The 514175-nt window shown below is 43.9% G+C and overlaps 3 protein-coding genes and 1 long non-coding RNA gene across 12 annotated transcripts; 2 read left to right on the top strand and 2 right to left on the bottom strand.

Moving 5' to 3' along the window:
* Positions 1 to 3802: 3802 nt before the first annotated feature.
* Positions 3803 to 28190, bottom strand: NUDT5 (nudix hydrolase 5). 4 transcript variants are annotated; one of them, XM_039519425.1, is made up of 11 exons: positions 28053 to 28190; positions 19525 to 19650; positions 18442 to 18538; positions 14544 to 14611; positions 11064 to 11116; positions 8449 to 8556; positions 7818 to 7913; positions 6170 to 6271; positions 5874 to 5882; positions 4886 to 4939; positions 3803 to 4162 (listed from the first exon to the last, which is right to left on the bottom strand). In XM_039519425.1, the coding sequence occupies exons 2-11, from the start codon at positions 19533 to 19535 to the stop codon at positions 4053 to 4055; spliced, it is 708 nt and encodes a 235-aa protein (XP_039375359.1). In that variant the 5' UTR covers positions 19536 to 19650; positions 28053 to 28190; the 3' UTR covers positions 3803 to 4052. The 4 variants fall into 4 exon arrangements, with proteins under 4 accessions (XP_039375359.1, XP_039375360.1, XP_039375361.1 ...); XM_039519426.1 differs by lacking the exon at positions 28053 to 28190 and adding an exon at positions 28009 to 28027; XM_039519427.1 differs by lacking the exon at positions 19525 to 19650 and having other exon boundaries at positions 28053 to 28184.
* An 83-nt stretch (positions 28191 to 28273) lies between these two features.
* Positions 28274 to 95585, top strand: CDC123 (cell division cycle 123). The gene is made up of 13 exons (XM_039519423.1): positions 28274 to 28406; positions 29608 to 29679; positions 35337 to 35397; positions 36839 to 36871; positions 45602 to 45697; positions 48021 to 48127; positions 60996 to 61044; positions 62106 to 62181; positions 67889 to 68011; positions 69804 to 69832; positions 86204 to 86332; positions 92729 to 92866; positions 95373 to 95585. Exons 1-13 carry the CDS (start codon positions 28333 to 28335, stop codon positions 95397 to 95399), a joined length of 1014 nt encoding a protein of 337 aa, XP_039375357.1. The 5' UTR covers positions 28274 to 28332; the 3' UTR covers positions 95400 to 95585.
* Positions 95586 to 154652: 59067 nt separating this feature from the next.
* Positions 154653 to 506127, top strand: CAMK1D (calcium/calmodulin dependent protein kinase ID). Of its 6 annotated transcripts, XM_039519399.1 has the most exons (12): positions 163888 to 163944; positions 172334 to 172464; positions 302702 to 302833; positions 364087 to 364161; positions 434869 to 435007; positions 444685 to 444811; positions 464188 to 464263; positions 479386 to 479498; positions 481303 to 481381; positions 492757 to 492844; positions 493378 to 493516; positions 497669 to 506127. In XM_039519399.1, coding segments are annotated over exons 2-12 (1092 nt in total). In that variant the 5' UTR covers positions 163888 to 163944; positions 172334 to 172462; the 3' UTR covers positions 497791 to 506127. The 6 variants fall into 6 exon arrangements, with proteins under 6 accessions (XP_039375331.1, XP_039375335.1, XP_039375333.1 ...); XM_039519397.1 differs by lacking the exons at positions 163888 to 163944; positions 172334 to 172464 and adding an exon at positions 154653 to 155018; XM_039519401.1 differs by lacking the exon at positions 172334 to 172464 and having other exon boundaries at positions 163827 to 163944.
* Positions 281391 to 283665, bottom strand: LOC120395211. Its single transcript, XR_005592523.1, has 2 exons — positions 283358 to 283665; positions 281391 to 281520 (listed from the first exon to the last, which is right to left on the bottom strand). It is a non-coding gene; the product is annotated as an uncharacterized LOC120395211 (long non-coding RNA).
* Positions 506128 to 514175: the final 8048 nt, after the last annotated feature.

Here is a 514175-nt window from a genome sequence, read left to right as displayed (position 1 = left end):
TGGTAAGTGTAGACTAGCCCTTAGAGTAGTTTGCATTGTGTTAAATACAAGCTAAGGTCTGGTCTACACTAAAGTTGTCAGCTATGTCGTTCGAGGGTGTGAAAAATCCACACCCCTAAGCAACATATTGGGACAAAATACAACATGGTTTTACAAAAGGTAGATCGTGCCAAACCAACCTGATCTCCTTCTTTGAGAAGGTAACAGATTTTTTAGACAAAGGAAACGCAGTGGATCTAATTTACCTTGATTTCAGTAAGGCATTTGACACGGTTCCACATGGGGAATTATTAGTTAAATTGGAAAAGATGGGGATCAATATGAAAATTGAAAGGTGGATAAGGAACTGGTTAAAGGGGAGACTACAACTGGTCGTACTGAAAGGTGAACTGTCAGGCTGGAAGGAGGTTACTAGTGGAGTTCCTCAGGGATCCGTTTTGGGACCAATCTTATTTAACCTTTTTATTACTGACCTTGGCACAAAAAGCGGGAATGTGCTAATAAAGTTTGCAGATGAAACAAAGCTGGGAGGTATTGCTAACACAGAGAAGGACCGGAATATCATACAGGAAGATCTGGATGACCTTGTAAACTGGAGTAATAGTAATAGGATGAAATTTAATAGTGAAAAGTGCAAGGTCATGCATTTAGGGATTAATAAATTATAAGTTATAAATTGGGGATACATCAGTTGGAAGTAACGGAGGAGGAGAAGGACCTCGGAGTATTGGTTGATCACAGGATGACTATGAGCCGCCAATGTGATATGGCCGTTAAAAAAGCTAATGCGGTTTTAGGATGCATCAGGCGAGGTATTTCCAGCAAAGATAAGGAGGTGTTAGGCACTGGTGAGACCTCATCTGGAATACTGTGTGCAGTTCTGGTCTCCCATGTTTAAGAAAGATTAATTCAAACTGGAACAGGTTCAGAGATGGGCTACTAGGATGATCCGAGGAATGGAAAACCTGTCTTATGTAAGGAGACTCAAAGAGCTTGGCTTGTTTAGCCTAACCAAAAGAAGGTTGAGGGGGGATATGATTGCTCTTTATAAATAGATCAGAGGGATTAATATTAGGGAGGGAGAGGAATTATTTAAGCTTAGTACCAATGTGGACACAAGAACAAATTGATATAAACTGGACACTAGGAAGTTTAGACTTGAAATTAGACAAAGGTTTCTAACCATTAGAGGAGTGAAGTTCTGGAACAGCCTTCCAAGGGGAGTAGTGGGGGCAAAAGACATATCTGGCTTTAAGACTAAGCTTGATAAGTTTATGGAGGGGATGGGATAGCCTAATTTTGGCAATTAATTTGGCAATTGATCTTTGATTATCAGCAGGTAAGTATGCCCAGTGGTCTGTGATGGGATGTTAGATGGGGTGGGATCTGAGTTACTACAGAGAATTCTTTCCTGGGTGTCTGGCTGGTGAGTCTTGCGCACATGCTCAGGGTTTAACTGATCGCCATATTTGGGGTCGTGAAGGAATTTTCCTCCAGGGCAGATTAGCAGAGGCCCTGGAGGTTTTTCACCTTTCCCTGCAGCATGGGGCACGGGTCACTTGCTGGAGGATTCTCTGCAGCTTGAGGTTTTCCAACCACAATTTGAGGACTTCAATAACTCAGACATAGGCTAGGGGTTTGTTATAGAAGTGGATGGGTGAGATTCTGTGGCCTGCGTTGTGCAGGAGGTCAGACTAAATGATCATAATGGTCTCTTCTGACCTTAAAGTCTATGTGTCTACATAGTTAAGCCAGCCTAACTTTCAGTGTAGACAGTGGTGTCAATGGAAGAATTCTTCCGTCACCCTAGCTACTATCTCTCAGGGAGGTAGTTACCTATGCAGATGGGAGACTCCTTCCCTTTAGCATAGGTAGTGTCTACACAGAAGCACTACATTGGTGCAGTTTTAGCAGTGCTGCTGTAGTGTTTCAAGTGTAGACAACTCTAAGTCTTGGATCCTAACTTCGTTAATTTGATTTCCTAAAAGTTAACCAGCTGACTTTTTAAACCACTGACTGGCACATCACCTCATAGTGTGCTGCTTGTGGAAGTTGATGTGGCAATGTCGAAGTTAATAGGGGATTCAAACACAAAAATGGCAGTCAGGGATGAGAAGCCTCTTGGAAAAACTACAAATAGGTACTGCCTCAGGGCTGGAAGTATGCTCTTATCTCTAGCTCCTAACTGTTGGTCAGATGATGAGTGATGAACAGACTGCACTTTTCATGGGACTCCCTTTAACTATTTTTGTAGAATGGGTAAGTACTAATTGAATTTTATACTACCTCTCTGCACCTTGCTGTTTTATACAGAACATGGGGTCTAAAACATCCAGTAATATACAAAAAATGTGTATGAACAAAGTTGCTAGACATGTTTTGATACCACTATCCTCCATTTAGTTTCCTTTAAGGGCTGCAGTGTGCCCCCCATGCACATATTGCATAGTAGTAATAGACTTAAATCGTAAGATATCCAAAGGGTATGAATGTACAGATTCTCATTTAGTATTTTTGAAGATTGTTTGGTGACATCATATGTCCATGGGTGGGATGTTGATACAAAATAAATTTGGCAGTAACACCCACTGAACAAATGTTTACTCAGTTACAGTAGAGGGCACCCAGGCATAGGTTCAATGTGGATTTGGAACTCCAACTGGACTTCCTTTCCTTCACCCTCACCTGATAACCTATCGCTGCTGCTCTTGTGAAGATGGTAGGATACAGCACACTCAAAAGCACGTTGAAAGAGTAGAACAACAGTAGCAGAGTTGTTTAGCAGGTGTAGCATTCCATGAGCTGAATCCTACCTTGGAATTAATAATATAGTGAGTCAAACCCAGTTCAATCAGCCTTAGGAAAGAAAGATTGCAGAATTCTATAGCTTGACATTCTCTCTCTAGAAAACTTGAAAGCTACGTCTGTAAAAGCTCTGTCAGACCTACAGTGTTGCTACTCGTCACACCAAAGCCACTCTCATGAAAGTTCAGTTACTTACTGATTATGCACTTCTGAGAAATGCTGATGTGAATATCTCCCTCCCCCATCATTTATTTTAGGGAATTTACTAAATCCCTTTGTTATAGCATTGAACTGGGAAGTAGAGCACTGTGTATATTTAGCCTTAGACATTATATGGCTGGCACAGAAGAATTTGAACCAAGCACAATATTCAAAGAACCTAAATAGTTTTCCACCGACTAAGGCTGAAAACCCATGAAATCTTACATGCTAAGCAACCACAGGATTTACAAAGTAGTAGTTTGGATAGGGTCAATCCAAAGCAGTTACCACTGTGAAACATGCCATGTAATCGCCAGTGACCAGAAGAGATCAAACCCTTTGTTTTTACATCTTCCTCAAAGATACCAGCCAAAGTTTAAGAGTGACTAGTGATTTTTGGGTACCCAACATGACACCTTTAAGGGACTGACAGTTTTGAAAACTTTGGCTGATATCTTTGATGAAGATATAAAAACCAAAAGGCTTGATTTCTTCTTGTCACGGGCGATTACATGGCATTTTTCCTAATGTTGTTAATGCCACTGGTCTGATCCAATTTCAAAGTGTATATACTTAGCACAGCCAAGGCTTCAAGCTTTGCGGTGTATTCTGTGCAGCTAGGTTGAGTGTAGGTCAGGTTGGTAAATTACCTCCCCTTACCTTAATCCAAGGGTGTTATACTAGAGAAGCAGCTCCATTTTAATGGTGGATTAAGTGACCCCGGTGTATAGTTTCAGCATACTTGTGAAGTGCTCAACAATAAAAAATACTTTAAGCGGAAGGAAAATACGTGATCTCTTACCCAGGTCATGATTCTTTTTATTCTTCTGCAAAGGATAATTTCCATTCAGAGTTAGAGGTTGAACAGTTAGAGAAAAGCTTTATATAGTACAAATAGGTTCAAGCAATCTTTCCTGGAACTATGATTGCTTAATACTGTGTGTAATCTACAGGACCTTTTATTGTAGGAAAACATACAGTTTCCAAGTCTATATTGACCATTTGACTCCATCCTGGAAGTATTCAACAAGGTTTCGTATGCAGCCTTAGAACTTCATAAAAGGCACTTGGAGGGGTTTTTGTGTTGCATGTTTCAGTGCCAATGCATAGGCGTAAACTCTGGCATCCACTAAAACATGGTCTTCTGCCACTAGCTCTGCAAAACACCCAAACCAACCAATAATATGAATTCCAAACAGAAAGGCATGGACAGGACAGACATAACGGGCAAATGCAAGTTCATATTCATACTATTAGTAAGAAATTAAAAACAGACTTCTGGAGACTTCAAGACAGAGGCTGACAAGTAGCATGAATGTGGGAAGTATCAGAACAAATCCAGGCCACGTTTAAAAATTTTGGAGGCTTTGCCATATTTATTTTATAAGACATTAGTCCTTTAAAGTCTTGTGACGTGTTAGTCTTCTGAAGCATTATTACTAACTAATTTAGTAGTAGTGAATTAAAGAAAGCATATGAACGGACTTGAAGCACAAAGGATAAGCCTCAGGGTGGAAATGGGTAGCTACTCTGATATAGGAGGCTATCTGGAACAGGCATTGCATTGGTAATTGCTTCTAACAAGACTGCAGCTGGATAGACTGCTAATGAACATTCCCGTCTGGAAGACAAACCTCATTTTGAAGGTTCACCTGATACATGGCATGTTATATGCAAGTTTTCCAGATTACAGAATTAAGAGAGTAGATGGTTTTGGTTTTAAAAATGGTTATAAGTCTCCCAGGCTGAGAGATCTCCAGAGAAACTGGAATACAGGGGCTAAGAAGTGGGTTGATTTACAGTAAGTGTGAAGAAGCTAAGAAATTTTCAAAGCTTTTATTAACTGGCTTAATGTGCAAGAGAAAATAAGTGCTCTTACCTTCAATTCTCTGCAGTAGATCATTCTTTGGTAGTGAAACAACTTCCACAAATTCTAGCAAAAAAAATTAAATAGATAATTTGTGTATTTTACAAGGATTGTCTTTAATCTGTCAAGTCATATCTGATATAGAGTTCAGTTAATATTGAGAGAAGTATATTTCATTGCCATCTTTTTAAACTCAGATGGAAGGCAGACAAGGAACTGGATTCAGGTTCACCCTTCAGCCAGAGACCATTATCACCCAGGCACACGGCCATGCTCAGCTGATGAAGACACAGACAAGATCAAAGGTGCCTTTGAAATGCAGTTTTGAGGAAGTAATTTGGGAAATAACTACAGAACTAGCTAGGAGAATGGTGACATATTAGGGACAGGAACCACTGTACTGCAAGGACAGACGCTATTCCCCTTCCCCCTATTTGGTCCATCTGATCAGATATTTCACTATTGAAATGTTAATGTAACCTGGGCCTGCATACTTGGTATGGTAAGAGACCACAAACCTTTAACTTCACAGAGTGGAGGAAGAATGACAGACATCTGAGAACTGAGGGCTCATTCTTGACATGATGCCTGGCAGACATGCTTGAGGAATGCACGACATTGCTTATTTGCCTATAACTACCCAAGCAGTTCCCCCTATCTGGATTAACAATTGCAGAGTTTCAGTCTAGGGGCCAGATCGACAGGCCTCAATACAGCTACACCAATTTACACCAGCTGAGGAACTGATCCTAGATAGGTCATAGAGACCATTTCAACTGAAATTTCCCCTCCTTAAACCTGGCTGTGGTACAATTGTTTGGGAATTTCAAGTCTGATCTAAAGAGCGCTGAAGTCAGTGGAGCTGATACAGTGTGTCACCATCAGGACTGTGATCCTAATGATGTTGAGAAAATATCTCCTGCCTGCAGAGTGACATCCGGTATAGCTGAAGCATACTTGCTGTGCTCCGAGCCACAGTGAAGTTAAGTGAGCAACATACCTCCTTCCTCTGTAAAGACAAGAAGAAAGAAAAGTGTTAACACAAAGAAAACTAAGTTTGGACACACATTGGAGCTTAGTGCTTGCTCCTGCTCTAACACCCACAAATGTCAGTGACAACCTTTCCATTGACTTTAGTGGGAGGTGGATGAGGCCCTAAAAGCTCATACAGAAGTTAGAGAGTTCAGTAGAATCCTGTATTGCTGAGCCCTTCAACAGTTTCCAAGCATATTTAGAGAGGACGGTCCCTCCAATGAGACAGATAAAAATTGAATATTGTACAAGTCCTGGACTCACCAGGTTTTTGCATGGGTCTTGTATTACAAGCATCATCTCCATTAATGGTGACAGTCACAATGTGCGTTGTGCAGTTTGTCAAACCAGGGTCCAAGCAAACAGCTACAAAGTAAAGGACGTTCATTGAGAAAGAAGACACGAGACTTCCGGACATTTTAAACACCACGACTTTCACCCAGATCTATTTGATACAATAAGAGAAAACTTATTCAGCAGGCAACTTCACCAGCATGCATCACAAAGCCAGGCAAAAAGTCTGGGTTAGTTATTTGTTCGTACAAGGCGAGCTGGGCAAAATGTTTTGGACAAAGTTTATTTGCCACAAAATGCAGTGTTGGTCAACCCAAAACTATTTGTGAGAGTCACACAAAGTTTTGGCCATTCACAAAACAGCCAGAGGAGGAAAAGGAGCTAGTAGTTGTGCTGCTGCATCCTGTTAGTCCAGTAGTTGAGGCGTGCACTTGAGTTAGGAGACCTAGGTCCAAATCCCTGCTCTGGACAGACCCAAAATGATTTTTTTCAGTTCACTGAAAATTCCAAAAACTATTCAGACGCGCTTCAATCTGAACTGATTTCCCCACCCCCACCCCGAACTGCCATTGAACCAAAAAATTAGTTATTCACCCAGCTCTACTTACAAGTGCTTCTTCCCACAACCGTCTCCTCTTCTAAATGCACATAGATTCTTTTTCATATTTGTGTTAGGACCTACTGATCACTTCTACTGCAGTGACAAACATTCTCCTCATTCACTGTACCTCAAAGGTTAAACTGCAGGCTCCTAGTCAAACTATACTAAGCACCCAGTTTTGCCATCCGTTACACACACAACTCCAGTCTGTGGAGATTTTGCAAAAGTAGAAGGGCGCAAAGTTCAATCTTAATAGCAACATGCTCAAATCCATGGTCCAGATTTCCCACTTCTTCCCTAGCATTTCCCCCTTTATAAAGGTTCTCCTTAAATCCCAGTTTTGCCTCTGCTCTGTGGCAGGCAGCACAAAATATTTAAGTACAGATGCCGGCTGCAAAGGATTTGGGGACTTTGATGTCAGGCAGCACTTCCTTCTTCCCCATCCCTGCTAATCAGCTCTGAGAGAACCTGAGTCTCCTTCCTTTGGACAACTGAAATGAGGATGACTTGCACAGAGACTGCATGATGCAACTGCTATTCATTCAGTAGGTAGGTTCAAGAAAGCCACTTAAACCTATTGGAGAAGAAGTCAACTCAAGTCCAGGCATCTAGACCTTTTAATTACAAGACGCCAGACCTTTAAGTTACTGAACTTTTTGTACCAAGTACCAAAGTTTGGCCCCATAAGCAGAACGTGAGTAAACGGGGATCTTCCTTAAGAGCAGAATCATTCCCCCACATGCCTCAGAGCAACAGTGAAGCTGTTTCTATAGCCCTCTGTATTGGGTTTTATCCAGTGGATCCGCATCTGTCATAGACACACAGACTATGTCTATGGCTCCTTGGTGTTGTCCTGGGGCGCTGCCATGTGGTACTGTGGGAGTGCACACTCCCTCGCTGTACCCTCCCCATCCTGAACAGCAGACCCATCGTAGATTCATTGAATTTAGGGCATTCTGTGACCATGAAGAGGGGCAGGATTGGCTCTGAGTCAGGTAGTCAAGAAACAACAAAGACCTGGAGAACATTCAACGACATCCCCTTTGTACCCCGTTTCTTCCTCCAACTCTCGCAAGGCAGCGCTTTCTGGGCTTTCATTTCCCTCAATGAGGCCTGCGGGGTAAATGTTACATTAAAAATAGTTAAAATTGAGTTCTTTTACAGCATTGTCCATCCTTAGATCTAAGAGAGCTTTACAATGGAAGGTAAAGTATCGTCGGCCCTATTTTACAGATGGGATAACTGAGGCACTGGGAGGTCAGTGTCAGATCCAGGAACAGAACCCAGGAGTTCTGTCTCCTATTCCCAAATCATGCTGCCTCCTTCCAAAAGGAATTACATCTCTCACAATGAGAATGCCAATGCCAAGCTCACAAAGGGTTTTTCCTCTTTTGGAGATGGAAGATGGGAGGGAAAGGGGAAAAAAACTGGGTTTGACAGATTCTACAAATAAAATCTGACACTGTGCTATTTCACATTTTTTTATTACTGCATATCCCTCTTTCTCAACAGCCTATATTCTAGTACAGAAACCACCACTGATCTTGGAATCCAAAAGACACAACACACTGAAATCTACAAGCCTCAGCAAGATGGACAAACTACACATACATTCTGTGCATTTCATCTTCAGATTTTTGTTACCTACCTGCAGGGAATTCCAAGCAATACCCTCCCATTGGAGGCCTGAATTGTTTCACTAGGACAATGCAATCATAGTGGAGAGTTCTTTGTAGCACAGGTATAACTGATACACCTGCCAGCATAGAGAAAAGAGCAATGAAAACACAGCATGTAACAGGTAATAACTGGAGATATACCAATCTCCTAGAACTGGAAGGGACCTTGAAAGGTCATTGCGTCCAGCCCCCTGCCTTCACTAGCAGGACCAATTTTTGCCCCAGATCCCTAAGTGGCCCCCTCAAGGATTGAACTCACAACCTTGGGTTTAGCAGGCCAATGCTCAAACCACTGAGCTATCCCTCCCCCCTACATGTGAGTAGTTCAAAACATTGACACATGTCTTGTGAGCACCCTCAACTTCCACTGACTTTGAAAAATAAAATTGCACTGAAAGGGATCAAGATGACTAATTTATTGCTCTCTGCTGGATGATCTCAACTCCATTTAAACCCTAATAACCATCAGGAACTCTGGGTCTGAAAGCAACAGCTCCAATCAAGAACCCTAGAGTCTTCCCTCTGCTACTACAATCTTAACAGTCTTTCCACCTGAATTTGGTCCCCCACACCCTTGTCCGAACAACAGGTTCCAAACTGGAAGCTGCAGATCCTTTGCCCAGGACCATAACTGACTTCCCATTGGGAAAGTGATCAAATGAAATATTTGTTCAGACATTGATTTTCCCCAGACCACGGATCCATTTTCTGGCAATATTTTGCTGTAAGGCCCGATCCTGCAACTCTTAGTCATGCAAGCAGTTCTTACTCCAGCCATCTGATGAAGTGGGCTGTAGCCCACGAAAGCTTATGCTCAAATAAATTTGTTAGTCTCTAAGGTGCCACAAGTACTCCTGTTCTTTTTGCGGTTATAGACTAACATGGCTGCTACTCTGAAACCTGTCATTATGCAAGGCACTGAATTTAGCCGTATGGAGTGGAAATCCATCAACTTCATGAAAAAACTTGCGCAGATACAGAGACACATTATCTTCCTTTCCAAATGCAAACAGATGGACATCATAGCAAAAGGACAAAGTAAAAAATCCATTACAATCTACATACCACACAGACTATGCTGCTCCTTATTGTGTGTATGGTAACAGCCATTGTTTCATATTCTCTGTGTGTATATATATATATATATATATATATATTCCTACTGTATTTTCCACTACATGCATCCAATGAAAGCTTATGCTCTAAGGTGTCACAAGTACTCCTGTTCTTTTTAACGACACAATGTGATTACTCACAAAAATCAGAGTACTGATTTGTAAGTTCCTTGGGGCAGAGGCTCTACTCCTAAGCTACACTTGATCAACAGTACAGCACCATAAATGCCCCATGGCACTATATACATAGAATATCAGGGTTGGAAGGGACCTCAGGAGGTCATCTAGTCCAACCTCCTGCTCAATGCGGGACCAAACCCCAACTAAATCATCCCAGCCAGGACTTTGTCAAGCCTGACCTTAAAAACCTCTAAGGATGGAGATTCCACCACCTCCCTAGGTAACCCATTCCAGTGCTTCACCACCCTCCTAGTGAAATAGTGTTTCCTAATATCCAACCTAGACCTCCCACACTGCAACTTGAGACCATTACTCCTTGTTCCATCATCTGGTACCACAGAGAACAGTCTAGATCCATCCTCTTTGGAACCCCCTTTGAGGTAGTTGAAAGCAGCTATCAAATCCCCCCTTCATTCTTCTCTTCTGCAAACTAAATAATCCCAGTTCCCTCAGCCTCTCCTCATAAATCATGTGCTCCAGACCCCTAATCATTTTGTTGCCCTCCGCTGGACTCTTTCCAATTTTACCACATCCTTCTTGTAGTGTGGGGCCCAAAACTGGATGCAATTCTCCAGATGAGGCCTCACCAATGCCGAACAGAGGGGAATGATTACGTCTCAATCTGCTGGCAATGCCCCTATTTATACAGCCCAAAATGCCTTTAGCCTTCTTGGCAACAAGGGCACACTGTTGACTCATACACAGCTTCTCGTCCACTGTAACCCCTAGGGCCTTTTCTGCAGAACTACTGCCTAGCCACTCGGTCCCTAGTCTGTAGCAGTGCATGGGAGTCTTCCATTCTAAGTGCAGGACTCTGCACTTGTCCTTGTTGAACCTCAGATTTTTTTTGGCCCAATCCTCTAATTTATCTAGGTCCCTCCATATCCTATCCCTACCCTCCAGCATATCTACCACCCCTCCTAGTTTAGTGTCATCTGCAAACTCGCTGAGGGTACAGTCCACACCATCCTCTAGATCATTAATGAAGATACTGAACAAAACCAGCTCCAGGACAAACCCTTGGGACACTCCGCTTGATACCGGCTGCCAACTAGGCATGGAGCCATTGATCACTACCTGTTGAGCCTGATGATCTAGCCAGCTTTCTATCCACCTTATAGTCCATTTATCCAGCCCATATTTCTACATGATTTATACTATTCATTTCATTTTACTCCTATTCTCTGCATCTTTTTATTGTGTCAGTTGTTGCCATTTATGGAAGCAGACCACCTCATCATTATTAATATTAGAAGAAGTTATGCACAAAAATGTAACTGTCGCCATACCATCCGCTGAACTGTCCTCTTTCTTGGTAGTACGCTTTACGGTTTCCCAAATTCTGTTGGGTAAGAAGAAGAGAAAGTGGATGTGTTAATCCTAAAAAAGGAAGTGTACTAAATATACATGCTTTCCACACAAATAGCCAACTTGGAACTTTGCTACTTTCATTCAAAAGCAAAACATGCAAACATACAGTGAGAATGGTACTGATTAGCAACTGCCACGAGGCAAGCCACTATTCTAAGTGATCACTGGAAAGTATCCATAAGGTCTCAGTCTCAATTTTGTTTCACCTTTAGTTAGAGAGAGAGTCTTGCTAGAAAATGTTTTTTTGGTGGTTGCTTAGGACAATAAATAAATATTTAGAACTGTCAAGCAATTAAAAAAATGAATCTTGATTCATCGCATGATTAATCACGCTGTTAATAATAGAATACCATTTATTTAAATATTTTTGGATGTTTTCTACATTTTCAAATATACTGATTTCAATTACAACAGAATACAGTGCTCACTTTATATTTATTTTTTATTACAAATATTTGCACTGTAAAAAACATAAGAAATAGCATTAGGTGAATTGAAAAATGCAAGTACTGTAGTGCAGTCTCTATCATGAAAGTTGAACTTACAAATGTAGAATTATGTACAAAAAATAACTACATTCAAAAAATAAAATATAAAATTTTAGAGCCTACAAGTCCATTGTGTCCCACTTCTTATTCAGCCAATCACTCAGACAAACAAGTTTGTTTACATTTGCAGGAGATAATGCTGCCCGCTTCTTATTTACAATGTCACCTGAAAATGAGAACAGGCATTCGCATGGCACTGTCATAGCTGCCATCGCAAGGTATTTACATGCTGGATGTGCTAAAGATTCGTATGTCCCTTCATGCTTCAACCACCATTCCAGAGGACATGTGTCCATGCTGATGACGGGTTCTGCTCAATAATGATCCAAAGCAGTGCAGACCGACGCATGTTCATTTTCTTCATCTGAGTCAGATGCCACCAGCAGAAGGTTGTTTTCTTTTTTGGTGGTTTGGGTTTTGTAGTTTCTGAATTGAAGTGTTGCTTTTTTAAGATTTCTGAAAGCTTGTTCCACACCTCATCCCTCTCAGATTTTGGAAGGCACTTCAGATTTTTAAACCTTGGGTTGCGTGCTGTAACTATCTTTAGAAATATCACATTGGTTCCTTCTTTGTGTTTTGTTAAATCTGCAGTGAAAGTGTTCTTAAAACGAACATCATGTGCTGGGTCACCATCCAAGACAGCTATACCATGAAATATATGACAGAATGCAGATAAAACAGAGCAGGAGACATACATTTCCCCCAAGAAGTTGAGTCACAAATTTAATTAATGCATTATTTTTTTAATGAGCATCATCAGCATGGAAGTATGTCTTCTGGAATGGTGGCCGAAGCATGAAGTGGCATACAAATGTTTAGCATATCTGGCACATAAATACCTTGCAATGCCGGCTACAAAAGTGCCATGTGAATGCCTGTTCTCACTTTCAGGTGACATTGTAAATAAGCTTACGCCCTCTGAACTTTTTGGTTGGGTACAGCAAAGTCAGATACTTTATTCTGTTTAGCAGCTACAGCAGGGAGAGAGTGCACTAGGACATAGGGTCTCCCCTTCCTAGACAGGTCTCTCAACAGGTAAACAATTACAGCAGCATTTATACTTTTGTTACAGACAATAATAAGCAACAGCTGCATTTTGTTTATACATAGGTCATCCTGATATCTTGTTTTTCTCACTTAAGAGACTCCAGTCTACATTTCGTATTATCTACACAAGGTCAAAACAACTTCTCACACAGTTCTTTTCCACTTGCCTCACACAATCCTCGCTTCTACAAATCTCACGTTATTAGGGTTACAGTTAGCCTAACTCTTGCTAACAGAGACTGTCATGCATTGGGATCCCCTACAAATCCCTGTCAGTTCTCTCTCTACTTCCACACTCCCGTAAATGTAAAGAAACTTGTTTGTCTGAGTGATTGGCTGAACAAGAAGTAGGACTGAGTGGACTTGTAGGCTCTAAAGTTTTACATTGTTTTATTATTTAGTGCAGTTATGTAACAAAAAAAATCCTACATTTGTAAGTTGCACTTTCACGATAAAGAGTTTGCACTACAGTACCTGAATGAGGTAAATTGAAAAATACTATTTTTGTTTATAATTTTTACAGTGCAAATATTTGTAATAAAAATATAAAGTGAGCACTATACACTTTGTATTCAGTGTTGTAATTGAAATCAATATATTTGAAAAATGTAGAAAACCCCAAAAATATTTAATAAATTTCAATTTCAATTTAACAGTGCAATTAAAACTATAATCAATTGTGATTTTTTTGAGTTAATCGCATGAGTTAACTGAGATTAATTTACAGCCCTAATAATATTTAGTTCTTATATAGCATTTTGCATCCATGGATCTTAAAGCACTTTACAAAGGAAGACAAGTATCATTATCCCCATTTTACAGATGGGGAAACTGAAGCACAGAGGTGAAATTAAGTCAGCAGGTCAATGTATTTAGAAGAGCTGCAACATAAAATAGAAGAGACAGGTTTTATAGACTGGCTAATTTTGCCTGGAAAAAGCAATAAGCAAATGCTTACATTCTGTCTGCCTCATGCATAACAATCATTACGTGAAACTAAAAGCAGGTTACTCTGAAAGCTCCTAGCTCAGTTACCCATTCTTGTTAGTAACTAGAAGTAAAAAAAATGACACAGCCTCTCTTGCATATCAAAAGTAAGTGATGGGACTGACACAAAAAATAAACCTGTCACACAGGCCTCAATCACTGCCACTTCTTGAGGTTACTCTTAAAGGGGAAGGAGACTTTAGAGAGAGCAATCAGAAAGGACCCCAATGCTCTAGGAAGAAGGAAAATAAGGTAGCACTGTCATTTCCAGTCATCATGACTAATTAAAAAGATAGATTTGTCTGACACATGAAGAGAATTAGACAGGCCCGAGAATATGAATGAGAGGGTAAGAAGCAGGCAAGACCACCCCTACTCCAAACAATAGCATCCCAACAGTATGCAAGACCCTGCACAGTCTCAGACATCATGCCATGAACAGGGGAAAGGGAGTTCTCTGGGAAGGACCAGAAAAACCAAAGGGAGCTCTTGATAATCATCTGTTTGCATGTTAAAACCTTGCAGCATTAGGTCTGCACAGCATCTTTGCAAATGACTGGAACTGCGAGATAAACACATGGACCAAATCCAAGGTATTAACCTACAGGATAAAGTATATCTGCTAACACATAGGCCAACAACAAAAAAGGTCTGATTCTTCCTCAGAGTAACTGCACTAATGTCAAAGGGGTAATCTAGCCCAGTATGTCAAGTAATTGGTTTATAGGTGCTCACATTCCATAGCCTTTGGCTGCCTCAGACAGAGAAACTGGGAAGAACTGCAAGAATTTTAAAATGTCTCAGCAAGGAAATTACCTGGTTTTACCTGAGGGATCAACGTAGGTCGTTTGTTCAAGCTTCACCCATTTTCTTTCTGCAATTGCCTAACAAAGAATAATAAATTAAACAAGTTGGACATTGTCCCCATGGAGATTTGCTGGGCAATTTTGTTGTTGTTTTGGAAAGATAAGTTGCAAATTCAGTGTGGGGGGGAAGCTGTAATGCATGCACTGAGGAGTTCTTGAAATAGGAACTGAAAATAACTCATGTGGTGTATGTACAGTTAGGCTGGGATTTTCAGAGGAGTTTCAATTAAATTTGGTGGGATTTGGGTGCCCAACGCCTTTGGGCTGCTTTGAAAGTCTGAGCCCTAATCTTTAAAATAAAACAGGAAGGCAATGCCTTGCCCCTAGCAGGGGGCTGGTTTCAGCTGTGTGAAAAGGGGGTATGGAGAATTTGCCTATATGGGCGTTAGCCATGATGGGGGTTGTGACTGCCCAGATATCTGAGATCTGGGAGTCAGGAGAACTGGTTCTATTCCCAACTCTGCCACTGATTCACTTTGGGACTGTCACCATTCTCCCCATCTGTGACATAGGGATAGTGATTCTTACCTGATTTGAAGGCCTTTGGAGCTCTACCAATGAAAAGCTCTATGCATTATCATTACTATCAACTCCATGGCCACCCAGATGCCTGTGGGCTTTTCAGCCGAGCAGAGGTATTCTTAACTTCCCTCCATCTAGTGTTTTGCCTATTCGTGTGTGGTCCCTTGAGGAGAGGTGGAACTAGATGCTAGTTTTGCTGTTTCTCTCATTTATTATGGCTTGCACTGTAAGGGTGGAGTAGTCTTTGCTAATTAAATGGCTGCTGGGAGGGCAGACAGACGACTTGTTTCTAACATCCTGCACGGGACTGGGAGGCTTGGGGATAGGTTACATCAGCAGGGTGATACCAAACCAATGGCACTGGGAACAGCAAGAGGTCAGAGAGAAGGACTGGCAGCTACAGAGGAGAAGGGTTTCCGATTAGCCATTGGGAACCAGGATCACTCCACTCTCAAGCTGTGAGGAGAGAGAAAACCTGACAGAAGCAGGGAACTGTGGTGGTGGATAAACAGGAAGACTCTCTAAAGGCCAGTGTAGTCTCAGGTGGCTAGTACATCAAATTTCTGTAGTGCAGACCAGGCCTGGGAGTATATGGGACATCTGGCCACAAAGGTCATGAAATTGGAGAAACTCCTGCTAGAAAGAGAAAAAGAATGCAGCCCAAAAAAGAATTGCAACATCTAGAGCATGTGAAGAGAGAAAAACAAGCACAGAATGAAGAGACAGAGACTGAACCACCAGTAACCTAAGAATTCAGTAACTGACAATGGAAATGGATCATCTCACTTCATCCCTCAAACCAATTCTAAGTCCATCTTACAGCATTTTACTTGTCCACTTGCCTGGGGCAAGTCAGTTATTTTGACAATATACCAAAACAAAATACCAACCGCTTTTCCATCACCATGGTAAAGGTGGCCAAGTAGATTTTGTGCCTGGAAATTTACATGGTTATTTCGCAAGGTTGTTCTAAGTTATCCTTGAATTACAGGAAGACAGAAATACTTTCCAAGGGCTTTTGGATGATCTGTGATCACAACAGTGTAGCAGGAATGGAGAAGGTGAAGTTTCTAATTCCTTTGCCAAGGTGCAACATGTAGGAAGCATGCAGACTTATATAAGACAGGATTGCAAGCCCCCAGGTATATTTTATTGCTTTGAATTAACTCCTAAGGCATACAGAGAATAAACTGCATGAGACCCAAAATAGGAAGAGACGAAAATCATGTTGCAGTTGCAGCCCAAACCAAGGGAATTATATATTTTAATTTAAAAAAAAAAAAAAAACCCAAAGATTTCTACACCTTTGAGTTAATGGGGATTGAGCAATTATTTTTAAACTTTGCAGAAGATACAAAGGTCCTGATTATTGATTGTGGCCCAACAATGTTGCATAGGCAGCAAACCCAGCAAATAATTACCCCAGTATCCATCTCGGCATTGCTAAATAGCAAAGAGGAGAATGGCGGAAGTCAGAACCATGTCAGTCAGCTTCAAGAAAGCGTGAGGGAGGAAGAAATGACTAAATTTACCAGGAATTGGACCACATCCAAACCTGAGAAAGGAGGCGGCAAAAGGGGATGCCATGTACGTAGTAAAACAGGATACCTGTCATAAGAATGTCTGGTATACCAACAGAAGCCAAAAGCTACAATTAAGAGGCAATCCAATGTAACAGTTAACAGGGTACAGGTCATCCAGCACCTCCTGAGAGTGGTTGTTATTTAAATGCTCCAGAATCCACCCCAAAGCCCAGGTGAATTACATGCCACTGGAGAACTACAAAGCCCTCAGTGTTACCTATAAAGGAAAAAGAAACTTTGCTGTCACATGCCTGGTCTGATGCATGGTCAAACTCTGTGCCAGCTGATAGAGAAAGCTTTATGCCGTGAGAGACAAATCCTTTGCTTAGACCTTAGCTAATGACGCTTCACATAACATTCAGCTAAGCATGTTCAGTTTCAATCACCTTCTGTTTGGGACTTCTCTCTATTGCTGTTATGTGCCAATAAAATCTGCTCCTCTCCAACATACCCTGACTGCAGAAACAGTTAGAGGGCACAACCAGCAGGTGCCTTAGAGAGAAACTGTATCCAATGTTAGGTGACCCAGAATCAGAAGTACACAATTGCTTTAGTAAAAGGTCGTGGGCAGAGGGGCTGTGACTTCTATTCTCAAACAATGCCACAAGAAGTATGGTGAAAACCAGCATGGCACTGGGAAACACAAATGACCTGAAATATACTAGAACTGGCTACAACCTGCTACCACTATTTGGAGGGTACAAAAGACAAAGTAGAAGAAGAATCATTTAGAATAGCAAAAGGGATTGAGGAGTAATAGGCTAAAATTAAAGTAGCCTGAAAAGGCTTGTGCCCAGTTTTGCTTCATTGAAAAATAAACCCCCCCCTGAAATGTTAAAGTTTTTCTACTTGCTTATTTACGTAAAAAAATTGAGTCTTTTCTGCCATGGAAAACTATAGTGACTGGAGATCTAATGAAATTATGACACCAAAAGCATCATGAAAGCTGAGCAACCGAAAGGGGAAGAGATTTTTAATACGACAGTTTAAAAGTCCTTTTTAACTCCAAAGGCTAATAAACATTGTAGAGAAAGGATTTCATTGTTAAAAGACTCAACACTCCTGCAGCTTCAGTTAAGGTGCACGAGGTCAGAGCAAACATCCACAATACTCTCAGGACACCACCACTATAACCAGAGGGGACTAGATCTGATATTTCCAATACTGCTAAGATAGGAAGAAGCACAAACTGCTGGAAACCCCCCCTAAAAGACAAACAAACCTGTCAGGTCCTCTTTATATACCATAAAGCAGCAAAAAAAAAAGGTGCGCACACAATTTTTAAAAATCCTTTGCAGGTCATCTTTAAGGAAAGGAAAATGTAGGCTGGATATCAGAAAGCAGTGAGTTCAGTTACAGTGGAATGATCTCTCCAGGGAAGTGATGAAAGTCCCATTATTTCAGACATTCAAAACTACCCTGAACAGCCTAGAAAGTATTGCCAGGAACAACTGTGCCTGAGGAGGGCGGGTCTGAGGGAAAGGGGAGATGCACTAGATAACCTTTGTGTAATTTCGATGATAGTTTTAAGGTGAAAGTTCCTCATCTTTCATCTGCATGTCACCTACTTCGACTGTAATGACTTGAGGACAAAAGCCCCATCTTCATAAATCTACCACACTACATAGTGTAAGGTTCTCTCACTCTGCACAGATGTAATATTTTCCAACATTCAATAGCAGCCTTAAATAAATGCTATATTAGTTGTTAAAAATATAAAATATAAATATATAAAGTGTATACCTCTTCTTTAAGGATGGATGGTCTAGTAGATTCCAGAATTTCTGTGGTTGCGTTGTTTTCCATTTTCAGGGATGTCTCTTGCACAAAGTCCACACTACTACAAAACAGAGAATTAATATTTACCTTCAGAGTAAAGTCAAACCATTCATCCATGCATTCTGAATTAACAAATCCTTCTCCTAAACACGCTTCATTAACATTTAAGATCACACACACACTCATCAGCTTGCAAATATCATGGATGCTGCGAAGACATATGGGGGTAAATCTTCCGATGACATAAATTCTCATGGCTTCACTGACAGCAAAAGTGCTAGAGCAATTTGCACCAGCTGAGGAGCTGCCCACTGTATTTATAGGCCATGCCTGCCAGGGTGTATGATTAGGGTTGCCCATTTTAAGTCACAGTGCTACTTTGCTCTCAATGGAATCTTAGCTCAATAAACTATTGCCACAGCATGCAAACTGGCCTAGAGGACAAAGCATGGCATAGGTAAGGTTAAGGAATTAACCCCAAATATCAAAGGGAATTCAGAGTGAAAACCACCACTGCTGAGAATGGAGGAATCTCAGCGATTAGACTAGGAAAAAATAATAATATTAATTTAGGTCATTCAGTCCCTTTCCCACTCAAGAGGCACTGCAGGATTATCCATTTGCCAATGAATTTGTCCTGTCTAGTTCTAAAGCAGAAGACATGCCAGGCAGCACACTGATGCAGAGCTGTGCATTTTTACCACTAAAATCTTGGGTTCAAGTCAGTGAAATGTTTGGTGCTTTGTCTACATCACAAAACTATCAATTAGTTCAGCAGAGAAGCTGCTCTTCAAGGGAAGCCCAGGGTTACTACTGAAATGAGATAACAGACAGGACAAAGCAGAAGGGGAGGAAAAAACCCACTGCGGAACAATCCGGCATTGGCAATGAGGTGGAAGAGATGACCTAATAGCTTTTTATTTACTGTTTATGAGCCTACACCAACGCTCAGCGAAGCCAATAGGAGTCTTTCCCCCAACTTCAGGATGTGTTGGATAACGATCATGAGAAATGACCAACGGGTTGGGAAGCTTGCACAGTACTTGCCTGCTGTACATCTGACTTTAGCTTGTTCTTTCACAAAATCCGTTCTCTATTTTTAAAGTACTGGACATGTGCTTATCTCAGCTTTCTTGGGTATATGCACAGTGGCACATCTCCCCTAGCACAGGCCTACAAAGACAAGGCATGTTACATATTCTGGAGGACGCCATACAATACTACTACTACTACAGAAACACAACTAATTTATTAAAGGCCCAAATCTACAATCCATACTCAGGCCAGAGAGACTCGTAGGTCTGATGGGGTCTGTGATGGAGTTTTCATGCCACACCTCAGCTGAAAGGGTTAAGGTTGCTAGGAAGGGGCTAATTAACATACCAGGCAGCACTTGGGGAAGAATTAGACAGGATAGGCAAGCCCTAGCAGAAGATGACGCTCAGCTGAGCAGGTATAGGCTGGGCCTTGTACAAAGCCAGCAAACTGAGAACAGAAGTGGGCTGTAGGGGAAGTAGGCTACAGTCTTTCCCTGAGAATTGGGCACTTGACTTGAACCACAGTGAAAGAGAAGTAGGAAAGAGCAGAGGGAAATAGCATTGGGATCTTGGCATAAGCAGACCATGAGACAGAGGATTGCTGTGCTGGAACCTGGAGTAGTGGGTGGGCCTGGGTTCCCCTATCACCCACTGGGATAGTGGCATAGTCTTAGATTAAAGGATGGCCTGGAAAGGCAGCCAGATGGTTGGTCTGGAGAGACTTTGTTACCCCAGAAGAGGGGGGACTCTATAGTGAGGTGGTTGGAGGGCTGAGTTACAAACAGAAGTTGCATAGAATCCCATAGAGCAAGTGGGGCTGTGGTGGGGGTGGGATGATGGAAGAGAGCATCAGAGCTGGAGGGAGCTAATCCCCAGAGTAGCCAGGAGGAGGCACCATCCTAGCCAACAAGAGTCCTTCCCAGCTTAATGACTGCAGGATGAAGCCAAAGCATCTTTCACAAAAAAAGACTCAGACTTTAAAGTTATTGTTAAGTGAGACCTGCAGCAAAGAGATACAAGGAAAATGTCACATTTTCTATAATAAACTAAGCTTGAATGGTTAGTAATATCAGAATCCAAAATAGACAGAAAATGCCTCCTTCTATTTCACAACCGTTTCAGAAAGAGGCAATGAGAGAGATTAGACAGGGGGGAGGGATAGCTCAGTGGTTTGAGCATTGGCCTGCTAAACCCAGGGTTGTGAGTTTAATCCTTGAGGGGGCCACTTAGGGATCTGGGGCAAAAATTGGTCCTGCTAGTGAAGGCAGGGGGCTGGACTCAATGACCTTTCAAGGTTCCTTCCAGTTCTAGGAGATTGGTATATCTCCAATTATAATCTAATAAATAAAGACATATGCAGTGTTCCTGTATCCATGTCTGTCCCAGGATATTAGAGAGACAAGGTAGGTGAAGTGTAATATCTTTTACTGGACCAACTTCTGTTGGTGAGAGAGACAAGTTTTGAGCTTACACAACAAGGTTTTCTTCAGGTCAGTGTCCCTGCTTCAGCAGTTTTGACATTTTCCACTAGTTGGTGCAATAACTCTGAGGGACATTTAGACAAGGTCTTGAAAGAAGTGTCAGATTTCCCCATTCTGCAGATGGCATGGAACCAGGACTTTCAGGTGTCAAAACACTGAAATATCATTTGGCTCACTGAGGATTATGATTCATATACTGTCATAATTTGAGCAGCAACACAGTTAAAGATTAATAAACAAAATTAACTGCAATGGAAAATAAGCTGGTCTAAAGCTGCATTGTATTTGTGCATCAGATCTATGGACACACATCATGCCAAAGCCCTGGAACAGGATTGTCTCTTGTACTGTCACCTACAACAATATGTAGTCCTGTATCAGGATTAGATGAATGCCACTAATGTAATGCTTATGGCTAGCAGGGCAATTTTAAGATCCTGAATTCAGTAAAAAAAATTTTTTTTTTAAATTGTGAATTCAGGTTTAGCTTGTATTCTCAGCCTAACAGCTGATACGTACCTGTAAACATGGGCAGAAACTTAGGTCCATCTAGTCCTGTCCACTTGCCTCTTACGGCTAGTAATATAGGACATTAAATTTGTCACGCTATCTGCTCCACTCACCTCTCCTGGGGCTCAATTCAGACCTGCTTACCTGAGGAGTGAGTTTGATCTCACTGTTAATTCTACATTCTGATCAGACAAGAAGGTGCGAGTTACAGTAGGGGGGAAATTAGGATGGGGAAATAGTTTTTAGTTTGTGTAATGACCCATCCACTCCTAATTTGACACCATCAAATTAGGCCTGAATAAAGACTGGGAGTGGATGGGTCATTACACAAGTTGTCAACTGTTTGAAATGGGCCACGCTGATTACCACTACAAAAGTGATTTTTCCTCCTGCTGATAATAGCCCACTTTAATTGAATTGTCTCGTTAGAATTGGTAAGGCAACCCCCCATCTTTTTATGTACTCTGACTATATCGCTTCCAACTCTATTTTCCACTCCGTGTGTCTGATGAAGTGGGTTTTAGCCCATGAAAGCTAATGCCCAAATAAATTTGTTAGTCTCTAAGATGCCACAAGTATTCCTCATTGTTTTTGCTGATACAGACTAACACGGCTGCCACTCTGAAACAAAAAGGGAGAGGCAGTGAAAGAATAGTGGGAATAAGGAGTGTGGTTGGAAAGGTGAGTAGATAGGGGCAGTATAGGTTGAAGAACTAACATGACCACACAGTGAATAAAATCCAGACCCTGCTGACTGGAGTAAGACAAGAAGAGGAAAATCTATCGTTATATGATTATCTGATAATTTTGGGAGGCCTAAAAAAATAAGTTACAGGGGCATATAATTAGATTATTCACAGATTAGGTAAATGCAAAGATTCTTAAAGCCAGAAGCAATCATTAGACCATCTAGCCTGATCTCCTTCTGGTGAACAGAGGACCACAAAAGGGAGTTCGAGAGGGAGAGGAGGAGAACCCCCTGCTGAATGAACAAGGTGCGAGTACTAACTTTGGGGTGAGTGAGTTTGTTTGGCTGTTTGTGTTTTTCTTTCTCTTTCAGGTTAATTCAGTTATTTTCAGTTAGGATTGTGTGTCTGGGGACTGTTTGAGCCTTTGTTTTAATTCAGTTAGGATTGTGTGTCTGGGGACTGTTTGAGCCTTTGTTCCCTGGATCATCTTTGATCACCCTCCCCTGTGTGATTAACGAGGGGGTAGGGCTGACCTAGGAGAGAAGGCCTTAAAAGCCAGAGGCTAAGCGACCAAGGGACCACAAACAGGAGTCTGAGAGGGATACAGTCTGTAGCAGATATCCCCCATCATGCAGTGCTTCTCTGGTCCCAGAGTTTCCTGCGGTTCTTGCCTTGGAATCTCTGTTCTCCATTCTGTATGCTAATGTAGATGCCTCCTTGTCCCATCTCTGATGCAAATGAGGCTAGGGGAGTTTCCTTAATCCTGTCATCCTTATCCCAGGGGTTTAGGTGTCTCTCCCTCTGCCTTTTCATTGCTTTTGTAAGTCTGTCTTCTGATCAGTTTTGATTCAAGCAGAGGCTCGGGGGGGAAGGTCTTTTGTGAGTCAGGCACGCTGGGTACTGCACCCTGGTTCCCCAAGAACACAGAACTGACAGGTAACAGTAGGAATGGACGGGGCAGGAGCAATGGGGCAATGTTACAGGGGGAATGGGGCAGTAGCGACAGGATGGCATCAGGGCCGGCTCTAGGTTTTTTGCCACCCCAAGCAAAACAACTTTTGGCTTTCCCCACCCCAGCCCTGGGCTCTCACCCCCCACCACACCAGTGCCCACCCCCACCCCTTGCCGCCCCAGCTCTGGGCTCCCCCCTCACCAGTGCTGACTCCGCCTGCTCCTGCCTCGCCTCCAGCCGGTCCGGCGCTGGCCGGGTCGGGGTAAGCAGCAGGGCTCCTGGGTCCCTCCAGCCGGGGCTCCCAACTCCAGAACCGGCCAGGACGGCAGAGCTGGGGGACCGCCCTGGCAGGGGGCTGAGGAGCCAGGGCAGGGTAGACTCAGAGGGAACGGAGCCCCAGAGAGCGGGATGCAGGCCCTGCACGGCAGTGCCCCACCCTCTATGGCCCTGCTGCTTCTGGCTGCCCTGCCGCAGTCCCTGGGCAGCTCGGACCGCTTCGCTTAGCCCCGGCCGCGACGTTGGGGGGCGGCCGCCCCATGGCACCTGCAGGTGGCTCCATGTGCCCCGCGGGGTGGCCCCCAGCCTAAGTGTCCCACGCTTGGAGCCTGCCCAGCCCAACCACAAAGTATGGGTGCTGCTCCCCCAAGGCGCGAACCGCAGCGGCCCCAGGGCACCCCCTGCGCACGACGCGCTGCTGCTGCCGCCAGGGTTGGCTCTAGGCTTTTGCCGCCCGAAGCAAAAAAAAAAAAAAGGTGTCCGGAATGGCGCCCCTGAAAATGTGCTGTCCCAAGCAAGTGCTTGGTTTGCTGGTGCCTAGAGCCAGCCCTGGATGGCGTAAGAGGGGGCAGGGGAAATAGGGTAGAGTCTGGGGGGGGATGGGGGGTGGCATAATGGGGGGCAAAGGGTATGTGGCTTCTCCTCCTCCTTTGGGGGTGATTCCTCATTGCCAGGACAGCATATCAGTTTTCCATCACCATGGTGGATGGGTTGGAGTCAGGGGTGGAGCACTGCCTGCTGGCAGAAGTAACCCAGTGTCCTCCCTGTGACAGAGCCATATGCTCCTCCCCTGGTGGTGTGATGGCAGTCCTCTGTAGCTGGATAGTTCCTCAGTCTTGGATGTCTCCATGTGAATACTCTACGGATGATCCTCAGCCTAGCCACCTCCTCCTGCAGCTCTCCCATCTGCTTCCTGAGACATTCCACCAGCAAGCACCTTTCGCACTGTATGGTCCCCCCCTAGCTTGGCTTTCTGAGAGTGAGAAATGCAGGCCATGGTCTCTGCAAATCCACATCAGGATATGCATAGAGGCATCCATGGTTAGCCTGTCTGTCTGGATACAGTCGCAGGTGGAGGAGACAGGAGCAGCATTGGCACTGGCGATGCGGCCCTTCCTAACCATAGTAACTATATTACTCCCAGCTCATTATCAGACTAATTCTAGTAATAAATCCTTTATTGGTATCCAAAATAGTGAAGCTCCCTAACTGTATTGTGAGCTCCCTCCAAGGAACACCACCCATATTCAGGAATGATCAGCTCCCATTGTCTAGCCTGAAAAAGATATTCTAGCACAGAAAAGGTTCAGAAAAGGGCAACTAAAATGATTAGGGGTTTAGAGAGGGTCCCATACGAGGAAAGATTAAAGAAGCTAGGACTCTTCAGCTTGGAAAAGAGAAGACTAAGGGGGGATATGATAGAGGTATATAAAATCATGAGTGATGTTGAGAAAGTGGATAAGGAAAAGTTATTTACTTATTCCCATAATACAAGAACTAGGGGTCACCAAATGAAATTAATAGGCAGCAGGTTTAAAACAAATAAAAGGAAGTTCTTCTTCACGCAGCGCACAGTCAACTTGTGGAACTCCTTACCTGAGGAGGTTGTGAAGGCTAGGACTATAACAATGTTTAAAAGGGGACTGGATAAATTCATGGTGGCTAAATCCATAAATGGCTATTAGCTAGGATGGGTAAGAATGGTGTCCCTAGCCTCTGTTCGTCAGAGGATGGAGATGGATGGCAGGAGAGAGATCACTTGATCACTGCCTGTTAGGTTCACTCCCTCTGGGGCACCTGGCATTGGCCACTGTCGGTAGACAGATACTGGGCTAGATGGACCTTTGGTCTGACCCGGTACAGCCATTCTTATGTTCTTAACAAAACAACTTTGGTATACTCCCTTAAGCCACCAGTTTACACAAACAAATCTACTGTTTTCCCTTGAACCATTGTTGTTTCTCTACAATAAATCCTACCGATGCTCAAGTAAGTGTTCTGATGCCTTGATTCAAAATCTGCATTAGTTCCATTGGGCCTTCATCTTCTCCTGACTGATCATGTTGGGGGCTCTGCCTGTCTCCAGCACTCTGGACCCTCAGCTACCACCACCACCTGGGACCCCTGATCAATTCAAGCTTCACAGAGTGGTGAGAACCCAGCTCTCTCTAAGTATAACCTTCTGACACTGACCAACTTGTATGATCCATTATAGTTTTCTTAAACTTGACTTTTATAATCAAGTTTAAGTTAGATTTAATACACCTCTACCTCGATATAACGCTGTCCTTGGGAGCCAAAAAATCTTACCATGTTAGAGGTGAAACCGTGTTATATCAAACTTGCTTTGATCTGCCAGAACGTGCAGCCCTGCCCCTCCGGAGCGCTGCTTCACCGCGTTATATCCGAATTCATGTTATATCAGGGTAGAGGTGTATTATAACTGTTTTGTTTGGCTCCCCTATGGTTACTACCTGGCAATAAATAATTTTCATGATTAAGCTGGTTGCTTCTTTATCCCCCCGCCCCTCGTGGGTGTTTTTTGGTTTCCTCATTTGCCCTGCAGCAATACTCCTCATATCTAAGCTAAAAGATCCCTGCAGTGCCCAAAAGTCCTGTGTGGTTTGCTGATCAAGTGGGTTACTACCAGAACAACTGTAACATGAAAGTGGGGATAGTGCTGAACCTGGGACATATGAGGGTGGCAGCTTTGAAATGCTGCTCAACCCAGTCTGCTGAGTCCAGGGGCATATGAGGGTGGCAGATTGAAAGTGCTGCTTGACTCAGCCTGCTCAGGCGTACTTTATTCTGGTGCAGTGCCCAGGGCATATGAGGGTGACAGCTTGGAGGTGCTGTTCAACGCAGCCTGCTGAATCCAAGGGCCTATGAGGGTGACAGCTTGGAAATGCTGCTTGACCCAGCCTACTGAGTCCAGGGACATATAAGGGGTCAGCTTGGGAGTGCTGATTAACCCAGTCCTCTCAGACGCGCTCTGTTAATATATGTGTGTTTGTCTGATTCTGGGGCTAGAACAGGAGTGGCCATCCTGAGCCTGAGAAGGAGCCAGAATTGACCAATGTACATTGCCAAAGATCCACAGTAATACGTCAGCAGCCTCCCATCAACTCCCCGCAACTGCTCCCAGCACCTTCCACCCACCAGCAGCTCCACCAATCAGCATCTCCTCCTCCCTCCCGATCAGCTGTTTTGTGGTGTGCAGGAGGCTGGGGTGGAGTGGGGGGAGGAGAGAGGGCACAGCAGGTTCGGGGAAGGGGTGGAGTGGGGGCAGGGCCTGTGGCAGAGCCAGAGGTTGAGCAGTGAGCACCCCCTGACCCATTGGAAAGTTGGCACCTGTAGCTCCAGCCCCAGAGCCCGTGCCTATACAAGGAGCCGCATATTAACTTCTGAAGAGCAGCATGCGACACTGGAGCCACAGGTTGGCCACCTCTGGACTAGAAGAACCCAGGCCCTTCAGGATAGCTCCACTGGGAGGGAACTTGCAGCAGGGAGAAGTAGAGCTCCATATGAAAACACAAGTAGTACATTGGCAGAAATACAGAACACCCCCCCCTTCCCAAGAAGAGTAAACCTAATAAACGAGCATACCCCAAAGTAACAGACAAAGCTGGTAACACTACTGCCCCATTCCCCCCTTGACACCGTCCCATTTCCCCTGCCCCCGTTATGCCATCCGTCCCTACTGCCCCATTTCCCCCATAACACCACCCCATTTCCCTTGCCTCCGTTATGCAACCCCCATCCCTACTGCCCCATTTCCCCTGCCCCCATCCCTACTGCCCCATTGTCCCTGCTCCCATTATGCCGCCCCCATCCCTACTGCCCCATTGTCCCTGCCCCCATCCCTACTGCCCCATTATGCCGCCCCCATCCCTACTGCCCCATTGTCCCTGCCCCCATTATGCCGCCCCCATCCCTACTGCCCCATTGTCCCTGCTCCCATTATGCCGCCCCCATCCCGACTGCCCCCGTGCCCCTGCTCCCATTATGCCGCCCCCATCCCTACGGCCCCATTGCCCCTGCCCCCATTATGCCGCCCCATCCCTACTGCCCCATTGTCCCTGCCCCCATTATGCCGCCCCATCCCTACTGCCCCATTGTCCCTACCCCATTATGCCACCCCATCCCTACTGCCCCATTGTCCCTGCCCCATTATGCCCCATCCCTACTGCCCCATTGTCCCTACCCCATTATGCCGCCCCATCCCTACTGCCCCATTGTCCCTGCCCCATTATGCCGCCCCATCCCTACTGCCCCATTGTCCCTACCCCCATTATGCCACCCCCATCCCTACTGCCCCATTGTCTCTACCCCATTATGCCGCCCCCATCCCTACTGCACCATTGTCCCTGCCCCCGTCCCTACTGCCCCATTGTCCCTGCCCCGTTATGCCCCCCGTCCCTACTGCCCCATTGTCCCTACCCCATTATGCCGCCCCCATCCCTACTGCCCCATTGTCCCTACCCCCATTATGCCGCCCCCATCCCTACTGCCCCATTGTCCCCCCCCCGACGCCACCCCTCGTCTCCTGCCGCCCCATCCCCCTCCCGCCCCAGCCCTGGGCGCACCCGCTCTCCGCGCGGCGCGGCCCCTCCCTCCAGCCGCCTCTGACCGTTGCCCGCTGCGCGGTGACTGGCTGGCCGGGACCCTCGCCGGCAGCTCCTCCGCGCTCACTGCCCGCTCCCAGCCTCGCGCAGGGATCGCTTGACCCCCAACCTTCCACCCGCGCCAGTTTCCCTTCCGGGTCTCGGCTGCCGCTCCTCCCGCCCCTGTGCATCCGCTGGCAGCTCCCGCCGGGTCCCCTGGCTGGTGCAGAGGGAGCGAGTTCCGGGCGGCTCCGCTGGGCCTGGGCGGAGGGTTCCGGGCGCTGGAGCGGACTCGGAGCCGCGACGATGAAGAAGGAGCAGGTTCTGCACTGCCAGTTCTCGGCGTGGTACCCGCGCTTCCGGGCCCTCACCATCCGCAGGTGGGGGCAGGGCCTGGAGGGGCTGGGCCGGGAGAGGGGGCGTGGGGCTGGGCCGGGAGGGGCTTGGACAGGGGCTGGGGAGGTGGTGTGGGGCTGGGCCTGGAGAGGCTGGGTCGGGGAGGGCGTGAGGGGCAGGGCCTGGAGAGGCTGGGCCGGGAGAGGGCGTGAGACAGGGCCTGGAGGGGCTGGGCCGGGAGAGGGGGTGTGGGGGTGGTGCCTGGAGGGGCTGGGTCGGGGGAGGGGGCGTGGGGCTGGGCCTGGAGGGGCTGGGCCGGGGAGGGGCGTGGGGGCAGGGCCTGGAGGCTGGGCCGGGAGGGGCGTGGGGTGGTGCCTGGAGAGGCTGGGCCGGGAGAGGGGTGTGGGGCAGGGCCTGGAGAGGCTGGGCCGGGAGAGGGGCGTGGGGTGGTGCCTGGAGGCTGGGCCGGGGAGGGCGTGGGGGCAGGGCCTGGAGGGGGCTGGGTCAGGAGGGGGCGTGTGGGGGTGGCGCCTGGAGGAGCTGGGGAGGGGGCGTGGGGGCAGGACATGGAAGAGCTGGGCTGAGGGTGAGAACATGCAGAAGCTGGTGTGAGGGCAGGGCATGGAGGAGCTGGGATGGATGGGGAGGGCATGAGCACAAGGATGGCTATTCTGAGTTAGACCAGTGGTCCATCTAGCCCAGTATCCTGTCTTCTGACAGTGGCTGCTAGTGTCCAATGTTTCAGAGGACATGAACAGAACAGGGCAATGTATCCAATGATCCATCCCCTGTCCTACAGTTCTAGCATCTGGCAGTTAGAGGTTTAGGAACACCTATTGAGAGACTGGTATGAGAGGAGTGTGCATGGAGGGCTGCGGTGAGAGTGTAGGGGAGAGCATTGAGGGCTGGGGAGGCAGGGCATGGAGCTTACAACTTTTCATGGTTGAGGAATACAGTTACAAAATGAATTGCATAGCAAATGTTTCATTTAAAGAAACCCTTCATGCACTTTTATTCTCCTCTTTGCCCCCCCCTTACCCATCTAAGGAAAAAGTGTTTTTGTGTGTTGGTTTGATTTTTGGGGATGGGGGCGGGAAGAGCATAAGATTGGGATAGAACACAACAACTGTGTTCATGTCCGTGTGTTTCTTCCACAGAATTAAAGGGACATGGAATGTTATTGGGATTTTTTAGTTTCTTTAGCCTTAATTATTCTAATAAATTTTCTGCCTTTTGTTTGTTCAGTGCTATACTTCCACTGCCACAGAATGTGAAGGATTATTTGCTGGATGATGGAACTCTGGTAGTTTCAGGAAGGTAAAAATAATTATTTTTCAAATATTAAATTGTCTCCCTATACTTAGTTCATCTGCATATATTTGATAATATAGGGTGGATGAAAATCAATTATTTAAAAAACAAACCCAACCCTGTTTTTAATTTAAATTAGATTCTTTATTTAAATTAAATACAGGTTTATTTTTTTTAATAAACCCTTTTAAAATTAAATTTGAAAATGACAACCTATAGGCAGGTCTAAACTTAATTTAAATGATTTGAACAGATTATATAATAAATAGTACCTGTTTGCTGTCAAGTTTTAAAGAAAGTCAGACCACTGAACCAGTGGAAGTTACTGGTTAGGCACCTGAAACTAGAGTTTGAAGTGCTAAACCAACTTTTGACAACAATAGCCTCTTTTTTGCAAGTTTAGAGAGAGAATTTTTTTCATTTTAGTTTATTCAGCTAATTTAGTTAAATGACTAGTTGATTCAAAATTAAGAAACCAATTGGGAGTTGGAAGACGCAGGGAAGCTTGTTTCCTCTTCTGATCTATAAATAAAAACTAGGATTGAGAGGATGACATCATCTAGTTCTAAAATCTTGAAGGACATGGTGACCAGATACAGTTAAATTCACCAATTACAGATCCTAATTCATTTTTTTAATAAATCGGTTGATTTTAAATGAAAAACATCTTTTGATTATTTTTTTCTTGGATGTCCAGCACAAAAATGAAATGTTCTTTTGTGCATTCTGAATTAAATTTGAATGTCCGTCCAAAATAAGCTTGACTCAAATCACAAGTGAAAAATCAATCATTTAGTAAATAAGAAATGTATAATTTATCATTTTCTAATATAAAAATGTAAAAATTAAGAATAAGCAACTACATATCTTAACTTACCTTTATTCATAAATAAATGTGCATAGATATTGTATCCTCTTGTTTGGCACAAAGAAGTAACACATTTGTGTAAAGGCAAGTTGCAAATGACATATTTTAATGGTTACCAACTAATGAGAATCAACCTTTCTTTAGGAAAATAACTTAAAAATACAACTATAAAACACAATTATAAAAATCAATTATTTCAGTAAATGTTTTCTGGTTGCTAATTTAAATCATGATTAAAATCAGTGATTTCAGTTGCTTTAATTTAATTTTCATCCTGATAGGGATTAACAAAGGGTGCTATACCCTCCCCTGCAGAAGTTGGGAATGTTCCCTCTCCTTAGGCACAAGAATGAGTTTTCCACACAGCAGGTCATTGCTCTTCCAGCTAAGCCTTTAGGTTAACCCAATCATGTTGTAATGAAATTAGATAGCATGGCTGTATCTGGAAGGAGGAAAAGGCTGGAGAATCCATTAAATATACAGCTAGCCATAGTTCCTCAAAATAGCGAGAAGCACATGGAAGAGGGGAAATCAGGCCATGAATTTGTTCTCTCTCTGGCCCCCAGATTAAGTAGGAGATCTGGTAGACCTAGGAGTTGTAGTAAAGAGATTTAGGCCTTGGCTACACTTGCTAGTTACAGCACAATATAGCAGCCCCGGGCGCCCTAGCTCACTCCCCGTCCACGCTGGCAAGGCACGTAGAGCGCTCTGACTCCGTGGCTACAGTGCTGCTGATACTCCATGTCGGCGAGTGGAATAACATTTGCTGTGCCGCAGCACCAGTGTGAATGAAGTGTTGTGTTACTGCCAGGGCCGGCACCAGCTGACCAAGCACGTGCTTGGGGCGGCACTCGGGTTTTTTTGGTTTTTTTTTTTGGTTCGGCCGGGCGGCGCTGGAGGGTTTTGTTTGTTTGTTTTGGTTCGGCGGCGTGGCGCTCGGAGGGGGCAGGGGGCTTGGGTGGCGCGGCGCTCTTTTTTTTTTTTGCTTGGTGCGGCAAAAAAGTTAGAGCCGGCCCTGGTTACTGCGTTATGATCAGCCTCCGGAAACGTCCCATAATCCCCTTAAGTCAAGTGGCCACTCTTGTCATTGTTGTGAAATTGGCTGCAGGAATGCGAAAATGCCCTTTCAAAGCTCCCTTTCAGAGAAGCCAGCTGCTTATCAGCACGGAGAAAAAGCAAACCTTTACTGTTTGCTTTGAGTGAGTGAGAGAGAGGTGGGAGAGGAGAGGGGGGGTCTGAACTTACAAGATAGCATGCTGACACACTCTCTGCACCCCAAAAACCCACTCTCTCTCCCCCCACATACACACAACGCACTCTCTGTCACACTTCACCTCACCCCATCCCATTCAGAATTGAAAAGCATGTTGCAGTCACTTGCATGCTGGGATAGCTGCCCATAATGCACTGCTCCCAATGCAAGTGCTGCAAATGTGGCCACGCCAGTGTGCTTGAAGCTGTCAGTGTCGACAGACTGCAGTGCTTTCCCTACTGCGCTCTCCGAGGGCTGGTTTAACTCACAGCGCTCTACATCTGCAAGTGTAGCCATGCCCTTAGAATGAGATGGGAGTTAGCAAAAGAATAAGGCTACTTAGACTGTCTTATGATTAAGGTTGATTTTAAGCAGAACTAATAGTGCATATGGAGCAGACTAAATCTCCTGTGTCAATGCCATGATGGTGATTACTTGATGGTGGAGTACGATGGAGCAGATATATTAGAGAAACAATGGGCAGAGGCATACATTTGCTTCTCGATTTCCTGTTAGTCTCTCCCTGCTGCTTCTTTGTAAAGTGATTTATTTTATGCATAAAGCTTGGTAATACCCAAATTCAGAAGTCAGTCCTTGTTCTATAATTTCCTAGTTAGTACTTTGCCTTTGTTGCAGATCTAATGATTAAGAGATGTAGATCAGAAAGTTGTGGTGCATTTCTAGAAAGTCATCCTACTGGGGGAATTCTGCACCATTGCACATATGCAGAATTCATGTCCCCTGCATATTTTTTTTCCTCTGCGAAAAATACATTCCACCAGAGAGGCACTGCAGTTATGCCCACCAGGGGCTGCTGAGGCACCAGAACAGAGAGCAGCTAGCTCACCAGCAGTAGCAAACAGCAGCTGGCTGCATTGCTCACAGTGCCCAGCCTGCAGAGCCAGGTTAGAAGGCATGGGATATGTGGGGGCATAAGAGCTGCTGGGGGATCACATAGACTGGGGTTCAGCAGGGCTAGTGGTGGGGGACAAACTGGGGCAGGGGCTGAATGGGAATGGGGGTGTAGGGCCACATGGGAACTGAGAGCAGGGGAGTGCAGGGCCACATGAGGACAGGACAGGGGGTGGCTGAGTGAGGGTACAGGACACATGGGGAACAGGGGCAGATGTGCCTGATTGAGTGGGAGTGGCTAGGGGTCAGCCAAATTCTGCATGGAGGAGGCTCCCTAACAATCCCCCTCCTCCACCAAAAGAAATACTGTTAGTTATTTCTTTCACCCATACCCAACAACCCCACAGGTTCACTCCCAGGCTCCTTCCCAGAAATTGTTTCCCTCTCCTTCAGCTCTTCCATTACTCCTGACTCCCACAAGCCTTTGCACTGCTTCTTAGGGGTGTGAGAAATACATTTCTGTATTGTCATCATAGGCAGGGGCGGCTCTAGCAGGCGCGCGCGCGGCGGGCGCGGGGCGGGGCGGGGCTCGGCGCAGCTTGGCTGGCCGCATGCCTGCCTGGCCGCATGCACCGCCGCCGAACCGGAGCTGCTGCCGGACTGACCTGCCGGCGGGCGGCCCGTCCCTCCTTCCGCCTCCCGCGCTCCGCAGGCATGACGCCGCGGCGGCGCGGGTCCCTGGTCCCCCGGTGACGGACCTGCGGCAGGCATGCGGCAGGGAGCCGCGGAAGAGGGGGAGGGGACCCGCGACCGGGAGGCGGCGCGGCGCGGCGCGCTGCTTGGGGCAGCCTACTTTCTAGAGCCGCCCCTGATCATAGGTGCTGACTCCGTGAGTGCTCTGGGGTTGGAGCACCCGCAGAAAAAAATAGTGGGTGCTCAGCACCCATAGGGGCCCCGCCAATCAGCTCTTCCTCCTTCTCCCCACCAGTGCCTGCCTCCCGCCCGCCAGTGTCCATGTTGATCAGCTCCTCTCCCTCCCTCCCAGTGCCTCCTGCCCTCCGCAGATCATTTGTTCAGCGGTGTGTGGGGGGCACTGGGGAGAGGGGGTGGAGCGAGGGCAGGGCATGTTCGGGGGTGGGGCCTTGGGGGAAGGGGTGGAGTGGGGGCATGGCCTGGGGCAGAGTGGGGATTGATCACCCCCTGGGAAATGAGGAAGCTGGCCCCAGTGATTGTAGTTTAAATGAATTATTACTCAAGAGTTCTGTATTAATAAGCCTAGTAAGGAATCTTTGTCAAAAAATGTTTCCTCAATCTTTTTTGTTGTCTGTATTGATACAGACATACTTGCTGACAGGTATTTTGAAATAAATTGCCAAAATAATTGTAACTGGTGTGATGATATTGTGTTGTTTTGACAAAAAAATATGTAGAATTTTGCAGCATTTTAAAATGTGTGCAGAATTTCCCCAGGAGTAAAGTCACAGTGAGGGGGTGTGAATTAAAATATTTAAAAAAGATGAAACCATATTATGGTGGGGTGTTTTTTGTTTTTTGTTTTTATTTCAAATTTGAAATATTTTCTAAAGGATGTATATAGGAAATTAGAGTTGTCATCAAACTTTTATGGCTAGGAAGGGCCTGCATCTTCCCTCTGATCCTGCATCTTCCCTCTGATCCTGTATCACTATGTAAATCAACTTAGCAGCTATTATTCAATTTATGGCCAAGTTTCTGAAAATCTAAGACTCAAGGTCTGATTATGCAGTTGCTGGACATGAGCAGCATCTACTGTGTTCAGTGGAGGGGTTGTCATATACTGCTGCATAATTTGATTTTTAAGTGTCTTTAAACATACAATCCTATATAAAGTACAGTCTTTCTGGAAGGTGAATTTTCTTAGCTAGAAACAAACACACATGTCTTAGGCATCATCTTCTCTCAATCACGATTAGTCTTGCTTTTAAACCTGGATGAATCAGCATCTGAATCTTAGATCTGCAGAGCTGAATTGTAGTTTGCTCCACAGGATCTTTGTCATTGACTTTTGATGAACAGCAGAAACTCTCTCTGCACTACAGGTGCTACAGTAGCACAGCTACAATGTAGATACTTGCTACAGCAATGGAAGGGGTTTTTCTATCACTGTAGTAAATCCACCCCCTTGAGAGGTGGTGACTAGGTCGACAGAAGAATTCTTCCGTTGACATAATGGTGTCTGTACCAGGGCTTAAATTGGCTTAACTACATCTCTCTGAGGCTGAAAAATCACAAACCTGAGTCAACGTAGTGAGAGAGACCCAAGTTTTAGGTATAGACCAGGCCTTAGCTGCTTGCAGTATTTGCTCTCCAGTAACACTGTCTCATTAGCAGCATGGCAAACATGAAACCTGTCTTGCTTGCTACACTGACTTCCCGCAGAATATGGAGTCATAGGCATGAACTCGGTCCTTTCCCTTGAGGTGCTCAGTGATATGGGCCAAGGAACCTAAGAAATCACCTAAAGCTCTAAGATGAAGATTATGGTCAACCACTCCACTCACCAGGCACAACAAAGCACCAACAGTCCAGCTTGTTTGTAAGGGGACAGAACTTTCTCAAGCTGTGGCTGAGACTGTGGAGTCAATTCCAATAATATCTAAGAACCATTAAAAACCTCAACTTTTTTTTCCTTCTCTCTAACTTTTGTTTCAGGGATGATCCCCCAACATGTTCTCAGGAAGACAGTGATGATGATCAGGCAGAGGAAATACAGGTTGGTACAAAATGTAATAAAACTTGTGTGAAGTCTCTTACAAAGTAAATGTATTAATTATTACCACATCTGTAGAGATCTATAGGGAGGCATAGCACTTTACAGAATAATAAAAACATGGTCCCTACTGTGAGGAACTTAAAACCTAGGTTAAATCAGGGATCAGCAACCTTTGGCACACGGCCATGAGGGAAATCCGCTGGTGGGCCGGGAGGGTTTGTTAACCTGCAGCATCCGCAGGTTTGCCCAATCGCAGCACCCACTGGCTGCGGTTGGAGCTTCGATTGGCCGAAACTGCGGACACTGCAGGTAAACAAACCATCCTGGCCCGCCAGCGGATTTCCCTCATGGGCCGCATGCCAAAGGTTGCTGATCCCTGGGTTAGATACATCCTGACTTCAGGGAGCGAGGAAAGTTTGCATAAAATATTGCTATGATATTTGTTTCTCACAAGGCATATATATTATTAGTTTCTTTATTAATTGGTTTTGTTAGGCTCAGAAAGAAACAAGTGGAAAGAAGTGGGTTTTATAGGGGGCATTTGAAGGAACAAAGAGAGGCTGTGTACCAAACAGGATCAGGGAGGACATTCCAGGCAAAGGAGGCATCCTGAGAAAAACAATGTAAGCTCTTGAAGAGAAAAAGAATTGAAGTGAAGTTAGCTAACCATTGGTCTAGAACTGAGAAGTGGTGGGAATTGGGACAAGATTTAGGCAGGGACAGAGCTGTGCCAAGATTTACACTGCACATCTCGTTGGCTTGCTTCTCTGTCATGTTCTGGTTGTAATTTGCAAAGATGACTTCAAGACTTATTTCTACAGTTAAGGGCGGTGATACTGATGCTGAACCCAAGGTTTTGTGCTGTCCATGGCTTTTCATAGTCCCATAATACCTGAACCGTTCTGCCTCTCCCTTTTTCATTTAGGCCATTGTTTTTATTAGGTCTTGTCTACACGGTGAGTTAGTGTGTGGCAAGCCGGGGTATGACTCTACAGCATGACAGTCTGCTGCACACTAACTCGCTGTGTGGATTCTGTTACACCGCAGTGAAAGTTCCAGGGGGTGGCTCAGAAACCCAGCATGCTCTGGGACTTTCACTGCACTGTAGCAGGGTCTACACATCAGGTTAGCGTGCAGCATACTGGTGCGCTGTAAATTCACACTCTGGCTTACTGTATGTTGACTTACTGTGTAGACAAGCTCTTATTTGCTATCTTCACTTATGTGAAGTGTTCTGTCTACAAAAACCGCACCTCTCTATATGTTAGGTGCTGTACCCACTCTCATCTTTATGATACAAGATCTCCAGGACAGAAACTGGATTTGTTTGGCATGTTTTACCTATTGTACAATGTTATGTAGATTTATGGTGTTGCATAAATAATATTTGCTAGGACATCCAAGAAACCATTAAAAATAGTTCTATTCCTCTTTCATTTAGTGGTCGGATGATGAGAATACCACAACACTTACGGTAAGGATGCTTTATGTACCTAAAAACATGGGATTTTGTCCACATTATTCTTTCTGTAACCTGAGAATTAAGCTCATTTTCAGAAGGTTAAATTTACCCATTGTTACAATTAACCTGTATCAGGCCATTCCAGATTTGTAGCAGGGTGGATGTTTCTCATTATAGAACCTGGTGGAATCTCACTTTTTGTGCAAAACACACCAGTGACCGGAAACTTATTTAAATTGTAATATGAAAATCAAGTTGTTATTGCTTCCTTTGTGGATAATCAAAAATAAAAATGGGCCAGTGTTTGAGGATTTGACTCTCACCAGGCTGTAGGAAATGAACTGAAGTTCAGCACTAAATATAGCCATCTTTCATTCTTGCCACTTCCAACATGTCTCCCCAATTACATAATCAAACCTTAGGCAGAAGAGATGAAGGCCCTGTAGCTTTCTGCTTTCAGCGCTCTCCGCAACTCCACTCTCCTACACCTTTGCCATTATTTCCTCCTATGTCCCTTTCCTACTCTCTGCTCAAATTGTCATTTTTATCTTCTCCTGTCTTTGCATCCTTTTTGTGCAGCCCCCTCCCTGCCCTTAAAACAGGATCCTGACTACTGTGAACCAAGCCCCCTCCCTCTTCTCTTCCAAATCACTTCTGAAAAGTCCATTTATTCCACAAATATTAATGTACTTGCATCCCTTTTTGCTGACCATCTGTGCCACGCCCATCCATCTTATTAATGTGGTAGAACCAAAGTGTTTTGATCAGTTTTGTGGCTCCATTGTTTACTCCTGGGGGATTCTGCACCAAAAAATTAAAAATTCTGCACACAATATTTTAAAATTCTGCTTATTTTATTTGTGATTATGTTGTGTTATTTGACACTAGTTTCAATAATTTTGGTAACTTATTTCTAAATACCTGTCAGAAAGTATGTCTCTAACAATATAGACAACAAAAAAGATTCAGGAAATGTTTTTTGACAAATAGATTCCTTACTAGGGATATTAATACAGAACTTTGAGTAATAATTCATTTAAACTGCAGTACAGAACCGTATTTTCCACACCTCTCAGAAGCACACAAAGGCTTGGGGGAGTCAGGGGTATCGGAGGAGCTGAGGGAGAGGGAAGTAATTGCTGAGAAGGAGCCTGGGTATGACCTTGAAGGTTTGTTGGATATGGGTGGGAAAAGTATGGAACAGGTTTTCTGGGCATGGTGATGGGGAGGGATTATTAGGGAGCATCCCTCAGGCAGATCCTGGCTGACCCCTAACCCCTCCCATTCAGTCAGGCACATCTGCTCCTGTCCCCATGTGACCCTGCACTCTCGTGTGGTCCTCACCCCCACTCAGACACCCTCTCCCCCATCCCCCTGTGTCTGTGCACCCTCTTCCCCTGTGTCTGTGCACCCCCGTCCCCATGTGTCTCTGTGCCCCCACTCAGCCAGCCCCGTTCCTCCTGTAGCTCTGCAACCCCTCCCCCTCTGCCCATGTGTCCCAGGCACCCCCCTCAGCCAGTCCCCTCCCCTCATTTGCATGTGTACCTGCACCCCCGTCCCCATGTCTCTGTGCCCCCACTGAGCCTTCCCTCTGTAGCTCTGCACCCCCTCCGCCCATGTGGCTCTGCATCTAGCTTCCCCCGTGGCCCTGCACCTCCACTCCCATTCAGCCCCTGCCCCAGTCTGTCCTCTCCCTCTAGCCCTTATGAGTCCCTGTCTGACCCCCGCCAGCAGCCCCACGCTGTCTGACTTCCCATATCTCCTGTCTCCTGACCTGGTCCAACAGGCACGGTGAAGAACGCAGGCTCTTTCTCTTCCCGATCATAGCTGGGGCTTGCCAGGAGCGGCTGCTGTATTCTAGTGCCATAGCGCCCTCTGGTGGGTAGCAACTTTTCAGCAGAAGCTATTTTCTGTAAAATAATAATAATAGTAATGATTAAAAATAAGCATGGCACATGAAATATGTGTGCATGCAGTGGCGCAGAATTCCCCACAAGAGTAATTGTATTAAGCACTGTACGTGTCCTGGTCCCTGCTCTAAATAGCTTATATGTTCACTTAGAGTTTACAGCTTTGCATTTTGAGTCTATGGAGACGTACACGTGTTTAACTTTACACTTGTGAGTAGTGTCTGTTGATTTCAGTGGAGCTACTTACACACCTATGTCTTTTTCAGATTGGTGCCTTAGATTGTAAATTGTTCAGACCAGGGATTTTGTGTGTTGTTCGTTGCATTTTACCTTTGTAAAGTGTCATGTTTTGTTTACAGTGCTGTGGAAATAATGTCTGGCTGTTGAATCAGATCTCATAATTATAGTCAAAGAAAGTACATTCAAAAAATGCTGTATCCAACAAAGGGGTGTAAATTGGTGTGACTCCACTGACTGCAGTGAAACTATGCCAGTTTAGACCAGCTAAGCATCATGTCCAGGCTATGGATTGGCGATCATCACCTTAGTTGTTCTATTTGGGTTACAGTTACAAGAGGCTCTATCAGAGTAAGTTAGAGGATTAATATTTGTAGAAAAGCTTATATTATATAAAGGTCAAGAGGTATATGTGTTCCGATTTTTGAGAAATGGCAAGCTTTCCTAGGCTGGAAATATGAGGAAGCAGGGTTAATGGTTTGGATGTTGCTTTTTCTGTTTCAGTATTAAGATGTTTTGATTGTATAACTGATTCTTTATGCTACTTAAAGTAAAACTGATTAATTTTTATACATTTATTAAGATCTGAGTTATATGATCTTACAACTTAGTGAGTAAAATCCTGGCCCAGTTGAAGTCAATGGCAATTCTCCATTGAACTCAGTGGGACCAGGATTTTAACTCTGACGTGTATACTTTTGTTTTTCCTCTCTGCCCTTCATTATGTTTTAGGAGATTTATTTGTCTTGAACAAATCACTGATTTTTATATGCTCTTATGCCCTTTTAAAATATGTCTTTCTGATGTAATTGCTAGGGCTGTCGATTAATCGCAGGTAACTCACATGATTAACTCAAAAAATTAATCACGCTTAAGAAAATTATTCACGACTAATCACAGTTTTAATCGCACTGTTAAACAATAGAATACCAACTGAAATTTATTAAATATTTTGGATATTTTTCTACATTTTCATATATATTGTATTCTGTGTTGTAATTGAAATCAAAGTGTATATTTTTATTACAAATATTTGCACTGTAAAAATGATAAACAAAAGAAATAATAACAAGGAGTCCGGTGGCACCTTAAAGACTAACAGATTTATTTGGGCATAAGCTTTCATGGGTAAAAAACCCCACTTCTTCAGGTGCATGGAGTAAAAATTACAGATACAAGCATAAATATACTGGCACATGAAAAGAAGGGAGTTAGCTTACAAGTGGAGAACCAGTGTTGACAAGGCCAATTCAGTCAGGGTGGATGTGGTCCATTCCCAATAATTGATGAGGAGGTGTCAATACCAAGAGAGGGAAAATTGCATTTGTAGTGAGCCAGCCACTCCCAGTCCCTATTCAATCCCAAATTAATGGTGTAAAATTTGCAAGTGAATTTTAGTTCTGCAGTTTCTCTTTGAAGTCTGTTTTTGAAGTTTTGTTGTTGTTGAAGAGTGGCTATTTTAAAATCTGTTATTGAATGTCCAGGGAGATTGAAGTGTTCTCCTACTGGCTTTTGTATGTTACCATTCCTGATGTCTGATTTGTGTCCATTTATTCTTTTACGTAGAGACTGTCTGGTTTGGCCAATGTATATGGCAGAGGGGCATTGCTGGCACATGATGGCATATATCACATTAGTAGATGTGCAGGTGAATGAGCCCCTGATGGTGTGGCTGATGTGGTTGGGTCCTTTGATGGTGTTGCTAGAGTAGATATGGGGACAGAGTAGGCAACAGGGTTTGTTACAGGGACTGGTTCCTGGGTTAGTGATTCTGTGGTATGTAGTTGCTGGTGAGTATTTGCTTCAGGTTAGGGGGCTGTCTGTAAGCGAGGACTGGCCTGCCTCCCAAGGTCTGTGAGAGTGAGGGATCGTTTTCCAGGATAGGTGGTAGATCATTGATGATGTGCTAGAGAGGTTTTAACTGGGGGCTATTTGTGATGGCCAGTGGTGTTTTGTTGTTTTCCTTGTTGGGCCTGTCTGTAGTAGGTGACTTCTGGGTCTTGCCCTGTCAATCTGTTTCCTCACTTCTCCAGGTGGGTATTGTAGTTTTAAAAATGCTTGATAAAGATCTTGTAGGTGTCTGTCTCTGTCTGAGGGATTGGAGCAAATGTGGTTGTATCTTAGGACTTGGCTGTAGACAATGGACCATGTGATGTGTCTTGGATGGAAGCTGGAGGCATGTAGGTAAGTATAGCAGTCAGTAGGTTTCCAGTATAGGATGGTGTTTATGTGACCATCACTTATTTTCATTGTAGTGTCCAGGAAGTGGATCTCTTGTGTGGACTGGTCCAGGATGAGGTTCATGGTGGGGTGGAAATAGTTGAAATCCAGGTGGAATTCTTCAAGGGCTGCCTTCCCGTGGGTCCGTATGATGAAGATGTCATCAGTGTAGCGCAAGTAGAGGAGGGGCGCTAGGGAACGAGAGCTGAGGAAGTATTGTTCCAGGTCAACCATAAAAATGTTGGCATACTGTGGGGCCATGCGGGTACTCATAGCAGTGCCGCTGACTTGAAGGTATAAGTTGTCCCCAAATCTGAAATGGTTGTGGGTGAAGATAAAGTCACAGAGCTCAGTACCAGGTGTGCAGTGGCCTCATCAAGGATACAGTTCCTGAGAGCTTGTTGTCCATCCTCATGTGGAATATTGGTGTAAAGAGCTTCTACATCCATGGTGGACAGGATGGTGTTTTCAGGATGGTAGTTTCCACGGGAAGTCGGTGGTGTCTCAAAGATAGCTAGGAGTGCCCATAGCATAGGATCTGAAGGGAGAGAGTCCCAATAGCCGGTAGCTATTCTCTTCATGTGCCAGTATATTTATGCTTCATGCATCTGAAGAAGTGGGGTTTTTTACCTATGAAAGCTTATGCCCAAATAAATCTGTTAGTCTTTAAGGTGCCACCGGACTCCTTGTTGTTTCTGTGGATACAGACTAACATGGCTACCCCTCTGATAAAAGAAATAATATTTTGCAATTCACCTCATACAAGTACTGTAGTGCAATGTCTTCGTCATGAAAGTGCAACTTACAAATGTAGATTTTTTGTTTGTTACATAACTGCACTCAAAAACAAAATAATGTAGAACTTCAGAGCCTACAAGTCCACTCAGTCCTACTTCTTGTTCAGCCAATCACTAAGACAAACTCTGATGGGATCATCCCAGGGTGTAGCCTGGGACTGTGAGACTCCTGAGCCCCCTTAACTCTCTCCAGCCTGGCTGTCTCTCTCAATGCCTTGTTAGTTACCAGCAGCAAGCCCCTCCAAGGTGCTGTGATCATCATTACGTTTTTTAATTGCGCAATTAACTTTTTAAATCACGTGATAGCCCTAGTAATTACAGTGTTGAAATAATATGTTTGTTTTTTAAACAAAGTGTATGTGTAGAACACAAAGAAGTGCCTTCTCAAATATCAAAGTATTTTAAAAGAAAAACTGCTAAGAAAATCCATCACACGTACAAAGTAAAGTGTCTTTTTCAGATTCAGTGAAAATAACTTCTTTACTTGGCTCATAATCTACATTCTGAACCTTACTTTGTGCCCTGCAGCAGTGACTGTCATGGCCACTAGGAACACTTAAGAAATGCATGACAGAGAATTTAACTACATAGAAAAGCCAGCTGCATAAACCTCACAAAGAAATCCATTTGTGCAGGGATGGGGTGGGCAGGGAATGTATTAAAATGGAAAGGCTCTGGACAGACATCTCACATGTACTTAATACAGTAAAGATTAAACTGAATGCTGGTAAAAGGGGCCAGATTGACAGCCCGATAGAATTCAGTCCTCTGTCCACAGGTCAGGCACTATACAGCACAGGCACATTGCCAACACAAGCTTCCCCAACACTGGCCTGCCATTCTACTTGGCATGGTTTTGCCTTTCTCAGCAGCATGTGACTGTAGGTCACTTGTCAGAATCATCTGGATATATCCCACTCCCACTTAATTCCCTGCCATTTCAGGGGCCTGAGTCATCCCTTTTCTCTGCCTATGGCACATAATAGTTTAGTTCCCTGAGGGCTGTAATACACCTCTACCCCGATATAATGCTGTCCTCAGGAGCCAAAAAATCTTACTGCGTTATATCGAACTTGCTTTGATCTGCCGGAATGTGCAGCTCCCCGCCCCCCATCACTGCTTTACTGCGTTATATCCGAATTCGTGTTATATCGGGTCGCGTTATATCAGGGTGGAGGTGTACTTTGGTCTAATTTCAGTTGTTGGGTTTAGTGTGTGGGTGGTGGTGGCGGCTTGTGATATACATCAGGTCAGACTAGATGATCCAGTGGTCTCGTCTGGCCTTAAATTCTGTGACTATATGACCAAGGCAGTGTTGCTTTACTAATGGTTATAAAAGCAGCGTGAGTGCTCTTACATTGAGAAAACACAGGAAAAATAGGTTTAAAAGACTTCTTTTGGGTGTCTGACTAGTTCACAGCATGAGTTCTGCAAAAAGGTGGTTTTTGCAAAGTTGATTCTTTGAAGCTGGTTTCAGTCCATCAGTTCCTAATTTCTTTTAAAGATTCTGGATGATCTAATTTTGTGCTAGGTTGTGAGCTCTCTGGGGCAAGGACTTCTTTTGTATTGTTTTGGTATGGTGCATAGTACAATGGAACGGCTCAGTAATTTTTCATAACAAGGTTAGAGACTAATGTGTTTTGCTTATGTTAAACAAAATGTGTACAATTATTTTTATTGCGAATTCCTAACATTACCGTGCATTGGAGCAGGGACATGAAATATGATCAGTTTTGCCCTAGTTCCAGAGTACGGTCTTTGCTGCCTGAATTTGGCATTCTGAGTCTGAAAATCGCAGTTTGCACATGCTCAGTTGAGATTTTGGCTGCTTAAAGCTCAGAAGATGCCGTCTACACTGAGCATGTCCCATCACCTCCCAGCCCCTTCATGCTGATCAGACTGCATGCCCACAAAGTGACAGAGCATCAGTGTTCCCAGCTATCCCTCGGTGAAAGTCTCCGGAGGGGACCTTGAAAAGTAACTCGATGGTGCAAAAAATTGCTTGTTCAGGTTTTTTGGGGCAGGGTTGGGGGGGAGGAACTTCAAGTATGATTCCTCTTGAAAACTAAAAAGTGCGGTAAGTAAAAACTCAGAACATATGAAGCCAAGTACAACTTAAATCATTCCGCTTAAGTGGGGAATTTTTTTTAAGTGGTTTGGTGGGAAATCGTGTTGGGAGAAACTAAAAAAGAATAAAATATTCTTGTGGATGTAAGATTTTATTTGCAGTGTGGGGCGGGAGGGGAGGAGAAAGATCTTAGCTTAGCTTTAACCTAGGTGTTATTTTTGAGATGCATTTTTATATAAACATTGATGGAAATAGCATTTTCTAAACACTGCTTACTGTGACATCATTTATTTATTCTTCAGGATGAAAAATCTTTGGCAAATGTCCACAAGTCTTTGATATTCTTTTGAAGGGCAGAGATTTAGTCCTTCCTCTGTGCCAGCCACCCACACTAGTAGTGCTTGTAGCATCGTGAAGGATTTTTTTTTTCTATTTTTGGTGTTCTACTATACAGTAAATCACTTATTTTTAAACAAGCATCACATTCTTTTTCAAAGCCAAAGATTCCCAGCACAGTCTATTCTCTTGGTGCAAGTTAACATGTATTACTAAAGAGCATCTTCAAGGCCCCAGCCCTACAAGCTGTTTCCCATCAGGGGGAGCCACATTGCATGAAGCCCTATTAACTTCAGATGCAGAACAGCTGGGAGAGCGGGATCTGGGATTGTTTATATAGATGTTCTAAGATTTGCTCTTCTCTACAGAGATTTTGTCATGTTTAGTGATAAACATTAAAAAGTGTGTATATTTTATATATATAATATATATACATAAAATATACACACACAAAATACACACATATATATTCCTAATAAATTAAGTTTTAGTTTTGCTAGGTGTTAAGATCTGATGCATATCTTGTTATTTAATTGGTTTGTTTACTTTTGCACTTGTATCAGTTTCAATGCTGAAATTAGACCAGTCAGTTTTCTTTATTGTTTCACTTTCTAGCTTTCATACCTTGGCATAATGCTACAATATTTGGGTTGCAAATTTTTCAGGGGAATGTCTAAAGCCCCCTTCCACCCTCCCCCCGCCCCCAAAAAAAGACCATTTGTTTGAAATGTCTAAAACTAGCATGAAAAAAAATCTAATCTTGTCAAATGTTTCATTATCATCTATAGTCTTGACTTAACCTACAAGTGTCTCTTTAAAAGTTGCTTATTTGTTTGACTTGCAGTGTGGCCAGTTCTCATGATTTTATCATCAGTCTTGGGATATTTTTTTTTCCTAAAGCCCCAGGAATCTCAGTTTTCATTTTAAAAAACAAGTTTCTAGCCCTCATTATTACAGAGAAAAGCTTGAAAACATGCACTGCAAAGGTTCAAGCACCAGAAAACAAAAATTCATTTAAAATCTCATGATTTTTGGAGCCTGCCTCATGGTTTTTGAATGGTAATACTGGATTTGCATATGAATCTATTGCAACTGTAATTTACATCCTTAATTATATTTCTAAAGCTAACCTTTTTCCTGATGGAATGTGAATTACCTTCTGTTCTCCATTTAGGCACCAGAATTCCCTGAGTTTGCACTTAAAGTTCAAGAAGCTATCGCTTCCCTGGGGGGCAGCATCTTCCCGAAGCTCAACTGGAGTGCTCCAAGGGTAAGAACACTGATTAAATCCTAAATGTTTTAACAGACTTTGTTGTAATCAACTCTTTGATGTATCTGGGACGTGGGAGGAGAGTAACTGCACTGACAGAGGCTGGTGCAGTAGCAGTTCTCAGTGGAGTGCTTCTGCAGTACAATTTGGTGCAGTCGAGTTGCACACCCTGATGTAGTACAGCATTGCATCACCCTGGTACTGTTTCGTGAGCTGGAATTTATATGGGAAGAGGTACAGTATGCACGTCCTTTCCAAACATTCAGCTGTTCTCTTCATTTGATAGGCACTTATTAGTGGTTTGTAGAGAAAATAAAAATGTCTAGAATCAAGGTCTAGAAGATATACAGCTTAGCAGGAACTTTAGCTCTGCTTTGCCAAGACAATTCTGAGATATGTAGCTAATTGAATTGCTTTTCTTTGTCAAAACAAAGTGTTATGAGATTAAAATCCCAGTGAATAGTGTAAAGATTATTTTAAATGTAGTAATCTAAAAAGGTTTTTACTGATAGGCAACAGCCCCTGCTTTGATTATTGTGGTTTCTCCATAATTCACATACTTCAGTATTTTTGGCTTAGAGAAAAATCAGTCTTTTAAAAAAAAAAATAATAATAATCTCCCCTCCTCTCCATCACATCTCCCACCTCCCACAAAAAAAATGAAGAAAAAAACCTAGCTGCCTGTTTAAACTTGCTGTGTTATCAGGATATAAAATACGCTCTTCATTCTGTCCTTTTTAGTTTAAAACATGTCTAAAAATTTGACTCGTAATGTTAGCATATCCCAAAGTTCTCCTGTCGGATTCCTAAAGGGAGTTTCTGCCCAAAGGACCCAGGAAATTGCTTGGAAATACTGAAGAAAAGACTTGTTCCTATTCTGATTTGCACTGATTTCAGTAGGTGTCCATGCACAGAACAATAGCTTCATTGAGTCATGTGTTCATGATTAGAAGAGAAATTCCTGCCAAAATCAGTTGTTCATCCTTGTAGTCCTGCTTGTCAACTCATACACCTCTACCCCGATATAACGCTGTCCTCGGGAGCCAAAAAATCTTACCGTGTTATAGGTGAAACGGCGTTATATCGAACTTGCTTTGATCTGCCGGAGTGCTCAGCCCCTCCCCCCAGAGCGCTGCTTTACTGCGTTATATCCGAATTTGTGTTATATTGGGTCGCATTATATCGGGGTAGAGGTGTACTTCAAAATGGTGTGCAGTACAGTAACTCCTCACTTAACGTTGTAGTTATGTTCCTGAAAAATGCAACTCTAAGCGAAACGATGTTAAGCAAATCCAATTTCCCCATAAGAATTAATGTAAATGAGGGGGTTAGGTTAGGGTTTTTCACCAGACAAAAGACTAATATACTGTGTGTGTGTGTGTGTATATATATATATATATATATATATATATATATATATATGTTTTAAACAAACAATTTAATACTGGTACACAGTGATGATGATTGTGAAGCTTGGTTGAGGTGGAGAAGTCAGAGGGTGGGATATTTCTCAGGGAATGCCTTACTGCTAAATGATGAACTAGCAATTGTCTGAGCCCTTAAGGGTTAACTCTCACATTCTACAGGGCAGCAGGAATGGAGGGAGGGGAGACAACATTGCAGACAGAGACACACCGTGTGTGTGTGTGTGAGAGGGAGAGGTTCTCATTTCCCCTTTAAGTACACTGATCCTAAAGTACACTGCCTTGTTAATTAGATCAGCTTGCTGAGACCGCAGCTGCTGCCAGCAAGCTCCCTCCGTCCTGAGCCTTGTCCTGTGTCCCCCCTGCTCTATGGAAGATGGGGTAAGCGGGGTGCAGGAGCAGAGGGGAGGGGAATACCCTGACATTAGCCCCCCTGTGCCTCCCTTCCCCCCTCCCCCCACAGCAAGCAAGAGGCTCCGGGGAGCAGCTCCAAGGCAGAGGGCAGGAGCAGCACATGGCAGTGGGGGGAGGGACAGCTGAACTGCAGGCAATTGATAGCCTGCTGGACAGCTGCTGCACAGGGAACTTAGGGGAGCAGGGAGCTGATGGGGGAGCTGATAGGGGGGCTGCTGGTCCACCCTGGTTCCAAGCCCCCACCAGCTGGCTGCAACGGGCTGCTCTTCCTGCAAGCAGTGGACAAAGCAGGTGGCTGCCAAACGACATTAGAAGGGAGCATTGCGCAACTTTTAAACGAGCATGTTCCCTAATTGATCAGCAATGTAACAACAAAACGACGTTAACTGGGATGACTTTAAGTGAGGAGTTACTGTAGTTGTAGGTCAGCTATTGATAAGTCACGTAAAGGTGCATTTCAAATGATATAATTCCTTCTTGTTTAGGATGCCTATTGGATAGCAATGAATAGTTCTCTGAAATGTAAAACCCTCAGTGACATCTTCCTCCTCTTCAAGAGTTCAGACTTCATTACTCGTGACTTCACTCAGCCGTAAGTATAGTTCAGACAGACAGTTTTATTAATCTGATGAAATCTAAAGTAAGAGTTCCTATAAATAGATCTTCTCTGAAAAGTAACTGTAAAAGGCATTGTGGAGTTTGATTCATTGTCTCTCAGTGACTTCGATACACAACTAAAAAAATTATTTTTTGTTTTTTAACTGCCAGCTCTGCACAAATTGGATTCCAGGATGAGAGTGAAACCAGATTTTGTTTCTAGTGATGATGCATGAGAAAAAAGATTCTGTACGCCAAATTATCCCCTCAGCAATACCAGGGCAACCCACCTCACTGCTATACAGGTGTAATGGAATTGTTTACTAAGGCCTGGTCTACACTGCGGGGGGGTCGAACTAAGGTACGCAACTTCAGCTACGCGAATAGCGTAGCTGAAGTCGAACTACCTTAGTTCGAACTACTTACCCGTCCTCACGGCGCGGGATCGACGTCCGCGGCTCCCCCGTCGACTCCGTCATCGCCGTCCGCGGTGGTGGAGTTCTGGAGTCGACAGGAGCGCGTTCGGAGTTCGATATATCGCGTCTAGATGAGACGCGATATATCAAACTCCGAGAAGTCGATTGCTACCCGCCGATCCGGGCGGGTAGTATGGACGTACCCTACTAAGTTCCAAACAGATAAGAAGGAAATAGACTGTCTTACTCTCTTTCTTAGTTGTGCTGATTCTGCAGTGTTAATGGGTAAAAAGCAGTAAAATATTTATTTATTTATTTAAGTAATGGGTTCTGACCCTGACTACATACAGAAAATGCCTTTGTGGACTAAATGCACTATTCTCAGAGTTGAATCACATTTTAATCAACATTTTTCTCTCTCAGTTCTTTGTTGCTAGGGAGTTTTATTATTACCGGTACTTGTCTTCACTGTGGTCCATCATCACTTTCAGTCACTTCATTTACAGCTTCTAATACTTTTGGGTTCAGTATTTCTGGCTGGGAGGAAACTGAGACCTCTGCTGCTGTGTCACCTCTCCTTTTTTTCTGGAGCTCCTTGATCCCAGTTCCTTTTGTTGCATGTGGACAAATGCCATTGCCTGGAACTATGTCTTTCTGTGGTCAGAGATAAAATTATAAGAGTACAATGGGATTGGGGGGGGGGTTGGTTTTTTTTTTTTCAATCTTCTAATTAGGAGGGGACAGTCAGTTGGGTAAGATCATTTGGCATCTGTGACCTCCAGACATGTGACTCATCCTAAATGTATTTCCTTGCAATGAAAGTGTTGTGTTTAATGAAGAGACCACTCTTTTTTTCAATTTTTACTTGAAACTTAATTAGTGTTTAACTCCAGTTGCTGGTGCCCTGCTAAGAATCATCTTGGAAATTCTGTTTAATTGTCTAGCTTAAAAAGTACTTCTTTGAAAATCAAGATCAGCAGGGGGAGGGGGAGAAAAGCCTTCCATAACTAAACTAATACTCCAGTTTTATATATTTTATATAGTTGTTGGCTGCTTATTTATTGTATAGTAGTGCCTAGGAACTTCAGTCAAGAGCAAGGGACCTATTGTGCTAGGTGCTGTCAACTCAGATAACAAAGATGACAGTCCCTGCCCCAGAGCACTTACCATGTAATGAGTCCTTTTCTTGTTTAAAACATGAAATTTAATTGTGCTGTTGCTGTGCAACTGCTTTCTTTTCTGGTTCTGCAACTTTGGCAACAGACTTTGCCCATGTGTCAAGGTCCAAAAAATTCTCACCCTGGTCCCCAAATTTCTCTGTGGAGCTTAGCAACGGTTTCAGTCCAGTAGTGAAGTCAAAGCAGCTCTGGAAGTTATGATGTCCATGTGCATTGCCCTATCCTGGAAAATTCAGACTTTTCCATGGATGGAGCATTAAGTTTTGTGCAATATTGGCAGTCATTGCAAACACACAACTCACAATTTTGTAGGCAAAACAGAGAATTGTATTTTTATATTATGGTAATGCCCATAACTTGCTAGGCACTGTCCAAACACTGAAAGTCATAGATTTGAAGCTTCTTAAGACCAGAAGGCACTGTTGTGATCATTTAGTCTCACGTCCTGCATAACACGTCTCTCAGTTAAAATCCTGGTTCAAGTCCAATAGCTGTCGTTAAATTAGAGCCTATTGTCTAGAAAAAAAATCCAATCTTCATTTAGATTTTGTGTGATGGAGAATCCACCGGAACCCATGGTAAGTTGTTCCAGTGGTTAATTACCATCACTGTTAAGAATATGCTCATTATTTCTAACCTGAATCTGTCTAGCTTTAACTTCCAAGAAAATGGGACATGGTCCTTGCTCAGAAGCACTTATACTCTTAAAAGCTAAAAAGATAAAGGGTGGAGGAAAAGGTGATAGCATATATGCAAACTGATCAGGGTGGTGATAGCTAAATTTTAGTGTCTTTGTTTTGATGGGAAGGATTACTCATTGGAATTGAGGTGGGAGATAGGATGGGATTGTGAGAGTAACAGAGGAAATGGCAGAGGAAGAGGAGAACTGTATGGAAATGAGATTGAACTGAGGAGGAAGGGAGGGAGGTTGGACGTGGGTAATGAGCTGGGGCAGGTGAGAATTAGCAGTAGATAGGACCCAAAGCCAGTAACAATACAGTGAATGAGGAAAAACCTATCCAGATCCCAAGTTTTCAGAGTCAAGTGAAGATTTCTGGAGGCTGTGACAACTCTGACAGCTGCTCTGGCTCCTGCTGTTCACAGGGGATGGGAGGCTGCTTAGCCACATGCCTCAGGCAGGTTCCTCTCCATCCATAAAGAGTTGGAAGACCCCGACTTAACCCATGTGGTGCCTTGTGTTGTAGCTGGCGCTGGCTGCTTTGGGGAGTGAGACATGGGTCTGGAAGCTTCCATACTTTTCCCAACAAGATCCTGCTAGTGACTGTTCCCCAGGGATGAGGGAAGGAGGCTGCTAAGCCTACTGAGCATGTGCATTGTTGCCCATTGGGTGTGCAGATCTTGCAGGTGATATTTATGTGTTATCCTTGGAAATTTCGGCCATTTAAAATTTGCTGCTACTTGTTTATTTATAAGTCTTGGGAAAATGTACCCAGTAATTACTAGCAGGAGGACTAAATCTACTAGCTAGAGGTAGGAAATGCAAGGGTGGGAGTAGCTGCACTAGCGGAGTTCAGGGCTTGTGCCTTCATGAGACGCACAGTTGCTAAGGAGAGGTAGGATGCTGGGATTTCTACCAGGATGGTGTCCTTAAAGTCTCCAGGCAGAGTCAGTCTTCAGTATGAGCATCCAGCTAGTACATATTTTATCTTTTTTTATAAATATGAAGCTTTACGCCTCTGAATTTGCTTGAAGAAATCATCTCCCCCACACAGATCCTACTGGCCGAGTTTCTGCTATTCTACCCTTCAGTCTCCTGCAGTGTGGGAGTGGAAATGAGCAAATAGGTCTCTCCTTTTCTACTCCCTACCTAGCCTCTCTTTCCAATGTCTTCCTAGGGGTCACATTGGGAAAACATAAATTGTGGTGTGGTTTCTAAAGTGCACCAGTGAAACTGATGAGATCCTTGTTAATTTGGCATTGCTGCTGTTTGACAAAATTTTAATTAGCTGCAGAGACATGAGCTGTCGGTAGTCTGAGGAAGACAACACTGCATTGTGTGCGTAATACTAGCTTGTAAACTTCTAATGCAGGCCACATTCTTTATTCTGTAAACCACCCAGTTGTACTGTGTGTGAATGAAACGTTATGTATGTCTTGCCTTTATGTATTGTTGCAGCACACAAATGCATTGTTGTATAATTTGTATTAAAAAAGCACCAGAAGTTCCAATCAAGGGTTGGGACCTAGGTTGCCATACAAACACATAGTAATAAATAGCCCTTAAACTAGTGGTCTTGGGCTATGAGGGTGCTGTGATGCACCTCTTATCAGCATTAATGCATCATCACACCTTTGAATTTGACTAGTCTCAGTGCCTTATCTCATGATAAAAGGATTTGTGGCCTCTTTTCACTGAAATGTGCCATAACTTGAAACACTTTACTTGAAACACTTTCAAATTAAATTACAAAAAAACCTCTTTTTTTGCAAGGCCTGAGTGGACTTGGGTGAAACATATTTTAGTCATGGAGCATCAAGAGTACTCAAATGAAAAATTCTATGGACCTGGAAGTAAGGTTGACAATTCGTAGAGGGGATATAAATACATTTAAATAACTGGATCCTATTAGAGAAGAAATTGAACAATAATGCAGTTCAGTGAAAACCTGCACTATTCTCTTATTTTACAGCAAACCAGAGTAGGTTTTCTAGCTTTTTCCTGTGATTGGATTGTTTTCAATTCACTCCTGTGTTGGACACCTCCGTATTTCTTTTCTAGTAATGCTTCGCTGTCTGTTAAGTTTGGCTATTTAATTTTAGTCTTGTTCTATTGTATTTTAAAATGATGCCATGCCTTGGTAAGTGAGAGGAGAGTATATCAGTACAGTTTACTAAAGAGGGTTTAATAACCCAGCGGAGGGTTTGCTTCTATCACCACTACGCAAATGGACACATTGAAATTTTAGTGCCAATCCCAGTGAGGCTGATGGAAAACACTTTGGCCAAAGTAAACAGAAGACACTTATGAGCCCAGGGACTTCATCGTTATTCATTATGCAGGAGATATATGTTGGCTTTGCTCTTTCCCTTAGCTCAAGGATAGACATTTAACTGTTCTTAGTAAGGACTTCATTTTAGACTCTCAGTCCAGTTTGGATTTAATGGTCTCAGCCTTCTTGTATGATGACCCCAAGGCCTGCATGCTAGTTAATGGGATTGTGTCCCCTATTTTCTCATCGTATAAAGATGCCCAGCAAGAGACCTTGGGCTTCTCGGCAAGTTGTGGTACAGGTAATTACAATCTAATCTAAAGACTGACATGTTTTCAGCTGGGGAAAAGTTACACTTTACTTTCCCTCCTAAAAGCTACTTTTGTAATGTTTTTAGTGTAAAATACTGTGCTAGTTTTTGCAAGAGCAGGCCTTAGTTTGTAATAGGGTGAATTAGCCTGGGCAATTTCTATTGATTTTTGAATGAGAGTTGTACCTACCTGGGGCAAAATTCATCTCACCTTAATCTGTGAAGCATTTTGGCCTCCTCCTAGATGAACTGTTGTAAATAAAAGGTAGTTGAATAAAACATCCTGCTTTTAATCCAGTACGTTCATAGCATTCCTGAACTGCTAAATTATTCATACGAACATAAGCAGTCAAACAGGCTAAATGATTAGACTTGCTGAATCACAAGGTTGTCTCTATTAATTACGCTATTGATTAAATGCCAGCACCATAGACCTTGGCAAGCAAAAATTAGAAATGCAACTAGCATATGGAAGTAAAATGCTGAGCAGGTGAAAACTGGAGACATTGTGTGTCCTCTCACTTGGATGGGCTTGTAAAAAAAGAGAGAGAAATAGATTTGATTGTATTTAGTGGGATGAAAAAACTTTTTGCTCAGACATAAAACAACAGCCAAAACCTTTTTATTAGACGTTTCTTTATATTTTGTTACCTTTGTGCTCCTGAACTGTCCAACTAGTAAAAGAAGCTCTGTTGTTTGGGAGGTAGTATGGTCTAATGGAAAAGATACTGAATGGGTTATGGGGTAGACCTGGTTTCTTATCCCAGCTCTGCCCATGATCTGCTTTGTGACCAAGGGCAAATCACCTCATTTCTCTGTGCCTCTTTCTCCTCCCACCCTCTGTAAGTCTTGTTTGTTTGTACCAAACTGATTAGGTCAGGGTTGGATGGTGTTTGTGCCGTCTCTAGCACAATGGAGTCCCAATTTAAGTGCTACTGTAGTACAGATCATAAATAATATACAATCTGATTAGTCAGAGCATCTTGAATATGACTGGCTGCACTTCCAATGTTTAAATGTTTGGCTTCTGACATGAAGCTGGCACTTCAATCGCTTTAAAAATTGTTAGATATAGAACTTCCCTCATGGAACACTAATAGAGTAACAAGGACTTGAACACAGCACACGAATGACAGTGCAGTCAGTGTTATTTCTCTTTCATGTAAGCATTGTATTTTACCTACCTGATTTAACAGAAAACAGCTTATTCAGGGTTTGGTGTGTGGTATGAGCCTTAAGCCAGTTTTTTGTTTGTTTGTTTGTTTTTTAAATAACCTAATGTAGTTCATAGGCAGTAAGAACTCCCCTGTTTTAACTGGATTCTGTATCAAGCTGAAAACCTTGTCCCTCCTGTAAACAAAACTTTCTTGTTTTGTTTTTATCTGCCTTTCAGTAAATGATTTTAGTATATAGTGGGATTCCCTCTGAGACCTTTTCCACTTGGCTTATCCAGAACACCTTGTCCAGTTCTGAAAGAACAATTCATCCAGTTCTCTGGGATTCAAAAAACTCAGTTAAACTACAGATTTCATCACTCAGGTTCTTTTATTTGGCTTACAGCAAGCTATGCTGTGTTGATCAGACTCAAGCATAGGAGTGGGCATAGGGCACACCACACATCCAAAGCTGTACAGAAAACCATTTCCTTTATATACATTTACACATTGCATTGCATTTACTATACGTTGCATCATACATTTTGGATTGGATTGGTTACCTTGTAGGAACCAATCCCTGTGCAGGATGCTGTGTCCATGTGTTGTCCACACTTGACCTACTCCTTACTTCATCTCTACATTCCTAATTTATCTTGTCAATTGTTAGTAAATGGTTGTCCCCCCTCTTATCTTAGCTGGTTCACATTCTTTCCCCTCTCCCCCACCTACTGATCTATTTACTTACCATATTTAGCACAAATATTCTGTTTTCATCCTAATGATATGTTTACCTCTCTAATTCTATCTTCCAACAAATGAGGCCTCCTTTCATGTGTTAATTACTCATGTCAGACCTCTAGTAGGCATCCTTCAGTCTGGATAAACCATGGATATGTGCCCCAGAGAGAGAGAGAATTTATTCAATTATTTTATGGGAGCCATGGCTGAAGAGACCCACTCGAGAGAGACAATCTGTTGCATCTGTCACATTTAAAGGTGGTGTTTCAACCCTTTGGGCTCTGTCTTCTGCAAGCTCTTTTCTCCTCTGCCAAGCTGGACTGCTTTCTCTCGTAACTCTTGTCTACACTGCCCTTCTGTCAGTGGTGCTAGTGCGCATCCTCACCAAGAGTGCTTCCATCGACTTGAGGGAAAATGGGGGGGGGCGGCCCTGAGCGCCAGGGCTCTCTGCTCCACGCGCAGTTCCCCACCAGGAACGGGGCAGCCACACCGGGCTTCTTGGCTCCCTGCTTTACGTCAGCCTAACACTGTAGTGTAGATCAAGCCTCAAATTTCATATGATACACTTGAGTTAGGTTAACCTGCCACCTGTATTAGCAGACCTTTGTTAAATTCTTGTTTCCAAAGGCTGTTGTCCTGAATGTGATCCTCCCAGTTATCCATGTCCATTTCATTGAGGTCTCGCTTATAGGCATCCTTGAAATACAATTTTGGGTGTCCTTTGGGTCTTTTTCCAGATGCCAGTTTGCCAGAGAGGATGTCCTTTGGGATGTTCCCATCATCCATTCGGTGCACATGTCCAAGCCAGCAGAGGCATCTTTGTTTGAGGAGTGTTTGCATGCTGGGTATACTGGCTCACTTGAGCACCTCAGTGTTGATGACTCTGTCCCCTGCAGGAGATCCCAAAGATTCGATGAAGACAATGCATCTGAAAGCTGTTAAGTCTCTTTTCCTGAGGAGAGTATAAGGTCCATACCTCATTCCTGTACAAAAGTGTGCTGATAACACAGCAGCCTTTTGCTGCATGCACTGCTAATACAGGTGGTAGGTTAACCTAACTCAAGTGTACCATCTGCAATTTGAGGCTTCGTCTACGCTACAGCGTTAGGTTGAGGAAAGGCAGGGAGCCAAGAAGTCCAGTGTGGCTGCCCTGTTCCCGGCGTGGAGCTGAGAGCCCAGGCTCTCAGCCCCCGACATGTCCCCTCTTACGTCGATGGAAGCACCCTTGGTGAGGACACGCACCACTGGCAGAAGAAGGGCAGTGTGGATATGAACCACTGCAGTAATTACTGAGGTGGTTGTAAGTCAACCTTACATAGGTTTACTGATGTTCATAGTGTAGGCATGCCCTTAGACATTTGGAGGTATCTTTTGGTTCGGTTTTCCATCATTTCTGTAAACTTAAAAGAATGTTAGGTGCAAGGCCCCTTTTGAGTGGCATATGAACCACCTCCTCCAACTTGCCTCAAGTGCTTAAAGTAAAAATCTCTAACAATTAAATCTAAGGGTAGAGAAAAAGGACCTGATCGAATAGCCTGTTCATGTCAGAGGGAAGACTTGTGTTCAGGCTTTGGATCGGACTGTTAGGCTGTAGTATTCTTCAGGTACAAAATAACTGTTACAATTTTCATTACAACTTTGATGGTTTGTTTTATTATCCACAAGAGTAATTACAGTGATTTGCAAATCAATTCGTGGCCCCTTTAGTGTGATGTGTACTGCAGGCATTGTAAATCCTGGTAAATCACATCACTCCTTTTTATGGGCAAAGGGTGAGCGGAATTAAACAGCATATATCTGCTCAATGCAGTGAGTGTTTTAGCAAGTATGTGCCAGTGGGGATTCGTATACTTGTGAAATATACAAAAAGGGATCTTTCTCCTGTTTGCCTGTTAATAAGATTTCAATAAGTAAAATGGAGACCAACCATATTTCACGAATGCTCTATAAGCTGTGGGGGTTAGGTCTTTCAGCCCCTGCTAGTGTCTGAAACATAAGTTCTGACACAGTTTCAGAAATAGGGTCCCTGGCATCTCTTAATTGTTCATGTGTGCAAATTATTTGCTGCTGTTCCCAGTGCTTTTAAACCTTAAGTGTTTAGGTTAGAGGAACTCTGCTCAGCCTCTTGCTTCCAGTGTTCAAGGAAAACCTCATCTGTCACAGATCAGTAACTGGATGGCTTTGGCTGTGCCTGTTAACACTCAGTACCACAGTAAGTTTGGTATAAAATAGGCAGTGCTAACACTTAATAGAATGAATACATTCAAGATGGTCTTCAGGGCTAGCGGTGCATTATCTTGTGGGAAATATCCATGGCAATTTCCAGCAGGAGAGAGAAGGATTCATAGATATTTTTTTTTATTTTTTTAAACATTTTTCCACTTTAGCTTTGACTGGACTCAGTTGTGTTTCATTACGAACTTAAGAATGACCATACAGGATCAGACCAATGGTCAATGTAGCTTGGTATCCCGTCTTCCGTCAGTGGCCAACCCCAGATGCCTCAGAGGGAATGAACAGAACAAGGAAATTATCAAGTGATCCAGCCCCTGTTGTTCACTCCCAGCTTCTGGCAGTTAGAGGCTTAGTACAGTGGCTCTCGACCTTTCCAGACTACTGTACCCCTTACAGGAGTCTGATTTGTCTTGCGTACCCCAAGTTTCACCTCACTTAAGAAGTACTTGCTTACAAAATCAGACATAAAAATACAGAAGTGTCACAGCGCACTATTGCTGAAAAATTGCTGACTTTCTCACTTTTATGATATAATTACAAAATAAATCATTTAGAATATAAATATTGTACTTATCTTTCAGTTTATAGTATATAAAGCAGTATAAACAAGTCATTGTCTGTATGAAATTTTAGTTTGTACTGACTTTGTTACTGCTTTTTATGTAGCCTGGTGAAATGCTAGGCAAATATCTAGATGAATTAATGTACCCCCTGGAAGATGTCTGCATACCCCCAGGAGTACATGTACCCTGGTTAAGAACCACTGGCTCAGTACACCCAGAGCATGAGGTTGCATCACTGACCATCTTGACTAATCGTCTTTGATGGACCCACCCTCCATTAATTTATCTAATTCTTTTTTGAACCCCATTATAGTTTTGGCCTTCACAATGTGCCCTGGCAACGAGTTCCACAGGTTGATTGTGCATTGTGCGAAGTGAACTTCCTTTTGTTTGCTTTAAACCTGCTGCCCATTAATTTAATCAGGTGACCCCTGGTTCTATTGTTTTGGGAAAGGGTAAAGAACACTTCCTTATTCACTTTTCTCCACACCTTTCATGATTTTATAGACCTCTACCAAATCCCCCCTTACCTTACTTGTCTCTTTTCCAAGCTGAACAGCATCAGTGTCCTTAATCTCTCTTCATATGGAAGCTGTTCCATCCCGCTATGCATTTTCGTTGCCCTTCTCTGCACCTTTTCCAATTCTAATATATCTTTTTTGATATGGGGCAACCAGAGCTGCATGCAGTGTTCAAGGTGTGGCTCGGCGGACACTCCTGATCATTTTCACACTGTGTCCCAGTTGCATTCTGTTGTCTATCAGACATTTTGCTGGTTTGCTGGACTTGGTACCTGTATTCAAGGCAGCCTACAGGTGCTGAAGGTGGAATGCAAGGTTTTTAATTCCTGCCTTAAAGGGAGAGGAGCAGTAACATCTCTTAGTATCTGCCAAAGGCACCAGAGGGGCATTTAAACTTGATCCATTTTAGGACTATTCTGGCCAACTTGCCAGGTCCCCAAGGACTGCACCAAACTGGCATAGAAAAGGAGCAGCTTGCAGATACCCTCATTTCAAAGATTCAGAGATGCAGTGGAAGGGAGCACTGATCATAGTATGCAACATGAGGGAAGTCAGTATCTCATGTGCTGTAGCACATATTAAAGCATATACTCACTGGGTTTTCTCCATGGTAGCAGCCCACAGCAGGCATTATGGGGTACTTGTATTCTCATATCTCGACGACTGGCTCATGGTGGCATAATCCAGACGAGACGCTCAGGGCTCAATCTCTATGTTGCTGGGCCTCCTTTCTTCTATAAGGGTCAGTATCAATACCAAAAAGTCAACTTTAAACCCTACACAATGCCTAGACTTCATAGGGTCCACCATCAACTCAATCACGGCTCAAGCCTACCTCCCACAAGACAGGTTCCAGACTCTGCAAGAGCTCATAACGCATGTAGTCAACAATCTTTCAGTCCCAGCCAGGACTTGCCTCTCTATCCTGAGTCACGTGGCCTCGTGCACGTACATCACTGCCTTCGCTGCCTCCAGAGGAGGCTTCAGAAAGTTTACTCGCCTGTTCATCACACCATGGGCATCAGGCTCACAATTCCGCCCCGAAGGTAATCTTATCCCTTCACTGGTGGAGAGAACCTTGTCAGGGCTGCATAGGGGCTCCACTTCCTGCCCTCCTTCCCCAAGGCGGTAGATCTGTTGATTTGCAGTGGAGAAGGAACTGGAGACGCGGTTGGTCTGCCCCGCCCTTTGTCACCCCAGATGAAACCCTGAGACGAGTCAGGATGCGTGCGTGGACCAACGGACACTACTTTTAAATTCTCCAGCTCTATACACATGGTACACATGTGTAAACCCTCAGTGGAAAGCAGATAGGGGCCACATATCTTGAAGAACCTCCACTTACAGGTAAGTAACCTCCTCTTACTTACTTAATCTTTACTGAATTTGGATAAGTCTTGTCACTTTTGGGAGGGCACTCAGTTGTTACCCTTTTAACCAGCTTGTCCTCACGGTTGAGCTGTTCACCAAATGGTAGGCATTTTCCTAACAGCTCAAATGAGATTGGGAGCTCTACTTTTAGAAAGAGGATATACTTTTGTTATCATTCCTTTGAAAGTTACAGGATTTATTGTAGTGTTCATAACTACTCCGGTGAAAATATAGAGATTACATAATAGTTGGCATTGGGATAACTGCTTCTGTTCTTACTGGCTAATGAACGAAGGAATAAGAGACTAGCTCACAAGAGAAAAAGCTTTGGTGTCTGCCTACAGATATCTAATGTGTGTGAATAACATGGGAGCAGGGATATTTTGGGGTTTTTTTGTTTCAGTCTTTTAAGATCTGTGCTTCTAAATGCATTGTTTATTGTTGTTGACTCAGAAAGATGCCATGCTCTGGTATAGGCAGTGGCAAGTTAAACTACTTTGCTTCTCCCATTGATGGAAAGGAAAAGTAGATCCACTGTTGCTGTAAGAATCATGGTGATATCGCTTGGTTCACTGAAGGGTGCATTGCTTTAGGAAGTTACCAGAGAAAGGTACTTGGAGACATTTGCTCCAAGCAATGTAATGAAACTAGAACATCAAAGTGCGTGCTATTTCTGTGTCAGTGCAATCATGTCAGGATAACTATTTAAGAGGAAGGCAAAGTGTAGTTATCGCAAGCAAATAATATCTTGGCAATGAAGAGGTACTTTGAAGGGACACCATCAATATAACAGTCATACACGATAAACAAATACTTTTCTCTGCTACTAATAAATTCTTAAATCATTAAGAGTACTTGTTTGTGTTTTTACTGTTTATCTTTTTGCATTTCTCTCAGCGTGGTCAATGAAAATCCAAGAAAGTCAGTTTCACTTTGAGGTTCCTAGTGCTACTGTGTTGATGTTCCAACCATTTCTAGGGAAATACCCATTGTTAAAAAGCAATAGTTTGGATGAGAATGTTGTGTGTGGTTGTAGAAACCTTTCTATTGGTTGAAGGTTGCTCTGACACAGTTTAACTTTGACTCAAATCTAACTTGATAGTGTCTCCTTTTTAAAATAATTTTCTCCCTTTTCTCTAACCTGTCTTAAGTTAACTTCTCTATGAAGTTCATGCCCAAGAAAGGCTTTTCCTTAATTGGTGATAGGTGATCTCTGTGGGTCATTTGAGTAACTGTCCGGGTGTGCCAAGGAAGAGGCATTTGCCAGTGGCATACCCATACTTGTTTTTTACTTCTAGAGTTAAAATCTCTTAGAAATGCTTAACAATGTCTTTGCGATGCATGGTTCCAGTTTGTAATGCTTGCTCTGAATAAAAACAGTTTTATGTACAATAGATCTTGACAGTGTAATTTATTTTTCCAGATTTATTCACTGTACTGATGATACCCCTGATCCTCGCTTGGAATATGAGGTAAGACTCCTCTCCTGGCTCTAGATAATTTAAGTATCTTACCCTTGAGAGGGCTGATACTTATGCTTGGATGACACCAAGAAAACACTTTAGTGCTTGTGGGGGGGAAAAAAAAAGCCAGACTAATAGTTACAGAGACTGACGAGCATCTCTCTCTGCTTGTCCACACACCAGATACATTGCAAGCAGAGGCCTTGCAAGCTTCTCCATAATACTCTTCCAGAGCCTGTCAACTTTGACCCGGGAGGGGAAACTTGAATGGCTGAGGGAGTTGTTCATTCTCTAAATGGCCTATTTTAGTCCTTAGCCTTTCTGCTGAGACTGCCAGTGGGCAGGCCAATTGAGGTGGCTTTACGTTGTCCACTGAGAACAGGACAGAGGCACCAGCTCCTTTTGCCTAGACTTGGTCACTGTTTAATGTACTGGATTTGAACCACTGACCTAGGCATAGTGCATTAGTGATCCCTTTAAGTATTAAGTTGAAGTATCTTCGGAGTCCATTGTATTGAATGAGAAGCTAGGTAATTAAATCTTGCATTTAGCTGTGGTGACTGTTCGGATCTTATGCACTCATTAACATTGGCTTATTTTTGCACAATGGCAGAGTCCTTAAAATTGCTACTGATGTATTCTTTTGAATCGCATGGCAGAGCCTGAGGCTTAAAACAGTGTTCAAGTACATATCTGTGAAATGCCGTGCTTGTCTTTAAATGTTTATTGCTTTTCATATTTGAGTTCTGTGTCATGCTAGTGGAGTATAGGGAGAGAGATCCAATTGGCAAAATTATGGTGTATTAGAGATAAGATTTTGTTTTTACATGTATTTTTCACAGGTAAATAAGTGACAAGATAAGATTTCAAAGAAATTTGGCTTATTTGCCAAGATAATTACACCCATTACAATTGTGAGGGGTTTTCCCCTTGTGTTAAGAAAAATATCACAGGATACTCTTAACAGCAGGTACTATCTTAAGACCAAAATGTGTGTTTATTGACAAAAAAAAAAGTCAATTCGTTCTCTTAAGCCATATTTTGACATGTTGTATTTTTTTTTCCTGTAGCTTGTGCTTCGAAAATGGTGTGAATTAATTCCTGGGGCAGAATTCAGATGCTTTGTGAAAGAAAACAAACTTATAGGTGAGGATCTTCTTAAAGACTCCGTAGTATTCACTGGGGTATCTAAGGTTTGCTCCTATTCCTTTAAAAACAGTAGAACATGAAAATCTTTCTTCCCCTATCACAACACTGTCTTCATAGGATTCTTATTCCTTCTTGCTTCTTCTATCTATATTTGTTTTACCTTTTGGGTTTAATTTTTTTTTCCTTCTGTCATATTAAACATGATTTAAATTCTGTTCTGCATTAAATCCAACAGCCTGACAACATATTTATGCACAGCAAGATGGTGGATATATCCTTGAAATCTGTGGATAGGCTGTGCAGAAAGCCACCGCAAAGAATTAGGTTTTTTGGAGTGGTCATCAAGGGTATGGCTCACATGTTCACGGCTCTAATTTGGCCATGATCCTGTAGCTAAAAGCTATTTTGTGAGGTGCCGCTGGTCACACACTGCTGCTTTATCAATGCATATGTTTTCGGGACCAGAATACATGTATCTTGAATTTGACCTGACCTACTTGGAGACCTGGCAAGGGGTCCGAATCCAGGGGGGACAAGAAGGAATATAAATGTGAAATCTAATGAACATCTTAGATCAGGGATCGGCAACCTTTGGCATGTGGCCTGTCAGGGAAATCCACTGGTGGGCCGGGCTGGTTTGTTTACCTGCAGTGTCTGCAGGTTTGGCCGATCGCAGCTCCGGCTGGCCACGGTTCACCGTTCCAGGCCAATAGGGGCTGCGGGAAGTGGCGGCCAGCACGTCCCTCGGCCCTCACCGCTTACCAATGTAAGATGTATGGGGAATAAATGGGAAGAACTAGAAATACTAATGAATAACCACAATTATGACATGATTGGCATCACAGAGACTTGGTGTGGTAATTCACAGGACTAGAATATTGATATAGAAGGATACAGCTTGTTCAGGAAGGACAGGCAGGGAAAAAAGGAAGGAGGTGTGTTGCCTTGTATGTCAAAGATGTATACACGTGCACTGAGTTTAAGATAGAAGTCAGAGGCAGACTGGTTGAAAATCTCTGGGTAAGGATAAAAGAGGTAAAAAAACAAGGGTGGCGTTATAGTAGGGCCACCTAACCAGGAAGAAGAGGTGGATGGGGCTTTTTTTTCTTTAAGAACTAACAAAATCATCCTAAGCACAGGACTTGGTGGTGATGGTGGACTCTATTACTTAGACTTCTGTTGGGAAAATAATACAGCAAGGCACAGATTATCCAACAAGTTCTTTGAATGCATAGAAGACAACTTTTGATTACAGAAGGTGGAGAAAGCAAGTGGGGGAGAGGCTGTTTTAGATTTGATTCTGACAAATAGGGAAGAACTGGTTGAGAATTTGAAGGTGGAAGACAGCTTGGGTGAACATGAACATGAACGAAAAAGGTTAGCAGTGATCAAACGACTAACAGTGAATATCAGTGCAAATTGGCTAGGATCTGAGGCTAAAATAGGAAAGGAACAAGTCAGCATGTTCAAACAAACAAATCGGATATCTTCAAGTTGTCAGGGCCTGATGAAATGAATCCTTGAATACTTAAGGAACTGGCTGAAGAGATCTCTGAGCCATTAGTGGCTATCTGTGAGAACTCTTGGAGGATGGGAGAGATCCCAGAGGACCAGAAAAGGGCAAATATAATACCTATCTATAAAAAGGGGAATAAGAACACCTTAGGGAATTATAGACCAGTCAGCTTAACTTTAGTAACTGGAAAGATAACGAAACAAATAATCAACCAGTTTGTAAGCACTTAGAAGATAATAAGTAATGGCAGCATGGATTTGTCAAGAACAAATCATGGTATAACTGGTCTATGACAGGGTAACAAGTCTTGTGGATGGGGGGGGGAAGCAGTAGATGTGATACATCTCAACTTTAGTAAGGCTTTTGATACTGTCTCACATGACCCTCTCATAAGCAAATTCAGGAAATATAGCTTAGACAAACCTACTATAAGGTGGGTGCACAACTGATTGGAAAACTGTACGCAGAGAAAACAACCTAATTTCCCCCATACTAATTTCCCCCTACTGTTACTCACACCTTCTTGTCAACTGTTTGAAATGGGCCACTCTCATTACCACTATAAAAGTTATTTTTCCTCCCTTGGTATCCTGCTGCTAATTGAATTGTCTCGTTAGACTGATCTCACACTTGGTAAGGCAACTCCCATCTTTTCATATATTTATGCCTGCTCCTGTATTTTCCACTCCATGCACCTGATGAAGTGGGTTCTAGCCCATAAACGCTTATGCCCAAATAAATTTGTTAGTCTCTAAGGTGCCACGATGACTCCTCATTGTTTTTGCTGATACAGACTAACATGGCTATCACTCCGAAACCTGTATGCAAAGAGTAGTTATCGACGGGGGGAGGGATAGCTCAGTGGTTTAAGCATTGAACTGCTAAACCCAGGGTTCTGATTGGTCCTGCTTTGAGTAGGGGGTTGGACTAGATGATCTCCTGAGGTCCCTTCTAACCCTGATATTCTATGAACTAAATGGGTCACAGTCAAGATGTACAGGCATATTAAGTGTGGTCCCACAAGGATCTGTTTTGAGTCTGGTTCTATTCAATATCTTATTATAATTCAAAATGATCTTGACAAACTGGAGAAATGAGTAGGATGAAATTCAATAAGGACAAATGCCAAGTACGACACTTAGGAAGGAATAATGAATTGCACAAATGCAAAATGGGAAATGACTGCCTAGGAAGGGATACTGGAGAAAAGGATCTAGGGGTTATAGTGGATCACAAACTAAATGAGAGTCGTCAACACGATACCGTTGGGGAAAAAAGCAGACATCATTCTGGGATGTATTAGCAGCAGTGTTGTAAGGAAGACATTAGAAGTAATAGCAAACAAAATCAGAGCTTGCAATTTAACATAAGAATATCGACTACCTTTTCACAGGCATGTTCTTAATCCATGTATGTAAAGCAGGGAGCTTGTGAACTTAGTTGAATTTTTAATTACTAATAGTACTGCAAACAGTTGTAATCCATATGTCTGTATTGAGAGGTTATGGCTTTCTCTTTTCATAAGTTACTCATGCTGTAATAATAGAACATCCAGCAGAGTTTTGTGCAGTTGGTCGTGTTTATGTATCTGGTGTCAAAGCTTCTGTCACTTAAGATATATGTTAAGTGTATCAGGTTTGCAATAATCCTACTGATGCTGATTTAAACCAGTGTCTTCTAAACAAAGAAAATTTCTGCAATTGTGAGCCTCAAATGCAAGGCAGTTTATCATTTGTGAAGCTTTGCATACAAGAGATCACTCTATTGAAGTGAATTAGCGAAACAACACCTTGGGTTTCATTCCAGTGAAGCAAATCATTATGAAAGTTTCTTTTCTATCAATATTAAGATACTGTGAGACTATATTTGGATTTAACCTGAGAGCATTATAAATGAAGGCATTTTTCCCTTCACACATTTTACTGAGGGCCTATCAATTTTAATCAAATGAGAGCCTTCCTGCTTTCCTAGATTTTGTCTGCTATCCTAGACTGTGTCTTGTCTCCTGACGAGCAGTCATGACCACTGTCCCTTTCACTATACAGAGCTAAGTTCCTCCCCTCTCTGCACTGTGTCCAGCCTCCTCTGCCCTGGCTGGTTGCCCAGCACTGCATCAAGTAAAGAACATGGGAGAAAAACTTCCTGGCAGAAGTAGGCAGGGTGGGTAGAGACTTCTTCAGGGAGTCCTAAGTAGCTGCAATATCCAGAAAACAACTGGAGCACAAGGTGGCCACATAACCTTCCTGCTCACTGTGATTAAAAGGTCAGTCTTCCTTTGTTAACTGTAGGATTAGCAGGTATCCAAAGGGTTAAATATATAATAAAACATAAGTGGGATGTGATGCTGAGAGTTTCAATTAGAATCTTTTTCCCCCTCCTATATTTCCCTCTAGATGTATTACAGGCCCTTAGCTGCTAAATTCTAATTTTAAAAATGTAATGACAAAGGACCTTCTCATCTATGTAAAGATGTTACCTATAAAACAGCCACATTAGAAAAGGTTTGGCTGCGTACATCGGATGCAGCTGGGGCTAATTTGCCCCACCCCATTTCAGAGCTGGAATTATTTTTTTAAATTAAGTTCCTGGCCATTAACATCAAGCAGCCTCCAGCTCCAGATTACAGCCAGTTCAGTAGTAACCTGTCCAGATGCCACCGAGCAGGTGGCAATTTAAAAATATTTGCGCAGTGTTGTAGACAGTGCTGGAGGATACTCAAAGAATCTGCATATTCAAATAGCAGCAGCAGCTGCTGCCATATTTCAGGGCCTTCAGAGGCCTCTGTGGGAACATCATAATGTCAAGCTAGCTATAAAGCTTGGATCTAGAGAGCCCCACTTGTGCTAACTCTGCTGTATGGCAATGACAGGTGAGCACAGAGGAAGGTTTAAGAGTGGCAGACTGACATGTTCGATTCTTGTCTTCATCAGCTGCTCAATACTAAGTGGCAGGACAAGATCAGAAATGAGGACATGCAAAGCTGAACCCAGCAACCACCTCAATCAGTGTTGATTCAGTTTTTGTGGCTTTCTTGGTATGGACATATTATTAGGATGGAAGACCCATGAATTACAAAGCATATGGACCAAGGAATGCTGCAACATGATTGGTAATCATGTGGTCACCAAAAGCTTCGGTGGTGCCATGAAATTGCCAGTAATGGACATAGACTGAACATCCAGCCGTACTACCTTAAGGGCCAAAGTAGAAATCCGTTGGAATGGCACTCGATTTTCATGGAGGCTACTTTCTTTTGGAATTTTACCATTTGGTGATAATTTTAAGAGCTCCTATACAGGAGGTTATATACCCTTGAAAGAGGGTTAAGTGAACTCCCATTTTGTCTTGTGCAGCTGCAGCAGTTAGTACTGCTTCCAGAGCTGTGTGCCACTTAGCTTCAATGACTCTGGATGTACAGACAGAAGTAAAGAGCTACCTTGGCTTCTGTCAGCACAGCAAAATAAGTGTTCTGCAGCAGGATGCAGTAGTCAGCAGTGACTCCTCTTCTCTGATTCAATCTCTCTGATGCTTTGAGCAGGGGGTTGGACTAGATGACCTCCTGAGGTCTCTTCCGACCCTAATCTTCTATGATTCTATGATTTGTGTTTGAAAAAAGGTGTTTTGCTCAGCTTCTTTGGACCTGACAGGCTTTGACAGTCTTGTTTTCACAGCATTGTTAGCTACAGGTATAACTCAAGTGTTGCCCCTAATCCAACTCGTGCCCACACACAAAATCTCTAGTTCAAGTTAAGTGGGATTTTAAGCTTGAGGTAGCTTGCCCGTCGGAGGGTTGGCTTGAGAACCACTGAAGGTCAAGCTAGTAATGCAGTGCGAACTCAGCTTTAGGCTTTTGATGGGAAAGGGAGTTACTAAAAACGTGGGAAATTGAGACAGTGTCCTCGTGTAGTGAATGTGGCAAACCACCAGGGGTGTGTGTGTGTGTGTCTGTCTGTCTGGTAGCGGGGGGAAATCTTCAAACATTGGAAAGTAAAACCAAAGAGTAAGCAGCTGGGAGTGTTATTTTGATGCATTTGAAATTGGTATTTTAAAATATAGATCACAATGTGCATCTTTCTAATAACTCAATCCTGTCCCATTAACTTCTTCGCATCTCAGTAACACTTTAAAAAAAAAAAAAGGCTGTAAAATGTACATATGTAATTAATTAACTAATTGAATTCATAACAGGTATATCCCAGAGAGACTACACGCAATATTATGAGCATATCTCTAAACAAAATGAGGAGATTTGTAGATGTATACAGGAGTTCTTCAAGAAACATATTCAATATAAATTCTTGGATGAAGACTGTAAGTATCTCTTTAAGGGTTGTATTAGAAAGCAAGATTGTGGGAAGTGGGAAATGTTTTATGGAAGTCCCCAATTGCTTAATAGTTACACTATTAAAAATTAACTTTAAAATAGAATCTGGTGGCCTGATCTTTCAAACATTTCTTCATGGAACTCCCATTGACTTCAATGTGAGTTCTAGGCTCAAAGGGGACTGCATGACCAAGAAAGTAGAAATGAGGCCTATCAAATTATCCTGTGTAGCTGCTTGCCAGCCCAGGATTGTTTCCTACAGTTGCTTGGAAATACCAGTGAAAAGTAATATTTGACATTCCCAATATCTTAACTCGACAGCTATGTAATGTTTTTGTTCTCTGACTGCATGCTAATGCTAGTTGCTGCTTGCACAGTGTTTGGTTCTTTGATTTGAGACAGTTTTGTATTCACTGAAAATGCCAGTCCTTCCACCTGTAGAGGAATGATTTAAAAAAAAAAAGGGAGGTTGGCGAAAAGGAAAAATTACACATTAATTATGTACCCAACAAAATAGATAGAGGGGCAAATAGGTATTTGGTTACCTTTTATTCAATGGTTAATTCACCTGCAAAAAAAAAAAACAGCACACCTCAAATTTTTTTAATATCAACATCTGATGAATATGCCTTGTCTTCTAAATGTCTTCTTAGATTTCGCTCAGTTTAATACAGTCACTACAAAAGACATGTCATAGATGTTGTAACACCTTTAAACAAGAGATCTGATGACTATATTTCTATATAATATCTCTTTAAACAGAAGTTAACTGTAGTAATTATTTTGTGTCTGATATTTACATGGCACAGATTTGTAAACTGGTTTAACTCTCAGTTTCCAGGCATTTCACCCTTGTGACAGTTCCTTTTAATTTCCATTTAACTATAGCTTCCTCATTTTTGTGTGTTCCCCTTTTTGAAGTTAAATGGTACCGTGGTAGGTTTCTTTGGCATTTGTCCCCTTGCAAGGATGTTAAATTTAATTACATTATGGTTGCTATTACCGAGTGATTCAGCTATATTGATCTCTTGGACCAGATCCTGTGGTCCATTTAGGACTAAAAGGAGAATTGCCTCATCTCTTATGGGTTCCAGGACAAGCTGCTCCAAGACGCAGTAAATATATGGATTTGTTTAACAATACAAAAAAGTTTACTGTGAAAGATATAGATAAATAGATATAGATATGGAGAAACAACTGTTTTGTTTAAATCTCTGAATAGTGACGAGTTCATATTAAAATAGACATCACTAGGCAGTTGGTGTGCTGTGACTACTGTGTTGTGTACTAAAAGTGATCATTTCACTGCTACCTTCTCTCAGCCACCCACCCCGGTTGATTTTCACTGTCTGTTTTGTTTCATCAGGAGCTGATGGTAATCTCTTTGTGGCAAGGACTCTTTATTCTGTGTGTGTTCCACAGCTAGCACAATGGGGCCTTGATCCCTGATTAAGGCCTCTAAGTGCTACTGCAGTACAAACAGTAATATTGAAGATAAGCTCTCTTCTGTTCTGAAGAGCTAATAAAATGTTTTGGGGTGGAAATATCTGTATTAAACAATAAAGACCCGTAGAAAACCCAGTCTATGCACTGGCAACAGGAGTTCTCTATTACTGTTTCTACTCTCCATCATAAATGAGCGCTGTCTTGGGCTTTCTGTTTTGTAGACATATTAAACTTGAGCATCGTGCTATAAACGCTTGTTTATCTATTTATGCTTAGCCATGTGTGTAACCACATATATTTTGAAACTAACAAATCAATTTTTCTTCTTTCCAGTTGTTTTTGATGTGTACAGAGACAGCATGGTAAGCTAATAATGGCTCATATTATTGGCATATTCTTTGATTTTATTATTTGTATTCTATGGAAATTCTTATGCTTCCTAAGTACCATAGAGGAGAAATGAATGTTGGCTTCAACCTCCTGGGAAATATTGTGATGAGTGAATTAAAAGTATCTAGATTTTTATTTAGCATTCTGTTCTGCAATTGTTTTCTTATATCATCAGGTCCTGTTGACTTGAGTGTATCTAATGGATCTAAATAGTCTTTAACCTGTTCTTTCCTATTTTGACTTATGTCCTTCCCCTTTGTTGTTAATATTGTGCTAAGTATCAGGTCACCATTAACCTTTTTAGTGAGAACTGAAGCAAATAGGCATTAAACACCTGATCCTTCTTGAGCTTATATGTCATTCGCTTTCTTTCCCTGCTAAGTAGCGTACCTACACTTTCCTATTTCTTTCTCTTGTTCCTAATGTATTTATAGAACCATTTTGTGCCTTAGCTTTTCTGATTTTGTCTATACATGCTTATGTCTACTTTTATACTGCTCCTTAGCAATTTGTCCATGTTTCCATCTTTGGTAGGATTCCTTTTTGATGTTCAGGTCGTTAAAAGAGCTCCTGATGGAGTCATATTTGCCTTGTACTATTCTTCCTCCATTTCCTTTGCATTAGGATAGTTTGCTGTTGAGCCTTTAACATTGTCTCTTTGAAAAACTGCCAGCTCTCCAGAACTCCTTTTTCTCTTAGATTTTCTTACTTTCCTACCTGAATGGTATCTAACCTAAGATGGTTGGGATGTGCATGTGTGTCATATAACAATAATGTTTGTAGTTCTTCTGCAAATAATTTTCTCCAGAGAATAAGTAGTTTATCTTTAAAAGTATTTAACAGAATCTTTGAAAAGATTTAAAAAAAAAAAAAGACATTTAATGGTGTCTGTCACATTCTGGGGTGCAATCCAGACCAGTGTGGGATTATCGCTTGCCCTGTAACCTTAGGTGCGTTGAATGTTCTGCTGCTGTGACTCACAGCCTGGACACCAACAGACAAGCACACAGTTCCTGAGTGTCTATGTGCTGTGCAGGCCTGGTTCAGCACTCTGACCCCAGCAGCCTGCCTACAACACAACAGATCCACTCTGATTTCCCAGTCTTAATTATTATTTGTAGAGGTGACCCCAATGCACTCCCAGTTCCGAATTTTCCCCAAACCATCTGCCTTGAAGTGGCCAGCCCTCTCCTGGAACACTCTAAAGAATAGTGTGAGTTGTTTGCTCCTTTAAAGAGACAGAAGCACATCATAGCTTAACTTAACTGGGGTAAATACACCCTTCCCTTCAAGTACAGCACTGAGTTGGTTTATTGTAAAAATTAACCAAATCTATTACTGAAAGGACGTAGGTTAAGTGATACCAAGTAGAAGGAATAAAGTTAGAAAGAGTTACAAACAAACAAAAGTAAAATTACACTTTGTAATGGCTAAGACCTAAATTAACAAGCTGGAGTCTTTGTTTGAGGTAGCTTCCTTACCAATCTTCCATTCCCAGAGACTTCAACCCCTTTGGTTGAAGGATCTATCTTTCTCAGCTTGCAAAAGATCTGGTCTCTTGTATCTGTGCAGTGATAGATAACTTAGGGGTTCTCTGCCCCCTGCCTTAATAGTCCAGTAAACCTTAGAAAAGCATATCTCTAAGTTAATTGATCTTGCTTCAAGAAGCAGGGAAGTTCCCTGGGGGGTGCTGTCTCCATCTCCTGTCAAGAGTAAGTGGTCGTCTTTCCCCACTTGCTCTCCTGATGACTTGGGGTTACCTTGCATATAAATATGCCACATTTGTCTCTGCCTGACAGCCAGGCTGGTCAGACAAGCAAATACACAGTCCTTTGTGATCTGTACATGCTGACTGACTCCCCAGCCATCTTGTGAGTTTTAATGGTTCTGTTTACTGCATATGTAAATTACTGTCCCATTGTTACTGGTCAACCCTGCTTCATTTGTATTCAAGGCCCAAGCAGACCTGTTTTCTACTTCATTCAAATACAGACTTTAAAACATAGTAGCAGACAACATCCACATGTGGTATTAATGTAAACATTTCACAACGATATTAATCACCAGTGTGTCAATAATTTTGCAGTGACCTGACACCTTTTACATACAGATCATGCCACTAATGAGTTGGGGTACACTGGCCAAGCCTGCTGAAACTCACTGTTAGATACCAGAAAGCCGCTTGCCCTCAGACACTGGGTTGCTCTCAGGGTCACACCTCCCCCCTTACAAAGCTGCAGGAGGGTTAGTCACTGGCTGACCCAGAGGCAGTAGGTCAGAACCCTCTTTTCTGGCAGGGTGTCTGCCACCATATTTTCTTTCTCCTTTATAGAGAAGAAACCTGTTTTGTCTCCTTTGTCTGTTTACAGTCTTCGGGATATAATATCAGAGCATGTTCATAATTTCACCTACAGAGTTGTTACAAACATTTCACTGTGACATTAATGACCAGTGTAGTGGTAAATTTCAAATGATACATTACATCTCATGTTTTAAATAAACACCATGACCGGAGTGTGGGAGGTGCAGTGAGTATGTCAGACCTGACAAGAGTTGCTGATGTAGAATTGTGAACCATCAATGGATGTCTGTGTCACAGTATCGCAATTAAATATTATAGGGGAGACTGATAGTGCCACCTATTATTAAGGTAGCCTGACATGTCCCCACTATAAGAGCCTGGTTTTAGTTACTTATAACTTTGCCAAACCTGGACTGTTTGGGCTGAAAATTTCCATGCTGGGTGTCTGCCTTCGGCCACATACCAGCTTAATATGCTCCACCCGAGGGCAATAGGGAGAAGCTGGACTTTCCCAAGAATGACTCTTCCCAGGTGCTTCAGACCACGGTAAGGCTAGGCACTGGGACTGAAAGCAGGGAGCCTCTCTCTCTCTGCGGGAACATCCAGGCAGCATGGGGGAGGAAGATGTCTGAGCTGAATGCAGAGGGGACGAAAGACGGACTGGGGAGAGTCAAAGGAGGAGGTTGTAACAAGGAATCTAGTGCAGTGGTTATTTCATCAGGATTATTTGGTCAGGCCCCCTTTCTTTGTGCCTGTAGTAGTTTACACCCGACACCCCAAGTACATATACTGCCACCCAGCTCTGAAGGCAGAGCAGAGTGCAGCAGCTGCTAGCTGGGCTGTGCCAGCAGCAGCACAGAAGTAAGGGTGGCAATGTGAAAAGTGATCTTCGTCAATACCACTTTTCACAGCAGACTTGGCACCCCATGCCACCCTTACTTCTGCGCTGCTGCAGCCGCCCGAGGGCTGACAGCTGGAGCTCTGCTGCCTCCAGGTATGGGAATGAGGGGGAGGGAAGGAGAGCCTGAACCTAGGCTGCCCAGGTGAGGGATTGGGGCAAGGGTGTGCACAGCCCTTCTGCACGAGCCCTAGCCATCCAGGGTTCATGGGGTGGAGGGGGCGGGGGAAGCACACAGCTTGACACATTCCCTACCAGCCCTGGGAGACCTGCTCCATAGTTTGAGAACCAGTGAGACTGAGTCTAGAGGGGGTCTTGAGAGTGAAACTGTGAATGGGACTGTCTGGGCAAAGAGACTGGGAGCGTGTGGGGGAGGCTGGGACAGGTTAGCGAAGAAGACTAGGACTGGGAACTGGGGGAAAGCAAACTGGGAATTGATGAAGGAAGGGGAGTGGAGATTGGGAACCAGTTGGTTAAGGGGAACCTCAGAGATCAGACAAGGAGCTTTGGGAGGGTGGGGGACTGGACTGTCTGAACAAGGAGAGTGGAACTAGAATGCGGGGGAGGTGGAGGCAGCAGGGAGTGGAAGGGAGCACAACTTGATAGAGCAGTGGTGCAGGAGGAGAACTGGGACTGGCTGTACAAGGAGCCAGGGAGGGGTGATGGGGGAGACTGAGATTGGATGATGACCCCAGGAAGATAGACTAGGACTGAGAGCCAGTGGAAGAGGACAGACAGGTGGGATAAAGTGCTGGAAAGGAGGACTCTAGAACTGGCTGGGCAAGGGGTCTGGAACTGTGATCACAAACTGGAGGAGTAGATACTGGGACTTGGTAGGCAAGGAGCCAGGGATGGGGAAGAGACAGGACTGGGCCAGGGACAGGTTGGAGGGGACATGGCAGAAGAGTCTGTGCCCACTAGATACACTCCCTTCAGTGTGGAATGGAGCCCAAAATACCTGATTCTGAGCATTTCTCTGCTGTCAGCAAATATTTGAGAAGTCCACTGGCAAGTTACATTCTGGTCCACACAGAGGATGACAACCTACTACTGCTGTCAGTTTAGTTCTGTTGGCTAAAGAGGCAGAGGTCTGTGCAGTGGATCTAGTGGCCCAGTGTCAGTATGAGGCCATGTGATGGAATTTCTGGTCGATGTTTTTTTTTTTCCAGTTTGCTCTTTTTAAAAACCTAGGAAATTACACACAAACTACATTAAAAGAACATTATTAAGGTTGCAAAGTCAAGCAGTCAAAAGCTAGGAAGTACCTGCACAGCCTTAATTTGGCCTCCCCTGTGTGTATGCATTAAGATAGTCTTTAAATTACACAATCACCTACAGGATTCCTGCCTCCGGAACACAGGATGGGCATCCTCTGGGGATGAATCAGGGTTGTGTAGTGAAGGAGACTCTTGTCTGTAGACCCTTGCCTCATTTGTTGCAGAACTTAGAAGGTGTGTAGTGAATGAGGCAGAAGACTGCTGGAAGAGAAAGGATAGTCTCATGGTTAAGGCAGTTGAATGATATCCCTGCCTCTGCCACAGTGTTTCTATGTGATGCTAGGCAAATCACTTAAACCAAACTTTTCATAGGTCGTCACTAATTTTGTGGTTCCTCATTTTCTGGGTTCCTGACTTGAGACCCTGGGGTCTGATTTGCAGAAGTGCTGAGCATTTGTAGCTGCAATTGAAGTTAATAGGATCTGTGCTTTGAACATATAAAGTGATAAATAATGCTAAGTATTATGAACAATCAGGTCTTGGGCATCTTAGACTGGGCACCCAAAATCAGTGGATGCTTTTGACCTTCGTCTTTTGGTTCCTTAGCTCCCCATCTGTAAAGTGGAGACACTACCCTTCAGCTCACAGGGGTACAGTGAAGATCAATTAATATTTGTAAAGCACTCTACTAGCGATGAGCACTATCTGTGGCTGAATCGGGGGAAATTAATAATTCTGTCTTCATAACAGGGTTTGAGTAGAATGCAGTAAATAAGGCATTGGGCCACACATTAAACAAGGATAAAACAAAATATCGAATAGCTGCTCACTAAGTGAGGGCTGTTCATCCTGTGCACTGGATGAAGTTGTGGTATTGTAGAAAAATCATGTAATTAAAGGGCTTGTCTACACAATGTGGCAATGAAACTGCACTACATGTAAGTGCGCTAGGGAGACTTTAGTGTGCACCAGCAGGATCTACACAGAACAGTTAATGCACAGCACATTAGTGCACCTTAAAAATCACATCCCCGTGGAGTGCATTACCCCGGTGTGTGGACAAGCCCAAAGACTATGATATTGCTTGCAAACACGGAGATCAGGTTTGCATAGGCAACCTTAATTTGGCATTTTCTAATTTTTAGTGCTTAACTTTGCAGCCTTAGTTGTGTTTGTCTGTGTGATAGAAACTACTGATGATGACAAGTTCCTAATAGAAGAGAAGGGAATTGGGTAGACTTAACTACCGAACAGGTCGTCATCTCTCTGCTTGAGACTGATGTTATTTGAAGGACTCTGCCTTTTGCTGTAATCTAGAAATAATATTCTGAATTGTATAAGAGTTTGGATGATGGCTCTACTGAGTATCTGAGGGAATGACTCACAGATTTGAAGCTCGAAGGGACTATTATGATAATCTAATCATACTTTCCAAATTTCATCCACTAATTCTTGCATCAAACATACATCTTTGCCTGATCTGAGAGCAAAAATGGATTTAATCTAATGAAGTAAAAACTATGATTCAGTGGTGTCACCTGTGGGAATTTGGCAGATGGGTATGTTAGAAGCTAAGTGTTTAGATTTCTAGGACGGGCTAATTAGGCTGTGAACTGTGTTGTGAGATGCTGGCCTTGGGCTGGTTCTCAATCTGCCAGTAGGCAGTAAACAGGATAATAAATCAGAAAGTTGTACAGGATGACAATTACCCTATAAAGTTATAGCTGTGCCTGTGTGTATTTTATTAACCAATTAGCAATTACTTGATTGCCTGCCTTAATTGTATATAAAAGCATGCTAAAAAAAAAATAACTTAGCTACCAATCACATTAATTGTTGGGCTCTGTCCATGCCCGCCTAAAAGGCACTGCAACGCAACAGTCACCCTTCAGGATTTTAATTGTGAACCTTGTGATAGCTGATGTTTTCTTAAAGCTCCAGCTCCCAGAGTCATGTGATTATGTGAGGATAAGTGTTCATTTAAAAAAAACAAAAAACTTCTGTCCCATACAGTTGTGGAGAAAAGCTTGAAAATGTGCATCCTAAAGGCTAAAAAACTAGAAAGCAAACAAAAAGGGGCCCTTTTAAAAATCTCATTATTAGGGCTGTCAATCGTAGTTAATTCACTCAATTAACTCAAAAATTAATCGCAGTTAATTGCACTTTTAATCGCCCTATTAAACAATAGAATACCAATTGAAATTTAGTAAATATTTTTGCATGTTTTTCTACGTTTTTCAAATACATTGATTTCAATTACAACACAAAATGCAGTGTACAGTGCTTACTTTATATTATTATTTTTATTACAAATATTTGCACCATAAAAATGATAAACAAAAGAAATAGTATTTTTCAATTCACCTCATACAAGTACTGTAGTGCAATCTCTTTATCATGAAAGTGCAACTTACAAATGTAATTTTTTGGGGGGAGGGGTTACTTAACTTCACTCAAAAACAAAACCACACAAAACTTTGGAGCCTACAAGTCCACTCAGTCCTACTTCTTGTTCAGCCAATCACTCAGAAAAACAAGTTTGTTTACATTTAAGGGAGATAATGCTGCCTGCTTACTATTTACAATGTAACCTGAAAGTGAGAACAGGCATTCACATGGCACTTTTGTAGCCGGCATTGCGAAGTATTTATGTGCCAGGTATGCTAAACATTCATATGACCCTTCATGTTTCAGCCACCATTCCAAAGGATATGCTTCCATGCTGATGATGCTCGTTTAAAAAAAAAATGTGTTAATTACTTTTGTGACCGAACTCCTTGGGGGAGAATTGCCTGTCTCCTGCTCTGTTTTACCCACATTCTGCCATATATTTCATGTTATAGCAGTCTCAGATGATGACCCAGCACATGTTCATTTTAAGAACACTTTCACTGCAGATTTGACAAAACACAGAGAAAGTACCAATGTGAGATTTCTAAAGATAGTTACAGCACTTGACCCAAGGTTTAAGAATCTGAAGTGCCTTCCAAAATCTGAGCGGGACGAGGTGTGGAGCATGCTTTCTGAAGAGTTAAAAGAGCAACACTCCAATGCGGAAACTTCAGAACCCGAACCACCAAAAAAGAAAATCACCCTTCTGCTGGTGGCATCTGACTCAGATAATGAAGATGAACATGCGTCGGTGCACAACACGTTTTGGATCGTTATCGAGCAGAAACCATCATTAGCATGGACGCATGTCCTCCGGAATAGTGCTTGAAGCATGAAGGGACATACGAATCTTTAGTGCATCTGGCACATAAATATCTTGTGATGCCAGCCTCAACATCTGTTCTTACTTTCAGGTGAAGTAAACAAGAAGCGGGCAGCATTACCTCCTGCAAATGTAAACAAACTTGTTTGAGCGATGGGGTGAACAGGAATTAGGACTGATTGGACTTGTAGGCTCTAAAATTTTACATTGTTTTATTTTTGAGTGCAGTTATTTTTTGTACATAATTCTACATTTGTAAGTTCAGCTTTCATGTTACAAGTATTGTAGTGCAATATCTTTATTAGGTGAACTGAAAAATGCTATTTATTTTGTTTTTTACAGTGCAGATATTTGTAATAAAAATAATATAAAGTGAGCACTGTACACTTTGTATTCTGTGTTGTAATTGAAATCAATATATTTGAAAATGTAGAAAATATCCAAACATATTTAAATAAATGGTATTCTATTTTTAACAGTGCGATTAATCGCAACTCATTTTTTTAATCGCTTGACAGCCCTGATCATTATCTGAACCAGTTGTGATTTGTGGGGAGGGGCCTGACTCACAATGTTCCAGCAGATGGAGTTGGCAATACTGATGATTTTAAGAACTGATTCTTACTCTCAGCCTCTCGGTGGTTGATATGGAGAGAAAGTTTCTGGGTTTTGTAGTTATACAATGCCAATGCCAAAAATAGTACCTAAACAGATGTGTGTCTGGATGGAAGTACTTCTTGTACCAATGCATCGAGTCAACACCAGGTAATTTTATGACATTGGTTTCAAGTCAGCCTAAAAGCTAAACGCAGCTCAGGTACAAAACCTATTTACCCAAGTCCGGGGTTCTCAAACTTCATTGTACTGCGACCTCCTTCTGACAACAAAAATTACTACACGACCCCAGGAGGGGGGACCAAAGCCTGATCCCACCTGAGTCCTGCCATCCCAGGTGGGGGCCAAAGCCTGAGCCCCACCACCCCAGGCAGGGGGACCAAAGCAGAAGCCAAGGGCTTCAGCCCCAGGCAGGGGCCTGTAACCTGAGCCCTGCTGCCCAGGGCTGAAGTCCTTGGGCTTTGGCCCTGGGCCCCAGCAAGTCTGAGCCAATCCTGGTGACTCCATTAAAATGGGGTTGTGACCCACTTTGGGGTCTCGACCCACAGTTTGAGAACCGCTGACCCTACCTGATTATGATGGGAGGAGGGGGCAGAGACAGGGGCGGCTCCAGACCCCAGCATGCCAACCGTGTGCTTGGGGCGGCAAGCCGCGGGGGGGGGCGCTCTGCCAGCACCGCGAGGGCGGCAGGCAGACTGCCTTCCGTGGCTTGCCTGTGGAGGGTCCGCTGGTCCCGCAGCTTCAGAGGACCTTCCGCAGGCATGCCTGCGGGAGGTCCTCCGAAGCCGCGGGACCAGCGGACCCTCCGCAGGCAAGCCACGGAAGGCAGCCTGCTTGCCGTGCTTGGGGCGGCAAAATTCCTAGAGCCGCCCCTGGGCAGAGAGGAGAGAAAGCGGGGAAATTTTACTTACCACAGCCAAGTTAATGAGCAGAATTTTTCAAGTCTGGCCAAATTCAGCCTGTAGCTGCCTTGTCTTGTAACTTGAAGGGTGAAGACAAAGATTACTTAAGTGAAAGATTTAAATCCTGGTGATTTTGGACAAAAGACATTTTTTCTTCATCTATCAAGTTAATATAGCTGTGTCTAGCTGTGTATCTCTTAATTATTTGTGCAAATTCCATGCAGCCCTCAGGCTCCTGGAAAACTACCAGTTAGTCCCTTGGTGTGTCAGACCCACCTCCTTCACCCTTGCCTGTGCACACACTTTCATGACTTGCCAGTGTATTATTCAGTGTCTCTTTAGTGTGTGAATTATAGGTGCTGAAATGGTGTTGAGTGTTGTGTAGATCAATCAGTTTCCAGAGTTTGTGCTCCAGATCAACATGGTTGCATGGCAACCTCACCTATAGAATGAGAGAAGTGCCCAGCTTCTGCCTATTTAAGGCTCTTTCACCTGCAAAATGTCTCTTGGATGTGTGTGTTGTTCTTTTGCAAGGGCTGCAACATTTCGAAGAACAAGAATCCTGTAGGTTTTCTGTAGCGTGACTGAAAGAACACTGGGGAGACTGCTGCAAGTCCTAGTGGTTTGGAATTTGCGCGTCAGTAGATTGGAGTACAACATAAGCAACTTGAATGTATCTGTTCTATGCAAGCTTTCATATACCTTCTAATACAGCTCATGTAAACTCAGTTCAGTCCTTCTGCTTCTGCTCTCAGGTGATATTACCGATATTCCCTCTGCTGTGCACTGGCTTCCCTGAACTCAGTCTTGTCAGTTCTTGACTGGCTTTGCAGACCAGCCAGCTTTAAGGGATACCCATTCTAACACAATCTTTACAGCCAGATGGTCTCCAAAGCTAGGCAGCTAGCACTGGAGAGGCTACGCTCCAGGGTTGGATGGCCCATTTTGGATACCTTTCTTTACTTCTGCTCTCAGCTGTTGTCTAGTGATGGGCTGCCTGGAGGTAGCTGTACTTTGTGTTGTGTGAACTAATCCCTGTACATTTCTTGCATACCTCCCAAATCTTAATTGTGTGTAAAACACTTTATGATCTTTAGATAAAAGTTACTGTAGAACTGCAAAGTATTATAATGAAGGTATTTCAGACCATTGTTAGTTCACAACTCTTTTTTCTAAATTTTAAACTAACACTTGGGCTTCATAGCCCCATATGCACTGTCATTGTGGGCATGCATACACGGCTGAAATTAGGGAAATGTGACAATTCTCTTTGCTGGTTACCTTTACTAATGTGATATTTCTTATCTATCTTGTAACTTCCTTTAAATGTTCTTATATTATAGCTACTTCCTTAAAGCAGTATGCTTTTTATCTTTTTATGAAAATAAAATGAATGTTATCATGTTATAATAGACCGACCAGTGTATATTTTTAGGGTGCTAAATACATTCCATGTGTTATTGCTTGTTTCCCCTCATCATATACAAATATAGCCTATGTTAATTTCACTCTTGTGGTGGTGGTGGTTTTGCTACACGAATGGATCTTCAGAAAACATCAGGCATAGTCTTGAGGCTACATAGTTTGAGAACATAGAAAAGGAGGCTATCTTTGACGGAAAATGACTCTATGCTTGCCTAGTAAACACTCAGTATTGAGGCACCCAAACTTTGAGACAGCAAAGGCTGCATTAGCAACTTACCAAGAGGCAGAGAGACACACCTAACATGTATGCAGATGCCCGTAAGTGGTTTTATCAAAAACAATTGCATGCAGCTCAGACATATAAGCCGATGTTAATCTGTCTTAAGTGACAAGAGATTGCTAATACTGGAAGCCTGCAATTAAATAGCTTTATTCTTGCTCTGTAGCTACTATGTGAAAGTGGTCTTGGATTATGTTTTAGGGCCTTTGGCAAAAATTTTACTCTGGGTTTCCTAGGTATGCTTCAGTCTTGTTTTTCCACTTAGTCTGAAGACTGTTCAGTGACTGACCCAGAGATAGATGCCTTACTTTTAATAAATCTTCAGAGGGGCTGAAGGGGAGTGTTTTAGATCTGTTCATTTTTTATGCCGCCTCTTACCAATTAGCAATTACCAAAGTTCAGTGGGGATATAAGAGCAACTAGAGGAGAAGCTTTGGGAACAGTTAGAGATTGTGGAAGGCACATTGGCTCTTTTCCGTCTCCGCAGGAAGAGGAAAATGCTGCTGTGGTGCCCATAGACCTCAGTTCTTGCTTTTCACCGGTCCCATCATTTATTTTTTGATATTAAAGCCTATGCAGTGTAAAACTCCCTAACGAACTGATTGTAAAATCCCTATGAACCGTTAAGTTGAATACATTTAATAAAAAAAAACCCACTCTTTTAACAAGCTGAAAAATCTCAGAGATGGAGGAAAGATCCTCTGAACCGCAGAGCGAACTTTGCCAGCCATTGCCTGTCTCTGAAACACAAATTGGTTCATTAACTTGTTTTCCAGTGTGGTAGGAATCCAAATGATAAATTCTTCTTCCTGATGTCATTGGGTTGACAAGATGCTCTGATGATAGCACAGGCAAAACATCATTATAATTAGAATATCTGACTATTTGCGAAGAGAAGCAGAGGGATTGAAAATGATAAGCCAGGCTGATGCAAATAGTCTGCTTCCTGGAGTGCTGCCCTGGTGGTGTTAATGCTGCTACACCATGGTTGCAGCTCAACAGTGCAAAACCAACTCTGTTTCTTTACCCTTCTGCAATAACTAACAGCTGAAGTGTCTCTCTGTGACGTTCCCCTGGTGTTATCTGGACCAGTGATCTCCTAGGTCACTCCAGTCCTCGACTCTGAGAACCGGCCTTACCCTGCTCCGCTATGAGAACCCCCACTCCTGGGCTGTTCACACATAGCCTCTAGCATGTAAGCTGCTCCTAGCTACGTGAGTGAGCACTTTTGGCCAGCCGCTGCTTGGATTGTGCAACTGAATGACACTAGCCAATATCTCCGGTCCCAGACACAACCCTAGGAACCGCCGTCTTGAATCATGACCTTCCGAAGACACCCGACATGGCAAACTTTGCATTGGATACCACATAATCGTATTATAAGGATGAACATGGGGGTGCAGGGTGTTCCCCCGAGGTACAGAGTGTCACACTCTCTCTACAGCTTGTATTTTCCATATTAACAAACTCTAGTTCTCTGAATGTGTTATGGTTTCAGTACTATCATTTACCATAGTGAGCTTGTGCACTAGCCAGGCCCGACTCCAGGCACCAGCTAAGGAAGCAGGTGCTTGGGGTGGCCAATACAAAGGGGTAGCACTCCATCCGCCATTGGGACGGCATGTCCGGATCTTCGGGAATTTGGCAGCGGGTCCCTCAGTCCCTCTCTTCCTCTTTGAGCTGCCACCGAAGAGGAAGAGAGGGAGTGAAGGACCCACCGCTGAACTGCCACTGAAGAATGGAGCGGCGCAATTGAGCTACCGCTGAAGTGCCGTCGATCAGCTTTTTTTTTCCCGCCACTTGGGGCAGCAGAAAACCTGGAGCCGGCCCTGGCACTAGCTTATTGAAGCTTCATTTACTTGCAGTATGATAAGTGTCATGATATTGCAGCAAGGGAGTCTCATGAAAAGCTGTGTGAAACTGGGTTCCATTTCTGTCTTCCATTTTCCAGGCCAGCAGGGCCTATGAGGGCTCCATAGGCAGCATGTTAAACTTGTAGTTGGGAGGGAGTGGGAGAGGAGGAAATTTCATGTTGCTCAGCAACGAAGCTGGTGTTCACAGCTTTAAAGGGATTTTAGAGGAAATGGATGGAAGTTGTCAATTGTATCAAGGAGATTGAGGCCTGGTCTACTTAGGTCAACACAGCTACTGCACTTAGGTGAGTGAAAAATCCACACTTCTGAGTGCCATAGCTATGCTGATCTGGCCCTCGTTATAGTCCCCGCTCCCTGCCCACAGCTAGGTCAATAGAAGAATGTTTCCGTCAACCTACCTACTGTCACTCAGGGAGGTGGAGTTGCAATAGTGATGAAGGAAACCCTGTTCCATTGCGTAGTCTGTGCCGACACTATGGGATTACAGTGGCATATCTACAGCACCATAGCTATGCTGCTGTAGCTCCCGTAGAGTAGACAGAGTCAGAAAGGATCTTCTGGTAGTCCTAGAGAAAGAGGACCTTGATGGAGTGGAGGGAAGGAATAGAAAATTAAATATGCCATGACCTAAGCTATCTAGTCTTTTGTTTTCAAATTGCACTGAATTATGTCTCTGATGAATAACAAGGAAAACTCCTTGGTCACTCAAATATGGTACATACAGCATTTCTTCTACTTGGTAAATCTAGGCTTGTATATGATACCTAAATTGAGAGAATTCTTGCTACCAACTGATAAGGAGTAATGCTTCATTGCAATCTAATTTGTCTTAAATATCAGAATAGGTAAAATTTTACTGAAAAGGAAGGATGGTCCAGTGCTTATGGTGCTAGCTTGAGACCTGAAAGAGCCAGGTTCAATTTCCTCCACAGACTTTCTGTATGAGCTTGGGCAAATCATATTAGTCTCTTTGTGCTTTCTTCCATTCCTTATCTATACAATGGGGATAATAGTATGTCTCTACCTCACAGAGGCGTTGTGAGGATAAATGCACTAAGATTGAAACACTCAGATGCTATGCTAATGGCTACATATACATAGCTTAGATAAATGCAAGTTAGTCTTTAAATTATCTGCCAAGTGGGATAGTGGTGACAACGATGCCTTCCAAGGGCTTGACCAGGGTTTGAGTCCCACCCAATGCAGCACCAAATTTTGGAAATGAGTGAGGGTAATTAATCATTGGGACAATTTATCAAGAGTTGTGGTGGATTCTCCATCAGTGGCGATTTTTAAATCAAGATTGGATGCTTTTCTAGAAGATCTGCTCTTGTTCAAACAGGAATTATTTCAGGGGCAGTGTGCCGAGGCTTCATTTATTCACTCTAATTTAAGGTTTTGCGTGCCGGTAATACATTTTAACGTTTTTATAAGGTCTCTTTCTATAAGTCTATATTATATAACTAAACTATTGTATGTAAAGTAAACAAGGTTTTCAAAATGTTTAAGAAGCGTCATTTAAAATGAAATTAAAATGCTGATCTTACACCGCCAGCCCGCTGCCAGCCTGGGGTTCTGTTCACCTAGGCCGGCAGCGGGCTGAGCAGGGCCTGCGGCCGGGACCCCAGACCTGGATGGGGAGGTTTCAGGGGTCAGAGCAGAGGGCTGGGGCTGGGGTTCAGAGATGAGGGCTGGGGTGTATGGGGGGTGTAGGGCAGAAGGCTGGGTGTGGGGTCAAGGGTCAGGGCAGAGGGCTGGGGGTGCATGGCAGAAGGCTGCATTTGTGGGGTTCAGGGCAGAGGGATGGGGCTGTGGGGGTGCAGGGCAAGGAGCTGGGTATGTGGGGGGGCGTACAGGGCAGAGGGATGCGGCTGTGGGGTGCAGGGCAGAGAGCTGGGTATGTGGGGAGCGTTCAGGGCAGAGGGATGGGGCTGTGGGGTGCAGGGCAGAGGGATGGGTATGTGGGGGGGTTCAGGGCAGAGGGAGGGGGCTGTGGGGGTGCAGGGCAGAGGGCTGGGTATGTGTTGGGGTGGGCGAGGTTCAGGGCAGGGAGTTGGGGATGCAGGGCAGAAGGCTGTGTGGGGGTTCAAGGGTCAGGGCAGAGGGCTGCGGGTATGGGGGCTGCAGGGCAGAAAGCTGAGTGTGGGGGGGATCAGGGCAGAGGGCTGGGGTGGGGGTGCATAGCAGAAGGCTGAGTGTGTGTGGGAGGTCAGGGCAGAGGGCTGGGGCTGTGGGGGGGGTTCAGGGCTGGGGCTGTGGCGATGCAGGGCAGAGAGCTGGGTATGTGTTGGGGTGGGCGGGGTTCAGGGCAGAGGGCTGGGAGTATGGGGGCTGCAGGGCAGAAAGCTGAGTTTGTGGGGGTCAGGGCAGAAGGCTGGGGGTGGGGGTGCAGGGCAGGAGGCTGGGGGTATGTGGGGGTTCATGGGTCCGGGTAGAGGGCTGGGGGTATGGGGGTGCAGGGCAGAAAGCTGTGGGGGTCAGGCAGAAGGCTGGGGTGTGGGGTGCAGGGCAGAAGGCTGGGTGGGGGTTCAAGGGTCAGGGCAGAGGACGGGGTGTGGGGGCTACAGGGCAGAATGCTGAGTGTGTGGGGGGTCAGGGCAGAGGGGTGGGGGGGTGTAGGACAGAAGACAGTGAGGGGGGTGCAGGGCAGAGGGCTGGGGTGCTTGGCTCATAGGGGTGCTCCCAGCCCCCTGCCCTGAGCGGCTCATGGCAGGGGGCTGGAAGGGATGTGCCCTGTTCCCCCCACCCCTTCCCCCAAGGCTCCGTCCCTACCTCTCTCTGTCTCCTCTAGGGAACTGCCTGCAGGCTGCCGCTCTCCCCCCCTCCCCCTCCCCCTCCCCCTCCCCCGGGCCATCAGCTGATTGGCGCAGGGAAGGAGAGGGGGCGGGGCAGGAAAGCACCACTCTGGGGGAAGAAGCGGGGGAGAGAGAAGCTTGGTTGCCGCAGAACCAAGCTTCTGCCTCCTGCCCCCGCAGGGGAGAGCGGTGGGCGGGGGGGCTGAGTGGGGCTAAGGGCCAGGACTGCGGCAGGCAGCTGCGTGCCGCTCAAAATTGTGCCGCAGGTTGCCAACCCCTGAATTATTTCATGAAAGTTGTATGGCCTGTTACACAGGAGGTCAGACTAGGTGGCCCCAGTGGTCTCTCCTGGCCTTAGAATCTGTGACTCTAAATCTCTTTCAACATAAAGGATCCCAAAGCATTTTAAAAAAAAACTACACAGTATTCCTGAAATGCAGCCATCTCCGGGGTGGGAAGCAGCCATCCTGCAGACTGCCACTGTATATAGCACTGTCACAAGATTGGTGTGAGGAAATGAACTTTTAGAAAAAGACATGTAGGGCAAATGCCTGTTGTCACCCAAAGTGTCAGGGGATCTCTAAGGTCTACACAGAGCAGAGAGAATCCCTGTAAAGCCTAATCTGAAAGGTCCTTCCAAAGGAAACGGCATAGAATTTGCATCAGTTTACATGACCTGTTTGACCTCTTATGAAAACTGTCTTCCAACAGCCCATGCAGTATGTTTTTGTTTCCACGCTTAAGCAGATAATAATTTTTCCTCTTATTTCACATACACTCTTGTTTGTTGATATTTTATTTTCTTCATTGTTGTACTGCAGAGTAAGGTCTGGTTAATCGATTTTAACCCCTTTGGTGAAGTAACAGACTCTCTGCTGTTTACATGGGAAGAATTGACATCTGGGAAGAACTTGAAAGGTGACCATAGTGAAGGGGAGGCTGTGGAACAGGTAAGGAAATATGATAAAGAATAAGACTGCGGTGTCAGAGAGATGGATTTAGATAACTCAAAAGGTGGTCTAGCTTCTGATTTTTTTCACCAGTGTATTTAGGATGTGATCCCAAGCCTGTTAAAGTCAGTGTGCGCACTTCCATTGACTTCAGTGGGCTTCACATCAGCCCCTTACATAGTAAACTCCTTGAGAGCAGGAGCTATGTCTCCTCTTTGTCTGTACAGTGTTCAAGCTCAACAAATACGTTTTTTGTCCAGTTTTCAATGGAAAATGGGGCTTCTGTTCTGCAGCCTTGACCAGATTTATAAGAAATTGTCCTAATATTTACCTTTGTTCCCTTTGTCCCATTACTCCTTGTTATTTGCACATATTGCACCTTAAACAATTTCTTTTTACTCCTTGGTATTTACCCTTCAAATATTTGTCTTTTTTCTTCATTACTTAACCAACCTCTGCTTCTTTCCCAGTGTTTCTAATTTAATCACCCCACCTCCATAATCCCGTTTGTTTTTCTCTAAGCCTCCCACCAACTTCTCGATCTTCCTTGCATGGAGAGCTGACCCCTAAGCCTAATATTGCAAGTGCAGTCTCACTGGAACTGTATAGAGAGGCTCTCACCTCCCTGCTCCATGTTGCAATTCCTCTGTAAACCCAAAATTCTGGTGGTAGGAAGAAAACACTTCATTTATCAGTCCTTTGGCATTCTTCCCGTGTGACTAAAACTTAAGACTCAGTTCATCCAACGCCAGTGCAACTCTTGGAGGGAGCATTTAAAATGTTGGTTCTCAAACCATAGATTACTGGTGCTTTGTGAAGCGTTTGTCTGGTGATCTGTGGAGAAGTGAGTCGTCACATGGTGCTGGCCTTTTGTTCTTTTTCGAGTGATGATCCTTATTGTATTGTATTCCAAGGGTTACGCATGCACCCAGAGTGGGAGATTTTGAAAGTAGTGTCTGTTGGTCCATCCATGCACCCTGGCTCGCCTTGTGCTTCTGTCTGAGGTGATAAAGTGCAGGGCAGACTGACCCACCTCTCCAGTTCCTTCTCATCACCACATGGTCTGGGTCGGAACTTCCAGTGGCCTCATCTCTGATGCACTTTTAAATAAGATAGTGTACATAGTTTGCCAGTTTTTAGACTAGTTTTGCCTGTTTGTTGTAGTTTTATCATAATTTTAGTGCTTAGTTTAGATAGAGTTGGGGGGAGGGGTTGTTTTCTTTGACAACGCCCCCCCAAAACCCCTGTACCCATATGCGGGTACCGGACTTTGCCCAGGACTTCCGGCTTCAAACTCTGAACCTTCTGCCCACGCTGCTTCTTGGTCAATGACTAACACCGGTGCTGCCTGTACTGCTTGGAGGAAGCTGACCTCACATCCGGGTACAGAATTTGCCTATCTTTCTCCAGCCACAGCCGAGAAGGCCAGGCTCTCTGCCTCCAGAAACACCTCCATGGAGCTTGCCATGAGACCTCACTCGGACCCAGGCCTGGCATGGGCCGTGGGTGAACCGCCGGCTGGGAGAGGCTAGCCCCCGGCCGGACCCGCCTCCTGCCTGAGGACCCACCCCCTTCCTCTGCCGGAGCCCCACCCATCCCCGAGTGGGCAGCCCCCGAGCGCAGGGCAGCTGGGCAGCACACGGCCCTAGCGCCCCCCCCACTGCCGCACTGTGTGGCATCAGCCACCTCTAAGTCCCGGCCGCCCCAGCACACTGCTTCCCTGTAGAGGAGCAGCCTGCCTGAACTGGGTCCAAGGGGGAAGGGCAGCAAGCAGGGCTTCGGGGAGGAGCATGGGCAGGGCCATGTTGGGCTCTCTGGGTAGGCACAGCCTTCCCCATCCTATGCCACCCGCCACCCATGCAGGCTGGGGAACCCTCTCATTCATCGGCCTGAATCAGCAAGTAACACAGCTTTCACTACCGTGCTCAAATCCGATCCATAAGCCTAGGACTGTCTTCCTCAAAATCGAAGAAAGTGGATTCTGCTTCCATGAGTTTGATGCTGCAGACACTGCTTTCATCTGGAGATAAGGAGAGTAATCTTGCTGGTCCCAGCAGCACTGCTGGGACTGGACCAAGAGGTTCTTCCTGTACCACTGGATCCGAGCATCTGCTGGAAGGACCCGTAATGGGGAGGCAGGTCAGAAAAATTCCCATAGGCACAAGATGTCCCACAAACATTGGTATCTGGCTGTTCCAAGCACTGGACCATCAGTACCATAATCACTGGCACCCCACAAGACATGGGATCCTCTTATTCTGGGAAAGTCCACGGTGCCAGCACAGATACCCAGGAAGGAGAGTGTGCCTCTTACACTTAGGAGATCCAGAGCCATAGCTGCGATCCAGGATGTGTTTGCTTTGCCAGACATGGAGTCACCTTGCCCGTCAGTCCCCTCCACCTCTAGAGAGATCATTTCTCCACCACAGGATATACCCCAGGTATGAGACCTCTCACCATCCTCTCCAATAATCTACACCCTTTCACCGGTACCACCATTGGTACCGCCTTCCCCTCCTCTGACAAATCAGAACTGGGAGAAGAGCCAACTATGTCTTATCACCCCTATGCACCTTCACGGAGACCACCATGTCCCTGGCAACATCTACCATCTCAGCCACCTCAGAGCCATTGGTACGCCATGCCATGGGGACCACCACAACCCCCTTTGGATCTGGCCTATTGGCCATAGTGAGGACTCTGGTCCTATTGCCCCTCTTCACAACCAGCCTGGTCTTGCAAGGGAAATTTTCTGGCCTGCCTCCCCATTACGGGTCGTTCCAGCAGATGCTCAGATCCAGTGGTACAGGAAGAACCTCTTGGTCCAGTCCCAGCAGTGCTGCTGGGACCAGCAAGATTTCTCTCCTTATCTCCAGATGAAAGCAGTGACTGCAGCATCCCCTTCACCTCTGAATAACTTTCTGCAACAGTTCCTGAAATTACCTAGAGTTGTGGGGGAATTCCAGATTCCCCTGAACGAAATCCAAGACACCCAGTGTAAGTTTCTGGATATCTTCCACATCTCAGGACCGGTCAGGATTGCACTACCAATTAATGATGCTATTCTGGAGCCTGCTAGGATGGTGTGGCACACCCCTGCCACATGCACAGCTACCCCCAAAAGGGCCAGAAAAAGTTACTATGTTACTGACAAGGAGGAGTCTGAGTTCCTTTTTTCTCACCTTCCACCAAACTTGCTAGTTGTCCAGGCTGCAACTGAGTGACACTCTCAATCTATACCAGCTGATAAGGAGGGCAAGTGTTTGGACCTTTTGGGACATAAAGTATTTTCCTTATGGAGCCTACAATCCAGGATCGTGAACTATCAGGTATTACTAGCCAAATATAGCTCCCTGAATTACAGTAAATTCAAGGAATTTACTGATAGCCTGCCACAACACAATCAAGCCTGTTTTCAGGTATTTGTTGAGAAGGGAAAGCTGGTATCCAGAACAGCCTCCAATCAGCAGTGGATGCAGAAGATACCTCTTCCTGGGCTATGGCAATGGCCATAGTTATGCGTAGAGTCCTGGCTCCATTCTTCGGGTATTCCCATGGAGGTACAGAACACTACTGAAGACCTCCCTTTCTATGAATCCCATCTTTTTTACCAAAAGACAGATGAATAGCTGCATACCCTCAAGGACTCCAGGCCACCCTTCGCTCACTAGGCAGTTATACTCCTGCCCCAAAGTACAAATTCCACCACTAACCCTCCACCCAACATTATAGGTCTCTTCAATTCTACTCTGAGACCTTATGAGCCTCTATGGAAAAGCCAAAAGAGACCGAGACCTCACTTCCCGGGGCTCCCTTCACAGGCTTTGTCATAGCTTCAACCTCCAGCCAAGATTTGGACATCATCCACCATGGCAATGCAATAGAGTTTGTCATGCTACCTTTTCCAAGACTACCCTCCTGTCCCCCTTCAGGGATCACTCTCACAACAGCATTCTCACCCAAGAGATGAACTCCTTATTACAGTGGGGAGCAATAGTATGTGTTCCCACGGAATATCAGGGAACAGGATTCTAATCAGCTTTCTTCCTGATACCCAAGAGGAAAAGGAGATGGAGACTGATCCTTGATCTTTGCCATCTCAGTCACTTCATCCACAAACTCAAGTTCCATACAGTCACACTGGCAGCAGTTATTCTGTCCTTGGAGAAAGGCATATGGTTTGTAGCTCTCAATATGAAGGATGCTTATTTTCACACAGATATCCATCCACTCCACAGTGGACACCCATCATTTCCAGCACAGGGTGCTCCCGTTCGGGATAGCCACTGCTCCCAGGGTCTTCACCAAGGTCTTACTCTTATATGGAAGCAATTGCTCTAGATGCTACAAAGAAACTGCAAATGAAGTGGAGATAGGTGGACTGTGTGGTGGTGAATGTGATGGAAGGTGGTCCACAAGACATTAAGATGTGGCCCACATGATATGAAAAGATTTGAGAGCAGCTCTGTCTTATGTTTATTACCTGAATAATTCAGAGTGTGTTTTGTCCAGGAGATGTGGTTTAGCTATTAGTCAATTTTGAGGGGTTTCACTTTTCTTGCATGTGTGCAAACCAGATGTTTTGTTCAGCTTCCTTGTGTAAACTGGAATGAGAAGTAGAATGGCTTATCTTGTCCTAATTCCAGCTCAGCAACTAGGTCTACTGATTCTGGGTAAAATTGCTGGATCTCTCTGCCTCCATGTGTAAAATGAGGAAACTTACCTACCTCTCATGCCACCCATAGAGCACTTTGAAGATTGACCATGCTATAAGGCAGGGGTTCTCAACCTTTTCCTTTCTGAGGCCCCCCCAACTTCCTGTTTAAAAACTCCACAGCCCCCTTGTGCCCCAATAACTGTCTTTCTCCATATAAAAGCAAGGACCAGCGCTAGGGAGCAGCAAGCAGGACAACTGCCCGCAGCCCCACACCACAAGGGGCCCCATGAAGCTAAGTTGCTCAGGCTTCAGCCCCAGGTGGAGGGGCTCAGGCCTCTGGGCTTCAGTCCCATGCGGTGGGGCTTCAGCTTTTTGCCCTGGGCCCCAGCAAGTCTAACGCTGGCCCTGCTTGGCGGACCCCCTGAAACCTGCTTGTGGCTCCCCAGGGGCCCTGGACCTCTGGCTGAGAACCACTGCTATAAAGTTACATATCCCTGTTTGTGAAACTAAAAGGGAGATGGGGCTACCCAGAACTTATGGCTAGCAATGGAAGCTTAAAAAAAAATCTTTTGGTTTCAACAAATATTTGCTGCATAAGTCTTTGACCTTAACTTTGGCAGGATTTTACTTGTAAATATGGATTTAAATCAGAAGCCCTTACTGAAGGGGGATTTAAGGCTCTTGATGCTAGAAATTATATACTAGATCCTTGTGTTCAGATAGGCTTTTTAGCTGAGGACCCAACAGCCTTATCTAAAGTTCACTATCAGACGGGGAGACCAATCATTATGGCACTGTTACTTCTTATTTACTTAATCAATACTGTATCAATAGTATTAATATAGTGAGTGTCTGATTGGAGGCTTGAGGTGTGGAGAGATCTGAATATTTAACAGCATTTTAATTTCCACCCATAAGTGGTCAGAAGTTTTTTTTTTATAGGAAACCCTAGTATCTGTGAATGCTCCTGTCATGGAGCGATCCCCACCTGGAATGCCCTCCTGTAGCAGGCCATGACATAATGGTTGCACCTGCCTCAGTTTCCCTATCAGAGTCCCCAATAGCTCCACTGGAAGCTTTCTTACCCCAGTGTAGCCCTCCAGGGGGCCCGTTTATTATAAAAACAGAGTGCAAAATAGTCCTTTACAAAAGTCCCTAAACATCGTCCATTTCTCTAGCATAGTCCAAACAGTACAGACAACACCAAGTCTAGCCTCAGTGTCCCTCACTCCCAGACTTTAGCCCTCCCTGGTCCTCTGGCTTCAGCTCTCTGGCTCAGAGAGCCAGCAGGTATCTCCCTCTATTGCTCTGGCTTCTGTGATAATTCTTCCCTCTTTTCATGGAGATCCTGCAGAGAGCTTTCTGCTCTCTGTGCTTTTCCCCGGAGACCTCTTCCAGTCGCCAACAGGCAGCTCTCACCTGCCCTTTTCCCCCACTGGACCAGGCCGTTCTCATCCACCCGTTTCGCTGACTGATTCACCCTGTTGTCAGGCTCTCATGTAGCTCAGACTCACCAGGTCTCTCTCCCCTCTAGGGCCCAAGTGACCTCTTGTAAGATGAACCAGGAGGCAGCTTCATTTTAAAAGGCCAGTGTCACTCTGTGATGATTCCATTTTTAGTATACTGAATAAACTCAATGCCAGAGCAATTGAAACAGTGTTACCAGTAGCTGAAAAAAAATGAATGTGTTTAATTGCAGTTAGACGCTTTAAGGTTTTTTTAACCTGTCTTTCTCTAAGGACTATCCAGCATTCCGCTGTACAAACAGCAAAGTGACCGTCCAGCCTAGCCCTTACCTGAGCTATCGATTGCCCAAGGACTTTGTAGATCTTTCTACTGGAGAAGATGTTCACAAACTAGTTGATTTTCTCAAACTGGTAAGCAAACCGCAATGGAGGGATTTCTGACCATGGAGTCTGTAAAACAGGTGCACTAAAGCACATAGAATTATGGTATTCTCATATAAAAGGATTACAGCATTCGGCTTATAAAATCAAGATTTTTTTTGAGAGAGAGAGAGGTGTGTATGTGTGTGTGTATTGTTGGACTGATTTATTGTTTTTCCTTGTAATAACCAAGAACAAACTGTCACTTTATTATTACCTTACCTTAGGCAAAGCTACTGCATAATATAGAATATGAAAATGTTACTGGAACACATGCTCACTTCTTTGTTTAAAGATAAATATAGGCTAAGTGGAAATGTGCTGTTTGAATGGCTGAAAGCTAAAAAAACTTAAATTTTTTAATACCAAAAGAATTTTGTAATGTCACAAGAAGTTTTAAACGCTTTAAGCAGTTTTTACTTCAAGCAAACTTAATTTCTCAGTTCTTTTTTCAACAAGTATCCATGACTTGTTCATAGGCTGAAATGATCTTTTTGCCTCCTTTCAACCACTTTAGGCAGTTTGAAAGATTTTAACCAAGAGTAGTGCTCTATACAACAGCAGTCTCTCAGGTGGTCAAGCCCACAACCACTCACAACTTTGTAGATCGACATAAATAATCCAAATTGCAGGCTTCAGAACAGTGTAATGTGCTGTGAGAGATTCACTTTTTACATGTTACTTGTCTTAGACGGAAGTCCTTCTTCAGGGCACAGAGTGTCTCTATTCTCTGGATGATTATATATAATAAAAACAAATTGGTGCTTTTTTCCAGTCTAGTTTGCAATGTTCCCCACTTCCATTGGAAGACTATTCCGCAGTCTAATAGTACTTGCTATCAGCAATCTTTTTACATCCATTGTAACTTCCCCCTTTTCAATTTCATCCTATTACTTCTAATTATACTCCTTTTGTACCAGCACAAATCTCTTCCTTTCTTCCTTACCAACAGTGAAAGATCTAATGCTCTATCTCCGAGATTTTGCGGGCAGGTAAAGCCCAAGGATTTGTTTGGCATCAGCCAGCTATAAGACTCCAAGTATCCTCAATATTAGTCATCAACAGTTATCCTTAAAATACATTTTTGATGGAAAATTCCTTACTAGCACTGCTCAGTAGCCACTTGTACTCTAGTCCTCAGATAGGCAGCCCACAATATCAGGGTTTGAATGAATCTCTGTTCTGACCTTCTAATGAAGGTTAATTACTCATTGGCCCTTGGGCACAGTATTAGGGCTAAATAGGCCCACAGTATGGTGTACTCTGAAGTCTCCTTAACAAAAACGTAGCTAAAAAATTCTGTTTTGGTGAATCCTCTCAGTAGAGAAATATACTCGAGGAGCCATGAGTTGAGTGGCACTTTATAGTGAGGTTTTGAAGAGCACGATGTTCTTATGCTCAAACCAAAACTAATTATTAGTACTTGAAGTCACCTCTCCAGCTATGCAACTTTGCAGGTCCTTTGTATAGGAGTGTAAAATGGAATAACTTCAGTTCTCAGAAATGTTCACAGGAGGCTGGCAGTGTTAGGGGCCGTGGTAATGACCTAACAATGACTCTCTTGTCTGCTAGTAATATGTATTGTGAAGTTCAGCTATGAGCTAGAAGGATCAGAATTTGCATTTCGAATCCATGATATTGAGGCTTATCCGAAACTTGTTGCACTAGCCTATGATGCAGGCATTTTCAGCTGTTAGCTGAGAAGCTTGCTAGAGGGACTGCAGAAACCATTGCTGTCTCATCATGAGGTGCCCTAAAAAGAGTTAAGAGGAAAATAGATTGCATTGTCCCAGGGCCAGAAGAAAACCTTTAGTATATGTACTACTGAGTGGGAAGGGGGCGCATTATGAAAAATTTGCAAGTGCAGCCTTCCCCAAAGCCTAAGCAACAAGCCAAGCCCATTAATCCGATTGATGTACTACCTTCAGCAAGCTAACATTCAGGATCTTTTGTTCAGGCAGTGGCTGATGGGAACACCATCTAATCTGTATTGGTTTTTGTGGTGCACCTATTGCTGAGATCTGTGTATTCCTTGTGTGAGTGTCACATAGGGAAGTTTGCATTGAGCTGCCTAGATACCTAGAATAGATAGTGATGAGCCTTATGAAAACCTAGACTCTTAGTGGTAGGTCATCTGCTTTGCAGTGTGGTACAACCAGCAGCTTGTCACACCTAGAGACTTTCCAGTTTCAGGATGCAATGCAAGATGCACCTGTGTGGTCAGATTTTTCTTTGATGGTGAATGTTGGTATTACCCTGGCTGTAATTCTTAGTTTTCCAGAGTTCTTATTTAGGGGAGCATTTTTATTGGTTGACATTGGGATGTGACAGATTTTGTTCCCTATTGTAAATAAAAACCTGTGGTGGTTTCCAGTAGGGAACAGAATCTGCCACATCCCAATGTCAATCTCTGGAAAATATATGTAATGTTAGGTTGGTGCCTTATTTAAGATAAGTGTATCTAACACTGATATTAATTTTCCTGTTTCCTTGACAGAAAAGAAATCAGCAAGATGATGACTGAGGAACCATGAAGTGTAAGATGAAATTTAAAACAAGAAATTTGGCTAATTAAGGCCAAATAATAGAGTAGCTATTCAACAGCCATCAATTTAAAGAATTACCTGCTTTTTATATTCATCTGAAACAACTGAAGAGATCCTGATCCAATGTGTGTATTGGTTTAATAAATACAAATTTTAGGAAACCATTCTGGTATGGTGACATGGTACATTGGCCTGTCTTGTATGATACAACATCTTTAGAGTCCAAGCTAGATGCTTGTACAAATGCAAGCAAGTCAGGGTCTGTGTACATCTAAGTAATCAAATCCCCATTCTTGAAGATTGTGTGCACCCCAGTCGTTGAGGTTTACTGAAATTGTAAGACTTTCACTCATGTGCTAGTACATCCTACAAATTTAACTCTTGTGCAGTCAAAATGTTAAGTATCCCTCCTGCTTAGACACAGGCTATTTTAAAGCACAGTCTAGTTGTAGGGTAACAAACAAAAAATTCCTTTAACTTTGTAAATTTAATTTAAGTTTTGAGAACACTTTTGTTGTTTTTATAGAAGAGAAGGCTGAGAAAAAATAATTTTTTCTCAGTAAAGACCACCAATAGTGTATTTCATGTTAAAGAAAAAATAGATTTAACCCATTATGTTGGCTAAACAATTTACCAACAAATGTGGATGGCATTTGTTTTTTTCTAAATCCTGAAAGCGCTGTGAAATGAAGTCATGTTTTTCAGAGTGCAGATATAGTCAGGGAATTTGCAGAAATGGGGTTACTTCAGAAACCAATTTCATATTTGAAACTGAGTTTTATTCCTTCAGTATAAGTCTCAAGCAATCAGCTGTGGCTTCATACAGTGAAGTAAGCCTGTGTTTAAGTGTGGACTCAGTTCTGCTCCTATTGCATCCAATGGCCAAAATCTCTGACTTTGATGGGAAAAGGATTGGCCCTGTAATTTATGATGGATTTTGGATTCATTTGGTGCTTCAGCCCCCTCTAGTGATAGGAGGCAGCTTGATGCAATGACTACAGAGCTATGAAACCTGGGTTCTCTTCCTAGATTTGTTACGAACTTGCCAAAGTGTCAAATAATTTGAGTAACTCCATTTTTGGGTGTCCAGCTTGATAGGTGGGGCCTTATCTTCAGGGGAGCACAGCATACTCATCTGCAGTTGAAGTGCATATGAGCTGCAGTTGCTCGTTGGCTCTGAAAATCTAATACTAATTTGTCTCAAACTGGCCATCCAAAAATTAACAGCTATTTTAAGAAATTTAGACCTTTGCCTCGCTGTTCCTCAGTTTTTCTATAAAAAGGTAGATAATACTTAGAAAATTGTGGTTAAAACCATCCTTTTGTGATTTTAGTTTTGAATGATCACTACTTGTGGCATAGGGCTGTACAGATTGTACGTCCTGATCAACCATATATGCTCTTCAAACATGCATCTGGAAGATTGCTGTCTTTGATATGGAGGAAGTAACAGGCAATGGCTCTTGCAGTCTGAAATTACAAAATGTATTTCTTTCTGAAGCTTGAGGTGCATAGGAAAGAGTTGCCATTTAAGCATGAGGTATCAAAGGTTGCTAAATCAGGCAGGAATTACTTTAAAAAAAAAACTTGAAGGAAATGTTGAGAAAATTCATATATTTTAAGGCCGGGGGCGGGGGGGGCAGGCGGAGGGGTTATTAGGATCATCCAGTCAGACCACCTGAATAACACAAACCATAGACTTTCACCAAAGAATTCCTGCATTAAGTCCATACCTGCTGGTTGTGTTTGAGCATGCGCGTAAGAAGACACCCAACCTTCATTTAAAGACTTCAAGTACTAGAGAATCCACCCTCACTGTTTGTCTTCAGCTTCCAAGACATTGGATCTTGTTATAACTTTTTCTGCTAGATTGAGGAGGTCTATTCTCAGAAGTCTTCTTGTAGCACTCATGAGAGAGGGTCATAACATTCTACTGGAGGTACTGTACTTAAAGACCATGAGAAAAAGGAATGATAATTCTCTTTTTGGTCAGACAGAGGTAGACAGGGTGTCAGTACCATTGCCTCAGGATAATATTAACCTCTCCAATCCTCTATTTGAATATTTGTCTATTTCACATGTAGCAACCCCTTTAGTCCTACGTCAGGTCATAGATGAATTTCTACACAGAACCATGATAATTACAAATAATTACAAGAATCCATTTCATCAAGCCCATGTTCATGAGTGAATCATTCTATTGACTACTTATGTGAAAAGACACTTTGCTAACTAGTAACCTCTTTTATAAAATGGTGGAATTGCCCAGGGTCTGAGCTATGCATCGTCTCAGTGGGACAGTGATGGTTCTTTGATTGCAGTTCTTCCTGGTGTTCTAAGAAAATTCTCCCCCCAATAGCTGTGTTTAATTTCTCAGCTGGACAGCAGTCTTAACAATATTCCACTGAACTCCTCCATTAAAAATATTACATCTTTTAAAAAATTACCAAGAGTAAAAGTTACCTGCAGTACGGTGTGCCTACTTAATGAAGAGGATCTGATGAATGTAGCCTTACTCCTTCCCTTGGCCATGGGTCTCCTTTGTAGTTACTTTGGCTCATTTGCTTTCTTAATATCCCCCTCCTCTTTCCTAATCCCACTGATAAACGGTTTTGATTAATCTCAACATCAGAAGAAACAGAAAATGTAATATTGAACAGAACCAAAAAAAATCACCTTGCTCTGCGTAATATTTTATATGATTCAGATTTGCAGATTTCATTTCTGAGTGTGCTGCTTTGCCAAGTCTGGAAAGGGAAATATGAATGATGGAAATATTCTCCCCCCTGTACCACCTCCTTTGGCAGAATGAGTACCACCTGTTGCATTCTAGACACCTTATATGGCCATAAAATTATCCTCGCGAACATATCCAACATTCTCAGTCAGGCACTCTGTGTAAATCTTTCACATATCCTTCTGTGCCCATGTATGGCTGGCACCCAGGACACCATAGTAAGCATAGTCGAAACCCAATGAGACACAGTTGAGTGAGAATATAGACATTAGGATAAGAGTCACAACACAGCCTTTAATTGGCAATGCATAGTGCCATGACATCCTAAAGAATGTGGCATCTCCTAATTTGTCACTAACTCTGTGTAAAGGCTCTTTTGGTAGGTTTATAAAAGGCTAGCAGACCCTTCGCATGTAGTGAGATCTTGGGTAGCATTTTTACTATTAAATACTTATTACAGTAACACCCAGAGGATCAGGGCCGTGTTATGTGTGATGCTCTGCAAACAAAGAGCATCTGTGTTGCTTGTCATTTTACAAAGGAGGGGGGGAGAGGAGGACAGATATGTCTTGCATATACATGCATGCACTTATTTTGTTTTGTATTTTATAAATATCAGCTTTCCCAACTGCCCATCAGCCTGTCGCCATCCTTGGGGAATTCTTGTAGGTGTCAGGGGCAGAAAGTTGGCACAGAGGAGAGGGTAAAAACTTTACAGATCAGTTCCATGCATAAGGCACAGCAGAGGAAAGCATGGATCTTTGTAGGAGGAGGGGACAAGCCATCAATGCTGGCATTGTTGGTAGAACGGAAATGGGCAAGCATAGATAAAAATTTGCTTCCTTAGTACACATTTAAGCTAGTTCCCTTTAATGTGCTGAAACAACTCTTGATGTCTCTTTTCTAGCTGGAGGGGAAGGACATCTGGCTGAATGACATCTGCTAGTGTGGCAGCCAAAATGTAAATAAGCAAATCAGCCTGGCAAAGTTCTTCATTCTGAAGTGGCAGGGTCCTGCAGATAGGGCTGTGTTTGGATAGCATTTCTCCTCAAACCTGTCATTTTAGGAAGAACACTGGAATAGAATACATATCTTTGGGTCTTTGAGATGGTGCTTAAAAGTATAATTGCGGGGCCACAGTCACACAACTTTTGACACATGGTGAGCCCTAGAGAAATCCTGATGTTAGAGGCTTGGTATCAGTGTGCTTTAAATAAGTTTAGATCATTTTTACCCTATATACATTTTAGGCTTAAACTGTGGCTCTTCAACAGTATCATGAAACTCCTTTCTAAATCTTTTAACATGTTGGGGAGGGGGGCGTTCTTTGGGGTGGTTTTGTTTTGTTTTTTGTTTGTTGGTTTGTTTTAAATAATGAAAACTCAACCAGAAATTGGATTTGTAGTTCCTTTGTTATTGATGAATTTTGGTAGCTCCCTCTGAAGAATACATGTCATATGCTAATCCTGAGACTAGATGTAATTAAAATTGCATTTCTCTGCATAACACAATTGTGGGATTCTTGTTTTCTGAGATGTTTTAAATGTATGCTAAATATTGCACAATATTGGTAAAGTATGAAATATACTGTCTAGTACCTGCAAAACACTTATCATTGTCATATCTGAGAATATCCAAAGTCACTTAAAAAAATCTGATCTTCCTCCATGTGCAGGAGGAAAATTGGAATAGGTAGAGTGTGTGGGTGGCTGGCTGAGTGTTGGGGTGTGTAAGTGGACATGACTAACTGTGTGAAGAACTATAGGGAGAAAAGGGTTTTCCACTGAGTTCTGAATGTGTCACAATGAGACTTAGGCTCCTAAAACATCTGAACATTTTATCTTAGGACTTGCAGGAACAGCCATTTTCCAGGGGTTAATTATGCAAACCTGTACATGCAAATTAAAGGTGCTTTAGAGAAACTGTTTTCCGTTGTTCAACCCCAACTGTTCCTGCTCACATTGTTTAACAGCTGGGATTGGCCTAACACCCTCCAGCAATATTTCAGTGATATGCCTTCTTTCCTACCCAGGTCCTAATACTAACTATAAAAGAGCCTTCATTTGTACAACACTCAAAAAGAGCTGGACATAATTTCCATAGCATAGATACCAGGTGACACGGACAGCAGCATTGCAAGGACCTCATATGCTGCCTTGCTAGCGGGTCTGAACCCTGAGCTACAGTGAACAACTTTAAAGGGAGCCTGATAGTTAAGATTCCAAATCTATTCAGTCCTTGGCCTCTCTGCTGAGTCTGCCAACAAGTGGCTATGGGCAGCCATGGTTTTTGTGATGTGGGCACTGGTCCCCTGGAAATTGGACTGAGATCCTCAACTCATTTCACATAGGCCACTGAACAGTCCTCAGCTGGTAAGAAGCTTCAGTTCCTTACCCTGGGTAAAATTCAGACTCCAAATCTCCGATGAGGCTACATTGTACAGTAATTTTATTCTGTAGGGGAGTGGGAGACATTGATGCCCACTGAAAACAATGGGAGCTGTTGGATTCTGAGTACCTTGGAAAGTTTGTCCATTCCTGAAGTCTTTATTCAGGCAACACTCCCACTGACTTCAGCAGAAGATAAGAAGAAGTGCTTTAAGAATTCCCAGAATTTCCCCGTATCAGTGGGTGTTTTGCCTAACTAAGGATTTCAGGGCTGGGTGCGGGGAGAAGTAGCAAGATGTAGCCAGAGCATCACATCCTTGTTTTGATATGTGGTGTTTCTTCAAAAAGCATCAGACTGAAAGAGGAATAAGTAAAGGGAAGTGAGGACAGAAACACACATTCAAATGACCTCCCCCGTCTTCCTCTTTCAGCTCTGGTGTGTCTGGTGGGCAGGGCCGGCTCCAGACCCCAGCGCGCCAAGCAGGCGCGTGGGGCGGCATTGTCCCGGCAGGGCGGCATTTGGCTCCGGCGGACCTTCCGCAGTCATGCCTGCGGGAGGTCCACCGGAGCCCGGGACGAGCGGACCTGCCGCAGGCATGACTGCGGAGGGTCCCCTCTTCCCGCGGCTCCACTTGAGCTCCCACAGGCATGACTGCGGTGGGTGCGCTGGTCCCGCGGCTCGGACGGAGCTCCCGCAGGCATGCTCCACCGGAGCCGCGGAAACAGCGCACCCGCCACCGGAGCCGCGGAAACAGCGCACCCGCCGCAGACACTTCTGCCCCGGCCGCGGGACCGGGGAAGGGCGGCGAGCGCGCCGCCCTGCTTGCGGCGGCGTAATTTCTAGAGCCGCCCCTGCTGGTGGGGTGGAAGTGGTGCTGTTATCCCTGAAAAGAAGCTGAGACACAAATCGGGGGTGGAGGGGAGCGCGCGTGTGTAAAGTAAAATAAAACTAAAATCCAAGGCCAGGTACCCTAGGACAATGACTTTGACCTAAGGACCCCATCTGAAACCCCTTACATGTGAGTAACCTCATTACAGTCAATATGACTGTTTTGCACGAGTAATTCATAGTAGAATTTGCATGACTGGGCTCTAAATTTTATCAACAAAACCTCAGAAGAGGGCTAGAACATGGCAGTAGAAATGGTTTACGATGGGCAGCAATACATAGCAGGAGGAGAGAGCCACTTTTAAGGGGAGGCGGTGCTTTCATAATACATCATCTCTGGCAAGTAGTGTCTTGACTGTGTTGTTTTACTTGTTTAGATAAATAATTTCCACCTTTATTCAGTGTTAGTAGGTGGCTTTATCCAGCTCCAGGGTAGAAATGTGTCTCCTGGGGAACATTTTTGAATGAAGAGAAGGGGATCATCTAGTGTAGAAGGACAGCAGTGGGGTTCCAAGTGAAAAGGATGGCAGGAAAAAAGGCATGAAGATGACTAAGGGAAGGCTACCTAGCAGAAGCCATAAGCAGAGTGAAGGGAATGAGGGAAATGGAGGAGGAGTAGAGCACATGGGTGTTCGTTTATAAGAAACAAGGTTAATTCATTTTAAAGGAAATTGATCATGAGAGCCTTTCTCTTGTAGGATACATTTTTTTTAAACTCAGCCCAGGTCAGTCCAGACCAAAGTTGTTAGGTCAGCAAACACTCAAGATGCTATCTGATATGAAGTGGTGGTCTCTCGGTCCACCACCTAGTGGAAAGGTGTCTGTGTCACAAAAATAATTGTCTCACGCGGGGCCGGCCCACAACATTTTGGCACCTGAGACAGGGAGCTCAAATGACACCCCCATGCCCCCTTGCTTGGGCCAAAACTTTGAAAGGTCTCACTTCTGCCTTCTTCCTATTCTATGCCTCTCATGGTACTGCTCTGCTACCTACCCCAATAAAGGCGAACTAACAACTTAAAATGCCTTGTTCAAAAAATTTAAGTAACACTTAACTTTCACAAAAAGAACAGGAGTACTTGTGGCACCTTAGAGATGAACAAATTTATTTGAGAATAAACTTTCCTGGGCTAAAACCCACTTCATCAGATGCATGCAGTGGAAAATATAGTAGGAAGGTGTGTGTGTGTGTGGGTGTGTGTGTGTGTGTGACACACACATATACATACACACACACATGCAGAACATGAAACAATGGGTGTTACCATACACACTATAATGAGAGTGATCAGTTAAGGTGAGCTATTACCAGCAGGAGAGAAAAAAAAACTTTTTGTAGTGATAATCAAAATGGCCCATTTCCAGCAGATGACAAGAGAGAGTGAGGAACTGGGGGGGGGGGGGAATAAACATGGGAAAATAGTTTTACTTTGTGTAATGACTCATCCACTCCCAGTCTTTAGTCAAGCCTAATTTAATGGTGTCCAATTTGCAAATTAATTCCAATTCAGCAGTCTCTCATTGGAGTCTGTTTTTTAAGTTTTTTTGTTGTAATATTGCGACTTTTAGGTCTGTAATCGAGTGACCAGGAAGATTGAAGTGTTCTCCAACTAGTTTTTGAATGTTATAATTCTTGACGTCTGATTTGTGTCCATTTATTCTTTTACGTAGAGACTGGCTGGTTTGGCCAGTGTACATGGCAGAGGGGCATTGCTGGCATATGATGGTATATATCACATTGGTAGATGTGCAGGTGAACGAGCCTCTGATAGTGTGGCTGATGTGATTAGGTCCTATGATGGTGTCCCCTGAATAGATATGTGGACAGAGTTGACAACAGGCTTTGTTGCAAGGATAGATTCCTGGGTTAGTGTTTTTGTTGTATGGTGTGTGGTTGCTGGTGTGAATTTGCTTCAGGTTTGGGGGCTGTCTGTAAGCAAGGACTGGCCTGTCTCCCAAGATCTGTTAGAGTAGATCATTCTTCAGGATAGGTTGTAGATCCTTGATGATGCGCTGGAGAGGTTTTAGTTGGGGGCTGAAGGTGACGGCTAGTAGCGTTCTGCTATTTTCTTTGTTGGGCCTGTCCTGTAGTAGGTGACTTCTGGGTACTCTTCTGGCTCTGTCAATCTGTTTCTTCACTTCAGCAGGTGGGTATTGTAGTTGTAAGAATGCTTGATAGAGATCTTGTAGGTATTTGTCTCTGTCTGAGGGGTTGGAGCAAATGCGATTGTATTGTAGAGCTTGGCTGTAGATAATGGATCGTGTGATGTGGTCTGGATGAAAGCTGGAGGCATGTAGGTAAGTATAGCAGTCAGTAGGTTTCCAGTATAGGGTGGTGTTTATGTGACCATCGCTTATTAGTACTGTAGTGTCCAGGAAGTGGATCTCTTGTGTGGACTGGTCCACGCTAAGGTGGGGTAGAAATTGTTGAAATCATGGTGGAATTCCTCAAGGGCTTCTTGTCATGGGTTCAGATGATGAAGATATCATCAATGTAGTGCAAGTAGAGTAAGGGCGTTAGGGAACAAGAGCTGAGGAAGCGTTGTTCTAAGTCAGCCATAAAAAATGTTGGCATACTGTGGGGCCATGCGGGTACCCATAGCAGTGCTGCTGATTTGAAGGTATATGTTTGTCCTCACATGTGAAATAGTTGTGGGTGAGGACAAAGTCACAAAGTTCAGCCACCGGGTTTGCCAGGACATTATCAGGGATACTGTTCCTGATGGCTTGTAGTCCATCTTTGTGTGGAATGTTGGTGTAGAGGGCTTCTACATCCATAGTGGCCAGGATGGTGTTTTCTGGAAGATCACCAATGGATTGTAGTTTCCTCAGGAAGTCAGTGGTGTTTCGAAGATAGCTGGGAGTGCTGGTAGCTTAGGGCGTGGAGGAGAGAGTCTACATAGCCAGACAGTACTGCTGTCAGGGTGCCAATGCCTGAGATGATGGGGCGTCCAGGATTACCAGGTTTATGGGTCTTGGGTAGCAGATAGAATACCCCTGCTTGGATTTCTAGGGCTGTGTCTGTGCGGATTTGCCTGAACAGCAAATGTAACTTTTCTTGTCTGCATAGTAAACACGGGCATTTTTAGCTGTTTGAATAATCAAAGTGGTGCTTTCCGTGCCGTGGTTGCAAAGATTTGAACTGCTTCCTGAAGGTCCACAGTCTTGGCCAGCTCATGCTTTGTTGAGATGGTTGCAAGGCTGACCAGCCTCTCCTGTGTCATTGTGGAGCGTAGATGTGTTATCATCTTCAGCTTGGAGAAGCTGCGTTCTCCACTGGCAACTGTTACAGGAAGTGTTAGAAGTATATGCAGAGAAACAAAAGCATTTGGAAAGAGTATGGTCATCTTATTTGTGCACATATATTCCAGAACAGCCTTTGGAATTGATCCTGCTGAAATGTATCTTGAAAGAGCTTTCAGTTCATCACCTAAATCACTCGCATCAATATCGCATATGGCATCATGTGTCAACACTGTCTCTAATGCCCTGCATTGCTGGTGTAGGTCTTCTTCAGGTATAGTGCGGAGTTTGGGAATATCACACAACATCCCAAATATACTGCTGTGTTCCTTGAGCTGCATGAAATGTTCTTCAACTGACTGTCTTGCACAATCTAGCACCTGGTTAAAGAATTCAACTTTGAATTGTTGTTTGGGGTCTCTTATGGGATTATCTCGTGCCTCATAATCAAAATGTCTTTTTCTTCAGCGACTCTTGTATTCTTGAATGGGGTGTGAAGTTCCTCTGCCAACTTCTGTGCACTCTTTAGAATGTTTTGAAATCCCTCATCTGACCGGTAAGACTGTAGGTCTGACTTTGCTTTGTCCAGTTGTTCTATTGCTCCAGATATATCAAGGTCAACACCTTGGAGTCTCTTGCTTACAACATTTATTTCAAACAGTATGTCATGCCACAACACTAAGCCACATAGAAATTTGAATTTATGTATGTTTCTGGTGATTCCATTTCCCTCTGCCACTGTTCTCCCACAAACAGTTCCTACATAGCATTATCCTCCATAATGGCAACTATGCCATCATCTATCTTTCCAATTTGATGTTTGATAGGCTTTATTGCCTCCACTAGACTTTCCCATCGTGTGGCACTCAGTGGTTTCAGTGTCAGGATGTTCCCAGATGTTGCTTCAAAATTTGCCATCGATGAGTTGATGCAGAGAAAAATACATAGATGTTTTGAATTACATTAAAAAATTCAGCAGCCTCACTAGAAGCTGATGCTGCATCACTGGCCACCAAGTTCAATGAATGAGAACTGCATGGGACAAAAAAAGCTTGAGGGTTTAACTCTTGGATCTGTGTCTGCACTCCTCTGTTCTTTCCTCTCATGTTGGCACCATTATCGTAGTCCTGACCTCTCATGTCAGCTATCGCAATTCCCGTATCTTCCAGCTTTTTAAGAAGCACATTTGTCATACCAGCTCTTGTAGTATCATCAATGTCAATAAATTCTAGAAAATGCTCTCTGACAGTCACCATTGCAGGGACATTTTCGCTCGGGTCTGTTGTTACAAAACGCACCATTAAAGTAATTTGTTCTGTATGGCTGTCGTCAGCTGTGTGGTCCAGAATAACAGAGTAATATCTTGCTGACTTCAGATCTGCCACAATCTTCTGTTTGACTTTTGTTACCAATAACTGTATGATCTCATTTTGAGTTGTTTTTCCAAGGTAGTGGTGTGTGTACATTTCTTGGGTGGTGACTCTTCTTAGATGCTCCTGGAGTACAGAATCAAACTCAGGCATCAGCACCACAATTTTAAAGTTTCCATTGTTTGGCACATACAGCTGATCTAAAGTGCCACGCAGTTTTGGGTAGCAAGCATTCTCACAATGGCAATGAGCCTTTTCAGAACATTTTGCCAGTAAAGAGACTCTGATGCAGTCTTCTCTTGATGCTGATCATCTGTGGTGGCCTTTAACCTTAATCTTATCTCAAGCTCTTTCCGCCTATGGAATGCTCTCTGGTAATTTGCTGCCTTCTCATGGCATGCCAGATTTCTAGGCAGATTTTTCCAGTTCTTTGTTCTTGTAGAACCCAATGTGGCTGGAACATTAGAAGAGTTTGCAACAAAACCAGTAGGCAGCACTCTGAGTTTTTGAGTACATAAGCTGTGGCCTCTCCACATTGTCACCATTGGGGATTTCATGCCAGTAATGAGTTGGATGGAAACTTCTATTTTCATTGTCTTTGGGGAACATGAAATTTTTCACTTGCTGTGGCCCATGCAGGACAAGGAAGTCCCTCAGGCTACTGCTCAAGTGGGTCCACAGTCCTGGATCATCTAAACCTAAGGAACTAAACTCAGCAGCAGCTGTTTCTTATGCCTCTACCACACGCTTCTCTGATCTACACTTTTCTTCAGGAATGTGCATGGTTAAATCCATTTGAGATGGAGATATGATAGTGCAGGGTCCATCCAGTTCTGTCTCCGGGGTGGGTGGGGGTATTTCTAGCGTGCTCGTTCCCATGGTGTCTTGAGTTTTTGTTCACCTGCTTGCAGTCTTTCCACTTGCAGATGTGTAATTCGTTGTTGTGGTAAATTCTTGTACATTCAATGGGCCTGCAAGGGAAGAAACAATACAGTAAAAATCTTGGCCCCATTGAATCAATGGACATTTTGCCATTGACTTCATTGAGGCCAGGATTTCACTTCCACTGTTCATAATTTTCCTTTTTGGAAACAAATATCCAGCATCAAATATTGAAATAACCCAGAGTGAATGAAGAGCAATTTAGTTTGTCATAGCGACCATTTGACTGGCAACAGTGATTTGCAGACGATAAGGCTGACTTTGTGATAATTTATGGTTTCAGGAGAATTGTTTTCTCTGTAACATTACTGCACTGTGAAGAGACCTAACCCATCATCTTTTGTATTTGTGTAGCCCTTGCAAAGGGGTGTTATTTCTTTCTAGGAGGAGATATGATTGTGGTGGTAAACTGATAGAAAAGTCTTGAGTTAAGCCCTTGTTTTTGGAATGTGCGCTTATTGAGAAACAGGATTTGGTGCTCTTCAGTGCTTTTTGTACAGGGAACTAACTGGTGGAAAAAAATTTTAAAAAAATCCCAGTAATCTTCTGAAATATTTTTTTACTTTTAAAATTTAGAAATCTTTTTTTTTTTTTTTTAGTTTTAAAAAAATTTCAACCAGCTGATTGGAAAACCTCAAAAAATGTCAACTAAAATTTTGGTTGACAATTTTTTCCCTTTGAAAATAAATAAAGAATAATAATGAAGAAGTCCATTGAAACCTTGAAATTAATGCAATGTCAGCTCTAGTTTCAGAGCTTTCTCGTTAGTGCCACTCCCTAGCATATACTGGTGCCGTGCTCCCCTTCCCCTGGGTTTGAAATTAGATTAAACTGCATTATGGGTTTGTTCTGGTAGTTATGATGATAATACCTAGTTTTTATAGTCCTTTTCTTTAGATCTCAAAGCACTTCACAATCTTTAAGGTGTTTATCCTCATAACATTCCTGTGATGCAAGGAAGTGCTGTTATCCCCTCTTTTATAGGTGGGGAACTGAGGCACAGAGAGGCTGAGTGATTTGCCCACGGTCACACAGGAAGTCTGTGGCAGAGCAGGGACTTGACGCTGGGTTTCCGATGTCCTAGGCTGGTGCCTCTACCACTGGACTTCCTGTAGACAGGGAGACAAGGCCTACAACTTAATCTCTTCAGAAACCAACACTTGATGGTACTTCAGACGTAGACTGGAAAGAACTGTTGAAGAGCAATGACTGCTGGCACCTGACTTCATGTGTTAAAGCACAAAAGATCATCATGTTTGTATTTCTGGTCCCCTTTTCCCTCTGTTTAAAGTTTAAGTGCAAACATGATTTTCCAATCCACTGTGGAAACAATTCAGCTTGATGTTCTAGTTCCCTTTGCCATACGTTTCCTAAATAAGAGATCATCCACTTCTCTTTAATCTGCACATTTACCGTAATTCCTTATCAATTACATTGTTTCAATACGTACGAGAGATAATTCTCCTTAATTATTACCTCCAGCACATGGCTGCACATATGCTGTTTACATAGCCTCTTTCTCTAGTGTGGAAGTCTGCGTTAAACTTCGAAGTAGTTTTTAAATTCTGTAGAGTGATGATAAAGTTAGTCAGTCTGAGGCTCCCACATGTTGAGAGATGAGGGCTGGAATGACTTCATGACTGTGGAATCCACTTTAAAAATAACATCATGGGGCAGGGGGGGAGGAGGAGGGAAACCCAGCCCTGGAATAAAATAACTAGAATCTTGTCAGACACCTGAAACTGCTACTTCTAAACATCTGGCTTTGAGTCACAGGCTTTATAGCCATAGAAATGTGCTTCTCTTGGAAAATGCCCTTAACACCTCATGGGAAATCTTTGGAACCCAGGAGCTGTTCTGCATGCTGTGTATATATAGCGTAATTTTGGTGTTTTTCTTCCTTTAATCTTTAACTAATAAGGACATTTGCATGCAAATAGAATTTCTGGATGGGATTCTCCTATCCACTGTGCCCTCTGTATGCTTCTCCAGTGGCACCTTGGGGCCATATAAGCCCTGTAGCAGCTGCACTGGGCTACCATAAACGCTCCTACACTGTGCCTTCCCCTACTTACAAGCCTTGCCATGGGGGGATGCTGGGAGTGGGAAGGGACATGTTGGAACAATCACTATACTATGGAAATTTTGAGCTGCAAGCACCTTATAGGCTGTACTCAGGAAGTTGCTGTAAATTAGAGAATCTAGAAACTCCATACCAGCCTTCATAACAGAACAGCAAGGCCACAAGGATGGCTTAAAATCACCTTCACCTCCCACTCCTTGGCTGTGCATTCTTGCTGTACTTCCAGGGAGCACCACACAGAATCTCCCCCTCTGTTTTTAAGACCTCATTTTCCCTTGCTGCTTGTTCCCCACATGATGATGTGATCTTCTTTGTATGACATCACAATTATTTCCACAGCAGAAGATTATGATGTCACTTGCAGAGAGTTATGACCTAAGTTTCCTCTAAGCTGTGCAGCCACGCAGCAGGCTATTAAGGGCTGCCCAGGCAGAGAGAGGCCCCTCTCCCCCAGCCCCAGCCTCGGAGCTGCCGTGGCTGGGGAAAGGCACCTCTCCCCTGGCCCTGGAGCTGCCACAGCCAGGGAGAGATGCCTCTCCCCAGGCTGCTGCAGAGAAAAAGGGCTGGGGGGAGTCCTCTCTCCTTGCCACAGCCCCAGCGCAGCCTGTACCCTAAACCCTGCATCACCAGCCCCACCCCAGAGCCCGCACCCACAGCTGGAGCCCTCACCCCCCCACCCCAACCCTCTGAGCCCCCTCCTACACCCCAAACCCCTCATCCCTAGCCACAGTCCGTGCCCCCAACCAGAGCCCTCAGCCCCCTGCACTCCAACCCTCTGCCCCAGCCCTGAGCCCTCTCCCTCACTCCTAACCCCTTAGAGTGACCAGATGTCCTGATTTTATAGGATCAGTCCCGATTTTTGGATCTTTTTCTTATATAGGCTCCTATTACTGCCCCAACCCCTTTCCCAATTTTTCACATTTGCTGTCTGGTCACCCTAGAACTCCTCAGCCCCACCTCCGCCATACATCACCTCTATATTGGTGCACATAGCAAAATTCATGCCACACATGGATGTAAAAAATTAGATGGAACATTGGTTAATACCTCATCAATGGGACTCCCTAATCTAGCTACAAGCCAAGAAGATCTCTTTATGGGGAGCAGCAGCAGGTTCATGCCCCAAGCAGGGAATAAGTAGCAGGAGCAGATGGCGTTGAAACAAAGGTCTTGTTTTCCTGCAACTACCTTTGTTAGTAAAGACCAAAATAATTACCGTATTGTTCCGAGTATAGGCCGCTCCTGATTATAAGCCGCACCCTTAAAGTTTGGTGCTATTTTAAAAAAATTAAATTTTTAACTTTTTTTAACTTAAAGAAAATATACACATTAGTAGAACAGTAAAACAGTATTTTATTTAATGAATAGGAAGACATGTAGCAGTATTTTTAACACTTTTAACACTTTTGGTAGTCCTGCTTTTGACGGCATATGTTATATACTCAGAAATATTGAAAACTATTTTGTAGTTATACTGTAAATAAAGAAGGGAAAAGGAATGGACAACAAGGAGACTGATGGGAACAGTTCTCACCCTCTCCCCTGCACAACAATCAACAACATTAGCAAATGTTCTTAGGGTTAGGAATCATGGCCCCCCCCCGAACTCCTGCCCCATCCAACCCCCCATGTTCCTTGACACCTCCCCCCACCCCAGGGACCCCTGCCCCATCCAACCACCCCTTCTCTCTGTCCCCTGACAGCCCCTGGAACCCTTGCCCCTGATTGCCTCCCACCGCCCCATCCATCCCCTGATCCTTTCTAACTGCCCCACCAGGACCCTTGCCCCTATTCAATCCCCCTGTTCCCTGCCTTCTGACCCCCCCAACTCCTATGCACCTCCCACCCCAAACTCCCCTGCCCTCTCTCCAACACCCCCTCCCTGCCCCGTTACTGCGCTGCCTGGATGTGGCTGGCGGCACTACAGTCCGGCCGCGGCTGGAGCCAGGAGCCCCGGGATGCGGGGCCGGAGCCGGGCGGCGGGGGACGCGGGGATGGGGACGGGTGATGCGGCGCCGGGCGGGGGGGACGCGCGGCCGGGGCCGGCGCCGGGCGGCGGGGGACGCGCGGCCGGGGCCGGCGCCGGGCGGCACGAGGCCAGGCAGGGCCGCCCAGAGAATTCCGGGGGCCCGGGGTCTTCGGCGGGGGGGGCCCTTCCATTCTGGGACCTGCCGCCGAAGTGTCCCGAAGACCCGCCGCGGGGCGCCCCCACCTCTGAATTACCGCCAAAGCGGGACCCGCCGCTGAAGTGTAGCCCGGTCTTCGGCGGTAATTCGGTGGCGGGAGGAGAGTTGTGTGTGTCTCAACATCTGTCCACAACCTTCTTTCAGATCCATGCTTTGATTTCTCATTTAAGTCACATCTGGTGCTCTGACATCAATGTATGTATATATGAAAGCAGAATTTGGCCCATAATGTTTTTCAGAGTTTTCCATAAGGCTCAGACAGCTCATTAAACAAGATAATCCCAGCTACTGTTTCCGTTCATAGATCCGGTACTGGTGCCCTAGTTAAAGGCAACAGCCCCCATTCAAATGTGTTTCCTCTACTTACAGATTAGGTTCATCTTTATATTAAATTAATTAACATTACACAAAATAATTAACATTAAACACTAAAAATATGTTATATTTGCAAAGAAAGTAAGTCAGGTGCTATTATGAAACCTGTTCATCTATTTTATTAAAAATGCAATTTGCAGATTCTGAATTCTAGACTTTGCTTTTTTTTTTTCTTCTTCTTCTTCTTCTGTTTGGTCATTAAAAGCCTGAGCTGCTATTCGGTGAGTTAAAGTATCATTCAGCTCCATTTAAAAGCTAGTTTTATTTTGCTTTTTAAATATCTACCCTTCCTTACACAGTTATCCAAAATTAAATGTTCATAATTTCACTCTGTGGTGGGAAACTTCAATACAGGACATCTGGCTCCTTAGAGAATGGATTTTGAAGAATTCATTTTGCCTAATGGCAATCTTCCATAACCCTCATGGGTTTGAAAGTTTAGCTAGATCTCAAATGGTAGCCGATTCTCATTTGGCATAGGAGAGACTATGCAGGGACAATAGCGCAGAGAAGGGAGAGTGTGTAATTCAAATTGAAAATAAAACCAGAGTGAAAATTCAGAGTAAAGCACAGCAGAGTGCAAAATCCAGACCCTCATCTTGTAAAGACTTACACGTGTATTTTTGCACGCGTTGTGTGAACTCCTGGCTCCACTGAAACCAATTGTAAAACTCCCATTGATTTCAATGGGGCCAGGATTTCACCCATGCTGAATAGCCCCATTAACTTCAGTGAAACTACTGTACTCACAATGGGTAAAGTTAAAGGGGTGCATAAATCTTTCCAGGATTGAGGCTCAAATATGGGGAGGTTGAAAGAGAGACAAGAGCGAGAGATAGAGAAGAAATCCAAACCGGAAAAAAAATACAGGTCATAACTTTCCCCTTTGTGCCAGCGGAATTATTTTTGTTGTGTTTTTTTGTTTGTGGTTGGTGGTGTTTTGTGTGTGTTTCTTTGCTAAGCGTCACATAGCACAGAGTTCCCTTTATGCAGAAAAATAGCTTGTTTGTTAAATGAAACCATCCTGAAAAACTAGGGAAAACTCATGCTAATTTTGTGCACCTGGATGTAGTTTGAGAGTTTTGCAAAACCTCAACTTCTATGAGGTTCACCAGCAGGTGCCCCTAGTTTATAATGTGCTAAGTTCTATTGTTCTTTTAAAAAGTAAATTGCAATAGTCTGATTCATTTAAATAACTAAAGGAGTTTTCCACAAGATGGCTCCATCCAGTCCATAGTGTTTTTGAACTCATCAGCCCTTGAATTAAAAGGAAAAATATCACCCAGTCACCAGTGAGGAGAGAATTTAAAAAAAAATAGGGCCCACAGAATTGTTCATTTCCCAACAGATGATGTAACATGGGCTTAAGATTATTAGATAGTTTATTGAATCAATATACAAAGTGCATTTAGAGCTAAGTGTATCCTTGATAGAATGACATCAAACTAATTTGGCCCAGAGACTGTACTATTGCACTTGATTGTGCAAATTAGTGTGTGTGTGTGTATGTATGTGCACCTGAAGAAGAGCTCTTTGTCATTCGAAAGCGTGTCTTTCTCACCAACAGAAGTTGGTCCAGTAAAAGCTATTACCTCACCCACCGCGCCTCTCTAATATCCAGGGACTGACATGGCTACAACTATACTGCATAAAAAAGAATTAAAGCCAAATCCTGCCTTGGAGGGTGATGCAAGGAGGAGCAAAACTAGCAAGATGCTCAGTGCTCATGCTTCAGTGATGAAGGCCATATAAGTAACTAAATAGGCAGATGCTGCCAACATGTCCTGCATTGAAAGAACCTGCCAAAGAGGGTAATGTTGGTCACAGGCGCTGACTTTCCAGATTGCCAGGGGGTGCTTGACCCAGGCCCTTCCCCTAATCCACCCTTTCCCCCAAAGCCCCACCCCACCCTGCCGCTTCCTGACCCCCCTCCACCCCCACCCCAACTCTTCCCACCCAGTTCCACCACCCCAAGCGTGCCACATCCTCGCTCCTTCCCCCCTCCCTTTCACCCCCCTGCATGCCACGAAACAGCTGTTCACGGTGAGGGAGAGGCGCTGATCTGCAGGGATAGGGGGGAGGGATAGCTCAGTGGTTTGAGCATTGGCCTGTTAAACCCAGGGTTGTGAGTTCAATCCTTGAGGAGGCCACTTAGGGATCTGGGGCAAAAATTGGTCCTGCTAGTGAAGGCAGGGGGCTGGACTCAATGACCTTTCAAGGTCCCTTCCAGTTCTAGGAGATTGGTATATCTCCAATTATTACCTTATTACCTAATAGGGCCCCCTGGTGGGCATGAGGCCTGAGCCCAAGGGACCACTACACTCCTCCTGGTGGGTGGAGCCAGGGGCAGCTCCAGGCCCCAGCACGCCAAGCGCGTGCTTGGGGCGGCAAGCTGCGGGGGGGCGCTCTGCCGGCACCGCAAGGGTGGCAGGCAGGCTGCCCTTGGCAGCTTGCCTGCGGAGGGTCCGGTGGTCCCACGGCTTCGGCAGACCCCGCGCAGGCGTGCCTGCAGGAGGTCCGCCAAAGCCGCGGGACCACCGGACCCTCCGCAGGCAAGCGCGGAAGGCAGCCTGCCTCCCATGCTTGGGGCGGCAAAATTCCTAGAGCCGCCCCTGGGTGGAGCTGGGCCAGCCTCGCCCCCTTATGCTGGAAACAGGGGTGTGACAGGAAATAGAAACAGCTTAGTTGGGCTGGAGCCAGGAAAGGAGGCAGATATCTCCAGGCTGCTGCAAAACTCCGGGGCTGAACCTGCACTGTGCAGCACCCTGCCCTGCAGGAGACCAACCCTGGGGAGGAGTTGCCAGGATGGCTGTCTGCAGTGTACCCCGTGGAGACAGAGGACCCTTGGACTATGGAACCCCCTCCACACACCCAGACTGTGGTAAGAAGTAGCCCAGGGAAACCAGACTTTAATCCAGGTTTGTCACTGGAGCACAAGTCAGCATGTTTTGGTGGGATCTCCGCTGACCCTGTTGTGGAACCATTCGCCATTGTCAGGGCTGTGGGCTGGGAGTAGGGAGGGCCTGGGTCCCCCTCCCCTCTGACTCCATCCCCATCCCTGGGGTGTTAGCTTATGCACTTCTAGGCCAGAAGGCCTGTGCTTTGCTTGTGGCTTGCCCCAGGCAGGAGACTGGGCCCCAGACTGCATTGGCTGGCTCCCTTAGCCAGGAGGCTTAGGCTGAAGCCTGCTTCCTGCTCACCCTCGCCCAGAGGGCCAGGGCCTTTGACTATGACTGGCCCTTCCTGAGCCCCAAGGCTTGGACTGGGGACTGCTTATCGCTTTACCTGCCAGAGGGCCAGAGCCATAGACTGTTAATTGACTGTTTGTTGCCTGACGCAGTGACACGCAATGGCCTCCCTCCGAGCCTGAGGGACAACTACGAGGAGATATACTCCATTTTGCTGCTCTAAGCAGTAGCAGGGTGAACCCCTGCCTCCTGCTCGTAGCTGTTTGTGTGCTGGGTGACCGCACACGTTACCTAGCAGGCAAAGGGCAGCAAACCCCTCTGCCCAACAAGATGTAAAGCCAGTGACACAGCACAGTTTAGCTCAATGCCCAAAAGCACTGTGGGGCAGCAGATAGTCCCACCGAGGAATTTCTGAGATGCATTTTGAAACTTTGCGAGTCCTTGTAAACTTTATTATAGTTATTTCTGGTCCGGAAGTGAGCAGCTCATTTGTTCGCCCTCCCTCCTTCCATCCTACCTTCATTCATTTCCTTCCAAAGAACAGCTTCCGTCCTTCAAACAAAAACAGCTCGTTAGGACGGCCAATTTGTCTAAAGCCAATATTCCGTGTGAAAAGTCATTAGCCTTAAACTAGGAATCCTAAAGATGGAACCCACACCGGGGCCACTGTAAACACTATGTGATGGTCTGAAGCATAGGAGCCAATTTGCACCTGTCTGACTCCTAATTACATTGGCTTAGCCTCAGTGAGGGTGCTTTGGCCAGATCCTGAAAGGTGCTGAGCCACTCTCAGCTCCCGTTGACCGCAGGGATTGCAAAGCACCCTCGGTGTCCTTGTCCCACAACATTTTGACGTGTGCCAACGAACCGAATGCCTGTCCAATTAAATAAGGGGCAGAGGGTTTCTTTTCTAATAATACTTTGAGGGTCGAAGGCTGGTCTCGTTGAAATCGATGGAAGTTTTGCCACTGACTTTAATGAGACCAGAATTTGACCCTGGGTATAATAGTCTGTCGGGTTTTACTGGGGTTTCCCAGCAACCTAAAGCACGTGGTCTAAAAGGGGAGGAAATATGTCTGAGCTGCACAGCTAGGGAGCCTGAGCCAATGACCACTGACTTCCATGGGCACCAGATTAGGGCCTGGGTGCAGAATGTAACCTGAGCTGGGTTTAAGAAGGGATGTAGCTGGTTTATGCCTGAATTGGAGCTGTGCAGCTCAGGGCAAGAGACACAACAACAGCCTACGTTACACTCTTGGGACAATTCTGAATGTCATCCCCACCACCACTTGGTCATCTGTTCTGGTTTGGTGAGTACTTCAGATAAAAGATGGGTCAGGGCCATACCTGAGCAGCTTCAGGCTTTCAGAGATTTCCTTGGGGATATGAGGGCTGCCTCCTACATTTCAGTGGTGCTGATACTATTGAGTCCTGCTGTTGGCCACACTCATTTGAAATAAGGACTATGCTGCTGATCTAACTCCCAGTGGAGTCAATTGACTTCAGATGGAGCTGGATCGGGCCCTATATCAAGTGGCCATATGTAATGTAGAGAATTGGGAGCCAGCAGCTCATACATTTAACCTTGGCTCTGTCACTGACATGCTGTGTGGCCTTGGGGAGGGCACTTAACTTCTTTGTGCCTCAGTTTCCCTTCCTTTAAATAGAGATAGGAAATGGATTTTTGAAGAGAGTTGAAGAAAGTCCCAGTGATCTTCTCAGAGTGCCTTCCAGTCCCAAGAGCAAGAGAAGGCAGAAAATACCCCAGAGAACTGTTGGCTGTGCGCCTGGTGTGAAGCTGAAGCTTTTGGTTTTGTGGAGCACTGGGCCATGTTCCAGGAAGAGAGGGGAGCTGTACAAACAGGATGGCTTGGATCCCACAGGTAGAGGGGACTAATCTTCTCAGGTGGAGACTATCCGGAGCAGTCAGGAGTGTTCCTGAAAGCACATGTGGTACAAGCTCACACACAGATTCAGCGTGTTGTGAACAAATTGAACCGATGTGACAAAGAATGTGAAGAGAAGAAAATTTTCAATTTCAATATACACACACACACACACACACACACACACACACACACACACTCACTCTAATATAAATATTGCTAGGAGTCTGGGTAACGAGCACAAGGAATTAGAAATTCTTACTAATGAGAAGAAATTTGATGTAATTACCATTACTGAAATCTGATAGGCTGATTTTCATGACTTGAATGTTAAAATCACTGGCTATGGCCAGTTTAGGAAGGATAGAGTGGGTAAAAGGAGTGGTAGGGGCTGGCACTCCATGTTAAATACACCATTACCTGTTTTAAAGTTTAACTCAGAACCACAGTATCTCCAATGCAAATGGGTCACTGTGTTAACTAACAAAGCCAAAGAGGGCATACACTGATAGGGGTCTGTTACAGAACAGCATGAGCTACTCCTTCAACAGTTCCCTGTTCTCTGCGGAAAGCAACTGTGTTGTTATGGTGGGGAGGGTGTTACACTGTCTGGAGTGGCTCACACTGAGGCCTGGTCTACACTGGGGGGGGGAGTCGATCTAAGGTACATAGCGTAGCTGAAGTCGAAGTACCTTAGCTCGAATTACTTACCCGTCCTCACAGCACGGGATCGACGTCCGCGGCTCCCCCGTCGACTCCGCTACCGCCACTCGCTCCGGTGGAGTTCCGGAGTCGACGGGAGCACGTTCGGGGTTCAATATATCGCGTCTAGATGAGACGCGATATATCAAACTCCGAGAAATCGATTGCTACCCGCCGATCCGGCGGGTAGTGAAGACGTACCCTGAGAGTGACTATCCCAGAGCAGACTGTCAGAAAACAAAGGCAGACACTCTAAACTGGCGGTATGTTTTATAATTAGATTTTACCAAGCCAATAACAAATATGAACTCCGGAGCACTGTAACAGTCTTACCATGGAGTCACAGACAGCCCCCTTAACCTCTCCAGTCTATCTTGCCATCCAGACAAACTGAAATTTGTGATGAAAGGTTATTAAAACCAAAAACCACACCACATCAGGTTGCTCCTCAGTCTCTCCGCCAGATCAATTGATACTCCAGACCTTACACCAAAGACAATGCTGGCAGCCAATTCTATAGTAAACTAACTATAGGTTTATTAGCTAAGAAGAAGAATGAGAGGTATTGAGAGGTTAAAGCAGGTAAAAATATAACAGGTAAATCACAGCTTGTAACTCCAAAGGCTGCTAGTCTCCCAAAAGTCCCTTCAGGGCTACCCAGAATAACTCTGGGGATCTGTGTCTTCTCATTCAGTTATTCTGCACTGTTAGAATCCAAATAGCCCAGAGATAAAGGATCTTTCCTTGAATCCATATTTATATCTTCTCACAGAAGACAAGCTGACTTTCTTTCTACCCCCAAGGGTTTTTCCTTTGATGACAGTGACTGAGGAAGGCACTTAAGACATTTGACCCTTCACTATATACATAATGGTCACTTGCTGTGAAATAACAGAAAATGCAAAGTTCTTTAAGTCCTTCATTAGCATTTCACAAGATTTCTTTAATGGGTAGTTTAGTTGCAAGGGTATTTACCATGTAAATGTTTGCTATTATATTATGAAAGGAATAGATAAGCGAAAACAATATCAGTAACTTTCCATTAGTTTTATGAAGTTTAAATACCCAAACCATTTCTACATTTACAATCAATTTGATATAATATACAAGTGAATTGACCTGAATACACTCTGGCATGATCTTGTCAGCCAGCGTCCGGGGTGGGGGGGGCCATATGCTGGAGCTCTCAGGCAGCCAATGGTAAGCATCATTAGAGTTCTAAAAATTATAGATGATGATTTTCTAACACAAATGGTATTGCAGCAACATGCAGTGACTCTATTTTGGACCTTGTTATATTGGGAAAGCTGAATTAATCCCTGGACTGGAAGTTGGTGGCTGCCGAGGGACCAGTGAGCATGACCGAACTGCATTCAATATGGGCTAACGGAGTTTATCCCAACCAGTAATATGTGTTTACTTGATGTTTCAAAAAGGGCTAATTTCCCAAAGCTAATCAAATTATGAGCAAAATTGATTGGGAACAAACATTTAGACAAAATGTGAATGGAAACTGGGAGTTCTTTAAGAAAACTTTATTAGATGGCCACAAAGCCACACTTCCACAATCAAGAAAGGACAAGTTTGGCTGAAAGCCCATTCTGGTTCAGTGACAAAGTGAAGGCAGCAATCAGGAAAAAATGCAATTTATATCCAATGGAAAAAGGGGGAAATAGCAATAGATACAAATTAGAAGTTATGGAACGTAGAAAATTGATATGTGGAAGCTAAACACATCAGGGAAAAATCCATCGCTAGCAGGGCTAAGCACAATGAAAAGCAGTTTTTAAAATATATTAAAAACAAAAGCAATGCCAGCAATGGTAGAGACTCCTTAGTAGATTGCCAGGGTTAGATGTTAATAATGATTCAGAAAAGGCAGAAATATTCAACAAACATTTTTGTTCTCTATTTGGAAAGAAGCAGGAGGCTGTATTCATAACACATGAGGATGGTGAAGGATTTTTCAGTTCATTATAACGAAGGGAGATGTTAACATCCATTTGGGATAAACATTTTAAAATGAGCAGGCCCAGATAACTTGCACTCGAGTCTAAAAAGGGTCGTCTGAGGGGATCTCTGGCCCACTGATGTTAATTTTTAATGAATCTTAGAATACTGGAGAAATTCCAAAAGACTGCTGCAGTTGTGCTGATATTCAAAAATGGCAAGCAAGATGACTCAGGTAATTATAGGCTGGTTAGCCTGACGTCATTCCCAGGCAAAATGATGGAAAAGCTGATATGGGACTCAATTGATAAAGAATGAAAGGATTAGGACTAGAATTAATGCTAGTCAACATGATTGTATGGAAATAGGTCTCGTCAAACAAAGCAGATTTCATTCTCTGAGATTATAAATTTAGTTGATAAAGGTAACTGCATAGATTTAATAGACTGTTGTAAGGTCTTTTACTTAGTATGCATGACATTCTGATGAAAAATAGCACCAAAATGCAAGTTTGCCCAGAGTGCCGTTTTCCCTAAGTCTGGCCCTGACAAAATGTGTATTGTAAATGTTAATTATTTGCTATTTTTCGTTATTAAAATAATGTAATTTATTTTGTAGTGATGGAAGGGAGGGGTAGCCAAGAAGAAAATCTCAGGCTTTCTAGTTTGCCACTTTAAGCATGGTCAGACTCGGTAACTTTCACTGCTGGGAAGTGACTCATGTACTTTCTGCTCTGAAGGGGGCCTCACTACTCCTACATGGACTAAGTGGGTCTGTTTGTGCTTAGCAGTAGTGCTTGCAGGAATCTTTACAATTTACATCTTCTCCCAGACATCCAGCTACTAGAGGGCAAGATTACATACATGGCCAAGTATTAAAGCCCTTGACCTCTCAGTGCATAAACACCCAAGCCTATTGCAGCACGGGTTGTACTTGGTAGCACATTTTCCCAGAAGGTGTATGCTAAGTTACATCAGACTCGTGTGTGTGTGGGGGAGGGTGTCTAAATTGGACTTCTGAAGCCATCAGCCTTTTCTAAGCCACCTTTAGTAAAAATGGATGATGATCTTGGAGTTAGAGCAGGGGACTGAGAGTCAGCACTCTCGGGTTCTATTTATGATTCTGCCTCTGACTTGCTATGTAACCTTAACCTCCTTGTGCCTCAGTTTACCCTATCTGTAACATTGGGATGCAATCGCTTCCCAACAAAAGAGTTATGATGCTTTCTTAATTATGTAAAAGCAGCAAAGAGTCCTGTGGCACCTTATAGACTAACAGACGTTTTGGAGCATGAGCTTTCGTGGGTGAATACCCACTTCATCGGATGCATGCTCATGCTCCAAAATGTCTGTTAGTCTATAAGGTGCCACAGGACTCTTTGCTGCTTTTACAGATCCAGACTAACACGGCTACCCCTCTGATTCTTAATTATGGTTTCTCAAGTACATTGCGATGAATTAGTGATTAATTAGTACAAAGTACTGAACTTACTTTGCCCATTAATGGTAGAATCACATCCTTCTTTGATTAACATGTAAATTTAACTCTGGGAGAGGACTGCTAGGACTTGAAGTTAAACATAACATATCTAGCTCTGTCAAAGAGCTGATTGTTTCAGAAAAAAAGAACAATAACACAAATAGTAGGTCAGTAATCCTAACCATAATGCAATAATCTGGTTTAGGTGACCCTAATCTATAGATACCCTATTTAGCTTAGACCTGGCCTGTACACTATTTTTGTTAAGGTACAATTATGTCGGTTAGGGGAGTTTTGGTTTTTTACATTAATTATACCAGTACAACCCCTAGCATGAATGCCGTTATACCAGATATACCCATCCTGTACAGGAATAAGCACAATTATACTGGTATAACTGTCCACACTGGGAGGGGGCATGTATAGTTTTAACTACTCTGGTATAGTTAAAGTGGTACAACTTGAGTATGTAGACAAGACCTAAGTCATCCATTGACTGTTGGGTACTCAGAATCCAAAAGCTTTTTTTAAAGGTTATAATAAAATAGGCTCTAATAAAAGTGACTCTGTTGTGTCTCTCCTGATGGAGTCTGTCTCGGTTATGCTCCTTCAGGTACTATAACAACATTATTATTTCTTATATAGTTTCTAAAAGGGCTAGAAAACTTAATTGGCAATAGAAAGAACTATTCTCTCCTACTGGACAAGAAAAAAAATGTACCTTTTGTGGCTTTCAGACACATAATTCCAGGCCCCCTGTGTATACTCCATCAGCAGAAAGATATTTTCTACAGCATGTTTTAATGACTGTACCAGACTGTTGGTCCAGCAAAGGTTGGGGAACTTAGCATGTGTTGTCATTTTATTGATCCTAACATGAAAGCAGGATTCCCAGAGTTCTCAGCATACTGATAAGGAAACCCCCAGTCCTAGCCATTAATTTAGAGTTTAGTTTTGTACAAGAAAGTAGAAAATCCAAAGGTTTTCTTATAATCAGAAGAGCAAATTGTTATTTCTGCCAGTAGAGAGATCTCAGCTAACAAAGCCAAATAATAGAGTCTCTAGACTGGAGAGACGCGGTGGGTGAGGTAATGTCTTTTATTGGACCAACTTCTGTTGGTGAGAGAGACAAGCTTTTGATCCACACAGAGCTCTTCTCCAGGTCTGACCAGTAAAAGGTATTATCTTACTGACCTTGTCTCTCTAATATCCTAGGACTGACAAGGCTAAAACTGCACTGCATGTAACCTCTAGACTGGAGACATTTTCATCATGTCTCCCTTTAGAGGAATAGTTTTCCTTTCTTTTCAGAAATTGGGATAAAAGTAAAATATTCTACTTAGTTCAGGTCTTCTAATTTTTCAAATACTAAGCCAGATCCTCAGCCGGCGTAAGTCGGCATAGCACCAGTTTTCAATCATCTGAAGATCTGTCCCGTAACCTTTTAAAAATAATTTTACAATAGGAACGAGTTAAAGAGCACTGTGTTTTTTTCAATTTTTTTTTCACATGTTGGCAGGGATTTAGAACGTTTGAACTGATCATAGACTTAGTGAACCAAATTCTCCCCTGTGCAAGTACAGTGCAAGTCAGAGGCATTACTCACAGTGTCTAGGATGTCTGTTGGACAATATGGACTACTGGGGGGTGGGAAATCCAGCAACATTGGTCTGCATATTGCACTCTCTAAGCTTCCCCAGGCTCAGGGTAGTTCTGCACTGCCCCAGCATGGGCCTCTGCCTACTGCTCATGATGTCACCCCAAGTGACTTGCCCTAGGTCACAGAGAAAAGAGAATGAAAGTTAATAAGAGAACAGAAGAGTCAAGAAGGCAGAATCTCAGCTAGTATAAATCAGCCTCAGATGCCCCAGTCCCATGACCTAACACTGGATAGCATTCTGGCTCTAGAAAAGAGACATGTCTCCACCCAGTATCTTCAATGTACAAGTTTCTACTAGTTTAGCCCCAGTAGAATTCTACTGAATAGAACAATCAGCAGTGAAACATGGAAATTATGGCTGGAAAATACCTGTTAGATCCTTTAGCTCATACTCTTGTCAGTGCAGGATTGTTCACTACCAAGTATACCAAGCATCAGAATTCCTTTCAGTTAATCTAAACACCATTTGTACATTAATTTATTATTTGTATCATGGGAGCACCTCTGAGCCTCAGTCATTGGCAATATCCAAACACAAAACAAAAAGACAGGATCTGCCCCAAAGACCTTACATCTAAGGTCATGTGAACACTGCACTACAGTGTAGACTGCGGGGGTGTGAATGGCAATGTGCATCAAAGTCTTGCATTCTAACTGCCCCATGTGGACACTGCTGATGTGAACTAGAAGGTTTCTAGTTCACATTAACGTAGTCTATATTAACACAAACTAGGAACCTTTTAGTTTGTGCCAGCACCATCCATCCGGGGCCCTTAGATCACAACACCCTGGTGTGCTCTGCACTGCACACCCCTGTAGTACACACTGCAGTGCAGTGTAGGCATAGCCATAATATAAGACAGGAGCCCACAGGTGGAAACAGACAGCTGGGGGAGAACGAGGAAACAATGCGCTAATATTGGTCAGCATGACAGGCAGTGGTCTCAGCACTCCCGCTGTGTAACTGTTGTAAAGTTTTTTGTTGGGATTACAGCAAAGAAGAGTTTTAAGGAGGGATTTGCAGGGGGACAATGAGGTAGCTTTTACAGGGAGTTCCTCCCATGCATGAAGAACAACATGGGCGAAAGCACAAAGGTGCTTGTTTGAAAATGTAAGAAAGGAGAGATGCAGGATTATTGCTATTGTTGATAAATGTGCGACGGTACCCCCCATAAGGCTCTATGGAAATATGCTTAGAATGTGTTTTATGCTACATATGCCATGTAACATATCTCCATAAAGGTTATGATCTACTGAATGTATTAATCCTATTTGCACTACTTGGAACCACTTAAATCCTACTTTCTGTATTAAATAAAATCACTTTTTACTTATTAGTTAACTCAGAGTATGTATTAATACCTGGGGGAGCAAACAACCATGCATCTCTCTCTATCAGTGTTATAGAGGGTGAACAATTTATGAGTTTATCCTGCATAAGCTTTATACAGGGTGAAACGGATTCATCTGTGTTTAGATCCCATTGGGAGTTGGGCATCTGAGTGTTAAAGACAAGCACACTTCTGTGAGCTGCTTTCAGGTAAACCTGCAGCTTTGGGGCAAGTAATTCAGACCCTGGGTCTTTGTTGGAGCAGACGAGAGTGTCTGGCTCAGCAAGACAGGGTGCTGGAGTCCTGAGCTGGCAGGGAAAGCAGGAGCAGAGGTAGTCTTGGCACATCAGATAGCAGCTTCCAAGGAGGTTTCTGTGATCCACCCCGTCACAAAATGTATATACTTTAGGTGGCTTGTTTGGGTTTTTCGGTTATGTCTCAGAGTGCTTTACTAGGAATTTGACAGTTAATAAAGCCTAAGTGTTTACAAAGAACGATAAATTAAGGTACCGCATTACTCCAGTTTTACACAGAACTGACTCCCCTGGAATGCAATGGATCAGTGACTCAGGTCCTGTTAAAGATTTAGGCCTCAATCCTAGCAATACTTAGGCACATACTTAATTTTACTATTGTCAGTAGTCCCATTAAAATTAATGAGAGTGCTTAGGGTAGCAAAGTTAAGCATGTGCATATGTGTTTGCAAGATCAAGGTCTTAACTCCCTTACATTTTAGACATTTAAAAAAAAAGAAGTGTGAACACACACTTTAGACATTGAGGAAAAAAGATTGTAGGGGAAAAGTATGCTGTACTATTTGAGAAACAATCTGAGCTTTTTTTCTGCAAAATATATCTTTCTTTCACTCTCAGATAAATTTACAAGCAAAGTTCTTTATTTAATTGGTTAACACCTACACAGTACCTGCTGTAACCCCACAGCAATTATCATCCTATAAATTTACACAGACGCAGCTATACTAACCCCATACTAACTCTCTAAACTAGCCTCGACCTTGAAGTCTAACTTCAGCAGCTCACCAGCATCTAAAAACTAGCATCTAACCTAAGTCTAAAAAAAAAAAAATAATAAAAAAAAAAAAAAAAAAAAACAAAAAAAACCCAAACCACACAAAAAAAAAAACAAAAAAAAAACAAAACAAAATCAAAAAAAAAAACCCAACCTATAATAACACAACAAATTCTTAAACAACAACATAAAAACAAAAAAATAAAAAGCCAAATAAATAAATTAAATAATATAAAATTTAAAACTTTCACAAACTTCTAAAGCCAACATGTACACAACACTCTAAAATACCTCATCATCCAGGCGATCAAACTGACACTGACACCAAACTGGGAGGGAGGGGGGAAAAAAACAAAAAAAACAAACATAAAACCAGTAAAAAAACAATAAGAAAAAAAACAAAAAAAAACACACAAAAAAAAAAAAATACAACAACATAAAAATATAAATAAACAACAAACACATAAAATACCAAAAAGCTAACAAAAATTTTAAAAAAATCTAAAAACAAAACAAAACTAATAAACAAAGCACATTCTAACTACATACATACAAAATACAACAATAAAATAAAAAAAAAATAAGCAAAACAAAAAAAATACAAAAATAAAATTACAAAATAATAAAAAACAATATTAAAATTACAATTTCTCTTAAACATTCTTTCAATAAAACAATTTACTCTACTAATCAACTTCTAAACACTTAAAAAACAAAACAATAACCATACATATCACAATTACTACACAAACACATCATTTTATATATTATTTATAATAGTACTCTCATTAATACAACATTTATATAAATTTAAAACACCAAAACAAACTAAATTTATTTAAAAACATTTTCAAACAAAAATAAAAAAAATTAAAACTTTTACAACTTTAACAAAATCACAAATTTTTACTTACTTCAAAATTTAACAAAAACTTCTTTACTTACTCTGCCATTTATAGTTAACTACCAAACAGTTCAAATCTCACCGCCACACCCCCCCCAGTTCTCAACCTTGTTTCCAAGTATTTGTTGCCTGCCTGCCTTCTCTATCTATCCTTTTTTTTCCCTGGGCCCAATCCTATTCATCTTCGCCCGCCTGGGCCCAATCCTTTTTTCCTACATAAATTCAAACATTTTCCATAAAATTCATTAAATTACCTACTTACATTACCTGCCTTTTTTTTCAATAAAAACAAAAAATTAAATTCACAACTAAAATCTTTAAAAAAAAAGGCTAAAAAAAAAATAAAACAAAACTCATTAAAAAACAAAAACCATAAAAAATCAGGAACATAAAAAAAAAAAAATAAAAACAACAAAAAATAAAAGTAAAAACAACTAAAGGGGAGGGCAATACAAATAAATTACCAAAAAAAAATCAATACCACATTTTCATAAACAGCAAATATTTTTTTTACCATTTTTTTTCCCTCACTACATTTTTCCCCATTTTTTCAATTTTTTCCTAGTTATCAGGAATCAGTTAGTTTCAGACATTGCCAATTCTGTTAATTTCTTTTTTCTTCTGTTTATTCCACCATCATCTATTCTGAGTTCTCAAAGGAAAATCTGTTCAATTCATTCAAAACAAAAAATAAAAAATCATCATATCATCAATCACAAGGATCAAACAATCAAGATCCTGCAGATCCTTAATCTTCAAACAAGCATGTGTACTTCTCTGTTACTTCAGCTAATGCTTCATCCACCATTGCAGCAGTCATTACACACTTGACACTGTTTCAGTTTCTTCAGTCCTACCCTTTGCAGCCTCAGTTCCTACTACCACACTTGCAGCATCTATCTCAGTCTCTAGTACAGTTCAAGTTTTTTCAGAAGGAAGGCTTTAAGCAGGGACCAGTTTTAAATCCATAGTTGTTTCTGTGTTAGTTTTTGCTGTTGTATTTCAGCTTTGAGCATTGTTTCTTTGAGCAGTTTTTGAGCCCCAGAGCTTTCAGTGCTAAAAATCAGTGCCAATTCTTCTTCTCTCTTTCCCAGCACTTCTCAGCTGCACTTTTTGACACTCAGAGTATTCCACAGTACACATGGCCTTCCACAGCTCTGTCTCCCTTGGCTCTACACAGGCTCTGTTGAGAGGCCCCTGGCCTCTCTATTACTGCATTCCACCCTCATGCTGCACCCTGATTCAGATGGGGGGCTCAGATCTGCATCTCCTCTCATCTCTCTGATCCTCCAAACAGCACACACTCCCCTCATCCCACTCTCATCCCTGCCTCACCCTCTGCTGCCCATCATGCATCCCCAGCTTCCTGGATCTGGCCCGCCGCCGGCATCATCCCGCAAAGTGAGATCTGATAGCAAAGGCAGGGAGCGAAAGCCCAGTCAAAGGCGTGTTGGGGAGCCAGTGGGTCAAACCTCGAGAGGCCTGGTCAAGGTCAGGGTATCAGGGCCTCGCGTGTACCAGCAGTTATAGGCACAGGGGACAACCAGCAGGAAGGTATTATACCATATCCCAATATTCCCAGTTATCAATAAGGCGTAGCAAAACAAAAAACAAAAATACCTTGTATCAATAAGGTATGGTCGGGCAAAAAAAAATCCTCTTGGGCGCCAAAATGTTGGAAGGAAGAACTTGAACCTCGTCCAAGAACTAAAACTACATCTGTCACTTGGAAGGAAGAACTTGAACTGTGAAGTCTCTAAAACTACATCTGTCACTGTGGGGCAGTCCACTCGGTTGGAGGCACTTGTGTCGTGTGCGGCGGTTCGGCGCTCCGCTTGCGGCGCTCTTTCCCGGGGCGTCCGTTTTCTCTTCAGCGCTTCCGCATCTCGCTTTATGGGCGCGTCAGCCTGGCGTGATGTGTGCAAGCGCCAGTTGCCTTTCAGCAGCTCACACCAGCTCACATCGCCATCATGCATAGGGCAGTCTTGCGCATGGGCAATCATTTCCCGGGGCAATTTTGGGCGGGGCAGGGGTTCGGTTTCTGCCCGGGTTTTCCGCGAGCGCGGCAGGGCGCAGGGGCTGGGCAGTGCAGGCCCCTGTGCTTAGCATGCCTTGCTGCCTTATCCGTCTCTCAAGCAGCGCGGCCCCTACCAGAGCTCCTTAGCATGCCATGCTGCCTCTCTCAATTCCCTCAAAGGTGCGCACGGCCTAGTGGATTTTCAGCATTGGTTGCAGAGGTGGGGTTGCAAGATCAATTCCAACTGCAGTTCAGATCTCATTCGCATATGCAAGATATCAGAATCTGGCTTCTGGCGCCGATCAGGTCATAGAGAATCGATAGGGATGCTCAGCTAGGGAGGGAAGGATCTCCGCTCCTCTGGGGCTCTGAGGGCAAAGCTTAGGAGGGGGCGCCGTCTTGGTGCTGCTGCACCCGAGGGGCGCGGCGGGAAATGCTTGCGTGGTCAATCGGATCGGCTCCAAAAAGGCATGCAATATCATAAACGGCTCAGATCATCATCCCAAAATCAACAGCGCGCGCCTGCCAATCACATCATCCAGGCCACTCAATCATCATTCACAATCAATCAACCAACTCAGCCCAGTAGGCACAACAATCAAATCATCAGCCGGTGTTATTGGCACACACACTGCTTCAAGATCATACTGATCATACATTGCTTGGACTTCACGGATACATTAAATGATAGACTGTACATACCTGTTATCTGAGTCCATAAGCAATGATTATGATCGTGCCTCCATGGATCAATGAGGGTCCAAAGGGGGGGGATCGTAATCAGGTGAAAGTGAAGGGGGAGGGGCTTGAATCACCGGAAAGGCCTCAGGATCAGGGATGTTCCCAAGATCCGGAGGGTAAACTCCCAGCCAGGAGGTCCGGGGCGGCGGGGGGGGAAGGTTGAAGGCGGCGGCCAGCGCAGGCGAAGATCATGAAAGCATGAAAGCGCCAGGAGAAGTGCACCGCGATGATCCAGGTGACATCATGCAGCTGTCTCGACCCTGGCGCACATGGTCCAACTTGTCACATATGCTGCAGCATCTCCTTTCTGGCAAGCATCATAGCATGAGGAGTAAATGGAGTCACAATCACCACGATATGGCTCCCCCCCACAATGGCCCCCTCCCCAGGTCCCGTGTTCCACTGGCTTTGGAGTCCCGACACGGCGCATGGCTTGTGGAGGAGCGCAGGGGCAAGGGGGGGGGGCGGAGGCAGGGGGGTATCGGGTCACGTAGGGCAGGATCAATCAGGGTAGTGGAGCGTAGCAGGGGGCAAGCCAACATGGAGGGTAGGGTAGCCCATCAAGGGGGGGTATAGTCAAAAGCATCACAGAAGCTCTCGGGAAGCTCCCCGGCAAAACAGGGGCTCCTCAGAAAACACAGAAAAGAAGGGAAGCCGGGGCAAAGCTCAGAAAGGCCCACCTGCACTCCTGCTCCTTACTCCTTACTTGAGAGTTTCCTTCTTCTCTGGCCCATTACTGACCTCAGGACTGGGCTGAGGAGGCGCCCTGCTCCTCGCGCTTGCCCAAAAGCCTTTGTTGAACCAGAAAACAGCAATTCCAAACATCCCAAGTCAAGAACAACTTCCGGTCAGCCCCTCCAGCTTCTCTCCCTGCGGCGAATCATCAGGGATCAGATATTCATGCGCATGCAGATATTCATTCCAGCTGATCCTTGCCCTTTCATGTCGGTGCCCTTTCTTCCGGCTGTGCTGCTCTGATGTTAGCTGCTCACCTCTGGGCCCTGCGCCTCCTCCTTGCCGCGCCCGCTTTTTGCCCGCTCGCGCCTCGGCTCCTGCGCCGCGGCCGCTCCCGCTCGCCTTCTCTTGCCCTTCTCTTTCGCTCTTCTCTGCCCTGCCCTGCAGCCGCCGCCGCCTCGCCCGACTTGCGCCGCCCCTGCGCCGCTCCTGCGGCTCAGACTTTAGCCGCCGGAGACTCCCTCCTCCCTCCTTTTTTCCTTTCAGTTCAGCACACCCACCTCCATTCATCCTCATTCAAGTCACCATTCACCATTTGTTGCATCGCAAAAAAAAAAATCAAAAAGTCTTTCAGTTTCAGTTTGATTGGGTTCTTCTCTCTCATTACATCTTTATACTCTGAACTCAGAAAGCAAGCAAGTTGCTACAATTGGTTAACAAAAACACACACGCAGCAGCTGTAACCCCATAGGGTAATTATCATCCTAACACCTGTTTGACTTATCATCCTATTTACTGCCTACCAGCAGATAAAAACTAGCCTCGACCTTGAAGTCTAAACACTTCAGCTCTCACATACTTATCTGCCAAGTTCCCACATGAGCTCACATAATTAAAGACTGAATCATAATGTGTCTACAGACTAGGAAGCAGAGATACGGTTGAGTATTTAGTCTCATCTTTGGGCCCAGTCCTATAAACCCTTGTTCAGGCAACCAGATTTTTCACTTGGGATCCTATTGAAAAATTGGAGTACTCATATGCGTAAAGCTTTACAGAATGGGGCCCTTTTACAGGGCCTGACATTCTAGTGCTCAGCTGCGCAATCTTACTATTGTGTGAATAAAGGAACATAGGAATTAAGCACTGGATCAGACCAGTTAATCATGTAGCTCAAGGTCCTGTCTCTGACTGTGGTCAGCACCAGATGCTGAGAGGAAGGTGCAAGAACGGATTGTGAAGACATGGGGCTGATCTGGAATCTTGTTGCCAACTCCCTTGATTTTCTGTGAGTGATGGCTGCAGCCTGCCTGGCAATGACACAAGAAGCTCCAGCCCTCTCATCCAGTGAATTTTAGCCCTGTCTGGTGGAAAACCCGTCTGAGGGTATATCTACACTGCAATTAAAAACCCATGGCTGGCCCATACTAGCTGACTTGAGCTTGCAGGGCTCAGGCTAAGGGGCTGTTTAATTGTGGTGTAGACAATCAGGCACAGGTGGGACCCCCAGGCTCTAGGACACTGCAAGGAAGGAGGATCCCAGAGCTCAGGCCACAGCCTGAGTCTGAACATCCACACTACAATTAAACATCCTTTTAGACCGAGCCCAAGACAGCTGGCATGGGCCAGCTGGGGATGTCTAATTGCAGTGTAGACATACCCTGAGTGGCTGCTGGCCCCATCTCCGGGGGAAGAGCCAGAGCTGCTGCAGGAAGCAGGCAGAGCTCTCTCACCTCAGGAGCTCACACTATTCTCACGGGAGGGGAGGGAGTGGGTAGCAGAGAAAGCCCTGTGGCTTTGGGTGACTCAGTGCCCTCTTCACGCCATGAGCAATGGGAGAGCTCTTCTGCTCCCTCCCTGAAACACCCAGTCTGGGTTGCCAGACTTCTGGTTTTTGACCAGAATGTCCGTTCGAAAAGGGATCCTGGTGGCTCCGGTTAAAAGTTCAGTCAGCGGCACTCTCATAAGTCCAATTGGTGGTGCCATTAAAAGTCCAGTCGGCAGGGCTAAGGCAGGCTCCCTGAATGTTCTAGGTCCGCGTGGCTCCCAGAAGCGGCTGGCATGTCCCTGTGGCCCCTAGGCACAGGTGCAATCAGGGAAACTACGTGTGCTGCCCCCACCCTGAGTGCTGGCTCCACAGCTCCCATTGGCTGGGAATCATGGCCAATGGGAGCTGCGGGGGGCGGCACCTGCAGATTCAGGCAGCACACAGAGCTGCCTGGCCATGCCTGTGCCTAAGGCCACTTCCGGGAGCAGCACAAACCCTCTGCCCCGGTCAGAGCTCCCTCGTGTAGCCCACACCCCAAAGCCCTACTGCAGTCCTGAGCCCCCTCCCGCATCCAAACTTCCTCCTGGAGCCTGCACCCCAACCCCCTGTCCCAGACCTGAACCCCCTCCTGCACCCAAACTCCCTTCCTGAAACAGCACCCAGACCACCTCCCACACCCCAATCCCCTGCCACCGCCCTGACCCCCCTCCTGCACGCCAAACCCCTCATCCCTGGCTGCACCCAGGAGCCTGCACCCCAACCCCTACCCCAGTCCTGAGCCCACTCCAAACCCCAAACCCCATATCCCCAGCTCCACCCCAGAGCCTGCACCCACAGCTGGAGCCCTCACCCCCTCCCACACTCTGCCCCAGCCCAGAGCCCCCTCCCACAACCTGAACCCCTCATTTCTGGCCCCACCCTGGAGCCTGCACCCCCGCGGCCCGCCAGAGCCCTTACCCCGTCCCGCACTCCAACCTCCTGTTCCAGCCCAGTGAAAGTGAGTGAGGGTAGGGGAGAGCGATTGGTGGACTATTATCAGCAGGAGAAAAAAAAAACGTTTGTAGTGATAATCAGGATGGCCCATTTCCAACGGTTGACAAGAAGGTGTGAGTAACAGTAGGGGGAAAAATTAGTATGGGGAAATAGTTTTACTTGGTGTATTATGGCAGATGGATGGCAGACAGCAGGAGTGGTTAGGGAAAGATACAGAGCAGAAGGGAAAGGAAAGGAGATCTTTAAGCTGTCCTTTCTCTTAGGAAATATTCCAGGGATGGACATCTACAGAGCAAACATGATTCCACACTCCCTTCTCGAATTCTTACCCATAATGTCATTTATAATCCTATGTTTGGAGTGTCACAGAACATTCCTGGGCCATAGATCTGGATTAGTTTCTACATGGTGCTATAGGAAAACACAGCTTTGTCCAGTAGGTGAGGTGTGCCAGACAATAGGTCCCCATCCAAAGGGATAATAGAGTAAGGGTACAGACTGGGATAGAATGGAATGATACATCGACAGAGAAAGGGGCGGATGGACATTTTAATTAGATTTCATCATGGAAGAGGAGGGTTGTGAGAAGATTTTTAAAGGAGAAGAGGGAGGGGATTTAGTGTGTGTTAGTTCAGGGGCTATTCAGCGTAGAAGAGGTGGCATGGAAGAAGGTTTGTGGTTGGCAGTGGGAGAACGGGACAAGCGGAAAAGGCAGGAAAGAAGCAAAGTGAAGGGGGCATTACTACTGGAAACACGGCAAGCGACCTGAAAAGCATTCTTGAGAAGTGAACGGTCACATACCAGCTGGTGAACTCCACAGGCTCTTCCATCACTGTGTGTCTCTGCTTCTGAGAGGCAGCTGCTTATCTGAGGTGCTACTGTGTTCTAGTTTGACCATGAGGAAGAATAGCATTGAGCACAGCAGGACTCACGGACGGGTAATTTGATGTGACAGCTAGCGTTCAGAGAGGAACAAGTAACCACTTCCCCAGTAGTTGATGTGTACTTCTGCAATAGCCTCTTTGGCTAACAACAGTTGAGTGAAAGTTTGAGAAAACAGCTCAAATTCCCGTTTGCTCATTTGACTCACAAAAAAGAACATTTGGAGTCAAATAGACTCGTACAGTTCACCTCCTTATACAGATAGCCCAGGATATACGTGGGAGTCGGCATTGTCTAGTGATTAGAGTAGGGGATTGGCAATCAGATCACTTGAGTTCTAGTTTTGATTCTGCCCTGATTCCTGGCTATATGCCCTGAGTGATACCTGTGCAGTCCCATTGCCTTCAACGGGGTTTGCATAGGTCTGACTGATTGGAACTTACTAAACAATTCTGTAGATGCTTCGGAAGGAATAGCCTCCAGCCCACTCTCTTTTAGCTGTGTTTGCTTTGCAGAACTAATGGAGTAACTGTTACAGTCTCTAATGCAAGATCTGACTCTGGATACACCCGTTAGCTGCTGCTCTGTGGGGTAAAAAGGTGTAATTTAGTCCAAGTAGAACTGCACTCTACAAACAGTTGTCTCCAGCCTGGAAAGGTTAATACAGAAGGTTAGCAAGGGATTGTGTCCATGTGTGTACATGCATACACTCTCAAAGAGTTTTAATCCCTCTGGGTCAGTGAATATTTGTGCTAAGAAATCTTTGTAAGATAAACAAAGCTGCTCCTTAGCAGACCGGTGTCACCTACTTACCATTTGACCCTGGCTTCTAGGGTTCTGAGTTAAGACTGATTAAGACTGACAAACCCTGGTTATGTAACACTTCATAGGCGTGTGCCATCCATCTGGATAAGAAAGAAAACATTCCCATAGGTTTTTTTGCCCTACAGCTTTGTGCATCACTAGAGATGTAGATGAAAAAGATTTGGGCACTGCTCCTTTTGTAGAACATATATAGAAATTATCTTTCTTCTTTTTTTTTTTTGGGTGGATATGCATGTGTGAACTATATAAAAGCATTAAAAAAGTCTGTGTGCTCAGACAGCCCTTGTAGATTTGCTTTATAACTAGAACCAGAAACTGGATTATTACAATCTCAGGGTTTATTTAGCCTTAGGTACTGTGCATTCACTTCTGAGCAAGTCCTTCAGCTGCGAGTGATAGCTTAGAAGAAGCCGGCAGGCTTTTAGATGTTGGAAAGTCAGGCAGATTAAGTTCATGGATACGTTTTACTAGATCCCATCATCTGTCAAGGCTCATTTCGGAATGAATGTTATCATTCAGATACTTAAGGTCTTACTGCTGATGTGAAAACAGAGTGGGCATTCATTCTGGTGAGTGACCATAGGGGAAGATGGCTGGGTTCCAAAGCCAGGTTACACCGGGATAAAGTGAGGGCCACACAGAGTTGAAAACGCTTTTGTTAAAGAGACTGTGTGGCAGTCAGGCCCAAAGGTAGGCGATAAGCTGATTTGGTGAAATCTCTATGAACAGAAGTGGGATTTTTATGGAAACCATTTTGCAGAGTGTAAACATTCCCCTGCAGTGAATGACAGTCACAACACAGACACTCCCTTCTACCCCTAAACTCCTGGCATGGGAAAGGTAAAAGAAAAAAATTAATAAAAACTCTCTCGTCATCGGGCACAAAGTCTGATTAGTCTTATTATATACCACAGTTAGTAGTTCTGCATTTTCATATTTGAGATCCTTCAGAACTCTTGGGTGAATACCATCTGGTCCTGGTGATTTACTACTGTTTACTTTATCAATTTGTTCCAAAACCTCCTCTATCAACACCTCAATCTGGGACACTTCCTTAGATTTGTCACCTAAAAAGAATGTCTCAGGTGTGGGAATCTCCCTCTGGAGTGAAGACCAATGCAAACAATTCTTATAGCTTCTCCTAATGGCCTTGATTTCCTTGAGTGCTACTTTAGCACCTCAGTCCTCCAGTGGCCCCATTATTGTTGAGTTTTCTGGTTTTGTAGTCTCTTCAGTCTCCCTGAGCATTTCACAATCACTGTCACCATCTTAGTCCGATAGTATATTACTATGTCTGTACTCTGATTATTCAAGCATGGAATTTCTATCCATAGAGTTTCTATGGTACAGATCCCTCTGCCCACTGTTTTGGATGGCCTCTGAGTTAGGTGGCCTCTGATCAGACCCCGCATGTGACACAGGCCTGGTCTACACTAGAAAATTAGGTCAACCCAGCTACGTTGCTGAGGGGTGTGAAAAATCCAACCCTCTGAGCGACATAGTTAAGACGACCTGTCCCCATGTAGACAGCGCTAAGAAGAATTCTTCTGTCAAGCTAACTACTGCCTCTTGGGGAGGTAGATTACCCATTCCGGTGGGAGAACCTCTCCCACCGGCATAGGTTATGTCTGCACCAAAGCTCTACAGTGGCGCAGCAGCAGCACTACAGCTGTGCTGCTGTAGTGTTTTAAGTATGGACAAGCCCCCAGGCAGCCGAATGCCTGTCTTCCCTTGATTCATGACTCACAAGCAGAGATAGGCATCTCCCTGCAGCCTGGCCATTGGTGCCAAACTCAGAGGGGCGGGGCTTAGCAAATACCCCTCTTGTTGACATTTCCATTGGCTAGTTTAGGTGGCTCCTCCCCTAGCATGCTGGCTTTGTGAATCTCATCCTCAGGCGCCACAGGTACATTGGCCGCCTCACTTAGGCTTTGTGGATTGTGCCTAGGATTTTTTGAGGCACCTAAAAGTTCAGTGTTGTGACGCTCAGTGTCACAACACCTTAGACTGTTTTGTGGATCTGGGCCTCAGATCTTAAGATGATGGGTGGCACTATAACCCCTTAGCTAGCTAGTATTGGCAATCCCAACACGTCAGCATGGCACGGATCAGATCTTATCAGTGCTCAGACTCCACAGTTGCTGAGCAGACATTTCTCAAGAGGAAGATAGGTGACCAATCTCCCCTTGAGGGCCCTCCCTGCCCAATCAATGGGAGCAGGAGGGAAACAGGGGCAGTTGAAGGTGTCAGGAGAGTCAGTCTGGTACAGATAGGGTGACCAGATGTCCCGATTTTATAGGAACAATCCTGATTTTGGGGTCTTTTTCTTATATAGGCTCCTATTACCCCCACCCCCGTGCCGATTTTTCACATTTGCTGTCTGGTCACCCTAGGTATAGAGTGTAGTGGGGAGTCAAGGGGCAGGGCAGATGGATTTTGTTAGGTTTGGAGGAAAGAGCCTGCAGGATTGTTGGGAGACCCTGGTACTGCCTGGGAGTGGGCCGTGTGTGTGTGTGGAGAACCCAGAGAGCATTGTTGCAGGGCACTGGGAGCCTTGCAGCTGGTAGGGGATTACAGGAACCTGCCCCTCTCCTCAGTTCTGCTCCCCTCTGTCCCCACCAGTTATGCCCTCATCCTGTCTCTCAATTCTGCTCCTCTCCATCACTGCCTTTTCCCCCATTCTGAAGAAGACATGGGGGAGGGGGGAGGCACCTGAGCTTTCACTGAATGTTCTGTGGTGCCCAGAGACTTGGGTGGTGAACATTCTCCTGAGCTCACAAACAAAACTAACTCAGGAGAGCTGAACCCCAGTTTTGCCACAAACTCAGTGAGGGGCCTTGGGCAAACCACTAAAGCCCTGGTTAGGCTCTGCAGATGCTCAGTGTAACTCACCTACGATACAGTGAGGGGCTGTGTCTCCTCTATTTGTGCTTCTAATATTCAGGCCAGTGATCTCTCTGTGCCTCAGTTTCCCCCCTGCACAATGAGGATGATGATATTTATCAGGGTGAGGCGATGCAAATTAATAAGTTAATGCTGCTGCTAAATTTTGAAGCTATGAAATACAAAATAGTGTTATTTTTTCAGTTTGCTGTATTACAAATCCTCATGCAGAATGTCTCTCTTTCATTGCAGTTCCTGGTTGTTACAGCTGTAAAACAGTCCATCATTCAAGTGACTGGGGCAGTAGCTGCTCGTAACCCCGACAGGGCAGAGAGCTGACTGAAAGACAGGCAGCATGGAAATGTGTGAAGCGGTGGAAGAAGGTCTGATTCAGCAATGAGGCTCTTATCATAGAATCATAGAATCTCAGGGTTGGAAGGGACCTCAGGAGGTCATCTAGTCCAACCCCCTGCTCAAAGCAGGACCAAACCCAACTAAATCATCCCAGCCAGGGCTTTGTCAAGCCTGACCTTAAAAACCCCTAAGGAAGGAGATTCCACTACCTCCCTAGGTAACCCATTCCAGTTCTTCACCACCCTACTAGTGAAAAAGTTTTTCCTAATATCCAACCTAAACCTCCCCCTCTGCAACTTGAGACCATTACTCCTTGTTCTGTCATCTTCTACCACTGAGAACAGTCTAGATCCATCCTCTTTGGAACCCCCTTTCAGGTAGTTGAAAGCAGCTATCAAATCCCCCCTCATTCTTCTCTTCTGCAGACTAAACAATCCCAGTTCCCTCAGCCTCTCCTCATAAATCATGTGCTCCAGCCCCCTAATCATTTTTGTTGCCCTCCGCTGGACTCTCTCCAATTTATCCACATCCTTCTTGTAGTGTGGGGCCCAAAACTGGACACAGTACTCCAAATGAGGCCTCACCAGTGCTGAGTAGAGGGGAATGATCACATCCCTCGATCTGCTGGAAATGCCCCTACTTATACAACCCAAAATGCCATTAGCCTTCTTGGCAACAAGGGCACACTGTTGACTCATATTCAGCTTTTCATCCACCGTAACCCCTAGGTCCTTTTCTGCAGAACTGCTACCCAGCCATTCGGTCCCTAGTCTGTAGCAGTGCATGGGATTCTTCCGTCCTAAGTGCAGGACTCTGCACTTGTCCTTGTTGAACCTCATCATATTTCTTTTGGCCCAATCCTCTAATTTGTCTAGGTCCCTCTGTATCCTATCCCTACCCTCCAGCGTATCAACCACTCCTCCCAGTTTAGTGTCATCTGCAAACTTGCTAAGGGTGCAGTCCACACCATCCTCCAGATCGTTAATGAAGATATTGAACAAAACCGGCCCCAGCACCGACCCTTGGGGCACTCCACTTGATACCGGCTGCCAACTAGACATGGAACCATTGATCACTACCCGTTGAGCCCGACCATCTAGCCAGTTTTCTATCCACCTTACCGTCCATTCATCCAGCCCAGACTTCTTTAACTTGCTGGCAAGAATACTGTGGAGACTATCAAAAGCTTTGCTAAAGTCCAGAACTAGGACATCCACTGCTTTCCTCTCATCCACAGAGCCGGTTATCTCGTCATAGAAGGCAATTAGGTTAGTCAGGCATGACTTGCCCTTGGTGAATCCATGCTGACTGTTCCTGATCACTTTCCCCTCCTTTAAGTGGTTCAGGATTGATTCCTTGAGGACCTGTTCCATGATTTTTCCAGGGACTGAGGTGAGACTGACTGGCCTGTAGTTCCCTGGATCTTCCTTCTTCCCTTTTTTAAAGATGGGCACTACATTAGCTTTTTTCCAGTCATCCGGGACCTCCCCCGATCGCCATGATTTTTCAAAGATAATGGCCAATGGCTCTGCAATCTCATCGGCCAACTCCTTTAGCACCCTCGGATGCAGCGCATCCGGCCCAATGGACTTGTGCTCGTCCAGCTTTCCTAAATAGTCCCGAACTACTTCTTTCTCCACAGAGAGCTAGTTACCTCCTCCCCATACCGTGCTGCAGAGTGCAGCTGTCTGGGAGCTGTCTGGGAGCTTGTCTGTGAAGACAGAGGCAAAAAAAGCATTGAGTACACTAGCTTTCTCCACATCCTCCGTCACTAGGTTCCCTCCCTCATTCAGCAAGGGGCCCACACTTTCCTTGACTTTCTTCCTGTTGCTAACATACCTAAAGAAACCCTTCTTGTTACTCCTAACATCTCCGGCTAGCTGCAACTCCAAGTGTGATTTGGCCTTCCTGATTTCCGACCTGCATGCCTGAACAATACTTTTATACTCCTCCCTGGTTATTTGTCCAATCTTCCACTTCTTGTAAGCTGTTCTTTTGTGTTTAAGACGAGCAAGGATTTCACTGTTAAGCCAAGCTGGTCGCCTGCCATATTTACTTTTCTTCCTACACATCGGGAAGCTTGTTACAGGAGCCTTGACAGTTCTGCCTTGCAAAGAATAGCGCGCTAGGGAAAATGGATATAGCTATATAAAAGGAATGGAGTTTGATAAAGAGCCCTGACCCTGCTCACCTTATATGCTTATGCAAATTTAATTAAGAGAGACTGTTTAAAATATGCTATTCAATTAAATAGTTTCAAAGAGTGCAACAATGAACATCAGTTCCATCAGGGACAGCACCTGCATTTTGGCACTTAGATTAGAAACACCTCTTTGATTATACACAGTATAGCAACTTTTATGGAGTTTTATTGTTCATACCAATCATCTGGAAGCACATTTTTACAGCTGAGTTATAGATCTCTGAAAAAATGAGATTCGACCTTTTCCTAATAACCCTCCTTTCTCCCAAACCTCTGCATAACTTACCTTTTAGAGATCTTCTCAAAGTCTACTCACATCTTGGTAGACAAGAATTTGGAAAGCTGGAAGAATTATAGTGGTTGATTCCAGCACTTGGACAGTTGAGTGCATGTCAGCAATTCCATTAAAAACAGGGTTTTGTCAGAAAATGCCAATTCATCAAACCCCAAATGTTTTGCAGAAACATGTTGGTTTGACAATCTTCTGGCAATCCACAGGCAGCTTTCCTGCTAGCCTGTCTGGTGGGCCACTGGGGAGCCCAGGCTTCCAGGATCCGCAGCTCCTTGACAGCCCTACCGCACTGACTACCCTAGGGCAGGGAGTCATGTTCTTTCTAGGGTCTGTGGCTCAGCCCTGCCATGTGGACTGTCCTGGAGCCAGGGAACCCCAGGGCTTCCAGTCTCCCTGCTGTGGTACTGGGAACCTGAAAACCCTGGGAGCCCCAGGACTCAGAGTTTCCTGGTTCAGCTGTAGCTCCCTGTGCATCTAGGCTTCTGTCTTCTGGCAGTCTGCTAGGACTGATGGGGAGCCAGGCCCCTAAATTCTTAGGAGTAATAGCTGAGCTGGAGTTTTGGATTTTGGGTCAATTTCACTTTGAATTGTCTAAACAAAATATTTTATTTTGAAAATTTTTTTTGGTTCAGAATTTCTCTTCGAGAAAACTCTGAAATTCTGCTTTCAAAATATCCCATAGAATAGAAATTCTGACATTTGCCCAGCTCTATAGTCCCTAGCACTAGCAACCTCTTGAAATCAATGCAAATTTTGCCTGAGTAAGGATTGCAGGATCAGAGCCTTTATCATTTTGACCTGCGAGTAGATTTTATTTTTGCCAAATTTGACATGCTCCTTTAATGAAGGAAGAACAACTTTTATTTTGGTTTCTGATGCATCCTTGTAGCTACCCAAGACTATGTGTATGATGTTGTTAGTATTTCTTGTTTGTAGTCCTGTAGCACTCAGGAGCTCCAGTCATGGACCAGGACCCCATTGTGTCAGGCACTGTACAGACAAAAAACAAAGACAGTACCCACCCCAAAGAGCTTATAATCCAAATAAGTCTGTGGGTAGAAGGTTATGGGTCCCATTGCCCCCTTTGGAGGATTAACACTCCCAGGGCCAAGGAAATTCCATGAGTTTCCATTCCTGGAGCTCCCCAGGAATTATTCCATTATCTGTGCATGGTTTATTCCAGCATGGAAAATAATGTGGGTTTTTGTACCTTGTAACCCATGGATCCCTGATGTCCACACAGTTATTGGGGGCTCTGCAAGAGACGAGGGACATCTTGTGTGGGTGCATCTTGGCTCTTTCCTATCACTGTGCTCCTGGAGCAAAGCTCTGCTTCCAAGGAGCTGCTCCCGGATGCTGCTGGTTGCCCCATGAGGCAAGGGGCAGGGTCTATAACAAAGAGGTGGGGGAAAGAGTGTAAATGAATATAAACTCGGGCTGTCATATCCTGGCTTCTCCTTGGATAGAAGAATTTGGAGGAGCCACGTGGTTATCCGATCTTGCCTTCCTCTGAGCCACCTTCCTTGTTCAGGGTGGCTGATCCCTTCTCAGTTCCTATGTGGGACTTCTACAGGGAAGGGAAGGAGCTGCCTTGACAGAAATCTCCCCTTCAGTGGGTTCAGGCTTCCTTCCATGTATGGACGTTTTTTCATAGTGAGGTAAGTGTGGCCAACTCCTTTGATATTACTGTGAGTCCATGATATTCACTATTTTATTTTATAGCTCCTATTCCTAGAGCCAAGTGATTATGTGAGAATCTCAGCTTTCATTTAAAAAGAGTGCCTTTCTGGCTTCATGATTGTGGAGAAAAACTTGAAAATATACCCTACGTGCACCCTTATAGGCTCACAAACCTGAAGACAAAGTCCAAAATTTATTGGTTTTTTTTTTTTAACTCATGATTTTTAAGTCACTCATAATTTCTTGAAACCTGACATGACTTTTGAATGCTTAGGGGTTGGACAGTGCCTAAAAATTGTAATGATTTAAATAGGCACTGATGCAACTGATTTCCCAATTGTGTAATTGGATGGGATCTTTGTCTAATAATCCCCACTTCATTGACAAAGTTTTAAAACACATTACCCCTATTGGGGGACCAACAAAAACAATATAGCTCCAGTCCCGCAGTAGTGTTGCATGTGCATCTCCTGTTGAGGCCAATGAGATTTTTTTTGTGTGAGAGTAGTGTAGGACTGGACATAATATAGTAGCAGTGGTTAATTAACAAACACTTCCCTCTGCGCTATTCAATGATGCTAATGCTCAGACAAGGAAAGAACACAATGAGCCAAGTTAATTTCAGCTCTGTTAGAAACACAGGAAAACTGAAGTGTTTGCTAAATGGAAAAGGAGAAAATTAGGAGATAAAGAAATTTTAATTTCCAGTTTCTAAGAGGGGTATTACCAACAACAATATAAAAGATGGCTGAGTGTCCTGTTGAAACGAGGGAAGTGATTACTTCACGAGGTAGTGAATTACTTTCCACATCTTTTCTTCCCTGCTTGGGTCTCTTAATTTCTTTCTCCCTTTGCTATTAAGATTTGACTCTGTAATTGTAGTATATAGTTCTATAGCTTTGGGCTGAATTCTGCACTTGTTTATACTGGTGGCAATTCAGAATAACATCACTGGTTTCAATGGAACTATTCTGGATTGACACCAATGCAACTGAATTATGTTCATGCTACATTAACGCACAGATGAGCATGCAAAAGTCAGGAAATGTGAAAGTTAACCTTTAAAGCATTAACCTTAACTTTTCATTATGACATACAGCCAAATATTGCTTTCCCACATAATGGAACTGCATTGAAACCATCAATGGAAACCGAAGAGAGAAGAGAATTTGGCACTGAGCGCCATATCCCATAGCTGGTGTAAATCCTGTGATTTACACTATCCAGTGATCTGACACATAGATTTTAACTTTATGATCATACACTATTTCTCAAATAGATTTAACATTACATTTAAAACCCCTATGTTTAGAGGACATTAAGGTTGCAAAGTCAAGCTCTCAAAAGTTAAGATATGCCAGAATTAAGGTTAATTGTTTAGTAGATTATTAGGCCATAAGGGACCATTGTGATCATCTAGTCCAGGGGTCCTGCGTCCGCGTCCTGGCCGGTGGTCGAGCATCCGCCAAAATGCTGCCGACAAGCAATGTCATCGAGAGGTGTCGCCGCCGAAATTCGGTGGCATTTCGGCGGATGCTTGACCACCGCCATGGTCCTTCGTCTGGCGCCCGCCAGACAAAGGTTGGGAACCACTAATCTAGTCTGACATCCTGTGCAACTTTACTTTGGCTCTGTGACCCAAGGACCTCTTGATGCCAACTGTCAGAGGGCACGGGGGCAAATGGGTTATAAGGATCTTTGGGGAGTGGTATTTACATTGTAGTTCACCAAAGAATGTCATGTTAGGTCTCTAAGAAAGCCTGTGTTACACTGGTCATCATGATAATTGTGAGATGTATGTGCAGATAAGGTGTAAGAAGATACACACACACACACACACACATAATTTTATATATATATATATATATATATATAAAATTATGTTCTTAAGGCCTTGTAGTTAAAGGCAGGTCTCCTGGAGGTAGCATGCCTTGAGACAAACTTCTCCAGACAGGAGGTGGGAGATACTTATTTCCCCAGCTAGCAATTGTGTGTCTTACAATCAGGGGCGGCTCTAGGAATTTGGCTGCCCCAAGCAGGGTGGCACGCCGCAGGGGGCGCGCTGCCGGTCGCCGGTCCCGCGGCTCCGGGGGACCTCTTGCAGACGGTCCACCGGAGCCGTGGGACCAGCGCACCCTCCGCAGTCATGCCTGCGGGAGGTCCACCAGAGCCGCGGGACCAGCGAACCCTCCGCAGTCATGCCTGCGGGAGGTCCACCGGAGCCGCGGGACCAGCGAACCCTCCGCAGTCATGCCTGCGGGAGGTCCACCGGAGCCGCAGGACCAGCGCACCCTCCACAGTCATGCCTGCGGGAGGTCCACCGGAGCCGCGGGACCAGCGCACCCTCCGCAGTCACGCCTGCGGGAGGTCCGCCGGAGCCACCTGCTGCCCTGCCGGCAAAATGCCGCCCCAAGCATGCGCTTGGTGCGCTGGGGTCTGGAGCTGGCCCTGCTTACAATAGAAGTCAATTAGCATCCTGAGTCAAATGCTAATGAAGAGCTCCCAGGGACTTCAGAAGGAAATTAATAGGAAGAGATAAAGGGGCAGGGGGGGAAGCCGATCCTGTTTCAGAAGTAGGATGACCATATTTTCCAAAAGAAAAACAGGACACCATGCTGGTGCCCTTCAGCTGCTCTCCACCTCCCCCCATGAGGCTGGCCCCAGCTGCTTACCCAAAGTCGTCCCCCTGTCCCCTCTCCATGTGAAGCTGTTGCTGGTAACTTTAACCCTGCCAGTCCCCTGTGCACTGGAACTGATCAAGCTGGCAAGAGCAAATGGAACAAACGCCCACTTTTTCCCAGAAAAAGTCAGGACAGCTGGAGCAGGGCTTAAAAAAGGGACTGTCTTGGCCAAAACAGGATGTATGGCCATCCTATTTAGAGTTCAAGAGCAAAGGACTGGTTTGGAATAACTGGGGGATGCAGACAGATGCCCTGGCACCCTTCACCGAAGAAGTAAACTGACAGTGTATTTGCTTCTCCAAAAAGGTATCTCAGCCAGACTTGGCTGAAAATGCTGGGAAGAACTTTGGGTCAGATACTTCTGTAGACAGCAGGATTACTTGTTAGTTAAGTTGAGGCCATAGAAAGCATGTTATTATTTTGGTCCCCTTTGTTTCCAGGTCTGACAAAGTGGGAATTTTTGTAATTTTTTTTTTTGAGAAGCCTGTGTGCCTTAGTTTTCCCTATACATTGCATTGCTACAGTACCCAAGGAGGAGGGGAGGACTAAGTTTGTTCTTAGGTCAAACTAAGAGACACAGCTGTGTGTCCATCTAACCTGTCTGGGTGGAATGAAGAGTCATCAAGGAACTAGTTGAAACCAACCCAGATCAACCAGGGGACCAGAGAGTTCCCTGCAAACTCCAGTGACTCATGGATTTCCCAGCCTTGCAGCAGGGAAGCTGGGCAGAAACCCCAGCTCAGGAACAAAGGACTGGTATGGAATAAAGGGTTGGCTTCTGGAAGGAATCTGGGCTCTCTTACCAGAAAGCTGATTAAGGAAGGAAAGCAGAGAGAGACACAGAGCCTGAAAATGGAGTTCACTCCAGCTTGGTTTGGTGGATTGCTCTGGGCTAACTAGAATGTGCTATGCTTTAACCTTCATTTCTCTATGCTAATCTAAGGACTTCCAATGCGGTGTTTGTTCCACTTGATTAATAAGCCCTACTGTTTTGGAAACTCTAATTGAGTGTCACTATAAATACTTGGTGAGGTGCATTAATGCCAGCAGAGTGTACAAGTCTCTGCCAGGATTCTATATCTCAGTTGGACTTGCTGAACAGACCTCACAGAGTGAAGCACGATAGAGGTTCAGTCTCAGGAGGCAGTGAGGCCTACCCTGAAGGAAAAGCGAGACCCAATCAGAAGGGGTTTCTCCAAGAGTCTGTCCCAAGTTGGGGGGTGTAGCACTGATCCTCTGGGTCAGTGACACGAAAATTTCTATTTACTGTCATATGAATCTGTATTTGTTAAATTAGCTTATACTTGCTTTCTCTCTAAACAGACCCAAATGGTGCATGTTAAGTGGAGCTGTGCTCTAAGGTGGACTAGCAAATTGTGATGTACTGTTCCTTAGGGAACAGCAGGTCTGGTCACTCGGTGAGTGTCCAGTGGATAAGGGGATGGACACTACAGGGGATGCTCGGGTTGAAGTGTACCTATCGTTAACCTGTAAAGAGAGAATGAGGCATGAGGAGACCTAGAGGGGAGTGCTCATGTTGCTAGTGGTGTCAGGGAGCTGACCCTGGGCTGGCACAGATGAGGCTCACTCACATTAAAGGCAGGTGGTAGCAAGGTGCCTCAGAAGCTTGGATAGGCCTGGGGAACATCACAGGGCCCTTTGTGTGAATATATTATTATGCAGTCTTTAATTACATGATCACACACTGCTGTTTGTTTGCTTTTTATTTATAATTATTCAACATTTCTTTTTATCCTTCTCATTCAACGTATGGCTCCAGACTTTATTTAATAGTCACCATTCAATCCATATACTGAACAGAAAATTAATTTCCTTATGGGCTTTTCTATGGTACCCCTCACTATAGTATCTGAGTACTGCACAGCTCCCACTAACAACAGTTGCAGTCACAAATCTCAGCTCTTCTGCACATCTGGCCACAATTGTTTCCTGCTAGGTACTCAGAAAATCAGACAGAGGACCAACAAACAGTCTCTGTAACTATCACTATCAGTCTCTTCAATATCAAACTCTGATTCATCCCCAAAGCACTGTCCATCCTACACACTGAAAGCGAGGCGGGGTCCTGCCCCCTTCCCCCCCAAAATAGTATGTGGTCATGTAATCAAAGACTATCATAATGCATGTTGCTCAAACAAATTTAATTCTGGCATCTCCTAATTTCAGGGCTTCACTTTGCGACCTTAATAATGTTCTTCTAATGTAGTGAACGTAATTACCTAATACAATTTTTTTCAGGTCGTCTTTTTTTATCAATATAGACTAACTTCTATAATCAGCAGGGTTTGAACCTTAGATCTTCAGCACTGACCTCTGAGCCAATGGAGTAATTGAAAACAGTAGTAGGCTGTTATCTTCTGTGTGGACCAGCCACTGTAAGGGCATGAGATACACTTTGTCAGTGGGTTTCACAGTTATTTGCTGACAGCAGAGAAAGGGAGATTCAGGACTCCTAGCTTCATTTCCAGAATGTGGTCTAGTGGGTACAGACCCTTCTGCTACTGGGACTCCAGCCTGCCCCTGTACCATTCTACTCCTATCCTGCCCCACCCTCCATTTACTTCTATCCCAGAAGTGCCAAACTTGCTCTGAGACTTTTACTGATGTTTGGGGAAAAAAATAGGGAAGTGTGATGGTGGCAGACCAGGTGCCAGCTCATGCCAAGGTTTCCAAGCCTCAGTTGAATGCTGACAACTACATAGCTGTAACCAGTCTGGCTTACTTGTGTTAGTATTGTTAAAAACAGGTTTTAGAATATGTTTAGACTTGGAATGCTTGAGAGTTGCAGCATGCATTACTCTGACTTACAACATCTGTATTCCAAATTGTAATGTAATATTTGAATGGCTGAACTATAAGACTCTGGGACTATATAAATCACCAGACAGGAGCAAGAGATTAGCTAGTGTAAAGTGCTAATCTGCAACAGATGGTGTTATGTCCTGCCCAATAGGAAAGGTTCATCGACACCAGAGGGACTATTGTGGGACATTAAAGAGGACAAAAGACTCAGTTGTCTTGCTCCCCCTGCCCTGAAGAGGAGTCATGCAAACAAATTCCTCCCATCAGCTGAGTTTGCAGCTCAGAGCACATGGCAGGAAAGGGATAAAAACCCCAAGGAGAAGGAACGGATTATCTCTATGCTACTTGGACTCTGGGGGTCAGGTTTACCAAGGATAAGCAAAAGATCCTCAGTGCTTAGCCTGGGATAGACCTAAAGGACATAAAGAGCTTGCTTATTATAGAGGCTTCTGTTACAATCTTTAGTTTCAAAAAGTAACTCGTTTGTGTATATATGTTACCTGCTTTAATCTTGTAAAAACCCCTTAGTTCCTTTTTCTATTTAATAAATCTTTATATAGTTTATTATAGGATTGGCTGCAATGTTGTCTTTGGTGTGAGATCTAAGGTGCAATTGGTCCTTTGGGACTGGGAGTAACCTGGAGAAGAGAAGGATCAGCCCTAGGAAAGTTGCCGTACTCTGACACTTAGGGCCCTTAATTACCTTGGCCAGTATCAAGTCTGGACCTCCTTCCTGGGATAATTCTCCTCCTCTTCTTCCCTTGTCACATTCCCTCTCTCCTCCTCCACCACCTCCTTCCTTGCAGACTGCACAGTGAAGGTCTGTTAGGAGGCCAGCTGCAGCGACTGTCAGTTGGGCTTAGGGTGCTGGATTCACCACCCAAGCCACAGGCTGCATACTGTCCTGTGTAGATGCTGCTGGTGCACTGTAGGTTCCTGGAACGCATCATCATAGTCCAGCAGGGTCCACACCAGGCAGTTAGAGTGCAACATGCTGCCTGTTGCTTGGGTGGTGAATCCAGAACCAATTCAAAATCTCCAAGGCTTGCCTCCTACCCTACCCGCACTGCATAGTCTGCACATGTGCCCTAGGCGGCCGCGGTGTGCTTTGTTGTGTTTGTCGGAGCCAAGGGGTGGTGAGTCACACACACACCCCTGCTTGCAGAATTAGTAGATTTAAATCTGAATTAGTAATTGTTGCTATCCACCTCTCCCTCCTACAAGCCATCTGCTCTCCACTCCTGCTCCCCTCACACTCTGCTCCTATCTACCCCATGCCTCCTGACTCCTCTCTACTCCCATCCACATTTTTTTCCTACAATATTGATAAATGCAAAGTAATGCACATTGGAAAACATAACCCCAACTATAGACAGAAAATGATGGGATCTAAGTTAGCTGTTACCACTCAAAGAGATCTTGGAGTCATGGATAGTTCTCTGAAAACATCCAGTCAATGTGCAGCAGCAGTCAAAAAAGTGAACAGAATGTTGGGAATCATTAAGAAAGGGATAGATAAGACAGAAAATATGATATTGCCTCTATATAAATCCATGGTATGCCCACATCCTGAATACTGCGTGCAGATGTGGTTGCCCCATCTCAAAAAAGATATATTGGAATTGGAAAAGGTTCAGAAAAGGGCAACACAAATGATTAGGGGTATGGAATGACTTCCGTATGAGGAGAGATTAATAAGACTGGGACTTTTCAGCTTGAAAAAGAGACGACTAAGGGGGTATATGATTGAGGTCTATAAAATCATGACTGGTATGGAAAAAGTAAATAAGGGAGTGTTATTTACTCCTTCTCAAAACACAAGAACTAGGGGTAACCAAATGAAATTAATAGGCAGCAGGTTTAAAACAAACAAAAGGAAGTATTTCTTCACACAGTGCAGTGTCAACCTGTGGAACTCTTTGACGGAGGATGCTGTGAAGGCCAAGACTAACAGGGTTCAAAAAAGAACTAGATAAATCCATGTAGGATAGGTCGATCAATGGCTATTAGTCAGGATGGGCAGTGATGGCGTCCCTAGCCTCTGTTTGCCAGAAGCTGGGAATGGGCAATAGGAATGGATCACTTGATTATCTGTTCTGTTCATTCCCTCTGGGGCACCTGGCATTGGCCACTGTTGGAAGACAGGATACTGGGCTATATGGTCCTTTGGTCTGACCCAGTATGGCCGTTCTTATGTACAGTCTTAAGGCAGGTCTACATTTAAAATGCAGCAAGTGCTTAAGTGAAGATGCCCCATGCTAATGGGAGAGCTTCTCCTATTAGTGTAGTTCATCCATCTCCATGAGAGTTGGTAACTATGTCAACAGGAAAAGCTCTCCCACCAACATAGCACTGTCTACACTAGGGGTTAGTCAGTATAATTATGCCGCTTAGGGGTGTGGATTTTTCACACCCCTGAACTGCGTAATTATACTGAGATAAATCTGTAGTGTAGACCTGGCGTTAGATACACGTATGTATCCAAGACACATGATCATGAATTGAAAGATTTTTTTTTGTAATGCATATGTTCCAGGGGAAGAGTTAGTGATATGTTCACTTTTTTAAAATTCCTGACTTTTGAGTGTGAAAATGTGTAATCTTAGCCTTATATTAACAGTTTGTATCATTATTTAATTTCCTAGATTTAATCAAACAAAAATAAAAGAAAGGAAGAAAAATTCCTGTTTTAAAACTAGTAGGCACCAATAGACCTATTAAGATCTTCAGAAATCTGTGCACCTGTGGACTTAACAGGCACCAGATGTTCAACTAATGTCTAATTGTAGGCTAAGTATGCAAGCCACCCATACCATTGCAGGCTTATCCCATTATACAGTTTAAAAAATCCTTAGGGGAACTGTGACAGGGTTGGGGAAAACCCAATCCAGTGCGGGGCAAGTGTGGCCCATCATTCTCCTAACCCCAGTCTATATACTCGCCCATCTTAGTGCGGGAGTGCAGCCCAGTGACCAAAGTAAATGAATTGGCCCCAGTCAGCAGGGCAGTAAGGCCCAGCGGCTACAGTCAGTTCACCCTAAGAAGACTGGGCAATGGGGCCCAATGGCCAGCATCAATAGATTCGCTCCTCTTAGCAGGGTAGTAAGGCCTAGTAGCCCCAATCAGTACATTCACCTCTGGGAAGACAGGGCAGTAAGGCCTAGCAGCCCAAGTCCATAGGTTTGCCCTTCTCAGCAGGGCAGTAAGGCCTGATGGCCACAGGCAGTCAGGGAGGGGGCCACCATGCACAAGGAAGGAGTGGAAGCCCTGGTAGGGGGGGGTCCAGGCCCTCCCTCTCCACTGGACCCCAGCCCAGGGTCCTGGTAGTGTCAGGTGCATGTGCCACTGAGTCATCGGGGGTGGGGGGTGTTCTAACTGGGGGGAAGGGATAGCTCAGTGGTTTGAGCATTGGCCTGCTAAACCCAGGATCATGAGCTCAATCCTTGAGGGAGCCACTTAGGGATCTGGGGCAAAATCAGTACTTGGTCCTGCTAGTGAAGGCAGGGGGCTGGACTCAATGACCCTTCAGGGTCCCTTCCAGTTCTATGCAATAGACCTATCTCCATATATTATTTTATTTTTATTATTATAAACCCATTGACTCACAACACCGGTTCGCTAACCAGGCCACTATCTAATTCCCCTGGTCTGTTTCCTACTATAGTTCCCATTGCTGCAGTCTGGCACCTCTGCTTTATCCAGGTTCCCCTGTTTGCGCTGTTCCCTGCAACTCCAGACGCAGCAAGGTACCTTTGTATCTGCTTGGGTTACAGTGTCTCTGGCCTCCACAGCCTTGGGCTTCGGCTGATCCTCAGCTGGAGCCAACAGAGCACATCTTTCCTCCCCAGCAATCAGTCCCAACTGAGCTGAGCTGCTCCCTTTTATACCAGTGCACTTGGCGCATACCCAGTAGAGTAAAGGGGGTGTGGCTTCCTCAACCCACAATGTAGGATTAACCTTTCACTGTCCAGTGCGGGGCGAGTGTGCCCTGCCACAGCAACATGAGCCCCTTCCAATCATTAAAGCAGAATAAGCTCCAAACTTTTATAATATTTTTGTCCCCAACTTGTGTTTTTTGGGACTCAGTTTTTAGCAGTTTATGTTGAGCTAGGGCCTCAGATCATCTTAAAGGACTTAAACTGATCGAAGGCTTTAGACTGATTTACGATGCTGTAAGGACTTCAATCATTTTAACCTGCAAAAATGGAATAAAAATACAATTTGGGTTAGTAGGCAACATGGGACTTGAAGGATGAGTTAAGGGGTCCCATCTGAGGACTCTGAACCAGTTTAGAAAAGTGAACCTTTAAAATGCTGCACATACCTGTCCAAATAAAAATTGAAGAAAAACCCTCTAAAACATTTGCCCAAAAAACCCCCCAAACCCCAATTTTTTCCCCTGTAAGGTTGTAGCTAGAGAATGCTTGATAGAATGGTGTGGTATACAGATTTTATTGGCACTCATTTAGGATGACCAAATAAACCGTTAAGACTCCATAACCTAATATCTATTATAGGCAGGGCTGCAATAAAAATAGTTCGTGATCATGTAATCAAAGACTGTATCATAATATACACACTAAAAGGGGATGAATTAAGGTTGCACAGGTATTTCTTAACATTTGAGGGCTTGATTTTGTAACCTTAATAAAGTTATTTTAATGTACTTTTTGTGTATAATTACATGTAATATAGTTATACATAGCCATTCTACCCCAGCATGTATTGTTATATACTTTCACCTTAGGGTAAGATTTTTCATTTTTTAAAATATACTACAATATCTCTCTTGGATCATGTCAATCAAATAGTATTACAGTCTCTCTGATTTCACCCTGACATGATAGACTGTAATGACTGTGAAAGAGCTGATATGGTTTATTGTGTCGATGATTCTTGGCTTATGGGAGTGTCTGATGTACTTAAAAGCGTAAAGGCTATTGAGGATTCCTACCTTACTAGTTATTTCAAATATGCGTTTTTATACTAGCGCACAAAAAAGTATATTGTATTAGCATGATAAGAGTGTGAGTTAAATTGCCAAAAGAAAACTTGGAGTAATAGGCTGACACCCTACTTTTAACTCACACAGTTTTGGTGCCTAGAAATTGCAGCATGCACAATACTAGCTAAAATTGTGGATAGCGTGAGTTTCTGTTGCATTGCCTAGGCATAGAGACGTGTGAAAATCTCTCAGCCTGATCATACTCAAATGTAGAACATGATGTGCAAAAAAGGGACATCATAAATAATAGTGATGGAAGCTTATGTTATGCTAGCCCTCAAATAGAAGTTATAAACTTGAGGCAGATTTTATTGGTGAGATTCTTTAGCCTGTGTTGTGCAGGAGGTCAGAGTAGATGACCATAATAATTCCTATGATTCTATGACTCTATTGATTCTTATGATGATGATATGAACATAAGAACTGCCACATCCTTACCCCTTGAGCGAAAGGAGAACTTTTAATACTGTAAGGCCTATGACACACAGTTAAGCCGATCTTATTCTATCCAGTAGAGGGCAGTATTACACATGCAAACTAGCCAGTTTATTACCATATTGTGTTGTGAGACTGTAATCTAGATCGATATAATTTGAAATAACTGTTGGTTTACTACCTCTCATGGTTGTGCCCCTTTATGAGGTGCACCTCAGTTCTGACCCAAATGAATCTACTGCTGCCCCCCAAATCCTGGTGTTATCTCACTGTCGATATTTGTAAATTATTGACATTGTTTTCTAATCTTGAAATTAAGATTATAAAAAACTTTACACATGTTAAAGAATCTCACAGCATTTTGAGCTTTACCCCTCTTACTATTTTCCACTTTGAGAGTGAACTTTGTCACTTACTATATTAAAACAGGCAAGTATCTAGGGTGACCAGATGTCCCGATTTTATAGGGACAGTCCCGATTTTTGGGTCTTTTTCTTATATAGGCTCCTATTACCCCCCACCTCGTCCTGATTTTTCACACTTGCTGTCTGGTCACCCTACAAGTATCATACATGTGGTTGGTGGAGGGTAGAGGACAAGGGTAGTATTTACATGAGGCAGTTACGGGATTGGCAATACGGGCTACAGTGATTTTTACCCCTAAATTGCTGGCTGAAATCCAGCCCATGTCTGTCATAATTACTAATACTTTGCATCTAATTAGTAGTATTATTGTAGTAATTAATAATATTGTTCACTTACATAATGCTTTTCATGTGAAAATGTCAACATGCCTTTTAAGTATGGGTAAATATTGTTGGCCAGATTTTTAAGATCAGGTGCCTGAAGTTAGACACTTAAATCCATATTTAGGTTCCTAAATTAGAGGCCAGATTTTGGGCCTGATCCAAAACCCACAGAAGGCAAGAGGACTACCCCCAGCTACTAGACGCTTCTGGAAGTGAGGTCACTGATTTAGGTGTTGAATTGACACACCCGCTTTTGAAAACACTGGCCTATTTACTTCCATCTTACTAGTGGGGAAACTGAGTCACAGAGACGTTAACTATTTGAACCTGGTTTCTCACTAAACCAGTGGAAGATATGAATCTAGAATCCATGTCTCCTGACTGTCAGCTGCATGATCTATCCCAGCACCCACCAGCAATGCCTCCCTTGAGTTGAAGGTAGTTTGGTGGCCTATGTAAAGACACTCAGGGGGGGTTGAGTTTTAGAGCAGAAAGATGATTTTTGCTGCTAAAGCACTGGACTGAGACTCAGGAAATTAGGCTTATTGTGTGACCTTGGGTAAGTCAATAATGTCCCTCTGTGCCTCAGTTTCTCATCTGTAAAATGGGGATAGTCACCCTGCTTTTGTCTCTCTTGTTTAGACTGGAAGTTCTTTGGGCCATGGGGTTTTTTCCTGCTGTGCTTGTACAATGCACCCTCTGCCCCCCATCTGGGCGCTACAGCAATGCAAAGACTGACAACAGTCCAGTTTCCAGTGGATAGGTGTCCATCTGGCCCCCTTGTTTGACAGTCCCTTAGCAAAGAGGCCTTGGAGCTGCCTGGGCTGGGCCAATCAGAAAAATGTGTGTGTGTGTGGGGGGGGGGGGTCTTGGGCAGCTCTAGCGCAGCCTGCAGCGGGCAGCGGAAAACTCCTGGCACGTCCAGTCAAATCAAGTGCTCGACCCCCCAGCTCGCTGCCCCTCCCAGGCCGGGCTCGCCGGCCCTCTGCAGAGTCCCTGTCGCATTCCTGCCCTTGCTGCACTCACCCCTGCGCCTGCCAGGAGCTGCGGGGGCGGGCGGGTCTGCTCGGCGGGCGGCTCCCCCCTGCAGGGCTGGGGGCTTCCGCGCGCGCCTGGCAGAGGGAGGGAGGGAGGCGGCCCCCCCACTCCGGGCTGGCTGGGCTCCCTGTGTAGTGGGGGGGGGTTGACGTGCGCGGTTTTGGTGCAATGCGAATTATCGCCAGTCACTCAGTCAGGAGGGGCGCTGACAGGCGGCGCGGCCGCAGGAGAGGCTGGAGCTGTGGGGCTGGCGGGAGTGGGGGGCGCTGTTTTCCCCTCCGCCTCCCATTGCCATAACAACCAGCCGCCGCCACGGTGCCGGCGCCGTGAAACCCCTATGGCCGGCAGCGGCAGCAGCCTGAGACAAGAGCGGGGAGCCTGGCGCGCTCCGCTCGCCGGCCGCTCCGTGGCTCGCGCGCACTAGCGAGGCTCGCCTGGCGCGCACTAAACCCCGCTTGAGTCTCCTGCAAGAAAACTAACCCGGGCGGGCGGGCGAGAAAAGGACTCGGGGCTTTGCTTGGAGGAGGGGGCGGGGGCGGCAAAAGTAACTCAAGCAGCAGCTTCCAAGTGTCCTCTGCTCCCCGCAGCCGGGCTGCTGCTGCTGAGTTTGGCTGGAAACCTCCCGGGGGGGGGGCTGCAAACTGACCCGGGGGGGGGGATAAAACCTGCCAAGGAAATCCCCCTTGAAGGCAGCAGCACCAGTCGGTGAGAGGGGGGGAAGGAGAGACGGGAGAAGAGGGACGGAAAGGGACAAGAGGAAAGAAGGAAGGAGGGAAAAAGCGAGGGAGGAAACAAGGAAAGGGAGGGGGGAAGCGAGAGGGGAGGAAAAATAAAAAAGAGGGGACGGGAGAGAGGAGGGAAGGAAGAAGCCAGGAGCGGAGAGGGGGACGCGGGGTCCGCCGGAGCCAGGAGGAAACACGCCGCCGCCGCCGCCGCCGCGAGCAGGAAGTCTGAGTGGGAGCGCGGCAGAGAGAAGAGAGGGGGAAAGAGGAAGCGGCAGCGGCAGAAGAGAAAGCAAAAGCTCCCCGTGCCGCCGGCTGCTCCATCGTCCGCCTGCCTGCGCTGGACTCGGCATCTCCGGCTCCTGCCCGGGCGGGAACGCTGCGCCGCCGCCGCTGCCATGGCCCGGGAGAACGGGGAGGGCAGCGCCTCCTGGAAGAAGCAAGCCGAGGACATCAAGAAGATCTTCGAGTTCAAGGAGACCCTGGGAACGTAAGTGATGATCGGGCCGGGATGCGGCAGCCCAGCCGGTCCTGCTGCTGGGGCTGGGGCGTGATGGGAGCCGGACCCACCGTCCCGCTCCGCTGGCGGGGCCGGGCTGGCTGGCTCCTGCCCCTCCATCCCCGTCAGTCGTGTGTGTGTGTGAGTTGCACACAGATGGGGTGTGTGTTAGAGGGTGTTTAATCTGAGAGAGTGTGTGTGCCTGGTGTCCGTGTGCCAGCCTGCACCCGAGGTTGTGTTTGGTGGGGTGCGATTGTGTGTACGAGCCAAAGCGTGTCTCTTGCTGCGTGTTTGAGTGTGTCGTGTTGTGTGTGTGTCCGTCCGGGATGCACCGGTGTTGGCTTGTTTCTTGTTTCTGTCTCGTGTGTGTGTGTGTGTGTTTGAGAAGGTTTGTGTTTGTGTGTTTTGAGGAGGTTCGTGGTGTGTGTGTGTATGCATTTGAGTGTGTGTGAGTCCGGATACCTTTGTGTTGGTGTGTGTCTGTCTCATGAATGTGTGTTTGAGAAGGTTTGTGTTTGTGTGGATTGAGTATGTAAGTGTGTGTTTGTGTTTCTATGCATTTGAAGGCTTGCTGATTTGTGATTGTGTCATTTTCGTGTGTGTGGTGTTTCATATATATTTGAAAATGTGTTAGAATTAGTGTGTGTGCGCGCGCTGGTACATGCCTTGATATGTATTAGTACGGATATAAGACTGTGTGCATATATTGGTGGCTAGATGTGTTTTAGTAAGTGTGTGAGTGTACCTGTGTGTTTGGTTTGTGTTACTGTGAGCGCCTGTGCATATGTGCTATTCCATCCAGCACTTTGCTGGTCACTAAAGCATCCAAAAGACAGCCCCGCTTGTATACAGTATCTCATTCTTTTTTCTTTTTCCATTGGGTGTGTAGCAAGAACTAGGTTGAATCAGTAATAGAAATAACAATATATTTGTATACAGAGAAAATGGTTGTATATCTAATATTGACCCCCGTCAACTCACTTTCTGGTCAACTCACCCCAGTATTCAGACTACTATGTTTGTTTTATCAAAAATATTAATAAACATGTAATTTAAAATATACATAGGCTGAGAAAGAGAGAGAGATTGGGCAATGGTAAGGGTAGTCTAACTTTCATGCTTTCTGCTAAAGCTGATGTCAGAGTCTCTTAGTAGAAAAAACATCAGAAATAATAAGAGTGGGTTGGATGTGTTTCATCTAGTAGGTTACCATAGTTTAACTGTTGTTGCTGGTTTCACTGTTATGTTGTGTCTGTTCATAAAGATTAGTAAAATGTTAGACTTTTTGAAGGTTCAGAATAAACATGTACAGATGGTTAAAAAAAAAGGGAACAGGATGTAGTAAAATACTTTTCACTTCAGCAAGGAGGCGTGTGTATTTGTTTTAAAACAAGTTTTTTTAAAAGACATTGTGGATGTGGATGGCCATGAGTTCTAGGAGAGGTTAGCATATGGACTGCTTGTATTTGTTGACTGTATGCTTCTATAGCATCTGTCTCAGTCACATTCTGCGTGTCCCTGGCAGCTGTATTTTGAGCAGCTTTACACGCAACTTTAGAATGACTATAAGTGATATTAATTCTAGGTTGTACTTTACATACTGAGCACTGTATGTGCTACTTACAAAATACAGTTTTAGACTAGACTAACATAGTATTTCAACTTCTTTCTGCTTCCAAAGGAGGGCTCTCTGTAAACATTAGTATATTTTTGATTCACTAACTCACTGATTTCCTTGTGAACAAACTGTGAGTAAGAATCAGACTAGACATTTAATGTTGAACTAGGTCATGCATCTGGATTATAATAAGTAGAGTAGACGTAATATTTAGTAAAATGCATAGTTTAGTTAATCAAACTAATGTTCTACAGCTCTTTCAAGATGCAAAGCACAGTATAAGTGCTAAATGTTGTTATTATTTTAGTTTATTCTCATCCTCTTTGTCTAGCTCTTGTACTGACATCATTTGGTGTAATAAGAAACATGTCCTTACTTGTCATCTTAGGTATGTAATTCTTTGCCTGCACTAAAGAGTGTTGGAAAAAGTAAAATCATAACATGAAGAGATTAATTAAAGCTGCAAGTCTGTTCCCTGTGGTTTCCACTATAAATAGGCTTGGCATAATTCAATTTATTTTTTAATGGATAATATCAATATTTATTTTAAAGCATTTTTTATTTTCATGTAATTAAATTTTCATAGTTGTGGGAATTATGGGAGGATCAGACAATAGGGGTCACAGATAATTGTTATTTAATGTAGATGTTGAGATTAAAAAGTTAAAGTTTTATAACCATTAAAACACAAATTGTCAACATCACATGTCAAAATGTGCAAGGTAAATTTAAATCAAATTCTAATACATTCTCTTTGCCTATTTGTAAATTTTTATTATTATCAATGGAAATATTTTTGTTGGTCTGTGTGTATGATGAAATCAACATTTACTGACATCTACTGATTAAAAATCGAATCCTTCCAAGCCTAATTATAAACCTCTGTCACCACAGAAAATTTTCTGTGAAGTTGTCTCCACATTGTATGAGCTGTGCCGCTGAAAACTTCCTACATCTGGGGCTGATCGATCATGTCTCCATTGAAATCAGTGGAAGCACATTAGAGCCCCAAGGTGGCTATGTGCATTTTATCCAATGGTTCAATTATGCTGGTGTTACTGTTGCCATTGAAATTAATTAAATGTAGCCACTGAGTAGTTTGTGCCCTTAAAGATTATTTGTTAATGTCACAATTTGCAAGCTCAGGCTACAGGATTCTATTTAACTATAGTTGTAAGCAGTGAAGTTTTTAGATGTGACTTAGTTTAATAGTCAAACTGCAAAGTTTCGCAAAAAAAAAAGGCAAATTAAATTAGAAATAATTTACATATTATGGAAGCCAGATCAAAGGCAAAGGGAGCTGGCATAAGGAAAGTAGGACCGGCCCTATTATGACAATTATAAATATTTTTACATTTAAAACCCAATATTTGTGAATCAGTTCCTTTACCACTCCTGGAGAGAGCATGGCCTAGTAGCAGTGTGCAGGCCTGTTAATCAGGAAATCTGAGTTCTAATTTTGTTTCTGCCACAGACTTTCAAAGGTGCCGAGCACCTGCCAATCTCATTGATTTAAATGGAACTTGACAGTGCTCAGATCTTCTGACAAATTAGACCATTTGCTGTTCAACTCACAAAGCCCAGATCCTCAAAGGCTCCTAGTTTCCTTGAAATCAGTGGAAGATCGGAACCTAAATAACTTCGAGGGTCGGGGTCCAAGGCCCCAAAGGCCCTTCCATTAAAGTCTGTGGACAGGCTCTCGGTGTTTTAATTGGGAGTTATCTCAGGCCATGAGGTTCAAGTGATCAAGTCCTTTATAACATGATTTACAAACAAAGCTGAAGCCTGATTTGGTCCCTTCTATAATATAATGCTGAACCATGTTAGAAATGACATATGTAAGCTAATTCCACAATAGAATAGATTTTTCATAGTGTAGATGGGACCTTAATTTCCGTGACTCAGTCTCCCCATCTGTAAAACTTGTATAATAATACTTATTTGCCTCAGAGGTGAAAAACTTTGAGGCCCTCAGATGAAAGGTCCTAGATGAAGGTGCATATATTTTGTACTTCTCTGTCATCTTTTATCTAAGGATGTCAAAGTGCTAAAAGCACCTATAACACAAGAGCAGCCCTTTTTCTGTGTTCTCAGGATCTCTCTAGATGGCTGTGATGAAATAAGCTGTGGTAAGGAAATCACAGAACCCCCAAATCAGGACAGAAAGTGAAAGAACATAAGAACATAAGAAAGGCCGTACCGGGTCAGACCAAAGGTCCATCTAGCCCAGTATCTGTCTACCTACAGTGGCCAATGCCAGGTGCCCCTGAGGGAGTGAACCTAACAGGCAATGATCAAGTGATCTCTCTCCTGCCCTCCATCTCCATCCTCTGACGAACAGAGGCTAGGGACACCATTCTTACCCATCCTGGCTAATAGCCATTTATGGACTTAGCCACCATGAATTTATCCAGTCCCCTTTTAAACATTGTTATAGTCCTAGCCTTCACAACCTCCTCAGGTAAGGAGTTCCACAAGTTGACTGTGCGCTGCGTGAAGAAGAACTTCCTTTTATTTGTTTTAAACCTGCTGCCTATTAATTTCATTTGGTGACCCCTAGTTCTTGTATTATGGGAATAAGTAAATAACTTTTCCTTATCCACTTTCTCAACATCACTCATGATTTTATATACCTCTATCATGTCCCCCCTTAGTCTCCTCTTTTCCAAACTGAAGAGTCCTAGCCTCTTTAATCTTTCCTCATATGGGATCCTCTCTAAACCCCTAATCATTTTAGTTGCTCTTTTCTGAACCTTTTCTAGTGCTAAAATATCTTTTTGAGGTGAGGAGACCACATCTGTACACAGTATTCGAGATGTGGGCGTACCATGGATTTATATAAGGGCAATAATATATTCTCAGTCTTATTCTCTATCCCCTTTTAATGATTCCTAACATCCTGTTTGCTTTTTGACTGCCTCTGCACACTGCGTGGACATCTTCAGAGAACTATCCACGATAACTCCAAGATCTTTTCCTGACTCGTTGTAGCTAAATTAGCCCCCATCATGTTGTATGTATAGTTGGGTTATTTTTTCCAATGTGCATTACTTTACATTTATCCACATTAAATTTCATTTGCCATTTTGTTGCCCAATCACTTAGTTTTGTGAGATCTTTTGAAGTTCTTCACAATCTGCTTTGGTCTTAACTATCTTGAGTAGTTTAGTATCATCTGCAAACTTTGCCACCTCACTGTTTACCCCTTTCTCCAGATCATTTATGAATAAATTGAATAGGATTGGTCCTAGGACTGACCCTTGGGGAACACCACTAGTTATCCCTCTCCATTCTGAGAATTTACCATTAATTCCTACCCTTTGTTCCCTGTCCTTTAACCAGTTCTCAATCCATGAAAGGACCTTTCCTTTTATCCCATGACAGCTTAATTTACGTAAGAGCCTTTGGCGAGGGACCTTGTCAAAGGCTTTCTGGAAATCTAAGTACACTATGTCCACGGATCCCCTTGTCCACATGTTTGTTGACCCTTCAAAGAACTCTAATAGATTAGTAAGACACGATTTCCCTTTACAGAAACCATGTTGACTATTGCTCAAGAGTTTGTTTTTCTATGTGTCTGACAATTTTATTCTTTACTATTGTTTCAACTAATTTGCCCGGTACCGACGTTAGACTTACCAGTCTGTAATTGCCAGGATCACCCCTAGAGCCCTTTTTAAATATTGGCGTTACATTAGCTAACTTCCAGTCATTGGGTACCGAAGCCGATTTAAAGGACAGGTTACAAACCTTGGTTAATAGTTCCGCAACTTCACATTTGAGTTCTTTCAGAACTCTTGGGTGAATGCCATCTGGTCCCGGTGACTTGTTAATGTTGAGTTTATCAATTAATTCCAAAACCTCCTCTAGTGACACTTCAATCTGTGACAGTTCCTCAGATTTGTCACCTACAAAAGCCAGCTTTTGTTGAAAAAACTGTTTTTCAAATATAATACAGTAGCAGGGGATACATAGGGAACTGCTTCCTGTTGGAATGCTGAAGTCTTGGTCATTTGCCTTCAGTGAATGCTCTTGTGCAGTGGTGTTTTCTTAAGGAGTTGGCTGTAGTATGAAACTGGTTTGGATCATACAATTTTGCAAAAATTTTTCCCCTGGTGCTGGTAGCAGTGTGAAATTGACTAAAGTCACAAACATTAGCCCTGGTCAATTTCACACTAGGGCTCGGCCTACAGGGAAAAAGCTTCTGTTCAATAGCAAAATCCCAGTAAATCTCTGCTCCTTGGCAGTCCTGAAAGTAGAGGAGACCAGGAAAGGACATAAGGGGACAAATATAAAGAGACAGAGATAAAAGAGTGAGGTGTGAGAAAGATGTAAACAGAGAAGAAAAAAGGGGAAGGAGACAGAAATGGAGATGAAGAGGGCAGAAAAGAAAGACCAAAGCGGAAACTGCTTAGAAAGGAGAAGTGAGAAGATGAAGACATCGGAAGGAAGGAAAGCGAGAGTGAGAGAATACTGTTGAAAAATCTCTCTGAGAGCCTAGCACTCAAGCAAAATTCCCATTGACTTCAGGAATTGTGTTCTTTTGTTTTGTATTGACATCACTTTGCACTGGAAATTATGGTCCTGATTTATTCATGAGTTACTCCAGTTTCACCCCATCCAATGGTGTATAAATAGAATAACATGGTGGTAAACCAGACTCTATGTAAGTAAGTCTGATAGTGCCTTTGTTGCCTTTATCCCCATTTTTGAAGTTGTTCGTGTTCACTCCTGTATATTGTGTTGGGACAAATAACTAAGAGTCCAGTTAAAGAGGAAAGTCAATGCAGAAGGAAATATATTTCCCCTAAAACCAAACAAAAACATAGTGATAAATACTGGCCCAGTTCCGCAGCTGATGTACATTGTCATGGTTCCATTAAAGTCAGTACAGCAACATCAATTTACATTAGCTGAGGAGCTGGCCCTCTGTTTATCTTTACAAAGTCCAACAAATTCACCTGTTGTAGCTCTAGACAATCAATTCACCCACTTGGACAGGTGGAAAACTGCATCGACTTGCCACTGGGAGATGTAAAGTTTCACAACAGTAATGGAATCTGTTAAGAAAATAGATAATCATTTAAATACCGTTCTCTCTGTAAGCCCTTGACATTTTAAAGCCACATCAGTGTAATTTTTAAAGCTGATAATGTGACATTCCAAGAGATCATGAGATGCAGAATGCTGTCTATGCATTAGGTTAAGAACATAAGAATGGCCCTAGTGGGTCAGATCAAAGGTCCATCTAGCTCAGTATCCTGTCTTCTGACAGTGGCCAATGCCAAGTGCTCCAGAGGGAATGAACAGAGGTTGGGAAGGAGAGAAAGCCTTAGGTTGGTCAGCTGGTCTGTTTAATCTAATCATCCTGCATTTCTAAAGCATCTATCATTGTAGAATTTAGGCTCTGTTTACATTACAGTTATAGCTCTGTTGGGGCCATCATTTTGCATGTTTAGAATGGAGCAAATGCTGTTATATCTATGTTATGGGACTGTTGCTCTTGTTCTGAACAGATAGGGGTGGAATGTGATTCCCTTAATTTGGTAGTAAAGAGATATGGCCCTATTTGCACAGACAACCCCAAATTATGTTATAACAACTCAGTTGTTATGTATGGCCACCAATGAACCGTAACTGTGTCCCAACCTGGTTGTAAAGTGCAGTGTAGAAGGAACCCAGAGGTGGTTGCACTGTCTGAGGGCCTTTCTGTTCAAGTCCCGTGTCCTCACTCTTCCTTCCATATTCAGACACTCACCGTGACATTACTTTTCGCTCCCCTCCCATACACTCATTTGCACTCTGTCACACATTCACTCAAAGACTGTCCCACAAGCACTCTCCTCTCACACCCCGTCTCTGTCTCTCACACCCAGACTAAAGGCTCTTCTTGCATACATGCACACTCTCACGTATGCTGTGTCTCAATCACACAATCTCACCTATGCACATATATTTTTCAACATACACTGACTCACCCACACACTCCTCATGCTCACAGAGGCTGTCTCTAACCACTAACTCACTCCTTTGCTTGCGGGTGACTGCCTGGGTCTCATACCAAGATGCTATTAGTAGAGGTGGATAAACCTCCTCCCTTGTAAAAACAATGAGTCCTCCTCCTCTCTTGTGCAAGCAGCCACCCAGCCTCCTCCTCCTCCACCTGATGCAGGAAGATATCCACCTTATGTGTTAGTGTTGAGGATACCTCTTTGTGGATGGTGCCATGTGCATTTGGGTGGTAGTGCAGGTAGGAGGGGCTGATAGGTGGGTTCAGGTAAATGGGTGGTACTGGCTCTCACTGTTCAGAAAACTTTCTTTCTGATGGCCTAAGATAAGAAAAGTTTGCACTTCTTGAAAGCATTTGTATTCTCGCTGTCAGGATGAATCATGAAACATGAAACCTTTAATTGTGGGTGCCACCTAAATTATTAAATAGTTTTCACTCCAGTTATTGTAATTTAATTATGTGAAACTTCAATAGCTTCTCGAAACTTAAAGAAAAAATTGATATTTGCCCCTCATCTGGTTCCCTATCCCTGAAAAGACTGAGGAGCTGTTTGAATTTGTCATAGGGCAATTGGCCCCTTTAAGAGGGAAGGGGGTGTCCAGTGCACCTGTGACTGATTATGTGCTGTCCACTTGGGCATAAGAGAAGGCATCTGGGCCTTATAAAGAGGAAAACAGGATGAGGAAGCTGGGGGTGGTGGTGGGGAGTGAGAGCTATTGCTGTTGCTGAAAGGGTTTCTGAAGGAAGTAGTTTGGGAAGAGAGTTCAATGGCTCAGAGTCCAGAAGCACCGCAACCCCCTGACTACAAAGGGATGAGACTACAGGCCTGGGAATGGATGTGCCCAGGTGAGCTAAGGGGAGAGACTGAGCAGAGCCTGGGAAATTGTGCTTGGTAGAGAGGATTGCAGTTGTAGGCAAGAGACTTCCAGGAGGAGGGATGTGCCCAGGAGGAGACTGGGGCAGAAGAGGCGGAAGAGAGTTAATAAAGCAGTCCTCAATAACGGGGTTTGTTATTGGACATACACCTCTTTGGATTATTCCTGGGAACCTGTGAAAGGGAAACAAGAGGCAGTATGCTGCACAGCCATGCTTGGCCAGCAGGGGGCACTACACAACAGGCATGCCCATTGACAGAGTTCCATTCTGCTGCTGACATCACAAGCGGTTCTTGTACACTTATGACCCTCCAGTGGAGTTAAATGGAGGAAATACTGAGGTTTATCATCTGGTTTTCTCAGTTTGATATTCTCTCTGCTTAACTGCGTTAGAGGACATACATGAGTACCAAGGTATTGTACTTTCACATGGATAAACTACGGCGTGCTACAGCATTGTTGACTCTAACAGAGAAAAGCATAATAAGCACCAATGGCTGGAAGTTAAAGCCAGGCAAATTCAAATTAGAAATAAGCCCCCCTTCCCTCCCTTTTTTTAAACAGTGATGGTGATTAACCATTGGAACAAGCTTTGAAGGGAAGTGGTGGGCTCTCCGTCTCTTGAAGTCTTTAAATCAAGACTGTATAATAAGATTTTTGTAAGATATGCTTTAGTCAAAGCCAAGTTATTGGGCTCAATACAGGAATAACTGGATGGAATTTTATGGCCAGTATTATGCCAGGGGTCAGACTAGATGATTTAATGGTCTCTTCTGGCTTTAAACCCTATGGATCATTGTGCCATTGGAGCACCTGGGTACAGGAGTTGGTTGTGATGTCACAACAGCATGGGACATACAATAACTTCTCTGGCTTCTCTGGGTGGAGGACTCAAAGCTGAGGTCCAATACTAACATTTCTTTACATTTTGTGAAATTGCTGAGAAGTTTAATGGACACTGTTAGCATCCAGGATCAAAATAAAAATAATAGGAAGAATAAGTTAAGGTGATATTCATGTTTTTCAAGTCAGGTCATTCTGATTGCTATCTTGCAGCCTGACTTTAGAAACCAGTATTTACTAGAGTTAGAAACGATGAGTTCCTGCAATTTGCAAAGTGGATTTTAGGCTCTTAGATAGTATAGAACATTGGGTCTAGTGTTAATGGTAATAGGGAATTGAAATGGGAGGGGAAAAAGGCAAGATGGTGATCAGAATTAAGGTCTGATAACTAGTGAATCAAAAAGGCTAGAGACAAAAAACTGCTATCCATTGACTGAAAGAGGGAATTCTTCCCAGCTCTGCAGTGATTTATAGCAGGGGTCGGCAGCCTCAGGCACGCGGCTTGCCAGAGTAAGCACCCTGGCGGGCCGGGCCAGTTTGTTTACCTGCCACGTCCTTATCCTCCCACTGGTCGCGGTTCACCGTCCCAGGCCAATGCAGGAGGCGGGAAGCCACGGCCAGCACATCCCTCGGCCCGCGGCGCTTCCCGCCACCCCTGGCGAGCCGCATGACAGAGGTTGCCGACCCCTGATTTATAGCATTACTTTCTAGTCATGATGCTTCATGAAGATACCAGATTTTAAAGTGGCCACTGATCCTCTAAACCAGGCAAAACTACTGCCCAGGTACCACAGAGGTCAGATTGCCGTAAGCCTCCTAAACATCCAGGGCAGGTCTGAAAATATTGTTTAATCGAAGATCTTCAAGAAGGCAGATTGTGGGGGGATAGCCAGTTTACATACAGTACATCTTCCCTGGTATGCACCAATTTACTTTACAAACATTATCTTCCACTACTTCCCTTTCAGCTCCTCCTCCCTCATCTAGCACCACCCTCCTTTCTCTTTCCACAGCTTGTCTTTCTATATCCTCCGTCATTGCAGTAGCTGAGCGCCTCCGAACCATTCATGTACTTATCCTCCCAACTTCCCTGTGACATAGAGAAGTAATGTCATTCCCATTATACAATGGTGTGTGTGTGGGGGGAAGGAGATGGTTAGAGCAGCAATTCAGCATTCATATGGATTAATAGTAAGCACTTTGGGGCTTTTTGTTCTGTACTTGTATAGCGCCTAGCACAACAGGCTCCTTGGCCATGAGTGGGGCTCCTAGGCGCTACTGTAATACAAATCATTAATAATAATTCATCAATCTGCAATTCATCAATCTGGCACCTGGTACACCAGAGCAAAGTGAGTATAAAATACTGCCATTCTTCAGTAGTGTTCTGCACAGATATAAATGGCTACATGAGGTGTGCGGCAACAGTTCCAGGGACACTAAGGCCTGGTCTATACTAGGAAATGAGGTTGGTATAACTACATTGCTGAGAGGTATGAAAAATCCCAACCCCTGGTGTAGACAGGACTAGGTTGATGGGAGAATTCTATTGACCTAGCTATTGCCTCATGGGGAGGTGGAGTACCTACGCTGATGGGAGAACCCCTCCTGTTGGAATATCTTCCCTGAAGCCCTACAGTATTTTAAGTGTAGACAAGCCCTAACTTGGGTAAGGTTATACAGGAAATCTGTGGTAGAGCATGGAGCTCAACCTGGGTTTCCCAAGTCCTGCATTAGTGTCTTAACCATGAGACTATCCTTCCTCTCTTCATCTCATTGCTGTTCGTGTGAAATCCTTCTTCTCTACATCTCTTGCCATCTGGAGCAGCCTGCCTGCCTCCTTCACCATCCACCTCTTTTCAAATATCAGCTTAAAAAGAATTTCTTTTCTCTCTCTGCTGCTCACTTCGAATACTTTCTTATTCCCTACACTGTGTAATTTACATGTTGCTACATGCCGAATATGGTTTTGAATGATTTTTTATTTACATCAAAGGGTACAGTCTATATCAAAGTTGCACTGTTTTGGTTTGTTTGATAATAATGAAAGCTTATAATAAGGTTCTCAATTTATTGCCAGTAATGGCATTCACTTAACTGGTGAATCACAGTTTACACTCATGATTATTTAATAGGACCTAATTTTCCAGTCATTTCCAGTAGTATGAAAACAAAGTTGAACTGAAAAGATATTATTAGTAAGCAGGTTAATGAATCAGATGAGGAATGAGAAATTTCCTCGGGGCAGGGATCTGGCACTTTATCAGTCTGCAAATAGATTTGAACATCAGTGATGCAGTATAAAATAAAATAATAATAATAATAATTTACATAGCTGCAAACATATTACTTAATGACAACTCAAATAGCCTAGCAATCAAAATATTTATGTTGTCATCATTTCCCAAAAATCATTATGACTCACAAAATCTATCTATCTATCTATCTAATCTAACTACTGACGTGTGTTGTCTGGCTTATCAGTTCCTATAGTTTTCTGTAGATGTGTCAATCACTCTTTTTCTTTTTAAAAAAAGGGAACTATAAAAAACAGATTTTTAATGAACTTTCCAAGGCCCCTTTCTGGTGTTTTCACGTTTAAATCTTTGTATTGAGTTTTATGCCAGATTTAATCACCAAGCAGCTTGCACAGGTTAAATTAAACTAATATGTATTTTTGTTATTCAAATTTCTAGGCTGAATTGAAAACCTAATTTGTTTCTTTTTAACAGTAGCTGTGTTGAGAAAAATTTATTGAGATAATGAGACACTTGGATTTGATTTGACAGTAAAACATCTGAGACCAGAGCTTCAGCATTCCTATTGCAAAAGATCAATGACTTCTCTTGCTCTTTATCTTGGTAGTATCAGATATCACATTTAGAAACAACAGTAACTTTGGACAAACAGCCTGTGTAACCAGGGAGAAGAACTAAAATACCCTTTGTTTTTTCAGAGGATGGAGGCAGAGTGCATGTGGAGAGGTGATTTTTGGATTAAAAAAGTCAAGTTCTCATAAGGAATCCATTTAATTTTCACATAAATTTCCAATTTAAACAATATAGTTTTAGTCTAATTACACTTTCCAGGAAGAACAAAAGAAAAGGCTCTTTTTAACAGTGCAAATGAACATGGAGAGTTAACACCAGCAGCAATGTGATTAGGAGCCCTGAACAGAGGCCCTTGGAATTGACAGTTAGCCTGCTCTCTCCTTTAATTTTCTAATTTCCTGCCCTGTTCTCTCTCTCTCTCAAAACCTGAGGGCACCCGAAGCAGTGGCTTGATCATCAGAGATGCAGAGGACTCACAAATCCAAGCCAATGTTAATAGGAGTTATGGATTCTCTGTATCTCTGGAGAAAATTGTTTGTGAGTTTTGGTACCTGGATCTACACATCTTGGTCTTTATTAAACTCTGTTACCTTGATTCTCTGTTTATAATGCTTGAGCTTGGACCACTGAAGTCAATGGCAGTTATGGCATAGGTGTCTATGAGGGTAGCATTAGACCCTAATATATTTTTCAGCAGTGTTGTGAAAATGAATTCAGGCTTGCACATCTTTCTAAGATCTTGAAATGAAGGTTCTGTTAGTGCAAGGCATCATTATTCAAGTGTTAGAATATTACAGAAACATGGTTATATCCCTGTGGTTTAACAGAATACCCCATTAAAAATGCCTGCCAAGCTATATTATTCTATCACGCAGAAATATGTTTACATTTATGATGCTTGATATGTAAGAGTTCTCAGAAAAGGGTGGAGCTTTGGTAGTTCAAAATGCTACAGCACAGTGACCTACCCACACTTGAGAATGATCTCGGTTTTGTTTTTTGTTTTTCTTTTGATTTGAGAGACTAGCAAATGCTGAACATATTGTTTATGTTTGGATCTTGGCCCTGATGAGGGAAATGTAAAGATAACATCACTCTTATTATTATTTGTATTATAGTAGGTGTATACAGCTGTGGACTATAATAACTTTGGTCTAATTTTGGTTGTTGGGTTTAGTGTGTGGGAGCTGGGTGCTGTTGGTGGCCTGTGATATACAGGAGATCAGATGTGATGATCTGGTGGTCCCTTCTGGCCTTGAACTCTATGATAGTCCTCAACATAGGTCAGGGCTCCATTGTGCTAGGCACATAGTAGTATATACAGCATATAGTAAGAGACAATCCCTATGTAGAAGAGCTTGCAGTCTAAATAGGTAACAAAAAGGGTGAGAAATAAGAGTTAGTCAAAGGTCACACAACATCTTAGTAGCAAAATCAGGGCTAGAACCCAGGTTTCCTGAATCCTAGTTCAGTGCCCCTATAAACTGGACTGTGCTGTCTCTTGAAGGGGGGTTATCACTAGCTTCTTCTAGACATATTTATATGGCTTTCCGGCTGGGACTGTATGTCTAATTAATTTTAATTAGTTAACACTTGTAAAAGACTTTGAAAATACGAAGCACTATCTATGCACTATTCCCATTACTTTATTTTTACCCTTATTACCCAGCTGCTTAAAAATAAAGAGGAATTGTTGAATGATAGAAAGAAAAGAGGGAATAGCATAGTTAGTCTATCTACATGGTCAGTATAGGATCATTCACAACAGAATTCCATCCTCCTGGGCTTTGCCCAATCTAGTCTTTTTTCCCACCATTTCCCTGGGAAGACTATTCCATTGTCTAATTGCTCTTGCCATTAGGAATTTTGTCCTGATATCAGTGTAAATGTTCTTATTTAATTTCAATCCTATACTTCTATTTATACCCCCTTGCCCCACCCTAATAGGTTTCTTTTATTTCATCTGTGTTTACTTGGGCTAGAAATTATAATAAAGGAAATAACAGGTTTGAAATGGTGAGAGAAAACCTAATAAGAACATAAGAATGGCCATACGGGTCAGACCAATGGTCCATCTAAGCCAGTATCCTGTCTTCCAACAATGGCCAAGGACAGATGCTTCAAAGGGAATGAACAGAACAGGGCAATTACTGAGTGATCCATCCCTTGTTGTCCAGTCCTAGTCTCTGGAAGTCAGAGGCTTAGGGACATCCTGAATATGGGGTTGCATCCCTGACCATCTTGGTGATAGCCAATGATAGATCTATCTTCCATGAACTTATCTAATTCTTTTTTGAACCCAGTTATAGTTTGGTCTTCACAACATCCCCTGGCAATGAGTCCCAAGGTTGATTCTGGGTTGTGCAAAGAAGTACTTTCTTGTGCTTATTTTAAACCTGCTGCCTATTAATTTCATTGGGTGACCCCTGGTTCTTGTGTTACATGAAGGGTTAAATAACACTTACTTATTCACTTTTTCCACACCATTCATGCTTTTATAGACCTCTATAATATGCTGCCTTCGTCATCTCTTTTCTAAGCTAATGTTCACCTTACTGACTTGGGGAGGGCTTGTGATTTTTACTAGGCAAGAATCAGCTCACATGTAGAAAAGAAGCTGGGAATGAGCTGAAGTTTCAGCAGAAATGAAAAGCTTCTCAAAGGTAAACAGGTGTAAGGTGCTCAGTTACTAGAATGATAAGCGCCATGTAAGTACCTAGATAGATAGAAAACTCTTTGTGCATCACTTTAAGTAAGAGATGTCTGAAGGAAATAGAGTTGTCTGCTGTCATTTACACCAATGTAAATCTGGAGTAATTGTATTGATTTCAGTTGTTCCAGTTTGCTGTAGTTGCTCCAGATTGACATGAAGTAACTGAGAACAGAAGCTGGCAACAAAAGTACATCGGGCTTGGATTGTTCTATTTGTATTTCTAATGCGGAATTGACATTTGCACTGTCTAATGCAGTGTACTTTTAGCAGAAGCCGTGAGACCATGTTGTTCAGAGAAATGTTATAGACCTAAATCCTAGCCTATTAAAAGATAGACCTAGATAAAAGGCTTTAGAGAGCTTCACAATCAAGGACATTGAATCAACTGCTATAATCGGTCCTGTCACTTCCCATTTAAAAAAAAAATCAAGCAACTTTAATATTCTTTACTGACAGCTCAGATAATTCTTACTCAGACAAGCAAGCAGGTGCATCCCTGACATATTAATAGAGATCATAAACAGAAATAAAACTGAAAATATATTAATATGACAGGTAAGCATAGTCGTGTGGCATTATCTGCAATAGGGGAAAGTCAAAAGACAGAGGATGGTCTCTTGGTTAAAGAACAGTACTGGGTTGTAGTCCCATCTATGTCATAGAATATCAGGGTTGGAAGGGTCCTCAAGAGGTCATCTAGTCCAACCCCCTGCTCAAAGCAGGACCAATCCCCAAACAGATTTTTGCCCCAGATCCCTAAATGGCTCCCTCAAGGATTGAGCTCACAATGCTCAAACCACTGAGCTATCCCTCCCCCCAATGTCCTAGGTTGCCGATGTACAAAAGTCAATGGGAGATCAGTGCCTAACCTGCTTAGTTTTTTTTGTAAGTCCTACTGGATGCCTATCTGTGTCTTTAGGTGCCTAAATATCACTGTATATCTGGCTCTTAATGCCTCTCTGCTTTTCCCTCCTTGTTTGTGAAGTGGGAATAATAATACTGACTTACCTTACAGGAGTGTTGTGAGATTTAATTAATTAGTAGAGCCCTCCCTGCAACATACTAAAAAAATTCCTGGGACTGATGGGAGGCCTTGGGGCTCCTAGCTTTGGCCACCGCATATGTATGTGTTGGGAGGGCACTCAGGGCTCCAGACTTCAGCCACTGGTGGGGCTGAGGCTTCAGCCACGGGGTGAGGGAGGCTCCAGGTGGGGTGTGGGATCTTGGGGTTTTCCCCCTGTGGGGCACTGGGGCTCAGGGCTTTAGACCGGGGGAGAGCTAGGGCTCAGGGTTCCCCGCGGCTCCACTCCCAGTTTCAGCCCCATGGGGCAGTGGGCTCACAGCTGCAGCCCTGTGGCTCTGTTCCTGGTTTCAGCCCCGCAGGGGTGCTGGGAATCAGGGCCTCGGGGTCCCCTGAAACCAGCTCACAGCCACCCTGGGAGCTGTGGACCCCTGGTTAAGAACTGCTGTACTATAGAAATGCAAAGTTTAAAAAACAAAACAAAGCATGCAGATAAAACCCCAGATGAAGAATTTGTTATTCTGCCATAAGGCACAGTTTCTGTGGACAGTGTAATACATACTCTAAGCCTAGTGGCTCTCAACCTTTTTCCACCAAGGACCTGAACACCACGTGCAGTTTCATGTTATGACTCAAATCCCACACACATATGTCTAGTTTGGGGATGGGATGGTGCTGCAGCAACTCTTCTCTTCTTGTGGCTGTTGATGTGGTCCAGTGGTTATGGCAGAACAATGGAAAGTATGACTTTTTAAGTTCTGTTCCTGATTTTGCCATGTGTGAACTGAGGCTACTTTCTATGTACTTGTATGTTAAATGGATACTGTGATACCAGCCTTATATGTGTGGCTTCATTATTCGGTGCTGGAAAATATGCAGAGATCTTTGGATGAAAGAAGCTGTATAAATGTGTTGTGGTGTTATTATATAGTTCATATTTCTGTGGTGATGTCAAATTCAAGAGAATACTAGGTCAGATTCAAGTGAAGTCATGCCCATGTACACCATAGCTGAATTTGGCTGGTTGTTTTTAATGATGGGTCAAAACCAAAACTCAGCATGTGAATACCCCCAGACATGGATTAAAATTTGCCTCTGGATTCAAATTTTGCAGCTCAAGCCAATTTCTGTTCATCTTCTGCTATATACAGTGGCTTCATGATGCTGTTTTTGTGGTGCATTACTGTATCTTTCCATCTGCTGAAGGAAAATCCTTTTCAGCTAGACTAAGAATAGGAAATCAAGTTAACTACATGTAGCATCTATTCTCAGTTCCATATCTGAAGCATTCTCTATATGAAGGCTATATCCTGCAGGGGGACGTGGATAATATGATATAACAGCTCTTTCCCATCTCTAACATCTGACATTATTCTTTGGTGGTAATTCCTGTAGTGCTTCCAGGATTATTAACTCATATGGTGTCTGGCGGAATATACCATGCATGCAAGTTACAAAGCAGCTGTAATGTATGTGCACAGCGTTCTCAAGAGTTAAAAGAAAGACAGACAATGAATAGGAGGCATGTAAGTATCTAGACTGGGCCAGTTCCTCTTTCTTTCTTTCTTTCTTTCTTTCTTTCTTATTACTTAATTTTGAGCATTTGTGCTGCCTCATTCATCTGGCAAGTTTCCCATATAATGTGTAGAATATTACAGGAGGGAGAATGCCACTGTTGAGTAAGTTTGAACAAAGGAACCAATGAGTGGCCCGTTGTTCGTTCAAGTGACTTGAGACCCCAGTGTAGGTGGGAGGTGAAGGCTCCTCTTTCTTCACCTGATTCTCTCTCTTTTGCCACCCCTTCTGGTATGTTGAATTGCTTCCTGGGTCCTTTCCCTGTTCCTCATGAATCACTTAACTGGGTGTGGTAGCTGGATTCACAACTTTCCATGGGTTGGCACAGCTTGGGAGGCTGTGAGTGGAGTTCTTCCTTTGGGGTCAGCTAGGGCTTATGGGTATGTCTACACCGCAATGTAAGCCTAGGGTTAGTAGAACTCAAGTTGCAAACCCTGGGTTTGTTAACCTAGGGCTTGCGCATCTGTAATTGTAATTTGTAATCCCAGGTTAGGAATTGTTGAACCCTTGGTCCCACCCTTGGGCTCCAGCATCTACACTGCAGTATGAGGCCTGAGTCCAATCACCCATATCCCAGATTTCTTAGCATCCTCTCAAACTGCTTTAGCCCATTGTTTGCGGTGCGGTGTGGGAGGACATGACTGTCCACCAAACTTGACTGTCCTGAGGACAAAGAAAATCAGCCCATGGGATTGTGGGATACATTTCCTTAATTTTTATTACCATAAGTGGTGGTAAATAGCAGTACAAGAACATGAAAGACAAGGGGAATGACTAGCAGAAATACCATTTAAGGAGCAGTTTATATATTTGATTCCAGATATCTTCTGCTCATTACGTATTGGCTCAGCAATGTGAACAGGAGTAGAATTTGTTTGTATCAGTGAAGTCGGCAGATAGCACTCAGACACTCACGGTGTCTTTCTCCATTGTTCTGCGTCTTTTGCGTTGTCATTACAACTGTGCAGATTGGATGCAAACTGCTACCAAGTCACGACGGCAGTTTACATGGCGCAAATGTCAATGCAAGGTATAAAGTAGTGGAGAATCAGGTCCAGAGTGTCTTTGAGTCACATCTGCTGACTTCACTGATACACAGAAGTTTTTCTCCACTTAACCCTGCAGAAGCAATACATCTGCAGAGGAGTGAGCAGGATTTTTTTTTCCTGCCTCATGCATCTTTAAAAACCCCCATCAGCAAAGTACATTCTGATTGCAGGATCTGCAATGCTGGGGATGATGTCTGAGTCAGAACACAACTGGATTTGCAGATCCCAGGTTGAGTTTGCAGTACCAGTGGTTCCCGAACTCACTTTAAGAGTTGTAAATGGAACCAGTTATACTTGAAATCATGATGAGGAAACAGAACACCACAATGTTCTTTTGAGAGAGTTACTTTCTTGAGTCTCACTACACTTTAATATGAAGGGAAAAAAATCACAAAAATTGGTCACATCTGTCATAGTTCCTTAAGCAATTATTCAGTTTGTTCAGTGGCTTGACAAGAGAACCATGAAAAAAATCAATTTATAGAGCATATAATAGGTGTGCTGTGTTTTTCAGTGAGTGTCATAAAAATGTTATGATTTTTATCAGTACAATCCCAATCCATTCATTTGTTTTCAGCAGTATTGCTCAGATAGTCTTTCATGGCCAATAATGACATTATTTTCTGGATCACTTGTCATTTATCCATCTCTGGTCTAATCATAGTGTGGTCTGGACCTAAATTAATGATGTATTGCTTCAATATACAGTGTAGCTATCAGGGGCAGCTTCAGGCACCAGCGCACCAAGCGCGTACCTGGGGCGGCAAGCTGCAGTGGGCGGCCTGCCGGTCGCCGTGAGGGTGGCAGTCATGTGGCTTTCAGCGGAATGCCTGCGGGAGGTCCGCTGGTCCTGCGGTTTCGGCGGCAATTCAGCGGCGGGGACGCCGAAGGCACGGGACCGACAGACCTCCCGCAGGCATGCTGCCGAATCCACGTTACCAGCGGACGTCCCGCAGGCATGCCACTGAAAGCCGCCTGACCGCCGTTCTTGGGGTGGCAAAATACATAGAGCCACCCCTGGTAGCTATGCTTTTTGCCCAGCTCTAAGGCTGGAATTTTCCAAGGGACCTAAGCGGGTGTGGCACTCAGCTCCCATTGATTCTCTCAGGGTACCCGGATTGGCAGGTAGTGATCGATCTATCGGGGGTCGATTTATCGCGTCTAGTGTAGACATGATAAAATCAATCCCTGATCGCTCTGCTGTCTACTCCCGGAACTCCACCGCTGCTAGAGGCGGAAGTGGAGTCGATGGGGGAGCAGCAGCAGTCGACTGGCCGCCATCCTCACGGCCAGGTAAATCGACCTAAGATATGCCAACTTCAGCTACGCTATTCGCATAGCTGAAGTTGCATATCTTAGGTCAACACCCCCCCCCCCCAGTGTAGACTTAGCCTCAGTTTAAATTGTTCTTGGTGTTTTATTTATTTATTCAGTAGCAGAAAGGTTGGAGCAAATGTTAGCGATTTTAAATTATTTTTCTCTATCAACCAAAAAAAAAAAATCCCAAACCCACATGCGAATGAGCACTGTAAGCTGGAGAGATGTGGGGGTTTACTGCAAACCAGGCCTTTCATTATACTGCACTGAATGGTCCTGGATGATGCAGTGGGTTGGCTGCTGGCTGTAATCTGGCAGGTGAAATTTGTCAGTTTATAATGGCTGTTTGGTCCTGTGGGAAAAAGCTGATGGTCTTAGTCCCTTTCCTAGCGGCAGGTTATGAACCTTTAAAAAAACAAAAATGAAACAAACAAACAACTGGACCAGAACTGTGCCAGTTGGCATTGATTAATACACAGGATGGCATACTTGGCAGCAAGACTGATTGGGTATGAATGTTCAGCTGCCCTTAGACGGCTAATCACACTGAGGAATATTAGGAGGGCAGCATTGGGGAAGCTAGTCTGTGGTGATGTGCCTGTTTTATGGATAAATAGGTTTCATTTTCTTCTGTTGTCAGTGTGGCACTTTCACCAGCATTAAAAAGTTGGGGGTGTGGGGGAGGAGCACTCTGAGTGCTGTGAGATCCATATTATATGCTGCTGTTAAATGGCAGTTCCATGGCAACCCAGTTTATTTCAGGTCATCTGAGCCTTAAATATGTAGGTGTTAGTTGGTCATATTCTTTGTTTGTTCTCTTCTGTTCTCCCCATGCACTTGTCTGGCATGGTGTAAAATCCGCTCTATGCCACCTTCTAAAATGTAACGTGTTTGAACCTCATGTTCATCTTCACATCTGCCCCACACGTGAAACACCGAAAAGCCAGTGCTTAATTTGTGCCAAGCCTGAGCCCCAGCACCTCTAGGTTTGGCAGTTCATAGCCCCTGCACCTCTGGGCTTGCCGCACCAGTTATGAAAGCAAATCATTGCTTTAGCCTTGGCACCTCTTTTCTTGAGCCCTGGCTCCTCTTTCATTACAAATGAAGCACTGCCTAAGGTGTATCTGAGTAGGGCTTTCTTCTGCTCCCCTTACAAAGGATGTGGGAGTTCTCTTTCAACCCTTTTGCCTCTTACATAGTCTATAAGGAGCCATCAGTATACTTGCCTACACATTTTGCTAGGCATGTAGCTTTGTTGTATATCATGGGTTCTCAAACTGGGAGTCACAGGCAGATTTCACCGAGTCATGACCACCTTTCCTTTCTTTATGGCTAGACAGGAAGGTTCCCAATTTTGTTTTTTCTGTTGTAACCTGGAGTTTTGGCATGGGAAAGGTTGAGAGCCACTGATCTAGGTCATATGGCTCCCATCACCTATAAATGAGACTTGTCACTATAGTTTGTGAATTTCTTTGACAAGGGCCATCTAAGTGCCTAGAGAGAGAAGGCAAGCTTAGTGGCAGAGTGAACCATGTAGTCTGCTATAATGAGGGATCTGGCAGAGGTTGCTTAGCCACACATACTCCTGAAGCAAGTCCTTAGCTGAATGCCTAATGAATTAGCAAAAACATTTTCTACACATACTTAATATGCTAATTTCTAAGGCTCATAACTCAGTCAAATGAAAACCAGTACAACCAAAGGCATATCTTGTCAGTGAGGACTACATCAATGGTATATTTCAAATTTCAGCTTCCAGCCATCTAGGCTGTAGAGCTGTTTAGAAAAAAGGTCATGAGGTTTTTTTGTACTATTGGAAAAGTATATATTTTGTCACTTTCCTTATAGGTAAAAATGGCTGAATGATTTTTTTGTTTGTTTTGTTTTTGTTTGGTTTGCTCAAACTTTTGAAATATATTCAGCTTCAGGCAGAGTCCATGAATGGAAATCTTCGTCACAAAAGGTGAAAGTTTTGATGGAGTGAAAAGAGGAGGTTAGAATGGAAACCAATATATAACATTAACTGTAGGTTAGCAGTTACTCCCCGTTTGTGACTAACGTGGCCAGTGCAAACTCCTCCTGGTAAAATACCAGAAATATAGTGCACTCCAGAGAATGCAATTATATGCCATCTGCCATGTAGACATTTGCAAGCAGTAACTATGGCGAGGCAGTTGGTTATTCCAGGTCAAAGACAGCTCTAACTCTCCCCACAATAATTGTTTTGTCACTCTTGGAAGGTAGCCTGGGGATTATTTAGTTCGCCTAAAACATCTTATTTTTGGCCCTTTCCTCTGCTCTGTTAGCAGTAAGTCACAGTGGTTGAAGAGCAGTGCAGAATGGGAAATAGTTACTCTTTCCTGCAAGGTAGTATGAGGAGAAATCACTGCAAACCCCCGAATCTGACTATGAGCCTGAAATCTTGGGTCGTCATATGTCTACCAGAGTTCTGCACAGCAGTGCCTTGCATGATCTGGTGCTTCAGTGTCAGCTTAACATCCTGTTTTATTTTGACTGTTGAACTGGGATACGTACTGCATTTCTTTATCCACTGTTGCATTGTTGCTGTCCTCCTGGACTTTATCTTTCGGTTTGCTGGCTAATAGGTTTTTTATTAATGGCTTCATTAAGAAACAGATGTACAGGTCTCCTCTTTGTTTTTGTAACTGCACTCTTGACATACTGTATATGCCCTTGATTGATTTTATTCAGTGTAATACCATCTGCTGGCATCTGTTTATGCTGTGACTGTTGCTGAATACTTATGTTTAACTTGTGTTGTAAGGACTAAGGTCTCTGCCAACAGTTACTCTAATGCAATCTCACTGACTTCACTGCATTTTCAGTGATGTCAGTGAGAGCAGAATTGGGCCTTAAGAGTACATTTTATATAACACACACATGTTAATCTCTGGCATAACTATTGATTTAAATGGGCATACTTCAGGGATAAATTTGTCCCAGCATGTGCGTTGGTCTCTCCAATTTTGCTGATAGTTTTGTGTCTGTAAATGTGTCAGAGCTAAACTATTTCCCCCAGTTTGGAGGAGAAAAGCTCCTTGAAATTATAATTGGATGCTGTCAGTCACAAAAGGACACGCATTAAACTTTTATACCTGCCTGAGCTCCTGAAGCAAAACTTTGTTCAAGGAACAATCAAGATTAGTAATCCTTAAACAGCATTTATCTGTCAGACTGATGGGCTTTTTGTCAGCCTTGCCCTTCAGCATAGCATTGTGTATTCTTTTATGGGGCTTTTGATGGCAAAAATAATGCTGGGCAGGCACTGGATGAAAAATCCACAGAGGATTGGACTAAGAAAATGCATGCAGAGTCTCACACGGAGTCCACAATGAAGTCTTCCTTTTTGTGCAGGGCAACGTGGCTGACTTGTTAAGATGCTGTCATGTCAAGTTTAGCTTTGTGTCCTCAGCTCAGTCCTTTTTATAAGCTGGAGTCTGCACTGACTGTAGGTTTCATTACAGCTGCCATGTTCATGCCCTGGCTGTGAAAAGAAGTAGAGGATTTCATTTCCCATCAGTATCTGTCTCTGCTGTATGACAAGTGCAAGCAGATGTCAGAATGACTTAGGGTGGGATTTTCAACAGTGACTTAGCTCTGCTCCCAGTGAAGTCTGTAGACTGTAGGAATTTTACTATTGACTCCAGAATTAGGCCAATGCTGAGAACTTTTGAAAGCCTCACTCTTAAAGCACCAGGACCCAGATCATGCAAGGTGATAAGCTTTCCCATTAAAGTCAATGGGACGTCGGGGTGCTCAGCCCCTTATAGGACTGAGTCACAGGTTTTAAATACCTAGACTCCCTGGGACTTTGAATCCCAGCTGGGCTGATTTAACCTTTCATCCTTCCAGGGAGGTGTTAGATTCAATTCCATGAAGTTTACTGTGGAGTCAGATGAGAACTTAAAAGCAGAGTATCTGCTGCTGTGCATGCACATTAAAGTCCCAGTAAGCTGAGTGTAAGGGAATGGGTTTTCCTCAGGCCTGGTCTACACTGGGGGGGAGGAGGTGTTGAGGTAAGATATGCAACTTCAGCTACGGGAATACCGTAGCCGAAGTCGACGTATCTTATTCCGACTTACCTCCCATCCTTACGGCGCGGGATCGACGGCCGCGGCTCCCCCGTCGATTCCGCTACCGCTGCTCGCTCCGGTGGAGTTCCGGAGTCGATGGGGAGCGCGTTCGGGGATCGATATATCGCATCTCGACGAGACGCGATATATCGATCCCCGATAAATCGATCGCTACCCGCTGATACGGCGGGTAGTCTGGATGTACCCTCAGTGTCCTTCACTGAATGGTCTCTTTTCCCCTGAGTGCTGGCTGCTGCCGTCTACCCAGTCAGAACTCAGGAGTCAGGTCCCAAAAAATGATGAGACTGTCTTAAAAATCAATGAGTTTATATATATATAGTTCTTTTTATTTGCCTTCTGGTTTTTGAGCCTTTAAGAGCCACATTTTCAGGCTTTTCTCTACAACCACAGTGGCTAGAAACTTATTTTCCCGTCTGAAAAATGAAAAGCTGAGGTTTTCTTATAATCACATGACATGGGAGCTGGAGAAAAACACCGGATATCACGAAACTGGCGATCAAATCAAAAGTGCTGCCAGTACTGTCTACCCCAGAGACAGTGTTGCATTTCATTAGTGCCGGAAAATTGATAGGACTCCAACCTAAATTCCATGTGTATGGAAAATTGCTACAGAGGTCAGTGTGTTTTGGGAGCAGAAATCTTGCAGGCCTGGACCATTGAAATGAAATGTGCTCTGTGAGAGGTAGGGTTGCCTAGTGGATAGTGCACTGGGCTGGAGCTCAGGTATCAGGCTTCTGTTCTCAGCACTGCCACTGGCCTGCTGGGTGACCTCAGGCAAGACACTGCATCTCTCTTAGTTTCCCCATCTGTGTAATGGGCATAATGATACTGATCTCCTTTGTAAGGTACCTTGAGAGCTACAGATGACAAATGCTATATAAGAGGTAGCTTAATGTAAATTATTATCAAAGTCTTCACCTTCACACTAAGATATATTCTAGTGTGTTAGGACTCAGGTCGTAATGATGCATTAGCATCTTGTGAGTGCTGCTTGTATGTGAGACACTCAGTGTTGCTAAGGCCCTGTTTTGCTCCCGTGGACAACAATGAGCCTTTTGCCATTGACTCCAGGGTGAGCAGGATTGGTCCCCAGAGGACCAATTATAAATTGGGCATATAAACCAAATCAAATTAAATATTTCATATATTCTGACACTGCTGAATAACTCATCTCAGTGTGGGTGGGGAATCCAGACAGGGCAGTTCTAGAGGGTTTTGTTATATTTGTATCCAGCCCACTGGTGGTTTTACAACAATGTTTGCTGTAGATGTATGACTTTACCAGGAAATGCTAAAGAGATTGCAACCCAGAAAATGTCGTTTTATGGGGTTTTCCCTTCCTCTGCTAGCTGAGTTGTAGGTGGGTATGGCTTGGGAGAAGCTGGGAGGGGATGTAAAGTGAAAGTACTTTTGGGGATGGCTGTAGGATTGCCTGTGGCAATGGGAGACAGGAGGTGCTATGCAAGGGCTTCACTTGCATTAAATAATTTTTTGTTAGTAAGACACTCAATTACAGACCTAAAAGTCACAATTATTCAACCAAAAAACTTCAAAAACAGACTCCAATGAGAAACTGCAGAACTAGAATTAATTTGCAAACTGGACACCATTAAATTAGGCTTGAATAAAGACTGGGAGTGGATGAGTCATGTACAAACTAAAAACTATTTCCCCATGTTAGTTTGCCCCCTACTGTTACTCTCACCTTCTTATCAACTGTTTGAAATGGGCCATCGTGATTATCACTACTAAAGTTTTTTTTTTTCTCCTGCTAATAGCTCACCTTAATCAGTTAGTCTCATTAGAGTTGGTATGGCAACATCTATTTTATCATGTTCACTATATATATATTTCACTATATATATATTCCACTGCATGTATCTGATGAAGTGGGCTTTAGCCCATGAAAGCTTATGCCCAAATAAATTTGTTAGTCTCTAAAGTGCCAGAAGTACTTCTCGTTCTGTTCACTTATTAAAGGCACTATAGGAAGAGATCATGGTGAGCCTAGTTCCCATTTCCCCACTGCTGTTCTAAAATGTCTTTTGTAAGTGGAAAACATTTTTATTTTTTCTTTGGCTCTGGAGAAAGGGAAAGTTTGCAGCTTAAATTGTGGAGAGATTTTTCATTAAAGCTGCATGATTTACATCTGCCGGGGAAGTCTGCTGCATTAGAGTGTTCAGCATCCATCAGAAAATCTCCAAGTTTTATTATGCAAAGTTATATACTCAGAAGGTAAAGCTCTTTATCTCTTTCTTTTTTGAAGTACAGTGCTGGCTGATGGATGGCCTGTTGAATTTCTCATAAACTTGTAGAAAAAGCAAATGACATTGACCCTCATTCTGCAAAATCTGGAGCACCTTCTGCAAGATACAGGGAGCTCTGAAATTCCATTTTTCTCCTTGGGAATTGAGGGTGCTCTTCAGCCTGAATGAGGGGGCTCAAACAGGCCTGAGACCTCAAGAAAACAACCTTATTCGGGATAGCACATAAGCATGTGCTTACAGCTAAGCATGTGCTTAAGTGCTGTCCTGAACAGAGATGGATTTAAGTGCATTGAAGTGTTTCAGGCCTCAGTGTCAAGCCAAATACATTATTATTTTAATAGTATAAAATACTGTACTCTTGCTCACCCTTGTTCATAGGCTTTTTACCAAATGGCTTAACCCACTGGGATTTTTCAGAGATTTCAATGATCCCGTTCGGACTGAAAACATGAAGCTGGGAAAGTTGCAGTGATCCTAAGCCCAAATGTCTACACTGCAGTTTTGTAGCCACATAGCCTGAGCCCTGCCAGCCCAAGTCAACTGATAAAGGCCAGCTGTGGGTGTTTTGTTGCAGTGTAGACATACTGTTAAGGTCCCAATTCAGCAAAGCATTTACATGTAAGTGTCAGTCCTTTCCCGTTCAGCACTTAAGCACATGACAGACTCTAAGCATGAGGTTAAGTCCCATTGGAGGGGTGAAGTCAATGGGTAGGTCTATGCAGCCTGTGGAGGCGAGCCTCCCAGCTCAGGTCAACAGGCCTGGCCTAGTGGGGCTTGCACTAGCACTCTGAAAACAGCACTTTGATGTTGCGGCTTGGGCTCTGAAGCCCACCCCCTTCCGTAGGCTTCAGAGCCCAAACTCACGCTCAAACCACAACTTCAAAGCACTGTCTACACAGCTATCTTTAGAGCACTAGTGCAAGCCCTGCTAGCTCAAACTGTGAGGCTTGCTTCTGTGAACTGCGTAGACATGCCAATGAGACCTAGTCTTACATGTCTGGGTCTGGAGGGGTCGCTAGGATCTCTGAAGAGCTGTAGCTTTTCTGGGATGAGGGCTGAAGCAAAAAAGAACCTACGGCTACCAACTCAGCTCTGAACATACACAATTTATTGTGTCTAGTTTGAGTCTATTTCTTGTGTGTACTGTATAATTTTTGATGGTGGACCACCCGTATAGTGGTAGAGGCAACTGAAGACTGCAGTTAACATTAAAGATCTGCTGTAAGGGACTGAAAGACCTGTGAAACCCTGCAGGAAATCAAAGGAAATATGCATTATTTACAGGGCTTTATTTCCTGCTCTGAAGGACCTGCAGCATTTACAGAAAGGACTGCCCTTTTCAGATGAATCCTTAAATAACTTTTTTAAAAATAAAGTAAAATAACCAGATTCCCCCAGCCAAAATCCCATTTAAGACCACCACTCACCTCAAGCTGCAGTAGGACCAGCACAGGAGGGACTCTGTATCCACAAGGAATCTTATTGAAATCCCTTCACAGGACAGTGGCCTAAGAGAGTGCCAGAATTCTGACAGAAAACCAGAAATGGGCTGGATGCCTGAGGGATATGGAAATAGGACCCCTAAGTTGCTGATTTGAATCCAGTCCATTGTGTTAGTGACTGGAAGTCACTGCCACATGGTGGCTGGGTTGTGACTTACAGATTGTACATCCGTTTAGTTGGTGGTGTCAGACCAGTTCCTAGCAGACTAGTGTCCACAATGCAAAAACTGCCATGCTAGCTGGAACAAATTGGCCCTTTTGTTCACAGACTCACCAGAGAGGCCAAGTTCTGGGAGCTCTCCACTGCTGAAATCAGACCCAAGTTAGACAACCAAAATCAAGGGCCACTTTTGAAGACTATGGGCTGACTTGCCCATAGTTACTTAGGAAACCCATGACAGAGCTGGGCTTAGATTCCAGGTCTCCTAGACCCGTGCTTTAATCACTAGTCCAGAATTAGGTCAGTAGAAGGTTTGGTTGTGCAGAGCTAGATCCTGTCTATGTGTAATGCCCCATTGGTGGGTTGTAGGCAGTGGGGATCAAACCTGGAACCTTTTGCTTAAGGCAGACACATCTACTGCCTAAGCTAAAAGATGTAGCTCTCTTAGCCAAGGCTATAGCAAGGTCATTAATCTCTAGCTGGCCTAGCCACCACTAGAGGAGGACAAAGTGACACACCAAGCAAGCATGAGTTCCATATGTAATACTGCTAATGATCCTGGAGGCAGGATGTGATGGATATAGCAACATGCCTTTGCCTGGTTGGGTCTAATGCAGTTACTTTACATTAGTGTGTAAGATGTTGCTTTGAAGGCTTACTTATAATGCAGTTGAAGGGTTACTATAGTTTGGCAGTCAGTGGAAATTCCCAGCCGCATATTTAGGTGGAGAAAAGGCAAAAAAAAATAATAAAAAAGAGCCAACTTTTAAAATCTTCCATTGCTGGCAGAAGGCAACGTTCCCTCAGCTAGGATTGACTTCATTCCCTTCACTTTCTTGCTTATTTTTTTACCAGCTTTCTAAATGTCTCTGGAAATTTTAGCTAATCTTTCTCATTCCACTGAGGGAGGCAGGCGTTTTTTCCTTGCACAGATTCAGTTGGCATACATAAGACTTTGCTCTTAGGCTGAAGGTTTTCAAATAAGCCTTTAAAAAGAAAAACAACCCCCCCTCCCAAAGTACCCCTCCCCTCCATTTGAGCTGTCCTTCTGAAGGAAGCCTCCTTTATATACGTTCACAGTGAATTTTGTTATGCGGAGGGGAGCTTCTGTTGTTGAACAGACAACAGAAATTAAACATTAACTCTCCCTTTGATTGAAAATAGCCATCATCATTGTTTTGAGTACCTCTGAGTTTTCTAATGCGAGTTCTCCATATCAGCTTTGAAAGCCCATGGTTATCCTTTATCTGAGTTGGCATTTACACTGAAAGGTGAATCGGACCCTGCAGTGTCACATCAATGCAGACAATCTGCTGAAAATTATTTCTGGATCATTATGCAGAAGAGCAGGAATTTTTACAAATGGTGTAGTGGTTGATATCTAATGCTCATTTTGTAACCTCCCATGGTAAAATTGATGGGAGGAGGGTGCAGGAAAGTCAGCCAGGAGATCCTGGTGGAGTTCAGGTCAGTGCTCCCTTCGACAGGTGGGGCGTCGGGTGGTGGCAGAGAAAGTTCTATAGAATCCAGGGATCTTCAGGAAAAGGAGGCTGCGGCTCCATGGTTGGGTCTACCCCTCTGTGCTGTCCCCTGAGACATGCCCTCCGATGGTGAACACCTCATGTATCTTCAGCAAAGAGCACATGTTAATGCTGGTTTTGGCAGCATGCTATCTCCTTGGCTTTGCTGCTTGTGTTTCTGTTGGGTTGGAATATGCATACCACATAGAGGCCTTTCCCCACTTCTGCTAAGGCATGCCATGAACCCTGTGGAAGGACTTGTGGGCGAGGGCAGGTTGCAGAGTCCCTTTCATGCCCCCTGCCCAATTCTTCTTGGCTTCTGCTCCCCTGCATAAATGGTCCCTACGCAGGGTCGGCTCCAGGCCCCAGCACGCCAAGCGCGTGCTTGGGGCGGCATGCCGCGGGGGGCGCTCTGCTGGTCTCCGTAGGGACTGGCGACCGGCAGAGCGCCCCCCGCGGCATGCCGCCATTTTTCATAATGTAGAATCTTAATCTTATCTTGCCCTCCTGGGATGGTGTAACTCGGTAGTTCTCAAACTTTTATACTGGTGACCCCTTTCACATAGCAAACCTCTGAGTGCGACCCCCCTTTATAAATTAAAAACACTTTTAAAATATATTTAACACCATTGCTGGATGCAAAGTGGGGTTTAGGGTGGAGGCTTACAACTCGTGACCCCCATGTAATAACCTTGCAACCCCCTGAGGGGTCCCGATCCCCAGTTTGAGAACCCCTGGTATAACTCTAATTCCAGAGTTCAGCATTGCTGCACGAGCCCTTTGGTGGGGTCGAACTATTAAAGCCTTTTCTGAAACCTACTATTAAAGTCCTTTACGGGTGACAAATTGGAGCGGTGGGGGAATAGAGAGACTGACCAATCTTGCAGGCATGAAGGGGTTCTCAGCTTTAATATTTCAGCTCTTGATTTTGTGTCTTTTGAAGCTGGTGGAGGTTTGGCCACTGATTTCAATGGAAGCAAGATCATGCCCATAGGTACCTGCTGCGCTCCTCAATGAACATTGTTTTAATGTCTGTCAGTATTTGTCCATGTCAGATTTCCAATTTCCTCTCCAGCCTCACCATTTCAAGCTTTCCAGCAACAGTGTCTCACAAGCCAGAAATTCTATAACAGAAGTCATTTAAATACCCTCCCTAGTGTTTCCCCCTCTACCAGGAAGCAGCTGTCTGAGGGGCAGTCTTGCCTGGGTTCATGAGAGCCAGAAACATGCTGTTTTTAAAGGTTCTGATTTTGTTTTAACCTGATTGGGGATTTAATTACGGTTCTAAGGAGAAGGATGCTTTGTGCAGCAGCCCTGGGTCTGGTGAGCAGCTGTGCCTGCATGATCTTAAGACAGTTTAGCTTAGATCTGGTTCATCTGAATCCGATTTGTAAGGTTGGTTTTAATTAATGTTTTTAAAAAGCAGATTAAATTGATTAGTTTGGAAAATTAATTTTTCTCCCCATTGAAGTGTTTTCCAGCATCTGGCCAGAGACAGAGACGTTGTATGGAATACATTTATTTTAAACCTCATTTAATGACTCCTGAAAACTTCCGTGGTTTGAAAATAAGATAAGTGGTGGTCTTCTCCCTAGACCCTTGGACACCCCACCCCACCATATTTATCTGTATCTAAAATATAATTGAATACTGTTGCAAAATAGCATGGATAATTTCAAGTATACCCTGGAAATATGAAGCAATAATAGAAACAAAAAAAGCAGTATGAAGGTGAAGCAGTATGGACCAGTGGATGAGGGTTCAGGACTGCAAGTCAGGACACTTGAGATCTCTTCAGGACTTTGTCATGTACTCACTGTGTGGCCTTAGGCCTCATAACCTCTCTGTGGCTCAGTTTCTCCCTCTAAAATGGAGCCAAGGAATGGGATGCTCACTCTTCAAAAGTGCTTTGAGATCCACGTTTGAAAAGTGCTATGCAAGTGCTAAGTACTATTATTTATTATTCACTAAAATGTGGGACATGACAAAACAACTGCTCGGTCCTTTATATGCTGATATGCTCACACTTTATGTTTAGGTTCCATTTTTAAATAGCTTGTAAAGGGTTAATACGTGATTCATAGATATTTTAATAGATGGTTAATTAGTTGTTATAGTTTGTTACATGCAACAGATTGCTTATAGCTGTCTATGATCCCTTCTACTGATGTGCTTATAGTCATCTATGACACATTGCTCATGTCTGTCACATGCTTACATCTATTAATAGTTTATTAACGTTTTAGTAAACTATGTATGAATAGAACTTTAGAAGAAAGTGTGACTGATAATTCTTCATCGAGCACTAGACCGTTATTGTCTTTTCATTGAAGAAATCAGAGTCCGACCTTCATGCAAATTGACAACTAATTGATATACTGATCTTTCCCACTCCTACTTTTGTAAGGCTTGCTCCTGCATTTCTGACTCACCTCCCTCCCTCAGCACCCTTTCATCTTGATGGGAGTTTGGGGTGCAAAAGCAGTGCAGGATTGGGCCTATGACCTGTTTTCATTACTCTTTCCAGTCCCCATCAAATAAGGAATGATGACTAGTCAGTTCCGGCACCTAATTTATTCCTCCTGAATGTTTAATGAGAGTTTTTGCAGGAATAAGGTCTGCAGGATCATGCTCTTTATAAGAGTGTATAGGATTTTTACTCCAATTTGCTATATCAACACACATTTATGAGAGGAATAACCTTTGATTCCAAGAAACCCCCAAGTATCTAATTCCCATGGTTAGCCATTTGATTTGCCATTTTAGCAACACTGTATGTGAGTAGGCAGTTATTCTTTGCTAATACTGGTAGGCAGTAATGCTTTACTAGCCCCCTTCTTTCTTCTTTGCCATAATAAGCTGAATACTTAGAGTAAGTGGTCCTAGTATTTACTGGTATTTATTTAAGTGGATTCCATATTGACATAGAGGTGGGTGACCAGATATACAGGGACAAATTCAGCCACTTGTCAGGATCCAGCAATGTTACATAAGGGATGAATTTGAACAAAGATATAATATAGAACCTAGCATACAGCAGAGCAGTTTATCTTACAGCTCTGATAACTGTCATGTTACACCATTTAACACCCATTGAGACACTTTTCACTTTCCTTTGCAAGCTCCTCGGTTACATTTGAGAGATGGGAAGAGGACGTGCGATGACCAGGGAATGTGTGCATTCCTGGTTTGCTGTCACACTGGTCAAATGAGCCTTCAAGCTCCCTTTGAGTGCATGTCCTCTGCTTGGTTTACAAGTTCCTGGATTCTGAGGGCTGGGCTATGCTCAATCTTGTGCGAGTGCACAAGGTGGAGAGAGAGTGCAAGGAGCACAGATGTGCTCTCATTTTATTCAGTCTGTCCATCCCTACTCTAATGCACCTGTCACCATCATGCATAGCCGCTGTTCCTTACAATTGCCATGCTCCCTGCATGGTAAGATCTTCATACAAAGATTAAGCTCCCCTCTCAGTAACTAAAATTAACTTGGCTATTAGATGTCCTTCCTCCTTGTGTGGTAGCCCTATGGTGTATCATGCCCCCATGAAGCAAATCTGCCTCGGAATCAACTTTGAGACTCGTAGGAGTTGGCAATGCATTCATTCATTCATTCATTCATGCCCGTCACCCCAACCGGGGTATGGGCCGCCAACCACAGATCTCCATAAGCGTGGGAATAAGAGCAAGGAGTTCACAATGGCAAAGGAAGTACTGACTTCCTACTTTTTCAACTCACTGAGTATCCACCTGTCAATAGATTCCTACATCACAAATGGAGGGAGACCCTGGGGCAGAAACAGAGGAAAAGATCCTGAGAAGACATAGGAGCTAGAGCCCTGATAATGACTTCATTGTATTTTCTTCCCTCGTGTTGCATAAAGTATGCAGCTATGTTTATCCTGAAATCTGACGTACGGCCTGTGTAATCTGAGTTCTGTTTCAGGAATGTACTGTATTTTGTAAGTTAAATGTTATGGATATGATTTATCTGTGGAAATCAGTGCATGCTTTCTTGGTGCAACAGTGCACAGTCAAAGACACGGCAGCAGAAGGCTTTTTGGTCAAAGGAATCATTCAAATCAAGGTGACCGTCTTGTTGTAAATCCTGTTGGAAAGGCCTCTTTGTTCACAATGTAAATTTCAGCTCGCTGGGTTCAGTGTGCAACACTAAGCAGCACATGTTCACGGGCTACGTGGGCTTTTAATCTCCCACTGATATCAATAAGGATGTTGCTGGGCTGAAAAACGATTAGACTTCACTTTTAATGTGGGCCTCATTCTGCTGATGCTCCCTGCACCGAATTCCAGTTGGAGTCTAAGGCAGAATAGGAGCAAGTGCGGAGCAAACAATTTACAGAACAATGACTTGTATTTAAAGTTTGTTGGGAACGCTCAGTGAAATTGTGTGAGCTGCATTCCTCCAATCTTCTTACTGCTTCAGGGCCAAATTCTGTTCTCGGTTACACTGCTGTGAATGTGGATTATCTCCAAAACTGGCGTATCTAATGTCAATTTAGCTTATTGACTATAACGGACTTCTTTACACCAATGTAACTGAGAGCAGAATTTGGCTATTAGCCATTGGAACACTGTATTGACAGAGAACTAGTGAAATGAAAGAGTGAGCGAGGGAAAGAATGAAAGAGAGAGAATGTAATGATGGACCCCAGATGGTTTCAGTTTTGCAAAACCAAAGCCATGGGTAGCATGGATCCAAATCCTATTTTTTTCTTCCAGGGTTTGGGTAAATGACCTCTCCCTAATCAAAATGCCCTTAACTACAGAGCGATAGATCTAAATGGAAAAGCAGGTCCCTCCTCTGAGGAATGTTTTTCATTTTCATATTGTCCCTGTTTCACTAGGCACTGCTGTGCATTTTGAGTTGATAAGATGAGCTGTACTGACAAGTGATGTATGACAAAACACATGCTTACTCTATCCAACATGATAAAGACCAAGTGAAAAGTTATGGACACTGCTGTCATTTCTGTGCAAAAAGATAAGCTAATGACCATTGTCTCATCCTGACTCAGTCGTAGAAGCAGCAGCTTGGGCATTCAAATCAGCAACAACAGCAGGCTGCAGTAAGACAGAGTCTATCCTTAGTGCCACCCTCTCAGTCTCACTCTGCTGACATAGCTGAACGTGGTTTTGAAGAGATGTATGAGTAGGAAGCATAGTGTGTGTGTGAGGGGTATATGTGAGGCTCATACCATGCAATCAATTTCCCACTGACTTCTTTTGCTATTTATATATTAGTTTTCTTGACAGTGCAATCCTATTAGCCTCTTTCCCTCACTGTCTTAATAAAACTAACACACTAAAATAGTATATTAATACCTCCCTTTTGAAACTTTGATGGGACCTTCCAAATGGTACTCTTCACATGAAAACATTAAAGTAATGGTAAAATGCTGTGACGCTGGCAGACCTGTTGCCAGCAATTGCCAAGGCTTCAGGCCTCAGCTGAGCACTGACAAATTCATTGCTGGAAACCAGTCTGTTTCACCTGTGTGGTAGTATGGTTAAAATGGTATTGGACTTATAACAATGTGTTTAGATTTTTCCAAAATGCATGCAAGTTGCTTCATGCATTAATCTCACTTATATCACATGCCATAAGGTAATATTTAAGTTCTTGCTCTGTAACTGTAAAAATGTTTGCTCTGAAACTGTGAATCCAGTTAGGAGGGATTGTCTCCTGCCCATCAAGAAGGCTTGTCAAAACTAAATGGGCCATTGTGGGACATCACAATACAAAGGCTTTGTTAATTGTCCCTTACTCCCATGAAGAGGCTATGTGCAAAAGGGCTCATCCCATCACCTTGAATTGTGGAAGAAGGATATAAAAAGAGCCGACAAGAAATTTTTTAATCTCTTTTGCTGTTTGGACTCTCACAGGGCCAGAGCTATGAAGCAGAAGCAGAGATCTCCAGGGTCAACCTGGGTTAGCCCTGAAAGACATTCAGAGCTGGCAGATTACTACGACTCTGTCACCTTTTGAAACTATAGACCGCAGCTCATTTGTGTATTCTGTATATGTTTGTTTTAACCTTGTAATAACTCGCTCATTTCTTTTTTCTAGTTAGTAAATCTTTAGTTAGTTTATTACAGGACTGGTTATATTGTCTTTCCTGAGAGAGCTAAGTCAGTGGCTCTCAGCCTTTCCAGATTACTGTACCCCTTGCAGGAGTCTGGTTTGTTTTGCGTACCTCCAGGTTTCACCTCACTTAAAAACTGCTTGCTTACAAAATCAAACATAAAAATACAAAAGTGTCACAGCACACTATTGCTGAAAAATTGGAATATAAATATCGTACTTACATTTCAGTATATATAGCATCTAGAGCAGTATAAACAAGTCATTCTATGAAATTTTGGTTTGTACTGACTTTGCTAGTGCTTTTATGTAGCCTGTTGTAAAACTAGGCAAATATTTAAATAAGTTGATGTACCCCCAGAAGACCTCTGGGTACCCCCAGGGGTATGAGTACCACAGGTTGAGAACCTCTGATCTAAGGTACAAATTGACCTGGGGTAAGTGACTGGTCTCTTGGGACTAGAAGCGACCTGAATGTTTTGTGATCTTTGCTGTGTATAGCAACCAACTATCACAGTCCAGCTTGCCTGAGCAGCAGGATAGACAGGAATGCCCAAGTCTGTGACTCTGTGGTAAGACTGTTGTAGTGCTTAAGGAATTCACATTTGTTACTGGGTTGGTGAAATCTAATTATAGAACCATAGGTGCTGGAATGAGGGGTATCGGGGGTGCTGCAGCACCTCCTGGTTTGAAGTGGTTTCCATTATATACAGGGTTTAAAGTTTGGTTCAATGACTCTCAGCACCTCCACTATAAAAACTGTTCCAGCACCTCTGTATAGAACATGCAACCAGTTCAGAGTCTCTGCCCTGCTTCTTGACAGTCTGCCCTGAGGTTGGCACGCATGGTGATGAGCCACTTCAGACAGCATAACAAATATATATTATCTTCACCAAGTTACATACTTAATATTTTTTTAGTTCGGCATTCAGAAAGTATATACTTTAAGTAGATCTCACTGCAAGTGCAGTGTAACCTTTGGTGAATGAGAGCTTTATTCTTTGTTTATGGTTTAATCATGAGATGGGTCAGAACTTGATTCTTTATCTGAAATCTTCTTGAATTTTGATAGTTTGGATAAAATGGAAACTCTTCCAAATCATATCCCACTCAGAGCAAAATAGGAGCATAGGACTTGCCAGATTGGTTCGGACCCGACATCCAGTTAGCCTGGTATGCTGTCTCTGACAATGGCAAGTACCAAATGCTTCAGAGGAAGATGTAAGAATCCTGCAGGAGTCAGTTGTGTGATAATCTCCCCTCTCCCCCACTCTCCCATGTGTCATCTTGATCTCTAATACTTAGAAATTGGCTTAAACCTTAAAGCATGAGGTTTAATATCCCTTCATAGCCCTGAGGCATGAGGTTTAATATCCCTTCAAAAACTTTTATTACAACTCTGGACAGTCTTCTTATCCATATAAATGTCCAGTCCATGTATACAGACTGCCATATAATTTGTATACAAATGCTATGTAAGAAGATTATGTTTTATCTACTGATTTTATGTGTTTTCATCTAGTGGGTGTTTCTAGCTGTTAAGGATTTTTGACTTGTATGTTGTAATACTCTCATGTATGTTTCAAACACAGATATGTGTTGATATGTATTAAATACCTTACAGCACCCCCATAACATGTATAAAATTGACATATTCTTTCCATTGGCCACTTCCATTGGTCCATAATAATGGGCCTTCCTGGTTCATCTCTAGATTACTGTTTTAACTCATAGCTATGCATCTAACAGAGTTTTCTTTTATTTGGCATTGCTCTTTAGTACTCTTCCGGTTTATTTCCAACACAGCCTGAACATAATTGAATGGCCTCTTATTTCTATATAAAAAATGCCTTGGTCACATGTTGCCTGAGGATTAAGCAGTGAATTAAAAGCAAGCGATTTCGAGGACTGTGCAAATACCCCTTTAAACAACCCCCGCCCCCAAAAGGGAGAATGATAAATGAGTTCCTAAATAAACAAATCCTTCTTGCATGGGATTGGTAGGGTGTTATTTCCCCATCCCCCTGCTGGCCATATTGACACAAGAATTGTGTTGTATGTTTGTAAATGCTTCAGTTCAGCCTCCCCCAGTGCTGAGGGCTTGAATTACTTCACATGCATTTCGCCTGGTCATCTGGGTTAAAGTTTTATCTTAAACTGCGTGAAGAGTTTAGAACAATACCATTCCTCCGTGGGTCTTTTACTATTTTTAGTTAATCTTTGTGGCTCCCCTACAGCTCTGTTCTCCCTAACAGAGCTTATACTAATGAGCAGAGACAGTCACTGGGGAAGTTAATGATTTGTCTGCTGAAGTCTGTAACTCACTTGCTACTGGTATAGTTAGATTAGGTTCATTTCCCTCCCTGAGCTCTCTAAGATCCTTTATCTGAGTCCCCCCCCATTTTTAATGGGCTCTCTATGGAGAGTTCTGTTTAGGTTATAAATATGCCCCATAAAACATAATATACTTAATGTACTTTGTTCTCATGTTTTGCTCCTGCCTCACACTTGGCTTATGTAGCCACTTGTTGAGTAAAGCTAAAAATGGCTCATTCTTCATATCAATGAGAATTTCTCTTTGGAGGACTGGGGAACTGGGAGAGAATTAGACCCCAGGAGTATTAACATAGCCTTGCATGGTAGGGATTTCAAGCTGTATTGGTTATATGCCTGGTGGTAAAATGTTGAGTAGGAAGAATGACAAGGTGGGTGAGGGAATCTCTTTTATTGGACCAACTTCTGTGGTAAGGGAGACAAGCTTTTGAACTTACACAGAGTTCTTCTTCAGGTTCAGGAAGGAGGCGAGATGCTGCTGCTTTGGATGATGTCTGACTTGTAACTCCTATGTTATTGTGTCTTTTAAATGTCTATGTAGGGTGCCCAGAATTTTGGATGGGTTCCCTTGGGTGCAGAGTTCCTTTTAGATGAAACCTAAACAAACCGCATTCTACAGAGCTTCTTGGAAAGAACTGAGGGATAGTGTAGCTCACTGGCTCTCAGATGCTCTGGACTCGCTGTATGGGGAGCTCTCCTCTGTTTTTTAAAAGAAATCCTAGATCCCTTGCCAAATAAACCTACCCACCATGCTAGGAAAAATTCAGGCACTTTGCAGACCTCATGGAAAGTTGCGTTGGGTGTTGTGGTCCACAACCAGAGAACTCGAGTCTGTTATATCTCTCTGATGTGGTCTCAGTTGTCACAGTAGCTTGTGCTCCAGCTGCTCAACTGATGTTAATTTGATCTTGAGGCCTCGTGCTTCAAGAAGGGACATTTGGCTGTTTTGATTAATTGAATTTGTGAGGGTGCTGTTTAAAGCCGTAACTTCCTGCTTACCTAAATGGAGATTCACTCCTTCATTGGCTTATTTTATCTTCTGTCTTTTTTTGTGTAGTACTGAGTGTAGCTACTTTACAAACATGTAGCACATCCAGGTCCTGCCCCAAGAAATCACTACTCCGATTAGATGAGCCTAGTGTAGATGCATCTATTCTGTTCCATTCTATTCAGATTCTTATACCGCCCTTATCATTGTAGCATCTGAATTCCTTCCAGGAAAGTAGTGCATCAAAATGGTGTAACTCACACCTGTCGTGTGAGGTTTGTTCTTTCTTTCATCCTCTGTCATCTCTCAGAGTCATTAGAAGGAGGGTGGGACTGAAATAAAGAACATGTGAAAATGAGGGATGAGGCATAGTGTGACAACCATGGGCCCCAAGAAAATCTAGAATAGTATATCCGTTCTGGATTTTCTCCTTCCAGAGACAAACAGGCCTGAACCAGAACACTGGATATGAAACCAGTCTGAGTTTTGGGGGAGTTTGGACTGAATTCAGAGCCAGCTATTAACTGGGCATTTTGGGGCTGTCTGTGGCTCTGGATGTGATGGTTGCTGTATAAATGGAAGGTGGGGGAAATGTACTGAGTGTTTTGGCTAGTGTGTTGGAGGTAATACTGTTCTAGAAATGGGACTCAGTTCACTACTCTTCACACAGGCAAAATTCCCCTTGATTTCACAGGGAGACTAGGCTGCATGAGGGGTGGGGGATTAGGTCCATAATGTTGTTGGCCAAAGTGAGGGCTAAGGCCAGTTGTACGCTCCTGACTTCTGCCAGCATAGCTATGCAAGTCGAGGGTGTGATGAGGTGTGATCCCTGACCTGACATAGCTGTGCCAGCAGAAGCACCTAGTGTAGACACAGTTATACCAGTAAAAGTGTGTTTCTGCAGGAACGGCGGGAAGCACAGTTTTGCTGGTGTAAGCTGCATCCACATTAGGAGCGCATTGCTGGCATGGTGTGCTGGTATAGCTCTACCAGCCAAGCACTCCTGGTGTAGACCTGGCCTCTCTCTCAACTCAGTGCCATTTCTCTGTCTGCAGCACGATAACTTCTGAACGCTGCATCAAATCAATTCCAAACCCTCAGGGAGTGTTCTAGGAATCAATGGGCAGAACCCTATTGATTTTTTGGGAGAAATTGGAAAAAAGCAAAAGGAAGAAATGGGGGATACACGGAGCCTCTGGCATCTGGTTAGCAAAGCCAGCCACTTTAGCCACCTCTGTCATGGTCTGCAGATCAAAGAACTGGTTGATGGCAGCCATTAACACCTTCTAGCATAACAACACCTCAATTCCAGCTTGCCCTTCCTCCCAGTAAAGTTGTAAAATGTTGCCTTCCCAGTCTTATATTTTTCTCTCCCTTAGGGTGCCATGAAGGAAAGGGGGTGCACAAAGTCCCTGGCATGGAGTGGGAGACTAGAGACCCTTGGCATGGAGGAATGGCGAGACACACAATCCCCAGTGGGGCGAAGAATGGGGTGCCCTGGCATGGGAATTGGGAGAATGGTGGGGGGAAGGAGAGATAGGGGAACCCATAAGGAAGGGAGGGGTTGCAGGGAGTTCATGAAGTAGGGGGGGATGGGAGAGTGGCACACAGGGAGCTTGCAGGAGGACGTAGGGATGCAGGGAGCTCTTGGTGTGTGCAATGAGAAGCCGCAATGTGTACAACCCCTTAACTTTAAAGGCTGCCAAGAAAAGAGAGATGTGGTATGAGGACAATTTTACTGTACTTATAGGAGGCCATAGGCAGGGCGTTAGCTATGTTAGCTAATAAATTAGGGTTTAGGTACTACAGTAATTTGGTGCTCAATAAGCACCTACAATAGATTAATATGCAATTCAATCAAGTCCAATAAGCAAACATACAATCTCTGCCTAGTGCTATGGCCAGTTTAAATCCACCCACCCTATGACTAATTTTAATACAGAGAGGGATATAATTTGCTGACAAAAAACATTGTAACAGAATGTGCTAATAGCTAACTGTAAGGAGAGGATGTTGGATTTTGAGGCAGCCTAGCAACCACACTCAGGTCTGCTGGTGTTTTGTAGCCCTCGGGACAGGTAATCTAGGCAGCTACCAAGCTCTAGGAGGTGCAATACCTTGGGGTGGCAATCCAGATGTTGGGCCTTCATATGACCCAGTGGAGGAGGAAGCACTGTTCTGTGCGTGTCAGCTCAGCTCAGAGCAGCACAAAGGCGCATCCTGAAGGATGGTGGAGGACAGGTTGGTGTCTAGATGGACACAGATGTCACGGGGGAGGTGGTGGGAAGAGGAGAAGCAAGAGTCAGCGCTAGGTTGAGGGTGGAGGAGGGAAGAGATGGGAAGGGTGAGTGGGAAGGAGCTAGACAGCTGGGGTGGGGGTAAGGGAGGCAAAAACTGGGGAAGGAAAGGAAAGACATGGGTTCTGAGGAAACGTCTGGTGATTAAGGCAGGGGACTGGGAGTCAGGACTCCTGCATTCGAATCCCCTTTGCTTTGTGGCCTTGGGCAAGTCACTTAACCTGTGACTTCCTCTGACTCTCGGGAGAATGGGGATACCACCTCATGGGGTGTCATGAGCAGTCCTATGTAACTGCAGGGTCCACGAAGGGACTTAGGCATTGGGCGGTGACTATCATGGTGCCTAACTTTTGGGCAACAAGGAGTCACAGGAACAACACTGGGATCCACAAGGCTGAGTTACACACCTCGGCTCCCTATACTGCGAACGGGGAGAGAGAGATGACTGGGATCCACAAAGCCAGCGCGCTAAGTGGGGAGCTGCCTAAGCTAGCCAATGGGAGAGGCTGACAGGTGTGTATGCTAGGTCCCACCCCTCTCTCGGAGCTAGTCTCCTTAGTCCAGGTTGCAGGGTGGCACCTAGCCCTGCTTATTGATCCACAAACGGGAACCTCTCTCCTGCTTATAGGCAGCTTAGGAGCCTAAGGCATTTCCTTAGGGAATCAGTTAGGCACCTGCTTTGCTTCACACACAACAGCCAGTGGAGGAGGAGTTGCTGCTTCCCACCTTATTACTTTTACCCCAGTGGTTGCAGCCCTTGCCTGGGATACGGGAGACCTGGGTTCAGGCCCCCCGTCTGCCAGAGCAGGCGAAAGGATTTGAACAGGGGTCTCCCACTTCTCAGGAGCGTGCTCTAAACACTAAGCTGTGGGATATTCTGATGTGGGGGCTCCCTGAATCTCCCCTGTTGAAGCTGTTCCACTGTAGATAAATAAAGAAAGTGATTGGAGCAGGGGGACTGGACCCTGGGATCTGCCACTTCCCAGGTGGTTGCCCTGACCACTGGACTATAGAGTCATTCTCATGCTCTCTCTCTGGTCCTGTGATGGTTCCATTGCTCCACAGTGGGAGATGACACTGGCACCGCCACCTCCCGCTCCTCCAGTAGCTGGATTTTGAATGGCAACTTCTGAGCATGGCTACCAGCTCGGTCCCTGTATGCGACTTAGGTGGGGTCGAATGCTGACCTTTGGCTGGTTTGTGAATTGCTCTGGGGCTTAGGTTGGGAAAGAGGCATCCAGAGACCTCGAGGGAGGCAGCAGTACACATGCCCAGAGGCAGAAACATCGTCGGGAAGCTGCTGGAGCGATAAGGAGACCCAAGCTATTAAGGCAAGAAAATGGGAACAAAAGACAAAGGAGTAGAAAAGGGAGAAAATAGTTTCCGTTTCCTTCAGCATTAAAATGTGTTCAAACTGCATCCGTTTCCAAAACACTTCAGGAGAGAAGGCCTGTCCCCTCCTCCAGTCATCTCTGGGCTTGATAAAAGATCCTGGGTGCTCATGAGAGTCTTTCCATTGACATCCATTGCCTTTGAATTGGGCTCTCCGGGGTGCAAAACCTCCAGTAAATTCAGCTTCTTCCCTTGGCATCCCCATTTTTACTTCCTGCATTTCATTCCAGAGTGAGCTGCATTGGCAAATCTTGCTTACTGCTCCCTGCTAGGGCTGGACCCACAGTATATGCTTAAAAGTTGTGGGTGTCATCATTTGCTGTGCTCAGCTCTGCTGGTGAGGGGCAGCAGACCTCATGGCATCCTTTGTAACCTGGGTGACCCCAGGTACTTGGTTGGTAGAGCCTTGCCCGGAGCCTATCCTGTAAGAATCAGCCTGTCTCTAATAAGCTAATGAGCCATGTAGATGCAGCACCTCCTTCCACCTTACCTTAGGATCCAGGTTATTTCATAAGTAGGCTGGAGAATTGCTAATATAGTACCTATTTTTAAGAAAGGGAAAAAAGGTGACCCAGGAAACTGTAGGCTCATTAGTTTGACTTCAATTGTATGCAAGGTCGTGGAACAAATTTTCAAAGAGAAAGTTGTTAAGGACATAGAGGTCCTTAACAATAATTGGGATAAAATACAACATGGGTTTACAAAAGGTATATCATGCCAGACCAAACTGATCTCTTTCTTTGAGAAGATAACTGATTTTTTAGACAAAGGAAATGCAGTAGATCTACCTGGATTTCAGTAAGGCATTTGATACAGTTCCACATGGGAAATTATTAAAGTGGAGACAATGGGGGTTAATATGAGAATTGAAAGGTGGATAAGGAACTGGTTAAAGGGGTGACTACAATGGGTCATACTGAAAGGTGAACTTTTGGACCGGAGGGAGATTACTAGTGGAATTTCTCAGGGATCAGTCTTGGGACCAATCTTACTTAACATTTTCATCCATGATCTTGGCACAAAAAGTGAGTCTGTGCTAATAAAATTTGAGATGACACAAAGTTGGGAGGTACTGCCAATACAGTAGAACCTCAGAGACACAAACAACTTGGGAATGGAGGTTGTTTGTAACTCTGAAATGTTCATAACTCTGAACAAAACATTATGGTTGTTCTTTCAAAAGTTTACAACTGAATATTGACTTAAAATAGCTTTGAAACTTTACTATGAAGAAGAAAAATGCTGCTTTCCCTTTACTTCTTTAGTAATTTACATTTAACACAGCACTGTACTATATTTGCTTTTTGCGGGGGCGTGTCTCTGCTGCTGCCTGATTGTGTACTTCTGGTTCCAAATGAGGTGTGTGGTTGACTGGTCAGTTTGTAACTCTGGTTTCTTAACTCTGAGGCTCTACTGTACGGAGGAGGACTGGAATACGATACAAGAAGATCTGGAGGACCTTGAAAACTGGAGTAATAGAAATGGGATGAAATTTAATAGTGCAAAGTGCAAACTCATGAACCTAGTAACTAAGAATGAAAATTTTTGCTATAACCTGGGGACATATCAGTTGGAAGCGACAGAGGAGGAAAAAGACTAGGTATATTGCTTGATCACAGGATGACTATTGTACGGGGAGACTTTGGCAAACCAGTAAAGTGCCAGAAACCACTATGGCTTATTGTTAAAGGCAGCCTAGTTAGCAAGCTGTAAATTGGCCATTTAGCAGTCTCAGCTTGACCAAGGCGAGGGCGGGGTGAAGTTTTGCGGTGCCACAGAAAGGGCAGCTTGACCCCACGTCCTTCCTGATAAGAATTGTGTTGAAGTTGCTGATACCTGCATTTTAAAAGAGCAGGATGTGTCCCAGCAATGTCTATTGAGGTCTCAAGGCTGCAAACTCTGGAAAAACCCACACCTGGTTAATCAATAATCAGAAGGAGCCTCTTGCTTGCCCATTGGAACTGCGTGCTTAACAAGTTTTCTTTAAGGGACATGTCATTCTATTACTAATGTATAAATAAGGGGAAAAAGCTTGAGATAGTTGGACTCGTTTGGGGACTCTCCCTCTGGATACATCTTGAGGTCCCCACTGGCAGACGGAAGATTTGGTCACCGAAAGCCTGCTGTTCTTTCTCTCTCGAGAGCCACACTCAGCTTTGGTAATTATCAAGGGTTGGGGGTGTTTTACTAATCTGTTGCGGACGTGTGTAAGTGCTTAAGACTAAGTAGAGTGTAGCTTTAAGTGCAAGTACTCTTGTGTTGTCCTGTTTGTGCCAGCCATCTATCGGTCGGACGGCCGTGTCTCCCCTGATTTATTTCCTGACACCTCCTCGCACAGACTAAAAGTTACCAAGAGCTTTGGGTTGAAAGAACCCCGGGTAACACTATGAGCGACCAATGTGATACAGCCATGAAGAAGGCTAATGCAATGCTAGGATGCATCAGGTGAGGTATTTCCAGAAGAGACAGGGAAGTGTTAGTACCGTTATACAAGGCACTGGTGAGGCCTCATCTGCAATACTGTGTGCAGTTCTGGTCTCCCATGTTTAAGAAAGATAAATTCAAACTGGAACAGGTGTGAAGAAAGGCTACTAGGATGATCAGAGGAATGGAAAACCTACCTTACCATAGGAGACTCAAGAAGCTTGGCTTGTTTAGCCTAACCAAAAGAAGTCTGAGGGGAGATATGATTGCTGTCTATAAATACATCAGAGGGATGGATACCAGAGAGAGAGAGGAGTTATTTAAGTGCCAATGTTGACACAAGAACAAATGGGTATCAACTGGAAATCAACAAGTTTAGGCCTGAAATTAGATGAAGGTTTCTAACTGTCAGAGGAGTGAAGTTCTGGAACAGCCTTCCGAGAGGATGAATGGGGGCAAAAACCCTAACCCCTGTAACTTGAAGTCTTTTAAATCTTAATTTGAGGACTTTAATAACTCAGCCAAAGGTTATGGGTCTATTACAGGAGGGGATGGGTCAGGTTCTCTGGCCTGGGATGTGCAGGAGGTCAGAGTAGATCAGTGGTGCCCAATCTTTTCCTGCCACACCATCCCTTACCCATAATGGAATCTGTCTTGTCCCTTCCCCCTGCCCCAATGCAGAGTTGGCTCTGCAGAGGAGGTTGGGCTGATGGCGGAGCTGGTGGCAGAACTGGGGTTGGGGGCAGAGTGGGGCTGGGTGATGCTCCCTCTCCACCCCCCATTCGCCCCACAGTTTGGGGACCACTGGACTAGATCACGATGGTCCCTTCTGGCCTTAAAGTCTATGAGACTCTACAACTCTGTCTCAAGGAGGCTACCTTGTGTTATGGGCCCCTGTGTGAACCATTATTATGGCATGCATTTCTGAGCTGCCTAGTAGTGTCTGTCTGTCATTGACCCCAGTGTGGTCAACTCCTGGATCTGACTCCCTCCATGGGCTGTTCAGTGAGAGTGCTGGGTTCTGGCTGTGGCAAAGTGTAGCATATATGGGTCAATATCTGTGTCACAGGTAAATGAACTCTGTGGGAGGCACTTCTTGTGTTATTTCTGTCTCAGCACAAGGGCCCTTGCTCTTAAGAATGCATTTCCAGCTGTGCTATTTCAGGACAGATCACCACAAATAGGGTTTTGAAGTGTGCAGCAAGCATCTAATCCTGGACACCTTTTCATCTCTGTTATGGGGGGAGGCCTGTGTGAAGGGTGTTTCTTTTCAAGGTGGATGGTGAGAATCTTTGACTTGCAGCTTCTGTCTGCTTGTGTTCCTGTGTGCTCCTATTGACTTCAAAAGAGGTGAGTCTGCCTCTCTCCCTTGCATGTTACGTAGAATCTGCCTGGGATGGGGCAGGCTGCATTAGCTCCTGCTATCCCCTCCTACATCCTCCCTAACGAAGGAGCAGGGTTGCTACCCTATAAAAACAAATAAGTGATGATTATTTTTTATATAGAACCTTTCCTACCAAAAGCTCTTCACCCATTTTAACTACTACAGGGAGGGGACAGGTAGTTCTGTGGCTAAAGCCCAGGAGTGGGAGTTGGGTGATTTGGATTCGATTGCTGGCTCTACCTCAAACTCACTCTGTGACTTTGGGCAAATCACCAAGGAGAGGATTTTCAAATGTGCCCAAACCATCTCAGAGCAGAAGTACCACTGAAAATCAATGGGACTTGCACGCCTAAATCATTTAGGAGTTTTGGAAAATCCCATCCTTAGTCGCTTAGGCCCAACTCCACAAAGGTATTTATGCACCTGATTTCCATGGAATACCTTTGAATAGCCTGAATACCTTTGGGAAACTGAGACCCAGATCCACAATCTGTAAAATGAAATTGGTACCTGTCTCACAGGCATGGCTGGGGACTAATTCAATCATTTATGAAATCTTTTGATATCTTCAGATGAAAGAGGTTATAGGAGGGCAAAATATACTATAGAGATATGGACCTGGAAATTTGATTCCAGCCACCTTGGAATTTGGGGTCATTCTGGGACTGAATTTTGTGGCTAGGGTTCATCTCAAATTACGTATTATTTGTACAGAAATTACTTCACCCACCACTGAAATGCAGCCATCTCTGGGGCAGAATGCTGCAGCTTTTTAACACTGCACACACCAGCTTAAAGCAGGAGGGGAACAACCTCATTTCCCAATAAAAATGCAAGGAGAATTTAGGTAGTCAGGATCTAATTAGTCAATTAGAATTTCAGGAGACACAAGGGCCCAAATCTCCAGCTGGTGTGAATCAGCATAGCTTTATTGCAGTCAATAGCACTGCACCAGTTTACGCCAGCTAAGGAATTGGCCTGTGGCCTGGAGGTTAACAAGAATTAAGTGTGTGTTGCTGTGTTTGAAAATGTGTGTTTAATGCAAGAAATGTTACACAGAATTTCATAAGAGAAGCATTTTTTTTCCTGCTTTAAAAATAAAACACACTGTGCTGCTTTAGATGACACAAATTGCACTGTAACAAATCTGTGCTTTTTTGTTCAAAGCTGCGATGGAGCATCAGTCGTTTTTCTTAAGTGCTGGAGTTGGCAAAGGGAGACAGACTAGACACATTAAATAAAGTCCCAGGATAGTATTCACGTCAAATTTCACTTTACTAAGCATTTCCCTTGTTGAATCACAAACACGGATCGAGCAGACCTTGATCTGAACGGTGGTTGTTAGAGCTCAGGTCTCCTAGGGTTTATTAATTTCAGAAATGAAATGAGTATGATACCTCTGAAGGAGGAAAGATCTCTAAGGACCCTCTGCTTGTCTGTCTAAAACGTTTAAATTCTCTCTCATGCTCCAGCTTTGGCCGCATACAGACTGCAAACTCTTACTGGATATCCTTGCCTAGCTTGCCAAATGGCTTGTCAAGGCTAATTCCCCACTCTGGCACTTCAAGTGCAGAAGGTGGGGGCCCACAAGGATTTTAAAGATTAATACTGGCCACTCTAGGCTGGTACTAAACTCCCAAGGTCACAGCTTCTTTCTGACCTTGGATGGGTAGATGCTGCCACCACCCAAATGCAAAAAAACCCAAAGCCTTCCCCCACCCCCAAAAAACCAAACAAACCCCTTTTGAGAACCCAGAAAGGCACACTTAGGAATTCCTTCCTGTGGGATACCCTCAAGCCCTTTCACCCCCCTCTGGGGAAGAGATGAGAAAGAAAAACAAAGGAAATCAGCTGTTTTCCCCCAGCTAATTAAACAACATATGCACACACCTCTTAGGACACAAAAACCCCAATCTTGTTCTTAAAAATGGTAAACTTTATTAAGCACCAAAAGAAAGAAAATACATCTGGAATTTAGGCTTTTTGCTAGGCTTAAAAAACAATTACAAAAATTAAGCACCAAGATAGCTCTCTTGAGGTTCAGTTTAAAGGTTACAAGCAAAACAAAAACATCTGGGGTTAGCACAGAGGAGTCCATGAGCCAATTTGAAATAAAAGAACTAACCCTAATCGTGTCTTCCTTGACTTTCCCTGATTACTTACATATTTGGGGTTTCAGATAAGTAGGGTTGAGGTATGAGTTAATGGTTTTTCATAGCTGGTTTTAAAGCTTCTCACAGCATAACTGCTGCCCTGTTCTCCTCTTTGCTGGAGAACCACAACACACAGACAAAGGGAAAATTTTCCCCAATTTTAAAAAGTTCTAGCCCTCCCATAGGCTCTTTTGGTCAGGTGCCCACTCCTTTTCTTTTACCTGTGCACTTGTTAACTGTACAGGTAAAGCAAGCAGAGAACAGCTACTAAGAGGAATTTTATAGCTAACTGGCTGGCTGGGTGTCCATAAAAAGGAGCTGCTCCCAGGGCCGCCTTTAGGCTGATTCCCCTGAATCGGGCCCCGTGCCTAAGAGGACTCCACACCCACATGTAAGAGGGCCCCGTGCCCTAAAGAAGAGCACCTAACTTAGGCACCTTTTTAATTTTTACTCACCGAGCAGCGCTCCGGGTCTTCAGCAGCAGGTCCTTCACTCGCTCCAGGTCTTCGCTGGCATTTCGGCGGCGGGTCCTTCAGTGCCGCGGAAGACCCGGAGCGAAGACCCAGGGTCCCACCGGGTGAGTCATCCCTGCTGGGGCCCCATTGAAACTATTCGAATCGGGCCCCGTACTTCCTAAAACCGACCCTGGCTGCTCCCCACCCCCCCTTCATTTATCACATGGCTGATTTCAGTTTCTTTTAGAGTATCTCTTCGCACTGAGTTACAGAGCCTAAATAACAGTCGTGCTTGACTGTTACAGATTGGGCCCTGAACAAGAGTTGTGTGGGGCTGTTTTCTTAGGGCTGGTTTGGACATTGCATGCTGGTAAAGATTTTGGGATTTGGGCCCAGAGCAAGAGGAGGAGGGATTCTTCTGCTTGCTATGGATCCCTGTATGTCACTGTGCTAACATGCCGGGGTGGTGCAAGCCTCTTAGCCAGCCCTGGAGAGTTCACTTGGTGCACACGCTAGGGGCTAGATTCACGAGGCGTAGGCACCTAACTCCAGGAGAGGGTTCGTGGTTGTGAATCTTGGGCGGAGAGCGGTGCTGCCCTCTAATCTGGATTTAAAGCACATCTACACGGTTGCTGGGAGTGTGCTTCTGAGCATGGGCAGACAGGCATGCACTACTTCCGCTCTAGCCAGTGCACTAAAAATAGCAGTTTAGCCAGGGGTAACACTGGCAGTGGCTTAAGCTAGCTGCTTGAGTACAAACCCATCTGGACCCTGTGGGTACCTACTCAGATGATTTTTTGAGTCTTTAAGGTTCATATTTTCAAGCTTTTCTCTGTAGCCATGATGGTTAGAAACTCATCTTATATTTCAAAATGAAACCCCATGTAATCCTATGACTCCAGGATCTGGGTCTTTGGGGGAAAATGCCAAATATTGCAAAAGTTGGCAATACTGACCCAATCCCCAAACCATAGAATACAGAATATCTTGGTAATAAAAACCTACATCTGAAACCAGATTGTAAAGTACATTTTATATAGTTTTACATGGATTAATGATTTCAACAAATATTATTTTTCTCATTAGTATCTGGTCAGGAATAGCAGTGACAACAGTTAAGGAATATTTTCCCCAGCCTTTCTCTGCCTTTAGCGGGGGCTACATTAGAAGCCTAGAGTTTGTTTGAGCTTCCTCATTTGTCTCTAGTATTTGTCATTTGCTTTGGCTAGAAGATTGCCGGGAGGCAGCAGTTACTGATCCCTGAGAGCTTTGTTTTTTTCCTTCAACTCCTTTTATACCAATGGGAGTTATTTATACATACTGAGGAGATTAGTTAATGAGCTGCAGTGCAAAATCCAGCTGGGCTTGTCTCTCCCATGACTATAATAAAACCATGTGCTCTTGTGATTTCAAAGGCCCAGATCCTCAAGCGTATTTAGGCTCCTAACTTCCACTGCAGTCTATGGGTTTTGATCTCCTAAATACTTTTGAGTATCTGGGCTGAAATGTTTTACAGTCAATTAATTATGCCGTGCAGTGCCCCAGTCGGGAAAGAAAATATTACCCTTGCTTCACAGATGGGAAAACTGAGGCCCTGCCCATTTGCGAGGTGGAGGACTGAGGCAGTGGGAGATTAAGCAATTTGCTCACAGTTGTGGTAGTGACAGCTAGCGAGGGATAATATGGTAGTGTTAGGATGAGTCACTGAATACGTCCCCATTATGTCCATTGGAGTTACTGCTCAGTGTGCAGTAACTATGCCAATACTTGCACAACCACTGTACTCTAATTGAAGCCTGTCTTGGGTAAATCTTTGGGTTTGGTGTTTTTGCTCTGAGTGAGCAGTGTATTTTGGAACCATGTCTAGGAATTACTCATGCAACCCCAGTACAGCACATCTACCCTTGGCCAGATCTTCAGACCAAACACATGACATCACTGATACCTTGACCCGGACTACTGTAGCTATTTTGGGGGTTTGTGTCAGAGGCACAGAAAGCCTGGAAATCAGAGATGGAAAAGACCTATGAGATCATCTCTTCTGCCCCTGGCCCAGTGCAGGATAGTTTCCTACATAATATTCTCCATTGCCTTGTCCAAAGTAGCCAGAAATTACTCAAGCAATGGGTTTCCCACTGCTTCCATGGTGATACTGTATCCTGCAGTCTGCCAGTTTTCATTCATTTGCTTCTGATCTTTAGCCTAAAGTTTCCTTTTGCCTACTCAGTATTGGCTCCCAGGAAAGAGCAGCAGTAAGGGCACAGCTATTTGGTTTGCTTCCTAAAGGCTAAGCACAAAATGCAGAGATCCAGACTGATGGCCCAGTTCTGTTCCTAGCAAAGTAAATGGCAAAACTCCCCGTGTCCTCAGTGGGACCAGGCTCCAGGCCTCAAGTATAATATGCACCTGATGAATGAGAGAGGGATTAGAGCGTTCCAATTTGGCTGAGTGTTCCTGGGTATTAAAGTGTTTTTTAACCCGTGCAGGGACAGAAGGCTTAAAATGGAAAAGCTGAAGTTAATCATGTGAAAAGCCCAACCTCCAGTCCAATGGACCTGTCAGGATTTAATAACATCTGAGTAGTCCTACACAGTGCTTATACTATCCTTTTCATCCAAGGATCGCAAAGCCCTTTACAACCATGAATTAATGTAGGCCTCATGATGGCGAGGTAGATAAGCAGTATTACCTCTGCACCTGTGGGAGGCGAGGGCTTACATTTTCAAAGGTGTCCACTAGTTTTTGGATGCCTCAGTTTTTGGTGCACAACCTGAAACACCACGGTGTTGCAAAAAAGGCATCTCGCTAATCGGAATGGGGCCTTAGCCACACCCTCAAGCCACCTGGTCATGGATCACTCTACACTCAGGCATGAAATTCACGCCTGGGTAGAGGATCTACTCAAGACCCAATGTGCCGCTTCACTCCTTAACATAGGACTTGAGTGGTGCCTGATGCATTGGCAGACTTCTCTATTCAGGGGAGAATTTTACCAAAGTGCTAGCTGCAGCTAAGTGGCTGCTTTCCGTGCTTGTGTGCTAAGCACACGATGGTGCTTGCACAGCTTGGTCCTATATTTCCTAAACTTTCCCTCAGCCCTTGTCTCCACAGTGCTGTGCAGAGTGTTTCACTCTTTCAGCAAAAAACATTAAAAAATACAATTTTAAAAGTACTTAAACACCAGCAAAACATAATCCCCTTCTAATAATTAACACACAATAATTGAAGACTGTATTTTAATACAAATTTGAATTGTTTAAAAATATCCAATATTATTTTATTAGAAACATTGTAAAAGGAAAGAATTTCTCACTTCAGGGTTCAGACCCTGTATGCCAAGTTTCCAGCCTGCAGCCAATTTGTACATCTGTTCTAACTCTATGACGCTGGGAGTATAAATGGAAACCCCAAGACTCTTAGTTCTGGCAGTACTAGTGGATGCCACTACAAGTTTTTCACCAGTTCTTAATAGGAGCTAATTCTTACTTGAGACAGTGTTCCTGTTGATGATAATTATGGTGAAATTAACTCCAGAGCAAAGGGCCCGTACAGGGCATTGTGGGAACATCTACATAGGTACATTTCATCCTGCTAGCATTGAGCACCCATAATAAAACCCGAAAGTTTCTAAGCCCCTAACTGAACCCAGGTCTGGTGAGACCAATAACCCTTTTAGATTAATATGGGGAATCCTATTCCTTCTCTGGGTACTGGGGAGGGATATATAGTTGCAAACTGAAATCACACAAAACGTAGCAATTTCAGCCAAATTTTCAGGTTAGTTCAAGCCTGAACCTCAGAGGGTGTGGACTTGCAGTAGATGATAGCAAATGGAGCCTGTTTCTTTGGTCCTTCCTCAGCCAGTCAGAGTTTTGCCTGAGATCAGGCCCCACGTGAAGTGAAATCACTGAGTATTGCACAGCTTCTGTCCGTCCCCCACCTTCCAGCAGGGTCAATGCACAACATTACTCAGTAGGGAGCAGGGGCACTCCCTGATCCCAGCAAACAAGGGGTTAACTCCAGCTTTACCCTTTGTACAGGTGCTCAGGGGAAGGGCGGCAGGAGTGGCTGTTTGGGAGACAGGGGAGGGGTGGAAAGTCTTTGGACAGGTCAGCCGCTTTTCTCCGCACTCTTTACTGTATGTATTCCAGTGTGCTGTTCCCTATGCCTGGAAGAACCTTGTGTGTCCCTTCACTAAGCCCCATCTCTAAAATCCTCCTTCCAATACATCCTTAAAGCTGCCATTACACTAGAAATACTTCTTCCTTCTCCCCATTAATCTCACCACACTCTTCCTTTCCTAAACTCCTCCCCACCCCACCCTCTGCCCATGCCTTTCATTTGCCCTGTTTATCTATGATTTGTAAACTTCTTAGGGGGCAAGGGGTGTCTATGAAGCACCTTGTAAAAGCATGCTGCTTTACATGTGATTCTCCCCCCGCCCCGCCCGCAATCATCATATTAAAGGGTGGTAGCTGCAAAAGTATAACCCACTGTCCAAGTTTCACCTATAAGGACTTTTCTATTTACATAGGAATATAAACCCCAATGCCACCAGAGTCTGTGACCTACAATAATAAGTCCTGGCACAGCATCATGTACACAAGCAACCTTACTCTTCTGAGTCATAGAATAACCAATGCCATAGTCATAGGTTACATTTTAGCTCTGCCTTGACATCATCTTTCTAACCACTTATCACTTACTAATGCTGCCTTTGGGGAGTAGTCAGTCTCAACCATTAGTATCCCTTTGCTCTTTTAGCTTCAGCTGCTTCTTTGCTTTGCACTCTTATGTCAGCTCACTGAGGCATGGTTCATTTGTCTCATCATTCTATCAAGAGGACAAAGGGTAGGGGAGCAGCAGTTCTGGGGATTAGGAGATTGAGCCTTTCATGTCCAGGTCAAAAACTATGACCCAGGTTAATACAGGACAAAAGCTTTTACAATCTGATGGCCTTTGTGAAACAACTTGGAGGTCATAGTTAAGTTCTTAGTAGACAGGTTTCAGTGTTGCAAACAGGCCCCTGTTGGAATTGGTGCTCTTGTCAGCAGAAGGCCATATGGCGAAAGTTTACACTGCTGCTACTCATGCTGTCTCTCTTCTGTGGATAAACAGAGGACTTGATTTTGCAGTGCTGCCATTCTGTCACCTTTCAGTAGCAGTGAAATTCACTTGTAAAAAAAAATTGACTTTCCCCCTGCAAAAAAAAAGCTCCAGTTTTCTGGGGAGAGACCCTCCGAGTGTGATGTGCACGGGTCAGTTTGCAGAATGATGACAATCGTTGTTATGACTTTATCATTTGAGGCCAAATCCTGGTTACCTTGCTCATGCAAAATTCAGTGATATTGACTACGATGGACCTCTTGCATGAGTACAGTGAGCAGGTTTAGCCATTCCTAGCCCCTGCCTCTAAGTGCTTCCAATTTTGACGAGACAGACCAAGGGGGGAAAAGATAAGAAAAGCATAGAAAGAATTGCCCATGGTCATATGTCTGCATACAGTAGAAGACAGGTCTTCTGAGTCCTAGTCTTGGGCCCTGTCACAGTGCCTCTCCAAACAGATGTGAGGAGCTCCCACTGCCATCAGTTGTGTGCATGTATCTAACGGTAGAATGTGGCCTATAGCATACAGTAGAACCTCAGAGTTACAAACACCTCGGGAATGGAGGTTGTTCGTAACTCTGAACAAAACATTATGGTTGTTCTTTCAAAAGTTTACAACTGAACATTGACTTAATACAGCTTTGAATTTTGCTATGCAGAAAAAAATGCTGCTTTCCCTTTTTTTTTTTAATAGTTTACATTTAACACAGTACTGTGCTGTATTTGCTTTTTTTGGATCTCTGCTGCTGCCTGATTGCGTACTTCCGGTTCCAAATGAGGTGTGTGATTGACTGGTTAGTTCGTAATTCTGCTGTTCATAACTCTGAGGTTCTACTGTATATGTTGATGACTTGCTGGAAAGAGGACATATAACACCCAAGCAGTATTGATTTTTGTTAGTTTTTTTAACCTAAAAATAAATCTGTTTTGGATTAATTTGAAGGGGGAAATCTCCAAAGTTGCCCGCCATTATTCTCCCTTTCCTTTAAATTTCAGTGAGCTGTTTTCTGTCAGCAAGTGTCCTTTTCAGCATAATGTAACATTACTGAAAAAAGACCAAACACTCTCATTGTAGCTCCGAGTTGCAAACACATAGTTTTCTTTGGAAACCAACCAAGAACATTTCTTGTCTGTGCAGACTTTTCCCCTCCCTGAGAGTTTTACACTTAGTAGAACATTGAATCTTGCTGGCACTTCGCAAGAACTGAGCAAGACTGAACAATCTAGTATGTAGTTGGGTGGGGTCGTTCGTTGGTTGGTAGAAATAATGCTGGGTGACTGGCACCTATTGTGGGGATGAGAGGGAATCTCTTGACTCCCAAACCAGATTGAGACCATTTTCTTTTTATTCCTCTAGGTTCTTAGCCTCAATATTTCCGTCTGGCAGTAAATGCCAATCATGCAAAGCAGGTCAGAATTTGGCCTTCAATCTTGATGGCATGCAGTCATTCTTGAGCAAAAGTGGTGCTTATATGAGGGTCGCCAGGGGCAGCTCTAGGAATTTGGCCGCCCCAAGCAGGGCGGCGCGCTGCATGGGGCGCACTGCCGGTCGCCGGTCCCGTGGCTCCGGGGGACCTCTTGCAGACGTGCCTGCGGAGGGTCCGCTGGTCCCGCGGCTCCGGTGGAGCATCCGCAGTCATGCCTGTGGGAGGTCCACACGAGCCGCGGGACCAGCGGACCCTCCGCAGTCATGACTGCGGAAGGTCCGCCGGAGCTGCCTGCCGCCCTCCCGGTAAAATGCTGCCCCAAGCGTGCGCTTGGCGCGCTGGGGTCTGGAGCCTGCCCTGAGGGTCGCCATTCTGGCTGACAGCAGGGGTTGAATGGGGATCTTCAGCACTAGAAAGCATAACGCTCGAGCTAAAGAGCCAGACTTGCCAGCTAGGACCTGTAAGAGACTCACATACTATGTGGATTGGGCACAGAGGGGGACATATACTCTGAGCCAGTGGGTTACACTTCCAATATAATCCTTTGTTGCCATTTTATACATGCCGCATTTATCATGATAGTACCATTAGTTTGCATGATTAAGGAAACAATTATTACTGCCCTATTCACTTTGAACTTGCAGAAGGTGAATGAGAGCCACAATTTGATTTTTTTTTAAAATGTAAAAACAGGTAACTGTGGTCAGGTGCTGTGATGGAGTTTACAGCCCCCCCCCCCCCAAACCAGAGCAAGGCCTGGAGCAGTACTGGGCCAGGGGGGGGCTACCCCTCCACAGCTGTGCAAGGAATGCTCCAGGTGGAGGGGCAGTTTAAAAAGGGCACTGGTAGCCCAGGGACAGGGGGAAGGAGTTACAGGCTGTGCTAGGAGGTAAAGTTGACAACTGCAACTGTGGGTAGAGCAACTGCAGCCTTGGTAAAGCAACTCCAGGAGCAATGATTCATATTCTTCCCCATCCCTTGGAGCTGAGAGGCCCTGAAGAATTGGTTGTTGTCCCCTGGCAGATGAAGCAAATGCTACTAAGACTGTGACCATGCCCCCAAAGGGAGGAACCATAGCTTGGTAGGAAGTGGCCTGGTGGGAGGGTAGCTTGGGGTAGACCAACAGGTGGTCTGGACACTGCTGCCCCTTTAGGGCCCTGGGTTGGCATCTGGTGGAGTGGGAAGGCCTGGGTCCCCTCTCTTGGGTGCCTCCTCTCCTCCTCTTGGTGTTCAGTCATGACAGAGGGGAGGGGGAACGGGGGAGACTGAGGCCAGGCAGGGCCCCTCTGGGACAGGCAGATTGAAAAGAACTGTGAATCCACTGGCTGACCATTAGGCCAGCTGGTCATTAGACTGACCTGCTACAGATGCCAACAAGATGGTGTTGCTGCCACAGAGGAGAGGTGGCATTTGCAGCACTATATGGTGTGTCTGTCTCAACCCATTTCTGGCTGGCATCTGAGACAGTGACTTACATGAATGATTATTAATAATAATAACATAGCAGCTTTTAGCTAGCAATATACTATCTTAACACACGAGTGTAAGCGTAGGGAGCTAAGCAAGCATGAGTTTTGCATCCAAAGTGGGTATTAAATCAAAATGACTCTGTGCATGTGTTCAGGAGCCAGAGATAGGTATTAAAATTGTCTAGCCGCCTTTGGCTTTATTTATTTATTTATTAAATCAGTGTGTGTTGGGGGTTTACACAGGACAGACTTGCTAATGAAAGGTGGGAGGGTTGTCGTGTGGTTAAGATGCAAGTATGGGACTCAGGAATCTTGAGTGCTATTTCTGGATTTTTCAGAGATCCCATCTGTGCCCTTCTTCAAGCCACAGGGCTGCTCTGTGCCTCAGTTTCCCCAATCAGTAAAATAATATCCACTTACCTCAGTGGGATATTACAAGGCATAATGAATTAGTGACTGATGGGTTTTGAGAACCTCAGATGGAAGTATAATTATAATAGGCCCTTTCCTGACAGCTTATGATTCTAGTTAGAAAACAGTGTTGTGGGGTGACTGGGTTTCTTTTTAGGTCAGAAATGTCTGAACCTATTTTAGCTTCTGGACTCCTGGGGCTTTGATGTTGCAAGCCCAAGTAGCTGAGAATTCAGGCCCTTGCTTTTTGAACAAGTGGCTAAAAGTCTTCAGGTCAGGTCCTGCAACCCTTATGTTGAAATCTGTAAGATTATGTGCATAGTAAGACACCGTTCAGTGTGAGGAAGGCTGGCAGAATCAGACTCTCTGTGGTCGATTTCTTTTGTCTGTCTCTTAACCATATTGAAGAACAAAATAATTCCTTTTTCCAGGCCACAGGAAGGGCTTCCTTTGGCAGGAGAGTCTCACATTTTTTTAGTTTGAAGCTTTTTATATTAAAGGAAAAATAAACTCCTCAAGACTTAGATATGTAAAGTTCATCTGTGTTAGCACTGCTGAATAAACCTATTCTATTTCAAGGTTGCAGTTCGTCACAAGGAATACATGTCTATGATGACTAATTTTCCTGGCTCTTTAATCGGAGAGTTCCCCGTGGGATAAACGGAATAGGAATAAAGGCGGTAGTTCATAACTGTCAAGGTGAAAGAAAAGAAAATACCCATATGCTTCACTATGGTGACACTCAGAAATGTGCCAACTTTGTCTAAAATAGATAAGGTTTCCTCAGTATCTGCAGTATTCAAATGTACTATACTAAATACCTTGAATGCTACATATAGAGAGCAAGCATGGCCTAATGATCATGCTACTAGCCAGAGCTTTAGGAGACCAGGGTTAATTTCCCAGGTCCATCAGATGTCCAGTCTGACCACAGTCTCTTTGGGCCTCCATTCCCCTTCTGTACAATGGGGCTAATAGCACTTTCTACCTGCCTGGGGTGTTGTGAAGATGAAAACATTAAAGATTGTGAGGTGCTCAGATATTCAGGTGATTGGCGGGGAGGGGTACACACCATCTACAGAAATATTGGGGTCATCTCACTGCAAATATTTAGATCTCTAAGGCAGCTGGCAAGTTCTTTAGGGACACCATGATATATCATGCTAGTTCACGGAATCAGGCATGTCCCAGTGTAAAAGAAAAGTACAAAACTATGGACTACTTTCTCTCCTGCGTCCATGCTCTGCTCCACAGACATATGTGAGGCTTTGAAGGAGCTTGTAATGGCCCCCTAATCCTGTGGCCATTTTATGCCGGCCTTGGCTCCAGTGTGAGCTAGAGCAATCCCTAGGCTGCTCTAATTTATGCCACGGGTGTAAGATACCTTAGAGGCTTTATGTCAGTGAAAGATCACTGTAGGATAGAGTAGCTTCATACCCCCCATCTCAATATGCCCCTTGTGCCAGATTTGGGGGAGAAGTTGGTGTGGAAGATGACTCCACTGGCTTAATGCCAACAGTGAGGTCTCCTCCGGCAGGGGAAATCCTAGCTGGGACGCTATGGCCAGAATCCAGCTGCTATGTGCAACCAGAATGTGAATGAGCCAATGTGTCCATTGTAAGTAACTACATCAGTTTGGTATTAGGGCCACTAATGACTTGGGAAAATAATAGGGACTGGAAAAGGAATATCCACAGAAAGGGATGAGCCAAAATCCATTATAGAGCAATGAGGAGACTGCTGTGCTTGGAAGTGATATCAACGAAATAGTAACACTTAGCACTTCCATCCGAGTCGCTCAGCATGTGTTACAAGCTCCAGTGAATGAAGGGCTCACAACACACCTGGGAGGTAGGTAAAGATTACTGTATTATCCTTATTTTACAGATGGGGAAACTTAGGCACAAAAAGAAAGGCCACATTTTTCAAACGTGTGCATATAGCTAGGCACCTAAGTCTGTATTTTGGCATCTAAATTCTGGAAATCATGATTAATTTATATGCCCAAATATGGATTTAGGTGCCTGTGTATCAATACACAAGATTGAAAACTTTAGCCTAAATGTCACAGAGCATCAGTGTCAGACTCAGAACCTAAGATCTGTTGGTTCCCAGTCCTGTGCATTAACCACAAGATCACTCTGTTATAACTAATAAATAATAATAATAATTCAGTTTATTACCGTAGTGCCGAGGAACCCTAATCATGGAGCAGGACCCCATAGTGTTAGGCACTGTACACACACAGAACAAAAAGAGCTCACAACCCAAATATAAAACAGACAACAGGTGGATGCAGACAAATATGGGGGAAGGGAAAGATAAAAGGAAGTCTGACTGCTCTTTTGTAGAAAACTCTTCTGCAATTAATTAACTTTCGGTGTGAGGTGATCTCATTACCAGCTTGAGTGTATTATTTGTGTTAGTAGAGAAATGTGTATTTAAAACTCTAAATGCACTTGTTACAATGGCTGTGATCTACTGAAAATTGAAAGCACACAGAAGTTATTGAGAAAAAACCTTGGGACATTATCTGTCTTTCTAAAAATGCTGGTCTTAGGAAGAATATTATTTCAGCAAAGCTTTTGGCCATGTGAAATATTTTTCAGTGTTCACTTTGATGTATTCTTGCTGTAATTTTTTCTCTCCGGTCTCTGAGCAGACGAAAGATTGATAGAGGTTTTTAAACTGGAATGATTTTCAGGAGGAGATTGATTTTCTTTCCACCTCGGGATCAGTTTAATTTTTGTGTTACTTATGACCTAATGAGAAATATGGGAAGAGGCATGGAGTGCAGACTGTTGACCGATAGCATCTAAAATGGAAGAAAAATTGCTCGTATATTCAAGACCCATAATCATATAATAGAGATCAGAACTTACAGAAGTGAGCTGATTGCCAATGATGCATCAAGCAAAATGAATAGATATATTTGTAGCCATCCATAAATTGGTGTGCTGTTACTCAATGACTGAGATCTAGCAGTTTATTAATTTCTAAGGGCTATAAGATGGTGATGGTGCGTGTGTGTGCTTGTCTTTTTTTTTTTTTTTAAGGGCAAGTAAGTAGCAAAACTCTGCTGCTTTGATATTTGGAAAACCTGTTACGGACGTTGGCAGATAGCATGCCCTCAGAAGGGTGAAATTCACCCCTATGCAGAGGGCTATTCAAGGCCAATGCATCCTTAAGCTTGAGGGGGAAGTAAGAGATGAATAGCCCTTGTGCTGGTACTTTGCACGGGGTGAAATTCAGCCAGCAGTGCACAAAAATGTCTAGTTCTTTTTCCAGTGGAGATGGTTGCAAAAAACATTTACAGACCGGATTACAGGAGATGCTTAGAAGTCATGTACAGGAGCAACCCTAGGAGTTTTGCTGGCCAGGGCGGAAAATGTTTTTGGCACCTTCCTACAAGTTTCTGAGCAACTCCCCTCACAACAATGGCTAGCCACAGCTCCCTGGAAGCTGGCACCCAGGGTGACTGTCCTGCTCTCCCTCTAGGGTGACCAGATGTACCGATTTTATAGGGACTGTCCAGATTTTTGGGTCTTTTTTCTTATATAGGCTCCTATTACCCCCCACCCCCTGTCCTGATTTTTCACATTTGCTGTCTGGTCACCCTAGCTCTCCCATCCATAGAACTGACTCTGCCCATGTATGTGTGATGACGGCCTTCTACACTGATCGAACCAAGGACCGCTACAGCCAAAAGCATAAGCTGCTACAGCTTGCATTAACGAGTCAAGGCTTTGTATTTAGGGGTAGTGACAACCCCTGTCTTGTGTGTATTTACACAGAGGAGGACCTGCTACAAACATTCACCAGTGGGTTACATATGCATGGTCTGGAAACTGGAGAGCCAGATAAATGGAAGTAGCCTTGTCACAATGCAGTGCAGCCTACATGGAGCACTGGTTTTCAACTTTTTTCATTTATGGATGCCTAAAATTTTTTACATGGAGGTGTGGAGTGGACCTCTTTGGAAATCTTAGACATAGTCTGGGAACCCCAGAGGTCTGCAGACCACAGGTTGAAAACCCCTGCCATAGTCAACCACCTCTGGGGCCAGAAGCAACTACTGCTGAGGTCAGTGGAAGTCTGACCATTAATTCTGGCGGTAGTTGGATCCAGCCTGTAGGGTGCTGCTCACGTGCCTGTTCCCCCTATGCCACAAACACATCTAGCAGTTATGCCGGCAGGAACTTTCAGCCCACAGCAATGGATGTAAACTCCTGTATAGAATCGTACTGGAAGGTACCTCAAGAGGTCATCTAGTCCAGTCCCCTGCACTCTTGGCAGGACTAAGTATTATGTAGACTATCCCTGACAGGTGTTTGGCTAACGACCTGCTATTAAAAATCTCCAGTGATGGAGATTCCACAACCTCCCTAGACAATTTATTCCAGCACTTAATTACCCTGACAGGAAATTTTTCTTAATATCCAACCTAAGCCACCCTTGCTGCAATTTAAGCCCATTGCTTCTTGTCCTATCCTCAGAGGTTAAGGAAAACAGTTTTTCTCCCTCCTGCTAGTAACAGCCTCTTATGTACTTGAAAACTGTTATCGTGTTCCCTCTCAGTCTTCTCTTCTCCAGACTAAACAAACCCAATTTTTTTCAATCTTTCCACACAGGTCATGTTTTCTAGACCTTTAATAATTTTTCTTGCTCTTCTTTGGACTTTTTCCAGTTGGTCCACATCTTCCTGAAATGTGGCGCCCAGAACTGGACACAATACTCCGGTTGAGGCCTAATCAGAGCACAGCAGAGTGGAAGAATTACTTCTTGTGTCTTGCTTACAAACACTCCTGCTAATACATCCCAAAATGATGTTCGTTTTTCTTGCAACAGTGTTACACTGTTTATTTAGCTTGTGATCCACTATGACCCCCAGATCCCTTTCCACAGTACTCCTTCCTAGGCAGTCATTTCCCATTTTGTATGTGTGCAACTGAAATTCTGTTCTCCCCATAATGTATGTTGCCCGCTGACTGTAAAGTTATAGGGCCTAAGAGAGCCCATTGCCCTTTCACCTGTGGGAAGCCAGAAGCTTTCCTGGGATTAGGCTCTGCAGAAGGTGAATGCACGAGTTCCTATTAAAAAGAAGAGTTTCTAGCATTTAGTTGAGGGGTGTGTTTGTGTGTGTGTGTATGTGGGGGGGGGGAAACAAACAAAGCAACAAAACCCCTTCCAAATAAAAATTGTGTTAACGACTGTCTTCCCGAACTCCGGTGCCTTTTGCTGTTAGGCTGAGCTTTTCCAAGCTGCTGCAGTGTGACAACTTTGGCTCATTTCACCCTCAGCTAAATCCACTGATAGCAGCCTTGCAGGCGAGCACATGCTTTGCTCTCTGAGCAGATGGGATGCTATGACAACTCAAGTGGATGCTATTATGAGTAGTAACCAGCCTGACCAACAACCGAAGCAAACAATTAGCCAAAGAAAGTTATAGCAAGAAGAACAAATAAAGAGCCCAGTCCTGCAGCCCTTACTCATTGTAAGAAGTCACATCTCTACCCAAGAACAGATCAGATCCTCATGCATACTCTTGAAATCAAGGAGAAGAGTCATGAGTAAGGGCTGCAGGATCAGGCATTATTCATTCATTCCTGCCCTTGCAATGACTTGGAGCAATTTAAAAAAAAAATTATTTAGGAAAAGTCAAATTTTGTAACAAAATGCCCTTTACATTTTTCCAGTTTTATATACAACTCTGCGCCACTGACACAGTACAGGATAGTGAGTCCTTCTCCTCCACGCCTCATTGTAATCACTGTCCAGAAAAACATATATGTAAAAGAACTGAGGGAATTAGATATGAATCAGTGGTTTAGAAACACTGATGGTAGAAAAGAGAGAGTAAGAATCAGTTGTGTATTCGCTCCCATGTTTTCCTGTTACCACCAAGGCAAGTGACATTCAATAGCTGACAGCACATTTTAAAATTAGTGCTGAGTCGTTCATGATTTGAAAAGACCTAGCCCTGCTGGTGTAATTATACAATGCACAGCTAAACTGTTTCACCTTCCTTTCTTATAACAAAATAACACCCTCTATTTTAAAAGGATGTATCACAATCAATACCTCTGGTCCTTTTACTAGCTTATTGTAGTAAAATGCCTTATATCTACAAGTAATTACCTGCAGCGGCGGCTCTATGTTTTTTGCTGCCCCAAGCACGGCAGTCAGGCGGCCTTCGGTGGCACGCTTGCGGGCGGTTTGCTGGTCACGCGGATTCAGCTGTGTTTCTGCAGGTGATCTGCCGGTCCCGTGCCTTCGGCGTACCTGCCGCCAAATTGCTGCTGTAGCCGCGGGACCGGTGAACCTCCCGCAGGCATGCCGCCGAAGCCTGACTGCTGCCCTCATGGCGACCGGCATGCTTGCTGCGCGGGTACCTGGAGCCGCCCCTGATTACCTAGTTCTAAACATGTCTCGCATGGGAGGAGGAGAAATCCTACCAAAGACAGCATCCCTTAGAATTTGTGCTGCAGCTGAAGATGCATTTAATTCTGTAGAGCAACTTCAGCTTTAATCACATCCTCCTGATATAATGAGTCCTGACATAGCCTAATGCATCACATTCATTTCCATTGAAGACCTAAAAAGACTTTAAAGGGACACTGCAGCTGTTCCAAATCCAGCTAGGCATTCAATAACCACAGGTTGCTCTTTGCAATGCTCTCCCTTATGAGCAGGTACTTTCAATTTACCTGATTTTATTTTTATTGGTATAGTGCACATAATCACTATCACTTAGTGTTACAATTTTTGACACACTCATACATCCCCTCGAGCAACAGGAGAAGAAAACGAAAAGCAATTCTCCTTAGAAGTTGGTGGAATTGCTCTGCAGTAAAAAGCAGCCTTTCAGGAAGGTTCCCGGAAGCCCTGGCCTTGTGCCTGTGGTTCAGCTGTACATAGTTTACAACACAAAAAGCAATAAAGTTCTTATAGAAAAAGGCCTGCTTATCGTGAAGCTCTTAATAGTCGTTGGTTTTCTTAACATCCCTTCCTGGCATTACTTTATCACCTGAAAATCTCATTTTGCATTAAATTTTTTTATAGGTTTTAGCATTTGTGGTTGCAGATAAAATCTAAAGGGTTAAAAACTAAAAGGCAAATATAGCTCAGTGGGATCCTGGTCTACAACTAGAGCCCACAGGTGCTGTGGTAATACAAATCATAAACATTTAATATTAATAAGAAGCCAGAACTTAATATTGATAAAATCTCATGGTGTTTGAATGCTTGGGGTTGGCAATGCTGGCTTTATTACAGTTGCTTGTGGAGCACTGTCTCCTCAGAAGCCTTTCAGCCCTTGATGGTCAGAGGATACTTCTATCTCATTCCCTGGTTTGCCTTGATCGGGCCTTCAGTACCAACCCTGCATCAGTTACTCTGCCCTGTATGTGTTACGCTCCCAGACGAGGAGCAAGATTCACACATGCACAGAGCTCACAAAAACCCACTGCTTGGGTGTTTTCCAGCACCTCTCATCTCTGGTGCAATCACAAGAGCAGTGGTCATTCAGTAGTGTAGTTACCCTTAAAGAAACTGGGCACTGAGAAATAGAGACCTTGCATTACATCCAGTTAAGTGTAAAGCAGACAAGTAACACCCCAGAACAGACTACATTTACTGTAGCTAGCGTTGCCAGGCATCCAGTTTTCAACCAGAAAAGGGACTCTGACGGCTCTGATCAGTGCTGCTGACCGGGCTGCTAAAAGTCCAGTCAGTGGCGCAGCAGGGCTAAGACAGGCTCCCTGCTTGCCCTGGCTCTCGGAAGCAGCCATCATGTCCAGCTCCTAGGCAAGGAGCGACCATAGGGGTTCTGTGCACTGTCCACGACCCAAGCGCCAACAGCGGCTCTGCAGCTCCCTAACCCTAGCATGTACAGTATGACTTTGGAGTGCTACGTAAACCCAAGGGGGGGCTACACAGGGTGCTAACTCCCTGTCTGCTGGTAACAAGCTAGACCCTCTATGTTCTGTCACAAGGCTATTAAGCCATACCACTGACATTTTAATTGGACATAGAAATGCATGCAGGGCCTCTCAGTGAAGCATGGGGGGCATCTCATTGACTTCAGGGCGTGCTTGAGGACAGAATTTGTTCATATATGGGGAGAGCCAACCAACTGTAAATACTACTTTCAAATAATGTTATGTGCTCAAGACAAACCCATAGAGAAATTCTAAGGAGACCTAAGCATCATGGGATGGATAAGGCCTGATTTCCAAAAGAAATCAGCACCCAGTAGCTCACTCTGGAAGTCTGATCATCTCATTTAGGTGCCTAATCCTAAAGGCACTCTACAGTCTTTAACTTTCAGGAATCTTCTTATCTGTCTACCACTTTCCATTTATGTTTATTATCTCTTTCCTGCTATTTGACTGCAATTACAAAAAGATCTGTAGCCAGGGTTTAAAAAAACCCCAAGGCTAGTATAACAATTATGCCTGTCATTTGCACTTCTATAGCTTCTGTTATCTACAGATCCTGAAGCACTTTGCAAGCATTCATCAGTTAAACATCAGAACACTCCTCTGAGGTTGGAAAGGGATATGCAATAGAGATCACATTATCCACCACTGAAATCGGTCACCTCTGGAGTAGAATGCAGCAGCTGTTTAAAATCACACAGCAACATTGCACAAGCCCCGCACTTCAGAGTTTGCAGTAGTTCAAAATAATACACCGCCAAGTGGTATGTCTGCAGACATAGGGCTTGTCTTCACTGGTAATGTGGTTTGTGTAGTCATGGCAGAGCAAAAAAACCACCTCCATGAGGGGCGTAGCTCCCAGCCCTGGTGCACTGTCTACACTGGCGCTTTACAGTGCTGAAACTTGCAGTGCTCAGAGGTGTGGTTTTTTTCACACCCCTGAATGAGAAAGTTGCAGCACTGCAAAGTGCCAGTGTAGACAAGCCCATAGCTAGATTAGCGCCATTTACATTCACCACTTATGAAATCTAAATATGTTACTAAATGCCAGTGCTCAGATTGTCTGAGGCCTGGTACACAGATCGAGTTGAATTGTATATGCTGAAGCTAGGAAGCTGGATCTCACCAAAAACCAAGTGCTCCCTCTGGGCTGAGTTTTGTTAGGTAAAATACATTAATAAGACAACAATGAGTAAGCAAGGTTTGTCAAGCAGCATGTGCACAAAGGGGAGTAAAAGCCCACGAGTCTTAGGGTATGTCTGTACATACAGCTCTGCAGTGGCACAGCTGGTGAAGACGCTCTGTGCCGATGGGAGAGAACTCTCCTGTTGGCATAAAAACCCCACCTCCATGAGCAGCAGAAGCTATGTCAGCGGAAGACGCTCCAAGCGCGTGCCTGGGGCGGCAAGGCGCGAGGGGGCGGCCTGCCGGTCGCCATGAGGGCAGCAGTCATGCCTGTGGGAGGTCCGCCGGTCTCGCGGCTTCAGCGGTAAATCGGCGGCGGGGACGCCGAAGGCATGGGACCGGCGGACCTCCCGCAGGCATGCTGCCAAATCCACGTTACCAGAGGACCTCCCACAGGTGCGCCGCCGAAAGCTGCCTGCCTGCCATGCTTGGGGCAGCAAAATACATAGAGCCGCCCCTGGGAGCAGGGAACAGATTGTCTTCATTAGGTTCTGTTCTCCCATCTTTACGTAGAGAAGAATAAAAATACATGTTGTTCTTCTCTACTGCCATTATCATGAGAGTCACTGGGGAGGAAATGGGGGAAAAAATGACTCAGACTTTAAGGCCAGAAGGGACCATCATGATCGTCTAGTCTGACCTCCCACACACTGCAGGCCACACAACCTCACCCACCCACTCCTGTAATAGACCTATAACCTCTGACTGAGTTACTGAAGTCCTCAGAATGTGATGTAAAGACTTGAAGTTACAGAGAATCCACCTTTTACTCTAGTTTAAACTAGCAAGTGACCTGTGCCCCATGCTGCAGAGGAAGGCAAAAAACCCCCAGGATCTCAGCTAATCTGACTTGAGAGAAAATTCCTTCCTGACCCCAAATACGGTGATCAGGTAGACTCTGAGCATATGGCCAAGATGCACTAGCTAGACACGTGAGAAAGAATTCTCTGTAGTAACTCAGAGCTCTCCCCATCTAGTGTCCCATCTCCAGCCATTGGAGATATTTGCTGCTAGCAGTGGCACTTGGCTACATGCCATTGTAGGCAGTCTCATCATACCATCCCCTCAATAGACTTATCAAGCTCAGTCTTCAAGCCAATTGGGTTTTTTGCCCCCACTGCTCCCCTTGGAAGGTCAGGGACGGTGCAACCTATTCGGTGACCTAGGCGGTCCCCTAGGGCGCTAGGATTTGGGGGGCAGCATTTTCTTCAGCAGCGACCGCGGCGGACGGATCTTCGGCCGCCCCAGTCACCACCGGCATTTAGGCGGAGGGAGCTGGGGTAGGGGAGTGCGGGGAGGGCCGCCTGCAGCAAGTAAGTGGGGAGCGGCATGCGGGGGAACTAAGCTGATGGGCGCCGCAAGCCTGGGAGGCAGGAGAAGTGAAGCAGCGACGGCGTGCTCAGGGTGGAGGCGGAGCAGGGGTAAGCTGGGGCAAGGAGGGGGCCTCAGGGCGGAGCGGGGGTGGGGAGCTGCCGCAAGGGGGGCGCCTCAGTGGGAGGGCGCAAGGTGGAAGTTTCGTCTAGGGCACAAAACATCCTTGCACCGGCCCTGTGGAAGGTTGTTCCAGAACTTCACTGGTCTGATGATTAGAAATCTTAATCTAATTTCAAGTCTAAACTTGTTGATGGCCAGTTTATATCCATTTGTTCTTGTGGCAGCATTGACACTTACATTAAATAACTCCTCTCCCTCCCTGGTATTTATCCCTCTGATGTATTGACTGTGAATGGGCCACAAGCAGAGGGGAATAGCAACGGAGAGAGGGCTTAACCCTGCCTCCCCATCTCTGGACTCTCCTGATGTCCCTGCTCTTAGTTTGGGTTACATTAGTTATTCCCTCTCTGTCTACTCCCTCCCGGAGAGAATAGCTGATGCAATGGTCCTCCCTTCACGACTTGGCGTGTTACACTTTCTTCCCAACAGCAGTCTATATAGACACTTTGCAATCTGAAACTGGATTAAGTGGCGTTTAGGAATGAATCACCCCTTCCTGACTTCACACCAATGCACTGGGAAATCGTGGGCTATCCAAAGCTTCACCTATGTGGCTAGAGGGGACCCAGTTTACTGGGCTTAGCAGCGAATTTGAAATACTTAAGGCCAGATTGTCACGTGTGCTGAGTTTATGCTTTGTGTGGTGAGGCAGGCATGGGCTTTAAGCTGCCTTCCCACTTGGCCATTCCTGTGCCCACTGGGTCTAGTTTTGATCCTTAGTGTAACTGACTTAGGCTAAGTTATGTGGGCTGCAGACAGTGTTCCCCTAGGGCAGTGGTTCCCAAACTTTAACAACCTGTGAACCCCTTTCACTAAAATGTCAAGTCTCGCGAACCCCTTCCTAAAAATGAATATTTCCAGGGATTTTCTCCTTTACCTGAGTATAAATTATAAAAGCCGTGATCTTGGAAATATAAAATTAGTTTTTATGACATGCTTATTACACACTATTTATTATTTATCATTACAGTATTTTTATTACATTATGAAAACGGCAACACTCTTCCAAAATCTCACTTTCATAGCTTGTATCACTTTGAATAAACCTGTTATAAGGCAAGGCTTGTACGTTTCATCAAGGAGTATCAGATATGAAACAACATGAAGGTATTTAAGAAGCCACCTCAAAGAGTTCCTCCTACACAAGCATTCAGGTCTTGAGCAGTCCGGGCAAACAACGCACGTTACAACAAACCTTAAACTTGTTCTTCATAATAATTTAAAAAACAATACTAGCTGCCTATTTAATTTTAAAAACAGCAAAAAATATCCACCTCCCTTTCCATTTCTTGTAAGGAGTCTTGAAGTTTAAATCTCCTCAGTGTGATAGATATGTTTGCTTTGATCTGCTTAGCTCTTGGAAGTCCAGGGGCTCCAGGCTGCTGGCCCCATGCCGGGGTCCCTAGGGACTTCTCTGTCCACCATTAGGGAATTTTTTCCCCCGAGAACCCCCTGTAACATTTTGTGAACCCCCAGGGGTTCATGAACCCCAGTTTGGGAACCACTGCCCTAGGGATTACTCCACTGGCCAAGGACATCCCCTGACACTCCCTGAACATGCCCCTCACCTGGAGGTTGTGGTTAGCATAAAGCCGGGTAAGCCACCTGGGGAATTCCATTGTGCTAGGGGAATCTCTGGCTGCCTGAGCATCACAAAGCAGCTGCCCCTGGACAATTTGGAATCTTAGGTTCAAATTCTGGCAGGGGTTGTTCAACCCTTCATCTGTCCCAAGCAGATTCCAGTGAGTACCACGTATAAGGATACAATTTAGTCATGGATTCCATAACTTTAATGAATCTTCTGACTTCTTCAGCTTCAGCCCCCTCCGCAGTGGTTGCAGCTGTGGTGGGGCGGAGCTGTCATAGAATTCCCTTTTGTCAGGCCCTGCTAATCTTTCTCTCTCTTCTGCTTCTCCTCCCCTGCCTTTCCTTCCTATGCTCTTCTACCCAATCTCCTTGCTAATGAGTCAATTAGCTCATTAGCTACCCAGCCCCAATCTGATCTGGTAATCAGGAAGTCCCCTCTGTAAATCCCCTCCCCTGGGGACTGATGGGTTAAACAGTGACCCACAGGGTGATTCCCAGCATTCTGCCACATGGACTTTTTCGGGTGAAGGCTTAAGAACCACTGTCCTGTCTGCTCAACATGGTTGTTAAAGATCCCACTTTGGTAAGTTTGCTTGGCCCCATGTTGCTGTGTGGTTGGTTGCCACTCTCCCACCCCAGTGGTGCTGGGTATACGGGGTCTACAAACCACTGGATCCTTTAGGGTGATGAGGACTAATCCATGTACAGCACTTCAGAAATGTAGAGTGCTAAGAGTTGTTAATGTGGCAGATGTTGTCATTTCTGTGTGGTCAGTACTGACAATGTGCCTAGTGCTGCGCGAGACTCAGAAGGAGACAGGGTACCTGTCCCTAGTATTCTGCACTGTGGTACTTGGAATAAATGGGAAGATTCTACCAAACATACACTTTATACTTAACATCATTGTAATGAAGCTTTTGTTGTGTGACTCTTCTTGGATGTAATTACACCATTAAACATACTTTAATTTCAACCACAAAAAAGCATTGTTAGAACCTAAAATTACGTCATTTAATTACATTACATAACTCTTTGTAATTGTATATGAAACAAACAGTCTGCCGTGGATGCGCTCCACGTGTAACTCTTGTGCTGGATTTCAATATCTTAGCTGCTGTGGATGTCTCAGTAGATTGGTGCAGAGATAGCATGGGTTTCACCACTAGTGCCCTCATCCTGGGAACTCTTATTCAAGCATGTGGCTTTATGTACAGGAGTAGTCCCATTGGACTTGAAGGCCCCACTCCTCTTCGTAAGTATTTGCCGGATCAGGGTTGTCAGTTGAAATTCAGCCCAAGTTAGCAGAGATTGTTAGTAGTTTGGTGACCTATGTGTAGCCTGGGCTATTTCTGAGGCTCCAAAAAGAGGAAGGACTCAAAGGTGCCTGAAATATGAACAGCCAGGAGGGGCTGAACCAGGACCCTGAGTGCCGTGCCAAGGCAGCTCAGAGACACAGCACCTGGGTTGGCTGGAGAGAGATGCTCTAGCAGCAGGAAGAAATGCTGCCCCTTGTTGCTCTTGGAAGGAAGGAGAGGAGGTGTGTGACAGCTGGTTAGAAGGGAGGAATACGTAGGCTCTACCCTGCTTTGGGACCCAGGCTGCTCCACCGGGGGGGTATATATATATATGTAGAATGTTTGCTAGCATTCATGCAATTCCCCGAGAACAGGTGCCACGTCTATCAGAACTGATACCACTATGGGCATTCTCAACAGAGAAGCCGAGGACTGACTGCACAATGGACACTGAAGTGGAGCCATTGAGAGAGCTGGTGAGACAACCTGGGCTGAAGTGCCAGCAGCCTCCATGTGTCTCTGTTACGTCAAATGCAAACAGCACAAGATATTTCCCAGCTTTCTCAGTGTCTGCTTAGACATTGCAGTGATGGGGGCACGTAAGTACCCAGTTCGATAGAACAAACTCCTCCTCCTCCCCTCCTCCATCCCCCATGCTTCAGCATGCTACCTCTAGGGTGACCAGATGTCTCCATTTTATAGGGACAGTCCCGATATTTGGGGCTTTTTTCATATGGGCTCCTATTACCCCCCCCCTCCGGATTTTTCACACTTGCTATCTGGTCACCCTAGCTACCTCCTGCTTAGGGCCTAGGCACATTGTCAGAGCAGCATGTGGTAATAGTGTTACACCTGAACCGTGGATAAAAGCTTTCAGTCTCCAGTGCTGTCTGTCCAGCTATTGTCACTAGAACCAAAATGCACATGTTCAACTGATATTTTTAAAGGTTACTTTTAATTTTTTGTTTGAAAGAAAACAAAATGTTGGCTACTTTAAAAGTGTTTGTTTGTTTTTTTATTTAAAAAAAATCAAAACAGGCACCTGATTTTAAAGGGCACACAACTCAGGAGTTATACAAGCAGCTCACTTCCTTTCAGTTTTTAAATAAATTAATGTCCTAGAGACATGCTTTCTTTCCTGTTTCTTCTATTTTCAAAATCCCGGAAACGCTACATGAAATTTGACTCTAAATGTGCATCCTTGAGATGTGCAGCTGCCAATTTTGAAGTCAGACTGTAAAACTGGAATTGTGTCTTGAAATAATTTATCCTGATGTTTTTTTCCCCTTCCCTGTTTGGATTCATTTAATTTTTGTAAGTGACTCGAGTGCCTGACAAAGATGTCTGCCTGACAACATGGGAAACTGAAGTCCTCTCTCTATCCCCAGAACAGGCAGGGGCAGTGCAAGCTGTCCTATACCGCACACACCAATATGCCTCAACTGGATCTGCATGGGCCACCTTTAGGGGTGACAGAAGAGTTCTGTCTTTATGAATCTTTCTATCTGAGACTGATAATGGGCTGTCGGTGTCACTTTTGATGGTATTTTCAAAGGGACAGATTCTTCCCTCCATGCCACGCAGACCCTGCTGAAGACAAGGGAGTGGCAAAGGTGTGAGAGTGTGTGTGTTTGTGTGTGTGGTGGTGGGGGGGGAGGGCAGATTTTGAACCATATAATTGAGTTACCAGTGGGACTCCACTCTGGGTAGCAGCCAAGTTGACAAGAAAGCTTTGCAATGACTGCTTTACTTCACAGCATTCTCAATCTCTCCCTACAACATGGTTACTAGAAGGAACAATTGGGGGACCTTCTGATAGATACCAGTAATCTGATGATTACTAGGATTTTCACCTTCATGCAAAACTACCTTGTTCCTTTTCTAAGTGACTTTACTCTTCATGCCAGTACAAAGTAATCATCTGCCTTCCTCAGACATGCCCAAGTAAGTCCCTATTGGTGTGATATTATTTTATTGTTTATTAAAGAGCAAACAATACCCACTCCTAATATTAAAGGACTACATGGCACTCCTTTAGTTGTTCTGCAAACATACCACCACCCTTCTGTATCTTTAAAAAACAGCATACATTTGTAAAAGTGCTCAGTTTTAAAATGGTTGCTTTCTTTGATATTTTTTATTTTTTCATGGAAAACTGTTCCTTTACATATTGCATAGGGCTAAGAGAAAAGCACAAGCTAATAATGACTACAGTAGGCCTAGAGAAATATTTCAGCACCCTGTTTAGAGCTAACCTCACATTGCTTGCCTTAGTGTTTTTCTTGATATGCATATGTTTGTTTATTTTTAACCTCTTATTTCTCTCTCTGATTCTCTAAAATTGCCAAGAAAAGAATATTTTACTTAAGACCTGAGCTGAGTCTTAGGTCTGTTAGCTGGGACATTTACTCCGGTTTTACTGGAGCGAAAAACTGAACTCTGCTTTTGTCTAGGCAGAGCCAGGGGCAGCTAGAAGTTACTTTGCCATCCTGCCTAAAAAAAAAATAATGGTTAGGCGGCTGGTGTGCCGAGACCGCTGCTTACCATGCTGACCGGTATCGTTTCCTCGTGCTCCCCCATCTGTCTCTATCTGTTGTGACTTGTTTTATACTTGGACAGTAAGTACTTTGGGGCAGGAATTGTCTTTTTTTTGCTGTTTGTATAGCACCTCACACGGTGGGGTCCAGTAAATGCCTGGACCTCCTAAGAACTTACGTAGGTAAATAATAGCTTCTGCTTTAGGTAAAAGCTTGAGCGTACAGAGAAGGCTGCCATCTTCTTCGCCAAATGATGCCAACAGAAAGGCAAGTGTGGGAATGTGTTCTGCTGCCATCACCTCTGCTCCTTAGTTGCTCAGGAAAGTTGGGCTGAGCTTATTGTGCTGCAGCAACAACACTGCTGGGCTGGGTGAAGGCAGCAAGCTCCTTGTAGCGGTATGTGGTGAGTTGGCAGCTAAGCTGCTAGATGGCGACTATGGCACTCTGTCCTTGCCTTGAAAGACGGGGTAGGTGTTTGGGGCACCCTACTATAGCTGTGTTTACAACTTGGGGGCATCGCTTATGCACTTTAAAATTTCCACTGAAATCCCTGGCATTTTGGCTCTGTTGGGAACTTTTTTCTAGGCCTTCACAGGGAAGAAGATTGATTTAGTGCAGAGGTAGGCAACCTATGGCACGCGTACTGAAGGCGGCACGCGAGCTGATTTTCAGTGGCACTCACACTGCTGGGTCCTGGCCACCGGTCCGGGGGGCTCTGCATTTTAATTTAATTTTAAATGAAGTTTCTTAAACATTTTAAAAACCTTATTTACTTTACATACAACAATAGTTTAGTTACATAGTATAGACTTATAGAAAGAGACCTTCTAAAAATGTTAAAATGTATTGCTGGCACGCAAAACCTTAAATGAGAGTGAATAACTAAAGACTCGGCACACCATGTCTGAAAGGTTGCCGACCCCTGGTATAGTGGGTACGACATTGGGCTGGGGTCTGGAAAGTTGTCTTTGATTCCTGGCTCTGCCACAGATTTCCTATGAGATCTTGGGCTGGTCATTTAATTTCTCAGTGCCTCAGTTGGCCCCTCAGGAGTGCTGTGAGGATAAATTAATTAGTGCATGTGAGGTACTTTGGGTCAGGGGCTACAGATGAACCTAGATAAATGCACACTAGAGAAGTAAGGAGCGACATAGCTTTACAGGCAATGAACTCTATTATGGAACATGTTAAAAATAACGAAAAGAGAGAAAAAAATTGTCTTTGTGAAAAGGTAGCTCAAAAGGGTACTCTGGCTAGTGCTGTCTTTCCAGGGGTTAGAGTCCAGCACCGAGAATCCGGAGCCCTGGCTGATGCTCCCAACACAATGAATGGGGAGAGACAGGCACCTCAGAATGGGATTCACAGAAACCAGTGCGCTAGGCGGCTCCTCACCTAAGGTAGCCAGTGGGAGGTGCCAAGCCAAGGGGTGTGTGCTCAACCTCGCCCCCTCACAGAGGTAGCTGCTTACGTCCAGGCTGCAGGAGGCGCCTCCTCTCTTGGAGTTTGGCACCTATGCCAATTAAGTAAGAAGTTAGAGGGAGGAAAGGGCAACATCTTCCCACATAAGATGTAGCCAAGGGGCTAGGGTACTGACCTGGGAAGTAGGAGACCCTGGGGCAAGTCCCCCCTCTACATAAGGGGAAGAAGGGAGATCTGCCACCTTTCAGGGGAGTGTTCTAACCACAGAGCTATGGTATAGTCTCATGTGGGGCTCTCTCAATCTCCCCTTTTGAAACTGTTCCACTGTGGACGAATAATTTTAAAAAGGCACACAAGCAGGGGGATTGGATCTTGGGTCTCACACCTACCGTGTGAATGCTCTATCCAGCAGGCTACAGAATCATTCTTGTGCCTGTTCTCTCTCTGACACTTTGATTCTTGCATTTATTATTCATAAGGCCACAATTATGTCACAGAAGTTGCGGACGTCACGGAATCCTTGACTTGCAGAGATCTTGTGACATTGGGGCCTCCGCAGCCGACCAGCCACTGCTGGCGGTGGAGAGACCCCCCCACAGCTCCCAGCCACTGTGGGTGGCGTGGGAACGCTGAAGCTCCCCAGCTGCTGGCGCTGGCAGGGACCCTGGAGCTGCCCAGCTGCCACCACTAGCAGGGCCCCCTCGCAGATGCTCAGCCAGCATGAGCATCTGGGGTCTTCTCCCCAGCTTCCAGCCCCACAGGGCGCCCCTCCCCCAGCCCCCCGCGCCCCTGCCCAAGCTCCCAGCCCTGCAAGGCAGTGGGTCCTCGCAGCTCCCAGCCACTGTAGACAGGGGGCAGGGTGCTGGACCCTCCTCCCTCCCCATTTTGTGAGGGATGTTTTTAGTAAAAGTCAGGGACAGGTTGCAACGTCCCTGAATTTTTGTTAATTACCTGTCCCTGACTTTTACTAAAAATATCCATGATAAAATCATAGCCTTAATTATTTATGGTGGAACAACGTCAACAGGAGAGACTGAGTAAGCCTCATGTCAGAATATCCCATAGCAAAAGGCCCTTCGTTTTCAGTTTTTATTTTGTTTAAAAATTCCTGGGAATTTATCAGTGTTTGTTACAAAAAGTAAAATGGATGGAAATCAGTGTAAAAAATTATAATATATATATAATAATAAATTGTTTTCTGGATAAATATAGGGGCTAATAATGGGGATGAGAGAACAATAAAAAGCAACAAATAGAGAAAAGTAGAAGTATTGAAGGTAAAAGCAGTTTAATGCTGTGTTTTATATCACCGACTGTACATTAACAGTATGTACACGTGCACGCACATGAATGTGTCTGTGTATCTTCTAGAACATTGTCATACTTTAAAATACAACCTTGCATTTATACTCAGGCTAATGTATTATTAACACAAACATATTTACTTAATGGAATATATTGGATTTCCTTAACATAATCGGTATTTTCATGCACACGAGTAGTCCAAAATTTGGGTGAAAATTGGTAAAAAAACAAATAGCTTTTGTAATACCTGGGAATTTTTAAGTAAGAACTGGTAAAAACTGAAAACAAAGGGCCTGACCCATAGCCAAATGGTTAGGGTGCTCACCTGAAAGGCGGCAGATCCCAACTGAAATCCCTTCTTCCCCTCAGGTGGAAAGTACCACATTCCAGGTGGGTACTGTTAGCATATAGGCCTGTTTGTCAGCCTGAGATAGAATTTTGGGTTTGACTTTTTGATACTCTTATATCTTATACTAACATGTGTGACCAAAGGACAAAGACACTGTGTGTGCTGCTTCTGCCTGGCCAGATGGGTTTGTTAGTATAACAGGAAGAGATAAGGGATAGAATTAAAGTGTTACAGGGTATAATGGGAGTGTAATATATGAGCATACACTGGAAGGCTGCCTGGCTCCTCTCTCAAGCCAAGGTCAAGCAACCAGTTAGGAGGGGTAAGGAGGTTTGGGGGGGACGCATAAGACACACTAAAAACAAAGAAAGGCCTGGCCTTGACCAGAACACAACCCCTCCCACGGGATACAAAAGCGGTGGGATGAAGACCCCAGACTCATGACCCTCCAAAACAGAACATGACCATATATGGTAAGGGGTGGGACAGAGGTGTGCATTGTAGGTATATTTGGGCCTGCTAAGAAGGAGGAGGTGGGAATGGGGACACAGGCAAAGCTCTGCCCTGTCAGAGCTAGGAAGGGGGACATGAGGTAAATGCTCTGCGGCGTAAGAGCTGGGAACAGGACACTGGGAAACAGACTCTGCCGGTGTGTAGAACTATGGATATGCTTGCTTGGAACAAACCCCAATATACATTGCTTTGTCTGCACTTTAGACTTATGGTCTTCCACTTTCTGTCTGCATGACAAGAAACAGGGGAGGGGGTGAAGGGAAAGCCCTCTAACAAGTGCCCTAACCACTGGGCTAAAGGTTATGAGGGAGATCCTCTTTGACCCCTCTCCCCAACCATTTCGTGTAAGCTTCTCCATACCCAGTCAGGTAGGCAAGCTGTGATCATGCCTACTGGCTCTGGGCCTGCATGTGAGTTAGGTGGAGGAACACCTATCTTTCCCTGGTTCAGGCAGCACTCTGGGGCTTTGGTGTATGGACACCTGGCATGGGTCTACAGTGCACATGCTCAGAAACAGAGGTGCCGAGGAAACTTTTACTGTGAAAATTTAGGTGCTGAGCAAGTTTAGGCATCTACAGGGTTCAGGGGAAGCTGAGTGGGGGCTTTGTGATCCCAGAGGGGCCTGATGCTGGGATTTAGGTGCCTAAAGTGGCAGTTAGGCCCCTAAGTCCTTTTGTGAATCTAGCCCTTAGCTTCTTAGTTTGAGGATATTAATGTTTACATGGCAGGGGTGTCCGTAAAGTGCTTTTGGAATCCTTGGCTGGATGATGGTTTCAATGCGCAGGCCTACTATACATTAGTCTGTCAGCACAAAGTGTTACAAAGCAAGGGCAACACAGTGCCAGAGTCACACTCCTACATAGCTGCAACTCACTTAGCACCCTAAGAGGCAGTGCTAAGAGTACTATCTCTACACCACAATTAAATAGCCCCTTAGCCCGAGCCCCTTAGCTTGAGTCAGCTGACACGGGATAGTTGCGGGTGTTTAATTGCCGCATAACGTAAGCCCAGGGTTAGTGGAACTTGAGTTAGCTGATGTTGGGTTTGTTAACCGAGGGCTTGAGCATCTCCACTCATTTGTATCCCCGGGTTAAGAGTTGTTGAACCCTAGGTCTCAACCTGGGGCTCCAGCATCTACACTGCATTATGCAGGCCTGACTCCAACTGCCCATATCCTGTTCTTCCTAGCGCCCTCCTCTAGTCCTTTGTTCGTGGTGCAGTGTGGGAAAACTTGACTGTCCACCAAACTGGACTCTCTTCAGAGGACAAAGAAAGTCAGCCTGTGGGATTGTTGTACTTCTGGGAGACTCCCAGAGCACAAGTCCAGTGGGGTTGCGTCTATTCTGCGAAGCAATAGTCCCAGCTTGACTCAAGCTTGGACTCTCCACTCCCATGGGGTCTGGGGACCCTGGGTTAGCACGATTTGTGTGTTGAGAGAAGGTGGGTTGGGCTTGATGCTGAGTTCTAACCCTGAGCTTACACTGTAGTGTAGGCATATCCTTCATGTGGTGCCAGCACAGCAGGAGAGTTTAATGTGCATTGAAAGTACCAGATTCGCAGATGAACTTTGATTTGGTTGCGTCTTGAAAACCCCTCATTTTCCAGGCTTTTATTATTGCAGTTTATACCTAGGAATGAAGCCACATGCCTTTAGCAAGTGCCAAACAATACACATGCAGCAGCCATCTGCTTAGCAATCCTGGTCTCTGTGAGCATGTCACTCCAGTGCTCCACTCTCAACGCTGGCTCCCTGTTGAATATGGAACCCGGTTCAAGGTCTGTGTCCTGATTTTCAAAGCCTTCCATGGGACTGGCCCTTACTACCTGAGGCCACATGACCTCCCACGGTAGCTGTGTTCCACTAGTACAATGAAGATGCCAACAAACAGGCACATGGGTAGAGCTGTGCAGAGAAAGGTAATTCCTTTTGTGGAGGAGTTCGATATTTTGAAATTGGATTTTGTTCCGCTTCAGAATGACAACCAAAATTTTAGAAATTCTCTGCACGAGGGAATAGACCACCTGCTTCAGGGCAGTTGGCCTCGCGGGGTCCCCAGAGCTACAGACCCTGAAAGATGGGGCTCCTCGTCTCTTAGGCAGTCCGGCAGGCAGGTTGCCAAGGACCCAGGCTGTTAGGAAACTAGGCAAATAAATAAAAATAAAAAAATAAAAAATAAATAAAAAAAATAAAATAAAATAAATATCCTGTAAGGGATAAGAATGACTCACCATTTCCTGAACTAAATGCAAAACTTAGTCCTTTGACTTTGCTTTACACACACAGGGGGAAGGGATAGCTCAATGGTTTGAGCATTGGCCTGCTAAACCCAGGGTTGTGAGTTCAATCCTTGAGGAGGCTACTTAGGGATCTGGGGCAAAAATTGGTCTTGCTAGTGAAGGCAGGGGCTGGACTCAATGACCTTTCAAGGTCCCTTCCAGTTCTAGGAAATTATAATATACAGAGACAAAGAAATAAAAACAAAGAACTATATGCCAATCAAGCTATTTCTCTTACAGGTGCAGAAGGAAGATAAATAGAAAGATGGGTATTGTTTGCTAATGATGAGATGAGAGGGGTGGTATATGAGTACCTAGATGGATTAATGTTGTTCCATTTCTATCTTACTTATACACCTCTACCTTGATATAACGCTGTCCTCGGGAGCCAAAAAATCTTACCGCGTTATAGGTGAAATCGTGTTATATCGAACTTGCTTTGATCCACCGGACTGCGCAGCCCCGCCCCTCCGGAGCACTGCTTTACCGCGTTATATCCAAATTTGTGTTATATTGGGTCGCATTATATTGAGGTAGAGGTGTATGTACCAAAGTGCATGTGTAGTTGATGAGAACCTTGCCTGTCATGCTATGAGGGATTACTTATGAACAACAACGTTATATGTTTACCTGTATCAGAGATATACAGCCAGAAATCTGGAGACATAGTTCTAGACTTTGTTGAACCCTCAAAATGTGGAGGAACAGTTATTGCCAGGGTTTTGGTTGGATTTCCTTGTCAAACAGGAGAGGTCAGACCTGGGTTTGGAGTTTGAACACCAGGGCCCAGATCTGGGGTTTTGTTTCTGGCCCATCTCTAAAACAAAGGTTAATTTTATTCTGAGTAGGTGGCTCACAGCCTCACAACACAATTGTGAATGAGAGATTTCAGAAAAGTTAAAATTATACCAATACATATCTTTTAAAAAATCAGAGCTTTTCCTGTTATAGCAGATACAGTCTCCATATCAGAATCTCATCCAAAACCCAGGGGAAGCCAGGTGATCGCTTTGTATGAATTTTAACACACACTTTGTTTGAACCATCAAATACATAAAATTCAGCAGAAGAAGACTCTGAATAGGCCTCATAGGAAGATACTTGGACACCACTTACAACTTTGCTGTTGTAGTTAGCTGCTCTCACTGTGATGTTATCAGAACTCAGTCAGTTCTCCTTTTCAGGGCGCTAAATTCCATCTCTGGATTTGTATACACAACTCTTACCAAGGGTATGTCTACGCTGGCAATTGAACGACACTACTTCTGTCTTTCAGAGGTGTTTCTCCCCCCCCGGAAAGACAAAAGTTTTGTCATGACAAGCGCCAGTGTGAACAGCACTCTCCTGCTGACAATGCAAATGCAGCTCATTGGGGGTAGAAGTTTTTGTCTGCAGGAGAGCCAACAAACAGTGGCTACACCACATGACTTTTAGTGACACAGCCATGTTGCTGAAAGCTGTGTAGTGTAGACATAGCCTGAAGTCAGCTTAGGGCAGGGAACATAGCCCATATATTTAGCTTGAGCTGGTACATATTTTGATTATGAAGTCAGCTACTGATCTAATAGTTGCTGATTTTCCAATAGATGCAGGGTAGAACTGGTGACTCCTGACAGATCTTTACTCTCATGCACTGGTTAAGTTACCTTTGCAGTATCTTCTTCTAACCTCTTATTCCCTCCTCCTCCTCCGCTCTCTGTTTATATGTGAGTAATTTCCTGCAAGATATTTTTTCCCATATGTTTATTTTTAGGTCTTCATTTGTTTACTGAAATCTGTCTAAAGTCCTGAAAGATAGCAGCTCAGAATTCATTCATTGATTTGTAGTGCTCATTAGCTTAAATGCCTACTTGAAGCTGAAGGTGATGAGGTCTTTGTCTTTCATTTCAAGAGCCTTTTGTTTTAAGTTAGCCATTTGTGGTCTATTGTGTCTGAATCAATTTTATGTAGGTTTAAAGAGGGATCATCTACATTATTCTATTTTATGTTTACTCTTTGGCATGAGCATCTGGTTATTACTGTTTTTAGTGCTTAAAATGGAAACAAAGTTAGATACAGAAACTGCTGAGTTCAGTGATCATTTGCCAGAGAAAACATGTAAAGGAAGATCTATATAACAAATGAATCCCCAAGATTTCCCCAGGAAATGCCTTTTTAATAAAACCAGAAATAAGTAAAAAATGAGTAATCTTTCATAGATTCCAAGGCCAGAAGGGACTATTGTGATCATCTCATCTAACTTCCTGTATAACACAGGCCAGAGATGATTGCTTGAGCAGATCTTTTAGAAAAATATTCAATCTTGCCTTAAAAATTGCGAGTGAGGGAGTTTTCACCACGATCCTTGATAAATTGTTCCAATGGTTAATTATCCACACAATTAAAAAATTGCACCTTATTTCCAAGTGTGAATTTATCTACCTTCAACTTCCAGCCATTGGAGGATTGTATTATACCAGTGGTCCCCAACGTTTCAGTGTGGTGGGCACTGGACGACTAGCTGCTGAAATGCTGCCGAGGAGCACGGCCGCCAGACAAGCAGCCGCCGAAATGCCACCGAGGAGCACAGCTGCCGGACAAGCAGCCGCTGAAATGCCACTGAGGAGTGCCGCCGCCGGTCAAGCAGCCGCCAAAATGCCGCTGAGAAGCGGCAACACCAAGAAGCGCCACTGCCGAAATGCTGCCGAGAAGCAGCATCATCAAGAGGTGTTGCCGCTGAAATGCCACCGAGAAGCAGTGGCATTTCCATGGCGATGCTTCTTGACGTTGCTGCTTCTTGGTGGCATTTCGGTGACTGCTTGGTGGCGGGGCACTCCCTTGTCAGTAGGCAGGCGTCATGGCACCCATGGGCACCGCATTGGAGACCACTGTGTTATACCTTTCTCTGCTAGATTGGAGGGCCCATTATTAAATATCTGTATTTGGGTGGGAGCCAGTGTTTAAAATGCCCCCCCAAAGTAGTCACATTTAAATCCCTGTGCATGCCCCTGATGACTATAAGGCAGGTTTTCTAATCCTTTAATCATTCTTGTGGCTCTTCTTTTCACCCTCTCTAATTTATCAACATCCTTCTTGAATTGTGAGCACCAGAACTATACACAGTATTACAGCAGCAGTTGCACCAGTGCCAAATACAGAGCTAAAATAACCTCACTACCCTCACTTGAGATTCCCGTGTTTATGCATCCCAGGATTGCATTAGTTCTTTTGGCCACAACATCACATTGGGAGTTTATGTTCAGCTGATTATCCACTGTGAACACCAAATCCTTTTCAGAGTCACTGCTTACCAGGATAGTCCCCTATCCTGTAAATCTGGCATACATTCTTTCTTCCTAGATGTATGCATTTACATGTCTTAAAAAAAAGTACTGTTTGCTTGTGCCGAGTTTAGCAAATGATCCAGATTGCTCTGAATCAGTGCCCTATCCTCCTCATTATTTACCACTCCCCCAATTTTTGTGTTACCTGCAAAGTTTATCAGTGATGATCGGGGCATACACAAGGTGGAGGAAAGCAGGGGCACGCCCCCCCCCAATAATTGTTAAGGTCACAGAACTCCTCTGGCCCTGGGGCCGTGGTGCGTGGGAGAGAGCAAGCTCCTCCAGGTTTGCGGGGGTGGAAGGGAAGAGCAATCTCTTGCCAGCCCAGGGTTGGGAGAAGGAAGAATGAGCTCCTGCCGGGGAGGTGAGGGGGAGGGAAAAGTGAGCTCCTCCTGGGGCTGGGGCAGGAAGGGGTCAAAGTTAAATTTCTGCCCATGCCCCTGAAAGCTTAAGATTCCGTCACGGGTATTTGTAGTAAAAGTCAGGGACAGGTCACGACCTGTCCCTGACTTTTACTACAAATACTTCATGGGGTTGACAGAGCGCTGCCGGGGCTTACAGCTGCTCCAGCCTTGACACTTGCTCGTGGGGCTGACCGTGGCTGCTGTTCTGGCAGCTGCTGCTCCGCTACCCCGGGGCTGGCTGCCAGTCAGCTGTTCTGGCAGCCCCCCCTCCCCTCCCACTGTAAGTCTTTTCCTTGGGAGATTGACACATAGGGGCTAGGTTTTCAAATGGAACTACTTTCCCTAACTCTAGTGGGCCTGATCCAAAGCCCATTGAGGACAATGGGAGTTTTTCATTGCCACACTTGCATTTGCAAGTAGGTAATTGCTCGCCAAGCCACTTGATTGCCAAGCGCAAACTACATCTGCGCACACAAACAGCCTTGTTGCATGGGCAGTTTTGCAAGCAAAATTTTAGAGGCCATTTTTGACAATTATGTTCCAGTTTTCAAAAGTGGCTGCGTAAATTACATTTACAAACCCAGAGTTTGAGTGTGAGCAGACATCCACCCATGTGCATAATTGCCCATTTGTCTACCTAACTGGCGTTTGCAGATGCAAATGCATGATTGATACATGCAATTTAGATGGATACTTTTGAAATTGGACCCTAGGCATAAATCTAGCTTGCAAAATCAAGAAAAGCTTTTTTTCTTTTTCTTAAAGAAGTATGATACTGCCCTTTATACCTAATTTTCAGCTGTTTGAATTCCAATTGTTAGCCCAGAATATTCTATTTCCTGTCTAGCAGCTGTGTTCAATGACAACTGAACGAAATGACGTACAGAAAAAATTAAAAGCAATTGGGTTGTGAAGCTGTTTATTCAGGAATGTTCATTTTTTATATATTATAAAAAGGTTAAAGTGTAGCCTACAAGATAGAATATTTTATTACAAAAATTCTGAAATCACTAGCCAGGCAGAATAAATGATATTTCACTACAGAGAGATTTATTGAAGCAACATCTCTGTTACTGGGAGAATGTAATTGCATGTAAATGCAGTTCTTTATAAAATATTACAGCAGCAATATGGCATGCTTCCAAGAGCTGAACTCTCCAAAGCAAATATTTAAAAAGAGGAGGAAAAAAACCCTGTAGTATTTGTATCAGCGATTGTTTTTCTGCCTGCAGTTCTTACGTTTCGGTAGGGGATCAAAAATGTCCTTTAGAAAATATGTTGACATGGAAACGTGAGACTCTGCCGAATAAACATACACACAAAGTGGATTCTTATCAAACCAACTTGTGCTGTGATGCTGTCAGATGTCACAAACTAAGAAGGGCCTAGTTTGGTCAATTATTTATGTTGTCTTATTTCATATCTTGGAATCCCTACTTAGTTTTTGTTTATTCCTGGCTCAGGCAAATATCCCTTTGCAGTCTGAGTTTTGCCTGAGCAAACACTGAATAAGGACTTCAGGATATGGCCCATTTTTTAATTTTACAATGGCACTTAGGGGCCCCTACTGAGTTCAGGATCCCAGTGAGCTACGTGCTTTACAACCACATGGCGAGAGACAGTCCCTGGCATGAACAGCTTGAAATCTAAATAGGCAAGATAGGCAAAGGGTGGTAGGGGAAACAGAGACACCAAGAAGTGATGTGACTTGTCCAAGGTCACACAGCAAGTCAGTGGCACAGCCAGGACTACTCCCCAATTACCCTCCCTTTAGTCCAGTATGAGATCCACTCTGCTACTTCCAAGGACTATTAACTTTGTTATTTTATTATTATTATATTATTATTATTAATGTGCATGGTGCTTCAAACGATCTAGGCATCCAATTCCGCACGCTTTATTGACATGTAAATCCTTACTTTGAAGGGGCTACTCACGTGGATAAGAGTTACTGGTGTGACAAAGGGCTGCGGGATCAGGCTGTAAATAATGAGTCAGGTACAACCCAACAAGAGAAGTCGAAGATCTTGTGTAAGAGTGATAGGTGGCAATACAGGGGTGAATGTAGCTGATGGAAGGCTAAGCAGAAGAAGGGAGTTTTGAGGAGAGCTAGAAAACAGGAGAATAGGGATGTGGTTTGGTGTGAACAAGAAGATAAATTGACGATCCTCCTATATATGCCTTTTTGATGAGACCTTAAAAACCGAGAACCTATCTGCTTGTGTGGACATTAAAGATTCCACAGCGGTTGTTATAAGAATCCCCCTAGTGCCTGCCCAAAATGTACCATTATTAAACTATATTTTACATTCTTATTTTCATCCCAGAGCATCTTTACGGACATTGGAAGCAGCATAGCAAAAAAAAAGTTATATATATACACACACAGTTACAGTGTTGTAATTGGAAATATTAATTAACAAAAAATAAACAGTTACAGAAATGGCATTATATAAAACCTATAGGAGTGGAAGTGGGAGGGGAGGGACAGAGCAGATGCACTGGCTCTTACCAAGTTTGGTGTCTCTTGTCAGGTAATTGTCAAAGTTAGACTCAGGACTCACAGTTTGTCAGACCACTCAGTTTTATTAGCACAGCGCTCTGCTAATAACACCCATAACGTGAGCACCATGCAAGACACAAACTATCTTATTTATACAGATAAAAGGGTGAGAACTTAACAAGATAATAAAGGAAGCAGAATCAGATAAGTTTACCTGGGCTAGGCATGCATATCTTATTTCCTTACTAACTATTACGGATCTTCTGTTAATGTTTCACCATTAGCACCATTGTTTATACCTAATGTTTGTTTTCCTGGCACCTGTATTTCAACATTTCTTATTTCTGCTTAAAGGTACATACAACATTTCTTTAATCCATTCTTATTTTTACAATATAATTAATTCTACTTTCACACCATTCTCTATCAAAGTGTCCCACCAGAGATGAATCTGGCCTGCTTGTTGCAGCAAAACTTCCAGGAACTGTTCTGTTCCTTCTCACTCCCAAAAGGTTTATTTCCTAACTGATAGATCTGTGCAGAGCTCACAGGCTACTCTGAAGTCCTCTGCCATGCGCTGTCAGCTCTAAGGCTAATTTCTCAGAGAAGTTTTGCAGGTTGGGGGCAGGTCTCTGCACTCCTAAAGCCCAAACAGCATCTCTCTCTTTCTAAAAACGATAAAAATGAGGAGGCAGCTGGTTGCACTGTATTCAGCAGAGATCCAGCACTGCCCATGCGCTGCAGTAAATCATTAGAGCAAAGAAGCTTTCTCTAGGTGGTGTAATCAAAATGTCACCATGCAGGCAGGAGCCGATCTAAAGAGCTATTAAAAGACTAACCATGTTTGGGGCACATAACATCTGAATTATTTTAACATTCTACATTACAATATATTAACAGTAAGGGCAGATGGAGGGGAAAGGGGGGTGAGGTTCACAACAGCTAATATTCAGGGCCAGATTCTGTCCTCCATTGTGCACCAGCAGGGGAGGAGGTTGTAGGGAGCTTCTCCCCACAACAAAGCAGCAGGGCAGAATTCCATCTTAATGCTCAAGGATGGTGGTAGTAAGCTAGCTGTGGGCAGCTCCCCAGAGGTGAAAGTAAGCGGGTCCGGTCCGGTACAGCGTACCGGCAAGAGCCAGTACACCGGCTTCCGCGGCGGGAATTTAAAGGGCTCTGGGCTCCCCGCGTCAGTGGGCAGCCCAGAGCCCTTTAAATCCCGCATATGGCTCCAGCGGCCGGGCTGGGGCCGGGATTTAAAGGGCTCAGAGCTCCCGCGGCTACGGGCAGCCCAGAGCCCTTTAAATCCCACCCACAGCTCCAGCGGCCGGGCTGAGGCCAGGATTTAAAGGGCTCAGAGCTCCCTGCAGCGGCAGGAGCTCCAGGCCCTTTAAATCCCAGCCCCAGCCTGGCAAGGCTCGGAGTGGTGGGGATTTAAAGGGCCTGGACCTCCGCGGCAGGGCCCTTTAATTTGCCCCTGAGCCCCAGGGGCTCCCAGCCACCTCTGCAGCTGAGAGCCCCGGGTTGATGTAAAGGCCCTGGGGCTCCCAGCCACAGCCGGTGCACCAGAGCCTTTAAATCTTGAGAGGCCACGCCTCTTCCGGTTGAGGCCACGCCCCCTCAGGACTCCGGCAGTACCGGTAAGTCCTGTAAGTTACTTTCACCCCTGCAGCTCCCTCTACCAGCCATCTGCAACACAGGCTAGTCAGGGCTGTATGGTATTCCTTTCTAAAATTATGTTCCACTGCACAATCCCCTCTTCCTGGCTGCCAGGATTTCTGGAGCAGACAGATGCACTGGCCAAGGTTCCTGTACCCTTTCTCAGCACATGCCTGGTAGGATTAGCACCAAGTGTTTTTCTTCACTTTGTAATGCAGTGCTTCCAACTCAGCAATTTTATCACAAGTATCACAATTGTTTCCTAAAGCCCTACCTCCTGGACTCATGTGATTATGTGAGACTCTCAGCTTTCTTTTTTTTTTTTAAAAATTACATTTCTAGCCCTCATAGTTGCAGAGATCAATGTGAAATCTTGAATCTTAAAGGTCAGAAACCAGAAGGCGAATATAAGGACCCCACAAGTATTATTTTTGTAAAATCTCAAGATTTTTCAGCAAGTTTTATAGTTTTGGGGCCTGACCTATGATTTTTTTAAACACTCCAGGTAAGTAGAACTGGCTATGTTCCAATTTTTTTTCATCCCATTAACCCAGCCCTTAGGAGACAGGGCAAACTCTAAGTTTTTGTACTCACTGATACTTAGCAGTGAACCCAGGCAGACAGAACAGTCACTGAAAGAGAATGTAGCCTTCTAGAGGTGACTCCTTCTCAGCAGACATTGAAATCCCTTATTAAAATAAGCCACAGGAATATTTTTGGGATCATATTTGCTTTGGGTCAGACTCAATTCTTCTTCTAGCATTAACCTTACAAAACCCAAACGCTCCAAGGCTGCCAAGGTGGCTAGATTGCACAGGGTTAGCACGTTAGTTTCTAGAATGATGACGTACATTTAAACAGCACCTTTCATCCCACAGTGCTTCACAAACTATATACAAATATTGCCCTCCCTTACATAGATGGCCCAGGCCCAAAAATAAGTGAAACTGCCACAGTTCAACTGCAGGCTACATGGTGGTAAGGGAGAGCTCTGCATTCCTCGTGCATGGCAGCTTTCTCTGCAACTGTGCAGGGGACAGTGAGGGCAGATGGGGGCAGGATCATGGGGCCTGGGAACTACACTTCTGTGTACTACGCTTTTGTGTGTTGGGGTTTGACTGAAGTAGTGGCTGCTGTTAAGAGCAGCAAATAGGAAGCCATTTGTATTGCAAACCAACTTTATTGAACCTGTAAAGTTATGAACAATACCGCTAGGGTTGCTAAGGTATTTCAAAAATAAAGGACTGTTTTCTTAGCACCTCTGTCCCACCTGTGCTCCTGATATAATAATAATAATTAATAATTAATAAGCAGCTCCTAATCATGTTGTAGAGAGATGAAAAATAAGGGACACCCCTTGTAATAAGGGACTGTTGGCAACCCTAAATACTACAGGCACTATTGTTTTTGCATGCGACTAGATGCCCATCTTTACCTGTGGATACTATTTTTATATACAGCTCTCATAACTGCCACAATGCCAGAGTTGGGAACAGAGGATTCTGTACCCTGGCCCCAGCAGAGTTCCCCTGATATGAAGTCTACCTAGCTGGTCTTTATGTGGGGAATAAGAATTTGGCCCTAAGTATTTTGAAGATATTGATTTCACTTTGGACAGAGCTGGAATCCTGGCATGCACAGTCTTTTGCAGCACTGGTGTGATCCCACTGCAGCAGAGAAGGAAAGAGAGTTCTTTCCCTGCTGGGAGCAATGGGACAGATATTGTGAAGTTAGAAAATTATAGCATTCCAGCAAAGCATCTAAATACCAGCCAACACGTTAGTCTGTTTATCATAATGGTGGCAGGAGAAAGTGTTTTAAATATCATGTAAAGAAAGTGGATCTGTGACACTTAAATAAAAATGGCAGACCCTGAAGTCAAGGTATTCAGCAGCATTCAAGGGGAATCTGGAGTCAGACTGAGTCCTTCACTCTTTGGCTGGCAGAGTCTGGGAGCACTGTAGAAACAGCAAGACAGGTAGGGAAACATCTGGGAAGAGAAATCACTCGTCCACAATCACTCAGCAAACCAGTAACAGGGTCAGGACTAGACCCCACGTCTTGGCAGCGTCCTCGCCACTAGGCCACAGCAGCTTCCATAGCAGTAGTATTTTTGTTCACCAGAAGCTTATCTGGTTCTCTGTTATCTTTGGTGGAAGTTTTGCCTGAGTGAGAAAGGTGTTGGCTTTTATGTTGTCCAGTGAAGTTATTGAGAAGTTCTGATGGAAGACATGACTTATTCTAACAGCAGCAGGCTGATTGAACCAACATCTGTCACTGACTGGAGGGTATTGGTGGAGTGTCAGAAATGTGAAAAGTTCATTACACTTCAAAGCTGACTGGGGGGAGCTAAAACAAGAGTTCTCAGCATCCTACTGCATATTTCAGCAGGAACACATACTCCAAAGTTAATGAAGGGATGCTGCCTAAGTTGATAAGTTGGAAGTTGGCCATGAAAATTTCCATCTGTTACAGATATTGTGTAAGAGCACATTGGCCCCTGATTTGTTTACAACAGGATGTATATATAGTAGGGACTAAACTCTGTCCTGTGCTGTTTGGATGTTTAAAGAGGCAAGAACTAGAGATAGGAGAAAGAGGGTATATGGAGCTTTTTCTTTTTTTGTCTGAGTTGATTTGGAAAAGAGAAGGCATCGGGCCATATGTGCTTTATATCTTGCTTGGTATTAATGGTGCTTTGCTAATTTCAGAGAAATGCAATCTGTTTAAGATGATGAGTTAAAGGAGCTGGATGGTTCATGCTTACACTTGTTTGCTATGTAGGACTGCAAAAAGTAAAGAATGCTATCATCTGCCAGATTGACATATTGGATTTGGAACTCAACAATGGACAACATTTAATCATAGACATTATCTTTTAAACCAGCTGTTCTCAGCTTTGTTCATATTGACGACTACTGCTTAAGTCAGAGATCCTCCTGTAGATCCAGTCCCAGTCCCACATGTTCTCTTTACCAGCTAGTGCCTGATTACATGAAAAAGCAAGGTTAGGGCACTATTAAGGAATGGCAGTGAAAATAAACATAATACTTGCAGTGCATGGTTATATCCCACCATTCTGCATTTACAGTGGGTGCCTCTGAGGAGCCATGCTCTCAGGGATACTACTGGGGCTCCTGTCCAGTCTGGGCTAGGCTGTATTTAAGGGGTCCAGTGCCCCCCAGTTTCTGAGATCCAGTCTGGGGGAGCACCCAGGGAGAGCCTCAGCTAGCCCCTTCTCCCTACCCCCTCCGACTTCTGCAGCCACTGCTGGGGCTTTGTCCATTCTGCCTGGTCCAGCTGAGGATTCTGAACATACACCAGTTTTATGCCAATGTAACTCCATTGTTGTGAGTTACTCCTGATTCACACCGGTGTGTGTGTATGTCAGAGAGATCTGAATTAAGACAAAGGCCTTAATTTTCAAAAGTGACTAGTGATTTTGGGTGCTTCTGTCTTTGGGTGCCCAAAATGAGACCCCTTTAAAGGGGCCTGATTTTGGGGGGCTGGGTGCTCAGTACTTCCTGAAAACGTGACTCTTCTGAGAGGACTCGAGTTGGGCACCCAAAATCATCAGTCGCTTTAAAAAGTTTGAGCAAAAAAGTCTCCGGATTGCCAGTAGATCACAGCCATCCTCTGCTTTGAAAAATAAAAAAATGTTATACAAGGCCTAAATATTAGTAGGACACCTTTCAGAAGATCATAGGGACACTTCATGTTACCATACCATTTGTTTTTCAGATAATGGATGGGTAGCAATTGTTTCCCGTGTTGTGGTCTCGTAGATCATGTAGTGGGAAGGGAGAACTTTCCACCTTCCCTTGTTAGCTTTTCTATCCCCTGTCCCCCAGCCCTCCAGTTCACGTAACATTGTTCCCCAGCGTGATCTTTCCTCCCATGTCCGAAGATCGAGAAACAAACTTGCCCTCGCCACAGTGAGTGCTAAGAGACCAGAAAACCTATTGTACATTGTTCTAGCATTTCAGCACAGCCTGTGGGGCCGTTTGAGCCTGAAGGAATGTGCTGCTGTACATGATGTTCCTTGGAAAGGGTCAAAAATGGGTAGGGATGGAGGGGAGGAAGGACGTGAAATAAACACTGGAATAGTTTTAAAGGCTTCTTGTCTCTCCTTTTGAACATGTGAACATTCTGAAAAGCTCAGTCATTTTGGCTGAGTAGGTGTGTCCCAATCCTATCAGAACGCAGCTACCAACGATTACATTTATCAGAGTGTTTGTTTTCTTTTGGTAAAGGGGAAAAGGAAGCATCAGTATTAGCTGTGAATACGGTTTAAAATTTACAGTGATTCCCTACTTTTCTTTCTGAGGGTTTGTCTGCACGTAGAAGCTAGTCTACACATAAGCACCAGTTTAACTAAAATCGATTTAGAAAACAGCTTAGTTAGACGAGTGCAAACCCCTGTGTAGACACTGTCAGGCCTTGTCTGCATTAGAAATGCTGTAGTGATATATTGGTGTAGTGAGTCATACAACCCCTCCTAGTGTGGATGCAGCTACATTGATATAAAGGTGCTTTACACCAGTATGGCGATTCCTGTACAGGAAGGGGAATAAGCTATACTGGTGTAAGGCATGTCTGTACTGCTATAACTGCATCCAAACTAGAGACTGTACTAGTAAACCTATAGTGGTAAAAAATCCCACCTCTAATCAGCATAGCATACCAGTACAAAAACTATATGTAGACCAAGCTGTAGATCAATTGTAAACCGATTGCCAGTTTAGCTTGTGCCTCTATATTTACCAAAGCAAACTAAATTGAAGTAACTCAGGTTTAAATTGGTTTGAAAGGGCCCAGGCCCCAAGCTGTAACGGGTATAAAATCCCCTGTTTTATTAAACCAATCCATCTTTGTGCGTGGTCAAGCCCTATCTGGATCTGAATCCTTCCTAGACCACTTAGACCACAAACAAGGCTCCACCATCCCTAACTCTCCTGGGCCACTCTTTGCATGTTCCCAGTGTTGTTAAGTCCTGTACGTTTTCCCTCTCTGAGTAATGTTCACCAGAGGGTTTCTTTTGGTTGGCCCCTCTTATGTGTTCCTCCAGCTACTCATGTATCCCATGATAGATGCTCTGGCTTCATTCTTAGCACACATCCCCGATGTTTTTTTTATTTTCTGGATAACTTTGGAGATAAGAGGTTGTTGAACTCTCCGATGAATCTCGGCACTTGTTATAAATTTATTTGATTTAATACCTATTATTTTTCTAAGGCATTTGCTTTGGAAGGCATTTAGGGTATGGCTACACTTACGGTTTGCAGCGCTGGTAGTTTGCAGCGCTGGTCATCCAGCTGTGTAGGAGCAGCGCTGGTGTGTGGCCACACTCACAGCTACCAGCGCTGGTGTGTGGCCACATTTGGGGCATTTGCAGCGCTGTTGGGAGTGCTGCATTGTGGGCAGCTATCCCAGCATTCAAGTGCACCAACGTGCTTTTCAAAAGAGGGGGGTGGAGGGTGGTGTACTGTGACAGGGAGCGGGGAAGATAGAGAGTGGATTTTTGGAGCCAACACTGTGTGTTAGCTTCCTGGATTGGAAAAATCACAAAATGTTCATGAGCCCTTAGTCTTAACTCTAATTGCAAACAGCCTGCCTCCAACACGGACTGCCCCGTTTCACTCACTCCCTGTGGTGTACTGTGACAGGGAGCGGGGAAGAGAGAGATTGGAAAAATCACAAAATGTTTGCGAACCCTAACAGCCTGCATCCAACACTGTTTCCCCTGCCTCTCATTTGATCGTTCACAGCCAGGTACAGATAGCTCCTGTTTGCTGTGATCAGTGTTTGTTTTTATAGATAAGCAGTTCAAACGGAGCTCTGATCGGCTCCGTTCTGTTTCATTCACTCTGCCTGCCTGCCTCTCATTTGATTGTTTACAGCCAGGTACAGAACGGAGCTCCGATCGGAGCTCGTTCACAACAAAACAAAGAGAGGCTGCATAACAAAACAAAGAGAGTAATTTATAAAAGCATTCTGGGATACACCTTATTCCCTGGAGGCCAATCACAGCGCTGGTGTGTGGCCACACTTGATGACCAGCGCTGCAGCACCAGCGCTGCAATCCTTATTCCCCATGCTGAGTGAGGTGTACGGCCAGCGCTGCAGCCAGGGAGTTGCAGCGCTGGAAGTGCCTTGCAGGTGTGGCCACTTACTAATTGCAGCGCTGGTGGAGGCTTTCCAGTGCTGCAAATCGCCAGTGTAGCCATATATCTAGTTGTACCTTTTGTGGATTAACAGTTTACACAGGCATATGCTGAGATGTTAATAACATTTGAGTTGAGGATTAGTAGTTTGCTCTTTAAGTTGTAGATTTTGGATGACCAAAACTTGTTTAAGCTGGTGAACGCGGCTGCTACCTTGCCAAATTCATGACCTCATATCCTTCTGGGTGTCCCCATTGCCTTGCATGTTACTGCTTGAGTTGGGAGTTGCTGCGGTTCTCATTAGATTTGTTGTTTTACAGCTAATTATTAACCCTATTGTAATAGGGCCTTCTGATTCTTGAGCCCCGCCTTATGGCCTGAGGTCACTCTGCGGCACCCTGCCTCTCTCCTCCACTTTAGGGTCCCCTTGAGAACTGCAGAGGGGTATTTGTCTGGGGCTGGTTTAATGACAGAAACAGTTCATGACAATCCCGTGTCCCAAAATAAAGTTCATCACCTCACACAAGTTCATATGGAGCTCTGGTGTCTTCTCTCACCACCAGAGCTTTTTTCCTGTCCCATTCTGTTCTCACAGCCTGTCCTCCCAGTTCTTCTCATCTGGAGCTGATCCTTTTGGCGTTGACTTGCAGACCCAAACCCAGTCAAGGCCTCCTCCTGGAGCCTCCTGCTCCCTAGGCTCTGGGCCTGGCCCCCAATTTAAACTCCCTTGGTGTCAGGGTCTTGCCTGCAGCAATCTGTCTCACTCACTGCAAGTTCCTGAGTTGCCCCCATTCCCTGCTGCCCTTCATAGGGAAAAGAGCTAATCTTTCTCAGGTATGCCTCTTTAGTAATCAGGGTTGGATAGCTCCAGGCCCTCCAGCCCTTAAAAGGTGAGAATGAACATAAGAACGGCCATTCTGGGCCAGACCAATGGTCCATCTAGCCCAGAATCCTGTCTTCCAATAGTTTTAGTTACATAGGACTTTCTTGCAATGCTGGACAATCATCTTGCTTGCATGTTGGCTGAGCTGTCATGGATAGGAGCTATATCATCAGCAAAATCTAAATCTTCTAGTGTCCAGTTGTGAAACCATGCGATGCCTGTGCTTCATAGATTCCAAGGGTTGAAGGGACCCTAGTCTGACCATCAGTTTAACACCAGCTATAGAACTTCCACAAAAAAAATTCCTTTTGAACTAGAGCATATCTTAAAAAAAAAAAGTTGCATCTATCAAACCCTAAATCACAATTAATTTGACCTGGGGGAGCTTAGTGTATGTCATATTTTTGTAAACATATTTTGGTTGTGTTCTCTGACCTGGGAACTCTACGGAAATGTAAAATGAATGATAACTTGTTTCAAAATTAATTACAGTGAGATAAGTGTTGTGAAACATAGCTCCTGTGCTTGTAACTGTCATCACATTCCTTATGACTGCCTCACCATCGCGTCACTTTCTCATGTCTACTGAACATTACCTCACTAAGACAGCCAAGTAGCACCTACTAATGGTAAAGCCAGTTTATGGTCTTTCCCATGTTTTGACTTCTACACCACAATGATATGGCATTTGAATCTGACAAAATAGAGGCCAAGTGTCCCTTTGCCACATACTGAGAAACTTTGGTCTTTTTGTCCCATAATGTACAATATAGATCCAGCATCCCTTTGCCACCCTTCGAACTATGTTGTAGCTATTTGGGAATTTATCTTAGGGAGGAATATGATAGTTATGCACAGGAGCGCGCCAGGGTTTCTGGTGCCCTAGGCAGAATTCAGGGGGTGGCAACAGCGGCAGTCATTGAGCTGCTCAATTGCCTGCCGCTGTTTTCTGCGGCACGTCGACAGAAGGTCCTTCTTTGGCGGCGTGACGGGAGCGGAACCGGAAGCTCCCGTGCGCCCCGTGGGGAGCGCACAAAATGCCGCCCCCCGAATCCTGGCGCCCTAGGCGACCGCCGGCCCTGGTTATGCTGCTCCCATTGATGTCATATCCAGCAAGGACTGCAAAATATGGCCAGGGAATCCAAGCTACAGGGTAATTCAGTTGGAAATTTACCACCAAATAAACTAGACATCTGATCAGCACCATTAAAATAACCTTTCTGAAGATAGCATGTTGGAAGCAGTTGTTTAACTGGGCAAATAGTGTGGTTGTGCCCACGTACACAAGCATTTGGGAAGTAGTTTCTACAAATAATAGACAGGGTAGTGGGAGGAATAATACTTAGATCTGACAGCTTTAACTGTCACATAATGTTAATGGTTTGAAAATCTGTCACCTCCAAACAAGAAATGAGTAGCTTCAAGGAATAATATACATGAGATAAATATTGTTGAGGTAAGATAGTGAAATTCATAACTACCTGTAATTAATTATTAATTGTATTTATTTATTTATTTGTATTGTGGTAGTGCCTAAAGGTCCCACTCATGAACCAGCCCCCAATTATGTAAGGCACTCTACAAACATAAAACAAGAAGGTAGTCCTGCCCTAAAGATATTACAATTGGTTTCTTTGTATGGGATAAAGAGCGCTTATGAGGGGATACTATAACTGGCTTCTGTTCCTAGCTCTGCCACTAACCTGATAGAATCCTTTTTCCTGAGCCTTAGTTTTCCCATCTGTAAAATGGGATATTTACTTTCATCTGTAACGTGAGATACAAGGATGAAAAACAATAGAGAAATCCTGACTGTTGTTTAATGTTTTATTGATTAAATGGTAATCTGATGCTAGTTAAAAAAAAATCCCAGGGAGGACTCCTCGAAATTTATAATTTATAATTTAAAATAATCCAGATGCAGGAGAAAATTAATATAGTGATCTGTTCCAAGAATAAGAGGCAAAGACCTCCAAAATCCATTCTTTCTTATTAAAAGAGTGTACAAAGTCTTAAGGATCTCTTTGAATTTCAGTCACACTTATGAGAGACTAATGTACCTAGAGATAATATTGGATTAATATATTTATTCTAAATTATCCTATAATCAACCCTATAATTAGGGCTTCTGATTTTTGGTTTGAACTGTGATGAGTGGCTGCCTCTCAGCGCCCCCTGGTGGCCTCAAGGGAGCCCTGCATGCAGCCCTCACCTCAGTTTCTCTTCTTGGATCCCCACATAAACTCCACACTGGGTTTTTCCAGTCTAGTCACAACAGCTGTCCTTAGGGCCTAATTTATCAATTTCCAGTTCAGAACTAAACACGAAAGTCTTGCCTTCAGCCAGATATAGCCCAAACTCCCCGGGTCTGATCAGAATCCTTCCTGCCTTAGCAGGCTACTCCTGGCCCTTCCAAGCTGGAACAACTCTCTTACATCTTGATCTTCCCTGCAGGAGCCTCTCACTACAGCCTCTGAGCTTACTGCATCTACCTTCTGCTCTTGATAGGAAATTACCTGATTCCCCTCAGGTGGGGCTCCTTCTGTAACCAGGGTTGGTGTGGCCCCAGGCTCTCCAGCCCAAGGGCAAGCTGCCCTGTTACAAACCAATAAACACCAATAAAACTCCCCGACACAAAACCTGAAACTGTGTTTATCCAATGAATCCTGGAAAAACACCAGAAATGGTTACTTGCACCTAAGCGCTTGTCCAAAGGGAGCAGCGATGGGGGCTATTGGGATGTGATTTCTAGAGCACACTCACGTGTTGTGCATTAATTGGTCCGAGCAGACCCTGCTGGTTCTCACTAAAGTTTCCCTAGTGCGCTTTAATGCAGTGGTGTTTGAAACAGTACAACACTAACGTGCACCAGGGAATATTACAAGGAGGTTACTTGTTACAGTATATACTACAGTTAGCTATTTCAGTGTGAAACCTCCCCACCCTCCTTTTTTGCCAGTGAAGACCTAGCCTTACATTTCTGCAAAGTGGGTATAAAATGATACCAAAACATTTTACTCCTACCTTGCACTAGTGTAAATTACTACAAGATGCAGGGCAATGGAGCCCTTAACTATTTGAAGGGATCGGTCTGTACTTAGTGTTATGTGGGTAAATCTTTGGAGCAGAAATTTTTCTGGTTGTGGCCTAATCCTCACGTGTTTTCCATGTTTGCTTGATTTTTGTCACATTTCTTTCTTGGAATTTGGTTTTGCCTCTGTGTTCCCATGAAATCTAATGAAGTTCATTCTTTGTTTCCCACACTAGCTAGTTGCTCTGAGAACCATAGAATGAACCTAATGACTAGCGTATATTGTAGAGTGTTCGTTTTTTTCTTGCTTAAGATATTTCTTAGTTGGATCCTTTTCAAATAAATGATGCTATGCAAATACAAGTCAGGTTCTCATGTTTCAGGGCTTCTTCTTTCGTAGGGGATTTAAGACATGCCTGTTTGGTGAGCCATCATTTGCAGCTCCTGAGTGCTCTGTTGAAAACATATCACCCTAATAATCCTTCTTGGATTCTTCTGGATTTTCAGTTAATTTATTTGTTTGAACCATTGTCTACACCCCAGGAGCGCAGGGGATCCTTATTTATAGGAGGAGAGTGACTCAAATTACAAGTGCTTATTGGTTTCTTTTCTATGAATGGTGGTTTCCATAGCTCTATTTTGTTGCTAATCAGGCAGTCTAAGATCTGTTGGAAAATGTAGGCTGCAGGAATAGTTCTTCCATGTGATCAGCTGTTGTGATACAGAACTTATCCTCTCTAGAAAAGGTTGCACAGTATGCTGCTTTGAGAATTTTCTAGTCACTTCTCTCTAGGAACCTAATTTGAATCCAGCTGTGTGGCTGGAAGAATGCTTGCTGTCTGATGACTTTTTCATGGCATATATGAAATAAGTTGATCTCATTCGAGCTCTCAGTGGATGCAGGTGTCCACACCACAGAACTGGCATTAATTATCGTCTCCGAAGACAGGCCAATGACCGAGTGGACAGAGGTGATTATCTTTTAAGTTTGCCTTTTCAGCAGAGGGTTGACCATGTTGGTGGGGAAGCAAGAAGCTGTCACTTGCACTCTCCCTGGCTTTACCTGTTTGGTGGATGATCAGGACTTCATTGGATAGAACAGTCAGGCTGGTCCTGAGACCACCTGATCAGCCTACACAGGGGAATCTCAGAGAGGGGTAGAGAGGTTATTTCACCTCTGTAATTGGCACTGGTGTGATTGCTACTGGAATACTGTGTCCGGTTCTGCGTCCACAATTCAAGAAAGATGCTGAAAAAGTGGAGAGGGCTCAGGGAAAAGCCATGTGAATTATTAAAGGATTAGAAAACATGTCTTATTATGAAAGACTCAGTGAGCTTAATTTACTTAGTTTATCAAAGAAAAAAGTGACTAAGTCATTCTATAAGTACTTACATGGGAAACAGAAATTTGATAACAAAGGGCTCTTGAATCTAGCAGACAAAGGTACAACATGATCCAGGGGCTGGAGGTTGAAGCTAACCCAAATCAGACTTGAAATATTTAACAGTAAGGGTAATTAACTATTGGAACAAGTTACCAAGGAACATGGTTGATTCTCCATCACTGGAAGTTTATTTAAATCAAGATTGGATGTTTTTTCTGAAAGGTATGCTCGAGTTCAAACAGCAATTAATTCAGGGAAGCCCGATAGCCTGTTTATACAGTAGATCAGACTAGATGATGACTGGTCCCTTCTGGCCTTGGAATCTGTGGCTCTATGAACTACTTCTTGGCATTGGCCAAGATGGCCATTCATCTTGAAGAAGCTCAAGGGCAAGTGGTGCATATGTTTTGTGACTGAGCCATTTTCCCAGTTCCTAGTCAATGGATGCATCTGGGCAGAGTTCCTCTGGATGACATCCGCCGCTTCCTCGGACTCCTTCTAGGCACAGTGAGCATCGTCTGGTTCCTTCATTTTGACCCTTTGACCTACACTCCCATCCCTGTGTTTTCATTCTTTGTCCCCTGTATTTAGGCTATATCTACAGCTTATGTTGCCATAACTCATGTCACTCAGGGGTGTGAATAAACTACCCCCCTGAACAACGCAAGTTACACTGACATAAGTGCCAGTGTGCACAGCACTATGTTGGTGGAAGAGCTTCTCCCACTGACATAGCTACCGCTGCTTGCAGAGGTTAAGGTGACCAGATGTCCCGATGTTATAGGGACTGTCCCAATTTTTGAGTCTTTTTCTTATATAGGCTCCTATTCCCTACCCCTGTCCCGATTTTTCACACTTGCTGTCTGGTCACCCTAGCAGAGGTGGTTTTATTATGCTGATGGAAGAGCTCTCTCCCTTCATCATAGAATGTCTTCACCAGATGTGCTGCATTGGTGCAGTTGCACCACTGCAGCACTGCATGTGTAGACAAGCCCTCAATTAAATTCTGGGCATTGTAGAACCTCCCTCAGCTCATCTGTGGGGCGGGCCTCTAGTTATTCTGGTAGACTCTGCCCACCATCCAAGGATGTAAATAGCTTGGTACCATTCAATGCTTGAATACTCACTCAGCAAAAACAAAACACATAATCCCGCCCCACAAAAAATCCCATTAAACTAATTACCTACACATTAAGAGAGAGACTGTGTGTGATGTGCAAACTTTGATTTTGGATCACTATTGTTTTATCTTCTGCAATAGCTCCAATCCACATGAGGGTGGCTGTCTATTTCATATCTGTATTAGCACTTCTATGGCACTCATCACCATACTATCTGTCTGTCCCTTTCTCTCTGTCAGCCTATGATAATTCTCTCTCTCTCTTTAATCTATGCATTTCTAATATGCACATCACCATGGTTCCTGGCTGCCATGCACACAGTAAAATAAGAGCTGAAATTGGCCATAGACTCCCCAGTTCTGTTCTGACTTGATGTTGCTTCTGATTCTGGATTAAGTAAATAATAATAATAATCTATGCACTTGAATCATTGCAAATACGTTTCATCAGCTGTATTTCTTAGGGATATGAAAGGAAATGGCAGCTTTCATTTGTAAACTGAGCAAATAGACATTACTCTCATTGCCTGGGACCAACACAGCTACAGTGACACCGCACATGACTCTCATAAGTAATTCACATTTACTAAGAAGTAACTATGCCACTCTGTACAAATGAATATTACATCAACAGAGGTTTATCCCTCTGTGCTTTATAATAATACATTTTTACAGAAGGATGGAAATAATGTAATTAAGGGTAAGCAACTAAACTGAAATGAGTTTTGATTTGCCTTTTGTTGAATGCTCCTAGTCTGAGGTTAAAAAAAAAAACTTGTTTAAACAATCTGAAAATGGATTTTAAAATATGATTAGGGACAAATTCTGACTTTAGCTGCATGTGTGAAAATCCCCTTGATCTGAGTGGGAGTTGTGTGCTCATCTCTTTTGGGCACATAGACAGGTGTTTATCAGCAAGTTACAGGTGGAGTCTGTGATGGGTTTGGACACAGAGACCCCCTTGGCACTGTCACTGACGTGTTGGAATTACCTCTGGGCCCATTTTCCCTGCCAGCTTGGGACTCCAGAACCCTGCCTTGTTGAGCCAGACACACTAGCCTGCTGCAACACAGACCCAGGTCTGGTCCATGCCCCCAAAGCTGCAGACGTTAACCAAAAACTGCTCAGCAGGTCACCTATCTCTGACACCCAGTTCCCAATGGGATCCAAACCCCAAATAAATCCGTTTTACTCTGTATAAAGCTTATACAGGGTAAACTCATAAATTGTCCACCCTCTGTAACACTGATAGAGAGATATGCACAGCTGTTTGCTCCCCCAGCTATTAATCACTTACTCTGGGTTAATTAATAAACAAAAGTGATTTTATTAAGTATAAAAAGTAGGATTTAAGTGGTTTCAAGTAATAACAGACAGAACAAAGTAAGTCACCAAGCAAAATAAAACAAAACACACAAGTCTAAGCCTAATACATTAAGAAACTGAGTACAGGTAAATTTCACCCTCAGAGATATTCCAAAAAGCTTCTTTCACAGACTAGCCTCCTTCCTAGTCTGGGCCCGATCCTTTCCCCTGGTACAGGCCTTGTTAGTTCCAGCAGGCATCTTAGGTGAAAAGCAGGGGCTGTCTCATGACTGGGCCCCCCTTGTTCTCTCCCACCCCCTTTTATAAGGCGGGAATCTTTTGTCCCTCTGGGTCCCCACCCCTCTTTCTAAATGGAAAAGCACCAGGTTTAAGATGGATTCCGTCATTCTTCCTGGGCTGGCTTACAGGAACACAGGAAGGCCTGCAAGTAAACAGAGCCATTTACAGTTCATTGATTCTGAAGCACCCTTAATGGCTTCCACTCAATATGTTTACCTCAGTAATACAAGTTTATATCTTATTCTCCTAACTCCAGACATAGAAATAACACATGCAAACAAATAGGATGAACACACTCAGTAGAGCATAAGCTTTGTAATGATACCTTACAAGAGACCTTTTGCATAAAGCATATTCCAGTTCCATTATATTTACAATCATAAGCCTATTTCCATAAAACGTTATGGAGTGCAACGTCACAGAGTCCTGTGCAATAGTGCAGGCCTCCAGAATGTCCTTGCCTGGTGGCCCATAAGTAGCAGATATTGTGAATCTGCAGATCAGCAGGGGCAAGACAATCTGATCTACACCCTGCTCCTCACCTTCCTTCCACACAACACACGTTTCACCTACAGAGGTCATAGAGATTGGAAGGATGTGGAGAAATAGGAGCTAATGTGTACAGCAGCTTTGCTGATCAGCTGAGCTATCGCCAGTTTAGTTTCCTCTCTCTCTCTCTCTTCACCGGCCTCTTCCTTCAGCTCTCTTTTAATTCAGCCCTGCACCACTGAAGGAGAACCTTTTGTGTCTCCAATAACAAGTGACTGGCCATCTAGCTGGGGTAGAGAAAAATGTAGCCCACAGGCACCTCACGATGACTTATCCCACCTTTTTAGGGTGAATAACTTACCTCCTGAACAGTATATATTATTTGCTATCTGTAGGGAGGCCAGGATGGCATGGAACTCTGCTGTCCATTTGTAAGAGAATGGGACCACTCCAGTGAGTACTGAGTATCAGGATTGGGCCCCAATCAAATCATTTCAGAACTTAATAAGTTTAAGAGTACCAGTAATGGAATTAAATATTTGCTGGTCTCAACCATACTATTACCCCCCCCTCCCACCTCCCTCCATGGAGGAACAGATTGTGCAAAATACACAGACAGTGAACATACAGGAATGATTCTTTGTGGCCCTGACCCACGTGCAGTCATTTACACTAGTGCAAAGTGGGTACGCAATACTACCATTATGAGTGGTAGCATTTTCCACCCACGTTACCCTGGTGTGAGTGACCGCACAAAGTGTGTGGGAATGGAGAATCAGGCTCTTAACCATTAATAAAACCCCTCAAGTAGGAAATGATGCTTTTAACGTCTGTATTTCCAGCTGATCTTCTAGAGGAAAAATCCAATCACCTGCATACTGAAAAGAAGAAAATAAAGCTGCTCAGCAGTGAATAAGGCAAAGGGAATTAGCCTTTTATGAATCCCATGCAGGAGTCCCCTATTTTGTTGTTGTCTGAGCCGGGGGCTCTCTTCCATAGCTGCCCCTTAATTAATTATTATTATTGCTGTTGTGATAATACCTAGAAGCCAGGGCTCCATTTGTGCCAGACCTTGTACAAACATAAGAGAGAGACAGCCCCTGCCCCAAAGAGCTTACGAGCTATATCTACACTGGATAAGACAGACAGGGGGAGAAGTGTGTTAGAACAGAGGATCTTGACTCCCTTTCCATTCTATATCATTTTTATTAATTTTAAAGAGTTTTAGTGAAATTATAGTTATTTCTAGTTTGCCACATCAACAATCTCTGTAGCTTCCATTTAACAGCTTTCATGTAGATCTATTTTATGAACAGATAACCCTGTTTTCTTTTCTCATAAACAATCAGGGCTCATAATGACAGCATCTGTTGTGCTACCTTTGTAACCCTGTTGAAAATTGTGTAATGCCTGTCAAGGGAATTGTTTAGTTAGTTAGAACTATGGCAGGATTCTTCCAATTACCACATGGTCAGTGTCTAATAGATCACTGCATTTGGGTGCTTTACACCTTTTTACAAACACTTAATGTTCTGTGCTTTCCTCTGTAATTTACATAGCGCTGGTAGTGCACATTTCTGCTTGACAGACTAATCAGAAGAAAGGTCAGAGACCTAAGGAGCTTACAATAAGACAAATAAGCATAATAAGAAATGACGACAGACCCTGAGAGGGGCAGAGGAAAGGCAGGGGAGGGGAGAGAACCAGGGTAGAAGGAAAACTGCTCCTGGGAGAGCATTTTTTACAAAGAGTTCAGATCAGGTATTATCCTGCAGTTCCATGATTTTATCATTAGTTTCTTTGTTTTGCTATTGTGTGTTTGTTTTTTAGCATAATCCAGTGTGAGATTGAGAGCTCATAGGATTGGAGTTGTGTTTATTGATGGAATAAAATAAGCAGACCAAATAGCTGTATTCATATAGCCCAGAAATCTGATACCAATCATTTCATAGATTCAAAAATTCACCCACTGAGCCTGTTGACTTCAGTGGGGGTTTTGGTATTAACTTTAATATAGTCAATATTTCATTCATAGATTTTAAGGCCAGAAAGTACCATTACGATGATCTAGCTTGACTTCTTGCATAACACCTGGCATTGCATTTCCCCTAATAATTCTTGCACCAAGCCCATAACTTCTGCTTGAATTACAGCATCTTTTAGAAAGACTAAATCTTGATTAAAAGGCTTCAAGTGGTGGAGAATCCGTCCCATCCCTGGATACATTATTCCATTAGTTAATTACCTCCTGCGTAGAAATGTATGCCTTATTTGAATTTCTCTGGCAAACTGGCCATTTGCCTGTCGTGTGACTTTGGGCAAGTCACTTCTCTCTGTGTCTGTTTACCCTCTCATCCTTTTTCTTGTCTATTTGGATTTTAAACTCTTCAGGGGAGGGACTATGCTTTGCATTTGTGCAGTACCTAGCACAGTGGGGCCTTGATCTAAGTTGGGGGCTGTAGATAGGCATGGATTCCCCATAGCACCCCTTGCTGGTCAAGTGTAGTGTGGCTGGCTCTCTCTGCCTCAGTTTCCCTCCCCCACGATTGGTCTCTTGAGCTTTCCAGATAACAGTCAAGGCTGGAGATGTGGCTTAGTCCTCTGGCCAAGTCACCAAAAACTTCACCTCTTCCAGGGTAGCAACAGTTCAAATTAAGAGTCCCAAACAAACAAAAAGATTCTTTTGCCTTTTGGGGCTTCTCTTCAGTCCTCTCTCTGGGTCCTGTTCCCAGCTCCCTTTGGGGGTGTGGAGGTTAACTTTGAGAGCAGTGGCCCCAGGTTGGTTCCCCTAGAGTACCCTTTGTGCTGCAGACCTTGGCCTGGGGCACTCCACGGGCGTGGTGCCGTGCCGTCTGCCTGCGGTTCTAACACTAGGCTGACACCTTCAGTCCTTTTCTGAGGCCCAGGTATCCATTCAGCTGTCACCTGACCCTCATTAGTCCTACCCCCTCAGGCTGAGGAAGCAGCTAATTAATTATGGCATAGGTGTGGCTGGCCCCATTTTCCCCTACGGGGGCCAGTCACAGTAATACAGATAATAAATCATCATCATACTGCTACGGCCCCACAACCAGGCTCTGTTTGGGCCTTCCAAGAGAATCTCAATGGATCTGAATCCCACCTTTTCAGCTCATGAAAGCAGAGACCATCCAGCCCTAAATTCTCTTATCTTAATAAGGCCCCTTTTTGGCTAGATTTAGCATGATTCAAAACCTTGAAGGGGGTGTCCCTTTATGTGTTATCCTTCAGCAGAACTTCTAACACTGTCCATATGCAAAATACTTCTCTGACCAGCATTTACTAGGAAATGGTAAAAATACTATTTATTTTCTGTCTGCTGTTGTTTTCTCATCTTGTCACATGCCATGTGCTTGCAATTCAGTCAGGGGCTTAAAGCCACAATCTGGACCAAAGGTCACTAACGCAGGAAAACCAGAAATTGGATTAAGGGTATTTTTATTTAAATGTTCTTTTCTGCATATTATTCTACTAGTATTGTACACCACACTGGGCACAGAACCAGGCAGGAAATGCATTGCCATGCTGTATGCTGGAGATTTTATTCCTGCCACAAAAAAACAGGGTTATTTTAGGAGCAAGCGATAAGCCAGTTGTTGCACAAAGTGTGTCTTTGTAGTCTCTGCTTGAAGCACATCTTCAAGCAGTTCTGAAATAAACTACCCTGATATGTATATTTAACATTTTTACCTTGCAATTGGCTGTTAAAAACAATACGTTTACTTGAAAGGGAAATAAAAATTTTCATGTAAAGATGCCCTCAAGATGTTTTGATTGAACTGTTTTTTTTAAATTATTACTATTCCAAGGCCCTCGCAAGGAGACTTTGTGTCTGAGAGGTGACACGCTGCTGGATTTTATAACAGGATTCCAGTAGAAAACAAACCTCTAAACTGAGAGGAATTTTCTATTCAGCTCAGTTACAGTCTTTGAACTGGAGACGTGCATATCTGAACAAATAGCTGGACAGGGGACTTTCACATAAAAGTCAGTAACCTAATCTATTTGCTGGAGATCTCCTCCCCATAGCATCTCCATGCCACTGAGCCTGTCAGTACTTCTGCTTTGCGGCTGCCTAGATGCTGGTGATGATGGGTGCATAAAATGTCAAGGCCTGATCGAGAACATTATAACCCTGCTCTTTGGAATCTCAAACCTGAAAAGTTGTAGAAGTGTCAGCTCGGTGAAAGGAAAGGCCTCCAATACACCCAGTCCTAGGGTGATGAAACTGATGCTGCCTAGGCTGAGTTGAAGGAGAGGAAGAGCTTAAGTCCAGTGCTCGAGCTGCTTAGAAAATGGTAAATATTTTAATGGGAAAATTTCAAAAGAAATAAAAAATTTTCATTATCTTTTTTCATGGAAATTTTTTGTTTTTTAATGGAAAACCAAACACTGATTTTCCCTCTCAGTGATTTTTGAAAACTGAAAACCAAAATTTTTTTAAATTAATCTTTAAACCGTTAGCTTTTCATAGGAAAAAAACTGGAAAATTTAGAAAGAAAGAAGATTTTCTATGAAGATTTTCATTTAAAAGAGGCAGTTTTTCCATGGAAAAAAAGAATTTCAACCAGCTCTACCCAGGACCATCTTTCCTCCCCCTCCCCCCCGTGCCCACCTGGATCACAAAGAAGGAAGACCACAGGAGACCACAATCCTAAAATAAAACAGACCTGGGAGTGAAGGATCCCCTGTATTGTCCTCCTAGGTGTCAGATTAAAGATTCCCCCTTGTGCTGCTGAGCAGGGAGTTCCCACCGTTAGTTATCATTGTATTGAGAAGCTCTTTCCTCTTCCTCCTATTTCTGAGATTTTTTGGGGAGTGTGTGGAGCTAATTTTCATAGTGTAAGGGGGCTGCAGCGTAAATGAGAATCAAGTCCTAAATGCAGTATTGCAAGACCCAGAGTTCAAAAACCATGTGTCAGGTCTCAGAGAAATCCTGAGAGTGGTATAAAAGTCATGAGATTTTAAAAATAATTTTGGTATTCTTTATATTTGCCTTCTGGTTTTTGAGCCTAGGGTGCACTCAGGTTATGTTTTCAGGCTTTTCCCTGCAACCACAAGGGCTAGAAACTTACTCTTCTAGAAAAAAAGAAAAAGAAAAAGAAAGCTGAACTTCTCAGGTAATATTTCCAGAAGCTGAACCTTTGCAAAAACACCAAATACCTCATGACATATGATAAAATTAGGGCTGTCAAGCGATTAAAAAAGTTAATCGCAATTAATCACGCTGTTAAACAATAATAGAATACCATTTATTTAAATATTTTTGGATGTTTTCTACATTTTCTATAATGTCAAGCTTTTGAGCCTACAAGTCCAATCAGTTCTACTTCTTGTTCAGCCAATCGCTCAAACAGCTTTGTTTACATTTCCAGAAGATAATGTTGTCTGCTTCTTGTTTACAATGTTACCTGAAAGTGAGAACAGGCGTTTGCATGGCACTGTTGTAGCTGGCGCTGCAAGATATTTACTTGCCAGATGCGCTAAAGATGATGTCCCTTGATGCTTCAACCACCATTCCAGAGAACATGCGTCCATTCTGATGATGGGTTCTACTCGATAATGATCCAAAGCAGTGCGGACCGACACATATTCATTTTCATAATCTGAATCAGATGCCACCTGCAGAAGGTTGATTTTCTTTTTTGGTGGTTAGAGTTCTGTAGTTTCCGCATCAGAGTATTGCTCTTTTAAGACTTTTAAAAGCATACTCCACACCTCATCCCTCTCAGATTTTGGAAGGCACTTCAGATTCTTAAACCTTGGGTCGAGTGATGTAGCTGTCTTTAGAAATTTCACATTGGTACCTTCTTTGCATTTTGTCAAATTTACAGTGAAAGTGTTCTTAAAACGAACATGTGCTGGGTCATCATCTGAGACTGCTATAACATGAAATATATGGCAGAATGAGGGTAAATCAGAGCAGGAGACATACAATTCTCGCCCAAGGAGTTCAGTCATAAATTTAATTAACGCATTTTTTTTAACGAGTGTCATCAGCATGGAAGCACGTCCTCTGGAACGATGGCCAAAGCATGAAGAGACATATGAATCTTTAGCACATCTGGCATGTAACTATCTTGCTACGCCAGCTACAACAGTGTCATGAGAACTCCTGTTCTCACTTTCAGGTGACATTGTAAATAAGAGGTGGGCAGCATTACCTTCCGTAAATGAAAACAAACTTGTTTCTCTTAGCGATTGGCTAAACAAGAAGTAGGACTGAGTGCACTTGTAGGCTCTAAAGTTTTACATTGTTTTGTTTTTGAGTGCAGTTATGTAACCAAAAAAAAAATCTACATTTGTAAGTTGCACTTTCATGATAAAGAGATTGCACGACAGTACTTGTATGAGGTGAATTGAAAAATACTATTTCTTTTGTTTATCATTTTTACAGTGCAAATATTTGTAATAAAAAATACAGTAACTCCTCAGTTGAAGTCATCCCGGTGAACATTGTTACGTTGCTGATCAATTAGAGAACATGCTCATTTAAACTTGCGCAATGCTCCCCTATAACGGCGTTTGGCAGCTGCCTGCTTTGTCCACTGCTTGCAGGAAGAGCAGCCCGTTGCAGCTAGCTGGTGGGGGCTTGGAACCAGGGTGGACTGGCAGCCCCCTGTCAGCTCCGCGTTCCCGAAAGTTCCCTGTGCGGCAGCCGCCCAGCAGGCTATCAGTTGCCGGCAGTTCAGCTGTCCCTCACCCCACTGCCATGTGCTGCTCCTGCCCTCTGCCTTGGAGCTGCTCCCAGGAGCCTCCTGCTTGCTGTGTGGGGAAGGGGAGAGAAGGGGGCTAGTGTCAGGGTGTCCCCTTCCCCCCTGCTCCTGCACCCCGCTTACCCCATCTTCCATAGAGAAGGGGGGGACACACGACAGGGCTCAGGATGGAGGGAGCTTCCAGGCAGCAGCTGCTGTCTCAGCTTCCTGATCTACTTAAAAAGGCAGCGTACTTAGAGTGGGGTCAGCGTACTTAAAGGAGTAATGTGCATCTCTCTCTCTCTCTCTCCCTCACACACAGGGTGTGTGTCTCTGTCTGCCATGCTGTCTCCCCTCCCTCCATTCGTGCTGCCTTGTAGAGCATGAGGCTACATTAACAACAATGTGTTAACCCTTAAGGGATCAGCCAAGTGCTAGTTCATCATTTAGCAGTAAGGCATTCCCGGGGAAATGTCCCAGCCTCTGACTTCACCACCTCAACCAAGCTTCACAGTCATTATAGCTGTATACCAGTATTAAATTATTTAAAACTTTTATATATATATATATATATATATATATAATGTCTTTTGTCTGGTGAAAAAATGTCCCTGGAACCTAAACTCCCCATTTACATTTTCTTATGGGGAAATTGGATTCGCTTAACATTGTTTTGCTTAACGTCGTATTTTTCAGGAACATAACTACAACGTTAAGCGAGGAGTTACTGTAATATAAAGTGAGCACTGTACCTTTTGTATTCTGTGATGTAACTGAAATCGATATATTTGAAAATGTAGAAAAACATCCAAAAATACTTAATACATTTCAATTGGTATTCTAAATGGCAAAAAGAAAACTAGCCTTTCCTTCCTTTTTAAAAATAATTTAAGGTGTAGTCAGTCTAACAGAGGCAAGGGATTTTGATTTCATTTTTAAAAATCTTCTTTCCAACCTGACTGTCCTTTTAAATAAGTCAATGAGACAGGTGAACAAAAAAAGTTCTCTTGTGAGTCAATCTTGCAGCTAGCAGCTCTGAGATAAGTGTCACTGCAGTCAAACCATATATAACAAAGGGGAGAGAGGAAGAGTGGGGAAGGGAGCCTGTTGATGGAGAAATGAGGTGGAAAATTTGTTATTGCTGCTACTATCAAGCAGAGATAATATTAAGTAGAAAATTATCAGTTTCTCTCTGTTCGTAGGAGATTAGGCCACAAAAATAGTTTTAAAAAACATCCCAACCAAATACTATTGAATTTTGCCTTTCAGATTTACTTTTTATTTTTCTTTCTTTTGCAAGTTTTCTTGTGGGACATGCAGGTGCCACTATCACACAACAAGGTGTGTCAAAACTTGCATTTGACCTTCATCCATTTTTTTCCCAGCCTTCCACTGCGATTTTGTGTTCCTTCATTTCTCTTAGAAAGCGATGGTAAGACAAGAAACCCAACTTCAGTAGATGGCATTTAATAAGACAGGGTGAGATGGTCCAAATCAAGGCACCCCCAAAATTTGGGAAAAACAGATCTGGATCCAAACTTGCATTTTAAGAGCATCACCAAACAGAACATGCTGTATGGTTTGAGTCTAAGTACAGATTCCATAACTCACTTAGCTGAGAGGGAGAGGTTTTCACCAGTGATAGGTGGAAACGATACTATTCTGTATTGTGATAAGAGATGAGTTAAAATTAGAACCTTTTCTGTGGAGCTCTCTCCCTCAAATGTTGGTGGTTCAGAGAAAATGGATCCTGGATCCTAGCCGGTCCCAGTTCTTTGTGGTTTGCAAAATCGACACCGGACCCTATTTTGCTCATTGTGGAGATGGGACACATCCCAAACCTCTGATCTGGACTTTGGTGGCTTGGAGAAAAATGGAATGTGAATTTGAATCCCGGCCGTTTTTGCTAAACCAAATCCTGGTCTCCTTGGCCCATCTATAATCACAATATGGGGAGAGAATGGAAAAAACAACAGGCCTGATTCTCCATTCTAACTACGTAGGATCAAGGCAGCAACTTGCGCTTGGTTTTCCTACCGCTGAGAAGAGCAGGAACTTTGCCTCTAGATCTCACTGATGGAGAGCCCCTCCTGCTTTTATATTTGCAGCCACCTGTGGCAAATGGGTTTAGACTTCTTACTGGCAGGCAACTTGTAAGCCTCCTGAACCTTTCATGCAGATGGATAATTCTGCTTAACTTTAGGTGAGTCTTTCCCCTTAAGATATTTAATAATCCTCCTGTTATTGTAACTCATTTAATCCTAGGAATGAATCTGGCTCAACAAGGGAAATGAAAGCTTAAACGAGAGAGTTACTTTGGATCAACAAATGTGTGGCACAAAACAGAGTGCCTTTATACCTGCATTGTTTGCACTGGGGCACATGCTTTCTAGTATTAGCAATGCCCGCACACAAACCAAACCTGCAAGTCCTTGAAATGACAAACACAGCTGAAGCAATGATTTTGCTGTACAAATGAGGGCAGCTCTGGAATCTGTTTGCTCATTACGAGCAGCTTGGAGATTTAACTTTACAGAAGTCACTAACGTACCTGTCATTGTACGTTGGTACCAGGATATGACAGTCCAGGACAGGATGCACTCAGTAGCTAATGGCAGATACGGCGTTGGCTTCCCTTGCAACCAGAAATCCTTTGTAATGCCTCACAATAACATTCAAAATCTCACAAAACATTTAAGACAGTAAATTGTGATGGGAAAAAAGGGTAACTGGAGTAAAGCAAACTGATGCTAATAGAGATGCAGAATGAGCTCTGTTGGATTTCTTTAACCGTAATAACATGTTCTTTACTTAAAGAAAGAAATGAAATGCAGTGTGAAAAATGTTTAAATGATGCACTGTGTCACTCTTGATTTCAGCACAATAATCACCAGTTTTAGGTTTTAAAGAAGGAAAAGGGGAATATGGACGTTAGGGGCTAAATTGTTTCCTTGCATATCTCATTGAGGACAAGAACAGATTCTAAAAGGGATTGGGCATTTATACATATAACAAGAACAGCCAGAGTTATGTTAGTAAGGATTAAAAATGCTGGGATTTGGAAGGGATACAAATGCTTATGCTTCAGGGCATGAGCCAACATCTAACCAGGGAGGATTAGGAAGAAAGATTCCCTGGGGGGCAGGTTACCCCTTAACAGCCTTCTGCAAAGTTTCTTGCATCTTCCTCTATAACAGCCACTCTGGGAGACAGGACACTAGACTAGACAGACCACTGGTCTGATTTTTCTATATGGAAATCCCTTGTGTAGGGGGCTGGAAAATCCAACGGGACAGATTCTAAATTGGTGTGAATCAGGTCCACCCAGTGAGGTTTATCCTCCATGGGCTTTCCAGCAGGTCACTTGCTGTCACCCCTCAGCTCAGCAAATACAATCACCGACTCACATGTTTTCAGCTTGTCCCAAAGAGTCTAAGAAAATAACAAGCAAACAGACTTATTCTTATTTACAGTTCCCATACCCGATGGACAAAAGGGAAGAGATTACATTTAACTTTGTTTCTTTTTCTGAGTTTGATTTAAGTGCTCAGGCTGAATGGTATTATGTTTACATTTCAGGGCAAATAGAGATTTCAAATGCATGGACAAGAAAGATTGATCCTGGCTCTAATGGGGTGGCACCCACCTCTCGTGAGCACCCCCTGGTCATGTGCATTCCTGCAGTTTTGTCAATTTCTCAGCTCACGGTGCCCCCATCAGCTGCTGCACTTATTGGGTGGATCTTCAGTGACTCAGCCCTCCAGCCAAGTCACCCACAGTCAGTGTGCAAACAAACCCCTTCTTGAGTGCACTGTCCAACTGGGCCTGTCTCAAAGCCCAGTAAGATCCTATAGCCCTCTCCAGCTCAGTCTCTTCATAGCCCAGTAGGGCCAATCCTGGTACCCCTCAATTGGCAATATGTCTGTAGCCCTCCCTGGGCTCCACTCCTCAGTCTGACTAATAGGGCCTCTCTCAGTATCCTAACTGGCCAGTTTACGCGCAGATTCCTGCTCAGGGGTGGAGCAGCAACCCCCAGGGCTTCCTCCCTGGAGGCTCTTCTCCTGCCCTCTAGTCCTCTGACCCCAGCTGGGTCAGTCTTAGTTCTAGCTCCCCCAATCCCTGCAAGCAGTCACCAAACTCACACTGGCCTGCAGCTCTTTTTATAGGAGCCTGCTGGGCCCTCACTGGCTGCTCCCTATAGCTTCTCTGATTGGCTGCTTCCCCAGCAGCCACTCTAGCCAGGCTTGGAGGACCTGTCCATTGCTTCTTTCCCGGGATGTTGTGGCCAGATCCTGAGGCCTCCAGCAGGGGGCCTTTGGACCTAGTCCACTCCATCACACTTGCTTAAGTATTAATTACACATGGAGTTTAAAGGTGATCTGCACACATACCAAAAAGAGGTTTTTACCCTGTTGTGCTTTTTAATGTATAAAAAAGGCCTGAAAAAATTGGGTGTTTTATTGGTTTGTTTTGGTAGGTTGGTTTCTACGTGTTTTATACTGTGAAAATATTAGAAATGTAGGCTGAGGTTTTCAGAGACAAGAAGGGGTTACAGCCATACATCTTCCATTGAAATTAGTGGCTCTGTCCATCAATCAGTTTTGAGACTCTCAGCTGCTACATGTTAACTTTAATCTTCCTATTTTTGTTGAAGGACCCTCAGGTGGCTTGGTAGTGGTACCTTTCTTAACCTTTAAATGTAGGGACAAGGCTGCTGAATCTTTAAGGAAGAAAGCTTTTCTCCCAATGTGCTAACAAAAAAATCAAAAGAATTTTAAATAATCTGAATAAAAATCACTTCTCTCAATCAGTAAAATTTCACTCGTATCGTTTCTCAAATATCATAAACCTCCTAGTTCTCCAGCTGGCTATAGAGTCTTCTAAGATAGACAAGTATGATTTTCTGATATGAGACACAAGATAAAGAAAAATTATTGTTTGGGGGAAACCTTTTGGTCTTCTTTAATTATTATTAGAAGCCAAAAACCATGCCAAATCCTCTCCTCTACTCTAATCCTTAGCAGGTCACCTTTAAGGTTGTGCATATCTAACCTGCAACTTCTGATTACAAATAGGCTGAACCAAAGCCCCAGTTCTCACATTTCAAAGTGTTCAGAATAGAGATCTGAATTTTGCAGTTCATGCTCATTTTTCAGCATCGATGGGCGAGGTGACCTTGCCATACAACTTTCCCTAAATTGCACAATTGCTATTTTTCAAATAAAATATTGGGCTTGAGTCTGTAGCTGCTCAGCGGGTGAAATTCACACCTTTGCAGACAGACAGCATAAGGACTATTCACTACTTAAATCCCACTTAAGCCCTAAAATATGGCTTTAGTGGGACTTCAGTTATGCATAACCCTCACCTAGTCCCTGCAGAAGGGTGAATTTCAGTCAATCTGTGAAAATTCATTGAATTTTCTTTTTTAAATTACACTGACCCTCACTCATATTATCAGATGGCTTTTTGGTGCTTTCAGCAGTAGGTGGAATGGAACTCTTTCCTTGTAGACTCCTGTAACATAATTACATGCGAGATGATACAAAACTGCTACATCAGAAGATTTGGATAAATGCAGTTTCTCCAAAGCAGAGTTTCTTTAAAGGGCAAATTCTGCTCTAAAAAATTATTCTAGTAGTGGCTTCATGAGGTTCCGGGTTTATTATCTCAATAATTTCCCTATATTCCATACTCAGTTTACAAGTAAAAGCTGTTTTTTTTGTTTGTTTTTTTACTGCCATTCCTGTAAACTCAGCCTTGGGTTTGAGTCAAGCTGGGTTCTTTCCTTCTCAGCCATTGTCACTCATAATAAAGAGTTTGGTGGCCAAATTATGCTCTGATAGGCCTGTGCAACCTCCATTTTCTTAACTGGGGTTGCACAGGTGTAACAGATTGAAATTTAGCTAACCATTCTGCCGACAATGTACAAGAAGAGGCAGAAGTGAGCTCACTCTTCCTTAGCTGGGTTGGCTCAGTGAGGAGGACTCATTTGTGTGAGTAAATATTATACCAAATACACAGAAAGAACAGATCCCTTGAGTAAGAAGGTGCTTTTTCTACATAGTTCTTTTTCAGAGTAGGAGTGTGCTGTAGCATTTTATTTTTAGATAAGTAGTGGCAGTCCTATTGGTAAATCAAGATTTAAATATAAAATAGCATCCAGAGCCGATCATACTATGCAATGTCTCTGTCAAATGCTATGCCTGGCCTTCCATTTAAATGGATAAGACTCAAACACATGTGAAATTTGGAAAGACTGGATTAAACGGTTGCATGCATTCACACATCCTCTGGCTTTGCTTTTTAGAATTTTATTTATTTGTATAGTCTTCTTATCTGTTCATAAGTGGGAACTGCACTGTGTTTGATGTGGGTAATTTTTATGTATATTGTGCCTTCCTATTGGCATTTATGAATTAAACAGCAGGAGGACATACCAGCGAGAGAGTACCACTGTATTACAATTAGCAATTTAATCATACAGAGTCAATTATGAGGCAACTGGCTTGGGGAAAATATCACAGATGTTAGAGACAAGCATAACATAGATATCATCTTTGTGCATCACCTCAGGTGGTCCCAGAACTAATTCAGGGAATCCCAATAGCATTTTATACAATGCTTCGCTCCAGGGACGAAAGGGTGTTTTAAAAAAGAAAGTGGTAGGCCCGGTCCTGTTCCCAGTGATGTCGATTGGGATTTTCTCATTGGCTTCACTGGGAACTGTATAGTTATTAGTTAGGAAGTGTAACTCCACTGTCTTCCTGGTTTACACATGCGTGAGTGTGGGCAGGGGTCTCTGACCCTTGCAATATTAGGCCACAATCCTGCCAGGAGGTACACAACAATAGTTCCCTGTGGAAGACAATGTACTTTGGGTAGTGACCGCTACACCTGGGAGCGTTCGCAGGACTGGGTCAGTAGAAGGCAAAACTCAGATTTAACAGTGGCGGGGAAGTGATATGACGTACAAGCAACGAGTTAGGTTGTGCAACCCCTACTCCCATTAGTGAGCATTCACCCAAGCCAGGTGTGCTTTCTGCAGTCATTCACATTATTCGTATGTGTGAGTGCTCCCCAGGGGCGGCTCTATGTTTTTTGCCGCCCCAAGCACGGCAGTCAGGCAGTCTTTGGCGGTGTTTCTGCGGCTGGTCCGCTGGTGAAATGGATTCGGTGGTGTTTCCTGCGGGTGATCTGATGGTCCCGCGCCTTCGGCACCCTCTGCTGAATTGCCGCCGAAGCCGCGGGATCAGCGAACCTCCCGCAGAAACACTGCCGAAGGCCGCCTGACTCCTGCCCTCACGGCGACTGGCACGCCGCTCCCCACGGTTTGCCGCCCCAGGCATGCGCTTGCTGTGCAGGTGCCTGGAACCGCCCTGGGTGCTCCCCCATGTAAGGGTTACACACAGTACTCCCAAGGAATCAGCATGACGACTGGAACTCACCTGATTAGTTTCATGATATTTTAAGTAGACCGTCCCAGAATGCCCATTTCTAGCCACTGTTAGGTCCACTTAAAAAAAAAACAGCTATCTTCATTCTCCCCTTTTAGCTAACCAGAAGTCCTCTGCCTGCCTATTCTCCATTGCCTAGCTCACAGGCGCCGACATTTTAAAGTGCTGGGGGGTGCTCGACCCCTAGCTCTGCCCCAGACTCTGTCCCACCCCATCCCTCCCCCCAAGGCCCCACCCCTGCCCCACCTCTTTCCGTCCAGTTCAGCCTCCTCCCCCGAGCATGCTGCATCCTTGATCCTCCCCTTTCCCTCCCAGCCTCCTGCTCACCGCAAAACAGTTGTTCGTGGCAGGCAGGAGGGAGGGGGATGTGCTGATCCGTGGCAAAGGCACTGGGGGAGATGGAGGGAGCTCATAGGGGGGCACCCACCTTTTGTTCCCCATGGGTGCTCCAGCCCTGGAGCACCCACGGAGTCGGCGCCTATGGCTTAGCTGGTTGAACAACCCATTTAGACTGAAATGTTGTTGTTGTATTTTAAAGAAGAGGCATTTTTCAGTTAGCTGATTAGGAATGGCAGGAGCTTTCTTCTTTGTTCAGTCCTCTAAACCAGTAGTTCTCCACCTATTTACCATTGTGGGCCACATATGCAGCTCTCTATGTGTTACTGGGCCACAACCACACAAAATATATATGTGTAACCCTTCTGCCCCTCTGAGTTGGCAGCAACAAGGGCTGGGTTCAGTATCCAGGGGTTCCGTTTCAATAACACAATGCAAAACCGGCTCGAGCCCCCACCCAGTGACCTGGGACAATTACATACCATCCCCCCGGGCGCCTCTAGGAGGCAATACTTCCCCACTCGCAAGCACAGAGTCCGAGTGTAGCAAAATCCTTTTAATAAAGGACGGAAACAATGCGGCATCACGTTGGAGAGACACCACAAACAGGACTATACACAAACCATAAAGCAAAAAAACCCACCTCCAAGTACATTTGGCAGTGTCCTTTCCCTCTTAGGGTCTTAAGTCCAATTACCCCAAAATCCAACAACCCAAAAGTCTCTGTCTCTGGTCAGTGCCACCCCAGAGTTCAAAAGTTTATCTGCAGAGTTTTACCCCCCCAGCCTGGGTGGAAATGGGGGGGAAGTGCACACTGAGTGTTAAGGGGCACCTTACGTGGGCCAGGGCCGACTGATCCGCCTCTCCGTGGAGTTCTGCTGCAGCCTTCACCACGACTGGCTCCACTCCACCAGCTGCGCCGCTCCTCCAGCCGACCCGTGAACCGCATCTCCCGTCCCCGCAAACCGCTCCACACTGCTCCAACATGCTGCAAACTGCTCCGCTCTGCCAGCCGCTTAGCGATAGATCTTCAGGCTCCCCCACTAGTTAACACAGCACTCAGTGATCTCAGCTCAGTAAGCTTAGCTCTTTTAGTGATTTCAGCTCTTAGTGGTTTCAGGTTGTAGTAGGGGAGCCCCAGTGCTGGTGCACCATTGGCCCAACGTGAATTCAGGTCAGCAGCCTCTAGATGGACTCCTAAAGGATTTAAAATTAGCTCTGCTCTTCAACAGTGGAGAGAGGAGGATGTGCAATTGGTGTTCCAGGCCCTCAAACAGGGCCCATACCATCAGGTACACACACCAGTCCCCAACCTCTCTCAATTTACTGGGTTTTGGAACCCATGTCCCTTGTCTAGCAAGTACTTTTTAATGTAGGTTGAGTCATTTCTGTCATAAAGCAGTCTCATAGTTCCTCATTTACTTAATCAGGGTGACAACATTTATTCCCCGATATAGCCTGGATACGGGGATTAGTAATTTACTGCTGGCCTATGCCACAAAATAGGACCTCGATTCTGTGCTAGCTCAGCTTTTCTGGTCACTCATTTCCTGTCCGCTCTGGGAGGCAGTAAGTGAGCAAACAGCCCTGCTTCTTCCTACCTGCCTAGAACTAAGATGGGAGTAGTAGCCCACATAAGAGAAAAAAGAACAGGAGTACTTGTGGCACCTTAGAGACTAACACATTTATTTGGGCATAAGCTTTCGTGGGCTAAAACCCACTTCATCGGATGCATGTAGTGGAAAATACAGTAGGAAGATATATATATATATATACACACAGAAAACTTGAAAAAATGGGTGTTGCCATACCAACTGTAACGAGACTAATCAATTAAAGTGGGCTATTGTCAGCAGGATAAAAAAAACTTTTGTAGTGATAAATGAGTGTTGCCATACCAACTATAACAAGACTAATCAATTAAGGTGGAGAAACCCCACCACAACTTTTGTATCAATAACAAAAGTTTTATTTCTCCTGCTAATAGCCCACATTAATTGATTAGTCTTGTTATAGTTGGTATGGCAACACCCATTTTTTCACGTTCTCTGTGTATATATATCTTCCTACTGTATTTTCCACTGCATGCATCCGATGAAGTGGGTTTTAGCCCATGAAAGCTTATGCTCAAATAAATTTGTTAGTCTCTAAGGTGCCACAAGTACTCCTCATTCTTTTTGCTGATACAGACTAACACGGCTACCACTCTGAAACCTGCCACATAAGAGAGTGGTTCTCATTTCCCTGGGCAGGTACATAGTTCAAAACTTCAATCTAGCCCTTTCTTGCAAATATTCCAAGATAACATCAGTTGTGGCTGAGTATCCTGAAAAGATTCACGTCAGAGGAACTTGGCAAGAAGATACTGTATGTTTTATAAGTTCACAGGAATTATGTTTCCTTGTGCTTTTATTGCACATATCAGCGTGTAGTCTCCTTTTTTGTGTGTTTATAATTCTGACTGGTGCTACCGAGAGTTGCACATGCCTCTCAGCAGGAGAGTTGCTCTGTTTCATCTTCAAACCCAGAGCTATAGAAAAAAGATGTTTGTTTTTTCATCTAGATACACCACATCACAGTCATTTTAATCAAAACTTTTAGTGCTCAAGCATGTCTAATATGAATCATGCCAAATCGTTTAGTTTTATTAAGCCTTTGAGGCTGAAAATCTATATATCTTTTTATAAATGTTGTTTTGTTCCTTCTGAATCTGAAATAAATTGAGTGTTTGTTAAAGGACTGAAAACTCTAGAGGAGTTAAGCCTCCTTATTTATCCACAGAATAAGGATAATCCAGGAGCTGGGAGTACAAAGTTTTTCTCAGTGCATATGCTCACCCTGGAGGGGCAATCTCTAGGGTTAATAGGCAAGTTCATTTTCTTTGGCTCCTTGGCACTATTGCTCATACTGTCAAGACGGGTGCAGGTCCCTAGTTGTGGTTTTTGCGCTGTGGACACATATCTGGATTGGGTCCACCAAACTCATTACACACTGAATGAACACAACCTGGTAACAACTTTCCTAGCACTACTGATCCTGGCTTTGAACTGGTGACATCGTGGTGGGAAGGGACCTAGACAGTTTCATTATTAATTCTTTAGTAGCAACTTTTTTCTATTGTCAAGGCATTTCATTTCCCCGTATACAAACACATAAAAAATGCATCACCTTAACTGCCTTTTATGTGCAGTCTGCCCACTTCTCCCATGGCCACCCGCTCTGAATGAGTCCCTGGTGTGATGGAAAGAAGAAATGGCGCCATGGTGACAGCTGAGCCCCTGCTGTGTTTGGAAGGGGGAGGACTGCATGAAGATGTTGGTGGCTCAGTTGTGCCACTGTTGTGCCCTGTGTGTTTTCTAAGTTAACTAAAAATGATGAACCTTTTATTAATTTAGGCCATTAAAAGACACTTGGTGATGCTTCTGCTTTATTCTTATTGGGTGAAATTCAGCCTCATATGGAAAGCAAGCTAAAGGACCATGCACAACGTAAGCTGCTCTTAAGCCATCAAAATAGACCCTCAGTAGAACTTAAGTGATGGACAGGCCTTGAACTGGCCCTTTGTGCAGAGGTCAATGTACACGTTATATGTAATTAAAAATAAGGTTATATGTTTAAAATAACGTGGCCAGATCCTCAGCTGGTGTAAATTGATCTAGTGCTATGGAATAAATCAGCATCACTCCTTCAATGGAGCTATGCTGATATGTACCTGCTGAGGATCCTGCTCATAAATTATTTGCCAATAAATAATTTTAGAACCTAGGCTTAAAATAAACAGACCTTCCCTGGTGGGAGAAAAAGAGACCTGAGTTGCTGGTTGTGCTATGGGCTGCTAAATATGTATAAGAAAGATGAAATAACTTCCCCCATTACATAGAAATGAATAAACAGTAATTGTCAGTCACTCTATGCCTCTGAGGCTTTTAAACCCCCTCCCTGAAAAAATTTAAATACGAACACCTGCTAACGTCCTTGTAAAATAAGTGCTCCTCTGAAGCTTTTGCCAACAAATTGGAAAGATTTATTTCCTCATAAAGGCTTTGTTGTAAGCTCAGCTAATGTGTATTTACACTGTTTACTTTAAGTTATGTAAATGAATCCACTGACAAATGCAGGAACCATTTGCTTAACCGTAGAATGCAGTGACTTAACAAAAAGTCGCTGGTTTATATGCTGAAATACTACTGCCTTTTATGTGTGTGCAAGTTAGCAAAATAGGAAACGGGGCATAATTTTATTAAAGGCTCATAAAACTTTAAAGTGCGGTCCTACTCTGAGAAGTGACTCTAAAAATGGAACCATCTTACTCTCCCATAAGAATGGCCATACTGGATCAGACCAAAGGTCCATCTAACCCAGTATCCTGTCTTCTTCAGACAGTGGCCAATGCCAGGTGCTTAGAGGGAATGAACAGAACAGGTAATCATCAAGTGATCCATCCCCTGTCTCCCATTCCCAGCTTCTGACAAACAGAGGCTAGGGACACCATCCCTGCCCATCCTGGCTAATGGCCATTGGTGGACTTATCCTCTATGAACTTATCTAGTTCTTTTTTGAACCCTGTTATAGTCTTGGCCTTCACAACATCCTCTGGCAAAGAGTTCCACAAACTGACGGCGCTTTGTGTGAAAAAATACTTCCCCTATATGTTTGCTGTATATATTCAAACTCTGTTCTGCTTTCTGTAGTGAAAAATTCAATTTTGCTACTCTTGCTCCTGACTGCCTTGTGGATCTAATGCAGCCATGGGAGAATGAACTGAATTCCTTTCTGGCTTGTGCATCATCAGCAGACTTGTTAATGAAGTTCCCTTTACAGAACTATCTCTACAATCTCAGCAATAGTTCGACGACCCCGCTAAAGCTAAGGTGGCGTGTGCAGGGCTGGAACAGACTACGCTATCTTTTTTACTTATGAAATGAGCAAATTTGATATGGAGCCACCGAGACAAGATCAGTGTGGAATGATGCCATTTTCACAAAGTCACTTTTCAGAGCAAACCACATTTAAATACATAGAACAGATTATATGTATTTGGGGGACAGTCACTCAGTAAAACAGGAGAGAGATACTTAGAAGCAATAATGCTGAAAAAGGGCTGTGGTAACAGTGGACAGCCAACTGCACATGAGCTTGTAATGCAGTTTCTCAAGGAGGAAGGATGGCCACGTGGTTAGGAAACTAGGCTGAGCGACCTGAGTTCAAGATCCTGATCTATTACAGAGTCTTTTTTAAAAGAGTCCCTCAGCCTCTCAGTGCTTTAGTTCCCATTCTGTCAAATGGGTGTTATATCACTTCCCAACCTCACAGGGGTATTATGAGGTAAATACATTAAAGACTGTGAGCTGCTCAGCTACTGTAGTAATGGGGGATGGATAAGTACCCTAGATAGATAGAACAAGCCTCAACCATAAAACAGAAGGGACCTCTGTGACTTTTGGGGCTGCATTCACTGAATTGTCATGTCTCAGACCTGAGAGGTGATACTTCCCTCCATACAGAACAGTAGTGAGGCTGGCATATACAATTTTGCCTTCCCTTCTGGGCACAACAGTATGAGAAAGGTGCCAACAAACTCTAGGGATTTCAAAGCAAAGTGAATGAAGGCCGAAGGAACTGGCTTCTGAGGAGAGGTGGTGAGAAACAGCTACCTGATCTAATGATGATGCAAGTTTTTGAAGGGATGTAAATGTAGAGAAAGGAGAGAAATTGTTCAGTGTGATCCAAGAGGCTATCATCAAGTCAAGGGATAAAATGAATCCTAGAGATATTTAAACTGAGTAGTGGCAAATACCTTGCAATGGTTAGGTCTGTTGGAAAGGGCCACCCGGTCTGCACCAGCAAGCCCCATCATATGAATCATTTAAAACCAGATTAAAGAAAGACATTGCACAAATTCCATAGGGACCAATCCTCCTCTGGCAGGGGAAAGGAGCAGATAATCTAATATGGTATTTTCTTCACTAAATTCCCTGACTTACCTTTTAAGGTGCTGACCTACTGGTAATAGAAGTCTCCCCTGGTCATCTTGACATAGGGCAAAATTCTCTGTGGGCATAATTCCACTGAAGTCAATGGTGATATTTGTCATCATCAGATAATTTGGCTCACGCTGTGCAAAGTAGGTGAAAACACTGCCATTCTGACTGGGTAGTGTTCCATACCTATTTTGCACTCACTTTCCATAGTGCATTCAAATTGAAGATGTGACCCATCTATCTGTGTCCAGAACTGATTCTCAGCCTCGCGCCCCATGTTGTCCGTTACACCTGTGTAATGTGGATATCAGATGCTGCCCACTCCCTCCTTTTGCCCAAGGATAAGTAGGTACACAATGAAGGGGCAATCAATGGAGAAACCCGCGTCCAGCATCTAACGCTAAAAATTACAGCTGGGTAGAAAATTAGCTTTTGTTTTCCCCACAGAAAACTTTGACAAAGATGAAAAGGTATCATCAAGGTTTTTAGTGGAAAAATGTAACTTTTTGTTTAGAAAGGAAAAACAAACAAACAAAAAGACTCCTAAAAGACTCAAACGCTGGCAAGTTTTTGGTGGAAAAACTAATTTATTTAGTTATTTGGCCAAAAACTGCTAAAAATTGAAAAAAATATTTGTTGGCTGAAAAACATGACAAAAATTTTTGGAGGAAAGTAGACACGTCCCACAAAAATTTTCCTTTTGTTAAAAACCCAATTGTCTTATAAAAAAGTTTTGATGGAAAATTTTGGCCTACCCCTACTAGAAGTACTTACATAAGGCTGACAACAGGACAGGGAGTGGAGAGAGAACAAGGAAGGAGAAGGAAAGAAAGGATAATGTGGAAAAATGAGGGGTAAGACAGGTGGTAGGAGAGGGCAGAAGGGTAATGAGAGAGGAAGAAAGAGTGGCCATGGGGAAAAGGAGTCAGGCTATGGGTGAGTGAAAAGAGAGGAAAGTTTAGTGGTGAAGAGTTCAAAACTAGCATTTGAACAGGGAAAAAGAAACCAAGAAGTGGAGACAAAAATATTTGAAGAGGCTGAGTGATAAGGGCAGAGAAAGGAAGATTCCTTCTGGTTGAGTTGAGCATAGCTCTTGGAAAGACATCTAGTCTTGATATAAAGACTTCAAGTGATGGAGAATCCCGACCGTCCCTTAGTAAATATTGTGGTAAAGGCGTTGCTGCATGGCAGAAGCAAATCATTTAACCCTGGAGTGTGCAAAACTACTGAACATTTCTCTGTGAAATTTAACACGCGCATTTCCACTGCTTTGGATGACTTTCATGCTCCTCGCATTAGCTTTTCCTTTAAATTCAAGGAAGTGGCAACTTTCACACCCAAACTATGTGGAATTTCACATTTCAGTTGTTGAATCTGAAGTCCCCTCCCACTTGGCATGAGCTCCTTTTCACTTGCAAATGAAAGGGGCTAATTTTTTTGCAAAAGGTATATGTGAAAAGGTGAAATGTGAATTTCCAAATGGAATGGACCCAAGTTTTCCAGTTCATAGCAAAATGCAAAAACCTCCCACCCCCAAAATATCAACTTACTTTGTCTTTTGTTGTAACTATTACACATCTCTATTTGAGCTAAATTAGGAAATCTGTCTATCAGGCTGTCCTTCTAGCTGTCATATATTTAAAAGACACAAAGCTTATTTACACATTGCTACCCTTCCTTTTGCGGGAACACTGTCCCACTTTGATACATTTCTGAAATGTCCAAAGCCTTTTCAATCAGAGTAGTCCAGAACTCCACGGAGGGGTTAGAGGGATGGAATGCACCTCTCTCCATCTGCTTCGTTGCTGTGCAGCCTGTCTGTAGTGTCTGAGCAAAGCTCATCCCTGCCACCTTCTTCAGGTGGGTATTCTCAGCAGCTGGGTCAGCAGAAGGTTGGACTCACTGGTTCCTTCCCCTGCTCTCCTGAAGTGGCCCATTCCATGCCATAATATTCAGTCACCATTTGTAGTGCTTTGGGGGTGCAAAATCCCCCTCTTCCTTGCCACTCCAACACTGTCCTCATACCAAATTACTGTGGGGCTTAAATAGATCTGCTGGGGTGAATTTCACCCTGGGAAGATAATATGTCACTTCCTTTTTGTTCATGTTAAAATGATAGATAGCATTAAAAGAAACATGAAAATTAGCAGCTTCAGGTTTCCAGGTTTTCCTCCTTCCACCTATCTAACTCATCAGTATGCATATTACAGTGTCCTCTCAAACATACTGTCCGAGATCCACGCCAGATTGTTTTGAACTGTGTTATTGATGAGAAGCACAATGACAGCAGTGTCTGCCATTGTGTGTGCAATGTGTACAAAACAGCATGAGATGGAAATGAATTCTTAGAAGTTTTATTTTTAAAAATAGGTTGGGTGCGTGGCAGCAATCTCCTAGGAAACTCATATTCGTATTATGAGAATATAATGTATGGTAATTATATATCAGATAGAATAGACTAGAAGTGGCTGTCAGATTGTTTCTGCTAACATATTCCAACAGGGAAAGTCACAAGTCTATAATAGTTAGTTATGGTTGGCTTTCTTGAAAGGGTTGCTGTACTGAGATTATTCCTCTTATGTCATTGCTCTCAGAAAAACAAGTAATGAGGAGCTTATGGGGATTGAGAATGGCATACAGAGACTTTGACCTCTAGTTTGGCAGTCCAGGGCAGTAGTGATTGAGAGCTATTACTGTCAGTGACTTCTGGGTGAAATGTGCATGGGCTTAAATAGGACATATGTAACCTGCTGGTGAGTGTGTGTTAGAGATTCTGTTGGTGCCCAGTCTGCAGAGGGTGTGAGTCTGTTACAGCCCCACCAAGGGAGGCTTGGTTCTCTAGCTTAAGCTGTAGTGGCTCCTGCTGTTATCTTGGAGGTCCCTGGTTTAACTCCTGGTGTGTTGGCCAGTATGGTGACCATCACACCTAGATTTTATGCTGTCCTTTGTTCCGGGGGTGACTGTCACACAAAGTGAATTTGTGCCCTCAAGGTGAAATTCAGCTCCATGCAGAGAACCAGCATGAGACCACTTAAACTCTGTTTTGAGGGTTTAAATAGGATTGAAGTGGTGCATAGGCCCTTTGCTGGCCCTTTGTACAGGGGTGAATTTCACCCTCAGTTCTGTGGTTGGCAGACAGGTGTCCGCATAACAATCAGGGACCTGTATCTTAATTCACCCCTTTTCTGACAGTGTCAGCAGAGAGGCCAAAGGCTGAATCTACGGTGGAGATTGAACTACTCAATATTAGAATGAGGTGTCTCCAGGAAAGACAGATGAGTGGGATCTCCCAGGGTGGTATAGGCGCTGGTGGCTAATGCAGAGTTTACCTACTGTCTTCCCCTCTAAGATACTGGGGCAGTTATGGTCTTTCCTTCTTTCAGATAAAGGCACTGGAAGCAGCACTGTCACCACATCATGCTGCGATTCTCTGGTGGGCTCAGATGTCACAATGACTGGCCTGCCATGTGAGCTGGCTTCCTGCTGTTTGCTGCCTTTTGCCTTTGAGTTTAACTCAGAATATGCCCCCTCATGCCCTATAATAATTACAGCACAATTGCTTGCTAACTTCAAACACAAGAGGCAGCATTGGGCAGCCAAGGACAGCCCCTGCTCTACCTCAGTCACCACCTATGCCTTCTGGTCTGACACTTCTCTATTGTGGGGTCACGCCAAGCTGGCTCTGTGGATATAAGTTGTGTTGGGTCATGGGCTCCCTGCTACCAGGACTCAGAACCACAGATCAGTAGAATCTGTGCTTAATGTGCCATGGTTTAAATGGAATTTGGGGTGACTTACAATTCTTGAGGCCTTCAGGAAATTTCCTTGAAGGTCACTGTTGTTTATGTGTCGATGGAATATGGGCACAAAAAGTCAAAGGTATTAACATGACACAGTCCAACATTAAACTGTATTAAACAAGGTTTGGGGTTTGTTATACAGAGACCTCCGCCTGTTCAGTACCATAGCAAACACATCATTAAAATATTTTAAGCCATTTATTAAAGAAACAGAAAAGAAGGTGGGGAAGGTTAAAACATTTGAAGACATTTCAAAGTATTAAATAAGTCATTCACTTTAACAGCATTCCTTGTTCCTTTTCTCTTTAGCTGGAGAGAGTCTTTAGAAGGAAAAAACCACCTTGTGTCACGGTCTCTTAGGTGATGTTCTAGTGATAACTGTCCTATTTGGGGAAAAGTGAAGAAGAGAAGAAATTAATTGAAATGGGCTGGAGCTGTCATGCTGTTGTTTTTAAAGTCAATTCTGTTTCCTAGAAGACAAAACAAGACGCACAAAGGGGAAAAGAAAAGAACAGCAAAGAAAAAGTGCAGCTTCTGTCTCGGGTATTGACTTCCACTTGCAAACTCACTGCTGAAAAAACACACACACATTACATGGTCTTGTCAGCCACTCCAAGACCTGGCAAACTTATATTAGCATGAGGTTGTTTAGGGCCTTGCTTTTAGCTGTCTTTCTGGTCACAGGCTTTCAGCAGTGCTGTAACGTATTCAGTCTTGGCTGGCTAAGTCAGACTCTTATTAGAAAAAGTAGAGAGAGAAGAAATAAGGTAGGGAAGGAAAAGGATCCATTTGGAGGTGGAGTGCAGATAGAGTCTCACATCTCAGGAGATGCTTGGGATTTAGCCAGAGCTGGTGGAGGTGGCAGTGTCATCCGGGTCCCTCTCTTTGGCCTGATCTGATCAGCACATCTCTCAAGATTAGCATGAAGAAGGGCAGGTGTCCCAGGAGATGGTGCGGGTGGCAGCCATAATGATGAAACTTGCTCCTTCTCCCTGCTCTTGTATTTCAGTCAGCCAGTGTACCAGTAGCCAGCTTTTTCCCACCTCTAGAGTCTCTTTTTGAGGACTCCAAATGGAGAGATGGTCAGAATAGCTTGTCTTCTCGTTATTTTGTCCACCAGTTAGGCCTAATTTCCAACATACCAATTTGGGTTCATACTCCTTTTATTTACCAGGTACGATTTGAACATAGTCCTTGAGTTATATCAGTAGGCCTTGTTTGGACTAATTTAGTCTTTCTGTCTCCCTTTTGCATCTTTTCCCATCAACATTTACTGTTCTAGGTTATTGCGACACTTTATAAACTTTCTCACAGTTGAGCTCACAGTTAAGGTAAATTTGTAGGCCCAGTGATTACAACACCACAGCAAACCTGGAACTACCCAATAATCTCAGGAATGGTCCTTTCAGAACAGCACTGAGGCACCCTGAGTGGTTAATATGGGGAAGTTTGTGCCGGTCCTGTACCTGTTCTGTGAATAACCAGGATATTAGTGGAACAATTTACACATGGACCAAGGACCAAATTTTGGTCCCATTAATGTCAATGGCAAAAATCCAATTGCACTGACTTCAATGGGAACAGGATTAGGCCCTTAGTATACTTTAAAAAACAAGTCAAACTTGTTTGCAGAAGTTCCAGCTTTGCTCGGTAACTTCCCTGTACAATTGCACTGAACTAATCTTCTCCAGAACGTTTATTCTGAAATGCAGCAGTTACTAGGCAAACAAGTCCATTAGATTTCTTAATGTTCCTTAGCTGGGACATAAAACCACAATTCGGACCCTTGAGTCAGTGGGCTGGGGCTGGGGCTGGGGCTGGGGCTGGGGCTGGGGGTGGGAAAGCAAACACCTGTTTGTTGTTGTTCTGTGAGAAGTCTGTTAAAAATAAGGCTGCAGCTGGAATTCTAACTGCTGAGGTTGTTAATATTAACGGAGTTAGATTCTGAACAATGAAAATTTTGCATTCTGTGGTGCTCGCTCTCTCTGTCACGTTCTCTCCTTTTTTTAACTCTAAGCTGTGATTGAGTGGGCAAAGATTCAACATATACATCCTTCTGAGTCCAAATATTTAAAACAGATTCTTATGCCCGGCTGGATGGGTAACAACAGAATAAGAACAAGCCAATTAATGTTTCATAGCCATACAAAGGGGATATTATAAAACTGCTTAGCTGTGTGGTGCCACAGCCATGAAATGGCCTGCGTCTGCAGTCCTTACTTGGGTTGACGTATCATCAAAGTCAGGGGGAGTTCTTCCGGAGTGCAGACTGTGGATGCAGGTCTAAAGGGCTACTTTGGAAAAGGCAGATCTTAGATGCTGAGTCTTAGCCTCAGGACTAAGCTGAGTTTGTTCTTCAAAGAGGGCAGGGTTATGGTCTAGTGGATTAGTCATGGGTCTTGGAGACTTGCTGGACTTAATCCTAGCTATGACATTGATTTACTATTCCTTCGCACAACTCACTTAGGACCTAGGCCTTCATCATTTCAACCAGAGCAAGCTCAGACCCTTAACCTCTCTATGCTTCAGCTCACTCATCTGTAAAATGGGGATATGTAACCAGAGGCCCATTGGTGCATCACTACTCTGTCAGCAACTCTTGTCAGGCCTGACATACTCACTATACCTCACATACTGTTGTCATAATCTGTATCTAAAAGGTGTCATGTAAGGGATCATATACAAACTGGTAACACGCTGGTCTTGGAAATCATTGTGAGATGTGTATACAGGATGTCTAGAATGGGTTATAAATACGTGCTAGAATTATGTTCTTAAAATGGCAAGCAATGCCTAATTCATGCCTGTTCCAGACAAAGGCATGTGGTTCTGCCTGCTTGAATGTGTCTGCAATGTACATTAGGCAAGGCATGACCGAAGACAAAGAAAAGCACATTTACATGCAAGGTAAACAAAGCCATCAACCTAGTGCAGAGGTTCCCAAACTTTTTTTATTGTGTACCCTCTTCCAGACCTACCAGCTGACCACATACCCTATTCCATCTCATCACTGATACTTTGTGTGTTCTTCTTAACACTACCTATCTTTAGCCATCTGTCCATATTTCACTGTTACAAACAGATATAGTTACAGTGCAACATATACAACTGAAAAAAACTCTTAAGTTCTGAGCTCAGTTAGAATGTACAGTTGCTGGGCAACTGAACCCGTGCTGTACGGTGATAGGAAGTGAGGGCTCCGTACATCAGTGTCTCAGTGTATCTGTGTTCTCATTGGTACATCTTGCTGTAAATTAACTACCGTATTTTATATAATACATTTCCATAGTTTTAAAGCTCTGTCTGAGTAGCTTCTTATGAAAATGCAATAAATAAAATAATTAATAGATATAATCCACCATTACACAATTTCTCCCATGTACCCCCCCAGAAATGTCTTGCATACCCCCAGGGGCATGCGTACCATAGTTTGGGAACCCCTGATCTAGCAAGTGAGGGATGGAGATAGCCTCTTAACAATCATGACAAGGGGTGGAGAGTGCACCCCTCCAGGAAACCTTCCTTCTTCTTGTATGAGGGTCAGTGAATTTTGGGGGAAAGTATGGCATCTATCCCCCAGCAGAAGAGAGAGAGGCTTTGTCTGGGCTTACTTTTCAAAGAATATATTTCAAAGGTTTACTGGACTATATAAAAAAGGAGAGAGAATCTCATAGGAGTCTATCATTTGTGGGATTCAAGGGGCCAGAACTCTTGAAATCACAGCAGGTTGGATCCTTCAGCCAAGCTGGTTGAAGTCTCTGGGAAGTGAGTATAGGATAGACACCTGCTTAGGCAAAGATTGTAACTTGCTGAAGTTAAGTTTCAGTCTTAGAAGCCTAGTTTTACTTTTTGTTTGTAATTATCTGTCTTTACTCCTCATACTTGGTATCCCTTAAACCTTTGACCTTTTATATAATAAACTCAGTATTGCCAGTTTCAAGAGATCAAAAATCATGAGTTGGACCCCCCAAAAGTCATGAGATTTTTCAAAAAGGTGATATTGTGTTTCTTAGGTCAGTCTCTTGATTTTTGAACTCCCCCGCCCATCCCCAGGGTGTGTGCGTGTGACACGGAGTGTCACCCGCTCTCCCTTATGTATTGGATAGTGTGATTTTGGCCCCTGTAGCAGGAGCTCTCAACCCCACATCTGTCTGTCTCCTGACCAGCAATTTATCCTGTCTCTCAGTGCCCCATCGGTTCTGTACCCCAGCCCCTATCATCACCACCATATCAGCACAGCCCCTCTACTTCGACGCCCATTGCCCTCAGCTCACCCTCCCAGCACTCACCCCATCTGCTCAGAATCCACCATCATACAGTCCCCCCCTGCACTTCAACCCCCCTGCAGCCTCCAGGCCATAGTTCAGCCCTCCCAGCCTCACCTCTGCTGCTCTTAGGGTTCTTCACCTTTCCCAGGCTTGGGGGGACTGCAGTGGGGGACTCTTTCCCACTTCCCAGGCTGGCAGGGAAGCCCCTTCTCACAGGGCTGACAGTGGGAGCCCCTCTTCTTGGGGCTGACAGCGGGAGCACGGCCACCTGGGACTGACAGCAGGAGACCGCGAGCAGGGGCTCCCACAGTCAGCCCCGCGAGGAGGGGACAAGGGAGGCTGACAGCGGGAGCCTGGCCATCTGGGGTTGACAGCAGGAACCCCGCCGCCCAGGGCTGTCAGTGATTTCTAAGTAAAATCAAGCCTCACTCATGATTTATTTAGAAATCACGTCTCTTGAGATAAATTTCCCTGTGGATACCATCTGATTGTGTTTTTTAATTGACCCAGCCGATTTGGACAATGAATCATTGCCCACCAGACCATTTCTCACATGAAAAGCACCATGTCAAGAAGGGGAAAAAAGCATGATGTTTTTAATTGATGTAATCTGCTTTACATGATCAGACAGGATCACCAGAAAACAGATGTGTTGTAATACATGTCCGGTATCTGAGTGTCTTAATTGGGAGAGAGATTTGGAAAACAGTTATGCAGATCAGTTATGCCTCTTTAAAGGTTTGAGTGTAGCATTCAAAACAGAGAGGTTACTTCTTCGCTAGCTTGCTCCTACCAGATAAGCCCTAGGAGATGATGAGCTCCTTTTGTCTTATAAGATGACAGAGAAAAACACTTTGTGATCACTTTGGAGCGAAAATAAACTGCTTAGCAGTTCATTTTTGATGAGTATAATGGAGAAAAAGCTCAATACTGAGAGCTGTTTGTACAGCCTTTGATTCAGGATAATGCTAATGCAATTATGCCGCAAGGGAACTAGATGTAATGGGTCTTTAAAGATAACACTTGGCTTTTTAACTAGATGTAATGGGTCTTTAAAGATAACACTTGGCTTTTTAAAGATTAATCATAAAGGGGGGCAGTTCAGGAAGGAGGGCTGAAATAAGGGAGGCATGACAGTATTGGGTCAGTTTTGTTTATCCCCTTATATCTTTGTCTTGGAAGAAGACATGTGGCATCCTATTAAAATTTGCACACAACAGGTAACTGAAGATGATGAGTTGATACCAAAGTTCGCAGGATCTCTGGACAGGGTACCACAGCACTTTAGAGTGAGTGCATGGGAAGACAAACTGCTAGCATATTAAGGGATCTGAGGTGAGATTTGAGACTGCAAAGCAAGGGAGTTATTTTGGATTTCCACCTGTGCGACTAATGTGGGATAACCAATTAAAGTGAGATTTCTATGTGCAACTTCTGCTACTAATCAATGATCTCAGAATTTGCCCCATGATTGAATGTATATGCTGGCAAAAAAGAGTTTGTTTTGGGGTATGATGAACACACACACACACACACACACACACACACACACACACACACACACACACGAATAACAAGGTAAACTAAGCTGCTCTTTTCCAGTTGAACATCTCAACAATAGGGCTGTCCCAAAGTGTACCTTCAGATCTGGCCTTCAGAACCCTAAAAACGGGCTAGAGCTGCTCTTTCATTATGACTGCGTGATGAGGGCAAAGCTGATCAGGTATTTGTTGTTAGACAGAAACAATAATCAATTTCTATTAATCTGTCATATAAAATACAAGTACAGGACAATATTATGTGCTGATTGCATATATTTGTATTACTTGTTATTAAAGGTGCCTGTTGATGCAGATAGATTAAGCTAACCGTGATCTAGATCAAGAGAGCTTTAATTTTAACTGGCTGGTGGCCTGGACTCAGAGGATGAGATGAATGTCTGGAACAGCTTTAAGTGTATTGATTAGATCAGAGGACTGGGAGTCAGAACTTCAGGTTCTGTCCTCAACTCTATGTGCCTCCGCCTGTAAAATGGGGATAATGATACCTTTGTGAAAGTCTTTGAAACTCTCCCAGGAAAGCCGCTATGTAAGTACAAAGCACTATTATTGCACTATATTTTAGGTCACTTAGGACTTCACAGTGTGCTGCACACCATGGTGCGCACTTGGACTATCATGTGACAGAACTCAGATCTTTCTGCTCCAAAACCACAGGCTACTATCTCTTGAGCTAAAAGAGAAACACCTCTGCCTGTCAGCAGTAGAAGACCTACTATAAACACCTGAACAGTTTGGAATCTCTCCAGTAGAGGGTAGCAGCACACACGAGCATGTATGTACGCACGCACACACACACACACACACACACAAAATATCACTCTCTCTTCCCAGCCATTACATTCCAAGTACTAAAGCAGCAGTAGAATACACGGACACACCATATAGTAGTCCCTTAAAAAGTGTGAGGAAATATGGAGAAATGTGCAAGGAATTTCCGGAAGTGGTATCCTCCCAAGGAAAAGGCTTGAGAAACATGAGGTTCTACAGACTTTCCTGACAGCTCCCACTGCTCCTCAATGGATGATACTCGTGTTGGAAAATAATATTACAACTTCCAAATAATACTTGATATTTTCTAGAATGTTTCCTAGCATATGGGATTTAATCCACTGGGAGAGGGGAAAAGACACTGTTTTTGTCAGTGAACACAGCTATTCACATGGTGACATTTTGTTATGAGCAAAATAGCAAATATTCTTGCATGTGGAAATGTATTTTTTTTTTTGCAAACAGATAATTTTTCTGTTTTCATAGCAAAACATCATTCTTGTAGTCAGCTGCAGGGTGTTATCCTTTTATTTATTTTTTGGTCTGTGAAAAATTATGACCCATGAAAGAGTTAATTCCTTAGCTTGTAAATTCTTTGGGATCGGGAGCGTCTTTTTGTTGGGTGTTTGCGCAGTCCCTAGCACAATGAGGTGATGGTCTGTGACAGGGGCTCCCAGGTGATCTTCCAATATAAATAATCAATAATAACAAGAATAATTAATAGGAGATGTTGCTAGGTAAGTGTCCTGCCCTCAGGGTACAACCAGCCAATGAGAACTTGTTCTGATGACGTAAGGCTTGTCATTTAGTATATTACCTAGCCACCACTCTCTAGCATCTCACGGAGCTGAATCTTTTTCAGTTCTGAACATTTACTGCAGCTAAACCCCTAGATGTTCTTTATGAAAATCTTGCTGTGATCTATATGTTACGGTTCCTCTCAGTCAGTATATTAAGGGCCAGTTAGAGCCTCTCTCCCCTTTAGTGCTTTTGCACTGGAGATAACCAGTGGTCCCTGAGTGGTGGGAGTGGGGACGCTAGCATGGTAGGCAATGATGAACTCCCCGTAGGGGTGTATGGCTGGGTGGGTTGGGGCTGTGATCCAAACTCCCTTTGCTGCTTCACATTGGCATATGCCAGAGGCCCGGGCTCCTCTTTTTCCTAAGATGTAGCATGACACACCTGTCTATGTTATGTCTACACTGCAGTTAGACACCTGTGGCTGGCCCCTGCCAGCTAACTCAGGCTCACGGGGCTTGGGCTAAGTGGTTGTTTAAGTGCAGTGTAGAAGTTCTGGACTGTCTCTGTTCTAGGCAGACACAGTGCCTCTAGCTATCACTGCTCAGGTGGCATGTCTCACCTTCCTCCCTCCCTCACCCCCCACTATGTGGCTCTGTCTTTAGGAGCTTTAATTGAGCCCTTTTTATGGATTTTTTCCCCCCAACAGCCACCAATTAACAACTTAGATTATCTGGCTAATCACTTTGACAATTTCCTGTGTTAAAATGAGGGCATCTCTGCTGGCTGTGTTTGCAGTTTGCTAAGTGTTGAGCACCGAGGCATATATTTGAACTGTCAATTCATTCGTTTCATTTCTGTCCAACTGATTTACATAACACTGGGAATTTCCTTATCTGTGAGGACCAACGCTGGGTTTGCTGCTAAGCTCTGACAACTAGAGAAAAAAAGTCTCTTGTGCTGCTGACCCATCCCATTTAATAGCTCCCTTCAGAATCACAAATGTCTTTCATTTATATGCTGAGAAAAGAGGGATGATGATGAGGTCGAAAATTTTGCACTTTTTGTTGGCACCTTTGAAAGAATCCTCTTGGTTGGGAGCTGGAAGGTGGCTAAGGGGAATTGTTGGACATGAGATATGGAGCCTTTCCTACAGAAGTGCTACTGTAATGATCTGAGTTCCTGTATGGGTCGCCAGCAGGGTTCATACTGGGGATTTTCAACACTGGAGCACAAACTAAAGGTGTGACTCCATTAGCTCATAGTAGTAGTAGGCAGATATCCTCTAGCAGACCAGTAGAGGGAGACATGACACAGACTTTGCCAGAATGATACACAACCACATTAAAACATGTTGGGTGTGGGAGGAACCCTGGCATGGGAAATTAAATATGACAAACTCGGTTAAGGCAATGTTAGGGTTGCTGTTTTAAGACCAAAAATGACCCGTGGTCTACAAAAGTGTGAACTTGCCCACACATCTGTATTGCATATCCGTAGTGTATTCTACTTGCCTCTTTCCTATGTAATATCTAATGTAATACAATGACAGCATTTGTTAGTATATTAAATTCTATATTGATTATCAAGGAAGGATCATCAGAGGGAGGTTATGAAGCGAAATATGTTAAAGATTATGAGGCACTCTGATACTATGTATCAGAGGGGTAGCCGTGTTAGTCTGGATCTGTAAAAAGCAACAAAGAGTCCTGTGGCACCTTATAGACTAACAGACGTTTTGGAGCATGAGCTTTCGTGGATGTGTCTGATGAAGTGGGTATTCACCCACGAAAGCTTATGCTCCAATACATCTGTTAGTCTGTAAGGTGCCACAGGACTCTTTGTTGCTCTGATACTATGGTAATACAATAGTATCTCAGAAAACTCAACTTTAGTGTTTGTTTAAATACTAAGAATATCCATTTTTCTCTTTATAAATTTGTCAGTGAATGGAGTGTTCTTGAATCTGGGGGACAGATGGGATTTCTAGTGCCAAGCATAATTCAGCAGTCATTCTGCAAACATCCTTACACGGCTGTATCTGCATTGCACGTCAGTCCTCACCTGCAATCCCGGCTTTTCCAGTGCTTGATTGCTGTAGAATAGAGATTTATTGCCGAACTGTGTGGTGACTGTGCATACAAGTCCCATGTATTTGTTGGAGCCTCTTTTAAGGTGAACAGGAGTACTTGTGGCACCTTAGAGACTAACAAATTTATTTCAGCATGAGCTTTCGTGAGCTACAGCTCACTTCTTCGGATGCATAGAATGGAACACACAAACAGGAGATATTTATACATACAGAGAACATGAAAAGGTGGAAGTATGCATACCAACAGGAAAAGTCTAATCAAGTGAGATGAGCTATCATCAGCAGGAGAAAAAAAACCTTTTGAAGTGATAATTAAGATGACCCATAGAAGGTGTGAGGAGAACTTAACATAGGGAAATAGATTCAATTAGTGTAATGACCCAACCATTCCCAGTCTCTGTTTAAGCCTGAGTTAATTGTATCTAATTTGCATATTAATTCGAGTTCAGCAGTCTCTCTTTGGAATCTGTTTTTGAAGTTTTTTTGTTGCAAAATTGCCACCTTCAAATCTGTCACTGAGTGGTTAGAGAGGTTTTCATGTTCTCTGTATGTATAAATATCTCCTGTCTGTGTGTTCCATTCTATGCATCCGAAGAAGTGAGCTGTAGCTCACGAAAGCTCATGCTGAAATAAATTTGTTAGTCTCTAAGGTGCCACAAGTACTCCTGTTCTTTTTGCGGATACAGACTAACATGGCTGCTACTCTGAAACCTGTCTTTTAAGGTGAATTGCAAAGGCTTGATATGTTCCCAAATCAGTTAATCTTGTGCAGATTTCAACCCTCATAACAGTGGCACTTTTCATTTGCAGATTATTGTCCAAATAACCTTTCTAGCAAAGTATTATCATCTCCCTCCCCCAAGAGATGGAGCAAAGAAGTTAAGAGACTTTACAAACTACAGTGAGTTAGTGGAAGAACCAGGATTACAACATTGGAGTTCCTGATTCTTAACGCCTTGTTCAGCCCACTAGGCGATATTTCCTAGTGGTAAAATAAGACATGAATATACTTTAGCGCAGAAACCATGAAGGCCTCATTTCCTTTCCTGGCAAGTCCCAAGTTCAGTATTTGTGTGTGGACTGCAGCAGTCTGATGAAAGCAATGCAGGAAAAAGCTCCCTGCTTTATTTTAGTTGTGTGCAATGTACCAACTATTGCATGGGGGAGAACACAAAAGTTTAACCATGCTAAGAAGTTTCACATTATGCTTTACAATGCATTTGTAATTAATGTAATATATTCTGTTAGGGTGAAATTTACCCCAAAGCAAAGGGCTAGTTTTCAGTATCAATACTGGCTTCAGTGTTGCTGCAGTTTCCTAGTGTAATAAAACCTTTTTCCTGTTAACAAGGAGGTATCTTCTGGTTTTCAGTTGTTCTGCAGGAGGTGAATCGGGTATAGTTAAGGATGTTAGGGTGATCTTACCTGTGCATTTCCATAGTTTCAAACATTTTTGTTATTGCTTACAACCTTAAATTTGAATTTCCTGGCTTTCTAACAAACATTCTTTTGTTAAATTACAGCCTTCTTCCAAAGAGCTTTCCTCTGACATGTATTTTCAACCATACCTCCAGCTGAATTAAGTTTTTTTGTCTGGGAACTTAAAATATCAAAGATTTGAAACAAAAAGAAATCACAGACTAAAATAAACATTAGAATTCTTATAACTCATTGTGGTGACAAAGACTGTCAAAACACTAATCTGTAATTGTAGCTAATAGTACAACAAAATGGGAAATGGATCCAAACAAATCCAATCTCCTCTTATGACTATTTAAGATTGAAATTTTGCGATACTGCATTTGCACGGGGCTCTTTGCCAGCATGGAACATACTGGAGCAAGAAAACCAGGCAGTTTTTACAAAGGCTATAAAACCTGAAAAAATCCCTTGGAAGCAAGTTATTATTTTTGATAGTAGGGTAACATGTAGAGGGCATCAAGAGGGCCCATTTGCCAGGTGGTGCTCTGCAAACAGAGAAGAATGCAGTGCCTGAGAGGATTACAGGCTTAAAGTACAAGGGTAGAAGAAGTGCAAAGGGACTAGCTCATGATCGCACAGGAAGTGAGTGGCAGAGTTATAGAACCTAGGTATCCTTATTCCTACGGCAGTGCCCTACGCTTTCGGCCACCCTACCGCCCAGGTTAACCCATAACTGACTACTATAGAGTTTTGCACTTTCCTCAGAGGCAGCTGATACTGGCCACGGGAGGCTACTGGAGTAGCTGGACCAGTGACCTAATTCAATATCGCAGCTCTCGTGTTCCTGTGTACTTTTAGGTGATGTGGGAAAAGAGCCTGGGAATCAGCAGGGAAATGCGATCTACTTTATTGTTTAAATAATATTGCAATACTTTTTACCTTGAACAAAACGAACCCCCTAAAACGTGGAGCTTCATTGGGGGAACCGGCTCTGTGTCTGCAGAGAGGAATGGCAGTGATGCAGGAAAGAACCACTTGCTTCATCAGCAGTGCAGTGAAGAATAACATTGACCCTTGTCCTTGTTATTCAGTTGTCCATTAGGCAAACAGCAACAGCATTTTAAATAAGCCTAACAGCATTGTTCGTTGTCTGGAACACGTAATAACAGCGTGGTGAATGAGAGGTTTTTTTTAATTTGTGATAGATGGTCTGCATGGGAAAACAAGCAGCACAGCTGTGTTGTGCAGTAGAAGTCAGGGAGAGAGGGAACATTGTGAGTGACGTTACTAAAGCAACACTGGAGCAAATTTCTCCTAGTGTTATGTTAGAGCAGGGGTAGGCAACCTATGGCATGCGTGCCAAAGGTGGCACGCAAGCTGATTTTCAGTGGCACTCACACTGCCCGGGTCCTGGCCACTGGTCTGGGGGGCTCTGCATTTTAATTTAATTTTAAATGAATTTAAACATTTTAAAAACCTTATTTACTTTACATGCAACAATAGTTTAGTTATATATTATAGACTTATAGAAAGAGACCTGCTAAAAACATTAAAACGTATTACTGGCACGTGAAACCTTAAATCAGAGTGAATAAATGAAGACTCGGCACATCACTTCTGAAAGATTGCCGACCCCTGTGTTAGAGACTAATGTGGCCCACTAGGTATGAGGCAAAATTTTCAAACTTTGGTGGCTAACTTTAAGCAAGTGCCAACTTTTGTGGCTTTAACTCATAAGGTATGATTCTGCAGTGCTTTTTCAGGCAAAATGCCTTTTAACTTCAATGGGGATATTGCTTGAGCACGGACTGCAGGACTAGTTCCGTTATATATGATGAATGAGAACAGGCAGAAAAAACACTTGCTCTGTGATAGAACAGAGTATTGTGAATGGAACAAAAAGTTTGTGTGGCCTTTCCCGTTCTGTTATATCGATCTGTTCTGGGATATGTAGACAGGGAGTCTGGAGACCCATGTTCTGGTCTCATATATGCCACTGACTTGTTGTATGACCTTGTCTAAGTCACTTAATGTCACTGAAATTTCACAGAATAGACCTGTCAGGGATGGTCTAGATAATACTTAGTCCTGCCTTGAGTGCAGGGGACTGGACTAGATACTAGAAGACCTCTCAAGATCCCTGCCAGGCCTATGATTTTATGATTCTATGTGTAAATGTTTTACTACAGTACAGTAGATATTGCACATCCTGGAAGGCCCTTGTTCCTGGCCAGGACACAGATAAAAATACCCCGGCAGTAGTCACTCTTGGTTTCACACTGGACTAGAGTTGGGCCTCTCATCTCAATAACCATGAACTTTAGGGAACTTTGGAGCCAAGTCCATGTCTGAACGTGGCAGTGTGGGTCCATTTCTACACAGACCCAACTGCTTTCTGGAACATGACTTTGTGACCAAAAATTTTTACTTTCAGTTATTAGTTTTGTGTTGGTTTTGGAGGTGTGTGTGGGTGAGGGAAATGATAATGGGCATTAAGTCAGTTGTGGAACCAGCAACAGAATCTGACTCCTGCGTCCCTGCTCTGACCAGTAAACCACACAGTCTCTTAGCTGATAAGAGGTGACAGTATGATCAGCTAGCACCTTAGTGCACTTTAGAGCCAGGGCCGGCTCTAGGTTTTTTGCCGCCCCAAGCAAAAAAAAAAAAAAATTGGCCGTAACCCCCCCCCCCCCCCTTTTTTTTTTGGCTTCTACATGTTTGGACTTTGCAATGTTTTGTTTTGTTTTGGACTGTTTAAAATTAAAAAAAAATGAAAACAGAGAATTTGTAGTTAGTGAAATAAAACAATGTCCTACTAGTGACTCATTTACTCAGTGGGCCGGCCAAGGAGTGAGCTGTGTCTGCCTGGGCAGAGCTAAGGCTGCCCTTGCGCCGGAGGCCTTGGCATAGGCAGGACGTCAGCGCCAATCCTAGGGCTCATGTGGTCCATGCGGGTCGGACTAAGTCACACTGCTGGTGGGCTACCCAGCCTGGCTGTCGCTGCCGAGTAGCCAGAGGGGCCTGGAGCTGCGTGGGAGACACCGAACAGCTCTGCCTCCTGTCTCTCCTTCCCTGTGAGCACGCCAGGGCGCTGCTCTCCGGAGCTGGGCGTCGCAGCCCTGTGCTGGCAGAAGCAAGCAGCGGGCGTTGGAGGTGGCTGCCTGGGTTCCTCCAGCCAGGGCACAATCACCTCTGCTCCCCCGGCGCCAATCCCAGTCTGAAACGGCTGTAGCTGCCCTGCCCATGGTCCCATGTCTTGCTATGCAGCACGGGGAGGGGAGAAGGGTTGCAGCCTGGCTCCCACACTGGCCTAGGGCTGGAGGGGCAGTGGACCCCAGGGAGCCTGGCTTGGGGCAGCCTCAGCAACACCCCAGAGTCCCGGGTGGTCACCCCACGGCGTGGCCGGGGACAGAGCTAGCCAGGCAGGGGGCACCGCATGTACCTCTCACGCAGAGCAAACAGGTGGCTGCGGGGTTCGGCTGCAGGGTTCGACTGCCGGGCCCGGGGCAGAGCAGCCGGGGATCGCAGGGCAGCGTGCCCGGGCCTCCCACTCCCCGGGACCCCCGCGAGCCGACTGTGGGCTCGGCCTGCGCAGTGGCAAGAGTTTGGCTCAGCCCAGGCTACTGCTCCCCTCCCCTGGCAGGAGGCAGTGCAGGGGGAAGGGGGAGGCGGAGGCAGGAACAAGCTGAGGAGGAGCCCGCATGTTCTGCCGCCACCCCCTGCGCTCCGCGACCGGGGCAGGGCCGCACTACCGGTTCCTGCCTGAGGGGGGCTGGTTAGAGAACAAAGGGCAGTCAGGAGCCAGCCCAGGACATTGCCTCAGGTCGTTGCTGGTGCACCAGCATCATGCCGCCCCTGGTAATTTGCCGCCCCAAACACCTGCTTGTTTTGCTGGTGCCTAAAGCTGCCCCTGCTTAGGGCATGCCAGAACTTACCTGTTATGAAAGTGCCTGTGAAGACTTTTCCTATTTATTTGTGTCAGTGTGTTCGGTGATTTAAACTCAGGGCATGTCTTCACTAGCAATGTAAAAGCGGCACAGCGTTGGGAGAGGGGTCTCCCAGCGTGCTAAAAGAACCACCTCCGCGAGGGACGTAGCTACCAGCGCTGTCTACACTGGCACTTTACAGTGCTGAAACTTGCAGTGCTCGGAGGTGGGGAGTGGGGTGTTTCACACCCGAGCGAGAAAGCTGCAGTGCTGCGAAGTACAAGTGTAGACAAGCCTTTAGCCTGTCTGTGGAGAATCCAGGAAGAGAGAAACAACAATCTGTGGTTGTTTAAGATCTTTTTATGAAATGGCTTACTGTTGTTTGGTCAATTCAATCTCAGAGGACTCTTCACACTGGAAACGGTGTATTTTCACACCATTGGTACTCGCTGATTACTTTCCATAGCATGGCTAGGTAAAGTACACAGCAAAACCTAACTATATCATAATTAAGATCATTAGCCATATAGAACCTGACAATGTGAAATCTGCTGCATGACTACTGTTGATTTAGTATGACAGTGCACTTGCTAGTGCAGTGGAAATCTGTTCAACATGTAAGTCTCAGTGAATGGAAAATGCAAGTTTTATTCCTTCATTGGCTGTTTGTTTGATAGGGCCTGTATTTGTATTTTTTGTGGCAATGAAGCATATTGAGATACTATGGCAAATGCACTCTGCCATAAGTGCATTTCATTAATTTTATCTCAGGACTTGAATTTTCATATTTAAATCACAGTTTGAACAAACCCTAGAGAAATGTGGAAGGGCAAAGATTCTTGCACCTTAATACATCTTTATATGCACTACAGTTTAATATTGTAGCTATTGTTTTCTGTTAGAAAACTGGCAAAGATGGAATCCTTTTGGATGCAAATACAACATGTTCTAACAAAGTTCTTGAAGCCCTAATCTGTCCTTGTAACTCTATATTAAAGAGAGTAATTAGGATGGGAAATGATATAAACAAATTCAAATCATAGAAGATGGACTCGTTGTGGGATGCTGCATGGTCCAATGGTTTTAGACGGTGATAGGATATCAGGACTCCTTGACTGTCTTCTAAAGTTTGGTCACTGGCTGTGTGATGTTGGGCAAGTCACTTAACCCCTCTGTGCTTCTGTTATACCCTTTTTTGAAACATGTATTAAAAACGTACCTAGATCACAGAAGCATTTTGTGGCTTAATTAGAGGTTTGCAAAGACCCAACCCCCTAGAATGAAAAACTGCATGGCCAAGACTTCTTAAAATAGGAGCCCAAAATTCAGCTCCTAAGTCCATATTTAGGCAGCTAAAAAGGGGGTCTGATTTTGCAGAAGAGCTGGGTACCCACTAGCTCCCATTGATTTTCACTTTTGAAAATCACGTTCCTTATTTATCTAATATACTGTATTAACTGTAGATGTAGGCTGGGATTTTCCAAGGCGCTTAAAAGTTTTGGAGGCTTGGGTGGGATTTTTGTAAATTGCTAATGGATTTAGGAGTAGTAAATATGCTTCTAATTCCCTTAGGCACTTTGAAAGCCTCACTCTTTGCTATTTCCCATTTAATGGGAATTGGGCATCCAAATCACTTAGTAGCTTTAAAATCTCAGCCACTTGGTGCCTAATTTTAGTCTTATGTTTTTTTAAATCTTGGCCTATCTGTGCAAAATACCGTACAAGTTTTCCCTTCAGCGTGAAAATAATTTGTTGGTCATATTGTGGGAGAGGGACAAAATCCTGCAAGACATTTTCACAAGGTAGAAAACTCACTTTACTTGTTGTCTTCATAGACATTGTACTTTTTCCACCCATGAAATTTCCGATAAAAATAAATTCTAACTTCATAATCTTACTGATCAGTTTGTAAAGACATTGATTTTTGTCATTGATTCTGTCATCCCCAGCATAGTCTTGCTTTTCACAGTTTCAGGACTCCACAACTACTTTGGAAATGTAGCTTCCATAAGACTGCTCCCTAGGGAGTGGATCTGGCAAACACTTAAGCACCTTCATAGCCCCATTAAATGCAATGGGCTCACTCACATGCCAAAAGTTTTTCATACTTAAATGTTAGCAGGAGAGGAACTTATGAGAACTTTGTAGCGAGACAGGCTATGTGCATCACAGGTTTAGGCCCTGATGCAGGAAAGCATTTAAGCATGAGCTTGACTGTAGGTATGTGCTTACATCCTGTTGGCTTCAGTGATGAAAGCACAAGCTTAAAGTTGGGCAAATGCAGAAGTGCTTTGTTCAAGACGGAATGGACTAAAGCATGTGCATAAGTGTTTTGCTAAATAGAGGCCTTAATACTTTGGTCACCTTAGAATCAGGAGGGAACTCACCACTTCCCTCCCTAGCCTTCCCCACGGTCTGAGTAATGGATCTACCAGTCTTAGCAGACTGCATGCACCGTCCTTCCAGCAGCAATGCCATCTGGGATGTCATTTGATGGATCTCATCAGCTAAGCAGCAGACTGGAGGCTGATCAATACTTGGAAGGGAAACTCCCACAGAAAACTCAAGTGCTACAGGGAGTATCGATGGCGATTCAGTTAGTGGCACTCTGAGTCAGTCACTGAGCCAGTGCCGTGGCATGCTGGAATGTGCTGTGTATGAGATGCGAATGGGAAATCTTGGAATAAGATTGGGTTTTGGATTGAGAGGCTGCAGGTCTTCCTCCTTGAATCCAGGGGAAAAGTTCCTAGTGAGAAGGATTGAAATGTTGGAAGCTGGGGTGAGAGTCAATTCAGAATAATGAGGTAGCAGAATGTTCTGATGCCTGGCGGGTTGTAGGAGGAGGAGGAAGAGGGGGTAAGGGGAAGGGAGGGAGAAGTACCATTTGCACAAATAAATGGATAAATACAGCAGATGTAGATCCTAAAGTGAGAAGGGGTTGTCGAGTCAGCCCCCCTGTATATCGCAGCTCATGGAACCTCCCTGAAATAATTCCTGTTTGAATTGGGCCATGTGCATCTTTGGTGCAACTTCAGTGATTATGCTAGAGTTGAATCTGGCCCTTAAGGCTCAATCCGGCTCCTGCTGAAATCAAGAGGAGTTTTATGGGAGTTGGATCGGACCCTTAAGGATGGATTAATTTGGCCCAAAAGCTCTACAATTAAGCTAAATTCCAGTCCAGCCATACACTTTAATCTCTCCCCACTACATCACTGGTGACAACTTCTCCAAGACTGTTTGGAGCTGTCTGTGGGCATATCTATACTGCAGTCACAGTGTGCCTGTGGCATGTGTAGACACACCCCAGCTAGTTTTAATGTAGCTAGCTTGGAGCAGTCAGGCCACAGCAGGATGCATGTTAGCACAGGTTGTACCAGCCCACCCCAGAACCCCGGATACTTACTTGTGCACGCGGAAGTCTGTGCTGCTGTGTCTTTGCTGCTATCACACCCTGTGATGGCAACATACCCTTTGATTCTTCTCTCTCTCTCTAAGCCCTGTTCCTTCTTCTTCTACCATATCTATGCAATCCTTTCCTTCCTCTTGCTCTCCATCCCTGATTCCCTGGGTCTTGACTGAGTTAATCCCCACTTGACTACGACAACCTCCTTCTCTTTGGCTTCTGATAGGTCTCACCTCTCCCTTTTATTCTTAAGCTTGTCACTGTCTTTTGTTGCCCCTCTGGTTACATCCTCTCCCTAACCAGTGATGCCACCTTTGGGGCTGTGGGCCCCCAAAGGGGAGGCGGTTGCAGGTGCCCACCATTGCTGGAAGTTGTCACTCTCTGGGGATACTTTTCACTACCACAGGCTGCATGAATCTAGCCCTGTGTTTGTTCAACACTCGCAACATGAAAAGTGGTCTAGGAGTGCCAAACAGGGGCGGCTCTAGGCATTTTGCCGCCCCAAGCACGGCAGGCAGGCTGCCTTCAGCGGCTTGCCTGCGGAGGGTCCACTGGTCCCACGGCTTTGGCGGGAGGTCCGCCGAAGCCGCGGGAGCAGCGGACCCTCTGCAGGCAAGCCGCCGAAGGCAGCCTGCCTGCCGCCCTCGCGGCAACCGGCAGAGCGCCCCCAGTGGCTTGCCGCCCCAAGCACGCGCTTGGTGTGCTGGGGCCTGGAGCCGCCCCTGGTGCCAAAAGCTGTCATTCAGCGAGGATCGCCCCATTTTGTCCTTCTAAAATAAAGAAATAGGGTTAATCATAATGAGTAGAACTCTAAGTTCCCAGAAAACATTCAGTGGGCAATAAATTCACATCCAGGGTTGGATACAACTTCCGTGCCCAAAGCCTTGCCAGTAAACGGTGGAGGAAATACATTAAAATTTTTACGGCAGCTGAAACCCAGGCATTTCCTAGAGCAGCACCTACTGAAAAGAAACATAGAGGCCGGGCCTTCATTTATTTCATTGTTTTAGAACAGTAATGAACTTGAGCTAAAAATGGAAGCTTTCTTTAGTTTTACAGCACCTTAAATGTATACAATACTGTACAATAGGTAGAACGAGCTGCATGGATAAGAGATCCCTTCCTTGAAGCACTTGCAGTCTAAAGACAAGAGACTGTTGTGATACACAACCAAACACATGCAGAGCACAGAGTCGATTGTATGCATCAAAAGCATATGAGAACAGGACCTGAGGAGTTCTTTGGAGGAACAGGAGCCTATGAGTGGGAGACTGAGCACCTTCATTGCCTACAGAAATCGATGGGAACTGAAGGTTCTCAGCAGCTAGCTGAATCAGGACATGTGTGATCATTGACTAGGCTGTTCTAAGCATTAGGGTTGGCTTAAAGAATAATTTCATTCATTAAATAATTACAAGTATTCAGGCATAATGAAATCACTGCATAGGTCTTTAAAAATCCTGTTGCTCTTCTTGGATCTTTATTACTCAAGCCATTAGATGTGTGTGAGCCCCAGAATGCAGTATGTTGGTTCCACGGTGTGCTGAAAAGCTATCATCTAAGCACAGAAGCACTGAGCAGAAGTCAGTGAGGTTACCTTGTTTGTAGAAACGTGCAAGTCAGATCAGAATTTGGGTTAGTGAAAGCTCGCTGGAACACCATGCTATCCCTTGCTAAAATGTCACTTCTGCATGTAGGCAAAATTCACAACATACGCTTTGCAGCAATCCCAAGAATCTATTCCTAACTTCCTGTTATAGTTTCCTTATTATTTACTATTAACTACAAAAGTCTTTCTATGTAAACGGAAGCATTCTCTTTCCTAATCACCATCCTCCTGCTATTCCCGGATTCATTTATCCATTCATGGAATGATTCATTCAGTTCTTTCACATCCACGGGAGCAATTTTGAGGTTACAAATGCTTGACTATGTCATCAGATCTATGAATCATGAAGGAAGAACCTGGCCATGAAAAGGAACAGCTTATGTTTATTCACAGACACTTAGATAACCAGCAATCCTGGGAAATGAAAAGTCTGAGAAAGTTCATGGCAGTTTAATGAGGTTGTGATCAAATATTAACATTTTAAGAGCTTGCTGGAGCATGGCTGTGTTTTGTTCAGGCTGCTAGTGACTTGTCTTTTTATGGAGTGCCATGTGGCTGGCAGAATAATCTACTGATGGAAGGAAAACATATCCTGGTTCTTTTTATTTTATATAAATATGATAATGCAGCTGTATGACCTTAGGCTGTGATCTTGTCAGATAAGCAATTGGCTGTGAGACCTATAGGGCAAACCAAGGTGCTACAGGAAATGTTTTTTGATTAGCCGTACGGTAGGAATTGCCATTCTGAATCAGAACCAATGTTCATCTAGTGCAATATCCTGTCTCTGACCAGTACCAGATACTTCAGAAGAAGATATAAGAGATGTACATTAAAGGTGAGGTTCCCAGCCCTCCCCTCCCCCACACTCTTGGAAGTTAGCGGCTGGCTTGTACCCTCAAACATAAATATCCTTTATACATTTTCTCCTATCTGATGTGACTGTGTATGTTCATATTATTCACGTACATGCCTGATCCTGTCTTGAATCCTCTTATGCTCTTCAGTAATCTCTTGTGGCTTTATGGTTTGTTCCAAGGGTTAGTTTTACATTGTGTAAAAAGCCTCATTAGCTATTCTTCTCCATCTGAAGCAGGTTTGAACAAATGTTGCTGGGGCACACTGGGCTGCTCACATGTGCCATCTTTCAAGGGAGGTTTATAGCTCTGGTCCTAACTTCTGATGATCCTTTCAGATCCCATGGCACTTTTAACAATAATTGGGAAGTTATTGCAAGTGTCTTGGCCAAGGATCACTAAGTGCTTATGACCATTTATGAACGAGGCCCAGAGAGTGAAGTATTACTATAGGTGGGAAATTTAGGCAGAAGATGCTAAGTAACTTACCTGAAGTCACATGTTAAGTCAGTGGCAAAACCAGCAATAGAATTTTGGAGGTACTAGGTTCCAGACCTGTGCTTATACTATGATTGTAAACCCCTTGGGCAAGGACTTTTCTGTTTCTTCTGTGTTTGTACAGCTCCTAGCACAACAGGGTCCCAGTCCATGCCTAAGCTTTTAGGTGCTGTGGTAATACAAATAATAATAATAATAGACCATGATTTTCTATTAAAACTGTCCATTTGCTCAGTAAGTCTTGGCAACAGGAATATGCCATGAATGTTAACATATGCATAGTTTATAAATCAAATGAAAGCTGCTATCTATGTGTCCTTGATAACAAAATGGGTATAGCAGCTTTCATAGCCCTAGATCCACACTTGAAGTACAGGTACAGAAAAGATATATTTTGAGACCAATCTTTTCCTTCTTTCAGGGGTGCGTTTTCTGAAGTAGTTTTGGCCGAAGAGAGGGCTAGTGGAAAACTCTTTGCAGTCAAGTGCATCCCCAAGAAAGCACTGAAGGGGAAGGAAAGCAGCATAGAGAATGAAATCGCAGTCCTGAGAAAGTAAGTATTGAATACACGCATCCCCTTCTACGGTTTGAATTGGCGCGTTTGTCCACTCTGTGGAGCAGGAAGGGCTGTGGTCAGTGAACGAGAATTGTGATTTGTAAATGTGACTGAGTTGCTTAGCTTACTGCAGGTGGTTGGGAACGTCTGGGCATAAACTGTGCTGTAAATACCGTATTTTCTGCACCATAAGGCGCACCGGATTATAAGGTGCAGTCTCAATTACGGGATCTATTTCTGTACTTAACCCATACATAAAGCGCACCGTATTATAAGGCGCATGCTAAAACATACGGTCTACAAAAAAAAGGTAACGGTGTTCATAGTGTAGTAAAAAGGTAACGGAAGCAAAACAGTGAGTTTAGTTGAACTTTATTCTACTATTTAACAATACACTCACATTATTTTTTAATCAATCTTCTCCCACAAATCCATCAAAGTCCTCATCTTCTGTGTCTGAATTGAACAGCTGGGCAATTTCGCCATCAAACATGCCGGGTTCTCTCTCATCATTGTCGGAGTCAGTCTCGTTGCCAGGTGTCTGTTCAGCAATCTTGTTACTGCAGTAGGTGCGGAAGATGGCCAGCTTTTCTTTGTAATCCGCCGGCAGTTGCTGCGCCACGGTAGTTCTTGCGCGGATGGAGAGATGACGCCTTTTCATAAAACGAAAGCACCAAGACGGACCTCCTTGAAAGTGTTCGATCTTCATGTCTTGTGCTATCGTTGTTGCCTTCAGTCGAATGGTGACTGTAGAGACGCTTCTCCCGGCTGTTCTTTGTTCAATAATCCATTGTTCAAGTTGGTCTTCTAACTGTGGCCACCTCGATTTGTTCCCGCGGAAACTCTGTTTCGTCTTCTTAACTTGGCGCAGTTCATTTTCTTGCTTCCTCCACTTCCGAACCATAGATTCATTGATGTTGAATTCTTTCGCAGCTGCTCTATTCCCATTTACAACCGCGTAACTGATAGCCTGTAGTTTGAATTGTGCCTCGTAAGCATGTCTCTTCACTGGTGCCATTTTCGGGGGTCCTTAGACAAACAAATGTTGTTTTGCAGCATACCGGTAGTATACCTACCGGAGGAGTGGAGAAGGTAAACGTACGTACTGTACGTATTACGTAATGTTCTCTGATTGGTTTATCGCTGCCAGCGTACGTAGTTTACGTATTACGTCCCTGTGTCAGCGAAAAATGGTCCGACAGTCAATCAAGCAAAGCGCTTACCAAAGTCGCACAACAACATTTTTACAGATTTTGGAACTCAGTGCACACATAAGGCGCACCGGATTATAAGACGCACGGCCAATTTTTGAGAAAATTTAAGGCTCTTAGGTGCGCCTTATAGTGCGGAAAATACGGTAGTTTCAGCAATTATCTGTTATCCTTGTGCATTAATGCAGCTAGGTTAATGCATGGTGGGAGGAGGGAAGGGAATGGGTCTGGGGAGCTTAAGATCCTGTAAATGAAGCCTGATCCTGGTTCCACTGAAATCAATGCTCTCAGCCAACCCTCACTCCATGTAATGCAGACTGTGTTGGTGGCGGCACCTTGTATCACTGAGATTAAACATGCCCATCTCTGTTATTGACTTCTCAGCACAGTTCCATTGTAACCATTTAAGGCCCAATCCTTGCATTTTTCACACACAGTCCAAACTCCTACTGACTCTGATGGGAGGTTTCGGTGTGCAAAGACTGCAGGATCAGGCCCCAAGTCTTGATCATTTATAAGGTTCACATTGATAATTATTTCAGCAGCGTGCAACAAAACCAATCCCAAACCTTCAAATCAAAAGTGCCACAACCATGCTAAAGACACAGACAGCAAGAGCTGAAAGATTGGGGCAAAAGGGCAAACTCAGTCACTCTCAGGCAAACCATCCCAGTAGCTGAATGGGATCCAGTCCCACGGAGTGAAGTGAATGGGGCTCCATGGGGCCTCAGGGGTCTGCCCCAGTTGCAAGATCAAGGCTTAAAGTGGACCCCCTACAACAAAAACACGTAGGGTTCAGTCACAAGAGTGGGAGGGGACTGCCCCAAAGAGGAGATTGTTAAGGGACGGTTGAGAGAAAGAATTGTGTTTTAAGGAGCGAGTTGCAGGAGGAAGAACAGGTTGTTGGTATAACCATAGGTCTCAAACCTGGTCCCGTTTATGGGAGCAGCCACACTCCAGTGCTCTACCTGGCAGCATGCTGACAATGGCTTATCTGGGACCCAGTGCCGGCTCTAGGCACCAGCACTCCAAGCATGTGCTTGGGGCAGCACTTTCCAAGGGGCAGCACTCCGGCTCCATTTTTTTTTTTTTGGCTTGGGGCGCAAAAAGCCGGGAGCTGGCCCTGAGTGGAGGTGAGCTGCGGCGGTGGGGGGCGCCGGGAGGGCCGCAGGAAGTAACCCGAGGGGGGTAGAGGAACCACTCCCCCCCCAGCTCACCTCCGCTCCACTGCTGCCTGCTCCCCCGAGTGCACCGCTGCTCCGCTTCTCCCCCCTCCCTCCCAGACTTGCCGCGTGAATCAGCCGCGTGAATCTGCTGTTTTGCGGCAAGCCTGAGAGGGAGGGGGGGAGAAGCGGAGCGGCGGCGGCGCGCTCAAGGGAGCAGGCGGAGCGGAGGAGAGCTGCGGCAGTGAGGGGGTGCGGGGAGGGACGCAGGAAGTAACCCTGGGGGGGCGGACAGAGCAACCGCTTCCCCCCAGCTCACCTCTGCCTCCTCCCCCAAGCGCGCCACCACTCCGCTTCTCCCTCCCTCCCTCCCAGGGGGTAGGAGGGGAAATGCGGTGCGCCCAGGGGAGGAGGCGGGGCCAGGGATTTGGGGAAGGGGTTGGAATGGGGTGGGAAAGGGGCGGAGTTGGGGCAGGGCTGGAGGGGTGTGGGAAAATATTTTTGCTTGGGGCGGCAAAAAACTTGGACAGGTTTCAGAGTAGCAGTCGTGTTAGTCTGTATCCGCAAAAAGAACAGGAGTCCTTGTGGCACCTTAGAGACTAACGAATTTATTTCAGCTCACGAAAGCTCACGCTGAAATAAATTTGTTAGTCTCTAAGGTGCCACAAGTACTCCTGTTCTTTTTTTGAAAAAACTTGGGGCTTGTCTATACTTACCAGCCGGGTCGACGCGGTGAGTTCGACTTCTCGGAGTTCGAACTATCGCGTCTAATCTGGACGCAATAGTTCGAACTCCGGAAGCGCCGCGGTCGACTCCGGTACTCCACCACTGCAAATGGCGGTGGCGGAGTCGACCTTGGAGCCGCGGACTTCGATTCCGCGGCGTCTGGACGGGTGAGTAGTTCGAACTAGGGTACTTCGAGTTCAGCTACGCTATTCGAGTTCAGCTACGTAGCTGAACTTGCGTACCCTAGTTCGACCCCTGCCCTTAGTGTAGACCTGCCCTTGGAGCCAGCCCTGCTGGGACCCATGAAACCCAGCCCCACTGTGAGCCTCTGCCCCTAAGGTCCAGTTGGCAGAGTCCCAGAATGGCTGTTTGGCCCCCTGGCCCTGCCTATGCCAGCAGTAGGATCAGGAAGCTGTCTGAACAGCTAGGCTCTGCCCTGTTCTAGACTCTGTGCCTTATACTACTGCTTCTGCTTCTCTTGCTTGATTTCCTGGTATCTCAACCAGCTTGACTCCTGGCATGTGACTTGTGGTTCCCGACCTCCGGTTTGTTTCCTGCCGCTTACCCCCTAGTAACCTGACCTGGCCTGATTATGGTTCATGCCTCATGATTCTGATCTCCAGTTTGTCTCCTGCTTCTGACCTCCCGGTGTCCTCACCCAGCCGACGCCTGTCTTGTGACTGTGGACTCTGGCTCTGACTATTAGGTCTTGCTGCCCACGAGCTGGCTGTGACAGTTGTGTATTGTTGCCAAGCAACAAAGCTCATCTGCTGTTTAGTGGCCACATCCAGGCAACCGGAGCCAGCAGCACAACCGAGCAGCCTAGAGTAGATGTTGCTTCGATGGAATCATCCACCAATGTTTACATCTTGGTATGAGACTGGTAATTTTGCCTACCGTAATGATGGCTTGCATAAACGTTGACCCCAGGAATGCACAGCGGACAAATAATTTAGGGTCATTTATTGCTTCTGTTTTGTAAAGTATTTCTCCTATATTCTGACAAAGCACTTCTTGAGAGAAGAGAAGGCAGCAGCACAGGCTACACCATTCGAACTGCAATGGCAAAGTAGCATGTGGATGAAAAATGCCTTATTTGTCATACAGTTAGATCCACTTGGTCTGCTGCCCACTCAGTGGCGGATGTAGAGTTAGTGGGGCCCTTTGCTCAGCTTCATTTTTGGGGCCTCTCCTTGGGATCCAGCCAAGAAAAAGAACATTCTCTCTTATCTTCCCCCCACCCCCGTAGTTCATTCTTTTTTTCTTCATCCTCCTTCTATAAGTAATAGGAAGTAAATGAAAATAAAGTGAGGTACATTCATTGTTTTTGTAGTCTAACTTATTTTTCCACCGACCACTTGAAAATCGCTGAGGGTCTCGGTGGACCACTTAATGATCTTTCCAAATATTGTTTGTACCATTGTTTGTACCGTTAGCTAACTATTGTAAAGCACTTTGGATAAGAGCATTTTATTAAAAAAAATGTAAAAAAGCTTTGGGGTGTGGGGTCTGGCCAGGAGTTAGGGTGCGAGAGGGGGCTCAGGGCTGGGAGAGGGGGTTGGGGTGTGGAGCACTTATCTAGGGCAGCTCCTGTTTGGTGCAAGGGGTGTAGGTGGGGATGTGGGGGAGGGTGCAGGAGTCAGGGTGGGCAGGGGGCTGTGGCTGTGGGGGGTTGCAGGAGTCAGGGAGGGCAGGGTGTGTGTGAGGGGGTGCAGGAGTCAGGGCTCGGAGTGTGTGGGGGGTGCAGGAGTCAGGGCTGGGAGTGTGTGGTGGGTGCAGGAGTTAGAGAGGGCAGGGGTTGGGGGTGCAGGGTCTGGGAGGGAGTTAGGGTGTAGGAGGGGGCCCCGCCTTTGCTCCACCCTGCCCAATTCTACCTCCTTCCCCAAGGCTCCACCCCTGCCTGTTCTCTGCCTCCTCCCCCAAGGGCACTGTGGCCCCGCTCCTCCCTCGACCTGAGCACCAGCAAACAGCTGTTTGGCAGTGGGGGAAGTGCTGGAAGGGATGGGGAGGGGCAGGAACGCTGCATGCTCGGGGGAAGAGGCGGGGAGAGCTTGGCTGCTGGTGAATGCGGAGCTTGCAGCAGGAGCCTTAGGAGCTGGCAGGACCAAATTTTTGCCCCCACAGCTGCCCAGTCCTGGGGCCCCCTGTTGTTGGGGGGCCCTGTGCCAGGGCACCCTGTGTTTCACTGTAAATCCACCTCTGTGCCCACTACACATTAGGAGTTTGCTGCAAAGAGAAAGACTTGTTCATTTTTATCTCTTAATGTCTGCTACTTAGTTGTTGCTAATACAACCTTAGGAGGTCTCTGTATTTACTCTGAAAATAGATTCACTTTGTTAATGATCCCAGTATTGAATTTGTGTGTGGCACCAGGGAAACACTGAATTTTTTTTTTAAAAAAACCCTTCTCTTCACAATTGATGAGGGGGTGGGAAATCAGCCTCTTTCACTGTTCAAACAGACACTCCAAATGAATTCTCTATATGATAGGCAGATATTAGACATAGCTTTAAACATGGTTGGGCGGATCCGGAGCTGCGGTTGCTAGGCTGCCAAGGTATCTCTAATTGTCCTGCTTTTGTTTCTGGTGAGCTTAATGCCCAGGGTAACGTTTAGTGTGTATGTTGTCTAATTACTGGTTGGAGCGCCAGAGCCTTGGGCTGATTTAAAAGACTGTAAGGATTGGTGGAGGCCCTTACCCAGCTGTCTGATCCTGAGAATGGTGCATGACTGTAGGAGGTGATAGAGATTCACCCCCATTCCATGAGAGAGAAGTATAGAGCTTACTAGGAGTAGATGCAGAGATCGCATATTAACAGATTCTATGGCCAGAAGGGGCCATTGTGCTCATGTAGTCTGACCTCCTGCATGACACTGGCCATGGAATTTCCCCAAAATAATTCCTGTTTGAATGAGAGCTTATCCTTCAGAAAAAACATCTCATGTGAACAGGGGCAGCTCTGTGTATTTTGCCGCCCCAAGCACAGCAGTCAGGCGGCTTTCGGTGGCATGCCTGCAGGAGGGCCGCTGGTAACACGGATTTGGCAGCATGCCTGCGGGAGGTCCACCAGTCCCGCGCCTTCGGTGAACTCGCCGCTGAATTGCCGCCGAAACTGTGGGACTGGCAGACCTCCTGCAGGAATGCTGCCGAAGGCAGCCTGACTGCCGCCCTCACGGCGACTGGCAGGCCACCCCCTGTGGCTTGCCACCCCAGGCACACGCTTGGTGTGCTGGTGCCTGGAGCCGCCCCTGCACGTGAATATGCAGACCTCTTTGGATCCCAGTCCTTCCCATTGTCCTTGCACTGTCCCCATGGAGGTTGCTAATGCCATTAGCTCTCACTGGAGAAGAGAAAGGACCACTCTAATTGTAGCACAAACAGAATATTTGTGACCTCTTTGGGAAAGAGTCTCTGGCCAGGAGTTCTGTCTTCCCCCTCCCTCTGCCTGATCTGCAAAGGATGAGATTCTGTTACAGCCCCAGATAGAGAGCATTACATCAAGCTGTGGCAGTCCATTCTTTTAGCACTAGAGGTCCCCAGTGCAATCCCTGGTGGCTTGGCCAAGAGTAGCATCCATCATATAAGGAAACCACCCAAACTATTTACAGTCCTGTAGTGACAGAGGCACGGGGGTGTGTGTGTGTGTGGGGGGTTACCTGAGAGCTAGGAGATGACACTGAGGAGGCACTCAGCACTCACGGGACTGCCCTGACTCCATGATGTGGGTTGGTTCCTCACAACTGATAGGGAACCACAAGAAATCTGAGAGGGGCAATGCGCGACAGCACTCTTCGCTGGATAACAGCTGCCAGGAGACAAGGCCCCTTGAGGATGAACAACTCAACCCCCACCCAGTCAAATGTAGGAGGGAGAAGACAGAACTCTTGGCCAGTGGGTTACACTTACCCCATTGCTCCAGAGGAGGTTTGTCTGCACCTCCCTTCCAAGTCCATGTAGGTCTCTGCAGCTGCAGAGTCCCACCAGATCATGGCAGCTCTGGCAGGCTACATACCACTGAACTGCCAGACTGACAATTTGGATCCTAGTGAGTATATCATATATTAAAATGGAGTGTAGTATTACCTTCCTATTTAGGATCAACTCTGGATATCATAAAACCTAATATTAGAGCAGGAAACTAGGATTCAGGACTCCTGGATCCTATTCCTGGCATGCCATTGATTTCCTCTATCACCTTAAGTATCTCAACCACTGGCTACCTAGTCTTAAATATATTTAAAACATTTGATTATATATAATATGAATGGTTAAAGTATAAATTAATTATTTGTATTGCACAGTTATACAAATTCAACTAGTTTTTAAATCTTCTTCTGCCTTATTTTATGCACAGAGAAATTGGAAAAAATTATTAAAATAAGATAAATAAAAGAAGCAAACTTTAGAGGAAGAGGAAAGAGAAGAGGAGGGAAGAAAGTGGGCAGAGAAGAGGTGAAGGTGAGGGGAGCCTCTACACATTTAATAGGATCATCCTGATACTTCCAGGAGAGGTTTCCATGTCTCTGAGATATGGGGTATTTCAGTTACGGTATACATTTCTTTCCAGGGTAGCCAACCTTACGATGTCTGTGCTCCAGTCTTCAATTGTGGATTGCTTTTTGGATTTCCATTTTTGTAGCACTAGTCTTTTAGCAATTATTAGTGCCAACGTTTTTCATATTTATTTAGCTTCCAATTAATATCCATTAAGTTTAAAATTACATGTTTAGCTTGTAACACAATTTTATTTGTCAAGAAAAAAATAACTGCAATTAAATTCTGGCCAAACATTCAGATGTAAGAATATTCCGGAGGATATAGGTTAAATTAGCGCCTGCTGAATCGCAGCGCCAACATTTGTCCGACTTAACGGCACCTGTTTCGAACAATTGGAGAGAGGTCCACTGCATTCATGAGTTTCCACTAGATTAATCTTAACCAGAGGTCCAAAGAGCATTCAAAGCACTGGCTAAAACTTGTTACCATTAGTTAGCAGAGAATAATTGGCCTATTTCCTTCTTTTGTTTCTTTTCTAGGAAATCCATGTTTAATTCAAGTTTGCTGGCCAAATTTGCAGATCATGTTGCCATAGGTCTTGGTAATCTGGGTAATATCTGAAGAAATGAAAGCAGTTCGTTTGAGTCTGGGATAGTGCAGACATCAGGGCCAAACAAATGGGAGATGGCATGTTTAAGTTGGACATATTGACATTCCTTCTTAGGGTACGTCTACACTACCCGCTGGAGTGGTGGGTAGTGATCGATCTATCGGGGATCGATTTATCGCATCTAGTGTAGACGTGATAAAATCGATCCCCAATCACTCTGCTGTCAGCTCCGGAACTCCACCGTGGCGAGAGGCAGAAGCGGAGTTGACAGGGGAGCGGCAGTGGTCGACTTGCCACCGTCCTCATGGCCAGGTAAATCGACCTAAGATACGCAACTTCAGCTATGCGAATAGCGTAGCTGAAGTCGGCGTATCTTAGGTTGACCGCCCCCCCGCCCCCAGTGTAGACCTAGCCTTAGTCTCTAGATCAGGGGTAGTCAATAGGCGGACTGCAAGCCAAATCTGGACCGCTAGAGGCTTTTGAACAGACCGCAAAATCTTTTTATTTAGTTATTATTATCATTATTGTTATTTTTATGTACAGAGAAATTGGAAAAAAATTATTAGAATAAGATATCAGGGAATTGAAGGGATTAATCAATAAACGGAAATCTTCATTACATTATTTAGATCTGGTATCTCTTATAAGTGTACATTGATGGCAAATGGACTGAATATTTCCGGGTTTATTATAAACCCCAAATCTAGGAAATTAGATGGGATGAAACAAAGTAAAATCATCGGGGAAAAATATTTAAAAAGGGGTGCAGGGAAGGATTGGAAAAGACACCAGAAGGGAGAGTGCTTCAGAAAGAAAACAAAATCACACTTCTCTGTTCAATCTTGCCGATCCATAGGCGTAAAGATGCCAGTGATTTGGCTGGAGTCAGAATTTTGGAGAGGGATATGCTTCTGGTGCACTGGAATCATGAGTGAGGGTGGGGTAGATGCAAGTAAAGGAGGTGCATCCATATTGTAAAACTCCAGCCTGCTAACAGCAGCCGCTGGAGCCCATAGCTGCTTACCGCGTTTGGGTTGAGGGCCTAGAGGGTCAAAATTCAATCAGAGACAAAATTCTTCTTCCCACCACTTGCTCCTCAGCTTGCTCTGTCTGCTGGTAATCCCGGGAATGTGAAGGGAAGGAAACTGAAGGAAGGGAGGAGCAATTATGGATTTGCCCTGTCCAGTTTGTTGCTAAACACAGAACTGAATTCTAGCACTGCAGTGACTGATCTGGTAAAGCTGTTTTAATGAATCCCATCTGTACCTTCTGTGGGGGTCTTTTGCTAGAGTGAGATCTGATGCCTTTCAGCTTCCTCTGTTGTTCTAAAAACTAAACACCTTGCCCTCCTAGCAGGGAAGGAAATAAAGTAGTCTCAACCCAACCCTATGGCTAGGGCTCTTGATCTATTGAATTTAGCCCTCTTTTCCACCACGTCTTTCATGTAATCTGGGAAAATCATCATCCTGTGTCCCTTCCATGTTGGATTTTATGTTCATGGGTTGTTTTTCTTAAGAATGAGTCCCTTAATATTGTATTTTAAAAATCTCACAATTATGGCCCGGGACTTTGCATCTGGAGGGGATTTTGGTGCAAGGGAACAATGGACTATCTTAATATCTAAGTTCTGTTTGAGAGGAGAAACAAAAGTGTTGGGAGGATGGTGGATAAAATTTCCACAGCCCTCATTTTTTTCCAGCCCCTTTGGGAGGCTGAAAATTCTCAGATTATTTCTCCTTGATCTTCCACTGATGCCCTTCCCCTTCCCCTGCAGTGCTTTAATAGACATTTCCTATTGCTCCAAGGTTATATTCATGGTCCTCACTGTCTTCTAGTGAGGAGATTCTATTCTCGGCTTCCTCTCCTCTAGGTGGCAAGCCTTGCAAATTCACTCGATGTGCACTAGTTATATGTGGGATCTCCATTATATCTTAAGATATTTTTCTGAAGATAGTCTGCTCCCTTAGTTTGTTTTAACCAGCCTGTAATTTCATATAGTCTCAGAGGGGCAGATTTTCCCTGCTGCAGGAGGGCTGTCTTACAACCTCTGTTTTTTAGGATTTTGTGGAAACTCTGGCAACAAAGGAGCATTCATAATGGAATCACATTAAAAGAAAAGAGTTGTAGAATAATATCTGACGAGTAAGGCTCTGTGCTTGTGATCTCCGTGACTTCTGAAGCGGCTAGTGCACCTGGCCCGGGGGCTGCCTGAGCAGCTCAGGCAGCCCCTGGGGCAGGCGCATCAGCCACGGCTGCGGCAGTCTCAGGCCTCCCGGCCTCCCAGCAGCAGTTTGGGTGTGTGTGGGGGCTGGGGGTTGGGGTGCGGGGCGGTGCTTACCTCGGGGGAGGAGGGACTCCCCAGAAGGATGACAGGAACTCCCCTCCCTCAGCTCCTAGCTCCACCTAGGGTGACCAGATGTCCCGATTTTGTAGGGACAGTCCTGATATTCAAGGCTTTGTCTTATATAGATGTCTATTACCCCCCCACTCCCTGTCCCAATTTTTCATACTTGCCATTTGGTCACCCTAGCTCCACCTGCTGCCTCTACCCAAAGGCACCGGCCCTGCAGCTCCATGGTTCCTAGCCAATGGGAGCTGCAGAACCAATCTTGGGGCAGAGTGGAGGCAGCACGTAGAGCTAGGAGCTGGGGTCACAGCTTCCCAGGAGCCAGGTAGGGAGCCTGCCTCAACCGCACCATCCCCCTGAGCACCTGTGGTGCCCCCTGGGCTGCGACCCTTGCCCCTGAGCACCTGTGATGCCCCCCCCCAGCACCTGCAGCAGCCCCCTGAGTACCTGCGGCGGACCCAGGGTCATCCTCCCGAGCACCCCTTACCGCTCAGTTTTAGTCAGGGGTATATAGTAAAAGTCATGGACAGGTCACGGGCGTGAATTTTGGTTTAATGCCCATGCCCTGTCCATGACTTTTACTAAAAATACCCATGATTAAAACAAAGCCTTACTAATGAGTGAGCCAGAGTTTAGGGGTCTGTTTCAGGAGTGGGTGGGTGAGGTTTTGTGGCCTGCAATGTGCAGGAGGTCAGACTAGATGATCATGATGATCCCTTCTGGCCTTAATGTCTATGAGTCTATGACTGTTACATGGGGACAGAAAGTGATTCAGCTGCCGCTGGTTTTGGATTTTAGGAGGTGGGGAAGGGAGCTATAAAGAATGCAGCCACCACCCCACCCATGGCTCCTGGAAGTCCCCTTTGTGAAACTGAATTGTTTAGTGTCTGTGAAGCACTCTGAGATCTTTGAATAAAATGTTGTATACAGGGGTCTGTCCTGCAGTCCTGATGCATGACAGCAATCCCTTTGATTTCAGTAGGGACTGTTCACATGAGAAAAGGCTGCCGGACTGACTCTTGAGTCTCACATTATTACAGTGTTCTCTCCATCACTCCGTGTGCGTGAACTAACCGAAGTACTAAGCATTGTGAGGAGAGCGTGCCTGTGTATTGTGGGAGGCCAGTGGTCTATGGGAAATATTTGCATAGCAGAAGGTTTTACCTTTTGGATTTTTCTATCTATGGAGTCGGGCATTGCTCCTGCCCCAAGACTACACATTTACAAACACTGCTCCACTCACAGTTGTGCTAGTTATCTGAGGGCTTGTCTACACTTACATTTTATAGCGCTTAACTTGCTGGCTCAGGAGGGTGAAAAATCACCCCCCTGAGCGCAGCAAGTTTCAGCGCTTTAAAGCGCTAGTCTGGACAGGCTCCGAGCGCTGGGAGCTTGGAGCTAATCCCCTCGTGGAGGTGGATTACCAGGAGCGCTGGGAGAGCTCTCTCCCACTTCACACTCACACTTCAAAGCACTGCCATGGGAGCGCTCCCAAGGCAGCGCTTTGAAGTTTCTAGTGTAGACGTAGCCTAAGTGTCTTCTCTGAGTCCCACAGTGAATCACATACACACGATCATTATTTTTCCACCAACACCGAACAGTCCGTTTGTAAAAAGGAAAAAGACCAAAGAACCTTTAAGTTACATTATGTCAATATTTACACCTTCCAATCTTAAGTGTTCCTTGAGTGAGAGCTCATTCCTTTCCCACTGAAATCAATTGCAAAATTCCCCATTGCGCGGGAGGAGCAGGCCTTTGAACACAAACAATGCAATACCAGAACAGAACAATGGTGCATCTCGTCTGGCGGCCTGTCCCTGACAAAAGCTGGTGGCCCCATTTCACCAGGATACTTTAGCATATGCCTAACTTCAAATAGTGAACAGTCCCAGCAAAGTCAATAGACTGTTCACGTGCTTAAGTTTAGGCACATGCCAAAATACCTTGCTGAAGCATTGGATACTTCAGACAAGGATGAAAATCCTATAGTGCACCTGTGTTCAGTACTAGCCCAAAAGAGCCCCACACCAGGGACCAGATTACGCCCTGAAGCATGATGCTTAATAGCCCTTGTAATCGCTATCCCAGCTGTATGTAACTGCACAGAACGCAGAAGGTTGGCCGAAGTTGTAAACACATATTTCACTGTGCACAAAATCTAGTTTCAGATCAGAATCTGGACTTTATTATTTTAGGCCACTCAGTGATTTAATTATTTTTAAATGGAAATTTTGAGATATTATGTGCTACAATTGGTTAGAGGAGGAAAGCTGCTTACCATTTATTAAGGCCTCAGTAAGCACTAGGGGCTTGATCCTAAATCCACAGTTGAAAGATTCCCATTGATTTCAGTGGATTTTGGATTAGGCCATCGGTGCCCCACCTAAAAAGGAATAGGGAACAGTGTGTTCTCTGCCTTGCTGCTGGACTGTTCTGCTGGTCAACATGGAGTGGGGGGAGGAAGGGCCATGGTCGATTTCTTCCTTCCTACTGCTACAGGCCTCAACCAGACCTTTCACTGAAAGAGGTACAAGGACTGTGATGGATGGACCATAGACCCAACCCTGTACCACTGAAATCAGTGTGCATTTACCAGTAGCTATGGTATAGGATCAGATCCCAGGTGTTCCTTGCCTCCCCTTCTCCCATGCTCTCAAACTGTGCAAGGGCCATGTGTGATGGCTGCCATCTTGATTGTCAACTGGGACCTCCAGAGCTGAAACCATGAGCTGCTACAGCTTAAGCTTAGAAAGACAATGCGTTCTAGATGGAGATATAACAGATTCATATCCCCCTGGATGGGACACAGTGGGGCACCTGTAACACACACTCACCAGTTTGTTACATTAGGACCCTGTGACCCTAAATGGAAACCTCCAAGAAACCCCCAAGAAAAATACAGGATGTGGGGGCAGAGATGGAGGTGAGATATTTTGATTTACTTTCTGCTTTTTAACCAAATAGAGCAATGAATTCCACTCAGTTGCTTTTGTAGAATAGTGCAAAATTCTTCCATTCATGGTTATTGTGCAGGTGTGAATGTGTTGAAAGATAAATTTACTTTAAACAGGTTCTCATAGAGGGTAGGTGATGTGAAAAGAAATGTTAGACTCCAAACAAGCACCAATTTGTGGCTTTATTTAAATTTTTTAAATTCTCGTCTCTTTTTAAAACATTGGGGGAAAAATCTGCTGGATTTTCCTCTCAGTTGCACTGGTTTAAGTCAGGAGAAACTATACTGGTCAGTGGAATTACATCTGTGGAAAACCAGCAAGCCAAAATGGAGATTCGGGCCCACTGAGTTCAATAGCTGACTAAAAAGAAGCAATAAACCACGGTTAAGAACAGTGCATATCCCAGAGCTTAGACATGTTTTTAATTTGACATCAGTGATTTGAGCAGCCTGTGTGTTGTGAAACAAATACCGTATGCTACAGTAACCATAGTCTGCTTTAGCTATTTCCTACCGAACATGCACAACAGTGGGTTTTTTTCCAGTTCCCTATAAATGATCTGATTGTTTTCCCCCAAACCTAGAAAAAGCCCTTAAACTTGTTACCACAGAATATGCCCATGCCCAATTTCAAATTTGAGTCACTTTTCTTTAAAAAACAAACGAACACCCTCCCCCCAACTATACCTACCCCATTCCCAGAAAAAAGAGTCCTAACTCTTTCCACAACCCCAATTGGTTAACATTTTCTTAAAACTGGAGAAAGTGTGAGTGTGTAATTATTGCTCTCGCATAACTCAAAAATAGCCAAAGAGTCTCAGTCCAAGATGTTTCAGAAAGTTATGAGCTTGTGAAAACAGGAGGTTAGAATGGAAACTGCTGTGGAACCTTAATAACATTCTTAGTTGTATTGCAGTAATACCCAAAGGAGTGGTTCAGATTTCATTGTGCAAGGCACTGTACACGCATAACAAAAAGACCTCAATGAGCTTGCAGTTTAAGTAATATAAGCAGGTGAAGTCCCCACCCAACAGACAAACGGTAACAAACTCTGTAAAAAATATCACCCTCCCCTGGGGTTTATTTTAAACCAACACGAGGATCATTGAAAAATATAATATCAACTAACCCTTCTTCCCCACCCCTCTGACAACTCCCCTTGAGAGGTCTCTGTCCTAGGCCCCCACCTCCTTTTTACTCAGGATGGACTCGAATGAGCCATGGCTGCTACAGTGAGTCAGTAGTTATTACCCTGTAGGGTTTCAGCACCAGCTAACCAGGTGCAGCAACGGCATAACCTTGTCACCCAGTGACCAGGCTTCGCTGGTGACTGCTATAATATTCTCACACGGTAAGGGTGAGATCCACAGAACTACTTAGGCACCTAAACCCCAGACGTAGGTGCCTAAGTCCCTGTTTTAGGCATCTAAGTCCCAGTTTTGGCTCCACAAAACTCCCACTGAACTCCATAGGCACTAAACTCACCTGATGCCTAGATTTTTCAGAGTAAAATTCCCTGGGCACCTGTATCTTCCTCTGGGCATGCTCACTGCTGCCTCTCTCTAGATGTTTGGCTGGCTGGCGGTCTCCCACCTAGGCCATAGAGCAGTGGTGGGCAACCTGCGGCCTGCCCTAGAGGGATATACAAACCAGGGGAAGACAGGTGTTCAGCCTCCTAAGTTGCCAGGGTCTCATTCAAAAGCAGCAGCAGCTGCTGCCACCCACCTTGTAACTTTTAGCCCAGCGGTTGGAGCAGTGCTTCTCAGAGTCGGGCCGCCGCTTGTTTGCGGAAAGCCCCTGGCAGTCCAGGCCGGTTTATTTACCTGCTGTGTCCACAGGTTTGGCCGATCGCGGCTCCCACTGGCTGTGGTTTGCTGCTTCAGGCCAATGGGGTCTGCGGGAAGCAGCACGGGCTGAGGGATGTGCTAGCTGCCCTTCCAGCAGCCAGAGCCGGCTCTAGGCACCAGCAAAACAAGCAGGTGCTTGGGGCAGCACATTTGCAGGGGGGCAGAATTCAGGCTTTTTTTTTTTAACTCACTTCCTCCCCTCTCACAACTCTGCAGAAGCAAAGCCATGGAGCAGCTGGGGATCCAGCATGGGAGCTGAGAAGCCATGGGACTCTGGGAGCTGTAGTTCCTTGCCTAGCTCCCTGCCTATAGAGCCAGCCCTGGAGCAGGGAAAGAACTACATTTCCCAGCAATCCCTTGGCAGCTATCAACAGGAAAGGAAGGGATAGGGAGTGAGGTAGCTGAGCCATGCTGCGGCTTGCTGTGAGTCGAAAGGGGTGGCACTGTAAATGGGGAACAAGTATGCCCAAGGCTTTGCCCCAGATATCTCCTTCAGAAAACTTCCCCAGACTGGATTAGGGATACTGGTGTGACCTCACCTTGCAGCCCCCAAAGAAGGAACTGGGTGGACTAAATGGGCAGTGCCCCTCTCTAGCTGAAGCTTAGCAAGGAAGGTACGTGGATCCCACTAGAATTTAAAATGAAAATGAATGGAGGGGAGGCTCTGGACCTGGGCAGCTTTAGATACAGTACCAGGCACTTAGGAGGATTTCCACTTCTGAGCCATGGAAGCAGAAATTGACTTTTCCTTTCTAGATATAGCTAATATTCAGAAAGAGAATCTAGCACCTGCCTTCCAGATTTGAACACCCTCAAAATTCAGGAGTGCTCAAGCTCAATTCGGGCAGCTGTTACTTCATTTCTCCCAGATCAAATATACTGATCCACTGTAACTTGCTGTAGAAAAAGTAGGATAAAATTGAGCAAGAAATGCTTCCCAGTGGTTTTTAGGACTGGAATTGCTATTTTCAACAGCTACTGCCTTTTTTTTTAAAATTTATTTGTTTAAAAGGAAGACAGTGATATTGCATTGGCAAATTCCCCATAGAAAGAAAGAGTGGAACAAAAGAATAATAAAGGCACCTCAACTTTTCCTCATTTATGTAGAATAGTCTTATAATATGCATCCAGATATCTTCCAATCACACAAGCTGAAGATTGTTCCACGTTACCGCAGTTCTGTAACCATATGGGAACCAATCCTGTCTGTGTTCTGTGAACATCCAAAATTCCTGCTGAATGACCCACCCTGGGAGCGAGTTACCAATGATCCAGGGCTGGGACAGCAGGAGGGTGCAGGTCGTGGGGAGAGCCCAGCGCTGGGGCGGCAGGCGGTGTGTGTGGGGAGAACCCAAGGCTGGGGCAGCAGGGGAGTGCGGGGGGGAGCCAAGGGCTGGGGTGCTGGGCAGCGAAAACATTTTTTTGCTTGGGGCAGCAAAAAACCTAGAGCCGGCCCTGCCAGCAGCCCCCGTTGGTCTGGAGAGGAGAACCGTGGGCAGTGGGAGCCGCGATCGGCCAAACCTGCGGACACGGCAGGTAAACAAACCGGCCCGGACCACCAGGGGCTTTCCCCAAACAAGCAGGGGACCGGCTTTGAGAAACACTGGGTTAGAGCACTCGCCTGGGATATGAGAGACCTGGGTTCCATTCCCCTCTCTTTGCCAGAGGGGGAAGGAAAGGCTTTGAACAGGAGTCCCTGAGCTACCAGGAGAGTACTCTAACCACAGAGCTATGGGATAACCTCATGTGGGGCTCCCTCAGACTCTCCTCTTGAAGCTGTTCCACTGTGAATAAATAAAGAGAGAGTGATTGGAACAGAGGACTGGACACCGGGGTCTCCCATCTCTTAGGCGGATGCCCTGCCTAACCCCTAGACTACAGAATCATTCTCGCTCTCTGGCCTGATAACCTTTTAAGTGTTTATCCACAGTCACTAGGCCAGAGAGAGAGAGAGAGAGACAGACAGACAGACACTGGCCACTGCCTTAATTCATAGTAATCAGCATTCTTCCCTTTTTGGAAATGAATAGCATGGCTGGGGGAGGGGGGAGAGGAGACCCACTTGGCATCTCAGTCTGTCAAGTAAAGTTGTTATTTCCCAGAAACTTACCGTATAGACAAAACAAGCTTTTTTCACTGAATAATAATGAGAACATAGGTTGCCTCAGCAAGAATTGAAGAGGCAGCTGGTCGTTATATTAAGCAATCACTTTCAGAGCAAGCTTTTATGTAGATTTACTTGTTAAAACCTGGCTAGCTCATGCTGTTGCTATTTTGCTGTAATGACAGAAGTTTAAATCACTATCGAGCGCAAATTCAGTGCTTCCTAATGACCAGATCTTGCCCAGCCCTCACAATGGATACTGAAGGATAGTGTTTCTAGGTAGGCTTGGAAGGCTGTGGAGGAGATGTGCAAATGGTCCCAAATCCTTCTTTGTATCATGGGACTATGCTACTCTCATCATAGCAGCTTGGAAAGGTGGCTCGCGACTGGGGTGTAGGCCATGGACTGTGCCAAAGGAATCCTGACTGTTATTTGTCACATTGCAGTGGCATCTAAGAGCCCTAGTCATGAACCAGGATCCCGTTGTGTTAGGCACTCTACAGCAGGGCTGCCCGGGGGCAAGTGGGGCAATTTGCCCCAGGCCCCGGGCCCCGCAGGGGCCCCCACGAGAATACAGTATTCTATAATATTGCAACTTTTTTTTTAATGGAAGGGGCCCCCGAAATTGCTTTGCCCCAGGCCCCCTGAATCCTCTGGGCAGCCCTACTCTACAGAACAAAAAGGCGGCCCTGCTCCAAAGAGTTTACAACCCAAGTATATCCACTGAGATGTTGGGCAACCTTGGGCAAGTTGCTTCACCTCTGTGGCTCGGGTTCATCATGCGAATAATGATATTAACACCCCCCCCCCCGTAAAGCACTTTGTGATCTATGGATGTAAAAGTGCTCTATACGAGCTAGGGGTATTATTATTATATGGGTCGACTAGCCAAACACCCATGTGGGAGCGAGGGCATGCAGAGTATGGCTGCTACTATAGGCCAGCTCTGTGTCCTGACGGGGCAGAGGCTGCTGACACACAGGGAACTCTACCTGATGCTCTCATGGAGAAATACTAATGCAGCTCTCAGTTCCTCCTAAGCAAAACCTGTTTGCTAATCACAGAAGATGGGCCAGTACCTCAGAGCAGATATTGGGACTTCAGGTGAAGTGCAGGTAACTGTTAGCCTGATCATGTATTCCTTTAACACCCAAGTCTCCCATTAGCTTCTAGGAAGTTTAGGGCATTTCTGGAATGTAGGATTGTCCAGATCATCCCCATAGCCTCTGCGAAGCAGATAGAAATCCACAGTCTGCTGGGTAGTCAGCCTGCAAGAGAGGAGCCCTGCCACCTTCCCTGTTCTCCTGACTTGGTAGGAGACCCGACCAGGCCTGGAATCTGTGATATTGGGAGGCTTGATCCTCTGGGGAGTCTCAAACACATCACTGCTCCCAGGCACAATGTGAAGTTGGGTTCCTCAAACCCCTTTTGTGGGCCTCCCCTGGGGAAGGATCCACTTGGGTGCATTGGATCGAATCCTGCAATATCCTGAGGTGGCTAAAAGTGGAAAAGCCCACTAAATACCTTTGCAACTCTAGCCCTGAGTGCCTGCTATGAAGACGAAAGGGCCATGACAACAGGCTGAATCAAGGAGGAGGAAAGAGAAACACAGGAGCTGTAGAGATAAAGAGTGCTGTCTAGGAGCCCCCATCCATGTATTAGATAATGTGTGTGAAGATTGGCAGTGTATGCTCTGAATTGCCACCAGTTTGGGATACCTCAAAGCTCATGAGTGGCAGAATGAAGTGAATAATAGGAGCAGATATTCTATTTTATGCCATACTAGTGGGGGTGTTTATATCACAATTACTGCAAGGGGAATCTGAACATCAGACTGCATGGCATAAGCTGATCAGCTGTGGGAGTTGGCAAGGCAGTCTCTTTTGACAACGTGCAGCAGCATTACATATATTTCTTTCTTCCATTGAAATATAAGGTATTGGCTATGGCTGGACGGGAGAGTACCAGACTAGATGGAAAGTCTGATCTGGCACACACTGGGTATTTCTATCTTCAGTGTGTGTGTAAAATATGTTTGCTGTGTTTATAAGTTGCTTGTGATTTTTTTTTTGTAGAAATTGGAGATTTTAAAAAAGCCTGGTAAATTATCAGGTCAGTGAGGGCTTTGTCTGGGTGCAGAGGGCTCATGGCCCTTGTATGTATATGTGTGTGGACACCACGATGTTACTAAACTTGATGGTTCACTTCTTCATTGTCCTGTGGTCTCTTTGTGGCAGCTAGGCTGATGAAATGTGGGGCCTCAGGCAGGCACTAAGTTCCCCTTTGGGGAATATCCTGATGCAGGGGACCTCTACGCCCAGCCACGGAGCTGGCTTTACCATCTCTGCACCATCTTCTCAGCCGCCCCAGGTTTGGGTAAGTCAGGAATGGAATGGGGGCAGCTCCTGCAAAGTTCCATTAGATAAGAGGGCACAAGCTAGTGCAGATCCCAGGGGCAGATCCTGCAAGCTCCTGAACAGGGGAGGTGCAGACTGCATGAACTGCAGCAGTGCAGGGATGAATCTGACTTGCATATGGGACAGTGCATCTTTTGCAGTTGTTCTATTTGAATGCTGCTTTAGCAACAGACTCTCTGCCCATGTCATGACCTGAAGAATCATAGACTTTAAGGTCAAAAGGGACCATTATGATAGCAGGCCACAGAATCTCACCCACCCATCCTGTATCAAACCTGTGTCTGAGCCATTGAAGTCCTCAAATCATGGTTTAAAGACTTCAAGGTGCAGAGAATCTTCCAGCAGGTGATCTGTGCCCCACGCTGCAGAGGAAGGTGAAAACCCCCCAGGGCTTCTGCCAATCTGCCCCGGAGGAAAATTCCTTCCCGACCCCAAATTAGGCGATCAGCTAAACCCTGAGCATGTGGGCAAGACTAACCAGCCAGACACCCAGGAAAGAATTCAAGGAATTTTGCTAAAGATGGAATCAAATAATTCCACAGTTAAAAATCATCCTATTTCTGACCAACTGAAATGCTTTGATACTTTGCAGAGGGAGCCTAAACACCCAGGATTGCTAAACATCACTGGTTTATGTTTCCTGGTAGATTAAACCTAAGTAGATGGGGAAGCAGATCAAGGCTTCTTAAAAATCCTAAAATACATTACATGAGAGAGAAAAATCCCATTGAGACTAGTAAGTGTCACAAAATCCTTTATATCCTCTCCAGTTCTACAGAGTTGTAGCTAGTTTCATCTACATGCAATATGTTCAATAATTGCTTTAGTAATGTTCTATGTCTATGAATTTTAACACACCATATTACTATATATAGCTAGATCATCATAATACTATATATACCTAGATCATCTAAATGGCATATAGTGGGATTAGTCAATTTTACTGTAATTGTTTCAGAGCAGTAGGGCTCTATTTTTTTTCTTTTTTGATATGTTGAATCTCAGTTATATAACTGTTATTCAAGGTCAACGTAAACCCTGACTCAACTGAAAATTGACATATCCTGAGAGAAAGGGCAGGTCAGAGTTGATTAAAGAACATCATAGCTCAGAGGCCTGGCCTATATAATAATTCCACATGTAACCGCAGAAGCAGTTGCTTCTGAAATATCCATTTTAAAGTGTTTGTAGATTCAGGGTCTGGATTTTGCAGCCTTAGTAAGAACTTCTTTTCAGTGCCAGCTGTGTGTTTTGTTCAGAGAGACAAGGATGGTAAGGTAATACCTTTCTGTTGGTGAGAAAGACAAGCTTTCGAGCTTACCCAGAGGTCCCCCCCAGTCACTGTGATCAGTGGCAAAACTTCTGTTCATTTCAGTGGTAGCAGAATCAAGCCCTATCTCTCATTAACATTAATAATAATAATAATCTTACATTTTTTATATAAATTAATACAGAAAACTACCGCAAAAGAACATTAAGGACACAAAATCAAGCACTCAAATGTTGGTAAATACCAGAAAACTTTAATTTAGCCTCCCAGTATGTATGCATTATAATACAGTCTTTAATTACAGAGCTGTATGTAAGCTCGAAAGCTTGTCTCTTTCACCAACAGAAGTTGGTCAAAGAAATGATATTACCTCACCCACATTGTTTCTCTAATAATAATATATATTTTTAAAATCCCTAGAAATTTTTTGGTTTTTTAATTAAAAAGCAACATTAAAAAAATACATTTTCAAAATGGTTTGCAGTAAATTTTTTTTCAGATTTTGGGAAAAACTATTTTTTTTCTTTTTGTCAATTTTTGCCCAAAATGAAAATTTTACAAGAGAAGACATTTTATTTTTTAAATAGTTAAAATAATTTATAAAATAATTTAAAAATATTTCAATAAAAAAAATTGTCCAGCTCTAGTTAAAAATCTCACTGCATGAGTTGCAAGAATAAAGGTGTCCTGGTCAAATTCTTAATTGTATATTACAGTCTTCCTGTCTACAGTGACTTCACCTTGAAGTATTAATTGGACATAGTATTCTTTGGTTCTTGCACTAAAATATTGTGATGTATTGTTGGCCACCACTTTCCAGATCAAAGATGGCTGCATTTCAGTGATGTGGGAAATGACTGGTACATCCATATGTGTAGTCTTACAGCCCCATGTGCTATTCCTTCACATCCGTTTTATGCCAATGAAATCAATGGCATTACACTGGTGTCAAACTGGTGTACCAGAGCAGTGAATCGAGTCCACTGTTTGTAAGGCACTCTGCAACGGTAAGAACAGAGACAAACAGGGCCTGCAATTTAAACAGCCTACAGTTAGACCAGATTTTCCTCTCTCCCCAGATACACATAGATTTCAGAAGATTTGTGGGGTTTAGGAACTAGCCAGCTACCCTCAGGGAATAATCCAGAAGAAACCAAGGAAAACCCATGTGGATTATTCCTGTGTAGGAAACAAGCTATGTCTAATTAAGCAAGAGCGGATAGCTATGTGGATTCTACTAACATGTAAAGAAAGATAAAAAGAAAGGCTTTGTTGTTTTGGTTTAATTAGACTGAATTTTCCTCTAGTGCACAAGTGCAACCCTATTGGATCAATGGAACTGTAGCAGTGTAACCGAGAGGAGAATTTGGTCCATTATCTTTATTTGGCTTTCTGACAGAACAAGGAGGGTTGGTGTACTGTAATAAGCATATCTATGCCTTAAACTGCTAAGAGTGCAGCTTAACTACGTGCAGCAAAACTCCCTCTCTGATCTGAAAGCGCTGATATGCAACTTCCGAATAGATCAGAGTGGGCAAGAAGACACACGGGAAGTATTTGAAGAATAACTACAGGTCTGTCGCATCTTACGCGCACTTAACATGCATGATTTCAGCTTTATGCGGTTGGCAAAAACAAAACAAAACAAACAAACAAAAAGAGAAAAATAACAATTTTAATGCTGTACCTGTAGTGCGGGCGATTCTGCGCGCCATTCAACTCAGTGTAATTTTGACTATATGCGGTTTTTGCTTTACGCGCTAACCGCGGAATGGAACCCCCATGTAAGATGAGACTCGCCTGTATTCCAGAAATCAGAAACAGGATTCCGACACCAGATTAGAGTAGTTTACATTTGCATTCTTTCATCCAAGGAATTCAAAGGGCTTTCTGAACCCCAGGGCCCTATTTTATTCTTAAAACCTATGAAGCTAGGTATGTAATATTACCAGTGGGCCAAATTCTGTTCTGTGACACCAGTGTAAAATACAAAATAACTCAGTTGGAGTCAGTGGAACTACTCTGAATTGACTAAGAGCAGGGGATGGGCCACTGTTACTGTAGATGCTTTACAAATGGATAAATGTGAGGTTAAGTGACTTGTGTGGAGCGACAGTGGGTCACTATTCAAAGTGTCATTGGGACCCTGTGGCTCAGTCTTCCTCTGCATTTGCCTGTAGATTTGTCCAAAGTTCTCATGCGAGGATAGATAGATACACTTACAATTCAGGGCCCTTCCTGATTGATGTAGGACAGGGGTCGGCAACCTGCGGCACGCCTGCCAAAGGTGGCACGTGAGCTGATTTTTAGTGGCACTCTGCTGCCAGCCGGGGTCCTGGCTGCTGGCCCCACTCAGCCCGCTGCTGATCTGGGGTTCTGGCACCAGCGCCTTGCCAGCCAGGTTCCTGACCACCGGCCCCACTCAGCCCGCTGCCGGCCTGGATGGACGGAACCCCGGGCCAGCAGTGGGCTGGGTGGGGCTGGCAGCTGGGACTCCGGTTGGCAGGGGCTGGTGGAGGGAACCCTAGACTGGCAGCGGCTGAGTGGCTCAGCCCGCTGCTGGTCTGGGGTTCAGTCTGCCCCCACCTCCGCTGCTGGTCTGGGGTTCCATCCGCCAGCCCCTGTAAATGTAAAGTGTATTACTGGCACGTGAAATCATTTATTCACTGTAATTTAAGAAGACTTGGCACACCACTTCTCAAAGGCTGGCGACTCCTGATGTAGGACATTTAAAACTCCATTTGCTTATGTAAAAAAAAAATACTTCTTGGTTGCTTTATAGTAGAGAAGGGCCAGAACCAGAACACTGGATCCAAATGCCTTCTCACATATGGGGAAGTTTGCTTGAGATCTGAATCTGGATCAACCACTGGGCTAAATCCAAGAGCTATAAATCAGGGCTCCACTTCCATATTTAGGCACCTTCCTCATTTTCAAAAGCACAGAGCACCCAACAGTTCCCACAGACTATTCCAGATATGGGCCAGGCCTTATGCAAGAGTACCATGGAATTTATTTGGGACTAAACCCACACATTTCTCTAGCAATGTAACAGGGTTCTGTAGAAGTTATTATTAATTTAATAGAGGGTATTATCACTATAGGTATTTTGAATCATCTTGTAGAATTCTGTAGCAGAAAGATCATTTTCTATTAAATTTTAGGGGATGGCTCAAAAATTCCAGATGAGAGGATATGATTTTCTATAGGACTTTGCAAAAAGGGAAGTTGCATAATGCCATATAATATTATATATGTTTAAATACTTGGGCCTAGATTCAAGGTTGCACTCAGTGCATGTTTGATGGTGATGTGGGGCAAAGGTGACATTAACTCATCATTATCCACACCTGTAAAGCTGCTGATCAGCTGCTAGTCTGGTCTCCAGTGGCAGCTCTTCTTTGCACTGACAGCCAACAACCTCTAAAGGTGTTCCAGCCATGGTGCCTTTCACTCAGATATGCTGGGGTAGATTTGGCCAGATACTCCCTCCTACACTGGAGGAATCTTCATGGGGCCAGACCCATTGGCTTTCCGCTGCGTTGTAGTGCTGAAGTGGTGCAAAGTAACTGGAGTGAGGGTCCAGAATCCGACTCCTACAATATATTCTGTGTGTGATCTGAAATTCAGTTCTTTGGGAGGCTAGAGAACTGGTCTGTGTTTAATGTGTATTTCTTTTAGTGTTTTAAGTTGTCTTGGACTATTTTATTTATCTTGTAATTTGGTCATTTTTATTTATAATAGCTGCTTTTTTTTTATTAAGTGCATTTTAACTCCTTCCCCCATCTTATAATAGATAAAGACAAAATAAGTGAAATCAAATCCAAAGGAAGTATTTTCCTAAAGAGTTTGGCCCAATTTCCAAGCTCAGATATAGGCAAGAGCTGAATTTGATTATAACAGAATTATAAATCATGTGTATCTGAGAAATAAAATTGTCATATGTTGAGAGACAGGCAATGTAAACTTTACCCTGGTTAAGAATTTAGCCTGCCAATAACCTGCTAACCCATTGTTTGTATAAAATAAAAATTTGCGTCATTTTTCTGATTAAGGGCTTGATCCAAAGCTCTTTGAAATCAATGGAAGCTTGATTTAAATGGGCTTTGCATCTGGCCATAAGTAGATGGGACAGTGTTTGCATGAAATTCTGCTTTCAGTTACACCAGTGTAAAGCCAATAGCAGCCCCACAATTTTGGAGCTATCCTGGAATTATAGCCATATAGATAAGACTGGTATTTGGCCCATTATGATAAAAGGAGTCATCTGTATCACATATTGGTCCCAGTCTTGCAATCCTGACTCATGCAAAACTCCCCTTGACTTCAGCGGGAGTTTTGCATGAGAATTTTTTTAGGGTTGGGCCTTGTATTTTGACTAGGAGACCGATACAAAAGATTTACTTATTCTTTGGGATAGTCTAACAGTTGAGCATGGAGTGGTGTGGACAGGGCTTATTTCAGATTAAGAACAGCTTGTTTTGATTTTGCTTACATTGGTAAGGAATTAATTTAATCAAAATGGAAATAGGACATTCTTAATCTGAAATAAGAGTCCACACTAGGGAGTTGTGCTGATGTAACTACAGTAAAACCTCAGAGTTATGAACACCTCAGGAATGGAGGATGTTTGTAACTGAAATGTTCGTAACTCAGAACAAAATGTTAGGGTTGTTCTTTCAGAAGTTTACAACTGAATATTGACTTAATACAGCTGTGATGTTATTAATATAAACTGGGACCATATAGAACATGGTTTGCAACCAAGGTCCTGTAGTGGCACCAAATCTTATGTAAAGGGGGTCACAAAAGGTGTCTAAGACCAGTTTATGGGTTGCTGGTTATGATTATGCTGTCTGTATCATTTTGTAGTTGAAGTTATGAGTATTGGCTCTGTACTGTTTGTATTTCAGATTTGTGCTGTATTTCTGGGAAAAATCCCAGACAGGTTGGTGTTAGCTCTGCCTAGCCTGCTTGATGGCCCATTAAGGACCATCAGCTACACAACTGACCCATTGAGAAGAGGCAGATACGCCTTGTAACTCAGCAGGGTGTGCAGGAACTTGCCCATGTGACTGCAGACTCCATTTTGCTGTAATTTTCCACAGTAAGAACAAAGAGGTTCTTACACCTGAAAGAGCCTATATAAGGCTGATGCCTCATCTCCATCTTGTCTTCAATCCTGCTTCTTACCACTGGAGGAACTTTGCTACAAACTGAAGCTCTACACAAAGGACTGATGACCCATCCCAGCGGTGGATGTTCTCCAGAGACTTGATTTAAACCTGCAGTTTACTCCATCACTGCTACAAGCCTGAACTAAGAACTTTGCCATTACTGTATGTAATTGATTCTTTTTTAACCAATTCTAGCTCTCATCTCTATCTTTTCCCTTTATGAATAAACCTTTAGATTTTAGATTCTAAAGGATTGGCAACAGCGTGATTTGTGGGTAAGATCTGATATGTATATTGACCTGGGTCTGGGGCTTGGTCCTTTGGGATCGTGAGAACCTTTTTCTTTTATTGGGGTGTTGGTTTTCATAACCATTCATCCCCAGGACGAGTGGCACTGGTGGTGATACTGGGAGACTGGAGTGTCTAAGGAAATTGCTTGTGTGACTTGTGGTTAGCCAGTGGGGTAAAGTCGAAGTCCTTCTTGTCTGGTTGGTTTGGTTTGCCTTAAAGGTGGAAAAACCCCAGCCTAGGGCTGTAACTGCCCTGTTTAAGCAATTGGTCCTGAATTGGCACTCTCAGTTGGGTCCCACCAGAACCGCATCATCACAACAGCTTTGAAACTTTACTATGCAGAAGAAAAATGCTGCTTTCCTTTTTTTTTTTAGTAGTTTATGTTTAACACAGCACTGTTCTGTATTTGCTTTTTTTTTTGTCTCTGCTGCTGCCTGATTGTGTACTCTGGTTCCAAATGAGGTGTGTGGTTGACTAGTCATTTCATAACTCTGTTGTTTCTAACTCTTGAGGTTCTACTGTAAGTTGGATTCTAAACCCTTTTAGTTAAGTCAGTGCTCGAACGTTATGTAGACAAGACCTTCGGCAAAATAAAGACTAACATTTCCTCTGAGTTGCATCCGCACTTAGTTATTTCTGTATGTGGTTAGCAGAGATATCGTCACTCAGGTTTTAAATCTTTATAAGAGATACAGAGCGCTGTGGGTTAGTTTTGTTTTCAATACTGACAGTTTATGTGATTACATGACCTATGGAATAATTTCCCAAAGGAAATGTGGCAAGAAGCTTTTACTTTGCCAGACGTTTTATCAAATTAAAATTACGGAGAGTAACATTAAACAGACACTATTGCCTCCTTTAACTCACTTGTGCAATTTTTTCCCCCAGAAGAGCAGATATAATAAGTCAACACAACCTTATTTATGGGTGATGAGTTGCTTTTTAAAAAAAATTATTTTTTATATTTAACTAAAATTTCTTCTCTGAAAGTACAATGTCAAATGACTGTAATGAAAACGTTGAAAAGGAAATGTTAACAAGTAATCTTAAATGTTTACTTGATAGCTGCAATGCTAAGTCTAGAACAGATGGATTATGCACAGCAGTCAGGTGTTCAGAGTGTGTTTATACACATTCATGGAGACTCCTGCCTGTACAATCAAGAGCTTAGTAAAAAATCATGTACATTTTATCTGTTCTATTTCCAAAAGTGGAGGAAGAGCGTGATCCAAAATTCATTTTAAGTTTCTTTGAGTGTGTTCTGGATAAGCTGCAAATCTGCATCCCCTGTCTTGGCCTCCACCTTGATTGACATACCAGGGATTAAACTAGGGACCTCTAGAACTAAAATCATGAATATCTACAGCTTCATCTAAAGAGCAAGCTCTGTAGTTGGGAGCTATAATAGCCTCACAGATGCTGTGGATTAGGCACTGACAGTGATGTGTAACACATGCTGAGGCATAATTGTTTGAAAAATGCACATCAGCGTGGAATGTACTTGTTGTTTCAACTTTCTTTTAATTACTTTTTACCATATACCAAACAGAAGAGTCTGCATGTGGTAGCTCTATTTGGCATAGTAAATATTCCTAGATTTTGCCATTATTTAGCACTTCAGAAGCAAAACAAGCTGATTACTCCGAAATCTGTTGGGAACCCATAACTGTAATTATAATGGAAAATAACTGCTATTCAAAGCATTTTCCTAAAAGAACATAAGAACAGCCATACTCGATCAGACCAATGGTCAATCTAACCCAGTATCCTGTCTATGACTGTGACCTGTACCAGAGCTTTAGATGTGTGTATTGAACAGGACAGTTGAAGTGATCAATCCTTTCCCTCCACTCCCACCTTCTAACAGTCAGATATTTAGGGTCATCTCAAGCATGGGGTTTCATCCCTGACCATCTTGGCTAATAATCATTGATGGACCTATCCTCCATGGACTTATCTAGTTCTTTTTTAAAGCCACTTATACTTTTGGCAATCACAACATGCCATGGCAATGAGTTCCACAGGTTAATTGTGCATTGTGTGAAAAAGTACTTCCTCTTGTTTGTGTTAAACCTGCTGCCTATTAATTTCATCAGGTGACCCCTGTTTTTTATATTGTGGGAAAAGGTAAATAACACTTCTCTATTCACTTTTCCCACACACTTCATGGTTTCATAGACCTCTATCATATCATCCCTTAGTTGTCTCTTTTCTAAGCTGAACAGCCCTAATCTTTTTAGTCTTTCCTTAGATGGAAGGGATGTAGTGTTTTTCCAGATGGAAAAATAAGTGGAAAGGGTTATTTTTAGTTTTTATAAGTATTGCCTATGAATCACCACAAACATATGTATGTGATATGATACACAAAACTATATTAATAATTGTATCTGGCTCTTACATAAGGCTTTTATCAGTAGATCTCAGAGTGCTTTACAAATGGAGGTCAGTGTCATTGTCCCCATTTTACAGATGGGGAAACTAAAGCACAGAGAGGGGGAGTCACTTGCCCCAGATCATGCAGCAGGCCTGTAGCAGAGTGGGGAAAAGAACCCAGGCCTTCAGAGTCCCAGGCCAGTGCTCTATCTGCTAGGCAACACCACCTCCCTATTCTAGTCTTCCCCAACTTTGTTAGGATGGATAAAGTACAGTTGTGCAAGGGGGCTAACTTGACATTTTTTTAGAATTGGGGGAAGTTGATGAAATTTTTTGTAAAAGTTTGGTTTTCATCCTTTTGTTTTGTGTGTGTGTGTGTGTGTGTGTGTGTGTGTGTGTGTGAGGGGAGTATCTGAAAACATTTTTGTGCTGCTCATGTGCTCAGCAAGGTCCAGAACACTAAAGGTATCGTCCCTGCCCTGTTGCAACACACACATCGCTGGTTACAAAATATGAGGATTTACCCAGGATAAATAAGCTCTCCCTTTTTCATTGGCTGCAATAGAAACCCAGGGCTTGACCTTGCTTTCATTGAAGTCAATGGAAAAATTCAAATGTAATGGAACAATAGGCTCTTATAAAAATCCAAGCTTCAGCTCATACCAAATAGGAGAAAAAAATTAAAATTGACTCTAGGGGCTACAGAGTTCACCCTAAACCTCTTCACTGCTTCACATTAAGACATACGTGCCTGCATAATTTCATGGAGATCAGATTTTACACTGTGCTTTGATTCTTCAATATTAAAGTGAGAAGGAAAATATGATGCTGAGCAAGAATGTTCTTGTATTCTGCCCATACATTTTTAATGACTAATAGAGTGCCTATGCACACTTAGTAGGGTGGAAGACGAGATTCCGTTGTCATTTATACTGGTGCCAAACCAGAGTAACTCCACTGGAGTTAGTCTAGATTTGCAACCGTGTAATTGAGAGCAGAATGATTGGGCCTGAGCAAAAATACAAAAGGAAGGATAGTACCATGGGCTAGTATTGGGCCCCATTTGCTCCCTTGAGGATTATTCTCTGCAGTCTCTGAGATGGGTTCTTCTCCCACACCAATTTCACACTGGCACAGGTCCACTGATTACCATGGCATTACTCCTGATTTACCCTGGCATAACTGAGACCAGAATCAGGCCCTCACTCCGCACCAGCTTATGCTGCTTTGCTCCACAGGAACTTAAGAGACTCCAGCAGACAGCTGCCAGGCCCCCTCCGCCATCTCTCCTTCTAGCCAGAGCTGGAACCTTGTGGAACATCCAGGGAGAACTTCTGTGAAGGACCAACTAATGCATGTCCTGGAGGCAGCACTTTTCCTTCCATGTCTTCCCATCTGGACTGGGTCCCTTCTTCTCTGCATGTGGACATTATGACAGCAATTCCCCACCAAGCTCAGTCCTGAGAGGACTGGAATGATGGATTGAAATCTCCTCCTTCTGTCACACTGAGTCCATGAAACTCAATAGCTGAATTTGTTTAAGCTCCCCCCAGTCCCGCTTGCTTAGAAGCATGTACTTCTAATTTGCTTGCTTATGGTGACATTGTTTTCTTTCAGCTCTAACTTGGGAGCCATTTTCATAATAGAGCCAAATATATTTGGGATCATTCTGAATGTCTTTTGGAGCGGAAAACTGCTGTCAGTGTTTCTGGCAGTTCTTTAGTGTTGTCTCCTATGACTTACAGCTGGCTGAATGATTGTTCAGGCTGGGAACAATCTTTTTTCTCATTGCCTGTACATGTTCCTAACACAGCTGGGCTACGCAGTCTGAGCAAGATGATTTGTGGGGGTAAGTACTCAAAAAAAAAGTGTTAGGTTCAAGTGAATATGAATGGTTCATCTCTACACCATTCCACATACATGGGAATTTTGTGAGGGTTAAGGATCTGATCCTGCAGACTTTAAAGTCAATGAGTGCAGGATGGGACCCTAAGGGCCAGATTTTGGAAAGCATTTAGACACTTAAAGAGGCAGATAGATGCCTAGTGGGATTTTCAAAGGTGCCTAAGCAGGTTAAATATCTAACTCTCACTGAAGTCCCTGAACTCAATGGGAATGAGGTGCCTAACTCACTTAGGTGCTCCTTCCAGTTGTAGAGGACTAGATGGGACTCCCTTCAGAGCTCATCATCACCATGTCTTAATTAACCATCATGAGCCAATGGTGAATGATGCCAACTGTTCCCTCCACTTATGGGCTAATAATGTAGTATCTCCTCCAGCCCCTAGCAGTCATGGGCCAGCATCCAAATCTCATTCAATCCTACATGTCAGTAGTGAGCCCAATCACTAGACCACTACCAGGCTAACACAGGATTCTTCTCAGCGTGGGTTTCTGGGATTTTCAGTTCTTTTGAAGGAAATAGGATTTCAGGCTGGAACGATGAATATTTTATAGCACTCAAAGTATGCTAGGTGCTTTACTTGCATTTGGTAGTCTCCTTAGCACCGGATGTGGCTTTTTTTCAATCCATTTGCTTGTGACTGGAGGAATAATTTACGCAGTGGGGCATGAAGGGTGAAAAGAGAGGGGTTTTTTCAGTTGGTAAATTGGCTCATTTGAGCAGTGCACATTTTGTTCTCCTGTCAGGCAGCTTTAGCTTTCCTAGGCAGCACTGAAGCAGCAGGTGGCCATCGGTACCTTGCTAACCTTCACAGCATGACAGAGTCACTTTAACATGGATGAACGATTTCTCTCTTGTGTACCAGATACAAACAGGAAGCCTTCGATATAAGGTCTGCCTGCCTTCTCTTTAGTCTGCCTCTTTTCTTTCATCCTCAGAGGTGTTTTTCCTGTGCCTGTCATGAAGAGAAAACTCCATTCTCCATTAATGGTTGGGCTTCTCCATACCGTGGCTCTCCATTCAGAGTGCAAGGACTTGTTCTGCACCTGTGTCCTTTAGGAAACCCCTTTAAAACTCTGTTGTTAAAGAGCCATGGCTAAGATCCACAAAGGGATTACATGTTGCAACGCCTAATTTCTAGGCAGCTAGGAAGTCATTGGAACAACATTGGGATCCACAAAACCTGGGTTACGCATCTAGACTCCCTATACAATGAATGGGGAGAGATAGATACCTAAGAATGCAATCCACAAAAGCCAGCATGCTAGGTAGGGAGCTGCCTAAACTAGCCAAGGGGAGGTGTTGAGGAAAGGGATGTCCCCTCAGCCCTGCCCCTCAGGGAGTTGTGCCTACATCTGGGCTGCAGCTAGGTGCCTATCTCTGGTAGTGAATCACAGCCAGGAATCCTGCTTCTGGAGTCAGGCAGCTTAGGTGCCTGTCGAACTCCACAGAAAACAGCTAGGGAGAGATGTTGGGAAATTAGCAGCTGTAGTCCAGTAGTTTGGGTAGTCAGCCACCAGGTAGGAGACCCTGGTTCAGTCCCCCAGGCCTGCTGAGAATGGATTCAAACAGCAGTCCTGCCTTTCAGGTGAGTACCTTAAACTGTACTGTGAGATATTCTGATGGGGGTCTTGCTCAATCTCTCTTGTTGAAGCTGTTCCACTTTAATTGAGTATTAATTGGAGCAGAGAGAGAGTGAGAATCACTCTATAGTCCAGTGGCAAGGGAGCTTCTGTTCAAATATCTTCTTATGAGGCAAAGGCAGGAAGTGAACCAGGATCTCCTACATCCCTCCTCCACCTATTTGCCCCCTGTTTGTGGTTTGTAACTGGGTTTAGGTGAGAAATAGGCATCTGCCCACATAGAGTGAGGCAGCAGTATGCACACCCAGAGGCAGAAACATAGGCACCTACAGGACCATTATAGTGGAAATTTAGGCACTAAGTAAGTGTAGGTGCCTACAAGGTGAGATGGCAGGCACATGGGGGTTTTGTGGATTGCAGTGGTACCTAAAACTGGGGTTTAGGTACCTCAGTCCCCTTGTGGATCTGAACAAATGTGTTCATATATGAAACCTTCATTTTACCTAGAGATAGGCCAAACCCGCAAAGTTTAGATCAAGACATGAACTTCCCCACAGGGGTATTGGAACAGGGTTTTTGGTTTAGACATATCTCTAAAATGAAATCTGCCTTTATTCCTAGATTCATAGAGTTTAAGGGCCAGAAGGGACCATTAAATTATCTCGTCTGAACTCCGGTGTAACAAAGGCCACATTATTTCATCTAATTACTCCTGTATTGAGCCCAGTAACTAGATGAGCCCAGTAACAAGCCCACTGCCCTTGGAAGATTGTTTCAATTGTTAATCCCATTCAATGTTTTTTTAAAAAGTGCCTTATTTCTAATTTGAATTTGTCTGGCTTTAACTTCCAACCATTATTTCTTGTTTATGTTTTATGTTTTTCTCTGCTACATTAAAGAGTTCCTTAATATCTGGCATTTTCTCATAGACTCATAGATTTCCAAGGCCAAAAGGAACCAGTGTGATCACCTAGTCTGACTTCTTGTATAACACAGGCCAGAGAACTTCCCCAAAATAATTCCTAGAGTTTATCTCTGATACATCTGACCTTGATTTAAAAATTGCCATTGTAGAATCCACCACTACTCTTGGTAATTTTTTCCAATGGATAATTACTCTCACTGTTAAAAATTTTCCACTTTATTTCCAGTTTGCATTTGTGTAGCTTCAGCTTCCAGCCAACAGATCATGTTATCCCATTCTCTGCTAGATTGAAGAGCATGCTTTAATCAACCCACCACTCAATTTTCTTTTTGATAAACTAGACAGACTGAACTCCCTAAGTCTTTAGACAAACCCCATGGTGCTAAGGGAACAATGTACGGCCTCCTCTCTTATATACTCTCTTCTCCAGAATCCTATGAAGCTAAGGGATGGATCTGCCATGATTTATAGAAGATCCATGGGAGAAAAATAATATAGCTGCAGGAGTTTGATCATGAAAAGAAAACTTGAGTTAGTAATAATCCATGGCTGGATTTTCTCTTCGTTTATAAAGTAAACTCTTGCAGTAGGGTTAGATTAACTCAGTTGAAATGCTGATTCACTGGCTGGGAGCTGATTTAATTCTGTGAGCTCAACCTCTGGTACTAGCAAAGTACAGGGTATTTGTATGGAAACTGAGGAGGGGAAGCAGCAGGGGAGAAAGAGAAGGGTAGATTAGAGACCCTAGGGATAAGGAGAGGAGGCTGCAATGGGAGCAGGTAGTGTTGGCAATGGGATGCACTAAGGTGTAGCTAAGACTGGGATAATATTGATTAGACACAGCATGGACTGTCAGGAAAGGCTGCAGTGGAAGTAGGACAGGCAGAGGCGGAGATGAGCAGGAGCCGGGGGATGGAGGAGTCCACGGGGAGCTGCCAGTGGGTGCTGAGCACCTACCAATTTTTTTCCGTGGGGGGAAGCTCCAAAATGCTTGTTTGGGTCTGTGTGCAAACTAAACTCTTCTCTGCATCTCTTTCTCTCAGCAGCCTGACATGTGCTTTTTAGTCTGAGATTCTCCTGCTTAGCAGCAGGACAAGGCTGTGCAGCAAAGCTCATCAAATGGTTACAAAGCCCCAAATAAATATTTTTTCTGATGCAGAAATGTAACCGTTATTGAGCTATATAAAACTGGCATTTGGCACCATCATCTAGAGCCAAAGGATTGTGGGATAAAAACAAAAATTAATTAAGAGCTGCTTTGCAACCCCCTGCTTTGCCTTGTGTTAAAAATAAAATTGAGCCTCACAAACAGTTGGTCTTGCAGGTTAGTAAACAGTTTTCTTCACACCTCATCCTTTTCAGTTTTGATAATGTTGGGGAATTATGCTGCTTATGAAAGAGCAAAACATATAATGTAGTCAGGAGTTATGCATGCTTTTCTGCACAGCTCCCTCAATGGAACTTGAGCCTTCTAGCCTGCAATAGATAGCAAACATGCTCCTTGTGTGGGCCCTCGACACTGGGCTTCTTTCACCTTTCCCTAATATATATAGCACAGGCACCCCTTTAGATAGGGAAATAAGTTCATATATAAAATAATAATACCGAGCTCTTTTCATCCATAGGTCACAAAGCACTTTCATTAAAAGTTCAGGGTCATTATCTGCATTTCACAGCTGGGGAAACTGAGGCACAGACCAGTGAAGTGACTTACCCAAGGTCACACAGCAGGCCAATGGGAGAGCCAGGAATAGAATCCGTGTTTCCCGATGAGTGGTCTATATGCTAGTCGACAGTGACTTCCTATGTATAACATATGGGTGTGTTTTGATAGTTTTATTACTGAATCTCCCTTGCAGACAGTCAGAAAAGAGTCTAAATCACAAGAAAAAGGTTTCACAAACTTGAACTCAAAAAAGGTATGAGAGGTTCCCAAAATGTCAATCCCTGCAAGGCTGGTTGGTCCCCAATTTAGAATAGAAAACACTCCTGAAAGAGGAGTGCTTTGGGGAAGTTCTATGATCTGTGTTATACAGGAGGTCAGACTAGATGATCACAATGGTTCCTTCTGGCCTTGGAATCTATGAACAGGTGGGAATCTAAACTAGAATTCTGAACCCCCTCAAATGTTGGCAAAGTTTGGATTTGCCTATAGATCTGAATTTTACAGCTGGCCTCAACTTTATAATGAGCCACGTCAATCCTGGGTTGGACCATAGCTGGACTTGGGAAAATATCTCCAAACTTCATCACTAAGAATGAAACACAGGGCCCAATTCTAATTTCAGTTATACCAATGTAAATCCATTGACATGCGTGGATTTGTTCCAGTTCTATGCCAGTGTAACTGAGATCCGAATCTAGCCCATTATGGAAAAGGGGCTTTGATCTCCATCATAGTTTACTGTTTGAGTCAATAAATCAACAGGAATCCATATCTGTGTTGTGAAGGAGTGGCTAGTTCAGGAGCTCATACACTAAGTGAGCAGATGACACAGAGTAAACCATTTTAATTTTGCATGTTGCATACAGACAGACAGAACAATCTGCTGCTTGAAGCAACAGTTCCTTTTCTATGTTAGTTTCTTAGTGAGATGCCCAAAATAATTTATCCATTTAGAAAATCTTTTTTTGGGTATAAATTTGTCTCATACAGAAGAAGTGGTGCACAATGTATTACCAAATAGGCTTGTCTTAAAAGGAAGCTGTTAACAGCCTGTCTGCAATATACACACTCAGGAGCCCTGTTTTGCTGGACAGCAGACAGTTTGATTTCTGTAATTTGCATGTGTGTTTCTGACTTGGGAAAGGCTAAAGAAGTTCAATATTGTCAGTTCATGGTGTGCATGTCAACACTAATGTCTCCGGACTTAAAGTCACAAGGTTTTTGGTGTTTTGGTGCTTTACCAGTGTCATAGGCACCAGAGCAGTACAGGCAGGTCACTGTCCCTGTCCTCTATATTTGAGCACACTGCTGGGTTTTCTTCTGTTCTGGTTCCTTGGGAAGTACTTTGTTGAAGAAATGAGTCTGGCAGCATGATCTGAAGATAGCAAAGGTATTGTTACTAGTCACATTTATTATTTGTATTGCGATGGTAGTGCCTAGGAGCCCCAGTCTTCGACCAGGCCTCCTATTAGAAACTAGGAGTGGATGCTGTAATGTGTGTGGAGCCAGTGCAGGTTGCAGCATGCTGGGATAATAGAATACAATAATTGTCTTGACCCACTGTAGGAGCAAACTTTGTTTATGCATGAGCCTCAGTTTCTTTGTGAACTCTTTGACCAGAGCTAGGTAGAGTGCCTTACAATAGTCCAGAATGATGGTGATGGCCAGAGAGGACTGGATGCTAGCTAGAGTTGAAAGAAGGTAGTTTTAGTGATTGCTGTATTTGAGTTTCCAGGGCCAGTCATGAGGCCAGCACAACCCCAAGGCTTCACTACAGCTGGACAAATGTCCTCCAATGAAGATGAGGTGGCGATGCTTGCCAGTTCTTTGAAATCTTTCCTTCTTTCAATGAATCTATTGTGTACTAAACAATGCCATGAACCCCAGTGAAGTTGCATACTGGACTAGACTGTACATGGTTTGTTTATTTTGCATTGATGTTTTATTCAGGTAGCCAGGTGTGGCTCCATGCTCACGTGACATTGTAACCAAGCCCCTAAGGAATGCCATTGTGTACATACGTGTAAATAAACATGCCCTCTAATTATTATTTTAATTACCTCACATGGAACTGTGCAACAGCAAATAATTGTCTAGGGTGTGACACTTGTCAAACTGGCACTCAACTGAAAAAAAATGTTGTCTTGAAGATGTAGCGTCTTGTCTTTTATATTGATCAAGTTTCTTTACATGCCCTAAGCTATTAAGGCTTTGGGTGTGATATTTGCTAGTGTGGGATCTTTATCTTAGCGATCACTTTTATTTATTCAGTGTCTGTTTAAAAAAACAAAAAACCCCTGCAAATAAAGACACATTTTTCTCATTAGTAGATTCTATATTTGTCGCTGATTTATCTTCCATGCCTATAATAACATGTACATGTGTGAAAGCTGCAGTCTTAGCCAGCACATTAGGGATTGAAATGGTGACTGTCAAGTTAAATGTGTGAGCTGTTACAACTTGAGCAAGAGCTCTGTTTTTGGGGCTATAACCAGACTCATATCCTCTGTGGATTGAGCACAGAGAGGGATCCTGTGACAGGCACTCACCAGTGGGTTACATGTGTATCTATAAGGTACGTGTGTCTATATTATAAAGTAGAAGTGTTTCTGTAGCGTAGGTTGGAACCAGCTTCCATTATAACGTTGTACTTTTGACACACACACACACACACACACACACATCCTGTAATTTTGGCCCAGAAAGTAACCTGGAAGTCAAAAGAGCATATTTCTGCAAAGAGTAAAGGAAATTATCAAATTGGTTTTTAGTTATAGACTATTAGAAAGGTTGACTTTTGCCTCATATTTCTGCATCTTCCTCTAAATCTACAACATATTATTGATGCAAAATCTCAAGACTTCCCCAAATATTTTTATACCTTGTTCTAACTTTTCTTAAAAAATCTAAAATGATTTAAACAAAAATAGGTTTAAAAACAGTAGTTGCATAATTAAATGTGGACGTCTTTATCCAGCTCTCCAGCTATTGTGCTTGGGACCTGTTTCCATGGCATCTGTGATAAAGCTTCTGTATTTCTTATGTAGTACTTCACTTTTTGTGTTTTCTAAAACCTGCTTTCACCACTTTAATAGGGGCATAACATGCAGGAAAAAGCAACTAATCAAAAACCATCACAATACTCATGAGTTCTGCAGTCCACAGTTTGTAATAGAGAGAGAACAAAGAAGATTTAGAAACCACAAAAGTCCATCTCATCTGATTACTGTTCAACCTTTCAACAAAACATCTTTACACACATAGTGCTGACTGCAACCATAACTCTGTTGTCATGCATTATGTCTGTGGAGCAACCACTTGAGATAATACTGTATTCAGGCAGGACTCCGAAACGAATACCAATATCTAAGAGAAAGTGTCAAAGAGGGGAAAAAGTCTCTCCAAACATGTGTGAGTCTATACAGCTCACCACCAAAAATCCATTTACATTCCAGAAAATAAGTATTTGTTTAAATAATTTCCTTTCCTCAAAATTCAGCCAGGGGATTTCTCTTTGACTCTTCCTCCTGGAATGATGATGTTTTTGCATCCCTATATCTCTTGGTTTCATCAAAATTAAATATATTTCAGCCCAAGGTAACTTTAAGTTACACAGTGAGATATTGCAGCTGCTGGCTCCATGATGGTAAACTGTGTATTTAATAAACGTATATTCCCCTTTCTAAGTGGGATTGCTTGAGATATGTCAGGAGCTTTGTGGAGAATGAGGCAAATATCTGTATAATTTTGATGAATATCATGTGCATTTCAGTTTACTTGTTTAATATTATCCTGCCTGACTCAAGGAGTTAAATCAAAGAAGGCTGTTAGAGGGAAATACACAGGAAGTGAAACAATGGCAAAGATAAGATAGGTCAGAGAGAATACCAAGGCTCCTTGAAGAAACAATGGAGATGCTGTTAATTGGGGGAAATACCCACATGTCTGGTTCCAGCTATACTAGCAAGGTTTATGTTTCGGGTTGCCAACTTTGTAATATTTAAAAAACTGAGACTCCAGCAGGAGTGCTGGAACCTCCCCTGCCCCTCATCTTCCTCATGAGGCCCAGCCCCTACCCCACCTCCTCCCTGAGGCCTTGCCCCCATTACTCCTCTCCCCACCTCCCTTCTCTGCCTGGGTTGGGAGAGATTTGCCTGTGGAGCCGGGGCTGGGAGCTGCAGCTGCCTGACACAAGTAGGAGGTGGCCCTGGCTGAGTAAGGGCTGAGGTGGGTGATGACACTGCGCCTCCCTGTCTCCCCTCTGACAGTAACTGGACTTTGGGTGTCCAATCAATAGATCTGACCGGACAGTGTCAGGTCCCCTTTTAGACCAGACTTTCCGGTCGAAAGCCCGATACCTGGGCCTGGCCATCCTATTTATGCTGCCCAGGCCCAAACATAGGACAAAAGGGGTTACTAAAACCTTAAAGATCCTGGCCTATGGAGGAAGGGGGGTTGAGTGGGCAGCAGCACGTGAAGAGATGTCTCTGACAGAGAGACACCCAGAGAGCATGCTGCAGCAGTGCAGCCTGCTTCTCTCAGCCCAGAGATACAGGTAGCTGGGTTAAACGGGGTTTTCCAAAACGTACAAGGAAGAAATAAAACATAGATAAGACCGAGCTGTATAGTCCTTTTTTTTTTGTTTTATCCCTTTTCCATGCCTGCTATTTGTCTTTGGGTAAATAAATAATATGTGTTGCTAAGATGCTGTTTTGAGTCACATTAATCAGCCATGGGTCATAGGTCTCCAAAGGAAAAGGGGCTTCCAGGAGCCAACCTAAGTTGGGCCTGTCATGGTGACACTGTGGCTGGAGGGCTGCTTCCCAGAGATCCAATCCAAGAGCGGTTGCACTACAGGGTTCCACCCTCTGAGAGAGGTGAAGGAAGCCATCCCTGTCACCTGAAGCTTGCATTCCAGAGGGACTGAAAGGGATCTAAAGCTCAGCTTACCCTGCAGCTATGACAAACCATATTAATGTGCTTATGGAAAGAAACCTTTACATTTTGTTCTCCTTTTAATTACGGAGGCAAATTCTGGTCGCATTGAAACAACAGGAGATTTTACCATTGACTGCCATTTTAATATTTGTATTGCAATACTGCCTAGAGGCCCTATAGTGCCGGGCACCGTACATATGCATAGTAAGCGCCAGTTCATGTACTGAAGAGCTCCCAGTCTAATTAGACAAAACAGACAGAGTTGGGGGGAAAGGAAATATCATCCCCATTATATAGAGAAATTTAACTTGGCCACAGTTGCACAGAGTCTGGGGGCAGAGCTGGGGAAAGAATATAGATCTCCTGAGTCCCAGTCTAATGACTGAACCCCAAAACTGTTATTCCTCCCTGTAGAGAAACAGTACTCTGGTCTGGGGAGAGGGTCCCTCCTCTGCTCCCTCATCCACTGCAGGGACATCACAATGTTTTTTCTTTGCTGATTTGACATTTTCTCCCCTATCCGTTTTTTACTTTCACTGTTCTCTTCTCTTCTCTTCTCTTCTCTCCTCACTGTCTCAGTCTCTCCCCACCATTTTCTCTCTCTCATTAATTTCTCTCCCTTTGACTTCTTGGGACGGGGTATAAAACACAGCTCTTCCAATGAATTTGTTCCTTCTGAAGGTGAGTGAGTTTACATCTCTGAAATTGGCCTTCAAAGAGAGTACTACAGACTTTTTAATTAATTTAATGAAACAAAAATAAAATGCCACCATAAGGAAAAAATGGCTTATTTCCCCTTTACTTTGCCTAAGCAGTGTGTTTGCAGATCATGAACACATCAAGCTCTAATGCTGATCTCACTTGTATTAGTTCTATGCCTATTTAACTCCTTTGAATCCAGTGGAATTATTCCTGATTACCCTGGTGTAAAATCAGTCCCTTTATCTATCAAACACAGCAGTGAGAGGTGATATTTTTCTTTCCCTGTGCTGCTGGTAGGTTCCGTAAACCCAGCTTTGTGGGTAGCTGTGACATTCCCTGAATGCAATTACAAAAAGCAGTAAGGTATCCACCCCTTTTGTCAGGCTCGCATGAACTCTGGGGCTCTAAGGAAAGGGATGCACTGTAACTTGTCTTTTCTTTTTCAGCTAAGAGACCTTTTCTGACTTGCCGCTATGTACCCAAGGAGCCTTCTTTACAAAGGGAATGTATTACGCCATGCTGGAGGCTTTCCATCACCTTGGAAAATAAAAACCTGGGCCTGATTTTCTTAGGTGCTAAGCACTCCCAGCTCCCTTTGTGGTCAACTGGAGTTGTGGGGGCTAGTGCCTGTGGAAACCCCAAACAGGCCCATAGGTCAGCTCCCTAGAGTCATCTGTGGACTAATGACCGTACTGAGAACTGGAAGGCAGGAACTTCTCTGTGAGTTCTAGGGCGTGATCTAAATCCCACTGAAGCAAATGGGCTACCATCTTCAATGGGCATTGGATCAGGTACATAACCCCAGCTCTGACACTCCCTCCCTTCTTGGCTTTGAGCATAGCACATAACCCCCTACTTCAGTTTCCCCATTGATAAAATGCTGGACAATAAATGCCACCTTCAAAGGGTGTTGTGAGGATTAATTGCCTGAAGCTGGTGTATATTATTTGTTTGTCTCAGTGTTTAATATTGCTGCCCCTCACTGTAGTAAACTTGATTAGCAATAACAAAGTCCCTAGTGACCTTCACATGGATGCTATCTCCCCTCCCTTTTCAGGGTATAAAAACTCAGTGCAGGGTAGGATGCTTTATTTGGGTATGTCTACACTGCAATTAAAAATCCATGGCTGGCCCGTGCCAGCTGATTCAGGCTTGCAGGGCTTGGGCTAACGGGCTGTTTAATTGCAACTTAGATGTTTGGGTTTGGGCTGGAGCCTGGGCTCTTGGAATCAGCGAGGTGGAAGGGTCTCAGAGCCCAGGCTCCAGCCTATGTCTGAATGTCTACATGGCTAATTTTAGCCCCATAGCATGAGCCGGAGTCAATTGCCCTGGGCTCTGAGACTTGGTGCTGTGGGGTTGGTGGGTTTGTTTGCTTTGTAGAAATACCCTTTGATACCCTAGGCCAGGCCATGGGGTGCCTTGAAAGACCCAGACCTTGAACTTGATTTGAAATTCTATAGGGAGCTAGCATAGGGGGTGAAGACCAGATTTTATGTATGTTCCATTTAGTGGGAACATTTGATGGAATTTAGTTGGAATTTTTCAAGGAGCATCACACAGGCCCCTTTTGTTCTCCTGAGCAAATGCTCACACACTGCACAAATGGAAGCACCAATCTTTCCACGTAATACCTGACACACTATAATTACATAGCAAAACTGGAACAAATAACAGCTTTAGAGATTACCAGCATGCATTATGGAGCTTCTGTCAGGGGACAGAAGAGAACTTTCTGCCTTAAAACAGATGGACTTTTAACGAAAGGTTGGTTAACTTGCTGGGGAGGAGAAATCCAAAGTCAGAGGTGAAAATAAGAAGTGAAAACAAAAAGGCAAACGAAAGAAAATGCACTGAGTAATAATTAGACTAATGCAGGATTTACCTACTTAGAGGTGTTTTTACTGCTTGTGTTGAGAGATTAAAGGCTGTCAGAGCTGAAGAGTCTCATTATCTGCTCAGAAGTGTATTGATACGTGTCAAAAGGATAACTGACATCTCAGAACCAACAGGTCCCCGTCCGCCCCCACCCTCCCATATCTGGATATGGAATCTGTAAATCATAGTTCAGCAGGTTCAGTTTTAATCAAAATGATCAAATTGAATGGTGTTTGTATTAAGCACATGTATGACTGGTGTAACGTTAACTGCATGGCAGATTAGGAATACGTATTTTATCAAAACCATGGGCCTGATTCTTCTTTCACTTACACCCGTTTTACACAAGTGTAACCCCTTTGGGTCTGATTCTCCACTGCCTCCTACCTTGTGTAGTCATCTGGATCAGTGCAAAATGAATGTAAAATGTTATCAAATCAGAATCCACAAACATTTTGCACAAGTGTAAATGAGGACACCAGGTGCCAGACAGTGGAGAATCTGGCCCATTGACTTGAGTGAGTCACACTCCTGATTTATAGCAGTGTAGAGGCTATTCTGGCTCTTTGGGTTTGTGTGTTTTCCCTAAACATTTCAAATACATTGTGAGCAGTTTATGCTGTATTGCAGACTGGGTTTGTTTCCATGATAATTCCAGCCCCATTTAAAATCTGCATGTATCTTCTTAACAAATTCCATTTGCTTTGCAAATTTCCTTTTTGATCTTAATCCAGAGGTGAACTTTTTCTTAAATATGAGCACAGTATTTCCAGCCACATTTTGGAATTATGCTAGTGGGGGGAATATACTTTTTTCCGTATGTTTGCTTTATTTATTTATTTAGTTGTTTTTTTTGCATGATCTAAAAAACTTTGAAGTTAGGAACTTCATATTTAGGCCTGCAAATACTTATTCACCCAAGTAACTCTATGCATGTTACAATTCATTGAGAACACTTAACTGTTTTCAGGATTGGAGTCTTAATTTCATTTATAGGTCTCATTTATGAAGAAAAGAATTCATTTGGAAGGAAATAGGTTTTTTTGATCAAACCTTATTTAATTATTAAAGTTGACAGAAACAGAATAATGCAATGATATATAAGCTGAAATACAGCTTAGACAGCTAAAGCAATTTAAAAAAGGAGGACACGATTCTTAAATGGAAAAGATTTGTCAAGCCTTACAGTAGATTATAGTATCGTATCTAAGTAGCTCGGAATTAAATCCCAAGAGGTCTTCATAGACCAATGTGAAAGATTCACAATAATACATCCAATTGCTATGAATTTCTGCAGTGCCAAGTTTTGGCTGGGAGACAAACTGGAAATTTTGTGGGAAAGGCTGTTGCTTGTATTTCTGATGAAGTTCAAACATTCTGCAAACTCTAGATCTCCAGACCGCAGATAACAAGACCTAAGAACTTTTGGATGATCATTCAGAAAGGAACCTGGAAACCTTTAAAGACTGCTCAGTGTTAATCATGACATTAATTACTGTACAAGAGGTTTTAAGTATCATTCTAAAAAATCATGGTGTGCGAAAATAATTATCTGTAATTGTGAGGTTAGACATGCACTTTAAATAGCACCATGCAAACTTGTGGTAGTGATGGAAAACAGCTATCCTCTGATGACTGTTCTGTTGCCTATATGAATTGGTTGTCCCAGTCCAGCATGCAGTGGACAAGGGTCAATACCACAAAATCACCACCACCACCTCCACAGACACCTACTCTTGACAGAGGCTGAACTGCTTAATCACCTTCCTCTCCAAAGATACTTTCCTTCTAACTCACAATTCAGGTACATTTGGTGAGGGAATGTTTGTTGGGTCTTGTTCTCTCCCTGCATTGTCAATCCAGCATATTTTTATTAATGGATATAAGGTGGAAAGAAAATGGATTAAAGTAAGAAGCACAAGATTCATTTATGATGTACCACCAAGCCTTTGGCACATCAAAGGCAAGAGTTATGTTATCAAAATACCCTATGCCCATCAGCCCTTATGCAGCATTTAGTGCCCTTTATTACAGACACCACTTAATAGCTACCTTTCATTCTAAACACCTTGAATTAACTAGATACAACGTTTTGGAAAAAATGAGTCACCGTGTGTGACTTGGATGTGTGACTTGGCTGCATAAAGAATTAGAAACTATAGCACTGCAGTGTATATCTCTTACTGGTTGGAAATCAGACTGTTAACTGCCAGGAAACAATTAATTTTCCATCTTTGCTATTTTTCTGATTCTGGTGAACGAAACCTCAGAACTCACAATGGCAAACATACCATCATTATCCCCTGTAGTCTCTGAAATACACATGTGGCCATTGTTTTTCATAGAATTCCTGCTCCTGCCTATGATTCATGAAGCCATAAAAACAGCTAATGAATGGGCAGTTACATAATTTAGAATGATGAAAAAAGAATCTCTGTGTCATTTCAATAGTGTTTTCTACTCTGCTGTACCTACAGTAAGAACTTACATTAATTTGGCATGTAGGGTTTGTTGTCCCATGCCATTAATTACTGTTTATAACATCAATAATCTGCTTGCAACCAGTTATTACTGTGGATAATGCTGTCTGATTTGTTAGCATTCGTTATTAAAGGAATTCTTACAATTGTTAACCTTCCATGCTAAGGAGAAGTAACACTTTCAAAAATGACTGAGGCATTTAGGAGGTAGATCCACAAAATCTCAGCATTTCAATGAAAAATATTCAGCATCCTGCCATCCAGTGGAATCCATACTTAGGCACGCAGGCTCCCTATACAATGCATGGGGAGAGTTAGGCACCTAAGAATGGGGTCCACAAAAACCAGCACGTTAAGCTAAGCTAGGCAATAGAAGAGGCCAAGGAGAGGGGTGTGCCTTAAACCCCACCCCAAAGGAATTTAGGGGTCTAAATCCAGGTCAGAGTTAGGGTGACAATACGTCCCGTTTTGGCCAGGATATGCTCTTAGCAAATGGAACAAATGCCCAGTTTTGCCAAAAAAGTGGGGTGTGCTCTCCTGAGGGGGTGCAGAAGAGCATTCAGGTGGGCAAGTGGTGACAGGAGGTGCTGGGTGGTGGGGCTCGGGCAGTCAGCTCCAACCTGGGGCAGCACGGGGCTCAGGTGAGTGGGGACGCCAGGTGGCTCGGGCCAGCTCTGCATGGGGGGCTCAGGCAAGCGGCGATGCCAGGTGGCTCAGGCCAGCCCTGTGCAGTTGCCTGTTTTTACTTTGGGAAGTATGGTCACACTAGTCAGAGGGAGGTCCTTATCGCTACTTCGGATCCACAGCCATGAACCATAGAGTTAGGCACCTGTGCTCTTTCTCCCAAAAAACAGAAGTGGTGGTAGCTGTACTCCTTTATAACCTTTCGCTCAGTGGTTAGCACGCTCAACCGGGATGTAGGAGTCCTAGGTTCAAGTCCCCCATCCTGCTGGATTTGGCACAGGGAATTGAACTCATATCTCCCATCTTTCAGATGAGCAGTGGGTTCTGAGACATGATGGGATGGCCTCTCATTCTCTTCTGTTGAAGCCATGCTACTATCCGTCAATAATTAAATACTCACTGAGCGAGAAAGTGTGAGAATAGCTGTATAGTGTGGTGGTTAGGACACTCAGCTGGCCTGTAGGTGAGCCAAATTTGAGTCCCTGCTCTAGTGTCTATTTAATTATTTATACAAAGTGGAACAGTTTCAACTGGAGAGATGGATGATGTGGGTTCAAGGATCTAAATATTTGGACTTAAGCTCCTAAAGTGGCAATTAGGTGCCTAAATCCCTTTGTGGATCTAACCCTGTAAGCCCAAATCTCATTGAAAGTCAACGGAACTTCAGAGCCAAAGTCCTGTTTTCACTAGATGCTTTTGAAAACTTTACTCCCAGTTTCCCGACATGGTAAGGGTAACTGAATGGTACAGTCCTCTAAATTGGAAAGGCTATTATCCCAGTTAAGTGGCTAGCGTGACCAATTGAAAGAAGAGGCTATTTAAAAAAAAGTCTTAAAAGACCGATTAAAGATTCTGATAAATACATATCTGGATTTCAAATTCCCACCATGTTTCGCTCTGGGTTTGGACCAATATATATAGCACAGCCACCTGCTCTTCCCCTGCCACTCCAAATAAATGTTGAGGGTTTGTGGTACCAGCAGGGCCGGCTCTAGACCCCAGCGCGCCAAGTGCGCGCTTGGGGCGGTGTCCCGCGGGAGGGTGGCAGGCGGCTCCGGTGGACCTCCCGCAGGCACGCCTGCGGGAGGTCCACCGGAGCCACGGGACCAGCGGACCCTCCGCAGGCACGTCTGCAGGAGGTCCACTGGAGCCGCGGGACCAGCGACCGCCAGAGCGCCCCCCGCGGCGTGCTGCCCTGCTTGGGGCGGCGCAAATCCTAGAGCCGCCCCTGGGTACCAGATTTTTTCTACTAAAACTACAAACATATAAATGATACCTACCACACTTCATATTTTTCTTTTAAAAAAATCTTTATTTGTCAACTTCTGTGTAAAACTTCTAGAGCAGTGGTTCTCAAACTTTTATATTGGTGACTTATGAATGCGAGCCCCTCCTTATAAATTAGAAACACATTTTATTTAACACTATTATAAATGCTGGAGGTGAAGCAGGGTTTGCGGTTGAGGCTGACAGTTCGCGACCCGCATGTAATAACCTTGCGACCCCCAAGGGTCATGACCCCCAGTTTGAGAACCCCTGCTCTAGAGCATAACATTTTAGACCTATTCATCACTTGGTTAAATACCACAACTCCTCAGCACCAGCCAAATACACTATTATTAAGGAGAATTTATGCTAATAATATTACCCCGGTTAAGCAGCAGTCATTACCATTCACTGTGTCAAGTTTTGCTTTCACTTGATGGAGTTATTCCAGTCTCTATGGCAGTGTAACGGAAACTGGAATCTGGCCAAGTAAGACTCCTGGAAGTTTTGCCTGAGTAAGGCTACCGGATTTGGCCCCGTTGAATTACTCCATGAATTGATTCTGCTCAGTGTGTTTGATTTTTTTCATTGAGTGTTTCTTCTTTTCCACTCTCTGCTCTCTCCCCCCCCCACAATCTCTCCTAAGAACATAGTAAATCCATAACAAATGGGTTAGAGAGCGTGTCTGAACCCACAATGTTAGTGCGAGTTCTAAGTTAAGCAAAACAAATCTGCCCATCTCTAGCATTTATACCTAATGTTCAGTAGCATAAGACCCAGGTCCTGAGTCTCTTCTCACAATCCCTGGTGTAAGTCAGTAATTTAGCTGAAACTGATAGAGTTATGCTGGCTTCATAGATCAGCCCATAGGTCTGGATAGTGGTGCTGTCTGCACTGAGTTTAGAGGAACCATGGGGGTGAGTACAGTCATGCATAATAAATAACTAGTTTTAAAATTGGCACAACATCAGAATAGGCATTTGCCCGAGAGCCACCTCCCATTATTCCCCTATTGGAAAGTGTCCTACGTACCCTGCTACAGTACACTATATACATGACTCATGGCAAAAGCACTTCACATGGGCGACCGAGGAAAAGCCCTGATGATAGTGATTATGAAATATGGGTAGCTACATTGCCTTTTAATTTCATACTCTGCCTTCCTCAGAAAATACAGCTCCCCAAGCTCTTTGCGAAACAGAGTTTGTGGCATGTGGCTGCCCCCTCTGGTCTGTCATGCAGAGGGTTGTTGTGCATGGAGGCATTTGAGGTAGACTGCAAAAAATCAAGGGAGTCTCTGTTGCACAACGTGGTAGGCCGAGGTCAGCCCCAGGACGCAGGAGGGCTGAGATGCCACCTTTAGGATACCTGAGGGCCCAGTGGAATTCTTATTTTCAGGCCTAAGGCTATGAGGCTTAAACCCCCCTGTAAGCCCATAGTTGGCTAGTCCTAAACTGGGGGAGGGTGTAAGTGAGGCTCAGAGGCACTGGTTTTGTTGGCATTCATATATGAAATCAAAACCCAGTGCAATTACTAGCTCGCCCTGCACAATCCTACTGCTTCCTGTGAACATTTGCAGCTCCTCTTGCAGGAACCAGCCCAATGGGGAAATCCAGCAACCAATGTGCCAAGGTCTCAGGTAAACAAAACAGGCTTTAGTTGCTCTGCAGGTTGGGGGCTGATGGGACAGATCTGTGATAACTGAGGCTGTCCCACACATTTTGTGTTGAGTGAAAACTTTGCCTGCAAGCTGAGCCTGCTTTGGAACTTGCTGCCTTCATCAGTGGGGCAGAAGGGAGTGTTTTATATTGAATTTGAACTGGTTTTCCATATGAATCGGTCTCAGTGTTTGTTATTTGACTATGTATGGGGAAAATACCATTTCCAGGCATATTCCTATTTGGATGTGACTATGAACACAGCCCAGTACATACGATGGGCCAAATTCTCCTCTTGATTACATCAGTGCCCTCTGGGTGCTTATATGGCTACCATAAATATAGTATCTTAGCACCGTTTGCATTGGCAGAAAAACTGATCTCCCTCTTCCCTTCAGGCACAGCCTAGGACTGAAGCCCCAGATCCATCAGAATTTCAGGACATTGTCAGATCAGCTTTTCCTTCAATCCCTCTCTCCCTGGCATTCTCTTCATCCCAGCCCAACCTTTCCCACTCACAGACTCTCAGGCTGTTCCTTCCTCCCCCAGACAGATTCTCCTTCCCAGCCCCTAGGGTGGACTCCTATTTTCCTCCCACTCCTAAGTCCTTGATCTTCCTGCCAATGGAGGCAGCCCAGCCCAACAGGCAGCTGGCTGGCACCACTTTGGCTGAGTACTGTGTTGTTGCCTGATGCTCTGCGTCTGACTCACTGCTGCATCCAGGCCTCCTCCTTTGGCTTCGGGGTCTGAATGCCAAGTTCTTGCCCTAATCCTCTCCTGTTTCCCTTAACATGGGCAAAGCAGATCCTTGGCTAACAGGTACCCTACATGACACACAGCAGATGGTCCCGTTTTAACGCATGGTCTTACTCTGAGAGGGGTTCAGGAAAAAACGGACACCTTGTAACTCATCAGAACATACCTGTCTCCCTCTCACCTCCTCCCCACCCAAAAAAACCCTAGTTCCATCAATCAAAGCCCCAGCCCCTACATTTGAAACTCCTTGAGCTACAGAATTTAGCTTCTACTCAGCTTTTCCATGTTGTTTGAGTGGCATTGCTATTGTTTCAGCCACCTGATTACAGTGGCTTCTTTTTGTAAGGCTCTGACTACAATAACCAGGTTTAACTCAACCCATAGCAGAATTATCCACTATACCCCAGTCAGTGACACCTATGCAAGCCTCATTTCCTTCAGAGGGTTTGCACGTGTCGCTGTGGTCCTGATTTGAAGACCATGGGCTTTTCATGGGCGATTGCATGGAAGGAAGCTTGAAGGAGCTTGTGGGACCTGGAGAAGCAGGCAGTTGGGTCTGGCATCATTAGTGGAAGGATTGTGAGGGAAGTAGGCAAGGTCAGAATTGTGAAGAGCCGTGAAGGTGAAGAGTAGAATGCATAAATACCAAACTGATAGATACCTTACCTAAACTATGTAGAGAATTTGCAGGGAGATCCAGTTAATAAGACTGCAGCACAGGAGTCAGGAAAGCTGGGTTATGTTCCCAGCTCTCTGCTACTGTTCTGCTGTGTGAACTTTGGCACAGTCACTTCCCCCGGCTGTGCCTCAGTTTCCCCACCCGTAGAAGGGAGCTCCTGGGACTTCTGCACTTGCTTAGAGGGCTATGTGTGAAATGGGCTACATAAAAGAGCTAAGGGTAATTTATCTTCTACATAGAGCGATCGACAGTTTTAAAAACTCTTGAGTCCTAGTACAGTTTAGACTAGCAGCTCTCGACATTTTTGTGTAACTCCTCTGATCATGGTGTGTGGCACTCACTCTGCATTTGTGTATATTCAAACTAATGCCAGAGATACAAGGAGACAACTAGAAAAATCCCTGTGTCTGTGTGAAATGAATATTTCAGGGATGACTAATATCCCTTTATGTAAGTTTACTGCCTGCAAAATGGTTTTAGATGTAACAGGATATCCCTGCACACATCACAGTCATGTCAGATCCACTGAGGTTAGGAAAAGAATGCTGTACCAGTTATCAGTGAAATCTTCATTCAGTGTAAACCAGGAATGCTTTCTTTTCTTGTGGTATGGCATACCAGGATAGCTGTTCTGTCTGTGGTCAGACATTCCCCTTCCAATGAACCTCAGCCCTATTTTCTAGGGGCTCGATCCAAATCTCACTGATGACAAAGCGAATATTTCTATTGATTTAAATAGGCTTTGAATCATGCTCTGGGCGTAGAAGAAAAGTACCACCTTGATGCCTGTTCAAGCCAAAGTCCTGCTTGTTAAGGCTGCCAGTTAGTTCAGTCTTGGTCCTGCTAGTGAAGGCAGGGGGCTGGACTCAATGACCTTTCAAGGTTTCATAACCTAGTCACAGTGAGTAGAATATGTGAGAGGACACTGTTCAGGAACTATGGGTTTGGCAGTGGTCACGTATACAAGCTTAGGTTTTCCAACCATGGAATTCTAAACATGTGGAAGTTGTGTGTAGTGTACTCCACTAGTGAAATCTCATTTGAATATTTTATGCCTCACCAGTTACCAGGGTTTAAGGCCAGCATTTGAGAGGAAAAAGATTGTATGCAGAGGAAGGCAATTAAAATGATTCAAGACTTCAAGGGCCTGAAAGTCTTCCTGGATTTACCCTGTGGAGCTTAGAATAAGGGAGACTAAGGGGAGATCTTAGAGAGGATGAATAAGATTTTAAAGACAAGGAAATGGATTGATGCCAGTAACAAGCTGTGTGACAAATGAGGTAGCCGCCCAAAATAGGTCATGGTTTGTGCTTAAGTAGGGAATTACTCTATAGCAAGAGCAATTCCTGGGAAATTATTTGAATCAAAGGTGTGTTAAATACAGAATACACATTGCCATAGGCGGATACAGAAATAACTGAAAGCCACAAGGTGGGTGAGGTAATGTCTTTTATTGGACCAACTTCTGTTGGTGAGAGAGACAAGCTTTCGAGCTACACAGAGCTCTTCTCCAGGTCTGGGAAAGGTACTAAGAGTGTCACAGCTAAATACAAGATTGAACAGATAGTTTAGCATAAATAGTTAGCACAGATTCTAAGGGACCATTCATACCTCTAGAGCAAGGCAGGGAAACCATTTCAGAACAAATTAGAAATTTGTGAACACGTATGTTGGTCCATTTCTTTGCATACAAAATGTTACATCCAATGTTAAAGTAATTCCAACCCTGAGGTAACTAAATCGACTAGTAATATCGAAGTTAAAATCATCTTCCTCCAGGGTTAATAGGAACAGAGCTGTGGGGGCTGTATGGTTTCGTCCTGAGAGTCGGCTGTCCCAGCTACCTTTGGATGCCTGCTGGGAGTCCCTTGCAGCATGCGGTACTGCAGTGGGATGGTTCACAACACTCTTCTCTGCAGTGACCTCCGAGGAAGGGCACAGTAGATAAGTTGTAGCGCTCATTGCAGGATACCTTTCTTCTCCTCCCCCCTTCGAGCACACAATACGTTTCCTTTCTGTCATTTCCTATTTGACTCAAGGGAATATTTATTAAGTCTGGCAAACCTCTTTCAGGTTTGTATGGCTCAATAATAAGAAACGTAAGAACATGACTGTCTTAAAACCAGTGATCTTACAGTGACAGCAACAAAAAAAGCAGATGTTTTAGCTTTGTGAACTACCATTATGCAGAGTCATCTGTGTCATAGGAACACTCAGCATCTGCCTGCTTTTGTCCACATCTCTCTGCCATGTATAGCTGAGGCCAGTTTACTGCAGGGGCTTCTTTAAGTTTATTTCCTTGCTTTATCTCTATTTTGTGCATGTGCATGTGCATGCATCTGATTTACTGCTGATGAAAGGTGCTGGACTGAAAACACTAGAGACCAAAGTCCACTATCGACAGAACCTGCCACACTCTGTTTCACGCCATGCGCTTCCACTCTTCCCTGGAGGAACAGCACTTTGGAGGCAAGATAGCAGTCCAGATTCAGTAGCCCATTCAGTCCTCAGCCTCTTTTGAGGGGTCATCCAGACGGAAAGTTAATGTGCAGCAAGCAAGGGTGTGAATGTTCAACCCATTAGCCCCTCCACACGAAGGCCATGTCTACACTACAAAATGATGTTGACCTAATTTACTTTGGCATACAGCCTCCACAGTGTGTGGACGCTGGGCTCCTTTTGTCAGTAGTGTGCGTCCTCACCAGTGTGGGGCATTGTGGGTGGCTCCTGAAAGCCGGTAACAGTCAATGTAAGCAATGCAGTGTCTACATTGTCACTGTGTCAACCTAATTATATTGACCGTGACACTATGCTGCTCAGAGAGGTGGTGTTAATAAATCGGTGTAGAGAGGCACTTACAGGAGCCGAATTTAAGTGAAGACACTTCCACAGGTAGGTCGACACAAGGCAGCTTATGTCAACCTAACTGTGTAGCGTAGACTGGGCCTAACTCCCTGGGTGGATAGTCTGTGCACAAACAATGCCTTTAGGCAATTTAGCTTCATACAGTTTAAAGTGTATTAAGCTAAAGTGCACAAAGGCACTTTTAGTAAGAGTGTCGACAGGGGGAGTTAGTACAGAATAGCCAGTGTGCTAAAAATTCACACTCTATTTTGCTGCGCACTTCCAGTGTAGACAAGTCCCGAGATTGCCTGCAAGGTTGCCCTTTGGGAGCAGTGGTGCCTCCGAGGGTGACAAGCTTTGGTTACTAACCCAGGCTTGCATGGTGATTTTTAAAAGCCTAGGCTTCCAGACTTTCCACTGTGGCCTTTTGTAGATCAGGTTAGAAAAAACACACACTGTTCTCTGTAAACATGGTTTCAAGCAGTTCCTTTGTGTGCAATTGCTGCTGTCTTAGTACTTAGTGCTCCGAGCGATCTTTCCTGACTGCTTTAACTTGCTATGGATTGTTCTGTCAATCAATAGAATATTTTAGACCCAACCATGAGGATATAAGATGCATCCCTGTTGGGATGATGACTAAAATTCAGCAAGAAGAGAATAAGATCCTGACTGGAGTATACAATCCCAGAGGGTGGTCTAGTTGGGCCTTCAAGCTTCAGGGGACTGAGTGGGGAGGAGGATGGAGAATGTCAGGATGAGTGAGACAGGAGGTTTTTCTTCTCTTCAGCAAAGTATTTACCCTGCATCCTGGTTACATGTTTGCATCATTTAATTTCATGCCCCACATATTTGACGGCGTCTGATCAGTAACGAGTTGTTGTTTTGGAAACCTGTGTTTCATAAACACCTTTCTTGTTTACCCATGTTTTTTATTCAATGTCCTTCTAAACAACCACCCGTGATCCTACTCCCCCATGTAGAAATATGCCAAATGTGATAAATATAATTATTAATGAAATCCTAATAGTTTACACTTGCACACGGCTTTCATCCAGGTTCTTAAGGTGCTTTATCAGATGGCTAATTATCATCAGTTACACACTAGACTAGCAGTTGTGACCTTCCTGTGGTCACACAGCATGTCAGCAGCCACAGCAGCAATAGAACCTGGGTCCCCTGCTCTAATCAACAGAGAATGCTGCCTCCATAATTAGTGATCTCTAGTAATATACAAGCGACGGTCTGGGACAAGCAGGAGCTGGCGGAGGTGTAGAAACCGCTTAGTTATTCAGGGATATACTTTCTCTCATTATATCGCCACTTCCACATTGTAATCCTTTGCACTTCTACAGCAGTATCCATCCAAAGACCTTGCAGTTGTTTTATAAATATGGGAGTGAATTTCACCCCTTAGTGCAAAGGCCCAGCTCAGATTCCTGTGCACCCCCCGAGTCACCGCTTAAGCATTTAAGGTGGTGTTATGTAATGCAAGTTGCCTTGTGTGTGCCCAATGTACTATGGATAAATTTGAGTCTCTGGACACTCAGTACCATGTGCTAGTCACCACTGTCTGCTGCTGCATGAAGCAGAGAAATATCAGTTATCATTCACAGACAGATCCTGCTCCCATTGAAGTTAGTGGGATAGGTCTCATCCTGGGAGCAGAATCTGGCCTTTCAGAAATTTCAGTTTTGCTTTAGGAAGCTGTGACATAGACTTTCCCTAGTAGTGGACGCAGTGGTTCTTAGTGAACATCTATGAAATAAGACAACCTGCTATTGATCCACTTATCAAAGCTGCTCTTAGTTGTTTTACAACAGGTCAAGCCAAACAAATAAATGCTGAGCAAAGGAAACCCAGTCTGTACCTAGTGCATTGTAATAGGTAAGTTTTAAAACAAATCAAAGCAGCTCTCGGGAGCTCTTGTCTGTACACTGCTACTTTTAGAATAGTAATCGGTGGCATTTTGGTTGCTCATATCAATTTGCTGGTATAAACTCCGATTGGTTATTTGATGCTTCATCTGAGGTGTTAGATGCTGCTCAAGTGCACTGTTCTCTCTTAGTGCTGATGCAGATACAGTAACTGCCTTCCTTTATTTTGCTAGCCTTTGTTTTTGGAAAAGGGATGTAAGTAGAGTCATAGTTTTTTTTTTAAAGGCTAGAATGGACCATTAGATTGTCTAGTCTGACCTCCTGCATATCACAGACTATACAGAATTTCACCCGTTACCCCTGCATTGAGCCCAGTAACTTCTGTTTGACTGAACCATATGTTCCTGAAAAGGCATCCAGTCTTGACTGGAGGTCATCAAGAGCTGGAGAATCCACCACTGCCCTTGGTAGTTTGTTCCAATGGTTAATCAGTCTCACTGTAAAAATGTGAATTAGTTTCTCTCTAGCTTCCAGCCATTGGTTCTTGTTATGCCTTTCTCCACTAGCTCGAAAAGCCCTTTAGTGCCTGGTATTCGAGATGCAGAATTATGGAGTGAGACTAGAGGCCTTTTCCTTTTATTTGTTTATTGACATCCTCATTCTATTTCAGCACCTTACAAATGTTGTGTGAGCCGTTTTCATGAACCTTGTGAAGTAGGCAGTATTATCTCCATTTCACAGACAGCTGCACTAATCATGGAGGACAACATGGTGTGTGTTTTGCCTGCATGATGGAGGTGCACAGGATTTATAGAGGGACAGAACCTGTCTGTGAAAATGGTGAATGTGATGTGTGGGAGGACTGAGGTCTGTTACCGGAGAATGCCTTAACGGGACACATTTTGTAATGATTTGTGTAGGATGAGGTTTCTTTAAAGCAACCATAACAGTTTTTTAACCAAGGTATTTTTCTTTGTGGACATTATCTTTCTAATCTAAACTGTCAGCACTATGGTATCTACACACTGTGCTGTCACTGCCATGGTCCTGTCATAATGTTGTGTCATCAAGTAGTGCTGGAACATCAATATGTTGTCTAGCTCAGAATAAATACAGGGCCCATTTTTTATCTCTTCCAGTTAGCAATAAGTGGAATGGATGTGAGGCAATCGGGACTCTCCCATGAAGTCCAGGGTGGGATGGCAGACTCGAGGAGAACAAGATGGATTTGGTTGGGTTAGAAGGAGGGAAGGAGATGACTCTGAAAGAGAGGAGAGGGAACAGGAAAGTTCAAGAGTGGAAGGATGGCCAGTGGTTAACATGGGTTTATGTCTCTGCTCTGCCATAAACTTCCTGTGTGACTTGGGACAAGTCAGTCTTTTTGTGCCGCAGTTCCTCATCTGTCAAATGGGAATAATAGCAATGCCCTACCTCACAGAGGGTTTGTGAGGATACATACATCAGACTGTGTGGTGCTCAGATATTGCAGTTATGGGGACCAGGTAAGTACCTAAGATAAGATAGATCACACATGGATATGCATCCAGACATTTTGGGGCTTATCAGAATGAATCCTCTGAACCTTTTGAGATTCACGCTGCACTACTAGCCCAGGATAAAAGCAGAACTAATTAAACCATTCCAAACTCTCTCTTGTTCCAACACTGTAAAGTACTTCCCTAATTCCCTCTGAACAATCCTCAGCAATTGATCTAACAGAACATCTATTCAAGTGAATGGAATGCAAGGACATACTTGGTGTATCCAGCCATTTTCTGGACGTTCTGAGCCAGGGAATTGTGCTGAGAGAGACACACACACACATCTGGTAGACCAGGATTGTCGCTTGCCCTGCTTACACACGTCCATTACCACGATTAGGTGGGTGCACCAGTGAAGAAAGTTGAGTCATTCTTTATCAGAACTTGAAGCAATTTCTCTTTCCTGTTGTTTATAAAATTATATTTCTGCTCAAGTTGAATGTCACTGCAGATGAACAATAAGTGGTTCCGATTGATTATAGTGATTTCTGCTGGAAGGTATAGAGAGCTTGATCATCTTTGGCCTTCATTGAGCGAGCCAGCAAGTTGGTAATAAGCACAAATGTATTCTCTAGCCGCTCTTGCTAGCGTAGCAGGTCTTATGAGCATTTTTATTGTGAACTTCTCTTTTCTTTGAAGAGTTTTTAACTTACAATGTAGACCGCCTTCCAGCCCTCCTCCACCTCGCCAGGATAAAAAATAAAAGTTGACAGTTTGGGAGATGCTTTCTACTCCCTTAGCTCAAAAATGTAGCACTAGCCTTAGGGCTTGATTTTCAGAGGTGTTGAGCCATTGACTTCAAGTAGCATTGTGGGTTCGCTTTACTTCCAAAAATCAGGCCCTTGTGGTCTGGAGTTTGCCTGAAGCAAACTGAAAAAAAAAGTCTGCTTGTCACATCACAGAGCCACACCAGATAAATGGTTCCTACATGTTCTGCTGGCCAGGCAGCTGCCGATTCTGCTGATCTGATGGAGCCACTGCGGCAAAACTGGCTGTGTTCTTCCTAATGGAATTTTACAAACTCTTGATCCATATTGAGGGCTGATGTTGTGTATTTATTTAAATACAAACAAATCCAGCTTAGAATGTAAATGACATCAAGTCAGCGAGGGTTGGGAAAAACACACAGCTGGTTGATCTGCTCAGTTACTGCCTCTTTCATCACTTCATCATGAAAATCAGGCACCAGGGAGTCCTGCTTTCCTGTTATCTTTTGAGTTTTGGGATAAGATAGGACAGGTGACTGGAGAAATTTAAGGCAACCGCTCTATATAATTTTGGAAAATTTCCATAGAAAAGCCAAGATACTAGACATCCATTCCTGCGCACCAGAATTAAGACTTAAAAGCTTATCTTCTTCAGTGTTCTCTTATGAATATTATAATGCTTGAGCTATGATGCTGTTTCTCTGGACAATTTACTGGAGCAACAAAGGATTTTTATACTTCCAGAGAGCAGAAGACCTATAGCCACACATATATTGCTGTATGATATCCTACAGCAGGGGTCGGCAACCTTTCAGAAGTGGTGTGCCGAGTCTTCATTTATTCATTTTAATTTAAGGTTTCGTGTGTCGGTAATACATTTTAATGTTTTTTAGAAGGTCTCTCTCCATAAGTCTATATATTATATAACTAAACTATTGTTGTATTGTAAAATAAACAAGGTTTTCAAAATGTTTAAGAAGCTTCATTTAAAATTAAATTAAAATGTTGATCTTATGCCGCCAGCCCACTGCTGGTCTGAGGTTCTGTTCACCTAGGCTGGCAGCGGGCTGAGTGGGGCCTGCGGCCGGGACCCCGGCTGGCAAGGGTCCAGCAGCCAGAACCCCAGACCGGCAGCGGACTGTGCGGGGCTGGTGGCCAGGACTCCAGACCGGAAGTGGGCTGAGCGGCTCAACCCACTGCCGCTCAGGGGTTCCATCCACCAGCTCCTGCCAGCCGTGATCCCGGCTGCCGGACCCGCTCACCCCGCTGCCAGTCTGAGGTCCCGGCCCCGCCCACAGACAGTGGGTACCTACCTTCTCCCTGGTTCTGGCCCATTCTCTTCCTCTCTCTGCACTGAGCTGAGGGTGGGAGTGCACTGAGCACAGGGTGTTAGCCAAAAGGGCTCGTTTCCCCCTGGAGCTTACCTAATTACACCAAGGAGGCACGGAGACAGGAAGACAAGTACCACACCCTTTATTGATCGGTCAGCTGAGCGGGTGTTCCTCTCGGCTAGTGCCAGAGAAAGAGACACACCTTACATGGCCAGCTGGCTGGCTTTTTATACCCCCCAAAAACAAACAGCCCCTACTTCTTGTCTCCATTATTTTTTGGACTAGAAGAACTGTATGCATCTCTTAGGGGATAATGGATATGCAGGATACATATATCATTTTGTGGGGGCTACAAGATACATCTGTTGAGGATACATTTGTCATTCTGAAGGGACACAAGATACATCCGTTGACCCTTTGTACTAGATACTTTGGATGCATACATGTGAACACAGCTGCACACGCATATATACTTGGGGAGCCAAACAAAACTGATAAAATAGCTGACTTAGGTAGATACACGGCCTTCAGTCTAATAAGTTCTGTAAGCTTTCCAACACAGTTTGGACAAGCATAACATAACTTTGGTTTACTCAGGCCTAATACGGAAAGGCTTCATTAGCACTATAATTTTCCAACAAGGGCTGGGGGTGAAGGGTCTGGCCAGGAGCTAGAATGAGGGAGGGGGCTCAGGGTTGGCGCAGAAGGTTTGGCTGTGGGGGCACTTACCTGGGCAGCTCTGATTTGATGCGAGGGGTGCAGGTGGGAATGTGGGTGGGGGGTGCAGGAGCTCCCGTTTGGTGCTCAGGGGGGTGGGGATGTGGGGGTGCACGAGTCGGGGCTGGGGGTGTGGGGGGTGAGAGAGTCGGGCTGAGGGCTGGGGGTGGAGGAGGGGCATACCGGGCTCAGGGCAGGGGTCTGGGGGGGTGCGGGGCACAGGGCTCAGGGCCTGGGCTTGCGGGGGGTGTGTGTGCGGGGCTCAGGGCAGAGGGCTGGGTGTGTGTGAGGGGGTCAGGGCAGAGGGCTGGGGGGGATATGTCCCTATTCCACCCCCTCTTCCCCAAGGCCCTGCCCCTGCTTCTCTGCCTCCGCAGCGAGCACGCTGACTCTGCTCCTTCCCGACCCCCCCCCCTCGCAAGGACCATCAGCTGATCAGCCGGCAGGGAGGGCGGGACGGAGAGGCGGAGGAGGGGCAGGAACCCAGCACACTACAGGAAGAGGCAGGGGAGTCGGCAGGACCAAGCTTCTGCCCCCTGACCCTTGCCCCTGCTCCCACGGGAAGGGGAGCGGGAGGAGTGGAGGGCAGAGAAGAGGGGGCCGGGCCGGGCTGGGCAAGATTTTTAATGGCACACTGCTGCCTGCCGGGACTCAGCGTGCCATGAAAAATCAGCTTGCGTGCCGTCTTTGGCATGCGTGCCATAGGTTGCCGACCCCGGTCCTACAGCGTGTTAGATTTGGGTTAATATGCCACTGATACGGAACTTCCTGAATATGAAGGTTTTAAGGCAGATCATTACTTTTTGTCTTTTATATGAATGTGGCTTTTCATTCCTGAATGTAGGTCTGATCTCTCTCTCTCACTGACGTCTATGGCAATCTTTCCAGTGATGTCACTGGAAGCTAGACCAACCCAATATGTGCACATTATGATGAGTCAGAGCCTGCAGGATGCTGACTGCTCTGCACTTTCATCAACTTACTGGGAGTGTCAGATGCTTTAACACTGCTCAGTACTGGGCTTTGTGTACCTAATTGCACCTCTCATAAATTTGGGGTGGATTATGCCCCAAAAAGTTTACTGGGTTTAGCATTCACTGATGAGTGTCCTCTGCTATTCTTTCTGTCTGTGTGTGTGTGTTCTTTAATCAGCACATTCTGCATACAGTTTTTGAGGGATTTCTCTCACACTTAAGGCAATCATCTATACTTTGTATAATTAATATTATAGCCCTTGCAGTTAAATGGATAGACTCTTTAGGGTCTTAAGTTTAGGGTTAATGCAAATTAAATGTATGCTTTAGAAATTGTTTGGAATTGCTTAAACAATAATCCCAGAGAAGATTTGCTCCAAGTATTTAATGAGACTGTCATCTGATGAGGTGATTCTCCTCTAAAAGTTAATACTTTTAACAAAGCAGGGGCCCAGTGATACTGAGCAGCAGTGACCTGTGCCCTGATACCAACTATTCAGCTGGATTTTTAAATTATAAGAATGTTTCTGTATGAGGGTCATGACAATACTAGGGAGTCATGGTTTGAATAATTAATTTATTATGGTGCTTGAGATCTGTGGGTGGAAAGACCCGTTGAAGCATAAAGTATATTGTTATGATAGACAATGTTGTGAGGAAGTGCTGAGAAGATGCTGTATATGGGGTGTTTTGTTGGAATGGAGCCACTTGGAGTATGAGGATTTTGTACAGCTGCGGCCCCTCAGATGTCAACATTGCTGTCAGCATCTGTATATATGCGTATCCCTGCACTCTTGGCTACTAACTGTATACTGGCTTCAGTAAATCTACAATTTGCAAATCCCTGCACTCTGATGTGCTACTGCCCTGAGAACTCAACATCCAAATACCACCTTGGATGTTCATTTTATTCATCTGACAGGAGAAGAAAAAAGTCTAATGCTTTAAATATTTCATCAGGAAACATTCCTGCTAGCTAAGTAATAACAGTATCCTGGGCTGCCGGGCACTTCTGACAGCTTATACGGAACTGGGTTCAGTTCTGACTGTAAATCGCAAACGCCAAGTAACATCTAATTAAAAATAGCTTTCTGTTGGGCAGCTGCTTAAAGTTAACCATTTAACCTTTTGTTGTTGTTGTTGTTGTTATTGCTTTTCAGAATAAAACATGAAAATATAGTTGCACTGGAAGACATATATGAGAGTCCAAACCACTTGTACCTGGTCATGCAACTGTAAGTACTGCCATTAATTAACCATCTTGTCAAAATTGTCAGCGTTTTTGTTTGTTTGTTTGTTTCTTTAACCAAGAAGTTGAGAACAGATTAGAAGTATGTACCGGTACTCATTTTGCTACAGGCTGAGAAAGACCCTGAAGATGGGTGAAGTGATGCTTAAAACACTATGGGCCAGACATTGATGCTCTTGCTGAAATTGTGTAATAATATTATTCTATGAATAGTCTCTGTCACAGTTTCAGGTAACTGCACCTGCATTCCCCTCCTCATGGTCTACCAAGGGCACCCACTCTAAGCTCCTGGCTCCTCAGCTGTCACCTTTCTTGGGAAGAAACCCCTGTCTCATTCCCTGCTGACTAGGGTATTAAGGCTGCACAGCTCCCTGATTTACACTGTGACATCTCCAGCAAGCCAGACTGCCTAAAAGGCCAGTGTCTGCACTTTGCTTTCCCGCTACAGGCTATGACCAGTGTATTGCTTGCAGTTATAAGTTACCACATAGCTCTTTCTAAGCAAGCACATGTATTCTTAAGGTGAAAGTATTACAGACAAAACACATTAAAAATATAAAAGAACCTGCATGCATGCGAAAAAGCTTATGAGAGGTCAGCCCCCAAGTCCAACCTTTGGCTCTGGTAGATGTTAGTCCTTCAAAACCACAACTTTATACAGCTCATGCCTTTGATCTCCAATCTCCATGAACAGGCAATCAGCAGACAATGACCCACTCCTCAGGTTGTAGCTTCAAAAGGCTTGGTTTTTACATAACTGGGGGTGGAGAATTTGCATTAACCTCTCCCTAAGTATTCCTCAGGAAATACACTTCACACTTATTGTGACCAAAGTCTATTCTTCTCTGGCACATTTTCAATATGGACCTTTGAACTCCCAAGCCTCACATCACATCTTCCCCTAAAAGGGTTACAGACAATCCTGGCTTATGGCTATATGACCTGTGGCATAATACATAAACGTTTCATTTTAACACAACGTATCCCTAAAGATATTTAAACTTAATAAGGTCTCCCAAGGTTATGGAAGAAATTGCCATATCTGTCAGTGTCTCGTTCAAATCAGTGGGGCTACTCACAGAGTAAAGTACTAGCTGGTTTGTGCGAGGGGATCAGTATCAGGCCCCATATGTATAAAATTGCTACAATTCAGTTGTCTGGGAACCAATCTAGGTTAGTTTTTCTCTCTCCCCTTTTTCATTCTTCTGTAATAAAAGATTGTAAAAGCAACCATAAGAATGAGCCCTGGCTGATGTAGTCTTTACTGAGATATAGAGAATCAAAGATGATAAGCACACATATGTGTATTTAAATATGGAAATGAGAAGATTGTACCCATTAGCCAACTGTGAAAGGAAATGTCTGCCCTGTCTGACCACTGTGCTCAAACAATACCAGTAGAGCAGATGAGGGGTGTACACTGAACACCTGTCCAAATATTGATCTCTCGGATGGTCAGAAAGTCAGATGGAAATCATTTACCGCCACCAGTGGAAATATGTATAAATATAGGCTCACCTTGATATTAGCTCTCTGAATAATATTTCTGTCCCTCCATGCCCCATTATAATCATGTAAACTTCTTATGTGGAGACAACTGTGTTGGCAACATTGAGAATTATTTCTTGATCCTGGTGTGGCCTTAACTCATTACCTGAACTGATACAAGCTGGAAGTATCAGAGAGGGCAAAACTAGAGCTGGATGGACGAAAGACAACAAGAAAAACATTAATGGAAAGTGTTGGGTTTGGGGTCAACGAAAGATTTCAGTAATGATTTTGATAATGTTTTGGATAAAAAAATTGATAAAATGTAAAAATAGAAAATTTAAAAGTCAATTTTTTTTGCAAAGTGTTTCATTTTCAAAAAACAAAAAAACCAACCCACCACTTCTTGATTACTCCCCTTCACTTTTTTCATTCAAAAAATTTCACCAGCTGTAGCAAAGAGTACATTGAAAATAAAAAGAGGAATGGCCTCTGTCCAAAAGGAGGCCCATTGGTGCAGTTTAGAATCAATGAATAGATTTTAAGGTCATTATAATCTAGTCCAGTGGTTTTCAAACTGTGGGTCGCATCCCAGTACTGGGTCATGGAATGTAAGGCACTGGGTTGTGGCAGCTCTGGTCAGCGCGCCGACCGGGCTGTTAAAAGTCCCATTGGCGGTGCTCCCTGGCTAAGGCAGGCTAGTCCCTACCTGTTCTGACACCGCGCTGTGCCCCGGAAGTGGCCAGCAGCAGGTCTGGCTCCTAGACGGGGAGCCACGGGGCTCCACACACTGTCCCCGCCCCGAGCACCGGCCCCACACTCCCATTGGCCGGGATTCAACATTTTGCTTTTCAAAATTTGGTTTAGAAACCCTGAGTTGAAATTAAAATGTTCTCCTACTTACATAATGCTATAAATGTTCCAGTTCTCAGTCAGCTGGATCAGCCCAGTGCCAGATATAGTTAATATTATTTATTATGATAGCACCTTGGAATCTAACCAAAGATTGGGGGCTCACTGTGCTAGGTTCTGTACAAAGAAGACAGTCCCTGCCCAGAGTACTGCAGGGGAAGCAGCAAAGGAATATCAGAATCCTAAAAATTCCAACAAACCAAGTGAATTTCTCAAAATATCAATTTTATGACCAATTGTCTAAGAATGCTGGCTTTGGTTTAACTTCTTTAGTAAAATATCTATTATTATTATTTAACTTATTTAATTTCAGGCAAACCCTGATTTTCCAAACCCCACATATTTGAACCTGAAATGTGTGTCTTCCATGAATCCAAATTTTTATTTAATCCAAAATCCGTTATTCTGAAATTGTGATTTTAAGGCTTCAGACATTCACTACCATTTCTGTAAAACTGGAGTTCACCTGTTTTCTCTGTTATTGGTAACCTGCTAAGGGACTGTTTGGGCTGAAATTAAGAGGAGGACAATTGAATCTGAATATCAGGAAAGACTTCTCCACTGTGAGATCTCAGACCCAAAGAAGTAGTGGACGCCTCATAGCTCAGGTTATTTAAAAGCAGTCTGGACAAAGCACTAGAAATATCTCAGAGAGAACAATTCCATACTATCAAGGAGATAGATATTCCCCTTGTCTGAATTCTAAATTGTTATGGGCTTGTCTTCACTGCATTGATAGCTCAAACTATAACTTGAGTTTTGCCCTAACCCAACTCCCTTACACACAGTATGGTCTTTAGCTTAAGTTAGGTCAGTGGTTCTCAAACTTCTGTAGTAGTGACCCCCCCACCTTATAAATTAAAAACACATTTTTTATATTTAACACTATTATAAATGCTGGAGGTGAAGTGGGGTTTGGGGATAGAGGCTGACAGCTCGTGGCCCCCCATGTAATAACCTCATGATGCCCTAATGGGTTACGATCCCCAGTTAAGGGGTGCTTTATACTCCTGCCAGCTGGCCTTCTTGGGTGGGTTGAAGTTGGAGTGCTGCTGACATTGGAGCTGGTAATGCAGTAGGAATGCAGCAGCTATAGTTACAAGAACTCATCGGCTGCTAATCCAATCACTCTGTTAATCCAATCACTCTGTGAAGCTCCAGTGTTGTTTGCAGTGTGGTCATCACCCTCACTTGTTGGAATAGAGCAGGGGTCGGCAACCTTTCAGCAGTGGTGTGTCGAGTCTTCATGTATACACTCTAATTTAAGGCTTTGCGTGCCAGTAATACATTTTAACGTTTTTTAGAAGGTTTGTACCGAAAACATCCTCAGCTCAGGGCAATAGGACCTTATGACACCCTACTCCAAGTTGTCATTCTCTGTCTTGTATGCAATCTCAGCAGCCTGACAAGACTGAGCTGTCATGAAACTTAGCAGCCCAAGCAACACACTTTTTGCCCACTTCTTCTCAGGATAATGGATGAAATGATCAAACCTTAAAAGCTAACTGTAATTACATAGCAAAAACCACAGTGTAATTACAATGTAATTATAAACTGCATCGAGAAAAGTCACAGCGTTAGTACATTGTATTTTCCATACTTGGCTTCCAACAGAATATGTATTAAGAACACCAGTGGGATGGTGCGAAGTAAATCAAGCATCTAGTCAGCTTCTGATCATATGAATCAGTAGTAATGCATACTGAAAAGCAAAACCTTATTGTAATTGCTATGTAACTGCATTGTAATACTTAGCCTTATTATAAACTTTGACAAAAAATAACTAAGGATCTATCTGACATTTTAAAAACCTACTTGTCCTAGAAGAGTAGAACTCTGCAAAGCTGCTGTATGTACAAACACCTATCCATGTGGAAAAGAGAGCAGGATATGAAAAATATTTTCTTAAATGGCACCTCAAAACTGAGTGTTGAGTGATTTATGATAGGTTCTTTCTAAGTGAAACTCTCTCCTACCACACTGTTAGTTTATACAACGCATTTGCTTTGCATTTTATGAACTCATTTGTGCTGACTTCTCCCTCAAGATGGTGCCTGGTCTTGTGTTTTGTTGTTATTTTTCTTTCTCTTTTTCTTTGGGAAACATCCCTTCTTCTGTGTTCGCTAGGCCTAATTCCAATTCTCCAGCTGGTGTGACCACATTGGAGTGATTCCTGATTTACATCGGCATAAATCAGGTCAGAGTCTTTTGTTCAGGGCATAACACCTGTAGAAGGAGCTATTCGTGTTGATGAGATAGTCTCCTAGAAAAATAATCCCGTTGGAAGTAATCCAGTTGAAAGAGGTTTTATCGCATACTTTTAAAATGCAATTTCTTGCTGACAACTGATGAATGTCTATGGAAGCTGCTCAGCCCGCCGCCACTCTGGTGTTCCCGCTGCTGGCCCCTTGCCAGCTGGGGTCCCGCCGCTGGTCCCACTCAGCACCCACTGCTGGCCTGGGGGAAGGAACCCCAGACTGGCAGCAGGCTGTGACCCCAGCTGGCAGGAGCCGGCAGCCGAAACCCCAGAGCGGCGGCAGGCTGAGCCGTTCAGCCCGCCACCACTCTGGGGATTCCACTGCCGGCTCCTGCCAGCTGGGGTCTGAGCCCACTGCCAGCCTGGGGGAAGGAACCCCAGGCCAGCAGCGGGTGCTGAGTGGGATCAGTGGTGGGACCCTTGTTGGCAGGCTCCGCCCGCCCTGCGTGCCATCAAAAATCAGCTCGTGTGCCACCTTTGGCACGCGTGCCATAGGTTGCCAACCCCTGAAATAGAGTATCTTGAGTGTACTAGCTCAGGCTAGCTGTTGCAATGAAGAGGAGCCCTCTTACATGTTTCTGTATTTTAGCTATAATTTGGCATGCCAGGGGGATATTGATCAATGTACTTTTCTTCTCATTCATAATTTACCTCTTCATTCTATAGCAAATTTTCTCTTCTTGTTATTTAAATATTTGTAAAATAGGTTGACTGGAAGTTGGATTTTAAGGACCTCAGCTAGGGTAATGAACACAGCTCCATTAAGATGCATTGGAGCTCCACTGAAACCAATAGAGCTGATCCCATTTATACCAATAGAAGGTGTAGCACTAAATATTTCCTTCAGGTAGAGAAGTGAAAAATTGCTGCATATGTTCTGATTGCTATACACTAGATTGAAATTAATCCTGTATTTCCTGTCTTTTAAAATATGAGGAAAAATCCTATAGAAATGACTTTTTATTGCCCTTTATCCCAGGTACTTGCTGCAAGTCAAACAAAGCCAGACTGGTTCTGGCTCTGCATAGGATACAGCAAGGAAATACTCTTCTTCCAGCACTCCGTGGGGAGAGGGTCAAATCACACAAGGGCGGGGAGGGTAGGATATAGACAAGTATTCAGCCCTGCTCTGTGCTGGTCCATAGCATGAACTTCTGAAAGTTTGGCATTTAGGACTGGAATGCCACTAAGTTCCTAAGAATTAAGATCCATTTAACATGCCCCATTCCTGGATTCCATATAGGAAGATTTACACATGATGTTTCCTAGGGAACATCAACTTGTTGCTACAATAGCTCAGATACATTATGTGGAGCTAGGCACCCATTTGATTACATCTCTGGCTAATTTGCTATTATATTTCTTGTGTTTCTTAGCTTGTAGTCTTTATTTATCTCTTGCCTTGAAAAAGCCAATCCTACTATGTTTTACTTTTATTTAAAACCTGCCTTTGTTTGGAGGAATGGAGTATAACTTCAGCTGAACTCTGGGAAAGGGCATTTAGATTAAAATAGAGACAATCGGAGGGAACATTAGAACCATAGATAGTTTACAGGCAGAAAGGTCTTTTTTCTCTTTGTGAGAAATCCAGAGATCCCCAGTGTTGGGAGGATTCAATGTTTGAGTAGGAATCTGAATTTGGTGGCTGGCCTTTATTTCTGATAGACTGTAACGAATGTGAGCACCCCCACACTTTGTGGAGGTTGAAATCTAGATCTAAATTTTGTAGTTTGGATCCATCTGTGCTCTAGATGTAAGTAACACTGAATAGTGTTAATAGAAAAAGAACCCTCCCTTCTACACTGAACAGGGAATACACTCCAGAGTTCTAGCTTTTTTATACAAGGCACAGGAAGTGTTGTAAGCTGCACTCTGATAACATTGAATTGCAGCACATTAAATGCTTTAAAATCCGGGGAGTAAACAGTTTAGAAGGCTTCAGAGCTTGTAGTGCAATGTTTGCAATTTTGACAGTGCATGAAAGCAAGCTTTTCTAGTTTTAAAAAAAAAAAGTCACCACATTTATTTTGTTCAAATAACATCAACAAGTGATGCTTCCAAGACAGCACAAAATCAGTGTCAAACCCAGGTCTATATAACACTGCTTTGAAAAAAGTATTACTAATTTTCTCATGGGCTTTTCCGTGTAGTGCTCATTGCTGCAGTATCACGGTGCTTGACAAATATTCATTATTTACACAACAACTCTGTGAGATATGGGGCTATTACTAGCCCTGTTTACAGATGGGGAACCAAGGTAGAGAGAGATTTAGGTCAAAAGTGCCCACTCACTGTGGGTGCTCAGTTTGAGACACCTAGGGCCTGATTTTTCAGCGGATTTAGTGTTGTGTTTAAAGCCTGGCTCCCATTGACTTCAGTCGCAGCTGCGAGTGCTCAGTACTGTCAGGAATAAGGCCTTGCAGCTGTAAGTCTCCTGACTGACTAATGAGCACAGCTGGGCCACATCAGCGAGGCCAGCTGACGGACTGCCTCACCCGAGTCTCTGAGGAAGTTAGCAGGCCTTTTCTTAAGCCCAGCAGCAAGTCCCTAGCTGTTTAATGCACATGCTTGTGGATTCTGCTTCCCTCTGCTTGGCTTCCTTCTGTCCTGCACCCAGCCTTGACTCTTCCCTGTACTTGGCTGTGTTCCAGCCCTGTCTCAGCCCTGCTCCGGAACCAGCCCTGCTCTGCTCCTGCCTTCTCTGATTCCATGGAGCCGGTTCTGACCTGTGACTCCAGTTCCTGGCTTTGGCTCTGTCTTGACCCTTGGCTTTGTCATTCAAGCCCTGACTTTGGTTCTGACCCTTGGCTCTGATTCCTGGTTTGGACTCTGCCTTGGCTCTGGCATTTGGACTCTGACTCTGGTTGTGACTGTTGCTCTGCCCACAACCCAGTCTCCTAACAAACATTTCTACAAATCAGATGCCAGGGTCTCAAGTGGGGTACCCAGAAAATGAGGCATACGCAATTAGGGACCACCTCTGAAAAGTTTGTTTTAAGTGACTTGCCCAGCATGACATAGGAACTCTGTGGCAGGGCAGAGATAAAGTCCGTGTCTCCAAAGCACCACTGAACTGCCTTGAGCTAGCAGTTCTCTGCCTCGTTCATTACATACCATCCTACTTCTGCAACAAAGGAAGCATGAGTCCTACAGATAGTGTTGTGCAGTGAAGGAGACTGTTTCATCCCTGGAGCAGAATCCATTCTATGCACTGAACAAGGTAGGGGTCCTGTGGGGGAGGGGGAAACTGTGTGATCGTGTAGTTAAAGAATATATCATAATGCATAGGCGTAAGGGGGCCATGCTAAGGTTTAACAGGCAACCTTAATTTTGGAATTTCCTAACTTTTGAGTGAATTTGCAACTGTGCTATGCTTTTAACATATTTCTTTCTGTGAAAATTCTGTGCTTTTTACAAAAGCAAAATGAAAAAACAGAAATTCCATCATGTGGCATTGTATTGACGCCCACGTGGGTCCTCAGCAGGGTGGAAAACTTTAGAGCCACCACGCATAAGCTAATGGAGTAAGTGACAGCAGTAATAGGCTATGCAGTGTTGTTGTAGCTGTGTCAGTCCTAGGAGAGACAAGGCGGGTGAGATAATATCTTTTATTGGACTCATAGAAACCATCCTCAAACCACTCACCACACAAAGGCCCGGCTTCCTCCAGGACACAACCGACTTCCTCCACAAAGTCTGCAACATGAACAATCTCCCTCAAAACACCATCCTTGCCACCACAGATGTCATCTCCCTATACACCAGCATCCCTCAAAGTGATGTCATAGCTGCATGCATCAAATATTTACAAGGCAATGGATAACCCTCAGATATTCACCCCAAACACATCACCAAACTCATCCATTTCATCCACAGCCATCACAATTTTACATTCAATAACAAACACCTTGTCCAAACATGAGTCTTCATCTCAGTCCCATTCTCCTCAACTCAGTCCCAGTTTCCACTCCTCAAGCTTCTCTTCTGGTCCCAGTCTCCTTGCTCAGCCAGTCCCCCCATGTCTGGCAATCTCTTCTTTACCCAGGCCTGCTGTAACCCCCTCTCTCCCCCACCCATGTTCCTACTCCCAATCTCCCTCTCTGGGCTCCTTGTAAAAGGTCAGTGTCCTGTCCTCCCACTCTGTCTCTTTGCTCCAGTCACTGCCAGTTCTCACCCAACCCATAGGTTGCCAGTTCCTGGCTCCATTCCTAGCAAGTGTCTCTTCTCCCCATGACCCTTGGCTCCTCATCCAGTATCAGTTTTCCGCCCATCTACTGCTTTTGCCTTCCCCATCTTGTGTCTTTTCCTGGGTCCCAGTCTCTTCGGCCAGCTAGTCCCAGTCCGCACTAGGCTCCTTGTCCTGGTCTACTCCACACATCGTTCCTGCAGGTCTGGCTTTTGTCCCCGCTGCATTTGAAACAGGCCATGTCCTTCTCCACTCTGCCTCAGTCCAAAAGGGTTGAGAAGGAGTGCCATTAAGAACACATGAGAGTTGGGGTCCCTGCTATAAGCCTGACCAGCACAGGGACAGCAAAAGATACATTCCTGATACTGAATCCACCTCCCTGCCAAATTTCATGTCCCTACTCTAAAGCCTGGTGGGAGCTAGAACTGTACAAAGAACAGGATTTTTTAACATGGACCAACCAATGTATTTTTCTGTAGCCTCATTCTCAGACATGGCTGAACCATTTTGGATGAAATCTTCTAGAGGAGTTCAGTCCAAAGCAGACACCCAGCGTGTAGAATTTCAGCCCAAATGGTTAAAGTTTGTTGAAGTTATAAGCAACTGAAAATGCGGACTTATAATGGGAAGTGTTGGGTAACCTTAATAATAGGTGGTGCTACCAGCCCCACATATAATATAAAAATATGAAAATGAGATAGGAGCTATTACCACTTCCACATGAGGATTCTGCAAAGAAATTACTAATACTGCACAATGGAGATGTGTGTAGAAAAGCACCATAGAGCATATAGGATTGATTTTTACCAGAATTGTTGTAATTTCGTGCTTCCTCTGTGAATTCAAATGATGAGGTTTCAAACTAAGGTACCCACTTCTCCATTCCTAATGTTGATGCCATGTAATAACATTAAGATCTGATCAACTAGTTACCTGCTGAGAATGAAGACAAACAATAAAATATTGAAAGGGGTTTGTTTCTTTTGTTTGCTGAGTTCAATATTTCTCCAGGGGATACAGGAGAGGAGTGGGGAAGCTAAAGTATTTCCAGTAGTAAATGTTTGCTTGAACTCATTGGCTTGTTTTGAAGATAAGCTTTGTTTGAGATTAATCATAGACTTTCTGGTTGCTAGAGACTTCTGGTTGCGGGTGGGTCATTGACCAACAATAGCTGTATACCATGTTTCCTGAGATTGAGCAATTATTTCCTCTTCTATGTACAGGGATATTCCACTGTATTTTAGATACACTGGTGCAGTTACTATTTGCAAATAATATACTGACTTTTTAATTATGTATATTATATACTCTGGTATTTCTTGTTCATGCTAGAGAGTTGTATATTAAAATGGATCTAATTTGGATATGCATGTATTTATTTGATACATAGTAAGGGACAGTAAGAGACCCCGACAAAATAATACTTGCAAGAGTAGTATGGAGCAGGAATTCACTCTACGTCATAACTGGGCTCAGTTATGATTTCACTGAAATCAACTGGACTTCTGTCAGTTACTACAGTGGGAACAGGATTGTGTTTATTGTCTAGAAGTTTAGGCCCCAGATTTGACCTGCTTTTAAAATGATTTTAAATCTGATCAGGAGCTTCTTCCAAATTCCATATGTTCAAGAAGGCCTCACTCTGGCCTGGAAATGTTTATTTGGCACCTACATTTTTTTTCATGCGTTGAACTCAGTTGTTGATGTACAAATTATGGGCCTGATCCTGCCACCCTCTATTCGCACATATAGGCCCTCCTCATGTGTTAGTCCTGTTGGAGGCAATTGTAATGTTCAAAGGAGAATAGCTTGCAAGAACAGGCCCTTTGTTTGCACCTACAAAGCATGGAGCTAGGGATCTAATGAGCTAGTTTGAACAGCCACATCTAAGTTTGTGTGCAAAACATTTGCCGTCCAAATGAGTTCTACCTCTGCTGTTGATGGGCTTTATCCGGACACACGCAGACTTATGGTAACCTTGTAAAAGTTCTGGAAACCAGCTGAATCAGATACTTACATATCTGCACTAACGTCTATAGACTTTAGTATTATTATTATTTATTATTATCAAAAGCTATATCCCTAAGCACACACTAAGCCCGCTGAATATTAAGTAAATAAAAGCACTAAGCAGTAGTTAAGCATTGAATTTCTTGTTTTAATAACCAATGCATGAATGCACTCTGAATGCAGTGAAGCATATACTGTATTTGAAAGTGACATTTAAATTAAAATATTCAGCCTCAAAGAAAAACTACAAACAGTTAAGGGAAATGCCTTGTTTGCCAGTTTTCCTAAGAAGTATAGCAAGTATATGCTATATTACAAAACACTGGTACAAATGCCACACAGATATCACATCAGGATGCTAATTAAACCAACACACAGACTTACAGGACAGGATGCCTTCTAGGATTTCGTTCAGATGCATGTTTCTCATGACTCGTTACCCAGAACTAGAGCCAGCCCAGAACTACGTCAATGTCTACACTACCGCCTATGTCGGCAAAATTTATGTCGCTCGGGGTGTGAATATTCAACTCCCCTGAGCAACATAAGTTAAACCCACATAAGTGCTGGTGTGCACAGCACTATGTTGACGGGAGAGTTTCTCATGCCAACGTAGCTTATGCCGCTTGCCAAGGTGGTTTTTTAACACTGACAGGAGAGCTCTCTCTCTTCGGCCTAAAGCATCTTCACCAGACGCGCTGCAGCGTGCCACTGTATTGGTACGGCTGCACCAGTGCAGCACTGTACGTGTAGACATGGCCTTAATGTCTATGTACTCAATAGTTCATGATGATATTTCAGTGACTTCTATGCAGCAGGATTAGTGCTTTAACAGCAGAATATACAGTTCTCCAAACATGCAGCTTAAACAGGAGCTGTGCAGTTTACATGGTACATTAAGTATGGAAAAGGCAGGATCTACTGTGTTTACACTTAAGGTGGCGTGTAGAGTACAGACATTCCACAGTAGCTACATACCTCAGTGAAAGACAGGCTGCATCCACACTTGTCACTGCGGTGTGACAATGAAGCTGCAATGAAAGGCACTGGCAACTGGCTCCGGCAACGTGGAGCTGCCAGAGCCTTTCCCCACTGCGTCCCTGCTGCCGGAGCTGTTCTCTGTTCCCCCCTGCTGCCGGAGCCTTTCCCCTTTGCTGAAGGAAAGGCTGTGCAGGAAAAGGTTCCGGCTGTGAGGAGGTAGAAAGACACTATACTGCTAAAAATAGCAGTGTAGACACGAGAGGCACTGCTTGGGGATGTAGAGAGACCATGTAGGATCTATACCCTAAGGTGCAGGCATGTAGGGCACTTTATTCTACTTGCCTCACCATCTGCACTTCTGTTTATACCCATGTTAGCTGAGTGCGCAATGTCTGTACTCTACATACTACTGTAAGTGTAGATGTACCTGGCACTCAGCAGCTGGCTGATTTCATAGAAGAGGACAGGAAACCAGCTAGGTCTCAGCGTAGTGTTCTCTTTGTTATTTCTGATAGTGCCATACTTCTGATGTCCTACAAGAGTCTGACTGGAACATTCAGTGGGAACTAAGAATTTTGAGTGCCCAACTCCCATTGAAAGCCACCCTTAGACCGCTTTGCAAATGCCGGCCTCTGTTTCCAAAATGCCCATTCTTGGCAATGAGGAATAGGACACATGATGGATTTTCATGATGGAAGGGCCCAATTTTCAGAAGCTCTGAGCACCCGCAGCTTCAGAGGAAGTCAGTGGGATTTGTGAGTTCCATGCTTCTAAAAACCAGGTCCAAAGATCCCACTGCACATTGGCATTGTTTTCTGTGGCACCAAGGTCCAGAAGTCTGGTTCTCACCATCTTTTCTATTGTCCACTCACCTCCTTCCTAACATGTCTGAAATAAAATTCTGCTCTTATTTACTGCCTAAGGCTCCTGCAGGGGGAAGCTTGAACATCAGTGTTGAATGTGGGTCCTTTGCCCCTCCCACAGTAAGTAATCTTTAGAAGAAAGCAAAGGGATATAACAAGAAGATAGGTGGTCATGATAGTGAGTGTGAATATGCTTGCTTTTAAGAGAGACAAGATGCTCCAACCCCATGATGCTGGGTACTGTATAGACAAGACAAAAGAAGTGGTTTACTTCTGTCAGTGGTAGTTATACGGCCCCCATCACCATAGTAACACAGTCCTCAATATGTTTATCTTCCTAACACCTCTATGGGGTAGGGAAGTGGTTTTACCACACACCGAGAGAACAAGTGTCTTTCCGAACCTCACACAAGGAATCTGTGGAGGAGCAGAGAATTGAACCTAGGTCTCCAGCTTGCACCCTGTACTATGCTTCCTTTTTTTACTTTATGAAGAACACCCTAAGAATGGTAAGAGTTCTGCTACTCAAGCTTCAGCTGCCTATCAGAGGAATCAAAACTGGGTTTTTCAGAATCTAGATCTGTAGAAATGGGCCCAAACTACAAAATATGTGGGTTTGGATTCAAGCCATCCCTAGTATTTAATGGACACAGAACATGTCATTTTATTGGTTCGTTGTGGTTTGTCATGCTACAAAGACGTATTGACTGAATGACACTATACTGATAGCCATCTTAATTGCCCTATAGTCCAGTATTTGCCATTGTGGCTGTGCAAGTTACTGAACTAATAGTAAACTGATCCACTGGCTCTGTACCTCTGGTAAATGAGCAATGGTTATTCCTCCAGGAGCAGTTTCTGCATATTTTTGTCTTCGAAAGAAAGATGATTAAACTGAACAATGTACACTCCAAAGTACTTGATAGGAAGCTGTTTCTCTTCCTTTCTGTGCCAGTGGCCGAGAGGAGGTAAGCAGGGTGGAAAGGATTAAAGTACAGGAAGTGATCAGGAATGGATAAGCAGATGTTTTAGTAACAGCTTAATGAGCAGCAGAGTGATTCCCAAGATGAATTCTAGATGTGTCCAGATAATTCCCTGCCTGTAGTTGTAAGGATTAGGTATGATTTACAGTGTGGGATATGTACTGATTGGATGTGGCTAAACAAGTCTGGTCCCGGTTTCCCTTAGGAAGCATGGCATCCCTCCTACCTGCACTGGCAAGATAACAAATAAATAAATAAATCACCAACTCCTATTATTAACAAAAAAGCTACATAAAGATTGGGAAGGTAAATAAAGATTTTTAAGTAAGATATCCAGATCTAGCTATTGTACTAGAGTGCTGAAGAAGAGAGGAACTTCTGGAGGCTGCTATTCATGGAGCTACGCTTTCTAATTTCTGAGCTCCATGCTGCACCTGGCTATGTGGGTGCATGTGCCAGTGCTGCATAACTTGTAAAAATTAGCCACAGCACTAGGCAGGCATGTGATAGAGATGAGTCACAAGACAGACAGTGATGTATAACTGCCAGTAGCCACATATAATATCCCTGCCTCCCCGAGAGCAGGAATGAGCCCTTTCTCTTCAAACAGCAGGCAGATTGCCATTTAGAGGCATAGCAATTTTCATCTCATTTTGATGGATTTCAATAACTATTTCATTCTTTCATGCCTTGCCATGCCCAGAAGTTTCATTGCTGGTTACTTATTGTTCGTATAGTAGCTGAATTAGTCTCTTGCATTTAGCTCTGGCTCTAGATGTAACCGGTAATTTTAAATCGTACCGTGCCAGCACTAAAATCAATAAAACAGCTAGCAGTTGGGGCAAAGCAGCTTTACTAGGAGATGCATAATAAATATTAAGTCCATGTATAGCACAGTCCGAGAGTACATTCTGATAGAGTCGAATGCTCTTAGGCAGTGCACTGAGGTGTACTAATTATTACTCTAAGTAACTGCACTGATTTGGAGAGATGAGGACTTCCATAGAAGCCTAGAAAGATTTAAAATGAAGTAACATACTGTACCAAATGAAAATACAAGGCTAAAATTGCCGTTTGCTGAAGTTTTATTCTTTATTTGGCAACCTCTGTTTTAAAACTTGCCTCTCTCCCCGAGTTTACTCATGGAGCACTGTACTACACAGTGTGAGTAAAGGTGGTCAAGTCTGGCTTGTGAGGATTATATTCTGATAAAAATTAGTAAGCAGGCTCCAAACTCAATTTTCCAAGCACTGTCGCCCCCAAGCTCCAGACTCTCTGTACTTGGCATAGTCAGGAGGGCTGTTTTGTTGAAGTTCCCATCAGCAAATTCAAATCAATGTAATGCTGACTTGCAGTTTTCATTTTAATTACATTATCTAAAGGCCATGTGTAAAACCTAATGGGGAAAAGATCCCATTAGGCAGGAGGCCAAGCATATGAAGCGTGATCATCAAATACAAAAGCATTTTATATCTGTATTGAAAGCGAGCTTGCATCTTACTTTAGATTCATCTAGAGCCTGATCCAAACCCTTTGAAGTCAATGGGATTCATTCCATTCTTTTCAATGGGTTTGGGATCAGAGCCCTAAGGAGGGATCTTCTCATATCTAGAACTTTTTAAGGCAATTCAAATTCCTGTTTGAAGCACTGTGTTGCCTTCTTCTGTAGTGTTATGGTTACCTCTGCTTACAGAAACTATTTTTATAACAGCTGCAGGAATTCTTGTCATAGTTTTGTGCTTTGGCCATTCTCACTGGAAAATTAAATAACAAGTACAAATTTTCTGGATTTTTTTCCCAAAAATGGTATTTAGGTCTACTATGGTTTTCAAAAAATTGAGTATTTTGTAGAAAAAGAAAAAAAATCCTTGTGATTATAGCTTTTTTGATTATGCATTTACAGAATATGCACTCATCATATTTGGATTAATATGATATGGGCACATCCTGTCCACGTTAAAGACTATTTATCCCTTAATCTGGGAGGAAACTGTACCCACAGGGCCAAATCCTGCACTCTTTATTCACTCCTTTCTAAGACAAAACTCCCAGTGAGGGCTGTGTGACTTTGAGCAAGTCATTGGTGCCTCAGTTTCCCAATCTGTAAAATTGAGGTAATGATACTAACTTCGTTTGTAAGTTGCTTTTAGATCTATGGATGAAAAGTGCTCTATATAAGAGCTAGGTATTATTATTATTTAACCATTCAGTACTTCAGTTTCTCCCCAGCTGTAAACCGATGATATCCATCTTTGTATAGAACTTTGACATCCTGAAGTGGCAGGTGCTATGGTTCTTTCAGCTCCACATATTCTGCAGGAAGGGAGAATCATTTTTCAGGAAATCAATGTCATTCCACGAATTACACCCTGAAATTAACTGGAGGAGAGGTTGAATTTTGAGGCCTCTATAGAAGTGCAAAGAAGTAGTATAATTAAAGCTGAGGTTTGAGTTCTTGCAATAAAAACCTGGCTAGCTAACATACAACCTCATCCAATGTCTTTGGGATGGTCTTACCATGCCTCTGTCATCACTGGTTAAAGATAGAGATGATGCTTTCAGCTCACATTTCCTGATGTCATGCCCACTGAAGTCAATGAAGATTTAAGAAGGATGAGGGCTTCTGACTTGACAAATGCATCATTAGGACATACACTTTCTACAGGATCTTTGAAATATTTTGTGGGCTAAATACTGCACAAGGGGTGCAGGGCATTTGGAAGCAGCTCCACAACTTAGGAAATTTGATGGATGAAATAATTTTCTTGAAGCCCTGACAACATCTTGCTATTACGAGTTTGTTTGGAGACCAGCAAAAAGAGTATCTATTCTAACACCTTTTGTTTTACCACAGTCTTGAAGTTGTGTCCATTTTAGGTACTTATAGGGCCCCTGTTACTATGGTATCACCTCATAACTTCCTTGTAAGGTAGGGAAGTACTGTTATTCCTATTTGGCAGATGGGGTACTGTCAGGAGCGGCGCCAGGGTTTCTGGCACCCTAGGCAGAATTCAGGGGGCAGCATTTTGTGTGCTCCCCACGGGGCGTGCGGGAGCTTCTGGTTCTGCTCCCGTTGTGCCGCTGAAGAAGGACCCTCCGCCGAAATGCCGCAGGCGACAGCAGCAGTCATTGAGCTGCTCAATTGCCTGCCGCTGTTTTCCACAGCACGTCGGCAGAAGGTCCTTCTTTGGCGGCGCAACAGGAGCGGAACCGGAAGCTCCCATGCACCACAAAATGCCGGCCCCCGAATTCTGGCGCCCTAGAAGACTGCCTAGGGTTGCCTAATGGAAGCGCCAGTCCTGGGTACTGTGGCTCAGATCCTCAAAGTGATTTAGGTGCCTAGCTCCCACTGACTTCAATGGAAATTAAGCACCTAAAGGCCTCTGAAGATCTGAGACTAGCAGATAATTGAACCCCTGTCTTCTGAGATACAGACTAGTGTCCTGGCTACTTCTTGTGTCAACCAGGCAAGGTACTAACAAACTTTAACAGGACTTTCTTTTTAAAGTGGAAACCTCTTTACCAAGCTGCTGCTGCACCCTCTGTAACTCTCACTCTGCCTCCTCAACTCCTCCCCCCATCCTTCCTGTTTCCTGTCCTTTCAGACACCCAACAGCCAGTGCTCCCAGTTCTAATAATCACAAGCAACATCTAAACACCACATTACTGCACCATTCTCCCCCTTACAAGAGTCATTTTTATAAGCCCTTAATGGTTTGGGGGTCTGAATATCTTACTGGATAAGATATGGAGAGAGGTAAATAATGGTGTCCCCCAGGGGTCTGTACTGGGACCAGTACTGCCCAACATATTCATAAATGATCTGGAAAAAGGGGTAAACAGTGAGGTGGCAAAATTTGCAGATGATACAAAACTACTCAGGATAGTTAAGTCCAAAGCAGATTGCAAAGAGCTACAAAGGGATCTCACAACACTGGGCAACTAAATAGAAAATGAAATTCAGTGTTGAGAAAGTAATGCACATTGGAAAACATAATCCTAACAATACATATAAAATGAGGGGGTCTAAATTAGCTGTTACCACTCAAGAAAGAGATCTCGGAGTCATTGTGGATAGTTCTCTGAAAACATCCACCCAATGAGCAGTCAAAAAAGTGAACAGAATGTTGGGAGTCATTAAGAAAGGGATAGATAATAAGAGAGAAAATATCATATTACCTCTATATAAATCCATGGTATGTCCACATCTTGAATACTGTGTGCGGATGTGGTTGCCCCATCTCAAAAAAAGATATATTGGCATTGGAAAGGGTTCAGAAAAGGGCAACAAAAATGATTAGGGGTATGGAACGGCTTCCGTATGAGGAGAGATTAAGAAGATTGGGACTTTTCAGCTTGGAAAAGAGATGACTAAGCGGGGATATGATAGAGGTTCCTAAAATCATGACTAGCGTGGAGAAAATAAATAAGGAAGTGTTATTTACTCCTCATAACACAAGAACTAGGGGTCACCAAATGAAATGAATAGGCAGAAGGTTTAAAACAAACAAAATGAAGTATTTTTTCACACAGTTCACAGTCAACCTGCAGAACTCCTTTCCAGAGGATGTTGTGAAGGCCAAGACTATAACAGGGTTCAAAAAAGAACTAAATAAGTTCATAGAGGATAGGTCCATCAATGGCCATTAGCCAGGATGGGCAAGGATGGTGTCCCTAGCCTCTGTTTGCCAGAAACTGGGAATGGGCGACAGGGGATGGATCACTTGATGATTACCTATTCTGTTCATTCCCTCTGGGGCACCTGGCATTGGCCACTGTTGGAAGACAGGATACTGGGCTAGATGGATCCTTGGTCTGACCCAGTGTTGCCGTTCTTATGTTATGTACTGTATTGATTACTAGAGGAGGGAGAGCCACACAATGCAGGGATATCATTTGCTATGGGTAAGGCTCAGATTTTATCACGGATATTTTTAGTAAAAATCATGGACAAGTCACGGGCAATAAACAAAAATTCACGGAAGCCCATCACCCATCCATGATCTTTACTAAAAATATCCCTGACAAAATGCGGAGGGAGGAGTGTCCAGCCCCATAGAGGCTGATGGCTCTTCGGTCCCCCTGCAGCCTGCAGTGGCTGAGCTGCTGGGGGAGGGTTCCTGCTGCAGGTGGGCAGCTGTGGCATTGTGGGGTACCCTCTCCCCCCGTGGCAGCTGAGCTGCGTCGGAGTCTCCTCGGTGGCTGGGAGCTCCAGGGTCCCCCTGCTGCCCAGTGGCTAGGAGCTGCTGTGGGCCTCCTGCCAACAGTGGCTGAGAGCTGTGGGGATGCCTGCTGACAGCTCCAGCCTGGGGCAGAAAATGTCACGGATTCCGTGACCTCCGTGACATAATCGTAGTCTTAGCAATGGGACAATTATCTTCCCCTGACCTTGGTTTACCCGCACCCCCCGACTTTTCATAAGTCTATATGCTCCATTATGTCTGCCACTCCCCTACCCTGGCTTTGCTGGATAGAATATAATTACATATACTGTTCTACACGTTGACACAACTTTGCTCTCCTCTCCCAATTTTTTCTGAAATGACACCCCTGGGTACCTGTATGCATTGTGCAATATAATGCAGTGATGGGCTAGTGTACGTACACACACACACACACACACTCTCTCTCTCTCTCTCTCTCTCTCTCTGCCACCACTGCTGGAAAGAATCAGAACTATTCCTCAGTATGTCATAAGCTTTTTACTGCTAGATGTCAGTTATGGTTCTCCTGTAGGTCAGTCAGTAGGGTTCTGTGCTTGGGAAGCTGTGTTCAGGCTCTGCTGTTGTTCTGAAGTTCTGAGTAGCTAGTGTGCATCATAGAACCAGTAATGAAGTTCCTAGATAGCTTTGTTGCCTATGTAATGAGTGATAATGGAAACCACAGAAAAACTATAAGGAGGAAGAAAATAAATATGGTTGAGTATGAGCATTTAGAGAAGAGAGATTTCCTGATTCCATTCCCTCACCAGTACCATCTGGCTGAACATTTGTCACTGCAATCCAAGACATTTTTGATTGATTAATGCTGTTCTTCATGTAAACACTAAACACAATCATTTTGACAAAATACTTTGACATTTTGCCTCCTGGATTATGAAATTTTCTGCCAGAGACTGTTAAATCTGCTCCTTTCTCACTGGGTTTTACAGCTAGATTTGCTATTTTAAGATGTTTGATTCATGTTTGCATTTTACTGTCTAGCTATAATATATATAGATATAAGATTTTTTTTTGTTATTGAACTTTTGGAAGCTCTTTAAGATACACCAGATACTATGAAAGATGCTTTAAATATAAAGAGATTATCTGGGGGAATAAAATTTGATCTTGCATTTATATAGCACATTTTATCCCCCAAGTTTAACAAATTGTAAACTGGAATCCCTTTGCTTGCCATTGAAATACATCCATCTGTGGGAAGAAACACAACAGCAGCTTAAAATAAGAACAGGTTAGGTCAGGAAGCAGGTGGGACAGGAAGAATGAAATCTTCAGTTGAAACTGCAGAAGTATTTAAAGTTGTTGCTATTATTTGAATTAAATAGCTATATTACAGTAGTGCCCAAAGGCACAAATTAAGATCAGTGCTCCATGGTGCAAGGTGCTGTACAAACACACATGAAAGCCTGGGCTTTGCCTCGTACAGCTTGCAGTCTAAGAAATATGTAGTTTTCTTAGACTGCAAACTAAGAAATGATCAAGACCTTATGTCTCATGCAAAGGGTAACATTTCCAACTATAAACTGCACCCTGATTGGGGCATTAGTTTATCACTGTGTCAGAGGGAAGAGTGCCACATACCAAATCACCAAGGAACTCAACATAATTCCTTTGCAGGGCAGTACTGCTTTTAGGCAACTTTGATAGAGGTGTCCATGAGAAGTCTCTCATCCAAGAACTGACCAGGCCTCAGGTTGCTTAATTCGAGAGATCTATTAGCCTTTCACAAAGGGAAATGTTCAGAGGCCAAAACAAAAGTTCAGTTAAACAGTAGTTATTCCTCTGATCTCACATGACAGAAAAAATATGTATATGGAATAAACAGAACCATTGCCTGAGGATCTTGCCCTGTCCACACTATGCAAGGACCAAGCAACCTGTCCCTGCTGCAGTGCCATCGCTTAGCCATCTCCTCACAAGCCCCTGCTGCATAAGTCCCCTCTCTGCAGGGTTTCTTAGCCACATTGATCGAGTTACTACTCTTCAGAACAGAAGTAACTCACCATGCAAATTGCAGCCTAATTTACGCTGCCCTGAGAGGGGAACATACTACAGTGATATTTGTCCCCTGTTCTGCTCCAGGTCGCATGAAACTCAGCTTGCACCCTGTAGCCCCATCTGTGTCCACAGGCAGATCAGCAGAGGAGGAATGTTCCATTCTGTAAAGGCCTTTCCCTTTTGCATGGCACCCTGTGACATACTTTGCATGGGTTTTCAGCAGTTTTGATCCCCAGCTGCACCAGTGGAAGTTGCACTATGTCCCATGTTTATAACTGCATCAAGAGCTAGTCCAAATGCCCTTTCTTCATAATCTCATGAATAGGGCTCTGTGTCTGTCACGGAGGTCACGGAAGTCACGGATTCTGTGACTTTCCGCAACCTCTGTGACTTCTGCAGGGGCCAGTGTGGCTGACTCCAGAGCTGCCCAAGCAGCTGGCTCCCAGGACAGCCACACCAACCACTGCTGGTGTGGTCCTGGAGACTGCGGCACCAGCCACTGCTCCAGCGGATCCTGGCAGCCGTCCTGGGACGGCTGGAGCAGCTCTGGTCCACAGCGCCAGGCAGCTGCCGTCCACTAGCCCCGACAGTGGTCCCCAGCGGGCTGGAGCAGCTGCGGTCCATGGCCCCCGGCGGCTGGTGGACAGGTCAGGGGCTATAAATTTTTGTTTATTGACCTTGACCTTCCATGACTTACTAAAAATACCCATGACTAAATCGTAGCCTTACTCATGAATTGGGATGTAGTGTTTTTCTCTGAATTTGATTACACTGCACTGCGTCGTTTCCCTTTGGTCTCCATCCCTTAATGCTTAGTAAAGTAGAGCACAACAGCTGTTCTGTGTGAGCAACAGAGGGAGCGAATAACTTGTTGGAGATTAGGCAGAAGTCAAACATATGGTGCAAAAAGTGAAAGTGGATGCATGTGAGACAACATTTCCCAATGGTCGGTGCCTGTGCGACTGTGATGCTTGTGTATTTAGGAAGTCTGATAATATTCTACCACAGGAATTACAACTTTCTACAACATGGAAACAGTGGCACTGCAGAGTGGGGTAAAGGACACACCACTTTATATATATATATTTTAAATAATTGGAGATATACCAATCTCCTAGAACTGGAAGGGACTTTGAAAGGTCATTGAGTCCTGCCCCCTGCCTTCACTAGCAGTACTAAGTACTGATTTTTGCCCCAGATCCCTAAGTGGCCCCCTCAAGGATTGAACTCACAACTCTGGGTTTAGCAGGCTAATGCTCAAACCACTGGGCTATCCCTCCCCCCTTTACTTATGGGAACAAAATCTAGGCCTTTCCCTTCTAGCTGTAAAGAGAACCAGAGGCTAGTAGCAGGAAAGTCTCCCAAGCCTTTCAGAAAGGATGGTTAAGGCACAAGTCTGGAAGTCATGAGACCTTAGTACTACTCCCAGCTCTGCCGCTGATTTCCAGTGTGATCTCAACTCAGTTTCTGCTGTAATTGGCCTGTTTGCAAAGTGGGAATGGTGTAATACGTTCCTAATAGGAGTCTAGTTAATTAATTAATTAGTTCTTGAAGTCAGTGGGACTCATGGAATAAGGGTATTAGAATCTGGCCCTTAATGCCTGTGAAGTCCATTCAGTTCCTCGGCTTGAAGGTGCTGTAGAAGTACCGAGAATTAGTCAGAGTATGTGCTGTTGGCGTGGTAGTTGTGACCACTACGAAGAACATTTCAAAGCACATAATATAAAGTTTTATCATCTCTCACCAAGTGCTCTACTAAGGTATCTGTTTAGTAACTTTACACATCCATCTTTCATTGTTATTTCACATAAGTTTATCTATCATAATGCAAACTACTCAATATATTGTATTCTGTAACATTATATACTAAGGTAGCCAACAAGAACATGCATATTTATTTGTTCTTATGAGATAGGTATGTAGCTGTACTAAACAGTGTAGTAGTATGACATCCAAACTTATAATGGGTAAAATCCTGATCCACCTGAAGTCAATGGCAAAATTCCCATTGACTTCATTTGGGTCAGGATTTCACCCAGTGTGTGCAGTATAGCGGTGGATGCCATTAGAAGCATGCATGAACCACTGAAGGTAGCAATGGGGAACATTTGTATTAGTATGAGGGTGTTGTTAAGGATTGAACAAACTGAGCCCAGGCTGGCTCATGACTGGCTGTGTCCAGAATTTGAATATCTGGAATATCTGTTTCTTTATTTGTGAGTAGGTGGAGCTGCTTATTGAAGACAGCAGGGGATTAATAGATGCTTTCCTCAAGGGCATAGTCCTGCAGACTAAGCAGGTGCCCTAATCACTGGATTCCCTTTCTTGCCCTTCCTGCCCTCTTTAGGAAAGTTCAGTGCCAAACTCAAGGACCAGATTGCACCCAGACCCTTCTCAAGGGCACAAGGAACAGGAAAGTCTTCCTGTTACAGCTTTCTTACCTGGTCATATGCAAAGGGGCATGCACAGTCCAGCCCCAAATCTGGAAAATTTATTGTTACTTATATAGCACCTCCGGGGTGTGCTAGGTACTCAAATACTACAACAATGGTACGTGCTATAGGTAAATAATAAGATGAGTCCCTGCCCCAAATGGCCAACAGGCTCAGTAGACAAAAAGACCCATGAAGAACAGTGGTAAGGCAAGTGGAATGAAAATAAAGTCAGTCCAGTGGTTAGGGCACTAGCTTAGGTCTTGAGAGACCAAGTCTCAGTTCACTGCTGTGTCACAGATTTCCTGTGGGACCCTGTGCAAGTCACTTGGTCTCTGTGTGTCTTAGTTCCCCTTCTGTACAATGTGAATAATAGCAGCCACTGACCTCATGGAAGTTGTGAGGATCAGTACATTAAAGGCTGTGAATTGTTGTGACGCTTGTTCGTTGAGGCATATAAGTTCATTGGATAGATAGAAAGGAATACAACACACACACCAGCATAATGATTGAGAATACGAGTGTGGGCACAATAATGTATCCTAATGACTCATTTAGTTTGATTTCAGTGTATTTCCTAAATAACTGTTTTGCAAAAAGGAAGATGATGTAGTTGTGCATGAAATGGCCATTTTAATTTTAAAAAATTGCAATTCGGGCTTTATTCCTACTTTTTCAGTGTAAATAGCATATCTGTTTGTGTGGCATTGTCTGTAGCATCTGTACTACTTGTAGATTTCCCTGAAGTCAAAATTACTGCTTCAAGAGCTTCACTATGACATACTCTTTTCAGTGTCTTGCTTTGACACAATTCATGCTTCAGGGCAGTAAGTATCCAGCCATCTGAGTCATTAGAAGTATTTTGCAAAGATATACGCTGTTAACTATCATAATTCAGTCCATTTTACTTATCAGCATAACCTTGTATGGTAATTGGTTCTCTACTAAATACAGTCCAGAGAGCGAGAGAAATGTGGGAAAGGGAACATGAACTAACACGAGGGGGCTCAAGTCTCCTCTCACCAGGGTGACACCCATGGAACCCCGTTGACTTCAGTTGAGTTATTCCTGTTGTGCACTGATGTAAGTCAGAGGTGGATCAGCCCCCAGATATTTGTTAGTGCAAAAATTGTTTTCCTACCAAACTCCGTGTTATTTTATACAGCTTTTTGGTTATAAATTATATTAATGGCCTCAAGGTCTCAGTCCTATTGAATGGTCTTGAATGATGATTTGCAAGGCAAAACGCAACCCACATTGTGTTTATTCTACTCAAACTTTGAATGCACCACATTAAGCCAAACATGGGAGTATCCTTTAGAGGGTGAATATCAGCACTGTTCTCAGATAATATACTATTCCTCCAGCTAGTTCTTTCCTATATAACACAGGCCTCTTAACAAGATTAAGTGACAGTTACCTGTTTTAGGACAATTCCTGCAATACAAGCTGTTGTACTTTGCTCAAACTTGAGTTATCACTTGATATGTAGCATAACATTCAGTGCAATCATATACTGCGCTATTAACTTATGAAGAAAAAAATACTGATTTGCAGAACCCATTAGACCTGAAAGATTGAAAGCAGAAGCTGTTGGCCACAAGGTTTCCGCTTCCAACAATATACCCAGAAGTTTTCAGAAAATTCTACAGGAGCTTTCTGATAAATGTGGATAAAACTCTTATAGCTATAGCAAGTGGCATCAAACCCAAAAAACCAACCTTTGGCAAGCACCGATAGCTCAACTTGACATAAAGGAGCTTCTCCAAAATATATTTTATTATTTAATTTAGCCCTCCTGGTACATGCAGCTACACTGTAGAATAGTATTTACGTCTTTCTTGTGTGTTCCCCTGTGATTCCAGCCTCTTAATCGGCTGTCTGGATGTCTTGATGGACCTGGACTTAGATCTACAAGAAAGAATGGCTACATGCTGGGCGGAGGTGATATAAATCCACTCTGTTGACTCAAACACATACATTCTGTAGATGAATCACCAGAAAGACTGTTTTTTAAAGGCTGTTGATTCACTCTTCTTGGTGAGCTGAAAATAGACTGTATTGTTCTCATAATCCTGTATAGAGCATCTTGAAACCTCGTATAATGTGAAGGGCTTTTTGTAAATCTTTTCCTACAGCAAGAAAATGACCGTATTCAGTTGTGCCTACAGATAGTGATGCTAAGTAATTATTGTTGTTTTTTTTCAATTTCCTCAATATTTCATTATAATGTCAATCTCTTTCTTACAATTATAAACCTTATATACCCTACATGTAGTTTTCAGAATGAACATTACAGAATCTCAGCAATATATGTAAAAAATAGATCAGATATCTATGTAAAAGCCCCATAAGCCTGTGAAACAAAAGTTGAGCTGCTTAGATTCATAATGCCCTGGTTATTGTCTTTACTGTGAAGTTCCGAGCGGCAATAGCATAGCAACGTGTTCCTAGATAGCTATGGCTTTGTTTAACAAGTGATAATGCTAATGCAAACCACAGAAAAAGCAAATTTGGTTGGGAAGCTATAGAACAGGAGTGAAACTTCAGATCTTTCCACCAAATTTAACAACTGTGATTTAGCACTTTACATGTATTTGTATATATCTTATCAAACCTGACATATTCACCACACCTAACACACTTATCATAAGCTGTATCTAAAAGGTGCCATGTAAGGTATTGTATACAAACTAGTAACACTCTGGTCCCGAAAATCACTGCATGATGTATGTATGGTAAACCCACAAAGGACGTTATAGATATGTGCTGAAAATGTATTCTTAACATGTATTTGGCAAGCAGTGCCTAAGCCATGCTTGTTTCAGAAAAAGGCATGTGGTTCCACTGGCTTGAATGGGTCTCCTATGTAAGCTAGGTAAGGTGTGATCAAAGACAAAGAAAAGCACATTTACATACAAGGCAAACAACGCCATCAGGAGAGGAAGTGGGGAAAGATGAATATTTAACAACCTCAGTTGGGGATGGAGACTGTACCCCAGGAAACCTTCTGGCTTTTTGTAATAGGGTTAGTGAAATTTCAGAGATAAAAGCAGAAACAGAAAACCATTTTGGTGTCCATCACTTGAGGAATTTAAGGGGCTAGAGCTCTTGAAATCACAGAAAGTTGGATTCTTCACCCAAGGGGGTCTCTAGGAACCAAGTGTAGGTGAGAACCCAGCTTAGGCCAAGATTGTAACTTGCTGAAATTAAGTTTTAGTCTTAGAAGCCTATTTTTACTTTTGTTTGCTTGTAACCCTTTCTACCTTTATTCCTTATACTTGGTATCACTTAAATCTATGTCCTTTTGTTAAATAAATTTGTTTTCCCTTTACTGTAAAGCAATTCTGTGCTGTGATTAAAATAAGTGTTTGTCAAACCCCAGTTAAATTAATGAGCTGCAGTGTGTTGTCTCTTTAAAGGAGCAACAAACTTAATAACTTCTGTGAGTGTTCCGGGAGAGGGCTGGACACTGCAGGGCAGATGGTCTGGGGGAAATTCAGTAATGGGAGGGTGTTGGGGGTCCCCCTGCAAAAAGTAACTGGGCGATGGAAGCCAGGGTGTGACCTCCATGGTTGTAGGATGGCTGTTGGTGCCAGGGCTGTGAGCCACAGCAGCATAACATTGAAGGCACCCAGAGTTACAGGGCAGGCAGTAACACAACCCCTTACTGGTCTTGGTTGAACCCAAAGATTGTCACAGTGGCCAAATCAGACGTTAGCCTAGGCTGCAACCTGGGCATGTCTTTTGAACTCTGCCCTATCTATGCTAGCCTCCTAAAATCTGCTAGTTCCCAGTTTGGCCACAGCCAAACTTTAAGTATATGCTTAAGCATGATTCATAAATTTGGGTTGAAAGCCCTGTGACGATACAGTCTGAGGGTCAATCCAATAACTTTGCGGTTTCCTTTTCCTCAAGGCTGTAGTATTTCATTAATGTTTTCTGTCAAGTGACCAATACATACTGTACAATAAAGAGGAAACAAAGATCTTTTATCTGGTCCGGCACCTTAGTCTAGCTGTCTTACTAGTATTGGCCGGTGGATTGCCCTCCTGTCCCATACAGATGACAAATGGAAAGACCAAGCTCTTATATTGGCTTGTCATCAGTAAATCTCAAGATGCTTTACAAAGGAGGGCAATGTCATTATCCCCATTTTACAGGTGGAGAAACTGAGGCACAGAGAGGTGAAGTGAATTGCCCAGGACCACCCAGCAGGGCAGCAGCAGAGCTGGGACTAGCAGCCAGGCCAGTGCTCTATTCACTGAGCCAAGCAACAGCCCTATCAATAATTCATTAACAAAGAACAGCTAATCAGATTACAGCACCTCACACATCTCCGGCCACACTCAGAAATAATTAACAGAGGGGCAAATCATCCCCTTCGGTACAGCCTGAGTATCTGGGGAGCCCGTTTCACATGACACCATTGGAAGGACTCTGAAGTGAGCTGCTCACTCAGCTATGGGAGCCCTGAGACTTCAGTAACTCCCATGGTTCCTGCACCCCTCTCTTTCGTGACCATCATAGGTGAGTTGCTGCAAATCCACTGGTCTTGCTGGCTCTGCCCTGCCCCAAACCATCTTGTCCAACTCTGTGTGGGGTGCCATGTTCTGTACTCTCTGTGGGCTTCCCAAACCCTGCCCACTTACCCCATATAATGTAACTGCATTGCAGTGTGTCCGAGTGCCTCCATGCCCACAGCCCGGGCCTTCTCCATTGCTGTTGATGTCACTAGGAGTCCTTCCTTTGACTTTGATGGGCCCTGGATGGATCAGGCCCCAAGGGAGAAGTCAGGCCCCTTTGTGTGGAATTGTAACAAACAAATAGTTTAAAAATTACAGGGGCAATACAGGGTCTGTGATAAGCCAAGGAAGCAGAGACAGCTTTTGAAAACCAAATCCCCTGGCAGCATGACCAGACAGGCCAAACAGTGTAGGCAGGGACAGAGACTGATACTCATGGAAAGAAAAGTGGGATCTAAGTGTCTTCCTCCTCAACATGCTGAGACTCCCAATCCTGTAATTGGATCTCTGCGTACAAGCCTTCGCATGCGGAGCCTCTCTGAAATCAGCAGGGCTCTTCACAGGGGTAAGAGTTTCCCTACACAAATCCAGTTACAGGATCAAAGCATAGATAAGACTGACTTCAGGTGTCTCAGATCCTTGAGCTGACAGAGGCCGGGAAGACTGTTAAATTACCAGGCACTGGGAGGATGTTGCCAATCTCAAGCTAATTCTAGCAGCTGGTATGTAGGAGTTAATGCAAAGATGATGTACAGCACTTCACATGGAGTGTGAAGAGCAGCTGTCTGGTGAGTGAAGGGAGGAGGGAATTTATTGGAGAAAAGCTGTCATTTGAGTGCTTCTCACTTCTGCTTGCAGTCCTACATGGTGATGAGTCAGAGCCAGCAGGGTGTGTGAGAAACCCAGGTGCTTCTCTGGTGGGCTGAGGGGAAGCCCACACTCCAGATGCCTGGAGTCTTCCCACTGTTAAAAACAGAAAGGTAAAAAACCCAGCCCAGTGCAAGATCTGTAAGTGCTATCTGTCCAGCTTAAGAGAACACCGGTTGTGAAAATCTGGCAAATGCAAAGAAGGCTATCTAGAATTCAAACTGGGGCAGGGAGTAACGAAGAATCTAATTGCTTATCTGTCTACTCTCTAGAAAGGCATATGTTGTTGTAATAATGTGGAACTTTAATGAAGCCAATTTTGGGTGACTTGCAGAAGAAGTGGTTGGGGTTTTTTCCATGGAAAATTTCAGTGATGCACATTTTCCATTTCCATCAATGTTTTTAGCAGAAAATCTTAACTTTTTTTGATGGAAAACTAAAAACCCAAAAACTGATTTAGGTTTTTGTTTGGTGTTCAGCCAAAAATGTTTGGTTTTCACACTTTCAGTTTTACAATGAAGAACCGAAACAGACACTTTATGTGAACATTTCCAGTTTGTCGAAAACTCAATTTTCCATCGAAATATTTTTTTTTTGGAAAAATTTCTGCTAGTCCTAGTAGAGACATTAAAAGGTGGAAAGTGAAACATATTCTAGTGAGTTTTAAAATACAGTACCATGTGCACCATGAAGAGCTCAAGATTTCCCAGTGATTTTGACATTGTAATCTTTCCTTTTCTAGGCATATAGAATGGTTACTATCGGTGCCTCACAAGTGATTGTTGAGTTTATTATGGCATTTGAAAAAGCATTAGTACATTGAGACTAGCCATGACAAGAACTACAGAAATGATTAAGAGGCTGGTAGAACTGACTGAGGATACATTAAAAGTACACACATTTAGTTGCTTGGCCAAATGATGATTAGAAAGGGATATATTAACTCTGCACAAGTATCTGGTGAATGCAAACCCCAAGAAAAGAGAGAAGAACTCGTTAGTGTAGCACAAGGAAATTGGGAAAAGGTGTCAGGGATTTTCTGTTGACTCACTCTCTTAGCAGCAATTAGAACCTGGCATGTAGCTGCTGAAGTTCTGGTGAATCATTGTGGCAGGTGTAGCTCATTAAATCTACTTATGACACATGGGAGGTGGCAGAGCCCCTTTGGGAAGAGGGAACTAAGATAGACACTGACTCCTAGTGGAGGAAGTTTAGGCTGAGTGTCCATGTTGTGTTATTGGAGTCTGATCCAAAGCCCACTGGAGTCAATGTAACTTTCTACTGACTTCAGTTAGCTGTGTTCCAGGCCTTTGTGGGTGATCGGGTAGGGACTCAGGCCTTTCCCATTTTGGTACGAGTAATAAGATTTCCAGACTCCCTCCAGACACAATGGGTGAGGGGTGGAAGAAGTCCTGAGATGACTAGCACAACAAGAGTGATAGAAACCTGGGCTGCAGCCCAGCAGGAAGACTAGCAACAGCTCTAGGAGGAGCTGCTTCAGAAAAGACATCAAGAACAGCCAATTTATGTGAGGAAGCTAAAGCTGAGGTTTCTATGGAGTTGTTGCTTTTGAGCTATCTATAATGCCAAACCTCAGGGAGGACACTATGGACAGTAAATCAAGGTGTGAGTGGAGTATAGGGTGGGCACTCAAGCTTGTTCAGGGGACTACCAGTGCTGGGATAAAAAGAAAGCTAGTAAGTGACAGGATATGTATTAAAATGAGCATTGGGATACACTTTCCTAATGGTGAGATCTGCTAGATGGAGAAATCACCCTCCACATAAAATTGTGGGAGCCCACTTGCTGAAGTCATTTCAAACAGAATAGGACACAGCACTAGGGAACCTCCCTACACAGTTGTAGGGAGCAATCTTACACTGGCAGGAGGATGGACTAAAGGACCTAGTAGGTTTTTCCCATTTCTATTTCTATAGTTTCAAATATTCCTTAGTACAAAGAAAATCAGAACTAAAACTAGCTAATTTTAGGGATATAAAAGAGATGGTAGAGCATAGGTAGTTATGTTCCTTATCATGCTGTCTTTAGATTTTTCTTCAAGCAGCTTGGTATTTGATTAGAGATTCTGCAGTCTAATGGTAACAGGGAGGGATTAGGATTTATTCTTTCATAAGAGTAAGATTTTTCTGGCTAGATAGAACTGATCTGTATGTCTGACAAGTTTTACAGGTGGCTTAGCTGGAAAATTATTTAATTAAAAAAGTCATTGAAAGAGATTCTTTGGGCTGGTCTATCTTGAATAAATAAATTACTTTAGTGCAACTGAATTTATTAGTTTAAGAAAAAGAGAGAACTTATATAACTCCTAAAGTTATTCATGACATCAATCTAAGCAGATAAATTAATGTATACTAGATTTTATATTAACTTTCTGTTTCATCCTGAAAAGACTTAGAACTGTTTTTTCTTATGCTGCAGTTTCCATCTCATTAAATTTATTAATAATTATACAGCTACAAAATAAAATATTTGTTCCTGCCAGTGTAATTTACCTTCTAATAAGTATAAAGATTTCTATTAGCCAGAATTCAAACACAAAAAACCATCCCTTCCAGCAGCTGTTGATACTACCAGCAAATTTTGATTATAGGCATAAACTTTTATTATTATTAGGACTGTCAAATGATTAATAAAAGGCAATTAATCGTAAAAGTAGTCGCTATTAATCTCCGTTTTAATCACACTGTTAAACAATAATAGAATACCAATTTAAATTCAGCATGGAAGCATGTCCTCTGGAATGGTGGCCGGAGCATGAAGGTGCATATGAATGTTTAGCATATCTGGCACATAAATACCTTGCCAGCTATAACAGTGTCATGGGAATGCCTGTCACTTTCAGGTGACATTGTAAATAAGAAGAGGGCAGCATTATCTCCAGTAAAAGTAAACAAATTTGTTTGTCGTAGCAATTGGGTGAGCAAGAAGTAGGACTGAGTGGACTTGTAAGCTCTAAACGGGGCCACCCAGAGGATTCAGGGGGCCTGGGGTCTTCGGCAGGGGGGAGCCCCTGCTGCCGAATTGCCACTGAAGACCCGGCACTTCGGCGGTGGCTCTCGGGGCAGAAGGAACCCCCGCTGCGGGTCTTCGGGGCACTTCGGCAGCGGGTCCCGGGGCGGAAGGCCCCCCCGCCGCCGAATTGCCGACGATGACCCAGAGCGGAAGAAGCTCCGGGGGCCCGGGCCCTGTGAGAGTTTTCCAGGGCCCCCGGAGCGAGTGAAGGACCCTGCTCCAGGGGCCCCGAAAAACTCTCATGGGGGCCCCTGTGGGGCCTGGGGCCTTGGGCAAATTACCCATCTTGCCCACCCCGAGCGGCCCTGGCTCTAAAGTTTTACATTGTTTTGTTTTTGAGTGCAGTTATATAAGAAAATAATTTTACATTTGTAAGTTACACTTCCACAATAAAAATATTGTACTACAGTACTTTTATGAGGTGAGTTGAAAAATACTATTTCTTTTATAATTTTTACAGTGCAAATATTTGTAATAAAAATAATATAAAGTGAGCACTGTACACTTTGTATTCTGTTGTCATTGAAATCAATAGATTTGAAAATGTAGAAAAAATCCAAAATATTTATAATAAATTTAAATTGGCATTCTATTATTGTTTAACAGTGCAATTAAAACAGTGATTAATTGCGACTGTTTTTAAATCTAGTTAATTTGTTTTGCATTAATCGCTTGAGTTAATTGCGCTTAACTGACAGTTCTAATTATTATTTGTATTATGGTAGAGCCTAGAGTCCCCAGCTGAGACTAGGTCTTCATTGTGCTAGGCACTGTGCAGACAAGTGGAAAGCCTTGAATAGTAAATAGACAAGACAAAGAGAGGAAAGGGGAAACAAAGGCACAGAGAGGTGAACATGCCTTACGGTCACTCAACAAACAGTTCTCCTGAATCCTAGTCCTAGCCATATCCAGGACCCTTCTCCTTCCCTTGCCGTTTTGAGTTGAGAAGTTACCTAGCTGTGTTACTAGCACTTTCAATTTTCCTGTGTACTGTGGTCAGAGAATTTGTGGTCAAACATTTATTGATGTAACTTGACTCACATCAATAATCCCACTTTACAGGGATTTTAGGATTAGGTCCTGTAATTATAACTGCAGATGCAACAAGTATCTGTGAATGAAAAGATCTCAACTTATAAAAACCATCCCAAGAAACTCTTTTCACACTGGTAAATGGCCTCTTTCAGAGTCAGGCTTACAAAGCTTGCGTGCTGGTTAATCACTAAAGAAACAGTTGTGCACAAAAGGCAAAACTGCAAATACTATCCAAAGATCTCAAATTCTGGCTGCTCTCAGGCATAGCATCCAAACACAGTGGTACAGAGGCTCCTCCTATGGGGATTGCAGAGAAATACAAAGGATTAAAATAATGGAAACAAGTAAAAGGATGATTGAGAAACAGGAGGAGGAATATTAGTTAAATATCATAGTAAAATCCCAAAAAGCCACTTTGAGTGATATACCTTAAGTGCCAAGAAATTAAAAATGGTGTTTACATTTGCTTTACTTTGTGGTTTCATAACTTGCCATCTGTTTATAAATGATTTTTGTTTCTGAGCATTATTCATTTCAGCATCTATATGCACCTATAGCATCTATATACCCAGGAGTGAACTCTTTCAACTTGAAATACAGCCATATGTACAAGAAGCTCCCATCAGCATCAGTGCCATGCAAGGAGGCAAACTGCCACTCATCAAAATGGAAATATACCCCCCAAATGAATTCGGTCAGGCAGTAACATCCTGGCAGGCTACCTACATGTCAGAAGCCTGGGAACATTCATCAGGATCTAGCAACTCAATGATCTGGCTACAGTCAAAACACTGCAGGATATATCATCCTCTTGAGATGTGTCTATAGCTTCTCTTAGTGTGTGTGTGTGTGTGTGTGTGTGCATAACCCCCCTATTCATGGGAGTGGTACACTCGCTCTCTTTCAGAAGTGAACATACCCCATGTCATCCGCTTCTACAACTCCCCTTAATACCACAGCAAGATACTGCTCACGCCAAATGGCAATTGTCAGTGCAACTCGTAGACTCAAGGTCTTCATAGAATCATAGAAGATTAGGTTTGGAAGAGACCTCGGGAGGTCATCTAATCCAATCCCCTGCTCAAAGCAGGACTAACCCCAACTAAATCATCCCGGCCAGGGCTTTGTCAAGCCAGGCCTTAAAAACCTCTAAGGATGGAGATTCCGCCACCTCCCTAGGTAACCCCTTCCAATGCTTCACCACCCTCCTAATGAAATAGTTTCCTAATATCCAATCTAGGACACCCCACACACACACAACTTGAGACCATTGCTCCTTGTTCTGTCATCTGCCACCACTGAGAACAGCCTAGCTCCATCCTCTTTTGAATCCCGCTTCAGGTAGTTGAAGGCTGCTATCAAATCCCCCCTCACTCTTCTCTTCTGCAGACTAAATAAGCCCAGTTTCCCTCAGTCTCTCCTCATAAGTCATGTGCCCCAGCCCCCTAATCATTTTCGTTGCCCTCTGCTGGACTCTGTCTCCAGTTTGTCCACATCCTTTCTGTAGTGGGGGGCCAAAAACTGGACGCAATTCTCCAGATATGGCCTCACCAGTGCCAAATACAGGGGAATAATCACTTCCCTCGATCTTCTGTCAATGCTCCTACTACTGCAGCCCAATATGCCATTAGCCTTCTTGGCAACAAGGCACACTGTTGACTGACATCCAGCGTCTCCTCTACTGTAATCCCCAGGTCCTTTTCTGCAGAACTGCCGCTAAGCCAGTTGGTACCCAGCCTGTAGCGGTGCATGGGATTCTTCCATCCTAAGTGCAGGACTCTGCACTTGTCCTTGTTGAACCTCATCAGATTTCTTTTGGCCCAATACTCCAATTTGTCTAGGTCACTCTGGACCCTGTCCCTACCCTCCAGCATATCTACATCTCCCCCCAGCTTAGTGTCATCCGCGAACTTGCTGAGGGTGCAATTCATCCCATCTTCCAGATCATTAATGAAGCTGTTGAACAAAACTGGTCCCAGGACCAATCCCTGGGGCATTCCACTTGATACCAGCTGCCAATTAGACATCAAGCCATTGATCACTACCCATTGAGTCTGTCGATCTTGCCAGCTTTCTATCCACCTTATAGTTCATTCATTCATCCAATCCATACTACTTTAACTTGCTGGCAAGAATAATGTGGGAGACCATCTCAAAAGCTTTGCTAAAGTCAAAGGATATCATGACCACCGCTTTCCCCATATCCACAGAGCCAGTTATCTCATCATAGAAGTCAATCAGGTTGGTCAGGCATGACTTGCCCTTGGTGAATCCATTTTGGCTGTTCCTGATCACCTTCCTCTCCTCCAAGTGCTTCAAAATGGATTCCTCAGAGTTAGCTTTCTTACAGGAAAGCACCGTCTTATGTGCAGTCCCCACAGCCACACTGTGTCGGACATGGATGAATAAAATGTTTTAGACAGGGGCAAGGATTGGACATGCATTGCATTTTTAAAGGTGATAATGATGAATGACATTTAGGTCTTGTCTACACTACAAAGTTTTGTCAGCAAAAGTTATGCCGCTTTAATTAAAGCGCTTTAATTAAAACTGCTGTTGCATGTCCATACTAGCTCCTTGTATCAGCAGAGTGCATCCACACTAGCAGCTCTTACATGGATACAGCGAGCAGTACACTGTGGTAGCTATCCCACTGTGCAACTGGCCACAGGATGCTTCCAGAAGGGGTTACAATGCCTCATGGGGCAGGTACAGCATCACATTATGCAGGTTTTTCAATCCCATCTTTCCAGGGGCATCCTAGTAGATTGTCTGCAGCTTTTTTAACTGAAGTGGGTGGCGGGGGGGTGAGGGAGAGGAAAATGGTGTGTCTGGGGCGGGTGAGACAGCAAGCTGACCGACCTGTCCTGAGGCATGGGAGAGGGACAGCACCCTGCCACACACACACATCAGCCCCTGGCTCTGCTCGGCACAGCACTCTCTCCTGAAGCAGCCTGCTCTGCCTTCCTGCCTATGGTTCTGTGATTCCCTCCGAGTTCTCCTACAGCCTCCTCAGCTGCTGTGAGTGGCATCCTGAGCAGCATTGTGAGCTCTCCGAGCTGAAGAATGTCAAAGCAGCACAGCAGTCCCATCCCACCCCTGCTCCCTGCAGCAGCAGTCTGCCTGCCGCTGTGTTCCTAGTGTGGGGCAGAACAGGAGCATTCTACCATTAATGATTTGCTCTTTGTCCCCCCAAACAGAGCAGCAATGGAGCTTTGAACGGGGAGGGGTGCATGACTTCAGGGCAGCAGAGATCAAAACAGTGAGCTGAGTGGTTATGGCAGGCATTGTGGGATACTGGTGAAGCCAGTTATGTCAACAAAACAAACATCAGTGTCTACACTGGCGCTTTGTCACTTTAACTTTGCCACAAAAAGCTTTATGCCTCTTGTTGAGGTGGTTTTATTTTGTTGGCAAAAGTAGCTTTGTAGGGTGTACACCTCCCCTCGTTTTGTCAGCAAAAGGCAGCCAACAAAACTTGGTAGTGTAGACAAGGCCTTAGTCATCTTCTTAAATGAAAAGGAACCATTTTCTCACCAGGGCTCATTGACTGAATGTCAACAAGAGCGTGGCTCCACACAGTGGGAAAGAAGCAAGTACATTGATTTGTGTGTGTCAGGTAAATCTAGTAATGACAGTAATGGCCCTCTTCATGATGCAGATTGTTACATTAGGTTTTCTTATGAGAGTGGAGAGAAAACCCTTATGGACTCACAAAATGTCTAAGGGGCCATTCTCCTCACAATGCATTCGCACAGCTGACTTAGCCCAGTTGGCAGTCATGCTGCGATGGTGGTAATAATACTTTGTGACAGACATGGGCCTGAAATGGAACACCAGATCTGACTCTCCTTGAACGCTTGGGAAGTTGGAAACCAAGGGTAAAATTTTCAGAAACACCTATGTGACTTGGGAGCCTAAGTCTCATCAACAGTCAGTAGGACTTGTGATCTTTAGTCTCATATTCAGCATTGATTTAAGTTCCTAAATACCTGTTTTGCACCTTTCAGCTGAGGACCTCTAAGCACTTTCATTAAATGTTCACCATACACCTGTGAGGCAAGTAAGTATTATTATCCAAGATAGGATAAAATGAGGCACAGAGAGATTAAGTGATTTGCCTTAGGTCACATAGGAGTTCTGTGGCATAGCCAGGAACAGAGCCAAGGAATCCTGAGTAGAGTTGACAGGAATGACTTGTGTATTGTTAGGCCATAAAAGGCTGTCTGTATCCTTTAAGGTCTTCACCAAACGCGTGACAGGATTAAGTCTTCTGTTTATCTACAGCCCTCAGCCCTGATTCAACAAAGCACTTAAGCACATGCTCAATTTTGAGCATGTACTTAAATCCCATTTATTTAATTGGTACTTAAGAATGTGAATAACATTAAGCATGTGATTAAGTTCTTTGATGAATCAGGGCCATATAGAATTTAATAGAGATAAAATCAATAAATTAGCAGTGACTTTAAAAAAACCCAAACAAGCAAAACAAAACCCAAACCCCTTTAGAAAGGAGATTGTTCTCTATTATATTCTATAGGTTTTAAGGTATCCCATAGAATTCTATAGCAAGGATATAATTCTCTATCAAATTTTATGAGATAGTGGGGGAAACCAACTGGAAGGGTGGTTTTTTTTCATTTTTTTAAAAAAAAATTCTTTTAGATCCTTCCCATAAGAGTAATTATTTTACTAATTATTTTAAAATTTTCTTTTTTGAGGGAGGATTTTTTTGTTTGTGCGGGTTTTTTTTTTGTTCTGTGACTATAACTTTATTCCCCATAAATGTTCCCTGTAAAAGTCCTATGAAATATAGAGCAGTTTGCAAAAAAAGAAAAAAAATCTTAAGGTAAATATCTCATTCATTTCACTCGAACAACTAAGCATTCTGTATAAACATCTTTCCAACTGTATTTCCAAACTGGTGGCAAAAAACATGCTCCCCCTTTTCTTTTTTTTTAGGTCCCGTGCTGTAGTTGGTGGTTTCCAAATATTTACATTTTATTTTCATGAAACATAACAATATTTAATTCCTTTCCAGTTATGCTCTGTCCTGGCCAGTGTAGTTCAACAACAGAGTGCAGACAGAGGAAGTGGAGAACCCAAGAGATGGATTTTAATTAGAAGGCAATCAAGCCACCAGATGGCTCCCTGATGTTTTAAATCTCCACTTGGGTGTAATAAATTGACTTTTCTTGAAAAGAGTACCAGAGTAAATTTTTAAACAATGCCCCAAAGCTGAAATGTAAAGCAGTTCTGCATAGTTGTGAGCATAATTTGTAGATTCTGAGGTATACGTTGAAGTATTTTGTTATATTTGCTTAATAAAAGGCATCAATGTCTGCAAACCATAGTCTCCTTCAGAACATGCCCTCTGCTCACATCTCAGTATGATTTCCATTTAAAAATCTATTTGCATTCTTAGGTTGAATTAGTGGTGCCTAATTTAAAAAAACAAACAAAAAACCCCCACAAAAATTAAAATCAAATAGATTCCCAGGTAAGCAAATTTGTGCTTTTTTCCCAGCTCTCTCTGGCTCTCCGCTTCAATATTCTTTCAGTATTGATAGCAGTGGAAGTTTGACCCATGTAATAACAATACTTGGATCTTACAAAGCTGCCACTCTCATTTAACAGGAGGCATCGGGTGAACAAGTGACTTGCTCAAAGTCACACTGTGAGCTAATGGGAGAGCTGCGAATGGAATGAGAGTAGAATATGGGAGATGAGATCTGTGAGTTTCTGAGCAACAAATGTTGCCCTAAATTAGGGAAGTGCAGGTAGAGTCAGATTCTGGCCTCTGATTTCCACCTCACTCATTAGGAGTCCTCAGCAAAACAAAACTAATAAGCCTCCCAAATCATTGAAGAGATCTCATGTTAAAGAGGAAGGGAAAGTGTCATAGCAGCACAGATAAGGCAAATGGTGCCTTAGCAAACTAAGCACCAAGGGCTTAGGCGGGGGGATCGATCTAAGATACACAACTTCAGCTACGTGAATAGCATAGCTGAAGTCGAAGTATCTTGGATCGATTTACCTCTCATCCTCACGGCGCGGGATCGACATCCGCGGCTCCCCCTGTTGACTCCGCTACCACCGTTTGCGCTGCTGGAGTTCCGGTGTCGACGGGAGCGTGTTTGGGGATCGATATATCGCGTCTCGATGAGACGCAATATATCGATCCCCGAGAAATCGATCGCTACCCGCCGATACGGTGGGTAGTCTAGACATACCCTAAGACTCTGAAATTATTGGTTTGTATCTTTGCTGGGTTGACTCAGTCCTTTCTCCTTCAGCTGTAGCTTGAATTCCATGCCCATTATTATTGTGCAGGGCTGTTTGGGATGAGACTTTAACCATGTCTTGTCTGTTCTTTGTGGCCATTAAGGGTCTGATCCAAAGACAATGAGTAGTTAATGGAAAGACTCATATTGATCTTGGATCAAGACCTGCATATGCATTAGTGCTTTTTGGTAAGAATGAAGTTCTGCTCCAGTGTCCCGACAGAAGTTGTCCCTTAGTATTCCGGTGTGTGCCAGTTGTTTGTTGGCCTCCAAACCAGGCAGGGCTGCATTGCAGTGGTGGGAGATGGCACCTAGGGAGGAGATATTCAAAAACACAATTGTCAGGTGGCCTAATTGCCATTTGTGATTTTGAAAGTCTCCACCTACATTGCCATATACTGTATATTGTATCTGCAAGTAATGGCAAGGGCAAAAATGGAAGCCATTGCTTAAAAGTCTTGACAGAGCTGGGAATAGAACTCAGGTCCTGTTCTCTAACCACTAGACACCTCTATCGGGAAGCAGTTTTGTATCCACAGACTCTGTCACCAGCTGATTGGTTTTATGAAATGTTGTAGGAGCATTACTGTTATACCATAACACAACATTGTCACTTGTTAGACATTGGAACCTGGAGAAGGCTGTAGTGTCTGTGCACTGCATTTGGTGCATCTAGGACATTACCTTTTTACTACCTGTTATTTCTACGAGGCAGACGCCATTCTTTTTAAAGCACCTAAGAGTGGAGAATGGAAATAATGCAGCTGGGTAGCCATTCAAAATGCAGCTGCAGTCAGTCCGGGGAGTAGAGCGCAGCTTGCTTTGAATCTAAGCTCTCAAAATACTTGAGTGGTCAGATCTAATGTGCTAGTTTGGACCATAATGGAGTTGTAGCTAGCTCTGACATTCAGATCCAGAGTGAACATCCCTGGAATTCATGGGGCGATTGAGTCAGGGAGTTTGGGCCAGAGCTACCTTCTTTTATTAAAAAAAAAAATAGACACAACTTCCTCAGTAAAAATATCAACATTTTTTCACATCGGTAGTTTATTTTAATTAGGTACCTTACCAAGTTAAGTGCTGTGTAAATATCTACACACACACACACACATACATATTTAGGGGGGAAAAAAGGGATTTTCAACCTTGTGTTTTATATTTATTGTAAAGAAACATTTGGTATTTCTGTTTTCCGAACTTCTTGAGAATACCCCAGAAAGGATTCCTCTTAAATGAATCCTTAAACTTTTAATACAGTCACTGGACTGATATGTATTTGCCATATGTTTTTCTTAGCTGTGAAATGGTTGACTAAGGCCTTTACGTGGTCTGTAAAACTGAACTGATGACATTTTAATATTGTACAGGGAATACCGCAGCCAAATAGAAACCAGATGTTTGTGGTGCTGCAACATTTAAATTGATCAATTCTTGCTTTGGGGTAAAGGAGTGGGACTAGAGAGCTGAGTATAACAACCAGGGCAACATAAATAATATGGCTAGAGCAGAAGAGCATTTTCATCATTGGCTGTGAATGTTCATGCAGTTTTATAACACATTATTTAAAGGAGATCTAAAAGCACTTCATAAATTATCTGCCTGAAATCTGTTTTTCATATTGTTCTATAAGTGAATAGCCTCCTCCATCCCATAAACACATCTGGCTCACTCCCTGGACAGACAGACAGACTCTTTCTTTGTAAGACCAGGCCAGGATCTGAGTTTTTTCTGTCATCTATTATATGTTACAGAAGCTACAGAATAAGATTGCTATGTACCAAAAATGGACATATTAACATACTTGTTATAGGGATGTGTTTAGGTTCCTGTAAAATCATAGAAGATTAGGGTTGGAAGAGACCTCATGAGGTCATCTAATCCAACCCCCTGCTCAAAGCAGGACCAACACTAAATAAATCATCCCTGCCAGGACTTTGTCAAGCCAGGCCTTAAAAACCTCTAAGGATGGAGATTCCACCACCTCCCTAGGTAACCCGTTCCAGTGCTTCACCACCCGCCTAATATCCAACCGAGACCTCCCCCACTGCAACTTGAGACCATTGCTTCTTGTTCTGTCATCTGCCACCACTGAGAACAGCCGAGCTCCATCCTCTTTGGAACCCCCACTCAGGTAGTTGAAGGCTGCTATCAAATCCCCCCTCACTCTTCTCTTCTGCAGATTAAATAATCCCAGTTCCCTCAGCCTCTTCTCATAAATCACGTGCCCCAGCCCCCTAATCATTTTCGTTGCCATCTGCTGGACTCTCTCCAATTTGTCCACATTCCTTTGGGGGAGCGGGGGAGGCAAAACTGGACACAGTACTACAGGTGTGGCCTCTCCAGTGCCGAGTAGAGGGGAATAATCACTTCCCTCAATCTGCTGGCAATGCTCCTACTAATACAGCCCAATGTGACATTAGCCTTCTTGGCAACAAGGGCACACTGTTGACTCGTATTCAGCTTCTCCTTCACGGTAATCCCCTGGTGCTTTTCTGCAGAACTGCTGGTTAGCCAGTTGGTCCCCAGGCTGTAACAATGCATGGGATTCTTCCTTCCTAAGTGCAGGACTCTGCACTTGTCCTTGTTGAATCTCATCAGATTTCTTTTGGCCCAATCCTCCACTTTGTCTAGGTCACTCTGGACCCTATCGCTACCTTCCAGCGTATCTACCTCTCCCTCTCCCCCCCTCACTTATTGTCATCTGCAAACTTGCTGAGGGTGCAATCCATCCCATCATCCAGATCATTTATGAAGATCTTGAACAAAACCAGCTCCAGGACCAACCTGTGGGGCACTCTGCTTGCTACCGGCTGCCAACTAGACATCAAGCCATTGATCACTACCCGTTGAGCCCAATGATTCAGCTAGCTTTCTATCCACCTTATAGTCCATTCATACTTTTTAATTTGCTGGCAAGGATACTGTGGGAGACCATATCAAAAGCTTTGCTAAAGTCAAGATATATCACATCCACTGCTTTCCCCATATCCACAGAGCCAGTTATCTCATCATAGAAGGCAATCGGGTTTGTCAGGCTTGACTTGCCCTTGGTGAATCCATGTTGACTGTTCCTGATCACCTTCCTCTCCTCCAAGTGCTTCAGAATGGATTCCTTGAGGACTTGCTCCATGATTTTTCCAGGGACTGAGGTGAGGCTTACTGGTCTGTAGTTCCCCAGATTCTCCTCCTTCCCTTTTTTTAAATATGGGTAATATATTTGCCTTTTTCCAATCGTCCGGGACCTCCTCCAATCGCCACAAGTTTTCAAAGATAACTGCCAATGACTCTGCAGTCACATCATCCAACTCCCTCAGCACCCTCGGATGCATGGACTCATGCATGTCCAGCTTTTCTAAATTGTCCTTAACCTGTTCTTTTACCACTGAGGGCTGCTCACCTCCTCCCCATGCTGTGCTGCCCAGTGTAGCAGTCTAGGAGCCGACCTTGTCTGTGAAGATCGAGGCAAAAAAAGCATTGAGTACATTAGCCTTTTCCATATCATCTGTCACTAGGTTGTCTCCCCCATTCAGTAAGGGTCCCACACTTTCCCTGACCTTCTTTTTGTTGCTAACATACCTGTAGAAACCCTTCTTGTTACCCTTCACATCCCTTGCTAGCTGCAACTCCAATTGTGCTTTGGCCTTCTTGATTACACCCCTGCATGCTCAAGCAATATTTTTATACTCCTCCCTAGTCATCTGTCCAAGTTTCTACTTCTTGTAAGCTTCCTTTTTGTGTCTAAGCCAGGGGTAGGCAACCTATGGCACAGGTGCCGAAGGCGGCACGTGAGCTGATTTTCAGTGGCACTCACATTGCCTGGGTCCTGGCCACCGGTCCGGGGGGCTCTGCATTTTAATTTAATTTTAAATGAAGCTTCTTAAACATTTTAAAAATCTTATTTACTTTACATACAACAATAGTTTAGTTATATATTATAGACTTGTAGAAAGAGACCTTCTAAAAAGGTTAAAATGTATCACCGGCACGCAAAACCTTAAATTAGAGTGAATAAGTGAAGACTCGGCACAGCACTTCTGAAAGGTTGCCGACCCCTGGTCTAAGCTCACCAAAGATTTCTCTGTAAAGCCAAGCTGGTCGCCTGCCATATTTGCTATTCTTTCTACACATCAGGATGGTTTGTTCCTGCGCCCTCAATAAGGCTTCTTTAAAATACAGCCTGCTCTCCTGGACTCCTTTCCCCTCATATTAACCTCCCAGGGGATCCTGCCCATCAGTTCTCTGAGGGAGTCAAAGTCTGCTTTTCTGAAGTCCAGGGTCCATATTCTGCTGCTTTCCTTTCTTCCTTTTGTCATGATCTTGAACTTGACCATCTCAAGGGCACTTCTGCCCAGGTTGTCACCCACTTCTACTTCCCCTACCAATTCTTCCCTGTTTGTGAGCAGCGGGTCAAGAGGAGCACGGTCCCTAGTTAATTCCTCCAGCACCTGCACCAGGAAGTTGTCCCCAACACTCTCCAAAGCCTTCCTGGATTGTCTGTGCATGACTGTATTGCTCTCCCAGCAGATGCCAGGGTGATTGAAGTCCCCCACAAGAACCAGGGCCTGCGATTTGGAAACTTCTGTTAGTTGTCCGAAGAAAGCCTCGTCTACCTCATCCTCCTGATCTGGTGGTCTATAGCACATGCCCCCTACGACATCACCCTTGTTGCTCTCACCTCTAAATTTAACCCAAAAACTCTGGAATTGACTTTAATGGGAGCCAGTTGTTGGTTTTTTTTTTATAACATGAACATAAACAGAGTATGGGATGCTTGGAAGACATAGACTCATAGGTCATGCATTTAGAGATTAATAACAAGAATTTTAGTTATAAATTGGGGACACATCAGCTGTAAGTAACGGAGGAGGAGAAGGACCTCGGAGTATTGGTTGATCACAGGATGACTAAGAGCCGCCAATGTGATATGGCTGTTAAAAAGCTAATGCAGTTTTAGGATGCATCAGGCGAGGTATTTCCAGCAAAGATAAGGAGGTGTTAGTACCGTTATACAAGGCACTGGTGAGACCTCATCTGGAATACTGTGTGCAGTTCTGGTCTCCCATGTTTAAGAAGGATGAATTCAAACTGGCACAGGTTCAGAGACGGGCTACTAGGATGATCCGAGGAATGGAAAACCTGTCTGATGAAAGGAGACTCAAAGAGCTTGGCTTGTTTAGCCTAACCAAAAGAAGGTTGAGGGGGGATATGATTGCTCTTTATAAATTATATCAGAGGGATAAATATTAGGGAGGGAGAGGAATTATTTAAGCTTAGTACCAATGTGGACACCAGAACAAATGGATATAAACTGGACACTAGGAAGTTTAGACTTGAAATTAGACGAAGGTTTCTAACCATTAGAGGAGTGAAGTTCTGGAACTTCCAAGGGGAGTAGTGGGGGCAAAAGACATATCTGGCTTTAAGACTAAGCTTGATAAGTTTATGGAGGGGATGGTATGATGGGATAGCTTAATTTTGGCAATTAATTTGACAATTGATCTTTGATTATCAGCAGGTAAGTATGCCCAGTGGTCTGGGATGGGATGTTAGATGGGATGGGATCTGAGTTACTACAGAGAATTCTTTCCTGGGTGTCTGGCTGGTGAGTCTTGCCCACATGCTCAGGGTTTAACTGATCGCCATATTTGGGGTCGTGAAGGATTTTTCCTCCAGGGCAGATTGGCAGAGGCCCTGGAGGTTTTTCACCTTCCTCTGCAGCATGGGGCATGGGTCACTTGCTGGAGGATTCTCTGCAGTTTGAAGTCTTCAAACCACAATTTGAGGACTTCAATAACTCAGACATAGGTTAGGGGTTTGTTATAGAAGTGGATGGGTGAGATTCTGTGGCCTGCATTGTGCAGGAGGTCAGACTAGATGATCATAATGGTCCCTTCTGACCTTAAAGTCTATGATATTAGAGAGACAAGGAGGGTGAGGTAATATTTTTTTATTGGACCAACTTCTGTTGGTGAGGGAAACAAGCTTTTGAGCTTCTGCAGACCTGAAGAAGAGCATTGTGTAAGCTTGAAAGTTTGTCTCTCTCACCAATAGAAGTTGGTCCAATAAAACATATTACCTCACCCACTAAAAATCATGGACTAAATAGAGACACTGGCTCTATGGCTTATTACAACAATCTGTAACTCACTAACCACCTCCCCTTGCAAGCTGCCTTTTTTTTCTTTTCCCCTCCCTTCCTTTCCCCGCCTATGACCGGAGGGGTGTTAATGGGCCACTTCGCCTTCAATGGTCCCTTGGAAATAATATGTTTTTAATTACTTATGCTAAACAATCTGTTGCCCTTGGTATTTAGCCGTGACACCCCGTTGTATGTCTACACTGCAATTAAAAACCTGCAGCTGGCCCCGGCCAGCTGACTTGGGCTTGTGGGATTCAGACTTAAGGGGCTGTTTAATTGAAGTGTAAGTGTTCGGGCTAGGGCAGGAGCCCAGGCTCTAGGACCCTTTGAGGTGGGAAGTCCCCAAAGCCTGGGCTGCAGCCTGAGCCCAAACATCTACACTGCAATTAAACAACCCCACAAGTCCTAGTCAGCTGGTGCAGGCCAGCTGCAAGTTTTTAATTGCAGTGTAGAAATACGTTTCCCAGACCTGAAGAAGAGCTCTGTGTGGCTTGAAAGCTTGTCTCACTCACCAACAGAAGTTGGTCCAATAAAAGATATTACCTCGCCCATCTTGTCTCTCTTTCTTTCCCCATGCATTCTGCAGGGAGTCTTTGTGAATCGCAATGTGTACCTGTGATTTTTGTAGGTGCTAAAAGTCAGGCATTGCAACACTCAGCATCACAAAGCCTCGGTAACTTTGTGGGCCAGAGAGACTAAGGGTTTGTCTACGTGGTCTGTGAGTGCGCAGCACGCCAAGGTGTGAACGTACAGCGCTCGAGCCTGTTGTACATTAATTGCCTGTGTGGAGCCTGCTGCCGTGCACTAAGAGTTGTGTAGTGGGCTTTGACAGTGACTTGCCCAAGGTCTCACACACAGTTTGTGGCAGAGCAGAGAACTGAGCACAGGTATTCTGAATTGCAGGCTATGGTGCTAACCACTGGGCTATGCTAACTCTCTTCCTGCTGGCTTGCATAGCAGTAAGATGCTCAGGTAACCCTTACTTCTACTACCTGTGAATCATGATTTGTCTCATACTGAAGTGCTTTAGGATCCATTAGGAAGGCAGCTGCCATGAACACATCAGTTATGATTATTATATTAATAATAATGTTGACTTTTTTACCAACACCAATTCTATGAAAAATCCTGTTTCCTTATAGTGTGTGCTTTGGTTTAATATGGAACTGGAGTAGCATCTATGCCATATTTATCCAGTCAAGTCATCTGGACTATAGACATTTAGCATTTTAATGTTTTTACTTTGATCTTTTGGCTAAGGCCAAGTGTAATATCAGCTTAATGAGCTTAATATATGCACCTAAGGATTGAGTTCTGCCCTGGCATGGGGGATGGATTCAGTGGGCCTGATTTTTAAGACTGGTTTCTCATTTTGCAGCCTCAAATAACTGCTGCCATAGAGGTGACTAACCGCGTGCAATATAGATGTTTACATCCCAGCATCTGTTCCTGCAGCATGCAGACCCTGAGATACTACAGTAATAGATGTGGTGTGAATGCCTGAACAGGTTAATTGCATCTGCAAAACTGCACCCACAACTAATTGTGAGTGCAAAATGAGTGTTTGAATTGAAGCGCCTTAAGGACCAGGCCCAATAATCTAGTATGTCTTTTTCATTTCTAACTACTTCTGTCTCTGAACCTAATGATATTGAGACCTTGTCTACATGGGGAAATTGAACCAAATAGCTATTTCAGAATACCTCCATGTATGGGCTCTCTTTTCTGGAATAAAAAGTCACTTTAGTCTGAAATAATTACCCTGCTTTGTGAGTTGCACAGCTAAATTCCCATGGTTACTGCTGATGCCTGTATATGCCACTGTGGTGCAGTGTATTGAGGACTATGTTGGACTTGCAAGCTATCACTATAAGAGTGTGGGGGTTTCCAGGTCCTGCTTGCAGACGAGTGGGCTCTCTCGCAAATCATGTGAACAGAGTCAGTATGGAAAGAGCCATCTTAAAGCAAGAGGGGTGAGTTGTGCCTCACTGCCATAGAGAGCAGCCTGTTTTCTCTCTCTTTTTTTGTTCTTGTATGTTATCAGGCTGAATTCTAAGAAATGAAGTAGTATTATGTTGCAATCTTCCATCAAGAATATTTATCTTTTTATCTAATTTCTCTGTTTATGATCTGAACATAACAGCCACAAACTTGATCCCTTGTCGCATTCAAACTTAAGTACATTTTGAGCCAAATCCTCAGTTGATGTAAATTGGCATAGCTCCACTGAAGTCAATGAGTTTACACCATTGAGGATCTGGCCTGTAGTATTTAAGTGCCAGAGTTCAATGTGAGATACATGGCACTCATCATCTGCAAGCTCTTTGGGTCAAGGTCTTTTTCTTCATATTTGCTTTTGAATCTTGTAGTATGCTGTGAGTATTATATAAACATAATAATTTCTACAGTCATTTTCTAACCCCTCTCCCCTCCCCTGCCAGAATTCTTAGAGGATAGAAGATATATGGCATGCAGCACAGGAATATAAAAAGTGCTATATTTGTCAGTAAGTGAGGGTTATTTTTTGGGTTTGATTTAATCTGTTTGGTTATTTTTGATTTTGGGTTGAAGAGAAGCTGCTGGTTTTATATTTCACGTTATTGTATTTTTAACATATGGTAAAGGCATCTACCGTCCAGGACTGATCCTTAAAAATCATTACAAAATGAAAAAGAAAGCTTGAATTGTTATATTTCTTTTCTTTTTTCAATACTGTACATTTATTTAGTAAGTATTAACAGGGTTACAAATCCTTGCAATGTAAATATCAGAAATAAAACAATAATCATTACAACAGTGAGCTTTTTGTTTAAAGAAACATTATACAGAAATATAGTAATCAGATAATTTTATTTCTAAGTTGAAGCTGAATCCCTTTATTCTATAAAACTGTGAAGTCATGTGGTTTTATCTACTGGAGCGACCGGAGATGCCACCTAGGCCAAATTAAATACACTGAAGATAAACACTAACTCCCTAAAGTCACTAAGAATTTACTAAATTGTTATAGTGATAGTTCAATCCAGCTCCAATAACCCCCAGTTTCCTTACAAAAACATGCTTGCCCATTATCACATCAACTTGCGTTCCTGAAAGTTACGTATTAGAAACAGGATAACATTGTTTGCTGATTTACGTTTCTTCAGTGTCCAAAATCTCACTGCCACACAGCATGCTTCAAGGCTTATCTACTTATTTGGGCTTTTTTGTGGGAGAGGGATGGTTGATCAGGGCCGATTAGTGAAGTGGCTGTGATTTAAAGCTGGTGTATTTCTGCTGCTTGTATTGTTGTTGCTCTGGGATGCACCTAGGGTTTGTGGATGGTGCTATATAATATTTTTGGAACACAAGATATTGGGAGGGTTAGACTGGGGCTTTAACACCCAGGGCCTGCCTGTGGGGGTGGGGGTGCAATACGGAACTGCCTTAGGAGGAACTCTGGGAGGGATTATGCACAGGGCAAATGCACACATTGCTCCATCTATTAGTAGAGTGCAACATGTTTTCCCTGGTGCATCAGCCCAGTTCTGTATGATGTGTGGGGTGGGGAGGAGGAGCTATAGTTTTCCTTCCTACCCTGTTTGGCATAGTTAGCAACCCACAGGATATTAGTAGGGGGCTGTCCCTGACAGGGGTGCTGGAACAGTTTGTATAGTGGGGTGCTGAGAGCCATTGAACCAAACTGTAAACCCTGTATATGATGGAAACTGCTTCAAGACACGGGGTGTGGGAGCATCCCCAGCCTCCTAGTTCCAGCACCTATGGCTGAGAGAGGGGACTGCAGTTTTGTCTAGTCCCTGTGAGGACTAGACAAAATGCTTCTTGTATCCTACTTTCCCACCCTCACACCATTTGCAGACCCATGCAGGGGCAAGGCACAATCTAGCCCTGAACAGGTGACTGTCATGCTTTCCATAAAACACGAGAGACAGTCTGAATTGTGCTGATAGCAGGGCCTTGCTGCAGAATTTAGGTCCTGTGTGCTACTGAATCTGTGAGAACCTGGCTGTAGTTTTACTCAATCAGCCCAGCTCCTGTACAAGTCTAATTAGTTGTGTTTGTTCTGACTTTTTTTTTCCCAGCTTCAACATTTACAGTGCAATAGTTTAATTTGCTTATAGAGCAAACCTCTCATAAATCTGCCTCTTAAGGTGCCACAGGTACTCCTGTTCTTATTAAGGAAAATGAATGTGATGTGTATTTTTTCCTGTTGTTATGGTAACATGGCACTGTCCATTTATGTCCCTAAAAGCATAAGAAAGTGATCTTACTGTGTTAGTGTAACAGTAAGTTGGATGACACCAGTTTGCTCTCCTCATTAAAAAAATTACTGCAGTTACTCTCATTAACTGCCAATGACTTAATCTGAAGTGTTTTCAGTTGCAGGGCATTTAAAATGTCTCTCTGTAATATGTGAGAATACATTGCAGCCCAGGAGCAATAATAAATAAACAGACATTTAAAAACTCTCCTTGGGCCATGGAATGGTCCCAGTAAAAATAGAACATCTGGCAGCAGGCCAGCCTGGATTCTTAAGACATTTCCAAAAGTGGCAGTACCAAATAACTACTTTTTAAAAAAAATCTTCCTTATTTTGCTGGTGTCCTCATTATTAACATCAGGGTGCATGTGTTTTCATTTGTGTGAATAGATTCCTGGAAAATAACTCTCTCCATGCTGAGTTTCATTACAGACATCTCAATGGTCTAGTTTAAGTCCGCTATTAATAGGTCAATAATTGAGGAATTATTAAAATAAACTGTGGGGCTTGTTTGTTTTATGTAGGCACCCTGGAGATTTTTGCATATTATGATCCTGATTTATCTTTCGACAAAAGGCTTCCCTTGAAGTGTAGCTTTTATTCTTTTCAAAATGCAATACATTCTGCTATTGCATATACTAACGATGCTGACTCTTTCTGTCAATCAGTTAACTATCTGATCTGGTTTAGTCCATCTCAGTAACATCAGTCACCAAACACAGAATTAATGGCCACATTAAAATTGTAAAGACCTCACTCTGCCCCTTCTGTGTCCAGGTACTTTTAGTGAGTGTCTCTGTTTGCCTTTTTTCCCCTTACACTATTGCAGGAAGGTCTTTGTGCACAGGTGGGTTTTGCATTGTGTTCCGTGAATGGTCAGACATCAGTTCATTCTTATCTCCTCCACTAAGGAATTCCATGGTCAAGGATTCTCCCCCAAGAGCTATATGTCTTAAGAGCTTCCCACTGAGCTGAGCTTGGAGCAGCATTCTCATAAAATGCAGCTGTCTTGGTGGTTCACATGGTCGACTTCTGGTTTTATCTGGAGAATATTAGGAATTAGGACCAGATGCAGTTTTTTTTAATGTCTGTTTTGTGCATTATAAAAGCTTCCTTGAGGGCCTGAGAGCCTGACTACACTGCCCACCCTCCGTCCAAACAAAAATAAATTAGCTGGTCCTTGCAGGCCCCTGCAGTGCATTATCAGCACAGACTGCAAGGCCTGGAAAATCAGCCCTTGCTAATGGGAGAGGATGTCTGTTGATCTCCAGTGCAAAAAATTCCAGGTGTGATCTAATCATGATGTTTTATTTCTGAACATTATTTCTAACCTGTTATTGATACACAAGCAATAGAATGAATAAAACCCACTTTTCAGGATTAATTAAGGGTGAAGGTTGACAGGATTCTCCAGGTCTGCAGTAACTTATTATTATTTGTTTATTATTTGCATTATGGTAGCACCAGAAAGGCCCGAAACAGAATCAAGGCCCCATTGTATGAGATGTTGTAGAAGTACATAGAGAAAATAGTCCCTACCCCCTGGAGCTCACAATTGCTTATGATTTATTATTTGCATTTCAGTGTTGCCTAGAGGCTACAGTCATACACCAGGCCCCCATTGTTCTAGGTGTTGTACAAACACAGAACAAAATCTAGACAGACAAGACAAATGAGGCGGAGGAAAGAGTAGCCAGGAGGGGATGAGTTAATAGGAGCATGGGCGTAGAAGGATGGAAGGGATTGGGGGGAGCTAGGAAGAGTTAGGGGAGACAGAGGAGCATGTAGGTCAGGGAGATTGCAGCTAGCAGTGGAGGGACTGTGAGGGAGAGGGGCAGAGCGTAGGGTCTGCTAAGGTCACCGGTGTCCATGAGATAGAGAAGATGCCTCACTCCTTTCAACTCTACTGCTCTGCTACTGCTATTTCTGACCTCCGCTCCAGACAAAGGAAGGCTTTGTGGGCTCTACCCCTGGGAACCGCACTCTCTTCCCATTTGGCTCACCCAAGCCTGAATGATTCACCATGGGAGAAATGCTCCCTTCTAAAATGCATGGCGGCTTTCTCCAAAACCATTCAGCTCATGCACTGTGCACTGAAGCCCTCATCTGCATTACTGGGTAGTGGGGTGTCCATGCATATGGGGAAAGTAGCTTCCAGCCTCTGGGGATGGCAGAGTCTGTGAATTTAGGGAGAAGAAGAGAGACTGTGAGATCAGAGGAGAATGAGCTAGAGAGAATAAAATCATTAATCTGTACAAGAGTGTGGTCCTGGGGCACAACGAGATCCAATGGCTGGAAGTGGAAGCGAGACCAATTCAGACTGGAAATAAGATGCAAATCTTTAATAGTGAACATAATTAATCATTGGGCGGAATTTAACCAAGATGTGTGATGGATTCACTATCAGTTGAAGTCCCTAAATCAAGATTGGATGCCTTGCTAAAAGATATGCTGTAATTCAACCAGAAATTACGGATTTAATGCAGGAATTATATGGTCTGTGCCATACATGAGGTCAGAGTAGATGATCATAATGGTCTCATCTGACCTTAAAAATCTATGAATCTGTCATATTTTATCTTGAGAAAGTAAATTGAAGAGGTTTTTTTTAAAAAATGTCTTTGTGGTACATTCAGGCCAGAGTTGAGTGAATAATTTTAAGTGAATAATTTATTTGATGGATTTCTTCTCTGTCTGTGTTTGCCAGTTATCTGCAAGAAGCTTACAGTTTTCTCAGATTTGTTGTTCAAGAGCCACTGAACAATTTCTGGGAATAATTTTGCTATGCAGATTTTTCATGCGTGGTTTTTTTATATTATAACCTGTTAAATAAAGTACCTGATTAAAATTTGATATTGTGATAAATTTGAGTTGTGTTGACTTGTTTGGATTTGACATTTAGCTTTCATTTTATTGTTTCCATTCGCTTTCTAGATTAGCTTAACTTTTAGAATTAGATTTCTGGGACAAATAGTTAGATATTGAGTTCAAAATACATTTTCTGGGTTAACTTTACTCCTGGGCAGAGGACCAACTCAAAGCCTATGCACCACACAGATCCTGTAGAAAATCTCAAAGTAAAGGCTACGCGGGACTTCTTCTGGTCGTCTGCCCACCGATGAATTTCACCTTCTGTGACTATTATCTAATATAATTTTAAAAATCACTGATTCCATAAACATGTCTACCTGCAAACTCATTCACTGGAATCTGTGTGGAAATCTAACTTAAAAGGGGAATGAAAATGGGAAAGTGAATTTTTAGTGTTTTATTTGAGCAAACGGAAGAAAATGTGTTGAGGGCTGAAACCTGCTCTTATTGGGGCGTGCATTGTTTTTTTTCTTTTTTCTCTTCAGAATCAAGACAATCCTTACTGATACACTAGCAGTTCTCTTAGATTTCCACATTTAATAGCTGTTTACCATCCCTTGCGTAATTTAAGGCCTCCATTTTCAGTTACTTCAATTATGTGTATTTTTAGAGCCTTGTTTTTCCTAGTAAATGCTGGCAGGACATTGAGGTTGGTTTCCACTGGAAAACAGGATAAAGGGAAAATGGAATCTGACCTACTAGTCCTGAAATCTGACCTACTTTTAAATTGCTGTCAGGTGGCGAATCTCTTCCGGATTCTAAATATCAATTTATTTTAGTTAGTATGGTAGAAGTGGGACAATAGTTATAAAATACACTATTCCAGCCCCAAGAAATGTAAGAAGAATATCTCAGATGGTTTTTTTGTGTATGTACAGTGGATATACAGAACTTCATTCTTCTACTCTGTTGCAGCAAACTGAGAAACATTCAGACTACAGAGTCGCATATACATATATGTATATAATATATGCGTGCGTGTGTGTATATCTATAAAAGCTGGGCAAGAGAAGTCATGCTCGGACTGAATTGCTGGAATTCCACCTAAGAAAATGAGTAAAGCAGAGAGTAATATCTTCCTCAGGACTAACCTCATTAGTGAGTTAACTTATACCGCCCATTTAAAAAAATATTTTATGATCTCAGCGAGACCCTTCAGGGTCTGAATTACGGTGTACGTATTCTAATGTTGGGAGGCTGACGACACTGAGTCTTTGGCAACCAGCCTGACAACATATTGACTGTGAATTAATGGTGCCATAATTCACTTTGATTTTTGTCTTTTGATTTAATTAAAAGTTGTGTGTGTGGGGGAAAACAAACACATAACTAATTAACATTGCCCTTTAAAAATACATATGGGAACGTGCACACTTTAAACCTCGTAATCTGCAGATTTGCTTCTTTTGCTTGGCTACTGTAGGCGCCACCCAACAAATTTAAAAGGATAGCCTGAATGGAAACTGTTTAACCATCATCTGCCTTTCATTTTGTTTGTGGGCTGCTGAGCAGAGCTTGAAATTTAAAATTTGTTATAGAATTTCTTAAAGCCTAGCTACGTTAGGAAAATTTACCAGTGCCATTTCTCTAATATAGATAGGTGCCTTACTAATAATAATACCATGAGTATCACTGTAAATCAGGGCCGCCCAGAAGGGGGGTCAAGTGGAGCAATTTGCCCCGGGCCCCGCAGGGGCCCCCACGAGAGTTTTTTGGGGCCCCTGGAGTGGGGTCCTTCGGGTCTTCGGGGCACTTGGGCAGTGGGTCCTGCAGCGGAAGGACCCCCTGCTGCCGAATTACCGCCAAAGCGGGGGCCCCCTGCTGCCGAAGACCCCAGGCCCCCTGAATCCTCTGGGCGGCCCTGCTGTAAATGACAGTCACTAGTTTCGCCATAACTGATGTGTCTCAGGCCAGGCCTTGCACTTGTTACATGTAGAGTTAAAATACAGTTCAAGTCAAACCTCGTCGAGTTGTTCTGAATTTTTGTAGCCCTACATTTTCCGTCGTTGCTATCACCAGTGAGCACACTGGCAAGACAAGATCTCTCAAACCGTTGTTGTTTTAAGCACCATGACATAGGCCTGTTCTGAGCAGGGTTAGGTGACACTGTATGTAAAACACAGGCTCTCACCTGCAGCTACATCTGTATTACTGCTCCCACCATTGCTACCTTTTGGTAGAGCTGCAGTGGTGTTAGCACCAGAGGGAATTTTTGGACAAAGTGTAGTGTAGACCCCACCAAGAGCTACAGCTCTGGAAGGGTTCTATGAAAAAAGTAGTGTGTGATTGTGTAACTGAAGACTGAATCATAAGGCATATGTACCAGGGTTCAAATTAAGGTTCCACAGGCAATTTCCTAATTTTTTATTATTTTACTTTGCAACATTAACGTTCTTTTAACATTTATTATTACTTATTTAGTTGTCTAGGTTTTTAGAAAAGCAAACTGAAAAAACAGAATATTCCATCATGTGGAATTGCAGTGGCTCCCACGTGGTTCATTGTCAGCACAAGCCTCTGCTACTTGAGCTAACAGAATAACTCGCAGCAGTAGTAGGTTGTCTTCCTCAGTGAGGGCCTGCACTAGAGGCAGATAAGGCACACATTTTACCAGTGGCTTTCACAGCTATTTGCTGACAGCAGAGGAATGTTGAGACTCAGGAATCCTGGGTTCTAGTTTAGGGAGTGTATTTCAGAGGTTACAGACACTTCTGTCCCAGCCTGTACAGCGTGTGCCTTACTCAGTGCCAGTCTTCTTCCTGCCACCTCCTCCTCCAACTTTCCCTCAGCTCCTTGTTCCAGTCCTGGTGCCCATTCTACATCACCTAGCCCCCTACTAAGCACCTTCCTCTGATCCCTATGTCCCAGTCTTCCCTGGCTCTACATCCCAGACCATGTCTTGCCGCCTCAATTCCTTGGCCCAGTCTCCCACCCCACTTCCCCTCAGCTCCATGTCCCAGTCCCCATCCCGCCTCCCCAACTCCACATCCTATCCCTCACCCCCAGTCCTCACTGGCTCTGTTTCCCAGACCCACACTCCTCTAGCTCCTTATTCTGCTCTTCCTGGCCCAGGCTCATTTCCTCCCCCCCACCCCCAGATCTTGGCTGCATGTACCAGTCCCTGTCCTTATCCCCTTCCTACCTCCTTGTCCCAGTCTCTCCCCTGACCATTCCCTCAGGCCCAGTTCCTCACCTCCAGTCAGGAGCTTCTTCTTTCTCCTCACAGCCTGGGTGCCAGCCGGGGGTACATCGAGAGCACAGGAGAGACAGTCTCCCTGTGGAATTGCAGGGAAAGTTCTACTCAGCCTGTGCCTCTGGGGTGGAGCGGACTTAGTTGCCCTTTGGGCATAGGGTGACTGGACGTCCGGATACTAGGGGCTTTGTCTTATATAGGCAACTATACTCCCCAGCCCCCAAAAAAGTGCCCCTGTTTTTCACACTTGCTATCTGGTCACCCTATTTGGGGATAGCACATATACAGTCAGGATGAGGGAATCGAGCATGCTCAGTGCAGATGGAAACTGCAGAGAATTTAGCTGCAACCCTCTTAAGAAGCCTCTACTGAGAATATACAAACTGAAATTATCCAGAGGCTCATAGTGTAAACAACCTTGGGTGGATTTTCATAAGGGTGGCAAAACCCCTAGTCAAATTTCAACTCCTAGCTCCAGAGCATGAGGGCAGTAGAGATTCTCAAATAAACAGTTGTATAATTTTTTAACGTAGGCATAACAATGTATTTTCACCTAATCTCATTCTGAGAAATGGCTGAATAATTTCTGCTGAAATTAAAAAAAAATAAATAAATAAAAAAAGCCAACCTGAAGCAGACAGCCTGCTTGGCAAATTTCATCCTAAATTATTACAATTTGGCAAAGTTATAAGCACCTGAAAAATCATAGAGTATCAGGGTCAGAAGGGACCTCAGGAGGTCATCTAGTCCAACCCCCTGCTCAAAGCAGGACCACTTCCCAACTAAATCCCCAAATGGCCCCCTCAAGGATTGAACTTGGGTGTAGCAGGCTAATGCGCAAACCACTGAGCTATCCACAGCATCTTTTAATGGAGTGTCATGCAACCTTAACCAGAGGCATCGCTACCTGTGCTGCCTATAATACATATATCTGTATTTTTTAAAAACAGATCACAGTTAGTCTTGTACTCTTCCTCTGATGGCCTACGAGCACATATTTGTGAAAGGGCCATATTTTGAAGTTCTGATTTAAAGCTACAATAGCAAGGAAAATTCTTGCCTCATTCAGTTTGAATATTTTATGATGTGCAGTGAATGAGGCATCTGGTGCAATTTTCTAAGGTGCATGTTGAATGACACAAGGCTCTGTAGGATTTATAATATTTTTATAGTAACAAACATCCTTACCTGATTATTAACACCTTAGATTACTGGCACTAAGAGAATTTAAATTGCCTAATTATATTTGTAGGAGCTCAGGCTAGATGGTGATAATGGTCCTTTCAGGACCTGAAATCTGAGTTTCACTATTTTGGCTGTTTGTTCATTGTCTTTTTGCATTTCACTAAGTTGGAACAATGAGACTAGAGCTGTTAGTATGTCTTTCCTTTGGGATTACGTGCTAGTCATATTTCCTTTCGTTTCTCAGGAACTTGCAAAATGCAAAGGAAATTTAAATGCAAACAAAAAAAAACAAGTTTTCATTATTATTTTTTAAATGAAAATATTTGTATTAATAATAGTTCTTGTCACCCCTTCCATTTGATAAAAGTAATATCTGGAGCCTGAACTTCCCGGTAGTGCACCTTTAATTCTCTCAGACCATTCTTAGCTCACCTGATTGTCCCAGCTCTGCACCTGATGGGCAGGGCCAGTGCAAGGATGTTTCGCGCCCTAGGCAAAACTTCCACCTTGCGCCCCCGCCCTGAGGCCCCCCTGCCCCCGTGACAGGTCCCCCCTCCGCCCTGAGGTACCCCCCTTGCGGCAGCTCCCCACCCTCCACCCTGAGGCACCCCCGCGCCCCAGCTCACCCCTGCTCCGCGCATGAGCACCCCGAGCATGCCATCGCTGCTTCACTTCTCCCGCCTCCCAGGCTTGCGGCACCTAAGCTGACTGGCGCCGCAAGCCTGGGAGGCGGGAGAAGTGAAGCAGCTCAGCCCTGCCCCACCTCCTCCCCGAGCACACTGTGGCTACTTCACTTCTCCTGCCTCCCAGGCTTACGGCGTCAATCAGCTTAGGTGCCGCAAGCCTGGGAGGCGGGAAAAGTGAAGCAGCCACGGTGTGCTCGGGGAGGAGGCGGGGCAGGTGTGAGCTGGGGTGGGGAGTTCCCCTGCGTGCTGCTCCCCCCCTTACTTGCTGCAGGCGGCCCTCCCCGCGCTCTCCTGCCCCAGCTCCCTCTACCTAAATGCCGGCGGCAACCAGGGCAGCCGAAGATCCGGCTGCCGTGGTCGCTGCCGAAGAAAATGGCGCCCCCCCCAAATCCCAGTGCCCTCGCCTAAATGGTTGCACCGGCCCTGCTGATGGGCTGAGTTAAGTGCTTTTGTTGGCTTGTAAGAATGCTGCAGTAAGTTAATCGTATTTAGAATGTGTGGGCCTGATCCTGCTTCCACTGAAATCAATGTGTGTTTTGCCATTGACTTCAGTAAGAACAGGACAGGGCTGTGTTTAACATTATCATGAAAACGAACACAAGCCCTCATACGCAGTCACAGATTTATCTTTGAGAGAGTTTACACTAGATGCTGTTTTCATCACTGAGTTCTTTCATTGGTACTAGATCCTTTAGGCTTTTTATTATGATTATACTGCCTTTGTGCTGGAATTCCCAGTGATATCAGCTCATCCCTGCCAGCAAGTGTGCACTGGAGAATTCAGAACGGCAATGTTCCTTACGAAGTGCAGGTCGCTTATGACTTGTCGTCCAACATGCTAAGTTTGTTGAGCAAAACGCAATTCCAGTACTTCACATTTTACCACATTTATCCTTGTATTCTATAATGATTTCAGCGGAACATCAGATTAAGAAATTGCTGCCACGGCAAGGATGCCAATGTGAAAGACGGGAAGCAACGATATTGAGTTGCCTCCATAATACATTTACCCCAATAAATTGTTACTAGAAAATCCTAAAGCAGTTAACTATTGACAGTTAAATTCTAAGCAGTTCAACTGTTGACTGATGATTAGTAAAAGCCTCAATTTTTGCTGACCTTAATATTGGCCTATATTTAGGGTTCATACCTATTCCACATTTCTAGGATCATCCCTGATGGGTGAATGGTAAGTCCCAGTGAAGCACCATCATGGTTTTGTTGTGATGCCACATTAAAACATTGTGTTTTGTTAAAGATACATCCTTCTATTGCACTGTGACTTGAAGATGTAGTCATGACATCAGGCAGACTTCCCAGTAGCAGTTCTTCATGAGGGATTGGCCTCCTGATACTGAATAGCTTTATTGTTTTTTGTTTAAATCCACCATTGATGATGTCATCAATAAGACTTTTGTGAAAAACAAACAAACAATTAAATTGTCAGCATCAAACATATAAATGTTTTGCCAAATGGCATAGGAGCACTTGTATTTACAGATAGCAATAGGAAGTTGAAAGGCTATATTAAGGGGAGGATATATCCCTTAAAAATTGGTATGGACAACAAGGGAAAAGACATTAAATAAATTATCATTTAAATGTAACTTAACGTCTATTAGTTCCAAATTCCAACATATATATTATTTTATAAAGATTAACATTGTAACTGGTATCAGAGGGGTAGCCGTGTTAGTCTGGATCTGTAAAAGCAGCAAAGAATCCTGTGGCACCTTATAGACTAACAGACGTTTTGCAGCATGAGCTTTCGTGGGTGAATGTATCGGATGCAACGAAGTGGGTATTCACCCACGATAGCTCATGCTGCAAAACGTCTGTTAGTCTATAAGGTGCCACAGGATTCTTTGCTATTGTAACTAGTGATGTGCCTTCTGCAGATCTATCCTACTCTGGCGTTGGACAGGTGGTTAGCCTTAAGAGAACTTGGAGATAGAGTTATGCAGTGCCATAGGTTGGTCCTGTTTTGAAAATGGAATAGAGGTGGGTCCAAGCTGCAAAGCTCAGGTGCAGATTTCAGGTCCCAGGTGCAAAGTTCACTGCCCAGCACACAGGGGTGTTTGGATCGTGGGTTTTGATAAGAGGGGATAGGAGGCAGCTATGAAGTTGAATGAGATGTTTGGCAATGTGGTTTTATTTGGGACTTGTCTTTATCTGGTAATAAAAGTAAATTAGCGTTTTAAAAAAGTCAAGTACTGCTAAAGGAAAGTGGGAATGAAAACAGAATGTGGCTGACTTTCTGTTGAAGCAATGGAACCCGCTGTCGTGTTCTTGAAGAAGCAATGAATCTGAGGTTACAGCAAAATGCTTTCATTTATCAATTACACAGTCAATGTAATGGATGAAACTGGACTCCGTGTCTGACCCTAAACTTGGTCTGAGGCCAGACTCTGAAACACAAACTCCTACTGAGTAGTGCCGACACAAGTATTTCCATTGAAATCAATGGATCTTCTTGTATAGTAAGTTACTATGCATCATAAATCCCAGGTGGGGAGGACCAAGAAGTTAAAAAATAGAAAATAATAGATGGTGACTGAGTTTGTAATTTTTCATTTTAAGAGATATTTCTGTGGTTTCTGATTCTTTCTCATGAGAGCTTCATGAAATTTTCATACCAGAACCCAAACCCAGGGGAGTTAAGGATTTTGTTGCAAACCACAAAGATAGATACTAGATCCAGATCCAAACTTCATATCTCAGCAACGGGCTGTAACGATGCTGCCTTTGGTGGGACCCAACTGAGAGTACCAATTCAGGACAAATTGCTTAAAGCAGGGCAATTACAGCCCAAGGCTGGGGTTCCTTTGCACACCAAGGCAAACCAAACTAGCTTAACAGAAAAGACGTCGGTTTTACCCCACTGGCTATCCAGAAGTCATACTAGCAATTTCCTTAGACACTCCAGTTTCCCAGTATCCCCACCAGTGCCACTCATTATGGGGACAAATGGTTATGAAAACCAATACCCCAGTAAAAGAAAAAAGGTTCTCCTGATCCCAAAGGACCAAGCCCCAGACCCAGGTCAATAGACAAATCAGATCTTACCCACAAATCACGCTGTTGCCAATCCTTTAGAACAGGCCTGCATAACTCGTAAAGTGGCAAGGGCCACATTACTCCAAAGAAAACAGCTGAGGGCCAACCCCCCACCCCAAGCACTGCTGAAACACCACCACCCCAGTCCCCCGAAACACAACACACACACCCCAGCGCTGCCTGCCCCGCGGAAACAAACCCTCCTTCCCCAACGCCCCACCGAAACAGCTGTGGGCCAAAAAGGAAGGTGGTGGGGTGGTATACTTTATTAAGAATTTTTCAATTAAAGCAAACAATTTTTAAAATTTTTTTATGGATCATGGAAAAATGAAAAACACCTGTTCCATTGAAAGAAAACATTTGTACTTTTCATAATTACCTTGCAAATTTAATGAGAAAAGGGAGATTAACCCCTCCCCCCGAGTATAAAGCCTCATTCAAAGATCCAGGGGTCACTATATTACTGCACACAACAGTCAATCAATGCAGTTGTAGATAAATCTCTGCATTATGCATTTTTGTATAACTTTTATATGACTTTGTATTGAACCTTGGTAATATGTTATAGCGGGCCCCTGAGGTAGTATAATTAAGGTAAAAGAAAAATGTCTTTTTGCTAGAAGTAGAATAAGATCTTCCCCCCACTTTGTAATTGGTTGCTCTGTTGAATGAATGAGGTGTGAACGAGGAAGGTGTGGAAGGCAAGCATCTTCAGACAGCTGCAACCCTTGGAGAGGGGATGGGAGCCAGACCAGATCAGGGCCAATGCTGCTATAGAGATGCTCACCCAGATGTAATGGGCCAGTGGTAGCCACTCCATAGTTCAGACTGATCCTAAAGGTACATCTATACTACCCGCCGGATTGGCAGGTAGTAATCGAACTATTGGGGATCGATTTATCTTGTCTTGTCTGGACACGATAAATCGATCCATGAATCGACGCCCATACTCCACCTCAGCAGGAGGAGTAAGCAGCGTCGATGGGGGAGCCACGGGAATTGACTCACCGTTGTGAGGACGGGCAGGTAAGTTGAACTAAGATACTTTGACTTCAGCTACACAAATAGCGTAGCTGAAGTTACGTATCTTAGATCAATTCCCCCCCGCAGTGTAGACCAGCCTTTACTTACAACTAAGATCCATTTTTAACTTCCGTGTAACTTCTCGAAAAAATTACCAGATATCCTGAGCTCTCCTAGGCCAGGTAGGATTTGTCTGGGAGGTTTGTAAACCTTCAGAAAAGGGGTTTTGCAATTAAGGTATTTCACAAATACCCATCATTCCCTTTCTGAACATTTTCCTAGCTTTCTACCCCCAAAATGGCTTGGCCCCAAACACCAGGTGTTTGGCTGAGTCGGAGGGGGGCCTCTGGGTGTTGCTGGGGGATCACAAAGACCTGTGTCGTGTTTATAACGTTGACTCTGTAAATTATTTAAACTGCCCTTCTGCTGAGTCCTGGCTCTGCGGCAAGGGCTGCTCTGCAGAGGAAGAGGTTGGGGCCTGGATCGGGTGGGATGTGGCTAGGATTCTTGGGGGCAGGGCAAGGCAGGGCAAGCGGGATGGTGAGGAACAGGGAAGAATGATATGGCTGTGGGGTTGGATCCCTGAACTGTTCATTTCTAGACTGTCCTGCCTCTGGGTTTTTAGGGAAGCTGTCGAGTATTTGTAAGTGAGATTTGTTGATGGGCTTTTAACTGGGCTCCTCTAAAATTTACAGCTTAACTCTTCAGCTAACGAAGTGGTTCGGATTTATGTGCAGTATGTCATAGTTCTCTCTTCTCTAACATGGGGATGGACATTTGATTTGATCCTGGCCTCAGTTTGCCTTTGCACTGCTGGGGACTGACTCGGCTGCACAAGTTCCCAAAGTGTGGTGGGATTGAGTCCAGAGAGCTGGGTGAGATCATGTGGGGCCAGCTTCTTCTGACTGCAAGATAGAAAGAAGCTAAATATACATTTAAACATCCTCCTAAGGTGGCTTTTCCATGGAAGCAGTTGCTGCAGTGACAACAGGCACATGAACCCATGAGGCAGTCCCTGCATTCACCAGTTTTCCACACTATGAAAAAGCTGAAGAGCCCCTGATCCAAACACAGCAGCCTGTCTGGTCCTGGGATTAGCAGTGATTTCCCCCAGAGACTGTCAAGCCTTAATGACCCAGTTTTCTTTACCACCCTGGGGCAGTTACTTGAACATTTGGGACTGTCAGGGGCATTCTGCCATTTCCCTCTCCCCAATTCCCCCACCACCGCTGCCCGCCTCCTCATCTCCTTGGCCCCTCGCCCCCGGCTCGCCTGCTCACCCCCCGCCACTGCCCACCCGCTCGCTTCCTCAGCCCCCCTCACCCACTGCCAGCTCACCTGCCCCCGCCCGCTTGCCTCCTCAGCTGTCGGTGGAGCGACAGGAAAAACCTCCCTCTCCCAATTGCCCCACCACCACTGCCCGCCCACTCGCCTCCTCAACCCCCCGCCACCAGCTCACCTGCCCCCCCGCTCACCTCCTCAGCCCCCCCCTCCCGCCGCCAGCTCACCTGTCCCCCCGCCATTGCCCGCCTGCTCAGCCCTCGGTCCCCCGCCGCCGGCTCACCTGCCCCCACCCCCGCTTGCCTCCTCAGCTGCCGGTGTAGCAACAGAAAAACCTTCCTCTCCCAATTGCTCCCCCACCACTACCTGCCCGCCGGCTCACCTCCTCAGCCTCCCTCCCCCGCCGCCAGCTCACCCGCTCACCTCAGCCCCCCTCCCCCACCGCCAGCTCACCTGCCCCCCTGCCATTGCACGCCCAGCCCCCAACCCCCCTGATTCGCCTACTCACCCCGCTACCCGCTCACCTTCTCAGCCCCCTTCCCCTGCCTGGCTCACTTGCGGCCCACGGGCTGTATGTTGTACAGGCCTGCTTTAGAATCTAAAATCTAAAGGTTTATTAATAAAAGGAAAAAGATATAGATGAGAGCTAGAATTGGTTAAATGGAATCAATTACATACACTAAAGGCAAAGTTCTTGGTTCAGGCTTATAGAGTGATGGAATAAACTGCAGGTTCAAATCAAGTCTCTGGAGTACACCCACAGCTGGGAAGGATCATTCAGTCCTTTGTTCAGAGCTTCAGTTTGTAGCAAAGTTTTTCCAGAGGCAAGAAGCAGGATTGAAGACAAAATGGAGGAGATGCAGCAGCCTTCTATAGGCTTTCTCTTGTGGGTGGAAACACCTTAGTTCTCCTGTGCAAGATCACAGCAAGATGGAGTTTGGAGTCACATGGGCAAGTCACATGTCCATGCATGATTCAGTTCTTTATAGGCTGATGCCATTGTTTACACGTTAGTTTGAACATTCCCAGGAAAGTTCAGATGTGAATTGGCGTCTCCTAAAGTCCATTGTCCGTTAAGTGTATCTTGATTGGGCACTTACTAAGAATAGTCTCTTCTCAAGAAGCTGACCAAATGCTTCACTGAGGCTACTTAGAATCAAAACACATTGATATACAAGTACATAGCCAATATTCATAACCTCAACTACAAAATGATACACCCATACAGATAGCATAATCATAATCAGCAAATTATAACCTTTCCATAGACACCTTACATGACAACCTTTGTACAATATTTGATGCAAATATATAACAGTGGTTGCAACAATGATCTATATGGTCACGGGTTATGTCCGTCACGTCACATGGGCACAACTGAAACAGTCCTGAACTTGGTGGATTGAAAAGCAAACTTTCTCAGAGTTCACAGTGGGGATTTGTATCCTGCCCACTCTTTTGTATAGATTCAAACTGTGATCTTGGAGCCAAATCCAGATCTGGTGGTTTAGATCCGAGGATCTGGTTTGGCCTGTGTCTGTTTTTGGTGAACTTGAGTCAAGTTTTGAACAAACTGGTCAAGTTGTGGTTTCAGGTCGAAACCATGCAGGTTTTTTTATTGGAAACCAGAAAAAAAGGTGATTTCAACTGAATTTTACTTTGCTTCATTTGAAGCACATGAACTGAAGCAACAAAATTGTTAAAGTGAACTTTCCACTTCCTTAACGAACCAAGTGTCTAACAGCTCTATTTATAATATCTTCTGTTTGGGCACTCTTCCCCCTATAAAACCAGATGCTCTGATTTGGATCTCATACCAGTTTTATACTTGTCTGTCTGTATGGACTTCAGTGGAGTTACTCTTGATTTACATTGGCAGAGAGGAGAATCAAGCCCAATTTACCACCAGATCATGAATATCTAGTTACACAAGCCGTTATTATGCACAATAAACCCAAGCAATGGCAATCTGTGTCAGTACATTCTTATGGAACTACATATTACTCTAACTCAAATTGCCTGTTATTCCTTCTACCTACCCTTTTCACAGACTCAGAAAATATACAGTATTAATCTGTCCACTTTCCAATAACAGATTTTTAATATCTTCCACTGTCAAATGCATTTTATCTTATTGTTTTACTTTTAATTTGACTGTGCTGATATATATTAAGTTAGACCCTACTTTAATGTTCTCTTCTCTCATTATTTCTTTTGTGCATTTCTTACTATTTCAGTTGCTGTGTGCTAGCTCCATGGGGATGGTGTGCATACAGCTTTATCATACATATTTTCACCCATTTTTCTACTATTTCAAGAATACCAATTTATTCTTATTTAATCTGAGGAGAAAAAAGGAAACAAAAACAACAGATTTGCAAGGACACAATCAAGATGGGTTCATGTCTTTGGGTGACGTTGACCCCGTCCCAGGAGATCAGTACAAATGTCTAAGCGCTATGCTGACTGTTAAGTGGATTTACCTCTTACCACATAACTACATGACCTTTTTACTGTCACCCTTGTCCTTCCTTTCCCTTCCCCCAGTATATTTTGAATTCTCACTTGTTTTGCCATGCCCACTCTTGCTCCATGGAATGAAGAGTTTATGATCCGTGTCTTTTACTTGTTTTTCTGAGGCACCTACCATTTCTGCTAGGAAAATTAGTAATCTTGTCTTCCAACTGGCCAGGAACGCTGCAATGGATTATTTCCCAGTTGTGAGGAAAATGAGTTGCAATAGACCCAGGATACTAATAATAGAATAGCAGTAATATCCAGCTCTTATATAGTGCTTTTCATCAGTAGATCTCAAAGTACTTTACAGAAGAGGTCAATATAATTTTCCCCATTTTACAGATCAGGAAACTGAGGCACTATGCAGTAAAGTGACATACCCAAGGTCACCAAGTAGGCTATACTGACTCTTAGTCTGGTTTATTTAGTATAGACCTTTTGGAACAAATGTTAAGTGTCAAAAGCAAAGTTCAGCTTACAACTCACACATGTAGCACACCACTTCCAGAAAATGGCCTTTTGTTCAAACAGTAAGCCAGACAGTATTACACAGTGTCTTGAAGCAGGGACAGTGGACCAAGGGCAAGGCACCTTTCCTAGCAAGGATGGTATTGTGATTGGATGGGGAGTCAGGATTTGCTTCTATTCCTGGCTGTGTCACAAACTCTCTGTGTGATCTTGGGCAAGTCATTTAATCACGGTGTCTGAGTTTCCTTAGCTGAAAAATGGGGATAATACTCATTTTGGCCTACCTCATTTGGGTGATCAGTGATTGTTGATCATTCCAGATGGAAGGTGCTATGGAAGTAGAAAGTATTAACTTTGTTGGTTTTCATTTTTACTCAAACACATGTCATTGTTAGTGGTATTAAATTCAGTACCACATCTACTCTGGAACCAAAGGCCCACCTCCTGTCTATGCAGATATTGATACACATCCCTTTGCTATAATAGCTGAGTAGCTCACATCACCCTGTGTGAAACAGAGAAGTAGTATTAGACATTTTACAGATGGGTAGCCAAGGCACAGAGAGATCACATCTTGCACAAAGTCACACAGGAAGTCTGGGGCAGAACTAGCAGCTGAACCCATGCTTTCCGAGTTCTAGTCTAGTGACTTAATCACAAGACCGTTCTTTGTCTCCTTTTAAAATAAATGGTCAGCAGTGACTCATCAGAATGTAGAATGCACTGAACTGTAATAGGGCCAGGCACAAGCCCCTTTTTGTTGAATATGCATCGTACACCCTAGGCACTTGTTGTGTGTTAATGTTACTCCAGGTTCCCGTAACACCTGAGTCATTACCAGGATTAGACTGCCTTCAAGTAATCACGCTTGGCTGTTCCTGTCCAGCCATTTTCCTTGCACAGAGACAAGATCAGAATCAGCGAAGGGAGAAAAATTGCCTCTGCTCACAGTCCTTGTGCCGACGTTTGGTAAAGTACATCTAGTCAGATTAGATAGTGACAGCTGCGAGGCAGAGACAGTCTACTCTGTCACACATTGCCATAGTGATGAGAAATGTCTCCTTCCATATCCGTCTGGCCAGGAAACTACATCCCCCTCCTCTAAGACAGGGACGTAGCTACACTGTCATCCTCCAGCTTCAGCTACTGTTACTATTGCTATTTGAGGCTGAATGTAACTGCCTCAGAAAGTGGGACGTTTGTGCCACACCCACCGGCAGCTCATCCTATAAGTGACAAAGACCAGTGCAAACACTGCAGGAGGGCTTCATAAACGCTTCATAAACGCCTCGGGCTCCCTGCTCACTTCAGAACAGAGTGCAAAGTCCTGGTCTCAATATAATGGGCTGAGACTCGGCTACCGAAAAGTCTGCTCACCCTCCAAGACAGGGATGACACAGCTAGAGAGACCCAGGTTTAGACCATTAGGGGCCCTTAGGGCAGAACATTCTTGGGGGCAGAACCTGTGGCTATGAAGCTTCTTGCTTGAAGAGACAAGGCTTTGTCTATCCCAGGGCTTGTTGCACCGGTATAGTTATGCCGGTGTCGATGCACCATTGCAAACCCATAGTGTAGACATGCTGCACCAGGATACAAAGTGTCTTGTGCCAGTGCACATTATCTTGGACTTGTAACACAGGTAACCCATGCAAGAGAGTAAAGGATGCCATATGCCCCCTTTGGTCCCTGCATGATGCGCACTTGGTGTCAAAGTCATGTCCTGAATTAGTAAGAGGTAACCACCCGTGGAACATCGATCTTGTGTCTGTATTTCAGCTCTGTTTTGCAATGCGTCATTCAATAGGCTGAAAATATATTCCGTGTGTTGAAAGTAAATTATAAACAGATTGAGCCTGGGTACAGTAGATCAACTGAACTAAATTCAAGTTAGAAGAGCTTTTGATTAAGAGATAAAAGACTTGTGGAGTGTGTGTGTGTGAAATCTCAAGTAGTTCTGATTAAAAATAGTAGGGAGTTATTCTCTCTGGGAGTAAGGGAGGAGAGAGACCTTGCACATAAAAGCACATGCTGTAAATCAGTGTCTAGTAAAGCTGTATATCTCAGGAATAAAAGCCAAGGAACTGTGTGGAGTGCACAACAAAGCACACAGAGATTTCATAGGAAAACATGCTGTATTCAATCACATTAATTATGGCATGGACTAAATTTTCAGTGCAGTGAATCCACAGGGTACAAGAGGAGTTGGGGGAAATATGAAAAGACAGGCAGTTAATAAAAGCCAGATTCAATAAAACTGTATCTGCCTTCTGCGGATGGAGAAATAGATTCTTTGCACAGCATTTAGGAGACTCTTCCATGGCAAGGAGAATGGAGTCTGGCTGGATTTTATATTGAACGTGAATCTAAAAGCCAAGGATTTGGGGCAGCATCCTGTGCGGTACTGAATAGCACCTGCCTGTCCATTGTATCTATTCACTTTTCATTATATAGCTCCTATTGTGACAACCAGATAATCTTTATGTAGGAGGATTCCTATAGGGTGAGCATTCAGACTTTATGCAAGTGAAATGCCCAGGATGGAGAGTGGACAAAAATCACCGCAATCCAGGGTGTGGAGCTGCATCACAGCTCCTTCTCCTCAGTTGCAATAGCCGTAGGCTGTGGTACCTACTTGCCACCTGGGCTAGATGTTTATAGCCTCTAGAACTACATAATGGATCCAGGAGCCCCTCACCCAACTTGCTGCCAAACTTCCCCTATAGTGCCATCTTCTGCATCAGTCTGTTTCTGTGGCCAGCACAGAGCCCCCACTATGGTGCATAGGGAGTGCAAAGAGCCTCTGCATGACCACTCTGGATCCGGGCTTCCAGCCCTGCTCTCAGTGTGGAACTACAAAGTGTAAGTGACACAGAGGGGACCCATGTGGGGCCTGATCCATAGCTTATCGGAGCCAGTGAGAGCCTTTCCATTTATTTCAGTGGGCTTTGGACCAGGCCCTGAGTGAATTTCACGTCTGTTGAATAATTTCATCTTAGTTTCAATATTTCAGTGGCTCATTCAGTTTAGTTGCTTAGTAATTAATTGGTGGATTATTCAGTTTAAATGGCTGTTTTCTCCTAGATTTCATTTCAGTTTCCAAGTTGAACATGTTAATTTCCACGAGCAGCATTCTCTTCTGTTTCAGGTCCTAACTTTCCTTAGGAAGTGACCTCATGTCATTATTCAAATAGATTATTGCTTGGAGTGCCTGCAACTGAATTACCTAGTGTTTGTATAATGTAAAGCTCCCCCCACGAGCATTTAATGACCCTATTATTTTTCCTTTATTAGGTTTGTTTTTAAAGAACATTTCAGTCTGTTATTTATTATATGTTAAGTGGTACAGCTTGCAGAAAACATATCGCATTAATTTTTTTAAATTTGTTTGCCTGCTAAAATAGAAATCTTTTATTTGTCCTGGTGGGGCAGTTAAAGTTTCTTGCTGACAGTTTTATGATTTCAATAGCGTAGTAAAGACCTTCCTCTTTTTTTCACAGAAAGTTCCATTAAAAAGTTTAATGTGGCCCATTCTTTATGTAAGATGGGTGAAGGAGCATGTTATTTCTAGCCGAGCAGAAGAGAAGTGTAATGTAGTATAAGTATAATATTGGGATGGTTCTGTTTTATTTTTCTCTTTGATTTATGGAACCCTTTCCCAGTCTGGGTTACCTGGTGGGGAACTGATCTCATAGTCTCTGTTCTCTCGTTAATAACTGTGCTCTGCCATTCAGTCTGAGGCCAGGCTCGCACAACAGGCTTGCAACATAAGCGTGTGTCTAGGTTGTGATATATGAACAAGTAGGAATGGGTAAAATGGTGAAGCCTCTGGAAGAGGCTGCCCTTTTCTTCTCCCCAGTAGGAATCCCAAAGCCGCAAAATGAATGAATGTGCTGTAGGTATCAGACACAATTACTGTATAAATCTCTCTCAGATGGGGAAGGAGAATAGAACCCTGCCCTCCAGCTCCAAAAATACAAGTCTTTACCCCTAAAGTATTAGTCAAGCTGCTGACAGTAGTAAGAGCCTTATAATCGTCCTGGGCCGGCCACTAGACGGCGATGTCAGACTTTAACTTACACACACAAAGTTCATTACTGCTGGGCAGTATCAGAAACATTCCCTGTCCTTCCTCATCTACTCATGGATCTTGCTGGCCTAGGAAAGTGTAATTACCCAGTGCTAGCTAGCCCTAGTGAGTCTGGCCCACTACTTTTTCTTTGGCCCTTGTCGAGACAGTACACTGGATTAGATGGGCCATTCTGTTATAGTAGGGTAGTCAAGATGTTTTTTTGTTTTATAATTATTACCTTATTGTTTTCAATCAACCTTTTTGTCCCATTAGGGTGGATTCGGTGTTAAAAGCAAACTGAGCAGCTTCTGTGCTATGGGAAGCCCCCCCAAATCCTAATATTTGAGGCTTTTTCTACTTTGTCTGAGCATGCCCATAGCACTAGATAATCACTTGCTTGAACGGAATCCGATTCTGTACTGTCATCTAGATTGACCAGATAGCAACTATGAAAAAACGGGACAGGAGGTGGGGAGTAATAGGTGCCTACATAAGAAAAAGTCCCCCAAAATGGGACTGTCCCTATAAAAACGGGACATCTGGTCACCCTACTCTCATTGGCCATCGTTTAGCGTATATATACATTGCTGACATGGAGCCTAGTTTTAGTCTAGCTAGCTTGGGTGCCAGCGCTGTGGAACTGGGGCTGTATGGGCTTCCATATGGGCTGTATGAGTCATCCCAGAACCTTGGGTAATTACTCATGCGCTGCCTCAGCAGCTTCACTACTCCAGGACCCGAGCTATCTAGATTAAAGCTAGCTTGGGTGTGTCTACCCAAGCTGCAGTTGGCCCCAGTGTAGACATACCTTTAGAGAGTTGCAAGCACATCTTCACACTTCCATATTCCATGCTGTTTTTCAGAGTGTCTGGAGGCGAGCTTTTCGACCGCATAGTAGAGAAAGGATTTTACACCGAGAAGGATGCAAGCACTCTGATACGGCAGGTCCTAGATGCTGTCTACTATCTGCACAGAATGGGCATTGTGCATCGAGATCTCAAGGTAAGGCCACTTACTTACTTGTATCTCTAGATAGTATTAATGAGTGTGGGCCCAATTACCGCAAAGCCTAACTCACACTGTTCGGGACTATCATGGATAGTAGAGATTCATCTTTTAAGTGAGGCTTTGTATAATCCATACCCTCACTTATCTGAACAGCTGTCCTGGGTTTTATCTAGAGTAGTGTTTCTTTATCTTGTCTCATGAAGGGCCTTATCCTGCTACCTTCACCAACATTAGTGGTGAATGGGATTACAGCAAATCTGTCCCAGGGGAAAATGACTTCCGTTACATTAAGAGCAGCAAAGAGTCCTGTGGCACCTTATAGACTAACAGACACATTACATTAAAAATGTGAGCTCTTCTGGGCAGACGCATGTGTTTTTACTGCTGAAAAGTGCCTTGCAAATTTACAGTGCTGCATTAAATACTACATACTACTTAAAATGATGAGGGATTTGTGATGGAATCCCTGGGTTACAACCTAGAACTATGGGATTGCTGTGCCCCCTTAACTCTCCAGCCTGGGCTGTCTCTCACAATGCCTTGCTAGTGACTAGCAGCAAACCCCTACAGGTGCTGTTATCACTCAGCATAACCGCATGTGGAGCCCCACACCCAGCGAGATTGCATGAATGGTCCCTGAGCCACTCACGGATTACACAGAGAAAGGCACAAGCCCATTCCCCCCATCTCTCCAACGGTGCATCCCAAAGCCGTACCATCTTTCCCTGGTCAGAAGCCTGACCAGTGTAGGTTTATTGGACAGTCTGCCCCTCTGTCGATGTGGAGAGGACATAAACAAGCCTTTGTAAATTAAGCTGAGATTGCTCAAGCACTTCAACCAAAACTCACTGTTTTAGGTAAAATACAAAACATATTAACTACAGAAAGATAGATTTTGAGTGATTATAAGTGGTAGGCATAAAAGGTCAGAGATAGTTATCAAAGAAAATAAAAGGTAAACGCACAGTCTAAATCTTAAACCTTATTACATTAGGTAGTAGTTCAATCAAGCAGTTTTCTCACCCCACTGGATGTCTCCTCAGTTGAAGTTTTTGTCTTTCCAGCATTCTTGATGCTTCCAGCATAGGTGGAGGAGGAGAAAGGCCCAGGCATGATGCCACTGTCCTTATTTTATATCCTCAATCCATGTGACTGGAAAATATCAGCCCAGACTTGTCCTGGTGGGCCTTGCTGAGTCAGTATTAAGCAACACCCCTGGTGTGGTCTTGTGCAACTGCCACTGAATTGTAAATCCCTTGATTACAACTCCCCTGCTGATTAATGGTCTCTGAACATCCTCCTGGGAGTGGTTTGCCTCCTTTGTATGTCACCAGCAAACTTACCACATATTTCAATAACGACCATACAGCAAAATCCCATAACTTGATACACACAAATGATATACGTATTTGGACAGAATAATGGGTTTCAGCAGATCATGACCTTTCATATGATGTCTTACATGCGTGCTTTGTGTGCAATATATCATAATTATATGACGGGGTGAATATGGGGGTTCCAGGGTGCTGCTTTTAGATACAGAGTGTCACAGGATTAATTGTTTTGAAAATGTTTACCAATTCCCTATCAATCCTCCTTTACGGTCATTCCATTTGAGCCAATGTTTTTATAAGTGCTTTCTGCACAAGTGATTCTTTTCTGAAGAACACGGTGTAATTGTATGATTTTGAGATTGCTCTTTGTTCCTTGCTGTGCCCAGGTGTCATTATAGCAGAATCTCTCATCGCTTCTATTCAAATAATAGCATTATTTCTTCATGCTTTTCTCCTTTCATTTTGAATGCTGCCATTGAGATGATAAGCAGATATTTCTTTGTAAAGATGTAACAGTGTGCATAGCTAGATAAAATCAGTACATTTAAGCTTTGGTACCCTAAACAATACAGTAGCAGAAGGCATATTTTTTAATAAAAGACAATAACTGAATATATATACTCAGCATTGGGGTCACAAATTTATCACTTAGTGTAGGATAAAAGTGAAAGAGCAAACTAATGTAGCTTGTAACAAAATATAGACTTACAAGAGAGAAAGGATGGTCTTGTGGTTAAAGCACTGACCTAAACTAAACTGCAATTTAAGTTCAATTCCTGCCACTAGCTTAGTTTAGTTTTCCTGGGTCAATTGCTTAGTCTTTCCCAGCCTCAGTTCCCCATCTTTAATATGGGAATAAGAATTCCTTGTCTTCCAAGGTTATTGTGAGGATAAGTTTAGTTAACATTTGAAGAGCCTAGTGACTCTGGGGATGGGAGCTATCTAAATACTTGGATAGGCAGAGGTTAGAGATGGAAAATGCTTCTCCATTTTGAGGTAGGATTCATGTTTCCTCTTAGGGTATAGGACCTGTACTCTTTTACAGAGGCCAGTGGATTTGTTGGCTATCAGAAGACTGAGGGAAAGTGCCAGGCCAAGCAATCTTTTGTCAATGACTTGGTGGGACTTTATAACCATCTCTTTCAGCTGTTGATAGTCTGGCCTCTTCCCCTACATTGTCCTCCCAGGTCACAAAACGGGAATCCAACCTAAAGAGAATCCAGGCAGCATCACACTCCGGTGGTAACAGAGCTTTATGTTTTACATGGGTGGTTTCATTTTTTATTCCAGTCTTACAAAAGCAATTTGCTGCTGCAAATATTTGTTGAGCAGATGGTAAGGACTCTACTGTGCCTCTCATTGCTTTGTCTTAACTTTGCATAAACATGGCAATGCTGAGTTGTGGTGATGTTGATTTTTCACATCTGATAAAAAGGGCCAGTTGGGGGAAAATGATAAACCCAAAACATGTGGGTGTGGCAGACAGACCAGAGTCCGATTTTTACAAGTAACGCTCAGCATTGCTATTGCACAGGTTTTGTATGGAACAATGCACAAGAGAGGCTCTTCATGGCAGACAGAGTTGGCCCTGCTTTGGGTTAGCCACAGTACAATCTTTACCTTCGTCTGCTCATTGGTTCTGCTTCTGGTCCGTTACATGTTGGTAAAGTTTTTGGGCTTGTCGACATATAAACAGCTACAATGAATATGCCACCTATGCCAGTGAGAGAGGTTCTCTCATTGTCTAGGTACTCCCCAAGTGGCAGTAGCTGGGGGGAATTCACCTCTTGCCCTCGCACTGTAAACAGGCCAGTCTGCCCCTTTAAGGGCCAGAGTACCAGGGAACAACCAGCCCTGTTCTGGAGAGGAGCCCAGCAGATAGTTAGTGAGAATCATCCAACCCAGCTGGACAGAATCTAATGATTGGAACTGGTGATTTCCAGCTACAGGAGGGCCCAACTCCATCAAGGAACCTGGGCCCAGCAGAGGGCTGGCAGTGCACTCTGTTGTGGCTGCTGCAGAAGGCTGCAAGTGGGCAAGCAGGTCCTGTGGACTCCTAAGCTGGGGAAGTTCCTGATGGAGGCCAGACGGTCCCACAATCAAGATTGGTATTGGGACTATTACTTTGCAACATCAGTAATTAACTATTGCTATTATAATCGTTATTTGTAGAACACCATTTAGCAGATGAGAAAGGCAGGTCGCTAGCTCGAGAGAGTCTGATCTAAATAACACAGCAAAGAATGACAATAAACAAAGGGTGGAGGACAGTGGTTAGAACAATGAAAGGTCCTGAGAGATTCTGATCAGTACAGACTCATCTTCTTCGCACCCTTTTAAATTAATCAATTAATACGAGGGCTGTGAAGGGATTAAAAAAATTAATCACGATTAATTGCACTGTTAATAATAGAATACCATCTTTTTAAAAAAATTTGTTTTCTACATTTTCAAGTATATTGATTTCAATTAGAACACAGAATTTGCACTGTAAAAAACAAAAGAAATAGTATTTTTCAATTCACCTAATATAAGAACTGCAAGTAGTGCAATCTCTTTATCATGAAAGTTGAACTTACAAATGTACAATTATGTACAAAAGATAACTGCATTCAAAAATAAAACAATGTAAAACTTTAGAACCTGAAGGTCCACTCAGTCCTACTTCAGCCAATTGCTCAGACAAACAAGTTTGGTTACAATTTGCAGGAGATAATGCTGCCCACATCTTGTTTACAATGTAACCTGAAAGTGAGAACAGGCATCCTCATGGCACCATTGTAGCTGGTGTCGCAAGATATTTACATGCCAGATGTGATAAAGATTCATATGTCCCTTCATTCTTCAACCACCATTCCAGGGGCCACGTGCCCATGCTGATGATGGGTTCTGCTCAATAACAATCCAAAGCTGCTTTCTTTTTTGGAGGTTTGGATTCTGTAGTTTCCACATCAGAGTGTTGCTCTTATGTCTTCTGAGAGCATGCTCCACACCTTATGCCTCTCAGTTTTTGGAAGGCACTTCAGATTCTTAAACTTTGGGTCAAGTGTTGTAGCTATCTTTAGAAATCTCACATTGGTACCTTCTTTGTGTTTTGTCAAATCTTCAGTGAAAGTGTTCTTAAAATGAACAACATGTGCTGCGTCATCATCCGAGACTGCTGTAACATGAAATATATGGCAGAATGCGAGCGTCTATACCACGTTATGTCGTCTGGGGATGCTCTCCTGCCGACATAGCTTCCGCTTCTCGTTGAAGTGGAGTAATTAAGTTGATGGGAGAGTGCTCTTCCATTAACCTATTGCATCTTCACTAGACCTGCTAAATCGACGCCACTGCATCAATTTCAACAGCGCCGATTTAGCCCACAGTGAAGACAAGCCCTGAGATTGGAATTCAATCAGGAGTAAAACTGGTTAGAAAAAAAATCATGAAAATGTTTTCAATTTTTTCCTGTTAGTTTTTTTTAATATTGAAGATTTTAGAAATTAAAATGTGTGGAATTCAAACTATTGTACCCCCTCTCTCACTGATTGAAAAACTATTGTATCCCCTCTCTCACTGATTGAAAAGCAGGACTTTGGGGAGAGAGGTGGGATTTTTTGAATTTTGAAATGTCAGCAGTATTTTGAAATTCAGGAAAATTTCAGTCAGCTTCTAAGACAGGAAAGAGAGTGAGGACGGAGCTCTGCGATGGAAGGGGTAGTGAAAGGAGTAAGGATGGAGGTGAAGAAAGGGAATTGGGGGTGCTTGTAAGGGTGGTTGGAAAATGAGGAAAACTTCATGAAAATATATATGAAATTTCATTTGTTTTTCATCGTGCTTTTGCTGTTGTCAAAAATGTCTCAGCCATTCTAATGTGCAAGGTTAGGGAGGATGCTCTGAGCGTGGGAGAGGTGGGGGTAGCAAGAGGATACAGAAAGTGTCATTTATGGTAATAGGAGACAAAGAAAGCAGCAAGGTGAGCCAAACTGGCACAGTTTGGGACCCAAGTGTGGGGCTAGAGACATGAGCCTGGTTCTGATCTCCCTTGCACCGAGGTAAATCAGGGGTAATTCCCACACAGCCAGATACCAATGTAAAACTAGCGTATGTGATGCAAGGTTGTCAAATGCATTTCATATGGCGGGCCTGATCCGATACTCTGCCACTTGGCATGGGCCACATTCAGCAAAAGTTATTAAAATAGAAATAGATAAAGAGAACCCATGTTGGTAATTACATTTATTTTAGATTTTAGTGATTGCTAGTGCTGCTCCCCCAATACCTGGTACCTCTTAGCCTCAGCCCAGTCATTTGCTCCAAATGTTGATGCACTAGTTCAAGCTATCTTGAGTATCGAGTTCAGGTGTGTGTCGCTTAGTTCAGAAAGTAGCTTAGATTTGTTGATATTTATGATGGAGAATACTTGTTCACACACACACACATATGCTCCCAAACATGGAAAGAATTCTTGATGCAAAGGACTTCAGTCTGGAATAATTTGATCCAGATATTGGTAAACTTGAAAACACCAATATTGGAAAATTTGCCCTTCAGCAGTGTCACACTACACTTCATGAAGTCCCAGTTGGAGCTCCTCTAGTACATCTAGCACACTAACAGAAAAGGTTGTGCTGAAAATTGCAAACTCTTCCTCATGGTTCTTGAAGTCAGAGAATCATTCTTGAAATTCCTTTCTCGGTTCAGCAGTTTTGCCCATGATGTCATCACAGTGAGTCCTAACAGTGTCCCATAGTGATTTCAAGGCAGGTAAGTGTGCTAAGTTACTCTGGCAAAGTTCCTTCTCCCACAGCTGAAGCTCAGTTTCAAAGGCATGAATGTTGTCATAGGATTCTATTGCTACTTGGTTGCCCTCCTGCGTTCTTGTGTTGAGCGAGTTCGAGTGCTCTGTAATATCCACCATGAAAGCAAGGTCTTGAAGCCATTCATTGTCCTGTAATTCAGTGATGGCTTTTCCTTTCTGATCCATGAAAAGGTGGATCTCACAATGCAATTCAAAAAGGTCAACAAAAATTACAAGGGGCATGGAACAACTTCCATATGAGGAGAGATTAAATTAATAAGACTGGAACTTTTCAGCTTGGAAAAGAGATGACTAAGCGGGGAGATGATAGAGGTCTATAAAATCATGACTGGTGTGGAGAAAGTAAATAAGGGAGTGTTGTTTATTCCTTCTCATAACACAAGAACTAGCGGTCACCAAATGAAATTAATAGGCAGCAGGTTTAAAACAAACAAAAGGAAGTATTTCTTCACACAACGCACAGTCAACCTGTGGAACTCTTTGCCAGAGGATATTGTGAAGGCCAAGACTATAACAGGTTTCAAAAATGAACTAGATAAGTTCATGGAGGATAGGTCCATCAATGGCTATTAGAAAGAGTGGGCAGGGATAGTGTCCCTAGCCTCTCTTTGCCAGAAGCTGGGAATGGGCAATAAGGGATGGATCACTTGATGTCTTAACTGTTCTGGTCATTCCCTCTGGGGCAACTGGCATTGGCCACTGTCGCAAGACAGGATACTGGGCTAGATGGACCTTTGATCCGACCCAGTATGGCCGTTCTTATGTTCTTAAGGTGCTTCAATACAACTCCCCAATTTAGCCACTGAACTACAGTTTGATATGGCAGTCCGCGATGAATGTCACATTCTTCCAACAGCAGGCTGAACTGATTAGTGCCCTCGAGCTCGAATAAAATTTACATTTTTAACAGCCACATTCATCACGTGATTTATTTCCAAAATTTTACTACAGAAAGCTTCTTAATGTAAAATACAATGAAAACTGCTAAACTGTTGGTTGTGGTTGATAGTTTGCAATTTTGTCTTCAATTTTGTTGCAACTCCGGCTTTCTTACCTACCATCGAGGATGCCCTGTTTGTGGCCAGACTCAGAGCTCTTGTCCAGTCCACCAGGGCCGGCTCCAGACCCCAGCGCGCCAAGCGCGCGCTTGGGGTGGCATTTTGCCGGCAGGGTGGCAGGCGGGTCCGGCGGACCTTCCGCAGTCATGCCTGCGGGAGGTCCACCGGAGCCGCGGCGCCAGTGGACCTCCCGCAGGCATGACTGCGGACGATTCGCTGGTCCCGCGGCTCGGGTGGACCTCTCGCAGGCATGCCTGCGGATGCTCCACCGGAGCCGCGGGACCAGCAAACCCTCCGCAGCTGTGGGAAGTTCACTGGAGCCGCGGGACCAGCAGACCCTCCGCAGTCATGCCTGCGGGAGGTTCGCTGGTCCCGCGGCTCCGGTGCACCTCCCACAGGCATGACTGCTTGGGGCGGCCAAATTCCTAGAGCCGCCCCTGCAGTCCACATCCAATTTGTTTAGAGCTTCCACCAAGTTGATAAAGAGATAATTTGCTGCTGTTGTGTCTACAATTCTACAAGCTCCTCTGCTACACACATGTTCTTCATGAATTAACACTGCTAGTTGAGATGTGTCGTTTACATCTGTTTTTTCATCAATTGCTGTTGAAAAAGTAGCAAAAGACTTTGCTTTGTCCTGCAGTTGACTGTTCAGATTCTCAGCTAACTTGATTCTCTCAGCAATTTTGTTTCCTGAGAGGCTGATATTTGCAAAAGCTTCCCACTTATCTGGACACAGTACTTCTGAAGCTTGCAGCATGAAGTTCCTCAAAAATTCTCCCTCGGAAAATGGTTTTGATGAGACAGCTATTTCATGGGCAATCACATAGCTTGCCTTACCAGCAGAATTACTTACATGATAAGCATTAGTAAACACTAGTGGCTGCATTTTTAACAACTGTGCTAATTTGGAGTATTTATCTTCACATAATTATCTTGTTTACTTATCATATTTCTCATCCTGGTTTGCTTCATAGTGTCTTTGAATGCTGTATTCTTTTATGACAGCTACCTGTTGCTTACATATCAAGCATGTGTGCTGTCCATTCATGTATTCATCTCATATATTATTTCCTGGAAATCCACAGCTGGAGCGCATATTGGGTTTATAGAAGAAATGTGTTAAATTGTGGTAGGTATTTGTACCAGTTTCTTGGCAGAAACTGTTCCAATACTATATCACAAAGCTGGTCATCTCGTGCTGTAAAAATGTAACAAGTTTAAGGCCTGGCCCTCCAAGGTGTGGATTGTCCACTGCTTCCACAGCTTCACTGGGAGTTCACAGAGGATCCTAAGCACCTTGCAGGCTCAAACCCTTAGCAATGGAATCACCCTGGGAGGTAAAACCTCAAATTACACTTCCCAGAAGTACACTGTACTTAGTAAGACCTGTATTGTTTGTTTGTTTGTTTGTTAATAACATAACAAATTATTAAAAGCAGATGTATTGAACATTTTGGGTTAGCAACAATGTAGCACATCGGTGTCTGGGGCATGATTCTGATCTCAAACCAGATTAATATCAGCACAACTCCATGGAGCTCAGTGAAGAGACCCATGGTTTCTACCTGGCTCCTAGTTCATTATTCTCAGTAGTGCAGTATTTTTTCTAAATAACTGGAGCCAAATCAATGTTGGTATAACTCTATTAACTGTAATGGCATTTACTCTTTTATCATGGTTTATTTCCTGCAGGATATATATAAAAATTCTCTAACACTAATGAGTTTTTTTAAACTACAATTTAACCCCATACTGCATCTATGTAAAATGTTTTGAATGTTCTGCATAGTACTTACCATTTATACTTGCATATAAGCGAACTCTTCTGTTTTAGCAGCAAAGAATCCTGTGGCACCTTATAGACTAACAGACGTTTTGCAGCATGAGCTTTCGTGGGTGAATACCCACTTCGTCGGATGCAAGTCACTTGCATCCGACGAAGTGGGTATTCACCCACGAAAGCTCATGCTGCAAAACGTCTGTTAGTCTATAAGGTGCCATAGGATTCTTTGCTGCTTTTACAGATCCAGACTAACACGGCTACCCCTCTGATACTCTTCTGTTTTATCACCATAGATTGAAGAGACTGTCTTTGTTTGTATATAGGTCAATCCCCTTATGTCTCTGGTCAGGAGAAAGAAGGAGCCATGGTTCCTGCTTGGGTTGTCAAAGAAAAGGAATGGCTTCAGAGATGTTACATGCAACAGAGATGGTACATGCAACATCTGAAGAGGAGGGCCTCTGGCTAGTTGCCTTAACAGTGGCACTGATTGGTTCCCTGTAGAATCCTTCTCAGTCACGAGACTAGGTTGGCTGGTATTGCCTCTGAAGAATTATTATTATGGGGAATTGGTTGAGGGTTCTGGGGAATCCTCCCCCTTCCCCCCTCCGCTTCAAAAATGTAAAGTGTCACCTTGTTCTTTACTGGACTCATATATTCATAACTGTTTGTCTCAAACGTCTTCCTAGCCTGAGAACCTGCTGTACTACAGCCAGGATGAAGAATCCAAAATCATGATCAGTGACTTCGGATTGTCAAAGATGGAGGATAAAGGAGACGTCATGTCCACAGCATGTGGAACCCCAGGATATGTTGGTAAGTGGTTGGGTCATAATTACCATCAGTTATTCTGAGGTATATTAAAGAAGCATAAGTGAAAATGGTGGTAATATATGAGAATGCTCTTTGTTCTCTGGTGACTGTGTATAGTAGGTGAAAGATTTTGAGGGCGTTAGCTAGTTTTCTGAAGTTAATGCTTCTCTTTCTTTGGTCTTTTTCATCTATTGTGTCCCGATCCTGCCATTTATTTCTGTGGTCAACTTGGGTTGTGGGATTAAGCTCTATAATTGTATTCCTTCAAAGGGTGAGCTGTCTTGAACACAGTGCCTGCTGTTGAATTGGGAGCATTTGAATGATATCCTTCTAATCCATTTATTTTTTCAATCACATATGAAACTGAGACACTTTAACGGAGGTATCATTTTGTTTTTAATGATAAAGGATCACATTTCACAAATTCCTTCCAAGAGAAGTATTAGTAAGTAAAATGGATGAGCTGCATTTATTTTGAAGTCTCAAATAAACCTCTTGTCCAGCCACACTGAGTTATAGACTCATAGAAATTTCATAGAGATGGAAAAACCCTATACGTAGTCCAGTCCTCAGATTGTTTCCCTTTTATACGCTCTGATGCTTTGTCCAGTCTAAGATGTTAATGTATCAAGATGCTGTGTTGCACTGCTGATCAGATTACATTCCCTCCCTTTTACCAGCATAGTTTAAAAAGAATAATTAAACAAATACTGGAAAATATCTTTGCAGGATACCTTTTTAAGAGACTTTATTTAAAAGGCAAACATCATATTTCAGAGGAGCATGCAAAATGGCAGTAGCTGTTCCAATACTGCGATACTATAACAGGTTACAGTGTAAAATTCATCTTTAGTGTAATTCCTTTATTACATTGAAATAATGGCACCTGTGCCAGGGATACCTTTGGCCTAGTGTTTCTACCTAGGAAGGATCTAAACTTTAAGGTTTTCAGTAGCCAGAAGTAGGTGTTCTTTGTACCTGTGCTGACAGACAGTTTTGTGTGTATGGTCAAATGAGTCTGGATTTTCCGACCTGACCCTGACCTCCTGGTTTCTTGACTCGGCCTGACTTTTGGTATCTGACTCTCAGTTTCTGACCTTCTAGTTCTGAACTCTGGCTGGTGCAAGGACCCAACTCATCCACTAAAACTAGGCCCAGCTGCCTACATCCCAGCCCCAACGGTTTGTACAGACCATACAGTCATCCCCAAGGGCAGTGGCACTGGAGCATTTTTAATAGTGGGGATGCTGGAAGCCAGCCCCCTTACCCCTGTCCGTGCTCCCTCCTTCCCCCGAGCCGGGGCCGGGAGCAGGGCTGTGTTTCCCTGGGCAGCAGGGACCTGGACAGGGCTAAGGGGGCCGAGGCTAGGGCCATAGGTGGGGGCAGGAATGGGGCTGGCAGCCAGGACCCTGGGTGCAGGGCTGACAGTGGAACCTCAGGCACGGGAAGGCAGCTGGGACCTTGGGGGGGAGCAGCAGCTGGGACCTGGAGTGTGATCAGCAGCCAGAGCCCCGGGCGCATGTTCAGCAGCCGGGACCCTGGGAGCGGGACCAGCAGCAGAGCCCCATGTAAAACCTGGGGGTGCTGCAGCATCCCCTGCACACCTATGCCCAAGGGGGGTGGGCCCAGTACAAGAAGTATGGAACTAGCAACTCAACTGCTGCCTCCAGAGGCACTGGGCTTGCCCAAATGGGCTGCCTGCCTCCAGGCGGAGAACCGAGCACTGCAGGCCCAAGTTCTGCAACTGCCTCAGAGAGTGGGCTGCTGTGGGATCAAGTAAGCCAGCTTCACATAGAAAACACTTCGCTTCAGACACAGACCACAGTGCCCTGCCTTGAACAGCGGTTCGCAATGCCTTTACCAGAACAATCCAGTGGGAGTCGCCAGCCGTTCTGGGGCTTCATGAACCAGTGCCATCTTCTGTTCCTGTTGTGTCCCCAGACCTATGCCTCTGTCGTAATCAGTCTGCTGAAGGGGGAGGCTCTGGACTGGGCCTCCCCCTTGCTGGAGAGTAACAGCCCAGTCCTGCCAAATTGGAACACCTTTCTCCAATCAATATCAGCAATCTTGGATGGTCTGCATCATGACCATTTGGCTGAGGCCACTCTAAAGAAACTCCACAGGGACAGGGTACTGTGGCTTCCTATGCAGCATACTTCTGCCATCTCATTGCAGACGCAGAGTGGTATGAGGCGGTGGAGCTGTACCAACTCTGGTGGGGTCTGAGGGAGGAGATCAAAGATGAAGTGACCCACGTGGAGATGCTCACAAGTCTGGATGCCTTCATCAACCTCATCCTCTGCATAAATAATCAGTTATGGGAATGGAGAGAGGAAAAGGGAGGGTCTGTGCAGCCCCCGCCCACCACCTCCCCATCCACTTACCATTACCTCGGTACCTGTTTCACCCACTGAACTGATGAAGGTGGATCTGGCTCATTGACCACCCGAAGAAAAGGAACTATGCCAATGGCACCACATATGCATCTGTTGTAGCAAACCTGGCCACACCATTTCTGCCTGTCCCATCTGAGCTCCTAGGAATCTGGGAAACGAGTCGCCTTAGGTTCAGTAAGGAGAACCAGCCTAGGGTCTGTGAGATAAGAATTTCTCTGCACCTCAGTCCTGACTGGAACACTCACCAAGCTCCATCCAAGGGCTTCCCACTTGCAGGTGTCCATCCAACTACACATCCTTGGAGAGCCCAAACAGATGTCCATCCAATGAGCCCTCATCAATTCAGGAGCAGCCAACGATTTCATAGATACAGGGGTAGCCAGGGCTTTGCAGATTACTTTGTGACACAAGACCACTCTGGACCTAATAGAAAGTATTGAAGGCTCCCCTCTGTCTTCAGGTCTTATGATCAAGTCTGGACAGTCCCCCTGGAAGCCATTATCCAGGGGCACTGAGAAATATTGCAATTTGGTGAAATTCAATCCCCCCATTTCCCTCTCATTCACGGCATCTCCTGGCTGACCCTCATGATCTCCTCGTTCACTGGCAAGAACAGGAGGTCAGTTTCCCTTCAGAATTTTGGTGGCAATATTGTCGGGAGCAAACTGGGCCCTGGAGGGCTGAGGCGGAGATGGTCACCCACGCAGGGATGCCCACTGAAGCAGTATAGGAACACCCCCACACACACACCCCGCGTAAACATTGCAACCACGCTGACATGTTTGAAAAGAAGAATGTGGAAACGCTCTCTCTCTGGCCTAGGACTACAATTGCAGCCAGGAGCAAAAATACCATCGGGCGGATTTACACCATGTCAGAACCCTAGCTGGCTGCTCTCATAGATTTTAAGGTCAGAATTGGAGCTCAGTCTATAAAAATATTACACTCTTTAGTGATCACTCAGTTAAAGAGCTGATTTCCAACACAGCAAGATTGCTGTTCCCTTTCAATCTGCAAGTTGCAATAATGGTGAAAGAATGGCCCAGCTGTGTTTCTAACATTCTCCTGTGTGCATTGTTTCTAATTGTTGAGAAACCCACATGGGAAGTTTAATGACTTTGGGCACTACGATTTTTGCTTAGTGACTGCCAAGTCACCTGAATTTACATACATTTAGGAGGAAATAGAAACCACTCAGATCCCATAGTGATAAGCATGGTATAAAAACCTGAATATAACACAGCAGAGCCTATGACACAGAGAGACAGGTTCATCCCTGGTGTAAATCCATGGAATCACATTATCTCTATATTGCACAAAATACCCTTGATTTTATCTTGGTAACCTTGGAAAGAGAAACAGTTTTTCTTTTGTCTTGATCACTCTGCAGCAATCATGGCCTTATATCTCTTATTACTTTGTGAAACATAAGACAGCCTGCACTAGGTTACATTCTGGACTCTACTTTATTTAATCAAGCTGAATCAGAGACCTTGTTTTTGAAGCTCGATAGAGGAATTGAGTAAGAGCTAAAACTACATTCGATAATTCTTCATGTAGGCTGCTCAGCTCTCTTAATTAAAATGTTTCAGCAGGTTCTCCATGGGCCACTGGCCAAAAACAATAAGTCTGTAAGAAACATCAATTTTAAGATTCTGTTTGTTGAAGAGTGGCTGAACATGAGAAAGTCTGACTCCAATCTGGCAGAGAATAATCTCATGCGGCCTCTTCATGTTGCCATTTACACATTCTGGAAATAAAGTTCTTCTGATCACATGAGTAAAAGTGCTGCCACTTAGGGAGTTCTGATTATTCACTGTCTGGATACTGACCTGCCACTCCTAGAAAGGTGACTCCATATTCATCATTATCTTGCTGATGACAGGACTCTAACCACAGTGTTAGGTCTTCCTGGTAGATTAAGGCAGCTCATCACTGAAATGATGGCTTGATTGTCTGACCTCTGTTAGGAGGATGGTGATGCTGGATTCTTGACGGTAGAGGTCTTGTGTCTATGAGATCCAGTCACAATCTTTCTTTCTGTATTGAACTATTTGCCTCACTACCTCTGTTCATTTTTTGTCAAGTTTTCACTATAATCATGTACATTGGCACCTGAATCTTACTCCTTAAGTAACCTCTTCTCCTAAAATATGATCAGATCCCTCTGCTTTATGTGCACAAGTCTTTGTACTGCAGATTTCAAGTAAAGGCTTTGGCACATACAAAGTTACATGCTCACATCATTACTTCAGCTAAGACAAATGGCTCCCCAGGTTCGCTGAACTCTCAGATACCTGAATGACTTCCATGTCCTCCATTACATTTGGATTAAAGTTGTATGGTTAAAGCTCAGAATGGAGAGTCCAGAGATTTGGATTCTATTCCTGACTTCCCCACAGACTTTGTGTGTGTCTTTGGGAAAGTCACATAAACTGCTCTGTTGTTCTGTCTGTAAAATGGGGATAAAACCTACCAGCACGGTGTGGGAGGGCATGAAGATTCATTCATTAATGTTGCAAAACTCTTGGAAATAATAGAAAGTGCTATAGTTATAAAAGTTGTTGATATTATTTATTAAAATTCACACGTACTCCCAGCTCCACAATGTTGTGTGGCGTCATTGGATGATAACATAGTGTGTATCTATCTTTATAAGCTTATGGGAATAATTCTTTTCTAACAGTTGTATTTTCATGTCTGCCTCTCTAATTTTGTTTTTGCTTCACAGCAGCTATTATCCTTTTAAATGTTCATTTTCCCCCATTTTCTTTTCTTCTCTACAATTCAAAAGCAGAATATGTTCATGCTGTAGACCCCACTGCTTCAAGACACTGGGTTATGTTGATACTGACTCAGGTGGTGTGAGCCAACACTTGCAGTATTCCTAAAGACCAGACAACTTTGCATTTGCATCATATTTAGAGTTTTGTTCTGTTTTTTTCCCTCTTCTGTAGAAGCTAGCTCCTCTTCAATGTTGTCTCTTTTTCGTCATTGGTTGCCCAGACAACACTCTCCAAGCGCAGTGAAATTGTGCTGTCAGTCACTGCACTTATGCCTGCCACAAGGCCACTGCTAGTGCTATACCTGATTGCACATCATCTGCATATTTTCTCTGCAATTTATCTACATCAAACAGGTTTCTTGGGTTGTAGTATCACCAAAATTTTCAGCAGTAGCCTAATGGCCCTGCATAAATGTAACTTTCCTTCCTCCCTGAAACACAAACTGAATTATTATATAAAGGTTTAAGGGTGCTGGTGTGACCTAGTGGATAGTGTGTTGGACTGGGATTCAGATGACCTGGGTTCTGTTCCTGGATGACCTGGGACAAATTGCTTCAATTTCCCATACCTCTGTTTTTCTGTCTGTAATTATAGTGGTGACTTTCTTTGTAAAATGCTTTGAGATCCACTGATTAAAAGAGCTGTACAAGAGACAGGGGATATTGTTATTAGATAGCCAGCTTTAAGTCCTGGTTCTGATCTATCTGACACCAGTGTATATCGGAAGCCACAATACTTAAGTCAGTGACAAAAGGTTAACAGTTTTAGGGATCAATTCTGCCAACACCTGATGCACTGAGCTGTAAAACTGTTAGCCTTTTAGCACGCTGAAAATGAATAATTTATTCATACTCTTTGCTTCCCATCTTTCTGCCAGTTTCTGATCCATGACAGTACTGTTCTAATTAGCTTCTTCTACTGCACCCACTGCCATGGTGTCAGAGTACCATGGCTAGTAAAGATTTTAGTAGACTGACGAGGCGAGGTTTTCCTTCACAGGAGGCATGCCAGTGTAGTCCCTATCGTATCATGTTAATCTAGGTGTTGAATGACTGTCTCTTTTTAGTTATTGTTTCTGCTAGTTCATCTGGTGCTGCAGTAAAGGCTCAGTGGCCTATAGCTCCAAAGATCATCCCTCATGCCTTTTTTAAAGACAGGTACAACACCCAGTGCTTCGGTATTGTAGCTAATTTTAAGGAGAAATCACCTACGTTTGTTAGTTCAGCCACTTCATTCTTAAATCCCTTGGGAACACGTGCCTGAATACCTCCGGGCAAAAGGCATAAGGGCCCAGGTCTGTCAGGTTATTAATATCCATTATTATTATTTAGCACTTATATTGTGGGAGCGCCCAGAAGCCAACCCAATAGGGACCCCATTGTGTGAGGCACTGTATAAACACTATGGCCTTGTCTTCACTAGTGAAACAAAGGTGGGCTCTTAGCTCGAGGTAAAATCCTAGTGAAGACAAGGCAGTTTGTAGTTTTAACACAAGTTAGCAGGTCGAGGGTCCCCCCAAAGTCTTTAGCTGAACTTTAACTAGTAAATGATAGTTCCTTCCCCAAACAGCTTCCAGTCTAAAAAGTGATGAATTCCCTCAAGTTCTATCCACACTAGTGAGAGAAGGACTCTGCACTTTACAGGATCAAGCCCTCTAGTGGCTGGGACAAAAGTGGAGTTTGTTTAGGGCTGGTCTCCACTGGAAACTTACGTCGGCATAACTACATCTCTCAGGGTTGTGAGGCCCCCCCCCCCGCCCCGAGTGACATAGCTAAGCAGACCTAACCCCCAATGTAGACAGCGCTAGGTCAACAAAAGAATTCTTCCATTGACGTAGCTACCACCTCTTGGGGAGGTGGATTAACTACAGTGACAGGAGAATCCCTCCCAGCACTGTAGTGAATGTCTACACTCAAGCACGACCCCAGTGCAACCTCTCCGCTGCAGCTGTGCTGCTGTAGTGTTTTCAGTGTAGACTTAGGGCACGTCTTCACTAGCAACATTAAAGCGCTGCTGCGGCAGCACTTTTAACACGGCTGTGTAGTCGCAGCACCGGGGTTGGGAGAGCGCTCTCCCAGGGCTGTAAAAAAAACACCTCCACAAGGGGAGTAGCTACCAGCGCTGTAGTACTGTCTACACTGCCATGTTACAGTGCTGAAACTTTCAGCGTTCAGGGGGGTGTTTTTTCACACACCCTAAGCAAGAAAGTTGCAGCGTTGTCAAGTGCCAGTGTAGAGAAGCCCATAGACTCAGTTTTGTTTCAAAAGAGTGGTGGTAAGTGATACACTGAACTGCTATCTACCTGGTTCAGTCACTTGCTAAGCCAACAAAATGTGTAATTAGAGTTAAACTTCTTGATAAATATCCCTGTTTTCTTTCTAAACAGTAAATTATTACTTATCGAGTTAGACTGTATCGGAAAAGGTCTGTGAGTGTCTAATGCCTAAAACCAGTAGTACATTAGCACATTAACTAGGCTTTTAAATCCCAGCACTACAGATTAAATCAATATGAGCAGTTCAGAGAAGGTTTTATTCTTTCAGGAGGGTTGTCAGAGATATTGGTTCTGCGGTTAAAAAGGTGACTGTTAGGATAATTTAACCCGATTAAACTCAATTAGGGTGTTTTCCCAAGAGATAATTTTACATTTTTACTTATTTAAGGAGGCTTCTCACATTTCAGTCTCTTCATATGACAATTACATTATTCTGTCCCCGGCAAGCTACTGCCTTTTCATCAGTGAGTGAATTTAGGGCTCAATCCTGCAACATGCCGAGCAGTCTGTCCTCGATCCAGCAAAGTGCTCAAGCACATGCTTAATTTTCAATGTGTAAATAGTCCCATTGACTTTCCTCCCACCAGGTGAGGACAGTTTTAGAGGTCTTAAATGCTAGTTGCTGAGTGGTGTTTCAAGTGGGGTTAATTAACATGATTTTAAAAAACACCTTTTTCTCCTAGTTCAGACAAGGAGTAAAATTTTCAAAAGTACCTAAAGGGCATGTCTACACTACAATCTTAAGTTGACCTATGTTAGGTTGATGTGCGGCCAGCTCAGTAATTACTGCGGGGGGAGATGTCTACGCTACCCTCCTTTTGTCAGTGGTGCATGTCCTCACCAGGAGCACTTCCACTGGCTGAAGAGGGGCATTGTGGGGAGCTGAGAGCCTCGAGTGTCTCACCTCCCCAGTCCCAGCTGGGAGCAGGAGGGCAGCCACCCAGGGCTTCTCGCCTCTGGCAGGGAGATCCAGACCCAGAGTCTGGTCAGCTGCCAAGCTCCCAGCAGCGAGAAGGGAAACGAGAGCTGAGGGGGGCAGCTGGGCTCCCAGCCGGGAGCCTCGGTGCATCCAGGCTCTCAGCGAGGAGCATGGAGCTGGGACCCTGAGGAGGGCAGCAAGGAGCCCAGGTGGCAACCCCAGCCAGGAGCCTGGATGGCAGCCCAACTTGGAGAAGGACCTGGCACCAGCCCAGCTGGGGAGCTGGGAGCCAACTTCCCTGTCAGCCGAGCTGTGAAATTGGTAAGACATCCAACAGCCGATGTAAGGAACGCAGTGTCTACACAGACACTGTGTCACCCTCACTACACCAACATAAGCCTTATGCCTCTCGTGGAGGTGGAGTTATTATGTCAGTGTAATAGAGCACTGACATCAGTGGGAGCAAGGCTGTAGTGTAGACACTGACCTAGTTAGGTCGACATAAGCTGCCTTACGCTGACCTATCTCTGTAGTGTAGACTAAGCCTAAATTACTTAGGAACCTAAGAGAAAGATATTTAAAAGTAACTAGAAATTTTGGCTTGAGATAACTTAAATGGGCCTGATTTTTGAGAAGATGGGTGCTCTGCACTTTCTGAAAATCAGGCCTCTTTAAGGCAGCTCAAGTTGGGCACCCAACAGTAGGGGCACTCAAAATCACTAGTCCCCTTTGAAAACCTTAGTCAAACCAAAGTCCTGTTTTCAAAAGTGACTTAAGAGTCCAAGCCCTGTTGATTTTCAATGATATTTAGGCTTCTACATGCCTAAGTCACTTTGAAAATGGGACTTAGGTGCTTTTCGTAAGACACTTAGGTGCTTTTGAACATTTTATTCAAGACCTTAAAGACTATCCCAGGCAAAAACAACAAGGAGTCCGGTGGCACCTTAAAAACTAACAGATTTATTTGGGCATAAGTTTTTGTGGGTAAAAAACGCACTTCTTCAGATGCATGGAGTGTTATCCCAGGCAATACTTCTCAATTGTGCCTCATTACAGAACCATGGTCCACACAGATCTGGTGTTATCCCCTTTTAGATCTGTAAATTAGACACATCAGGAATGCTGAATCATGGAAATATAATTCCATGAGACCCTCTCTAATATATTAATCCCACCTAAATGTAACCTTACTGCTTTAGGGCCCAATCCAGCTCCTACTGAAGTCCATGGAAAATTTCCTTCAGTGGGAGTTGGAGTGGACCCTTGGTATCTGTTTTTCCCCCCTTCGTTTTGGGTCTTTGTCTTGCATTCCTGAAAGGCCATTTCACCATATTTCTGACTTGCCAGAAATCCAGCAGAGATCTCAGCTCATGTCAAAGCTGTAATTTTATTATAGCCTTGGATAGGACACCAGGCCAAGGCACAAAGGTAATTAATAGATTTTCATGTTTGCTTTTGAGTTACTTGGTATCACTTTGAGCCAAAGGGTGGAAAATAACAGTAAGTCTTTTGGAATATCCTTATAAGCAAGTAACAACACAAGGAATTGTTTAGGCAGTAACATGAGTAATAAAGCAAAAATAAAGCATGAGTACTGCATTTGTCAGACCTTCCTCGGAGACTGTAGCCAATTGCAGGGCAATGTTCTGGCACCCCAATTGCATTAACGTACAGAAAATAGGGATTGTTTGTATGTTATCATGGCTGAAGCTGTGTAAATTCCAGCTTGGCCACTTAAAGTTATCTTTGTAACAACAGATAGGAAAGAACCATCCCTTAAATATGTGTTCTACCTCTCCCTGTGTACCACAGTAAATATTTCCTCTCCCCACTTGGAGTTTCCACCTTTCCTGTACCATAGACTGCAATCATTCTTTACAAATACTGTTCTGCTCTGTAAGCCGCTCTAAGGGGCAGCACCCAGCTTAAGCAGGTGACCTGGATGCTGGGGGGATCTATGGGCAGGTGGACGAAGGAGGCATTCCCCTCACGAGCCTATGGAGCTGCTGCAGAGCTGCTCTGTGCATCCTGCTTTGTTGTCGTGGCTGAAGCAGTCTTGCATACCCCTGCTATAAAGGAGGATTCATGCCATGAGATGTTCTCCAGCCCTGACTCTCCCTAGGCCAACCAATGCCCTGCCCTCCCCTGCCCTCTGTGGCGTCTCTTGGAATCCAGCCGCCTTCCTTGTACTGCAGAACCATACCAGATCTGTTATATTGGGGCCCTTCATGGCTGCAATGTTAAGGGCTGTATTTACTCTAAATACACCCACCCAGCGCATCTGCCTGCCAATACAGTTTCATTGCTTACAGCGGACTTTCCACTGTTTGTGGCTTTATAAGTCCCAAGCACTGAGGTTTATGCCAATTCCCTTTGCTGTGGAGACTTATTCCACAGCGTAATACATCTCACTGTCAGGCAGTATTTCCTGATAGTTAATGCAGGCTTTCCCTTTAAGTCTTATCCCATAAATCTTTGTTGTACCACTTCCTGTGTATCACGATAAATATTTCCTCTCCACACTTGAAGTTCACACCTTTCCTATATTTGTAGGCTATTACAGAATCTGCAGGACTGAAAGGGACCTCAAGAGGTCATCTAGTCCAATCCCTGCACTCATGGCAGGACTAAGTATTATCTAGACCATCCCTGACAGGTGTTTGTCTAACCTGCTCTTAAACATCTCCAATGATGAAGATTCCACAACCTCCCTAGGCAATTTATTCCAGTGCTTAACCACCCTGACAGTTAGGAAGTTTTCCCTAATGTCCAACCTAAGCCTCCCTTGCTGCAATTTAAGCCCATTGCTTCTTGTTTTGTCCTCACAGGTTAAGGAGAACAATTTCCCCCTCCTCCTTGTAACAACCTTTTATGTACTTGAAAACTGTTATCATGTCCCCTCTTACTCTTCTCTTCTCCAGACAAATGCAACCCAGTTTTTTCAATCTTCCCTCATAGGTCAGGTTTTCTTGATCTTTAATCATTTTTGTTGCTCTTCTCTGGACTCTCTCCAGTTTGTCCACATCCTTCCTGAAATGTGGTGCCCAGAACTGGACACAATACTCCAGTGCAGAGTAGAATGGAAGAATTACTTCTCGTGTCTTGCTTACAACGCTCCTGCTAATACATCCCAGAATGATGTTTGCCTTTTTTGCAATAGTGTTACACTGTTCACACATATTTAGCTTGTGATCCATTATGATTAAGGCTAAGATTTTGTCACAGATATTTTTAATAAAAGTCACAGATACGTCACGGGCAATAATGAAAAGTTCACAGAAGCCTGTGACCTGTCCCTAACTTTTACTAAAAATATCCATGATAAAATGAGAAGCCTGGGCAGCTGCGGGTGGGCTGGGAGCTCCAGGGTCCCCCTCCACTGTAGGCTCCAAACTCCAAAGGCTGGGAGCTCCGGGGATCCCTCTTGCCACCCACGGCAGTGGGGAACTATGGGGATCCCTCCTGCCACCCGCGGTGGTGGGGAGCTGCAGGGATCCCTCCTGCCGCCTGCAGTGACGGGGAGTGGTGGGGGTCCCCCCAGCCACCCGTGGTGGCAGGAGCTGCAGAGATCACCCCGCTGCCTGTGGCGGCCAGGAGTAGCGGGGGTCCCCCTTGCCACCTATGGTGGCCAGGAGCTGCGGGAGGTCCACCTGCTGCCAGCGGCGGCAGGGGTCCCTGCAGCTCCCAGCCAGGGCTGGCTGAAGTCACGAAGGTCTTTGGAAGTCATGGAATCCATGACCTCCATGACTTCTGTGATCTCCATGACTAGCCTTAACTATGACCCCCAGATCCCTTTCTGCAGTACTTCTTCCTAAGCAGTCATTTCCCATTTTGTATGTGTTAAACTTATTGTTCCTTCCTAAGTGGAGTACTTTGCATTTGTCCTTATTGAATTTCATCCTGTTTACTTCAGACCATTTTTCAGGTTTGTCCAGATCCATTTTGAATTTTAATCATATCCTCCAAAGCACCTACAACCAGCTTGGTATTGTCCACAAACTTTAAGTGTTCTCTATGCCACTAGTTAAATCATTGATGAAGATATTGAGCAGAACTGGACCCAGAACTGATCCCTGCAGGACCCCACTCAATATGCCCTTCCAGCTTGACTGTGAACCACTGATAACTATTCTCTGGGAATGGTTTTCCAACCAAGTATGCACCCACCTTATAGTAGCTCCATCTAAGTTGTATTTCCCTAGTTTGTTTATGAGAAGGTCATATGCGAGAGAATATCAAAAGCCTTACTAAAGTTAAGATATACCACATCTACCACTTCCCCCCTATACACAAGGCTTGTTACCTTGTCAAAGAAAGTTATTAGGTTGGTTTGACATGATTTGTTCTTGACAAATCCATACTGACTGTTACTTATCACCTTATCTTCTTCTAGATGTTTGCAAATTGATTGCTTAATTATTTGCTCCATTATCTTTGTGGGTACAGAAGTGTATCATAACCCCCCTTTGTTTCCCCAACTTTAGGGAAATTGGCGCCGGTGTAGCTATAGCACAGCCTGTCCCACACGTATAAAGGTGCCATTTCCTGTCAGTTTACCTGAAATCATGTATTACAGGAAAAATAGCATTATACTTTGTTCTTGTGGGGTGGCAAAAGCTGCCAGCAGGAGATAGAATTATGGGAGCAAATGAAGGCCACATTCAGCCCTTAGATGAGCGGGGAGAGCTGGTAGAGTCCTGTCAGCACTCTAACAACTAACTTCATGCAGCATACTCGGCAAGCTTAAAATCTCATGTGCTAGGCTCTTTTCAAGAACATGAACTGCTACTATTCTTCAGCATTCAGTTATTGCATTTTTGGGGAGCTTATTAGCATGTTTTTAGCTGTTGAGTGGAGAGTATGATCACTCACTTTGAAGGGCTGAAACCAGCAACTTTTCTGATTCCTTTTCTAAAAATCTCTTTTCAGAACAAGCCTTCCATTTTTCTTTCTAGATTTTTAAAAAATGAAATTGTGAAAGACACTGGATAGCCAGGACTGGGAAGCCAAGTGTTCCGTTTATCTGAAGAATGGACAGAAGCAGTGCTAGCTTCCTTCACATGCCTTAATCTTGACTACTTAGACGGGGGGAAAGGTTGATCGTGATCTTAGATTATTCACTCCTTTAGTGTCTCTCCAGAGATTGCCAACTGCAGTCTCAGTGGGCATCATTTCTAGCGGTGCTTTTGGAGCTATATACGTTTGTCTGCTTACAAATTGAGACCACCAGCTCATTTCACAGCTGTCCACCAAACCACCTTGAGATGGCAGTAAAGCAGTCACGGCTGACATTGGCTGGATTTGAAACATGATGACCCAGAAGTGAAGAGCTCTGTGTGATATTTTTTGCCTTTAACATTTTTGATTGGGCATTTTAATCCAAACAGAGACGCTCAGACATGCTTAGTATTATTTTATAGCATCTGAAACTATATTAGGCAGTTCACAGGCACATAAAGAAAGATATTTAGATTGTGAGCACTTTGGAGCAGGGACCATCTCTTAGTTCTGTGTTTCTACAGTGCCTACCACAATGGGGCTTAGTCAATGACTGTGTGGCTCTTAGGCACCACTGCAGTACCTAGGGGCATGGGTGAATTCTCTATCACTTGTAGTCTTTACATCAAGACTGGATATCGTTCTAAAAGATATATTATCACTGCAACAGAAGTTGTGGACTTGGTGCAGAAATTATTGGGTGAGGTTCTTTGGCCTGTGTTATGAGAAGAGGTCAAATTAGATGGCGACTTGTGGCCTTAAGAGTTGTGAATCTATGAATACAGATAATAAGTCTCTGCCCCAAAGAGCTTAAAATAGTACTGGAGACAAGAGAAATGAAGCCCTGCACCAAGAGAGCAGGGAGGGGAAGAGGCAGACAAGGATCATGAGTTTGCTTTCGTGGCTAGGCCCACATCTTGGTGACATGTTCTTTAAATAGATGTTTTGTTTTATAGGATAAATAGGATTATGATTAAAGCTGACTCTTTGCTTGGGGTTTTTTTGTTTGGTGGAGGGAGAAGGGTAGAAGGGGTGAGTATGAGTAGTGGAGGAGGAGCTAAGGGGAAAGAAGAATGGAGGAGGATGATAGAAAAGGTAGGAGAGGAAAGGGGAAGAGTAGACCAGAAATTGGCAGGGGAATGTGTGATCTGGTAGCAAATTAAACGTGGGAGACAGAGGGATGAGAGAACAGACAGTTCGTCAGACAGCAGGTGTAAATAAAAACAGTCCTAAAGGTATGTTTGGGGTTCCGATTGCATCTCCTTGTGGCTGATGTGTAGTATATACATTACATGGCCCCCTGCTCCAAATTTTGCTGCTGGAAGAGTCAGGAATGCTCTAGGAGCTGGAGCTTTAAGCTCTTCCCACCGCTGCTGGGGCAGCCTAGTGTCCTCAATGACTCCTGGGGAATCCAGGGTGGGGTGTGGTGATGGAAGCTGCAGTCCAGCCTGCTGCTCCCTGGTGCCAGCATACACAGCCCTTGGCTTCATGGAAATTTAAGTTGAAAACCCCTAATTCACATCAGTGTGTAAACCTTTAGAAAATAGCAGCGCCTCAGGGTACTTGGCAGAAGTGAGTGGGGATTTTGCTACGGCGTAACTCATCACATATGTTTTAATGAATTAGACCTACAGAAAGAAAGAAGTGAATTCTTCCCCACTTGTTAATTTCACTCTCCCTACCTCCATTTTCTGTCTCCGTTTCCCCGCAGCCATCTGTCTTGTATTACTGCATAGCACCAACGGCCTCTATATTAATCACAGTTCTTGCTTTCACCCATCGGAGCAACATGAGCAACTGGTTCTCACAGCTCTCTCTGACTTGGTTCTTCAGATCACTAATCACATCAATTTCCTTTAGAATTCCATTCCCTTAAGTGTTTCTCCCCCAGCATCTTGATCATTATGAGGTCTGGTCTGGCCTGGCCTGGGGAGGAAGGTTGGCCCACTGATTGGGGCACTAGTCTGGGTCTTGGAAGACATGGCCTTCCTGTGTGACTTGGACTAGTCGCTTAGTGTCTCTGTTCTTCAGTTCTCTACACATGGGGATATTGCGAGGATAAATACATTATAGACAGTGTAGAACGGGGTGAGCAAACTTTTTGGCCTGAGGGCCGCAACTGGCTATGGAAATTGTATGGTGGGCCAGGAATGCCTGGCGGGAGAGGAGGACTCTATGGGATGTAGTGGGGGCTCTATAAGGGATGTTACTGAGGTGGGGGAAGGGGGGGACTCTTGGGGTGTGGCCCGGGAGGGGTCTCTACAGGGGTGGTGCTGGGGCCTCCTAGCAGCCATGCCAGCAGAGGCACCTAGGTGGTCATACCAGGCACCACCATGGGCAGAGGCACCCTAGCTGGGACAGGTGCAGCCCCTGGGCAGTTTTGAGGCTCTCGAGGGTGGAGCTGTTGGAGACCTGGAAGGGACTGGGCATGCTGCTGCATAGCGAGGGGCTGCCATGTAGGGGCAGGGGTTCCAATCCCAGAAACAGCACGGTGAAGTCACGCCTGCGCAGTATGGCTTTGCGCATGCCAGAAGATGCTGGAATTGTGAGTCGGGGGCTGCAGAGTGCCAGGCAGGCAGAGTGGGGCAAGCCCCTGACCCCGCTCCCCAGTGGGAGCTCGTGGGCCGGATAAAAACATCTGATGGGCCGGAAGCTGCCCACGGGCCTTAGTTTGCCCACCCCGGTGAAGAAGGTGTGTAAGGTAATGAAGGCCATAGAAGAGCCATAGATAAAATGTGTCCACCACTGTTATCACAAATCCTGTCCTCAGGTGCATGTGTGGAAGTCCTGTTGATATGTGTGAAAAGCAGATTGGGCCATTGTTCTTGCCTTGTTTTCTTCACATGCCCCTACCTTAATTTTTTTTTTTTTTTACATGCAAACTTTTGCTTTATTATAAGAGGGCCAGAAGCTGACAAACATTGTAATATGCATTTCTGCTAAGCATCTTAGAAACGGAAGAACTGAATCCAGTCAGCCACTGAACAGTTGCCTACTACAGACAATGAGAAGTGAAATACAGCTGTAAATTGCATCCGTGTTAGTTACACCATTAAAAGAGTCCCAGCTTCACAGAATTCTCTCTGCACAGCTTTATAATTCCCATTTCCAGAAGGTCAATTGCTTCTCTTCTTATCTCAGGGATATCAATCATTCTCCTTAACTTCTGATCTCTCCAGTTCCAATCCAAAACCAGATACTTCAAGGAGTTCAAGCTAAGGCCATCTTGCTGGGTTATTGCCCTTTGAAACAAAAACCTATAGCCATGCTACTTTAGCATTTAGAAAACTCTTTGAGTACCTTCCCTTCTGCTTTAGAAAGCACCACCCTGAAAAAGATGCAGACGAAGTACTGCAGCCATGCTCACCTACGGCATGATCGTGTGATGTGCTTAGCATCATGTTGCAGGAGACTCTAGCCAGACTGGGCCCCCCAGTGCAGAGAGGAGCCTAAAAGGAGAAGTATGGTACATGGCTGGCTCTGAGAGGTGTGAGTGGTGCAAACTGAGGAAAGAACTTTGGCCCCAGTCCTGCAAAAGGAACTATGTAGGTGGAACCTTGCACTACATGGAGTTCCACTGAAGTTCAGGATCCACCCCTGCAGAGTCAATGGCAGGATCGGAGCCTGCAATGACTGTTAATGTTGTTATTGACATGAGTCACAGCCTGCTCCCATTAAGGTCAATGGCTGCTTTGTCACTGTCTTCAATAGGAGAAGGAGCAAGTCCATTGTTCATATATTCCACTCTCATAAACATTGAGGCATATGTTCTCAGTGCACAGGATTGGGCACCAGGAACCTCTGAGTTCTAATCCGAGCTCTGAAACTGACTCACTCTAGGGCACAGGGCAAGTCCCTTAACTTCTCTGGGTCTAGTTTCCCCCTCTGTAAAATGGGGAAGAGAACACTGGCCTACCTCACAGGCATGCCTGAGGGTTCAGTAGTGTTTGTGTTTGAAGATGCAAATGTCCAGCATACGTGCTCACATACCGTTAATCCTATATTTGAACAGAAGTGTTATCATTTGTTATTTTTTAGTGGCCAAAGTCTGGTACGCTGTTCTTCCCCCATCTCTAAAGTGGGCATAATATTTGCCCTACATCACAGGGCTGTGTGAAGCTTAATTCATCCTAACCTACAAGGCTCTTCATAACCTCACTTCCAGCCATCTCTCTGTACCCATTTCCCCCTAGACTCCTCCCAGTCATCACTCGTTACATCTCCCAAGCCTACTCTTGGCAGATGAGAGCAAGGAGATGGTATCTTATATAGGCTGCAGTATGAGAGAAGGCTGGAAGCCAAGTTCCTCGTCCTCCTTAAATCCCTCCTTGTACACTCTCCTCCAAGCAACTCCTTGTCATGAATAACCTCCACTCCCTCCTCCTCCAGAAGTTTTGTCCTGGGTTCCTTTGCCTTGTTTTATTTAGACTGTTCGCTCTCTGCAGCAGGAAATCTCTATCTGGGCACTCTGTAAATGTACTGCAAGGGGCCAGACTGTGATTTGCTTGCTCACATTAAGTGGCCCCTTTCTTTTGGAGTAGCCCCGTTGTCTTCAGTGGAATTACCTGCCGAGTAAAGTACTACTCAACATGAATAGTTGTGGCAGAACCTGGCCCTTAAACTCCTCAGTGCTCATGAGAAAACCCTGTGCTTTTAAACCCAACATGGCAGGTCAACTTTATAAATATCATGAGCAATGATTTTTGCATTACTGTGGGCATTTTGCTTTGAAAATTCAAAAGCTTCTTTACATGAAAAAGATTAAGGTCATGGGGTTTAAAATTCACTGTTAAGCATTTGCAAATGAAAGCTACCAGCATAGACCTAATTCTCCAGACTTTCATATAATAAATGTGCCTTTTTAAGTTTCAGTGATTTAAAAAAAAGCAAAAAAAAACCCCACAAGCATTTGAATAAATGTTCAACCTCCATCTTCCATGGGAACTCGAGATACAGTAGCTAACAGTTTTAAATGCAAATGAGGCTCAGTTCTTTTGTGTGTGTGTGTCTAGCTCTAATTCTTAGCTCTTTTAGTTTCTCTCGGTTATTGTGGTCTCTTTGCTCCTTGAGACAGAAGGGCAAGTGGCTCCCTCTGACTCTGACAACTGTGATGCTTCATTAGTCAGGCTGTAGGAGGTACGATGACAGCTGTCTAGCTCTCATCCCTCTCCTGGAGATTTAGCATATCAGCTTGGTGACACATGGCCCTCGATTTGAGTTGCTTCCTGAAATCTTCCGTTTGATAGCACAATGCCGCAGAGCTGGCAACTTATAAATGTACATTTGAGCAATTGTGCAACACTGTCTTGTTTTTCTTCACATTACCAAAAGTTCTCTTGACGGGAAGCTGATGATCCTGTGGCCTGACTGTCTTTTATATTTTTTTATGTGCTTGTTTTTGTTTTCAGTCCTCTAATCTCTGCCGGAAGATGATGAGCTAACTCTGCATTCAGATTCACAGTTTTCTTTCAATAAATACTCTTTAAAGCTTTCTGGTTTGGCCTGCTAATATGAGACCTGAGTTTGGGAGGTAGGGAACAAGTCGAGATCGTCTCAGCTCCCAAAATAAATAGTGAGCATTACACAGAATTGGGCCAGGGGATGTTGTGAAGGCCAAGACTATAACAGGTTTAAAAAAAGAGCTAGATACGCTCATGGAGAATAGGTCTATCAGTAGCTATTAGCAAAGATAGTCAGGGTTGCAACCCCATGCTCTGAATGTCTCTAGCCTCTGTTTGCCAGAAGCAGGGACTGGATGACAGGGGATGGATCATTTGATGATTTCCTGTTCTGTTCATTCGCTCTGAAGCACCTGGCATTGGCCACTGTCGGAAGACAGAATACTGGGCTAGATGGACCTTTGGTCTGACCCAGTACAGATGTTCTTATGTTGGCTAAGAGATTCTATGTACCATGAATGACTGTGGAGCCCTACATGTTGGCAACATGTGCAGTTTTTGGTCTTGTTACATTTAGCTGTATGACTTTTTTTATTTTTTCCCCAGCTCCTGAAGTGCTGGCCCAGAAACCCTACAGCAAAGCAGTGGATTGTTGGTCCATTGGGGTAATTGCATACATTTTGTAAGTATCCGTTAATTTTATAACTACAGGGTTTGTAACACATTCACCTGTGTATATTCTTCCTCTGATCAAGGGAATCTCATCCCAATTGGCTGAGCCCACAGCAGTTGGAATCCTGGACAAGCCTCATCTGATGTGAAAGCTGCCATGTTGGCCCCCGCAGCAGGGATTAAATCACAGGCCTCCAGAGCTAAAAGTTAGAGCAGTTACAGCTTGAGCTGAAGAGCTAAGGCTCTTTAGGTGGCTATGCCTATAACAGTGCTGGGGATCAATGGGCAGCAGCTGAAATCTTCTGTGTGTGTGTGAATGTGTGAGGTCAACCTCTAGTGGTTGGCCTACAGGGAAGAGAAGGGACCTGCTGCTTGTGATGTCTATGGGAGATTCCCTTCAGCTCAAGTGAGGAATGCCGAATTATAAATATCAGCATTCTGGGCCCAGCTCCCTGTGCGTGTATGTGGGTTAGATAGTAATTGTGCATGTTGTCTGCAGCATTAGATTCTTTACATCAATTGGCATTTGTACCAAGTCTGGTTCCTTTGCTGCAATAGGCTGGCTCAGATAGGCCAGACAGGGCACAGCTAACATGACAAACTTGTTCTCTTTGTACACTGAAGCAGGGAACAACCCTGTTGCTACTAAGTATAACAGAAGCCAAGTTAGACCTGTTGATGCTTATATTTCCAGTGATATTATTTTTTCATTTTATACAACTGTCACAGTCAAATAAGTCTGCAGCAAAAAGCGACTGAAGTGCCACAGCATCAAATTGTTCCTACTTTGTTCCTTTTCCCTTTGTGTAAACATTTGATGGCTTGTCAACATGAATAACTTTTGCATAATGCAGCAGAGCTATTTTTGTCTACACACTATTTAATTGCTGCATTATCCATTGCTGCACAGTGCATATTGTTTGTCTGTCAACCGCATTTTCTTTTAGTCCTGAGTATAAATTTTATGACTTGTTTTCCCCAGTGCCACCCAAATGGTTGTTTACCTCTTTTTTAAGTATATTGCACGGTTTTTCTTTAACAACAACACAATCCTGAATAATGTCAGATTTCTGACTCATTTGCTGTTCTGCTTGCGTGTCTGCAATGTTCTCCTCTGAAAACGTCATTGAGTGCTGGATTTTCCTCAGAGCAAATTTTAACAGCAGAAGGAGGCAAAAGAATTTTGCAGAGAGAATCAAAGCTATTGGCACTGCTAAATCCTTAGATCCAAATCCTGCCTTGTGCAGTCTCAGGAGCACTGAAGGAGCAGAGCTATTGTGGGGCAGGATGGACAAATATTAAATAGGGCTGTCAAGCAATTAAAAAAATTAATCACAATTAATCGCACTGTTAAACAATAATAGAATACCATTTATTTAAATATTTTGGATGTTTTCTACATTTTCTAATATATTGATTTCAATTACAACACAGCATACAAAGTATACAGTGCTCACTTTATATTTATTTTTATTACAAATATTTGCACTGTAAAAAACAAATGAAATAGTATTTTTCAATTCACCACATACAAGTACTGTAGTGCAATCTCTTTATCATGGAAATTGAACTAACAAATGTAGAATTATGTAAAAAAAACCGCATTCAAAAATAAAACAACGTAAAATTTTAGAGCTTGCAAATCCACTCAGTCCTACTTCTTGTTCAGCCAATCACTCACACAAACAAGTTGGTTTACATTTGCAGGAAATAATGCTGCCTACTTCTTGTTTACAGTGTCACCTAAAAGTGAGAACAGGCTTTCGCATGGCACTGTTGTAGCCAGCGTTGCAAGAGATTTACATGCAAGATCCGCTAAAGATTCATATGTCCCTTCATGCTTCAACCACCATTCCAGAGGACATACCTCCATGCTGATGATTAGGGCCCTACCAAATTCACGGTCCATTTTGATCAATTTCATGGTCATAGGCTTTTAAAAGGAGTAAATTTCATCATTTCAGCTATTTAAATCTGAAATCTCATGGTGGTGTAATTATAGGGGTCCTGTCACAAAAGGAGCTGTGGGGAGGTATAAAGATTATTGTGGGGTGGGGGGTGCGGTACTGCTACCCTTACTTCTGTGCTGCTGCTGGCAGCGTCGCTGCCTCCAGAGCTGGGGGGCTGGAGAGTGGCGGCTGCTGGTTGGGAGCATGGTATGGTATTGCCAACCTTATTTCTGCGCTGCTGCCTGCAGAGCTGGGCCCTCAGTCAGCAGCTGCCACTCTCCAGTCACCCAGCTCTGAAGGCAGCAGCGCAGAAGCAAGGGTGGCATGGTATGGTATCACCACCCTTATTTCTGTGCTGCTGCTGGAGGGATGCTGCCTTCAGAGCTGTGCACCCGGCCAACAGTCACCACTCTCTGGCCCCCAAGCTCTGAAGGCAGCGCAGAAGTAAGGGTGGCAATACCGCGACCCCTCTCACCCCAAAATAACCTTGTGACCACCCTGCAACTCCCTCTTGGGCAGGACCCCCAATTTGAGAAACACTGGTCTCCCCCAGGAAATCTGTATACTATAGGGTAAAAGCACCTAAAAGACCAGATTTCATAGGGGGAGACCAGATTTCACGGTCCATGACGCATTTTTCATGGCCATGAATTTGGAACCCTACTGATGATGGGTTCTGCTCAATAATGATCCAAAGTAGTGCGGACTGACGCATGTTCACTTTCCCTTATCTGAGTCGGATGCCACCAGCAGAAGGTTGATTTTATTTTTTGGTGGTTCGGGTTCTGTAGTTTCTGCAGCGGAGTGTTGCTCTTTTAAGACTTTTGAAAGCATGCTCCATACCTCATCCCTCTGTGATTTTGGAAGGCACTTTAGTTTCTTAAACCTTGGGTCAAGTGCTGTAGCTATCTTTAGAAATCTCACATTGGTACCTTCTTTGTGTTTTTGTCAAATCTGCACTGAAAGTGTTCTTAAAATGAAAAACATGTGCTGGGTCATTGTCCGAGACAGCTATAACATGAAATATATGGCAGAATGCCGGTAAAACAGCAGGAGACGTACCATTCTCCCCCCAAGGAGTTCAGTCAAAAATTTAATTAACACATTATTTTTTAACGAGAGTCATCAGCATGGTGTATGTCCTCTGGAATGGTGGCCAAAGCATGAAGGGGCATATGAATGTTTAGCATATCTGGCACGTAATTACCTTGCAATGCCAGCTACAAAAGTGCTCTGTGAATACCTGTTCTCACTTTCTGGTGACATTGTAAATAAGAAGCAAGCACATTATCTCCCGTAACTGAAAACAAACTTGTTTGTCTTAGTGATTGGCTGAACAAGAAGTAGGACTGAGTGGAGTTGTAGGTGCTAAAGTTTTACATTGTTTTGTTTTTGAGTGCAGTTATGTCACACACAAAAATCTACATTTCTAAGTTGCGTTTTCATGATAAAGAGATTGCACTACAGTACTTGTCTGACGTGAATTGAAAAATATTATTTCTTTTGTTTATATTATTTTTATTACAAATATTTGCACTGTAAAAATGATAAAGTGATCACTATATGCTTTGTATTCTGTGTTGTAATTGAAATCAAGATATCTGAAAATAAATTTCAATTGGTATTCTATTGCTTAACAGTGCAATTAAAATTTTGATTAATCACGCTAAATTTTTTAAATTGCGATTAATTTTTTTGAGTTAATTGTGGGAGTTAACTGCCATTAATCGACAGCCCTAATATTAAATAATTTAGAGATCACTGGGAACTCATTAATACTCCTTTTAAAAGGAGTGGCATTCTCTGCCCTCAAGACCTGCCGTCTAACAGCTGCAAATATGCACATTGCTGAGTGAAGCACTCCTCCTCATGTGTTTTCCTGAAGCTTGAATCTTAGGTTAGAGGGACAGTCTAGCAAGGTTTTTCTGTCCATTTCTAAGTCAAGTCCTCAGTCCTGCCTATGCTAAGCATGGGACTTCAGCCTGGCTCAGAGGCTAGATGGTAGAGAATAGCAGGCCAGAGGCTTGGCCACTACTAGCTTTTCTTTCCCGGTTACAGTTCAGTGTAAAATTTTTACCATAGAAATACTTGTGTTGATCTGGCTACACACAAGCAGGCCTGGCTAGTGCTGCCTGGTTATGCAGAGATAAAATTAGTCCATGTTCTCTCCATGTCCTCAGCTCCATTCAGCCATGGCACATGCAATCAAATGCTTTTTGCTGCAAGCAGGAAAGCAGGAGCTGAGCTCATGAAGATGATCAACAATGTACCCCCCCAGCACTTGGTTAAGAAATACATCCTCCCAGTGATCTGTGTGTAACTATCAGATGGAAGGTTTCCGTCCTGCCCTTGAGACGTGGCTCAAGCAATGTTACCAATTTACACTTTTTTTTTTCACACCAGTGAAACAATGTTTTTTGCTGGCATCAATGCAACAGTATCTCCTATTTGTTTTCAAAATCAATTTGTGCTTGTGTTTTTCAAAAAAGATACACATACTTTTCTGAAGTCTTAAAATTCCACCTACCCTATCAGGAATTTCCTGCCCAGCAGGGTGAAATCCACTGAATAACAATGAGGTCCTATAAGAAGAGGTGGAATTTTAAGGCTTCTGGATTAGCTATCTAATAGGAATCTAATTTTGCTATATACATTAAAAAGTATAATAATAACAATGATTTGCCACTCCATTACTCCGACATCCCATCTCCAGTAATACCCAATACCTGATGCTTTGAAAGAAAGTGGAAGCCCCTGTGATGGATTTAGCCAATGGTACATGTTCGGTGAAAAAGAGAATGGGATTCCCTCCCAGTCTTCATAGTAAATAGCCCTGCAGGCTTTTTGATACCACATTGATGGGAACAGTATTAGTGCCTAGACTGGATGAAGAGAGAGTGACCAGTTTTGGATCTTCAGGTAAGATGATAATTGGCCTGAGATGAGTGACTGCATTTGACTTTATACTTGTATACTTCCAAAATAACTCTCTCAACTAGGCAGAGAATGCTACTGTATCTAGACTGGCTAAAAAGTTCCAGTGGGTGAAGGTGAAGCCAATATCTGCTTAACAAACCAGGCTGTTAGTTCCGATCATTGGGTTGAGGGGAGTCAGATTCAAAGTAATTTCTGTGCAGAACAGAAAACATTTACCAGCGCTTACTTCCTCTTAGCATGTCACTGTTGTTGAATTTAAAAAGATGGCAGTTTAGGGGAACCCAATTCAGAAGCAGGGCATAAATGAAAAATGTTTAAAAATATTGTTACTTTTAGTGCTTTAACTACGTCCAAACAGAAATACACACTCTCCCAGGATAGTCTTGAGCTTATGACATTGAGAAAACAAGCTATTTCTTATGCATTGCTATTTTTGATTAATAGTTGGCTATATAATAGATCATAAGCACACAGGAAAATGTAACCCTGATACGTGAAGATGTCTTAGGAAATACTTCCCTTCTTTCAGTGCCAGCCACTAATGCTTTTTTTTTAAAATCACATCCATATTTCAGCATCTGCAGCAATGGAGTTTTATTGTATCAAAAACTAATTTTATATAAAAAGTCATTACTCACAAGAACTAATTTTAGCAGCTTGAAACTTCCTGTTATTCCAGTTGTAACATTTTCCAGTTTGAAATAGCTTCATTGTAGGGCTCCTTTTCCCACTGGTGTCAAGGCAGTTTTGGTTTGTGTTCAGTTTAATAGAAAAAAGAGTGAGAGACTTTATCAAATTCCTATCCCATGGGTTTGAACCCACACGGACAAGCTCATGAATGCCAGGTGGCTAAAATTCTGGTCCCTCAGATTCCTTTACATGGCGAAGATTAAGTTAATAGAAGCAAAAAATGGAAAATTGCATTATAAAGTTGAAAAGAGTCATGGGCTGCAGCACGTTCTGCTTGAGCCTCTGATTATTTATATTTAACAAATCATTGATAGAGTAGCATCGTTACTGTTTTATTATTATTATTTGTTAAACAACAATGATCTGTAGAAGGCAGTCCCCTTCCCAAAGACTGTGCCATCCCTGTTGTTGGGTTGTTTTTTACTTTGATGTAGATGTGCATGAAATGATTCTAACAACTTACATTATATAACACTTTTTCTTGAAATTTTCCCAAAGTACAGTACAAAATGTAACAGCCTGATATACAGGAAATAATTCCCACTACCACTGAGACAGAGCCCCCCACAGGGAGAATTGTGGCAGGTTTAGCAATACCAAACGTCACTACCCAATACCTTAGAAGAGGAAATGAGCAATGACATCCATTTGACACTGCAGGGGGAATTAATGAAAGCAAAATGTGGTTACCCATGTTGGGACCCAGGATGCCAGATTTAAACCCTGAGAAAATACAATCCAAAATCAGTCCTTCAGTAGCTTCATTATCCTTGTAAATGTGCTCAGTGTTCTCTTTATTGTTGTGCCCTGGAGAGCCGTACAGTTCAATCAGAGGTGACAGTGTCAGCCAGAACGAGTGTGTCAGCTCAAAATGAGAAAAATACATATATTCCAACAATAAGTAACACTTGGACAACTTCCCATACAGGCATTGCTTCAAAGTCAGACCTGTCTGCCCCAGGCCTTACCTCTACCCATGACAGAGTGTAAAAGGGGAACACTCACCTCTATGCTGCCCTGGGGACAGGCGTGAGTGCAGCAGGTGATTACCCCTTTTCAGTTATAGTCCTGTCCTTCAGCTTCTCCAAGGGCTTCTGGGCTTTCACCTTATTATGGGCACTTTGTGGGTCTGGGCCCTTGAACAGTTAGGGTCTTCCCCAGCTGGACTCTACTGAGGTGAAGGCTTCTGTTGATGCCCTGTCTTTTGGGAGTGGCTAGAGGAGGCTGGGTCCACCCTCTCCCCTGGGCTCCAATCCGGGGTCCAATGGTGGGCAGCTATGTCCTGCACGTTAGGATGCTATGCAGCTGCCCCCGGACCACTTCCTACCCAGATTGCCCTTCTGCTCATGGAGTAAATTACAGAATCACAAATAAAGTCTCGGACCTTCCCAAGTCTCTCCTTTGTAGGTCCGATCAGGTCTGTTTTCCCAAGTCTCAGGCCATAAGAGCTCCTGGGAAGTACTTCCCCAGAACTCAGAGCAGAGTTCTGCTCCCTTCCACTGCCTACTCTCCTCTAAGCTGCTCTGCTTCCCCTTATAAGCCCCATCTCCAGCTTGTACAGACTTTGCAGGTATGGTTGGGCAGGGCTGCCTGGGCCCATTGCTGCTCCTTAACCCCTTATTCTCTAGTGTGGGGTTTGTGCACCCCTCACACACAGATTTCAACATGTGCTATTATATCAATAAAGAGTGTGCATGATTTACCCTGGTACGTCCTGCATTGATTGCAAGCTATACGCTGACAATATGCATGTGATGTGTAGAGCCGCTCCTGTAAGTGGAATCACAACCATTACGCAGTGGGAACGTGTGTAGCTTGTTTGGTTTTGCTTTGCTTTGGTAAGGAAATAGGTACATTAAGCAAGCCCCTACAGCACTTGCCCTAGAACATCAGAAAACATGGTTCTCTTTTGCAAGTCCAGCTGTGTTTTTCTTATTAGCATCCCATTTTATTATTTGGTTACAGGGTGGGAGTACATTTGGGGAAGGGTGGGAATGGTAGGCACAGAGAAAACATAAGAAACAGCCAGTTGCTATTTCCGACGTGGCAAGAGCCTTAAATAGTCCTTAAAGTGCTTATGCCTTTGGTGAAACTTCAAGAAAATGATGACAGCTAACAATTGATTGAAACTCCCCCAGGGTGAACTAGGATTTTCCCACTGGAGAGAGATTGTGTATTTTATTTCGACTATTCACATAACTAAAGAAATATAGCGAAACCTTCTGAAAGTGAGTTCGTTTTTTTCACACAGGATCTTCATAATGGGCCAAATCTAAGTCACAAGGATTTTGGCTAAGTAAGGATCAAGTAAAAACTAGGTAAGAACCTTGGAATTTGGCCCAGAAAGTGGAATCCCACTACAACTCACTGCCATCACAAATTGCAAGTGGGATGACTTTGGGACTCTGAGCAGGGTCCTTTCCCATTTTGCGTTGCAAAGCCAGTCCATGCTCTGTGTAAAATCCAAACTCATCTCCCTTCCTGGGCTTTGGCTCTATTAAACAGATTAACAATAAGATGACATAAAATTCTACTCACACCTTCTCTCCATACTTGGCTACTCCTGGGGTTCCTCTCTCAGAGCTGTCCTGCCCACACCCTATATCATTTTTCCCTAGAAAATTGCTGCTATCTCCGATATATCAAGATAGTGGTACTGAATGACCTGGCTCAATGAGTTGACAGAACCCACTTACTCCTAACAGGGTGGGGTGTTTCAGTTGAACACTGCCAGCCACATACAGGTTCTTCCCTATGTTCAGCATTAACAGAGTTTAACTCTATGCTAGTTCACCTATTAGCAGGTTCTGTTGCATTGCCCATAGTAGGAGACCTTGGAAAAGTGTTAATGTCAGGGATAGTTAATAATAGCTAATCAGCTGGAGCAAGAGCTTGTTCTTGCACTGTGATGAGAGGAACATGCAAATATCTGAATGGAGTGGGGAAATGACTCCCTTAGTTCTGGACTTGTCAGCAGAGCTGACCATATGCAGAGAGTGGAGCACATTCCTCTCGGGGATGGTGCAGTGCAGGCCCTCCTGGAGGAGCTCTAGAAGGGATTGCTCCTGCTAAGGGAGAATCTCTCCTGGAGCTCTTTCTTAGGCATATGCTTCTGTACGGCTCCCTAGCACAAGGCAGTATTTAACTGCCACCGTCTGTCCCTGCAGCTACCTGAAGGTGGAACATTTTTCAGCCATAAACCTCTGTAAACCTAACTTAGCTCTTGTACCTTGGCCAAAGTAATCAGTATACTGTACACTTTACATGAGTTATTACTCTCGCTAGAGCCGCCTGAGAGGACATGCATATGCCTGTTCGCTGGAACAGGAAGGAGCGTGCAGACCACAAGAGCCAGGGTTTGTAATTTCCTCAGGACGTTTTTTTGTTTGTTTTTTAAGGAGGATACTGGGAAATGAAGGAGAGGGGCCAAGAGCTATGGAGCCTCTCTTATCTAGATCACGGGATAAGAACCCACCTAGGGAAAGAGAGAGAGATTTCGACCACCCTGCAGACTGGTTAAAACAAAAAGTTAAATAAATAAATAAATAAAAATAGTGAAATTTATATCAATAATTGTATGTAACAATTATGTACATTTTATTTAAATAAGCAGCTCTTCTCCCTGCAGCACAGCAATACAATTCGGTATAACCCACAGGTAGCAAATGAGCCATTCATAAGTTTATATTTCCCTCCCTGCCCTTACAGATCTTCACTCTTCAGTCCCAATATTCCATACCGTAGGGGAAACACCTTTCAGGATGTGGGCCTGAGGCTCCTCAGTCCCCAAGTCTCTTCAGCCCTTTTGGAAATGTCACCCTTAGTGCGCCAGGGTGGGTGAGGTAATATATTTTATTGGATCAACTTCTGTAGGTGAGAGAGACAACAAGTTGGTCCAATAAAAGCTATTGCCTCACCCACCTTGCCTCTGTAGCCTGCAAAGTGAGCAGCACTCTCCCACTCTGGCATGGAAAGGCTACAGAGTAGAGATCACACAGAGAGAGAGGCTAGAATTCTAGTCACTTTCCATTCTATGTGGAAAGCTTTCACTACTGCCCTTTGCTGAAGAGCGAAACTGGCTAGGTTCCTTTGTATGCAGATCTCTACACCTGAAGGTATCTGCACAGGTAAGATAACCATAATGGTATTATTCAGGATGAATAGCTTCCTCTCTGTGTGCATATCGTGGGGGCATGATCAGTCCCTGTGACTGTGGGCTCTGAACGTTGATATTTGCCATAATAATGTAGGTTACGTTAACATTCTTAAGCAGTCATAGAGTTAAGTAACTATGGCGCTTTATCCCAGTTGTCTGAATTATTTTTATTTTATGTTTTCATTGATCAGGCATGTGGCATGTTATGTCTTGTTTAGATGCATAGATAGACTGTTGTGATCATGTAGTCTGACTTCCTGCATAACTCAAGCCATAGAATTTCACTGCATCGAGTCCAATATCTTGTGGCTGAGTTAGAACATGTCTTCTAGAAACATTTCCAATCTTGATTTAAATGTAAGAGCTTGGCTGGTGTGAAAACATTTTATAGGCCTTTGATGAGAGCACTTGCCCAAATGGGACACCTCTCAACAACAGAGTATATCAGCTTTGAAAGATAAAAGGCCAGATTTCAACCTCAGTGATACCATAGTAAATCCAGAGTAACACTACAAATTCCTGTGGAGTTACTCCAGATTTATTCTGTTGTGCCTTAGATCAGGATCTGGCCCAGTATATAAAATATATCTGTAAAGCAGACTGAATCTTCAGAGTTAACAAAATATTGATAATTTTACTGTGTGTGTTAAGTGGGTTCAAATAACCTTAAGGGCAGGAAGCTGGCTCTCTGTTATAAATAACGCTACTATTTTATATTTTACAGATTTTTTTCTCTCACTCCTGTTGGTGCTACAGAGTAATGTTTCAGCTAGATCCTTATTCTGTTTACAATGGTTGGCTCTCTTGAATTAAGTACTTTATTCAGGTTAATCATCCTGGGGGTTAAGAAAACCTTATGAAAGTATTATACGAGTTCTGTGTCAGACAGGTGTGTGAACGTAGAATTCACATCAGGGCCTAAAGAGAAATGTAATCGGGGTGCTTGAATTCTCATCACTTTTTTATGAGCTGCTGCCCTGTCAAGATTTGCTCTGTCATGGGATGGGCAGGAGTAAAGCCACCTTGTTGTGGTCTTCTCTTTCTCCCTAAGATATTGGCAGCTTGGGCCAGCAAGTCAGAAGCAAATTCTTTCTCTGGGAAGGGTAGAAGAGTAATGCTGTGATAGTTGCAGTAGTCTCATTTGCTGCCTTTGTTTCCAAAGCGGGAAAATAATGCCTTTTTGCCAGAAGGATGGACTGACTGTTCTCCAGATGATTGAACAGTGTGTGCAGCCACTAGCAACAGCTGATCTATCACTTTTTAACCGATCTGCAGGAATTCCACAGACTCTTGCCTCCTTATTTCCCTTACTCTTCTTTACAACGCTGTGGAGTTTGTCGATAGCGAATTCACCAGGATCGTTTTGTGTGTAATGGGTCAATTCATCAGCAGCCTTAATGTCAGGGTGCAAAGAAATTGGAGGTACATTTCAAGTTCACTCCAGGATGCCCCGCACTCCGCTTCTGTATTGATTAGCTGGCCAAAACTGGAGTAGACCACTCTGAGTGAATTACATTTCTCCTCAGTGAGGTCGCGCAAGTGTTTATATTAGGAGGCAACATCGTTTCTGGCAGAAGCTGTGACAATCAGGTTCCAGACACCCTCGGGGGGCTCTGAACCACAAAGAATAAGCAATTGAATTAACTGATTGTATACAATATCATGGTACTATAAAAGTGTATTGAGTAAGGTCTTTTATGAAAGCCAGTGACACACTGGTGATTAATATAATTGTGAAATGCATGTATTAACACTATATGAGGAATTATGGATACTCATTGATATTATGCTTTAAAGTCTGTGACCAAACAAAGGGAGAAACAGGTTTTCTTCCAGACAGGAGGGAAGGCAGCTATCTCCCTGTCACCAATGAAATAAAGCATTGTAGAACCAACACAATGGACGCCCCATTTACATAAGAGTCAACAGGAGGATGGGAAGACCATAGGAAGAGGAGAATAGCAGGGAGTCATCCTGACTCTGGGAGCAAAATAATGAGTTTGGGGAAATATAAGGAAAAGCAAAAAGCTGTGTTGGTACCTGTCATTTGGGGACAAAAGGAGCAACACCCTCTGGTTCTGTGAACAGTGGATCTTTCTGGCGTGAAGGCTGGAGATGCTGGTAGCTTGATGTAAGTGAGAAAGCTGCTCAGGCCAAGATTGTAGCTTGTTAAAGTTATGTTTCAGTTACTAGACAGCATGTTATTTTTGTTTTGTTTGTAACCAGATCTCTCTCTTTTTCTCTTGCTTAGTATCACTTAAATCTGCATTCTTTAGTATTACTATAAACCACCTCAGTGCTGTTATATTAAAGTGTGGGTCCTCAGCTAATCTAACAGGCTGGGTTGCGCATGGCCTCTTTGGAGGCAGCATACTTAATTTCTGTGAGTGACCAGTGAGAGGGACTGGACACTGCAGAGAGACACCTCTTGGGAACTGGGGTTCATGAAATGATACTTGCAAGGCAAGGTTTAGACTGGCAGAGTCTCAAGGAGTTTGCTGGTGAGGCAGACAAACCAGTTGGCAAGGAGCTGTCACACCATGTAAGCTCCAGCAAAGCTCTGCTTCCTCATGTGAGATGGCTTTGATTTCCATAAAAGGTTTGCAGTCAGTATTGATTGCTTTATTACAAGTACCCGGTAGCTTACAATATGTGACCACACATTACTTCTCAAATGAGCCATGCAATGCTCTTCAGTGATGGTTAAGGATTAACAGAGATCCAGGGCTTCTTGGGCACTTTGTTTGGGGTCCAGTGTTGGTCATAGTGGCATTGATTGTGTGGGATCTGAAGTCCTTTCAGGCAGGTTCAGTATCAGTACACTCTGGCAGGGTCTCAGACCTGTTCAGTATTTCAGCTGCATAGCGATTTCGAATGCTATCGATTTTTAGGTTAGATAAATCAAATTTTGGTTACCCAATCATTGCTTTGCCTGTGCTTTTTAGTCTAAGACAAATTTGCAGAGACTACTTTATGTTCTTCAGTGGCAGATGGATAGTTTTCAATTATAAGAGATTATCATGTAATCAAACATCTTCTTTGTTGGGCCGTCGTTACTCTGCCAAGTAAATTGGTGAATTTGCTTCCTGTGAAACCAGGTGTTCATAATGACAAGCTCTTGAGAAACACACAACTGTAAAAAGTGTTCACCGTCCAGGGTAACAGGGCACTCCACTTGAAACCGGCTGCCAACTAGACATGGAACAACGTTAACCGGGACGACTTAAAGTGAGGAGTTACTGTATATATAATGCTTTGGTGGTCAGTATCCTGATAGATGGGACTGAAACATGGCCCCCACTGTCAAGATTAAAAAGATTAATTCAGTACCATTCAGATTGAGCATCTTTGAATGATCGAAAACATTGAATGGTAGAAATTCAAGCCAAATGAAGATACCTGTCTTCTAACTAAACAGGTCCTGTGCTCTCAAACAGTTACCCAGTGCTCTCTAAGGTGGTATGGTCTTTTGTTCCAAATGCCTACCAACTTCTCTGCTATAATCATCTTCGACTTTGACCCAGTGAATGCAGGATGGAAAAGACCTCCTCAAACACAGTGGCCGAACAGCATCAATAAACACCTGTCCCTCATAGGTGTAACATGCCAGATTTGACACAGGACAGAACATTATGGAAGCACCTGGCCCCTACGCTGCTCAAGTGACAGCATGAGAACTAACCTAATCTAAAGATAAGTGATGAAGATTGGTGCAACTCAGTGCAGACACAGTACTTGGAACAGAGCAGATAGAAAGGTCCTGTGTTACTGTGAGCAAAAGCACAATTCGCTTAAATGCTGGATCAGTCTCTAAAGTACATTTGTCATTTTACAGTTGTGGTGTTCAGACCTGTATGTAAAACAAGACAGCTGGGGAAAATCTTTGAACGCTTTAATTAAAATGCCACTGCTCATCTGGTCTAACTATACAGACAATGTTTTATGTATGCTAACATTCTAGTTATCTTAGTGCTAAGCTTCCAAAATGCCTAGCTATAAATACATAGGGCCAGGAGATTTGCCTAAGTGAAGATAAAACAAGGATTCTGGGATTGGATCTTTTTTTGTTATATGGATGCAAAAGATCAAGCATTAAATTATTTGTAGTTCTTTGTCAAATATACCCTTGTTAGCATCTAGATACCATGAGGGCTGGAGCTAGATAAATATGCTAGGTACATAGGGGGAGAGATGATATGACACCTACAAGAAATTAGCCAACTAATAATGGGTAGGTTGAGATGCAGTTGGGTAGAGCTAGAATGTATTTATTTAATTTTATATCTATATATAATATATATATATATATATAATTATCTATATTTTGAGTGTATTCACCCTCCCTTGCCCTTTATCAATATGTTGCTTTTCCCCTTAAATTGTAAGCTCTTTGGGGCAGGGACTGTGTGGGTAAACAGTGCCTAATGCATTGTGGGTACTACCCAAATCCAAATAATAATGATTGATAAGTACAGCTTTTCTTTAGCAGTGATTCAGGAGTTTTATTTTCTGTGGGACATTAAGAGTAAGATGGGATGGATGGGCAAGGAACCTTCCCCTCATAGCTAGTGCCTGTGGCACAAAAGGGAGGGTACACCTGCACTACAGCTGCCTTTAATGCAGATGTACCAGAGAGTGCTCAGGGCTAGTCCTGATGCTTGCCCCTACCTTGCCCCAGCCAGCAGAGCTTGTTACAGGAGCCATGTTCCTTTGTGCGCTCCAGAGTTCCAAGGGTAGGGGATGCCGGCCTCTGCACTCTCACCACATTGGAGCTGCATGGGCCCTAAACCACTGGAAGGAAGTCGATTTAAATTGTGTGTGGACTGTTTTGGGGACCAGAGACTTCAGAAGGGCTAAGGAAGGCCATGGAGAAAGGTCCCAACAGTGATAGAGGCTGTGCCGGGGGTTCTGATCTCTCTCTGCAACACAGAGCAGCACTCCATGAAAACTTCCTCTACTCCCTCAGAGGGGCAGAAATGGCTGAAGGGCTCATGGCTATTGTGTCTGATCCTATGGGTCCATTGGCCAAATGCCCCCTGAAAAGGGAGCCGGGGGTGGGGTGAGGGGCACAGATGCCTCTGCAACTCTGAGGCTGTAGTAGCTACTGTGCTGGGGTTTCCATGGAGAATTCCTGCATAAAGCCCATCTTCATCTTTGCTTCGCACAAGGGTCAGAATTGGGCCTTCAGCAATCAGGACTCTGTCTGTAGCTGCAACAAGGCACTTGCTCCTGACCAAAGAGAGCATCTCTTAGAGAAGCACGTGACTCTTTTGGGAAGCTTTAATGGTGCCATGTATTTCAGTCATGATTCACGATTATGAATTCCTCCTCCTCATTTGTTACCTTCTCCCAGAAAGTGATTAAAGTACTTCACATCCGCTGATCTGTTTTGTTTATTAGGCTCTGTGGATATCCTCCATTTTATGATGAAAATGACTCCAAGCTCTTTGAGCAGATTCTTAAGGCGGAATATGAATTTGACTCTCCATATTGGGATGACATCTCAGACTCTGGTAAGGAGCTCGTTTAATTGCAATAGCCATGTCTTGCACATTCTTTCATATTACTGACGTCTACCATGCATACTTTCCAAGAGTGAAATTTAGATCTCCATAGTATGCCTAACTCCTGTTAACTTGAGGTCAGAGGGAGTTAACTTGAGGTCAACTGAGGGCAGGATTTTAACCCAAATATTTTTTAAGCATCATGGGAAATTATTTCCATGAGAGCCTCAAATTAAGTCCTGTCTCCTCCCAGTGTCAGGCATAAAGCACCCAAACTTGACTTGTAGAGAAGACCATGAAATGAGAATTGGTATTCAGCCCCAAGAAAACAACATACTTTCATTTTTCCAGCACATCTGAATAAAATCCACTTTTTTCATCTGTCTCCAATAATAGAAAACAAGATAATTCAGCTTTTTTTCCTGAATGTGTATTGCTGGCCTGATTGATGAATCTGTGCAGTGTAAACAGGAAAGAAGCAAACCCAGGAAATCAATGGCTTCCAAATGAAAATGGCTTAAAACAACAAGGAAAGAAAAATCCCATCAATCCCCTGGGAAGGGAGGGCATGTGGTCTAGTAGTTATAGCACTAGGCTGGGAATCAGAAGTTCTGGATTCCATTCATGAATCTGCCAGACTTGCTGTTTAACCCAGGCATGTTATTGAGGTATGTGTACACTGGAGTTTGAGGTATAATTTCCAGCTCGGACAGATGTACATGTGCTATTTCTGATCAAATTAGCATGTTAAAAATATCAGTGTATCTGGCACAGCACAGGTGGCAGGATGGGACAGCCACCCAATTATGTACTGGAGTCCCAGGCCGGGTTGTGCTTGGGGCAGCTAACAACTTCCTAGTGCTACAAAATTTCATACTGTGTACATCTGGTGCCCAGATACCACAGTGATGGTAGAAATCCATCCAGAGGAAGATTTAGGGAATTTAGGAGCACAAAGCTGAAAGTCAGTGGGACTTTTCCTGAGAAATCCCCAGAGTGCTTTTGGGAATCTCCCCCAAATAGATCAGATTAACACCAGGAGCCTAAATCAAGCCACTTCATTCCAAGTTTGGCTTCTCAGACAAGCAGTTAGGTGACATTTTTCAGGCTGCCCCAGACACCTTTGATGTCCTCCCTTCAATGGTCTTCTCTCCATTTAAAAGTCTCCTGAACACACACTGCTTCAAGCCCAAGTGAGCTGATCACATTCACCACCTATCTTTCTTATATTTGATATTTTAAAAACAGCAGCCAAAACATTAACAGAACCACCCAGATGTGACTTGACTGAAATGAGTAATCACAGGCTCTGTAACCCTCCTTCTTCTTCTTCTCCCCATCCCCTCCCTACTTTTTGTTACTCTCCCTCATGGTGTCACATTTAAAATGTAACACACAAATCCTTTGGGGCCAGTGACTGTGTCTTCTGTGAAGCCGCTAGCTTACTTCTGGGGAGGCCTATTAAATGATTAAATGGTTAAAATAAGAATGTGGAGACTTTTAAATATCTGTCTGACCTCCCTAATACAGAGTTGGAATGCTCAGTCTGTGGGCTCAAACTTGATAATTGACTCCTGGGTCTTTATTATTAATTATTATTATTATTATTATTGATCTTGCCTATTGGGCTACTCTTATGAAAGGCAGATTTCATTTTGATGAGGGTCCCATATGAGTGGGTGGGGGAAGGGGAAGAAAGTCATTGTGTCGTACATCAGTGTCATTAAGACGAACCTTTAAATACCACTGTGTGTCCTTGCTTCTCCAGGCGTCAGCCCAATTGCTTTTGCTTATTTTATTTTGTTTTTTACAGCTAAAGATTTTATTCGGAACTTGATGGAGAAAGACCCTAACAAAAGATATACCTGTGAGCAAGCAGCCCGGCACCCATGGTAAGCAACTAAACACATGACTTCTGTTGCAATGACCTCAAGAAATGAGACTTTTCTTTAATTTGTGTGTACGAGAGGGAATGTTTGCTCCACTGTGCCGTATACTAGCCTTTGCTGAGTAACTTATTGCTGCAACCCCTGTCTTTGGCCCCTAGTTCTCCCTGCTTGTTCCATTGTATCTGAAATTAGGCCCTGAACCTGCAAAAACTTTAAGCGTGCCAGCAGTCCCACTGAAATCCTTGAATAATTAGTTAATTGCTGCTCTCAGTTACTTATACTGCTGCAGTGGGGTTGCATCAGCATGAATCAGTGCAGAATTTGGCCATTTTGCTAAAACTCAGATTGAAGTCAATGGGATGTGATTAAAGTTAGTCATCTGCTTACTTAAATGGCCCTCATCCAAGTAGAGTCTGAGCACCTAACAACGACTGAAAGACTTTACCTCACAACACCCTGGTGAGATAGGGAGATATCATCCACAATTTCATAGGTACAGCATAGACTCGTGATATGTCTACACTGCTTAAAAGAAAGGTATGTTCTTAACTGGAGTTAGCTAATCCATGTTCACAAATTTGGGTTAAAATAGCAGTACAGACACAATTTGACTAGCAGCTGAAGCTCAACCCAAGACTCCCCCTCAAGTGACTATGTCTTCACCACTATTTTAACCGAAGATAAGATCACACTATTTTTGGCAGTGCAGACATATATGCCCAAGATCATGCAAAAAGTCTGTAGCAGAATCAGGACTTGAACCCACATCTCCTGAGTATCAGGCTACATTAGGACAGTAGTTTTCAAGAGGGGTATGTGAGCTCTCATCAGGGCGTACACGAGAAAAATCCTGTAGTGGCAGACAACGCACTTTATTTCATCAGACTTGGCAATCTAATCATAGGTATATTATGACCCTATCTCAGATAGGGGTATGTGGTAGACTACATTATTTTGAAAGAGGTACGCAGCCTGAAAACCACTGCACTAGGCCGTCATTGTAAGCACTCAGGGGATCAGGGTTTTCAATACAACTCCTTTAGGGCAGGCAAGTTTGTGCTGAGAGAAGCTGCTTTTGGGCATTGTGCAATAATGACATTAATTGCAATGGAAAGGATACTGGAATCAATGACAGTAGAAATCCTTTTCCACTCAGAAACTTCACAGCTACTGAAAATATCACTGCATTCATAAGGTTGGATGGTACATTGACCAATGTGTTTCCTCAGCACCGGAAGTTCATCCTGCATGTACCCTTAGCCGTTTATAAAGTTGCTGAGCTTGAACAATAATAAGTTCAGTAGCTTGATTTACTGCAGTACTTGTCCTGTGGGAGAATTGGAGCACAATGGGCCAAGTTCTGCACTCAGTTACATTGGACAACTCCACTGCAGCAGTGTACTTGAATGCAGAATGCAGCCAAGTTACAGCACTGGCATAAAATGAACATGCAGAGATGTTAACATAACAGTCACTTGCTTCGTGTATCTGGAACATGGAAATTCAAAAAATATGCTCTGATCTCTTGAGGAGCAGTGAACTTTGTTGTTCAGAACTGCTCTCTCTGCAGACTTGATCATGGGTCTGTAGCATACTTGTCTAGGTACCTGACTCTAAAATTGGATTTGATGTGTAATATCCTTGTAGCACAGTTTGCAAATTATGTAGCTTGGGTGCACACCACGTTATCCATTTAAAAAGCATGTTAAGTTGCAATAAGGCTTAAAAGTGGTAGCATGGAACAGATTCCTAGATTAGGATTCAGGGTGTTTGGTACCCTTCACTGAAGTTTATTGGTGTGTTTGCATTTTGTTGTTACTTTAAATTCTGGGACAGAAGAAAAGGTAGATTGTCTCCAAGTTTTTTACAGCAGAACACTGGAGCTGTAGCGGACTATGACCTCCTGCTGATTGTCTGGACACAATGAGCCTTGCAATACCCTGTGTTTATAAACTTGTGACTGATGCTGCTTTCATTCACTTATAGGAAAATTATCCCCCACTACCTAGCAGTAGATTGTGTAATGGTATGGGATGGAACCTGATGTTCATAAATCAATGCAATTCAAAAACATGCTTCTTGCTATGCTGGTTTCCTCGCTGATTGCAATGTCCAAAAATTAGGGTCATGGTTTTCTCGTCTAGTTAACTAGTGACTTGTGATGCAGGTCAATGAATTGTGAATGTATAGAAAGCAAGTGATAGTCCTGGAAACCTTGGTATAATGACACAGAGTTATCCTAACTAGAGTACCACATCAGGCAATGACGGCAGGCTCTCACAATAGCTGTGATTACAACTAGATTGAGACTCAGTCTTTTCAATCAAAGGGTCAAAAACAAGTGGAGAAAAGAGCAATATATCTCTTTTTGAATAATAAAAAATAAGACATGAGACATGGAGGATGTCACACAAATAATCTGGGAAATTGAGATTATTTGTCTTCATCCTCCCGTCTACCCACTATCATAAATACATTGCATATGTAAAATATTAGCAAGATCAATGGCCAGCATCAATATGAATGAGAAATGTGGAGAAGTCAAAACATAAATCATTGCAATTCTCCTCTGTCCCATCAATAACAGTACCTATCGTCTTGGTAACCTATTGTCTTGGTAACAAAAAGGAAATTTGGGAAACTGTAATTTTTGAGAAGGAAAAAAAGTGTTTTCAAATTATATAATTCTGAGCCTTAAGAAATTAAACAATTGATAGAAGTGGATATTCCAAATACAGAGTAAAGAACCAGAAATGCAACTCCCAGTGGAGAATTGGGGGACCTTTTATATTTCTGAAGGACAAATTTTCCAGAATGTTATTATCCAAGATACACAAAATGTACAAATCCAAGTCTTGGCCTGGTAACATTGCTGCTGGTTGCTGGACTAAAATAAAGAAACGTGGCAAGACCAACACACAGCTGCTAAGCCCTACCAATGGAGCAGGAAGATAAAGTGTTGTGGGTTTTTTTGGTTTTTGTTTCTGTTTTGTTTTGCAAGTCATTGCCAGAGGCCAGTAGAAAATCATGGATTGCTCCATAAGTTTTGCTGTTTTCCACAGAATCCAACCTTCTGTCTAAAATCAACTAAAAAAAAGTTTTTCAGTAATTTCTGTTGCAGAGACACAATTCTGCAAGTGTGACTTTTCAAGGCAGTGGTTTATTTATAAGGTCCTTCCCAGCCATGTAAAGCATCGCTGAATCCAAGTGTGACGCGTTGCCCCCCTTCAAGGTGCCACCTGATGTGCTGAGATACCACTAAGCCCAGCTGTTCTGCCAGCATGGGCCCCCTTTTAACCTGTCTTGATGAGCCAAGCTCTGAAGCCTCCTCTAGCACACACACAGGCAGGGCCACACCCAGCTGCAGAAAGACACACACACTGAGATCAGCTCTGGGAAGATTCAGCTTAGGGGACTTGCCCCAGCACTCAGGTGTCCTCCTCCCTTAGAGTGCAGACCCAAAGGTATATTGTCTTGCGCTATATAGAAGAATCTGCACAGCTCAAGGTCATAAAAATTCACCCTCTTCCCCAATGTGAAGAGAGGTATTCACACCACTTCCCCCCCCCCATTAGAAATTGAACAAACTGGGTTTAATAATAAACAAAACAAATGTATTAACTATAAAAGGCAGATTTTAAGTGATTGTAAGAGATAGCAAATAGAACAAAGCAGATTACTAAGCAAATAAAACAAAGCATGAAAACTAAGCTTGATTCACTAAAGAAATTGGCTTCAAATAGTAATTTCTCACCCTAAACGTTGTTTCAGGCAGATATTGCTCACAGGCTAGACAACCTTCCAGCCTGGGCTCAACTCTTCTCCCCTCAATTCAGTTTTTCTTTTCAGATGTTTCCTACTATCTCTTTGGGTGGGGAGGCAGAGGAGACCCTGATGATGTCACTCCCCTGCCTTATGTAGCTTTTGTGTATGGCGGGAACCAGGGCCGGCTCCAGGCCCCAGCACACCAAGCGTGTACTTGGGGCGGCAAGCCACTGGGGGCGCTCTGCCAGTCGCTGCGAGGGCGGCAGCCTGCCTGCCATGCTTGGGGCGGCAAAATGCCTAGAGCCACCCCTGGCAGGAACCCTTTGTCTTCCAGTGGAAAAACACTGGCATTCCAAGAGGGCGGGGTTCAGTACCAGGTGACTCAGACACAGGTCTCTGCAGGGTCGTAGCAGCCATTACTCGAAGGCTGTCTGGAGTGTCTACAGGAAGACTGAGCTCTGTCACAATCCATTGTCTTTGCTGATGGGCCATCAGCCCTGTCTGGCTTTTTCATTGTTGTACCTGACGGGCTAGTTGTGGGTGTACCTGTTTGCTTATGCCGGGAAACGATAGGGTTTTTACTGGTCCCTCTGTCATTCTAACCATTGTCTCCATTTGCACTAGGCTGCTTTACCATCAGTCTGAAGGAGGGGAGCTTGGGCCTCTTGATTTCACCAGTCATCTGGCTGTTGGGTGGTTCGTCGTAGTGACAAGGCCTGTGTGGATTCAGCTATTGCCTTTCCAGAGCCAGTAAGGCTCAGCAAATGGAAAGTTGAGTCTATTCTTGAGGTCTTGTCTCCCACTGTGCCACACAGTGTGGCAGCACTTTGAAATATGGCACAGGTATTTAGCTTACAGAGACAGACACTACTGTGGCTATATTAGGGGTCTGCCAGCGCCACCCTTCCATGCATACCCTTAGTTTTAACACACACACATACTCATTTGCAAATCTCACCTTCCAAACAGACTACATCATGCTAGGGGCTGTGACGTAAATGAACGATGTGCACAGTTCCAGAGATTTTGGATGAAGAGCTCACCAGAACATGCCGTATTTTCCTGCAGACTTCACAGAGTCTTGCAAGTCATACTCTGCTGCAGAACTCTGACTCTTACAAGCACACCCTTGTAACTTAATGGGGCTCTGATGAGAGTAAAAACTATTTGCGTGTTTGCAAGACTGGGCCTGTAGAAGATAAAAATGTATTTGAAGCTAAGAGAAAAAGAGTCGCATTGCAATGGATTTTTAAGCTCTTTGAGATAGGAGGACACAAAGTGAAATCCTGGCTCCACTGAGGTCCGTGGGAGTTGCTGCTGACTTCAGAGGAGACAGGATTTGACCCATAGTCTTCACAGCTGGATATAAAACATCTAGCTGGCACTATACAAATAATAAATAGTAGAAGAGATGAGAGAGCTCCACATTCTCACAAGGTCACTTGGCCCTTTAAGGGCAAAGGTCCACACCCCAAGTGCAATAATCAGCTGCATCCCAGCTGAGGCTGTGGAGTTAGGGATCAGGTGATAGCCTGAAGAGCACCTTATAAAGACCAGCAAGAGCTCAGCTGAGCTGCAGAATTGCAGGAAAAAGATAGGTTCCTGTCGTAGTTGCTGGGTCAGAGCAAAGATCTGGCAGGGCTAAGAGAGGTGGAGGAAAAGCCTCTGGGAAATGTAGCCCGTGTTGGTAAAGGAACTCTTTTATTTTGGTATTATGCCTAAATTTTCTGTTTAACTAATAACATGTGCCCTGGGTGAAGGGCCCGGAACATTGTGGCATTGACCTTCCTGAGAGAGCCCATTAGCTTATGCATGCAGTGACATTTTCTTGCTTCCCCCTCCGTTTTATGTGTTTTTACTGTGACGCCAGGTCTTTGGGATCCGCCACAAGCAATGAGGTAAAAATTCATCAAATAAAAGAAACTGTTTCACAAAACATATCAGAGTTTGACTGTGGACAAAAACATTTAACTATGCAAGAGAAAACTACCTGGCGAGTCAGAAAGGCTTAATTATTCCAGAGACAAGGTAGCTGAGGTAATATCTTTTACTGGACTAACTTCTGTTGGTGAGAGAGACAAGCGCTTCAGCTACACAGAGCTTTTCTTCAGGACCTGAAGACAACCTGTGCAGCTCAAAAGCTTGTCTCTCTCACCAACAGAAGTTGGTCCAATAAAAGATATTACCTCACCCACCTTTTCTCTCTAATATCTTGAGACCAACACAACTACAACAACAACTACATACGTTAGTTATCCCAGTACTGCACGTACATAGAGATGGCTCACTTCAAAGTGTGCCTATGACTTTAACTAGCACATCTTTTCAGTAAAAAATTCCCAAGGAAACAAGCAAAGTGGGAAAACTAAGGGCTTGATCCTGCCAAATGTTAAATGTGTGAGTAACTTTATGTAGGTGAATAGTCCCATTGAATTTGGTGAAACTACGCAGGTGTGTACAGCTACTCAGGTGCTTAAATGTTTGCAGGATCAGGGCCTAAGAAATTAAAACGCCTCTTCCCAATGATCCATTTTTCTGAACTGTATCTGTTCCCCAGCTGCCTGCATTTATGTGCTGTGTTTCTGTTTATAATCAAATGGCCTTGGCAGGAAGACAGTATGCTTAAACTCAGAGTTGGCAGAAAAAGGAGGCTAATAATTACAATGAAGTATTGCAAAAGAAAAAGTGCAATATATAAGCCCTGTTGGTAGAGATGGTTACATCCTAAACTGAATAAGCTGCACATTTAAACAGTCTTCTCCAGCTTAATCTACAGGTGATTTATACTTTCTTTTGCCAGGGCTATCCTTTATGATTTGTTGCAAAAGTGAATATACAGTTTCATCATTCCATTGTGACCTTTCAGAAAATCACATGGAAAACTAGAGTAACAAAAGAAGGGGTGTGATTTCCTGCAGCTTGATACATTTTAATATTTTCTGTTCTAGTATTAATGATAGCAGTTATGTTTATTAAATATATTATTGCAGTGTTGTTGTAGCTGTGTCGGTCTCAGGATATGAGAAAGATAAGATGAGTGAGTAATATCTTTGATTTTCATCAACAGAAGTTGGTCCAGAGACAAGCTTTCAAGCTCCACAGAGCTGAAAAACTCTGTGGAGATTGAAAGCTTGTCTTTTTCACGGTCCAGTGAGAGATATTATCTCAGCTACCTTGTCTGTATTAAGTATGTTGCTAGAGCAGAATTCAGATCCTACTCTAAGGTACATAGCCACATAGCTCAGAGTGAAGCGATTAAAAGCAAGAGGTAGAAACCCAAAGGACTGATTTTTCCATCAGGATACACAGCGCTGTGATTGAAATCCATGAGAGGTCGGCAGTTCGTGAACTGGCCCTAACTCAGCCTCCATCAGTCAGGTTGGAGGGAAAGGAACCAGATCTCTTACATGCTCCCTAGGAGCATAGATGCTGGAACTAAGGGTGCTGGGAGTGCTGCCGCTCCCCCTCGCTTGAAATGGTTTCCATTATATACAGGTTTACAGTTTGGTTCAGTGGTGCTCAGCACCCCCATTATAAACATTGTTCCAGCACCACTGTCTAGGAGAGGAAGGATGGTCCAATGGTTATGGGGCTGGGCTGGGACTCAGAAGACCTGCATTTAATTCCCTGCTCTGCCACAGACTTCCTTGGTGACTTTAGACTGTCTTCCTCACTCTCTGTAAAATGGGGATAACAGCACTTCCCTCTCTTACCAGGGTGTTGTGAGGATAAATCCAGTCAAGACTGTGAGGCACTCAGATACTTGATTTCCCCCTGCCCATGCAGAAGCTTGTTGTCCTGCTGTTGCTTGGGCCTCTGCAAATTATAATAGTCCCACTACATGTATTTTGTGTGCTGAACGCACTAGTCAGATAACTCCCATCCAGAGGAGGAAGATAGTTTACAAAAAGCTCTGTTCTCAGAAAGTGTTGTTTGAAGTGTGAAATGGCTCCCCGAAGGGAACCAGGGATGCGTACAACATGAAATCAAACTCCTCTCCAGCTCATCCCTGCACGCTATTTATTTTGGACTCTCTCTGATACTGTATGCATGTGTGTGTGTTTGTATATGTGTATATAAAATCAGAACTGTTATGTTCCTCCAGCATTATCCATCACAGCTAACGCCACGTTTCCTGTCATCATACTCCCGAGTATTTCCAAGCAGTATTTGGCCCGTAGAAAGTTTGAATTGGCTGCCTTCGATAAGCATGAGGGTTCTGAAGATAATACTAGATGAAAGATCCTGACTGCCCTTGTGGGCAGGGAGGGACAGACTGAAAGAAACATGCTTGCGGTATTTTGCTGAAGAATCATCCAAAAGGGAGTGTACTGTTTTTCTCTGTCTTGGAGGTTCCTTTAAAGCTCAGTAATACTATGTCTAGATAGATAGTAAAGATAGAACTGAACCTAGATAGATGGATAAAATAAATCAGATTAGATAAAATAAAATTTGATAAATACATTAATTTATTTTGCAACTTTAGGGCTAGATTCTATTATGTTTACTTGAGGTGAACAGTCCCAGTAGCTTCCGGGAAGCTACATATGGAGGAAGGTGCTGCTACTTATGTCAATAACAACCTGGCCATTGCTGTCCCTTCCTGGAAGTTCTTGAGCACCCTCAGCTCCCACTGCAAGCACACCTCCTTGGATCAGGCCAGGAGTTCTTGAGAAAGTTGTCAGACTTCCCATACTGGCTTCTGAAGTCTTGGATGTATCCACAAAACAAGCTTCTACACACTGCCCTGCCAACGTGCTTCATACCTCACCCCTCTAGGACAGTTCAGCTCCTGGGGCTCATTGGGTCCTCAGCTTTTGCACTGAGATTGTCCACAGTGATGCCAAGTAGCAGCGCTTGTGATGCGGATACCTCTCCATTCACAACCAGACTAAATACTAGCTTGCTCACAAAGAGTACTCAGATTGTATAGTAGACGTATGCCAGATTGAGCCAGCTACCCAGCAATGGAAAGCTCAATCCGCTTAGGCTAGCCTTGGTCCAATCCTGTGTGATACTCAGCACTTCATGAAACCATACTCTATTCCAGTCCTTTTTTCTAGACAGAGGCCTTAATCATGTTGCTTTTCTAAGTAGCTTCCGCCTGCAGAATTCATTAATATTTACAAAGTGCTTTGAGATCCTCCAGATGGAAGGACTTATATAAGTACAAAGTAGTCTTTTTCTTTTCTTTATTATTGTTGTTGTTGTATGATTAGTTGAGGGTTGTCCTGCAAGACAATTGCCCATACTTACAAAGATATATGGTCCCCGTTATGTAGCTGAATGCCTCAGAGGCTCTAATGTTTTTATCCTCACAACATCTTTGTGAGATCGGGATGTACTGTTATCCCCATTTTACTGATGGAGCAATTGAGGCACAGAGAGAGTAAATGACTTGTCCAAGGTCACACAGGAAGTCTGTGGCAGAGCAGGGAAAGAACTGGCTAACACGCAACAGGACTATGTCCAAGCTGAACAATTGTATTTAGTTGGGTGTGGTTTCATGAACATGTTTATGGGCAGAAATTGATTGAGGCAGAAATAGATCATAAGCCATTGGAAGCCTTGAAAACAATGGTCAAAATACCACCTGAACTTCAGAAATTGATCCCCAAACTGTAAAAGTATCGCCTATCTATGAAATCCAGGCCCGGGACAGAGTCGCGTATAGCAGATGTGCATTCTAGAGCACTTTTAACATAGTAAAAGCAAGGATCCACTGGAAGAGAGTATAGAAGTAAATACATTCCCAAGCAGTGGTGCTGCCCATGTTTCTAAAATAAAATTGGACAAGCTCAAGAGGGGAACATAAACTGCTCCTGTCCAGTTTATTAACACTTTCATTCAGGGAGCACAGGTTTCCACTAGCCCTGCAAACAAACGCTATAATGGTCTTAGCTGGTACCTTGTTAAGCAACTGTGCCTTCACCAACAACATTTGTGTGTGGGGCATAGTGTTCCTGAAATTTATGAATGACTTTGTTTAGCAGTTTGTAGGCCCCTTTGTGCGCCCACTGGGAAGGTCTCTGGACCTGTCAGATCTATCAGCATGGAGGATTTCATCGTCTCCAGTTTCTCTGCAATGTCACTTGGCTTCCAGGAAATTTTGGGGGCACTGTAACCAGCTCCTGCATTATTATTATTATTTTTTTTTGTCAGGGTCCCTGCTAGTCTGAAGGTTTCAGGTGGCTTCATCTGCTACATTTTTTCCAAAGACTGAATTTACGTCTGGAACCATGTAACGAATGTGTGAAATCACCCAGGAGCCCAGCCTTTACTTCCTGGTTTCAGCCCCAGGATTTGGGCCAGGCTTACAGTAGGATTTACCTCTGTCATATGGCATGGTATCCTTGACTCCTGTGACTGTTATTATAACAGCCCTTCTGGCCTGATGGGCCAGATTCACCCCACGTGTAATTCCACTGAGATAACTGAGTTTACTGGAGGGATGAATTTGTCCCTTTGTGCAAATGAATTATCGATGCAAGAATAGGAAATGTTTAAGGCTGTGTCTTGTGGAGATTGAGCTATCTCATACAGTCCATGTTTCTTTGCTAAGAGACTCCATGTATCTGCTTTACTGAGTGCAAACTTACATTAGTTATGATGACCAACTCCATACATTTCAGTGTGGCAGGAAAATCTCCAGTGCAAACAGAATTCAGGCACGCTGGAGTTCCTTTGGAAACTGCCTCGTGTTTGGAGGATAAAATGTTGATGTTAGAACTTTATAAATCACATAAAAGAAAAAACGGGTGTTTTTACCCAGATCTCTAATCGTACTAGGAAGCAGCCACACACCAACAAAATAAAATGGAAGCAACATTGGGTTCCACTGGCTAGCAGAGACAGGATTATAGATGGCCTTTTAACAACCATGTTGTCTAATTCTGCTTACATCGAGTCTACATTACACAGTGGTCAAAATGCCAGTGTCCGTCGGCACTTTGTTACACGAATGCTCCCATCAGTGCTATCAGTACTGGTCTAAGCCATTGGTAACAATAGTGGGAAGTTAGAGACAAAAAACCCTAGAAAAGATTATACCAGAATTTCAATACATGAACAATCATGCTTTATACTGACCAGTTCTGGTCACCTTTATAAATGATCAAAGGGTTGGAAAATGTGCCTTATAGTGATAGACGGAAGGAGCTTGATTTATTTAGCTTAAACAGAAGGTTAAGAGGTGACTTGATCACAATTTGTAAGTACCTATATGGGGAACGGAAATCTGATAATAGAGGGTTATTCTATCTAGCAGACAAAGATATAACAACATACAGTGGCTAGAAGTTGAAACTAGATAAATTCAAACTGGAAATAAGATGCAAATTTTTCACAGTCAATGTGATTAACCATAGGAGCAACTTGCCAAAGGTTTTGGTGGATTCTCCATCACTGGTATGTTTTAAATCAGGATTGTATTTTCTCCCTAAAGACCTGCTCTAATTCAAATGGGAACTATTTCGGAAGCATGTGCTATACAGGAGGTCAGATAAGATGATCACTGTGGTTCCTTCTGGCCTTAGAATCTTTGAGTCCATGAGTTATAAAGCGAGAGGTGTTAAGCAAAGCATCTGTAAAAAGATCTTGTTTTTCTGTTTCAGGATCGCAGGGGACACAGCCCTCAGCAAAAATATCCATGAGTCCGTCAGTGCTCAGATCCGAAAGAACTTTGCAAAAAGCAAATGGAGAGTAAGTGTCACATTCTCAGGGGGTTACACTGCAAGCCAGTTACACATACCTGTTTTCTAAAGCAGGTGCGATCTTCCTGTGCACTGAATTGTGTTACGGTCTTTTAAAGGGATGATGCAATATCTTATTCGTGGCTCAGAACTGTAGATAGATTAGTGCTACTTACATCAGTAAGCTACAGCTGCTGTACAGAGGATTGAACGAGGAACCCCCAGACCCAAACATGTGAGTTGCTATAGGCTGAGCTAAAGAGTCAAGACCCTGCTGCGGCTGCTAGAACAGATTCCCATCTTCTGCTGTTGGGCACAGAGAGGGGCCCGTGGGAGACAGCTGCGTTTACCTAAGCGCTACTCACTGGAAATAAGAGTTACAGGATCAAGGCTTAAGAAAGGCTTTTTTTTCCCCCTCTGTATTTAGTTTACAAAAGAGTAACTCCTTAAAGTTGTTATTTTTAGATCCATATCTGACAATTCTGAAAGAAAAGAATAAATTCCCAACCAAGTGTTTCTGTGGGTTTTTTTTTCTCTTTCCAGCAAGCGTTTAATGCCACAGCAGTGGTGAGACATATGAGAAAGTTACATCTTGGCAGTAGCTTGGACAGTTCAAATGCAAGCGTGGCAAGCACCCTCAGCCTGGCCAATCCACTTCCCGATGGAACAACCAGGAAAGATTGTAAGTACATGGCAGCAGCCTTGCTATGCTGTCCAACTCCTAGCAGGGTACCGGTGATCAATCAGAAGTCACCTTCTGTTGCTCTCTCCTGCAATGTGTGACAGCTTTGACAGCAACCTGGATCAAAGCTCGTATCACTCTACTTTCCTCCCACTGTGTCAGCCCAACAAATTTGACCCTACAGTATTTTCATTTTCCCAAGTGGAAAAAAACTATTTTCTGATTGGCTGTAATATTCACCCCTTGGCTGAGACACCAGAATCAGTGGGGCAAATCGGCTCTGATGTCAGTGGACACAAATCGCTTTTATTTTGGTAGCAGTCAGACCCTCTTACACTAAGACCAGATTTGGCCCAGGGTCTTGATTGTTATACATCATGACTGATAGTTCAAAGCTGCCTAAGGGAGGGGTAGGCAACCTATGGCATGTGTGCCAAAGGTGGCACGCGAGCTGATTTTCAGTGGCACTCACACTGCCCGGGTCCTGGCCTGCCCTGGGTCTGAGAGGCTCTGCATTTTAATTTAATTTTAAATGAAGCTTCTTAAACATTTTAAAAACCTTATTTACTTTACATACAACAATAGTTTAGTTATATATTATAGACTTATAGAAAGAGACCTTCTAAAAACATTAAAATGTATTACTGGCATGAAGACTTGGCACACCACTTCTGAAAGATTGCCAACCCCTGGCCTAAGGGATTTAAACACCTGCCCTATATCGTTTTCTGAATGTCCGAACGGTGAGGTGGCAGCAACAGGGATCATTTGGGAGAGCGCAGGGTTTCCTTCACAATGAAGTTCATTTTATCCCTGCCCTTTCAGCATTGATTTACTCTTCCCTGCTCTCTATCTTCTGAGGATTTTACATCACAAAAAGCCAATTAAAATGGAGGAGATAAACTTAGCCATTAGATCAGGTCTTCTTATATGGAGATTTAAGATGTGCAACTGAATAGGCTGCTAATGGCTTATTAGACCGCAAGTTACTGCACAGTTTCAGAGGTGGTTTAATTGGCTCTTTCTACAGCAACATACCACAGTGTTTGATTCACTGTACTATTGTGCTATGGTGTATATAAGGATTAAACATACAGTTCCAATCCCCCTACTCTTTGGGCCAGATTTTGGCTGACCCTGCTTTCTCCCCTTCACACCCCTGCCCACCACTGTGCACCCCTTTGCAAAGTCCTGCCACACTCCGTTCCTGAATGCAAGGAAGTCCCCAGGGACTCAGTTAAAAGACGTGACAGCCCCCGTTCTGGCATGCGCACCCTCCAGCACCTTGGAAACACTCCGGCTGCATCAGCCAGAATGCCTGCAAGGACAACAACTACTGCCAAACCCCTCTGCTTCCTCCCACCCAACTCAAGCAATGTCAGCCAAAACAGAGCCCTTTCCATTTGCATTTCAGGCACCGTAGAGATTCATACAGATAATCTTCATTGGTGGAAATATATCACACTAAAACCTTTTTGCCTGGAATAATCCATTCTAGCCCAGTTCCACATGCTCCAGCAGCTGGCAGGAAAGCACTACTTTTCTCCCAGTTGGTCTTCTTAAATCACCCAACTGTCAGCGACATATGAATAATATGATGCCTCTTATCTACAAATCACTTCTCCTGTGGAGCTAAAGCATTCTCACCAAGGTAGACTGCAGCAGAGAGCCTGTTGCATGAAGATCTGAGGTTTCATTTTGAATCTGAGTACAGTACACAAATGCGGGACGTAAGTTAGACCCGGAGAATCTGATTGCTGATTTCACTGTTAACTGTAGATAATGGAAGATTAAACTGTCACTGCTTCTGACCTCAAATGGGTTTTGATTATTATAATGAGGAAATCACTGTTTACAAGGGGTGGTGAAGGGGAGGATGAGACCAAGAACAAAACTCACTTACAGCTGTTACAAATGCTAAGATAGCCCAGTACAGTATCTGGCGGTGGAAGGTTGCAGGATGGATTAAGCAGCCAAGGACATTAAGAGTGGACCAGACATGCTGAGCTGGTTATGTTTGTATGTCACCTGGAATTTAAGGCAGAAAAGAATGGCCAGATTTCCTAGCATCCCAAACTGAACTCAGTGAGAGATCTTACTAGTGAATAGGCAATAAATTAAAGAGAACAGTTAGGGGGAATGCAGCAAGTAGTGGTAGAACCCCAAAGGAACTGCAAATACAACTCCTGAAAATAAGGGAAAGTTTATACATCCAATACAATCTGCAGATCAACTGGGTCCTGGGAAAAAGGAATATCTCTGAAGACCTCTTTCCTGCCTCCTTCTTCCTCATTAGTTTTATTTAGGAAAGAATTTCTTACATGGGAAAAGTACTGCACAGCTGCAAATAGATGTACAAGTAGGTCAAGTGACTTGCCCATGGTCCCACACTAAGTGAGTGACTAAAGAAAACCAAGGTTCTTCCTGCTTCACAGATATGAGGCTTCATTCCCCTTTTGCTTTCCCTCATGTGAATCAGGAATAACTTCACTCAGGTCAATGGCTTTTACTCTATACAACAAGAGGAGCATCTGAGCTATTCACTGCAACCAATCTTTAGTTCATTGCCAGCCAATGTAACAGGTTAGTCTCTCTTCAATCCACTGACCAGTCTTGTTTCAAACAGTGCCTCCAAAGTGCCTCTCAGGTAGTGCCTCCAAAGTCAGCTCTCTGATGGGATTTGGGGGAAAGCCATGCTAGCTGTACAGGTTCTGTCATGCCCTGGCCATCACTTTCATCTTCAAATTTTTCAAACTTAATTTTATTTTAGAGAACGTCAGATAGAGGGGGAGGGGAAGAAAAGAATATTTCAGAGTTCTACAGATGCAGCCCTTCAGCATCAAGAGATGCTTATTAACAATTATACAACAATGAAGCCAATTATGCGGCTCCGTTACTGGAATGTATCTTATTATTCAGATGGCAGTGCTCAAAGTAACAAGCAGCTGTGACTGAATGGTGAGCTACATAAAGCAATTGCTGTCAGTGCTAAGATTTTTAATACTGATTAATACCATTAATAGTAAATATTATGCTGTCACAAAATATATTGGCCCTCTGCACATTGATATTTGTGCTGTAATAGTTTCAACACTGATGAAGAGCAGCCGGGGCTACAATAGTCTGAGACTAGATTTTCCAGGGTACGTTCTAATTCTCTATTACTTGTGTGAGGACATGAGGCTAACTCAGAGGTGCTGTATGAAGATGGTATAAATTACATGTCGGTAAAGGAGGTGAGCGTCTAAATAAGTAAATTAGGCCCTTCCCAGGATATGGACCAGACTCTTAGCCCTGCCTGGCTGCTTTATGCTGCTCAAGCAGTGTAGAGCTTCAATAAAGCCAGGATATCTGGATCTCTGGGGATTCCCTCTTGTGTCAGGGGGAAACATATGGGATTACAGTGCACAGCCAGAATAGCAGGTCTCCACGGTGCTGGAAAAGGGGATGTGGCTGGGATATCTTTACACACAAGCGATCCCCAGATGCTGGAATGTCCTTTTGGCTAGGGGCACCTGGGCAAAAGTTGTAGCAGGCTTCAGGCTGTTTATACTGGGGGTCAGTCTCAGGATGGAGGGAATGTAAATGTGACTTTAAACCACGTCAATTGACCCACCCTCTGGTCCTTGAGCAGATGAGAGAATCTGACCCTAATGTTCTTAACTGTGATTTTGTATCTGGTTAGGGCATAGTCACCTTAGCTGCTTACCGTTCAGCAGCCTTTCTAACACCACAGCTAGTTTGTGCATCTGTATCTCATGCTGTCTAACTATGGTTCTGCTGGTGCCCACAGGGAAAATCTGGGCAGGTATCAGAAAACTCTTTATTATAAAAGATACGAGTCTCCAATTAAAACATATAGCACCATTCTAACTAAATGGGTACCGTAATTGGGCATGTTCTCTTCATGATCCATGCATGAAACGCCTATTGATATTGATGGGAGAAGCTGCGCATGGAAAAGTGGGGAAAATATGCCCCAATGAATCCACAGCTGCTATTTCATCACTGCAGGAAAAATGAGAAAACCATGCTGGTTATCCTTCCAGTGGCTATTTCCTCTCCGCTTTATAGAATGACCCTGGTCATTTCTGGCTCAGCAAATCAGCGTTCTAACAGTTTGCTCATCAGTTTTTCTGGCTTTCCTTTTAGGTATGTCCCCATCTGCTCTCTGTAGTTTTGTTTCATCTGCTTCTTCGGGTATTTCTGCAGTAGGAGGAGAACGGAGACCCAGGCCAACCACAGTAACAACAGTGCACACAGGGAGCAAGTGATCGGCGGAGGAGGATAGAGACGGGAAAGCCATCGTGTCGAGCGTACCTACTCCGAGTGATTTCATCCTGCATTGTGCACTCGGCGAAGGACTAGAAGAGAGAAGATTTTTTTATGGCCATATTTTATACTGCAATTCTGAAATGTTTCATTTAGCACAAACTGCAATGACTCCAGGGGGAATGGATTTAACAGCCTCTGGTGCTGTATATATGAGTCTAGCAATGTTCTAACTAACAGACGCGCATTCTTTTTCCCGGTGATTTACTCTCTTCTTCTCAGTGTAGGTAACAGTATATGTTGTATTTTTTTTCCATTAACTAAAAAGGTCTCGGCTGGATTATTTAAATAGAGATAATTTTTGAGAAATAGACTTTTTTTTCTTCTTTTAGCAAGTACTTCCAGTTGCATCCCTCCTTCCAGTTTGCTGAGGGATAGGTTACTTCTGTCGGTAGAGATTTGCATTGACCTTCCAAAACAGGAGGGTTCCAAAGGCTTGCATGCCATTTTTAAGTCCTAAAATTGGACTGTAAACCTGTCCGGATCTAGCAGTGCCATTACACTAAAACAACCTGCTTTCCCTCTCTTCCTCCTTCTTGGAAACAATGGTGAGAGTTGATTGAAAACAACCCATCATGACGTGCTGTGAACCTGCAACATTAATTGACTTTGACGGGAGTGGCAAAGTTCTCAGCCAGGAGCAGTCCTTAGTTCAGCAAGCACGTGAAAAATGATATAATGCTTCATCCTGCAGCTCTTATTCCTTTGCTAAACCCCTTGTGGTCCATCAGTGAGGCCCCATAACGAGGAGTCAGGAGAGCCTGGGTTCTATTCCCATCTCTGCCACTGACTCGCTGCTTGAGCTTTGGACAAGTCACTGCCCAGGGTCAAAAATTTCAAATGTGGCCTCTGATTTTGAGTACCTCCAGTTTGGGGCCTGCTAATTGAGAGCTGGTGAGCACTGCAACCCACTGACCTCAGCTGAAGTTATTGGTGGCTCAGAGTTATGCGCCAGGTGTCCCAAGCCGGGCACCAAAAATAAGAAAGCATTTTTTTAAAGCTTTGGCCCTAAAAAAAAGCTGTGCCTCAGTTTCCCCATCCGTAAAGTGGTGATAACGATACACACTGCAATGTGGACACAGCCTGCCTTTCACTGTGGCGTGTGAGCTGCCTGTACCCTATACACCACCACAAGCATAGAAAAGGTCAAAAACAGGCCCTGTCCTGGAACAGAAGAGACAGCAGTGTTCAGAGCTCACCGCACTTACGAACCTTGTGAGACGTGTCCAGATCTCTACAAGTCATTCCCAGCTTTGATTTTTCTTCTTGGAGGAGAAAAGGTAGAAGGGGAGTTCATGAGAATCAGGCACATTTAAACTATTACTAGCTCCCTACACCCAAAGACAGCCATCTTCACAGGCAGGCAGGAATCATTTTTCCTTAAACGATTCTGTTGCCACATCCACATCAGTTATTGTCTTTAAAGAATTAGATGAACCAGTCACAGACACACCTGAATGTATACGGCTGTAGTGAACATGCTACGAAAAGCCATGACATTTACATTTCGTTGGGATTTCAAAGATGTAAGGTGAAATCCTGCCCCTGTTGAAGTCAGTGAGAGTTTGGCCATTAACTTCAGAGGAGCCAGGATTTCAAGAAAACCAGGTGGTACACAGTGCTAGCTCTTTACAAAGATGTCATTGCATTAGATGTCATTGCACTGCTCATAAAGATATTACATATAATAGATCTCGGTTGAGTCAGTATTAATCTGTGCACCATTTTTAGTCTGGAGATTTGGAGTATGATTTAACCAGTTTCCTCCAAGTTCCCAACAACCCTATATCATATTGTGCCTATCACAGACATTCAAACTATAATGATTTAATGTGAACTCCATAAAACACTAGTGTGCATCTGACTTTCCACTGTGAATATCTGACACTCCAATATATCACCTTGTAAAACCTCATAGATACATCCAGTCTCTGACATAATGATCCAGATCCCCAGCTAATGTAAAGTGGCGTCATTCCAGTGAAGTCAGTTGAACTACTCTGATTTTCACCAGCTGAGGATCTGGACTAACATGTGATAGTGACATACCACAGCACTGATATGCACACTCAGTTTTTAATAGAGTAATTGCTCTTCAAAGAGGTTATTTGGCTCCATTCTCAAAGCAAAATCAAAAATCCACAGCCATTAACTTCTAAGAAACATGTTAAAATGCCTGATACTGGTCTCATTGAAGTCAGCGGTAAAATTCCCGTTGGCTTCAGTGATGCAGAATCCTGCCCCAGATTTGGTAGACAGGAACAGCAGTCAATGCTGGGGGACGTTGTTGATCTGAACCCCTCTTATCCAAAATCCTACATTATCTAAAACTGGAGCGTGCCCCCTGACATACAGGGTTTTTCATTTAGGGCCTTATTCATATTCATACTAAGGTCTCTTGACATCTCTCTGGCAGTGTAAATGGGGGTTAAAGTGGCTATTAATGCAATTTATGCCCACTATAAGACCTATTTATACTGCCAGACTGGTGTAAAGGGACCTTAATTTAAATCATAATAAGTCCCTAAAAGCCTTAATTTATCTCAAAACTTCATCTTCCAAATAAATTCAGTTGGCCCAATAAATTCTGATCTCAGTTGCACCTGTGTAAATATGAAGTAACTTGATTTTGAGTCAGAGGAATTACACCACATTTAAACTGGTTTAACCCACAATTTGGCCGATGGCATATAAAATGAAGCTCAGGCAGCCCCTATTTGCATTCTTTTCTAACATCATACTGAAGTTTCTGATTTTGATTTAATTGCTTATAACAATAATCAGAATATGGCCCGGTCCAAATTTGTCTTGCAAAAGTAAAATGTTTTCCTTCTGCAAAATAAAGAGGAGTGACGTACATAAAGGTGAGTCCATTGCAAGAGTGCACTCCCTCAATTGATTTTTGGTCAATTTTCTGCTCTGGTCCAGTATGTCTACAATACCTCCATGCTGGATGAGAATAGTATCACATTTAGCTGTGGCTTTACAATAGTTTCCATTTCATTCTAGACTGGAAATTAGATTTGCCTTAATGTTGCTGGTATTCCACAAGAATTGGATCATTTTATTAGCACTCTATTAGTACCTTAAGAAAAGGATCAGAAGACGTTAAAAGTAAAACGTTTCTTTCTGCCAGAAGGCGAGGAGATGGAAAGCTTGTGTTTCTCAAGAACTGTGGCTGGGGATCTGACAGGTATTTGTGGTGAGGAGAGAGTGGAGATTTTTACTGTCATTGATTCACTAAGGATCTATCCCCCTTCAGAGACAAATCTTTTCAACTTACACCCATGCACAGGTGTAACTCAGCAGATTACACCCCATCCTGGCCTGCCGGTTGAGTTCTAAACCAGTGTTATGAATGAGTGTAAAAACTAACAGTATGTAACCCATGCAGGTGGTGTGAGGTATGATAAGAAAGCACGGCTGGTTATTTTCCAAGGGGCCATCTCAGCAAACCATTAGTGGTTCACTCATTGCATGTGGTTCACATCTCGGAGACTTGCCCCGAGTTATGCTTCTCTGAGTTATGCTGCTCTTAGCTTTATTTGTTTAAATGGCACCACTGTGATTTGTTAACTCTTTTTTTTTTCCTGGACTCCCTCCTTCTGGTCTTTGCTTGCAGCCTCGATTGTTGAATTGTTACCTCCAGAGTCACAGTTCTCATCTGTGACACCAACACCAATGTTCTTGTCAGGAAAACATAAAACTAACCCAGCTAACACCAGTTGCCTGCAGGAGACTGGCGACTGTAGGCTGCCTGGGAACTTCCTGAGACTGAATGTCAGTTCTGCAGCAGTGTTAATGCCACACGCTGCTGATTTTGCGGTTGACTCTTTATTCCTAAAGACAAACTGGATATTGACCCTGCAGCACAGCTAGTGAGGAGGCAGGTGAATGGGAAAATACTGGCTGTGGCAACATGAAACACACCCTCCCTGATTATGCTTTAGTTATTTCTGGGCAGGTAACGTCTCTTCTGCATTGATCACTATCATGCAGGGGCCATCAAACTAGTCAGTTCAGAAAAGCTTTATTATTTCACCTTCTTCTAGTTTGTCTGTTAGTATAGTGGACTGAAATTAAAAAAAACCCAATAGTAGACACTGATTCGCTGCTGATAAGGATTCAATGATCATGTAATGTGCATTCTGTGGGGGAAGCGATTTTTAGGTGGTTCTGAAAACGGAAATTAAATGGGGACTTTTAACATGGAAGCCAGCTTGAGGAAAGAGGAGGTGTATCCTCTGATCCAGGCGTTTCCTGGGTTTGCTCTGCTATTGTTGACAACAGTTGTATCTATAACAAGTTTCTCTCCTTCACAGCCCTGCTTTATTTTCCTCTCTTTCTGCCTGATCCTTCAGTGACAGCAGAATCCCATGTTTATGACATCGCAGTCAGTTGCCCTGGTGGTCATTGTAGTGTCACAAATGAAGCATTAGGAGACAAATCTGGACATCACCATGAGAAGGGCCGTACAAGAACCTTGATAAAAAACATCATGGCACTTTAGTGGCTCGGGCGTGTCCTGGGAATCTCAGCACTGGGGTGAAACTCATGGAGAAAGGAGTTTTACCCTTGCAAATTGACAGCCTGGCATTGGATCAGTGTAATCATTGCCATGCCCGCCACAGGTGACTGGTATATTCCTCCTCCATAGAAGAGAGTTGTAGATGAGTTTCAATGGCTTAGCCTGACTTCTCCCCTAACCCACCCCTGCCTACCAAAGCCTTTGCAAACTATGGCGCAGGGTTGTGTGTTGCACAAGGGGTCTGGTATATCACAGAATCACACCCTTCCCACTGAATCAGGGCCTTCCATGCCTGCAGGGAGGGCATTGGGGGTGTGTATCCTGCACTGCAGGATGAAGCAGGAAGGGCAGATGAGCCATAAGGAAACAAGCCCTTGTTCGAGCCCAAATCGCTTTAGTCATTAGCAAGCAGTGAGAACATTCTGAATGGGGAAGCGGATCTGTATTTGTCAGATTCAGTGAAACCTGTGCTAACATTTCCACCCCCACTAACCAACAACTTCTGTCTTGAGCAGAGTTGGGCAAATACTGCAAAACACTGGGCTGAATTTACAAACAGAATTTAGACTTCTGTGTGTGTTCTCTGCAGATATTCCGGGAATCAATTTACTGGCGAGACTGCGCAGCGAGAGACCATGGAACCCCAGTTCAGCAAGGTACAGAAACACATGCCTAACTTTAAGCACTTTTGACTCCCATTTGACTTTAATGGGATTCATCACATGCTTAAAGTTAGGCATGTGCATAAGAACCTTCTGAATTAGGGCTTCAAAGTGTTGTTTCTGCAGATACATCAGTTCAATGGCACAATTCATGTTCTTCAAGTTGCGCACATGCTTAAGTACCTTGCTGAATTGGGCCTAAATAAATACCAGAGAATATTCATGGAAAGGGAATTTTGCTTTCATTATCATGACCATTTGAACCAGAAACCTGATTCTAAGAAATATGCTCATCCACTCAAAGAACAGAAACCTATCCTGTGACTTGTGCGTCTAATCAAAACAGTATAAAAATCAGATGCAACAGAACGCTCGCTAATGCAAAGTATTGTCCAACCAGTAATTTCAAGTAACAGATATATGAGGGAATTGCAATCTGCTCATAGATATTTGGTGAACCAAAATTCATTTGGTAAATTATTCAATAGAAGATTATTCACCCAGCAGTAGTTGTATGTGATCCCTGTAAATTATCCCAAATTTCCAGTACAGTCGTATTTTACCCTGAGATTCATGTCTACTAGACAATTTCTTTATTGTGTGTGCAATATTCCCTTGGTGTGATTACTTATTTTATACAGATTTTGCGGATATTTAAAAGTTTGCCCCAAGACACAAATTCCTGTTCTGGCTTCACTTAGGATTGTATCCATATAAACTACATTTGTAATTAAGCATAGGAGCGTCTTAATCTCAGATGTTATTTTTCAGGACTCCACCTAACAAAACAGCTGATCAGTGCATTGATCTTTGGTTTCTATTAGCACAGTCAGATTCACAGTGCCTACATTTTTCCATGACAGAGAGGGAAAACAGGGCATGTGTGCGCTGAGTGTCATGAAAATCACTGCTAAACTCACAATGACATGAAAATGTCCAATTGATGCATGATACTGCACTGCATGTATTAAATTGTACTATTTCTACATTTCCCAAGCCTTTGCTGTAAACACATCTTGGACCCAGTCCCCTGGGGTTTCTTTTAAGTTTGGTTTTGAAATGACTATATGTATCTGTAACTCGAAATCCATCGTTACCTAGCGCTAACTGCAAAAGCTGACGTTTTGTGAACAAAACACTGCAAAGCCTGAGAATGTATTTTGTCCTTTTACTAAATGCTGTGCAGTTTTTAAGGGAAGATCTCTGTCTAGAGGGGCTTCATTCTATGCACCTGTCAGTTACACCTGTCTTGGTTCAGGGAAATCAAACTGTTTGTTTTGTTTTCACGTATCCTTAAAAACAATTATCTACAACTAAAATCCCTTGTACTGGATCTACTGCACAGCGAGGGCTGCCAAGCAAACATGTTAGTTATATCTATGTCTCTGCGCTTTAAGATAACAGCAAAACTTAGACTGGAATGTAGGCTCAGTCGATTTATATTTCCCCCCCTTTTCCTGAGAAGCCCTTGGGCTTTGGCTTTTGCAGATCTGTTGCAGAACACTGTTGCTGTGGACCGAGCCAGCTGCTGAATATCTTAAAGTCATGTTGTTCCCAAAGCATCAAGTGTCAGAACTTTGTGTTTTCAGTTGCATTTAACCCATTGCGCTCCATGCATTCAAGTCTGTATTTATCAACAGAAGACTTCAACCCTATTTTCTGTACTACCTGGAAATGATTGTAGTCTTCTCTTCTGCTGATCGATCTCTGCAAATCATTTTGACTTGTGATTTCTTTTTCTGAGGCTGGACAAGAGAGAGGAGGTCACCCGGAGCTCTCAGTATCAATGCTGGAACCCCACTCAACTAATCAGCTGAGAGCGCAATTTGCCTAATTGCTCAGTGTTTGCTGTTTATATTACAGAAGAGTCGGACGTTACTGAAAGCTCAAAATCCACAAAGGGAGGCAGCTGAGAGCTAGGAAATTGCTTGCCAGTAGGAAGATGGGTTCAGTCATTCATTCACAATCAATTTCCCTGGAAGCAGCATGCTTGGCAGTGGAATTTCAGCAAAAGTAAGGCCAGGGTGATGTAGGGAGTGAGTTTAAAACCTTCTAGCTGTTTTGAGAGTCCCAGGTGGGACTTTCTTCTACCCTTGCAGCCCTGCACAGTTGCTCTTCCCACTGGCTGACAGGGTACAGGGAGGGGTGAAGGGGAATGGTTATGCTATGGCCTTGCCCTCCGCATTAGCCCACAAAGCAGATTCAGCAAAGAACTCCAAGCACATCAGTCTCACTGGAGTCAACAGAATTTGTGTTCCCTAAAGGTAAGCATGTGCTTACGTGCTTTGTGGAATCAGGGCCCAAGGGAGACAGAAGTGCTGCTGTGCTGTGCACACAGAGGAAGTCCTCAGTCAGAATCCCTCCCGCATCACCCTCTACACCCACCAAGCATAGCCTGGGGTCGCAAGGGCTGAATCTTGCCCTAGGTGAGAAAGCCAGGTCAGTATTTACCACCTCTTTATTCATGCCCAGCTTCTGCAGCCCTGACATCCCACAGACTTGAGTAGAATATCGAACCAGTTAATTAGTGGGTGAGTTATTAGGTGATTCGTGTTTCCGCTCATCCAGGCCAGTGACGTTTCTCTCTGAGTCTTTGCTTCTGGGTGGGAAGCAGCATTTCTGCATTTTATTTATTTTTAACATTTGGCTTGGGACAAAAAAAGCCCAGCCTGCCCAGAGGGAAATTTGGGAAGGGTTCCCGAAATAGCACTCGACTGCAAAACATCTCTTGGTTTATTTTTACAAAGATGCGAGCATGTTTTATTAACAAAAAGAGGGGAAAAAAAGCTTACAATTTTAATCCAGGAATGTCAGTGTGCCTAATATTACAGGTCTTGTGATTGATACAATTTCATAACAACATCCTTGTCCAAATGAAGGGAAATAGTGTATTTACTCCATGCATGTACTAAGGCATTGCAAAAAGTTTAACCTGCGTAATGGGTTTGCGAACCTGCAAATTGTTAATGGGGCTACGTCGCAAATGATTCTCTGCCTTGACAATCATGTATACATATCGAGATTTCTATCATAATGATAAGTGAAAGGGATGATTAATTGTTTTCCTCCAATAAATCCAATTAAATCACCATGGTCTGAAGTGTCCTACTATTTTCAGATACACTAATCCTTCTGCACGTTTGGGAGAGGAAGAGAATTGTATGGCTGAGATGGTTATAACACCTAGCTCTTATCCTCACAGGAGGTCAGCACCATTTTTCCCATTTTACAGATAGGAAACCTGAGGGGTGAAGTGACTTGACCAAGGATACCCAGCAGGCAAGTAGCAGAGCTGGGACTAGAACGTGGGTTGCTTAAGTAGTATGCCAGTGCTCTAGCCACTAGGCCACACTCTCTCCTGTTATTGCTTTAGTTACAAAATTTTAATGCATAAGATGTAATTTTGGGAACAAATATTTAAAAAAAAAAAAGCTCTTTCCTCAGCCTCCTCTTAAAGTTGACTATGATGATTATAGGGGGCTAGAGCCTTAGTTAATGTAACTCACCAATGCTCCAATGACTTCGGTGGGCTTGTCCTGATTTACACCAGTGAAGGATCTAGTCCAGGGTTTAATGTCACCTTTCTCTGGTGCATGGAACAAGTATGAATTATTAGGATCGCTCAGTCATGCGAACTAATGAGTCCATCATTCTATGTACTTAGCTCCCTCATGTCCCACTGAATTCAAACAGACCTACAAGCGATGAAAAAAAACCAATTATCTATTCCATCTCCTTGTCAATACAGGATATGATGCCCAAAGAGAGGATATATTATTTATTAATTAAATGCTCTCGGAACATTATTGTTTTATTTGCTATTGAAACAGCACCAACAGTGTGCTAGGTAGTGAAAGAGAGAACCAATAAGAATTCGAGATAAGTGCCCCAAAAAGCCGTCATTCTAAACAGGGGCGGCTCCAGGCACCAAGCGCGTGCCTGGGGCGGCAAGCCGCAGGGGGCAGCCTGCCGATCGCCGTGAGGGCGGCAGTCAGGCTGCCTTCGGCGGCATGCCTGCGGGAGGTCCGCCAGTCCCACAGTTTTGGCGGCAATTTGGTGGCGGGTACACTGAAGGCACAGGACCGGCGGACCTCCAGCAGGCAAGTCACCGAATCTGCGTTACCAGCGGACCGCCCACAGGCAAGCTGCCGAAAGCCGCCTGGTTGCATACATAGAGCCACCCCTGATTCTAAATAACCCAGGAACAGAAAGGATGGGGAAACAAACGACAGCAGAATTTCCATCAGAGCACTGCAGGATCTAAGGCCTTTGCTGCAGAATGTGGGGCCGGCTCTCCAATGCCTGGTGTGTAATGCACAAACTACATGATTGACAAAGTGATCTGCCCCTTTGGGATTTCCATACCAGTCAGTTCTGGGTGCCTATGCTTTCAGCTCTGCCCCCGTCAACGAGGCATGGTGTATTCAGTCCTTTCTAAAGTGGTCCAAAATAGCTCACGGTGGGGACCAGTGCAGCATTGTTTAAAAAGATCGGTGTTGTCATTTGAAACGATTATATAATGCAAAGGACTGTGGCACTGCAAAAATGTACTTGTTTAAAGGACTTGTACATTCATTTTCCATGTATTGCTGTGAAAGTTTGCCTCTCAAATATCTCCTGAAACTGCTATGTGAAACAACGACCTCTGACAGAATGTCACATTAGAAGATGTTAGATGCCCCCAGGTGCCTCTCGTGAGATCAGTGGAGATGAACTTTTGACCCATTATAGCAATATCAGAAGGTGGTTCTGTGGTACATCTCGTCCCTTTGAAAATTATTTCAGCATTGTACCAATGAACAGCCGCCTTCAGCAGGGGGCTGGGAAGGCTATGCAGACAATGGGCTCAGCCCCTGGGGACTGCTTGTGTCACTCAACAGAGACCCCTCCAGGCAAGCAAAGAACGGCAAAAACTATCCCTCCCAGTGCTTCTTAAAGAGAACAGTGACTGCATGTGAAGAGCTTTGAACGTTCTGGTGGGTTGGAGAAAGGGAGAGGTAAACCAGGGAAACATGGCTCCTAAGGACATCCAGGAAGCAGAGGATGTTGCTAGTTGGGCCATTCTGGTAGAGCACAAGATTAGGAACCAGAAGTTCTGAGTTATGTTCCTGACTTTGCCACATACTCTCTCTGTGTCCTCGGTTGAGTCAAGACACAATTTTGTGACTTGGTGTGAGGCGCTCACAGAAATACAAGTGGTTTCACCACAGGTAAGTGCTCTGTTCCTGGGAACTGAGGCAAAATCTTTCGCTACAGGACTTTAACCACCTTTCATCCCCTTAGGACAGATCCTCAGCTGGCATATATCAGCCCCCATGACTTAAATGGAGCGGGGCTGATTTGCCCCAGCAGAGGATCTGGCCCTTGAGTTCTCTATAAAATTCCAGAAAGTTCTATCAGCCTTAGCCCCACTTCTTGGCTGGAAGATTGTTGGCTGCTTTGTAGACTCAACAATTGCCTCATGTGCACTGAGCAGCGACTAGTCCCCTGTGAAACAGGAAGAGAAGATCAGCGCAGAACAATTGCAGGCCTTTCGCTCCAGGGCAGGACTGCGTACATCGTGTCGGTGTTTACTTGACCTCGCCGCCTTCACCTCGCGGGCGTGGGCTCAGCACCACATTCTTTGCCTCCTTTTTCTTTTGTAAAATAAAACAGTGCAAGGAAAGCAAAGGGACAGGACAGAGACAAGGTTATTGAAAATATTGCTACTGTAGCCCTGCCAAGGAACACAGCCACTTCCGCTCCTCAGGGGAAGGCCATTGGTCTTATCTGAAAAGGCTTGGGGAGCTTTGTGTGCAGAGAAATTATGGCAGAGAGTATCTTGAACACCTTACTCTTACTCCATACAGTGAGTGGCTTTCCAATGAACTTCACTCTGTCCTACGTGGAGCCTGTTCCTGGGGGTCCTGCTCAGGCATTGCTGTTGTTGGTTGAGATTAATGGGAGTTGTGCGTGAGTGAGGGCTTCAGGATTGCAGACACAGAGAGGGGAATGAGCAATGGAAGGGCTGAGCTAAAGGGTGATTGCCCCAGGCCTGGCCTCTGCCGCTGCTGTGCAGCTTCCTGTATTGGAGTAGCGCCTATTATTATGGACTTAAATTCTACTAGATGCCCAGGATCAGTTCTGGCTTCAAGACCATCTCTCTGAGCCTCCATCATCATTTCTTCCATCCCCTAAATGGAGAGAACTACAGCCACTCCAGGGCTGCTGATATTGAGGATCTAGGGCCCAGTCCCACTAACCTCAATAGCATAACTCCCACTGCCTGCAATGGGTGCAGGGTTGTGCCCTTAGCTTTCAGGAGAGTGCCTTTTGGTGACCCTCATCTGTTAGGAAAGTGAGACTCAGGCTGATTCAGTTACCAACCTGGTCTCTTTCTTTTAAAAAGGATGTTCCTTTGCATAGGGGCCCTGATGGTCCCTCCCCACTTTTTTCCTGGAGGCTCTGTCCATTGATGGGAGGAACCATCTATGTTATCAGCATGGAGTAGATGAGACTCCCAGAAGACAGAACACCCCAGAGTCCCCCCTCAGCAGCCTGAGTGCGACAATGGTGCGGGAACACGCGGGGAAGGAGTGTTTGTGCCATCTCTCTAGGAGCTCTGGTAGTTGCAGCTATTAGAAATAAAGGGGGAATGGAAAGGGCCGGCTCTAGGATTTTTGCTGCCCCAAGCAAAAAATTTGCCTCTTCAAGCTTCAAGAGCACAACTGCCAAAGCAAAAAACAAACAAACAAACAAAAACCGGAATACCGCCCCTGGAATTCTGCCACCCCAAGCATGTGCTTGCTTTGCTGGGGCCTAGAGCCGGCCCTGGGAATGGAAGAGGCAGAGGTGGGGCGAAGGGTGACCTTCCCTCCCTGAAGAGCAAAGAAGAAGAGTGCTCTTGGGGGTAAGGCACTGGTCTACTCTCAACCCATCTGCACTCAAATCTTGCCTCTGCCAAAGACTCCTTGAGTGAATCACTTGGGCCCAGATCTGCACAGGTGTTTAGACACCTAACTCCCACTGAGATCAAGGGGAGTTAGGTACGTAAATACATTTGAGGATCTGGGCTTTAGTCTCTCTGTGCCTCATTTCCCCATTTGTAAAATCGGGAGGATACTTCTTCCTTTTTTCCAGCTGTTGGTCTGTTTAGACTGTAAGTTTGGCTGGGGGTGGGGGGCACTGTCTCTTCCTGTGTGTATGTAAAGTGCCTGGTACAATAGACCCTCAGTCTCAGTGGGACCTCTGGGCGCTCCTACAGTAGAAATCATACAGAATTGCTGAGAGCTGGGAGGGGCAGGGTAGCGGGAGCATTTTGATCAGCACTCTATGTAGTCAGCTCTCTACTTCCAGATGGGTTTTTGAATTACATTGCTGTATGTTCCTGACTCTCCGGCTTTGTTTAGTAAACCTGAATTCCCAGTTACCCATCTTTCATTTTTCATCCTTTAGTTCTTGTTTTTAGAACTGCAGCATCTGGCCCTGTAGTGGTTGGCTGATGGTCTGTTTGCAACCTTCACAAAGGGTTTCATTTAGGAAGCAGTAACAGGACTAAAGGGTCCATTTGTTAGGCCAACCCCTGGGCTGTGTGGTTCCCCCGGCAATGGCAGTGCTCTGTGATGATATTGGCTGTATTTTGCTAGGGTATAAGAACCACATGGCTTTGTTTTGCATCACAATCTAGTTATGGCTAAAAATAAATACAAAATTACAAACAAATGTTTATTTCTGTAGGAGGCCATCTGGATTGGGACTCTCCATTCCTGAGAGCCACATATCAGTTTTATATGATAACACCCTCAGCAAGTTCATGGATGACACTCAGCTTGGGGAAGAGGTAGATATACTGGAGGGTAGGCATAGGGTCCAGAGTGACCTTGACAAATTGGAGGATTGGGCTAAACGAAATCTGATGAGGTTCAACAAGGACAAGTGCAGATGAAAGAATCCCATGCACTGCTATAGGCTGGAGACCAACTGGCTAAGCGGCAGTTCTGCAGAAAAGGACCTGGGGATTACAGTGGATGAGAAACTGGATATGAGTTAGCAGTGTGCCCTCACTGCCAAGAAGGCTAACGGCATAGTGGGCTGCATTAGTAGGAGCATTGCCAGCAGATCAAGGGAAGGGATTATTCCCCTCTATCTGGCACTGGTGAGGCCACAGCTGAAGTATTGCATCCAGTTTTGGGGCCCCCACTACAGAAAGAATGTGGACAAATTGGAGAGAGTCCAGCGGAGGACAATGAAAATGATTTAGGAGGCTGGGGCACATGACTTATGAGGAGAGGCTGAGGGAACTGGGCTTATTTAGTCTGCAGAAGAGAAGAGTGAGGGGGGATTTGATAGCAGCCTTCAACTACCTGAAGGGGGTTTCCAAAGAGGATGGAGCTCAGCTGTTCTCAGTGGTGGCAGATGACAGAACAAGGAGCAATGGTCTCAAGTTGCAGTGGGGGAGGTCTAGGTTGGATATTAGGAAAAACTATTTCATTAGGAAGGTGGTAAAGCACTGGAATGGGTTACCTAGGGAGGTGGTGGAATCTCCCTCCTTAGAGGTTTTTAAGGCCCGGCTTGACAAAGCCCTGGCTGCAATGATTTAGTTGGGGTTGTGTAACACTGCCAGACCCCAGTCGCTGGCGGGCAGGATTGAACCTGGGACCCCTGGAGCTTAGTGCATGAGCCTCTACCACATGAACTAAAAGCTGACTGCTTCTTAGCTAGGGGTGCAGATCAAACTCATTTTAATTCTGAGTGATCTCAGTGCCACTAGATGGGACAGAACACCACACCCAGGAGGTGTGTGGGTTACATTAGTCCTGCTTTGAGCAGGGGTTTGGACTTGAGGTGACCTCTTGAGGTCTCTACCAACCCTAATCTTCTATGATTCTATTGAGAGTCAGCATTTACCCACAGAGGTATCTGAGATATCACTGTTATAGCCTATGCTAATTACAGGGATAACTCAGATACCACCATGGACAACTGTTAATGGTAATTGCTGGATAATGGATATACGTCCAGATCAGCACACAGGGAGATATGTGGGACAGCCACCATCTTGGCTGACTTACTGGGCATCGAACCCAGGATCTCCACAGTGAAAAACATGAGCTTCTACAGTTTGATTTGACTAGGGGGTTACACACAACTCAACAAGCTGGGTGCATCTAACACTTCACTACAGGACTGAAAATAGGTGCTTAACTACAGGCACTCACGGCTGAAAATCCTGGATTTATAGCTTAAGCCTACGTGGTGCATTATAAAACCAAACAGAAAGGCAAAGCGCTGCTCCAGGGTCCTCACTCAGATGAAGACAAAATACCAGACAACAATATTGAAGCCAAACAGGCCTGGGTCAAGGCAGGAGAATTTCACTGCAGAAGTGGATGCTGATGTGAGATCCATAGAAGAGGAACAGCCCTGGGCATAAAGGATTAGTGGCTCAATGTGTGGGGAGTAACCTGAAAGGTTACTGAGTGTGGGGGAAAGTGACGAGAAGAATGGCTACGCAAGAAGATGTGGAGATTCAGAGAAAGTAGAGAGGTAAAAATGAGTTCAGACATGTAAGAAACGGCAGAGACAGCAAAAGCCTTCTGAGCTGCTCTGATTTTCATTTCACTGGCCCCTATGGAGTCTGGCCCAGCATCAGCATTTGATTGGTAAAATTAGCTTATATGCAGAACGTATCACAGACAAGGTGGACTGGATGGGAAAGAGAGGTGAGATGGAGAGAGGCCAAAGAGGAAGGGTTTGCAAAAGCTAAGCAGAGAGGTGATCAGGGCCTGGAGCAAAAGTCTGACAGGCTGGAGAGGAAAGGACAGATTATAGGGATGTCATAGAGAAAGAAATGACAGGATTTGGCAAGGGCTTGGGTATGAAGGGAGGAGGAAGGAGAGATGTTGCTTCGAGTTATTTCCCCCTTAGAGCACACTGATCTAGAAATGGATTTGGGCCAGATTCAGACCTGGGTTGATAGCACATCAAAGTCTGACAGGGTTTGGATCAGGTCTGGTTTGGGATCATCTGTAATCATCTAATAAATTTCATCTCCACTTTGATTTCCTCAGTTTTCTATTTGTATCCCTGAGCTACAGTGAGAGAGGCTTGGAATCTTGGATATAATGCAACCACCTGATTATCTTTCTCCAAAGTAATTTATTGTGATGCAAGAACATGACCATTGGGGATGTTATGTTATGTTCATGGCATACACATACAGAGAAGTTACCTAAAAACCTAAAATACTCTTTCTGGAGTATTTACTCACCATAACAATATTTTATTTCTTAGGATTCAGAATCCTAACACACAAGAACCAAAAGCAGAGAGAGCAAAAACGGGCTGCTCCCTAAAACAGAGAGGCACAATTCACGCCACTTTAGGCTTTCTGTTGACTGACTCTGATTGCATGCTTTCCTACAGAGCCTCTTACCCTGCAAGCAGGACCAGGAAGCGCTTACTCTGAAAGTGATAGTGTTTCATTTTAACCCAGTTTACAACATTATGCCTCTGGCAGGGCAGATTTGCTCCTGCCTACTTTCTAGCCCACAAATGGCTCAGAGACCTTCTTTGGGTAAAATGCCTGGTGCGGTCAATTTACAGTGTTCTTTTCCACCATCTTTACAAAATATGCCTCTCCTGAGGCAAGAAAGGGTGAGATCTCATGTGGCTCTGACTAGAAGCCTGCCCCGCTCTCTCTCTCGCTCCCACATATCCTCTTCCTCCCTTTTTCCACTGACATCCTGGGCCGTTTCTACCCTGTGAGCTATTGAATTCACTTGTCTCCTTTCTGTCCATAGGCCATGGATTTATTTTCAAGTGTCTTTCCCTGGTTCTTCCTCGGAGCAAGCCCATTAGTGGAGCACAGCTTAGTATTATAGCATCACCATAATGCTTCCGTCAGCAATCCCTGAAACGTGTGATAAATGCGTGAATCAGAGAAAAACTTGTAATTTTTCAATTTTTTTTTTTTTAGCCCATTCATTTTGTCTGTGTGAGAAAGAGAGAAATATACTGAGTTGCCCTGCGGGTTGTATTTTCCTACATGCACATCATAAAGTTTTAACAGTTCCTCATTCTTGCCAACTCATTGTCTATGCCTGTCTTCAAGGCTCCTTTGGGATCTTAAGGAAACACATGGACGAAACCTGGCCAC

This window comes from Mauremys reevesii, linkage group 1 (genome assembly GCF_016161935.1).
Source record: "Mauremys reevesii isolate NIE-2019 linkage group 1, ASM1616193v1, whole genome shotgun sequence".
Classification (NCBI taxonomy): Eukaryota; Metazoa; Chordata; order Testudines; family Geoemydidae; genus Mauremys; species Mauremys reevesii.
The sequence above is the reverse complement of the archived record's forward strand: the minus strand, read 5'-3'. Positions and strand labels throughout refer to the sequence as shown.

Coding starts and splice junctions, on each gene's coding strand:
- CDC123 (XM_039519423.1), top strand. CDS start 28,333: ATGAAGAAGGAGCAGGTTCTGCACTGCCAGTTCTCGGCGTGGTACCCG. Junction 28,407..29,607: donor CGGGCCCTCACCATCCGCAG/GTGGGGGCAGGG, acceptor TTGTTTGTTCAG/TGCTATACTTCCACTGCCAC. Junction 45,698..48,020: donor TCAACTGGAGTGCTCCAAGG/GTAAGAACACTG, acceptor CTTCTTGTTTAG/GATGCCTATTGGATAGCAAT.
- CAMK1D (XM_039519397.1), top strand. CDS start 154,927: ATGGCCCGGGAGAACGGGGAGGGCAGCGCCTCCTGGAAGAAGCAAGCC. Junction 364,162..434,868: donor TTGTACCTGGTCATGCAACT/GTAAGTACTGCC, acceptor GCTGTTTTTCAG/AGTGTCTGGAGGCGAGCTTT. Junction 492,845..493,377: donor TTGCAAAAAGCAAATGGAGA/GTAAGTGTCACA, acceptor TTCTCTTTCCAG/CAAGCGTTTAATGCCACAGC.
- NUDT5 (XM_039519424.1), bottom strand. CDS start 18,732: ATGAGAATTTATGTCATCGGAAGATTTACCCCCATATGTCTTCGCAGC. Junction 11,117..14,543: donor GATCCCTCAGGTAAAACCAG/GTAATTTCCTTG, acceptor CTTACCCAACAG/AATTTGGGAAACCGTAAAGC. Junction 4,163..4,885: donor TCTACTGCAGAGAATTGAAG/GTAAGAGCACTT, acceptor GGTGTTTTGCAG/AGCTAGTGGCAGAAGACCAT.